Source organism: Sphaerodactylus townsendi, linkage group LG09 (genome assembly GCF_021028975.2).
Source record: "Sphaerodactylus townsendi isolate TG3544 linkage group LG09, MPM_Stown_v2.3, whole genome shotgun sequence".
In the NCBI taxonomy this organism is placed as follows: Eukaryota; Metazoa; Chordata; class Lepidosauria; order Squamata; family Sphaerodactylidae; genus Sphaerodactylus; species Sphaerodactylus townsendi.
In genome coordinates this window covers 54,763,805-55,269,474 of record NC_059433.1, presented here as the reverse complement: position 1 = coordinate 55,269,474, position 505,670 = coordinate 54,763,805, and the positions used below count along the sequence as shown (strand labels likewise).

At 41.5% G+C, this 505,670-nt stretch overlaps 5 protein-coding genes across 9 annotated transcripts; 2 read left to right on the top strand and 3 right to left on the bottom strand.

Moving 5' to 3' along the window:
• The first annotated feature begins 11,449 nt into the window (after nt 1–11,449).
• On the top strand, nt 11,450–45,350 carry LOC125439219 (transmembrane protein 68-like). 5 transcript variants are annotated; one of them, XM_048508218.1, is made up of 11 exons: nt 11,450–11,587; nt 14,242–14,314; nt 15,230–15,330; nt 15,435–15,521; nt 19,870–20,173; nt 20,932–21,093; nt 27,304–27,497; nt 33,834–33,894; nt 35,688–35,827; nt 37,254–37,371; nt 44,193–45,350. In XM_048508218.1, the coding sequence occupies exons 4-10, from the start codon at nt 15,510–15,512 to the stop codon at nt 37,344–37,346; spliced, it is 966 nt and encodes a 321-aa protein (XP_048364175.1). In that variant the 5' UTR covers nt 11,450–11,587; nt 14,242–14,314; nt 15,230–15,330; nt 15,435–15,509; the 3' UTR covers nt 37,347–37,371; nt 44,193–45,350. The 5 variants fall into 5 exon arrangements, with proteins under 5 accessions (XP_048364175.1, XP_048364176.1, XP_048364172.1 ...); XM_048508219.1 differs by lacking the exon at nt 44,193–45,350 and adding an exon at nt 40,010–40,200 and having other exon boundaries at nt 37,254–37,359; XM_048508215.1 differs by lacking the exon at nt 44,193–45,350 and adding an exon at nt 40,010–40,200.
• Nucleotides 45,351–51,947: 6,597 nt separating this feature from the next.
• On the top strand, nt 51,948–79,182 carry LOC125439218 (transmembrane protein 68-like). Its single transcript, XM_048508214.1, has 7 exons — nt 51,948–52,067; nt 57,135–57,467; nt 60,476–60,640; nt 63,323–63,516; nt 70,779–70,839; nt 73,279–73,418; nt 76,370–79,182. Exons 2-7 carry the CDS (start codon nt 57,179–57,181, stop codon nt 76,472–76,474), a joined length of 954 nt encoding a protein of 317 aa, XP_048364171.1. The 5' UTR covers nt 51,948–52,067; nt 57,135–57,178; the 3' UTR covers nt 76,475–79,182.
• A 21,370-nt stretch (nt 79,183–100,552) lies between these two features.
• Nucleotides 100,553–227,578, bottom strand: XKR4 (XK related 4). Its single transcript, XM_048508457.1, has 3 exons — nt 226,499–227,578; nt 132,872–133,071; nt 100,553–101,563 (listed from the first exon to the last, which is right to left on the bottom strand). The coding sequence occupies exons 1-3, from the start codon at nt 227,329–227,331 to the stop codon at nt 100,617–100,619; spliced, it is 1,980 nt and encodes a 659-aa protein (XP_048364414.1). The 5' UTR covers nt 227,332–227,578; the 3' UTR covers nt 100,553–100,616.
• Nucleotides 227,579–239,205: 11,627 nt separating this feature from the next.
• Nucleotides 239,206–457,133, bottom strand: RP1 (RP1 axonemal microtubule associated). The gene is made up of 59 exons (XM_048508545.1): nt 456,989–457,133; nt 429,115–429,771; nt 426,715–426,886; nt 407,188–407,351; nt 405,341–405,427; nt 404,366–404,498; nt 403,375–403,526; nt 402,006–402,084; nt 401,338–401,413; nt 399,853–399,929; nt 399,504–399,535; nt 399,051–399,180; nt 397,034–397,137; nt 392,837–393,010; nt 390,588–390,800; nt 388,816–388,993; nt 387,159–387,290; nt 385,533–385,596; nt 382,179–382,317; nt 379,411–379,543; nt 378,816–378,967; nt 375,048–375,202; nt 364,840–364,898; nt 362,872–362,916; nt 352,984–353,147; nt 347,985–348,210; nt 342,975–343,129; nt 340,259–340,337; nt 337,230–337,311; nt 334,394–334,449; nt 334,255–334,284; nt 330,779–330,945; nt 323,062–323,281; nt 319,755–319,909; nt 318,727–318,937; nt 317,697–317,887; nt 313,031–313,241; nt 306,796–306,950; nt 305,060–305,138; nt 304,181–304,312; nt 302,846–303,027; nt 297,558–297,644; nt 292,886–293,018; nt 284,410–284,561; nt 273,434–273,686; nt 271,066–271,304; nt 270,120–270,240; nt 269,089–269,237; nt 254,617–254,824; nt 253,339–253,398; nt 253,020–253,198; nt 252,354–252,573; nt 247,784–247,935; nt 247,565–247,640; nt 245,462–245,540; nt 245,044–245,287; nt 244,271–244,349; nt 240,562–240,637; nt 239,206–239,447 (listed from the first exon to the last, which is right to left on the bottom strand). The coding sequence occupies exons 2-59, from the start codon at nt 429,757–429,759 to the stop codon at nt 239,393–239,395; spliced, it is 8,352 nt and encodes a 2,783-aa protein (XP_048364502.1). The 5' UTR covers nt 429,760–429,771; nt 456,989–457,133; the 3' UTR covers nt 239,206–239,392.
• Nucleotides 457,134–482,425: 25,292 nt separating this feature from the next.
• Nucleotides 482,426–484,978, bottom strand: SOX17 (SRY-box transcription factor 17). The gene is made up of 2 exons (XM_048508078.1): nt 484,385–484,978; nt 482,426–483,534 (listed from the first exon to the last, which is right to left on the bottom strand). Exons 1-2 carry the CDS (start codon nt 484,680–484,682, stop codon nt 482,705–482,707), a joined length of 1,128 nt encoding a protein of 375 aa, XP_048364035.1. The 5' UTR covers nt 484,683–484,978; the 3' UTR covers nt 482,426–482,704.
• Nucleotides 484,979–505,670: the final 20,692 nt, after the last annotated feature.

Here is a 505,670-nt window from a genome sequence, read left to right as displayed (position 1 = left end):
TGTAGCCTCTGGTTATCCTACTATCTGGTATAAGGTGTAGCTCTGCAGATGGAGCGATGTGATTGCAATAGTTAATCCTGCATCACACCCATTTGTTTCAACACAACTTTTGTAAGAACATGTAATGCATGTAACAGGGTTTTTCACCTAAGTGAGAAAAAGAATTGTAAAGTGTGTGTCTCAATATATTTAATTCTCAACGTGGTCAAATCTGTGAATATTTAAATCCAGAAACTGGACCAATGAACAGGCAAGACAAAACTTCCTACAAACTTAAAACACTCCATGTTTGCAGAAAAGTTTCAAATCTTATCTATCTATTTTGGGGTGGGGTGGGGTTTAAAATCTCCTCAAATAATAGAAGCGGTGCCATAGCTTTGAGAAACAAATACCTTTTATGCTTACTGCTAGGCAACACACAGCATTGGCAACCTTCAAGCCTTCGTTTCTGTCAGTAAAAGTTAGTGGGACAGGACAGGGTCCTTTCCAGAGCTGTTTTGGTCTTTAAGGGGGAACCTGGGTCCAGACCTGGTATCGACCACTGGGCAACTTGAAATCATGAGACTTGCTGGATTCACTGGGTCCAGCTGCTTGTGATTGTTTGGCAGCAACCAGTGAATAGAAGCCAGTGCTGTAAAATGAGTAGAGAAGGACTTCCTAATATGATGCCCATGGGTACCATGGTGCCCACCAATAGCTTTCTTGCAACCCACCAAGTGTTTCTAGATGGAGTCAGAAAAGACTCTTGCCCAGTGATGCTTCTGATTAGCCACTGGAGACATGATTAAAATAATGTTGTTTCAGGACTACTACTGTATTGGTTTTATTCTTCTCTATACCTCTTTCTCAGTGGGTTTTTTTAAACCATTTATCTTATTCCCTGCACTTGGGCTTCCTCTATGTATGTGGCTCTGCCTTGTAGCAGCCATTTTGTGGCTGTCCCCACCTCTGGTGGCGGTCAATCTGTGGTTGTGACCACCACTCTGTCAGACTTTCAATGGTGCCCACAGCATCAAAAGGGTTGAGGATCCTGATCTAGAGTTTTGAACCCACCTTCAAATCCCTACTTTGCTGTGGAAGCTGACTGGGTAACCATGGGCCTGTCATACAGTCTCAGACTAACATAACTCACAGGATTTCTGGAAGAGAGGAGAATAATGTAGGCTGCTTTGAGTCCCCCTTATGGAGGAAGGAAGGGTATAAATATAAAAATAAACATAGCTGAAGATGTGGAACAGATAAAAAGGTTGGTTGAAAGTTGGGAAGGAGAGTAGGAAGCAAGGAAAGCTGTGGATATGGAGGTTGCCAGCAGAAGGCAAAGCAGAAATAGAATGATGAAGGGACAGGGGATTGGGTAGAGCACATGCCAAGGCCCACCTACGCTATGAAATAACTGTGCCTTTTTTCTTGTACTGTGCACTTCTCATACCACAGTGAAGTGGAGAATGGCAAGTTTATTACTTTATGGTGATGGTTGCTAAGTTCTGACCAGGGGCGTAACGAGGAAAACTGGAGCCCTGGGCAAAACCTGAGTTTGATGCCCTCCTATGGGCAGTGGAAGGAGGCGGAGCTCCCCCGTCCTCCTCCCCTGGTGGCTTGTGGCTTCCTCCCTCCCTGCCGGCTGAACTTAGGTGCCCCCCTTGCCAGCAAAAGGGCATGAGATGTGGGGGGCGGGGTGGCGGTGGCGAGCAGCAGCGGCATCCAGGGGAGAGAGGCGCAGTCGGTGGGTCAGCCAGGTGTGCGTGCACCCCTGACTGCTAGTCTTGCCACTCCACAAAGATCCATCCAAGGACGCAGCAGGGCTGACAAGAGGCAGACAACAGGCAGCAAGGCTTGGCAGTTCGGCTCGGCCCGATCCGTGGATCAGGCCAAGCTGTGCCGGTTCGGAGGCGCTTGGATAGCTAAGGGACCCCCTGTACCAAACTGCACCAAACTTGGGAGGCATCATCAGGGAAGTCTCCTTATGATACCCTGAAAATTTGGTGCCGATATCTCTAAAATGCGCCCCCTGCAGGCTGAAATGTGAAAAACACCAACAAAATAAAAATGCAGGAGAATGCCCTGCAAAATTCCTGAGCCCTTAGCAGCTGCCCACATTGCCCAATGGACATTACACCACTGGCTCTGACGAAGATACCAAGGGACAATTGACTCACTCTGTTCACACACAAATGTCCTCTCTTTGTTAATGGTAAATCAGTGGGCATCAAGGAAAAATTTTTGAACTCCTGCATGCTGAAAAACTCTTGCAAGCATTGTGTTGGACAGGGCAACAGAATACTATGAATTGTTGGTGTGAAATATTAGTAGCCAATGTTATAGTAATAGGGCCAAAGAAGCAAGCCATTGTTCTAGAAATTTGTTGATTTTTCTGGATGAACAGAATGCTATGAAGTGGTCTTAACAGCATTTGTCAAAACTAACCATAAAACCTCTGCCTCAGACATCTTGTGATGCTACATGTTGGGGTAGATGCTGTCAACTTTGTTTTGTTACAATTACCTTAGAAGTGCCTTTCATGGTACACTTTGTGTATATATATATATGAAACCAACAATTAGAGATTTGGGTTGTGATTTTTTTGGAGTGTTAAATTAACTACATCAAAGATGCAACTCTTGGTTTGAAAAAAAATATGCTTTTCTCAATTTTAAAAATAACTTTTTCCCTTGTAATAGCTCATTTCATCCCTGGGGGGGTGATAAAATTAAGTTTTCTTCTCTCTATTGGATGGTTTCAAATGGCTATCTTCAGTATGTTGGGATTGTTTAGCTGCTTAAGCATTTTGGAGTCACATGGATTGACTTCCTCATGTTCAGTAATGAGAATAGAGAACCATTTCTCCTGATCATAGAAAAATGCTCTCCAAAACAATATTTGTATTGGTTTTACACAAATAATGTCAACTTTATTGAATAATGCTTCAGATAAAATCACCCCATTGCTGCCAATAGCTTATGCCACAGTTTTGTTTGGTGTAAGTCTGAAGGACCCTGGGAAGTTGACTAACATTAACTCCACCCCAGGAATGTCCCAACCCACCCCCATGCATTGCTCTGCAGTGGCCCAGACTTCTGAGGGGTGGACAGCTGCTGGTCACCTCTGCCCCTCCACACATGGGGGTACCCCTTGCACCAACAGAGGAGGGGATGTGCTGGCACTGCTCTCCTCTGCTCCTTGTGAGCATTTAGCGTTCCACATCTGGATTGGGCTGTACATATAGTTTTCTCAGACAGAGACACTAAAAGGAGGGAAGGGGGGAGAGTTTAAAGGAGTGAGGTATATAAAAGTAGGTTGGCTGGTTTATGGGAAGAAAAAAGAAAGCAGGAAAAGGGCAAAGGGTATGGAGGCTTTCAAGGACGGGAAAGATGAAATGTTGCAGGAGGTGAAAATAAATTGCCCCTTGTAAGTGCTTGAAAGTCCCCATTTTGTCAACATAACTAATTCTCATCATAGGTAAATCTGTGAATAATCAAATGCAGAAATAAAAGTCATGAACAGATCTTTTCACACACCTGAAGAAGTCTAAGGTTTTCAGAAAAATCTGCAAATCTGAAGAAAAAAACATTTTGGAGATTAAAATACACCAACATAATAGAAGTAGTACATGTAGCAATAAGAAAAGAATGCTCCTGCTGGCTGTTGCTAGGCAACCACAACTGTGTTTCCAGCTTTCAAGTCTTGGTTTCTTCTAGTAAAATGTGGGGTAGGATCCTTTCCAGGGCTGTTTTGGCCTTTGGGGGAAGCAAGCTAGCAATCACTGGACTACTTGCTACCACATGACTGACATCACTAACCCAGGCCTGACTGCTACTGTTCAACAGCAGCCACTTTACAAAGACACTGTGGGATAGTTGTTTTATAGTTGTTGTAAATTGTAATTTTACTGTTGTTTGCTACCCTGAGCCCAGTTGGGAAGGGCAGGGTATAAATATGAATATCAATAAATAAATAAAATAGCAGTTAGGGTTTAAGACTAGTCTCTGGATGACCCAGGCTCAAGTCCCCTCGGTCAAGGAATCTAACTGGGTGACACACTCACACATTCTCACTCCAATGTACCTGACATAGTGGTTCTAAGAATAGGAGACTTATGTAAGCTGATTTAGATTCACATTGTGAGGAAAGGGTATAAATGAAATAAATATAAAGAATATAAATTAACTATATAAATATCTATGTGGCCAAGTATGTAGTCAGATAAAAACTGGGTGGGTGGGCAGGTGGGTAGAAGGAAATAGAGAAACCTGAGGATATTGAGTTGCCAGGAAGAGATGGTGGGGAGGGGAAGTCTGAGGAAAGTAAAATGCTCCTCGCAGGTTTCCCACCATGCAACTTAGTCCAGCTTGATGACATTGTAAGGCTGGTCTCTTTCTTCTGCTCAGTTAAGGCACTGATCCCCAATATCTAGTTGTAGTTTTATAGGGCACCCTCTTGAAAGCCTAAAGTGCAATGGGGATCCTTAGAATAGGTTTCAGAAAATGCATCTCACCTGCCAGGTCTACAGCACATTCCAGCAAAAAGGCAAGATGCAAAATTTACATACTACTCCCTCCCCATCTCCATGGCATGCATTATAGGATCATATACTCTCCTTCAATGTTACATAAAAATAGGGCCATTTCCATTTGATGGGGAATGTATCACCTCCAATCCAGCTATTGTTCAGTCCAATCCAGGATGGGCCACTGAAGGGACAATTTACTTTCATTTCAGTCCTCCGGTTCTTCATGTCAGAACCTATTTCCTACACTTCCCACTGGATTCAAATTAGCCAGTCAAATTCAAATTTATTTCTTAGATCAATTTTGACCCTGGGAAATCCAATGCCATCCCCTGCTATGGAATTTTTCCTCATAAAAGAACTAGGCCAGGTATAACGTAAGACACTATATAAGAAGGATCCCCCGGCAGTTGGTTCTAAGGAACCCTTCCTATTATTTCAGTTGTTTTGTTGTTCGCTGCCACCAATATAAATTAAAGCCCACAAAAACTGATTTTAACGGGTCACCACCCTGACTGGGGATCACACAGACACAGACAGGAAAATAAATGAAGACTGGAACAGGTTTTGACAGAACAAAAACTTAAAACTTTTATTTCTGGCTTCACAAAGGCTTCTCAGGTAATTTTGAGAGGATGTAAGCGTATTGGTTTCAGAGAAAGTTTGTTAAAGCTTAACGGTTGCAGAGTAAGTTTGTTTTTAAGCTTAACGGTTGCAGGCACTTCACTTAAGTTACAAAATGGACACTCGCAGGTGTCACTTTACTTCAGATTGTACTTCAAAGAAAAGAAAGATGTTTCTTAAGAGATTTACTTTCATAAGATGTTACAGCAAAGATGTTTCTTTGGAGGTTTCACACTCCCTCATAAAATAAAAACTTCAGTCCGCTGTACCTCACCACAAAATAAAACACCCAGTCTACGCCCAGTGGGATTCAGGCATAACAGCCTCCCTCTCCCACAATCCCAAAATCTGGCTTCTCTGCCACAGGAACTGGGCCTCCCAAGACTGGTGCTAGATGTGGAGGACAGACCTATAGACTTTTCAGAGGTTTCCCTCCAAACACACCTGAGGGCGGTCACTTTCCTCCCCACTCAGGGTTTTAGATGGCCTAATAGCTTCCTCAGCTATTATCTAACAACAGAAGTGAGAGATCTACGTGGATTCTTCCCACTCTGTCACAAAAAGAACCCGAGGGCACAAAAGCTCACACAGAGCCAAAAAGTCAGAAGACTCAAAAGCCAGAACCAAGATTTAAGAACACTTCAGCACTCTCGCTGACAGTATTTATAGTATCTGCGTTTTTTTTCCTCTGGCCAATCAGGGCTGGCCAGGGCTTAACTCTTTCAGGGGCGGTTCCACCCTGTAACCTGAATGCAGGATAAATGCATTCGTCACACCAGGTCTCTGAAAAGCCACAGGACTATTGCAACAATAAAGAGGAGAATGATGTGAGCAATGGAGTGAATGAATGAAACAAATGGCATTGCTAGCCACTTTAACATGCAAAACAGTGTACTGGGCAATGATTTACAGGATTATAATGCAATCCAAATGGGGGGAGTGCTGCAGTGGCCAGGGATGGCGCAGCAAATATGGTGGTGCGCCATCTCCAAAAAGGCTCTGGATGGTCCAGACAGGAGAGAAATTAAAAATCCCTCCTACTGCCTGAATTGCCCCATCAAAGAAACAGATATCACTGTTTTTATGGCATAAGTCTGATAGCCATTCTCGACATGAAAGTCTGGTGGGAGCCAATTGATGTCAGCTCCACCCCAGGCAACGTGCCCAACTGTGCCAGCATCCAGGAGAATGCTGATGCAGCTCTGGGGGCTGAGATCATTTTTGGGCCTGGAGATATGGACACCTGAGGCGACTGCCCACATCCCTGTTTGCTCACCCGTAAGTGCCACTTAGGCTAGTGGGGTTGGCAACATGCTCGCATGGCTCTGCACTGGGTCCTAAAACTGTCCCCCCCCCCCACACACAGGAGTGGGCTGCCCATGTCCTGTGACAACCAAGGAACTATTGTGGGTTATTTTATATTTAAGTTAGTAAATGTTGATATGGATACCAGGTGGTTTTGCATTTGTGTACATTTATAACATGCTGAGGAAAGTAAAGATGACTTTAGTTAATATAGCAATGAATGCTGCGATCAAACATAAGTATGTGATCACAGCAATCACAATCAGTCCACTTGGTTAATTTCATTTCCTCATCATTCAACTTCATAACAGTTTTCCAAACATTCTCCTGATGCATCCAGACATTCCAATTAAGACATTCCTTTGATTACCTATTTTTATCACCTGTGCCATCACTGCCTAAGAATTAGATAAATAAATTTAAGCATGTGGCAGAGGACCAGTTCAAGGTATTGCATCATCCCAGTTTTGACACTGGTTTTATTAGTACCTGAATTGCACAGCATAGATTCCTGGAACATAACTTTCAGTATAAAGCATTTGAAGATATAATGAATCAGTATTACCCCATACTTCAGGTGAGAGATGAGAGATGGTATTGCATTCCCAAGGATGCAATATTTGAGTTGAGGCCTTTCCAAAACATGCACAGCAAGCACATCATACCTGCTTTATTTGATGTGCCTCGCAATGTTAAGGCACAACTCATATGCATGTTCTTAAGTGCAAAATTTTCATTCAAATTCATTATTAGGCAAGGAAGCATCATATTATATAAAAGGCTAACACATTTGGACTGTGTCTGGTTCCATTTACATGAGATTTTGCTTCTTGTATGCTTTCACTCAGCGTAAGAATACACTGAATAACAGAAGAAATGAAAAGATGACAGATTCCTTATGAGAAGAATATTATGAAGAACCTACAGTTTAGAAAGTGAAGTGAAAGATGCACTGAAAGCAACTGGAAGAAACAAATCACCCTGAGTAGATGCAATATTGATAGAGCCACAGAAACAGAGTCCATCAAAATCTTTTTTTGCTTTAATATTTTTATTATTTCATAAAAAATTTTATTATGTCATAAAAACAATTTCATAAAAACAATATAATATATGTGAATGATACAGGTGGGAACCAAATGAAATCACTCCTTGTCTTAATGGGGGGGGGGGGTTCCACAATACGGGAATAGAAAAAAAGAGGATATAACATTGTTATACAAAATTAGAAAAAGAAAACATATCTCTATTCTTAACACGACTATGCCAACAAATATGGGAAACAATGGCTCACAGTCTGAGAATGTCCAGTTTACATCACATTTCTGAGAAAAGGACACATCAGCAACTATTGGACCATCACATTAATTTCTCATATGAGTTACAGAGATGCTCAAAATTTTACAACAAAGTCTGTTACCGTATATGGAATGAGAAATGTCACCTGTTCAAACTGGTTTCATAAAAGGAAAAAGCACAAAAGATCATATTGCAAATTTACATTGGTTACTGAAACATGAGACACAATCAGCTTGTGTACCATAGATTACAGCAAAGCTTTCGATTGTATCAATCATAAAAATTTTATGTTTTTTTAATGGGTATGCCACAACATTTGATTGTTTTGATGCACAACCTGTTCTCTGAACAAAAGGTTACTATTAATTAATAGTAACAGAGAAACAGAATGGTCCAATTGACAAAGATGTCAGACAAGGATTATTTTTATCTCCCTGTCTCTTCAGTCTACATGCAGGACATATCACAAATAAAGCTGGATTAGATTTAGAAGAAGGTGAAAACTGATGGAAGGAACATAAACAATTTGGTATATGCAGATGACAGCACAATAGCAGAAAATATTGAAGACCTGAAACTGCCACTGATGAAAATTAAAGCAGGAAATGCCAAAGCAGGTTTACAGGTGACATTAAGAAGACAAAAGTGACATTAAGAAGACAAAAGTGATGGCTACGGTGGAATTAGACAACTTTAATGTTGACAATAAAAAAATTAAAACGTTAAAGTTTTTTATTCCTTGGCTCCATCATCAACCAAAAGGAAGACTGCAAGCAAGAAATCAAAAGGCGATAGAGACTGGGAGCTAGAAAAGTGTAAAGATGTGTCATTGCTGATCAAGATCAAGACAGTGCATGTCATATTATTACCATTACTATGTATTGGTATGAAAACTGGGCAATGAAGAAAGGTGACAGGAAGAAAGTTGATTCATTCGAAATGTGGTGTTACAGGAGAGTTTTACAACCTACCCATATATACTCGAGTATAAGTCGACCTGAATATAAGCCGAGGCACCTATTTTTACCACAAAAAACTGGGAAAACTTATTGACTCGAGTGTAAGCCATGGGTGGGAAATGCACATAAGAGGTGGACAACAAGGGGATCGCTGCAGCCTGCGCAGGGCTCGACTCGAGCCTGGATCCAAGCTTGGCGCAGAGTGCAGCCTGGCCGGCTTCCTTCCCTCCCTCCATCTGAAGCCCTGTGGGGTCTCCGTAGGAGGTGGGGAGGGGATCTCTGCAGCCTGTGCCGGGCTCAGATCCAACCTGGATCCGAGCCCGGTGCAGGGTGCAGCCTGGCCGGCTTCCCTCCCCACCTCCATCCGAGGCCCTGCGGGGTCTCCGATGAAGGTGAGGAGGGGATCTATACAGCCTGTGCTGGGCTCAGATCCAGCTGGCCGGCTTCCCCTCCCCACTTCACTCGAGTATAAGCCAAGGGGGGCTTTTTCAGCACAAAAAATGTGCTGAAAAAGTCAACATAGTCGAGAATATACGGTAATCCAGATGGTTGGGCTACGCTGCAGTGGTCAGAGAAAGCACAGCAAAGGCACTGCTGCTCCTCTTCCAGTGCTGCACAGTGTGGGAGAACAGTGAATACCCCTGCCAGCAGAAAGTTTTCCACAGGGCCACCAAAAAGTGTGGCTTAATCCCAAGGGGTTATGATACAACTGCCACAAACCCAGGATGGAAGCCAGCTAATGCCAGCTCCGTGCTGGGAACATCCCAACCTACCCACCCCCCACCATGCTGATGTCTGATATAGATGTTAGTGCAGTTCCACAACACCCCAGAATTCCAAATTTACCCTCAGCAGAGCTGAGAGCAGCTGGCCATTGGCATGTTTGCTCCCTGTGCTGGCATGGGTCTCTGCTGCTCTCTGTGAGCATTCCCCCACATCTGGATGGGGCTGCCTGAGATATTGTGGAGCACCAAAAAGACAAATCAGTGGGTTCTACATAAAATGAAGCCTGAATTCTCCCTAGAACTAAACTGAAGCTATCATACTTTGGTCTCATTATAAGGTGACTAAACTCACTGGAAAGGATAATAAGACTAGGAAAAGCAGAAAAAATGGAAAGCCCAAGATGAGATTAATTAATTCAATAAAGGAAGCCACAGTCCTCAGTTTACAAGACCTGAGCAAGCCTATAAATGACAGGGTGTTTTGGAGGTCATTAATTTATAGGGTTTCCACAAATCATAAGTAATTTGAAGGCACTTAACACGCACATACTAAGGATAAGAAACCCTTTTAATTCAAAGTTAGCCTGAGAACTGATACGTTAACAAAGGAAGAAACTTTTAACTCCCACATCTCCAGATCATCTCTCCCTTTAGAACAGTAGAACAAAAGTATTTCAGTTGCCAAGCTCCAGGTGGGACCTGGACATCTTTCAGAATTACAAGGCATCAGCAAACTGCAGAGATTCTTGAATAAGAATGTCTGCTTTGAAGAGTGGATCTATGGCATTATATCATGCAGAGGCCCTCCTCTCCTCTCTCCCTTTCCCAGGATTCATCCACAAATCTCCAGGAATATCCCAATCCAGAGCTAGAATTCCTAAATAATGCAGGGAGGCAGTTCAATGGACAGTTAGGTGCCCCTTGCAAATCTTTGCAGGTCCTCCACTATGGAACTGGGCCAAGCCTGGGGGCTGGCACCACATTACTTGACCAGACTTCTCCCTGGAAGAGGCTATCAAAGGTGGAGAAGGAAAGAATGCTGAAGATTGGGGATGGGGGCAGATAAAAGTGGGTCAGTTGGTAGGTGGGATTTTCAGGGAAGGGATAAAGGAAATAGTGGAAAAGAGGAAAATTAAATACACTTCACAAGTCCTTGTGCATGTCCTGGTAGTCACTATCTAATACTGGAGAGTGTCTTATATAAATAATCTCATGCTATGCATTTTGAATAAAACCTTGCCTGAAAAAGAATTTTACTCACCACAAAAGAGGAAATCATTGCAGTTCATAAGAGCTTTTGGAGCTCAGTGAATCCCAAAATTTCCTAGGGAAAAAAACAGAAAAAAATAATTCCCAGAACTTTCCACATACCCCCAAGTCCTCCACATCTCTATTTCTACAACTTCAGGTGGCAAACACCTTGAGTTACCAGTAAATAGAGGAGACCCACACATTCAGTGCTTCCTCAAAGTCATTAACCACAATATTTCTGCTTCCAGGGCACTTAAATTGTCCCATTGTAATCTTGGGTGCATTTGCTTCATGCTGTGTAATTTATATCTATAATTGCCTATAGTTACAGCAGTCTGCCAGCAGGAGTCAGCAGAAGCTCTCTGCAGAAATTTGGAAGGTAGGTACTGCCTGCATGCAAATGATATACGTAAGTTTCATCTTCACTTTGGCATAGCTTTTGTGCCCTCATTCCTTCCATCGCTACCAACAGATATAATATTGCAAGTTGAGAAGATAAACCTTGGTAATCTAAATTTTAAGGATTATTTCATCATGCTCAAAGTCCTGACACTAACTAGGTCTTTGTAACTCTACCCTAACCTACTAAACTAACCTTTTCTAAGTTACATTTCATATGAAATGATCCACAGGAGATCCATACTTGGAACTCCCACTGTTAATTAACTAATTAGGATTTGCATGGGTATTTTATCCACCCACTCCCAAATGGCTAATTGATGTTTACATTTAGCGAGTTCAAATGCCAAGGAACAGCAGTACATAAAACAATGGACGGGGTTTAGAACAACAAAGACTCTTAGGGGTTTTTTTGACCTAGTCAGGTATTGTTCTTAGAGAGTCTGAAATCAGTTACAGGTCATTTTAAATGTGGAATTCCACTTCGAAAAATGGGTGCTTTGACAATCTACAAGATCATAGTAAGTATCAATTACATCACTTTTCAAACTGTACTGCCAGATGAGTTGTAATTATATGTTACTTGTAATTATACATTAATGTGGATAGTTATATGTGGGAAAAACTTCATCTACTTGCTGCAGTTTTATTGTGGTTCATAGGTGTCAGTTTATTGTGGAACTTAAGTGTCATAGGATTATGAGAGAATTTGGTTGCTCATTTCCTGCAGAAATGTAGTTGACAAAATACAAGTGCATTCACTCAACTGAGGTAATTGCAATAATTTATCATGCATGGGGCAAGGGGAGGGTAGGATGGTTTTTCAGACTATAAACTGTTGTTCCTCATGGTCTGAATGCTAATGTAGCTGTTTGACATAAATTTGTATGGCTAATATTCTATAAGAAATCAGGTTCCTGTGAGGTTTCTAACATTTAAAGGCAATGGACAGACTTGTAATGAGTTAGTAATAGGTCTTTTTGGTATAGTTGACTGATTCCCTGTGAGTGGGTATTTTAAGTCTACAACTGATTATTTACTACTTATTATGTTGGGTAGAAGGAGCATGTTGCTTTAAAAGAAAGTACATAAGAGCTTCATGAAGATGAGAAATAAACTCACGTATTCAGCTGCTCCAGAAAGGAATTATTTTGTAGCTTGTAGGAGCTGATGAACATTGGTATTTTTTTGACATCAGAGCCTTCAGGAGGATAATGCTTTATATACCAACCTTTTAAAAAGTAAATACAGAATTGTTTTGTTTGCTTTGAGGATTTTCTAGAGGTAGATCTAGAGGATTTTCTAGAGGTAGAAGCTGTGAGACATAACTGAAGATGTGTACTGTTCTAATTTAACTGGATGGAAGCTTCAGAAGAACTCAAGATCTGTTAGGGAATTAACTGACTGCATTACTGAAATTGTGTTCAAGCAATGCCTGCCTTTTGGTTTAAATTGCAGCAAGGCAGATTTAGAATTTCTTTTTGATACCTTACTAATTTATGATACCTTACTAATGTTGGAATAAAACATCTGAAGAAAAGGTTCCGCCTAGAATTAGGAAGCTTTTTGGACCTGTTTTAGGCACATATATAAAAATTCTATATTAGACTATAAACCTCTATATGGTTTTGTACTATAATTCAAACAAATTTTATAGTTAAGTACATACAATTTTGGGGGTGCAGTGCTGTATTTCAAAAATAGGGTTCCTTACATAAGAGAAATAGAAGAAAATAATTTAACATACTCTTCTCCAGTACCACTTCCCAAATGCTCAAATTATGTCTCAACTTTGTGCATTCTAGGATCAGGAACTGCCTTTAATCAATCAAAAGAATCTGAAATTACTTCTTGAGAAATAAATGCTTAAATCCTGACAAAGCTTTAAAAATGTGACAGATTGTGAGGAGATATGAATTCATAAATTCTGATACAGCTTTAAAGTCTGTAACAGACTGAAAGAAAACAAAAAAGCAGTGAAGAGTTACCTAACTGAAGTACACTGTCAGCTTTTGTTCAACTGGAGTTGACTTTGTATTCATATACAGTAGAAACCCTCCCATTCATGCTGGAGACAAATAAGACCAACCTAGGGATAGAAGGACACATATTTTATATATGTCCATAAATGCATCTAGCATATGGTAACAACTGTCATTAACAGCACCATCCACAGAAGCTTGTGCTTAGGGGTGCAGTGCACAGACCTCTTCAGAAGATCTGTGCACTGCACACCCACACAGAAGGAGGGGGAAGATACCCAACAATAGATTTTTATCCCACTGTTCTTCCAAGGAACATACTGGTCTTCCCCAACGTATTATCTAACTACAACCACATGAGACTGAAACTACATGTGTCTGACAACTGGTCAATCAGTGAACTTCATAGCTTAGTTGGGATCTGAACTCAACTTTGCCAGGTTCTAATCCATCTCTCTAAATCCAATGCCAAACTGCCATTTTAAAAGCTTGCATTTTAAACCTCTATCAACAGTATTTATTTATTGAACAGAAATCAGTATATATATTTCTTAAAGTTATACTGAGGAAAAAGAGTTGCCCTAAACATTTATAGACGCAGCTATAAATGGAACAATGGTCTAAAACAATTTATGTATTCCAATGATTTTACCTACATTTCAGAAGGATAAATTAACTCTAGCCATTTTCACAGAATTAAGTAGTCACCTCACATAAGGAGCTAACAGACTAACTTCTGAACTCTCCATCGGGGCATTCAACGAAAAAAAAGCACATGTTGATTCCCCCGTGAAAGGGATCAATATTTTTGATAATTTAATAACATTAATAACAAAAATTCTTAGTAATCAACCTCCTTAAAAGTCTAAAAATAACTTGAGATGCCTGGATAAAGAATGTATGCAGATCAATAACCAGATTCGCTCTTCATATAATGTATTTCGTAGTACAAAATCAAATGATGTACTCACTGTTATTTCAGAAGTTAAGAAGTCTCTTCAGATCCTTAATAAGGAGTAATACCAGGCTTTTATTGATGCTGAATGGGAATAGTTGCTTCAAGCTTCCTACTCTAATAATGCTAGACGATTATGGTCAATTGTAAATCACGTAAATTAGTATGTCAAACCAGGAACGTCCAGAATCTCTCTGTCAGAGTGACATGGCTATTTTTCATCTTTCTTCTTTGATAGCACAGTTACCGAGGCAGTTTGTCCAGATAACCGCCCAAAAGGGCCCACCTGACCCCCAGTCACAGCGAATGAGGTACTGGTGTTAATTTTTGGATTTGAAATCAAATAAAGCTCCTGGTCCAGATGTGGTACTTCCAAAAATCTTGAAAGCAGATCCAACAGGATGGGCTCAGCTATTGGCAGCCCTGTTTACTAAGATCAATGATACAAGTGTAATACCGAAGATGTAGAGGTTATCTATTGTAGAGCCCATACTCAAAAAAGGGGATTCACCAACCTCATGTATCTCTGTGCTAGCTTTCAAAATTAAAAGGCTAAATTTAACTTAAAATTTAATTTAAAATAGGTGAATCTCCAAAGATTTAATGTCTGGTTCTGGCACCATCTTGAACTTTAACATCTTTCAAATTTTTGTAAGCCCAACTGTGGTTGGGACTGGATGGGATAGAAACTTTTTAAAAAAGGTTTATTTGGAAACTAGCATATTTGATAGTGAAAAAGAGAGAGAGAGATAGTGTCCTGACAACATCATTAGCTGAGAGAATGTCTATGTGAGAAACTTCTGAAGAGAATCAGGATATTGCCCTATCAGGAATTATAGCTAACAGGAGAGAGGGTGCAGACCTCATTATCCTATCTACTGTCCTCTAGCTCCCCACTACAGGATCTTTTTCTTTTCTTTTTTGTACACCAGACCTTGCCTATTCCAACCTGAAGAGGTCTGGAAGGCTCCCACTCCCTTGGCTTTCTGTGAGCTATGCCAAACTTTTTAGAAGACTCTTTTACATATGTGATAGGGTTTTACTGTATCAAAATGGTTCAGAAAGCTATTTGCATAAAGGATTAGGGAATATAGTTTACACTGCTATGTTCAGTTCATTCTGTTTTGCAAGCAGTGTTCTACTATGTAATTTTTGTATTGCTTAATGTGTCATGTTAATACTTACATATTGCTGCAGCTCTTCTTGGGATTTCTGTTCTGTTGCAGATTTCAACAATCCTAATCATATTGCTTTGTTACTGGATGTTCCATCCTGTTGACTGTATTGATTTACTCTGTGTAATCCATCTGGAGTACCAGTGAGAAAGGTAGGCTATAAATAACAACACATCCTAAACTCATTAAAAATAAAATGGCGGACAAGAGTCACATCTTTTCAGTATTTCAATATATATCACTTCTAAAAATGTAGGCCTTTACATGGACCTCTGCAACTGCTTCTACAACAAAGGAACAGAAGAATTGTAAAGAGAAAATAGTGAAAGAAATGGCTAGCCAGGTATGAATTGATAGATTTTTGGAATTTTCATTTGATATTTCATTTGATATTAAATGACAAAAGAAATTCATCACTTTTGTATCAGTAGTTTTACCAGTTATATCAGTTGTATTTCTGATTAATAGTAGAAATATTAATAGTAGTAGATTAACAGTAGAAGATTAATAGTAGAAGTATTATTTTGTTCACTTGGAAAATAATTGTTATTTTTCATGCATATCATTTTTTCATTTCCTACATGATGTCGTATTTTGCAGTAATGGTAATCTCCTGCGTGTGTGTGTGTGTGTGGGGAGGGAGATGAGGCCTACATTTGGTTAAAGTTTACTTAAGGGGGGCTGTAGTTTGTTGTTTTCCCTTGCTGTACTGTCAGTTTGAATTTCTGTATAACTGCAGTTATACAGTTATCCCAGTTTTATCCCTCCCCCCCCCACCCAATGATGCTGCTTCTGTTCTTGCTTTGCTTGGTTTTTGTTAGAAGACTTATGTGGGGATTTTTTGTTCAGGCCTCCTAAAGTTGAGTTCTCTCCTTTGAGTCACTCACTTTTCTCCCCATGTTTGCTGGTGTTGTTGTGTTGCTTCTCCTTTTAAGTTTGACCCTGTCCAGGGGTGGCTGAGATGCCTCGCCCTGGACTTGTCCAGCCGGGGGGCGTGGCCCATCACGAGCCAGCAGCGGGACCTGGCGGGCGCGCTCCCATGGAGGAGGGTGCCCCTTTAGTTTCCCACTCCAAATTCAAACTGTTTGGAGGTTCTACTTTTCCTTAGTAGTGGTTTGTTTCTGTTGCTGGTGGTTTGTGGTAGGTCTTGTTGTGGGTTGGGTGGGCCTGTGGGTCTCCTTGCTTTACTTTAGAAGGGGGTTTGAGGGTTGTTTATTCCATGTTCAGGTAGAGTCGCTCTGCTGCGGTTATCTTTTTAGGTTCTTAGTATTTGAGATGAGCCACAGATTTCAAAAATTTATATTTAACTAGAGTTTAATTATGAAAGGGCTTGATAGGGTTAATTAGAGTTGTTCATTTAAATCAGCACTCTAGGTTTTCAATATCCTACTTTATAGGATATCAGCAGGTTACAATAAGAGTGAAAATTCTGGGACTGCAAATAGTTAAACAGTGCTTTGGTGTTTCGGTGGCAGGGCTGGCAAACGTGCCCCATGTCTTGATCTGATGTGGTTGCACCGCTGGACTGTGTCTGTTGTCATGGTGCTGTGGTGTGCTTAGTTCATGTCTTCTTCATTAGGTTTTGTTGTAGGATTGCTTTAAGAGGTTGAGGTGTGGGTATGGAAGGAAGAGAGAGCCTGCCTCTGCTGTTGTCCTGGAGGGAAAAATGCTGCTTTCCTCCATCTATTTGAAACAGTGGGAGGGTTGGAGTGAGGTGTTATACTGTTATGCCAGCTGGCTCTGTGCTGGAGATTTTATTGGGAGGGGGCTCTGGTTAAGGTCTTGCTCTGTGCCAGGGGCACCAAATTTCCTGCAGGGCAGCTGGTGAGTTTCCAGAAAGGAACCAGCCAATTCAGTAAAGTTTGTTGAGGAGAGGCAAATGCTATGGTCACCCAACTGAAGGAGAACTTGGTGTCATCAGAATGAGTCCCCAACCATCCACACTTCAGCAAAATTGGATGGTTCCTTTCAGGAGACTAACCAAAAACCCTGCAGGAAATTTGGTGTCCCTAGACAGAGCAAAATCCCCACCAAACCCCCAATAAAATCTTCAGCACAGAGCTAGCTGGGCATAACAGTAAGCCCGATTTAAGTCTATAGTGGGACATTTTCAAGAACATAAGAACATAAGAACTAGCATGCTGGATCAGACCAGACTCCATCTAGTCCAGCACTCTGCTACTCGCAGTTGCTCACCAGGTGCCTTTGGGAGCTCACATGCAGGATGTGAAAGCAATGGCCTTCTGCTGCTGCTGCTCCTGAGCACCTGGTCTGCTAAGGCATTTGCAATCTGAGATCAAGGAGGATCAAGTTTGGTAGCCACAGATCGACTTCTCCTCCATAAATCTGTCCAAGCCCTTTTTAAAGCTATCCAGGTTAGTGGCCATCACCACCTCCTGTGGTAGCATATTCCAAACACCAATCACACGTTGCGTGAAGAAGTGTTTCCTTTTATTAGTCCTAATTCTTCCCCCCAGCATTTTCAATGAATGCCCCCTGGTTCTAGTATTGTGAGAAAGAGAGAAAAATTTATCTCTATCAACATTTTCTACCCCATGCATAACTTCATATCCCCCCTCAGAAGTCTCCTCTCCAAACTAAAGAGTCCCTAACGCTGCAGCTTCTCCTCATAAGGAAGATGTTCCAATCCCTCAATCATCCTCATTGCCCTTCTCTGCACTTTTTCTATCTCTTCAATATCCTTTTTGAGATGTGGCGACCAGAACTGAACACAGTACTCCAAGTGCTGATGCGCACCAAATGCTTTATATAAGGGGCTGTGGCAACAATCGCTTGCAGTTTTATTATCAACCTCCTTTTCCTGAGAATTATCCCTGTAGCACTAGAGTTTGCACTTTCAACAGCTGCCATGCATTGAGTTGACATTCCCATGGAACTATCAACTAAGACACCCAAATCCCTTTCCTGGTCTGTGACTGATAGCACTGACTCCTGTAGCATGTATGTGAAGTTTGGATTTTTTGCCCCTATGTGAATCACTTTGCATTTTACCATCCAGGTTTGGTGAAATTTGGTTCAGGGGGTACAATTTTATGGACCCTCAAAGGGGTAGCCCCCATCTCCTATTAGCTCCCATTGGAAACAATGGAAGATGGGGGAACCCCTTTTGGGAGTCAATAAAATTGGACCCCCTGAACCAAACTTCATCAGACCTGGGTGGTATCATCCAGAGAGTCTCCTGAAGATACCCTGCACATTTGGTACCACTAGTTTAAAATGTGTTCCCTACAATCAGAAAACCATATAAACACCAAAAATATCGAAAAATTCAAATGGACCCAAAGTTGTTCATATTTTTTTCAGAAAATCCATAAAACATTCAAGTTTATTGAATCAGATACTTGGGTTTTTGGCTTTAATGATTATAAAGCCAAATAAAGCCAAATCTGAATTTTACTGATTTTTTTTCAGTATTGATCAAGCTTAATTGTCACCTTTGTTTTGTGAATTTCTATACACAATCAAACAGTGAACTATATAATGCTGCTTTCCTCACTGAAATGAGGAAATGCTGACCAGTTAGTTCCTAGTAATGCTTATAATTGGCATGGTGACTTATTTTAATACTGATCTTGAACTGAAACCAGAAAATGACCGAGTGACTGCGAACAGGTATAATATGCATATTCTGCCTAACATCCATTGGAAACCAGGCTGCATTATTTCTCCCCTAAACTGTATTAGTGGCCGATTATGTACAAAGGCTTTGCTGCATAGTACAGGCCAGTGTTTACCGCAGCAAGATTTCTTGTACGGACATATCTTCTGGAACCCCACTTTCACTTTTCACTCTCTTTGCAGAAAGCAAAACCACTTATAATATGATTTAAATCTTCCACCAAAGTGGGACAGATTTGCCAGTCTAACATCTCTGTCTAACATCTGTATATAGTCTCTCCTCCACAAGCACAGCCTCAGCACAGCACAGCCTCAGTTGCCAGGTGCCCTGGAGTCTTCCCCCTTGCCCCCCTCTCCATGCTGCTGGCTCCTTCCTGCTTCTCTATTGAGACATCAATCTTTTGATACAAAGTAACAATAAGGGTTTTGCAAGCAACAGTATAACCAGACATCTTTTTGGCTCTGACCCACCTCCTTCACTTTGCTTCTGCCCTCGCCGAGGGCTGGGAGTGCTTTTAAAACTTTATTTCAGACAAGACTCTATTTTAAAACAAGTTTCTCTCTTGCGACAGTGGCAGAAAGTGTGCATGTGTTCGTGTGTGTGTTCAGGGGAAGGGAGTGGGGGAGAGAATATCAGCTGTGTGCCTTTAAGGCTGTTGAAGGATGGTGTTAATCCCCCCCCCCATTCAGTTTTAACATTTTTTATGTCAATTTAAATGTCTATGATCAATGGAGGGATTCAGCAGGTTCGCACCACTTCAGCAGAACTGGTTGTTAAAATGGTGCTTGTAAACCATCAGTTGTTAAATTATTTGAATCCCACCACCAGAAATGGTTGTTAAATTATTTGAATCCCACCACTAGGTCAGAGTATAGTAGTGCTTTTCATGAATTCATAGAAGTTGATGGTTATGTAGACTCTTAAAAGGCTTTAGAAAGAGACTTAATGTTTGTATTTGCAACTTAATTGTCTGTTTTAAAATTAGTAACACTTTTACCACTCATAATAATATGAATAAATTTTAAATGCATTTTTCTTCTCTTTTGAACAGGGAATGATAAGTAGAAATGAAACTTTTGCTTCATTGCCACTTTTCACATCCTATCTATTAGAAGAATGGATAAGTACTGATCATCTCCTGATTCCTCATATGGCTGTAAACTTGATAATGTTCTTAGCAGCCATTACAATCAATGTCCCCTTTACTCTAGCTGGTGTTTGTTGTATCTGTGCATTTATAGTATTCATATATCAGAAAGTTAACAAACTAAACAATGATTATTCTAGTGCATCGTGGGACAATGCCAGACTAACTATTGCTCACGGGCTCATTGGACTTGGAAGAATACTGCACGGTAAAGTTTAAAATCTTTAAAGTTCTGTTTTTAGTTCGAGCAAACAGTTTCCAGATAATATTTTCTAGGCATATCATTCCCCATATTATCTTTGCTTCCCAGTGTAGAGCAGCAGGACAATTCTTAAGAGAAGATCAAAATATTGCCATGGGCTCAACTTTCCTTGAAGGATTCCCTTCAGTGAAGACCGCGTATTCACTTGTAGGGTAGAGTAGGATCATCTTCTTCTACTCTCAACTGTTCCCAAGTATGCTAATCTGGTGTTTGGGAGAATCAACCCCTGGGTGAAAATACCTACCATTCACCTCTCTACACCCAAAAGAAAAAGTATCTTTAGTCTGGTGGCTTTAGAAACATTGTTAATAGTTGGGTTTAGCCAGTGGCAACCTAATGTCTGCAGGGTAGGAATTGCTTCCCAACCCATTTTGCTATCCATTGGAATGACTTTATTTGGCTTAGGTTTTGCAAGTTTTTATGATTCTTTTTATAAAGACTTTTGAAAACTTTGCATTGGATTTAACCAGCTTTTTTGCCAGTGAAAAGAACTGAATTCCCTTTGACCATCCAAAGAAAAGGGAAGGCGGTGGATCATTAGTTTTGCACAAACAAAGCATATGGAAGAGTAAGGAGTAGTAAGGAGGGATATTAAACAAGGATCCAACCTATACATACAAAAATAATTCATACTTGTTAAATATCAATCAGGATTAATGTCAGATTTATACTGGTTACAATATTCTACATTATTCTTTCAACAGGATATGAGATTCTTGGTACAGAAAACATACCACAAGGGCCAGGACTCATTGTTTACTACCACGGAGCTATCCCTATTGATTACTCTTTTTTTTTTGCTAGTCGACTTGTTATGGGACAACGCTGTTATTCTGTAGTCGATTATTTTCTCTTTAGAACACCAGGTGAGCCTTTACTGCTAAAAGACCACAGATTAAACAAAGTATGTGCTTACAGAAGGGTCCATTGAATACTTACTGTGAAGGGCCTTTCTACTGGACAGCTGGGGGATATCTTGAAAGGGTGTCTTCTTCACCAACTGCAAGGAAGCAGGAACTAATAAACAAACTAACACTCACTTCCTGTGGATGTCACCAAGTCTCTGTGCCTCAGCATCCGTTCTGGCCAAGCAGTCATACCACACGGAACACAGGAAGACAAACATGGACATTTAAACTCTAAACGACTGCTCCAAAAGAACCCTGAACTAAACTATGGAGAATACTTGCATTAGGGACTGATAGCTACCAGGGAGGGTCAACATATCCCCCAGCCATCCAGTAGAAAGGCCCTTCACAGTAAGTATTCAATGAACCCTTCTACTGGAGGCGGGGGATATCTTGAAATCTGATCCCAGAGAGGTGTCCCCATAACCAGGGCGGGTAGCATCAGTCCCCAAAGATGTTCTCCAGGATCCCTCTTCTGAAGGCTAAGTTGGAGGCGGCCACAGAATTCAATTTGTAGTGCCTCACAAAAGACGACGTTGACGACCAGGTAGCGGCCTTACAGATCTCTTCAACTGGTACACTATTTCGAAAGGCAGCATTGGCTGCCGCACTTTGTATGGAATGTGCCGTAACACCTAGGTCAGTGGTGGCGAACCTTTGACACTCCAGATGTTATGGACTACAATTCCCATCAGCCCCTGCCAGAATGGCAAATTGTAGGGGCTGATGGGAATTGTAGTCCATAACATCTGGAGTGCCAAAGGTTCGCCACCACTGACCTAGGGGGATAGGCAGCACCGGTGCCTTGTACGCTTCTATGATGGTCGACTTGAGAATTGTGCTGATGGACGTTTTTTTACATTGGTAAGCCCAAGTTAGGAGGGCTGACATTGATGAATAACGACTCTGATTTCCTAATTGGTTCTGATCTGATGAGAAATACCTTGAGGGCTCACCTCACATCTAAATTGTGCCATAGTTTCTCTTTGGGATGGTTTGGGTTAGGCAGAAAGGTAGGTACCACTATTTTCTGTTTCAGATGGAATATAGAATGAATCTTCAGGCTGAAGGTCGGATCCAATCTGAGCGTTACTCTGTCTGTGTGAAAGATGCAGAATTTATTGTTGGATGACAGTGCCTGCAGTTCTGACACCCTTCTCGCTGATGTAATGGCCAAAAGGAAGAGTGTTTTCATTCTCACCCACCGCAGAGGGACTGACTGGATAGGTTCGAATGGGGGTTTAGTTAATGCCGCAGGGACGGCATGCAGGCACCAGGAGGGGAATCTGTGAACCACTAAGGGTTGAGAAAGTGTCACCCCTCTAAGGAATTGTATCATGTCCGGATGTTTCACGATCAGGTCTCCTTTGATAGGTGCGCAAACCGTGAATAGAGCTGAAAGTTGTCGTCTCAATGTCGCACTCTTCAGACCCAGGTCAAATCCCCTCTGAAGGAACTCTAGAATGTCTCTGATGGAGGGTTTTTCTGGATCTATGTCCTTTGGGTATGCCCAGCGAGCGAAAGTTCTCCATGAAGCGTTGTAGATACTTATGGTAGACTTTTTACATGCAGCTAGGATGGTGTTAGTAACCTTTTCCAAGTAGCCTTTCTCAATTAACCTTCTCCTTTCACAAGCCACATGGTCTAGTTTAGCCAGCTGGGATCGGGGTGGCAGATTGGGCCCTGTATTAACAGATCTGGTACTGCAGGCAACGTTAGCGGTTGGCAGATGGACATTTCCTGAATTGCTGAGAACCAGGCCTCCTTGGCCATCTGGGGGCCACCAGGATGACTTTTGACTGCTCCAAGTGAATTTTCCTCAGTAGGCAAGGAATTAGGGGGAATAGAGCAGCCCCGACGGTCACTTCACCGCCAGTGCGTCTGTGTCCAGTGCTGACTGATGGAAGTATCTTGTGAAAAACTTTGTCACCTGCGCAAAGGTTGCCGATGCTAGCAGATCTATTTCCAGATCCCAAATGTGTTGCATATCACTTGGAATTCCCTCGGATTTAGTTGCCATTCGCTTTCTTGCACCTGCTGTCTGCTTAACCAATCTGCCTGATTGTTTAACTTTCCCCTGATGTGTTGCGCTTCCAGTGATAGCAGATTCTTCTCCGCCCACAGCCCCTCGGGGATAGGGCGGTATAAAAATCTAATAAATAAATAAATAAATAAAAATAGAATATTCACCACTTCCTGATGCGATCTGGGGGATTTGGAGCCCCCTTGATTGTTTATATACATCTTGGCGGCCACATTGTCAGTTCTGACTATCACATAATGTCGCTGAAGTTCTCTCCTAAAGTGAATCAATCGCCCTGGTCTCTAGCAGGTTGATGGGTAGTTTTGTTTCCTCTTTTGACCATCTGCCCTGGACAAATTGCTGGTTGAGGGTGGCCCCCCAGCCCAGCAGGCTTGCATCTGTGAAGATTTGTGGGCAATCATGTAGGTAGCGCTTGCCCCAATGTAGGTTTCTTGTGGTGAGCCACCACTTGAGACTTTTGCGGATTTGGTTTGGTATGATTATTATTTTCTTGTCCTGTTTTTGAATGATATTCCATTGGAATCTGCGTAAGAGCTGTTGTAGGGGTCTTGCATGAAGGTGAGCCCATTGACTCAAGTCCATCACCGATATAAACTGGGGTCTGTGGCCAGGTCAAACGGTAGTGCCCTGTGTTGGAAGTGTCGCAACCCCACTGCAAATCTTAGGAATTTTTTGTGAGCTGAATGGATTGGTATGTGTAAATAGGCTTCTCGTAGGTCTAATGAAGTTAGAAATTCCTTGTGTTTTAGGGATAGTGAGATAGTTCGAAGAGTTTCCTTGTGGGACTTTGGTAGGCGAATGAACTTGTTGACTGTCCTCAGGTTCAACACTGCTCTGCAGTCCCCATTTCATTTGGGGGCTGTGAAAAAGTGCGAATATGTGCCTAAGAACCTCTCCTGCACGGGAACTGGCTCTATCGCCTGAATTGCAATGAGGTGTTCCACCGCCTGGAGAGTCTTGTATGCCTTGGGCGCACTTTGCGCTAATGGAGATGGAACGAACTGCTGCTTTGGAAATTTTAGGAACTCTATCACATAGCCTTCCTGAATTACCTCCCTGGACCACCTGTCTATGTGACTTCCCTGCCAGGCTTCTTTGAACCTGGTCAGGCGTTCCCCCACCGGGGGGTCAGAGTAGTCACTGCTTTTTAAAATCTGGTTTGAAAGGCTTTCCCTGTTTATTTTGATGTTTAGGGAAGTTCTTGTTTCGAAAGGAGCTCTTTTGATGCTGTTGCCAGCCCCGTTTGTTCCCTTCTCCGGAGAATCTGGGGAGGACTCTATTGGACCGGAACATGGTTTGGGTATTGCTAGTGCTTTTCTCCTGCTTTGCTGACTTAGGCATAGCCTTCTTTTTGTCCTTTGTTTCAACAAGCACTCGTTCCAGTTCCCTTTGAATGGGCCTGTCTCCAAAGTAGCAGGAAGTAAGCTTAAGCTACCACGTTTTATGAGTAGCATATCCAGCTTGCCAAAAGTGTAGCAGCATAAATTTAGCGCCTGGCCACTATGCTAGAAGCCATGGCCCTCGCTACCAAGGCAATGGCATCCAATGTGGCGTCAGCTATGAAGGCGCTGGAAATGAGCACACGTTCCACTCCCTCCCTGGTCGCAGAGTCCATTGCTGGGAGCCTTTCCAGGATTCTCTTTAACCAGACCATGCTGGCTCTGGAGACCGTGGAAGCCGGGGTGAGAGCTTTAATGGCCGTGACCATTCATTCATGCGCTTTACACAAAGCTGCTTCTGACTTCCTATCAAGGGCATCTCTAATGAACACCACATCATCCACGACCTAGTGTGCAGGTGAGGCCTGAGAGACGGAAGCGTCCACAAAGTTACCTAGAGCATGTTGTTGTGGAACTGATGAGGCATTAGATAGGTCTTCTTAAAGGAGGGAGGGAGTGTCTTATGAGCAGCTGGTTTCAGCTACTCCTTCCTTATGCGCCCCACAAAATATTCTGGGACGGGAAAAAACTTTTATCCCTCCTGATCTTGGGGGAAGTAATCTGCTTTTCCCTTGGGGAAGCCCTTAATTGGTTTAGCGGGGGAAATATTAAGGTCTTGCAAGTCTAAGGTCGAAATGGATTTATAGATCAGCATTTGCAAATCCTCCAATTTGAAAAAATTTGGCAATTGCTCTGTAGCCTCTAATGTGGTTTCCTCAGAGTCCGAGAACCTTTCTCCCCCTGCTGCCTCGTCCCCATCGGAAGAGTCCTCTTCCTCGTCAGGGAATTCTATGGGACTCCTGTATCACAGTCTTTCCCCCTCGTTGCCTTGGGCGGAAATGCCTCCATTTTGTCTGCGGGCTGCCTGGGCAAGCGTGGCTTGTTTTTCCCTTGCGGCTAGAGCTCTGTCTATCTCCTCCCTGAGAAAGCACGCGAACGCTGGCGGAGGTGCATGCTACCAAACCGCGACTGCCTCTGCTGCGGGGACTGGCTGTGGGTTGGTGCCTTCATTCGTCTCTGCACCCTTCCCCTGGGGCCCCAAATCTTGCCTGGCTGTAGAGCTGTCAGGGGAGCCGGGGTCTTCACCTTCCACTCCTGGGGGGAGAACCAGGGACTCCGAATCCCGCATGGGGTAGGAGGAACCGGTAATGGAGCCGCCGTAATCGGCAATGCCCTCGGGAGGTGCCGAGCTCCCATTAGTCGATGGAATGTGAAGCCGCTTGGATGCGGGCGCACTCTCTTCCCCCCTGCTCATCTTGTTCTTGCCAAGCCCTTTTTCTTCATCAGTTGTGGCTCCGTCTGAGCTGTGCCCTTAGCGGATGATTTTCCTTTGTTCGCTTGAGTGCCCTCCGGGCTGAGCGGGTAACTCCTCCCGGGGTGGGGTGAATGAGCCCGTCGCCATATTGGCAGGAGAGAAAAGTGAAAAGGGCAGGAAACTTTTTTGCCTGTCCACTCCGCGAACGCTTACTTTCCCTTTCACTCCCAGTCCCCTACTAAGCCTAGACCTTCCAAGGGAAAGGGAATCACAAAGGGAAAAGACTGACAAACACTCACACAACACAAAAATGCTAGGCACCTCAGGAGCTAAGCTAGTAACCGTGCAATCCCTGCAGGCAAATCCCTGCAAGCAGGAAAGAATACTGAGGCACAGAGACTTGGTGACCTCCACAGGAAGTGGGTGTTAGTTTGTTTATTAGTTCCTGCCTCCTTGCAATTGGTGAAGAAGACACCCTTTCAAGATATCCCCCGCCTCCAGTAGAAAGATATTTTTACAGAATTTAATGTTTTCTTCAGACATCAAGAGAATACATAGCTCACCTTCTCTGGAACTAATTTAAAACATCACAATATTTCATGTGTCAGGTCCAATAGTGTTATGGGACAAATTTCCAAATTCATTACAGCCAAATAGAATGGTTACTACAAACTTCTATGGATAATATCACATCACCCTCTAGCCTCTATTCAACACAATCCTTTTTAGTAACATAACATAACTTTTGCATAAACAAAGCCAAAATTGTCACCGAACATATATTCCATATTCAAATGGTTCCTATTCTTTTTATAAAAATGGGTTAAGAAATTCCTGGAGATTTGGGGATGGAATCTGGGAAGGTTGGGATTTGGGGAGGCGAGAGAGCTTAGCAGAGATGACATACAGCCCACCATTTGAAGCTGCCATTGATCTATGTATTCTGAAGACCAGATACTGCCAGGAGGTTGAAAACACTACGAGAATGGATGGATGGTAGTAGGAGGCAAAGCTTAGCTTTCCTTACCAAGTATGCTTCATTTTTGTTTTAAAAATATATTCCTACATCTAAAACTCTTGGTTAAAAAAGAAAAATGCCAGGAATGCCTTTCCTACTGAAAGCAACAGAACTGAATACAAAATGTAATAAATTATTCTGAACAGCCTTTTCAGGAAGAAACAAACGAAGGAGGGGAGAGGGAAGTAAAATGAACAATGTGCTGTAATTTTTTTAAACACTGCAAAACTATCAATACCATTCTAAGAAGAGTCCTACCCTTCTAATTCCACTTACTTCTATTGAGGTGGAGGTGTGTAACTCTGCTTAGGATTGCATTATATAAGAACCTCTGATATGAGTAAGTTTTCCTTTTTTTATTCCTCTGTTTTGTTTATATTGTAAAACATTGTGCCATTTTTGTTTTTTTCAGGTTTAAAAGCATTATTAAGCATAATGAATTTCACAACAGGTTCAAGAGAAGAATGTCTGAAAATTCTCAAGGATGGCCATTTGTTAGGTATTTCACCAGGAGGAGTTCGAGAAGCTTTATTTAGCAACAACAACTACAAACTTCTATGGAGCAATCGTACAGGCTTTGCTCAGCTAGCTATTGATGCTAAAGTGGTAAGTCTCTGCATAAAGAGACAATTTTAAGTACACATATATTTTACTTTAATTTTTTTTATTTTACATCTACCTTGATTTGGCTGGAAGAAAAAAAATGAAACTGGGCTTCAGATAAGGACCATAACCCAAAGATCATCTTTTACTTGAGGTAACACATCCCTATGGTTGAGCTCCTGGTTTCTTTAGATAAGGAAACATTAAGGAAAATTAAGCCTTACCTAGAGATTAGCAGCAGTCTCTAAAAATGCTTTAATAAGAATAAGCCCATTGAATATACCTAAGTAGGTTTACTTAGTATGACAGTAAGTTTCACAATAATGTTCCATGTGTTACCTATCCCAAATGAGATCATATGATTGATATGAGATCACAAGATCATATGATTGATATGAGTTGTATATATTTAGATGTTCAAGATATCAAAAGTGGTGGCTGATCCAAATCAGAAAATCCATGTCTACATTTAAGGCCTCCATTTGCCAGTGACTATAAACATAATAAACTGAGTGGCGTACCATGAGTAAATGGCATCTGGGGCAAGCCCTAAAACTGCACCATCCCAAAATTCCATCCCGCCCCCGCAATTGCCCCCCCCCCAAAAAACTGTACCCTTTGCTGAAGCAGCAAGCTGGGCAAGGCAGGGTCAGGAAAGACAAAGTGGTGAGCTGGGTTGCAAGGCCCCCCTTGTCCTTCCCAGATATGCCCCTGAATGAATTTATAAAATTCTATGTTTCTCAGTCATTTCTCTTATTTTTATGAATATAATCATAGCATACCCTTCATACCTAACCCCGCAATAATTGTAGCTTCAACTCAAAATCAAGGTCCTATCAAGATTCAGCTTCTTTTATAAAACCAACTGTCCAGAACACAGATTTCAGTTTACAACATCAGCTACATAAACCTTCATCAAAAGGCAGACACTAAGAAACTAATGGCCCAATTCCAAGGTGGGGGGGGGGGAGAGATGTGGAGGCAGCAGGGCCATTTGCTGGCAGATTTGCCCTCCCTGGGTCACTTACCCCAGTAGAGGGGCAAATTTGCTGGCAAGTGGCTGCAGCGGCCCTCCACGATTGTCAGACACAGTGCAGGGCACTGCTTTAATGCTCCTGTGCCCTCTTACCAGTGTAGTGAGGCCAGGGGAGGAACAGACATTAGTCAGCTTCCACCCTGGGCTTTGCCACCTGACTGCCAGTGAGTAGGGCTTGGATTTACACTACCCTTTTCAGTGGCATAAGCCTATGGAGCCCAATGGAGGGCTTTTTGGCAGTGGGGAAGGTTTTTTTCCCCTCACCATGCTGCCAAAAAATCATCTGAAGGCCACAAGGCAGTGCTGCCCCTGGCGACCCCAGGGCTTTGGATTGGGCTTTCCAAGTCCTACTCAGAAGATTCAATTGAGAAAAACTACAGAACAAGAGGATACATAAGGACAAAACCTCAAATTATCAGGTGGGTATAAGAGATGGGATGCTATCACATACCTTCTGATTTATACTGTTATATTATGTTTATTTTGTTTGTTGTTGAGTTTTATTGTTCACTGCCCTGAGCCCTTTGGGGGTAGGGCGGGCTATTAAATCCAATAAACAAACAAACAAACAAACTCTTGGGAGAATATTGATACAATTGAGAATGATGTGTTCTCTTGGGCTCTTAAGAGAAGGGTGTAGCAAAAATATACTCAGGAGAGTGAGAGTGGCTAGGATTACTTTCACTTGCTCAAGGTATGATGAAACTAGCAGCCAGCAACACTCATGATTACAAGACCAGGTGTACTGCAGTAGATAATGATGAACAGGAGAGGAAAACAAGACCAGAGCAGCAATCACAGCTGCCACACTCTGAGTCAATATTTTCATTGTTCCTTGCATACCCAAGATCTCTTTTCCCTCTTCATCTCAATCAGTTCAGACCTCATCAGCATATCAAAGTCAGGATGTATATTTCAAAACATCTGCCTACATTAAACTTCATTGGCCATGTTGTTGCCCACTCACTCACTTTAGAGAAATTCTCCTGTGACATTTTCAATCTGTCTTGTTTTTCACCACCCTGAATAGCTTAGGGTCATCAATGGCACCTGCCATGAGTTTCACTCCAAGGATCTCAGAAGTAGCTGTGACAAGACAAAAAGTGGAAAGAAGACATGTGATAGTGACTGGGTAGGGAGAGGGAGGGCCACCAGGACAAAGGAGAAAAGTAAGGAGGGAAGTTTGATTTTTCCTTCTTTTGCAAGTGTTCATGAGCTCTTTCTGCTTAGCAAACTCTATGGGCAAACATCAAAAGACTTTGCAGAAGGTATGATTAGAGTTGCCAGCACCAGGTTGGGAAACACCCAGAGATTTTAAGGAGAGCGGGGAGAGACTTGAGTGGGGTATAACGCCATAGAGTCCACTTTCCAAAGCAGCCGTGTTCTCCTGGGGAACTGATCTCTGTTACCTGGAGAGGAATTGGAATAGCAGGAGATCTCCAGCCATTACCTAGAGGTTGGCAACTCTAACCCTATGATATATTCAGTTCAGTCTACATTCAGTTTCAGCTTGCATTAACTTCCAAGATAACTTCCCTCAGTTAAGCAATTAGTACTATTAGTAAGAACAGAAGAAAATATTGTTGGGATAGGAAATAAAAAAGATCAGCAGCATAAATCTAGTGGCTCAGAGTACAGACAATTCTACTGAACCCATCCCTCCAAATTTGCTCTCACCATGCAAGCTCTTCTATTTGCAGTTTAAAATACTAATGTGCCACTTCTCTATCATTTCAAGTTAGCTGACACAAATCTAGCCATTGTCGTGAAAAAATAATATTTGTGATTGCATTATGCTTCATTTATGCACTGGAACATATTTCACCCTGTAGCAGTGAATCTAGTAAGAACAATTGCACCACACATTCCCTTAGCTTCTAGAAATGCCATCAACAGGAATGTGATGTTGCCACAACTTCCCTGCTCCTGTTCAGGCCATGCCTGGCAACCCTTCACATTGAATAGAAGGGAAAGGGTTGTCATATTCAAATCAGTTAACATTGTTGTCTACTGACATAACCCTATTGGTGCAAACCTAAATGGACAGGAAAAACAGGACTCTAATCTTACTTTAGCCTTTATGCAACAGTTTCACAAGCCCCCTTTAAATAACAATTGTGTGATAACCCAAACTAAAGGATAGAAAACACTCATCTTTGTTTGAAGAGTAAACATAACAAAATATTACTGATTTGTTTTTTATTATACATGGCTAGCTCAGCATTTCTAGCATTTCAGAAGTACACAAAATGTTGTAAGAGCAGATCAAAAGAAGCTCCTGCGTTGCTCATCTCTTACAAAGGAAAAAAATACAATAGGTACCTGTGATACCTACACAGCTGCATTCTACATAACAATCCAATGTGCACATCTCCACATGTTAAGATTATTACAGGGCTTTCTGAAGCTGCCTCACCCATGGGAATACTATTTAACATGCAGCCAAACCTCTACTGGCTTCTAAATTACAAAAAAATGTCATCTACAGGCTGCTTAATTGTATATACTTATCATAAAATGCATATAACTCCAAACAAACAATAAAAACCATAATTTCAGTAACTTGGATCCAGCGGGATCCTTGGTGGGGCCAAAAGACCTCCCAGAACTACAACTGATCTCCAGATTATAGAGATTAGTTCCACAGGAAACAGGTGGACTCTATGGTATTACACCCTGCTCATCTTACTTCCTTCCCCAAAGCCTATCACTTCCAGCCTCTTCTTTCAAATCTCCAGGACTTCTCCAATCTGGAGATGACAAGACTAGATGGAAGACATTGCCACATACAATGGTAGTACTGATAAGCAGGGCATCAGAATTATTGACAGATGCACTCCCTTATCATTATTTTTCAAATGGCTACTTTTATGTATTCGTGTAGGAAAATTAGGAAAATGTTCACATCCTCTACTGAATAAGCGTTTCTATTTAAAATGCAGCCTTAGGTTTTAAGCTGTGTTGAGCACTCGGCCTATTTTAAATAGTTCCTGGATGGAATTTTTAATGTACATTTGTATTTGGATATCTTCAAATGTTATTTACTTATGGCATGCCCTTGTGTGAGTCTATATCTGATATTGATATTATGTCATGTTATGATTTATGGTGACAACATGAAATCAATTTAATACATACAAGATCAGGAGGGAAACTTCTTTCTTTTTCTTGTTTTTGTTTGTTAATAAATTTAGTAGATACCATGGCAAATTCCAAACAAATGGGTCCTGGAAAAGCCCTATAGTTGCAAGACATCCATCCAAAAGTCCTCCTGTTTCTTCTACACATCACTTCTGGAAAACACTATATATGGTGCTTTATAGCAAGTCCAACATACCTTCTTGCCAAATATTTATACCTAGCACAGCATTGTGTTTCCAACCCTGCAGAACTAATCTTTTAGACTGTTCCTGTCACCTTCCAGATTCAGGGTAAGGTAAGAGGCAAAGGTAGCCCCTGGGCAAGTACTAGGTCATTTCTACCCAACAGGGTGATATCACATCAGGATGTTTACTAAGTAGACTTTGTTAATGGGATGGTTTGCCATTGCCTTATTGAGTCATCTACACTACATTTAATACTCATTTTACTAACCTCAGAAGGATTGGCGGCTGAGTCAACTTTCAGCCACCAACCTGAAACAGACTTCCATAAGAATCAAACTCAGGTCATGAGTAAAGCTTTGATCTTAGTACTTCATCTTAACATTCTGGCCACAGGGCCCCTATGAAAAAGACTGAGTAATAAATACATGCTGACAGTTCTAATCTTTTAGGCTGTTCCTGTCACCTACCAGATTCATAATTGGTTTTCCTTTCTAAGTGAATCACCAGATGAAAAGGGGTAGGAGGTAAAGGTAGCCCCTATGCAAGTACTGGGTCATTCCGTTTTAGTTGATAGTTCCATGGGAATGTCAACTCAATGCATGGCAGCTGTGAAAAAGGCAAACTCTATGCTGGGGATAATTAGGAAAGGAATTGGTAATAAAACTGCAACGATTGTCATGCCCTTATATAAAGCAGCAGTGCGACTGCACTTGGAGTACTGTGTTCAGTTCTGGTTGCCACATCTCAAAAAGGATATCGAAGAGATAGAAAAAGTGCAGAGAAGGGCAACGAGGATGATTGAGGGATTGGAGCACCTTCCTGATGAGGAAAGGCTGCAGTGTTTGGGACTCTTTAGTTTGGAGAGGAGATGTCTGAGGGGGGATATGATTGAAGTCTATAAAATTATGCATGGGGTAGAAAATATTGACAGAGAAATTTTTCTCTCTTTCTCACAATACTAGAACCAGGGGGCATTCATTGAAAATGCTGGGGGGAAGAATTAGGACTAATAAAAGGAAACACTTCTTCACGCAACACGTGATTGGTGTTTGGAATATGTTGCCACCGGAGGTGGTAATGGCCTCTAACCTGGATAGCTTTAAGGGGTTTGGGCAGATTTCTGGAGGGGAACTCAATCTATGGCTACCCATCTTGATCCTCCTTGATCTGAGATTGCAAATGCCCTAGCAGACCAGATACTCGGGAGCAGCAGCAGCAGCAGCAGCAGCAGCAGCAGCAGCAGCAGCAGCAGCAGCAGCAGGCCATTGCTTTCACATCCTGCATGTGAGCTCCCAAAGGCATCTGGTGGGCCACTGCGAGTAGCAGAGTGCTGGACTAGATGCGATTCTGGTCTGATCCAGCAGGCTCTTTCTTACGTTCTTAACCAATACAGTTCATTATTGTCCTCTGATGTACCTTAATGGTTAACTGGACATGAGCCTTCTATGTGGCGTTTTCATGACAGAAAGTCCCCTATTTTTCATAGGGAAAAAGAATGTATGCAGGCTGAATAGCCCTGAAGTCGAAACATTTGAGGGAAAGAGTGAGGACATGCATAAACACTGGCAACATTTACTATGCAGTGAAGAAATTATACTGATATCCTGCACTGTTCTGCTCTCCTCAGAAGAAAAAGGATGGGAAATGTGGGCACAGAGAGTGTCAGCCAAGAAAGATGCAAATTATGTCCAGTTAAAGTACAGAGTTATGGGAGAGATGAATGTTCTTGTGAGCTGCATGGTTCAAAAGATACTATTGCTGAAACCATCCCAGATGCACAAGCTCATTTTTCGCATTAAAATATGCACAGACTGTAGAGTTTTTATATAGATTACAGTCAAACTCTGTGGAGTGTCTGCTTACAATGAAAACAATAGGAAATCAGTTAATTTTTGTGTAATAGCATAGTAGAGTTGATTAAGACTCTGGTTTATAGATAAAGTTAAGAAATGTTTGACTTTTTATTTATCATTTTAGGCAATCATCCCAATGTTTACAGAAAATGTTCGTGATGGCTATAGGGCACTTGGAAATATATGTAAGGAGCATTCCATATGTAGTTTCTTAACTTCTAAGTATCTGGACTTAAACGCTCAACTTTTTTCTGTTTTGCGATAAATATTCTATTTAGAAATGTCTTTCTTTTTCCTGCTTGATTCTTTTTTTCCCTATGGTATATATTAAAAAAATATATGATACATTTGCACTTCAGTTTTATGTTTCACTAGACCACTTCAGTTTCACTAGACCACTTTACGTAACTGATTTCTAAGGCACTGTATTAATTGTCATTTCTTTTTCAAATGGATACCAAAGATATGTAGGGTTTTCTTCTTAAAATAAAATTAATAAAACTAATAAAGAATGGTTATATTCATTTTCATGTATTAATAAATGATTCACTGTTTTCACTGTGATCTAATTTAAGGGAATAAAAATATAATTATTATTAAGTATCTGAAAAATAATACTGTAAACCCAACTATACATACCTAAGAATGCATACTATTGTTCTTAATGATATGCTTTTTCAAGCAAAAATGCCTAAGATCAGCACAAAGGGTGGTCTAAAAAAAAAAAGTAGGTGGTTCTATGTTGCCAGTAATAGTCACATTATCATGTAAAAACTTGTGACATGGACCCACTGAAGCATTTCTGCAAATTTCCACTTGTGGATTGCAACTTTCTCACTTCTCCCTTGCACTTCAGCCCCAAATGCATCTCCCCAAAAGAACAGCACTTGTTGGAACATTTAGAGTCACAGCAGGAACGGAAGCCATGAAGAAGGTGTTCCATGGCAGAAATCCTTTAATCTCTGGAAACGCTCCAGTGATTTAAGCTTATATATGTCCACAAACTGTATTCTAACACTTCTGCTGACTGGTCCTTTAGTGTAACAGAAGACGTAAGATTGTTTTAAAAGCAGAGCTGCAATTTATTAGATCAACTAATTAAAACTAATATAGGGCAAACTAAACCTTAACTTGTATGGCCCAGGCTAGCCTATTTTCATCAAATATGGGGAGCTAAAATATCTTTTAGAACATCAGAGTAAGAATCATAGAAGAATCACTGGAAGGCATTTGGAGTCAAGATTCTCCACCCAGCTGAATTGCACATATTCAAATAACAGAATGATTTAAAATTACTTTTTATTTTTGAGTGCCTCCAAAATGTTTTCCCTCATACTACACAAAATGCTACAAATGTGAGCAGCCAAGATAACCACAATTTCTGTTCATAATTTTTGCCCAATGCTTCTCTTATATCAATGAGAAGAACTGAACTTATTCCAACCCACTGAGAAAAGATTAAATTTTCAGCTCCATTTATGGAGCAAAGGTGTTTATGCATAGGTAGGGCAGTTTTGCACTACTAGGAAAACACAAAACAACAGGATGGCCAAAATGTTCATGTATACTGCAAATGCATTTCTCCTCATTCTTTTCTAAGTTCACAGCTATCAGATACTAAGTAAACAATGTAAGAGTCAATTTGGGACACATGAAAATGTTTCAAACCTCTTATGCACTAGGGTGGCAGGAAGATAGTATACAAAAAGAGGACACCACCAACTGGCTTTTAAACATCAGCAGCCATCTTGGGTGCACATCCATAGGATTGGTTACTGGGTATAAACATCTCTAAATCAGATCTGTTATATGCTAAATATCGTCCATTTGCACATTGAGACTGGGAAAAATAAAAAATTGAGTAAGCAATATGTGTTGACATCTAAAGATATTTAAAACATTTCCTTTCTCATGTTCTTGGTATATTTATTTGTCCCTAGCTCTCAAAATATGACTCCAATTATAATTCATTACACAGGGCCACTGAGATGGCTGTATGAGAATACTCGATTACCACTTGTTCCTATTTATGGATTTTTTCCCGTCAAATTTCGCACCCATATAGGAGAGCCAATAGCTTATGATCCAAACATAACTTCTGATGAATTAGCTAAGAAGGTAAGTTGGGTTTTTTTCCCTAAATTTGGAAATGCCAAAGGTGATACAACCATCCCTAGCCAGAATGAGAAGTACAGGCCTTTGCTCTTTTTAGTTCTTCTCCATAAGAATCCTTGCCGTTTGTCTCTGTTAGGGCCACCTGAGGCTGCAGGAACCATGTAGTCATAACTAGGCCTTCAGTTTTCCCATAAGTTATGTATTCATGATGGCCATTGTCCCAGCCCCATATTTTAGTTTGTTCACTTGTTGTCTATATACAAGCAGAACTTAGCCATTTTACAATATATGAGTTGTTTTCACAAAACAGACACTTGGGTCAGCCACTTTTGATGGGGAACACTTGGCATCTTAGGACCAAGTGAGATGTGACACAGAATTTGTGAACACAGCTTCTGGCATTCTTTCCTTTTATTCAAATAGCAGGCATGTGGGAGGTGGATTTCAATCATAACTGTAGTGCCAGAGTAGAGATATAGAAGCCCATTCCCTGCATCGAGTTCTTGAACAGAAACAGCCCCATGTAGCCATTATTTGCTCCACTGTGGCACTTACAGCTAATGATGCATGCATGTTTGTCCTAACAAGGAAAATCCACAGGGCTATTTGATTTTGGGGAAACAATGACGGGGAAGATAGAAGTCCAGCTGTCCTGTTAAATGGTGATCGCAATTGGAATCAATCCCCAATGCAACAAGTATTTGATAAAGGGAAATGCTGGAAACTTTATTTACCCATCACCTACCCATCTGGCCCTCAAACACAGAGCTTTCCAATCAGATGTTCCACCATGTTAGGGTGGCCAGCTCTAGGTTGGGAAATTCCTGGACATTTAGGAGTAGAGCCTGGGCTTTGGGTATAATGTAATAGTGTCAACCCTCCAAAACAGGCATTCCCCTTCCCACTTGGAACCTGATCTCTGTAGTCTGGAGATCAGTTGTGATTCCATTAAACCTCTAGGCTCCACTACTCTTCTACTGAATTGTCCATCCATCCCAGAGAGTCAGCTTTCCCCTCACCATTCAAACATTCTACCCCAAATAATGTAGTCCCCTTTTGCACCACTCCACATAACAGTGCATTTCTAGAAACAAAATCCTGAATTCACATCACGGACTGGTAAGAACAAGCTGACAAGACAGGCATGTGAAAATGCCCTTTATCAAGAGTGCCAATTTAAATACTTAGTCAAATTTTTCTTGTAGTGGGAATGGAAACATTCATCTTACATCTCTGTCACACAGCTCTCCATCAGTCTAACCTTTGTTCAAGTTGTTGGAGGGTTAAATGAATGACAGTCTGAAGCATAAATGTTACTCTGGTTTTTTTTGGAAAAATACTGGTCCAAGTAATAGCTATCATGAAGTGATGTGTTCATTCCGTTAGAAGAGATGTATAACAGATTTTGATCTCTTTTTCTCCTTTCTAGACAAAAATTGCAATAGAAACTCTAATACGCAGACACCAGAAAAAACCTGGACATATAATAAGAGGTATTTTGGATCGGTTTGCTAAGCAATAGAAACCAGACCAAGGTAAAAATTCAGGTAATAATTCAGAATTTATATTCATTTTAAAAAATTGTGAGAACACAAGACTCACTAGAAAAGATAATAGTGCTAGGAAAAATCTGAGGCAGCAGGATAGGAGGAATAAATGGATTGAGATGGAGCAACAACCCTTAGTTTGCAAGGCCTAAGCATGGCTGTTAACAATAGGATCTTTTGGAATACATTGATTCATACAATCACCCTGAGTTGAAGCAACTAGACCAGGGGTAGGGAACCTGCAACTCTCCAGATGTTCAGGAACTGCAATTCCCATCAGCCTCTGTCAGCATGGCCAAATGGCCATGCTGGTAGGGGCTGATGGGAATTGTAGTTCCTGAACATCTGGAGAGCCGCAGGTTCCCTACCCCTGAACTAGACAGTACTTACCGGTAATACACATTCATAAAAATATTCCTAAAACGCCAATAAAACATAGCAATAGGATTTGACATGCAGGGAACAGACCAGAAGCAACACTGAGAATAGAGTTCCAAGAACTATTATTTAAATAACTTGGGAACAATGGACCCATTCATATCAGGACCCTGGTGTGGGTGAAGGAAACTTTAAAATCCAATCTAAATTGGGCCAGTAAGTTACTATTTAATTTTTAAAAAATGCTGGGAGCTGTATACTCCCAACTCTTGATGCCATGAATACTTTGACTCATAGTCAAAAGTTCATGCATAGGTTTGCCCAATGCTAATCCAAAATTGCAAAATAGCAAACCCAAGATTGCGTCATCTTTATACTGAAACTATTTGGCAAACTGCGTAAACCTTTCAGAACAGCAGTGATAGTTAACAATATTATTGTGAAATAATTTCACACCACATTCCCAGATGTCCATTCTAACTGAGCATCCATTCTTTTAACATGCTATTATAATTTTTCTTTTCACTCTTATACCGCCATGACATCTGCTGGTGGAAAAAAATATGACAGTCATGAAACATTCTGGAACTAGTTTATTGTGATTTAAATATATTTTCTCCTGTATCTTGCCTAAAATTTCTAGGGATGTAAAGGAAGAGTAATTTTTGCCAGTTATTGGATGTCCCAACCTGTTGATCATGTTTGATATATCCTGTGTAATCCACCTTGATTCTCAGTGATCAAGATGGACTATATATAACACTAGCAGGGCACTCGTGCTTCGCTACTCATACTTCATCACAGGCTCTCTATGATTTTCAGGGTGACATTCAACATCACAGACTGTCTGTGAACTTCGGGGTGACATTCAGCATATTTCAACACAGCCTCTCTATTAACTTTGGGGTGACATTCAGCATACCTCATCACAGCCTGTCTGTGAACTTCGGGGTGACGTTCAGCATACCTCATCACAGCCTGTCTGTGAACTTCGGGGTGACATTCAGCATACTTCATCATAACCTCTCTATTAACTTTGGGGTGACATTCAGCATACCTCATCACAGCCTGTCTGTGAACTTCGGGGTGACATTCAGCATATTTTTTCACAGCCACTTTATGAACATCTGGGTTTTTCGCATATTTTGCAGCAGCTTCCTGTAGTTGTCTTTTTCTAACCGAATCTGTAAATCGCTTTCTGCGTTTAATCTCTCTCCTCCCTTTAGCTGTTTCAACAGAAGGAACAGGTTCGTATGCGGTGAGGAGGTTGGTGGTAGAATCCAGTTGGGCTACCATTGGCTCAATTGTGCTTGTTGTTTGGTGGTCATTATGAGAACTTGTCGATTCGACACATGGAAGTAGAGCGTCAAAGTGCCCTCCATTAAAATCTCCTGTGAAACAAATCATTTTTACTCCCCGTACTGCATTCTTTAGCTTGGCAAGCAGGTTTTTAACTGTCACCTTTAGAATGTTCGTGTAGATGGCCAGAGTTCAACAGTAATGCAGATGGCCAGAGTTCAACAATAAATGTGTAATAACTCAAGTAAAACTGAATATTTTGAAAAATCCTTTCTTAGTGAGCACCTAAACCACATAATGAACCGGTGTGCCAAATTTCAACTTTGTAGGTTAGGTGGTGTTTGATGAGTCAGTCAGTCAGTGGTATTTCGCGTTTATAGATATAGATAAGCAAATAAATTCTGCCCTTTCATGGCAGATCTCAGATTCTTCTCAAGCTATTCCTAGGGGTCCCTATCCACCAGAAACAGCATTTGGGGCAACTGGGCTGAAGTGGGAGGAGGAAGTGAAGTAGTCAAATCTCTGTCTCATGCAAGTGAGATTTAAACTATAGAAGCAGGAGACGTAGCCTTGCACTTAGCACTTCTTGGCACTAATGGAAACAGATTTAGTGGGAATTTTAGAAACATATCAGAGAGAACCAGTGGAACAGGAATATTCCTGGATATAAACTGGATTTAAAAAGGACAGAAAAAGATGCATTAGCATTAGCAGTGCTCAAAACGAGGTCGGATAACTTCCCTCTTCTTTTTTCAATGAATGAAAACCATTCTAGGATGGATTAGTGTCAGACTTGGCCTGGTTGACTTTTCAAAATTGAAGATTCATGTTTTATCCTGTTTCAAGGTTTACTTGAAATATGCCCTGCTGAGTTTGGTGTTTCAGCTCGGGGGGGGGATGAAACTGTTTCTGGATAAGACTAGATCGAAGTTTGCAAGTTGCCTGTTTCTTATCCTTCTAGGCTTGTCCATGCCAGGTCGATTTACAGGGCTTGGCTGAGGAAGACACAAGGAAGCAGCTTTCTTATCCTTCGAGGACTCATGTTACCTTAAGCTACATCTTCAAATACCTCCTTCTGCAATGCATCTACTCAGTGATGGGATCCAAAAATTTTAGTAACAGGTTCCCATGGTGGTGGGATTCAAACAGTGGCGTAGCACCAATGGGGCTGGGCGAGGCACGAGGGGGGATGGCCAGGCATTCCGGGGATGGGGCATTAATAATTTTTCTGTTACTGTAAAAGACTCTTACTGTAAAAGTTCCTAATTTCCAGTTGGTATCTTTCTGTCCATAATTTAAACTCATTATAGCAAGTCCTATTGTCTATTGCCAACAGAAACAACTATTTCTCCTCTAATTGACTGTCTGTCAAATATTTAATACTTTCAAATACTTAATTTTGTTTCTAGAAATAAAAAGAAGGACACTTTCCTTAAACAAGGAACTTTAACATATTTCTAAAACATGTTTTTAAAACAGCCCAACAGGGAGAATTATCCCGTTTTCTACCTTCGCTAACCAGCCACATAGGAAACAACAGGACTATGCCAACTGTGAAATCATGAGTGGTCACTACAGTTTAGTGAAGATTTACCATCACCACTGTTTGTTAACTATATTCTGAAGGACGAATACATTCAATACTCAAAATAATTTGCACTTTAGATTAAGACACAAATTCATTAAAACATGGATCCTATGGACCATTCCTACTGCATAGGCATATTCAAGAGCTAGATATCAAGGCTACTGCCAGGATACACAGGTCATGACTTTTTAAAAAATTGAGTAAGCATTAGTAGTTAGTACCTTTAACCTTTCACTTATACAAAATGCTTTGTAATCCTTTAGCACCATAAATACCTAAAATCAGTCATTAACACTCTCTTTTTATTCCTGGGTGACCTTGGGCTAGTCACAGCTCTCAGCCCCACCCACCTCACAGGGTGTTTGTTGTGAGGGGGGAAGGGCAAGGAGACTGTAAGCCACTTTGAGTCTCCTGCAGGAGAGAAAGAGGGGATATAAATCCAAACACTTCTTCTGTTTAAAGTAAAAAATAAACCAGAACATCATCCATTGTGAACTAGAATTCGCAATCCATACTGTATATTCTGCAAATATTTCACATTAATTAATCCAGGATTAGAGACACAGATTAGCATAACATTCTCACATACAGGAATACAGAGCTTTTAAGAGGCCAAGCATCATGGTAAAATCACAATTTATCATAAAATGAACAGACAGAGTGCCAAAATAAATAGCCTACCAAGCAAGTAAAGAGTCCCCTGGACCCAACAGTAGTTAAAGGGTCCCTCCTCTTACTAGCTGGCAAGTTCTGGGCTACGAGAAAGAAGAAGAGGGGGAGGCGAGGGCATGGAGACGGAAAAGCGGACCCAATTAGTAACCCCCTCTCGGCACACACAAATAATTAGTAACCCACTCTCGGGAACTGGTGAGAACCTGATGGATCCCACCTCTGTGTCTACTTCTCCCAGTTCTTCAAACAACTGAGGCCTGAGAAGGCAAGAGGATGGAAATATTGTGAGATTACATGTGCACAAAAAAATCACTATCCAGTTCAAACTAGTTTTGAATGGTTGAAAAAAACATTTTTTCAGGTGCTCAGTTCACAATTTGCAATTTCAACAGAGAGGTGATCTAGTCACGCTTTAAAATAGAACAGAAACAATTCTAACAATCTCTTCAAATTATCCTAGGAAAGCACTGGAGATTCTGAATCAATTCTTGAAGTCAGTGATGAGGACTAATGAAAACTAATGGACTGAACTGACAAGTTTAAGTAGCACTGATCAGGAATATGCATCTAATGGTGTATGGTCTTTGTTGGTTGAAATATATCACTTTAAATAGTTTTCAGATGAGGCAGTTTATTTTTGCAGATAAGAGCAACAGAGTAAATTATACATCTGACCTCTGGTTTGATCAATATTATTCTTTAGAATTTCCTATCAGAGTCAGGTCCTCTATTATTGGTTTGGTCCCTAGTAATCTCCCACAACCACACCATGGTCTTTCAACTCAGATAAGAAACACACATCATGCAGGGAACATGGAGTTCCAAAACAGGAATTTGTTGAAAGATTCTGATGAGAGTTGGATGAGGGAAGAAGTAACAAAACTTATTTTTTCCCAGAGTTTGACTCCCGTCAAACTAGAACATCAAGGCAAGCTGACTGAGAGAAAAAACAGCCTTGCTGTGTTTTGTTTTCACCTATATCAAAACCTGTAATTTCATTGCAGCCAGTAGATGGCACTAAGATCAAGTAGAATATTTCCATGTTTACCTCACAGTGGTGTGCCTATAAATGTCATCAAAGTTACACTCTCCAGATTCAAACAGGCATAATTTTCTTTTCAATGTTTATATTTTATACTCAGGGACTGCTGTGAAAAAGTAAGAAGTGTTATTCCCACCAAAATGTTTTGATTATTAAGTTCCTGTGTTACTCTGGTTTTACTCACTTAAACATATGAAGCAACTGTTGTGAAGATTTAGTTCCTGTTTCAATTAAAAACAACTAGTCAGAGTTTACCAATCATTCTGTCATGAACAAATTTCTGAAAAAAACATATAATGTTTCATTATTGTTATTGTTATAAACATGCACAGGATTAATTTTACCTCACTTTTCCAGAGCTAGCTTGGAGATATTTATTGCCTCCTCCCCGCCAAAAAATCCCCCTTAATTAAAGCAAATTTGAATTAAATAAATTACATTAAATAAAGAAAACCTTAACTGCTATTTAATAAAGACAGCCCTGTGGCACCGAACTGTCAAAGCTCTGCTGAGGACTTGAGTGTGACCCTGATGGAAGTCAGGTTCAGGTAGCCAAGGTTCACACAGCCTTCCAACCTTCTGAGGTTGGTAAATTGAGTACCCAGCTCTGGCAGATACACCCCTGCATAGAGTCAAGGAGGTATGAAAAACCCCAGGTCTCAAAGGGCTAAATGTTAAAGGCAGTATCTTAAATTGTGCCTAGAAGTAAATTGTATAATTGGTCCAAAGAGGCTGAATGACTCCAGATAAGTTCCATAGGGTGAGATCACCAACCAACCAACCAACCAACCAACCAACCAACCAACCAACCAACCAACCAACCAACCAACCAACCAACCAACCAACCAACCAACCAACCAACCAACCAACCAACCAACCAACCAACAAAAAAAAACTTGTATTGCCAGATCAGAACGAAGTTCGAAAAAGGAGGCAGCAACAGGCATGACTTAATCAGAGACATTCTGCAGTTCAATGGAACCAGAGTGACATAAGTAGGGATGCCCACTTCCTACCTACTTGTTCTGCTGTTGCTCATTGCTGGTGGGATGTGCAGAAGCAACCCCCCCCCCCCCCCCCACTGCCATCCATTCTGAAACTGTGTGGTGGCAGCAGCAGCAACAAGGGAAACACACTTCCTTCAGTATCACACTCTTGTCACATGGGCAGCAAAATCAGTTGAGCCGCTCCTGAGATTCTGAGTCATGGTCAAGGGCAATCCAACACAATTAATTGTACTGGAGGTTACATACCCTCATATCAATGTTGTTAATCTGGTACCTCCTTGGTCCTGAATTAGCAGTTACAGCCCCCATCAAACAAAATGGATTTCAGACTCTGACTATAAAGTTTGGCACCAAAAATTATGACTTTTATTGAGACTACAATGATTTAGTTTCAAGTTATTGTTGTATGTTCCATGAAAAATATCTAGCCACAACTGAACAGCTGTAAACACAGGGAATGCACCTCTTAGTACTGTGAAAAAGTTTTTATTAAGGGAAGCAACTTGACCAAAGCTAAATTTCTGCAACAGAAAACCCCTCAGATCAGGTGACCTGAACTGTTTTAGAACCCATATGATACAATGCAGGAAAAACATGGATTGCTGGATTTTTTAAATCTTATTTTGAATTATTGTTGTAAAGGCTTTGGGAAAATCTGTGCATTCAGGTCAAGAAACCCAGAAACTGGTGTCAACTGGAATATTATCTTTGTCAGCTAAGTTAAGCAACTGCTGAGATGTCACAAGAACCAAACTGCTCTGGACTGGGTTTCACACATAACGGGGGGAAAGATACCCTCCACACAACTATTAACATGCATGTTCACGTTATTCAGGAATACCTCCCCTGAACACTCGCCTAAAACTCATCATTGGAAAGGCCTGGAATGTACTGCTGACTATTGATCAAGCATGAAGACTGACAAACACACCTGACAAACATTTGTAACTCTCACGAACAAGAAAAGCAGTCTTGTGACTGATAAGAAAAGCTCAGCTGAACATGTTTTGGGACACTGGGAAGAAGTTACAAATGTGGGGCTTTGCAGTCCCCTGGGTGCCAAAATAAACAATGAAAGAGGGAAAAATTAAATCACACTTCTGTTTCCACCTCTTAGGAGTGACATGCCACCATGGTACCACCCCAGTCCCAGGGAAATGTAGAAAAGTCCAGGAAGAGAACATGTTTTGGCATCAGTTTGTCTTTGCAGTAGCTTTTTTTTGTGAGCCAGGAGCACCCTTTTCTGTTTATGTTCTTCATGCTTTGAGGTCATCTTGAGGCCTCCAAGGCTTGTCCACACCCTGCCCTGCCCTGCTAGTTCTCAGGAGTTTGAGGGATGAGACGCTCACAAGAGTTCTGCCTCTTCAATCTTCCTTAATCATTGGATAGGATGAAAGTGCATCAGCTTCCTTGCTAGGAAATTGAGCAAAAACTGGATGGACAGAAGAGTGGCAATGAAATTTGTTCTGATGTTTGCAACTTTTGTTGCAAGTTTATTTACAAGATTTAGTGATTTATGATTCATCTCTCCATTATCTAGTTGATTCTATCTACAAGTTGATTCTCTACTGATTTGGAATTTTGTTATATTTCCTGATGCTTTAATACTATCTATATTATTTTCTGTAATCATATGTATTTTTCCTGATGGTTTTGTTTTCATGCTTTTGTTCACATGTATCCCTGTATCATGCATCTGATTCAGTTTGCAGCTGGTAATCTGCTTGTTTAGTGTGTTTGTGAAAATATGGAATGGTATTGTATAGTCTGAGCTCGTCATATCTTGGAATTTAAGTTGGATTGATACTTGGAAGGAAGACGTCCAAGGAAGACTCTGCAGAGGAAGGGAACGGCAAATCACCTCCACTTAATCAGTTCCTTGAAAATCCCATCAGCGATCAGTATAAGTCAGCTATAACTTGACAACATTTTTCCCACAGACATTGTATTATGCATAAATACCTTTAATAAACCACTTAATTTGTATCAGTAATACTTTGGACTCTGCATTTTTCTACAGTCATGCACCCATTGGGTTAGGAGCCTGTAGCAACAGGGCCTACTACTTAAGGGGACCAAATTAATACATATAAGTAGTAACAGATTATCCATGCTACTTGAAAATAGAAGGCACTTAAAAAAAATAACAATCTGCCTGCCAGGACACAAATATTGGTCCAGAAGAGTCCCAAATCACCTGATCAGATAGGAGAAAAACACAGTTTTTAATAGACTCCAGATGACTAGAACTTCCTTCCTCCACTTCCTCTGCCTTATCTGGATTCAATTTCAGTTCATCCTCCCTGATCCACAGTGACTAGACAGTGATTCAGGATTGAGAGAGCAACTCCTGGATACTTAATGATACACCTATAGCTGGGGGATATTAGCATAATAACATCATCCAGACTCAAAGTTATGGATAATCTTACCCAGCAGCAGGGACGTAGGTATAGATTTTTTATGGGGGGTCGGGGTGGGGTGGGGCGACACACCGCACTGCCACCCCTAGGGCAGTTTAACAGCCACGCCTCCCCAAGCCCCGCCCCTGGCCTAGCACTTATAAAAGCAGCTCTCCAAGGCCGGGGACGGCAGACTCCCCCGCCCTGCCCTCCACCAGCTTGGCTCCCAGTGGGCAGCTGGCAGTTCCTTCTGCCCTCCCCTCTGGGCAGAGGCATAGAGGGAAAATGGAGCCCAGTGCAAAATCTGAGTCCCCACTCACCCCGCCCCCGGGCAGCCGCTGTGATGCTGGAATCCACCCCCAAACAGAATCACTTTCAATGGTGTTTAAACTAGACAGCCCAAATTCTCCTTTTAAATCCACCTTAAAAGGAGAATCTGGGGTCCCCAGTTAAATAACTGAAAGTGATGCTGTTTTGTGGTGGATTATCCCCCACCCTGAAACAGCATCACTTTCAATGTGGCGTAGTGGTTAAGAGCAGGTGCTTTCTAATCTGGAGGAATCGGGTTTGATTCCCTGCTCTGCTGCTTGAGCTGTGGAGGCTTATCTGGGGAATTCAGATTAGCCTGTACACTCCCACACACGCCAGCTGGGTGACCTTGGGCTAGTCACAGCTTTTCGGAGCTCTCTCAGCCCCACCCACCTCACAGGGTGTTTGTTGTGAGGGGGGAAGGGCAAGGAGATTGTAAGATCCTTTGAGTCTCCTACAGGAGAGAAATTGAGTCTCCTACAGGAGGATATAAATTCCAACTCTTCTTCTTCTTCTAAACTGAGTACCTCAGATTCTTCCTTTAAATCCATGCCGAAGGGGGTGGATTTAAAAGGAAATTTGGGGGGTGCTTGCCTGTCAGGGGAGTGCAATGTGTTAAGCTACCAGCACCAAACTTTTTACCCAGGGTATCTTTAGGAGACTCTCCTAATGATACCCACCCAGTTTTACATTGAAGTTTGGTTCAGGGGTCCCAGAGTTATGGACCCTCAAAGGGGTGTCAGCTCACATCTCCTATTACCTCCCATTAGGAGCAATGGGGGATCCGAGGGGCACCCCCCTTTGGAAGTCCATAGCTTTGGACCGCCTGGACCAAACTTCACAAAACGTGTGTGGTAGCAGGAAGAGAGTCTCCTGATGATACCTCCCAGGTTTTAGTGAAAATTTAGATTCAAGAGGTGTCCCAAAGAGGATTATCAGGACCCTCAAAAGATATACCAGCCCTCATCTTCTATTGGCTCCCATTGGAAACAATGGAGGATAGGTCACCCCCTTTGGGAGTCCATAGCTTTGGACCCCCTGGACCAAACCTCACCAAACCTGGGTAGTATCATCAGGAGAGGCCACCAAACAATTCCTGAAAGTTTGGTGCTGCTAGCCGAAACAATGCACCCCCTGCAGGCCAGAAACCGAAAAACACTAAAAATGTTTTAAAAACCCACAAACGGGTGGGCAGAGCTTCGGACATGAATGGGGGGGGGGGTTCAAACCCGAGAACCCCCCCTTACCTACGTGCTTGCCCAGCAGCTTAAGCATTAGCAACAAAACAAAACCTTCTGTAGTTTGCATGACACTACAGACAGAGCTGAACTTTTAAAAACAAGCATTTCTCTGTAGTCCCTCACACAGGCCAATATTTTTCATGTTTTTCTTCATGCTGTCTTTGTAATGTGACAACTGCTCGTTTTTCAACAATATGGCCCTCAAGAAAAACCCATCAGCCTTCAAAATACATGACTCATGTTCAGTTTCATAAAAATATTGAACAGCACTGGGTCCAGGTCAAAACCATGTGGAACCACCCTAGTCACTTCTCTCCAGGAAGAAGATGAGCTGGTTCTTCATGAAGAGGAGCTGATTCCAGCAGGTATTTTTATCAACAACTTTGATGATGGAATAGAGGGCATCTAGTCAAATTGGCACATGACACCAAATTAGGAGGGGTAGCTAATACCACAGAGGACAGAGTCAGAATTCAAAATGACCTGGACAGATTAGAGAGTGATTAGAGAGTTGGGCCAAAACACACAAAATGAATTTCAACAGAGATAAATGTAAGATACAACACTTAGGCAGAGAAAATGAAATGCACAGATATAGGATGGGTAACACCTGGCTTGACAATACTACATGTGAAAAGGATCTGAGAGTCTTAGTAGACTGCAAACTGAACATCAGTAGTGTAATGCAGCGGCCAAGAAAGCCAATGTGATTCTGGTCTCTATCAATAGGAGTATAGTGTCTAGATCGAGGGATGTAATTGTACCTCTCTATTGTACATTGGTTAGACCTCACCTGGAATACTGCGTACAATTCTGGGCACTGCAATTCAAGAATATTGACAAACTGGAATGGGTCCAGAGGAGGGCTACCAAAATGGTAAAAGGTCTGGAATCCAAGGTCTGGAGGAGAGACTTAGGGAGCTGGGTATGTTTAGTTTGGTGAAGAGAAGGTTAAGAGGTGACATGATAGCCATATTTAGATATCTGAAGGGATGTCATATTGATGAGGGAGCAAGCTTGTTTTCTGCTGCTCCAGAGGACCAGGAGTGATGATTTCTAGGTGCAGGAAGGGATTCCACCTAAACATCAGGAAAAACTTCCCGACAGGGCTGTTCAACAGCGGAATGCACTACCTTGGAGTGTAGTGGAGTCTCCTTCTTCGGAGGTTTTTAAAGAGAGATTGGATGGCCATCTGACAGGAGTGCTTTGATTGTGTGTTCCTGCATTGCAGGGGGTTGGACTCAATGGCCCTTGGGGTCTCTTCCAACTCCATGATTCTATAAATTCTGTGAGTTATATTAAATATTCTCAATATAGTTTCTGACTAGTGTTTGTAATGGAAAATGCTTTAGTATCCCTGGTAAATAATACAACTTGTTTGAATGGGAGGCTGTATATGCATGGAAATTCCACGTGTTGCCCAATTGGTTTTTTTCCCTATGGGGCAATGAATAGTTATTCCTGATATAAATTTCTCCCTAGATAATGAATATGTGCGTAGTGTATGGCTACAAAATATACAGTGCATTTCAGTGGGCTTAGATTGGAGCCACTTTATATAGGATTGTATTCTTAATCATTTATAAATCCAGTCTCTTAAAAAGGAGCCCCAGATAAAAAGATTTTTTTTAATTGGCACTATTTCAGGTGGAAGACAGCAAAGTATCATTCCTCCTCCTTTGTAAGAGTATAAAGAATCAGGACAATCACAGAGATGAGAATGTTTGAAAGTCTTTTGTGTACACATGCAGCTGCATCATATTGGCAAAATAAACACGCCATAGCCATATTTAGCTGGCTGCTCTGTTGATACCACTTCTGTTTCTTTTTCCTACCTCCCTGCTTGTTCAGAAATTACTTAAGATTTTTTTTGCCCTCCTTTTATATATTAAGGATTTGTGATGGTAAACTACGCTAGTGAATGAACAATACATGTAAAACATCAGCTACAATCCAGAAATATACAACACGTGCCCATTTAAACACTTCTGGCTGACACTGTCTCTTGTAGCTTAAAACAGTGAGTGTTTTCCTCACACATGCACAACCATTAAAGAATCAGCTCCAGCTTGGTAAATTCCCAAAGATTTGGGATGGTGTTTGGGAACGGCGGAGTTTAGTGAAGAGAGGCAGCTCAGCGTGGAATATAGGCAGTCTGGCATTTGCTTGTAATTCCAAGAAAATGTCAGACTCCACCTGGAGGTTGGTAACCCTGTCTTGCACAGGTGGTAATCTGACTGATGCAAAGAGGCTGCAGCTGTGAGGTACTTCCTCCAGTATCAGAAGCAGAAGTTTAGATGTATGGTAAGCAGATGAAGCAGGCTGAAGAATAGCACTGGGTACCAGTTGTGAAGAAACTGCCCTGTAGTTATACTTTCCACACAACTGTTTGCTGGATGTTTCATTGCCAAAGAGGGGGAGGCATCAGCAACAGGGTGTCCAAGCCACCAGGTCAAGTTATTATTAATGTATTACGCAGATGAAGAAGAGTTAGTTTTATATTCTACTTTTTTCTACTTTTAAAGAGTCTCAGAGCAGCTTACAATCACCTTTCTTTCCCACCCATCCCTCACAACAGGAAGCTTGTGAGGTAGGCTGGACTGAAAGATTCTGCGAGAACTATGACTGACCCAAGACTTAATGTGGAGGAGCAGCAAATCAAACTTGGTTCTCAAGATTGGAGTCTGCCACTCTTAACAGCTACACCACATTTTTCTCCTTCTGTTCAACATCGTTTTCGAAGGAGGGCTGCTTTCAGTTAAGTTGTTAGTAGTCCTAAATTCTGGTTTTTAATTTTGATTTGTATGTATTTTATGTATTTGGTAAGTCACCTTGATCTCTATAAGTCACCTTGATCTCTATAAGAAAGGCAGCCAAAGTGTTTTAAATATATAAACAAACATTTTTCTACACAAAACAAAAACACTGAAGACTGCATATTCTGCTCACTCCAGCAACTCCATTGGGCCTTTGGCAATTATTTTTACTATGTTATATCACTTTGCACTCACTTTCCTGTGGCCATTCCTCTCCAACTGGGGTATTGCAGGAAAGCAGCAAGCATGCCAGGTATAGGAAAAACATTCTCAACCTGCTTAGGTCAGAACAGTAAGTTGGAACAATTTACAGTCAAATAAGTTATTAGACAGCCACAACAAACTGATGAGTCACCAAGCTTTTTTAAAACACCTTTCATAAGGATGATTAATGACCAAGGCCAAATAATGAAGCACTTCCATGTGGCATATGTTTTCTGGGGAGTAGCAATTTACCCATTACTTTTTTAGTAATCCAGAAACATGAAGGCCCCTTTTGCACATGCAGAATAATGCACTTTCAATCCACTTTTAATGTACTTTGCAACTGGATTTTACTGTGCTGAATAGCAAAATCCACTTGAAAACAATTGTGAGTGGATTGAAAGTGCATTATTTTGCAAGTGCAGAAGGGGCCAAATTCATGCAATAAGCCTGCACTTGTTTTGTTAAAGCACATCTCACTTTCAAACTACTAACATTATTTCACCTCATATTACCATCAAGTTAATATCTTGCTTCCATGTAAGCATAGCAACTAACAACAGCTAGCACACAAAGGACACATTTTAGCACATGGCAGCATCCCTCTTTACTGACCCACTATATTATTCTCTCAGGTGGTCCAGGAAACTTTTCTGCCTTTTCCCATTCTATTGCAGACCAGAGGCTCTAGCTGCTAGCTAGACCCTCAGATTCACCTTGGATAGTGGCCTGGGATGGGTTCATTGCCACCTCTCATACTGCCCTTAGCCAGCTTCAAAGCAAGCTCCAGAAGAATTGTGGTTGCAACCCAATTGTGGTTGCTTGGGACACATGATCTATTAAAGCCTTGATATGCCACAGGGATGGGAGGATTTAGGAAGAGACTGTAGGATGGATTGAGTTGATCTACACAGCTTGTTCATTTGTTTCTTCCCACTTCGCACTTCTATGCCACTATTGCCCTGATGCACTGTCTAAGGTGAGCGCCATAGATGCTGGCAGCTGGCACTTCTGGAGCTTACCTGGGAGTCAGCTGGTGTAACAACACAAAAAAACCCTGCTTATCTAATTCAGCCAGGCAGCACCATGAAAGAAATGACCACCTGCGTCCACTGTTCAAGCCAGTGGTGCAACGAAAGGCAATGCAAAATATCTTCAGCCTCCAAGTGAGCTCAGACTCACTACAGTTTATGCAAGAGTACGTTTTGCCCGTCGTTTAACGTGCCACTAAACCCCTGCTTTATTCTGTGGCTAACGCAGAACCACCTGGGATTTCATTGAGACTCTGGAGCATTCTCTTGGTTTCAGGGATCTTTGCCGGGAGGGGGAGAGCAAACAAATACGTGGAAAGTATATTGAATATTGAAAGATACAGTACCAATTAATGATGTGCAGCTCATGTAACTGGATCTTCAATCATTTAAAAAACGACTCTGGTCCAGCCGCAGGAAGTTTTACGCCGCTTCATGGGCGTCTTCCGACGCCAGGGATTTTGCTCTGATAGAAAATCCTCACAAAGTCGGTGCTATGCCGGTTGCTTCTGCAGCCATCCCAAATAGGGAAGATAGAATTGCTCAATCGAAACCGACGGCTTAGACGGCTTAGTTTGCATGTCTGAGGAAAAGGGTGAAACTGCGTTGCCAGTCTGGGTGCGGAGACCAGGCTGACTTCTAGTACGTTCAGTAGGAGGATTTCTTTATCTTCCTTCCTTCAGCCTCCCGGCGCGGCTCGGAACCAGGTAAGAGGTTTTTTCCTTCGGTCTTTGTGTGATGGTGCCTAGTCGGGGGGATGAACCAGAGGGATGAACCAGACGGTGAAGGGGGGAAGGTCTCTGGTGCAGCAGGAGAAGGCGCGCGCTTGAGGCGTTTTGGGTGGGGCCGTGGAGGGTTCTCCCAGGCAGAGGGGCGGGAAAGGCGTTGGGAATGCGCCAAATGCGGTGGAAACGGAAGGTTTGGGCAGGAAGGGAAGAAACCCTTAGGACACACGTCTCAAACTCACGGCCAGTGGGCCAGATTAGGCCCTCCCTATAATTACATCTGGCCCTCCTTAACACACACATAATATCCCATTGTCTGGCCTCCCCCATCCAGGCTGTCGGGGAGGGGCGGTATGGGACTTGGGGAAAGGCTGCAGCCAAGGGAGCCTCTTGTACCCACCCAAACCAATAGCGGGAGACTGAAGCTTGCAGCCTGCAGTGAGGGAAGAAGCAGGAGGCAACTCAACTGGGAAGCACTAAGTAGCCAGGCCAGGCGTGGGGGAGAGTGGGCGGGCTGGCTTCCCTACCCTGGGGCTGCTCTGGCTCCATTTTGGGCCTGGCTGTTCCTCCCCCAAGTCCCAGCTTTGGGGCTTCTCTGGCAGCAAACCTGCTTTGGGGACTGCACAGAGAATCACAGGGGACACTCAGTGTATTTATTAGCAGGAGTTTCTTGGCACTAGAAGAGCAGCTCCAGCTGAGCCTGTGGGGCTACAACTTGAGCATCAGCTGCCTCCAGTTTCCCTTTCGTTCTGCAGCTTTTTGTTTTAACCCTGCATGGAACTGTATTTGCATGCAAACTTTGCAATCCTTTGTAAGTAATGCTCACCCCTCCCCAAAGTTGCAGACCCAAAAGGGGAAGGAAAATAATCTCTTCTCCTTGCAAGAGAGCTGACCCATTGCAAACACACACACACACACACACACCCCCCAACCTGTAATCCATGCAAAAAAGGGGGCCGGGAGTTACAAAACTCGAAGCCAAAAGAAGGGAGAGCCCTCCTCTTTCCCGAGTCCACCCAAACTTGCAAAACCCCCACCTCCAAGTCCGGTGGCATCTCTTTATGGGTAGAAGTTGGTGTGTGGTTTTTTGCATGAGTTTTTTGCAAGAGCCGCCCCATCTCTGGGTCATGTGTTGGGTAAGGCAGCCGAGTGGAAGGGGCGGATGGGAGGTCCAGCTTCAGCTTTGCGCCAGGGGAGTACTGCTCTGACTTCTGTACATACCTGCAAGGTAGGCTGCTGTGTGGGATGAACAGAAGCTGCTGCTCTCCATAGGGCAGAGGGGGTTTGCATGCCCAATGCTGCTGGCAGCACCAGTCAGACTCTCTGCCCAATGGAGCAGGCGGCTGCCTTGCCCCCAGAGGGAGAGATAGGTTGTCATGGTAATGAACACACAACTTATTAAAATAAACATACACTTTATTTTGTGGTAATAAAAAAAGGCCATAGCATTTATTGGCAGAAAGGACAGAAGAGTGTGGCGCAGCATGGGGGTCTGACCTGATAGCTAGGCAGCAGAGAGGGTTTGAATGCCTAATGCAACCTGCTCACACAGCACAAGAGCCGGCAGCACTGGGAAGATCGCCGCCGCCCCCTCTCTGCCCAATGGAGCAGGCGGCTGCCTTCTCCATGGGGAACAGAGGATTTGCAAGCCCAGGATTACCGGTTCACGCGGCATGAGAGTGGCAGCACCAGGCAGGCTGCTGCCGCTGTCCCCTCTCTGCCCAACGGAGCAGGCGGCTCAGCTGCCTTCTCTGTGGGGCAGAGGGGGTTTGCATGCTCGGTGTTCCCAGCTCACGCGGCGCAAGAGCAGCAGCACCAGCAGGCAAGTCCCCTCTTTGCCCAATGAAGTAGGCAGCTGCCTTCTCCATGGGGCAGAGAGGGTTTGCAAGCCTGGTGTTTCCAGCTTGCGCGGCGCGAGAGAAGCAGCACCAGGCAGGCCGCCGCCGTCCCCTCTGCCCAACGAGCAGGCAGCTGCCTTCTCCATGGGGCAGAGGGAGTTTGCATGCCCGGCAATAAATGTTTATCCTGTTTGCCGCCCCCCCAAAGTGTGCTTTGAGTTTTGGCCCCCTGTGCAATTGAGTTTGACACCCCTGCCTTAGGAAGAGTGCAGAGTTGGAAACGAGGACCATATCCGAACAGTTCTAGTTTCCTTTTCCACTCCTCCAACTTTTAGTATAGTAGCACATCAACCCAACCCTCAGAAGGTGATATTTGAGAGGAGTGCTGAACGATGCCAGCCTGGACAAATGCTGTGACTGTTTTAGACCTACATGACCATGCAAAATGGGTGTCAGATGTCTCTTCTACCCATCTGAATAGATGCGATTGCTTTGCAAGCAAAGTTTTCAGGTGTTTAAAAAAAGAATTCACCTTGCACCTGGACCCTCAAAAGGGTAGCCCCCATCTCCTTAGCAAAGAATGCGGGATGGGGCACCCCCTTTGAGGGTCCATAACTTTGGACCCCCTAAACCAAACTGCACCAAACTTGGGGGGTCTCATCAGGACCGTTTCCAGATGATACCCTGAAATTGTGGTGCCAATACATCCAAAAATGCGCCCCCTGCAGGAATATCCCAGAAATTTGCCCAAGAATCTTTGTTCTGCATTGAGTTTTCTGTATTTCTGCCAATGGGGGTTGCAGGCTGGGGGGGGGGGACATTTCTGAAGGCACAGTCTCAAAAATGTCAGGGTCTCATCAGGAGACTGCCCTGATGATACTCCCTTCAGGTTTGGTGCAGTTTGGTTCAGGGGGGCCAAAGTTATGGACCCTCAAAACTGTAGCCCCCATCTCCTATTAGCTCCCATTGGAAACAATGGGGGATGGGGCACCCCCTTTGGGAGTCCATAACTTTGGACTACTTGAACCAAACTGAACCAAACCTGGTGGGTAGCATAAGGACAGTCTCCTGATGATATGCTGAATTTTGGTGCTGATATGCCTAAAAATGCACCCCCTGCAGGCACCAATATCCTGGTGCAAAAAAAAAAAAAGGTCATGGTGGAGTGGCCGCCCATGGAGGGGGGGGGGCATCCAACTCAGGTTTTGCCCAGGCTACAGTTTGCCTCCTTACGCCCCTGTCAGAGAGGGCTGACTGTCCAAGTCTCAGTAGTCTGTGCAGGAGCAGCAGTGGCGTAGTGGTTAAGAGCAGGTGTACTCTAATCTGGAGGAACCGGGTTTGTTTCCCCACTCTGCTGCCTGGGCTGTGGAGGCTTATCTGGAGAATTCAGATTAGCCTGTATACTCCAACACACACCAGCTGGGTGACCTTGGGCTAGTTACAGTTCTTCTGAGCTCTCTCAGCCCCACCTACCCACCTCACAGGGTGGTGTTTCCAGCTTGCGCGGCGCGAGAGAAGCAGCACCAGGCAGGCCGCCGCCGTCCCCTCTGCCCAACGAGCAGGCAGCTGCCTTCTCCATGGGGCAGAGGGGGTTTGCATGCCCGGCAATAAATGTTTATCCTGTTTGCCGCCCCCCCAAAGTGTGCTTTGAGTTTTGGCCCCCTGTGCAATTGAGTTTGACACCCCTGCCTTAGGAATAGTGCAGAGTTGGAAACGAGGTTTTGCCCAGGGTGTTTGTTGTGAGGGGGGGAAGGGGAAGGAGTTTGTAAGCCCTTTTGAGTCTCTTTTAGGAGAGAAAGGGGGATATAAATCCAACTCTCCTCCTGCTCCTACTCGTTCTGTGAGAGCTGTGATGGGCCGTGGCGTAGAAGGTTAAGGAGCAGCAGTGGCATAGGAGGTTAAGAGCTCGTGTATTTAATCTGGAGGAACCGGGTTTGATTCCCAGCTCTGCTGCCTGAGCTGTGGAGGCTTGTCTGGGGAATTCAGATTAGCCTGTACACTCCCACACATGCCAGCTGGGTGACCTTGGGCTAGTCACAGCTTCTCGGAGCTCTCTCAGCCCCACCTACCTCACAGGGTGTTTGTTGTGAGGGAGGAAGGGCAAGGAGATTGTAAGCCCCTTTGAGTCTCCTACAGGAGAGAAAGGGGGGATATAAATCCCAACTCTTCTTCTTCTTCTTGGCTTCAGTAATCCCAGGGAGAGGTGGAATGGGGCCACACTACCCAGATTTTCTGTGGTGAGGGATGGGAGGGGACCATCCCAACCAGTTTAGGACAGTTAATTCATTGATTCTGGCCATGGGGAAGGAAAGCTTGTGCTCAAAGACACTGTGCAGTTGGAACTCTAGGCTACCATCCTAAGCAGAGAAAATATGTAGAAGTGGGCTTAGAATAGCTTCTTTGCTTGGGATAGCATTTAATTCAATTCCCCCCACCCCCCATGCATAATTGATTTGAATTTCTCTGTCAAAAAAGTTGTAGGTTGAAAAAAATTAAACACAAGATGTTTTTTGCCTACAAATTGAACCCTAAAGTATAACTTGCAAATTGGAAAAAAAGTGTAAAAACAATTTTTGGCTAAGGCCCAGTCTTTCAGTGGTGTTAGCATTACCAGACAGAATGTAGCAATTGTATATATCTTCCAGAGAAGTCTCTGTCTAACATTGTCCAGACAGCTTCCCTTACAGAAACAACATGAAGTCTCTCTGTATGTACTGTGCTTGGTGTTTCCACAAAATTTAGTCCCCGTCTTAGTCCCCAGTTTTCCATACTCATGGAGTATCTTTTTTAAAATAAATTTTTATTAAGACTTTTTCAAAAGACAAAAAAGCAGCAACCAAAAACACATGGAACTAATGGAATATCTTTCTCTGTGACTATTGTTATAGCCCTGGGGAACATATGTGACGTTGTCTGGCCGGTTTAGGTGTGTCTGTGTAGGATGTGTATGGGTATGATGATTTGCATCAACGGGAATCACATATGGAGAGTAAACTTTGGCAGGATACCTGAGTTAGCTCTATAATTTATTGCAAAATTATGTGTGATGTAATATGTCACAATACAGTGCTCCACCTTTACTTGGAAGTAAGACTCACTGAGTACAAAAGGGTGTACTGTCAGTCACACTGTAGCCTAGCATTGGCTTTTCTGAGATTAAATGCTGGAATTTACATGGGAAAAATATCTAATTTTATTCTCTTCTAAACAGATGATGATGGTGTAAACAGATGCCAAACAGTGGATAAGGCACCTATGAATTACTCAGCCTATTTTGCATCCCAGTTGGAAGATTGGACTTTTCTTAAATACCTGGAGAAAAACTTTTTATATGTGGTCCTCTATTTAGCAGTGCTAATAATAGTGGTGATGATACTTTTTATCATTCCTTTGTGCATCCTCTTCTTCTTTTATGTGTCATCTTTTTTCTTCCTGATCTATCAGAAGACTCATAAACTACAAGAAGATTATTCCAGCAATATATGGGATAATGCGCGACTAATTGTAGCAAACAAATGGGATGGATTTGCAAGATTTTGGCATGGTAAGCAGTTTTATATTTTACATGAAGCTCAGGCTCTATTACGTGATCTACCCTTGTCTAATCTAATTAACATTTTCTTTAAAAAGCTGGGATAGCTCACAGTATTTAGTGTATGTGGAATTTTATTATCTCCATCTTACTATAGTTGGAACTTTGCTTTCAAACCAGAATTGGCAAGAAATCATGGTTCCAGGTTCCTGTTTGGAGGGAAAGTACAAATAAGTTATCAGTCAAGATGTCATGGAAAACTATGAACAGTGTCAAACTGAAGTTACCAAAAACAGCAAAGAAGGGAGTGCCTAAGCCAGTGGTTCTCAACCTTCCTAATGCCGTGACCCTTTAATACAGTTCCTCATGTTGTGGTGACCCCCAACCCTAACATTTATCCATTTTACAGATGGAGAACTCTGATATAGAGAGTCTTAGGCGACCCCTGTGAAAGGGTCGTCTGACCCCCAGGTTGAGAACCACTGGCCTAAGCCACGGTTCATATTAAGCTACATCTTATAATTCAATGATAAAATACTTCCTTTCAGTTAAAACAGAAGCCTAATCACTTTGTAAACATGAGATTTAAATGACCAGGCATTAAACAATTATATATGCAATTCAATACCTACATGGATTCTGATATGTGTGTGGATGGTAACTCCTGATGTGGTCAGCTTCAGGAAAAACAAAAGCGATCTGCCCTTGGAGGAAGTTATTCCATACAACTCTCTAGACATTTCCTACTGTGTTACAATTTTTTTGCCATTAATTCATCTGACTGTGCCTGACTGCTTTAGGCTACTTGAGCGGGAGCGGGGTGGGGGGGGGGGGGGGAAACCTATCTGTTGGGTCACCTCTTCTCTTCAGTGGCTTCACTGAGGCAGTGATTGAAGACAGTTCCAGAGAATATTATCTCTGCAGTGTGGTATTCTGGCCTTGTCTGGTACCCCTGCCAAGGTGTTTTGCTGTGGGGCCTGTGGTGTGTTTTGTTGACTAGCCCTTGAACTGGCAGGGGGCAGGATTCTCTGTAAATGCATTTTGTTGATGTACTGGGTTATACTGATTGGTTGCAAGGAGTTACTTCTCTCTTTCGGTATATCTGCTAGTTCTGTTGGGGTTCTTCATGGGGTTAGAAAGGTAGGATGAGAGAAAGAGTATTTATTGTATGGGAAGTACATCAGGATGGATTTAGACTCATTGGTTATATAAAAATCTCCATCCCATTCTCAGAGATTGGATAGTACAGTTTCTGGTTTCATGCTTGCTTTGGCCTTGGTGTTATGCAGTGCTAGATACTAGATTTGATGCTTGAAGAATATACTAATATTGCTTCCATGATTAGAAAGTCTGTGCCACAGTCCAATCATTATCTGCTGTAGATGAGGCTGGCTCCATCTGTCATATCCTATGAGGTTCCATCATTTGTGTGGGGATTTCAGCAATCAGAGTAATGGCTCTGGTCAAATCCAGAAATGCTAGTTTCTTCAAACTTTAAACAGAGTTGTTTATTGACATCTTCCCCACTGATACAGCAGCCAACCTCTATTGTTTACACTAGAGATGGGTGAGGATATGTGTACAGTGGGGATATGTATAGAGTATTGTCTCAGATATGTCAGAACATGATAGTTTACAAGAAAATTTGGGACCATGAAAGGACACAGGATAAGGAAGATTTATTTGGCTATTTAATAAGAAATTGTCTATACAGTGGTAGAGTTTAGTTATGTTTTTGTGGAGGATGTTGTAAATTTCTCTTAATGATTTCTGTAATACAATGGATATTGTTTCAGTTGCTTTTACTGATGTTTTGGATTGTTTATCTTATCCATCTTGGACTCATTTTTGCTAGAGAAAGGCAGTTTTACAATTTTTTAAATAAATGCAGAAGGCTTGCAGGTATTGTATTGCATGTATTGTAGCACTCTTTTCTGCAGATACAGCAAATCTTTTGTGAGAAAAAATGCACATATTGTTCCCATATAAATGAATGGGTCAGTTCTGAGAGAAGTATAGCCTTTATCTGTTAGATTTCGTTTAGAGTCATGGATATGCCCAGTAGTGTGTGTGAATGCAGTTTAAAGAAACTTCTTCAGAGACATAAATGTAAAAGGTAAAACTTACATTTATTCAATCATCTTCAGTTCACAACTTTGTTCCAAGAAAAGGTAGATAGAAAGAACCCTAGTCTAAAGAGATTACTTTCCCTACAACAAGTGGGCACAACTAACGCGCCATCACGTGTGTGGAAGTGAGTGGATGCTGCAGTGGGAAAGGCCCCACTGAGCAGGCTGCCATTGACCATGCGCTCGGTTCAAAGGCTAGAGCAGAAGTGAAGCTAGCATGGGGAAGAAAGGAAGTTAGTGGGCGGTCTCCTGGCCTGACAAGGAGGGCAAACAAGAGAGGCAACATCACAGTTAGAGTGATATACAGCACCCCCCAGTGTCCAGGCATGCAGAAGTCGCTTATTCCAACATTATCAACATGAATGGGACAGATATCACAGGCAGTGATACCTGATACCTGTAACAAATTGCTGAATCAGAGATTATCTTCAGAAATCCATTTGCAGATTTAGTTCTATGAATGTAATTACATGTTTATCATTACTGCAAGGCATATTCCTGAAACCAAACTGTGAAAACAATTGTTTTCTTCCAATTGCTTGCACATCATCTAAATGCTAATGGAGTTACTTCTCCCAAAGTGCTCCCAAAATGGGTTTGCCATGAAATTGTGACTTTGCTGAAATCATAATGTGTACAATCAAAATAAATGGGTCAGCATATGAAGCAAGAAACCTTTAATTATGCTATTTATTTCAAGTTTGTTAACTGAACCAAATATATGGAATTTTAGAATAAAAATATAGGCAGAGAAAAATCATACACAGGACTATTATGTGTTTGGCAATGGTGAAATGAGCTAAATCTACATCCTAATATAACCAGTGACTTAGTTAATAACTGTTACATATTTTAAAATAATAACCCTTTTGTGTTTTGTATGACAAATAGGTTATGAGCTACATGGTGCAGAAAACTTGCCAGATGGACCAGGTCTAATTATTTTTTACCATGGAGCAATTCCTATAGACTACCTATACTTTATATCGAGAATTTTTATTCTGAAGCGCAGACTTTGTTATTCAGTAGCTGATGACTTTTTCTTCAAATTACCAGGTGATGTATTTTTTGTTAGCATAAAATTATTTGGACTAGCTGTAAAGCCCACTGTACAATGGGCTCTAAATAAACTGTTGGTGGGTTAATAGCACCCACTGAGGAGGCCCACCTTTCCTGTATTTTCTCTCCCCTTTGCCCCATGTCACCAGCTTCCTCCATGTCCTCCTCATCATCAGCCCACAAGAGTTAATGGTGCCCACTGAGGGGGGCAACCTTTCCTGCCTTTCCTTCCCACTCAGCCCTGTGTCACCAGCTCCCACCTCCTTCTCCTCCTGTTCCCAACATCTGCATCTGCACACAAGGGTTAATGGCACCCACTGAGGTGGGCAATCCTTCCTGCCTCTCTCCCCACTCAGCTCCATGTCACCTGCACCCTCCTTTTTCTCCTCTGGTTCCTGGATGCCTGCTCCTCTTCCCAAATACCTGAATTGCCATGCAACTGTTAATGGTGCAGTTGTGGCCACCAGAGTAGCTGAAACCTCCTCCTCAGGTGCCTTCAGATAGTACAGTGATTGTAATTATTCAGCGGGGGGGGGGGGGGGGGCATGTGAGTAATCAATGTATTGTTTGTGTTGTTTTTTACCTGTTTTGTGTAAGCCCCATTCCCAAGTGATGTGTGGAAGAAAGTGAGCTGGCCATGGTGATAGGCTGGAAGTGAGTCATCACCAACGCAACTAGGCTTTTATATAACAGAATATTGAATAATGTGGTGATAATAACATACTGTTTCAGCCCTCCTCCACTTCCTCCTGAGGTAGGAAGTTTCAGGGGCAGTATCTCATACAGACAGTTTGCTAGTAAGAACAGAATATGAAAATGATTGTGCATTTGCATGTAATCATTGGTATTCATGAGTGCCCTTTAAAGGAACCAATTTTGCTATTAAACTGTAAAATAATAGAAGTGGGGTCAATTCCCATATCCAGACTTACATCAGATTTGTTCTATGTTCTTTAGCCCCATCTCACATTTTATCTTTATCAACAAACTGGGCAAATCTGTACAATTATTTATGATATATTATTTTACAGACTGAATTCAGAGAGTCAGCTTTTTCTTCAATTTACATTTGATGTTTGCAATTGTGACATGGTGATAATCAAACAGAACGAAGTTTCTGACTATATCCAACCATAATTTTTTGAGACACTATTCATTATACGTTGTCTAATCACTATAAGTTGTCTAATCACTATATTTATAGCCAGTGTAGTAGAGTGATTAGAATGAATTTGGGAAACACAAATTTAAATCACCCCATGGAGGCTTGCTGGATGATTTTGGACCAGTCATACATTCCCAATCTAACCTACCTTACCAACTGCTATAAGGCTAAAATGGAAAAAAAGAAAATGATGTAAGCCTCTTTGAGTTACCATTGGGAATTAAAGTGGGGTATAAATGAAGTAAATAAAACAATATACCAGACCCATCTGAGTAATATCACTCCATGTGATATTACTACATGTTAGGAAAAAATGTAACTCAATTCATCCAACACTGAATAAATCATAAAATCCAGATGTATAATTCTAGGTAATCCTAATTGTAAGTATTGTAGTGCTGGAAATGTTTCCTACAACTTGTTAAACCTGTTTGGAAAGCAGGTGCAATACTATTGCTCCAGCAAGATTTATACATTGACTTTCAAGGCTTAAAACCTTTCCTGATATTTATTAAAGAGCAGTCAACTTTACCTTTTGCCATGAATGTATTCATACTTGTAATGTAAAATGAAACGAAACATGAGTTTTCCATGTTCTTTGTATTTAATTGACTTTTGACTTTCTTCAACTCTCATCTTCTCACTGCTAACTCAAATGCCATACCTTTTTTTCTTCAATACATCTTTCTAGATATATATTTTAATGAGTTTTAGGCAACCGATTTTCACGTTTGCAAGTTTTTAACACAGGAAACATTGAAAGAAAATATAAAATAAAGAGAAGGCATATGTAGTTTAAATCTTGAGAACTGCTTCACTGAGGATTTGGGGAAATGTGAGTTCTGTTTCCTCTACCACCACGTGGGTTTCTTTTAGCAGGGAGGGAGGATTTCTTCTGTCTTGTTCATGGTTTCTTTCCTCCAAACACAATTCAAATTTCCATGAGTCTGCAATATTTTTTACGATATAAGTGCAATACTGTCCCACCTTTTCTGTACTAGAAGGTGAATTTTGAAATACAATATTTTGCCAAATGCTGGCATTGCATTGATTCCCATGAGTGCACATAAGCAGCAGAATCCCAAGTTGCTTTTATGGTATAACTACTTTTACGGAATAACTACTAGCACAGTACCAGATGAATTATTCTGAGAAAACACATCTATAACCTTGGGATTCAGCTAATTATTCTTATATAGAGAAAAATGTGACATCATAAGTAGCCTGAATCTTCACATACTGACATCTTGACTACTAGATCCAATTAGAGAAATGTGTAATGACAGGTTTCCTATTTAAGTGCTTCTTCTACATCATCTTTCCTTAATCATCGTGGATTTTTTGAGCCTGAATTACATAGTCCTGACCATTTAATCTTTCTACTTTTCTTGCTGTCTGATTTCCAGGACGAAATAATTATTCTGAAGCCTAAGAAAAGATCAACACAACACAGAATACAGATGTTAAAAACTTGTATATTATTTCATGACTTGCATGTTACTTAATTCTTATAGGTCTTAAACCAGTAGTAGATCTGATGGGCATTATACATGGTACAAAAGAAGAATGTTTAAATGCTCTGAAAAATGGTCATTTAGTGGGAATTTCTCCAGGAGGAGTTAGAGAAGCACTCTTCAGTGATCAGTCATACAAGCTTGTTTGGCGTAAACGTAAGGGCTTTGCTGAAGTGGCCATAGATGCTAAAGTGGTAAGTACTCTGTAATATAACTATATGTCCAAAGTGAGAAAAAATATATTTCCTTGCATGAATATATTAAATCAATCAGTTGAAATTCTATTGTCATGTAACCAAGAAGGTTTACGAAAAGCCTAATATATAGGGTCACCAACATCCACATGGTAGCTGAATATCTCCCATTATTAGAAATGATCTCCAGGCAACATAGATCAGTTCATCTTGAGAAAACAGCTGCATTTGAAGGTGGACTCTATGGTATCATACTCTTTTGAAGTCCCTCCAATCCCCTCCCCAAATGCTACCTTCAGGCTCCACTCTCAAAATCACTAGGTATTGCGGAACCCACAGCTGGTTAGAATGAATTGTAACTTTATTGTGTGTTACAAGCATAATACAACTATCATTAATAGTAAGTAAATAAGGCCTTTATTGGCATATACAAAATGACACAATAATAATTATAAAATACACAATGAGCTAAAACACATTTCTTCAGCTGAAAAAGTTGAAATTTCATTACATTCTCACAAGCAATGGAATCAAGGTTATCCAAAATTATAAAATCTTAAGAGCATCAGTTAATTGGCTATAAAGGAGTGGAGTGAGAGAGGATTGGTTCATCTAACTTTAGCAAATCTTACACAGTGAAAGAAGGTGTGATCAAGAGGGTGTGATCAATTTGGCCCGAATTGCATGGACATAGTTTCCTTTGTCTATTTGTTGGTATCTACAATAGAGAAGCATAGAGGGCATTATGTTAAATCAGGCAAGCGTCATAGCTCTTCTTTGTTTTGGATTTATGAGCCAGAATAGATAGTAGGCTGTGTGCTCTTATTCCAGAGGAATGAGCACAGTTAAGGGAGAACACTTTTTTCTCACAGCAGTTATCATGGCACGATGCTCATGTTTTAAAAGCTTAGTTTTCAAACAGGTGTATGCCTCGGATAGAGCAAGAGGATATAGTGACTCTAATGAGAGGCCGATGGAACCGATTTCTTCTTCAACTAGCTTCATCCATCTGGGTGTCACAGAATCAGAGAGCATCAGATAGAGTAAACTGGAATGATCCTGTGAATAATGAATATGCAACCAATATTCAACGGTTCTCAGCCAGGCCATTGTGACTTATTTGCCCAAGTTCTAAGCATAGGGCTGCATATGGAACACAGTTTGGTAAGCCCATGATTTTGTGAAAGAAACAGGACTGTGGTGTATTTAGAGTTTTATTTGGTGCTCTGATCCAAATCAGTGCTCCATAGTGGAGCTGTGGTCCACATTTAGCATTAAATATTTTTAGTGCAGCTGGTACATATGGTGACCCGAGTTGAAGAAAAAGTGCTGGATTGCTAAAGCACTATTGGCTGCGGCAAGTGCCAATCTTCTGTGTACTGCCCAATTGAGATTACTGGTGAAAGTAATGCCCAGGTATTTGAACTGTTTGACTTGCTCTATAGGTCTTTTGTTAAAGGTCCACATGTGTGTGGTGAATTGTCTGAGGAATACCGATGTTTTAACTATCATTAATAGAGTAAAAACATATATTAAACCAAATAATAGTGACCTACCTCACACATTTGTAGCAAATAAAAGAGAAATTAGGATTATATGTGAACTGTTATCTCAAATGTTCCTTGAAGAAATCAACAGGATCGCTCCTTCTTCCAGGGCAGATGTCCATGATCCCTGGGGGGCAACATTTCAGGGGTCCACATTGGGTTGCAGCAGAGATGGAGAGCTTTCAAACTCATCTGAGCCTTCAAACTATAGCAGTGCAAAGATTCTAGAATTTGAAGCCTCAGTTCTGTATCTCTGGGAGGAGAAAGTCCCTATGTGGCCCTACATTTCACTTACTCTTCATTTGTCTTCCTAGCCATTGATGTGCTTTATGGTGTGTATTATATAATTATTAAAATTAATCTATATTTAACTCAATGGCTTTTTCACATATTAAATTTTATTTCTCCCATTGTACATTCTATAAAATTCTATAAAAATTTTAAACCATTAATTACATTTAGAAAGATAAATAGTGGCAGACTGTGTTTTCAATGAAATCAACACACTAGGAATTAAACAGAAATGCATAAAACATAAAGGTAAGGGACCAATAGATTTTTAAGTGCCATTTGTAAAAATATTTTATTTTAGTATTAATATACAGATGATTATGGAATTATATTATCAATAATACTTGAAAGATTGGGAAAGCATTAGATAAGGTTTAGCCTAACAACCCTTTCGAGTCCCACTTCAATAGGGCAGAGACATACTCTTAAGCATTTAACTAGTGACATTTTAAAAAAAAAATTGCTTGCTTGTGCCCATTTTTGCTTGCTTGTGCCCACTGGCTTGTGTCTTTTAAAGTGTTTCACATAGAAAATGCTAACCATGAAAAAAGTTGCTAAATAAAAAGTCAGAACCACCCACAGGAAAATGATGGTTGCTTCCTACTCCAGCCTCTTGGAGTTCCACTTCATAATTGATCATTTCATTTTTAAAATTGCATCACAAGTTTGGCTGGCATCAAGCAATAATATTAATGACAACTGAAGATGAAAAATCATAAGCGTAGTTATCCATACCTTTATTTCCCTGTTGTTTCTAGTCAGGTTTTGAAATTTTCAAAACCTGTTTGACAAGGGAAAAAATGGGTATGTACAACTCACAGCACATTATCAGCACCATCATAAGTAGAATTATACTTTTCTAAGCCTCTTAAGGACTATTCCCTCTCTCTGTCTGGCCAGACTTATCCTAGAGTTCACAGCACCCTCTGTTTTCTCTATTTATGTTTCTTTCCTCATCTGTTTTGCATCTGCAAAATTTCTTCTGCTGTTACAATTTGTGGCTTGGCCCAGCTATGCAACCAGGCAAGTTTGATGACAGGAAATTGCGTGGGGTCCATGCACTGCAGAAGAAGCTTATCTGAAAGCAGTAGACATCTATTTCCTGCTTCTTTGTTCTCTAGTATCATCTTGTGTAAAACAAAACCTATGATGCTACATGTTCCTGTTGTGTACTCTCCCATTCCAGTACTTCACTGGCTACTGCCTGGAAGGGTGATGGAATATGCCATGTGATGTCACATCACACGTTTTGTTTTTTCTTAAGAATCAGTACCCGAAATCTTGGTCTCGATAGCCTAGAGGCAAAGAACAAAAAAAAAATCTGAGATAGTACTGCTTTTTAATGAAGAAAAGTAAGTGAAGTCCAAACGAATGGAGAACTAGATACAGCACTACTGGGATGAGCAGAGAAATCTGGCATACAATTTATTGTTGAAGGCTTTCACAGATGGAGTTAAGTGGAGTTAACTGACTGGAATTAACCGGCTGAGTTTTTTGGGCTGTGTCGTCATGGTCAAATAGTTGCAGCTTCTAAAGTTTCACCTACCTCTATGGCTGACATCCGAAACATACCTCTGAAGTGGTATTCCTCAGAGCTGAGGAGGAAGAAATGAGAACTCAGATGGCCAGAGGGAATGTGGAAGAAGACTGGGATGTTTACGAAAGCCCATGAGATGGCAGTGAAAGCCACAAAGAAAGAGCACTTCATGGTGAACATCACAAACACCAGCTTGTGTCCAGCACAGTTGTTTAGGGTGATTTGGCAGTTTACGATTTTGTCAGATAGGCCCCAGAATAATAGAGATTTGCCCTTAGCTGTGACAATTTGGTGAGCAGGTTTCTGTGACTTATGGTCTTGTGAAAATGTGGGACAGTCCCATTTAAAAATAGGGCATGTTTTCTGAGATGTTGGTGTCCAGAGTGGCTGGGCTGGGAGTGAAGGAGGAGCGGGGAGAAGGGAACAGGAGGGCTGGCTCTTCCCAGCCTCGGTTGGTTCCTTCCCCACTTGGGAAAGGAAGGCAGGAGCACAGGGCTGGCCTGGCATGCCACCTGCAGAGGGGCACCTGGCATGGCTGGGCTGAGAGCAGTGGTGGAGGAGGGGAGGCAAGGAAAGTGTTGGGCAAGCTGGAATGGCGAGACGGGAAAAATACACTAGTTCTGCCCTGGTTCTGCTCCCATGGTGTTTGCATGGCAGCAGGGTCACACATGGATATTTAAAAATTACCACCTTGCTAGCAATTTTTGAAAGTCATGGAGCAAAGGCAATATCACAGTGCAACGCTGGGGCAACACCAGAGCAGACCCGCTGCAGCTCCGGGAGTCATGCAGAATTCTCAACTGCACAGGGATATTTCCCATGCTCACACCGGTGCAATTTGGCCATGCAAAAACAGCCATAAGGAGCTAAAACTACCAGACCACAGTCACACAGCCCAGAAATCCCACTACAGCCAGAACTAGCATACTTAATTCCTTCTGCAGTCGTTAAGCAATAATTTCATAAATGTCTTTTAAGATGCTTCAATAGTTTGATCTTTAATTGTTTAATTTTGGAACCTCATTAAGATACAAAAATCACTGGAAAGAGCTTTATATTATCAGAACTAGCTACGTAGACTTTCTGTGCATGACTTAACATGAAGCAGTAGCATTCATTTGACAAGACAAGGCATGTACAGGTTGTTTTGATATCTTAGCCATTTCATCTGGCTAATTATTCAAAGCAAACTGCGCAGAAAACAAGTTCAGTGAATATTGTCCCTCCACAGGAACACTGAATGTGATTCTTCCACATTCCATTTCTTTTTGATACCACTTTCTTTCTAATCTTACTTCAGATGATGACTGCTACTTATTAAGAGATTACATTTGCTTTGCTCTCTAGGATTATCTGGTGTGGGCAGGAGATAGCCCATCCCTTGTCACCATTTCCCACCATAGCTCAGCTGGGTGGTGGGAGAAAATTTCCTGGAGAAATGGAAGCGGGGAGGCTATTGGTATCTCAGGTGTGATCCTGCTACTTCCAGCTCTATCTGAAAGTGCTATCTTCACATAGGGGGGTGTCATAAAATGTTAGAGTATCACCCCTAGTGTGGTGATGTCACTTTGTGTGAAGTAACCTCATTGCACTGGGGATTCTGATTGTCCCCCTCCCAACAGTAAGCCCTTGCCTACCCCAAGTCCTGGCAGTTACCAGGCCATGCTTAGCAACTCTAATACTCTTCCTTCTCTGTGTGTATATGTGTGTGGGGATGCTCCCTCTGGTAGTAATATTGGCTCTAATAACAATGGTTATGCATTTGCCTTACTTCTCTGCATGATGTTAGAATATTGGCAATGCCTACTCTGTATCTTTGCTACTTTGAATATTCTTGTGCATACATAGCTAAGAACCCACAGGCCAAAGGTTCATCATGGTCACACCAAGAGCCAGTCCATTATTATTTCCAACAGGAGCTGTGCTGATTCTTAAGAACATAAGAGCATAAGAACAAGCCAGCTGGATCAGACCAAAGTCCATCTAGTCCAGCTCTCTGCTACTCGCAGTGGCCCACCAGGTGCCTTTGGGAGCTCACATGTAGGATGTGAACGCAATGGCCTTCTGCGGCTGTTGCTCCCGATCACCTGGTCTGCTAAGGCATTTGCAATCTCAGATCAAGGAGGATCAAGATTGGTAGCCATAAATCGACTTCTCCTCCATAAATCTGTCCAAGCCCCTTTTAAAGCTATCCAGGTTAGTGGCCATCACCACCTCCTGTGGCAGCATATTCCAAACACCAATCACACGTTGCGTGAAGAAGTGTTTCCTTTTATTAGTCCTAATTCTTCCCCCCAGCATTTTCAATGAATGCCCCCTGGTTCTAGTATTGTGAGAGAGAAAAATTTCTCTCTGTCAACATTTTCTACCCCATGCATAATTTTGTAGACTTCAATCATATCCCCCCTCAGCCGCCTCCTCTCCAAACTAAAGAGTCCCAAACGCTGCAGCCTCTCCTCATAGGGAAGGTGCTCCAGTCCCTCAATCATCCTTGTTGCCCTTCTCTGCACTTTTCTATCTCCTCAATATCCTTTTTTGAGATGCGGCGACCAGAACTGGACACAGTACTCCAAGTGCGGTCGCACCACTGCTTTATATAAGGGCATGACAATCTTTGCAGTTTTATTATCAATTCCTTTTCTAATGATCCCCAGCATAGAGTTTGCCTTTTTTTACAGCTGCCATGCATTGAGTTGACATTCCCATGGAACTATCAACTAAGACGCCCAAATCCCTTTCCTGGTCTGTGACTGATAGCACTGACCCCTGTAGCGTGTATGTGAAGTTTGGATTTTTTGCCCCTATGTGCATCACTTTACATTTTGCTACATTGAACTGCATTTGCCATTTCTGGGCCCACTCACCTAATTTATCAAGGTCCGCTTGGAGCTCTTTGCAATCCTTTGTGGTTCTCACCACCCTACCTAATTTGGTATCATCTGCAAACTTGGCCACCATGCTACCCACCCCTACTTCCAGGTCATTTATGAATAGGTTAAAGAGCACTGGTCCCAAAACGGATCCTTGGGGGACACCACTCCCGACATCTCTCCATTGTGAGAACTTCCCATTTACACCCACTCTTTGTTTCCTGTTTCTCAACCAGTTTTTAATCCATAGGAGGACTTCCCCTCTTATTCCTTCATTGCTGAGTTTTCTCAACAGTCTCTGGTGAGGAACTTTGTCAAAAGCCTTTTGGAAATCCAAGTAGACAATGTCCACTGGTACCCCTTATCCACATGCCTGTTTACACCCTCAAAGAACTCTAGTAAGTTTGTAAGACAGGATTTGCCTCTGCAAAAGCCATGCTGACTCTTTCTCAGCAGGTCTTGCTTTTCTACATGTTTTATAATTTTATCTTTAATGATAGATTCTACTAATTTACCAGGAACAGATGTCAAACTGACTGGCCTGTAATTTCCCGGGTCCCCCCTAGATCCTTTCTTAAAGATTGGTGTGACATTGGCCATCTTCCAGTCTTCAGGGATGGAGCCTGATTTCAGGGTTCTAGAACCGTGGTGGTGAACCTTTGGCACTCCAGACGTTATGGACTACAATTCCCATCAGCCCCTTCCAACATGGCCAATTGGAAGGGGCTGATGGGAATTGTAGTCCATAACATCTGGAGTGCCAAAGATTCGCCACCACTGTTCTAGAAGGTCACAAGTACAGCATGAAAGTAATAGTCTTTTCATGCCACCTACTTCCAGAATCTATTAAAAGGTATACTACCCCTGAACAAAAATGTTCTGTTTAGCTATCATGGCTAATAGTAGCAGCAGTAGAAAGAAAGATATATAAATAAATTCCATAAACCTCAAGAAATGTGTATTTTGTAGTTTTTAGAACTGCTACAGTGAATGATTTCTTTTTCCTTCCTTCCTTAGCCAATAATTCCAATGTACACCCAAAATGTACGTGAAGGATTTAGAACATTTGGAAATACCAGTAAGGAATGTTTTTGTTCCCTTAATATTTTAATTTGTACTCCAAGATCTTAACTTAAATCATTTGTTTTTTAAAAAACACTACAAGTTTGCATGTTTATCAGTTACACAGCGCAATCCTTCATGGAGCTGTACCCTTCTAAGGTGGTTTCCGCACAGCCAAGGGAGAGACCCTGCATGCAGGTTGTGGGGCCGTTCGCACAAACGGCCCCATGGGATATGCAGCTGTGGGAGTAAGCTCCGCACAGCCGCGTATTCCCCTCCCTGGCCCCAAATGCCTCGTTACCTTCTGCTGACAGCCGCGTCGCTCTATCATCGGTCTGAGGAGGGAAGGGGACATGCCCCCATGGCTGAAGCACCGGAGACCAGGGGGCGTGTCCCCTTCCCTCCTCAGAGCGATGATAGAGCAACGCAGCTGCCAGCAGAAGGTAACAAGGTGTTTGGGGGCGGGCAGGGAAGGGGAAAACGCTGGCTTCCACCCGCTGCCGTTTGCATGGCAGCGGATGGAAGCTGGCGTTTGCAGGAAAACTCGCTCCCCAAGCCAGTTTTGAATACACCATTTTGGCGGGCACAGAGCGTTGCTGCATCAATTTGGCAGTGGCACCTGTGCGAAGGGTCCCAGCCAAAACTGTGTTTTACCGGGCTGAAGCTGTTGCTTTCAGCCCGTGCAGAAACCGCCTAAGTCTTTTATGGGCTTAAAATGTACAGTTCTGGTGTCTTCCGCACAGGGATGGGGTTTTGCTGTTTCCCTGTTGCTGGTGCAGCTGCGGATAAAGCACGACAGCTACAGAGCTTCCATGTGGCATGTTTTCCTGCAGTTGCTCAGTCCAAGTCCCCCAGAAGTGGTCATCACTTGGGCCATGAAAGTTTTTGCATTGTTTTGCTTTTTAAAAAATCAGCACTAGTCTACCATTATACCATTGTACCAATAGTCTACCATCCGATCCTCTGAAGACGCCAGCTGCAGATGCAGGCGAAATATCAGGAGAAAATGCTACTGGAACACAGCCATACAACCTGGAAAACCCACATCACCCCATATGCACTTTTCCTTAATATCTTCAGAAGAAAAGGGGCTAAACATATTATAGCATTGACTTAAAACAAAATAAAACTTGCCCCTACACGTGGTGGTGGGGAAAGAAATGGCTGCCGTGAAAACAGGCTCAGGAAAAATAGCTGCCATCTAGTCTGGAAAATTCAGGCTTTACTGCAATCTTTACCAAAACTTTGGCAGGAAGCAGGTTTGAGAAGGATCAGAGAAAATCTGGAGTGTTACACAGATGTGCTGCAGTGCTGTGGGGAAACAGGAAAAATGTCCTTCCCAAAAGTCCTGAACTTGGGGCAGATAACTCACATAAATGTAGGAATGCCAACCTCCAGGAGGAACCAGGGAATCCTGTGGAATTAAGGTTCATCTCCAGACTACAGAGATCAGTTTCCCTGGAGAAAATGGAGGGTGGTCTTTATGGCATTGTACCCCAGTGAGATCCCTGTCCTCCCCAGGCTCCATACGAGTTTCCCAACCTGGGTCTGGCCACCCTACCTCCATCACCCCATGGTGGCCAGAAAGGACTTGGCAACCCTATGTGGAAGACACCTCTGTTTAATATTATTCGGTAAATATCTCATTGTATCACATCTTGAGAGTCCCTTTTTAAATTTTTTAATGTTATTATACTATCTCTCCCCACAAAAAGTAGGCTCCATATTATTACAGTTTTTGGAAAACTTGCTATTGATTTTCAACTTCTGTTAAATAACTTTGCCTGTTTTAAACACACATTTGGTCAATTAAAGCTTACAGTTTAACTCTTACAGGCATGTGAGCTTGAATTTGACTTTGGCTTTGTGTCCTGGAATGCAACAGTTTGGGTCCAGGAACAGAAATTTCTGGGACAGATTTATTATTATTTAACTGAAGGCATAAATATCTGGTTTTATAAGCAAATTCTAATGAAAATTCCAAATTTGGAAGAAAATTCCAAGTCCAATGAAAATTCTTCAAGCATGTGCTAATTTTCACATGTGCAAACAGATGCTCCTTTTGGTCCTGCAGAACATTTCTTTGCATTGGAAGAGCGGTTTCCTGTAGAATGGAACCAATCTTTCTAGTGTAGTGAGCTTTTGAAATTCAAGGTCGCCTCTGATCTCCAGGCTATGGAGAATTCTCCACTGATTTTAACATATTTCGATGCACAAAAGAAAACCTATGTCAAGATTTCACTTTCACAGAAGTGAGTGACAACTTCTTTTTGAATGTGGGATCTCTGAATGTGTGGACTACACCTTGTGTCTCCAGATTCTTATTAGTACAAGATATGGTCAAAACACATGCTTATTTTCAAAAGTATTTTAATATTTTTACTTATTTCTTGAAACTAAATCCATCTGCATTTTTAAAGAATGGAAACTGACATTTCTTTCTTTAATGAAACAGTATTAGCAAGGTGGTTATATGAATATATAAGATTGCCAGTTGTTCCCCCGTACGGTGGACTGCCAGTCAAGTTTCGGACATACATCGGAGAACCCATTCCATATGACCCAAATATAACTGCTGTGGAATTAGCTATGAAGGTAAGGTGGTTTAACAATGTAAAGTATCTTAAATTGGTGTCTTATTGTAGATCCACTTGAAAAATATTTAATAAAAAGGCAAAGTAGTCATCCATGGAAGGGACTTGAGACCATAGATTTGAAAAAGAAGAGGTTAGCTCCTTTTCTCCTTCCACCCATACATACTCACTGTTTCTCCTGTTAGAAGTAGTTTGCCTCCTGGGCTACTTTATTCCTGGGAGAGGCAAAAAGACAAGTACCTTTGTCATGCCTATCATTTTTTTCTCCTTAGGCCATAACACAACACAGCTGGGGCATTTCCAGTCAGAAATAACACACAGAGGCCCCTTCCGCACATGCAAAATAATGTGTTTTCAAACCACTTTCACAACTTGGGTGCTGTGTGGTTTCACAACTGTTTGCAAGTGGATTTTGCTATTCCGCACAGCATTAAAGAGCACTGAAAGCAGTTTGAAAGTGCATTATTCTGCATGTGCAGAATGAGCCAGAGAGAGAGTTAATGTGCGGAATGAGCCAGAGAGAGAGTTAAAGAGTTGAGCATGCCAAAGACAGGATGTCTCTAGTTGCAACTTGCCTCAATTCTGAACACAGGAGCACAGAAAGAGGGGCTTGGGAAGCAGATCTTAACTGGCAGACTGAATGTTGTGTGAGGGCATAGTCAAACCCTAGTTTTAGGGGCTTAAATGTAAGACAAGCACTTTGAATTGTGGCCAGAAACAGATGGGTAGCTGATGTAGATCCTTTAGCACAGGAGTGATATAATTACTGTAACCAACTATCAACAGTGGCTTGCTGTCACACTTTGGACCAATTGAAGTTTTCATATTATTCAAAGGTAGGGCCCTACAATAGAGCCATTCTATTAATTATTTAGAATATAATGGTAAACTGAAATTTTCTAAAAATATATAAACTTGGAAAAACAGTAGTGCAAGCCAGTGAAACAAATACAGTTCCAAAGGAGCATCCAAGCGTCAAGGGTGTAACCTTATGATAAGTCAGGCATGATATTTGTACCACTTTAAGATCCACAACCAATAAAAGTTTGAGAAATAGTTTAACTTTTGTGCTCTATCTAAAGTTGTTGGTTTTTTTTAAAAAAAATATTATTCCTGATTGCCTGATGGTAGTGTACTGACTTCTAATACAAGAAATTACAAAATAGCAGCTATTGAAAACTAGAATGCAAAAAAATAGCATGCAGAATTCAGTCTCTTGTGAATTATATGATTAGGGTTGCCAAATTTGGATTGAGACAATCCTGGATATTTGGGTGTGGGGCCTGGGGAGGTTGGGGTTGAGAGGAAGAACCTCAATAAGATATAAAGCCATAGAATCCACACTCCAAAGCAGAGGCATAGCTAGGGAGAATGGAGCCCAGTGCAAAATCTGAGTTTTGTGCCCCCATCCCCCCCATGTTTGTGGTTTTTGTATTTTTTAGTGTTTTTTCAATTATGGGCCTGCAGGGGGTGCATTATTTAGGCTAGCAGCACCAAAATTTCAGGGTATCTTTATCTGACTCTCCTGATAATACCACCAAGGTTTAGTAAAGTTTGGCTCAGGGGGTCCAAAATTATGGACCCTCAAAGGTGTAGCCCCCATCTCCTATTAGCTCCCATTGGAAACAACGGGGGCACCCCCTTTGGGAGTCCATAACATTGGACCCCCTGAATCAAACCTCACCAAACCTGGGTCGTATCATCAGGAGAGTCTCCTAAAGATACCCTGAAATTTTGGTGCTGCTAACCTAAATAGTGCACCCCCTGCAGGGCAAAAACTGAAAAAAAACCCTTAAAAATACAAAAAACACAAACCTGAATTTTTGCGCCCCCCCCCCCAGTGCATGCCCCATGCAACATGCACCCCCTGGCCCCCTTGTATCTTCACCTCTGCTCCAAAGCAGCCATTTTCTCCAGAGGAACTAATCTTTGTGGGCTGGAGATCAGCTGTAATGCTTGGAGAACTCCAGGCTGTACCTGGAGGTTGGCAACCCTATGTACAACCCAGCTTGTTTTGAGCACAGGATTCCCTAGTCACAACAACCATTTTCATACATTTCAATAGAGAAACCAGATCTGGTATGTATTCTTTGGAAATGACTGATGTAGCCTGTGTTTGTAAGGACTTTGCTAGGGCAGTGGGGCATATGCAGTGCTCGAGATCAGGATGTGTGTGTTGTCCTGTTCATCAAGGTAACCTGATGGAATCTCACCGTACTAAAAGCAGTTACCTCCAGAGTAGTCTAATGCTCAGTGGTTCATCAAAAGAAGCTTCAGCCACTAGCTAATAGACACAGGAAGCAAACCAAGACAGGTCTACTGAGAAATAAGTCATGTTATTCAGTGAGGCTTCCACAAAAGCATCATTAAGGATTGTAGCTAAACTTGCTTTTGTTCTTATTGAAATACAAGCAGGCCTGTAGTCAGAATACTGTAAAGCAGCAGCAGATTTACTTTTCTTTAAGCAATTAGATATAATTTTGCTTGCACTGTTACCCTTATACTTGCAGAAGTAAAAAGGTTGGAGGAATAGTTCTCAGACTTGAGGAACCCGGGCACTCCCATCTTGATTTTAAAATGTTCATGGATTACCCTGCCCCACTGGCACTTGCCAAGTTGCTGTATATAATCCACAGATATCTCCACATGTTACTGTTCTCCAAACAATACAGTGTGACCCATTAAACTACACTTTAAAAGCAAGTGTAAGTCAAATGTTTTTATTGCATGTACATGGATACAAGGTCAATTCTCAGAGGATTCTGAGAAAGTTACTTTATTTTAAAAAAGCTAAAAATGCAGGCAAAACCTCAAGTATCTGAGAGAGCCAGCTTCCCATAGCACCTTATAATCCTAATGCATGTTTCACATTGTTTTTGCCTTGTATGCCCACTGAACTGAACTAGTGAATCGATTGCGAAGCTCAGTTTTCGTCTTCTCTTCTCTTTTCAGACAAAGGCTGCACTCCAGTCGTTAATTCAAAAGCACCAGCAAATTCCTGGAAATATTTGCAGTGCTTTAAAGGAAAGGCTTCATGAAGGCAAGAAAAAAGATTAGAATGTAGTTGTCAACTATAAAATTGTAATACTCTGACCCAGTGATTTTCTCCAGGTATAAATTTTCTGATCAGTGCAAAGAACTACCTTATCTGCAGGGTCTGCACCATTACCTCAGTCAAAAGATTTTTTCCTCGTGTAGTGTTCTGCGATGGAAGTGAGACAGGAGAGATCTGTTGTATACCAAGAGGTTAACACTCTTCAAAACTATTAAGAATTGGTTTTCAGAAAAGGTTAAAAGGCTCCCCAAAACTGCTAGATTAACCTAGCTTTCAAAATCTGTCCATGCAATATAGCAAACTCACATATGACTACTTATGTCTTATGGGGAACATATTATTGCATATCTCCACATGTTACTCCAAACAGTACAGTGCATATTACAAAAACAAGTATTGTAATCAGAAAATAACTGTTTAGAAACCATAAACTTCTGTGACTGCACGTTGCTTCCAATATTGGTACAGTTTACAACGTTGAAAAAAATCCAGAAACTGTAAAATTGCATTTTCAGTGTTATAACTTTTAATTACAAAAAAACCTAGGGGTATGACTTTAGTTGATTAACCTGCTGATCACTTAACAAGTGCCTCAGATTAATCTGGAAGCATATTTAAAATGTATTTTAAATACAAATATTTATAGCGTTCTGGGTAGCAGATGTCTTAAAAGTAATGTACTTTGGATAATATATGTACAAGATCTACATAATGTGCAAGCAGCATCCAAAAAGAAGGAAAATAAGCTGTTCCCTTCAGAATTATTTTACTGATATACAGATATAACCAATTAATTTATTTAGCCATTAAAATCAATGCGCACAAATAATTTGTCTTTGTTCCACTTATAACCTAAGAATATTTCCGATGAAGCTGAATACACTTGAACAATTACAAAATAAATAATCTTGAATCTATTTATCCCATATTCAGATTTCCTGGTAGCCACTAACTAAAATTTAATTAGAAAAATGCTCCCCAAGGAGCTCTGTTCTTACAACAAAGCAGCATAAATTTTACTTTTTGTGGCCTCCACTGGTATCATGTATTTCATAGTGCAAGTCTGACAAAGTGGGAATTATTGTAGAGGCTCCTTTTGGCCTAGTCACAGGTCTTGTTAGTCATTTCTCCATGAAATCCATTCCTCTTAACTATATAATCTCTGAATTTCCAAAGAAAGTAGGAATGACTTTCCTCTTCCACTTTCTTCACCTACATATTCCATCTTCAAGAGAAAGAAGTAAGAGGAAAGAAATGATGGACAGGATGCTGACTTGTCCCTGAAGGGAAAAAAGCCACTCAGCTGAGCCTACAGGAGTGCTGCTCCATCATCCAATCACCTCTGAGAAGGGGGGTGTATATGTTAGTGGGAAGCATAGGACAAGCAACTTCAGATCTGCCTTAGGAAAAGAAAGTGATAGCTCAGGTCTGGCTCAGCAAAAAAACAAGACTTTTGCTTGGCAGTGCGGCAGAGTGATCACTCTTAGCTGTATTTCTGTGAGATAATAGGGAACCTGATTGTTAGGCTTGGCCCTGGTAATGAGCCTACCCTGTGTCATTTAGTCTCACTCCTAGGAAAGTGCAGGCTTGATGTGGCTAGAATCCCCACCCCTCTCTCTCTAATGGTACAGCTCCTAGTCAATAGGCTGGGAACTAACCACACTGAACTGCTAAGCAGAATTTTTTTCCTTTTAATTATTTTGTGTAATTTATTTGATCATATATAATTCTTTACATTCTCCTCATGCCTCTTAAATTTAAACAAGTCCACAATAAATTTCATTAATGAAACTGTGATAGCTGGATCACAATCACTGAGTGAAGCTTATTAGCTGCAGGCATGTCTATACCGGGAACTAATGGATCAGTCAGCTGTGTTAACTGCTTATATCTTCTATAAGAAAAGAAGACATACTCCATAGTTTCAACAGAACCAGTTGATGGAATCCTGTGTGGGTGACAGCATCCAAACCATTAGCTAGTCAGAAAAAGTCTGTTTGTGCCTGAAAGCATTAAAGGTAATTCTAGCTAATCTCTAAAACGATAACTAATATAAATTATACCATGTTTCCCTGAAAATAAGAAAGGTTCTTATATTAATTTTTGTTCCAAAAGATGCATTAGGGCTTATTTTCAGTGGATGTCTTATTTTCCCCCCATGATTTTGCGCCCCCCACGTGACCAGATCAGTTGCACCAGAGAATCTGTAATTGGGGCTTATTTTTGGAGTAGGACTTACATTTTAAGCATCCTCCAAAAATCCTGAAAAATCATGCTAGGGCTTATTTTTGGGGTGGGTCTTATTTTAGGGGAACAGGGTATGTGCCCCAGCCAGTTTTCTGCTTTGTCTATCTGGAGTGTTATGCTGATGATCAGTTCCTTGAAACCAACCTCTTTGTTGTCTATATACTAATCCTGCCACAGTGATTTCCATATTCTCCTGTGCACCACAAAACTTAAGGCAGCAAATGCAGAACCTATACACTTGCTACCTTTAGAACACCTGGGGAACGTTTATACTTTAAAAACAAAACTAACTTCTGCAGACTCATAGGAGGTTGTGTGGGTCACCTCTGTTAGTAGAGAAGGCCTGCCACAAAAGGAAAAAGAGAAAAAAAGGAAAATGGCACATGTGCCTACAGTAACTAGCTAAGAGTAGAACATTTCACTGGAGAACACAAGGAAGGCCTGAACCTGAATAAGGGACAGGGAAAAATAATAATTACTATATTAAACCCAAATAGAGAAGAGGACCAATGAGGACTCCCTGTGGAGGAAAAAAATCCCATGTTCCCCACCAATCTTTGTTTGTCTTTCTACCCCACAGGATTAATCTTCACCTTGTGCCATCCTCCCATTCAGTCTTTACTCACTCCCCATTCTTGCTTTCCCATTTCTTGTTTTCCTCTCTCTGGCTATATTTCCCTTCTTATTCTTCTTTGCAGCCACCACCCTTCTTCATGCTGGTTTCCATCCCTTGCTTCTCCTCCCACTTATTTCCATGGCTGTTGCTGCTACAAAATTGTAGATTACTGAAGCCTCACAATGCCGAGGCCTTCCCCATCTTGTCAAGAGCGCTAACAGCCCAAACCAGAAGGGATGAATTCACCTTCAGAGGCAGCGCAGCGTTGCGCCGATGTGGGTGCCCACCTCGCCGATGCAAGTGGCAAATTTCCCTAAATTCCTGAAAAAAAGTAAAAATCACAAAACAAGAGTTTCCTATCATGATCCAAATTGCATGAAATTGCATGAAAATTGCATGAAGTAACTTTGTTACTTAAAGAAAATAATCTGGAAACCTCTGATAATTTATTTGAATGAAACAGAAAAAAAAAGATGATAAATGGTTTTGAAGGTTAGAAATCATTAAAAAAATTAAAAAGACAAAAGTCTGATTTTTATTAGTAGTAGTACCTCCAAAGATCCAGTGTTACCTATGTTGTTAAAGAGCAAGTTGTAATTTTTTTTAGTGTTAATACCAGTCCAGATGAAAATGGGAGTTTTAATGGAAAATATACTTTTTTTCTTTTTTCATATCCCTTGTGATGTAAAGTCATTTAAGAACTAATAAAAAATTAATTTAAACACATCGCGAACCACACATTGCTTATCACAGACTCAACAGAATGATTCTGAGCAGCAGCACCATGAAATCCTAGTGATGTGATCATGAGTAAGTCTAATTGAAATCAACAACAGAAAACTGTACTTCCAGGGATGAGGCATCCTAGCAGTCTCTGTGCCAGAATAATGAAACAGATTGCATCCATAGAAAGGAAACAGGCACCCAGAGCATAAAAACCCACTTCTCTGTCCATTCTGTCGCCATATGTAGAAAAGTGGGTAGAAGGAAAGAGCTACTGGTTATGATGGTATTTTCATCATTCAGTTGGTTTCAGAAATATGCACAACTGATTTTAGAAGTAAATGTGACATTGGGCCAAACTTGGACCTCCTTCAACCCACCCTTATAATCTGTTTTAGCAGGTGGTTGCTAACAAATGTTTTCAAACATAACAGTTTTGGCTCCCAGCTGCTAATGGTTTTTTTTTTTTAACCTTTTCAGACAAAGCTGCTTATGTCCCATTGGCATCCTGGGGCTCAGCTATTTTTAATGAAAACTGCTTTCTCTCATTTTCGGTTTTTCCTTGTGCTTCTGAATCACTGCAGTGTGCTGTTTAAAATGCCTGGAGCACTCCCCCAAAAAAACTTTTCCCGTGGTACATTCTACCCCCTCTTTTTTTGGGGGGGGGAAGAAAGGTGGAGAGAAAGCATTACTGTTTGAAATATGCAGAGTGCTTCATAGTAACTTGGAGATGGCTCATAAATTGATTGAAATCAGCTTTCTGAAACACCCATCTCTATATTGCTTTACTCAGAAACAGGCCTACAATGGATTACATCTTGTTTAAGACAGTAATCTGAAAGTGCCCTCAACTAACCAGCACACTAATCATTTAAGATCCAAAGAACATAGAATTAAATATTCCTTCTCAATTTACGATTGGGTGTATAAGCATAACACCATAGATCAAACTGATAGGAAAATAACTATTAAAACTATTTTCTTCATTTGTTTGGAATGTGGTGTGCCTAAATGCTTGCAGAGCTAGGCATGTTTAACTAATTTTAGAACTGCAGGACTAGGCATGCATCAAAAGAAAGGAAGCAGAAGAAGAAGAATATAAGGAAAAGCTAGAATGTAGATGGGCGTGTCATGAAGCTTCTGTTTTCGGAGAGACTTCATATTTGGTCTTCACTTCCTTTTTGATTATGACTATGTTGTATGTTGTGAGACTAGTAAGGTTATTGGCTTCTCACTGCCTAAGTGTGTTCTGTCTAAATTCTTGCACCCTACTTAAAAAACTTGTTATCATCATTTCCCTGCACTTTTGTGGTGTACATGGGAACCACACTACTAGTATAGTCACAAATCCTACCTTAAAGGGCTGGTTGGCTGTTTTATTCCCAACTTTGGGGCAGGGCTAGAGTTTTGGTAACCAGGAAATTCCGTTGGCTTAAGAGAATTTCTTGACAGGCAGTACCTTTGCCTGGACCAATTTCAAGTATTTTTTTTTTTAAAAAAACCTATTCCACTTCCTATTATTGAGATCTCTGGTGCCATTACATGAGCATCTTACTCAATTGCTTAAACCACCATTAGGGGCTGGTGGGAGAAATGAAGCAAATAGCAGTTTCCCAGAAAAACGGTGGAAGGGATCATGGATGGAAAAAGGTTTGCTCCCTTCTATCAGCCACCCCCCTGTACATCTGTTTGGTACATGTATGCAGAGCAGCTAACAACCCAACAGGACCCATGAAATGTTGGAGAAGAAAATGCATAAAATTGTCAATTTGAGTCTGATAGAGCTTCAATCTACAGAGAATGAGGTTAGAAGATCTTTGCTCAGGAGACTGTGTCGTCTTAAAGCCTGGCTTTGGGAAAAAGCAGGCTACAGAGCTGGAGTTGCTAGAAGAAATTCACACTCAAACTTAAATTTTTCCCTCTAGGGTTGAGGGGGTGGGGGAGGCTCAGATTTTATCTCAGAAATTTATAAAGCTTGGGTGTTAACTGCTCTCCACATCCAGTAGTGGCCAACTGAAATGTTATAATTGAAAAACCCAGAAACTGCTGTTTGTTAAAGCAGTAAATAGTTTCAAGCTTGTTTACTGAACATCCCCTGTTCCAGGACACTAATAAATGTTATTGGTTTTCCTGGTTCCTTAATGCCTCTTGGGAAGTCTGGGGAAAACAAGGCATTTCTAGATCATAACCCATCCAGTACCAGGAAAGAATAACTGGCTGATTACCCACAAGGCACCTGCTCTGCGATGAGGCAAATATGCATCGTGGCCAGATTTCTGGTATGGATGTATTCCCTCAAGCTCTGCTTTCACTTTGTATTCTTCCCACAGCAATCAAGACCACTTGTAGCACAAATTTAATGTTTGCTTCACAGCCAGAGCAGGCAAATTTGCCAGTGAGCACAGCTTTGCCCTGAACATCTTCCCTCTGACCACAGCCAGCCCACCTAGTCTCACCCCTCACTTCTTTGTGCTGCTTTGCACGCTTCCCCCTTGCCCTGTTGCTGACTCCTTTCTGCTTCTCTAAATACTTGTATTGATATAGTAATAAGAGAGTTGGCTTTTGGAAAGGAACAGCACAAACATCTCTTTCTGGCTCCACCCCACCTCCCCTTATCTGCTTCTGCCCTCTTCAATGATCAGGAGGGCATTTAACTTTCTTTCAGACAAACTTCTGATTTAAAAACAAGCCTTTCTCTTGCAGCAGTGCATCAGCAGCAGCAGCAAGAAAGTGAGAATGTGTGTGAGTGTAGGAAAAGTGGGAGAGAATATTGGTAAGATCTGTGCCTTTAAGGCATTTGATGGATGGAGTTAAGAGATGCAGCAAAAGGAGAGGCCAATTAGACTTCTGCAGGGCAGGCACTGTTTCCTCGCATGCAAACAGTGACATGTTAGCGGAGGCCTCTGCAAGCCCACTGCGCAGAGAAGAGTTCCCAGGTAAGTGTTCCTTGCATAATCGGCTTCTTTAACATCATCATAACTGTAGCAGGCACCAATATTAATTAGTCCTGTTGACCATTCCCTGGTGACCTTTCAAGTTTTTACAGAAAATGGATGGAGCCAGGTGTGGTTTTCATTCAGTAGAGCTTCTGACTGGCCATTGGAGATCTGATTGACTGTGCTATGTGACTGAAGGTTTTTGCTATGTGACTGAAGGTAACCTGCATTTATTTAATTTTTTTTAAAAAAAACTCTGTTCATTTAAAAAGACACCTTGCCTGGAATGTTGAAGTGTCATTATTAGAGTTATGCGTAACCTGACACCCACATTTTGTTGTTGGCTTTGCCTCCTGTGGCAGCCATTATGTAGTTGGCTCCACCTCCTGCAGCAGACATTTTGTGGTTGTGTTGACTGCACTATGTCAGAATTCTAAATGTGCCCACTCAAAAAGCTTGGGAACCTCTGATGTAGGCTGTGGTAAATTTCCTCACATGTACTTAGAAGCTCTTGGCTTCAATTTGTTAGGTGGATGCTAAAATACAGATTACATTTGTTGAACATCACACATAGTTTAAAATCCTGGCCTTCATGAGGGAGGCGGCGTTGGGGGAGGGAGTCTTCCTTGCATGCTGTTCCAAATTGGGCCTGTGGGCACTTGTGAATTAAGTTTAGAGCATGGAATTACAAGCAGGTGTGTCATCAACATGACCTATAGTGGTCACATGGGGAACTGACCCTTAATGAAGCTGAGGAATATGGGAAAATTCAGTTCAGCTTATGGTAGCTGATTAAACAGAATGGTAGAAGGATATACAAATACAGAATTTACCTTTGGCTATTCACTGTAACATAATCATTAAGTGTGTAATAATGTTGAGCATTTCATTTAGTTTGTTTGCATATTACTTATCTGCACTGTGCTTCAGTAAGCTCCTGTAATTTGTCCTGCTTGAGCTATGAAGTCTGAGTCATCTTACTGGTTGAGCATTACCTACTAGGTCATAGGTGTCAAACTTGTGGCCCTTCAGATGTTATGGACTACTTCCCATCATCCCCTGCCAGCATGTGCTGGCAGGGGATGATGGGAACTAGTCCATAACATCTGAAGGGCCACAAGTTTGACACCTGTGCACTAGGTGATAACAGACTCAGCTTCTCACATTTACCAAGTACTGCAAATTTCTGCCATGCACCAGAATACTCACCAAAATGAACATCTCATAATAGCTTTTCACTAGTGTCGATGTCATCAAGTTGCAAGCTGAGCTAAAGGATCTAAGGAAGCAGGTGTAAGAAGGATGTCTAGAGAGCTTTGACCATTTAGTGTAGGCAGTACATAACCAGATGGATCAATATGCTGGCTTGGGATATGTTAATAGGTATCAGAGAGAGGACTGTCCCAGAAACAACTATTTTAACTATGACACCATATTTACAGAATATCCTGGTTCCCTGAGATTGCCATATCCCTGCAGGGAGCAGCCTCGTGCAACTCAAATGGAACTGTTTTCAACAGCTGGCTACAAATTAGTCTCAGGCACATGGACTGAACAAATCTATGGAGTCTTATTGTGTTACTGTACACAATATTGAAACAGTATGCCTGCATAAACAGAAAGTAAATAAATAAAAAGACTCCACAACATCACTAAAATGACCACAGTGTACTTTATTTAATGATTTGGTACTTTGTGTTGCAATAAAATAAAAAAAATCTACAAAATCCAAATATATAAAATTTTCAAGTTTTTCTTTGAAGTTTTACAAGAAAAAACCAAGTTGTAACCAAATAAATTTGTTAGTATGAAGCACTACTTTCAACTTCATTTCATCACAAATTGCAACTTACCGAACAGACCAAAAAAAACTATGGTACTGTAGTACACCAAATACTTCACACACTGTGTTCTTTACTATAGCACATGTAACCACTGCCATTAAAAAAAAACAGCAGTTTCTAGCCAATAAAGACACTCTTCACAATTGGGACTCTAAAGAAATGGTTGTATACATGGACTCAGATTATATCTATTTACAGGAAGGATTTCTCTTCATAACCATTTTGTGTCTTCATTTCAAACAAAATACCAGATACATTTGTACAATGTTTACATGTTAAAGCACAAGCACTGTCATGAGTATCACTGAGCTCAAGTCACTGTGCTTGTACTGAGGGAAATATCTACACTTTTCCATAAACACGAAGGTGATCTCTCAGAACTCATTTCTGACAATGGCAACTATTGAGTAAAAGCACAGTAATGGTTAATTAGCACAATCAGTTTATAATGCAACAGTATACAACAGGAGCCAAGAATTATTGGTCCATTCTATTCAATTTGCTAGTCTGCTGTTATTAATAGTATCTTTTTATGTTAAAAATGTTTTATATATCTGTACATTTGATCAAGAATAGACAAAATGGAAAAAAATATGAATTTGGAAGGAACACAGATGTTTTAAGGCAAAATCAAGCATATACAAGCAGCTTATGTGGTTTTGTTCCTGGATATTCAAACAGCACGTAACCTGATCCAGCTATGCATGCACCTAGCTGCACATGTCCCCCTCCAATCAAGATGCGGTCAGCTCTAGCCACATAATTCCTTTGTTCAGGAGCACTGAATTTATCCTCCCTATCACTAAACAAACCCTAATGGTATCATTACTAATCATCTTATCAGGGCTACACTCAGAGGTTAGGTGATGGGAATCATTTATATCGGCCTTTAGGAACTGCACACACTTGTCTCATTTGCCTGCATGTTTCGCAGTAAAAGACTAGATACATGCATGCAAGCCCATTTTTATGCATGCAGCACTGTAGCTGGATCAGGGCAGGGATGCTCTGAAGTGGTCAGCAACTATATGCTTTTCAGCGTCTCTTATAAATTAAAAAGCATGACTTTGAAACAGGCTTTGTTTTCCAAGCTGGAAGAAGAAAGAAAGAAACCCTGATTAATACAAAGTGCATGTTTTACTATGCTTGGGGTAAAATGAAAGGCAGCTGAGGTAGTTCAATGTAAAAAAATGCAGTTTTTCAAAATAGCTAGGGAAACAAAGAGCATATTTTCAAAGGTTATTTGGAATTCACTTGTTCATCCATTTAATTTTGTGCCTTTATGCTGTCTATCTGAAAATGAAAATGATCCAATCAAAGTTAGATGTCTTTAACTTCCATTGGTTCAAGTTAAAATTAGTGGGTTCACTAATTTTGCTAGATCATGTATATTGCTAGACGTGATTAACTATATACATGTAGCCTCGTTTATTTGAATTGTTCTGCCTCAGTATTTATCACCCGTTCCCTGGTGTAATGCTGACAGACATTTGCATTTGATTTTCAAATACTTGTTTCCACATATAAAATGTTTGATTTCACAGGTCTTTTTATAATTTATCAGAACATTATATTTGCCCTAGTATTATGCCTTCAATACGAGATAACAAAAATGGCCCATCTACAACAATCTATAACCTGTGCAGAGGTAACATCATCTCAGGAATTCTATTTGAACCAGCCATATCGGGGGGGGGGGTGGTGTGGCAAATGCCCAGTCACCAGAGCTTCAGCAGGATCTGCCAGTAGCACTGCCAATCACATGTATTTTCTCCACTGTCTTCTCAAAAGCTGACTTAATATTGAAGTGGGCATCTCAATCCATAATCCAGTTTTGCAGGAGGTTTTGGGTTAAAGACAGTTTGACAATTCAAAATTAGGTTAAAATAACACACATGACAGTAGTTTTGTTACACCATACAGACAATGGAGAAAATACATGAATGTGTTCAGAAAGATTTCGCTGTGTGGGGTGCAATAATTTTGGCTTCCCCAAGTTTATCTCCTCGCATTTAAAATAGGGCCTATATGCCATACTCTGTCTTCTCTTCACCCTTTGTAAAGATCTCTGTCATTTAAAATGGGGTTTGACTTATCATAGTTTTTTTTTCCTTTTTCCCTTGACGCTTCTTTGAGATTTGTGTCATTGTTTATGGCAAGACTGAGCCAAGAGACAGGACCCATGGTGCTGTGTGTAAAGGAAAAAAGTGCAAATATGAATCACTCATGTTGATCTGTGAATACCAGAATGCCATAGGAGCATGGGAGGGTACACTGAATAAGGAGAGCCATTTTAATGTAACTGCTTCAAACTGAAATCTTCAGTTTAATATTGATGGTTAAATCTCTGTTGTGATTTCAGTGATCACATAAACTGATTGAACCTTCTGAGCACACCACTGAATAAACTTAACCACAAAGAAAAAAAATTCAAATGTCTATCTTTAGGCTCAAATATATTTAAGAAAGAAGATTTTAAGAAGTATGCTTATTTGTTAAAGCTACCTTTCTTCAGTAAATGTATCCCTCTGTGATACAGATAGCCATTTGTTTTCTTCCATAACTAGCAATAAAGCCTGTTGTGTGGGAAAATACACCAGGCTCTAGAAAACTGTTGCAGAATCCCAGGCCCATCACTAAGGAATCAAACAAGAGGGAAGGACGTATCCCCCTCCTCACACACACACCCTTTGCCAGATCCCTCTCAGAAAGTTGTGTCTTCACTATTCTTCTGGAAAGGCTTTTCATCTCCGCCCCCCCCCCCCCTGTTGCTTTCCCACTCACACAAGCCCTCTACTTACTACAAAGACCACTTTGGGAATTCCCAGATGAGCCCTATTGTTGCCCGCTGGCCTATCACCACAAAACGCTTTCCAGCCTCTGGAGCTCTCCTCTACAACACCTGCATGCAATAGCCTGGAAGTTTAGTCCCATTAGCCCCTTTGGGTGGGAGACCTGACCCTCTCTGGACTACATCTCCCAGATTCCTACAAGAAGTGAGTCATCACCAATAGACTAACTTTTTATGTGGTAGGATAATGCTATTTTATAAAGATTAGGATCTAGAAAACAACGCTCATGTTAATTTGAGAGAGAATAAATAACAGATAATTTACTATAGCACATGTTTCTGCCCTTGCAGGAAATTCCCTATCAAGTGATTGCTAAAGAAACAGGCTATAGAAAACCAGGTTCAAATTCTAGCTCAGTTATGAAGACTAGTGGGTTTTCTGGGAATTTGAGAGATAGCATAATGTAATTTAATATATTGGATCTTAACATCCTTGGAGAAAAATTGAGGAACGAAAGTCCATAGTAGATATACCAACAACTGAAAGATACCATTGCAGTTGCATTAACCACCTTAAGAAATTTGGAAAAAATGTGATATATATGCCTTTAAAATAAATTGATAAAGTGTATATAGACATAATTCTAAGGAAACACTGACTTTGGAAAATGGACATCAGAATAAGAAATACATTTATCTGAAAATAGAACTCATTGGGTTTTTTGAGAGTTAAAAAAACCCAGGAGTATGCTTTGGGGGAAAAGAGAAAGATGGAAGACTAACAAAGATTGATGAACAATAGGATAAGAGACAGAACAACCAGATTTGTATCTCCAAGAAATGGAACAGGGTTTTAATATACAAAAGGCATGGAGGAGAAGTCAATTTATGGCTATCAATCTTGATCCTCCTTGATCTGAGATTGCAAATGCCTTAACAGACCAGGTGCTCGGGAGCAACAGCCGCAGAAGGCCATTGCGTTCATATCCTACATGTGAGCTCCCAAAGGCACCTGGTGGGCCACTGCGAGTAGCAGAGAGCTGGACTAGATGGACTTTGGTCTGATCCAGCTGGCTTGTTCTTATGTTCTTAAGGCAGAAATCTCCTTTCAGGATGAAGAAATATTCTTTCAGTAATGAAACTCTATGAGATAAAATTATCAGAATGTAGAACAGCTGCCTCTGTATGGAATGCGGAAGAATTAGCTGAATAAACAAGAACTTTAAGAAAGAATCCACAGTGGTTCCTCATACTTTAATATGAAATGCAGGGTGAAATGCAATATCAGAAAACATTTTTCCCTACCATGCGGTCTTGAAATGCAAATACCTTTGCATTTCTCTCTTCCTGAAAACTGAGTACTTTGCTATTTCATAGTTTACAAGCAATATAAATTTTAACGCTCTGTCTCTAGCTAAATGGTGCCTTTTTACTATTGCCTAATCCAAAATTATCAATTAACAATATACATCTATAATGCATTGTGGATTAGATGCTGTGGTAACTGAAAGAAGGTGATTTTCACCAATTCCTTCCTCTAGCTTAGAGACCTTTGACTCCACCCTCACACTATTCTGGGGAGTCTAGAAACTGTAACATGGAGTGGTGTTTCTGGTTCCAGAGGTAATGAAATCCCATTTTGCTGAAGATAGTCCCTTGTGTTGGGAACAATTTACTACATGATTCAATTCAGTAGTCCAAACAAGGAATATTTGTTTACTGTATGAAATATCTCAGAGAGCGCACATTTGAATTGTGGTTGCATAGATGACAAGAATACAGCTGTCTATAGTGAACTAATCAAGAACATCACAATCTTGTTTACTTGTTTTTCAGCTAAGTTACACACACGGCAAAATCGCATCTTAAAAGCTATGTTTAAGATACACATTCTTAATCACGAAAGAAAAAAAATCTCCAGATTACAAAAGGGGCATTTAATTTTATGTCTGGCTAAAGTTTGGAATTATTTCTCTTCTGTAGAACAGCTTTGACTGTATAGCAGGCACATACATTTGAAATAGTACGATATTTATATTTACTGAGAAGATAACAGTTTGGTGGAGAGTTGTACATGAGCCACAAGATGAGAATGAAAGAAAAATAGCGATGTCCAAAGTAGGGGATAATGTGGGGATACTAATGTGAGTGCTTTACAGTGCAATTCTAAATTGAGCTAAACCCTTCTAAGCCCATTGATCTAATTCAGTTTAGGAATACACTGTTGGTTTCCCTGGTTTTAGTAATCAAAACTGCAGAATGTTGGCTAATTCTTTTGAGCTACAAATGTGCAGAGAACAAATGTGCAGAGTAGGAAGAAGAACAATGACAGGATTGAGTAGCTGAGAAAATAGAAATGTGGGTCAAATTTCCAGTGTCTAGCAATTAAAATGCTCTCAGATATGATGAGATATGATGTACAAATGTTTAATTAAAAACCTGTAAAGCTAAGCAGTGTGCTGTAGAAACTATTTCTATTGTTGTTAATTCAGTTGATTCCTTATAAGCACCGTTAGGCTTCGTTTACATTCTTAACTGGGACACAATTCAAAATCCATTGAAGTACATGGGCCTAGGCCTATAAGTCTGTTTAGAACGGCCCTGTAAAACTCCTAAACTGCATACACAGAGGTAAAGTCCAGAGCTGAATGAAACTGAAAGGGATGACCCTTGTTGGGAATTGTAGCATTAATCAATGCTAATTTTGTCAATTAACAGAACACAGTGGGCTTTCCAAACAGCATTCAGCTGAAAGAACACATCAACTATGATAAAGATGTTTGCTGCACATTTCAGGACATAAACAGGACATATACTTTCAAAGTCATCAAAATACTCATAAGTGCCTGATATTGTTATACTGAAAGTTATTGAGAGGTTGAAGGCATACAGAGATTCATGCATATATGTCCATCCTATACATGCAAAATTTATTTTTAAAAAACCATTTATGCCTTTCCTTCAAGCTTGAACTAACTTATAAATATAGCCTTAAGGGAAATAACAATTAAAATGTAAACAACATAACTGCAAAAGCTACAATAATCACTTCACCAAACCAAAGAAACAAATAAAAAAGTGTCGAATTCAATAGAAATATTCTGTTCCATAGCCACCAATAAAACCAAGAAAAGGCCCTTCTAAAAAGAATAGCCTTACAAGTCTTAAACATTAATGATGGTCAGGTCTCTTGGACCTCTTCCAGAATGCTGCAATCATGCCAGAAGAAATAATGATAACCAAGCTGAATGCCATGATGTGGCAAAGAGATGCTGATCAGGGGAGTGCACTAGGACACAAAATATTTATTGGGGGGAACAAGGAGAGAGAGAGAGAGATCTTCAGAAACGGGGACCTCCATGCAGTGAATGCTGTGGTAAGAAATAGCACTTTTTTTGAACCTGGAAATTAACAAATAACAATGAAGCTGCTGCAGTACAGGTGTGATGTGTCCGTAATGGACAACACTACTCAAAAATAATTTTGTACTAACTGCATCTTTCAAGAGCATCTCATGCAGACTGTATAACAGTAATGCAACCTAGTCAAAGTATGGATCAATGAGGCTGGATCAAGAAGAGAAGACAGCTTCTGAACAAAATGTAATTGAAAGAAGGAACTCCTTGCAGCACATATAATTTTCTTGTCTAACATTGAGTCTATGTCTAACAGCATGCAAGTGAAAGACTCACCCAATCTAAGGTAAGCATATTTATCTCCCAGAACAACAGCCTTCCCAACTGACACTATATCCACCAGGATTCAATTGCAGCTTGATTCCATGTCAACCACTTGACTTCTGCTATTTGCAAAAGGGATCATGTGAAAATAGGAAAATGTGTAAGACTATAGTTTTCTATAAACTACATTCTGTCAATTCTCCATTTAAAAAATCATGATTACCTCAGGGTAGTATGGAATACACTACACTGATATAGGTGGTTGTGAGGGGCTAACTGTATGCTTTGCTCATGGACATTTGCTATTTCTTTTTTAAGAAAGCAAAACTATATTTGAAATCAGACAGGGAAAGCTCTAGTACCTGAGATGTAAATAAGCAGTCCTCATAATGCATCCTAATTAAATTTTAATCCTGTCTCTTCAACAATTTTTTATTCATGGTCTATGATATCTGAAGAGACTGATGCCTTGCATGTATACCCATACGGCATACACATACATGGCTGCTGCCCTTGTAGGAGGAAGGTACACTCTCACCATAAGCGAGTTCAGGGATGCCCTGATAAAGACAGTATACTGTTATGGAGTGTAGATTTTTCATGATTGATGAGCAGACCTAGGTTCTCTAGGGTAGCAATGGTGAGGTAGATTTGCTGCATAAGAGCCTCCTTCCATTGAACTGTGAGGAGCTAATCATAAAGATAGGGGAAGACGGTAAACCGCTATTAGCCAGAAATGCTAGGAGTCTGGCCATACATTTTGTAAATGTCTTTGGGGCCGTAGCAAGGCCAAATGGGAGGATGGTATACTCAAGGGATTGGCTTCCACATTGAAACCTGAAATACCTGCAGCTATCCTCATAGATCAGCGGTTCTCCTCCATTCTCTTCTGTAAGGAATATGCAATTGCTGGTATGCGCCAATTGGCTTTTGCCAAGTTCTAGATGTTTTTGGTTAAGGGCAATGCTATAGGAGCTTTGTCCAAGGTGAGCATGACATACAAGACTGGATCATTCGTCTCCTCTGCAGCCTGCTGATAGTCAGCTTCAAGGCCTTCACCATGCATATCCGATACAGAGTCCTCCACTGGAAGGGTCAGTCTTCCAGGGTGTCCTCTGGTGCTTGATCTTAATGCAAGGATGCATCATAAGAGTGTCCCATAAGATCAAGACCAATATCAGACCTGGAGGAGGATTTTCCACATCTGGGGTTTGACAAATGATTGTCTCGGCACTGAGAAGCTTAGTTCTGAGTGAGGGTCAAGGGCAACTGAGTATGGTCTTGTTTCCAAGAGGTTTGGTTCTGAGAAGAAAAAGTGACTGAATCTCCGAATGATGAAGAGGAAGACTGAGCAGTATGCTTTTCCAATGATGACTTTGGTTCTGAAGATCTGTGGTGACTGGCTAACCCTGGTGGCCTTCATCAGTGCTCTCAGGAAAACAATGTGATGGTGGTTGGAGGAAACTGCCCACAATTGGCGCGGTGGTCTTTCTGACAAGCACTGATCCTGATGCCTTTTCCTTAGTTCTGGAAAATGATGAGAGTCTTGCGGAATGGATCATGAACCTCTTGAGGAAATTTCCAACGCTGATCAAGTAGGAGAATTATGACTACTATACACATCATAATGTTTCCATGAATGTGGTGTTGGATTGTAGCAATGTCTAACGTGCAAAGGAACTGGAAAAAAGATCCAGTTAGTGGTGGATAAGTGGTCAGCTCGAGAGGGCTTCTTGTACAAAAAGCTGCCTTAAGGTGGGAGAACCTACCTTGGTGAGTTCTTGGAGTGAGAGAAAGGTAAGCCTTACAATCTGATGGAATGTAGGTCTTGCTCAAGCACAAGAGGCACTCCCTGTGCAAATCCATATTTAATTCTATTTTCCAAAATGAATTAGTTTTAAGTTTTAAAATAATTTCTACATTTTGTTGATCTCATGAATTAAATCTAAGTATAGCCAGTATGGTTTTACTATTTACACTTCAGCTGTTTTGCAAAGCTCAGTAAAGAGATTACAGAAATGGATTGAGAAGAACAAGGGAATGGGGTGAATATTGTCTCTGAAAAGAGAAGGGGGCTGGGCCCTGCACTTTAATAATTTAAGGTGGATTGGGTGGCCAAAACACATTTGGAAAGATCTCACTTACCCCAACCACAATCCTACCTTACTTGATTGGAAGAAGGGTGACATGACACCAACCCTCCAGCCACTAGGTTAGCTTTTTTTCTCAATTTTGTAGTTTTTGAGACATTATACAAATAAACTTTGCTGATAAAAGGCACAGACTATACTGCTATGTATGCTTTACTTGACAAAAATTTTTAAGAAAAAAACATGGGAATTATTGTTAATATTTATTTATCTGTATTTTTATCCTGCCCCAATACCTGAAGGTCTCTTGATGGATTACAACACAAGATAAAAATTAAAATTATATAAATAAATATACATACCATTTTCCTTTCAGGCACTGTATTTCACCCACTCCCTTGGTTTTTGTGAGCCATTCCTTTTTAATGTATACCTTTGCAATAGTGGAGGATGTCAATAGTCTTCAGCTGCAAAGGCTGATTGCCAGCGGTAAGTTCATAAGGATTTGAGGCATTTGCATTAATTAACTAATCTTGAGATCAGTTTACTGGATTCACTACTTGGTTTAGGACAGGTCAACTCACCTGGTAAACTCATTTGTTTATTTATTTGCTCATTTGTGGTGAAGATTATGGCATCCCTAATCCTGTGGCGAAAATAGGCCTCCCTACTATAGCATTAGAAGTAGCAAATGTAATATCAATTTTAAAACAGGGATCTGGGGATACCCAGGAAACAACAAGCCAGTGAACCTACAATATGTTCTGATAGAAAACATTGTTAACAATAGAATGATTAAGCATATGGAAGAACACACCTTATTGAGAAAGAAACTCTTCTGTGAAGAAAAATAATGTTTTATCACCTTTTAGGGGTCTTTCAGAATGTTAACAAGCATGTAGATAGGAAAGATGGAGTATAATCGGAATCCCAATGGTTAGTACATTTAAGAGTCATGTGGTGAGAAGACAGGCCTTCTTGTGGATGAATAATAATCAACAGAAAGAACAGTGAAGAGTAAATGTACACTTCTCACAACTGGGCAGAGGGTTGCAAAAAATGGTTACTCAGTTCAGCAGCTGACAGAAAACTATTCACGATCGCAGAAACCAAAACAGATTGTAAAGAACTCATAAAGGGGGTGAGAGGGCAACATTGTGGAAAGATGAAGTATGTGTAAAATCCTAAAGTTACATGAACTGGTAGTAACTGGTATGAACTGGTTGTGACTGAACAGAAAAAAGGTCTTGATGTTATGTTGGTTTTCCAACCCCTGATTATTTTAGTTCCTCTTTTCCATGCTCTTTTCCGCTGTACAGCACTATGAACCAAAACTTCCACAGTATTCCAAATATGGCTACTTCACAAATCCAACCAAAGGCATTATCATATTGGCTGCTTAATTCCTTTCGTAATACTGTAATCTTGAGCGTCAGATTTGCTACTTTGGGTTTTTCAATTTTTTTAAAAATGACTAAAGTTATGTATATGGAGAAAATAAACTTATCAAACAAAATTTAGGAACACCCAATGAAAATGATGGGCAGTAGATGTAAGACAGAAAAAAAGAAAACGCTTTTTCACACAATGCATAATTAACTTATAGAACTCACTGCCAAAGGATGTAGTTATATTACTTGCTAATATGTATTTAAAGGGTAGTTCATTATTACAAATTCATGGACAATAGGTCCATCAACAGTTATTATCTATCTAGGATAGCTAAACAGAACTTCCTTGTTCAGAAGTAGCGCACATGTTTATACCACTTGCTGGAAGAGATAACAATGGGGGAAGGTTTTGAAACAGAATTCTGACCTAAACAAACTATCTGACGAATCTGGCAGGACTTCTCTTGAGTTCTATTCTAAGAGTTATAGTACTTGTTATATGAAGAATCTAGGTTAAGAAAATTCCGTGTCCTGAAATAAGACAGTATTCCTATGCCAATAAACTAAGCCATGCATCTGATCTGAGGTGAGAAAGACTGAAAGATTCAGCCAAACAATTTAGGCTCCAAGTTTTGTTTAACCAGTTAATACAAATTTGGAATTTATTTGTGAGAGACAAGTTTTTAGGACTATTAATAGCTGTAATCATTCCAAGTAAATAAAACTTTTACTCACTTTGTCTCACTTTGCAAAGTCCACAGATAGTTGGATACACCCTACTATTTTAAGGTTTTGATTTATTTGAAACAAGAAACGGGTGTTCTTAACAACCAAGGAAACTGAACTATTATTTTTTGTGTGTTAAGATACAGGCATCTAGGCATGTTGATATGATTTCTTTTCTTCTGTGCTGGCTATTTAAGTTTATCTTGACTAACCGTTGACTATAACATTAATTACATTGCTCAGAGAAAATATGAATACTTTATTTCAGAGTGGCTAGCTTACCAAGAGTTTGACTAGAAACAAACCCAGAGGCGTAGCTGGGCCAGAGTGTGCCTGGTGCTTTTCTGGGTCTCCTGGGAAATGTAGGAAGAACCAGAACAGGAAGGCCTGTTCTCCAGCCTGCTTGGTTTCCTAAAGTAAGTGTGAGGGGGTGCCGCAGGGGGGCAGCTTTGGGGGGAAATCACGCTGGCCTCCCGCGGCGGTGCCCCCCGTGGTGGTGCCCCACTTCTACTGTCACTTACTGGGGTTAGAAAGCCAAGTAGCTGAGAATAGGGTCTTCCTTACCCTTGGAAGTGGTTGGAAACCAGGCATTCTGGGCTGAGTCTCCTGAGAGGCAATATGAACCCCACCAGAACAGGGGAAGGCCTGTTCTGCAGCCTGCTTCGATTTTTTTCTAAAGTAAGGTGGTGTGGGGGGTGCTGCAGTGGGCCTGTGGGGGAAACAATATGCTCCCCTGTGGCAGCCTCTTTCAGTAACACTTACTTTAGAAATTGATGAGGTTGGAGAGCTCCTTGCTCCTGTTCAGCCTGGGAAATGTAGTTCCCACCAGAACAGGAAGGCCTGTTCTCCAGCCTGCTCGATTTTCTAAAGTAAGTGTGTGTGGGGAACGCTGTGGGGGGCCGGGGGATTTTGTGCCCCCCACGTGACTCAAATCCGTGCACCCAGTGCGTCACGCACCCCCGTCCCCTGAGAGCTTCGCCGCTGAACAAACCTCTAGGTTCAAATCTCTAGTCTGTCATGTGTCTATCTCACTGGGTGACATTATATTTTGCATTTATACCCTATATTTTATATTTATACCCTATATATAGTTATAAGAGCTATACATACTACGAATTCCTATTCAAAGTTCTCTCCACTTACATAATGATAATTTATATTTGGACTTGGTAGACCAAGATATAAACATTCAATAAATAAAACATGATTCCATATTAATATCAATCAGAGCATACGTAATGTAATTTACAATTGTGTTACAAACATTTTAATGTCAGTGATGGAACCTAGTTTTTACTAGGATGGTTTCACATGTGTTTGGGCAGTACTATTTCAGAGTGCAGAAGAAGAATGTTCACATGGTGAAATAGTCCCCAATGAAAGAGAGATTCCTGAACACAGAAAACTGACATGTCAAGAGCAAGTATTCACTAGATCTCTTGCTTCTGACATTTAGCTTTATATGTGGAGAAGTTTTTCTTTTCATGGAGAGCAATTCAGTCATGTAAATGACAACTTGAGTCTGAAGAGCTACAACTCACAGGCCTAGGCTTAATATGCTTGTTGATGAAGATTTACATACAAAACCACAACCACTTCTGTCTTTAATAATCTCCTTCTATTCTGCCTACCATGTGGATACAAATTTGATCCACATTAGTCAGTGGGATAGATCCAACAATATGCAAACTGAAAAACAAATCTACGTAGCATAGTTACACTGGAAGAAGGTAAGTTCACTTGCAGCATCTCCTACTCCCATCCTAGTTCGCTGATAAGAACAATGGCAAACACATTCTACAGCTTGTGCAGCAGCGTTCCTCTCACATATTGTACCATCTTGAGAATGATGAAGCTGCTTGATTTACTGGCTGTTGTGGGTTTTCTGGGCTGTGTGTCTAGTAGTTTTTGCTCCTAATGTTTTGCCTGCATCTATGGTTGGCATCTATGGATGGTACACCATGACATCTCTCTGAAGACGCCAGACCACAGCCACGCAGCCTGGAAAAACCCACAACAGTCAGTTGATTCTGGCAATGAAAGCATTCTACAATATGCTGCTAGGTTTACTTTCTAAAATTCCAGGACTGGTTGTACAATATCTTGTGCAAATGGAAATACAAATAGCAAGTAGCTACTGTGTGTGTGTCCCTCCCCCCTTTTCCCATTTGCATAAAAGCTGTAGCTCAAGCAGAAATTTTTACTGGACAAGACCCATCGTTACTGAGATGAAGCTGGTGGGGGCCCCACATGCCATATTTTACAACAATTATTTGCTAGGAAATCTTAGGCCCCTTCTGCACAGGCCAATAAACTCAGGTTAAGGATGGTAAAAAACACGTTTTTGGGGGGAACTTCACATGGGTCCTGCCCTTAAAGCGAGTCTGCCCTGCGTTAATTTCCTCAAACTATTTTTTTAAGAATTGCACTGTCCGTGAGTCTTTTAAAAAATCCCGGGTTGCGTTCACTTGCAAACGACCGGCCGGGCAGGAGGCGCTTTATTCGGCTGCGCTTTCCTTTTTTTTATTTCCCAGCTTACATCTGCGTGCAAATAGTCTTTTCAAGGTATTGTGAAACATCAGCATGGCTGTGGGGGTTCATCTATGCATGCCTGCGTAGCTATGCATCAGTGGGAGGTAAATAAAAAAAATAGATGCGCCTCTGTGCGAAGGCACAACAGCAACCCACATTGTTTCCGTGGGCTCCAACTGCTGCCTGCACGGATGCATGCAAATGCAAAAACAGTAAAACGGGTTACTTTATCCTGACTGCAACCCGCTATACATTTCCTGTGCAGACACAGACTAGTAATCAGTAGTTTGTTTTCAAGAGATTCAGGATGCTTTTGGCTCAGCGTTGCTTCAGTGTTAGATATCCACTTGTGATCTAGGCTTCTAAATGGAATGTTTTTCATGGAACAAGTTGATTACCTGCAAGTCACCTGTGCAATGTGAAGCTCCATTATTTTCTTACTACAGCTAGTTATGCAACTTATCAACTGGTACATTTGTGATTGTTAAATAGTAGAGGTGAGACAACGAGATAAGCATTGTGCTGGTGAATGACATGGTTAAACCACCATAAAATAACTATTTGGCCATCGTTATTTAAATAGTCATTTATACAGCAAAATTTTGGCTTTCTGCCTTGAGCCAGAAGTTTGTGATCTGCCTTGAGCCAGAAGCTTGTGATCTGAACATGTGTTTCATCAGTCACATGGGTGGCATGCTTCTTAAATAGTGGCTCTTGTGCCTCTAATATTTTTTACTCTAACAGTAACCATTGAATTTCATTATCTGAATACACCCTAAACCTTTATATTATTTCTTGATTACTCCTTGAAAATCAAGTTTTCACCACGGAATCCATAATATGCATTGCATTATACTTGAAACACTCAAATAAAAGTTCCACTGTATCAGAATATTCTAAAAGTACCCATGGAGGCTTTCATATGGCATTATATTGCAAAATATGGTGTCAGGATTCTATGGTTTTATCAATGTACAGCAAGCAGATAATATATTCTGTGGACCAATTCTTCACCTCTAAGTTATAAAAGAGAATGAAATAGGTGAGAAAAGATTTACAGTCTATAAAAGTAACACCTTTGTATACTGTGTTTTGGCTATAAAAAATATCGACATAATCCATGAGTTATTCCACTTTGCACCAGATATTTTTTCTAAAAAAAATACTATCAAATTTTTATTTGCACCTGTAATGCAACTGAAAGCACCATCAAGGGATACTTTTTAACATAAGAAAAGATACAATTAGCTTGACCAAGGGAATATTCATACCCAGATGTCTGCAAGCAAAAACAAACTTGTACACATAATGTTTGACAGCTGCAAGGACAGGGGGTGGCCAGTTCAAGAAAATCGTGCACACAGTTTGGTTTCATTGTATGTTTACCATAGATGCTTACTTACAGACAAGTGGCTGATTTTTACCTTCCGCTGTACCAAACTGTATTGCCTGTAAAGATGGAAAGTACAGATGTTCCTGTAACGATGTTCCTCCCAGCTTCTTGCTTCTTTAGGACTTGCATCACCCATTCTCTGTCCCTCCAACAACAATTCTGCAATTATACAATGTTTGGCACTAGAAAGGTATGACATATTTTGATCTATTGTCACATCTTCTGCATACATTCATACACAGAGCCATGCATCCCAGGTCCTGAAAAAGATACAGGTTACAAGGCTATTCATCTCCTGATACCATTCTCAACATGGTCCTTGAAAGGTTCAGAAAATGGAACCCACACTTGCCTTGATGTTATTTTTGTCCTTTTTTTGCAATTGAAAATTTAATCATGATTATCATTTAATTTACAATGTTAGATGCTAGAGCTTCTAGTTCTTGCTGTATTCTGGGGGCGGGGGTTCGTCTGCATAGAACTTCTGTAGAAAACACCTACAACCCTGAAATTGTACTTACAATATTGTCTTCTGTTAAAAAAATGATCAGCTCTTCTGATTGCGATACTAATAATTTGCTCAGAATTTAATTAGGAGAAAAAACCCTTAATGGCTCTTTCAATAACAAAAACCTTTTTTGCAAATGATTTATGATTTACCAAAATTGTGAGGACTATACCTTCATAATTTCTTTTATATAAACAAGAGTTCACATAACAGTAACATTGCCTTTAACAAAATAAGTGATTTTTGAAAGCAATTTCCCTCCAGGCTATTTTTTTTCTTTTTGTAAATGACTTTGCAAACATCAATAATTGAATTTCTTTATAATTAAAGAAAAAAATTGCACTAATTGGTATGTTGATGCCACTCATTCAAACCTTCCTGTTTTGAGTACTGTGCAGAGTACTTTGAAAATAATTAGAAGTCATTGGATTATCAGTCAAACTAACTAATTCCTTGAGGCTATTGACTACTGCTGCTTTATAAGCATATTGCAGACAGACTGCATACAGTGGATCAAATGATAATCATGATAGTAGCCAACCTAATGACATTAGTAGTGTTTTCTGTTCTGTTGCTGAATGCAGTCGAGTTATTGCCACGGCCTTACTATTAACTACTTTATTTGGATTTGCATCACAGCGCTGCTGTTGTTTTTCCAAAACTGTGTTTATAGTGTCGTCTCATATTCCAAGCGCTCCTGTATAAGGGCATCATCTTTATATTGTAGCCGTGGAGGAGTAGGAGAACATTCAAAAGCTAAAATGGCCTTTCTCAGGCTCCTGTCCAATACATGCCTCTCCCATGCTGGATACCTGTTCCTGAACAGATCAATTTTAATGACTGATTCTTCAATCCTTGGTGGTCTGGATGACGGAGTAGAAGGTGCAGTAGGTCTCACCTGAAACACAGGCACACAGCCATCTCTCTCTGTAAACTTCTGGTCCCGATCACTCATGACACTTCTGTTATTAGAAATAGACCTTAGTGTACTTGATGCTACTTCTGGGGGAAGTGTAAAGGCAGCTACAGAGTCTTCACAAGCACAGCTTGGTGACTGCCCAAACCTTGGTCCATTTGGATGAAAGAAGGCATAGTACATCAGCATAAAAACAATGCCTGTTAAAAAGCTGCTGAACACTACACATAGGGCTGGTATGGCAAATGCATCAGAAATCAGAGGAGCCTTGTACAGGTACCAAAGAGCACTCAAGGCAGTATTTTCCAAAAGGATCACAAAATAGTAAATGAAAAGCCTACAACGTGTCCTTCCCTCCTTGACGTTGAACCAACTAAAGATATAAATTATCCCAACAACCATATCAAAGACAATCTCTTCCCATTTAGTGATGCAGAATTCTGTCTCACAATGGACAATCCAGAATGTCATGATACACCAATGGAGAACAATGAAGATCCCAAAGTACAGTTGGAAAACAGAAGCAAAGAGAGCAAAAGTAATCACTCTGGCTGCAATTGTGAAGAAGTGCCAGCAAAATTGGATTATTACAGCCATGTAACTGATAGGTTTCTTGTCATCACGGGAATCACGAAGAGCTTTTTGGTACGAAGCCAAAGCCCATGCCAAAGACACAAGAGATGCTGCAGCTGTAAGGCCTAGAAGGAAGAAGAAATAGTTATATGGTCAATAAATGTAGAAAATGCACATGGTGCAGTTTTTATAAGTAAAATTTAATTAAGCAGGATGAAGTCTTTGTCTTTAAGCCTTATTATGTAACTAGAATGTGACAGCATGGTAGCAGACTTAATAGTAGTCACATGAACATATGAAACTGCCTTATATTGAATTAGATCCTTGGTCCATTAAGGCAAGTATGGTCTACTTATACTGGCAACTGCTCTCTAGGGTGTCAAGGTAGGAGGCCTTTCACATCACCTACTACCTGGTCTTTTAACTGGAAAGGCAGGGGACTGAGCCTGTGACCTTCTGCATGCCAAGCAGATGCTCCGCCACTGAGATACAACCCCTCCCCAGAGCCCAACAGCTTTCACTGTCCATTCTCTTCATGGCAAGGAACACCACTTCTAGCATGATTCTTAATTTGCTTGACTGCCAGAGCGAGGCAAATTTGTCAGTGAGGACAACTTTGCCCCCAAATTTTTCCCTCTGCCCACATCCAGCCTTCCTACTCCCCTGTGCAGCCATCCATGCCCTCTACCTCAACCCGCATTCCATGTTGCCAGCTACTTCCTGTTTCTCTGAATGCTCATATAGATATATCATTATATTGGTATAATAATAACAGAGAGTTGACTTTTTCAAGGAACAAAACAAGCAAGGTTTCTTTTTGGCTCCACTTCACCTCCCCTGCTCTGCTTCCCACTTTTTAAAGCTTTATTCCAAATTCGACTCTATTTTAAAGCAAGCCTCTCTCTTCTCTTGCAGCAGCAGCAGCAGGAAGAGAGAAAGAGAGAGCTAAAGAGAGTGAGTGAGTGTGTGTGTGAAGGGGATGGGATGGGAGGAGGAGAGAATATCAGCTCTAGTTTTGAGACTACCATGTGTCATGAGATCTGTACCTTTAAAGCTAAATTGACAGGTGTAGTTAAGAGAACCGGGAGAAGCAGAGGCCCAGCAGAGTTCAGCAGATAAAATGCACGGCAAACTGTGGACTGCCTCCTCATGTGTAAACAGAAAAATGCACAAAGACCCCACTACAAGCCCACTGTGCGGTGAAGAGCCTCGAGGTAAGCATTCCGTTTATAATGGGTCATTTTTTTAAAATATAAGGGTTTTCCCCCCAGCTCACAATGAACAATCCAGAATTTTAAAGAAAACCTAAAATCTAAGCTGAAGAACACTGCAAGTTAATTAATCTTGATTGATAAAGCTTTTTTCCCAATTGTGATACATCCTTTGTGATATATAAGCCCTATTCTTTGAACCTGACCATAAAACTGATGGGTCAGTCACAGCTCTCTCAGAACTTTCTCAGGTCACACAGAAACAGGCAATGGAAAACATCTCCAAATATCTTTTGTCCTGAAAACCCTGCAGGGTTGCCATCAGTCAGCTGTGACTTGATGGCACCAAAAAAAAGTAGTCAAAATTGTGCCATGTCATTTTTGGAATCTTAACCTGACTTGGTCACATACCGGATTCTTCATCTCAAGTGCATGGAGATTCACTATGGTGGATTCTGCACAGGCCATAAAGACTGGTGTGCTGCTGGTAAAAACGCTGATGTGGAGGACTTCACACCACTGCCGCTGCTGGAACACATCTCCCCACAACGGCGTTTTTCTGACTTGCTAGTTTAGCAAGTCTTTTCAAAAACAGGGGCGTCCACTGGGTGTAAGGTACTGTTTTTCCCCACACCGCTTCCCCCCCTCGCTCACCTCCTACTGACTGCATTGCTCTGCAAAGCCAAGGGGAGACTTTCCATTCAGCCACATTGAAATTGTGAGAAACATCTATTTAAAACTTGACAAAGGCTAGGGACTACAGCAAGGGAGGAGAAGGGTATCCTGCCTCCCACTCATACCACTTTCCAGAGCCAAAGTGGCCCTGGAGAAGATAGTTATTTTCCCCTTTTCAAAGCTACACATACTACAGAAAACCTACATCAAACTCTTTTTTAAAAGTCTTGTTTAGTTTGCCCCTGGGACACTGGTCAGTGAAGATGCTGGCAGCATCTTTGTGGCAGGTATGATGTTTGCATTCAGTCCTCTCTTCCTTTGGGACATATGCATGCAGACCAAGTAAAAATGGCAAATTGTTGAATACTAAACATTATAAAATGAATTAGACACCAACAAATTCATTCACAGACCACTTCATGGCAGCCAGGATCATAACTTAATGGCAAAAGCTATTAAGTTAACCTGCAGTCTTTATTCCCAAGGATCACTATTAGAGAGAGACTTAGCTGGGGAGAGCAGAGAAGCAGCTACAACTACTGTGAAGAAATGTTTAGTGTTGTCCTTGCAGAAATAGGTGTTATCATGAGACTAGATTGTTGGAATGAATTGAACATGAGTTTGCCCTTAAACACAATTTGAAAGCTCTAATTCAAGTGTATCCAATTCTGGCCCTCCAGTTGTTCATGGACTATGATTCCCATCAGCCTGTCAGCATGCATGGGAATCACAGGCCCATTCCGCACAGACCAATAAACTCAGACTAACCACAGCCATTACTGGCATTAATTCATATACTGGTAGGACCACTCCTCTTGCTGTAGTCTGCTAACAACTATGCTCATCTGAGCAAAACCTTCTCAGTGTGCTATCCTCCAAACAGGTAAAATCAGCGACTGCCCACTCACATGCATTCTCTACAGTGATTCCTATGCTGCTTGACGCTATCACAAAGGCCCACACACTTCTATTGTTTCGCAGAATGTGCAAAACAGAAATGTTCAGGAGGGCATTCTTACGAAGAGATCAGTTCTGAAGTATAGTGGATCAGTTCAGGAGATGGATTCTATAAAGGATAGTAATATAGTATACTTTGAGAACTTGCAAGGACTAAAATATACATACAAGCTAACAGTACATTTTATGCATGAACAGTAATAACTTTTACACTATCAGATAATTATAAACTTTTCAGACTTGTTATTTGAATAGTATTAGGCAAATTCACATGGTGAAGTTCACTGAATTCACAAGAACTTTTTAGGTACTGTTAGCAGTAGACTTGTTCACACCTGCTGAAACTGTCTTGAATTAATATAATTGGGGCTACAAGCAAAACAAACTTTTCCAAGATAGGACTTGCTGCAAACCATTACAACAGAAATCAGAAGTTTAAGTCATCATAACTATATGCTTAAAAAAGTAGCTTGCAAAGAAGCTACAGCTGTGTAAACATGAAAGACCCCCAGTGATGAAGAAACAACCTTGAGATAGGGAGCAGATCTGGGTTTGTGGGAGATTCGATACTTATAAACATTGCTGGATTCCACAAGGCACAAATATAATGTCTTTAGGACATTATAAATAGTGTTTTGGAGAAGAACTTCACACAAGTCTCTAGCCCAAAATGATTTAAACCTGTTATATTTCTCTCAACACGGGTTTTTTAAAAATTGCTAAACTAGCGATCTTTTTGCAAAATCCCAACTTGAAGATGCTCCTGTGTGAACACAACAGGCAGGAGACGTTGTAGGCTGATTCCCTGAGCACCCACCGTTGCACAAGTCCCCTAAGCATGTTTTCTCTCTTGTGGCAGTGAGTATGACTGCCATTTCACTCACAGATCTACAGTAATACATTCATTATTGCCTGGCCATTGAAGACCGTCCCTTTTACTTTTCTTTCTTATTTTGTGTGTTGAACATGTGAAGCTATGCAGGTGCAGCCAATCAGACTGAAAAAAAACCCCACCAGAATGGCTGCAAGGGCTCATTTCTGTATGCTTTTGCAGCTATGAATGTGTAACCCCTATGCCCAGAATGGGTTGGCCCAGAATGGGTTGACCCAGTAAGGGGGTGGAGACTCGGAGCAGCAGAGAGGCTGCAAGAGCTCTTTTGCAGAAGAAGCAAGGCTACCAGACTCGGACCTTGATTTCTATAAGCCCTTAACACCTTGTTAAGGTAATTTCAATATTGTTGGGAGCTACTGGGAAGGTAGTTGTTGTTTTGCTGTGTTGTAAATGTTGGAGTTTATTGTTTCAGGGTTTTCTTTTGTGGTTGTAATGGGTGAGAGTTCTCCTGGAAACCTTCATCATGTTGCAACCTGTTCATCAAGCCCTTGGAGTCTTCAGGAGCCAGCCAACTTGCAAGAAGAAATTGGACTTGGCAATATCAGTAGACTGTAAATAGAAGGACTTGAAATGCAACCTGAACAGGACCTTGAATTGTAACGTTAAATGTTGATGTTTAATGTTAATTGTAAAGAGAAGTAAACCATATTGTTGTTTAAAAATTGTTGTTGCAACTCATTCCAAGTACTGCCCCACAGAACTCACAAGCTGAGGTTACAAATGCATTCTAAAAAAAAAGCATTAAAAAGAGAAGAGTTTTCTTGCAAAGGCATGGAAACCACTAGAATTGTTTCCATGGACTCCAATTGCTTCCAGAACACGTAAACAGCACACATGCAAACAGAAAAAAAGGAAAATGGGAAAATGGGACCATCTATGATGATTGCAAGTCATTATAAATATGCCATTGTAAAGGACATGTTGATAGCATGGTAACTTGTCTGTTTAGTATAAAGTTTTCAGACAAGGCATGCTGACTAGATTCAAGAATCCATGCTAATGGTAATTGTCAGAAGCCATCATGGCATTGAGAAATGTAGTCATGAGCTCCTGAAAGTCAAATTAAGATCACTAAGTAAAATGTTGAAGTCCACGACTTCTAAACTAGAATTTTTTAAAGCTATTTGTTCTATATGCTGGGTCAGCCAGAGGTGCACAACTATGGGGTCTTAATGCATATGCAAAACTACTAATGTGAAAATCTCTTACTGAGTAAACTGGCTAAGTGTTTCTCAGCCACGGTACTGCACATCTTATAAAAAAGGAAAAGGAAAGGGTCCTGACTTTGAACAGCAAGGGAGAAAGAAGTAAGAGAAATTCTGCTAAGTGTGCAGGTACAAAAGCAGATCATGAACCTAACACAGATAGGTTTAGAGGAGAAATCCCCTGATGACCTTGGACAGAGTAATTAAGCATGCTTGATCAGCAGTTATCCAGCTACCATATTCAAAAGTTTTCCACTATGCATCTGCAAAACTGCTTTCAAGTGCAATATCCCTTGTGAGCAAAAGAGAAGTTCAACTCAACAAAATATGGACATTTCAAACAAGGTAAATATGAATAATTATCTCAATTTTCCCAAAGTCCTCAGAATCTTTTACTCAAACATCACGCAATTTTAAATAATGCATCCTCTTCCCTTTACCTTGGAGCATGTGCAACTTTACCAGAAATCCAATTAGTTCTGATCATGTGCCAACAATGGCTGCTGATTGGCTACATACCATGTTGATTAATGAGGAATCCTGCTGACTTGCATGGATGCAAAAGTGGCACAAGCATAAAATGAACGTTATTAATTTTTGAACATATCAGCAATTAAACAGTAATGTGGATCCATTCCAGAGATCTGAACTGGAATGATCAACAGTGACATTTGATTTTCATGCATGCTTATTTGCTAAGATTGTATTAGGATTTGATAAGATGGGGCATCATGAGGAAAGCCTTAGATTTGTTAAATACTGGGGAATATTTTGGGATTATCTTACTTAAATATTTATTTTCCACTTTTCTTCCCAAAGGAACCCAAAGCAGCATACAGCAATAAATCCGAATAATTTAAAATTTAAAAAACCTTTATATTTTGGGTAAGCCCATGAAAGGCAGAAGCCATGGTCAAACAGTGTTTTCACTCTTACCCTTTTGTTCACCACATGTAGCCCTAGCCAAGCTTTGCACCTGGAAACAGACAAAACAGACACCAGCATGGGAAGCCCACCCAAATCCTCCCCAAAGTGCAGCAGGATAATTTTTTAAAAATGCAGCCTTTGTAGTTGCTATCATTTTATACTTAAAAGAGTAAATTAGCTTCAGTACAAACAGTATGTTGTTTTAGTGACCCCTAAATTTCTACACTTAAAGACACACAGAAAAAATTATCATATTTGAAATCAGAAGTAAATCCAGTTGTGTTCTATAGGACTTTCTGCTTATGAATATGTATCCTGAGAGTTTACCCACAAAGACACACTCTATGATATTGAAGGCAATGAAATGTAATCTATTTCATCAATGCAAAATCAATATAGTTTTTCCTTCTGGAATCATTTGCATGGTGCATGCGAGTTTGCCATACTGAATAATGAATGGTCCAAGAAACAAAATTTAGTGAAAATGAGAGAGATCAAGACAAAATAGGTCATAATATCAATTGCACACTAGATGGTGCTGTAATTTTGGCTTTTAAAAAAGGTAAAGATAAAAAAAGTTTAAAAGGACTGTGCAAGCACCAGGTCATTACTGATCCATAGAATCATGTCACCTCACAATGTTTACTAGACAGGCTATGATTAGACAACAGAGAAAAAAAATCATTTTTTTGGTGTATTTGATATTTGCTATCAACCCATTTTAATGTAACACCTGTTCCTAATTTGTTAACCAACCCGCTAGATCTGGACAAATGGAACAGGACCATTAAGTGCTTTTGAGCTAGTACGAGCAAGTTATTTTCTACATTTTGCCCCTGCAGGAATACAGCTGCCATGTCGCAACTGTGAAAGATCATGCTTGGGTCATAAGAGACAACCAAAAAAAGAGAGGGATGTTGCAAGTCCATTAGTGATGGATGTCAGACTCTTGTCCTATATATCATATTAATGATCACCACATGCACAAGAGCAATTCATAGAAAACTATAGGAAACTTTTAATAACACACAACACATACAGTGAGGGTACAGCTTTGTTTAGGATGACATTGCCCATGTTCCAACCAAGACATGTTTCAACTAAGCAATTTGGGACAACATTTCCACATTGATTTATGAAATCTGCTTTCTACTTAAGTTACTAATTTCTCATACCTCAACCACTTGCTATTTAGCAGGCTGGGGAAGTACCTCTTTCCTCTAATCTGCCCCAGAAAGTCATTACTCCCAGCTTGCTCTTGAATTTGCTTTTTGAAAATGTTAACAGGAACATAGCATATGAGTTGCTTCTGTCATTATTTTTCAGAGTTCAGCTCTCCAGACATTGTAGAAGCTAAATATTAGAGTGGCAAGGAATGATCCTTAATTCTAGTGAATAGGACATACTGGAATCTGGGGCCTGAGTAAGAATCCTTGGCATTAAAACTGAGATGTAACTTACGAGTATATTCTAGTATGTGAGACATTATTTCATTGCATTGACCGCTGACAACCACAGGCTATTGAAATCTACAAGAATTAAATATATTCATTTCACTGTGCAAGAATTTTCCTCCCTATACACAACATCACTGTGATCTTTTTGAGTTCAGCAATGGATGACTCTGGCCATTTACATACTATCAGCTTGCCGCAAGGTTTGCCTTCAATTATCGACAGGATTTTCCCCTGCAGAATGTGCTTTGATTTTTACACTTCCCTTGCCTTTTCCCCAGAATCTACTGCAGCTCCTCCCCATCAGCCATTTTCTCCCCTGCCCCCATTTGAAAGGACCCCCCCCTTTGCATTAATAGACTAACGGGGGGGGGGGGGGGACAAGCCAGACTGATTGTGTGCTTTTTGTCAATTTCACCTAGTATTTGTCAGGGAAAAGCTATGGCAATGATACATTATGTCTGAACTTAGGAACAAGACTGGCTGCTAAGAATTTATCTTTGCCTTTGAGCTCCACTCATAAATACTAGGCAAAATTGATAAAGAGCACACAGTTTGCCTTGTGTTTTTCCCCTCCCAGTTAGTTCACTGATGCAAGGGGGGCGAATCCTATCAAATCGGAGCGGTAGTGGGGGGAGATGGCAGGTGGCGAGGGTTGTTTTCAGCTGAAGAGAACAGGGAGGAAAAGATGGGAGAGGGAGGTGAATGATTTCACAACCAAACTACAAAAATCAAAAGAGACGGAGAGAGGGAGCGAAATGGGTGGAGATCAGGCAGATGAAATGGAGGAATGATCCCCTTTGTGAGAGAGGAGAAGGTGGGATGGAGGGGAGAACAAAACCTGAGGCAGGCATGGCACAGTCCTTCTGGATGGCATTCCTGGTGAAGCTGAGAAAAAGATCGCAGCTTGCCCACACTGGGAAACTACGACCTTTCGTTCACCCACGGCACACCGGCGTCAGGGCAGTTGTGTAAATGAAAATCTAACCTGGATAATGTCCCTAATGCATAAATGAAAATCTGCCCCAGAGGAAAGGTAAGCTTGGTGTGGCAAGAAGCCCCATGCTTAATTAGCCCGTTTCTTTACCACTGAGCACTGCCCGAAATCTTCCTTTACTACACCGGTGAACATTAATGTTTAGCTGGTAAATAATTATTTAACACTACACTTATTTAAAATATTATGGTAGAATCTGCCTCTAGTTTACTGTTCATCAGTATTTTTAGCAAACAGCTATCACATCTAGAGATGGCTGTTTCATATCACAGCTTTAGCTGACATTAATATCCTTCCTTTTTTAAAAAAATCTGTTTGGAGACAAGAACTTATGAAACTGTATGTTAACAGCTCAAAAAAAATTGTGAGCAGAAAATAAAAGGCAAGAAAATCATGTATCTCATTCCCATGGTGGCCTTTCCATGCAGATCAAATCTTCAGAAAAAAATATTCAAAAGGTTAAACATATTGCAATCTCTCTGCATGTGCAGATGTCAGAATAAAACCAGCACACAAAAGAGGGAAAAAAATAGAAATTAGCTGAGTTAAGGAAGGAATGTGTGCATTTGGAAGTTGAGGGGAAGGAAAGAAGGCATGCAACAGGAGGTTTGAGGGGGTGGGAAGTATTACCCCAAGATGCTGTGTGACCGTTCAAACATGCACCCCCAACTCTGGGCCTCTTGGGATCTGAGCATTTGGTATACTCATACTGCAGATTGGTTTGGCATTTACCCAAATAATAATGAGTCCACTGTTTTAAAAGGGCTGACATTTATTAACTACAAAGGAATAGTCTGAAAGGAATTTTAAAAGGCAATTTGCAATCAAAACATTTGGCAAGTCAAAATACTTCAAATGCTACTTTGGTAATTCCTCATTTAATAATTACTAAAGTATTTGATAAACAAGATGCCCAGTTATGCCTCATTCATGGCTAATCCATAAGAGAGTTGTATGGATTTAGGAAAGCAGGGAAGAGAATAAAAGATAATGCAAGGAGGAGGCTTGAGGAATCGTGCCTCCAATCTCCAGATTTAAGCATCCAGAGGTTTGGCTACACTGAGAATTAGATGCAAACCTCATTGGTTTTAATAGCTTGGTTTCTATATCACACTTCAAAGAAGGTATTTGAAGGAATGCATAGGACCTTGTTTTCACTGTTAGTTATACTGTAAGAAACTATAGACATTGAAAGTCTGTAATTTGATTACTTTCTATAAATAATCTCAATGACTGATTTAAGTATGAGTAGAAAAAAGGTTGTGAGTTCAAATTTCAGAAGTTATGTGCCTCTGGGGATGGAAGTTCTATCCCCAGACACACCTATTTCAGAGGGGAGTCTGGAGAAGGTATCTCGAGTATGGCATAGTAACCCAAGGCTATGGAGAAAGAAGCAAGGGTGAGGCAATGCCAGGAAGGTACCGGCAGTGGCCTCAGAGCCTGGCAGACCTGGCACAAAGTTCATTTGCCACAGCATATTCTGGTAATCTATGCTGCAGATCCTTTGACTGACTAATGCCTGGGCCTTCTCCAAAATGTAATTCTAGGGTACAAAATCTAGCATGTATTGGATTACAGATTCTTTCTATTTCCTCTCAGAAATGTATAGTTCAATAATAAAGGAGCAAAACTGCAGAATGGATCTCTATGGCAAATTGCCAGAAGTTTATGTTGCAACTTAACACAATCGCACCTGAAGGTTCATAACTGTCCCGTTACATGTTTAGGGAGTCCTAGGCCATTCTTGCACGGCACAATGACAACAGGGTTGAGCCGGGATCATACATACCTGGGCTATTTTATCCCAGTTTCTGTGTGCACATGGTTTCCCGCTTCTGTCCAGGAGCAGAGGTAGTAATGATCCAGTTTGCTCCGCATGACCCGGACTTCTGTATTTGCTTTGGAAGTATTTCTGAGCATGTCCAGTGTCCCGTGTTCTGATTGGCTGTTGCTTTTGAGTGGCTGTTTGAATGGATGTCAGGCAGGGAGATCAGATGGCTGGGCGGGAAAATACACTTGGTCTGCCCCCAATTGGTGCTTTTGTGTATGTGCTGTGGCAATGGAAGAAATTGATCTGTATTTTAATGGTTTAAATAAGATTTTGCTGTCAGAGGGAGAAAACTAGTGAATAGGATGTCTAATTGATTTAAAATAAAGCTTGTACTGAAGAAAATAGACCAAGTGATTGTTCTGATTGGCTGTTGGTTTTGAGTAGCAAGCACCTGTGAGCTAGCCCGGTATCTCATGTTCTGATTGGCTGCTGTTTTTGAGTGGCAGCTTGAATGAACCTCAGGCGGGAAGATCAGCCAGCTGGGCGAGAAAAATAAACTGGTTCTGCTCCTGATTGGTTTTTGAATGGCACAGGCACAAGCAGTGTCACACCGGGATTTTTAAGAAGAACCTCCAGATTGGCGATTAGAAATCTCGGGCTAAGGTAAATATCACAGGGGGCACTGGGGCAGACCTTGTGAAGATTCAGGAGGTGTGTGAAATTCCCGGCTGCACAGGGATATTTTCCGTGCTCACCCCAGGATATTTTGACCATGTAAAACAGCCCTAGAACAGCTCTGAGGTATTGAGGCTGTATCCTCTTTATGTCTGCTTTGCTATAATGTATTTGCTTTCATATTATATCTTTTGATATAATTACATATATGTATGTAACTTGTATTATTTCATTACTACTCTTGATAAGCATGTGTATTCTATTTGTAAAAAAATTCTTCTCCTTCCCTTAATAAATATTTAAACTAGAAAAAGAACAGAAATAACCATTATTCTTCCCTCTGCCTCTCCACACAACCTGGAATTGGCTCATCTCTTTTAAACAGCAGCCTGCATAAAACAACTACTACTAATGACATAACTGAACCACATGCCAGATAGCTACATTTCCATGTGATTGACCAACGTGTTATTTTAGGATACTGGAAGGGTTCCATGGGTATGGGATTTTTTAGCCCCTGGGTACCAATGTAAACAATGAATGAGGAAAAAAATTAGTCATGCCTCTGTCTCTACCTCTTAGGAGTAAAGTGCCATCCATGTCTTAGAGACATACAGAAAAGTCTAAGAGTGAGATAGGTTTGATAGCAACTTTACTTTTCAAACAGCTTTACTTTTCAGGCTAAAAGTAGCCTTTCTGTTTAAGGTCCTCACACTTAGAGGATGTATTGAGACCTCCAAAGGCCTATCTTCACCCTGTCCTGTCCTGCTATTCCTAGGAGTCTGAAGTGCAAAAGCCTTTAAGGGTCCTGTCTCTTCAACCTTCCTGAATCTTTGGACAGGTAGCTATAAACTACATCAGCTTGCTTGCTAAGAAACTGAGCTTAAATTAAGACGGTAGGGTGGCAATTAATGATTTAACACTGGTGAATACCTCATGGCACAAATATAATGCCTTCAGGACATTATAATGTATGGTTTTTTGAAGAAGCACTTTGCACAGGTCTCTTCCCTAAAACAACCCAGGCCTGTCATATTTCTCTCAAACTTTGCAAAATGCAAGTTTAAAGTGCTTTGCATGAACACAACAAGCAGGAGACACTTTATTTTCCTCCTTCCACCCTTTCACTTTAGCTTCCACTGCTGTCTGCCATTTCAGGAAGAATCTGCCCAGCCAGAGGTGGGATCCAACCAGTTCTCACCACTTCTCTAGAAGTGGTTACTAATTTTTTCTGAGTGCCGAGAAAGGGTTACTAAAGCAACCTCCCTGCCCAATAGGGACTGGAGGTGCGTGTGTGCGGCAGCGCCACTGTTTGAATCCCACCACCATCGGAACCTGTTATTAAAATTTTTGGATCCCACCACTGTGCCCACCCACCAGTTTGTGAAATTCACCCAGCACATCGTAGGCTGATTCTCTGAGCACCTGCCATTTCACAAGTCCCCCAAGCACATTTGCTCCCCATAGCAGCGAGTATGACTGCCATTTCACTCACAGATCTACAGCAACAGATGAATTATTTTCTAGCCATTGAAGGAAGTCCCTCGTTCTCTCTTTTTAAATTTTTTTGTGTTGAACATGCAAAGCTATGCAGGTGCAAACAATCAAATTGCAGATTAATCAGTATGGCTGCAGGGGGTAATTTCTATATCCCTTCGCAGCTACGCATATGTGGTAAACATTTTTTTAAGAGGAGTATTCTTGTGGGAAGGTACAGAAACAACCTGAAATGTTTTCATGGGCTCACATTGCTTCCTGAATGCACACATGGAACAAATGTGAATGGAAAAAAGAAAAACAGGTTCATTTATAACAACAGCAACTTGTTATAAACATGCTGTGCAGAATCCACCATTTAGTTCTTAATCTAATATATATTAAACTTGCTGTCATGTTCACACCTTATTTCAAGTGTTTTTATAATGCCTAGCTGTTTATCCTTGCTTTTTCATATATTCCTGTATCATACATCTGGTTCAGTTTGCAATTTGCTTTTGCAGTGTATTATTCAGTAATGCCTTTCCACAATTTGTTTAATTTGTACCAGTAATACTTTGGGCTTTGTATCTTCCAACTGACAGTCACGTACCCACTAGGTTAAGAACCCAAAAGAAAACAGAGGATTGCTAAAGAGAACCAAATTAACAGACACCTTCCCATTAAGTGTAACAGCAGCTTGAGGAAGGGGAGGTTTCTCTAAGGTAAATTACATGGTGTTGGGGAAGCATCACCCATCTCTTTCCCAGCAGTGCATCTCCAATCCAAATTGCTCCCTCTTCTGTAGCTGTTGTTAAGAAAATGCCTGCAGCATCTAAACACAGTCAGTGCTAGGAAGGAAGACAACCCCCCCAAAAAAGACTGCAGAGAAAGGCAATGGTAAACCACCTCTGCTTCTCACTTGCCTTAAAAACCCTCTTACTGAAGTCACCATATGCCAGCTGCAACTTGATGGCACTTTACACACAAGCACACAACTGTATAGTACAACTGCTGTATCTCACTGCTGAATTATCTCACTGCTGAAATTAACAAAGGAAGGTATTCTGGCTAGGAAACTTCATGCTAGAAAGAACAAGAATTAAAGCATGTTTTGTCATAGTCTCTATTCCAGTGGTTCTCGACCTGGGGGTCGGGACCCCTTTGGGGATCGAATGACCATTTCACAGGGGTCGCCTAAGACTCTCTGCATCAGTGTTCTCCATCTGTAAAATGGATAAATGTTAGGGTTGGGGGTCACCACAACATGAGGAACTGTATTAAAGGATCGCGGCATTAGGAAGGTTGAGAACCACTGATCTATTCTCTGAATTCCAATGCCTGTTTACCTCCTTTAGTTGTTCGCCTGGTTCAGCAGAAAAGCAACGGAAAAACTGAACCAAAGAAAATTAATTCTGCTCTGTAGGACCAAATTGAGATTCAAGTGTTTCAGTCAATTTAAATTCAAATTCCCCAATGAAATCATGAGATTGACTGTGACTGTGGAAAATGCTGCTTGCAACAATAAAAAGGTATGACTTGCTACCATGCGCACAGCTATTTTTAAGTGTTATATTAAAGGTATAATCTGTTCCTGCAAACCACTAAAAAAAGAAGCTGTAGATAAATATGATTAACATTTTGATTAATTCTTTTCTGTGCTTTGAAAATATCAAATTCTGAAGACAGTGAATACCAAATCAATGGCAATGTACAGAGGAAGTCAGAATGATCAGTGTGAGGCCCATCAATGTTCCTAAGATTGGGATGTCTTCTTAGTGTGATCGTACAGTTTTTTTTTCTTTTTGTGTTTTCCTTATAAGTCTCTTCCTGGTATCTGGTTGGTCTCTGTGGAAAACTGCATTCTAGACTAATTGGATCTTTGTATCAGAACTGCTGATACAAAAGAGCAGTTCTTAACGTTCAGGAACTATGTCAATGGATCCCCCCAGGTCTGAAAAGAAGCATAGGAATCTTATGGAAGAAGGACAGCTCCTTATAGGACAGCTCCTATAATATAAGGAGCTGTCCTTCTTCCTCCTATAAGGAGCTGTCCTTCTTCCTGGATGTAATCAAACTGATTTATTTATTTATTTTATTTATTTATCAGTCTTATAGATCGCCCAACCCCCAAAGGGCTCTGGGCAGTGAACAACATAAAATAACAATTACATAATGGACTGTAAATAATTTAAGTTAAAATGCAGCAATTAATAAACGACTAACAACAGTGCCCGCAACAATTCCTGTTAGACTCTCCCAGAAGGGAAGAAAAAGAGTGGGCCCATAGATGGTAATGGGCCCAAAATATAGGAGGGGGAGGGGGCACTCATATCAGCGGCTGGACACTCCAAAGGCCCAGCGGAACAACTCCATCTTGCAGGCCCTGCGGAACTCACCAAGATCCCGCAGGGCCTGGACAGCTGGAGGGAGAGTGTTCCACCAGGCAGGGGCCAGGGCTGTAAAAGTCCTGGCCCACGTGGAGGCCAGCCGCATCATTGAGGGGCCAGGGACTACCAGCAAATTGGCCTCTGCTGAACGCAGAGGCCTAGTAGGGACATATGGGGTAATGCGGTCCCGAAGGTATGAGGGTCCCAGGCCGCGTAAGGCCTTAAAGGTAAGGAAATACTCCATACCTTGAAGTGATGATCCGGAATTCAACCAGGAGCCAATGCAGGTGACACAGTATTGGTTGAATATGGTCACGGAAGGCGCCCCCCGTGAGCAGCCAGGTCGCCGCATTGGACCAGTTGTAACCTCCGGATCAACTGCAAGGGGTAGGCCCGGCGTGGAGAGCGAAGTTACAATAGTCCAGCACTGGAGGTGACCGTTGCATGGATCACCTCTCATGGCCAGGTCTCGCGTGGGAGAGGAAGGCTGGAACCACCCGCCGGGCCTGCCGAAGATGAAAAAACGCAACCCGGGTTATATGGGCCACCTGGGTCTCCATTGAAAGAGACGAATCCAGGTGGACCCCCAGGCTGCGGACCGAGGGGGCCGGCGCCTATGAGGCCCCCTCCCACACTGGCGGCTGGAAGTTCCCACCCTCTCCCCCACGACCAAGCCAGAGGATCTCCGTCTTCGATGGATTAAGTTTTAACCTGCTCTGTTGCAACCAACCAGCAAACACCTCCAAACATATTATATTCAGAACTGTACCTCTGAATCCCAGTTGTGAACCGCTAATGGAGACCTGGGGTATTCCATGTCCCTGGGCGCACACCATTTGATCATGGGGGGAGGGGTGCACGGTGGCTCCCTCTGCGGTGCTGAGGCTGCAAGCCAGCTGCGGCACTCTCCAGCCTCCCTCTAACAGGGAGGCAGCGTGTGGCTCAGGAGGGCTCCTGCTGGCTCCTGCACTTCCTGGCCTCTATGCTGAGAGAGAGGATAGTTGCGGCAACGGCACCCACCTGAGCTGTGAGCTGCTGAGCCACAGCCGCAGGCTGGTTCCTGCCAGAGAGCCAGTCTCCCTGACAGCAGACAGGCCGGGAAGGGCGGGAGCCAGTCTCAGGCACCTGCTTGAGGTTTGAAGCGTTGAGTCACGGCTGCAAGCCAGCCCCTGCCCGAGAGCTGGCCTCCCTGACAGCAGACAGGCCAGGGAGGCAGAAGTCAGCCTCAGCCAGCTGCCTGAGCTGTGAGCTGTGGCCACAGGCTGGCTCTCAGGCAGGAGCCAGGCTCAACAATGAGCAGCTCAGGCGAGCACCTGAGGCCGGCTTCTGCCTTCCCCAGCCTCCCTGCTGACAGGCTCTTGGGCAGGAGCTGGCCAGCGGCCTTGGTGCCCACCTGACTCACCCACTGCCAGACCCCTGGCTAAGGTAAGTGGAGCACAGGGGGTGCAGTGGGGGGAGTGCCCTGAGCAGGTGTTGCCCCGGGCACCATTTCTCCCTGGTACTCCTTTCTTTGTAACACCTTCCTCACCTTCTGACTAGAATATAAGAAAGACTCAAGGATCTCTAATCCTACTTGCATTTGACAAAAGGAGCTTTAACTTGTGACAGTTCGTACCCTGAAAATCTTATTGGCCTCTATTGGTGCTCTTGGACTTGAATCTAGCTATTCTTAATCGCCACTCCCAGTTCTCAAACTATACAACATTCTGCACAACGACATTTTCATGGAATTTTAAATATGGCTATGTTGTGCATTAACTGTTTAATTAGAAAAGCTCTTAGTGTTGACGTGATAATATTAGAGTAGGTGCTATATTAAAACCAGAACAGAATAATCACTTTATATCTTAAAACCAAGCTAATTTACATGGTAACACTTGTGGGTAGGTGCTAATGAGCATGTATATAAGTCATGGAGAAGAATGACTCAAAAGCAGAAACATTAAAGACTCAGTTAGCACCATACATTTGAAGAAAGTATCATGATCCATAGGTTAAAGTTATAGCTAGTATATCCGTGCAGTTTGTTACTAGGATATTTAATATTGTAATATTGTAGGATAAGTAATATTGTAATAAAAAGCAAATCTATGCCTTGTAATGGAATGTGTGTATAGAAAAAACACACACATCAAGGAGAGATACCAAATGTTCACTGTATTTTATATATTCCCAGAAGACAGAAATTCCTTGTGATAAGAACTTACTACAGGTGGTATAAATGAAGAGATTTATTTGGTCAATATTAAGAAACCATATTGGGCTGGGAAGAAATAATTATCCCATACATTTACATTCAACACATTCTTCACAGTGAAATGAACTGTCATTAAGAAAGCAATGTTCGGAAAGATTATTGTTATACATCCAGTCATTGTATATTAGGCCCCTACCGGTTGAATTTTCAAAGGATGTGAGTTGTTAATGACAGTGTGGCTGCCCAGTAGAAGGTGTTAGGAAACCCTTGAAGTCCTCAGACTGTACATTTGTGCTAATTCTTTCTCTTTCTATTGCTTTCTAAATGTTCATTCAAGCTGTACATTTGTGCCTGCTTTCCAGAAATGTGTGTGTCATCTATTTCTGGGACCTTTAACAGTTGTTAAAATATCCTTATGGTTTTTCTAATCTAAATAGTCATCACAGGAGATGCTCCGGCATATCTACTGCCCTTCCCACTTGTCAACCTGATTCAAGGTGGTTGGCCCCCAGGTGACACAGTTCAGATTAAATCTGAGTGGCAGTGAGGGGAGAATGCTCACCTCTCCCCTTCCATAACATCACAATCCAGGTCTAAGTTAAGCAGGGCCAACATAGCTTCAATATGGAAGGCAACAGGTACAGGCTTCTGCATTGCTTCATTCTTTAGCACTTCTGGCCAGGTTCAGCTGAAGCAATTCTGGACCCAGATGGTGGCAATATGAGAGGAAGTGACAAATGACAGTGCCCATAATCAATCTAGTAGGCCTCATGCGAAGGAGTGGGGAAACAAACTGTTCTTAACCACAATACCATGCTTGCTCTCTTCTTACTTCTTCTTATTCTCTGCACTATATATATTTTTAGAACAATCAAATCACTTCCCATTGTTAATTACAATGTTGCTGCAAGTACCAAGATAGCAAATTAATTTTAGGTATGACATTTCTAGTACAAGGGAGGATGGAGATGTTGTGTGTATTCTCAGAACATGCTCAAGGAGGATAACATTAATGAAGACAATTAGAATGGGTTGTGGCACAGAAGAAAACTATCTTACAACCCAAGTTCTTTGTTTTTTCCCCCATTTCTTCTGGAGAATATAGGGATTGGCTCCGTTAGATATTTCCTTTTGGAGGGCTGAATTAATGAATTCTGATTCATGCTCAAATTGAATCAAGAACTGGGAGAATAACAGTTCTAATTACTTGAATGAAAAATCTACTTCTCTAGATCATCCCCAGTCTCCTATGTTACCAACCATTTTGAAGCTATACCAAGTCCAACTATTGCTAATGGGCACAGGTTAAGCCAACCACTCCAAGTGAGCTAACACACCAGTAATAAAGTAGAGATGGATGGTTCTGGTGGGTTTTCCAGGCTGTGTGGCTGTGGTCTGGTGGATCTTGTTCCTAACGTTTTGTCTGCATCTGTGGCTGGCATCTTCAGAGGTGTATCACAGAGGGAAGTCTGTTACACACGGTGTCCAGAGAGAAGGGAATGTCTGGGGTATATATTGTCCATGTCCCATTGATATGGATGCTTTTGACTCCAACACAAGGAGCCAGAATTTGCAGTACAAATAGCATTGCCACTATACATATATTTGGGAATGCATCTCAATCAGCATTACAATACTGTACAAGAGATAGGATATAGGAATGCCAATTACGTAACTTATTTATGATAGCGTCATTGCAAGTAACAGTTTGTACCAGATTTTGCAAAGAATATCACTGCAAGAAAATAAACAAAATAAATTCTGGAATAATCCAATATGAGGGTGCATTAGACAACAACTGTGAATTCCAGGGAAAACAAATAATTTTTCCCAAATGACTACTCAGATTTTTATTGTTCATTTATTTATTGTTTATTTGTTTACTTAAAATATTTATTATTTATGCCTTAAGCACTCAAGGCGGCCTATAATATAAACAAAGCAACAGTTATAAAACACATTAAAAAGATTTTGAATTTCAATTCAAAACTAATTGAAACTAATTTGAAACTAAATGTGTCATATGCAATCCTAAATACAAGTGTCTTCAGTAGTCTCCTAAAGACTGAAAGTGAGGGGAACAAGTGTACCTTCCAGGAAAGGATGTTCCATAATTGGAGTTGCCAGCTCTGGTTGGGAAATACCTAGAGATTTTGAGGGTACAGCCTGGTAATGGTGGGGTTTGAGAAAGGGAGGGACCTTAAAAGCAGCCATTTTCTTCTGGTGAACTGATCTTGGTCATCTGGAGATCTGTCATAGAAACAGGAAGGCAGGTTGGCAACCCTATCATAATTGCGGGGTAGCCACTGAAAAGACCCACTCTCATGTCCCCACCAGACAAATGTCTTTGATTGGTGGGACAGTCAGAAAGACCTCTCCCTGAAATCTCAATTTCATGGCAGGAACATATGGGGAAAGACAGGCCCTCAGCTACCCTGATCCCAAGCCACGTAGGGCTGTTATACTCAGCTTAATTTTCAACAATTCCCAGCTTCACCAAATAGCTTTCCCTTTTCAGAATGTTTTCCTTTTAAGAATCTAAAAAGTAGAGGCTATTTTGTGAAACAGAAGACAAGTCAGTTCGTGGCTTTTCTTCTGTACATCATTGTATCATCTGTCTTATGTTCTTTCTTACTGATTTCCACTATTATAAAGAAGATCAAATTTCACATTGAGATTTTCCTAGCCATACTCACCTCCCATCTTTGAATCAATTGATTTGTATATAAAATATACATGGCAGGATTTTATCAATGTAAGAAGACTCTAACAGAAACACTTTCTGCTGATCAAAACAGAAGTTCCAACCCAGCCCCATAGAAAACACAAATGTTTAAGTATTGTGAGCCTCAAAAATCTGTACTTTTGCAACGTTCCTCTAGAAGCAATGAACCCCCCCCCCCCAACCCAGATGTTAGAAGTAATTGAAAACTAGCTGGGAATTAAAATGCTGACAAAATGATATCCTTGGCAGTACTTAGCAGGTCCTGTGGTACTGCAATCAGCTCTACATTGTGAGCCAGTGCCTGTGAATCTCTTTGATTTTACGCTAACCAATGTTTAGATACTGATTCAATTCTATCCATTATGTGTCCCCTGAACTCCCATCTGGAGCCAATGCATGAAGAGTTTGAAAAGAGCATTGTTCTTCCTCTTAGATAATTGCAAATCTGAAGTAATGTCACTGAATTAAATAGAGCTAGCCAGGTGCATAAAAATCCAAAGAATATGACTTCATAATGGTCTCAGAGTCTTTCTTCACTTTCTGTTTTCACAGTCATTATTGTGGTGCAGCTTCCTAGAGGATGTGTGGTTCCAAGTTATTTCCCTCCCCAAAGAATCTTTACAATAAAGAGTCACACATCTCTTAAAACTCGAGTCAGTGCTAATGGAAAAGAAAATTATTTCTTCTGCATAGATGGCAAAGAAAAAGAGAAGAGAAAATTAAATACTTCCAGTTTAGAGACAATATAGATATCTGAGAATGATTTGGAGATTGAGCTGATTATAATACAAAGCATTTCTTTTAGGTTGCGAATATACCCAAGTTGACGTCAAACTCAAAACTAGCTGTTTTGGGTCAGGTCAGAATATCAGAAATGACCCCAAACTATTCTGAAATTCCAGAACTGATGATAATTTATCTCCTGAAATTTCAGGAATGTTTTGGGTTTAAAACCTACCAGGCGTTGCCTTAAGTCTGATGTGACTTGACAGCAAAAAGGGAGAACCATGTGCCACCATCAGATGACATGCGCCACCATCAGCATGCTTCCTTCCTCTCCTTTCCATCTCGCTCCTGCTACCTTGGGGGCAGGAAATGCACCAAAATTTTGGGTTGGGTTATTAAGAATTTGATTTTAGGTGTCAAAATCCCCAAACCCCTAAACTATCTGAGAATAATTACCATTCCACATTGAAAATTTGCTATACCAAAATACGGCTCTTAAAAAAAACCCAAATTAAAACTTTTGGGGTGGAAGTGCATACCCCCAATCACTATGGCCAGCCAGTCTGGTAGAAAGTTAATGGCTAACACTCAGTGGCAACTAAGTGTCAAACCCATGTGTTACATGGCAACTACTAGGACTGCTTTATAAGGATAAAAACAGCATGGAAAGAAGGGTGTCCTTGCCACTTTTCTCTGATGCCATTTTCTTGCTGGAAAAGTTACCATTGGCTGCTTATATGTCAACTCCAGCAAGAAAATAGCTATACATTTTCTGCAGCTGAGGAAAAAGCGGCTCAGGGGTAATACTTTTTAGGAGGAAAACTGCAGGGGACAAAAGGGTTACGAACTACCTCACTACCCATGATGTGTTTTTAAGTGACCTCCAGTGACAACAAAAGAAACAGCTTGACCCCAAGGCAGAGGAATCCCTGTCTCCTTACTGACTTACATCTATTGGAGGCAGTTAGATTATGGGCTGATTCATTCTGCTTCATGCATGCAGGCTGCTCATGAATGTTCAGTAGCAGTTAAAATGACTATACTTGAAGGAAGAGCAATACCCATTCTTTACAATGCAATTTCACAATGCTGTGTGAACCAGTCATCTTCCCTAGCTGCTTCCGACAAATGCTTGCTGAAAGAGGCACAGAGTTCTCCTTCTTTGATCTGCCATATAGTGGCTCCAGCCATCTGTTGATTTCTACTCCAACTAACTGGTTACAGCCTGCATCTTGACTGTATTCTTGCAAGTACTACAATGACCAAGAAAATTCTGCATCAGTAAGCAGTTATCAATTTTAAATCATTTGGATTGCTTCCTTTCTTCCGGGCAGCAAATGCTGTAAAACTCCTCATACCTTTCCTGTCAGTTATTTTTAGTACCTCTAAAAATGAGGCAACTTAAGTAAGGTCATTGGTTGCCAAAAAGATCAAACCAACTGTAATACATTGGATTTTGAAATTTCATTTGGTTCCCATGCATTTATTTTTCAGAATTGGCATTTTTTAAAAATAGCTTCATTCAGCACACTTGAAATGGGGAAAAAAAACTAGTAGTCATTTTTGTGCCTAAACCAGAGCTTGTAAAGTTGGAAAGAAGTTGGGAGTGGACAGAAGACAGAAACTGATACTTAAAGCAACATGCAAAGTGATGGCAAATGTTGCTTGTTTTTAAACCACTGTTTAACTGTTGCTGCTTGATATTGTAATTGGTAGATATTCTCCTGCCTCACACTGGAAATAATTGGGGTAAATTAAATAATTTCTTCCAGATATTTTGCAACATAATCTGTGAATTAAATTCCCAATGTTGGTCTCTATTTCTTCCCCACATTTATAAATCTAGGGGTAACAGTCCGGGAGCAGGGGGAGATGTGGGGAGACACATAAAATGGTTGAGAACAGAGATAGTAACTGTTGAGAGAAATCTTGCCAACAGAACATTTTAGCTGGGTATTAAAATCCTGCACATGGTCACAGATGCAACTCGAGGATTGAGTCTTAGTCTATGTTTGTAATCCGCAGCCACTGAATGAGGGGACCACTGGATTCAGAAGGATGTGGTCTGATGTGTGGGCGTTTTGCATATTTTGTCTGTTTACACTTTGCTTGCTTGTTTGGTTAAATTAGAGAAGTTATATGTTTTGGGTTCCTGTTTGAGAGGAAAGGGGAATAATAATTAGGTAAATTAATAAGGTGTTGTGACAGGGTCTCCATTAGATTCTAGACACTGCCACAGATATGGACAACAACATCCAAAATTATCAGGAATGATGGAAAATGAATTCTTGGGTCATGATGATATATCCAAAATAATGCCAGGTATGTGTACTGTATGCAGCTTTTCAAAGTAATGCTGCAAAACTGGATTGAGTGTTCACGGTTTGGAACTTTTGGCACCTTTGCTAGGAATAGATATGAGAAATCCTCAATTTTTATCTAGTAAGGGTCTCAAATCTGAAGTTTAGTTACTAATTAATTCTAGTCCTATTTATGTGTCTGAAGTCAGTCTCTTGAGCAATCAACTCTGCAATCCTCCCCCACAGCAGAAATAACTTTTACTGTGCAACGGATCATCATGTGGACAATAAGAGCAAACCAGAAAAGGCTGCCAGAGACAAAAGCTGGAATAGTTTCCAAATACTTAATGGTTCAGATGGTGCACTTCATTAGCACAGAGATATAACATTCCATTCAGACAGATGCATATTTTAAGCACAATCAAGAGTTCTAAATTTAAATTTGTTAAATGGGCAGCTAAATGGAGCCTGAAACCTTAACATCCCATTTGTCTTTTACAAAGTGAGTGTTCTTATTTTCTCAGGAGCTCAGTTTTATTAGAATGACTGATGGACTTGAAAGCTCCATGTTTCAAACAACAGTTATAAGAATATCATTAAGAACACAGCAGCTAGGGCAGCCAAAAATATGTCAGTGAGAACTGCATTAGTCCATTACAGATCTAGATGGAGCACTTTTCAAAGAAATGGTATGTGCTTACATATATATATATAATCCTCTCACAAACTGTAAAAGGATTGAGATTCAGAAAGAAGCCAATTGTTGCAAAATTCCTTGGATTTAAAGGGTGTCCTAAACATGGTTATTTCAATACTCGGTAAGTATTTTGAGTAATATATTCTCCTGCTCATCTATCATTTTAAATTAACAGCATGATGGAAGTATCACTCTATTTTATCTTTCCTCTATAGAACGGAAGGAGTTTTATGGAGTATTCCCAGCCGCCCCCCTCCCCAATCTAGCCAGTTCCCAACTGCTTAGTAGGAGCAAACTGGCCGTCCTGTGCTGGCTGCCGCTCGGGACAATTCCATCTCTTACTCCTCCTTCCAAGAGCACCCAGTTCACTTACCACGAGGCCGGAGGCTGGTGCTTGTCCAGAGGCTGTTTGGCGTGGCGAAGGAAAGCATAGGAAATGGCAAGAGTGATGGGAGCTCTGGGTGAACTCTCCACTCCGTGGCTCCCTAAGACCATATAGATTGGGCTGGCAGCCCTGGGAGGGGCTGTGGGGAAGAAGGGCCAAGAGAGGGAGGGGCAAGCCAGGGGCAGCCCTGGGAAACCGGCAATAATGGTGAGGATGGTGGGTGGAAGACAGCCAGCAGCAAGACTGCCCCTGTCATGTCAGGATGGCTGAGGCTTGCTGGCCTTGGTGTTTCAAGAGAAAGTGGTGGTAAGGTGGCAGAAAGGGAACAAGTCAACTCCATTTTACAAAATTATTATTATTATTTAAAAAGCCATTAAAAATTAGCTATAAACAGAATAAAATCTATCCATAAAACAGAAGTAGACATTAAAAAAATGAGAAGAGAAAAACATGGGTAACATATGTGTTTTAGGTCGTTTATGCATGCACTACTTGCCTCTTTGCTTTGCAGTGTAGTCTTCTCACAGCTTTTTGTTTGCACAGGGATCATTCTCCTGTGAAATGTTCCTAGCCAAGCCAAGCCACCATTTTGCCTGCCCTCTGCTTCCCCATGGTTTTCGTGCATCCCCCATTTGGGGAGGTTGTCTGCTGCTTTTTTCCTTCTGCTATCTTTGGTCTAGTGGTTAGTTTGCTAGACGATGTAATTTCTTATCCATTTCATTGGGTCTATAGCTGGAGTGATAGACCTTCAGCATAGACAAAAGCAAAAATCCTTCTGATCTTTCTTAAATGGAGGCCCAAAAAGTGGGAGGAACTGTTATGGCATCGGTGGGGGAGCCCAAAGAGAAGCACAAAAATCTGAAGAAGGCTAAATGCATGCTAATCTTCTTCGCTTTTCCTGGGAAGGGAGAGCAAAAGTCACACTTAGCTTTCGGAAACAGCAGGGATTCTCTGCTCTAAAGGCAGGGTGACTGACAAAAAGGGGGAAATGTGTACTTAACTAAGAATCAAACCTTAAGGAAATGTATGCTCAGTGCAAAGGAGCCCACAAGGACACAAATGGCCTTAGTTTGACACCTAAAAGAAAGCAAAGTAGGTGCCAGACAAAAGGGGGAGGCCATTCCAAAAGCAAAGTGCCACTGCGGAAAATGCTGTCTCTAGCTATCCCCTCCTTCACCTATGAATTTTAAAGTGCATATGTCCTTCGTATCTGAAATCTCATATCTGAACAACAGGGAGGGCTAACGTTATCGACACGTGGAAAGAGATCCCAAAATGGCAGTTTAGAGGGGGAAAAGGGAGATCTATTAATAGATTCACCTTGATATTAAACAGGGTCCTGTGTTAAGTCTTAGTTGGTAGCAAAGAACTGAAAAACAAAGAATTGTTGATCAGACAAAAAACAGGTGTAATGTTTTGATGTGCACACCCCTACCTGAATCATCATGGCCCTTCAAACAGAATAATTTAGAAGTACTAAATATTCAATGTAGTAGCTAAAGATATATCCCCTAAATGTTAGATTAAAGAGCAATAATAAGATGAAGTAAAATTCTGTGCTCATACTTCCTCTGTATTTATCTCTGGCATGCCACTTTGCATCCAAAATCAGAATACAACAGAAAGCAAGAAAACACCATACTTCAGAAATGCTTCAAATGGACATAACAATAGAGCGGTTAGGGAAGTGGATGGATTTGAGCTGATCTTAAAGCTCAATAATGCCTCATTGTCGTGTTAAATTAGTAATTTCCACAAAAACAGAAGTTGGGGTTTAGTCTGTTTTCCTAAGGACTGATGTCTGAGAACACCCTGTAGTTCTTCAATGGGGAAGCTAATGCGTTGTAACTGCCCTTTCTTCTATTCTTTTTTAAAGTTGGGTCTGTCATTGAAAACAACAGATGGGGTTGATCCTTTGTGAGTCCTGGCAGAGATTACGCTCTGTTGAAACTTCTCTGAAGACCCTTTTAGTTTTGTTAATCCAAGTCAACCAGTTTGGAGACTGTGGGTGAATGAGTATTTCCCACTCAAAAATGATTATCATGGAAACATGTGAGCATCTCAGAACTTTCACTGAAATAATTTAAGTGTAACCAAAATAGCAGAACAAACACAAGGTGACAATACTTTACCATGTACTTCATTAGGATAATGTCATATAATGGGAAGACAGGTGATTTTAGAAACTATAGAAAACGTCACCCAAAGTTCATTTTTATTACCAGCTTTAATAGCAAAGTCGATAAGGGGATATGATTTTTAAAAAGTGAAAATAAAGTCAATTTCCCAAGTCCGAAATAGTTTAATTTAGTTTAAAATTGAAATAATTAAATTTGAGCCTAATCAAAGACATTTAATGGATGATAAAATATTTCATTTTGCTTCCCTCCCTTGAAAATGTATCAGTTTTTCTGTTAAAGCTACATATGTTTGTACGTAATTCAAATCGGCTCATTTTAGTTTTCATTTGTTTTCTTATGTTAAATTCTGCTTCATTGTGGCATTTTAGAAGAATGTGGCTAGATTAAGCCAAGGTCAGATATGGTATTATAAAAAATATCGCTTGACTCCTCTATTATGAAGAAATCCTACTGCTTTTCACTTACATCATACATTTGTTTCTGAATAAATAACTAGGTTCAGGGTCTCTAATGTAGATGTCTGCTTCCTAAACTTCTCAGAAGCAAAGAACAAAATGCCAAATGTTTATTGTCATGCTGCAATTCTCTAAAGTAAATTAAAAGGATATGTATTGATCACTGAAACATTCAGCACACCATAGCATGTCCTTTTCTGAGTTGTCAGTTAGCTAAAAAGCAACCCTACAGGCTATACTGCGAAATTTAAAAATAAAATTGGTTGTAACAGAGCAATACATTGCAGCTGCAAGAAATTACAGTTCATTCACACAGCTCTGTGATGTTACTGTCAACTTCCTAAATATTGTATTAAGAACTGTGCTGAATTTTCAAGTTGTTTAATTCCTTGGTAAAACTTTGGCCCTTCAACAGGAAAGAATTTTGACAAAGGGCTTTTGTGCTTCTCGTCCAACAGTGTGCTTTGCAGTGGGTTTTTCCCATGGTTAGTCATTTGCAGGTTAGTCTCCTGCTGTGAAGCATCCCCCAGCTGTGACAGTCAGCCCTTTTGTCTGCCCCCCACTTTCTTGTTCTACCTCTGCCGGAGGAACTAATGTTGGGCCGGCAGTGAAAGTCAGGAAGAAAGAGAAAACCAGGGGAAACCCTTTCGCTTTCCCTGTGGAGCGGGGGTGGGGGTGGGTGGGGGTAATTGCTTTACCAAGTTTTGGAAACCCCGACAAGAATTGAATCTGAGGAGCAGTGAGTTCAGAAATGTGCACGTCTAAATCAATCCTGAAGGGAATAAATGCTCGATTTGAAGCAGACCACAAATGTATTTATGGTCAAAGTAAATGGGGACTGAAAAATAAGAAGGTTTATTTAGAACACATTTCTTTCTCTACTTCTCTGACCTGCAAGTCTTGAGTAATATCAACAAATCGCGACTAAGAATTATAAGAAATAAAGAGGCCAAAGAGGCCAGGTTACACCATATCAGAGAAGATAGCTTGTCACAGGATGCCAAACTCTCGTGGCCAAGAATCCATTTAAAGTTTAGTAACTAAAGGGGAAGCTCATTTCACTGGCACATAAGAAGTTTAATTCATTTCTCTCTAGCTTCCCTATAACACAGACATTCAAACAGCACACACTTCACAGATTCTATGATCCCACAAATGCCTAAACAGCTCTGGAAAGGACACTGACTTTTAGTCACAGAAAGGCAGCCCAGTCACTGAATTGCCATTTCTTAAAACATAGGTGCTCCTTTTATAATTCTGATAATGGTGACTAAAGGCATTACACAAGCATTAAAAAACATAGATAACATGGGTCTCCTAAATTCTGTATTCCTCCAGGGGAACTAGAGTTGCCAATCTCCAGGTTGGATCTGGAGATCACCTGGAATTATAATTGCTCTCCATATAACAAAGATTAGCTCGCTGAATAAAATGGCTGTTTTTGGAGACCGGCCTGTACGGCATTATGTGTTGCTGAAGTTGCTTTCTTCCTCAAACCAAGGTTCCACTGCCAAATCTCCATGAATTTCCCAGTGTGAACCCTAAGGGGGAACTGGTCTCTGTAGCTGGGAGATTTGTTGTGATTGCTGGAACAATCTTGGAAAATCCATGATGGGGTTAAAAAACACGTTATTAAACAAAATGCCTGAATATGAGATTTGGGAATAAAAACAAATCATATATACATTGAGGAAAAATTACTCAATTTTCTTGAACAAGGATTATTTGAAGATTATAATAACAAGAGCTGGAGATCAAATTTTCCAATTTCTACAACACTCTCAGCAAGAGCAATTTAATTTAAATAATTATAGTACCCAGGATCATCAAAAAGAAATTTCTCATCCCAACTATAGAGCGCAAACCTGTATATATTCACACTGTAACCAGAATACGCTGTAGAATCTTCAGAAATGGAGAAAAGTTCAATATGAAAATTTATATGCTGATGATGTGGTGTTGACAATTTCTAACTCCCAATATTGTCAATGCAAAATATATTAGGAAAAAAAATGAAAAATTGTTTCCTTTTCAGGATCAACAGGAAGAAGATGAATATAATCTTGAGATTTTTAACAAAGCATGAAGAAGATATTTAAAAGATTACGAGTATGTTGTAATGTCAAATCTAATTAAATATACAGGAATAAATTTGACTAGGCAAAATGACACATTATTCAAAGACAACAGTAAAATAACATGGATAAAGGCATGCAAAGATGGTCTAACCAGGGGCATAGCCATAAAAAATTGCACCCAGGGCAAATAACTGAAAATGTGCCCCCCCTTTCTTGCTCTTGAGTCATATATTTCTTAGTCTGGTGGCAGTGGGGGGGGGGGGCACTCTGGTTGTCCTGCCTAGCTGAGGTAGCTGCAGGAGAAGAGAAAGGATAAAATACCACTTTGAGATTAACAGAGAGGAAGGAAATCAAGAAATTTGCAGAAGTTTTCAAATATGCTAACACACTGAAAATTAATTGCTGTACCCATGTGCTTTCAAATTCCATAGGCTTTCCCTCCTCACTGTGTTAATTATTTGAACGTGCACATTGAATAAACATGTCTTCATCATATCAAGAGATTCAGCATGGTTTAGCGGTTAAGGGTTAGATTTGGAACTGGGAAACCCAGGTTCAAATCCCCTGTCTGCCATAGAAACATGGTAGGTAATCTTGGGCCTGTCACACACTCTCAGTCTTGACTGAACTCCAAGGAGACCTCCAAGGAATATTAGAGTCATGAAGAAAAGGCAGGCAATGGAAAGCCACCTCTGAAAACCCTGCAGAGTCGCCATAAATCAGTTGTGATTTGACAGCAAAACACGCATACACAGCTGTGCCAATTTAGGAGCAGGAAGAAATAACTTTTCCAAAGTGTTTCTCTCAGATCAGGAGCATTAGAAAAGGAGAATGAGAAGAAGCCGTATTAAATACTGCTACCGTGTTTCCCCGAATATAAGACAGTGTCTTATATTAATATTTGCTCCCAAAGATGTGCTATGTCTTATTTTCAGGGGATGTCTTATTTTTCCTGTGTTCTGTTCGTCGGGCATGCTTCCAAACAAAAACTTTCCTATGTCTTACTTTCTGGGGATGCCTTATATTTCGCACTTCAGCAAAACCTCTACTATGTCTTATTTTTCGGGGATGTCTTATATTAGGGGAAACAGGGTAAGAGCAGCCCCCGCCCAGTATAAAATGGCACTGTAACTTGTAAGAACCTCCACTATGAACAAATAAAATGACTCTCCTTGATGAAGAATCTTCTGTAACTAGAAAACGTGCATTCTTCCAACATCAGAAATTAATCCAACAAGTGGCTGGAACGAGTGGAGAGAAATCACTTATTTTCTGCATTGTTTTAAGATAGGTCCACACTAGGAACCTTTATTTGGTATTATTCCACTTTATCTTTGCTTCAAGGGACTGCAGTTTAGCCTTGAACCTTCTAAGGGTCCCTGAAATCCCCCACAGAACTACCGTTCCTAGAAGTGCAGTAAACTTTACTGGCCACTGTGTTATCCTGTGGAACTGCCATAGGAACTCAAGTTTATGTGCCAAATGAACATTGTGGGAAAGGGGCTTTTCTCTAAGATGTATTGGTAGATTTATTTCTCATACTACTACTACTACTACTACTACTACTACTACTACTACTACTACTACTACTACTACTACTACCACCACCACTACCGCCTTTAACCCAGTGCTGGGATTCAAATAATTTAACAACTGGTTCCAGTAGTGGGATTCAAACAATGTAACAATTGGTTGTTTACAAGCACCGTTTTAAAAACCGGTTCTGCCGAAGTAGTACGAACCTGCTGAATCCCACCATTGCCTTAACCAAAGGACTATCTTTTTCTTGTTTGCACACTGTGTGCCTACCATTGTATAAATCAGGAGTGGACTAGAGAAGGTGTGGGATGGTGTGCTTGGAGGAAGGAGAGGGGAGACAGTTGGGTTATGTTACTGTTTGTTCATAGTGTTGAGCTGAATGTGTCCTGCCCCCCCTTCTTTCCACTTTCTAGATTTTAATTAGCTGCCTTATTCTCTCCTGTTGCTGCTGATTTTCTGATCCAGAGTGGGAAGGGAAGAAAAATTAGAGGGGTGGAAAAAAACTTTTAAAAAGATGTCCATGTTTCTTTCTTCAGATGTTGCCAATTTTTATACAAGAAAACCCCCTGAAGGAATGGTAGAAGCAGATGAACAAGTTCATATAGAATGACAAAAAGCCAAGAGTCAGATTTAAAGTATTACCATGAGAAAAAGAGAGGAGAACTAGCAGCAACCAATATTAAACTAAAATTATCTATGAACTATGAACTAAATTATATTATCAAGCAACTGGTCTGGTCTGGACTGTGGACTGGATTAAAAATCCAGATCAAAGAATACAATTAAAAATGGCAGAGTTTAAAAAAGGGTTTACACTTTCTTTGGCCACACAAATAAGAGCTTCAGACAGCAGCTATAAAATAAATCTGTCCCATATGCTCTATTTTGGGGGTGCTTCCAATTCAAATCTATGATGAATCTTAACCCACAGATTTCAGTGTGTTTATGTTAACATAACTCTGAATAGTACTGCATCACAGATTCAAAACCAAGGCAAAAAATATGACATTTTGTCTAATTTTTATAGCAATCCTTGCACTACAATGCTTCCCTTTATGTTACCATTAGTAGGGCCTATGCCTTCATTTCTGAAATTATTTTCAGCTGATTAACTGAGCTGACATGTCACTCTGAACTTGAATTCTATGTAGGTCAGGGGAAAAAATTAAAATGCCCCTCAGTTTACTCCAGAAATCATCCAGGGGGGCTAGATTAATGTTTCACATGCTCACAGAAAATTAGTGCAGACTCCATATTGGGACATTATATTTGAACAGAGCATGTGCATTCCAAACAAATCAAATACAAGGCATATTAAATCCATGCTGACAGAAACTACCATATACACCTTCTCTTTATCTGTCACCTCACACCACAGTCACATGTTATGAACAAAGAAGCCCTGCTCTGTCCTACCCAGGCTCTGCACAGGAAATCTCCAACAACCTCCTAAGAGCTGACAACCCTAAGGACAACATGGATGGTATTAGATTTTATATAGACAAAATATTTATAAATATGTTTAAAATGTTAGAATACAATAAATGAATCCTTACTTACCTTGAAGGGCCTGAAGAGTACGTGTCTGAACAACAATGCAAAGTTGTAGAACTAGCTGTGGAGCACTTTCCAGGAATGTGGCAAGCAAATGCAGCATACTCACATCTGCATACTCATAGACCATTTTCCAGTAAAAACGCCATCTGTCATTGTCTCCACTTTGTCGACTACGGATGCCCAAGTATATAGTGTGGAAATATCTAGAAAAAATATATATACATATGTATGCGTGTTAAAAAGCAAAATTCTAGAAACCAGAGCTGCTTTCCCTAAAGCATACTACATACATTTCAAAAACAAACAGCAGACTTTAAATATTTTGTATTACTGCGTATCATTAATATTCAAAAGCATGGAGTATATTTCATACACAATCAGCTTCATTTGACTATCATTTAAATGAGTATATTAAGGGCTGTCAGCTTTTATCAGATTCATAGCATGACATGAGTGGAGCTGCTGCAACTCTGTTCTTCTGTTGGCACCCATAGCCACCCTTCCCCCAAGTCTGCAGAATCAAAGAGAACTCCACTTTTCCTCCATAACTTATGGTAAAACTGGTAGGTGAGGGAACAACCAGTGAAGGAAAAATAATAAACTAAGTATAATGGGTACATCGTCCACTATTGCTTCAGAACATATAACAAACCAGACTGTCACTGTAATCCTAAACAGAGTTACACACTTTAAAATCACTGAAGTCGAACCCCATTGGGAAATTCCTGAAGCTTTAGGATCAGAGCCTGGGGAAAATGGAGTTTGGAAAAAGAGTAAGTTCAACAGAGATGTGATTACTTTCTAAAGCTTTTGTTTTCTCCTGTGGAACTGAGCTTTGCAGTTTGGAGATCAGTTATAATTTTGGGAGATCTCCAGGCCCCTCCTGAAGATTGGCAAGCATAATTGTACCATAGATTCAGAAAAATGTAATAATTAAACATTTAAGGCTTACCAATTTAACCCTTCAGCAAATTATACAATGAGACAATGAGCAATGTAGGTCTAGGTCTACCATCATCAAATCACCTAAAATGTAATTTCAATATTCTACTGTTGCAATGCTAAGCAATGATATACTCTTTTAAATCTGTTTAGCTCAATGGCTTAAAATTGTGTAATTCTGCTTAGGATGATTTTGCTTACTAATTTGGGGGGAGGGCAGTGGCATAACTAGGCAAACTGAAGCCCTGGGCAAAACCTGAGTTTGATGCCCCCCCAGGAGCATGCCCAATGCAATGCGCACCCCCCCCGTGTAGCTACGCCCAGTGGCGTATCTAGGCAAACTGGAGTTTGGCGCCCCCCATGGGCGCCCTCCCCCACTGTGACCAAGCAATGATTTTTACACCAGGTTTTTTCAAAGTCACCATCACATTATAGAACATGCCCCAACTCACAAATCTGAGCACAGCAATAAACCATGCCACACAGCAGAAATAATTTTTTGAAAACATTTTCAAAATGCTTTCAAAATGTTTTATTACTGCTATGAAAACATTTTATGGTGTTGTATCCAGTACCCCAAATTGGGGGAAACAGCATCACTTTCAATGTTTCAAAGGAGAATCTGGGCTCCCTAGTTTAAACAAGTGATGCTGGAATCCACCCCCAAACAGCATCGTGATTCTTTCAATGAGATGTTTAAACTAGGGGAGCCCAGAATATCTCACACAATCCCACCTTAAAGGGAGAATCTGGGGGTTCCCCAGTTTAAACAACATTGGAAGTAATGCTATTTTAGGGGACTTGATTCTCCCCTCATCCTGAAACAGCATCACTTGCAATGTTGTTTAAACTGGGGACCTCAGATTCTCCCTTTAAATCCATGTCAAAGGCGGGGGGGATTTAAAAGGAAAATCTGGGGAATTTGGAAGGTGCCTGCTGGCAGGGGTGCAATTGTTAAGCTAGCAGCACCAAACTTTCAGGGTATATTTAGGAGACTCCCCTAATGATACCACCCAGGTTTGGTGAAGTTTGGTTCGGGGGTCCAAAGTTATGGACCCTCAAGGGTGTCTAAGCAACCCCATCTTTATCTGTTAGCTCCCATTGGAAACAATGGATGATAGGGCACCCCCTTTGGGAGTCCATAGCTTTGGACCCCTGGACCAAACTTTACAAAACCTGGGTGGTATCAGTAAAAGATTCTCCTGATGATACCTCCCAGGTTTGGTGAAGTTTGGTTCAGGGGATCCAAAGTTATCGACCCTCAAAGGTGTAGCTTCATCTCCTATTAGCTCCCATTGGAGACAATGGGGGATGGGGCACCCCCTTTGGGAGTCCACAACTTTGGACTCCCTGAACCAAACCTCACCAAACCTGGGTGATAGCATCAGGAGAGTCTCCCAAAACATCCCTGAAATTTTGGTGCTGCTAGCCTAAAAACTGCGTCCTCTGCAGGCCAAAAATGGAAAAACACTGAAAATACAAAAAATCCCAGAAACAAACCTGCCCCCTCCCCCCCAGGGCTGCGCCCAGGGCAACTGCCCACTTTGCCCAATGGGAGGAATGCCTCTGGGGGAGGGGACAGCAATTTTGGAGAAAAATGTGCCATCTAATATTTAGTGTACCATTTTAGAATTTTACTTTAAAAATAATAAATTATAATACATGTATTCACACAGAAATCTTTTAACAATGTCCATGTTTTTATACTCCAAATATTTTCTATTTCCAGCTGCTTTAGACATCAGAAGAGAGTTGTTTTAAGCTGGCTATTTAACATCACAAAAAGTGATGTATAAAAGTAGTAATGGAAAGTATGGTTTGTGCAAATTTCAAGGGGGAGCAATCTAAGTAGGTCTATTCAGAATTAAGTCTGATGTTATTCAATGCAGCTTACTCTGAGAAAAGTGTTTTTATTTTAGAATTTCAGTCTCATTCAATATGGAATGGTTATGTGATGGAGCTTATCTTTTTGAAACAATAGTAAAGCAATGACTGAACTAATGTTTTCAATTCTTTTTTGTTATTGTTTAACAATGTACAAATTATCTCTGACATATCTATATCATATATATTGTAAACTCTGAATGCAACAAGACTGGTATAGCAAAATACTGGAAAACAACACGGTTAAGGAAATTAGGGGATTTATGTTGGTTAAATGTTCACAATAAATTTTACAATGAAAGAGATGTATGGACTTCTGCTATCTATATACATAAAAAGCTAACAGTGACTTTGTTAGTCATGCCCTTACTTGCAGCTTGAAACAGCTGGGACGGATCACCCCAAATTTTTCACATGATCGTCCTAAGCTGTTAGCTTGGGCAGGTAATCAGACAACTAGGCTCAAATGCTTGAAAGTCCATACCTGAGCCAGGTAAAACGTCTTTTTCCTGGCGCACCAGGCCATGAAGCTGGCTGTGTTTAACTGTCACCCTTAGAATGTTTGTGCAGCATTTCTGTGGCCTGAGGGCTTGGTATGCCCTTACAATGTTTGTGCAGATGGCCAGAGATGAGCATTGAAAACAGTAAATAGGTAATACTGTTAGGTAATACGAGTGGAAGTGAAACACCTACACACTTTGCCATGTGAGACGTCAGGTGGGGTTCCCCCCCCCCACATGCAGGTAACTTTCACTCTCTGTGCCTCACCCACTACTATCACACATACTCTCATACACATCCAGCTCATCCTCACACACCTCACTCTGCCCTCCCTCACACCCAACCACCACTTACCCACTTCCTCACCCACATTCGCCACAGCTCTCTTTTACTAAAAGCGAGCTGGAGTTTGCCTTTTTCTTCTAAGAAAATAAGCGGGATGAGGGCGAACCAACACTACTGGCTCCGCTTCTTTTGCACATGACCCTTTAAGAACCCAGTGAGCTGGCCTCAATCTGAACGCCTCACCACCCTGCCTCTGCTGCCTGACTGGGATAGCCTCCCTGCCCCAGTTCTGCCTTACCCAAGCCATGACTGTGCGTGTCAACCAGCCTCATGGACAGTGGGATTCGCACTCTGGACAGTTCCATTGTGGAATGGAAAGGGTTACCTTATACTAAAAAAAGAAGACACCACCATATAACAATGTGAATTGAAAAGGGAAAGAGGGATTCCACTTGACCACCCCAAAAGGGTATGATGCGGATCATTGGACCTGTATGGACATCTGTGTGGGTTGCAGACTGTGATGAGAAGGACAACTGCCACAGCAGGGTCTTTAGATGCCTCCCCCCCTTTTTTAGATTTTTCTGCAAACCTGACGCATTTTCCACATTTGTCAAAAAAAGCCATCTTGACTGTTCACAGCTCTGATCTCCATTTTTAAGTATGCCACTGCTGGGTTAACTAATAGAATATATAATTAGGAGCATGCAATACCTTTGTGGATAGTCTGCCCTTCCATACCTCTGCTGCTGCTGGGCCCAGAGTGGCTTCCAATATTTGTGCATAGTGCAGTTCCCTGCCTCTCCTACCATCACAACTGGTGTGTATCTCCTGGCCTCCACTGCAAGACCCACAGCAGCTACCAGCCTACACTGCCAGTCCACAGTAGATTCCTACTGTCACCAGGTCCATTGTCACCAGGTTTTTGCTGCTGGGCCTGCATGGCTGTTTGAACCCCCACTATTGCCACCACTAGACTCAGCATAGCTACTGATCTTTGCTGCCAACAGAAGAAGAGGCAGGTGCCTTTAAGTATCCACAAATGGGGCCCCAGTTCGCTGCTAGAATATATGATGATTACCAATTTTGACAAGCGTTATAAAGTAATAAACAATCATCCTTGTTTACATTGCAATTTATTTACAAATTATAAACAGGACTAAATCCTAAATCTAAGAAAAAGTCTGGATTTCTAATACAAGAAATTGGATTAAAAATGTTGTGGACTTTCGGTTTAGACATGACAAAAATGGTCATTCTCAGACTTACTCAAGGATCTGAAGCTCCAGCCAGTGGTTCTGAGTGGGCCACATGCCTCCCCAGATTAAGGGGAGAGCCAGAGGAAGTCACATAGACTCCAAAGACAGCCTCCCCTGGTTGAGATCACACAGGAAGAAAATGTTTACCAGAGTGATTTGTTGGGTTAGAGAAGTTGGAGTCATTAGCACCATTACCATTTTTCTGTCAGTTTTCACCCTCCCTAAGGAAGACTACATCCAAGTCATGCACCACTGAAGGAATGAAGACAAAAACAGAGACCAAATAAGAGAAGACCAAAATCTGTTGTGGATGAGCCCAGTAAAAATCAGAAGATCTCTTTAAAAAGTACAACTTGTAATAAAGAATTTACCTAATAACATCTAAGGGAACAGTTGAATTGGTGATAAAAGTCAGCTAAGCAGACTAGAATCAATAAGAATGTTGTCAGATAACAGTCTTAAGTAATTGATTTTGTGGGTTAGAAGGATAAGGAAAGATTAGATAATTTTTATGTAAATAGTCTTTAAATCTAAGAAATAAGTTAGAGACATAAAAGTTACATTATTTTTGTACTTTAAGCACAACCTCTTTCTTATATTGCTTCCTCTATTCCTGTATACCATTTTGCTAAAGTATTTCAATTCCAAATCATGGAAAGTTGCATGATTCGTCTTTCTGTTATAGCCTTGCTCACTTTGCCTAGCTGATTCAGTGTTAACTAGATATGAACTGTAAATACTTTCTGCATATATACTGTCTAATGCTCATTGGGAACAGACTGAAAAATTCTTTGCTAGGGTATCCCAATCCTTAACAGCCTATTTGTTCACCCAATGCTCCAGTAAAGACCTTGCCAGGGAAAAAAACTTCAATTTACAACCAAACTGATTTTCTTATTTGTCTTGACTTCACTGAGATATATTTAAAAACAGATCATCTATAATTTGAATCATCAGAGATTATATAGGCAATTTGCCTTGCAATTAAACTTAACAAAGTTAAACTGTGCTTTCCCCTTCAATTAAAACGCTACAGAGGAAAACAACAGCAGCAGCAGCAACAATCACACGATCATTCTCAGTGTACCAGCCACTTCTCACTTTATCAGGCTAAATTTTATACAACAAAAAAGTTCAACCAAAATTGACCAGCTTTATGTTCTAAAAATAGTATAATACACAAGGTACCACTAATGATTTCCACCAGTTGCAGAGATAAGCAATACAATCCCAGCAGTCTCCATTTCTGGATATACTTTTGGCACTTTTGCAGGGAATGCTCAGTATGTCTGCATGGACTGCTCCAGGCAAGTTGTCCAGAGATAAAGCGAGAGGATGTGCACAGGGCTTCAAAAATAGAGAGAGAAAGAGAGAGAGAGAGAGAGCCTAAATCCCATAAAGAACAACAATCAACCTAATTAAAGTGCTATCTTTTATCTAACCAATCTGAACTGCACAATTTATTATCGTGTTTTTGTTTGATTAGTTTATCAGTACACATTACTCACAGTTAGCTTACAGTATTTTCACATTCCAGCTTCTCTGCTCTCTGCCTTCTCTAATCATGGACTACCAATTGTCAATACTCTTTGTGTGCAGAATTTTTTTAAACATTGTGAGGAGTTCTTAAAAATCTTCTTGCTCAGGATGCCATTCATAAGGTGCTGAATAACATTTATTCATGTCAACAAAGTCCCATTATTAGAGCTATTAATTTATATTTAACACCAGTGATGTGTCATGTATGAACTGCTGAAATAAATCAAGATGCACAGCAGTAGTATTGTGATTTCAGTCTGTAGAATCATACAGTATGGATACTTTAGCAGATGAATAATTTGATCCTAAAGTGTCCAGTCTCAATATCAGGTAAAGCTTCCAGAATTATACCCCGAAGTTCAACTTCAAACATGAGATCCAAAGGAAATACTGGTACAAACTACCAGAAAAAAATAATCCTATCTTCAAACCAAAACATGAGCTCTTCCTTTATTCCTCAGTTCTGATATTTTTGAAGATTTCCTCTTATTCATGTTCTCCTGTACAAGAAGATATTTAAAGGAAGAAGTAATTGGCAAGATTCACATTTAGCAAAAAAGGTCTACCCTTATATCCAAAGATACTGATATCATTGCTTGAAATAGCAAGTATCCACTGACAATTGTTCTTTTTATCTGTTCAGGTTAAAAGGTCAGCATTATTTTATCAGCTTTTTATCTTCTGTATTTAAAATATTGTTCAACACATTTTACTTAAGTAACAATTCTGCTTGCAACATTCCCTTTTTGTTTTATGTGAGATAAGGTCTTTCATGCATAAGACACTTTAATTATGTCTGAGCATATGCAGAGTCATTTGAAAAATACCATATGCAAGAAGACAAAATCTTTCAAACACATATGCTCCAATTTAACTCTGGTCATAGTTATAAAAATATATTTTTGAATGATTTCTTGCACATGAATTGGGATGAACACATCTCAGGAGGTGGGCACAGGGCTCTTTTCAGCACTGTTTTTGCCATTGGGACCAGGCCCAGAAGGAACGACTTGGAAACTTGATACCCCATAACTTGTGTAGCTTGCCTACATCTGGCTGCTTGCTAATGTTCAATAGCAGCCAGCACATTAAAGTCAGTATAGTCCACTGGTTCGTCTCAGTTAGGATCTCGAATCTCCACTCTGTCTTGGAAACTCACTGGGTGACTTCGGGCCAGCTATGCATTCTCAGCTTAACACTTCACAGGCCGGGCAAAGACTGACCATGAAGAGCACCTGAACACCTTCCGGTGGGTTAATAGCCTCCTACTCGCACCTGGGCTGACCAGCCCTTTGGAAGAAGGGTGGGGCCCGACTCACCCGAACCTCCTGCAAGGAGCAAGAGGCAGCACCTACTCAACATGACACAAGGCAGATAAAATGCAGCCAGATGGCAGTGCCCGGCTAGCTTGCTAAAAGGTTGGCAGAAAGATGTACCTAGCTGACCCTACAGAAGGTAAGGAAAGGAAGATGGTGGTGCCTGGTTCGGCCAAGCCCCGTAGAAGGGAAGGGAAGGAAGAATGTGGTGCCCAGGCTGGCCAAGCTCCGTGCCAGACAAGGTAGATGTATGCTTCTGGCCAGGCTGAAACCTACAAGAGATAGATCTGGCCCCATGCAAAGCAAGGCAGACAGTAGTGCTTAGCTGAGCCCCATGTGAAGTGAGGAAGCCCCCCCCCAGCCAAGATAATGGAGGCAGTGCCCTGCCCACGTGAAAGGACAAAAGCAATTTCTGACTTGCCTAAGACCTGCCTGAGGCAAGGAAAATGGTACTTGGCTAATTGGTTTAGCAGGGTGCCTCGTCCCCTCTCCTTTGGGGGCATGGCCAGAGTAGGCTGGGGGAGGAGTATATTTCAGAGTTTTTCACTCCCAGTCTGCCTTTGCTCCTGAGGATAAAATGGATAAGAGGACTTTGAGTAAGGTGCTTTGAGTCCCTATTGTGAGGAAAGGTGGGCTATACATGATGTAAAATAAATAATACATATAACTGAAGGTCAGAGGGTTGGTGAGAAGGAACCAGAAATGGTTGAGGATATTGGGGTTGCCAAGGGGAGGGAAAGAGAAAATAGTGTGGGGAAATCGAGACAAGGAAAAATGGGTGCCCTTCACAAGTCCTTGCAGGTTCCCCACTGAGCAACTGGGCCAGTCCCAGCAACTGACACTGCACAATTGGGCCATAGTTTTCCTGGGCAGAGGGCCCCAAGGGGTATGAGACGGCAGAAAACTGAAGATTGGGAGAAGATAAGGATAGGTTTGCTGATGGATAGGAAGGAAAGGAGGAAGGAAAGGGGAGTTTTCAAGAAGAAAAAGAGGAAATAGTGGAAAAGAGGGAAATTCCCCCCACAAATCCTTGAGGATTTCCACTTGCATATTCTAATAATAAACTGGGCCCAGTCTGTGGATTCTTAAATCCAGATTCAAGTTGTGAATGGACAAGACAGAGCTTTCTACAAGGCCAACCCCCCGCCCTCAGTTAGCAGAAAACATCACAGCTATTCTCCAGAAAATTATCAGTTCTACTAGAGAAAGACTGATTTGCAAGGTGCTATATTTTCTACCACCCAGATCTGGAGGAGTATACCACTGCTGTTCTGAGTTATATCACCTACTGCACAGACACTCTTACTGTGGATAAGCGCATCCGGATTTACTCCAACCATAAACCCTGGATGACAAGGGAGGTTCAGCGACTTTTGCATGACAGGAATATTGCTTTCAGATCTGGTGATGAGGCAAAGTATAGTGCGGCGAGAGCCAGTCTCAAGAGAGGCATTCGACAAGCCAAGATGAGTTATAAGAGAAAAATTGAAGATTATTTTAATAATAACAACATGAGGCAGGTGTGGCAGGGAATTCAACAAATTACCAACCATAAACCAAACAATGACATTTCTGTGGATGGGGATTCTTCTCTGGCAGAGGAGCTAAATCACTTTTTTGCCCGCTTTGAAACAGGTCTATCAGAAGGAGATGACACACAGCCACCAGGTGATTGCAGCTCACACCTCACTGTGGAGGAACATGAGGTGAGGCAAGTTTTGAGGGCTGTGAATCCAAGGAAGGCTGCTGGACCGGATGGTATTCCCGGTCGGGTGTTAAAGGAATGCGCTAACCAACTGGCTGGTGTTTTACTGGGATCTTTAATCGATCTTTATCCCAGTCCACCATTCCATCTTGTTTGAAAGCTTCCACCATTGTCCCACTGCAAAGAGATTTCCCTGCTGACGATCTTCAGGATGATAGACCAGTGGCAGTCACCCCCATCATCATGAAGTGTTTTGAAAAACTGTTCTATAGGCATATTAGTTCTTGCCTTCCAGATACATTTGCTAAACATCAGTTCGCATATCGGACTAATAGATCTACGGAGGGCGCGGTTGCCATTAGCCGCGACACAGCTTTGGCGCATCTGGGACGGCAGGGGAATTATGTCGCGAATGCTCTTTGCTGACTTTAGGTCGGCATTTAATACAATCTCGCCACAAAGACTGGTGATAGAACTTGTGGAGCTTGGACTCTCACATTCAATCTGTTTTGTGGATTAGGGACTTCTTGTCTGGGCGTTCCCAGAGGGGTTAGACTGGGAAATCGGGTTTCCCTCAGTTCTTACTCTAAATATGGGAACGCATACAGGGCTGTGTGTTGAGCCCTTTACTGTTCACCCTTTATACATATGATTGTACTCCTGTCTATCATAGTAACACCATTATCAAATTTGCTGATGACACAACGGTGGTGGGGCTCATCTCTGGAGGGGATGAGTCTGCCTATCGGAATGAAGTGGACCGACTGCTCTCATGGTGCAGGGAAAATAACCTGGTTCTTAACACTAACAAGACAAAGGAGCTCATAGTGGACTATAGAAGGAATAGCTCAGAAATTCAGCCCTTGACTATAAATGGAGATCAAGTGGAATGGGTGGCTAGTTTTAAATTTCTGGGCGTTATGATTAAAGAGGATTTGACCTGGGGAGTACAGACTACCGCGGTGGTTAAGAAAGCCCAGCAAAGACTGTACTTTCTGAGACTTTTAAGGAAGCAACAACTAGATGGAAAACTTCTGGTGTCCTTTTACCGCTGTGCTATAGAGAGTGTCCTAACCTACTGCATCTGTGTATGGTTCTCCAGTTGCACAGTGGCGAATAGGAAGGCGCTCCAAAGGGTGATCAATACTGCACAAAGGATTATCGGCTGCCCTCTCCCCTCCTTGGAAGAAATCTATAATGCCCGAAGCCTAAATAAAGCCCAAAATATTCTAAGGGACCCGTCTCATCCAGCACACTCTCTTTTTAAACTGCTACCATCTGGCAGACGGTACAGGGCCCTCAGAACTAGGACAAAGAGGCTTAGAGACAGCTTCTACTCTAGAGCTGTGGCTATGCTAAACTCCGCTGCTTCATATTGATGTATTTGGGGCTATGTAGGGATGGGTGGAGGATGATGATGTATGAGTCTGAAATTGCATGAGTCTGAAATTGTATGAGTCTGAAATTGTGTGCATCGAGGAATGCTGCTGTAAATTTCGTTGTGCGTGCACAATGACAATAAAATGCTTATGCTTATGCTTATGCTTATATGGCATTATACCTTGCTGAGCTCCCTCCCCTCCACAAACCCCACCTTTCCCAGGCTCTAGTACCAGAGCCACAGGAATTTCCCCACCTGAAGTTTGCAACCCTACCCCACATACCCTAAAACATGAAATGAAATTAATTTTTTTCTTCCTCAGTTTATATTTTAGATTGATTTATATACTACATATCCTGTATGCAGGACATTAATTAGAAAAAAAACCTATTGATTGAGCCTCAGAGCCACTGATGGAAGTTCAGACTTTATGGGTAGATAGGTAAACAAAGGGCCTTTCCCCACTTACCTTAATCCCCCCTATGCCGCGTGCTGCTCTCAGCGCGTGGTATCCCTGGTGCGTGCCCGTGCGTCCCCACAACCCCGCGCTCTGCGCGGGGTCATCACAAGGCGCCGTTTAAAAGAGCGCCAGGGATGCCGCGCGCTGAGGGGGCGCGACAGCGGCAGCATCGGGGCGGCTGCGCTGTCACCGCCCCTGTCGTGGGGAGTGCTGGGGGACCCCGCGCTACTTTCGGAGAGTAGCGCGGGGCTTAAGGTAAGTGGGGAAAGGCCCAAAGAAACAAAAGTGTTGCTGAAGTAATGCAGAAATAGTGGTTGAGCTGGCATGCTGTATATCAAAAATTAGTGATGAGATCTCTATAACTGTTCATGAGTTTTATGCAAATAACGTAGGTGAATGCCTACCAGTGTTATGGGTTCAAAACATATTTATGATAATGGTGTCCTAATTGAATATAATAAGCTAATAGTTACATCAGTTGTGCTTTACAGAAGGTATGAGAGATGAAATGATCAAACTATCCAAAAGACAACATCAGCTCAGAGTGTGATATAGTACTGAAATTCTTATTAAGAAAAAGAAGTTTACAAAAATGACTGCAACAAAGGAACCAGAGTAAGTCAAAGAATTAAGAAATAAACATTCAAGAAAAAGAAAACAAAATATCATTAATGAACATGATTTTTTTTAGAAATTACTCAGTTATCAAAGAATAAATATATGGAAGAGAAAAAAACAATTCAAGCAAAAAGGAAAAAGGCAGAAAAGGAGAACTTGAAAAATCTGTTGGACTTCTACTACCCATTCCCATTGACAAGAAGGGTGAAGTGAATATGCTTTTAGTTCTGTGTATTTAAGGAAAGTAATAGCCCAGAAATTAGGAAGCATAATCTGGCTGAATAACTGGAACCATTTTTGCCTCAGAATCTTGACAGAAGTTGGAAGCGATTAATCATAAATTAGTTTTATTGATTGTCCAGAACAGAAGGATGCATTTTCTCAGATGGAGTATAAGCTAATTTACCCTGTTTCCCCGAATAGAAGATATCCCCTGAAAATAAGACGTAGTAGAGGTTTTGCTGAAGTGTGAAATATAAGGCATCCCCCAAAAGTAAGACGTAGCAAAGTTTTTGTTTGGGAGCATGCTCGACGAACTGAACACAGAAAAATAAGACATCCCCTGAAAATAAGACATAGCACATCTTTGGGAGCAAAAATTAACACTGTCTTATTTTCGGAGAAACACGGTATTATGTGCTTTGGAGACAGCTGCTTTGGCTCACCCAGCCCTGTTCATATCACCCATCTAAAACACTAATCAGCACGTTCATATTATAGTTTCTTTTAAGGATTAGGAAACAGCAAAAAATCGACAAGTGGCTTAAGGCCAGAATAATATGGTTATCTAAACTTCAGTTGAGAAAGCTACATGGTACAGTGGTTAGGAGTGGTGGACTCTAATCTGGAAAACTGGATTTGATTACCCACTCCTCCACGTGCAGTCTGCTGGGTGACCTTGGTCTAGTCACAGTTCTCTCAGAACTGTCTCAGCCCCACCTACCTCACAGGGTTTCTGTCATGGAAAGAAGGCAAGAAGGAGTTTTAAAGACACCTTGAGAATCCTTATGGTGGTGAAAAGCAGGGAATACATCCAAACTCTTCTTCTAAGAAGCAATTATGAACAAGCAATTTATAGCTGGCCAGGAAAGAAATATTGATTTCTTAATGCTTGTCCATGCAGGGGTATATCTGCAGAAAAGGGCACCTGGGGCAAACTCTCAAACTGCACCTCTCCTGCCTCTTGCCATCTGGATGTTATGTCTCTAGTGATACACCTCAAGATCACTTTATCCTTTTTTGTCGCTGCATCACACTGACTGCTCATATATAACTTACAGTCCACCTGTACCCCCAAGATCTTGTTCTCAATCACTACTACTCAGTACTGTATCCTCAATCCAGAGGGAAAGGGAGAGAAAAGGGGAAGAAAGAGGAAGGGGAAGAGAAAGGGGGCAGTAGAGAGTTTTGGCAGTGGGGCAAGGTCACCCATGTCCCCCCTCCCTGCTGTCACAAGAAGTAGCCTCTGGTTGCTTTACAATTAAGATTAACTCACTTTCAGTGCTGTGAAAGTAAGAGGTCCTGTGGCTGGGATGAAATTGGGTATACGGACAGGCCTGGGAAAGAATGCCCTCCTTGGCCATGTCCCTACCCCCAGTCTCCTCCTGGCCACAGTGCCACTTGCCTGAAAGTAAGTTAATCTCAGTTTTAAAGCAACTAGACTGGCTTCTTTACGGTAGTGGTGGGATAGAACATGGACCACTTTACTTCCCCAGGCCACCTCCCTGCTCCCATCACAGCAACAAAAGCCTCTGGTTGCTTTAATATTAAGATTAACTTACTTCCAGGTGAAGAGGCTGGGCTAGATCAATCAGGGTGGGAGCTCTTCCTGTGCATCCCCTCAAGGAGCGCCTGCAGCTTGAGTCCCCCGCTCCCTGGATACATACCCTGTTTCTTCGAAAATAAGACATCCCCTGAGAATAAGACATAGCGCATCTTTGGGAGCAAAAATTAATATAAGACGCTGTCTTATTTTCGGAGAAACATGGTATCTGTGTCCATGTTGGGTAAGTTAGACCTCTCTTGATAACTCCAGTAGAAAGTGATCCACTGATGAAGAAAACCAGGCAGAGTAAAAATCCTGTTGTACATCAAATGCAAAATTCTTTGCTTCTTGTGTGGTATCTGGATAAGAAGGAAACTGCTTTCTGCCAGAAGGAAATTCCTGGGTGCTAGTGCTTGTTATGGAAATTTGGAGGAAACACATAAAGGATTACTCCAGCAGCTTCCTTGGAGGAGCTTGACTGGGTGCTATGTCAATCATCATCTGGCCGCAATAGCAAGGATTTGCCGGCTGGGACAGGTATAAATCAACCATGTGATCTCAGGCTGAGGGTCAGCATTCAGCACCTGATGTACATGGCTTCACACAAGGCATAGTGACACTGGCAGAATAAGGTGAAGGACAGAGGCTAAAAAGTCTAAGAGGAAAAGGGGAAGACGCATGGACAGTGGAAGGCAAGTGTATGTATGGGAATTAATCCCTCAAAAGAGCCAGGACAGAGGAGAAGAGAATGAAAAGAAAGAAGTTGAGATGGGCAAAGAGAGGAACAGTGAGGAGAAAGATAGGGAGTAGGAAACAGTAGGAAACACAGAGAAAGAGAGAAACCCCTTCCAAACAGGGAAGGTTTGGCAAACTCTCATCAAAGGGAAGTCTTCTTTATGATCAGAAAGGGACTTCTCCATAAAACAAGTCTGTACCCAGGAACCCTGAATAAAATGAGTTTTTATCCTTCTGTGTTTCCCAACTGTTCCTATTTACAGGTTCCTTTTTATTTTAGAATGTCTCTGGTAAATGAATCTTATTTTGTCTCTGCCCCCTTGAGCAAGTTGTTAGAATGGTGATTTTTCAGTGTCCACTTTCTCTCACTCCAAGTCTGTAGAAGTCAAGAGTCTAAGGGCTTATGTGCATGCATGCTTACATATCTCATCTCTGTAAATGCACATGAACAGAAAGGCACAGAATACAGTATGCTATCACACACATCAAAGCTGGTGAAGTATATTTTGATTGATTAGTATAATATTGTACAACTATTATGAATTATATATTTTCTTGCTGTGTTTTAAACTATTCTAACTTTTAAATCATTGAAGGACATGAATACTGATGTGAGAACTTCCAGGAATGTGCAGTGGGGGCCCCTTAGGCAAGTGCTACTGTTTATGAGAATTGGGGGTTATGTAAGTGTGCCTATTTTCATCTGAGGAGATGGTATGACCTTATTTTGCTCTATTAACCGGGGGGCATTTAATAGCACCTGTGCCAAATAAGCCAGTCACTGCTGACAACTTGAAAATAAGTTACTTCATGGGACATGATTCTCAAGGTAAAATACTGTGGCCAGTGCTTGATTTATTTTTTTAAAAAATGCAAAGGAAGGTTCTCAGGTATGCCTGGAAATTGCATACATTGTTTTGAAAGTCCTCTACCTAAGTCCAGGTATGCAAGGGATGGTTACAATGACTGCATGGTGACAGATTGGTATTCCACATACACTAAGCAAGTCTTTTAATAGTATGGCTCTATATACTCCAATGATGATTCCTGACATTTCAAAAAGATTGGGGGCTGGGCCTTGGTGAGTCATGGCTCCAATTAAGCCCTGCTGAGATGACATAATTCAGGAAATCATTGAACAAAGTCACATCTAGTCCATGAAAATCTAATCAATTTCTAGTAAAAACAATTTGTACAATACATCAGCCCTTAAGTCTTTCATTGGCACACTGTTCCTTTGCTCATTACTTTCATTTATTGCCTAGATATTGAATACTTATTAAATATACCCTGCTAGTTGGTTCTTTAAATTATTACGATTTGGTATCATTTTGCAATTCCCCAAGGACCATTCAAACAGTAATCTCCACCAGTATTGAATTTGCACCACAGAAAATAAATTAGCTACAAATTTTAAAGGGTGTATTGTTTATGTATTGTTCAAGATCACTTAGCCAAAACCACTACAGCTTCTGGCTACTGCAAACTATATTGGCCTTCTCCCAGTACAGTCAACAGTAAAAGAGAAAATGGAGGACAGCTACATGGATAGCTGCAGTTTGAAACTCAAGCAAACCAGCTGTCATAGTTGCTCTTATTTTCTGAGATCATCCAGCAGAGCCTTGCTGAGGAAACTGGAATACTCTCAATTCATGGGAGGGTTCACTTCACTCTGCCCAATACTTTGGAACTCCCTCCCCCAAGAAATGCATTTGGTGACATCATTACAGGTTGTCTAGAACATCCTGGAGGATATTTTTGCCCCTGGGATTTTAAAGGAAGTATCTGCATTTTTAAACAGCTATTGCATTATGTGGTTTTATCTCTCAGAAGACTTGGTAGCATACAAATATACTTAAATAAATTTATTTAGAGGAAAAAAGTTAGTCATATTAACATCACATTAAATTCTGTGCAACTGTAATTGAGTGATATCCATTTTATAATCAAACAAATTAACTGGAATTAGTGATGTACATGATGAATGATCTACCACACAGCATGCTGAAGGAAACAGAATCACACCCTTTACCAATTAAGAGCCATCACCACTTTATAAAGTTCTTTGATGACATATAGCAGTGCTGAATAACGTTGAAGAGAATCCTTGTTAAAAGAATTTGGCCCACTAATTATAACTATTAATTTCTAAAAATACAAAGTAAGACACTTAGAAACCATCAAGCATAGTTGGCTAAAAAGGGAAAAACAACGCCCGTGGTATGCAATTGGTATATAGGAAATAAAGCCTAGACTGGGTTTTTAACATGGCACACACTGACACCTTTCCTGGTGCCCACCAACTATTTTAGCAAATGTACAGAGGCAGATCAGGCTTTTGCCCACAAGGTTTCTGATTGGCTATTGGCAACCTGATTATCTGTTCAGGTCAGTAGAAGTTCCCACCATAACACAAGGATCTTCACAGTGAAGGTAAGCTGTGCATAAGCAAGAAAATGAACCATGTGGTCACTTTAAAGGTCATCTTGTTAAGCAGAGTTTCTGACTGAAACGCTGAAGAGTTACTATGACAATTATGCATAGCCTCCCTTTCTGTCAAGATCCTGTGAAAACTTGTTGATATGCCTCATCCATCTGAAGGATATTTCTCTTTGTTCTTGCCATGAATCTTTGGGAGTGGGCTGAAAGAAGGTGGTGTGGGAAACCTCTGCCTTGTTTTCAATTCACTCTAGGCTGAAAATGTTTTCTCACCCTCTAGCCTGGCAACATCTGTCTTGTCTATGGGGTGACCTTGAATATTCAGTTTTGCTTAGAACTTGGCTAGTTACTTCGCCCCACTGGGATTCCAAGGGAGGGGTATAGAAGGGAAGAGTTATTAACTCAATTATTAACCCAAGAGTTATTAACCCAATACAACTGCTGTATTGTAATTAGTTCCAGAAAAAGATGCTGGTGGCTGTATGCTGATCCTGTTCAATAAACAGGTTATTGCAGGAAGGCTGATGGAACAATTTTGTGGATGGCTCCATCTTCCGTGGCACTAGTTTGTGGTTGTATCTACCTCCCTGGTCAGAATTTCAAAAATGCCCACAGGCTCAAAAAATTTGAGGACCCATTGTCTAGACATTAAACACTGCACTACTATACAAGGTTTGATTGCCAATCTTAATGCAGACAAGGGTCCTCCTTATCTCTGATTCTGTCTTTGTGTCAGAAAAAAATTGCCTCCTGGATACCTCTTGCAGTTGCCGGTCAGATGGAAAAAAAGAAAAAAAATCCCTTTTCAATTTGTCTAATGTGCTCCTTTATGATTAAAAAAATAAATGCACAGAATTTGTCTGGCAGGAACATTCATTCAAAGCACTCCTTTCTATGAATGTCTGAAAGCAAAAGGCAGAAATTCAGAAAATCCCCACATTCCTGCTTAGATAGAACTACAGGTTCTCTTTTCTTGGCTCAGGACCAAGAATACTAATTGTAGTTTACTGGTGTCATGAGGGCTATTTTGAACAGAGTTTCCATGGCCTCAACTATGTTATCTTTGTTAAAAAAATTAACTTGTAGTGCATCCACAAACCAATACAAGAAGGCAAAAGCTGTCACATTAGGCCAGACAAACTGCACTTCTGCCTACGCTTCCTGTATTCCAGAAAAAGAAGCCAGAAGCCACAAGGGAGATTTCAAACAGAGTAAGAGATTGATATTCGCCAGAGTGACATAATGTCAGAAAGGGAGACTCAGATTCAAATCTACCCATAAGCTATTAAGCTCACTGGATATTCTTGGGCCACACTTTTTCTTAACCCTACCAACCTCGCAAACTTCCTATAAGGATAAAATAATGGGAGAATTCTGAGCACTGCCTTGCACTTCTTGGAGGATAATAATAGACTGATATTCAGTTAACCCATGAAAACTGCTACCGTGTTTCTCTGAAAATAGGACAGTGTCTTATATTAATTTTTGCTCCCAAAGATGCACTATGTCTTATTTTCAGGGGATGTCTTATTTTTCTGCTCCACAGCTACATGCTGTTGTCAACGGGTATGCTTCCAAACAAAAACTTTGCTACATCTTACTTTTGGGGGATGCCTTATATTTAGCACTTCAGCAAAACCTCTACTATGTCTTATTTTCAGAGGATGTCTTATTTTTGGGGAAACAGGGTAGTTAAGAGTTTTCCGGGTTGTGAACACTACAGCTGATTTCTTACTATGAAAAATTCTATTCATGTTATTATGATGCATTGCTTATAAAACAGCCTTACTGGATATTTATGCTTTAGAGAGTTTCAGAGGAGCTTGCTCCCAAGATGATGGAGTAAACAACAATGATCAGGAGGAAAGCGACAACAGTAACAAAGGAAGAATGTATGTGCGTGATTATCAGATCCTAGATAATCTGACCAAATACAGCTGTAGTGCAATTTAAGCTGTGATTTCTCTGTCAAACTACAAAGTCTAACTCCAAACTACGTTACCAAATAGGTATTGTTTTTTTAAAAAAATTTACTGCTATACATATGTTCAGGCACTATTTGAGTGATTTAACATAGAAACCATACATTTTGCAGATATTATCCAAAATGGATTGTACTGTTCCCTTCCACAAGCACATATAGCTTCTCACATATATTTCAGTCAGGCAAAGACTATAATGAACTCATCATGGCATAATCAATAAAGTTCTAAACAATTCCAGGTATAGCTCCTTGTAAGTATAAGTCATTCATTAGTTTGTTAGTAATATGATCTGTTGGTTCGAAGAGACTTACAATGCCATGACAGCTCACTATTAAGAACTAATTGGACTTCACTACATCAGAAATGTGTTCCCTGCTAGTTCTCATTTAAATCACAGTCCTTGCCCTGGAGAACCAAACAACTTGGATACTGACAGTGCAATCCTAAACAGAATTACACTCTTCCTTCCACTGAACTCAAAAGGCTTAGAAGAGCAGGTCTCCGTTCATGGTTGCCTTTTTAAGCAGAGGGATGTTTACTCCTTTAGTTGTAGACACTCTGGCTGATTCCGCATGGGCCAAAAACAGCAGTGTGAAAACGGTGTGAAAATGGTGTAAAACGGTTTAAAATGGTGTAAAAGGGTTTATACTGTTTTCACACCATTTTCACACCGCTGTTTTTGACCCATGAGGAATCAGCCATTGAGTGTGATTGCCGCCAGTAACTACTTGGAAGCTTTGGCTTTAGTTAGGAAACACATTGCACTAGTGCCCCAGGGTTTGTCCTAACTTCATAGCAGCATTTTGAGTACAGCTTGTCCATTCTGATCAAACTGGGTTTATACAGACTTTTTGGCTTGCTTTCCACTTTCATCCTGTTGAGTAGGATTATAAGTGCACCAACTATTGAAGTAGGTTCATTTCTTCAACTTCAGTTATGCAAAACATGCAATAGACTGGTGGTCACATCTCAGTTTGACTCACAATTCCATAATGGCCTGAATAAAGTTTTGTGGTGGCTCTCTAAAAGGATCAGGTCAAACAGTAATTATTATGTAGAAATAACAACTCTTGTTTCTTAAACCAGTGGGTTAGGACCCAAAAATGGGTTTCAAAGTCCCTGAAAGTGGGTTGTGGACCAGCCTTCCCTAATGGCCACTCTGTTGACATGCATGCCCATGGAAAGACAGGGGATGGGCAGTTTCTGAAATGTGCTCTAACAGTAATCTCTTCCAGTGTTACAGACAGTTCAGACTAAGATGGATGCCAAATCTTAATTCTAGACTTTGATACTATGAAGGGGAGTGGCTCAGTTTGCCACATCCCTCTCCACCCCACTCCCTAATCAAGTATGAATAGCAGTGAACAACATCTTTCCCACATCCTCTGCCACTGCAATCTGGGTAACAAAGGCCACTGTCTTGGGACGCTTCATCTTTCCTCATTCTAACAAAGGGTATGCACAAGCCAAGCAGCTTTGACACCATCTGCTTCCCCAATTCTCTTGTTCCCTGGTCAATCTAATCATAACTTCTCCTGTCCTACTACCAAAGAACCATAAAACCTTACTTTGAATTGAAATGCCCTGAACACAAAGACCTTACCTCGGAAAGCATTCCAATCTCCAGCTGTGGACCATACACCCCGGAGAAGACAATGGATGTGTTAATGGGCTTGCCTGTCCTGTGTTGTCCTAATCAATGCTTCTTCCTCTAATACCTTTAACAACCTCCTCATTTACACTGTAATTGTTTTATAGCTGTAATTTCATCAACTAACTTCCCCTTTTGGAGGCACTCTAGAGCTTGGAACATCAAACTGATGTATCAACTCATTGGATCAATGACCCAGCCATTACCGTTGATGGCTGCCTCTTGTCTATATCTGGAAAGGCAGGACCTCTCTTTGTCCTGGGGAGATTAAAGATCATTCTACATAATCCCTGAGGGTCTATTTTTCTCTATAAGAAGCCCCCTCTTCCAATAGCCAGTGCTCAATATCTCTGGACACTTCTCTGTCTGTAATATTGCTACACAATGTGTTGTTCTTCCAGAGCAAAACTCTTAACTGTCAGTTGCTCAGTTCTGTACAACAGATCATTTCACTCCAACAGGTGACTCCTTACTCCCCAATTTCCTCATCTATTCCAGACCTATCCCCTCACAACTATTAGGACTGTGTATGTGTTCTGCTGCATTGTTTATTGTGTGCTTGTGTACCTCCATTGTCTCCTAATAAAAATTGTTAAAGTTTATTCACTCTCCTGGGAGTTTCTTGCAAAAGCTGATTCCTGTATAAATAGGCAATCAAGGTCTGTAGCTTGTCTGACCTTTTGCTAAGCCAAGAGTCTGTTCTGACTAGTTCCCCCTTCTAAAAGGGAGAGACTTCCCACCACTTCGGGTAATACTACCTTGGGTTGTCAAGCCAAACCTGGCAACTCATGGGATGGTTGAGGAGCAGGGGACACAGGAAGAAGGGTTTGATGTCAGCAATATTGCTGATATCACCATGTCATTTCTGGGTACAAACCATTAGTGACAATGGGTACCTTTAAAAATCACTGAAAATTCTGGTTTTATCACTGCCACATACAGGTTGTACCCAGAAGTAATATACCAGTGCAGAAGATGCTGATGGTTTTTTGAAAATATTTTTCTTCCAAAATCACTGAGAGCAGCAGTGGGAGTCAGAGGTCTGACAACATTTCCAACACCTCCTGAAACAACAAGCCTCTGAGGTCTGGCAGCATTGCTGGGGCTCGGCACTTTATCCTGCTGTGTTTATCCAATTGTCTTTGCTTGTCCATGTCTTGTCCATGTCTGTCTCCTCACTCCTTTGTACTGGCAGCACACCAACATCACTGCAGGTAGATTTTGGGGATCTGGACAGCATTTGGGCCCAAACCCATGGTTTTCAGATATTCTCTGATGTCTCAGGGAGTGATCTTCCTCATCATCTGATTCTGCAGTACCAGATGTTAGACATTGAATATAGGCCTTTCTGATTGAAAAACTATTTATTATTTAGGATATTTCTATGCTGCCTGAGAGTCCTACTTGATGAGGCTTATAATTAACATAATCAATGATTGATTAAAAAGAACAAGCTATTTAAACAAGCTCAATGTTCTATTACTGAGCCACAGCCTAAATGTCAAAGAAGACCCAACTACGCTCTCTGAAACAGAAGAAGGAAATGAATGAAGATTTTATAACTCATTTCCAAGCCTATCTATTTGAAGTAATAAAAATATTGAAAAGGGACAGTTCACAGTGTTGAATGTATTTCACTTTGCAATAATATTTTTTTCACATTAGCTCGTTATTAGTTATATTTTCACAGAGCAAATTAAAAGTTTACTCTACCATGGAAGTCAGCCTGGACAGATTAGCTTAACCCAAGCTCCTTGAAATTTGAGAGGCTAAGCAGGGTAGGCTACAGTAAGTGCCTGGACAGGAGAGCACCATGAAAGATGAACTGATTTGCAGAGAAATACAATGGCAAACCACTTCTGCTTCTCTCTTGACTGGAAGACTTCAGGATTGGGGTCACTATGTGACTCAACAACAGCCTTCTTCTTATCATGTGAATCTGCTTCTTTTGCTTGTGAAACCTTTCAACCTTGACTCAAAATAGTTTTTTTTTAAAAAAAAATCCTTTCCTTGGACAGAGAAGAACATGCATGTGTTTTCTCACCTAAACTTCTTGCCATTCTATCAGCTTTTGTGAAAAACACAATATCGACTGATATCAGTATGTGAAGGAGGAAGTGTATGGAGAGATTGCCAAGCCAAATAACAGTGATTACCAAACAGTTTAGCAATACCATCTGTAAACAGGTTTTCCCACAGCTCTACATTGTCCTAGGAATGACCTGGTGAAATCGTATGTGTCAAATTCCTGCAGATAATTTAGCTGGTGGTCGCTCTGGCATCAGGTTTCAAGTTTCTGTATAAAGAGTGCCCCCAAATCGTTTGCATTTTGTTCTATTCTTGACTTTTAAGGGTGTCGCATGGGAGCAGGGGAGCACATAGAAATCAGTTTGTTTCATTGGAAACCAGATCTCTTAGATCAGTGATGGTGAACCTTTTCGAGACCGAGTGCCCAAATTGCAACCCAAAACCCACTTACTTATTGCAAAGTGTCAACGCAGCAATTTAACCTGAATAACCCCCTCCAGCAGAGGCCAGCCTGCTGTAGCCTCCAGCAAGTTCCACATGTGCCACTCTGTGCCTCTCTAGCATCTCTGCCACCTTGCCCCCCCCCACCCCCGGCCAGCAGCCACCTGGAGCACAGGCACCAGGCCCGCCAGCCGAGTCCTCCCTGCTCACTGAGGTGCATGCACATCAAGTTCAGCAGCCCAGGCCAGCCTAGATGTGTGTGTGTGTGGGGGGGGGATGATTTCCCCCCCACATGACAAACTCTGTGTGTGTGTGCCCACAGAGAGGACTCTGAGTCCCACCTCTGGCACCCGTGCCATAGGTTCGCCACCACTGTCTTAGATGTATAGGGTAGTTCTAGATAGTGACTACGTGTTTCACTTCAATTTTGCATTTGAAGATGATGTTTAAGATGATGTTTAAGAAGATGATGTTTAAGATTATGTTTAAGTTGCTTCTTACAGATACACCAGTACTTACCCCACCCTTTTTGTACTACCTCTTTTTCTTGTACCGAACTAAAATGTTTATTTATAATAATCATGGCATGTTTTACTTCAGTTCTGAGCTTTGACATATGTTCTGAAAACCTCTTGGGCTACTTAGACGAGCAGAAAGAAGATTAATTAATTTTGCCAAAACAGGTATTCTTTGCTCTTTTCCTCACTCTGGGATCAGAGTAAACTCAGATACCCGATTGAATTAACTCTTTCTGTACTCTTTCTAGTGGCAACTGGAAAACCTTGTTTTTTCTTACCGTATATACTCGCGTATAAGTCGACTTTTTCAGCACGTTTTTTGTGCTGAAAAAGCCCTCCTCGACTTATGCGCGAGCCACCCGCCACCGCCCATTGTCCCCCTCACTCAATCAGTCATCTTTTTCTTTCTCTGCAGGCTCTGCAGGCTCTGTTTCAGGGAAGCTGCTGCTCCGGGCAGCCTGTCTCTATCTTTCTTAAAAGGGCAATGCTCCAAAGATTGGCGGTGGCGGGGCGGCGGCAGGGTGCTGGGGCAGTGGGAAGCAGCCTACTGGGCACCCCACAGGCATGTGCCTGGCGTCATGGATGGCCCCGGCTCTTCCCTGCCCTGCCTGCTCTGGCATTTCCTTGCTTGCGAGCAAGGAAACACCAGAGCAGCTAAGGGCTAGGGCTGCTGTGGGGATACGGGAGGCGGTGGCGGGGGGGGGGAGTGATCCAGTGGGGAGTGGGCACCCTGGCTCTTCCCTGCCCCCACCTGCTTTGGAGTTTCCTTGCTTACCAGACAGAGCAACCATCTGCTTTTTGGGTTTCCTTGCTTGCAAGCAAAGAAACCTCAAAAGCAGGCGAATGCTCTGTCTGGCGTTTTCTTGTTTGCAAGCAAGGAAACGCCAGAGCAGCCAAGGGCTGGGGCTGCTGTGGGGATCCAGGAGGATCCAGTGGGAGTGGCACCTACCTTCCCTGCCTCCCACCTGCCTTTGAGTTTCCTTGTTTACCACCAGACAGAGAAGCAACCATCTGTTTTGCTTCCTCTTTGCTTGGTAAGCAAAGAACCCCTCAAAAGTAGGCGACTGCTCTGGTCTGATGCTTTGTTTGCAAGCAAGGAAACGCCAGAGCAGCCAAGGGCTGGGGCTGCTGTGGGGATCCAGGAGGCGGGGGGGGGGGGAGCAATCCGGTGGGGAGCGGGCACCCTGGATCTTCCCTGCCCCCACCTGCTTTGGAGTTACCACCCTAGACTTATACATGAGTCAATAAGTTTTCCCAGTTTTTGGTGGTAAAATTAGGTGCCTCGACTTATACATGGGTCAACTTATACACGAGTATATACAGTACTTTCCAGTTCCTTTTATGCCTTACCCTGCCCCAAGGGAATGGAACTCCATCAGGTCACCACAAGGCACGAGTCAAGCTTTGATGGGTAATGGCATAGCAGAGGAAAAATACCACTACCACCCCTACTAGAAACAAATTCTGCCAATTTGTTTTACAAAGATGCAGTGTCAAGATGATGAATATTTAACTATGGGGTAACTAGTCACTAGTTCAATTCTGTCTGATATAACTGTGCATAATTGTTATGTATTACTTTTGTAATGGCTCTCTGTGCTGCTACAGAACTGCGGAGTTCCTTCAAAGCTGTTCTTCGATGACTGCTCTTTCATTAATGGGTGATTATGTGTCACTGGGAAGGTTTAGCCTGACAAAAGAAAAATGTCAGGAATGGGAATGAGAAAAGGTATCAAGGACTATGATGAAAATTGTAAGAAGGAGCTGACAGGTCGCAGCCTTTGGAAATGAAGGACTAAAACCTTGAAAGTGATGTGGAGTATGGCGGAAAGCTAATACAGGATTTAAAGAAAGGCAAGAGAGGTTCTTGCTATAAGAAATCAAACTGAGTTTAGCAAAAGCATTTTTAACTATAAATGTAAGTGGAACAGGAACAGGAACAGCAAGATCAGTACAGGTAAAAAGATAAGAGATGTCCAGTGTTTTCAAAATAGTTACACATGTTCAAGCCCACTGACTTCAGTGGACTTAGAAGGAAAAAGCTGTGTTTAGGATGGCATTCTCAATGACCTTTCAAAGCAGATGTATATGCCACATCTGTCACACTGCCCGAAATGTCAGTCAAGGAAAAGGAAGGCAGTGTTTACATCATTTAAGCACTACTATGCTTTGCCTGTGAAGAGGCCCTTGGGAGTCTGCACAAGTATGAAATTATATCATGTGCTTGTGGAAACTGATGAAAGACATCTTAACAGATACAACAGAAACATGTCTGTACCCTGTGAGCCACCTTTCACATCTTCCACAGTGAGAAATAGCTACATAACTTTTCCTTCCTTTATGGTAACATTTATAGTGATAACCTGCAAAGTGCATTAAATGTCTCATATGAGCCACATGCATCTAGAAATAAAATTAAACTGAAAGGTTGCATTTTATTTTGGCAAAATAAAAAGCATATAATAAATTAATAATAGTGGAAATAGACAACAATAAATGGTATTAGGCTGAAAAGAAAGCAGTGTCAATCATGCCCTAAGTGTAATGCCTCTCCCCAGAGGGTAGAGCTGTTTTCACAACCCACTAGATTGAATCCAGACTAAATTATCTATTCTGTTTTTTTTTGCTGAAGAACTCTCCTCCCCAATGTAATTTTTCAGGGTAACCATAGCCAAGAAGCAGTATTTATTTATTTTATTAACAACCTGCTCTTCCCAACCTAACAATAAATGCCATGGGAGGGAAGGAACAGGAAATTCTATTCAACTGAAGAAAAATTTAGTGTAGATCCTAACCACTGTGCAAATGCAGACTACCCCAGGTTAAAGAACATAAGAACTAGCCTGCTGGATCAGACCAGAGTCCATCTAGTCCAGCACTCTGCTACTCGCAGTGGCCCACCAGGTGCCTTTGGGAGCTCACATGCAGGATGTGAAAGCAATGGCTTTCTGCTGCTGCTACTCCTGGTCTGCTAAGGTATTTGCAATCTCAGATCAAGGAGGATCAAGATTGGAAGCCATAGATCGACTTCTCCTCCATAAATCTGTCCAAGCCCTTTTTAAAGCTATCCAGGTTAGTGGCCATCACCACCTCCTGTGGCAGCATATTCCAAACACCAATCACGCGTTGTGTGAAGTGTTTCCTTTTATTAGTTCTAATTCTTCCCCCCAGCATTTTCAACGAATGCCCCCTGGTTCTAGTATTGTGAGAGAGAGAGAAAAATTTCTCTCTGTCAACATTTTCTACCCCATGCATAATTTTATAGACTTCAATCATATCCCCCTTCAGACGTCTCCTCTCCAAACTAAAGAGTCCCAAATGCTGCAGCCTCTCCTCATAAGGAAGGTGCTCCAATCCTTCAATCATCCTCGTTGCCCTTCTCTGCACTTTTTTCTATCTCTCTTCAATATCCTTTTTGAGATGTGTATGACTCAGAACTGAACACAGTACCCCAAGTGCAGTTGCACCACTGCTTTTATATAAGGGCATGACAATCCTAGCAGTTTTTTTATCAACTCCTTTCCTAATTATCCTCAGCATAGAGTTTGCCTTTTCTCACACAGCTGCCACATGCATTGAGTTGACATTCCCATGGAACTATCAACTAAGACGCCTAAATCCCTTTCTTCCTGGTCTGGGACTGATAGCACTGACCCTTGTGGAAGGTATGTGAAGTTTGGATTTTTGGGTTCCCTATGTGCATCACACTTTACATTTTGCTACATTGAACTGCATTTGCCATTTCTTAGCCCAATCACCTAATTTATTAAGGTCCGCTTGGAGTTCTTCGCAATCCTTTGGGTTCTCACCACCCTACATAATTTGGTATCATCTGCAAACTTGGCCACTCACGCTTACCCACCCCTACTTCCAGGTCATTTATGAATAGGTTAAAGAGCACTGGTCCCAAAACGGATCCTTGGGGGACACCCTACTCCCGACATCTCTCCATTGTGAGAACTTTCCCATTTATACCTTCCACCCTTTGTTTCCTGTTCCTCAACCAGTTTTTAATCCATAGGAGGACTTCCCCTCTTATTCCTTCATTGCTGAGTTTTCTCAACAGTCTCTGGTGAGGAACTTTGTCAAAAGCCTTTTGGAAATCCAAGTAGACAATGTCCACTGGTTCCCCCTTATCCACATGCCTGTTTACACCCTCAAAGAACTCTAGTAAGTTTGTAAGACAGGACTTGCCTCAGCAAAAGCCATGCTGACTCTTCCTCAGCAGGTCTTGCTTTTCTACATGTTTAATAATTTTATCTTTAATTATAGATTCTACTAATTTACCAGGAACAGATGTCAAACTGACTGGCCTGTAATTTCCTGAGTGCCCCCTAGACCCTTTCTTGCATTGCTAGTAAATGACCCCTGAGGTATATGAACCTATGCAACTCTCATAGGCATCTAAGCATCCATATTACTGCATTTGCCCCCCCATATCAATATCATTTTCCAACCTTAATCACTTAAAAAAATTAATAAAGTTTTTTTTGGGGGGGGGGTATCAATTTCTTCTGTTCACTGTAGCTGCACCAAAGCCACCTCCATGTCAGTTGTAATGGTTAGGTTTTCATGTACTATGGACTGATTTTTTGGTAGTTGTTAGAATGTTGTGTTATTTGATGTTATTATGCTGTTACAAATTGTTACAATGCTATTATGCTGATATGTGTTTGTTGTTAACCTGAGATGTTGGGCCAGTGTCAGGATCTGCTGTAATTGACGTTGTTTTATACCTATTGTATTGATATGCTGTTGTTATTTACTATGTTGTACACCGCCCTGAGCCCTTTGGGGGAGGGCGGTATATAAATTAAAAGTCAAATCAAATCAAATCAAATGTACAGCCACAGGGGGGCAGCTCATGGCCCATGACACATGCTATTTCTGGGGCTGAGGAAGATAAGGGACTCACTTGAAGGAGGTACTTTGGGAAATAATGAAGAAGCGGTATCTAAGGGTCATGGATATGTAAATTTGATTCCCAATAATTCTGAGTTTTTTCCATGGTGGATTAAATATCAACCATCTTTTTGCACCCCACCTCCCTCTCTGAAATGATTTCCAAAGCAGCATTCCTGGGCAGGTTGGATGATGAACGTTCCTGCTTTTCTATCAATTCCTGGTAGTAGTACCAGGAGCCAGAACAATGGATAAATTTAAAGTCTGTTTGTTGGGCAGGTGGTTCCCATCTTGAAACAGCTGATGAAACACGGACTGGAAAATGAGTAAGCTGTGAGCTATAGAGATGCCAGGGATGAAGGAGAAGGCCCATCCTCTTCAACAATCCCCAGCTGTCTCTGCACTCTAATCCCTGCTTCTAGACCGCTGAACCCTGGAGAAGAGCAAATCACCACCGGTCACCCATGAAAAGAGCCACAATGAGAGTGGGGGCTGTTCTTCTTCCTAAGGGCAAGTAGAAGTGAAGAAAGACAAGTCTGTGTGCTCAGCAGTAATCTGATCATTTAAAACGTTGCAGTTATATATGTAAGAATAATAGTTATCACCCATATGTCACTTCATGTGTTATGTTTAATTAGGTTGCAAACATCTGGTAGAAAATTCTTGGATATTTGTTGGTGTAATGTGGGAACGGTCCATTGGTACTTACCCTGAAGGGGCCTTCTCCTGGGATGGCGATGAGGACATCCTGGATGGGTGATTTCCAACCTATGCTCAGGGAGGCAGGACTAAATGATGTCACTTCCTGTGATGGGTTGGACTCTCTCTCTCCTCGATCCCCAGAATCCGAATGGCTTAGCAGTGAAGTAGTACGGAAATCCAGAATAAACAGGAATAGTGACAGTAACATAGAAATATAACACAGAACATAGGATAAACATGCCTATGACGGACTCCAAGAACAACTAACTTTCAACTATAATTCTAACAATAACTTTGATGCTGTATGATGGAGACTAAGACCTCAGGGAGGGCCAGGATGCCCTCATCGCATTCAGGGTAAGTACCAATGGACCGTTCTCCTGGAGGCTGCATTCTCCTCAAGTATCCTGGATGGGACCTCCCCGAGCAGTCCCCATCAAGGGTGTCTAGTCTCCGAATATATGTTCTAGTTCCTGGTGCTGTGCTGGGTTGTCTCATTAGCTGACACGGTGTGTAATCTGTAAGTGTCTAATGAAGCGATGACAGAGGGACCAAGCGTGGCTGCACCACATATGTCTTCTAGGGAATGAGAGACGCTGGAAGGCAGCATTACGTCGCCGACCCTTGTAGAGTGGGTCGTAATGCCGGGGAACCGGAATGTTGGAGTGCCCTTGTATGCTTCGGTGACACAGCTTTTGCCGTAGGGCTGAGAGACTTTGGACATCTTGGCCCCAGCGCAGGGTGCGCTGATGTTGATGAAGAGAGCCACTCTAGTTTTTTTTCCTGATAGGTTCGGCACGGATAATGAATGCCTTGAGCGTCCCTTCCGACATCAAGGTGATGCCAGAGTCTCTTCCTTGGGATGGGATAGGTAGAAGGACTGGAAAGGTCAGAATAATGAGTTCCTGTTTGCAGGTGGATGTAGAGGCTTAACCTTCGAAATTGAAGGGTTTTGGTGAGAGAATTCATTTTGAACAATTCCGGTCTTTGTGGAAAATGCATAACTGGGAGTTGATTGAAAGAGCTTGAATTTCTGATATTCTCCTGGCAGTGGTGATGGCGATGAGAAATAGTAATTTCATTCGCAACCATCTGAGACTTATGGACTGGATTGGTTCGAAGGGAGGCTTGGTAAGGGCTGACAACATGGTGTTAAGCCTCCAGGCTGGGAATCTGTGCACCACAGGAGGTTGTTTCTGGGAGACACCTTTAAGAAACCTTAGAATGTCCGGGTGTCTGGTGACTGGCACGTCATGGAAGGTAGGCCACACGGTTGCTAGGCCTGCTAGATATCTGCGAAGTGTAGAGCTCCTGAGGCCCTTTTCGAAGCCACGCTGTAAGAATAAGAGTATGTCCGGGATGGAAGGGTGGAGAGGGTCCACCTTACTGTTTTCGGCCCATGAAACGAATTCCTTCCAAGAGGAGTTATATATACGTGTGGTGGATGGTCTTCTAGCCGCGATGATGGTGGCTATCACTGTGCTGGAATAGCCCACCAGCGAATTCTTGCTCAGCCTTAGTGCGATTCATTTACGCTCAAGAGCCAGGGCGGTAATGAAGCTGAACCTGTACCCTGGCTTGGGGTGGACGATGGGGCCTTGAGACAACATGTCTATGGGCGTGGGTAATCGAAGCGGTGGAGATGCTGCCAACTGTAGTATTGAAGAGAACCCGGCCGTCTCGGCCACCACGGTGCTACCAGGATGACTTCGGCTTTCTCTAGCCATATCTTTCTGAGGAATCGCGGTAGCAGGGGGACCGGAGGGAATGCATATAGGAGTTCCTTCGGCCAGTGTGAGGTTAGGGCATCCGTTCCCTGGGCCTCTGGATGGAAATATCTGGTGAAGAAGCAAGGCAATTGGGCATTGAGCAGTGACGCGAACAAGTCCAGAGTGGGGTTCCCAAGCTCTAGAGTCAGTTTGAGGAATATCTCTGGGTGTAGTTGCCACTCTGCTTCGACCACTGACTGACGGCTGAGCCAGTCTGCTTGAGTGTTGAGGGTTCCTTGTATGTGTTCCGCTGACAGCGATAGGAGATGATTTTCCGCCCAGGACAGGATGGCCGTAGCCTCCCGATGAAGTCGACGTGATCTGGACCCACCCTGATTGTTGATGTGGGCCTTGGGGGCAATGTTGTCCGTTCTGACCAATAGATGACAGTCCTGGAGGGTTGGCTGGAAGTGTTGGAGACTCAGCAGAATGGCTCTCATCTCCAGGACGTTGATTGGTAGTTTGGCCTGGCTCCTTGTCCAGACACCCTGGGCGAAGCTTTGTTGTAACGATGCTCCCCAGCCACTGAGGCTGGTGTCGGTGAAGATCTGGAGCCTGTGTGGGTAGAGGTAAACTTTCCCTCGGGAAAGGTTCTGATGATGGGACCACCACCGAAGGCTGTCGCGGAGCTCTGTGGAGATCTGTAGAGGGCGATCCCTCTTCTGCATGATGAGGTATTGGTAGGGGCGAAGGAAGAGTTGTAGTGTCCGAGCATGGAACCTGCCCCATTGCAACATGTCTATTACTGAGATGGACAGTCCCATGAGCTTTGCCAGTTGTAGGAGAGAAGCTCTGTTGGCGGGAAGGAGACTGGTCACAAGCCGTTGGATCTTGGAGATCTTGTCTGGAGGGATGAATAGGCGATTGAGAGAAGTGTCTATTATGGCCCCTAGGTGCTTTATCTGTTTGGATAGGTGTAGGGAGCTCTTCTGGAGGTTTACCAGGAAGCCATGTTGGCGAAGTGTGTTCATGACAATCTCTAGGTCCTGTAGTGCCTGTTTTTTGGAACTGGAGCGTACCAGGATGTCGTCAAGGTACGGGTGGGTGTGAATTCCCCGTTCCCGAAGGGCCATGATGGGTGCGAGGAGTACCTTCGAGAAGACTCGGGGGGCAGTGGCGAGTCCGAACAGAAGAGATCTGTATTGGAAGTGATCTGGCCCCACCGCGAACCAAAGAAAGCGTCTGTGTAGAGGGTTGATAGGGACGTGGAGGTAGGCCTCCGTAAGGTCCAGTGAAGCTAGGTAGTCGTCTGGGCGGAGGGCCTCCACGATGGATCGAAGAGTTTCCATTTTGAATCGACGCAGGCGGATAAAGCGGTTCACATATCGAAGGTTTAGAATGGCACGCCAGTCTCCGTTCCGCTTGGGAACGGTGAAGAAATGTGAATAAACACCGCAGGAACGTTCCAAGATGGGTACCGGCTCGATGGCCTGAATCTTGAGTAGGTGTTGAATGGCCTCTCGGGTTCTTTTTAATTTGTCCGGATTGCATTGGGATGGATAGACTCGAAATCGGGATCTTGGGAAGCTGGAGAATGCGAGGAGGTAGCCTGAGGTGACGACCTCCTTGGTCCACTGGTCGATGTGGTGGCCTGTCCACAGGCGGTGAAAATGTTGAAGGCGGCCGCCGACTGGGATCTGAATGTAGTCAGGATCTGGAGGTCCTGTCAGGTTGAAACTGTTTGGCTCCTCTGCCCTGTTGACGATTGTAGGGACGAAAGGAACTAGAGAAGGTGCCACGTCTTCGGAATTGCTGTTGTGGCTGTTGTTGCTGCTGTGGGAACCAGCGCTTGCCGTCCCTGGGTGCACGGGCGAGGGCGCGCTGTGAACGAAAGGTGGTGTATGGTTTAAAGGAAGATGATGTTTGGTCAGATCTGACGTACCTGGGCATGGTTTTCTTGTTCCCTTTGGTTTCTACAAGAACAGCATCTAGGTCCTTTCCGAAGAGTCTAGAGCCATGGTAATCGTAGGTGGAGACCACCTGCTTGGAGTAGAAGTCGGCCGACCATGCCCTCAGCCAGGCTTGTTTTCGGATCACGGTGCCTAGTGCCAGAACACGTGATACTAGTGTGAGTGCATCAAAGGTGGAGTCTGCCCAGTAGCAAACTGCGGCTAAGATCCTTTCTACCCCTTCACGCAGACCTTGGGCCTCTGGGGGGAGCATGAGAAGGAGGCGACGCAGAGCCACTCCATGGTGGGCTCTAGCCATGGTGGGAGGATGGGGCTAGGGCCCTCGATGGATAGGGCTAGTCTATCGTGGTATCCTCTTGAGGAAGACTCCTCCTCTTCCACGGCGCGTCCATCGGATCCCTCACAGAGTCCCTTCTCCGCCCCAGGTGACGGAGGGCCCCTGATTGGAGAGCAACTCCATCTGGGGCATCGACTAGGGGGGTCTTAATGATGTTATGGATGTGCTCTGGAAGAACATAGAGGTTTTTTAAGGAGGAGGGGCAGCTCTTACTGGCGTCTAAGTTGAGCCACTCTCTTTTGATCCTTCTCTCGAAGAATTCCAGGAGAGGGAAGGCCGCTGAGGTTTCCTCTGACTGAGGGAACATACCCTTCTTCCCTTTAGGGACTCCTTTAACTGTCTTTTTGGAAGTGGAGGGGCCCTCAGGGTCCTCGGCATCCGCCGGGTCCTGCAATTCCAGTACTGAGATGGCCTTTGCCATGAGAGGGGGGAGGTCCTCCTTCTTGAAAAATCTAACGCATTGCTCTTTATTTTCCTCCTGGGGTTCCTCTGTATCAGAGAAATGATCTGAAGTTTCATCAAGCTCTCCCTCGCTGGCACCCTCCTCCTCTGGGAGGTTAAGGGGATCCCTATAGCTGGTGTGTGGAGGGCTAAGTGACCTGGGGGAGGAACTAGATGGATGGCTATGTCTGTGTGTTCTTTTAGATTGAGAAAGGCGTTTTTGTTTGCGCTTGGCTTTTTTGTTTTTGTCATGCTGAACTATTTCCTGTCTCATAGTTTGCCTAAATAACCCCATTAGGGCCTCTGGGGAGGTGTTTGCCCAGGAAAAAGGCTCAGGAGGATTGGTAACAGAGGCAGACTGAGAGGCGCCCTCCCTCTCCTGTTCCCTCCAATCTTGCCTGGCATTGGAGAGGGGGGAGGAGTCCCCGGAGGCTGGGCCCCAGTTCGTGCGCTTCCTCCTCAGCGCCGACCATGGCGTGCCCGCCCGCCTCTCCGGGATTCAGGGCGCTTCCCGCCGCTTCTGTTGGCGCAAGCAAAATGGCACTCCGATGCGGATCCTCCCGCAGGCCTGGGGGGGAGCTCCACCAGCCAAGTCCCAGAGTGGGACGCTGGTGCTCCGTTGCGGTGGCTGCTTTTCGGCTGCATTGGGCTCCCGGCGCGCTCTTTTGTCAGCCGGGGCCTTCGCGCCTTTTTTGCCTCCTGTTTTCGCCGCAGCCGCGGCTTGGGAGGGGGCCCGGGGGCTTTTTTGGCTGGCGTCCGAGGTGGAGGGCTCTTGCAGACCCCGACGGGTTGCTGCCCTAGTGCTCTCCGCCGCTGACTTCCCATAGGAGTCGGGTGGGGGAGAGAAGGAGCGGGCGTAGCCACGCTGATCAGCCATGGATCTCTCTTAGGAGGCTTGGATGCAGGGAAAAAACGGGCTCTTAAAGCCTCAGGTATTAGCAAAACACAGGGAAGACAAACGGGGTTGACAAAAACTCACGAAGGAATACTGAGAGAAGAGGAAGAAGAATTTAGCAGGTCCAGGGCTTGGAGTCCTAAGCAAGCACTGCTCTCCCTGCTCAGGCAGGAACAATTCTGGGGATCGAGGAGAGAGAGAGTCCAACCCATCACAGGAAGTGACATCATTTAGTCCTGCCTCCCTGAGCATAGGTTGGAAATCACCCATCCAGGATGCCCGAGATCGCCTCCAGGAGAAGGGAGAGTTTAGGGAGGGGAGGGCCCTCAGAGGGGTTCAATGTCATACATCCATTCCTTCAAAGCAGCCATTTTCTTCAGGAGAACTGATCTCCTGAATCTCAAGATCAGTTGTAATTCCAGGAGATCCAGGCCCTACCTGGAGGTTGGCCACCCAAGTGTTTGTAGAGATGGCACATAGGTCATATCATGGGGCTCTTTTGGTTGATGGCTCTCTGAGTTGATGGCACTTGCCAGTGTGGGCTGATCTAAGATCTTCTAAAAACAATATTGGGCTGATCTAAGATCTTCTAAAAACAAAAGTGAAATTGTTAATTTGTTATTGTTTTGTTTTTTGCTTTATCATCTTATCCACTACCATCCTTCCCTTAGGCTGTTGCAAAAGAAAAAGTCACCTCACAATATCTTATTGAAGAACACACTTGCATTTGTTGTTTGATTCTGTGTCTCCAAAATGCATTTAAAAATGGGATGCAAATTAAGCTACAAGGAAACACAAAGGGCAGAAGAATCTCTCTCTCTCTCTCTCTCTCTCTCTCTCTCTCTCAGAGAAGCTGAAGATTCAGCAGTTTTGACCCTAGGAAAGAATAAGAATGACAGTTTGTGGGCATAGATCCCATGTGATACTGCTGCCATTTATTCTATAACTCCAGTTGAATGAAGATAAAAAGAAAAATCATTTTATCTAATCATCAGGGATTAGGTTTTGCAGCATGCGTAGAATGGAGATTATTGCTAATGGCGAAAAGTTAAAGACATTAAAACCTGCAATATAGTGAATAATTCAACTGGTAAATGCATCATAGGTTTCTATTCTATCCCTCTAAAGAGACCGGGGGGGGCGGGGGGTGGAGAGCAGGAAATTATTCCTTGGATTCTTTGTTGTGAGGCATGTACACCAAAGGTCTCTTCATTCATTTCAACTCTAGGGAGAAGCTGCTGAGTTGGAATTCATACACTGATTTATTGATATTATGAAACTTAGACACAGTTGGAATTGGGAACGGTTAGCTCAGTACAAAAAGTAACTTGGATTTTCTAAATCAATCACTTGTTCTTCCTTTTGAGGGGGTTTATTCATAGGAATATGAAGGAGCTTGCTGCTAGGAATTAACTGATTTTTTGAATGTGGCTAGGCAGACATATAAAACTTTGTAGCTAGAGTTACAACTCATCAATACCAGGTCCAAAACAAATTGGCTTCTAAAAGCGTTTATCTACATTGCACCATGCATATATGCTCTCCTTTTTTACCTGACAAATATTCATCATATCCCAGGACCTACTGTTTACTGTTTTTATGGATCTCAAAGTGGTCTTTGACAACAGCTCCTCCACAAAGATCAGCTGAGAATTCCTAAACAGTTATCACATCTGATTGTTTCTTTACTCATTTCAACTTCCATGAGAATATGATGTTCATAACTGATTATTTCTCAAACCTGGTTCTAGTTAGCAGGAATGTATTTTGGTTCTGTCTTCCTGTTAGCATGAAAAGCTGTTGTGAAATTCAGATTTTTCTTACAAGACAAGGATTTTCTTCCTGATCTTTAAAATGCTGAGGTTGTCTGTAGATGAAAATCTTTCATGCCTACCCAAGTTTTTGTTTGGTGAAGATGAATCCAAAGCTATACAAACCCAAATGCTCCATTGAATTCAGGCACTTGTTTTGCACTAGAACTGGAATTAATTAGTAACCACCCAAAGAACTGTCTTCTTACTGTGCAATCCCGGGGTCGGGGGGAAGAGGTGAATCCACATTGGAAGTGGTTTGACTCATGCACCAGCATCATTGTCACTTGTGCCACCCAGATGGGGACGGACACTGATGCAGGGGCAGTAACCAGGCACCATGTGGCTCCACAACAACCCAGTGTGAAAGTTTGCCCCCAAGCTGCCAGGCCTTTGCCACAGGTGGACACATCAGTGTAAATGGGGGCATTCCCAGGGGTGGGTCTGACTTTAGTCATCTTCCTAAGCCCTTTGGACCTGGAAACACTCATACACTGGCATTACTTTGCACATGAAGAATTGTTGGCACAGCCCATTGGGTTATGTATACCACTTTCAGGTAGGTTGCATTTTTTTCATTTTTGGATTGCCTGCCGCAGCACTGCAGTCTTCCTTGGGGGTGGCATGGCACCTCTGCCACCATTCCATGACACAGCCCCTATCCCCTTTGGATTGGGCTGCCTAAGTCTTTATAGACTGTTCTTAACATGTTTTATCATACCATAACCCTGTTGGTCAGTCCTCTCTCACCATTTAAACTGCCTCTTCCTTAGTTTATTAACTCCACTTTATTGCAACTTTTAGAACCTCTGATCTTTCTCATTATCTGTTATCCAAGTAGTTCAATTCCAGGACACAGAGATTAACAACTGATTTACATACCAGGCTTCTCTTTACTCAACTTGTGTCTCTTTCCTCTTCCATTTTTTAAAAGCCTATGTAACGAGGAAAATTATTTTCTTAATTTCCAGTGTAGCTGAGGAAGTAAGCTCTGATTCGTGAAAGATCATACCAAAATAAATGTTAGTCTTTAAGGTGCCACTGGAATTATGTTTTGTTTTGCTAAAATAGACTAACACAAATAATGGAATTATATATCTCTCTGCCAACTGAATGTAACACTTCACACATAGGCTGTGATTCACAAAAGCCTTAGTCACAATATATCTGATAATCTTTAAGATGCAACAAGACTGTTATTTTGGCTACAGTAGACTAACTACACTTCTGCAATCTATCCTTTTTCTTGAGGGAAAAAATGGCTTCATAAGCATCATTTTAAAGGTAAGCACCTCACTCCTTCTAGACCTCACATTGCCCTCTGAAACTCAGCATGCCTGCCAACATGTGTAAGCAAAGTCTTTGCCTCATTCCCTGGTTATAATCAGGTTCTTCCAATTAGGGAGAAAATGGGAAAAAGTTCTGGAAGCAGCTACCTAAGGAGGTGGTGAGCTCCCTCTCACTGGCAATTTTTAAGCAGCTATTAGACAAATGCTTGTGTGGGATGCTCGGCTGATCCTGCACTAAGCAGGAATTTGGGCTAGATGGTCTTTATGGCTCTTCCAACTCTATGCTTCAATGATTTTGTTCTACAAATATAGCATAAGTTAAAGTTTCTGCCTATACATCCCCCACTCACTTGAGGTGCAAGTAGGTGCAAGTAAAACCCTTTAAAAATCCTCAGTCCTTAAGAAAAAGGCAAAGAAATAGCATATGACTTTGTGGAAAACAAAATGGATTTATAACACTAGGCCAGGGCCGGAGTGAGAGCAAACTGTGCCCGGGGCACACATATGCCCTGCACCCCTGCCACTCGAACACTTCCCCCCCTTCTACTCATGCTCACCTCCAGCAATAATCCGTGTGTGCGCTCAGTAATGCCGTCAGCAGGCACCTCCCGCCCCCTTGGCACTTCGCCACTGCACTAGGCCAACACTCATTGGCATTGCTAGTACCCTGCTTCTCCAAAAATAAGACATCCCCTGAGAATAAGACGTAGTAGAGGTTTTGCTGAAGTGCTAAATATAAGGCATCCCCCAAAAGTAAGACATTGCAAAGTTTTTGTTTGGAAACATGCCCGTCGAACAGAACACCAGAGCATGCAGCTGTGGAGTGGAAAAAATAAGACATCCCTGAAAATAAGACACAGCACATCTTTGGGAGCAAAAATTAATATAAGACACTGTCTTATTTTTGGAGAAACACAGTACCATGCAGCCAACTGTTGCGATCTGTAGTGGGTTTGTAACAGAGGCCTTTCTTTCAGAAGCTGGTTAGAAGAAAAAACCTTTAAATAAATTGTATAAAACATAAAGTGTTTGAGGAGTCACATGTCAAAAAATTTGTATGAAAACAGCCCTACAAACTGCAAGACTTGTTTTGAAAATACAGGTAAACACACACAAACAAGATCAGCAATATAAAATGTGGGATTTCTTATCAATAACCAGATTATGTATGTATGTGCCATCAAGTCGCAACAGATTTATGGTAACCCCTGCAAAGTGTTGTCAAGGTAAGTAAGAAGCACAAATTATTCACCTTTACCTTCCCCGGCTGAGTCTTCCTTCCCCATTCAAGTACTACCCATGCTTAGCTTCTAAAATCTGACGAGATTGAGCTATACCATACTATTCCACATTCCATAGCAAGAGTAACAGCTCATCCAAGCTCTAAATATGAAATAAAACAATCAGCAGTTGGGTCTACAGTCTTAAAATAATCATGCACTATATTAATCTAAATTTATTTATTTATTTATTTATTTATTTATTTATTTATTTATTTATCCATCCATCCATCCATCCATCCATCCATCCATCCATCCATCCATCCATCCATCCATCCATCCATCCATCCATCCATCCATCCATCCATCCATCCATCCATCCATCCATTAAATTTTTAGACCGCCCTCCCCAGTAGGCTCAGGGCGGTGTACATCATAATTAAAACATAAAATAAAATGTAAAACTGTCGTTCTATTAATTTAATAAATTAATAGACAGTATGACTGAATGCTTCTTGTGTTAATATTCCTTAATATTTGCAATAACTGGCTATATTTCTGTGTATTTATCACTGCTGTAATTATTGCTTATTTATTCTCATTGGGTTTTTGGTACTCTTTTACTGAAATTCTGCCAATTCTGTAAAGTTAAAAGACTATCCATAAAACCTGCAGCAAAAATTATCAATAAAATTGACACTTCCTATTATAAAAACACTAGAAGTAAAATAGCAAATAAAAATCAGATCTGAGAATGGGAAAAGGAAGGAGGAATCAATAGAAAGTGAAAGAGAATTAACATTTTCTTGCTTGGTGGTTAAACCTTAACTTGATTGGTGCCTGGAGAATTGGGAGAGGGACTGCAACATCAAGCTACAACAGCCAAAAAACAAACAAACCCCTATCTCTGGTGCTTACCAAACTTGAAAGTGGGAACAGACAAAGCAGAGTCCCTGAACCTAAACTTTTAGCCAACTAGCAAGTATCTGGAAAGTAAAACCTTCCAAAAATAACCCACCCCCAGGTTAGTCCTATTTAATATTTAGTTAGTATCGTGTTATGATATTTAACATATCATGTTAATATTTAGCTAGTGCCATGTTATGAAATGCAAGATTAAATTGTTTGACATAGAGGACATAAAAAGGCTGATATTTTGGTCAGCAGAATTTCCAATTGTTAATGGTTTTGCTACTTACTTTAAGAATAAAAAGAAAACATTTTATTTCTCTGAACAGACTTATCAGAAAGTAACATGCTAAAGAATAAAACAAGAACAAATTAAACAGTGTTTGGAATCCCAAGGGGGAAAGTAATTCAGTTTGCATTGCTTGGGATTTTAATTGCTGGCAAATTATATTTTGGAATACATTCAAAAGATGAAATGGTTTCTGCTCTGCTTTATAAATCATTTTTTATATTTTGCAGGCATACAGCCAACTGGTTATAATAACATATTGAACTCCAAGTCCCATATGATCTGTACTGATTGTACATTCATCATACTGGAAAGAGGATTTCTAAGAATGTGTGATACTTTAAAAAGAAACAAAGAAACTATTTGCCCATTAAGAGTATGAATGCATGTACAGCAGCCTTGAAGTAATTATTCAGTGTATACTCGCCCACCCAGTGCTCTGTTCATCCGTATACGCCTACCTCTTCCTTCCTCCATCACCACTACCATCTGTCTGCTTCTGTTCTCCCACCACCGCAGGAGATGAAGAATGGAGAAATTCTTGCCCTCTGAAGCTAGAAGAATTAATTCCGTACTGCCATATGAAGGTGCAAAAAAAGGATTCCACGAACAATTGCATAAACAATTCACAGAGACATAAATGATTCATAAAATAATGGCTTAGAAGTACTTTTTAAACTATTCCTCGATATTCATTATGTGGATTATAACACAAAAATCAGCATTTTTATTTTAAAATGTTTCTCATATTTTTCTAGGGAGGTACCTCAACTCTTCTAGAAAGGTTCATTTTCTTTCTATCATTTCACACTGAAGAGGGCTTTAGGCTATCGGTGGACACCACATACAGAAATTGCTCATATGTCAAAGGCTTTCATGGCTGTATTCAACTGGTTGTTGTGGGTTTTCTGGGCTGTGTGGCCGTGGTCTGGTAGATCTTGTTCCTAACGTTTCGCCTGCATCTGTGGCTGGCATCTTCAGAGGTGTATCACAGAGAAGTCTGTTACACACTGTCCAGTTACACACTGTGTCCAGAAGTCTCTTACAAACTGTGGTCATGAACAAGATCTACCAGACCACGGCTATTGGACAAATGCTTGTGTGGGATGCTCGGCTGATCCTGCACTAAGCAGGAAATTGGGCTAGATGGCCTTTATGGCTCTTCCAACTCTCTGCTTCTATGATTTTGATCTACCAGACCATGGCCACACAGGCCGGAAAACCCACAACAACCTGCTCATATCTGCATTCCTATATTTCTGGTAAACCAATGGTTTTTATCTAAAACTTTAAAACTGCATGGGATGGTGTTTTCATCTATTGAAATTATTTTTTACATTGTAATCACATTTTTAAAAGCAGAATGCTGTTAAACATGAAGTGTTATACCGAAGTGAAATATGCAGTACACTGAAATATGTCTTTTCCTTTTTTTCCCCGCTACCTCAAATGTGGTCATGAACTGTTTAGCAGTGAATTGTACCAAATCTCTTGGAACTGATATAACCTCAACTGATATAATCTCAAAATAAAAAAGGGGAGACTCTATATTCCCATAGCAACCCCCCCTGCACATTGAAAACAATCTTTTCAAGGTAAAGGCTACACCAGAACCCGGTTCCCTAACATGCATGCATGGTACACATACTTTTTCCAATCCATGAACCCATAAGAACAACTAGATTAAGGATGAGAGAATCAAGTGAGTTTTTTTTTAAGTACAGTATTTTGTTTTCAAAGTTGCTTTTATTATGCTCTTTTTCTACTCACTCATTGCAACTCAGCCTGCTGGGCAGGAGCTCTGGTATTATTTTCTCCAAAGTTATGAGTAAATTAGTGCTGAGATCCATTTTATCTGTCTCTAGCAGACATTTTGTGGAGGGGTAGGAGAGTTCAGTACTGTTTTGGGCAGAGGTGGGATTCAGCCGGTTCAAACCGGTTCTGCCGAACTGGTGGCTGAATCCCACCATGGCACCACTCCAGGGTGGCTACAGATCGGGTCACCAGCCCAGAGGTGTGTGGCCCGATCGGCGGCTACTCTGGGGTGATGCCATGGTGTGCGACCTTCGGGGAAGGGGTGGGAGGCCTGCTGGAGCGCCAGCAAGGCAGGCCACCCTGGCAGGCCATGCCATGCATGCGGCCCCATCTGCAGCCAGCTGGCCCCCCATGGGGGGCCTGGCTGGCTGCAGATGGGGCTGCACTACCAGCCCAGAGGCGTACAGCCCGATAGGAATATCTTTCCTAATTGTCATAATGAGTGATGGCCAAAAATTTTTTGGGGGGATTTTTCCTGTTCAGGTTTAACAGACCAGGAAATGTTTTAAACCCTCCAATTTTTCAGGTTATTAAACCCGAACCTTAAAATTATGCCTGCCTCCAAACTCCATGTGGGTCTCAGAGGCAGGCAAAATTAAACACTAAGCCCACCCAGGCTGAGCACAGGATTCAACTGTGGGCTTGGCCTGGCTGGGTCCAGCTTTACACTACTGGGTCTGCCTCTGAAGTGCACCTGATGTTAGAGATGGAGTTTGAGAGGCAGATCCAGCAGTATAGAAATTGACCCAATCAGGTCAAGCCTGTAGTTTAATACTGGGCTTGGCCTGAGTCCAGCTTGAAACTACAGGTTTGAAGCCCACAGTTTAAAGTTGAATCCAGTGAGGCTGAGTCCAGAGTTAAACTGCGGGCCCCACCCCTTTACTCCACATGCCCTGAGCCTGACTCTGGTTGGGAATGGGTGGGGTTGAAATCCTTTTAAAAATGGAGTTCGAGGATAGGGTGCACAGTTGAATGCTGGACCCAGCTAGGCAGAGCACAGTTGAATATTGGGATCGGCCTGGCTGGGTCTAGTATTCAATTGCCAGCAGCAGGTAAGGGAGAGAGGAGGAGGGTTTAAAAAAAAGATGGCATGATGAAGTAGCCCAAAAACCCTGAAAAATTCAGCATTTTTTGGGATTTGCTTATTTATCTCTCTTTTATTGATGTGTGTTTTTTTCAGGAGAAAAAAAAACCAAAATACCAACAAGGTATTTTGTGTTGGTTTTTAGTAATTGGATTTACCAAATGCCCACCACTATTCTTCATTTTCAATTCTCCATGCAATTTAACCATTAACAACTAAAATTTCTCGAAAATAGTTAGAATTTCAGCTTGAAAAAAATATCTGCTTTCAAATACTGAATTTTACCCCCCTCTTCAGTATAGAAGAAGAATAGTTTGGATTTATATCCCCCACCCCTTTCTCTCCTGTAGGAGACTCAAAGGGGCTTACAGTCTCCTTGCTCTTCCCCTCTCACAACAAACACTCTGTGGGGTGGGTGGGGCTGAGAGAGCTCCGAAAAGTTGTGACTAGCCCAAGGTCACCCAGTTGGCATGTGTGGGAGTGCATAGGCTAATCTGAATTCCCCAGATAAGCCTCCACAACTCAGGCAGCAGAGCTGGGAATCAAACCCAGTTCCTCCAGATTAGAATGCACCTGATCTTAACCACTACGCCACTGCTGCTCTGTATGTGTTTATGTGAACTCATGCCTATATACACTGCTAGGATTGTCAGGTGGGATCTGGAGATCTCTTGGAATTACAACTGATTGCCAGACTGAAAAGCGATCAGTTTCCCTGCAGAAAATGGCTGCTTGTGATGACTTTCTTATTGTACCCTGTTGAGGTCCCTCCTCTCCCCAAACCCACTCTTCCTATATTCTGCCTCCAAATCTCCAGGAATTTCCCAAGCCAGAGTTGTCAACCTTAACATACATACAACACATGACTTCAGGCAATGATATAACTCTAATAATCCAGTGCTTTGTGGAACTAAAAGAAAATAACAATTAATTATTTGAACATTACCAATGGCTTTTAATGTTCTAAAATATTCCTCTATATTAGCACAGATATGTAAGCTGCTATTTTGCTTACTTTTCATCTTAACTGGTGAAAGATTCCAAAAAAACTGCTTTCTTTTTTTTATAGTAATGAGGTTTGATACAAAAACCTAGCAGAAGAACATATATGAGGAGATAAATACATAGAATAAAAACCTTTTTTGATTGAATTAAGGTTTGTCTTTAGTTACCATGCAAATTTACTCACAGAAAAGTAGTGTTCTTTTTACTACATCATTCATAATTATATATTTTGTTCAAGTTAGGGTTTACGATTTCTTTCTCTCTATGAAAAGAATGCCTATCATAAACCTACAATGAACTTGTTAAAAGAGATCTTGATTACACTAAGTCTACTTGTTATTTGACAATAATACGGCATTAATGGGAATAACGTAAAGAATAATGGAATTAAGAAGTGTGAAACAGCTCAAATATTCTGTTACATCAGACGAACTCCACTATTTCGGTAGTAATCTGTTCCATGGCTCCCCAGCATGCTTATGCAGTCAAAGCAAGAAATAGTTGCCTGGGAAACCAATCAACTGATGATACCTTGTGCAACAAATGCAAATAGAAAAAAAATGTGACCTGGTTACCCTTGGGCATTTTGTAAGCTCACTAGAAGCATAAATATTATTTTTGTCCTTTTAGTTGTTTAATAAACAGAGCATTACTAAACTAAACTGGTCTATTCAGAATACTACTCAAGTCGACTGAAAGGGGCTTAATCCCAGGAAAGAATTCTTAGAATAGCCCTGTAGTGCTCATAGTAAGTATTTATTCACTTAATGGTAATATCTTGATTAACATGATCAACATGAGGTACCTTTGAAGACTGCCTGAAAACTTCAGCCTGCTCAGTATCTGAGAAGGCTGCAAGGGTTAATGTACTTTTTGAACCTTCATTATCTTGCATCCACTAGAGAACGACTTTCTTGACAGTTGCAGCTAAAAATTACAGAACATCAACAGAAACTCAGTTTGCTGCCTGTTTTGCATGTGTTTAAGCATAAGTGTGCTTATATGACAACTAAACTGTTCTTATTTTGGAAGGCATTTGGTATGAATTGAATTATTGATTGCTCTATCTTTTGTCTTGGTTAGCTGATTTTATTGTTTCTTATCTGATTTTTTCCTTGTTGTTCTTCTAATATGTGTTGGGATTCCAATATTTCCTTTTAACTGATAAGCAATTATGTAGTCTGTATTGTGGTTTTACTGTTTCTACCTTGCATTTTTTATACTTTCAAACCTTTTTATTTTAGGACCACAAGCTATTTTGGGTGTTTAGTACCAGAAAATTGGGATAAAATAAAATTAGTTTTAAATAATTACGTGTATTTATTTTTCTTACAAGAAGCCTTTCTTTACAGTCTCCTAAACAACACATCACTAGCCTCCATATCACCTCATTTCATATCACTTGTTAATCAGAGGACAAACTACAACAGCAAATTAGAACACAAGGTATTTATGCTGCAGCTGTGGCTGTTAGAATAATACGTATATTTTACAAGAACTTCTGGCGGGGACAGAAATTAGGCAAAAAAATACATTTCAAGTATTATGAACGTCACAGCTGCGGCAACTGCATTATAATCAGTTTTATTTCAGGCTGTGCATTTTACACTGTTCAGCACTTTTCTTTCTTAAACCAACAAAGATGTACCCTGCCATGGTTCAATTTAAGTGTATCATGCCTCTGTAATCAGCATTTTGTATTAATATATTCTTTTTCTAGAAATGAAATTTCAAAATGTAAAAAGTAATTCTCTGAAAGCTTTATTAGAAACTGTTAATTTCTTTAATCAGATTGTCCATAGGGAACTTCCATAATGAATGGCAGACAGCTATATCAAATTGCTATGGAGTTCCAAATTAAAGTAAGAAAACATTGTTCAATGGATTCAATATTTATTTGGGGTTATACAGACTGCTAAGCTCATTTTACTTTATTATTTCTTATTGTATCTCTTAGGGAGGGAAGACAACATGGTATAGCCCAATCCCATAAGATCTTGGAAAATAGGTAGGGTAGGTATATGGATGGCAGACCACCAAGGACGCTTCTGCAGAGGAAAGCACCAGCAAACCACCCCTGCTTCTCCACATCTGGGCATGGGGGTGGAGGTAACTGTTCTGTTTCCAGAATTACATATATGTGAATCTTATAGTTTGGTGGTCCACATGGAGCCCACTGCTCTGTGAAGAAACAAATGATTTAAAAACATGAATAATTTAACCATGCAGTCTAATGGACAATTTAGAATAATGGAGTAAATTGGCTGAGATCAATTTAACCCTTCATTATGATTGCAAACCTAAAGCTGATGGATGGAGATCTCCCACTATTGCAACGACTCTCCAGGTGACAGAGATCAGTACCCCTGGAGAAAATTGTTGCTTTGCCAATTGTACTCCTTGGCAATGAAGTCCCACCCCTCTCTGAACTCATTCCTCCTTAGCTTCACCCCCCAAAATTCCAGGTATTTCCAACTTGGACCTGGCAACCCTAACCTATACTGTAAAGCCCCTGCTTCCCTAAGGTATTCAGACCAATAATTTCTTCTTGAGTTTCCTGCACAGGGAAAACTGATGCTAGAAACCACTGAGCTATAATTAAATATCACCATGAGGTCTTTCAGGCTTTGTCCTTCAGGTTCTAAAAGTCAAAGGACGTTTGATTGCCTACAGATTTGAAAAACATTGCTTTGGAAGCAGCTGTCACCACAGCATAAGGACCGTCACTGTGTGATTGAAGGTAATTCATGGCAGCCATTTTGTGGGTGGCTCTTCTTCCTATGGCAGCCATTCTGTGACTGTGCCCACCACAATGTGTCAAAATTTCAAAGGTTACTGTAAGTCCAAAAAGGTTGGAAATCCCTGTCCTAACTACTGTCTTTTTATTTAAGTATACTGATTTAATCTGATTATATTGCCTGAGTTTTTGGGATTGCTGGAAATATTAATCAATTGTTATTTACTGTCAGTTTTAAACAAAATAGCATGCAAAATCAAAGTTATCAAAGTTTCCTGAGTCAATGAAAAGGATAAAAAGCAGTAGGTGATCTTATAATTTGCTCTGACAACATCCACCCTTAACAATCTATGGATATTAATTAAACAGAATAGGCACAATCCAGAAATTTTAAAGTTCCACTGTTTGAGGCGAACGGTTAGCACACGACCAAATCTCAACCACTGAAGCTAACAGAACTTAAAAGTTGCTTAATAGTAGTTGGACTTTGCCTTTCCTATTTTATACATTAAACACTGAATACGGTAAGACTGCTAGTGAACTGTAAAAGTTACTAGACTTTCAATGGAAATATTTTTTTAAAAAAAATCCTGCTGCATAGTGTTTTAAAATGTGAGAGCGTTAAATTACTCTATTCTGGAGGCAAGAAAGGATTAGTACCATGTGAATCCATTCTGATAAGCAAATGAAGCCCTACTTAGTTTCTCTCATTATTTATAACATTAATAGGCTGTCAGGAGTCCAATATATAGTTTTCTCCAATAAGCAACTCAATATTTTGGAATTTATGAGAAGTCCTTCCTCTTAGGCTGAACATTTTTTTAAAAAAATCTGTTATTCTATTTTTATGAAGTATTTAAATGTTGACTATCCTGAAACCTTTTGCAGAAAGTTAGGCTGTTTCTTCATGGGTGGAAAACAGTGCACTAGGGATGGTAAAACACTGTACCTGGGGCGCTGTTCATACAGCTGATGCTGCTGCATCGCAGCAGTGCCATGCTCACGCACCCCCAGGATTCCAGGTCTTGGGTGCAATGATCAAGAAAGTTATCTCCTATGTTGCCACCCACCTCATATCAAAAGGTAGAGGCTTCCAATGCTGACCATAGTAGTCAAGTAAAATCATAAGGAAATAAGTTTCAGGTAGGTTGGTTCCAAACCATCCAAAGCTTTGAAGGTTCAGTCTAGCACCTTGAATTGTGTCCAAAAACAAACTGGAAGCCAGTGTGGTTGGGTCAAAACTGAAATGCTATGGTCCCTATGACCTACTTCAGTCAACATTATAGCTACAGAATTCTGTATCAGTCAAAGTTTTCAAACACTTTTCAAGGGCAGCCTTGTTTCTGTTTATTGTATGTGTAAAGCACTGTCAAATCGCAGCTGACTTACAGCAACAGAAAAAGGGGGCTTTCAAGGCAAATGAGAGGTAGAGGTGGACTGCCATTGCCTTTATCTGTAAAGTCTTCGAAGCAATGACCCTGCTTAGCTTTGGAGATTTGACAGGATCGCACTATACTATGCTGCATTCCCTCCCACAGAATGCATTGTATTAATCTAATCTAGATATAACCAGGGCATGCACATGGCCCTGGTTCAGGGAAGGCCACAGTTGGCTAACCAGTCAATGCTGGTAAAAGCCACTTCTGGTCACAGATGCCACTTGCTTATCTAGAAGTAGGCCACCGCCTGTCCAGCAGCAGGCTATTGCTGATAGTAAGTATTTTCTCTGAAGATATTTTATACACGTTGAAGCCATTTTAAAGAGAAGAAATAATTCAAAAAGCTTTCTAAAACTATCAAGTACATTGACTAGCATACTGAAAAGTAATACTTTGGTATGTTATACAAGGGCAATGATAAAGAGTTCCATAAACGTTAATGGTCACATACTTGTGCATAATGTTCTGAAAATTCACCCAGGAAAATGATTTATTTCTCAATATGGAAAGGTACGGTATGAAAGTCAAACAAAGAGACAGGGGAAGGAATTGCAGAGCAACAATAAACATTAGATGTAAAGCTTGTGTTGGAAGTATGCCCAAATGAACAAAAAGAATATGATCATCTCCTGAATTTGTAAGGAGATAAATGGAGGATAAATAAAGTACAGTTCATATAAAACCTTATTTAAAAGGCTACATTTTGCAGAAATTAATAAAACCATCGCTTATTTAGTACTAGGTTGCTGAAAAGGAAATTTCCCTAATTAAAGCCTGATATTCAAGTATTTTATTGCTTTATTCAGTACAGTTGGCTATTATCAATCACATGGATAGCTGTTATCTGCAGGAATGAGCCACAAGTATAGTTAAATATGTATTTATTCATTTATTTAAAAGACTTATGGCCTACACTCCGCAGAACCTGAACTCTGATTGGCTGTCCTCTAGAACTAGGATAGGCAGAACTGCCTGTGCTCTTTGTGGTGGACTGCTCAGTGGCTTTCTTTCTTACTTTCTTATAAAGTTACCCTTGCTTGTAATATAAGACTAGGAAATGTATACAATTATTAGGCCTATCTCTGATGATGAGCAGATCTTGTACAATTTTATCTCACTTCTGGTAAAAAGCAGGCTGGTGTGGGTGAAATCCTGTGTGTGCAAAAGGATCCAGCCTAATGGCTACTCTGTGAAAGTTTGTTTGTACCTGTATACATTAAAGAGAATTCAAACCACACTCAGAAGCCGTTAACTAGTTTAAACTTATGCATCTCAGTCAGATTTTCCTTTGACTTACTGTAGACCTGTGCTGTTGATAGGAATGTGCATTTTGATATATCCAATCAGAATAAATATCTGAAAAACACCTTACTAGTACCTTCCAGATATATTTGGGTGTCTGGATTGTCAGAACATGTGTTTAGATGGACAAAATCTAGATGACAGGTGGACCCTCCTTCCAGCAGGTGCCGTGTGCATAATTAGGGCTGTGTGCACAACTGTACCGTGTGCAAAGGCAGATAAGACATGGGCACCTGATTGGCACCTCAATTGTATATAGTTGGCACAGACTACAGGGTAAAGTGTGCCTGGAAACACCTGTGGTCTTGCGGAGCACTTTGACAGTAGTTAGCAATAAACAGAACTGCACTGGTGACTGTGTGTCTTTCGGTTCTTGTTTGCATTGCATCCTGCAAGGTGACCTTACTATCATGTGAGTAAGCCGCTGCTTCCAACAGGTTATGGGCCCAGATTCTGCCCTTACTGCCGTAGAGTAACTGTTTGAATCTGCTGTGTGCTTGAAACAGTTTCTACGGCTGCAATTCATGAAACTGCGCTCTTTTGCTGGCTTGCCTTTCGAAAGCGGCTAACAGAGCACAACTATGTGACCTGGTGTTTGAAGATGAAGGCTTATCTTCTGGCGTGAGGATTTTGTGGACTTTGGTGGAAACTCCCTTACCTGCAACAGCCAAGACAGCCTATACAGATTAAAAGGGCTGAGAGCCGGGCGAGGAAGCATCCATCATCTTGGCAGTGGAGAGCTCCCAACTGCTGTATATCAAGGACGCAGCTGTCTGCATCGGAATGTTGGAACTTACTCAGAGAGCGCTCTACCAGCCGCGGAGAATCTGTTGGCATTAAGGTCTTTATTGACAGAGACAGTTTGCATCACACCTCCAGGCTGGCGCGTAAAAGGTGACTCTGTCTCTGGAGCACTTACAGAAAATGAGGGACTTTATATTTTCTACGAACTAGCTGGACCGTGGTCTGCTTTATGAGGATTACGCATAAAAGCCTATCCTACTGATTTCGGGCCCGCGGTTGATGAATCGCGTGGGAGTCGTTGGTCAGCAGCCTCCAGATGAAGTAGCGGATGCCGCCTTAACCAGCTGGACTACGTCTCCTCGAGAAGCTGCTGGATTGGCGCAGCGACAGAGGGGGGAATTCCAGAAGGAGCGTTCCTGTGCCACAGAAGGACAAACTCACTGAAAGTTCTTCCGTCTTGCCAGCTGGCTTTGTGCGAATTGCAGAGGCGTTGCTACAGATGTGGAGCTCCCTGGCTATCTGGCAAGAAGGTCGCGTGAAAGTGCTGGACCGGGCGTAAGTTTTCCAAGCAGGGACAGAAGAAGGGGTCCTGGGAGAAGGGACTCTGCCTCTTCTTCGCTCTGCCTTTTTTGGTCACGTGCTGCAGCGACAGGGGACAGAGATGGAACTTGGCTCATTTGACTCTGCCTGTTCTATGCACATCGTGGGAACCGTGAGCATTTGCTAACAAGAGGATCAAGCATACCCCAGAGATCCAAACACGTGTGTTTGGCAAACGGGACTCAGCCTCTGTGGAGAAGCAAGGAACTGCTTACGCATGCCAGCTTTGAATGGACACATTAAAAAACGTCCTCTATGTGCCCTTATTTGACTATTGTTTTACACTTAGGTGTTGCGAAAATGACAAACAGATGGGTATGTTGTTCAATTTGCAGATCAAACATGTACCATTTCTAAGAATGGTGTGCTTGTGTCGCGCGGAAGGTAAGAAGGCTTCTGGAAGCGAGCTTGTATTATTTAGAAAACTGCTTGATACAAGAGTACTGTCTGTATGTCTGCAGGAAGGTAGCAAATGTATCTTATTGTCAGAGTATGTACCTCCTCACTTGATCAGTAATGCATACATTACTATCATGCGTGTTTTTTGGCCATATATGAACTTCCAGATCACCTAGCCAACCTAGTTTAGAGGTGTGCAATCTGGAAGGTGAAACCCATGCAAAAGTTTCTGGAGTGCTACCTGTGTGTGGCAGAACAGAGAAGTGAGGGCTTATCCTTCAACCGCTGTAGAAGCACCAGAGAGTACTGGTCCGTCCACTCCAACTGGTCCCATATGGATCCCTAAGCAGGGCCATTTCAGCTCCCAGCCAAGGAAAGGCTAAGTACCTCATGGTTCTGTGCTTGACGATTACGAGTAGGTACACGTATTCCCTTTTTCCTAAAGTCAAAAGGCTGAAGTACGTTTCCTAAGTTCAAAGAACTGGGTGGAAGATGGTGGAGAAGGAATTAGAGTCAAAAGGTGACCTCTTTACAATCAGACAGAGGAGGAGAGTTTACCAGTAATCGAATTTCAGTCACTTGGCTGGAAAAGAAGGGGTATCGAAAGTATCGCCGAAAAGCAGAACCCGTTTAACGTGCCCATGAGGCGAGAACGGGGTGTCTGGAAAGGAAAATTGCTGTGTTAAAGACTCTGAAGCAGAGCATGTTGTTAGATGCTGATTTACCAGAATACTTCTGGGCTGGAAGCTACATAGAAATACAAGGCTACATATGTGTGCTGAATAGGGATGCTTGGTCTTCAGTTGTAGAACTAAACCCCATATTTTTCTGGATGTATAAGAAAAACCCTGACTTGACAAACACTTGGAGAATATTTGGAAGTAAAGCTCATGTGCTGGGTGCCACCACAACAAAGGAAGGCAGGTGGACCCTAAATGGCAAACTTTGACCTTTGTTGGCTATGAGCCATTAACCAGTAAAGGTTTTAGATTTTTTCTCCGTTTTGAAGCAAGAGTTTGTCATTTTCCAGGAGTGCTAACTTTGTTAAGCATGCGAACTGGGAGAAGATACACTCGAACACTGAGGTGTTACTGCCATTTACTTCGAGCCTGCAAGCGGTTAATGGACAGCAGGCTTTGCCAGCCTGCCTGTTCTGGAATCCAGAGCCTCAGAGCACAGAAGTGCGAAAAAGCGCACTCAAGAAGCTGCAAACAAACTGACTCCCACAGATGAAGAGTCAGAAGGGGAGGGAGGTGGAAACGATACCCTATCCCCCGCAGACTTCCAAGAGGGTAAACAAGGATGTACCACCTGACCGGTATGGACATAGTCAGAATGTGTATGTGTGCTGGGACTCTCTTGTCTATGAGCCAACCTCCCTATGCAGAGATTTTATCTCTCCCCAAAGAAGAAAGAGAAAAGTGGGGAGGATGCTATGGAGGCCGTTTAACATTGGCACCCTTTGTGAAAACAGAACGTTTTTACAAAGCAACTGCACCCCCGAAACAGAAAGTGATTGGTTCTAAATGGGTGTTCAGGAGAAAGCTGTTGCCTGACAATGGAATTGATTACAAAGCTAGAATCGTTACTTTCGGGGCTTCTGCCCAAGAAAACCTGCTGAGGAGAGAAAAAGGGTATTCCCCAATGTGCCAGGCCAAGAATCTTTACGGTTCGTCCTTTGCTCTAGCGAAAGTAAATATGACATGAGGTTACGCCATCTTGATCTCCAACGTGCTTACCTAAATGCCCCATTAGTCAGTCTATCAACTGCTGAGGCCGAGTTCTGTGCCATCTCTGAAACATGCAACGAACTGTTATGGATAAAGGCATTGTTAATAGAGTTAGGAAACTGTCTATCAACCAATTCGCGATGTTGGAAGATTCACAGACCCAGCCATTCATCTGGCAGAAACCGAAAACCTAAAGGCATGTGAACTAAGTACATAGAAGCTGGAAATATGAACATGTACGGGGAATTAGGTACAAAGTGGCTTCATTAAGCTGCAATATGTAGATTCTTGTTGAATGTAGCTGACGCTCTAACCAAAGCCTACTGCAAAAGAAAAATATATGCTTCTTGTGTAAGCAGCTGAACGTGATGTCTGTATCAAATGTAAACATGCTTAAAGTCTGTCATACCCGCATTTTGGAAGGGGTGCTCCAGAACATGTGTTTAGATGGACAAAATCCCTAGATGACAGGTGGACCCTCCCTTCCAGCAGGTTGCCGTGTGCACAATTAGGGCTGTGTGCACAACTGTACCGTGTGCAAAGGCAGATAAGACATGGGCACCTGATTGGCACCTCAATTGTATATAGTTGGCACAGACTACAGGGTAAAGTGTGCCTGGAAACACCTGTGGTCTGGCGGAGCACTTTGACATTAGTTAGCAATAAACAGAACTGCTTCAACATGGATTGTAATAGGTATCTTCTAGGATAGAGGGAAATTAGTCACCCCAGATCCCAGAAATATTCAGGATAAAGTATGAATAGTGGGAGCCAGTGTTTGAAGGCTCCCAAGGCTGTTTTTTTTCTTTATTCTCCCCGTGTCTGTGTTTTCGCAGGCTTCGTATTGGCTTGTCATGTTGGTTTCACTTTGATTCATTTTAAATTGGTTTTGTTGGTCTGCTGGTTTACAACAGATTTGCTTTGTGTGGTCGATGCTTGGGTTTGATGTTGTCTGATTCTTGGGTTGCGCAATAAAACCGATTCTCTGACTTTACATTTGTTAGGATTGCAAAAACATTCCTATCAAGTTTGGCTTTAACTATTCTCTGGTTTGCCATTGCGTTGGATTCTTGGGTCGCTTTGCTTGCTGTTATGCCACAGAAAATGTGGCATATCACCAAGGCCAGCTCCGTTGGCATGCTGGATGAGCAGTAAAAGCCAACTAAGGTTAGCTCCACTCTCTGATCCCCCTCCAGAATGCCCCCAGCCACACCAGTCCAGCTTTCTGCACCAGTGGACCTACAAAAGAATAACAACTTCTGAATCAGGCACTGCAGAGCCGCGTGGCATCTGCCCACCCAGGTAAGTCACTCCTCTGCCAGCACATTTGCCCCTTGTGCTGGCAGGGTGGCTTACACACTGGCACAGGGCTGTGCCAGCTCCAGAAGCGGGTCCACCTTATTCTGTGGATTGGGCTGTCCAAGAGCAGCTCAAAAATGTTTTGAGTAGTACAGATGAATTTGGTGTTATGCTTGAATAACACAGGCATGTTACCAACTTGAGGCAGTCCTGATAGAAAATAATAGAGATAGCAAAATTGTAATACTTTCCAAAATAAATTAGTTGAGTTTTGCATCATGAGACGCACCAAGAATCCTGGATTTGAAATAAGATCCTTCAATACACTATGACCACACCTCTGGAATGCCCCTGCAACGCCCCAGAGGGTAAATCTGCTGGAGTGGTCACGCACTGCTTCAGCCCAAACATCTGGTTTGGGCTGTAAGTCTTTTATATTTTTCCCAAATTTCAAATCTCCCTCTTCTAATCACAGGTGTCTTTTCAGCTTGTGGAGAAATGGGCTACTCCCCCCCTTCTCCAATCAGGTATCATAGATTTGGAGGACTTGACGATGCCAGAGGGACATCAGGGAAAGCTACCTGATCCAGGGGGAAAAGATATCTTGACCCAACCTGACCAGGTCAAAAGAGGTGGGACCTGAGAACTGATAAAATGCTGGGAACAGAAGGGCGAGGTCTTTTTCTGCTGGATCATTGAAGGAATGGGTGGTCTTGTCTGGGCTCTGGAAAGAGCAGCCATTTTTTAACCATGTGCTCATCCAGGTAATGGGAACTCTTTGAGAATTGCAGCCTTCTAAGCTTTATGTGCCCACCCTATTTTTAACAACTGCTATGGTATGTTTTGAAAGAGGATAGAGGATTTGCATTCATATCTCCTTTGTTTTGGAAACTTTTACTCAATCTAATGCAGTGCTAAAACATACTTGTAACCCTTTTATTTTTAATAAATACTTTTAAACCTTAGATGTGGGGAGCAGTATTCTGTACCATGAATGCTGCCATTGTTTTGGATGCGCTATCTAAATAGGAGGGGGGAGGAAGGCTGGCAGCTGGCAAGAAGCTTTTCCTTCGAGACCTCCAATCTACCCTGTGGAATCCAGGAGGGGGGAACCAGGCCAGGCATCATGGCTGGAAAGGAAGCTGGGAGCCCTGACCCTTCCTAGTGGGCAGTTCTTCAAATGGTCAGGTGATGACAGTGGTTTACAGAGAGAAAGCAAGCCCTCTCTGGGAAAAGGTGGGAACCCCTGGTCGGCACTTGAGAGTGGAATAGGGTCTGCCAGGCAAAGCGGGCCCATTCTGCCACATAGCTAATACCTTTGGGGCTTTTATGGGGCTTTGTCCAAATTTCAAAAAGCCCTCTTCCCCTATCGCATGAGCGTCTTTTTGGCTAATACTTTTCTTCTGCTCCCATTTTTCTCTCCTTAGATAATTATGTATTCCTGCTTCCAAATTTACATTCTCCAATTTTATGTTTCTCTGATCTGGATTTTTAATCCAGTCTGAAATCCATTTCCACTGCATGCTAATATAACTTAATATAGGAAAACTGCTGTTAACATATCATGTCCTGGTACTTCACCTTTTTCCAGTTCTTTAATAGCTTGCAACAATTCATTAATTGTAATATTTTTGTTCAAAATTTCTCGATGATCTGCTGTAAATTTCTCAATAGGTATTTTTGCAGTACAGTCATTCAAAGTCACCGCAACTGAACTGCATTTAATATCTTTCTTTGTAATATATTTTGAGTGTAACAGGTTTGGTTTTACCGCCGCTGGGGGGGGAGGGCTAATCCCCTTCTCTTTGCTCAAAACCGATAGTAACTGGGCGTTTTGTCCATTTGTAGGCTTTTTACACTTTATGAACTATCACTCAGCTCCTTGCAGGGATGGCAAAAGTTGGGGTTTACCTTCCAGCTTCTGTTAGTAACCGCTCTGGTCTCTATATTGAGAGTTGCCCATGGTTTTGAGCAATGTGCTGGAGCCACAGAAGCCTGCAGCTGCTGCGTTCTCCACCAAACCGTAATTTTGCATTTTATATATGTTTTTGAATACATATATATTTTATATGTGTTTTTGAATACATATAACATTTGCTTTTTGTTTGTATAACCAATTTTTAAAAATTGTTCTTTTAGATATGGAATTTAATCCATTAATGTTAACTGAAATAATCTTCATTTTATTTCTGTACCACAAGACCTGCTGCTTGGTCCAATTTATCTTCCTCTTGTAGGGGGTTTAAGTTTATATTCTTTTTTTCAGCGTTAGGCAAATTCTTTGCATTATTTTGACTTGTGGATTCTTCTGGAGTTTCCTTCCCTGTGAGATGTTCTACTGATTATCTAGCCTGATTCAGCAGTGATTGTTTCTGCCAGTAGGTACAATTACTTCTAACGCAAATGAAATTGAGTATCTTGTTTTCTTATGAGAAAACTTCACCAGAATATCTCTTGGAACTTGCTTTCTGTATGCATATCTTGAGTATATTCAATACACTGGCTCCACATCTGGGAAGTCTTTGTTCACTCAGGTAATCTTGCATCAATTTACAGAAATTTTTTCAAGACCAGATTTTCCAAATCCTCCAGAAATTCCTCTGAATTGTAAATTACTACTTCTTTCTTGATCTTCTAACATTCTATTATTCAGTAACCACACAAGTTGGTCTTGCTCTTAGAGAAATAAAACTGTTTCCCACTGTTTTTCTTTACTTTTCCAAATTTCCTAAGTGTTTTCATGTATGCTTTTTTTGATATTTGAAAGTCCCTTTGAAATTTCTTGTCTTAAGTTTTGTACTTCTTCCTTCAATTCTTGCTTCAATTTTCCTTTCGTGTTTTGCTTCAATTGCTCAATTTGAGTAGAAATCTTCTTTCATATACTTTAAACTTTTTCTCAGTTATTTTCCTATATTTTCCTCTGACTGTTTGATTTGTGTTGTAACTCCTTGCATTTGCTTGAGGATTTCTGAAAGGGTTTTGATCTTAAATATATTCTTCAACTACTTTTCCCCCCAACTTCCAAGGTCCAACCATTTTCTTATGTCTATTCTTCTTCATGCAAATAATTTATGCAGTTTTCCCATATACTAATACACTGATTTGTCACATAACACCACAATAAACAATTAATTAAAAAGGAAGAAAAACAATCCCAATAATTTTAATACTTGTCTGTCATTAATTTCACCTTATTTGATTTTTCTATTACAACTGACTAATTAAATATGTAATATAAGCAATAATATTTCAATAAACAACAATCAACAATCCAATTATTCTCTTTGATACCAATAATTTAGAGTAGTGTATAATAAGTAACAGGAAAGGTTTACACGCTGGGGAAGGGAAAAAGTTCACACAAGGAAAACTGTAGTAATGCACTGCTGACCCAGCAGCACCGTGGTAGAACGTTGGGACGCCAACGGACCTACGGCCTTCTGGTCGCACCGCACCCCCACTCCTCATCCCCCTATGAGTCACGGGTCATGAACTGTCTGGCTCAGTCACCGGGCGCAGGGACAATGGTCTTGCCCCCAGGTGAGGATTAGGCTCAGACGCTTACGCTCCTCTCCGCACATAGCCAGGTGAGATCATGCATCACATGATGATCTCCTCGCCACCTCCCGCCCCGCCTCCCGAACTCCCCGTCCTCCCTCCTACACCGATAGAATAACAATAAAAGGTGCGCCAGGAACCAGCACGCTGAGACTTAGGAACACGGACTGGCTCCCGCTGCTGGCTTATCTCCACCAGATGTTATCTCCGCCTCGCCCGTTTCTACGCTGGACCACGCGTCGCACTACAAGCTGGTGCCGTAAACCCGAATCCTCGTAACCTCCCACCCTGCTCACCGCCGCCTGGGAAGGGCCGCTGGAGGCACCGGTCCGCTGGATCGGCATCCAGGGGACCACCGCTGTATCGCTTCGTCTCCTGATCGGGCGATCCAGACACGCATCCTAGACACCGTCCGGTCGAACACCGTGAGTATGGGAGCTTGCAAAAGCAGGGCTTATGACAAGCACGCTGGACTTAACTGAAAGCGCGAAGAAAATGCGCAGGGTCCCCGTAGGCAAGAGAAGGAGCGCACTGTTGAGAGATTGAAGCTCAGTGTCCATGGTACCCAGAGGGGGGACATTGAATCTTTAAGGGATTGAAAACATCGGGCGACTTCAAGACAGAGCCTCACAACATGTCACCGCTACTGACGTGGAGACAATGTTATGTCGCCATCAGCCTGCAGACCTATGGCCCCTTTGCTGTAGGTCACCTCTCCTTTCACATCTTTCACCTTCAATTTCAACCCCGAATTTTCTTCTTATCCACTAAATTGGACGCCTGTCCTCCTTCTGCCCCTCTTGCTCTTCGCCTATCTCATCTCTCCTGCAGTTCAGCCTCTCCCCTTGCTCCGCTTCTTCATTTTCTCAAGCCACTGGGCCAGACTCCTGTCAGCGCTACATAATGGCGTGGGTTTCAAAACTCTCAAGAGAACGATAGCCATGATCTGCAGAAGAAAGAAACCCTGACGAAGACGATGCCGAGATCTGCATTATGCCCCCGGCCCATTTCATAGATACCGAGGGGAGGGTAAGGCCATTCGGCGGTTGTCGAAGTACCGCCTCTTTAAACTATAAATATCCTCACTGAGCCCGCAGTTTATGCGACGTAGGGAATCACTTCAGCCCCTACGTGAGAGGCATGGAGGTAATCGCGTGGAATCACCTACCGGTTCCTGACGACTGGAAACCACCTTCGTGATGCTCCTGAGCCCTGCATTAACGGTGATCTGGGAAAGCGAAGTTCCGGCCAGCAATGTATCAGCAGAGGATACCGCCGCCTTTACACAGCCAGCCAGCTTTACGGCTCTGGCGCTTTCGCCAACCCCAACGATCAGGATTGTCCTGCCTGAGGCTGCCCTACGGGTCAGCCTTCTGAAGTGCTCTATAAGGCATTTATCAAAGTCCCCAATGCCGCCAGCTAACCCAGGTTCTCCACCATCCGCAAAACCCCAAGAGCCCCATGCCGAAGTTTGTAACAGGCTCCAGGAAGCTACCAAGAGGCAGGTGGTAGATAGCGAAGAGGCCCAAACGAAAGCCCTCATGCGCCTCAAAGAGAACGCCTCTCCATGGAGTGTCAAGAGAGGGAGAATCACTGGCCTGGGCAAGAATCCTGAACTGCCCGACATGCTTGGCTTGCCAGGACATCGGATCCTCCGCCCCACTGCTAGGCCTTCTCGCCGCAGCACTTCCACCGGGCGGCAGCCTCAGGATGAATGCTTAACGGCGTAGATCCGACACTTCCGGAAGGGAGGTAGGGCAGCCCGTGGGGGGCTCTACAACCCCGAGGCGCGCGGAGGCGTGGTCCTCCCCAGGAGGAGAAGCGCCACCTAAAACCCGTGCCCACGATGAAAGGCTTCCACTGGAGAAACGACCGCCCGCCGGGAAACTCCCCGGGCCCGGGCGCCTCCCCAGCCCAGACCAAGGAGGAGAATACTAGAGCAGACTCCAAACAATTCGCCCCGCTAAAACCACCCTCCGTGGCATCTCGCCGCATGCACCCAGCCCATCTCCTTTAAGTTCTTAATGGTAAGGTTCTTGTCGCCTCAACCCAGTATGACGAGCCCATCCTTACCGGACTACATAGTGCTAAAGGCTTGCCGCTGAACAGGGACTGCTCCATCGCCCCTCGAGTAGATCGTATTCCACGCACTAAGGACCCATCCATCTCCAAGTCTGACAAATATCCCATAGAGTTGCCTGCTAGAGCCAGCGCCAGTTGATTCTTCTTCTTGCCCCATGCGCTGCCCGTAATGGCCGGTTCCAATAAAGGCTAAGGCCCCAGCAGCCAACCTGGCGAGCCTACACCCACTGCCAGCGGGACGCTTTATCGAGCTCCCCGCCATACCTGGAGCTCGCCATAGAAGGATGTGGCGTTCAAGGGCCTGGTGGACACCGGCGCTTGATGTTACCGCTATCAGAGCAGCCGGTGCGGGTCTACCTACAGTGGCCGACCGGTGGCTTCTGCCCATTATCTGTGGAGACAAACCGCTGTAGACGGAGACCGCCCGCCACGTCAACAGCCTGTGACTCGAGCGGCAGCTTCACAGTCCGCCCCATCAGCCCTGTGACATCCATGTCAACCTTCTGGGAAGGGGACTCATGAGTCAGGTCAAAACTACTTTGGTCTGGGATGATAAAGCCACAGATCATTGATCCCATCGCTCCCTCCCCAAAAAATTACTTTCTAATTTCCGTAAGAAAACTGTTTCCCTCTCCCCTCCTCCTCCGCTTCTGCTTTTTCGACCAGTAGAGGCGGAGGGCCAATTGGCTGACTGGCCCTCCCTGATTAAAAAATTCAAATTCCGCGCCCCGATACCGCAGCACCGTCAGGACAGGCCCCAGTTTGCAAGGCTGCCACTCATTGGCGCGCCCCTAATAACATAACCCGTTTGGGTTATGGGAGCGTTCCAGCGCCTGGCAACTTTGTATCAGTACCACGTTAAAGGCTATGCTTATCAAAACCGCCTTTAAGGAGCGTCTCGGCGGGCTGCACCCTCAAGATAATTCGACACAAAATTTTAGCACCATCCAGCTTCTGGCAAGCAGGCCACCGCGTCACGTAAGTGCAAAACCCCTGCAAAGAAAACCCCTTTTGTTTATGTATGCAGGAATCTTGCCTCTAATCGCTTCTGATTGCATCATTCTCCGATGGCACCTTATCCCCAAAAAAGCGCTCCAAAAGCCACCTTTGTGTTGCTGATTACACGCTACCCACAATCCCCCCCCCAGGACCCGCCTGTTCCTCTCGAGGCTCTCCGACTCCTCAGCTTTGACGACTCCTGATGACGCCTGAAGCCAATTCCCTACCAGGGTCAGCCACCTCCTGCCCTCCCCTGTCAAACAATTAAAGAAAGAGGAGTAGGCGCCCCCCAGGAGGATTGCATTAAAGCAACCTTCACAGGCTGCAAGTCGCAAGCCTTCTTATATTAAACTCTAAACTCTAAAACCCCAACTCAAACAACAAAACCCGATCCCGATCTCCCCGCCATTCGCTTTAGAACTGAGCCTGGCGGACCCGCCCCCCCCCCATAACCTGGGGAAAGGGGTGTGTTTCAGTCCCTCTTCCTACAGGTCCTCACTGTGGACTCCGGGAATTCGGCCATGATATGGCCAACCCCATGGAATGGCGCCAGTGAGGAAACCAACCCCATCCCGGAGATGCTGAACACATCTCTAAAGGCGATCCCGCCCAGCGGTCTCGCAACAGGGAACGCTTCGCTCGCCAACGCCTAAAGACCCGGAATGACCTGGGGAGACGCCAAGGCGACTCACTCAGCTGCCTCCTAGAGTCGCTGGGCGTCAGCAAGACCACCCCGAGACACCTCGAGAACCTCTGTGCCGCCTTCTTATATCATCACCGCCAACTCGCTGGCCACCATCCTTGCCTGCTCTTGCTGCCTCCTGCCGGGAGGAGCGATCGCCACCCCCCCCCTGACGAAGCCACTCAGACCAACATCTGGGAGCAGTTTGCCGTCAGCTGCCAATGTCTCATCTTTTCTGCCTGGGCTAGTAATCTGTAGAGTGCCGGGAGCCTGCTAGCCTCCTGCCTGCTACCTCCGTGCCTGCAAGCACCGGAGACTTCTCCTAGCGGAGTCTGGGCTAAGCCCCTTCAAGGAATGCCTCATCCATCAGGTAATTTATGAGCTTCGACTGGGACCCGCTGCCCAAACTCCTTCGGCTGGCGCCTCCCTTGTCACCAAGACTGTCGCTAACCACGCATCTAACACCTGCTCGCGATCACCGGGCGAAAGCGCCAAACGGGAACCGAATTCGGCCCATTTCATCGGCTCGGGCTAATTGGAACTGCACAGGTCACATGGAGGACATTCTCAGAAAGTTCGGAAACATCCTGCCTCCCCAGGGCTGGTTCTGACCCGCGGGGAGAGAACGCGACTACATTCCCTGCCTCACTCTCTGCCGGAACTAGTTTGTTGCCCCAGTCAGCCTCACCATCGCTCTACCTCCAGGCTCCACCTCGAGCTCCGACATCAGCTACGCCGCCCGGGCTCTGCCTTTCGGACCCTCCTGTCGAGCGTGATGACGCTGCCGCCTCTCCTCCGGCAGTTCGTCTCCTCGCGAACTTCCTAGTGGGAGTCCTCCCGGACTGGCTTCTTTACAATGCTAAGACTATTATCGGGCTGGCCTGTGCCCTTGCTGCGAGTCCATCAATTCTACTTCCACTTGCTCTGGACGCCTGGCCTCCTCGAGCAGCAGTGAACTTCACGTTTAATTCCTAGACAATCGTGTCAGCTATTGATTTCACTTATTGTTATTACATCACCAAGGTTGTGAGAATGTACATAATATGTGCTGTTTTAATCTTTCTGATAATCTCTAAATTGATTCATATGAAAGTACGGAGCTTTCGCAAGAAGTTGTATCTAATCTGAAATATGATGTTTTGGCTCCCCATTGGTGGTCAGCTCCCTCCTGGAGCTGGCTGCCAGGAGGATGGTTGAGTGCTATTGTGCAGCTCTGCATTGGTTTAATTGTGTGCCTTGTTATTGATCTTGTTTCGCCTAATGTGTGTTCATTATTGCCTGTAACGCGGTGTAAGAAGCCCCTCAGAATTTCCCTTACTCCCAAATTCTAATGTTACACAAGCAGCTCGGGTCGCAACTTGACCAGGCGCATGGAGGAGACAAGCGCCCCTTTAAATCGCCCCTTAGCATTTCGTCCCCCCCTTTTTCAAAATGTGAGGAGATGTAGTAATGCACTGCTGACCCAGCAGCACCGCGGGTAGAACGTTGGACTTCAACGGACTCCACGGCCTCTCTGGTCGCGACCGCACTTCCCCCACACTCTCATCCCCCCTCACGGGTCATGAACTGTCTGGCTCAGCTTAACACCGGGCGCAGGGACAATGGTCTTGCCCCTCAGGTGAGGATTTCAGGGCTCAGACGCTTTACGCCCGACATAGCCAGGTGGAGATCATGCATCACATGATGATCTCCCCGACCTCCCGCCTCCTGCCTCCTGGAACTCGTCCTCCCTCCTACACGCCCCCGATAGAATAACAATAAAAGGTGCCAGGAACCAGCACGCGGGAGACTCGCTAGGAACACGGACCTCCGGGCTCCCGCTGCTGGCGATCTCCACCAGATGTTATCTCCGCGTCTCGTCTCGTTCTTACGCTGACCACGTGGGTCGACTACAGAAAACCTTAAGGGAAGGTATGAGAACAGAACTGGGTAGTTAATATATTAAATTGTTAATATTTTCAATTTGTTTTATTAATTAGAATTTACCTAGTTACTATAGATAGACAAGTCCAAAATTAAACAAAACCCCAAAATTAAGATTATGAAATTTAAATATCAAAATTGTAATCAAAAAATCAAAAGGTAATCTCAAAAATCCAAAAATAGCAAATAGTCAGAAATTATGAATTCAAAATATGTGAGCTGTACCAATACATGAAAGAAGCAAAAAGATCAATAAATTCACATTTTGTATCTGTTAATGATGAAAAAAGAAAAAAAAGAAAGTTAATCAGCAGCCAAAGTTCAAAATCCAAGTCCGAACCCCCAAAACTGCTTCCTGCAATCTTTAAGCTATTTTAGCTATTTATATGAAACTATTATCAGTGTCCCACAATATGAGAGAGCTGCCAGTAGATGGCAATCAATACAAGCTTTGTCTTTCAGAGCAGCAATCAGTACAAACTTTATCTTACAGAGCTTGTATTTAAGTGTTCAGATTCGCACCATTTTCTTCTTTCTGAAAAGTAAATAATTTAAGATGGAGAATCCACTCAGCTAGTAATAAATATACCACCAGCCCCAAGTGCCAGTATTTATAACCCACTACTCACAGAACCACAGAAGTAACCTCAATTGTTATCTCCGAGGGAAACACAAGCTCAAATCAAGACCAGCTGCTGCTGGTTGTTTCACATTGGATTGTGTCTCCTCCCCCCACTTTGCAGGATGAGTGGATTAAAGGCAGTGGTGGGATTCAAACAATTTAACAACCAGTTCCGGTGGTGGGATTCAAATAATTTAACCATTGGTTGTTTACAAGCACCATTTTAACAACCGGTTCTGCCAAAGTGGTGCGAACCTGCTGAATCCCACCACTGATTAAAGGTTAATTAAAGGTGGATTAAGTTTCTCCCTACTTTCTCTTGTCACTGTTAAAAAAATTCCAAAGATTCCACCAGCACTTCCATTTACTGCTGCTCTCTCTCTCCGATACCATCCGTCCCTTTAGAATGTGCTGTGGATCTTTCAGTTCATCTATAAAATGTGCTGTGGTAAATTAGCTTGTGAGGTCATCTTTTCTTCCACAGGATTCTCTCAGTCTTTCCTCACTCTTGTTAGAAGATTTGTTTTCTTTTAAATCTGCCCAATTAGCTTTTGAATGAATTCCAATAGATAGTACAGTATTTTGAAATCTTATGACTCTCTCTTGTTTAAGATCCAATTAAAAAAGGAAGGAAGGAAGGAAGGAAGGAAGGAAGGAAGGAAGGAAGGAAGGAAGGAAGGAAGGAAGGAAGGAAGGAAGGAAGGAAGGAAGGAAGGAAGGAAGGAAGGAAGGAAGGAAGGAAGGTGACCCTTTCAAGTTTTGCTCTCAGACACCTGCTGAACTTGATGTCATCTGTGTAGGCAAACAAACAGGGGAGAGTAGATTGTCCACCTCCATTTCCAGAAGGCTACTTCAGCAGCAGTATTGCATAAATTGCTTTTGGTGAAAAGAATCTATAAGGTCAGTATAGTTCCAACATTGTATTGATTAATAGTGCCTTCTTAAATTAGCATCTTTTAACGATGGTTCTAGGAGTTTCTAATTCCCTTGCTCTTGTTAGCGTGCCACATTCTTGTATTCCAGCTGAGGTCTGAAGGCCACTTTTTGCCCTTTTTAATGCTTTTGGGGCCAGCAAGACCCTTCTCTCGTCTACCATCATTTCTAATACCTCTTTACCAAATTAGCCTTCAGTAACAGAGTGAGAGTTAAGTGGTTTAACAAATCATCTTAAGGATAGTAAGGCTTCTGGTCTAGATTTCTTGCCAGCAGATTTATTAAAGACCTCTCCCAAGTGGTGGGTGCCACTATTAGATGTTCTGTTTATTACAATTAACAACTGTGTAATTCCAGAGCCATTGGTTATAAGCTATCTTTGTACCAATCAGAAGAAAGGAAGTACCAGTAAGTCTGTTCCAACTAATTACCGTCCCAATTAGTTTACTTTCCTCAGCTGGAAAACTTTATGCTTCTTAGGTTTACTTGAAATAGTTTTGTGGCTGGACACTGAGGGCGCCTTGGAGAGAGAGCAGTTTGAATTCCAAAGAGGGTATTCAATGGTAGATCATTAATTGTTTTTCTCTCTACCAGACATAGAAGTATATAGCCTCTCTGAGGTGCTCTTTATAGATTTAAAGGGCAAGATTGACTCTATATCTAGAGCAGGGGTCGGGAACGTGCGGCTCTCGAGCCGCATGCGGCTCTCTTGTTCTTGTTCTACGGCTCCTTGGGACCCTAGCTGCTAGTGGCTAGCAGCTCAATGCGAGGGGGCCAGGGAGAGAGGCGGCCGCGCGTCCCCAGTGTGGCCAACGCCGAGCCCCACAACTGGCTCCTGGGGCGGTGTGGAGAGCAGTGCCCGGTTGTGCAGAAGGAAGGGAGGGGGAAGACACCGCTCCCTCAGCATGCCGCCGAGGGGGCGGGCAGAAAAAGAGAGGTTCCTGGCGGGTCTGCTCCGCGCTCCGGAGCTCTGGCCGAGGGGAGGCAAGGCAGCAAAGGTAGGGGTGGGCAGGCTGGCAGGCGGAGACGCCTTGGCCCAGCCTGGTCCTTCACATGGCAAAGTGCTGCTGCTGCCGCCGCTGCTGCTGCTTCTGGGGCACCTCCCTCTCCTCCACCACTAGCCCACCCCTCAGCTACCTGGCGGTACTCCAGATCGAAGAGGGGAGGGGGCCAGAGCAGGGAGGAGAAGCCAGCCGAGCAGGCAACCTCCAGCACCTGTGCGCGTGCGCCCGGAGGGAAGGGAAAGAGGCCGGCCAGCACCCGCCGTTTCCTCCGCAGGAAGCCCCACTGGCCGCAGCAGGAGGCGCAGGCAGCCTCTATCCCTGCTCAGCCCTTCCCGCCGACCTCCCAGCAAGGACGGACGAGTGCGCCTCGGGATCACTTGCAGGGCTCCAAGCAGATGTGGGTTGAGGCGAGAGAAAGGAGGTGCCGCATCTGAGAGACAGCCCGAGGCAATGCTTGCAGCCCTGCTGGTGCCTCGAGAAGAAGTGTGGAGCTATCCGGGGGGGCCTTTCGGCCAAGCTCCGCGGCGTCTGCCCTTGTTGGACTCCGCGGGGCTCTTGGACGCGCTCCAAAGCCCCGACGCGCAGCAAGCTGCACTACAGTTCCCCCATCTGTGGCAGCACTGCTCAGCATCCTGACAGCCCAAGCCATGCCTCTCCCCTCGCAAGGGGCCTCACCACTGATGCGTCCTCGGAGCCCAGTCGCTTGTCCCCACCCACTCCCTTGCGGCTCCAAGTGTTTTCTTTTCTGTGGAAACTGGGTCCAAATGGCTCTTTGGGTCTTAAAGGTTCCCGACCCCTGATCTAGAGCATCTAAAGGCCAAACTTTATGCATCTTCTATTGACCACAGGTTTGTGTACATAATTCAACAACTATATAATAATCCTACTGTCATGATCATTGTGATCTTGAGTAGCAATTAACAAAGAACATCTCTCTGGCTAGGAGAGTGAAGCAACAATACCTGTTGGTTTCTCTCCTATTTAAATTTAAATTACTGACTTTGCAGGGGGCTTATCGACAATGAATCCCCATGCCTCTATTCTATCTGCCACTCAGATCCTGCTGTTACTCTGTGCAGGTGATATTATCCTTTTATCTAGATTGTTGGTGGATATGCATAGATCACTAAAGGCATTTCAGAGTTACTGCACTAATGAAGGTTTGGTAATAAATTGTGCAAAATAAAAAGGTGTGTGTGTGTGTGTGTGTGTGTGTGTGTGTGTGTGTGTGTGTGTGATATTCTATGATCAAGCAACCCTGCCTCTGTGGTTATTTAAGTTAAGTGATCTGAATTTGTGCCCAATGCAATGCCAAGTTGGAAGATGGCTTTTCACTTTTGACAGTCTTGTTTCCTGAGGATATTCATCATTTTTTCTTTAACATTCAGATCCATGTTTTGTATTGGTGGTCCAATTTTGAATGTACACTTTCTTTTTTAGGACTATCAGTATAGGAGGTGGGGATTGCAAGGGTCCTTGCAGTTCAGCACAGTATACTGCCAGGGTGTTCCCTCCTGAGGCCAGGGCTAGGGTGAAACTCTGGTTTGAGATACGTAGCAGTTGCCCTGCTGTGCCCTGTGGATCAGCTGGTCAAGCAAACATGAGACTCACAATAATGAAGGATCAAAGCCCTTTGCAGCCACCGTAGAAGCAGATGAAACACTTGCAGAGGTAGAGTACTTTCTCATGGGAGTGATAACTGCCCTTCGGATATCTATGTCATTCCTCAGGAGGAGTTCATTGCAAATGCCACTCCTTCCAAAGATGCCCATGGAGCATGAACCAGCCGCTTGAAACTTTCTCTCTCTGCTGAATAATTTGTGTATTTCTCCATCTTGATTCTTGCTGTTGAGTGACCTGTGTTTTCATGGAGAGGGAATCATCTAAGATCACAATCAGGCTCTTGATGGATGGCACAGGTGTTAGTTGCACTCCATCAACAGTCTGAAGCTGGCTGCCTGATCCTGAGTTCCCCCAACCCAGCAATAGTACCTCTGTCTTATAAGGATTAAGTTTCAACCAACTCTGCCTCATCCATCGCACCATGGCTTTCAAAAGCTGGCCAATATACCCAAGACAGTATCAAGACAGTCATCCTTCAACACATACAGCTAGGTGTCATCCGCATACTGGAGACAGCCCAGCCCAAAACTCCAGACCAACTTGGCAAGGGTTCAATGTAGATCTTAAACAACATGGGACAGAGGATTGCTCTTTGGGGTGCTGTGGTGAAATGTTCTCCCCTAATGCTACCCTCTGCCCCTGGAGAAAGGAGCTCAGAATTAATATATGATCTAGCCTGAAAACACACAGCGTAACACAGCATAACCAAAATATCACATTTCATAGAAGTGGATGTGATACTTAGGAAATCATCTTTCTACGAGCAGTCATAATGGCAAAATCAACACTAGTTGGTGAAAGAAAGATTACTTTTTGCCAGAAACAATATATTGCATTGAATGTCAGAAAACACTACCCAAAGGGAGGCAAACATTACCTAAAGGGCAGACTCTTGGATCCAACCCAACAATGAATGAATTAGTGCATTTATTCTGGGGTGGGGGGACCTTTTGCAGAAACCCTAGAAGAATAATCTTCAAACCCTAGAAGAATAATCTTCAAACCGCCCTGAGCCCTTTGGGGGAGGGCGGTATAAAAGTGGAACTAATAAATAAATAAATAAAGTGGAACTAATAAATTACTTATTAAAATTTAGCACAAGCATGTGAAATGAAGGCAACACATTTAATCAATAGTAAGTTGTATATGCTATGTACTGTATATAATTTGGGAAAGATAATATTTTGATTCCTATGTGATACAAAACATGTAGTACTTTTGTTGATAAACAAGTTAAAAATTTTTTAGGAAGAGTATACTTTCTAATGCTAGATGTTCAAACTATATTCAGAAAAGGAAGAGGCACTAGAGATTGTACTGCAAATTCACATTGTTTGCTGGAGCATACAAGAGAATTTCAGAAGAAAATCAGCATGCGTTTCATAGATTACAGTAAAGTTTTTGACCATGTGGATTATAAAAAAGCTATGGTTGGTTTTAAAAGAAATGGGTGGGCCACAACATCTTTTGGGGGGGGGGTGTACAACATGTACTCTGGACAAAAGGCTACTGTTAGCCAGAACATAGAAAAACAGAATGGTTTCCAATTAGCTAAGGAGTCACACAATAATATATTTTATCTTCCAATCTGTTCAACCTGTGTGCAGAAGTTAAAATGCATATACTTTGTAAACTGGATTACTTCTTAAATTGTGCTAACCAGCAATAGAGAAACGCATTTCATGCATTATACAAATCTATAGTCTCAAATATAATCATAATTCTGCAAAATCGTGATTTTATGATAATAAAGTCCCTTTTCACATGCACACAAGTTCACTTATCAAGTTTGATCTTGCATCCAAAGTAGCAGATAGATGGTCAAAAGGTATGGGAGACTGCTTCAGGAAAGAGAGGACTTGGAAGCCTTTCTGCGCACACTAACCTCACCACAAGATTCACTAAATATATATATCTGTAAGCAGACATACCAAGTATCATTTGTTTAACAGGGATAACGTGGATTGAGGCACTACTGAAGTTCTCTTTCTAAGGTTTTTTTTAAAAAATGAGACAGTTCAGTGACTACTTTTATTAATCTACAATTTTAAAAACTTGGTTTCATGTTTACTATTATGATAATGCATTACAAATTCACTGAACATTTTTACCCAGCAGCTCTGATTCAACTATAGACTCGAGCCTAAGGAGACTTTCCCTAAGAATATGAGTCCTATTTGAGAAGATTTTACTATAACCTTAAATGCTACATTCTGAGGTTTAAAGAATCTTGATTTTATAGCATGTGACAATATATCTCTGTGGGACAAAATCAAAATTTAGAAGACCCGAATTTGTTGTGACTGTATTTGTACCAGCAAGTTTCCTAGCTCTTCTGATCATGCCTCGAGAAAAAACAAAAATGAAGTAGACTTGGGCCAGAATGACTGTTTCACAATTGGGTGCTGTGTGGTTTCCGGGCTGTATGGCCGTGTTCTAGCAGCATTCTCTCCTGACGTTTCGCCTGCATCTGTGGCTGGCATCTTCAGAGGATCCTCTGAAACCCGGAAACCACACAGCACCCAAGTGATTCCGGCCGTGAAAGCCTTCGACAATACATTGTTTCACAATTGTTTGTGTCTGTTTCAAATATTTTTCTTTTATGGACTAAGATGGAATGTCTCTAGATTTTATCACCTAAAGACAGTTAATATTAGTTTGATGCCCAATCTATCATTTTAGCTGGAAACCAGGAAAAAAGAACTTTGGTGGGTCTTCATCTCCCAAGTATATTCTTTACACTTTACAGGCTAAATCATGGTTTATTTACATGTGACTGACATTCATTAAGTTTTTTTCTGTGCAATCCCACATGGACAATTCCACTGTACATGTGCAAGCCAGCTGTAAACATTATAAAACTTTCTGACAGTGCAAAGTGTTTTCCCAGTGTTCAGCTTGGTTTCCTGCCCAAAGTATCTACTGAAGGAAGGAAAGAACTCCCTTGCTCAACTTAGTGAGGCCACTGCGGGAGAAGTGATCCCGAAAAAGTAGTTCAGAAGAATGCATAGCAGAGTCAGAGGGAGGGATGTACCTGCACTAAAGAACACTTCAGGAACATCAGTTAAAGGTAAGTGGAATCAGGTTATCATCACAATTTTAATGTGAAGTCTCACATAGGAAAGTAGCAAGCTAACTTACTTCCAAGGTGGAGGGTATGATGCTTATTGGAAAAGGCATTGGGGTCATTCTGGGAATCCACATCAATGAAGGCAATCCAGAAGCTGGACCTGGTATAGCATGTGGCAGGTAGGCTGTTAGCCAGTGCAATTGGCCAGATACACATCCAACTGGTCTTTAAGGCACTGGCTCTCAATTCACTCCTGGTCCCAGTACAAGATATTGATACTGATTTACAAGGCCCTACATGGCTTGGGCCTGGCTACCTGAAGGAGCACCTGTGCCCATATGTACCTGCCTGAGTACTGAGGTAACAGGGGGAAGCACCAAGGTGCAGGGGGCAGGGGCTATCTCTGTGACTGCCCCCAGGCTCTGAAATAGTTTCCTCTTGAAGATTTACCTACCCTTTATGGGTTCAAGCACATGATGAAGACCTTCCTCTCTGCCCTGACGTTTAGTTAGCCTCCCTAGGAACCCTCTATACAACTGATGGTCTGGGGGGTGGAGTGGGGACTGGGGTTATTTTAATGCTATTTTTATTGTTTTTAATATATTTTATTTCTTATATTTTTATTGTTTTTATTGTTTTTAACTTGTGTAAGCTGTCTAGAGAAGCTGATATAAGATGGGATATAAATATTAATAAATTTTAAAAATAAAAGGACTAGACCAGACAGCTGCTGAACAGATGATCTGAAGAGAGTTACAGTTCCTAAAGGCAGAGGCTTAAGGTCTATTGGCATGTGTTGTCATATGTAGTGGACATTCAACTCCTGCTGCCTCATAATATTTGCAAATGAGAAGGAAGAACCAGAAGAGAGGATTATCTGATCAGAGATTTTAAACCTGACCAGGACCTTCCAGAAATCTGAATTAACAAGTCCTATACAAACAGAAGGATAGAGATTGCTTGACAGGCCCTGAGGAAACTTTGCAAGTCCCGCAGGGCCCTGGTCTCTTTAGGGAGTCTGTTTCACCAGGTAAAAGCCTTAGCCGTTGTAGAGGCCAACTGGATATCTTTTGGGCCAGGAACTTCCAATAGGTTCTCCTCTGAGGAGCAGAGGGATCTAGCGGGGCAATATTGGGAGACGTGGTCCCTCAGATATTTTACAACCATACGTATTATCTTAAATATTCATATCAATGTGTAAGTATCTCTTAGATACAATGGCCACTGATAAATCAGACAAAAACAGTAGAGCGTCAATATGCCAGTAGTCCAAAAACTTGATATCAAGGGCACATATATCACCATTACTATCTTAAAACCAAAAATTATTACCTGAAATAATGTTTTCCCCCAATTTGTTCGCTTGCTTACCTTAAAAAGAAACACAGCTGAATAATAACAGTGCAGTTGTATATATAATTCAACATTCTTACAAAACACTGCACTCCTAATGAGCCAAGTTGTTTATATTTCAGCTCTGTTTTTATTTCAGTGCATTTCTTTTAAGAACACTGTTGAATTACAGGTGCTGACATGTGTCTGAATAGACTCATACATACATCACTTAATGGAGCTACCCCTTGAGCCATGCAACTTGATACAGTATGAGAAAAGAAATCCCACCATCCTTTAAAAAACCCTTCTAGTTTTGAGTGTCAAGCTATTATTCTGACATATTTAAATTGCTGAGGGGAAGGCAAAATAATCATGTTAGCCCATTAAAGGAAACAGTTTATATGAAGATTAAATAGGAAATGCAGAGTTATCCTGTGAACAACATGCAGATTAATATTGTCTCCAAATAATAAATCTTTCATTCACTCTTCCAGAAGATATCTGTAACCACTTGCCAAGTCTTATCCTAATGTGCCACTGGGTGAATAGAGACCCTAAACTGTCACACCCTATTTAAATCATACATGTTGGAGAAAAGCTATTTTGGTTGCTTTGCATATTACATTACTATTACTTTATTCATATTTCTTTATGGACAATCTACAATCCAAAATTAATTATTAAAGAAGGAAGTGGTTTTAGAAGGGAACACTATCTCTTTCGCTATACAAATTACAGTTTAAACACAATGACTCTTTTGGAAGGCTACAGGCGCAAATCAAATTGAAATAAAGTATAAGGTTGAAACTATTCTGATTACTCTACTTGCATTTTACAGACTCTGAATCAAGAATATATTGATTTCATTATCTATTAGCACAAGTTTCTGGGAGTTCCACCTGTTCAAGGACAACAAAAATGAATGGGATCTACAAATAAGAGTTTGTAAAGGAGAAATTCCCAGAGAATTTTTCTCACTGGTTGTTAACCAAAATGTGATTATGCAAGTAGGCAGAATTCAGAATCCATACTGAAACAAACTAGTTTCCAGGCTTGTTATGGGAGTGCTGGATGACCTGCACTGGAAAATGGACAGGAGGATTTCAACCCTGTTAATTCTCTACGTAAAGCTGCAGGGAAAGATCACCCAGGTATCCAGACCAAGTTGCCATCAATGCATAGATGACAATTAGCTCTATCTTGTATTTCCACCAGATTCTAGGAACCCTGTGCAAACAATGAACAGATGCCTGGAAGCAGTTTGGGAATGGATGAGGGGTAACAAATTGAAACTTAATCTCCCACGCACCCCGCACCCCCCCCCCCAAAAAAAAAAACAGAGCTGACACTGGTGGGGAAAAAGGTTGACCCAGGAATTGTGACATCTACTGTTCTGAATGGAGTTGCATTCCCATGAAAAGAGCAGATTCGTAGCTTGGGGCCCAGAGCTTCCTGTTGGATAAACAAGTTGCATGGGTAACAGTCAGAGGGTGCTTTTCTCCAGCGATGGTTGGTGAGCCAGCTGTGGCCCTTTGTGAATGCGAAAGATCTTGCTATTGTGGTACATACCCTGATAATGTGTACAGTAGATTGCATACAGCGCACCTCACAGGAAGCTGACCCTGAAGAAGCTACAGCTGATACAGAATGCTGCAGCTACAATGTTGGCTGCAGTAGGTTGTAGAGACTCTACTACTGCAGCTTTGATCCATTTACACTGGCTCCCAATTTCTTCTGGGCTCAATTCAGGTTTGATAGTATTGACCTTTGAAGTCCTATATAGCTTGGGGCAACCATCCCTTGAGGACCACCTTCTCCATATGAATCTACTTGTCCCCTTAAGTCACTATCAGTGGCCCTGCTTCAGGTGTCCCTAACATCTGAGGCTACACAAGTAGCAAATTGAGAAAGGCCCAGGTCATGCAGCCAGGTCATGCAGCCAAAACTTTGAAAACCCTCAAAGGCACACATCGCCATATCTTTTAAACTGGTTACTTTCCTAATTCGAGGTGATGAGTAGACTATCTTGCAGCCAATAGCAGCTGGGGATTATTCTGCCCTGTATTGCTATTACTATATTAGTCTCTATAGCATGCAGGTTTCTGCATTTGGTAGACAGCATGCATGTTTTTGCTTTAGACACATCTCATGACTTTCTGTAACCCTGTATCAGAAGTGAGGGTTCAATTCAAAAACCTTTATTAGGCATCAAGAGAAAATACAGATAAAACTGTGCAGTAGTATGATCCAGAGTTTAACAGAGTAAAACAACTGCTCATAGTTCATACATTACAAACTTCAAGAAAATAAGTGAATAAAAGGAGAGCCAGAGACTTATTTCACAATATCGAGCAGGAACTTTGCCACCATTTTCAGCTGCCTGGGATCCTCATTGTTCAAGAGGAGGTTCAATTTGGAATATGGAGGGCATAAGTAGGTCAGTGTTGAAAAAAACTAACTAGGTCTGAGATCTATAAATTTTGGGCAGACTAATAGAACATGCTCCAATGATTCCTCAGAGGTTGAGCAATATGGACATGTACGCTTTTCCTTTGAGTATGCCGTGAATCTCTCTGGGGAAAAGGTAAGAGGGAATGTGTTTGTTCTTGCTCTGGTGAATAACCACCTAGACTTAGGGTCGAGCAAGATGTTTAAGTAAGCAGCTGTCCTGCAGGTCCCGGGCATGATTTCAAAGCAAAGGGGGGAAAACAGGCTCCTTGCTTTGCTAACTAGGAGTTGATGTTCCTGGTCGAATAGCCGTTCCTCGATACGGTGGCGCAGATCACTGGGGGGAAGCATAAGGAGCTGGTCCCAAGTGAAACCCAGGGAGGAGATCTTAAGCTTGATGTGGGCCCACCAGGCAGATGACTGGAGTTCGGGGAGGGAGCAGTGAATGAGGCTGTTAGGATCACTGAAAAAACAAAGCCGGATCCAGAATTTAAGGGTGATCCACCATGCCCTTGTTTCCAAGAGATGTTGTCCCACTGCCCCTCTCTAGGCAGAGGGGTCGCTGTAGGGTACACACAGTGGGGGGACCCCCCCCCGTTTTCTTGTATAGAAATTTCAATTGTATTCGCTCCAGAGATATATGCCAAGCTTCAATCCACAGGGGAGCCCCGTAGAGAAGTTGTTGGGACACCTTAGAAGTGAGGGTTTGTAGCTGATGAAGAAGAGATGTTGAAATTGGCATTAAGTCCTGCCATGTGGCTTCACAGAATTCAACTTCTTCAATAAATAAGAAAGAGTCAGCATCAATAATCTTCAGTGGATGCCATGACAATGTATCAGTAATCACTAGTTTTACCTGGATGATACTTTGTTTGAGGATTGTATCTCATCAAACACAGAAGGAGTCTTTGGCATCTCATTGGAACTTTATCTAAATCTTTGTAGCTTGTCAGTGGTAGTAGCAGTTTGCGGTCAGTGAAAGGAAGACAAACCAAATAAATATTTGGAAAACCAGTCACAAATTCAAACTGCTGCTGAACATTCTTTCACAATCTGAGCATATCAAGTGTTTGCATCAGTGAGGGTTCTGGAACAAAATACAGCTGGTTTCATTTCATCATCATGCTCATGGAGTAGTACTCCACCGAGGCCATAGCTAATTGCATCAGCACAGACAACAGTAGGATGATTGACATCATAGCGTGCTAGTGCAAGTTCGTTAACAGTTGTTTTACTTTTGCAAATGACTCTACTTGATGCAACCCCCAATTCCAGGCTATATCAGACTTTAACAGATCATTCAAATGATGCAGGACTTCTACCAAATTTGTCAAGAACCTGCCTAGGTAGTGTGAACCATTCCTAAAAAGCATTTAAGTTCTGTAGTGTTAGTGTGAGGATTCATTTCTAGGATCACTTTTACTTTCTTTAAATCAGGTATCATAATGAAGACCCAAAGCAGCAAAAATCATTCTCTGTTCTTTCATTTTAGCCTCACAACAACTCTGTGGGAAGGTGTACATGATCCAAGGTAACTTAATGAGCTTCCAGAACAGGGTGGTGATTTCAACCTGAGTCTCCCAGATCCTAGTCTGAATATCTAACCATTACACCATTCTGGATTTCATTGGTTGTCTGGTGTTGAACAGTAGCAAACAATGAGTCCTGTGTAAATAACACAAGTTAAGTAGTGGTTTCTGCTTGCCCTGGTATCAAAGAGTCCTTCTTCAAAGACTAAAGCAGGTCTGGAATAGGCCCAGCCCCCTTTCTCTGCCTTTTACTGGCAGGAACCAATGCTTCTAACACATGTTTAGAATATTGTTGAGGTTGCCACTGGGGAAACATTCAAAGATATAGACTTTGCTTCTATTATTTTGAGGAGTGTTAGCATGTGTGTGTATGTTTAACGATTTCAGATTTTTCTGCAAACCAGGGTCTTACCTCCAAGTATGTTCAAATATTTGCCTTGTCTGTTCGTGCCTCCCATCTCCAGATTTAAGTATTCACAGATTTGGCTACACTAAGAAGTAAATATACTGATAAAGAAGATGCCTGTTAAGGAAACCAACAGACTGTTGTACATACAATTTTTCATTAATAGGAACCTTAGAAATACAGGTGATATTAATATGGCATCTTTTTCTTCTTGAATAAAAAAATCAAAATATCTGAAGGCCTTCAATAAATAACAGCACAATTCAGAAGGTCTATAATCGTAAGAGACCTACATGGGATCAGATAACATGCTGCAAACTGAAATGGAAACTTATCCTGCTAGTAAACCTGTTCCCTTCAGTTATTCAGTGATACAGTAGAACTGTTGGCATTCAAAATGAATTGTATTCCAAGTTTATCTGCTGCTTTTCCCTCTGCACAGGTACCAACATTTACCACAATCACCAGCTATTATCCAGGAGGCAGATGATGCTGGCATGTGTACAGAATCCCAACACTTGATATATACAGAGCAGGGTGAATAGTTGCCTAAACAATACTGCCTTTCCCTATATATAAACTACAATTTCCAACTATCATTACAAGTACACACAGAAACAAAGAGTTGTGAAAGAAACAACAGATAAAACATGTAATCTTATCTTTCTCTTCTGCCATATTTTTGAGACGTTCCACATTCTGAGACATTCCACATGACTGAGTCTGATAAAGAAGTAACAGAATACTTCATATACTATACCATTAATACATTTATCAATGACCCATTGAAAGAAGACAATGTTATCAACTAGATTAAAACAGGCCTTCTACAATAGCACTGGAATGAAATACAAAGAGGAAAATGTCATACTTAAAATCTTAGAATAACCCTTATTTCAGTAATCAGTATAATCAATTATCACAAGTGCCTAATTAACCCATAGCAAACTGTTGCTGACAGTAATTACAATCTGTCCTTCTGACACATGCACTATTGTTTAGAGTTCAAAGTGGTTATTGAGTCATATTAGCCCCATTAATTATCCTCCACTGTATTTGCCTTTAGTCTGACAAATCTTTGTTAATTGCTTAGTCTTTGTTTACAGTGTGATTTTGCTTAATATGCTATATACTTTATTTTGGCAGTGCATATTGTGTAATACATAATTTTCATCATGGTTATTATCACAACTGTTTTTGTGGTGATAGAAAAACTGATGGAAATTGGTGCAATCTATTATAAGTACTGGAACCTTTCAAACAAAAAATATAATAGGAATATAAAATGTGAGCAGTATGAATCAAGGTAAACTCGAAATTGTGAAACAAAAAATGGAAGTGAGTGAGCGGAAGTAGACAGATTACGACGTTTTCAGTCAGAAGATTATCAAGTGTTTCACTCATTGAATGACAAACACAAAAGAAACCAAGTTGCTCTAATAGTGAGTGGAGATGGAAAACAGGAAGTCATGGGCTATGATATAAAGTTTGATTTTAAAAAATCACACTTCATTGAAAGCCTATCAGTATAACCATCATTCAAGCTTATGCCCCAACTATAGATGCTGATGAGGAAGAAATTGAAAAAGGTTATGCAACTGTCCAGGAAGAAGTTGATCTCACACCAAAACAAAATTTACTGATAATCATAGGTGACTGGAATGCAAAAGAAGGAAACAAAACGGAATCAAATATTGTTGACAATTTGGACTAGGAGCATAACATGAAGCATGAGAATTCTGTGAAGACAACTATTTCATCATTGTAAACAGGTTTCTGGAAACTAAACAGACTTGGAATACATGGAAATCACTAAATGGCCAATGTAGAAATCAAATAGATTACATAATCAAATGCCTAAGATGGAGAAGTTCTATTGACTATGTGGATCATGAAAAGCTATAATTGGTTTTAAATGAAATAGGTGTGCTACAGCATCTGACTTTGACGCTCAACCTGCACTGTAGACAAAACATTACGGTTAGCACAGACTCTCTATAGGCAAAGTTATGAAACAAGGATGTATTTTATCTCACTAACACTTCAATTTATATGCAGAACATATAAGGAAAACTGGATTTGATTTAGATGAAGGAGGAGTGAAAACTGATGGGAGGAACATCAACAATTCCCTGTTACTATATATATGTGAAACTTAAACAGGGTTCTAGATCAAATCAAGACTAGAGCTGATATTCTCTCCCCCTCCCTTCACCTCCTCTCTCTCTTGCTGCCACTGCGACAAGAGAAGAGAAAAGAGAGACTTGTTTTAATACAGAGGCTTGTTGGAAATAAAGGTTTTAAAAGCCCTCCAGATCATCAGGAGGGTGGAATTAGAGAGGAGAAGGTAGGTGGAGGCAAAAAGGGCCCTGTTTGTACTGTTCTTTGCAAAAACCAACTCTCTGTTGTTGTTGTTGTTGTTATTATGTCAATATATTAATATGAGTATTTAGGGAAGCAGGAAGGAGCCGGAAACACAGAAGTGTGTAGAAAGTGGCAAAGGGGGAAGGTGTGGATGGCAGTGGGAAGACTGACTTGAAGCTGAGGGAAGATTTCATGGTAGAGCTGTGCTCACTGGCAAATCTACCCACTCTGGCAGCAAATAAAATTAAAAGTCACGCTAGAATAAGGTGACCAGATGGTCACCTTTCTGCTGACCGGAGACGACGGAAGCGACCGCATCTTGTATACGCACCTGGCCGCAGGAGTCTGGCATGGCCTTCAGGGGCTTGCCGTTTGTCGGCTTCTGTGACAGGTAAGCGGTAATGAAACTTATCTTGTATCTTGACGAAGGCCATGCCTCCTGTTGAGGGAACTGCTGCACTGCCTTGCGCCCCCAAGGTAGTGCAGCAGCCTCCCAAAAATAGGGACAATTTGTAGAACCCGCGGGACGCGGGACAAATTGTCCAAAGGCGTGACGGTCCCGCCAAAAGCGGGACGGCTGGTCAGCCTACCCTAGAAGTAGTCTCACTTGCCAGAGATAAAATAGAAAGTGAAAGTGGGGCTCCGGAAAATTGATCCGTACAGGAAATCTTGCCATGACAGACACTGGAGCACCAGACACCTGGTGCATAATCAGCCTGTGTCACAAATTATGAAGAATGTAAATGTGTACTTTAAATTATCAACAATGGTCTGATGTTTTAAGCTCATAGTGGTTGTCCTGCAAACAGGTATCAGGCTGGCAGCCTTTCAGGGCGTATCTTTAGAACTTCAGAAACATAATGTTTTTGGCTATTCTGACCATTCAGAAGGAATTTAACTAATAACATATCACATTTGCTGATCAGCCTTACAGATCGCAGTGTGTACCAATATGAAGAGGACTCATGTCGTACTTCCTTGGAGGAACAAGGAATTTCTTAAGGGAACCACCCACTTCTTGTTTCTCTTTAATCAAGACTGAACAGACAGAGAAAGGCCACAGATCAATGAAACTCTGTGCAGTAATTTATTTTAAAAAGAAACTGGAACTTTATTTTTAACACTGAATCTTTAGTTGAAGCTAATAAAAGCAGACTTCAAATCAGCGGAGTAGAGCCCCATTTCTGACTGTCACAATACAAAAATTTTAGGGCATCATCTGGCGACTGTTTTGATGATACCACCCAAGTTTGTTCAGGGATCCAAAGTTATCGATCCTCAGAGGGGTAGCCCAATCTCCTGTTAGCTCCCATTGAAAACAATGGGAGATGGGGCACCCCAAAGTTATGGACCCCCTGAACCAAACTTCACCAAACTCGTGGTATCATCAGAACAGTCTCTGGATGATACCCTGTAATTTTGGTGCTGCTATGCACCCCCTGCAGTCCAAAACACAAACACACCAAAAATACCAAAAAATTCAGACAAACCTGAATACATTCAGATACCCAAATATATTCAAGCATACAACTATGGTATTCGGGTTTATTCGGATATACAGATAAGTTTCTGCTCGAATAAGCACAAATTTGAATTTTACCAAAGATGTAAGGTATTGTTCAACCCTAAGTGTTTATCCAGTGACTTTAGAGTTTTGCTGAGGATTCTAGTTAAGTCTTAGGAATTTTTATTTTATGCACTGAAATAATCATTTCTTCTAATTTAGATGTTATAGCCAGTGAACCGAGAACTCCCTAAAATATTTTCTTTTACTTATTATAGTTAAGAAGCAAATTAATGATTATACTAAATAATGTATACCTCAGTCAAATATTTTTATTTTACTTTCATTTGCCATATTTGCTGTTTCTACCTGTGCATATAAATCAATACTTTATTTGAATAAATTCTTCTGACCCCACCTCTTGACATTTTAGTAATTTTTTTAAAAAAATCCCCAGCCTGTAAATATATAGAAATTTTCTGCACATATTATTATATTGGTATAATACCAGTCAAAAGAAGGCTGAATATAATTTGGCACTGTCATAAATATAAATTCTATAGAGTCTTTGCCCAGAATAAATTCAGCAAAGGTAAAATACTGCTTTTTAAAACTTTAGTGTGTTTACTGCATTTATGTATTTATGTATTTTATTTGTTTGATTTGGAAACCGCCCACCACCAAAGGGCTGTGTGCAAGTGCTGTCAAGTTGCAGCCACCTTATGGCAAGCCCAGAAGGTTTTCCATGAAAGAGACAATCAGAGGTGCTTAGCTACCTTGGACTTCTTTGGCAGCCTCCCATCCAAATATCAACCAGGATTGACCCTACTTAGCTTCTGAGATCTGACAAGATTAGGCTAGCCAGCCTGAGTCACCCAGGTCATTTATACCTCATCTTTCTCCTCACTGGGGACCCAAAGCAGCTGATATTGTTTCCCTCTCCTCTATTTTATCCTCACAGCAACCCCACGAGAATGGTTGAATGTGACTGGTCCAATGTCATCCAGCAAACTTCCATGGCTGAATAGGGATCAATCTTAGATTTCCCATATCCTATTCCAACATTCTATCCACTACGCAACTCTGCCTTAATTTGTTTTGATCACAAGAGGTTTTGTTTTTTGTTTTTACAAAATAAGGGGAACTATATTTTTGTTTTCCAGGAATTGGGCAGCCTAATGTAGAAGTGAACAATAAGGCCCCACTCCAGAAGCAAAGCTCACCAAGCTTGGATGCTATTACCCAAGGCCTCTTGGAGCCACCTTGAAAGTCTGGTGCCTCTATCTTAAAAAATGTGTGGTCAGTGCTTACACACTCAGAAATTCCCCAGAATCTGCCAGGCTCTTCAGCAAGTTCTATGGTGGGAAACATTATTTTTTCCCACCATAGACTTCAATGGGGCTTTCTGTTATGCCCAGCTGGCGCTGTGGTAGAGGTTTCAACAGGAGGCAATGTGGTAGTGGTCTTGCTCTGGGTGAGGGCACTAAAGTTTGCCTGGGATGGCCGAATGCTGTGGGCATCAGGTTCACCTTCAACTTGGTGCCCACAGCATTTTAGCAAATTTGGTTGGTTCCTTTCAGGAGACTCACACCAGCAGCCCTGCGGGAAATGCCCCCACCCAGAGCAAGACCCCTACCACAGTGCCTCCCATTGAAACCTCTACCACAGAGCCATCTGGAGCATGGAAACAAAATAAGCCTTTTGGGGGTCCATAAAATTGAACCCTCAGAAGCAAAGGTCTCTATGCCTGGATGCTATTACCAGGACGGCCTCCTGAGCCACCTTGAAAGTCTGGTGCCTCTATCTTCAGAAATGTGCAGCCTGCCTCAGAAATTCCCCATTGGCTACAATGGAGCAAAGTCACTGCAAAACAAAGAATCTTGGGCAACTTTCTTGGGGTACCTGTAAGGGGTGTATTTTTAAAGCTAGCGACACCAAAATTTCAGGGAATCATCTGGTAACTATTCTTATGATACCACCCAAGTTTGGTGAAGTTAGGTTCAGGGGGAGCAAAGTTATGGTCCCTCAAATGGGTAGCCCCAATCTCCTGTTGGCTCCCATTGAAATTAATGGGGATGGGGGCATTCCATTTGGGCGTCCATAACTTTGCTTCCCCTGAACCAAACAAATTTGGTGTTGCTAGCCTTAAAATTGCGCCCCCTGCAGGCCAAAACGTAAAAAACACTAAAAAAATTTAAAAATCACACAAACGACCCTGAAATGGTGGCGCCCCCCCCCACGTGACCAAATGGGGGGCGCCCGGGGACATAGGGTATCCCCTGTCCCTAGGCAGAAACGCCACTGCACTGTGAAAACTTAGAGCAAGAGCAAAATATGTGTATAACATCAGTCACTGCAATCATTGTTCAAGTGACATTTGGTCTATTTGACATTTTTTTCTCACCCCAACACCCATGTGAATGCAAAAACTCACATGGCTTTTGTCTCAATGTGCAGAATCCAAATCCCAAATTTTGAGTGCTGTCAATATGGAGATGACACCCAACTCTGTTTTTTTCATCACCAAAGCCTCCAGATGCATCTGCCATGTTCCTGATCTAGTGTTTTGATACAGTGGTTCACAGCCCAATCCAGAGGAGGGAGCCAATTCCCCTCTGGAGGCAGCAGCTTACGTCAGCCAATTTGCTGTTCCCAGGGTACTTATACCGGCAGAGAGGCAAATCCATCGGAACCTAGCTATTGTGGGACCCTGCAATGCCTGGTCACAACTGTCCAGCCTGGCGCAAGTACTTCCACACTGTCCCAAGCTACACTGGCATTCTGGGGGCATTCCAGTGGGTGGGAGCAAACTTAGTTGGCCTCCCAAGTCCACTCAGCCCCTTCCCCCCATGCCAGCAGAGCTCTATTCCCTGCTATGGGAGAATCTTGTGGTTTTTCAAAATTTTGCAGGCTTCCTGCACTGTGGAAAGCCCTCTAAAGAGGGTCGGGCAGCACTGGAGTGTGCACCAACCTTTCCCACCTAGCAGCTCTGGATTGAGCTGTCAGTGTCTCATGACAGAACAAGCTAAATATGACTCCAAACAACACAGGGGCAAGGCTTATTAATAAGGCTTGTGCTTGGAAAGGTTTGGAACCACTGGTGGGGAATGGAGTGGAGTTTTCATTTGCAGAGCCAATCAACAGCCTAGAAGTTACTCATGGCTCAGATTTTCCATATTAAAAGCAGGTAGTTGAGAATGACTTCTATCAGCTATGTCTGGTTTGCCAGCTCTCTCCTTTGCTAGACTCAACTGATTTGGCCATGCTAATCCATGCTTTTATAATCTCACAGCTACCATGTTTCCCCAAAAATAAGACAGGGACTTATATTAATTTTTGCACCAAAAGATGAATTAGGGCTTATGTTCGGGGTATGGCTTATTTTAGGGGAAACACGGTACCTTCACAATTCATTAAGGTGGGCTCTCGGCAGCCCCGTTGCTTCCCCTTCACATGTGATGAAAGCTGCATCCTCATTGGCAGGGAGCACCCTGCTGGATCACACCATCCTGATCTGTAAGTACCGGTAGGGCTTATTTTTGGAGTAGGGCTTATATTTTAAGCATCTTCCAAAAATCCTGAAAAATCATGATAGGGATTATTTTCGGGGTAGGTCTTATTTTCGGGGAAACACGGTGGATTACCATATTGCACTCTACATTGAAATGTCCTGAAAGACAACCCAGAAATGGCAACTGGCTCAGAAGGTAGTAGCCAAATTAATGTTAAGAGATGCCGGTAAGAAGCACATCCTTTCAGGAAGGATGCCAGTTTATTTCTGAGCTCAATTCAAGAAGCTTGTTATGATATTTAATGCCTGGAATATTTTAACACGCTAGTTTATTTACTTCTTGTTTAATGACTGCACCATTCCTACAAATCCTTAATGAAAGAAGGCATTAATTGCTATACTTCCTTTTATTATCAAAGCAATTGTTCATGATTGTTTTTATGATCTAACTCTGCAATTGTAGAAATTCAGTTACAAAAAAGGATATATATATTTTGAAGGACTAGAAAAGACTGACAGCTTTCTTCCTATCTTAAAAAAAATCCATTTTGATCTTACAACTATTGGCAACTGAAACTGTTTCAATGACATAGCAGATAATGTTGAAGTCAGTCTTGGCTATGGAAGTCCCTGTCCATCTTAAGTTCATACTTCAGATTCAGCTGAACTTTTAAAGGGATACCGTCCATATTCACACTAGACTTTCCTCAGAGAACTAGGCAACTATGGCCTGTTAGCAATTGGAACCAATGAAAGGTGATAGCTTAGAACAGTGATGGCGAACCTAAGGCACGCGTGCTGGAGGTGGCACGCGGAGGCCTCTTGCTTAGCACGCAAGTGCCGAATCTCCCCCTCCCCCCTGCCTTGGCTCCTTGGTCAGTCCATCAGAGGCGCCAGAAAGGACCTCTGAGAAAGGGCAGTGGAGAACCCCACTGCCTTCTGGGGCATTCCCTTCCCGCACTGCCTTATGGGGCGTTCAGCAAAGAAGTGCTGGGGCTGTCTCCCGGGCCAGGCCAGGGCTTTCCTGCTCTCCATCTCTCTTACACAGTGGGGCTAAGTGCGACTCCTTCCTTCCTCCACCCAGACGCCTCAACTCCGAGCGCCTTTCCCGCTCACCTCTGCACCGCTCACCGCTCTCCCTCCCAGCCTCCCGCGCTCCAGCTTGCAGCGATGAGGAAGGGAAGGAGGCGCTCTTCTGCCAGCCTTTCCCTGCCTCGCTCCTTGAAGGCCTTCCCAGAGCTGTGGGGCAAGAGAGCGATGTCTCTCCTGGAAAAACAGCTGGCAGAGGCGGAGGAAGCAGTGGAGGCTGCGGCTCCTGCTGCAGCAGCCGAGTGACCAAGCAGGCCTCTGTCACTCAACCGCTGCAGCAGGAGCCGCTGCCGCCGCTTCCTCCACCTCTGCCGGCTGTTTTTCCAGGAGAGACACCGCCCGCTTGCCCCACAGCTCTGGGAAGGCCTGCACGGAGCGAGGCAGGGAAAGGCTGGCAGAGAAGCGCCTCCTTCCCTTCCTCATCGCTGCAAGCTGGAGTGCGGGAAGCTGGGAGGGAGAGTGGCGAGCGGTGCAGAGGTGAGTGGGAAAGGCGCTCAGAGTTGAGGCATCCGGGCGTAGGAAGGGAGGAGTCTTGCTTGGCCCCACTGTGTTTGTTTTTCCACGGGGCCCCCAGGTGCAAGCGAGACGGAGAGCAGAAAAGCCCTGGCCTGGCCCAGGAGACAGCTCCCGCCCCTGCTGTGCAGTGATGCCAACCGTTTTGCTGGGAACTTTTGGAGCCCCGCGTTTGCCCGACAGGAGGAAGGTGTGCTTGAGCAACATGGAGGAAAGCCACTCCAAGGGCTGCGCTGGCTTGTGCTCTTGGCTTTCTGGGGTAAGCAGGAAGATCACAAGGCGGCTGAGTGGAGAGCCAGAGTGGGCTGCCCACCGCGTCATGGGCCTCAGTACTGCTAGCCCGCACCCTGCTGAGATATAGAAATGACCTGGTGCAAACAAAAAAATTTTAAGTCATGGTAGGATGGCCGCCCATTGCGGGAACATCCAGGTTTTGCCCAGGGCTCAAGTTTTCCTCGTTACCCCCATGCAGAGCAGGCACACAGGCAAGAGGCGCTGGCGGCGAGCGGGTGCGGGCGCATGGGGGGGGGAGACCTGGACCGGTCCCCTGCCTGAAGTGGAAAGCGGGCGGCAGAGGGCGAGTGGCCTGCTGCAGCCAGGAGAGGTGGCGTGTGCATTGGAGCTGGGTGGCCGGGAGGAAACCTCGGTATTCAGATTAAAATGCCGTATTGGTACTTGGCGACACATATGTGGGTTTTGAGTTGCAGTTTGAGCACTCAGTCTCGAAAAGGTTCGCCCTCACTGGTTTAGAATCTCCACCTGGCCATACACATGGATGTTCCATTGTCCCCTATTCATAGTTACAGTCCAAAATTACACCATAATTCACACTGTGCTTCCTGTGCTTCCCAGGACCTTCATTAAAGTAACTGCTTCTTCTGCAAAGACACGTTTATAGGTCACACTGTCATTTCCTGTAAGCCATCAATCTGACAGTATACACAATATGAAAAAAAAACACAATTCTGTACCTCAATATACATATATTCAAAATGTTCACAGCTGTACATTTATTCATAGACATTCTTGGAAGGGGATGGTGAATAATCGATAAAATCTCTGCTCATATGCTAATGAAAAATGAAGCGCAGCTGAACTGACCAGCCCCACTATGTTGATCAGTGAGACTTAAGCAGAGAAATAATTTCCTTGATATCCTTCAATTTGTATTAGTGCATTCCATAGCACTTTTCAGTCCTCAGACGTTTGTAAAAAATGAAATACAGAACTAAAGGATACAAACCTAATTATTATTAATAAATCATGTATCATCCAGACCAAACCTCAAGCTTTCTAGTAAAAGTTCACTTTAATAGCTTTTTCACTGCATCACTCCATGCATGCAATATTTAAACCCCCACTAGTTTATAATTAGCATGCTTTAATTAAAAATAATGCATAACTGTTTTCAACAACAGCACTTAAATTTATACAGGAAATCTGAACATAGTTCATTTACCAAATATAAATGAGTCCCAGCAATCTAACAGTTTGACAAATGTAACAACCTTTTTACAAAAAAAAGATTATGGAAGGTCAAATACATTAAAATATCAGTCAGATAAGACTCTAGCGAGAAAACAAGTTGGGCTTTGACCTCAGTGGCTAGTGATTTGGTTTACTGGAATAGCCTTCTTCCACTATTGGACAACCAAAGAGAGAAGGGAAAAGACTGTCCTTACCAATAACTGTTGACACACAGCACTGCAGACCAGGATATCTCAGTTAACACTGTAATTTCAGTTGTACTGGCCTGTCAGTAACCATGTGTCTGGACCAGGGGTCTGCAACCTGCGGCTCCAGAGCCGCATGCGGCTCTTTCGTCCTTGTACTGCGGCTCCATCTGGGAAGGAGGGAAAAGGACACCGGAGGGAGGGAGGGAGGGAGGGAGGGAGGAGGGGGCGGGGAAGGAGGTGTGCTCACCATGTCCCAAGTGCAACTTGCCATCGTGGGCGTCGCCGTCACTGTCTATCTCACCTGCTTGGGAACACTTGTGGGGAACAAGATGTTGGAAGGGGAGGTGGAGGGCGGATCAGCAACAAGTGGACGTTAAAACTGTAGGGAGCACTGTAATGTGGGATGGGGCCTGGGGCAAGAGAAGAGTTCCCTTCACTCCCTCCCCCCCCTCCCTGTTGGAGAGCAAACTGAGTACCTCCTCCCCCCTTCGGGACCATGGCCCTTGAAAGAGGTACCAGCGCAGGTGGGAGGAGTGAAGTGAGGGAGAAGGGGCAGACAGACAGTAACGAAGAGGATGTGTTTATACAAAACGTAAAGGTAAAAAAAACAATATACACAGTGTTATCTTCATTTTAAATGTCAAAAAGTATTTGTGGCTCCAAGTGTTTTCTTTTCCATGAAAAACGGGTCCAAATGGCTCTTTGGGTGTTAAAGGTTGCCGACCCCTGGTCTGGACAGTGCTGGGTAAGATGCCCCCTACAACCACTTGAGATTACCGTACTTTTACAAATGTCTTCCTCGCAGAATACAAACCCCTCCTGTTTGCCCATTCCATTTGATGCAAGAAATGCACATAAGGTCTGGGAAACACTGCAGTGAGATTTACATGAGGGGGCACGCAGGCAAGAATTGCCACTGCCATAAAAGCCACCCTTCACCCAACAGGGTTGTCTTTTGGCTTGTTTTACTTCTCCATACCCATGTCGAAGTGATCCCTCCATTTCAAAAGCCATCACAAAGCACCTCCACTCACAGTTTGCACTACGATCACTGTATGCACCTTTAAGAGCAAATCGTGTTTAGAAATTGCGCAATCTGGATTGTTTGCCACAATCCATCATGGCTGAAGGGAATTTTTTTAATTCTATTCGTTTCTTTAATTCAGAACACAATGAGTAAACTAAATAAATCCTACGAACAGTCCAAAACTTTCAGTCTAAAGAATGAATTACATCAGTGATAGCGAACCTTTTAGAGACTGAGTGGCAGGGGCAGAGCGAGGGGAATCTGCACCTGGGGCATGCGTGCGCCCTGTGCCCCTTCCATGCCACACCCTGCCCTGGAATGCCCCCGGGATGTCCCGAAACACCCACGGCCCGCCACCAAAACACCCTAGCCACACCCCCACAGGGGTGCATGCCAGTATGTTGCGCACCCCTCGCCCCCTTGGTGCTATGCTACTGCCGAGAGCCCAAACTGGGGCGGCAGCTCGCGTACCCACAAGGAGGGCTTTGAGTGCCACTTCTGGCACCCGTGCCTTAGGTTCGCCACCACTGAATTATATCCTTTTCATGACAGCACTAGACAGCCTTATCTTTTCAAGGTGGCAAATCGTTTGCATTTCTTCGTACTTTTGTTATTTGTAAAAGGTCTGGTTGGAACAACTGTCTTTGAACTGCTACTCTTAGCACATCTAAGCCAGAGCTAGGTGCTCTTTGAAGTACACTAGTAGGTTGCCACATCCTGCCCTAGAGATGAATTCCTATAATGAAAATGGCACGGGTTGATAGTTTGTTTGCTTAATGTAGTCACTGTACAGAACTGTGCCTTTTAGGGGGTTTTAGCACAGAAATTAGGGGCTCCAGAAACTCCTAGAAGACTGGTTTCTCAACTGAGGCCAAACAATGTTGGAACTGTGGGTTGGGTTAAGAGTTGTTGGAAACAGCGGGCAAGAAATGACAACTGAAGAAACAAAAGACAACAGCATCCTTTCCTCCTCCAGTGGCCACAACACACACAGACCCATTAGGCATGGAATGCTTACTTCAGGGTTCTTTGATGTACATTGGGGTTGTAGTGGGGTCTCCTCATGTTTTCACGGAACGAGGCACTCACTGCTTGCTGAGCAGCTTGAACTCTTTGCTTTTCCCAGTTCTCTTAACTCCACCCATTAACTCATTCTTAAAGGCGCAGAACTCACCACACCTGGTAGTCTCAAGATTGCTGGCTTTGTTAAAACCCTTTAAATTACTATTATATTCATACTTCTGTTATTGCAGTTATATCAATATTTAGGCCCTTTCCAAAGATAATCCCCTCACCCAAATGAAAGAGGAAAAACAATTCCCTGGGCCACATGCTGCTGAAGAATGGGACTATGTCCTAGAACTGGTATTATCTATCCCCCTATACATACACACACACACACCCCTCCTGCTGATGCTATTGCAGGAGGAAAGAGAGGCCTGTTCAGTATTCCTGTATTAGTTGTATCATTATTTCATTATTTCAATATATTTAATATGGTACAAATGCTTCAAGTTGAAATAAAGTTTTTAAAAGCCCTCCTAATTATCAGGGAGAGCAGAAGTAAAGCAGGGAAGGCAAAGTGGAGCAAAAAAGCCCAAAGCAAAGAATAACACAGGGCCATTTATTTCATCTTCCCTGCCAAGCAAGGGAAAAGGTCACACTTTGCCCATTCTCACCAAAAGCAGAGATTATGGGATCTGCCATACAGTGAGTGTGAGAGGGGTGGAAAGGGGTCCATAAGAGAAGCTGTGCCCCCAAAAGAATCTCCCTTCAGCTCAGGGCAGAGCACCAGTATATAATTAGCCACAAAGTACACAGAAAACAAGAAATACCCCAAAAAGAGACCTAGAGAAAATGTGGTGTCTCTATGCAGTTGCATCAAGATGATGGAATGAAAGAGAAAAGGTAAAGGAGTATAGGCAGGAGAAAGTACTGCTTCCCTAAAACATCTTCAAACGGGACTTCTGGAGCCACCAACATTATTCTTGTCTCACCCCCACCCCCTGGAAATCCCTTTCAGAACAAGCCCAAACACTGTAGTGATTTCACTACTTTCCTTTAAAGAAAATCAGCTTAATAATGCAATGATAATGTGGGGTTTTTTTTAATAAAATAAAATTTGGTCAGAAAAAATAGAAAAACCATTTTGATGAAGGGAGGACAGAACAGAGTAAGTAAGGGGACTGATAGGCAGGATCTGCATGGCACGCTTGGGAAAGGGGCAGAACTAAATATTTACGGATTTAAGATTCCTCACTTAAATCCAGTAAGTGGAAATCAGCCACAAAATACAATGCAGGGAAAAAGCACATTGGGAAATGCAGGGAATTGCCCCACAATCCTTGAAGCAGCAGCAAAAGCTGGGGGGCGGGGGGCAGACACAAGCAAAGAATGAAGATTTAAAGGAACAGACCTGTGGGGGTCACCAAGTGTAGAAACAGTCAAAATACTAACCAGAGCTTACCCTGCTTAACTTCTGAAATCTGAGATTGGGCTAGTCTGGGCCATCACACTCAGGGTACAGTTCAAAAACACTCTTCCCCTAGTGTTACTGATGTCCAAGTTTTTCAGTCCTCCGAAGCAACAAAACCATACTATAAAAACTACTTCAATTGGCCTTTCAGCACTACAGGCTTGTAAGCTCACAAAAAAATTGAGTACTGCTATGTCCAAAGCCAGAACTGATGTATGGCAATTTGCTGAAAAACTTCAAAGGACTTGGTAAGAAAAACATAGTCTAATATATAGTCTAACATACAGTTTACTTTGTGTAACTCACACACACTATATATATATAATCTCTCACAGTCTAATTTAAAATCTCAGTGTTCAAAACAGAAATAACTGTATGCAAACCGTTATAGTTATCTTTAACCAGTTTGTTCTTGCATCTAATAATAAATTATAACAACTAGTGATGGATTGCTATTGTCAGGGATGAATAGGGTATAAATATAATAAAATAAAATAGTATTCCTATGATTAATTGAAAAATATTCCCAAGCATTGTACGTATTCAGAGAGAACACTCCCAAAACATATGAATGTACACACACACACACACGTGCTCACATCCTACCTCCCCCACTTTCTCCCTTTCAGCCAGACTGGAGTCTATCCTTCTTAGAAATTGCTATTCATAAGCTTCTCCCAGACAGCCATAAAACAGAGACTGAGAAAAGTACAATTGCCATCAGCATCATGAATATGAACTTCATTGCCTACTTTATGAGCCATAGCCACACATTTTCATTAATTTCCCACCTTAAAATCATTTTGTTGCTAACTTTTATCAATTATATGTCTGTTGTTATTATTAATACCAATTTACAGTGATTTTAGAATACAAGTATCAGAATCCCAATATTGACAAAATAGACTCTCAATTTCATCATGTATGTATTATGAGAAATACTTTGTTTTTCAAAAGGAAAGTTAATAGCTATAGACGCTGGAGGCCAGGGAGGGATTGTAGGAAATGCATTTCAATTCCAGAATTCGCTAAAATCTCAGAACCTTGAACAGATTTTTCCTCCCTCTCTCCACTTCTTCTTTTACTGAACATTCTTTTCTTTCCAGAAGATCATAATTCCCCAACAGACCAGGTTTTTAAACTTTTTCTCGTTAGATTAATTTACAAAATCAATTGCAGATATTCTTATGTTATCTAGAACTGGCCTGGTGTTGCTTCCAATCCACACAGAGGTCAGACAGTTTACTATCAAATACAGAAATTGGCAAAAGGATGCATCTGTTACAAAATAACAGTCGAAATTCAAACAAAATCAAGTCTGCACTGTTCCTTAAAGACTGCACGGAGTTTACAAGCAAAGTAGTTCTCTTCACTTCTTATAAAACAGAAATGCCCATCCACTCAATACTGGGCAGCAAAGCTAACAAAGTTCCTGAGAAATCCTTATCTAATAAACTCCTACATGGAAAAATAAACCTGGGTTCAAACATCCATTTAGTCATAGCTCTCATTGTAAGCCACTGATACTCTCTTGTATTAATTTAACTCACAGGAGTTTGTTATCAGGCTAAAATGAGCAAGGGAACAATGTGTATGCTCTCCAATGCCTATTGGCAGAAAGATCAAAACAACATAAATGAGAGATGGTTCCATTGTTCCTATCAACTAAAAGGTATACCTGTACTCAACTCACACCAAGTTCACACAGGTCCCTTAAGACCATGATGCAACGTTTTAAAATCAATTATCTGGATTACAGTCATGCTCTGTTGCAGGCAGACCACACTGGGGCGTGGCAGGATTGCTAATTGATTTTTTTAATTATAAAAATGGCAGGGGCACAATAATACAGATAAAACTAAATTACATTTTAGAATGAGAAAGTTCTATATCATATTCAACAAATTGGAGAAATATTCTTTTCATTCCAATATATCTTCCTGAACACTTCCAAACATTATACCATAGACTCCAAGAAAGTCATCAACAGTAGTGACCATGAACTTAAGGGTATTCACAAAGACTTTAAACTAAATATGACAATCAGTAGTCAAGTGTTCACTGAAGGAATTTAGAGTAAATTTCTAAAAAATACCTGCTTTGAGAATCAAATAAACCGACAGACAAGTAAGGAGAACCCACAGTCCAGTGAATTTTACAGTCATTAACAAGCAGTTTTCATTGCTAGACAGAATTTGAACCTTGGCCCTATATTAAGATCCTCAGGTTTTACCCCTTTTACCCCTTAAGATTCATTCAGTGCAACTTCAAATTATTACAGTGGTGTTAGAATTTTACCCTTATCCAAAGTATATGTTCAGAAGCTCAACTTGTGTAAACTAGCCATAAAGACAATTGTACACAAGATATATCAAAGTATTATAATATATGTAATTACAAATCAATGGTGTATGAGTATTTCATCACAAATTTAAACTTAATATTTTTGTCTCAGTATACTGCTCTTCAAATTAATGTCAGTATAAGTTTAAATCTGCTAATTTTGGAAAGAAAACCAAAAGGAGTTGGATAATCAACAAAAGTCTCCACTTCTGTCCAGGCTTGTGGGTCTTTTTGATATTTTAACACTTTTTCTTCTCTAGCATAATAGTTTGTATTTTTCTATAAGGACACACAAAACAGCACCTCAGGAGGGGACACATCTGTGCCTTAACAAAAATGAAAATATAAATTTTAGAATGCAAATATAAAGGTTTCAGAGTGAAGATGCATGTTTGATTTTCTTCCAAAAGGGAACTTCGACTTAGTTATCTCTTTCCTCTGAAACAATCAGAGAATAATTCCAAGCGACATTTCCATTTAAGACACTGGGGTGACTCCATAACCAAGAAGCACATTTCCACAATGTGAAAATACACCGGTCTCGCAGGGGGCGTGGATGCCATCTCTCCATTGTGCCTCTATTCAGCCACTCGAAGTGGAAGCAACGGCAGTAGTGCGATCGATTTGGCCGCACTTACAATGCCACACAAGGAATACGCTGCCTTGACAGGGGAGAAGCTAGTTCAAGCGTGTGCGTTTACACAACCAAAGGCCAGGCTGAAACCACACGGAAACGCCGACCGCCAGGGAGCAAGCCCACCAGACAGCACCCACCCACGCCCCCCATCCCCGTTACTCCAGGCGGTCTGAAGGAAGCAGCGTCTGCCTCTTACCTCCAGATTTGCCCGAGCTGCAGGATGTGGATGAGGGACTGCAGGAGCCAGATGCAAAAGGCGCAGGAGGCGGACCGGCTCTTGGGGGCCCGAACGCCGCCGGCGCCGATGCCGCTCGTGGTGGTGGTGGTGGCGTTGGTGCTGCTGCTGTTGGTGCTGTTGGTGGCATTGCCCTTGCTGGCGTTGGACGCCTGCCTCTGCGGCGTGCCCGGCCGAGCCCCGGTGGCGGCGGCGGCATCCATGTCCCCCGCGGCCGAGCCGCTGCTCACCAGCAGCTTGCTCTCGGCGTGGCCGCCACCAGCCGAGGAGGCGGGCACGGCCACGGCGCTGTCCTCGGCCGTGAAGTCGTGGACGAACCAGCGAAAGCTGAAGACCTGCACCGACAGCGAGCCGAGCAGCACGAAGAAGAGCGTTAGCCCGAACCACCAGCGCTGGCCCCGCAGGTAGTAGTCGACCGCCAGCCAGAGGTCCGTGCCCACGTCCGCGAAGTACACGGCCACGGCGGCCAGGATCCACAGCCCGTCCCACAGCGAGTAGCGCCGCTGCTCTCGGCTCAGCCGCAAGCACAGCGACGACGAGCCCCCGCCCGAGCCCCGCGAGCCCCCCGCCGCCCGCCCGCCGCCGCCGCAACAGCACCGGCTCGAGCCGCAGCAGCCGCCGCCGGGCGCCTCGTCGTCCTCCGCGCCGCCGGGCCCCGCCGCCGCCCCCGCCGAGGGCAAGCCCGAGGCCAGCGCCTGCACCGAGCCCGAGTGTTCCGAGTTCTGCAGCGGCGTGAACGCCACCTCGCTGCCCTTCTTCATCTTCAGCCGCCCCCCGTCCGACTTCGCGGCCATGATGCGGCTGCAAGCAGGAGGACCAGGAGGAGGCGGCGGCGGCGGCGGCGGGGAGAGGGACCCGCTCCGGGAGCACCCTTGAGCCCGCCCCCTCCCTCGCCCACCGCCGCCGCGGACTCTCGGCTCGGCTTCTCCGGGCGCCGATGGGGCCGGGCCACCGCTGACGGAGCGCCGCCTGCCTGCAGGGAGAGCCGCTCAGCCGCCCAGCCCCAGGCGGGAGCAGGCGAGGGAGCGCTTCCCCCTGAACCGGTGCATCCCTCTCTCGGCCTGGCCCGCCCCGCCGCCGCCGCCGCCGCCGCCGCCACCCAGCTGACTGACGCCGGGAAAGAGGATGACCTCATCCCTCTCCCCCCTCCCTTTACACACACACACCCAGCACCGCCGTGGCGCCCAGAAGGGAGGGCGGGAGGAGGGAGGGCGACGGCACAGGGAAGGGGGGTCTTGTGCAGAGGGGGATGCAACAGAACAGGGGGGCGGGGAGGATTGCGGGGAAAGAGGGCAGGAAGCTTCGCCAAGCGAGTCTCCACCGGGAAAGGGAGGTGGGCTGCAGAACCTGGTCAAGGATTACCTTTGCAGGGCGTCTGGGAGGAAGACTCCCCAGCCTACCTTGTGCGGGAGGCTGAGCAAGGGGGAGATATATTATTATTGATTTATTTTGGCGGGAAGAGACCACTGGGTGTGCGTGTGTGTGTGTCGGCGGCGGCAGGAGGGCGGGGACGCTTGTGAGATACCCGCTTTGCCTTATTGTACCGGCCAGGCTTCGGCTCTCGGAGCCGGCCTCCCGCAGCTTTGGACCCTCCTCTCTCTGCGCCGTGAACTCAGCCTAAGGGCTGCCGTGGCGGAGCCTCCGGAGGAGTCTAGACCTTAAGCTGGGTGGGCGTGGGGAGAAGCCGTGGCAGCGCGTGGCCCCTGGTGGAAGCAAAGAGAAGTGGCGTCGGCCCTCCTAGGCGTGCGCGTGCCGCGGAGCTTTTGTTCCGCCGGATTCCTGGGCCAAAGAGGGAGCAGGTGGCTGGGCCGGGGAGGGGAGGGGGGTGGCGGCTCGCCGAAGTACGGGAAATATCGCCGATTTCCCGCCTTCTGGTGGAGGGGAGAGAGAGCGGAGGAAAGAGGCGCGGGCGGCTGCCTTATTAGCTTTGCTTTGTCACCTCCGGCCACGGAGAGGGGAAGGGAAGGGAGCCTTCCTGGCAGCAGGTGTTGCAAGGGGGGGGGGGGGAAGCGGGAGGCGGCTCGCGTGAATTATCGATGCCAGAAGGGACCTGCTTCAGAAACTGGGAGGCATGATGTAGGTGTGCCACGAGAGAGGCGGCGGCGGGTGCCGAAAAGCCTTGCTGCCTGAGCACGAGCTCGGCATTGGTAGGGATGCGGGAGATAAGTGACCGGGGCGAAGCGCTCGCGCTGCGATCCAGAGGCTGCGGGAGCGGCAGGGGGAAGTATCCGGCTCTGCAGTTGCTTGAGGCGCCTTGGTATAACAGGCGTCCTTATCTTCTGTGTCTCACGAGCCAAGTGAGCAATGCCTGCCTGAAACCATTTGCTAGGGATTAGGGCAAGACGCTTGACAAGAGAGGCTGGTGAGGAGTTGCTCCTGGTCAGGCACCGGACTGGCAGGAGAACAGGCAGGTGAAGCGTAAATGAGCCAACCTTGCACATTGCTAGGAACAGACCTTTTGCTTTAGATGCCTTCAACTGAGCAAAAGATCAGTATCCTTCTCCGTTGACTCTGACTCAAAGCTTGCTTCTTGCACATGGTCCTGGAGCCTATTTTGGGCATTATAGACTCAGTTTAGAAGGTTTAAAAGAACCTGCTTCTGAGCTTGTGGATAGTGCATATCTTTATTAAATGACCACAGACTATTGCCACACCTATGCTTTTCCGTGGCAGGATGTATTCCTCTCCTAGAGAACTGAACCTGTTCTTTCCTTCCGCTTTTTTTTCAACAACATTTAATTGTGTTTTTTTAAATATCTACAGACTCAGACTCTGTTATTTGCCAGAGTAATATAAGTGAATATAGACAAAGCCCTGCAAAGAGGAACTCAATCTAGAATAAGGGGTGAGTTTGACAGTAGTGTTGGGAATAAGAGAAAAAGTATAGCTTGTAAATGATGAAATTTAGCAAATGTAATTTCATGAATTCAGGCTTAGGGGCGAAGACCAAGTGGTTAAGACACAAGCCTCACAAATAATCAGGGTGTTAAATAAAAATGTGAAAGAAAAGCTGCTTTTCTGTGGGAGAGTTCCAGGCCTTTCATTACCTGAGCTGGCATCAGCAGAGATGGGCAGATGCTGAATCCTGAGAGCTTCCTAGAGGTCTACTCATAATCATGCAGTTAATTCCCTTGGTGTGAAATAATTGTGTTTCTTTTGTTCAACTAAGTCCAGTGATACCATAAAGACTGAAGTGCAATTTGTCATTACAGGCTTCAACAAAAATCCCCAGTTGCAGAAAAGAGCAAAGATTCAGATTAATAACTTGAATGTTTTGGTCAAGTTTTATCAGTTAATATTACAAAGTGACTTTGCCTGTGAACCTCTTCTTCACTCCATGAAGAATTACAAGATTCTGTACAACTCCATCTATCTCTTTAGTAGATGTTTAGAGTTACTGCCCTGCTAAAGAGTTTGGTTGGTAAGACTTATACAAAACGTTCTTGTGTATAAACAGAATTGCACGTACCCAGGGACATACCTGCCAGAGGGGCATGGGGTAACCCATGTCCTCGGGCACCTCTTATCTGGTCATGAGGGGGATGCAAAATGGTCCCCCACGGACCGAAGCCTCCCACAGGCCTGCCGGACGCCCCTCAGTCTGGTCCCACAAGAGGCCAAAGGTCAGGCAGCAGGGCTGGCATCGATGGAGGTGGAACGGGGGTGGTGGCAGCAGCCAGCGGGTCATGGCAAGCCCTGGGCCCACTGGCTGCTCCCCCCCCCCATCTCAACCTGTATGGGCACCAGCCCTGCTATCTCCAAAGACGAGGCAGCAGGGCCACCACCAATGGAGATTGAGCGAGGGGGCTTCTGTCTTAACCACTTAGTCTTCACCCCTAAGCCTGAATTCTTTAAATTAATTTAGTTTTAGACATCTTTGCCTGACGTGGCCCTTTGCTCTTCAGAATGGCCAAAGATGTTAAGGGTAGAGGCACAGACACAACTGAAAGGAAACAAGTCCTCTTACCCATTTTCAGATCTATTGGCTCAAACTGATTCCTTTCAAAGTGCTGCTTTCAGCTGCTAAGGTCCCCCCTGTCTCACTTTAGGTGTGAGTAAATCACAAACACAGCACACTGAGGGTGTATAACCTTCATCAGAGCCCATGAGGCACTCAAATGAACATCATTCTGTGCCAGTTTTGTGCCACATTTCTAACACTTTTTGAACAGTGCAGTCTTCTTTCCCTCCAATTTCCACACAGACAGTCACATGACAAATAGAGCAGAAACAAACATCCTTTTTCCAGTAGTGGCAGAAAGAGAACTGAGGGAGGAGTGGTTTCTCCCACTTAATTGCATGACTGTTTGGGTGGGGAAAGCCTCCAACTTCAGAGTGAGAAGAATGAGAGGAAGAGTGCTCCATCTTGCAGATTGTTCCAGAAGCTTGCAAGTCAGATCTTGGCAATTGGCCTGAGCATGCACACAGTGGGACTGCATAGAAGCCACAATGATGAGCTTTCAGTTATGATTGATTTATCATCATAGGTAGAAGAGCTGGTCCAGGGGAGTTTAAGGATTTTTTCCCCTCTCTTCTAGTACTTTATTTTCACAGGTGCATTCCAATGTTTTTGTTGCAAGCTTTTTTGCTTAGCCCTGTTTTAGCAGTTCTCTTTGCCTCATCTGCTTTCCCAATTATCTTTATTTGGAAAGCATCTGTTACATTCCTATACTTATTTCTTCTTTTGTTTCTTTTAACCAATTCATGCCAAACAGCTCCATTTTGATCTAATTTTCTAACAGGTTTTTAGGGTCCTCTCCGGTGGTGGGATTCAGCAAGTTCATATCACTTCGGCAGAACCGGATATTAAAAAGGTGCTTTTAAATAACCAGTTGTTAAATTACTTGAATCCCACCCCGGTCCTCTCCCTTTTTAAAGTGTTTGTTTCTTCAGTGTCCTCAGATTTCTCCCATTCTTCTTCAGTGTCCTCAGATTTCTCTCAAGCAGTATGTTTCTGCTTGAATTTATTCTGGATTTCATGTCTGCTGTTTCTTTTATTTTTAATTTTGTAAAATCAGTCAATTTCTTCATGACTGAGGGACTGAGATAGACCTCATTTTTAAGAATAGTATTTCACTTATAATAGCAATTACATCTCAGACTGACTTTGTATGTGAAAGGAAGGTATTTTTTTCATATTTATTTATTTAAAACATTTTGATGATGCCATTCCGCTCTAAGGTGGTCAACATTAAAACATTTCAGCAGTAAAACAAGACATTAACAGTTCAATCCTATGCAGTTACTCAAGTCTAAGTCCATTAAAATAAGTGGGATTAGACTGGAGTAACTGTTTTCAGAATTGTGCTGTAAGACAATTTTTAAAATAGAGTATGTAAAAATAATTAAACAATTTGGCAAAATATTATAAGCATACAACACACGTAACACAACTAGGGAGGAGGGCCAATAGCAGTTATTTGGGGTACACCAAACTAAAAAAGTCTTCACCCGCTGGCAGAAAATAGCAGTAGAAGGATATAGAAGAATCTCTCTGAGGCTCATTCCGCACATGCAGAATAATGCACTTTCAAACTGCTTTCAGTGCTCTTTGAAGCTGTGCAGAATAGCAAAAGCCACTTGCAAACAGTTGTGAAAGTGGTTTGAAAACGCATCATTTTGCGTGTGCGAAAGGGGCCTGAGAGAGTTCCTAAACCACAACCAAGAAAGCCCTTTCCCAGGTAGCCATCTGTGTAGCCCCAGCCAGCAGCGGCACAAAAAATGGGTCTCCAAATATGAGCTTAATGGATGGGTAGGTTCATATAGAAGAAGATAGTCCTTCAGGGATGCTGGCTGTAAGTCATCTATGGTTTTAAAAGTCAATACCAGCATCTCAAATTGACCACAGTAGTAAATTGGGAGGCAGTGTAAATAAACAAGACTGGAGTGAAATGGTCCCTATGGCCCAATCCTGTCAACACTGTAGCTGCAGCATTCTGCACCAGCTGTAGTATCTGGGCAGTGTTTAAGGACAGCCCCATATGAAGTGCAGTAATCTAAATTACCAGGGCCTGCATCACAGTGGCAAGATCTTTCCCACCAAGGAGGCTGGGAAATGAACCCAAACTGGTGAAAGGCACTCTTTGCTACCAGTGTCTCCTGTTTATCCAACAGGACACTTGGGTCCAGGAACACTCCCAAGCTCAATCCCTAGATCAACCCTTCCTTCAACTAGAAGCCCCTCTGTTTTGTCACGAGTAAGTTAAATGTGAACATTTCCATAGATATTAGTCAGTGAGATGTGGAAATAATGAAAATATTTTTTATTAATGAAGAGCAAGCACATTAATGCTGCTCTTTTCCTTTAAAAACCACTTACTAGTGAAAAACAGTGCAATAGAACAAAATTATAAGACTGACTTGGAGCTAAGTGGAAGTTTACAAAGGAAAAACAGGCTAAGTACCAAATGCTTCTGGGGAATATTTTTTTGAATTTCTGAGTTATTTTTCCAGTTAAGCACAGCAGCAGTGTACATGTTTTGCTTGCAAAAGGCACTAGGGTTTGGGAGCATCTCTGCCTCTCACAGGCAAAATAGATAATACTGAACTAGATGACCTTAGTCTGATGTTACGTATGAGGCAGTGTCATGCAGTAAGCAAAATGGCACAAACTGACCTCACATGAAAAGGTTTTTGGGTTCTTTTGCTTGTTTTTAGCATAGCAGCTCTAGTTTATGTTTATGATTCTTCCGTCTGGGGTGGGTTCTCCATTCATCAGCTCAGCAACCTTTGATATATTGGATCAGGTCATTTTACTGAAGTGCTTGGGAGAAGAAGTTGGGATGTGTCAGAAAATACCTTAGGCACAAGAGGCTTGATATCATTAAAATATAAAAATGAAGTTTTCATTAACAGGAACAATGAAAAATGGTTTTAGGCAAAGTAATAAAGATGATAAAACAAGAAGTTGGTAAGTTGAAATGTTTATAATCTACTAGTTGTGTCTGTGTCTTTCTTCACAGTAGTTACAAGATGGCTCAGGTCACTAGCTTAGTGCCTTCAAGATGTTATATTCAGTTTGTCATTTATACATATTTACACACCAGTATAGGTGACACAGTACTCAGTTTCTCTTTCTATTAGTTTGAACGACCTTCAGCTTATCCTCAGGTAAGTATTCCAGAAAAGTTCCTTCAAAGACTTTTAAAGGCAATCTCTCCATTAGAGGTGTCCTGCCCACATGTTGCTTAAGAGAGAAGGAATTCCATCTATCCCTCAGAAAGCCAATTTCCTCTCTGTATATATCTCTATATTAAGTTCTTTACCACTCTCGTAAGCTTCATTGCTTAGTATCCGAGTGTAGGTTTTCCTCAGAGAAAACACCAAACAATCCATCTGTTTAATTAGTGTCATTGTTTTGTTAATACCAGGGACTCAGTACAGATTCCTGTTTAATCTGAACCTTCAGTTCCTCAAACAGAGTATAACCAATATAGAACAGAGCCCCTTCGGCACACACTGGTTCATTCTGGCACTTTGATCAGACCTCCTTCAAATCTCTTCACACAGCCTTTAGAACTCTGCTTGTTGCAGACATCCAATCAAAAGCAGTCCTAACATAACACCCTGTGGACTGCAGTCCACCTGCAATAAATAAGGCTAAGTGTAGGAATTCGTCAGACTCCTTTTCTAGTCTCCCAAGGTTTCTACTTAGTTCTTTGGCAATTCTGCACTTCATATAACACTTTAAGTTTAACATAGACAACCTCTCTTTCTCTCTCTCCCCTCTCTCAATTTAACACAGACTCTTTTTTAGCTTCGATCACAGACTGTCTCCCAGGTTTTATACACTATGACTCTCACAGTTCAGCACAGACTGTCAACAGTCGCTCTCCAATGTCAACCAGTCTCCTCGCTCTCTCATCCCATTGTCATCCTCATTCCTTCTACAAGTTACCTCTCATTTTAAAGAAACACACACAACATTTTAAATCGTTACACTGCCAATGACCTGCATTACAGTATAAAGAGAAGATTTGGCCCTCCTGTGACAACTTCTGTACTGTTGGGTTTCATTTCTGAATTGATCTTGTAATTACAAAGAATCCTGTAAAGTCACCCGAAATGTGTACATATTATTTCCCAACAACCCATCTATGGTTCAGTTTAATTTTTTTGTGGTATAAGAGCTAAGCAAATATTTACCAAAGGATAACAACACAACACTGCTATGTGTTGGCAACAGAGATAATCTGCCTGAAGTGAAATAGTGCTATATTAGTATTATTGTGGGCATGCACTGCTTCTGTGGAGTATCTCTTTTCCAATAAGACTGCATAAAATGCTGACTGACTTCTGTTTCACCTTATCAGCAACTCAAACATGCTATCCACTTTAAATTAAGTGGAAGCTGTAGCTAAGTACCATTTCAGCACAACATTGTCTAAGTTATTTATGGCTAGAAATAAATATTATTTTTTTAAAAAAACTGTCTCTATAGAAACTGGCTGAAGGCTAGACCTAAGAGCTTTCTAAGAGGAAATTTGCTGCTCTCCTTTCTCAGGCTTGATGAAATCAAAATAAATCCCACATGATTTATTTAATCATGATTGATTAGTTGGAATATTGGCAAGGAAATGCCTTTTCATTTCTCTCATTGATTAATAGTTAACTCCAGTACTAAACACAATTATTGTGATGTCTTGCAGATGTCAAAGGAGTTTATTTTCAAGCATATTGTTTCAGATTAAAAACAGCATTACACATGTGCCTAATAGGAATCCTCCAAATCCTTTATTAAACATCAATGGTTTGTGTTAATTTTCATGCATTTGTTCAGAAAGAGTTCTCATAAAAATTGTGAAATTGTAGTTATGGACAACAATGCCTGCAAAACTTCAAAATAATATAAGTTTTTAACGCATAAGGAAACCTCTATAGCTTTCTAAAATGATTCCTGTATTTTTGGTGATACCAAAATATGACTTTTTGCCTACTCTGTAATGCTGTCTGCCTTCTTGGGGTGCCAGATCTCTGCCTCTGTCTGCTGTGCAAATGAAAATTTTATTTGCATGTAAAGTTGATACCTTTCCCACTATCTGCCTGAGATCTGGCAGACAGGATATCTTGGGAGAAGAGAACAATCCCTGAAATTTGTCATTCTCACAGAATGAAAAACAAACTGGTTCCACGCTAACTGTATGTGTTTTCCATTTAAACTAATCCCCCCCCCCTCCTGAGTGAATGCAATAAGAAATGAAACAAATATAATTTTTTTGTAAATAAAAATGCAATTCTTTGGGCTTGAATAGATAGGTATACTTTCATTGGAAGTGAAACTTGCTGTTCTATCTATAACCTACTGGCTGGATAAGGAATCTTTAATACTGTTGTATACAAAGATCAGCTCTTGGAAGAAAATCCACAGAGAAGGATATAATGCGAATTTGACAATATTGTAGGGATAAGGGGTTCAATGCAGCAAACTTGCACACACAGAGTTCCTAAGATATAGATAGATTGGAAAATAGATTTGGAATAGAAGCGGGTATGAGATATTTATGGGTAATAAAACCTGATCACGACAAGAAAAAGATCCAAGGTTCAGAGCCAAACATCCAGCATTTGGTTCCGGGGGCAATGTGTGACACAATAACAAAGTCAGAAAGGTGTCAGTTTCATGGAGTGATTGGCCTTTTGGAGGGTAGGATATTTATAGGGTGAAGAACTATCTCTGGGGGTGCCAGGGCAACCTTTGGGGCAGGATAGGACAACCTCTGGGAGGTGTTCCGATGAACTGTTTGAGAAATCAGAAATTAAGATAATCAGGGGAGGCAATGACATTAGGAGTCTTCTTGTGACTGAAAATGAGTATCCATTCAATAGGACTACTGTATTGTGTTAAGGGCATATTCTTTATTGGCTGTGGAGCTGAAAATGTGCTGATATGGCAAACAAGGTGAGAGCATGAGAACAGAACAACAATTCCTAAAAGTTTCTTGTGGTTACACCTGGCTATTGCCAGAGAATGGGCTCTCCATCTCTACACCTCCAGCATTACCCTTTAGGCTGATACGCAGGCAGGGATACCTGTGAATAAGCACTATGCCAGGGTGGTATGGTAACAATATAGTGGTTAAGAGCAGGTGGACTCTAATCTGGAGAACTGGGTTTGATGCCCCACTCTTCCACAAGAGCAGCAGACTAATCTGGTGAACTGGATTTGTTTCCCCACTCCTACACATGAAACCTGCTGAGTGATCTTGGGTTAGTCACAGTTCTTCAGAGCTCTCTCAGCCACACCTACCTCACAAGGTGTCAGTTGTGGAGAGAGGAAGGGAAGGAGTTTGTAAGTTGCCTTGAGACTCCTTACAGAAGGTACAATATAAATCCAAACTCCTTTTCCTCCTCTTCCTCCTCCTCCTGCGGATCAGTTAAAACAGCCATTAACTGCTGTATAAAATGACCTCTAGGTTAAACAAAAACAATTGAGAAAATAAATATGGAGTATAAGTGAAAAAGGACAGATTCAAAGCTAATAGGTTCTCAATGAAAATCCAATGTGAGGCTGCAAAAATACCAAGACCGGCCTTTAATGCACCTAGCTCAGCATTGTCTACTCTGACAGGAAGCAGCTCTCCAGAGTGTCAGGTAGAGATAGGTCATCACTGAGCTAACTATAGGTAGAGATGCTGGGAACTGAATCCAAGACCTTCTGCATGCAAAGCATGTGCTCTGCTAATGAACCTTACTTATCTCTATTTAAAAAATCCCTTCCTTCCTTACTTCCATTGCACTGCTTGGAAATAAACCTGGTTCTTTATTTTAAGCAGTACAAGTTGAACAAAGTAGGCAAGGAGGCTGTTAAAAGAAGGTACTGAATCTTAGTTGAGGCATACAAATTAAGAAGGCTTTATTTACACTTGATAAACTAGAAATGGCATCAGAATGAGTTAATATTACAAACTATTAATGAAAAACTCACTAAATGAAACAAATCACATAATAGATCACAGCAAAGTGATTCTGTGTAATGAATACAGATACCAACTGAACTCATTTATGTACTCTGGGGATACCATTTCAAATTCATCTCAGTATGTGCCATAGCAGAGCAAGCATGGAGAGAACCTTTAGGGGAGCTAAATTAAAGCTCCTTTCCTTCAATCAGTCAAAGGAAATGATGCAGTAGGTCTTACAACTAATGACCTGTGAGGCAGACCAAAAAACAAAACAAAAAACTAATTTGCAAGAAGCCAACCAGTAAGTCTTGACTTTCAAATGGTTTATTTACGGCCACAGGCATAATTGTCTCTCCTTTAAGATACTTCTATAACCAGAGTCAATGAATTCAGTGTTTAACAGTGTGGTCATAAGCAAAGTTCTAAGTTCATTAATTTCAGTAGACTTAGAAGGGTATAACTTTGTTTAGGATTGCAGCCTGAGATACATAAACATAATAATTATATGATTTCACTTTTAATTTAAAATATTTCCATGACATTTTCTTTTAAATTCCAGAGGAAGATTACAACAGTTAAAGTACAAAATAATAACTGTCTTGTAGAACAATTGGTAAGTTATATCCCTACATGCGAAAAGGATCTTGGAGTCTTAGTAGACCACAAACTGAACATGGGTAAGCAGTCCGATGTGGTGGCCAAGAAAGCATATGCAATTCTGGGCTGTATCAATAGGAGTATAATGTCTAGATTGAGGGATATAATTGTACCTTTCTATTCTGCATTGGTTAGACCTCACTTGGAATATTGTGTGCAGTTCTGGGCACCACAATTCAGGAAGGATATTGACGAGCTGGAATGGGTCCAGAGGAGGGCTACCAAAATGGTAAAAGATCTAGAATCCATGCCCTACGAGGAGGCACTTAGGGAGCTCGGTATGTTTAGTTTGGTGAAAAGAAGGTTAACAGGTGACATGATAGCCATGTTTAGGTATATGAAGGAATGTCATGTTGGTGAGGGAGCAAGCTTGTTTTCTGCTGCTCCAGAGACTAGGACCAGGAGTAATGGGTTCAAGGTGAAGGAAAAGAGATTCCACCTAAACAACAGGAAAAACTTCCTGACAGTAAGGGCTGTTCGACAGTGGAATGCACTACCTCAGAGTGTGGTGGAGTCTCCTTCTTTGGAGGTTTTTAAACAGAGGCTGGATGGCCATCTGTCAGGAGTGCTTTGATTGTGTGTTCCTGCATTGCAGGGAATTGGACTTGATGGCCCTTCAGGTCTCTTCCAACTTTATAATTCTATGATTCTAAGTTGTCTAGTGATTTGGAGTAAGATGTCATCAATACAGTGGCAATACATAATTCAATTTCTCCTTTTTAGCAATGTCAGACCAAATGTAACTGTCATGAGTGGATGTCTAAAAGCAATAATGAAATGGACAGGACCAATAAACTGTAGATCAGTTTAGCTAGACAGATGTACTGTTGTCTGACAGTGTAGCTAAGGTATCTCTATAGCTATATCTATAGCAACAGAATGCAAGTGGCATGTGGTCACAGGTAGGTCTTCAAAGCGTCAAGAACATAAATTCCCAATGCAACAGCTTCATGACTGCCCAGTATTACAAAGGTGCCTGTATTAGTTCCCAAGAGAGAAATCTACTTTGAAAAAAAATCACAGTCACAAATTCATTTTTCTTTGTTTTTCTAAAAAGAAAAGTTTCTTCTAATCCATACTGTTATGAAAAGACAAACTTACAAAGCCATATTGCAACACTCATGTTTTATTTTGTATTCGTAAAAAGGTATTCAAGATTCTTACATGTTCACTCGAGTTTTTAAATGTGATACATTGTTTTGATATTTGTTCACGAGATAATTGCAGTTCTCTCACAAGTAGGAAATACAAGCAAACCACTTGAGGGGAAAACTTAGTCAGGATTCCCAGAAAAATATTACACATAAAGCTGCACAACTGTGTGTCCATCACCTTCATCTTCAGCCAGCCACCTTGTGAAAAAAAACATTTTTTAAAAATAAATAAAATAGCAAGTATAAAATACCTAAACCACCATGAATAAATGCCTACTAGATCTATTGATACTGGAAAGGCAGAGAACTGATTATGACTTGATCCAAACAACTGTAAATTGGAATCTCCAGGAATTACTGGTCACTTTTTAAAAGAGTACAGCTGGCAACAGGAGAGTATAAGTATGAAGACAAACAGCATTGCACTTACCTGTAACTATTATTTGTCAAGTGGTCTTCTGTGCAGGCAGACCTGGGACTGCACACACGTGGACCTGCTGTGGAGAGATCTGGAAAGATTCTGTGAAGCTCTGTAACTGAGGTGGATTCCTCATGGGCCAAAAACAGTGGTGTGAAAATGGTGTGAAAACGGTGTAAAATGGTTTAAAATGGTTTAAAAGAGTTTACACTGTTTTCACACCGCTGTTTTTGGCCCATGCGGAATCCGCCTGAGAGTATCCCTCTGAGAGTGGGCACAGTGGGGAGGAAAGGAAGATGTGTGCCTGCACAGAATACTACTCGATGAACAGCAGTCACAGCTAAGTGCAATGCTGTTTTTCATCTTTGTGACCTTGCTGGACAGCCCCACATGAGAGAGTAGAAAGCCATAGACACTGTGGCAGAGAGTGTGCCTCATCTTATCTGAAAAATACTCTAATGTGGCCCTCCCCAAGGCACATCAAACAAAGGGCACAGCTGTCATTTTTAGCCAATTTGCCCCACATTTCTCACATTTTTAAAACAATGAAGTGGATTTCTCCATGTCGTCTTCTCTTCAGAAACAGCAATCAACAGCTCACACAGAAAAACAGTTCTCTCAAAGCAGCAGCAAAGAACTGAGGGAAGAATGCTCCCCCTTCCCCTCATCACATGAAAGTTTCAGTAGGAAAGGCTGCCTCAGTGCACTGATGAAGTCGGGAGGGCACTCTCAGTTATAGAGGTGCACAGCAAGATCATAAAGACAAACCTCTGGTATGTTGTAGGCTTTAATCAATTGGTATTGATATTAACTTCTTCAAATGGTTAAAATATAAGTGAATGGCATTTAATAAAATTCATTAAAATATCTAAATTTAAAAACTGGGACACAAACCTATTGCAACTGAAGCAGTGCTGTTCACTTGTAGACTCATCTGTGATTTCTACTTTTTCTAGAAACCAGCCACTTCCTGTTAAGAAAGAGCAAATGTGAACATGTGTTTGTACCTTTGAAGAACGTTTGTACAAAGAACGTTTGTACAAAGAATGTTAAGGGAAATAACTTTAATCTTTTCTAGGAATCGGTGTACGCTTGTATCACAGGGAGGTATTTAAATGAAAAAGAATATATAGAACATTTGTGTGTGTATGTATATAAGCAACTGAGTGATGGTACTCTGGATTACGTCTTGAGCAGTCAGCAACTGTTAATATTTATTGAACATAATTAAAAATTTTAGAGGAAAGTGATAATGCTGCTAATCCTTAAACTTATTGGTAAATCTCAAATCTTATCAAGTGCTTTTAAATGAATGGTGGTATTTTGTTTTTATTTTCATTATTTACAAGGAAAAGATGACATTTATCATCTCAAACTGGTTAATAATCAAAAGAAAATCTTTGGTGCAGTCATTGGAGAAAAGATCTAATTTCACTTATTGTCATTATTTAAATTTAAAAAGCAAGATTAGAGATTCGCAGAGCTATAGCCTTCTAAGCCCACAATGGATTTAGAGAAGTGCAAACCACAAAGTGATAAGTTGCAGTACTGCAGTCAAAATTCTGCTCACAATCTGAGTTGGATTCCAATGGAAGTCGGTTTCAGGTAACTAGCTGAAGGTTGACTCAGCCTTCCATCCTTCTGAGGTCAGTAAAATGTAAAACCTAACTTGCTGGGGGTAAAGCATGAATGACTAGGAAGGCAATGACAAACCACTCTGTATACACAGTTTGCCTAGAAAATGTGGTATGACATGCACTCCATGCTTTTACCTTTAAGTCTGTTTAGGATTTCATTGGTAATGAGGAGACAGTGGCAAAGTGGGTTTGTTTTTACTTGATAGTAGGTCTGCTTGGGGATACGCATGCCAACTTGCTGAATTAAATGGAAGGCTGCAGTACTTAGTTCTAGACAGCTGTGACTATGGGTTGCTATGTCATGTGGCAGGCTGATACAACAGGCATGTTGATTATCCATCAATACAACTGTTGTTGGATAGGTTGCCAACCTGCTGCTTCATTGAAAGCATTATTCTGGTAAGCACTCACAAATAAATCCCTGTGATTCCAAATGACACCCCCTCAACTGAAGTTTACATAGGGAAATACAAATATTTCTTTGACTACAATAAATGTTTACCGGAACTGATTCTTGTAATGAAATAAACATGTCAAAGTGTCTGCAAGAGTTTCAGAGAAATCATCATAAATGTCTGAAAAAAATGATATCTTCACAATTCTGTACATTTGGACACATGAAGCTGCCTTACACTGAATTAGACTGCTGGCCCATCAAAGTCAGTATGACCTACTCAGACTAGCAGCTGCTGTCCAAGGTATCAGGTAGAAGTCTTTTACATCACCTACCACCTGACCTTGTAATGGAATACAATGGGGATTAAAATTGGGGCCTTCTGCATGCCAAGCAGATGCTCTATCACTGAACCACTTTCTCACTGTGTCATGCCAAATACTGATCTTTACTGGTAAATGATGGAAATCTGAATGCAATTCTGTTGAAGTCAGTGAGTGAATAAACGGGTAGTTGTGAAAAGTGAGTCTGTCCCAAAGTTTATTTTAAAGTTCTTGAAAGTTGGGCAGGGGGAGACAAAGACAGGAGACATACAATGGAAATTAGCAGTGGCATAGTGGTTAAGAGCAGGTGTACTCTAATCTGGAGGAACCGGGTTTGATTCCCCACTCTGCTGCCTGAGTTGTGGAGGCTTATCTGAATAATTCAGATTAGCCTATGCAATCCAACACATGTCAGCTGGGTGACCTTGGGCTAGTCACAGTTCTTTGGAGCTCTCTCAGTCCTAACTACCTCAGAGGGTGTTTGTTGTGAGGGGGGAAGGGAAAAGAGTTTGTAAGCCCCTTTGAGTCTCCTTACAGGAGAGAAAGGAGGAATATAAATTCAACTCTTCTTCTCAATTACATTTGTTTTTGCCAAAACCGGTTGGAACAGTTAGTAAGTTAAATGAAGCAATGCAGTATGGAAATAATATAAATTTTCATTTTTCTCTTTTCATCCAATTTAAAATGTTAACTAACATCACAATTGTATGTCACTAACAGCCCCATCCAAACCCAGAGAAGGCAGGATGCAGTGCCAGTGCTGTGCCACCCCGCCACCTCCAATAGGGCTTTCTGGTGGTGTGGAAATCTCGGAAAAGCCCCAAACTCCCCTGCCATGGAAAGCCCCATACGTTTAAAGGACATATGCCACCAAGCGGGTGGCAGATGGTCGAGGGCCAGTGTGCTGTACAACAGCGGGAGGGAGCTGACAAACATCAGCTTTACCCCAGGAACACCACGACCTGCTCCCTTATGCTGCCATCTGAGCAGGACACCAGAGCAGACCAACCACAGCCCAGACTTCAAGATTTGGTGGGGGGGGGGCTGCAGGATGTACAGCCATCAGTATGTTTGCCCCCTCTACCAGAGTAAGTGCCCCAGGGAGGGCAAATGCCCCGGTATGAGGTCGCACTGTTTCCAGGAGCCCTTTCAGCCTCCCCTTTGGGAACCCCCTTTTCTTTTCCAATGTCTGCCAAAACAATACAGAAATTCTTAAACTACATACGGAGAACAGACAATTTTTATTAAAGAAAAACAATTCTCTCAGTAAACTCAGGAAAACAAATTTCCCTTTGAGTGCATTGACTTAGATCTGTATAAATTAAAATGCTTAACTTCAGTGTGTTTCAGCATCAGATTCATACAACAATAAAATGAAGTTTCCTTATTAATAAATTTAACTTTTGGCATGCATTTATGTTACACAAAAATAATGTAACAGGCAACACATTTCAGAAGCCAATACTCCAATCAAATTCTAAGTTGATTAAGATATCTGTTAATGGAACATGACTCTAATCTTTCCTTTCCTGCTGCAGCCCCCAAATGCCTCCAAGATGCTATTTCAGGTGGTGTACCACATTATATTTCATATGGAGAAATAGTATGTTTAGCATACAAGTAGCTCCCCACATGTAAAATCTAATTGTTGATTTTCATGTTATTATGAGAATCCAGCGTAGGGCACAAAGACGATAAGGGATATGGAGATGGTGTCCTATGAGAACTGAGGCTGATGGACCTGGGAATATCTATGCTGAAGAAAAAATGCTTGCGAGGTGATATGATTGTCACCCTCCAATACTTAAAGGGATGCCATGTGGACGGTGGGGAGGATACATTTTCAGTCATGTTGGATATGAATATAAACTACAGCAAAGGAGGTTTTATCAAAATTTGAAGAAAAACTTCATGATGAGAGATATTTTTGACACTGGAACAGTCTCACTCATAAGGTGGTAGATTTTTCGGCATTGGAGGTTTTTAAATATCTACTGGATAGATACAGGAATTTTATTGTTGTATTTCCTGCATCAACAGGGGATTGCACTAGATGGCCCTGGTAGACCCTTTCAGCTCTGAGATTCAATAAATATTTGAGAGTGCTATAATCTTAATGTATATTCTCTGAATTATGGACTGTAAATCTGCATGATCATTAGGCCATTTTGACATATATTGGGGGATTTTTATCCATCAAAAGGAGAATTAGAACAGACGTACACAAACATATATACTAATGTACTTACCAAATCCTTTCCCATCATGTCCAATTTCAATTTTCTGCAGCCTTCCAACATTCTTTGTATTAATTTTGAAAGTGTCAGTCTTTAAAATAAAAAAGCAGTGATCAAAATGTAGTAAGTCAAAACCTGAAAACAGTTTGCTTGCTTGGCTTACTTTTAAATGTAGGTATGCAGAATAATGGTGATATGAGAAATGCATTATTGTTAATATTCTTATTGTTTTGGTAAAACTTTTGTTACCAGAATTTTTCCCCATAAAGCCTGAAAGTTCTGCTTTCCAAATTATGTTTGAAAATTTCTGGATTTTGTATTGGTTTTAACACCCAGGAGCATTTTTTTTCTTTGCTAAGTATACTGTAGATTGCCACTCAATCGAGGAAGAAAACAGGTTTTGCTTTTTTAATGTACTTTTTGTTTATAATATACAAACCTGCCTTTGAATAAGTGACCTGATTCAGTGCAGTCAAGGTGATTAAGTATGCCACCGTTCAATTCATAATACAGGTTCACTTTCGGTATCCCAGACTTGTAGTATGTGTTTTGTTATTGTTTAGTAAGGAAAACCCAAAATACCATGAAGAACAACATTTAGGAGGTTTTCTTTAATGGTTTGTATATATTTGCTTCCACAATCCAACAAATGATTAGCCAGACATCAATTTTGGTCATCAGTACCATCAAGAGGAGGAAAGTATTTACAGTATTGGCAAGTTCTTTATCTTTAGGAACGAAAAACATGACATGACAACAGTGCATATAGACACTGTTCAGTTTACCTTTCCTCTTTCAAAGGGATCTCGATGATCAAGTGATTTATTGAGCTGAATTAATTGAGATGAATCCTTGTCTCCAAACAGGATTATGTGCACATTGGCATCAGTTCCTGCTCCTCTCTTGTCACCTGTGTATACTTTAATAATGTATTCTTCCAGATTTTCTACTCCACCTTCATCCTTGGTAACTGAAGAGAGGGGGATTTCTCTTCTTATTTCAGGTTTACTGGCATCCAAAAGGAATGTTCTAAAATCAAGCCACACAGTGATATTCAGAACTCAATATGGAACTCAATAAGGAACAACTAATATTCTTAAATGCTACAGAAAGATCCCAAATTCTGGCATGCCTACTGGCTACCATGATGCTATGCAACACATTAAAGACATTAGGAGATTCATGTTTTTATATCATACTCACTCATTCACTTCAAATATATAGACAGGCTCTTCCTTTGGAGCTTCCTTCAAGTGTAATGCTCTAATATCCACTTCACAGGCTACAAATGAAGCAAGATGGCATGAATATATTTAGTTTTAAATTAACTGTTAGAATGTGGTACAATCATTAATATTATCAATAAATTGTCACCAGTGTCACTCTTATTATACTTAGCCATAGGACATTTCAACATCACAAGTCCATTCATTATTATCAATCTCTTTACTATTTAAGATTACAGAAATAATGGAAAACAGTCTCACTCCACATTTGTACATTTAAAGCACTGAGAAGATAATATATGATTGACCACCTGGAATCTATTATAATTTTAGGCTGAGGTATTTGATTTCATGGGGGTTGGGTTACATTTAAATTAAGGAGTTTCATCCTATTATTTGTTAAGACTGGATTGTACACTTGGTAGGAATAGTGTTGGGGTTACAACTTACAACCTTGAAAGGCTCTGGCTGATCAGGCTGAAATATGACCTAGACTTTATCATGCACTTCATGGACTGAGCATAAGATCATGTTAATATGGTCTTTATTTCCCCTTCAGCCCTTTTCTCCTCCCCTTCTGTTTTTCAAAAGGATTTTCATTTTTTCTCTTTCTCATATTGTATTAACTCTGTAACATTAGGGCACAGAAACAAGACAGGCTGAATATATCAGTTCTGTCAATTTCATCTTGAATGTAACTTTAAGGCCAACATACACTCTGCCTGCAATTAGGAGCAAGTGAAATTTGGAAGGGAATTTGCTTTTGCAGGAGGAAATTGACAAGAGATTGATGCGGTAACCATTGTGCCTTATTGCAGCTCTCATTTGGCCAAAAATGGTTCTTTTTGTGTGTGTGAGGGGGATGGATGGGTAATTTCAGGCGTCCCCCCCTGCCCCGTGGGCGCTATGCCATTGCTCCCCACTCCCTCTTACATCCCCCCTGGCTCCATCCCCCTCCTTGGCACAAGGACTGAGGCCTGGTCAGAGTGGGCAGCCTGGGTCCTGGCCTGGCTTGTCTTCCTTGCCTCCCCACTAGGTGGGGGACTACCTGCTGTATTGCCAGGCTGCTACCCTGTCACCTGCAGCTCCAAGTAATCCTCCAGTTCATACGCCAGCTCCCCAGCCCTGGCCCATGCCATGACGCCTCCCTTCTGTAGCCCCTGTCATCTCCTCCCCTGTTGCCATTGGGTTGCAGTGGATGGCCGCAGTTTGTGTGGTGGTAAGGCAGCTACAGCAGGGATGCAGTGTCCAGGAGCTCCCCTGTTACCTTCAGGCTGCAGTGGATGGCTGCTGTTGCTCCTTGCACAATCCCAGGCAGCATGAGAGGGGCCTTTGCTGCTTGAGTCTCGAGCTGATTGAGTCTTGGGCAGTGGATTTCATCCCAGGGTCTGGGGTGGCCTTTGCTATAATTCTAGCTTAATCAGATAATTATTATTGTTTTCTGATCATTTCTCGAGCATGGGTGTTACAGGCCATTTTGAAAAGGCCTTGAATTTCAAAGAGGACTGTTGTAGTTTCCTCTTCAAAGCGTTATATTCAGTCTAAAAGGGTACTTGGAAATATTGAAGCATGTGTCTATTGCTAAATTGTATCTGCAACTTTTAGGAAACAGGTAGAATGATGGAATCAAGAAAGAACCAAAGTATTTGCCTGTATGCTTATGGAAAATCTACAAAGCACTTAGGCTGGCTAATAGAATTGATATGGAGTCTTTCATGGGGCTAAAGGCTGCACAATATTAATAACTCAGTGAAATGGTTCAGTAGCTAAAGAAATTGGTTCCTCCGATTGGTTTCTGTAGTCCTGGAACTGATCATTGCAGAAAACAGAGTTCTGTATTGCCAGACTACAATTCTAACCCTCAAAACATCTATGTAGCCATAAAGTACTTCAGAGATCAACAGTAATATTGCCTTCAGTGTAATAGTTTCCTATTTCAAGGTTCAAAAATCTAAATGGCAGTTATTGAATGAAAGCCAAGAGAGTTCTGATTCTGCAGAACTTGTGGCATCAATTCCTGAAGTAAACACATATATCAATTTGTCAATTTAGTCAAATCTTCACAGTAAAATTAACTTACATGATTTGCTTCTGATCCGAAGTTCAATTTTGTTCAGTGCCCCCAGATCCACAGCATCTATCTGACCTGTAAACAACTATTAAAAGAATACTGAAGTAATTTGAATCAGAATTGAGCTCTGAGATGTACTGTTTTATGTGTATTTATGTGCCTTACATTTGAGATTCAATAATACTGTTTTAAGGATTTATTTCAGAAAATTATGATGAAATTAAATACCTCTTTTGCTTTTCCTTGCTGGATCTCAGGCGGCAAAGACAACAAAACAGGCCTATCACCAGTATCTCCATTGTCTCCATACACACAGACACATAACAAGTTTATCTTGCTCAAAATGTCACTGGAGAATATTTTGATGTGATATGTAACCACTGTAAGATAAAAAGAAAAGTCAAACCAATGCTATTATAAAAAGCTTTGAATAGCTATTTCAAAATGCATTTTTAACATTTTACTTCCTGCCATCTGCCACATAACAGTAATAGGCACTGACCGATGAGAGGTGTTAACATGAGAAGAACATACAAATAGTGTGTACTCGGTCCCAAAATTGGTAATTTCTATTAACATTTTCAGAAACTGGAAATATTTCTCCAGTGTGACAAACTAAGGGGGAGCTTCAGAAGAAGTTTACGACATAAAATAACAACAACCAAAGTTCACTAAGCTAACAAGCCTCTTGTGTGCACTTGTTTAATTCTTGGAGTGTCCCAACACTAGTCCTGTATGTAAAAGATTTACAAAAAGCACCAAGACTTATGGAATAACCATTCTGTAAATACTTCATTCTGTTACCTTTGTTCATGCAGCTACTATGTCAAAGCTATAGCTCATTTCTTTTAGCACAGAGTTTACAAATAGCAGGAACATAAAGTACAGAATCATAACAACCAGCTCAGTTAAACATTGAACTAAATAACCTTAATTTTAACTCAAGTACTTCACTTTAACTGGAGGGAAGGCAGCATAGTATAGCACAAACTCATCAGATCACAGAAGCTAAGTAGGATCAGTGCTTGGAAGGGAGATCTCCAATGAAGACTCTGCAAAGGAAGGCAATGGCAAACCACTGTGACTTAATTACTTTCCTTGAAAGTCACTTGCTGTGGTTGCCATAAATCAGCTTTGGCCTGATGGCTGTAAGCAGGGGTCTGAGGCTGTGGACTACCATCACTGAGAAAGCAAGGACATTGTGAGCTGGTCAGTGGGGGACCTGAGTTCCCAACTGTGCTAAGGAGCCACAAATCTCAATGAAGTGCCCAACATTCAAGAGGGGGCTCTAGAAATTGAGTGGGCTGACTAAGAGAAGGCTAGCACACCTCTGCCCAAATAGCCCCCTGAGATCAACAGTCCTGTTTTCAGCCTTCAGGTTCTCCCAGCTTGTTGAATTAACACCACACCATTGTGGAGGAGATGCCCTGTGTAATCTGGACAGGTGCAAAATATTATACTCCCACACATGCCAGCTGGATGACCTTGGGCTAGTCACAGCTTCTCGGAGCTCTCTCAGCCCCACCTACTTCACAGGGTGTTTGTTGTGAGGGAGGAAGGGCAAGGAGATTGTAAGCCCCTTTGAGTCTCCTGCAGGAGAGAAAGGGGGGATATAAATCCAAACTCTTCTTCCTCATCATCATCATCTAGGAGAGACTGTAGCCCATTGAGAAAACAGGATACCAGCAGCTTCACTTTGATCATGAGCAGTGATTTTCAATTCCATCTAACTTTTCCACTCAACCAAATCAATTATTTGGTATTGGTGATAATGAACCAAGTGGTTTCTTGAGAATACAGGTCTTTGCCAACTTCTGAATGTGAATTCTACTCATCCAGGATAAAAAATGCATATCCAAGAGTAATTCAAAACTATTTTTTTATTTTATTTGGTTGATTTTAAAATAACAAAAAACAAGGAAACAAAAAAAACACCCCACATCAACTTAGACATTGATTGGACACTGATAAAATCATGTATATTTGACTAAAAACAATATCTGCATGTTTATGTGCATTGGATGCATAGAGCTGCCTTATACTGAATCAAACCAGGGGTCAATCAAGGTTCATATACTCAGACGGGCAGCAGCTCTCCAGGTTCTCAGGTCTTTCACATCACCGACTACTATTTCCTGATCCTTTTAATTGGGCATGTTAGGAACTGAACTCAAGACCATCTGCATGCCATGCTTTATCACTAAGCAACACGATATCCTCAAATTTATTTTAAGAAACCAACTCTAGAGGCAAATTAGTTTTTCCACCATTTGTTGTCCTTGTGTAATAAGTCTCCTGATTGTTCTTTTAACTTGAAATTTATCCTAATTATATGTTTTAAATAAACTGATACTTTTCAATTCAGATTTTTAAAAATTCTTCTAGATTTTCGAGATACAAAATATATGAAATATATGTTAAAGAAGGGAGGGGGAGAGAGATGTTAAACAGAATTAGCTTTTTCGTATCTGGGATATTATGAATGTATTATGCATGATTTACAGTTTATTCTGACCCTGTTTTGGTCTGGTGTTGGTCTGCAACATGTAGATCTATGAATCGACCACCAAATTGCATTGAAAAATAGAACTATTGCTTGATAATCTCAGTATGGCTCATCATAGATAACATCTCAGAACTGTCAGCAGAAAACAGCTGACAAGGAAAGAAAAATTTGCACAATATTTAAGATCAAGCAATATTTAACATAAAAAGGATGAAGTGCCCTTCACGCTTATACTGCAACTTTCTATCTATATCAATAGCTACAATTAATTACATTAATAATTTACAGTTTTACACAGTTCAGTCAATTAACTGATTAAATTTGCATAATGCCAAAAATCTCCTTGGCAACCTTTTTTGTAATACTGTGAATATTTGTAGTCTAATACACAGAAGCTATCATTCCTTGGGGCAACTTGAATGCTGCTTCCCCACCTATGCTATTGAGCTTGAAAATGAGTACTTCCCCCTCTTGTCTCACATCCTTTCTTCTTTGTTATATACAGAAGGTAACCAGAACCTAGAGATCTTGCAGTTATTGGTACATGGAATCTCTCCTAATCCTGGAAGTTTAACACTATCTCTGATATCATCTTCTGAACATGATGAATCCACAACTTCTAGAAGGAAAGGTTATCTTTTTTTTTAAAAAAAACCACCTAGTATAGTGATGCACTAAGACCAGTATCACCTTCAAAAATAAACTGGCATGTTCTTAACTCTCAACTCCATTCATTAAAATTTGTTCTCACCATTTAACCTATCAATTAAACAAACTAAACCCCCTTAAACAAGTAAGTGGCAGCACACAAGTCTTCTAAATAAATCAAATTTACAGCCATAGTTCACAAGCACACTGTATTTTTTACAGTTGTAACCTGAGGAGGTGGACAGATTGCCTAGGCAGCTGCAGCCTACCACATCACACCTTGATCCTTGCCCATCTTGGCTGGTTACAGTTCAGGGGCTGGAATTGGGTGGCGCCAGAACAAGGAGTACTTCGTTATGGGAGAGAATAGTTTCAACAGCCTATGTTAGGATCCCCAACAAGGCCAGAGTCTGAAACAGACTACTCATTTGAGAACTGTGTCTGTTTCTTGCTGTCATCACAGCTGACCTGTGGTGACCCACAGAGTTTTCAAGGCAGGAGACATTCGGAGGTGGTTTGCCATTGACAGCCTCTGTGCTATGACCCTGATATTCAGAGCCATAGTCCTACCAAGTACAAAGAATACCCTGTCTTTGATGGATCTATTCTTCATTAATCTGGCTAATTCACTGACAAACCACCTCAGAACATCTTCTGCCTTGAAAACTCTATGGCAGTGGTGGCGAACCTTTGGCACTCCAGATGTTATGGACTACAGTCTGATGGGAATTGTAGTCCATAACATCTGGAGTGCCAAAGGTTCGCCACCACGGCCCTATGGGTTCACCATATGTGACCTGATCGCATTTTTCACCTCCATCAGCTGTGTTCTTATCTCAATAAGTCTGTGTTCTTATCTCAATAAATCTTATCTCAATAAATCTCAATAAATATGCATGCTTTGATTACATCAAGTTTGACTATTACAATGTGCTCTGCAAGGGGTTATAAAATGTAGCAGCAGGACCACTGGCATAAAATATTTCCAGATTTGAAAGGACTACATATCCATTTCTATGCACAATTTAAGGTGGTGATTATTACCACTAAATATCTAAATGTCTGCAGTCAAGATACTTCTGTCACATACATGTCCATTAATTTTGAATTTAGTAACTAATTAATTAATATTGACTTAGATAACAGAAACTATGTTCTGTGTCTTCCTACCTTCAAATGACTACCAGGGGCACGGTCGTTTTAGTAGTGGTATCTTATCTGTGCCTTTCCCACACATTGACCCTTAATTTCACTAGTTTTGGATACAGGTGAGAACTTCTTTATTCTCCAGGCTTTAGGTTTATCTTTTTTTTCTGCTAATGGAACTGATTGTTTTAATTGTTGGCTATTCACAATTTAGTGACGTGTTATGATATTTTAATTTATTATTACTGTGCTAACCTACCTCAGAAATAAACAGCTGAGAGTATGCAGGATATGTACATATGCATACAGCAAATGATGGCCACACCTTAACTTACCATAATTGAAATAATATAATATTTTTGATAATTGATGATTTAATAAATATGTATTGAAACCTTACAAATCTGTTTTATGAAGTACTTAATCAAAGACAACTATAATGATATGCCTGATAAAGATTTGAGCTGCAATATCAGAGGTACTTCAATTTATACCTACCAGAAAGTGGTTCCCTTAATGGCCATTCTACAGGGAGCTCAATCCATTGGTCTCCATTAAGAAGAGGGAGTGTTTTATTTGTAGAGAGACTAAAGGTATCTAGGGTTGCCGTGTTCTGTATTTTACAGTGATGAAGAGACAACTGGGATATGCTTTCTCTCCAATGATGAAGCCCAAGTGTCACCTTATAGAACATCCCAAGATCATGTGGGAAGTGTACCTAAGAATAAAAAGAAGTGGTTGATTTTTTGGCTTTAGAGGAGCTCATGAGATAGCATTTTCTAAATTCTCTACAGTTTTGTTGACCTCTAAGGAAACCCAGTTGGTCAAACCACTCTGGATATTTCACCATTATTAACTTCAGTTTGGATCTGAATAACCAAGTGATACAGTGACTGTTCAATATAAATCTTCAAGTGAGGATATAAATGATTAAATATGATTGTTTTTAGAATGCCTACCCATTCAGTATATTAACACTAACAAATATCACCACTACATATGCTAGATTACAATAAATAATGTAAACAATCGGTTTTACATTGCCTATACTGATGAGTGAAGAACCAGTGAATTAATTAGGCACTCATTAACTGAAGTCTGTTGTTTCCAAGAAAAGCACTTCACTGTAATTAGAAATAAATCAAAGGCTATACATTAATTTACATCATATGTTATATGGTTCTTAGATTGATCTCTTCTTTTGCCGTCCAATGAAATTGGTTCTGATTTGCCGTTTGTTCCATAAAATATCATGACCAATTTAGAAATGTTTTCCCAAGACTTCTCAAATTCTTCTGATGAATCTTCATGACATTTAGTGAAGTAAATCTTCCATAGACCTTCTGAACAAGTAAAATAGGAAAAAAACCGTGAGAAGTTTTTACTTGGTATAAATTTTACTTGGTATAAATTATCCATTGGGTACACCATAATACTGAAATTTTTAAAATTGACAACTTTAGTGGTTGTGGTATACAATTACCTGATTTCATTTGTTGATTTCGTAACAGGGAAGAAGCCTTACTTTTCCTTTCTTTTATTTCTAATTAAAGTAAGATGAAAAAAATTAATGCGGCCACAGTATGAACTAAAGGTTTAAGCACTACATGAACCACCTTGTTACATTTGAAATTATAATATATCACTTGAACATAACTATCTCAAATTCAGCTCTGTTGTTCTGTTACAAATTACATTCCTGTTATGAAGCTTGGCTAACCTGACTTTTAAGCTACCCCAAAGAGACAAAACCACATTTAAGTTGTATTTCAAAAAGCCTCTAGAGTACCATATATTTCTGAACTTTTATAAAAACTAGAGGATCCATCACAATTAGCAGCAATGGTGTTATAACAAGTTCTAAGTCTCAACAAAGAAGCTTTGGTGAGTATGAAAACAAAATTAAAAAATTAGAACAAGCGGAGCTTCATCACAGTTCCATAATGGATTTTCATTCATGCAATAGGATCCTAATCCTAATCCTAACCCCCACCACTGCAGACTTAGTGGAGTGACTCATTGAAATTTGATGTGGGTCAGAAATTTCTCCCACTTTCTCCCATATTGAATCTCATTAGATTCGCATCATCCACTTGTGCTGAAACCGAAGGATGTACCAAGACTGAATGAAATATCAGTGACAGTACAACAGGATTTGTCCTGAATCTGGCAATGGTAACGCTGGAATGGCCATCAGTCAACAATAAGGGGAACAGAGATTGAACACAACAGAAAAGAATGTATTTACGGAGTGTGTGTGTGAAGCAAACTGAGGATGTTCAGGATAAACGTGTGTGTGTGTGCGTGCGCACACACATTATTCCACTATTAGTAACTTCAGTTGGGCTCTGAATAACTGAAAGTGATACAGTAACTGCATTCTTCTATGTCCCACAATTGCATTCAGTAGGGATTTGCACACACATTTTCCCAGTTCAATTCCAATATTAGCTACCTTGCCACAGTGTTGACATAAATGCTAGGGTTCAATTGATTTAGCTAGAAGGCACTGGAAAGTACCTTTCCCATCCATCCCTGTGACAATATACTTTACTGAGCTCTTCAGTGTAAGGTTTACAATACCATCATCCTCAAATTGGTTATTACTCCTTTGAAATGACAAGGGTTTGGAAAAGGAGGGCCAGTGAGGAACTCTGCATGGCATGCTTTCTGTTACAACAGGTTTTTCATAAACAGAATATGCGGCATATTGTGCAGTTCTAAAGGAGATTCTCAGTAAATAGTCTTAAATAATACTAACCTGTTACATTCAGTGTCACTGATGCAAACTTTTTCTTATCAGTTCTGTCTCTTAGCCATGTCTGAGCCATAAACAATAGTTTCTTCCCTCCTAATGTGGGCTCTTCCACAACAATCTTTTCAAGGTGCCAGTCAGAGCCTTTCCCTTTTTCCACAACAAGCTCATGAACAGTCCCAAAATCTACGGCTTCCACTTGAAAAATATCCATCTGAAAAAATTACAATTAATATGCAGAGATCACCGTGATCACAATAGCTGCACAGGGATATTATTAGTAGAAAGGTTAATGAAGCTCAGTGTTCATCTGGTTGTTGTGGGTTTTCCTGGTTGTGTGGCCATGGTCTGTTGGTGTTACCTCCCAGTGTTTTGCCCACATGTGTGGCTGGCACCATCAGAGACATGTCATGGTAAGATGTGTTTCTCTTTGTGGCACATTTTATGTTGGCACATCTTACCGTGACGTGTCTCTGAAGATGCCAGCTACAGATGCGAAAAAACATTAGGATCTAAAACCACCCGGCCATAGCCTGGAAAACCCACACCAGCCAGTTGATTCTGGCTGGGAAAGCCTTCAACTCAGTGTTTTACTCATCAAATACAAGTGTTAACAAGGAGGGATGGGAAACCACAAACTTGCTTACAGCAAAAACAAATTACATTACAGTGGTATTCAAACAAACCAAGGCAGCAGTGTACTGTAAAATGTATTGTCGAAGGCTTTCACGGCTGGAATCACTTGGGTGCTGTGTGGTTTCCGGGCTGTATGATCCTCTGAAGATGCCAGCCACAGACGCAGGCAAAACATCAGGAGAGAATGCTGCTAGAACACGGCTATACAGCCCGGAAACCACACAGCACCCAAGTGTACTGTAAACTTTTTTAGCTCTTAATATCTAGGCTTTTTCCACCAAATGGGACTCGCCACTCCCTCCCCCCTGGGGAGGATTTAAAATTAGGGTTTGTCGGACACCTCTTGTTATTTTTACTGCTGCTTTTAAAAGGTTTTTAATTATATTTATATTTGTATTGAGATTTTATGTTGTACTCCACCCTGAGCCCCTTGGGGATGGGGCGGTATAAAAGTCTAACAAACAAACAAACAAACAAACAAACTGCATGCCTGTGCATGGCACACAGGTAAAAAAAAGATCTCTGTGTTACCACAACCATACATCAATGTGTGTGTGTATAACTGTAGTTACTGTTCATCGAATTGTCTTCTGTGCAGGTACACACTGGGACTGTGCTTGCACAGGCCTTCCATTGGAGAGAACTTTCTAGCTTCTGTAGACTGAAACGGTGCCCCCACTCCCCAGCTGCATTTTCCCACCAAAACCATTAACTGGTGAGAGGGAAGGGCACCATTTTCCCCTCAGTTCTCCTGAACAGCTGGAGCCACCAAAGAAACTGAACATATCAGAGAGCTCACAGCAAGGCAGGAGGATGTACTGTGTGCCTACACACAAGACAACTCAACAAACAGCAGTAACAGGTAAATAAAACCTTGTTTTTTGTCCTCAGTCTTCTGTTCAGTCCCACACTGGGACAGTAACAAGATACTTACCAAGAGCTGGATATGATCTGAATTGAAGTGAGAATGCAGAACAGCTTTTCAAATGGTTTGATTCTTTGCAGACTACATTCAGAAGAACATCACAAAGAAGGCAGCTGAAGTAAGTTGATACCTGGTAGAATTTATAGCTTTAAAGGGGGCTTGGACAGATTTATGGAGGAGAAATCGATTTATGGCTACCAATCTTGATCCTCTTTGATCTGAGATTGCAAATGCCTTAACAGACCAGGTGCTCGGGAGCAACAGCCGCAGAAGGCCATTGCGTTCACATCCTACATGTGAGCTCCCAAAGGCACCTGGTGGGCCACTGCGAGTAGCAGAGAGCTGGACTAGATGGACTTTGGTCTGATCCAGCTGGCTTGTTCTTATGTTCTTATGTTCTTAGAATGAGCTTAAACCGATGGTGGGCCGAAAATGCCAGCATGTTCACCATAAAGTTTAATAGTATGAACAATTTAAAAAGACAAAGTTTGTGATGCTGCTGCAGGATCCTGAAGCAGTCCGGCAAAATAAACAAGCAAGCTGTGGTCTTGCTAGAAAGATTGTGTCTTTTGTCAATAAAACAATAAAGCTGTTTTGATATCTAAACAGCATAGGGCTGTTTTTGCTGAAGATGAAGGATTAGGGGGAAGAAAGCCTTAGTAGTGTGACCATCTGGCCCAGATGGGACTTAGATCGGACTTAACCTCTAATTGTTTCCAGCATTGCAATTAGTTACTGTATATACTCACATATAAGCTGAGTTTTTCAGCCCTGTTTTAAGGCTGAAAAATGCCCCCTCGGCTTATACATGAGTCACCGCTTACCAGCCGGCTCTTCAAGCTCTGCCAAGGCTGGGGGCTTGGCCAGGATGACCTTCCTGTGCTGCACAAGCTGCTTGTTGCTGCTCTTCTTGGAGGGTGAAGGGGGAACCCCGAGGCACCCCGGCTGGCTGGGCTTCCTCAAATCCAGGAGGCAGAGGGAGCTCCTTATTTGGGCAGTGACATCAGGGGGAGTCACTGCCCAAATAAGGAGCTCTCTCTGCCTCCCGGCTTCTCACCCTCGGCTTATACGCGAGTCAATAAGTTTTCCCAGGTTTTGGTAGTAAAATTAGGTGCCTCGGCTTATAGATGGGTTGGCTTATACACGACTATATACGGTATTAGTTAGACTAATTAGAGTCCTAAACTTTCAGTACTATTAAACCTTAGGCAGAAAGTCAAAGCTAAGGCGTAAAACCACCTTACGCAAATAATTGAGTAAATGGAAGGTCATTCCTAAAGGCTGACAGTTCCCCAACTTTCATAGGAGATATAAGGAAACAGGGCACATTGCCAAGGGTTTGAGAGGTAATAATATGAGCTGTGATAAATCAAATGAGAGGGACCATTGTGCAACAATAGGGGCCCTTGGAGCATGAAGTTTGTAAAGGCCTTTCAAAAATTGTCTGGAAGTGTAGTGGCAGAAAACTGTAGAACCATTTATGAAATTGTGAAAGGCAGAAAATGCTGCTAAATGTACTTTCACAGAGAAAGTACATTCTCTTTCAGGGAAAAGAAATAATTGAGAATCAGGAGGAGAGAGCAAAATGATGCAGTTTGGCCCTTTCCCTGTAGCTAGGCAAAGAATCGTTACCATTTGTATGCATAAGATATATACATTGCACATTTATGGGAATATAATAGCATATCCTGAGAAAACTTCATATGAGTGAATTAAGGAGTCACGCTATTAAGCAAAGCCTGGTAACATCATGATGCTGGAGTGCCTCCTGGTGCAAGAGGTCAGAAACTGGAAACAAGAGAAAGCAATGCCCTTTGTACATGATCAACAGATCCAAGAATCAAACCTGGTGTTGCCAGAAAGGAGCTATTAAGATGCATTGTGTCCCTTGAGTCTGAATCTCATTGAGAACCTTGCTCAGCAGAGGAATTGGAGGGAACACATAAAACATGTCCTGAGTCTTTGGTATCAGGAAAGCATCCCCAGTGAAATCCAAATTGTGCCCTGATCTGGAGCAGAAAGCAATGACTTTGGTGCTGGCCAAGGTTGCAAACAGGTCTTGTCATGCCCCTAGAGACACCCTCACTATTTTCTTTATTTAAGCCTTAGTTATAGCTTTAGATAGAATGAGCTTAATTGTTTTTGTACAGTATTCTGTGGGAGGGAACCTTAGTTAGACCCTGTCCCTTTACGAAGCCTTCTATAGGTAAGAGCACTATAGCATTCTTATTAACAGTTCCCTTTTTCAGTTTGTTTTAGTTTCAGGTGTCTGAGAAAGGTTGGAAACAGCAATATCCCAGATGTCTAAGATGTTACATAAAAGGTGTTAGAGATCCATAGAACTCAGAGTAATCAAGTTTTAACAGGATTGCAGGAAAAACAGAGTCCATTAGAGGTCACCATGGAGAACTCAGAAGCAGCAAGAAGCAGAGCTGACTTTCTTGGAAGGAAGCAAGGAAGATTTGGAAGCAAGCAAGCTCTTCAAGAATCTACAATTGTTTCCAGCATTGCAATTAGATATTAGTTATTAGTTAGACTTCATGGGAGGAGTCAGAGTCCTAAGCTTTCAGTACTATGAAACACATTTGTCTATGGGTCTCGTGTTCTGTTCTGGCTGAGTGCAAGGCACATGAAATTAGATTGCTTGGGGAACAGAACAGGTCTACTATGGGAGATCTCCAGGTCTGAAACACAGGGTGGATACATCTGTCCAAAATGAACGACTCATGATGTGGTAGAGATAACCTGCTCAAGATAGCCAATGTGGAATTGTGAACACATACAATGTGAATCATCTGGACGTCATGCTGACTTGCCCAGTTCCAAATTTTTGTCACTTCTAATCAGAGAGGCAATGAAGCCATCCTGCCCTGTATGTTGAAATAGAACAAGGTGTTGTTGTTGTTTGTCTGCCCCTGTTTAGTTTTTTTTGCAAAGCAAATCTATGAAAGAAGCAAGAATATAATGAATTGCTCTAAGCTCCAATACATTAGCATGCATTGTAGATTCTACCCCTGATCAAGTGTCCTGTACCAAAACCCACTCACAATGGGCACCCCATCCAGTAAAAGAAGCATAAGAGATAATCATGCATGTAGGTAGATGAACCCCAATAGGCATGCCCACCAATAGGTTGGAGTCAAGTATTCAGAAGTGTAATGAGTGGAGAACAAATAATGAATTGACCATCAGGATAACTAAGTGTAAATATGGGGACTTAAATCTTACAAAAAACAATTCTGAAAAAAAAAAACAATTCGAACTTCTGGATACAATTCGAACAGACTGGAACCTGTTGTCCAAAACCTGGAGATGAAGCCTCTTAAGGTATTGATCTGTTTTGATGATGGAAAGCCAATTCCCACAGTGGAGTCTAGGGTGGCTTCAATGACTGGGTGGTTTGGGAGGACATAACTTGAACTTCTCCCAGTTCACAGATAGATCTAGTTTAGCAGCAACAGATGGTATCAGATGCAGGCAGTCATGGACCATCATCTCTGTGGGAGTGGTCAAGAATCAGTCATTCAAACAGGGGGAAATAGTGCAAACCTTGGAATGCAGAAACATAGCTGCTACTATCATACATTTAGCAAACATACATGGGGCAGTAATTTTGGGTTCAAGAAAAAAAGCATCCTTTTTGAGGGATGTAGACATCCTCAACATCTGCTCTGAATAGAGACAGAGGACTTCATTTAGAGAGGCTGGAATTGTGTCACCCTCCATCTCACTGAGTAATAGCTCCAAGGGAAACTAAGATGTGAAATTTCAGCTTTCTTTTCAGCATCTCAATCTGAGAACTGTTGTTTATACAGAAGAGATAGTGGGCCCATGAAGAGAAAGTTGAAATGGAGCTGAAGAAGAGCCTGAGAGAATAGAGAGGCAGATGAAAAGGGCTCATCTCTTGGCTGGCCATAAGGTGAGTATGAGTAAGATGTCCAGTGGACTAGTAGGAAGGTTATTGACCATGGCATTCCATACTGTGGCTGCATCAGAAAAGTTTGCACTGGAGCTGACTAAGAATCAGTTCAGTTGAAGGTGACTGAGCTGGAACCAAATGAGCCCTTTCTTTGGTACCAGGAGTGGAGTGGCAGAACCTCATTTTCTGACACTGAGTCCTCTGGATCCTGGAGGTATGAGGAAGGTGTGTGTGGGTGGAGTCAGTGAGGGAACATGCTCCAGAACCTTCAGATTCAGGATCTCAAGATGGATGATTAGAGAAGACTTTTCAAAGTGCTTCAGCTGAGTCAGAACCAAAGTCTTCTTAGAAGGCTTGGCCTTCGCTTTTGCCTCCTGTGGAGTGTTTGGAGGTCTGTGAGATGATCAGATCCAGGGACCAGGATTTGTGGAAGTCCAGAGATGGAACCGAGCATGTTGATGCAGCCAGCTCTACCCTTGGTGAATGCTCTTGAGCAGCAGAAGACTTTGCTGCCAGCTAATTTGAGCCCAGTAAAAAAACACTGTTCCCAGAGTGCAGTTTTGAGCTAATATATACGGTCACTCCTGGGTTTGGGGTAAACTGCTGGAAAGCTGGCAAGAACTCACATTATGAGACTCACCCAAGCAAATCATGCAGAAAATGTGCTTATCCATTTGGGATGTTTTTGTCCCACAATAACCACACTTTTTGAAAAGTGATTTCTGAGCCAACATAGAGAAGGTAATGGGGAAAAAAAGACCATTGCTAAAGAATATCTAGAGCAAAGCTAGGTAAGTCCTCTTAGCTCAACAGCAAAAGAAGAACTGAAGGGAAAATTGTGCCTTTCCCTCTTGGCACACAATGATTCTGGCAGGAAAACATAACCCTGAGTACAGTCTACAGAAGATAGAAAATTCCCTCTGAGGGCAGGCCTGGGCATGTGCAGCCCCAATGTGTGCCTGAACACAAGACTGTAGACAGACTGTGATTATAAGGAAACAGACTTGCCAAAGCAAAACTGCTCCCAGTATGGGAATTCATAAAAGATCCATTTGTAAATGAATCACTCCTATTAAAGTCAGTTGAGATAGCTGTTGTGAGTCTTCTGGGCTTTGTGGCTGTGGTCTAGTAGTTTTTGCTCCTAATGTTTTGTCTGCATCTTTGGCTGGCATCTTCAGAGGCATATAACAGTGAGATGCATTTCTCTTCATGGCACAGTGTGAAGTGTGGAGTACAGTTGAGCTACTTTGAAATAAGTACGTTTGCAGACTAAAATTTATTATGCATATATTTGGAGTGATCTGTGCAGAAATATTCATAATACAAAGAACTTCATGGCTGAAGCAAATCTATCCCCCTTTTACTGATGTTTCCATTGAGAGAGAGAGACAATTAAAAATTCTATCCCAGTCTCACTTGGTATTTTAAGAAAAACAATGCCTTAGAAACCCTTTTCTCAAAAATTGCACTACTGCCCTTCAGTAGAGACTCTGGGAAAAGGTATACTACTGATTAACAAAAAAGATTAGCAGTCTCAAGCTAATAATTCTAAAGTTTCTATCATAAGTAGCAAACAAACATCCTTTGTAGCCCTCATAAATCCTCATGCTTTCATTATCCGTTATGTACGAATAACAGAAATTACAGTCCCAGTACTGCAGTAAAAACTTTGGCAGGTCACTGTTGTACAATGTAATGTTGCCCAAGGTCACAGATTCTGAGAACTTCCACTGACTTTTTCAACCTGAGCTGGCATTTTCCTGCACTTATCAATGCCAGATCTGAAAACTTCCTGTCTCCTTTTTTGGCAGCCACGGATGTAGCAGGAGCAGGAGATTTTGAGCAAACAGTATCTGCTTAAACATCAATCATATATCCTCAGTGGTCCAGACATGATTGTTGGAGAGAAAAACATTCCCAGCAGACATGGAAATGGTGAATCCTATTGCTCTTTTTGAAGTCCTGAATGTTAACTACTTTCACACAGTTCTTAGTTCAACTCATTTTGTACAATTCTCAATCTTAATTTTAAATAGCCTTTTACTAGAGGAATCTGTTTTAACTAGGATTGGAATGTTTTAAAAAAGAAGCTTCCCAAATCCCAGTCTGCAGCCTGATTATTCTCCTCTCTCTTTTTGGGAGTTATTTCAGAGCCTAAAATAGAATTATAGAAATGAGACCTGGTAGAAGAGGCATGAAGAATATCCTCAGATTCAAAACTGGGACATCTATGAATAGAAATAACTGTAAAGGATGATAGGACCCACAAATGGCCAATTGTTGTCAATCAGGCTGTCAATCCCCCTGGAGTCCAGGTATTTATGTACTTGCAAGTCTCATTAACTCGGGAAGACCTACCTTTTAAATGAAATAATGATTATTTTTCTCCTTTGATGCAACAGAACAATAGGACTATTTTTTATAATATTAAGAGCCCAATCTTTTTATAATATTAAGAGCCCAGTAGGGATCCCCTACTGGATGGTGCAGCCTTGTGCTGGCAAGGGTACCCACCCCCTACCAGCAGTGAGAGCATTTTTGCTGTCAGGATAAAAAGGGTGTTGCTGTGAGGATAAAAAAGGCGGAAACTAAATAATGCAAGCTGCTTTGGTATCTACTGTGGAAAAGACCAGGATATAAATGAAGTAAATATTACACAATAAATATACTTGAAGATGGAAGGCAGGAAAAGATTGGTGAATATATGAGGAGGAGGAGAGAATGAGGTAGGGAAATGTGGGAAAATATGGGGTTTGCCAGGAGGAGAGAAAGAGGAAAGTGATATGCATCCCCATGGTTTACTACCATGAAAGTGGGCCTGGCCTGGCAACTGGCACTACATAACTGGTCCATGGTTTTCATGGGTAAAGGGGGAGGGGGCTGAAGAAAGAGTGGTAGTTTAGCTGTTGGATGTGAAGGAGAAAAGGAAGTAGGAAAAGGAGAATGAATGTGGGGGCTGCCAGAATTGAATGAGGAAATAGTGAGGGATGGGGAGAGATACTCCCCAATTCCTTGAGGGTTCCCACTTCATATATGTATATATTAAAGAACGTAAGAGAACAGAACCCCTTGGCATGGATAAAAGAACAGAACCCCATGGCATTCCACAGGATGAATCCCATCCAGATAATTCTGCTCCTCAGAGGAAACTTTGTGTCTGACCAAGCACAAAAAAGCCATAACCACTGAAGGGCCAAGAACTGCATCAGAAGATGCTGAAAGATCAGTATCAGCAATGAAGCCTACCCCCTATTCAACTCTGCAAGCAAAGGTCATCAGTCAGAGCAATTAAAGCTGTATCTCTGCCAAACTCAGGACTGAATTCAAATTGAAATGGGTCAAGGGCAGATGTGTCAGCCAGGAACCTCAGAAGATGCTCTACTACCACATGCGCTATTACGTTCCTCAGAAACAGTAGATAGGCCTATTATTGGCCACTTCATTCCTAACCTGTGAAAGGTTTTTTAAGTAAAACTGAACAACAACTAAGAACATTCCATGTATTTTAGAAAAAATAACGATATCCTACTAATATTAGTGAGCCAGTATGGTATAGTAATGTTGGACTAGGATCTGGGAAACCTAGGTTCAAATTCCCATTCTGCAATGGAAACGTGCGGAGTGACCTTTGGCCATCACATACTTTCAGCCTGGACCCTGGCAAGTATATGGATGGGAGACCTCCAAAGAATACCAGGGGTGAGACATGGAGACAGGTAATGGCAAACAAACTCTGAACATCTCTTGCCTTGGAAATCCCATAGGATCACCATAAGTCCACCGTGACTTGATGACAAAAAGCGAAACAAAACAAAAAACTACTTTTTCCAGACAAGCAAGTCAGCTGACTGGAAATAATTTGTGGTAAATCCTTTCCTTTATTTACAATCGCTCCTTATCTTGAGCCAAAAATATAATACAGTTAAACACAAGTCACATTAAAAATTCACAATGTGTCAGTAACAAAATACCATTACAAATATGAGACTCCGCCTTGTCAGGTTAATGTGTAGCAGAAGAGTGTCTCACAGATATCACAGCAGATAACATTTTGCCATTTGTGGTAAGTTTCTTGACTTGGTTATAGACTTAGCAAGGTATAAACCCTGTCCTGTCATAAATACAAAGATGCAATTTTCAAAATGTGAAAGAATAATCAAATTGTTAATTGTCAGGAAATCCACAAGCAATGGCCAGCAGGGCCATGTAGGACTCAGAACAAAGAACACCCCTTTCTTCACCTCTTGCAAACACATCTGAATATATAACTTTCTGATATATTTCTGCATAATTAATCCACTGTTTATAATCGCCCTGGCATTTGTATGATGCTAATGCCATATTTTGACATGATATTAAACAGGAACTCAGTTCTGTTGAGTGGCAGCTACTGTAGAGTTGGGAGGGAGGATTATTGCTAGGCAAAGCACATTTTAAAATGTCACAACAGCTGTTAAGGTGAAGTATGCGAATTCTAAGCCTGAAATATTCTAAAATCCTCCACTGTTTGTAAGATTGCTAGTTGCAGGGAGGGAAAGGTGTGTAGTTCCTTGCCTAATAAGACACATGTTATATTTGAGTTTGGAATTCATTTATAGAGGGGGAAAGATACATATTCGTACTTTTTCCAAAAATAAGTATCAGAGACATCACTAGTAATGTAAGAATCCATTTTCCCCTTCACATTTATCTTCAACATTTTCAGTAATAATAATATAACTCAGGGGTCCCCAAACTTTTTAAACAGGGGGCCAGTTCACTGTTCCTCAGACTGTTGGAGGGCCGGGCTAAAAAGAACTATGAACAAATTCCTATGCACAAATGATTGTAAAATGTTTGATTTCACCTTTCAGCCTTTCTGTCATGGTCTATTTTTAGAACAGTGACCAAAGTACGTCTAGTACAGGGTGGGCTCCAAATATTGTTGGGGAGGCTGTGGAATACCTTCCCCTGTAAAAAAAAAGCAGAACTTTCGCAATGAAGCATTCCATCTAACCCATAGGATTAGTAGTATCTTCCTGGGTTCTTTTCCTCCCTAGCAGCCACAGCTTTGCAGCTGACATTCACCAGAACCTGGCTGATGCCAATGGGAGTGAGGCGGAACAGAAAGCCTGAGAGCAACACATGGAGTAGCCGAGAGGGAAGGGCGGAGCAGGAGTTGCCACGTGTAAGGTTTCCAACTCTGGGTCAGAAAATTCATGGAGATTTGGGGGTGCCATCATGTAATTGCAATCAACAGCCGTTGGGGCCGGTTCCTCCTCTCCCTCGAGCCCCCACTGCACATGAATGGAGCCATCGCCGCTATGCCTGGCGGGCCGGATAAATGCCTTCAGGGGGCCACATTTGGCCCCCGGGCCGTAGTTTGGGGACCCCTGATATAACTGAATAAGGAAAATGTGATATTTTAACTTACAGTGGAGAACTATGGCCTCATCACCAGCCTCACCAATAATGGTATGACACCAGCACCTAGTTGGTATCACATGCTTACTCAGCACAGGGTAAAATGAAGACACATTCTGAAGTGCAAAGGGCATAACCATTGCAATGAAGTACATCCCCATCACGTACGTAATGAAGAACATAATGGAATAGCATGTTGATGGCACCTTCATATCTGCCAATAAACTCCATGCAGATGCTGACACACCTCCTTGATGTCATCTTGTCACTGTTTATATGACGAACGCAAGGGAGGGAACACAGTCCACTAATGCTAAAGGGTGGACTATGATGTGAACAGTAGAAACCCTTAAGACAAACACACTCTGGGGAGCTTGGAAGAAATTGTGCAAATGGTTTGGTGCTGAATGCATATATAATCATCATATAATCATATAATAGTCAAGCCAGCCAAAATTTTAGACTACTGATAACCCCACCCGCAATACAGTGTACTCAACCACATCTTTGCATAGCAAGTTCCACCCAAACACTTACTGATTGGTCCCCACCCTGGGACATGGACAATATACCCCACTAAACTTTTCCTTCTCACTAGACACAGTGTGAAACAGACTTTTCTCTGTGATACACCTCTGAAGATGCCAGCCACAGATGCAGGCGAAACATTAGGAAAAAGATCTACCAGACCACAGCCACACAGCCTGGAAAACTCACCACAACCAGTTGAATCCGGACGTGAAAGCCTTCAACAATGCTTAGGATTCTTTTGCCCAACAACAGAAACAAATGAAAACACTCAACTATGAAAATAACGTATTGATATAATTTAAAGTTGTAATAGAATTACATAGTCACCTCTCTAATAGCATCAAACTGAGAAAAGTGCCTGCTTCATACAGCCTTCAGGTAGATGTTTTCTGGTGCACAAAAACTGTATCTTATTAATTGTAAACATTGTTTTGTCTTTATAAGCATGCCCATATCAGCAGATATGAACATAGCATACCTTTTCAATAGTCTGCCGTAAATGTTCTTAACCTAGAGATGATTTACTACAGTGTGTAGCATGTGAAAGATTATAATTAATTTCAAGAAAGTGGTGATTAATTCGTGAGCATATGGTATAGGAATTGTAAAATATTTGGTTCAAGTGAATAATTACCCCATTAATGACAATTAATTAATACAGTATTCAGATTAAAAACAACAGAATTAACCCGTTAAAATGGTTATGCCATCTATCTATCTATTTGTTTGTTTGGGATATTTCTATGCCACTGCCTCAGATTAAAACCACATTATAATATTTTAAAAAACCAAGCAATTAAGAAAAAACCGTTAATAACAAGCCATTGGACATAAGCAGCATGCAAACTATCCGAAAACAGGACTAGATCATTAAAAGCTTATAAGATAAAAATGTTAATTAAAAGCCTGGGTATGAAGATATGTTTTGGTATGGTGCCTGAAAGAAAGTAAATTAGGCACTAGGCAAGCCTCTCAAGGGGAAGGGGCATTCCAAAGATAAAGTGCCACAACAGAAAATGCCACAGAAACCTCTGGTACCCCCACAACATTAATGCCCCAAGGCCAACCTGCAATCTTCCAATGTCAACTTCTGGAATCAGTTGGTTAGTATCCTATTTCCAGCTCAGCCAGCCTTTCTAGAAGGATATCATAGTAAACAGTTTTGAAAGTCACTGAAAGGTCCAGGAGAACCAACATGGATGCAAGGATGCTCTCTTCCATCACCTCCTAGCAACATTCATCACAGGGCATCCAAGGACATTTCCATTGCAAAACCAAGTCTGAATCCAGGTTGAAATGGGTTGAGCCAATGCATCTCCTCCAAGACCTCTACAACCTGATGGAACATCTAGCCCAAGCATGCAATACTAGCCTCTGGGCAGACACGTACCTTCCAGAGGGACATGTATGGTCACATGTCACCCAGGTTCAGGCCTTCCAGTCACGTGGGGGGGGGGGGGCGCAGAATCGCCACCCACATGGTAGCAGCAACTGCAACCTGCGGTGTGATGCCCGGCAGCTCCCTCCATGCCGGGGCTGTGCTTGCTGGCTTTGGGCCTGCCACGGGCTTGCTGACAGCCGCAGTTCCTGCAGCCTTCACAGAGAGAGCCGTAGGGCACTGGCCAGGTCTTTACACCCAACAGCTCCCTTCATGCTGGGGCCGCAGTTGTCAGCAGCAGCAGCAGCTGTGGCTGCTAGCAGGCTCGCAGCAGGCCCGAAGCCAGCGAGCGTGGCCCTCCGCTGTACTCAAGGACCCAGATGGCACCCAGCGGCTCTCTCTGTGAAGGCAGCAGAAACTACAGCCAAAATGCCCTTTACTTGGCCTAGCCTTTCCCACCCCCCAGGCCGCACCAACCAGGCAGGGGAGGTGGGGGGGGGGACCAGGTCTTGCCACTGGGTGCCATTTTCTGTCAGTACGCCCCTGCCCCTGGGTCATAATTGTTTAGGTCAGAAGTCCCCAACAAGGTGCCTGGGAGCACCATGGCACCTGCCAACACCTTTCCTGACACTTGCCAAGTGTTTGTAGGAAGTGGGAAGGGTCAGCAAAAACCTAGCAAGGTTTTTGATTGGCTTTGCAGATTTTAAATTTAATTTTTATCCCACCCTATCACAACTGAAGTCCAGTTCAGGGTTTAAATGTTGTTTTGGAAGCAGTTTCTACCATATGACCAGGATCTGCACTGTGTTGCTGAAGTTAAGCTGTAGCAATTGTCTCCGCTAGCAGCCGTTTTATGGCAGCCATTTTGTTGCCATGCCTATCGAGGGCCATAAAACAATAAAACGCTAATATAAACATTAAAAGATAAGGCTGAAAGCAATTACTTAAGATTATCCCGGAGCTCAGCGTGACTCAGAAGTTAACACGCCGCCATGTTGGAGCCCCAGTCTAAGTCAAATTAACGCCATGCCTATCATGCCATGTTAGATTTTCAAAGTTACGTACAAGTTACAAAATGTTGGAGGCCCCAGATTTAGGTCATTTGGCTCCAGGGGTGCATTCTTCAGGAGGGGTCTCACTAGAACCTCTTTCAAGGCAGTCAGAGAGGCATTTATATTTCCCGGACCCAGTCAACCAGTACAGCATGATATTATTAATTGTTAGGCGCAAGGGGCATGACTGGACATAGGGGCTGTACACTCTGAAGCACCCTGCCACCTTCATCAGGCTCTTCCACCTAATAGTCATCCATTCAACTAGATTGACTGAGTGTTAGACTGTAGTCTCCTGCAGCCTTCAGATTAGGAGTCCAGACAGGAACCTATCAGAATTGCTTTACCAATAGCATGGCCAATTGGCCATGCTGACAGAGGCTGATGGGAATTGTAGTTCCTGAACATCTGGAGAGCCGCAGGTTCCCTACCCCTGGACTAGACTGTGCTCCAATAACAACTTGAAACTGAGCCTGTCCAGCTGTGGTTTCTAAGTTGTCATAGATGCCATTTTTAAAATTTAAAGCTCAAGAGAATACAAGTTTTGTACTGTTCTCCAAAACAGGCAATAATTAAGTAACCAAATGCATTGTGACATCATTACAAGCAAACAAGGAATCTTTCAGTGGCTTACCTTCCCCTTAGTGAAAATGTCCTCTCCATTTTTAGTTAATTTTCTCTTGCCTGTGTCTCCCATAGATCCTCTCAAAGTGACATACACATCAGCATCTGTTCCTGAATCTGGGGATGAGTGTGTTGAGATGTGCAGGACAAAACGTTTCACTGAAGAAAAAAATACTAAATTTCAATCAATTAGACAAGCATAATATTTCCAGTTCTAGGATGTAAGTTGCCAAGACAGTTTTGCTTGCTCAGGCACTGATAGACTCTCAGAATTTCATTCTTATACCTTTGGAATCATTTCATCTGATCACTGAGGTCACAAATTATGCATTCTTCCCTCAATGTAGGTCTGTTATAGAGCCCTCATGTGCTCTGTGAATTCATTCAGAAGCAAAACAAAGGCCAAAAATTGACTGGCCCGGCAATTTTCAGCGTCATGACTCCAAAGATGGATGCCCCTCTCTCTCTCTCTCTGTGTGTGTGTGTGTGTGTGCACACAGACAAAAAAAAGGTACTGACTGCAAATGTGGGGGCATATTAAAGGACTCTCTAGTAAAAAAATTAGCTAGCACACCTTGTTCTTCTGATTTGTAAGACATCTCAATCATCATTGGGGACTATATATAATCCTATCTGCTTGTTACCTCTTCATTTTCCCTTTTCTTAAATTACCATTGCTTGTTGGTGATAAGACTTAGTGTTGCAGAGGTTAGTGTCAGACAAGCATTAATCCAAAAATGGGTTTGTAATCAACAACCAATTGAGTATTGACTACACTGTTCTACAGAAATGAGAATTTTAGCAAAATAGTGTTGGTCCACATACTTCCCTGCCTCCTATTGTTTGGCAGGAGCCAGAGCAGGCAATATGGAGCAGGTACCTGTCTATGTGGCCTGTACAGCTCTGTGAAGTGCCATGTATGCTGACACTACTATAATATCAATCATAAATCAATAATAATCATTCCCTCTAAAATAACATAACTATAAACACACTGTGATTTTGACAGATTCAATAAGAGTTTTGAAGCAAATATCAAACCTGTTAACCAGCTGCAGCCATCTATGAGAACTGGAAATTCAGCCATTGTGTACTGTTCTGAAAAATCTCGGAAACAAGGGAAATCTAAAATTTCTTTACTTTTTTGGTGCTGGAGCTTCACCTGTGTATGGGGAGGGATAAGATGTACACATCTGGATCAACTCAAGGTTCATGCTGCAGAGTTTTCCTATCAATATCTAGTAAAGGTCTTCAGGAAGTTTCCTAATATCTATGGCGAGCTCACTAGTGGGGCATAAACATAATAGTCCTTCTAGTGGCTGATGGTTAAACTATTCTGAAGATAGGAACTGGCCTCTCCCTCATTAATTTTCGTAATGTTTTATAAACTAATGGCCATAGTGATACATTCTGGACCAAAGGACTGGACTGATGGACTTGAGCAGCTTTTCACCTTGCTGTAGCCCCTTGCACATGGCTTTTGCTCATGGGGTCTCAAAGAGACCCCTTCTTCTGCTAGTAAAAACTATTGGCACAATCCAATGTACTGTATTTTCAAGTTAATTATATTTTGTGCAAAGGCATATTGTTAGTCCTCTTCCTCCCTTAGAATAGGAAAATGGACTGCTCCACTGGGTCTAAAAGAAAGCTTCTAATAGATGCCATATTTGACAGTCATCAACATAAATACCTGCCATGTTTTTGTGTAATCCATGTTAAAAAACACAAAAAATAAGCTAATAGTCATGCTTAAGGGAATTCCAAAAATTAATTACATGCTGTGCAAATCAGTATTTTCTATTGCCTGTCCTTAACCTCCTGCCAACAACTTCATTAACACTCTTTCCACAACATAGTATATAAACCCAAATAAATATATGTTTTAGACACACAAACATATTATTAACTAACCTGCTGGGTGAATTCCAACACTGTTGTATAAAAAACAACTTTTGAAAGGAATCACAACTGCCTAATTGGGCTTTACCTCACTGCAATGCCAGGTGTCCCCACCTATGTCCTCTATTTCCAAACGAACTTTGCAGATCATGCCAAACTTCTTCTCTAGCTCCAGTGATGCCTGATGTGCTTCACCCCTCTTCAGCAGTCCTTTGGGAATGCAGACTGAGGCAGATGTGCCTTTGCCATCACAAACTGACAGGATCAGCTTTGGGTTTACATCATTGCTTGAAATATCCCTGGCTGTAATAGTGACATCCCAAGTTCCTGAAAAAGTAAATCAATGTTGTTGTTGTTTTAAATGGACTTCAATGTTATAAAACTTACCATGTATAGAAAAATAGCAGTATTATCAAAGACCAGACTGACAGGGGTAGCCACAGTTGCTGTTTCTCTCTCTCTGCTCTTGCATCTTCCCTTCTCAGACTTGTTTGGCCTAGAAAAGAGGTCTTCCTCTACTCTCTTCCCAAACTTGGAACTGGCTGCAGAATCCTTGCAATTTATAAAATTTGTGGGAGGGGTGTGCTGCTGTTGTTGCTGAGTCCCACATTCACTTTTCAAACAACTGCAGTTTATTCTATGTGGTTCTTAAGCTAAGCAAGTTTGCTCCTCCCCCGTTATATAGTATTATGTAAATTATTTTACAGTATTTTGTTTGTTCACTCTCAAAATAACCCTATGGAGTAGGGAACTTATGAGTCTTGTTTTACAGCTAGAGAGTCTCTAGATACATGATTCAGAGACAGGAATTATCTTGCCCAAGAGTAATTCTTCTGTGTTAGCGAATGAGTTTATTTCAGAATTCCCAGACGGTGTTATAGGATAGTATCAGACTAGAAATGAGGAGATCTGGGCTCAAATGTCCACATAGCCATGAAGCTCATTGGATGACTGACAGTGCAATAATATGTAAACCTTCACAGATGCATCATGGAATTGCATGTGAAAGAATCTCTCTCAGTCTAATATACCATACAGGGTTGCTTTAAAGACAAAGTGGGGATGTCTTTTTTTGTTAAAAGACATTTTAAAGATGTCTTTGTCTTGTTTTAAAGACAAAGTGGAGGATTCTGCTTCTTGGCGGAAAGGTGGAGAAAATGTGATAGAGAGATTTTAATCTGATTCTGTATCCGCTGGACTAAATGATATTGAAGGTATGTAACTGAATTTTGGTGGTTACGAATTTATGGTAAAATATGCAATGTAAATGGACCTTTTAATTAAAGAATAATCCCTAATCCTCTGAAAAATGTATCTACTCATCCAGAAGGGAGAAAGGGTGACTTCTTCCATCTCCCTTTTGCTGCAGCACCCCCTGAAATGTTCTGCACATTCCCCAATTCATAAAATAGCATTGGAGAGAGGCACAGAGGGCTTCTGGGGAAAGCAAAGCCGATACAAATAACTTCTGAGAACTCTGTTCATGGAACCACAGTCAAAATTTTCCAGTACCAGAATTTAAGTTTCGTGCCTTCTCTCTCCTACTGAAGACTATATCTCCATGAAATGCGGCTCCTGGGGAACAGGAGACATTTAGGAATGGCATCCAGGGGTCTGCAGCAAGAAGGAGAATCAGGGGAAACTGACAATTTGATCAGGATCCAGCACTATGTGTGTGAGACATCAGTGGAGAAATATGATACCGCCAACATATATACTACTGTTTTCAGTAAAACTTCTTTATCAGTGTTGAATATAAAACTTGCAAATAACATTCATATTATTTTAAATTATCAAAAATAATGTGCCAGCTACAACATAGCAGATTTGTTTCACTGGAGGATTATTCAGAAAAATCTGTACAATGATATGATCTGTTAAAGTGTATGCCTTAAAACTAACAGAAAAACTGCACAAAATATTGCATTTTATTCTTACAAACAAAACCAGGTTTGCCATCAATTGAATATATCATCTATTTTGTAATGCTTTCTGTCCTTACATTATGAAAATGAATATGCACATTTCAGTCCACCTCAATTTAAATGTGAGTGATGGAGTAGGGGCTAACAAAAACACTAAAGGAACAGATGATGTATATCAGAAATAGCTTCAAATGCAAGAGCCTTCTGCTCTGTAGTTCTTGGTGCTTGGATAAATCAACTATTTTCTTTTCGTTTTTCCCCCTACCACATGCAGTCTCCAAATCTCATTTTAAAATGTAGCTTATGCTTCTAATCTCTGTATCTTTGTGTGTGCTAATATATTTTTTCTTTAAACATATTATTGCACTTTACAAAGCATCAGGGGGATAGAGTTTGCATGACAGACAGTATTCATGATAAAACGATATTATATTTGATTTTTTTTAGTCTCAGTGGACCCAACCAGGAAAGATAATGATAAAATATATCAAAAATAGAGCTTGAATGGGTTTTGTTGATTTTGCATCTCACCATGAACATTTCCTGTCAGCCTCTCTTTTCTGATTTTCCCAAGAAGTTGCAGTTCTTGCTTCATCTTTCCATCACCAATTCCACTGTCCAGCCATTGTTGACAGGAGAACACATAGGGGCCATCACTTTTCTCTTTTTCTTGTATAGTGATCCGATTGAGGTACCAGCCAGCTCCATAACCAAATTGATTGTGTTCTACAAGCAGTTTGCTTAACATCCCTAAATCTATTGCCTGGACAGTGAATATATTTACCTTTGGGGAAAAATAAATAAAGAGTCAACGTCCATGGTATGATAAACATAATTATAAACATTGCTCTGCTAGGCAAATAGATTTTCCTGTTCATTTCTTCTGTCTGCTGTTAGCTTAATGAAGAAAAGGATGAATGGTTTCTTACAGTAGCCTTATGAAGAGTTATGCCTTTCTTAGCCGCTTGACTTCAATGGATTTAGAAAGGTGTAACTCTGTTCACTATTATGTATTAGAGCCTATTACAATGTTGATTGAGGTATTAGAATGTTGATCATCTTCCAGTGAAAGACAGCAAATAGAAGCACTGTTGTATAAGAATCTAAAATCAAAGTTGTGTTTGTTTATTTGATAGTTATTCCATCAAATTATTCTAACAGTAATGTTTTCTAACAGTGCTCAAGAAAGACTTTTACTAGTGATAATAAACAAACACTTTTACAGGAGGAGAACAGAAGCTTAAAAATGTTCTACACAAGCCTAGTGAGTGCACAGCTGACATAGGATCTCTCAGCAACATTTCCCTCCTACAAACTGTTATCAGCATCTTTCAAATTGTAATCTGGAGAATAATGGGATTTTTTTGAGGACCAAAACAACTTGCTCTGTACTACGCAGTTTGCTTTACAATATGCAGTACTGCAGAGAAGTTTGTGAAATGGTCTAGAGCAGTGGTGGCAAACCTTTGGCACTCCAGATGTTATGGACTACAATTCCCATCAGCCCCTGCCAGTATGGCCAATTGACCATGCTGGCAGGGCTGATGGGAATTGTAGTCCATAACATCTGGAGTGCCAAAGGTTCGCCAACACGGGTCTAGAGTATAGCTGAATTCACACATATCCATAGTGAGATCTAGCCAGGACCTTCCATAGTGGCATCTTCACCTCATCTTTTTTTTTAGCATGTTGACCAAAAATGAATACATGGAAAGCGTTTGAAAACCTCTGATCAAACTAATGTGAAACCTGCAGCTCTTCTATTCCATTAAAGGGAAAGGGCAATATAATAATGTGCCAGTATTTATTTTGGTTTACTTGATTTCCTATCCTTCAGAATATGTTTCCAAGAGTATTGATGACAACACAAGCATAAGTCAATTACCCACCTGTGGTATCCTTCACAGAGCATACATTCCCTTTGGGTAGGTTCTCAGTTACACACAGTTAGTTCCCTCTCCTGAAATCACAGTGCCTCTGATCAGTTTCTGATTTCAGAAACTGCAACTTTGCCTTAACAGGAAAGGTGATTCAAGCAAAGGTGGGCAAAGCTTCTTTCAAGTTTTCCAGCTCCTCCCTGCTTTCCCCTGCCCACAACAGCTTTTCCATGTTGGCCTTTTTGGCCTCCAAGACCCTTTTGCTGCTTCACCAGAAACCTGAAAAGAACTTTGGACAGGTGTCTTTTCACTCCATTTAAAGCCTTACTTCCTCCTCCCTTCTTCTGTTTCTTACCAGTGGGACTACATGGATAACTAGAAATGGGGGGACAGAAGGGTCAAAAACACTTGACACCCTGCAGAATTCTCAAACAGTCAGCAGATTCACAGTTTATTCCATGGACTTGCTAGTACTTGTCTCAGTGTGTCACGGAGCAAAGCATAGGCATCTGCAGCCATGATACTTCACAGTGGGAGACAGTGGGAGACTTTCCCCTGCACACCAAAAATTGCAGGGAGACTCCACTGCGAAGCACACATCCCACAGAAATAGTAAGTACACAAAACGTCAGTTTTTTATTCGTACTTCAAAATCAAGGCTGAAATCATACGCAAAGAAAGAAATCCACTAAATTATAAGGTACTTATTTCATATAGACTTCCAATTTCTTCTTCACCGAATGTTAAACCTTCAGCACTCAGTCATTAAGCATCAAAATTTAAAGGAAATTATTAATTAACTTTTCTCTATTGGATCTTAATTTAACAATGCTTAACCTTCAAAATCTCTAGTTATCAATGTATTGTTTTCCGTTTTATCTAGATATTCTAAAGTGCTTTCATTTATCCATGAACTTAATTAAGTTCTTTTCTTTTAGTAGCAAAGTTAACTGGGCCATCTTGACCAACTCTAGTATCTACACCCACCAATTGCAGGAATAAATGGAATTTTTCATTTCGAAAAGGCCAATGTCAACCTATTGTGCTGAGATCAAGTAAGGTTCATGTTACTCAGAGGAGAAAAGCTCCATTGGGGGCTGATGAACACGTTAAAATACAACTATAGCTGAACAGAGCAGTTGAATTGAAACAACCAATTAACTTGGACAAGTGCAGTATGTCTCAGGTTGCACTATTTTTTCATGTGAAGGGTTGCCAGTATGCACTACAGCCATCCTTGTTTTTAATGCTAAATGATTGTCCCAACTATTTTATGGGATTCCCATTTGGACTAGGCCTGTCTGTTAACTGAGATACTATTATCCAACTGAACAGTTATGAAACATACTTATTTGTAGCTTAGGAAGATGTTCATTCAGTCGCTGACCTGCTTGGAGAAAAGAACCATTGTATCTAGCAGCTGTAAAGTAAAATGGACCCATTGAAGGGAGGACAGCTATTTCCCGCTTTCCGTCTGAAAATAGTTTGGCCACAATACGCTTCCTGAAGGTTTGGCTCTTACACATCAATTCGGAGTTACCAGCCGTCCCTAGTTGTAAGGTAAACTGAACAAACCTCCATGAGTCCCCTGAGATATCTGATTCCCCAGGTAAAGGCAGATACTGGGTGCCCCAGGTACATGTGGAAATGGTCTGACTCTCAGATTTAAGGATTAGCCGTTTTAGGAGAGAAGCCAACAGAAGTGCTTTGACCAGCAATACTGATAATCTGCCAAGATATGACAGACAGCTGGATTCCTTTGTCCAAGTAAAGATATCTAAGATATCTAAGACAATACTCCCTTTTAGCTTCTCTACAAAGCCCTAATGAGCACATGCGCCTTGATTTATTTACTGTAAGCTAAGCTCAATGCTGTTAGCCTTGACACATGGAAACTGTTATGAAGTTATATGATTCCTGTATACTTGGAAACACTTGCCCATATATAGAACAAGGGGTTGGATGAAGGGGAGGGAGAGAGGTTGGATGTTATAGAAACACCTGCAATAATCTATTATTAAAAGTGCATGCAAGCTCAGATCAAGCGTCTCTGAATCCATACGTTTCGGATACCCAAATGGTCACTTATATTCTGGTTTGCTAGCTTTAATAAATACTCTCACTGATCAAGAAACAGCCACCCAGTTCGCTTATTGATTCAGTGTTGAGCAGCTGTGCCTCATGGACAGGAGGTAACATTTCAAACAATGTGTTAAACAAATTCAGATGAAGTTTTAGTTCTAGGTTTTAGTGACATGTTTAGGAGGTCTCAAACCATGTAAGCTATGAAGCCATGTGTTTGAAGACAGAGCAGAGACTTTTAGGGATCAGATCTTGGTTCCTAATCCTGAAAGTCTGGGTATGCCTACATTATATGGCAGAATCCCCTAATTATGTGCCACACAGTGTATTGACATCCCTTTCAATTCTCTCCTTATGGTAAGAAGAATCTTAAAACTTTAGATAATTGAAATAGAAAATTCTGCTCTTTAGCAAAGAGGACATGCTCTCCCTGGAGTTTGGTATCCTACATGATCATAGGATCCAAGTATCCCATTTTTCATATGTGTAGACCAATCCAGTGGGGAGGGAGCCAAAATGACCACAGGAGGTGGTGCAGGCTTGTGTAGTCGTGTTTGCCCTCCTAGCCAGCACAAGTGGCAATTACACTGGCCAGAAATAGGGAGGTCAAAAAGGGAGGCAAGCGGGTGCTGTGGAGCTCAATGGCACCCAATCGACTTCCAGCTGCTACTAACATGGAGGCCAATGAGCTGCAGACATTCTGGGGGCATTCCTGGAGGTGAAGCCGATGCTAATCAGCTTCCATGGGGTTTTGGCCATGGGAACACTGGCAGGGTGGTGATGGGCTGTTGAGCCCTATGGCTGTGGTTATTCAGTTTTTCTTTGCCTCTCTGTACCAGTTTTTCATTGCCTCTCTGTACCATCTGGAAGCCCTCTAGAAATATGCGACAGCAGCACTGTCCCTGGCCCCCCCAGGGTCTGGATTGAGTTGTTAATTATGTGGAGCATTTAGGGTCACAAGATTTAATGCTTCCCCATCAATTATTTTTGGAATTTTGCAAATGTACCCTATGAAAGATTCTTTTCTTACAGGCTCAGAAATCCTTAATTGGGATTTTAGAGAGAATTTCATAAAATGTGCAAAACTGATTTGTATGTCACAGACAACACAAATTTAGCTAATGCACGTGAGATACAGAAAAGAACAAGACTGCTCAGAATCTCTTCTCTTGTTTCTATTAGTTCTGAAAGTACTGAACAGACATAAGACTTGATGAGAAGATTTAGGATATAAAAATTAGGAAAGAATCTTAAAAATTAAGAGCATTTGCTGGCAATCTGGCATTTATCATAGAAAATCCAAAAAAGTGAAGGAATTTGGTGCATTAATAGTTTTTAAAATGATTAAACAGAAAACAGAGGTTTTAATAAAGAATATGAATATACAAGATCAAATGGAGTTGATGAGTAAAACAGGTTTTAAAGTTGAAAAAAGTGAAATATGTGGATATTATGTTGTCAAATATGATCTGTATATTATTTAAAAATAATTATGTTAAAACATGGAATGAAGTTAAAAAAAAGATTTGCCAACATAGAATAAACTCCTGTTATACTTGTTGGGGTAATTTCTGTGATTAATATTAATGTACTATCAAAAATGGTTTTTTTTTTCAAGCAATTCCAGAGTGTTTCAAAACAATACAGTGTTGGCAAATGATATTCCATTTAAACAATGGCAGAAGAATATATCAAACTTGGTCTAATAAAAGAAAAAATCTCAGATTAAATATAAAATATTGCAAGATGCAAAAAAAAAAGAGGAGGTCTACATTTACCTAATGTGAAATTATATATTACAGCTTGATGCATGGTTTGGCTGAAAGAATGAATTTTGCTGAGAAACAGAAGACATGACATGATTTGACACATGAATGGTATGCCTATTTATGTTAATAAATACATTAATAATCATTATATTGGGTGTGCAATTCTGAGAATATGGAACAAGTTTCTACTTAGACTATGTCAAAAATTGTCAAGGTAGTTCTCACCACAAGAAGCATTATGTAGATATTATATTTGAAACAGGTGGATAACATATTGTGACATTTTAGATTTTTTTCACAGAGAATGAAAAAAGAAATCAAGAGATCAATTATTAGATCTTGAAGAGTAATATCAAAATTTAATCAGAGTTTTTTTCTTTTAGGTCTTATGTGCAGACAGCTTGAAAAAATGGAAATTTGTTTTTATATATGACATCAGCAGCAAGAACAGGGGCAGAGTGAGGGGGAACTGTGCCCAAGACGCATGTGTGCCCCATGCCCCTGCCACACCCTTGCCCACCCTGGAAAGCCCCTGGAGTGCCCCAGCCATGCTGTCACACAGGCATGCGCCTGGGGTGTCGCATGCTCCTCACCCCATTGACGCTACGCCACTGAGCAAGAATATTATATGTGCAAAAATAGGAAACTTAATGTACACCTACAACAGAAGAATGGCTTGTGAAGTTGTTGGAACTTGATTGATGGAGATAGCTAAACTTATTTCAATTTAGAGAAAATTATTGAAATTCATTAATAATTAGAAGTCTTTGATAGACTCTTGGCATAAAACAGAAAAAATGAATTGAAGTCTGAAGCTTATTAGCAATAATAAAGAATTAATTTTACAATTGTAACTAGAGAGCAAGTAGTAAACTTTTATGTGCATTCATATTTGGTGCAGATTAAATTGGGAGCCCTCACTTTCTCTCTTATGTGTACTTTGATGTTACTCTCTTCTTTCATTTGGTCGATTTTTAAATGTACTTAAGATCTTAATAATAAAGAAGTTCAGTTCCAAGAACTCCTGAATCTACACCCCTTGTTTTGTTTTATTGTGTCCTCTGTGTTGAACGGCAGGATTCTTTAATCGGTCCCCTTCTACACAACTTTCATGGATATTCTGATGAGATGCTTGTTTTACACCTTCTGTGGGATCAGTGCCCTTATACTAGCAGTTCAGTAGCCAAGTATGTTTTAATATGCTATGAGCATTTGGGAGCATAAGGTTAAATCCTCGGAAGGATTACTCTTCCCTTTGTTATGCTAAAATTGTTTTTTTTGTTCTTCCTTTTGCTATGTTTATAATTTATGCCAATGAAGGATACAACTATAGTTTTCAGTAAACAACAATGTGTTAGCAACTGCAAAGTTTTATGCTACTATGAATAAATTATGTTAGAGAATGAACGTGTACCCATCTGAGAAATAAATATAGCCGAGTGGGTGGAAGTGTAGGCAAATGTGGGTAGCATTAAGACGACCAGATGGATGGCAAAAAAAAAAGAAGCTATAATTTTAGTTGTTGACAGCTAATATACCATCAGATCACATATAAAAAAAGAAATAAAAAGTATGTGTGTTTAAAAGTTTTTTTTAATCAGGTTATCAAATCTATCCTTTAATGAAGATAGGAAAAGTGACATCAACCATATCTTTTGTACTGGAAAAATAGAATTCCTGACATTTTTACTTCCATGTATTTACGATCTTACAAAACAGTTACCATGGCAAAATACAGTGCATAATGGTAAGTATAAAAGGCTCCAAATAGGCGAAGTATTGTAAATAGCTTTTGCAACACTGTACCATTTTTATTGTTTTAAAATTTCAAATCAAGTTGTAGCACCACAGTTTATGCAATTCTTAACAACAGCCTCTACCAGAAATATTCCTCTTTCTTTCTGTTAGCAGTTGTGAACATGAGCTCTATCATTAATCCCATTCTGTATGACAATAAATTACAGTCCTCAGAAAACCGTGGACAAAATCACCCTATTGTTATCAATGAATTCTCTTCAAGGCACATTCAATTACATAGTCCTTCATGGTTTGCCCAAATTTATTTTTGTCCTGTGTTATTTCTCATTTTGTATGAAGGCAGATATACTTCATTGGAAGCATAACTGATGAAAACCAAAACTGTTTCATTTAAATTGGTTTGCCTGATTTAGATTCTGTTTTAGCTAGGGAAAATGACAATTTCCCACTCATTTAACCCATTATACCAGTGAGAGCTGTTAGCTAGAAAGATGATTACTTAAGCCATGTAAACTAACTTTAGTCACTGTGCTACAATTGAATTGCTTCATCTTCTTTTTTCATAACAATTGACAGTACAGAGTTACCCTCACTGAATCCCATGCAGGCATATTTGGGCCCTGTAGTTAAAGATGCTTAGAATTCAAAGGGATTCCATGGCTGTCCAACTCTTGCAAGTACCAGGATGCTCACTTGAATACCCCACTATAAATTTCCAAGGTAGGAAATTGTACAATTTCTATGGACAAGCCTACTGCGTAATTCAGCAGTTCTTGTAGTGAGCAAATGTTTCCTGAGTACCAACTTGAATCTGCTCTTCAGCTTGAATGCATGACTTCTTGTTGGTTCTTAAGTGCCCAAGAACCAGATCACTACTGATCCACGGGCTGACATCACATCAAAATGCTTACTAGTCAGACTTTGCTTATGAGACGGTTTGCTACTGTCTTCCCCAGCTATCAACACTTTGGCACCAACAAACTGGGTAGTCATTTTACAGACCTCAGAAGGATGGAAGGCCAAGTCAACCTTGAGCCAGCTGTCTGAAACAAACTTCCATAGGGAAGAAATTCAGGTCATGAGCAGAGCTTTGATGGCAGTATTGCAGCTGACCCTGCTACAATTACACAGCTAGTAACATCTTCTGGCATCCAAAGTACATATGGCATTTTGATGCTTAAACAGAGTAAACCAGAGAACACACATTTCTCTTTGTGTTGTACGTGACATTTTAGCTAAAGCACCCTAAAGTGGCATTTGTATCTGTGATGGACTGTAGAGAAAAGTGTGTATATTGAAGTGCAAATCTGCAGGAGCCATGTCTATATGATGAACAGCTGTACTTTTTTTTTTAAGTAACAGCTGTACTTTTTTAATTCCAAGTTGGAATTTCCTCATTTGATCATATTTTCCATAGAGATTTGCAATTTTTTATAACCTTCAGATTAGGTGCTGGACTGATTGTCATCATCATTATGAACTAAATCCAGACTTCTATGCATATCTGTGGTCACTATAGCCATAATTCACCCGCACAGCTATTGTTCAGTATTATTTTTATTTCAGCAGGTGTTGTATGGAGTTAGTGTACAAAACTAATTAAATGAACTGGAGATGTGCTGTATAAGTACTTCATGGACTGATCCAACTGTAAGTTTGCCTTTCATATGCTTGATATTTATTTTCTATATCTATTTCTTAACAGCAGCGATGTGCATAGTAAACACTCAGTAGACATAAGAATTTTTTCATCCAGAGCCCAAGCAGTATTCCCTAAAATAGCTTAGGCAGTATTCCCTAAATGCCACTGCTATGATCTTTTCCGCTAAACTCAACTGTTTCAAAGAGTGTTTTTGATCAAACATATCAGAATATTTTCTAAATGAACAATTCACTCTTTGTTGGCCATAAAGCCTTTTGAAATGTGTTTGGCTTTTGAAGAGGTTGTGATATAGAAATTTCACAGTTGTGGGATGTGAACAACAGGAGCCTTTGCAGTTTGTGTGAACCCGAAGTGGAATATCACTGGGAGGGAGATTGTAAACATGTCTCAAGGGATACTGTAAACATGTCTGAGAAAGACCCTGACAGTGCAATCCAAAAGAGGGGGTATTTCCAAAAGCACTGAAGCAGCAGCATGACCCTTATGCCAGTCTAAATGCCACTTATGCCAGCATCAAACGCTGATGAAGGAGAACTTATGCCGGTGCTAGGGAGTTGTGCAGCAGCATGATAACTGGGTGCACCAGTGCTCCTCCAGTGCAAAAGCTCACAGTGATATTTGAAGGGGGTGTTCCCGGGGGTGGAGCAAGTTGGTTTCCTGAGTCTTTTAGATTTAGTAACACTCCCATTCACTAGTGCACAATTACACCAGAACAATTGATGCCACAGTCCATTATTCTACATAGACTACTTACACAGGGAAAGGGGCAATCTCTCTTTTTTATTGCTAGCTGCGGCATAGCAAGCTTCATAGAAGGTGATGTAGTAGGGCTGTCTCCAGCTGCACAACTACTCTCCCTCAGGAATGCACTGTGAGTCTGCACATTTGCAACACTATTATCCCCAAAAAGGTGTTTTGTCTAAACAGCCAGATACCTCTCTCCTGACATCTTCTCTTTATTCCCCCTTTACCTGAATTCCAAGTCTTGGATTATTGAATGAAGGCAAAAGTAGATGGGACACAATTGGGCAATCCAAATGAGGTGGATGACGTTACATTGGAAATTGTGGAAAGGTTGTACTGGTGCCTGTGGCACCAATACTATGCAAAATGGCACTGACATCCGAGCAGAAGGGCTTATCCTGGCAGCGGGGCATTGTGGAGTAGGAACTAGGAGTAGGAACTAGGAACTAGGAAGTTGTGCCAGTATTCCGAGTTTATTCCAGGGGCAGAGCCAACTTTAGTCAGTTCCCAGAGGACTTTCAGCCCAGGAATGCATCCTCCGCTGGTAGCTGACATACACCACCAAAAGTGTGGCATAAGTTAGTCTTCCTTCTGGGATTCTTCAGGTGAACAACATTTAAAAAAATGCTCCCCTCTTCTTGGGCCACCTGAAACCCCACTGAAGGTAGTGCACATATGCAGCACCATCCCCAACTGGTGCTCTGCCTTCTCCTTTGGATTGGGCTGTTAAGATTTAATGGGAGGTTTATGATCAGGATCTTTGGTAGTGTTTTTCTTTCCCACCCACTAATTAGCAGCCATAAGTTTTAAAGTTCAGAGATATGACACTTGTGGAATAAAGGTGTGTAACCCTTTGTATGTAACCCTCTGTATGTAATCCTTTGTTCTTGTGCTCTCATGGGCGGATTCCACACGAGTCAACTTCACTGGTGTGGGCCCGGTAAAAACACCAGTTGGGGGAGGGACTTCCCACAGCTGCTGCCTCCGAATCGAGGCAGCACAGCTGTTTTCACCCCCAACTGGTGTTTTTGTGAATCGCTCAATGAACAAGTCTTTTGAAAAGCAGCGATGTGCACCTGGTGCCGATCGAACTGCCTCAGGTGTACATCACTGCTTTTCACGGTGCTGCTTTTTAAAAAACTTACCCCTCTTCCCTACATAGGTCCATTGGGCTGGGAGGATACACCTCCTGCCCTCCAACCCGCAGGCATTGCCAGGGCCATAGGGGCATGTCCCTGCTGTTGTCTGCAGCCTTTCCCAAAGAGCTCTATAGGACAACTGTAATGGAACTCTCTGTCACATCTAGTTTAACAAACAGAATTCTTCTCCTAGTTTCAGTATTAAGTTAATTTGTCAGCAACGTTTAACGGTAGCTTTATTTGCTTGTTTTAGAAGTGGCACCTGCTATTTTTTCTTCTGCAAATCATGCACACATCTGAAGTGCAACATCACACTTCTGCGTTTCTCATGCTTTTGCATAACAATTCCAGAAAAATGAGAACTGGAGGCTGCTGACATGTTTATTTTAATCAAACTGCTGAGTTGTGGCTCCTTCCATTTTATATTTACAGGGAAAGACAGGAGGACTTAAAAACATTCAGATTTCATTCTTACCTGACCCTTTCCAAAATGTGTACATGACTCTGAATTTTTTAGTCTTCTTTGGGAAGAGTCTCCCTTTTCTCCAAATATTGTCATAAAGATGTCTGCATCTGTTTCTGATGCTGGTAATGCTCCTGTGTAGACTCTGATTGAATAAGTAACTTCTGTGAGGGAACAGCAAAGAAAAAATGTAACAGAGAAGCTTCCACCTAGCAGAGAATAAGTATGAAAATGTGAAAGATTAAATAGACTTTAATATATATATTGTCTTTCATGATCTGATAGATCTGTGGTGGCGAACCTTTGGCACTCCAGATGTTATGGACTACAATTCCCATCAGCCCCTTCCAGCATGGCCAATTGGCCATGCTGGCAGGGGCTGATGGGAATTGTAGTCCATAACATCTGGAGTGCCAAAGGTTCGCCACCACTGTATAGATGCTACCAAATAGTATGCAATGCTGTGGTGCCATAGAAGCACTATAAAATTTGAATCCCAAAGCCTGTTGTCCATTGCAAATTAAACAAAACCTGCTAAAGGCTCCAAACCCAGGGACACCCAGTAAACCCCAGTTTGTAACACTGGCAGGAAAGCAGAAAGTAACCAGGGGATGCTATCAAGAGGAAAATAGGAAGAAAGGGGAAACTGGGCTAGTGCTAATATAACCTGACACATTTTTATAAGGGAAAGTGACATAGTGTAGTCTCATTTCATCAGATCTCAGGTACTAAGCAGGGTTGAATGAAAGACCACCAAGAAGGCTCTGCAAAGAAAGGTCATGGCAAACCATCTCCATTTATCATCTTGGAAGCCTCTTGCTGGGGCCACTATAAATCAGTTGTGATGTGACAACACAGACACACACAGTACATTCATTGGCTCACTGTATAAACATAAGCTTAGATTAGGAACATTGATATGAGTCTTCCAGTATAGAAATGTCTTATGTTTTTGGCCAAATTAATTATCTGATTTAACTTATCGGTTTGGTATTCTTTTTTTTGTCTGCAATACTATATTTTCTTCGAGTGTTAAGATTTCAGAATGGAGATTTGATATGTATTTTCAGGACACAATTTTCAGTGCACAATTTTACATTTCAGGTGTCAGTATCAGCTCAAATGACTCGCCTTTTTTTAAGAGAAGGAAGAAAGGGAAAAGACAAGACATACTCTAATGGGCCACATGTGACAATTTAAATGTTACCATGCAAGCTGCCAGCAGATTCACAATTAAAAAAAGAAATAATCCAAAATGAATTGAATCAAGAAACAAAAGGATAAGACAATTTAAATATCTGGATTCAATATTTGTAATTTAAAAGCATAAATCTATATGTATATGTATATCTATCTACCTATCTGTCTATCACAAATATTCATTTAAAGCAAATAATATCCTCACAAATGTACATTAATGCAAAGGACCATTACTGACCCTGACCAAACATGTATGTATGTATGTATGTATGTATGTATGTATGTATGTATGTATGTATGTATGTATGTATGTATTTATTTATTTATTTATTTATTTATTTATTTATTAGATTTTTATACCGCCCTATCCCCGAGGGGCTCCGGGCGGTTTTGGCTCATTGGCCTTATTCACTGGTCAAATAATATTATTAATCATACAGAAAGGGCCCAGACATTAAAAAAAGACAAAATAATGTCTCAAAACTAGACCAAGATCAAATGTAATAATAATAATAATAATAATAATAATACTATGACCAAAGATAGAGATATACGCCAAGGCCTCTTACTTAGTATTCTGTTGCCACGGTCAGATAGAAGTATCCAAGATGATAATTCAACCTTTCTCCTCTGGTCAAGGAATGTACAGTGATGCCTGGAGCCAGGACTCTTGTATTAGTGACTAATACCAGATTTAAAATATCACTTCCCATTTAAAGAATAAAGGCCAGTTCAAATCAGTTTTAGGAGTCCAGGGAAAATGTAAAATATGCATAACCATGAAACTCACCAAAAATGGCAACAGTGGTGTAACTGGGGGAGAGGCTTCAGCCCTGGGTGCCACTTCCTAGGAGTGCACTTCAGGGCTGCACCCCGCAATGCACCTCATCACATGGAGATGGGGCGGGGTGTAGTTGAATGCTGCAGGAAGCTCACTGCCCCCAACCTCTACATGGAGATCAGGTGCAGCCAGCCTAGCTGGCCCCACACCCCATCTCCACATGGAGTTGGGGAGAGGAGCCAGCCAGGTTGCTCCACCCTGATCTCCACTTGGAGGTTGGGAGGAGCCCAGGGACTGAGAATAGGGAGTCTGCTGGCTCTAGATTTATACTGCTGGCTCTGTCCCCTAAGCTTCGGGGTGGAACCAACAGTATAAAACTAGAGCCGACAGACTCTTATGCTCAGTCTGAGCATGACTGAAGCCAGGCTCAAATGAACCCCTGACCTCCACTTGGAGATCAAGGTGGTGCAATGTGGCTGGAAGGTTAACTGGCTACTACTACCCAAAGACCTGGCAGCAGAAAGCATGTCAATGTCTATAGTAGTTAGATGATAACTGGAGGGCTGAATATTCACAGAGAGTGGTGGAGAGCTGCGCCAGTATGTTTGCTCCCTCTGCTGGCGCAAGGGGTACACCACAGGCAGAGGGGGAGAGGTACCAGCACCAGCATGCCCCGCAGCTCCGCAGTGGGGAAACCCAGAAGTCCAGCCACACAGTGCCATTCAGAGGCCAACATGATGGGTAGGAAAGGAGACCAGGTGATTTTGGGGAGTGGGGCTGATTTTAGCAAGCTTCTACCCAGAGTTTGGACTGCAGTGGCGAAGCCACCAGGGGACGGGGGGTGCGCAACGCACCAGGCTCACTGATTCTGGTCACGTGGGGGGCAGAAAAATCCCCCCACACACCCCGCGCCTCCCCCCGCAGCACCCCCGCCCCCCCGTGGCGCACCCCCAGGGCGCACCCCCACTTACTTTTAGGAATGGAACGTCCCAGAGAAGAAGCCTGCCTGCGTTGCCTGGGCCTGGTGGGAACTATATTTCCCAGGGGCTCCTTCGGCCTGCTCCTAAAATTAAGTGGAATAGGGTGCTGCGGGGGGAAGGGGGGGGCTGCTGCAGGGGGCCGCGGGAGGGCTGTGGGGGCGAAAAGCTACGCTTCTGTTGGACTGTGAAGCCCACAGCCCAGGTCTAGGAGTTACATTAAGCCCTATGGGAGGCTTCTGCGCAGTGGGGCTTTTTCTTGTTTTTAGCTGCTTGCTCAAGCCACCTGGCAGCCTTCTGCAGGTGGTGCCTGGCCATCCCCAAGAACTGGATTGGGCTGTCAGATATACAGCAAGTAGGTGATATTGGTATACTTATGAACAAACATGCAAAACACGAGGGATCTGAATGCTTCGTGGAAACTGCTTGCCATTTTGATAGTGAATGATGATTCCTGAGCTTTTTAACTTTCATGAACCAACATTCAATGGTAAGAGACTGTATGATCTGTTGAAACTGTTTGATCTGAAACCATCAGCCAGCTATGTAGTGGAAAAAAAACAGCAATAGTGCTGAAACCAGAAATTAGTGCTTGCCTGTGGACCCAATCCTGATTTCATAAAACAATCACAGTGAAAATATTGATCTGCATTGCTTTTGAACAGCCCACTGTAAATTTGTGGTTGAGATGAAATCTAAACGAACACTCCTGAATAACAACTTAGTCTTATAGTTATTATGTTGCACCAGATCACACAGCAGCTTCCTTGAGCATTGGGACATCACAATGAACTTCATCTGAATGCTGATAATATTTCACCATAAGCTTGAAAAGCAACTCATTTCTCACAGTAGGGTAAAGATGCATAATGCAATGTAATGAGACTGCTATGAAGCAGGAACTTTTGGACATGGTTCTTTACTAGCACATGCACAAATGAAACCAGTCAGTGAGGTTTCATGTCTGGAGAGCTGAAAAATGATTTTCAAAATCCCCACTCTGCCTTAAAGCTTATAGGGTGACTTTGTACTAGTTACTTGGTCTCTATTCAGAACGCGGGAAACAAAGGTTGTCTGCGCATGCCTGGAATAGATTGCGGGCAAATGTAAAAAGCCCTGTGCCCATGCAGAAATAGCTGGAGCAGCATAGGGATCCATGAAGAATCACAGACCAGGGCAAAATTGATCCAGTATGTGAGATCCTGGGTCCACCCAGGTGCAATTTCGCCATGAAAAAACAGCCCATGTTTGGAGCCCTGAGCTCCTCAGTAGAAAGGCTAAATACGCATGCATAAGATAAAGTATCTATGACATCTGCCTTCTCTTTCAACTTGCCTTAACTAATCCATACCTTATCACCTTAGCAATCAATTTGCTGAGTTCCCAGGATTCTCTCATCAATCATGCCATGCACAATTTCAGAAGGCATATTGCTCAGAAAACCAATTTTGGGGCCAATATTTCAAGTTTATAGAAATATGTTACTTTCCCTAATAGAAATAACATATTTTCTATGATGGCATCTCTACCCAAAACATCCTTCTTTAAACCATGTCAGCACGATGCACGAACATAATTAAAAGAAGCCTGATCTGGTTCTCACAGAAACCAATCCTCCTTTTTAAAAAATTAATTGTCGAACTTAACTCCATTTAACATTCATTCTTTGCAGTCAATTTTCATTTAGGGCAAACATGCAAATTTAAGAGTGTAGAAGTCCTGCTGTTTCTTCCAGATCAACTGTTTTCCCAGTGAGCCTGCCAGAGAGATAATTGCTGCCACTGCCAATTAAAGTGGAATGAGGAAGTGGCTCAACTCTTCACATCAAGATGCATTAATACTATTCACTACACACACTAATCCTCATTGTGCACAATGTCTGGATGACAGCATATAGTTCTATAATGCATACTACTTTAGGCAGCATGACAGAACCAGCAATCTTTTCCAAAATGCTTGCTGTGTTATTTAGAATTGAACCCTGCACAACCAAATAGTTTGGTTTATCCCAATTTTGAGCAGGATATTAAGAAAAGCAGGTTTGAACAAACCTTCATTTGTGATCGAGAAAAACTTAGTGAAAGTGAAGTCAATTGGACTCCAGTGCAATCGTGGTTCAATGAACTTAGTGTAATACTGTTTATGGATTGCACAGTTAGGGAAGTAAGTCCCACTTTAGCCAGGGGAGCTCACTTCCAGAAAAGTTATGACTATAACCGTAATTGCTTAACAATTGTTTGAATCCAGCAATACACAAGCAGAAATACAAATGTACTTAGACAGTATATCTTGTATATCTAGTGCTTCCTTCCATATATGTTATAGTGCCCAGAAATTGGTTGTGCAAAATTTGCACAAATGAAAATGCATGTAGGAATACAGTTAAGTGTTACATTGTGCAAGTAATTACTGCAATCTTTTTTTGTTTGCATGTGGACAAGAATTCTATAGCCAGCTGGATCCAACCTTGTGTGCTGTTTTCCTGACTTTAATCAGATTGAAATGGACATTTATCCTGATTGTATGCAATTTTTATACCTACCAGCTCAATCCAGACCAGGGGGAGGGGAACTCCACAGCTGCTGGAGATGGTGCAGCAAAGGCGATACCATGCCACCTTCAAAAAGGTTTTGGCAATCCCATAACTGCTGTTTAACATATCATGCACAATGCAATAACCACATGGAGTCAAAGTCATTGCAGGGTACAGCCACATGATATATTTACCACAACTAAGACAGAAATCCTAACATTTGCTAAGGTTCAAGAGTGTCACCTGCAGTATTTGGGATCCTGAATCTTGCGAGAGTCCATTAGAATGAACTATTCACATCCATTCTACACTGGACCATCCTGGCAAAGGATAATCTGGTTTAGACCAGACTTTCTATTTGTCTTGAAAGTTCAGAGCCATTAACAGGTGTTTGATGGCGATGGGACTATATGGTATATGGCTCTACTTGGTAAAGGTAGCTTCAGACCTCAGCAATGGGGATTTGCATGGAATTGAAGAAATCCACTTGTCATTCTTAGGAAGGAGGCTAGTTTAGGCCCAGCTCCATATAGGATAAATATCTGGTCATTTGGGATTTTCCCTTGTCTACAGTTTCAGTAAAAACTGCATCTACAGAAAACTGGGCAGGGGTTCTTAGTAGTCACAAGCACAAACTTCGGGTCCCCAAGCCCACTGATGCTCAAGAGCAGTGAAGACTCATGGCAACCTTTGGTCTTATAGTCTGGTCCCACTTTCTCAGCCAGGGGGTGGGGAAGGGCACTCCAGAGAGCTCTACAGAGCCTTCTGAAAAGCTGGCTGGTTTCCTTCAATGGCTGGTCTACACATGTGTAGTCCCCATAAGAGCACAAAGATGAACCCTTGAGCTAAGGGAGGTTCCCAAACAGCAAAGGCACTGTTTTCTTCTTCCTACCATAACAACCACTCTACAATATTTGAAAATCAAAGAAAATAAAACAAATGAATGTGGACGGAGGCTAACAGCCATGTCTACTTATAGTTAACCTATTTTCATTTTATTCCGAAGTAATTTTTGTACAACATTGCTAGAATTTTTCTGGTGGTGAACCCTGCATGATGTAACTTCAGATCATGATGTATGCATAGTAGCACAGATGTGACTGCAAATTATCTGTCTACATATTTGCTGACACATCTGCAGCTTTGGAGTTCCCTTAAAAAGAATGAAAACACATGAAGGTGAATAATCCCATTGATGAAGCTGTAAATAGAATGTTCTCATTACATTATTCAGCCAGTACATGCCATTATACTAACCAAGCATTAATTAAGTGCAAATATACCTACCTTGAATAACTATGTTGGATCAAAAAAATGCCATATTCGTTAATAGAGCTAATGCAACTAATTTGAATTGAAAAATTAATTCAGTTAGTAATATTTGGAAATCTATGGAACAGACTTTAATTCTGTTTGACTAGATCAGCATTCTCTGAGATCAGAGGAAGATTATTTAAATGACAGGGATGTTTTCCAGTCAGCAGAGTTCCACACTGATTGGTCTCACTTATCAGGCTAACTAACTTGGGAAGAATACTTTGATTTGATTTGATCTGAGAGCTTAGAACAGGGGTCTTCAAACTATGGCCCTCCAGATGTTCATAGACTACAATTCCCATGAGCCCTACCACTTGGCCATGCTGGCAGGGGCTGATGGGAATTGTAGTCCGTGAACATCTGGAGGGCCATAGTTTGAAGACCTCTGGCTTAGAATCTAAGCAGATTTGGGGACTGTTAGTACTTGTACGGATGACCACAAAGGAAGAAAGGGATTGTCGTGCAGAGGAAGGCAAAGGCAAACCATCCCTTGCTTTGAAAACCCTAAGAGGAATGGCCATAATGTGGTTGTGACTTGTCAGCAGCTAACTAATTAATATATGAAAAACATTGCCTTTTGTTTGCTTAGTCCAAACCACAAGAGATGTGATGGATCAATGATAAGGACTTGTGAGCTCTAAACATCTAATTTTCCTTTCAAACAAATGCAATATGAAGGCATTGGTAGTAGGAGCCAAGCCATTTGCAAATATACTATTTCACCCACAAAAAACTGTCTCAGCTGCTCTTAGATAGGACCAAGCAAGATACGATTTGGAGATCCTTTTATCACATTTGATGTAAGCAGAGTTGGCCTGTATTTTAATGGGTACCCCTTATCCCCTACTCCAGTGCTCTCTGATGCTTGAAACATTTATTTCCCCTTAACCAGGCTCATTTCTGGTGCTGCAGCTGGTTGGAAAGAAAAATGCTTCAAGTACTTCAGTATAATGATTTAAAGTTTGGCAAGGCTATAATTAAATTCCCTTCAACCACATGCTTAATTTTCATTTTAAAATAGGTCCCTGACTTTTGCTTTTTGGAACAGATGAAGGTAGACTCAAGTAAGTACAATCACGTGCTCCTATTTATTAATGTCCACTGCCTGCTTTCTTGGACTGTCAAAGACTGAGATGCAAATAAGAATTTTAATTGCTTATAAAATGCCTTGACATGAATAGCCCAGGCAAACCCGATCTTGGCAGATCTCTGAAGCTAAACATGGTTGAACTTGGTAAGTAATTGAATGGAAGAACACCAAGGAATACTAGGTTCTCTAAAACCTTCCTCTGAACATCTCTTGCCATCAAAATCCTATGGGGTCACCATAAATTGGCTGAAACTTAATGGCAAAAAAATTTAAAAAGATATTTCTTGTCCTACAGTTCTTGGAAATTTAATCTCAGATGAAATGATTAATGAAATCAATTCCATGTTTTTGTGCAACTCCCTAATATGTAGAAATTCCTACAACAAAATGCTGTTAATTATAATTTAAACCCCCAGTTGATGGTACATTATCTCACTCAAGCTCTTTAAGCTTGACATGTCAAAAACAATCATGAATGATTCCTCTAGCATAATGCATAAGACTTCATGTCATATTTTCTCCTGTGGTCATTCCGAAGAGAGGATAGATGAGGCTGTTTCTTTTCACTTTTTTGTGGTTTGGCAGCATACCCTTAAGTGGTGCTTCATCTGGTCTGACTGTTGCTAGCTCTGTCACAGTCTCTGACCCATCTTCTTCAAAGAGCCATCGGTTTGCAGGGTGAAAGCCCAGTTCTTCTTTAGTGTCCACATCTTTCATACGGAGCTACAAAAGGAAGAAAAAAAAGCGGCAAGCATTATTTCCTTTTTGTTATAAAGGATGAACCACCATGATATTTTACTGGTAAATCTCAGGTATTTCTACAAGCTATATTTGATGTCATAAACAGACTCTCAAAAACCAGGCTACATGCCATGTTCTTCATGTGAGAGCAGCCAGGTTTGCCAGTTGGAAGGCTACCCTGCCAGATGAGAAGAGGAAGTTGAAGGAGATTATATAGTCGAACAAGCGGGAAAGAAAAGAAAAAGCAACTGCCCAGTTCCACTTCTCCCTCTCTTTAGTAATTTTTCCTCCCATTTGGGACTGGGAATATGGAGAATAATAGGCAAAAATAGAATGGTTACCAGCCCCTACATCTCTGTGTGTATCTCATATCCTGTGTAGTTTACTAAGCTCTCTCTCTCTCTCTCTTTCTCTCTCTCTCTCTCTCTCTCTCTCTCTCTCTCTCATTCTGTCTCTTTGTATTTTAGGAAAAACAGTGATTTCCGGAAAATCTGAAGGCAGCATGACATGATGACATGCTGTCTGTACATGTTATTTCCCCCTTGTTGTTGCACAATGGTCTCTAGGTGAATGAATAAAATAATAGCAAAAAAGGTTCTCAATGCAAAGTGATACACATTGAGACAAAACATTCTCTAACATCTTGTCAGATCTGGAGGCCCTGTTCTAGCTCTTTCCCCTCCCTTGTCTCTGCTTTGAAGGAGGTCAATGGAACTTCCCAGGCCACAATGTTGGGGCAGGGCAGTGGTGGGGAGCTGAGCAACACCCATCTTTCTCTCCCTCTCCTATCTATCTTCTGATACCACGACAGGAGTCTGAGATGTCTTCTCTTTAAACAGTGTACAGTGAGGCATATCTGTTGCCTGAAACAGGATTGCATAGGCAGGCTTAATGATTCTAGGGCCCTGGGATTATGGGACCCTGCCCCATAATCTTTGTCATCACCCCTACCAATTCTCCACAACAAGACAACAACCCCCACCTCCTGTGAAGACTACCACAGGTCCAAGAAAGGAGTGGCAGCCACTGCCACCACTGAAAGCATGCTTCCCAAAATGTGGACTGGATAGGTGTAAACTGCAGTGGTCAGCATTGCATCAGCCACCCAAACTCAAAAAGGAATTCACAGGTCATGGCAGGAGTCTTCTGTTTTCCCTTCCTTTGTTCAGAGAGTGAAGCTGGGGATGATTGAGGGGCCCTTTAGTGCAGGGCTCAGGGCAGCTGCCTTGGTTGTGATTGGTTGAGACTACTTCTGGAGGGCAGGGAAAGCACAATATTGGTCTCACTCAAATGATTTCTGTATCCAAACCATTACTGACCACACCATAAGAAATCAGTTCTCACACTACTAGGCTCAAGGTCAACAGTATAACCTAAAAAAGACCACTGAAAGAAACTGGGTTATGAAGTCACATTTCAGAAGCTAGTACACAGCAAGCACATTAATATACCTTAGGGTTGGGGACACAGAGTTTGTGACTGACTTCAAAATGAACACATCTAATCTGAGCACTCTGTAAATATCTAAGTCTGTATATTTCCTCTATATAGAGTACAGACATTATGCTTCACTTAAAGAAAAACAGTACTACCTGAAATGTTCATACTGAATCAGTAAGATTGGGATTTGTAGTGCTTAACACATCATTAGTAATTTCCTTGAAGGGGCTCTTGAGAGAGAAAAAATGCTTTTACATCTAATTTTGCAGATGAATCATGAGTAGAGAGAAAAAGGTTTCATAATAAGCCTATTTTTTGTTCTACATACAAATAGTCAGCTTCACTTTTGGGAACAATTAATTACTTCCCTAACAATTTTTTTTGTTATTAAAAACCCCTGACTAAAATATAATTTCCTCCTTTTATATTTACAGTAAGTAGAAGATTTTATTAATGTTCCAATATAATATTTCTTACATTTTTTAAATATGACTTAGGTATCTTGTTTATTTTAAAAGATTGTGTTGTAAAGAGAGAATAATCACTGCAGAGAAAATCCTATCCATTCTACAAAGAGAGTGTTTTTTAACGTTGTGCATTCAGAGCTTACATAAAGCACTGGATTGACAGTTAGAAAGAGCAGATTCTTCTTACATGCAGCCACTAAGGGGGGAAAAACAGCATATGTACTAGCAACACAGATGTGTCTTCAAATTACCGTATTCCTTCTTTTCCAAACTAAGATGAAAAGACAATATTTCGTTGATGAGGCAGATTTGTACTGAAGTCACTAGGATGTGCATTTCTAATATATCTGTCTGACAGATCACAAATCTTGAGCTTATGTTCTAAAATTTCTTTTTCATTGGTACTCTTTAAACAGCACATCCTTCCATTCACGTCCCACTCTAGACAAGTCCATCACTATTTGCATTTCCTTAGATGTTTTCTTTACTCCCATTCTCCATCCTTGAAAGCTCATAAGGTATGAGAAATATGGCTGTATAATCTAACAAGTGAATGAGGAACCACCCATAAGTAGTTTAATTTATTCTTAGTGGCAAAGGATGGTAACTTTAGAATTCTACCTATTAACTGATTCTGTCATTCTGTGCAATGTGTCGGGCAGTCCTATCCAAGAGCCGGGCTCCCCAAAAGCGGCTTCCCAGTGATTCAGGGAGGATTCGCAAGCATGAAGCCTCCCTGCCTCTGAGAAACCTGCACTAGGTTTAACAGATTTCCACCACCCAAAAGAGTTGTTCAAGTCAGTATGCCAAATGGCCAGAAGGGAGCCAACTATTGCCAGCTCCTCCCCCAGCCTGCCTCTGCTACACCAGTGGTGAGGGTGCTGGGACACTGGTGCCATACCTGGAGCTGCATTCAAACACTTGGAAGGGCTGTAGTGACCACATGCCAGGAGGATTGCCCCTCTGCTGGGGTAAGTGCCCTGGTGAGGGCAAATCCACTGGAGGCATAACACACCTCTGCCACAGGGGGATTCACCCCCCTCCCTCCTCAGATGGGTCTCTGAAGCAACTAGATGAAAATTATGGCTGGGTGCTTACTGTGTATTTCTCATTCGATTTAAATGTTGTAATCAGCACTTATTTCCACATTGGATGCAAGCAAATTAAAAAAAATGAACTCTAAAAAGACTTAAGTAAGGATGACTGGCAGATTGTTGGAAAGGGAGATCTGGAACGTCTATTATTTCTTTATCACTTAGGCTTGCATCCTTGAGATTATACTGAGAGCTACTACTACTCTGAATGGTCAGGTTCTAGCAATCCATGAGTAGTACTTTTTTATCAAGTTTACCTAAACCTTGTGGTTAGACTCCATTAATACTCTCTGCATAAGGCTGTCTGCATGGGTTAAGCTCCAAAAGCCCATTACACTAATGCCTTAGCCAGCTGTATTAGCTTTGTACAGGCTCCTAGGCATGATTCTGTTCTGTTCCTGCTAAACGGTTTAGTCTCAAGTTCTTTAGAAAATGTCCCATTTCCAATCCAGAACAACCATACAGCTTTTTCAGTCAGGGAATAGGGTCACTGAGTGGCAGTTGTGCACAGATTAGGACAAAAGCTCAGAGGCAGGGATGAGCTAGAAGACAATCAGAAGTAGGACAGCTGGGCAAACAGCATTCTGAAGAAAATTCAACAGCAAAAGTCTGCTTGCATCTGAGGATTCTTTATGGTGCCTGGTTGTCCCACCCTTCACATTGACTTGAAATATTGCCTGATTCTGGCAAGGTACAAGTTTAAGTCTCTCTTCTTCAAAAAAGGTCATATGATGGGATTAATGGTCTTTTTAATTTTTTTTTAGCTCTCTGCATTCTTGTAGGTCTGGAATGATTGTGGGTGTTCTGTAGTTAAATGGTTTCAGCTGAGAGGCTGCCATTTCCCTTTGTTCCCTGGACAAAGCCTCTTCTTGAGTAGAGATTAGGGATTTCTTCTGACTCCTCAGATATGGAAGGGACTGTCCTCTAACGTTCTATTTTACTCTAGCACTGAACCAGGGAAAGTTCTGACAGAAATAATTTGCTTCTATATGTTTTACCATGATCTATTAATTTAGCCATAAAACACACCTAGCATGACATGTTTGGATGAAGGCATGAAAAGTCTTTATTCATTCACTAATTACTGGCTCTGATATGTTATTTTCCCCAAAGTTTGCCAAAGCCTAAGCATCTTCTGAAGGCATGGAGTCTTAAGGGTATTTTTTAATTATTTCATTTATAGTCCAGCTTTCTCACAGAGAAAATGGTTAATTACCAGAGATTAATAAAATAATTTTAGAAACATATTTCAATAGGTGTGCTTTTTGAAGTATTTCTATATTTCCCTCTTATTTATTTCCTTCTTTTCTTTTATGTTTTGTTGTAGGAGTTTGTTACCTCACCTTCAGCTCTCTGCCTGGAGCAGCTTTAAGTCTAAATAAATAAACTGCAAGCAGATTTCAAATCTGAGCAGTATGATATAAATAGAAAACACAGTTTTCTAGGATCCACTCAAGTACTAAGAATTGTACTATGGTACACAAGGTAATGTAAGTTCATGTGAACAATATGCAATGTACCTTCAAAAGTTTAATTCCTTTATTCAAACTTGGGTTGAATAACACAAAAGAAATCTTTGTTATGTGGCCAACATCCCCAACATTCAACTGTTGACAAAAAGAAAATATTAGCTGAACAATAAACATTGCACATTCTTTTAAAAAGCATGTACTCTGGTTTCTCTTCTGATAGTACACAAACAAAAACAAAAATATTATGCCCAGCTTTGTTGGAAATGTACTCTTTAAATTAAAGATATTTTTAATAAATATAAACAGAAGAGAAAAAAATAGAAACAGTATCATAACTCTTACGATTATATGAAAAGGAAAGGAAACGAACATACACATATCATAAACAACAAATGACGAAAGCAACAAGTATGAGCATAGAATAGTGATTATCATCATAAATAACACAATAACACAAATAGCACAAACAACAGCCCAATCCAGAGTGAACTGGTGGGTGGGGATAGCTCCATTATGGTGCCTCCCAGCCCTTTCCAAAGGGCTTTTCCACAATGCAGAAAACTCAGAAATGTTTAAAAAAACCCCAAACCCTCTGAAAATTCCCCATGGGGATAACAGAGATACGCCACAATATATACCAGCTCCACCGGTATACAGAGGCTGGGTGGGCAGTGGAACCCAACTAAGGTCAACAGCCTGCCCCCAGAACACACACGGCTATACCGGTGCTGTTTTTTGTGCTGGTGAGCCATGGTGAGGGTTGTGGCTTCCAGGTTGGGCACTGCAAAAGTGTGTGGTGGCTGGCCGCGTGGGTAAGTAAGTCCCCCACCATTGTATTTTCCCCTTGCGCCGGCAGGGTGGGCACCCATGCTGGTGCAGAACTGTGCTGGCTCTAAAAAGGGGTCCATTCCCCCCTAAAGATTGGGCTGTCAGATACCCTATACAATATTTAATAAATGTGGTAACAACGTTATTCATTTCTAAAAAATACTTACCAAATATTGAAAGTTGAGTTCACACATTATAAGGATCTATTCATGATATATTTGAATGTTTGTTGGAAATTTAACATTATGTAAGGCTGCTAAAATAGGATTTTTAAAATGCAGAGGAACTTCACATTTCATAGAAAGATTGTTGAATCTGAACTAGATATGTTAGAATAGTAAAGGCCAACAAAACAAACCATAAAATGTAGGAGTAGAGCATTCAGGACACTTAACTTTCCTGCAAAATTTTGATTAGCAATTCACTTTCTCAATGTCATGCCAGAGAGTACCCTGAGCAAACTGAGCCGAGGACAAAACCTGAGTTTGGCACCCGGCCTGGCGTCTGGTGACCACCCTCCCCACCATGACCAATTTGGGCATTTGGGTTTATTTTTGGTGTTTTTTCAGCCTGCAGAGAGCGCATTTAAAGCTAGCTGCACCATGATTTCAGGGTACCATCCAGAGACTGTCCTGATGATACCACCCAAATTTGGTGATGTTTGGTTCAGGGAAGCAAATTATGGACCCCCAAAGGGGTGCCCCATCCCCATTGTTTTCAATGGGGAGCTAACCTGAGATGGGAGCTACCTGTTTGAGGACAACAACTGGTCCCCCTGAATATAACTTCATCAAACTTGCTTCGCATCATAATATTAGTTCACAGTTGATACCCTGAAATTTACCTAGTGTCACTAGCTGTAAAATACATCCTTCAGGCACCCCCAAAATTTGCTTAGAATTCTTCTTTTGTTTTGCAGTGACTTTGCTCCTGTAGTAATGAGAATTTCTGAGGCAGGCTGCATTTTTTTGAAGATGAGGCACCGAACTTTCAAGGTGGCTCCAGGAGGGAGCACATCCTGCTAATTGCATCCAGCAGAGACCTTTGCTTCTGTCCAATTTTATAGGCCCCAAAAGGCTTATTTTGCTGTTCAGCTCCTGCACATGAAGCCTGCTGGGTGAGTTCTCTCAAGACTTCTCAGGCCCCACCCACCCCCCCCAAAAGCAAAGCACACCAAGCTTGAATGCTATTATTCAAGGCCTCTTGGAGCCACCTTGATCTGGCACTTTCACAATGTTAAAATGTGTAGTCACTGCTTACACACTCAGACATTCCCAGAATCTCTGCCATATCAAGAAGCCTGCATGATGTGCATGTTCTGTGGTGGGAAAAATTATTTTTCCATGGAGCTTCAATAGGGCTTTCTGTTATGCCCAGCTGGCTCTGTGGTAGAGGTTTCAACAGGAGGCACTGTGGTGAGTGGTTTTCTCTGGGGCGGGGGGCACTTATTTCCTGTAGGGCTGCTGGTATGAATCTCCTGAAAAGGAACCAGCCAACTTTGCTAAGTTTGCCTGTGATGGCGAATGCTGTGGGCATCAGGTTCACCTTCAACTTCGGTGCCCACAGCATTTTTCCTCTTCCACACATTTTAGCAAATTTGGCTGGTTCCTTTCAGGAGACTCACCTAACAGCCTATAGCTTACTCAGAGCAACATCCTACCACGAATTTATGATATTTCTACAAGAAACCGTATCTCGGCATAACAAGCCCATTAATCTATAATTGAAAATTCCACAAAACACTACTAAACCTGGCAAATTCTGGGGAATTTCTGAGTGTGTAAGCACTGGCTGCACTATTTTGAAGATAGAGGCACCAGACTTTCAAGGTGGCTCCAAGAGACCTTGAGTAATAGCATCCAAACTTGGTGCAGCTTTGCTTCTGGGCAGGTGGGGGAGTTGAGAGAGTTCTGGGAGAACTTCAGCCCTGAGGCTTTTCGTATTGCAGGAGCAAGGAAGCAAAAAATAAGCCTTTGGGGGGCCCATAAAAATTGCAGACCCCGCCATAAGCAAAAGTCTCCAAACCTGGATGCAATTATCAGGATGCCCTCCTGGAGTACACCAATTCCTGAAGTCTCCAAGTGCCTCTGTCTTCAAAAATGCAACCTACACACTCAAGAAATTCCCTCATTGGCTACAATGTAGCAAAGTCACTGTGAAAACTAAATAAGTCTTTGAACAGGAATTTTGTGGTGCCTGTAAAGGTGCGGCGCATTTTAAGTGACACGCAAAATTTCAGGGTATCGTCTGTTAACGAATAACTTATGATGCCACGCAGGACTGGTGAAGTTATGTTCAGGAAGGACTTGAGTTATTGTCCCTCAAAATGAGTAACCCACATCTCAGGTTAGCTCCATTAACAATGGGAATGGGGCACCCTTTGGGGGGTCCATAATCCTTTGTTTCCCCTGAACCAAACAGCAGCAAAGCTGAATATTATCATCAGGACAATCTCAAATCGGGTGGTACTCCTGAAACAATGGTGCCACTAGGCCTAAAAATGCGCCCCCGCAAGGCGGAACACAATGAAAAAACACTTTAAAATGTAAAAAACATACAAACGACCTTGAAATGTTGGCGCCCCCCCACGTGACCAAATGGGGGGCGCCCGGGGACAAAGGGTACCCCATGTCCCTAGGTAGGAACGCCACTGGTCATGCCCCCACAGAACACTCAATGCCACTCCTTTGTAAAGTGGTTAGTGTGTTGGACTAAGATCTGGAAGATCCAGGTTCAACTCCCCATGCTGCCATGCAGGGGTGTAACGAGGCAGCCCTGGGCAAACTGTAGCCCTGGGCAAAACCTGAGTTGGATGCCCCCCCCCACCCATGGGCGGCAACTCCACCACAACCAATTTATTTTGGCACCAGGACATTGGTGCCTGCAGGGGGTGCATTTTTAGACATATCAGCACCACAATTTCAGCATATCATCAGGAGACTGTCCTTATGTTACTCCCCAAGTTTGGTGAGGTTTGGTTCAAGGAGTCCAAAGTTATGGACTCTCCAAAGAGATCTTCCATCCCCATTGCTTTCCTAATGGGAGCTATTAGATGGGGGGGGCTACAGTTTTGAGGGTCCATAACTTTGGCCCCCCTGAACCAAACTGCACCAAACCTTGGGTATCATCAGGGCAGTCTCCTGATGAGACCCTGAAAGTTTTGAGACTGTTCCTTCAGAAATGCCCCCCGCAGCCTGCAAGCCCCCATGGACAAGCATTATCCAAAAAACTCAATGCAGAACAAAGATCCTCTTGGGCAAATTTCTGGGATAGTTCCTGCAGGGGGGCGCATTTTTGGATGTATCAGCACCATAAATCCTTTAGGGTATCATCTGGAAATCTGTCGCTTATGGTACTCCCCAAAGTTTGAGTGCAGTTTGCGCAGTTTAAAGGGTCCAAAGTTATGGACCCTCAAAGAGCCCCATCCCCCCATTCTTTGCTAAAGAGATGGGGCTACCGCTTTGAGGGTCCATAATCTTTGGACCCCCTGAACCAAACTGCACCAAACTTGGGGGGTGCCATCATCTCCAGATGATACCTACCTGAAATTTTGGTCTGCCAATACATCCAAAAATGCACCCCTGCAGGAACATTCATCCTAGAAATTTGCCCAAGAATCTTTGTTCTGCATTGAGTTTTCTGCATCAAGCTGTCAATAATGGGGGTTGCCCAGGCTGTGAGGGGCACATTTCTCGAGAAAGGCACAGTCTTCAACAACTTTCAGGGTCTCATCAGGAGACTGCCCTAATGATACCCCCCAAGTTTGGTGCATTTTGGTTCATGGGGGCCAAAGTTATGGACCCTCAAAACTGTAGCCCCCATCTCCTATTAGCTCCCATTGGAAACAATGGGGGATAGGGGCACCCCCTTTGGGAGTCCATAACTTTGGACTCCCTGAACCAAACGTCACCAAACTTGGGGGGTAGCATAAGGACAGTCTCCTGATGATACGCTGAAATTTTGGTGCCGCTAGCCTAAAAACTGCGCCCCTTGCAGGCCAAAAATGGAAAACCACTAAAAATACCCAAAAACGAACCCAGCATTTTGATGCCCCCCACAAGGTGATGCCCTGGGCAGCTGCCCACCTTGCCCAATGGGCATTACGCCAGTGCTGCCATGGAAGTCACTGGGTGACACTGGGCCAGCCATTTTCAATCTAACCTACCTCACAGGGTAAAGATGAAGTGGAGGAAGGAAGAAACATGTACCCATGCTCACTGGAGAAAAGCAAGAGAAATGTACTAAAATTTTTAAAAGTTATTACTCCTAGCATTTGTGCCTCCAACTTTACTATTAAACATTTATATCATTAGAGACTAGCAAAAAAAATCCACTCAGGATTCAGAAGGGACATAGAAAGGTGGCTTAGAAGAGGTTTTAGATGTCAGTTTAGACTTGTCTAAAATTGCACATTGTACCTAATTTATGTATTGTCTTAATGAAATGTCAGGAGCTAATACTTTGCATTCCAGTGGCAACATCTTTAAAATTATTAATAACAAACCTACCAAAAATGGCTCATTTTTAAAATTGTGAACTCTTTGCGGAAGGGATATCCCATTAGTTCCATATATGAGCACCTTTATATCAGGCATTTTTTGTGGAATGTTAGTACAGTCCATCCACATTCTCCACTGACCACGGCTTCTAACATCAAAGTCTTTCACTAGACCAGATGCTGCAGTTACTTCTGTATTAAAAATAAAAATTAGTCCAGAATAATGCACAGGTTAATGTAAGTACCAAAGGTTATTATTCAGTAATACAACAAATGAAAACTCAACATTTTGGTGCTGCCATGTCTAATGCAATGGTAGAAAAATATCTTAAAATACACTATCAGTAGCCGGAATTATTTCTTAAGATTCTGGTTTTAAGAATATTGTTGTTGGATTCTGGCACACAAGTACCATCTGTGCTTGATGAAAAGTACTCTGACAATGAAGCCAGGATTTTCCTGGCTTTTTAAAAACAGAATACAGCTCTGAGGCTGTGACTTAAAAGAGAAGACTTTCACAGGGAGACAGGAGGTATTCAATTCTTACCCATGCACAATTTTCACACCAAAACCCCACCACCTCCAGGCAGCTTTCCCCCATACTAGAGTTTTAAAAAGCAAGAAAAATAACCATAGAACCACATATATAATTCTACCCATGCCCAACAGTTTCTGATGAATTTTCTTCTATATAAATTGATGACAGTCCTATAACATGTACTTGTGTAAATACTATAAAAAGAAAAGAAGCATAGAGGGGTGGGGGGAAAGGTTCCTTTTCTCATTTATGGTGGACTTGCCAAGTTGCAGAATACTGGAACAGTGTGCCTCAAGAGATTGAAGTTATGCTACAATGTTCATTTAACACTCTCCCAAAATATATCTATTGAATGACTGTCTAGGAGTATGATCTTATCTCAGAAGAGCCTTTTATCCCAGTTGGTTATAGCAGCAAGGATGGAGATGACACAGAAATGGAAAGGTCAGATAATGTCACCTTTGGGATTATGATTGAATAGAATATGGTAAACATGAACAGGATATCTTTATACAGATATTTATGGACTCAGAAAGGATAGTCCTCTGCTAAATTTGCTGATACTTGGAAGATGTTTGCATATGAAGCAACAGATATTGGGATTTGTCCCATGATCTGTTTCTGTGTAATTAGAAGATGAGAAAATATGGCAAAGGTAGGCAATTACTGTTGGGTAGAGCAATTAATTTATGTTTGTTAGCGGTATATATGGTAGAGGATGAGCCAACAGATTTGAATTTTTTCACTTATTTTTATTTGTTTACTTCTTTGAATTAGAATTTTTTTAAAAATAAAAGAGGTACTTGCCTTGCAGTGGAATGGCAAGTTCTGCAAAATCTTTCTTGGAATGTTTATTGATCCAATCATTGTGAACAAAGGTATATGTGGTAAAAGGGTAGCTTCCATCTTTTATTACTATCTTTTCTAGAAACCAATCATCTGAAAAGAAAAAAGAAACAGGAATGTGCCTATTTGTTTTAGAAATAATAAAATATTATAATACAGTAATAAATATATTATAGTAATAAATTTAAATAAGTAAGATTGTTTAAAAATTCACCATGAAAACACTGTATGATATGAGGTGGAAAAAGAAATCTGCTGTCCTTAACAAAAATTAAAAACATTAATGATATTTACAAGAAGGACATGGGGAGCAAGGCTTCTGTTTTTCATTCCCCTCTTCCCCATTGCTTCCAAGAATGCCAAGACCACCAGCACCCTGGGTCTTCCTCTACTATTAAGGGGTTTCCTGCAATCCATCATCTCTTGTTATAAAGAGTACTCTGCTATAGCCTACAAATTTTGCTTCTCTATCTATCTCAGAGCTTTCACCTAGATACATCTGCTCAGCCTGCTTCTTACATTGGATAAAGTAGGCTTTATAAATAATCCTCATACCAAAACAATTCTTCATAGTCTAAAGAAACTATTTCAGAACAGCTAGAAAAAGCACATGTCGGCAAAGCTTCCTTGATGCATCTGCTGCAGTTTCTCCAACAACAGAACATGAAAGTCACTATTCTGTGGAAACCGCTGTAAAGAAAACCCCAAAGCATAGAGGTTCCTCTCTGGCCTGTCTGACTAACATCATTGGATAGCAGCCTTTTTGCTGCTAGCACAAACTAGCACAAGGGAATTCTAGTACTTTCTAGAATATGCTCAATGCAGACATTTTAACTTTACCTTTTTTCAAACTTTTAAACCCAAAAAAGACTTGGTTCAGCTTCCCAAGATGTACTGCTTTAATTTTGAAAACATCCACCTATAATTTGAGACAAGGTAATATTGTTGGTTGGAATAAGGTAAGACGTATCTGCCATGAACATCTGAGCATTATCACTGGCATTTAAACACTTCAAAATTCTAATAATTTTGTGCACAGACAAACCTAGAAGTGTAAGTAAAATTTATTACTTCTTGCAAGATGAAAATACAAAGTGCAATATAGCTGATGCTTTCAGTGCCGGTGACTTTTATTGTATATATTAAAGTATCACATTATTTAGAAGTACAGTATTTCTAGAAGTGGCTTAAAATTCCAGTAAGCTGCTCATTTGTAATAGAACTTCCAGAGAGAAATAAATAAAATCAGATGAATGATAGTTATTACACGGAGTGACCTTGTCTTTCTTCTGAAGCATCTCAAATTGGCTCCAGTCATGTCTTGGATGCTTGGCTAGATTGTTCTGACCCAAGAGAGCAAATGTTTTCTTCCTTTCTACATTTGACACTTGTTTCACACACACATCTTTTCTGTAATACTATATATATAACCACTTCATTGGATTTGGTATGATAGCAGTACTTAATCTTCTGTGCTGTTCCTTTTTATGTATAAGTCCTTGGAATATATATCCTTAGGGCTACTTCCTTTTTAATTCTTTTTATGCTTTCAAAGGCTTACAGAATCACTTGAAAAAAATATTTTGCTATTTGCAAAGAGCAATTTTTTGTTTCTGACCAATTGTGTTCCAAATATATTCACCAAGCACATAGTGAACACACATCAAGATGCTAACTGCAAAGTGGTAGAACTGGAATGACTAAAAAATCAACCAGATATCCAAGGCAGTTGACAAAACATGAGACAGATCTGAGCCTCAGACTGAGCAGCATCTTTAAAGCTGTTTTCCACAGGTTACAGCCTAGACTGGTTTAAGAAATATACACTGGCTCTCATAAAGACTTTATTGACTTCACTATCAATTCACTGGGCAGTATAATGGCACACAAAGGACACTTCACCCTAAGTTATGCTCAGAAACACACTGATTTAAAATGGAAGCATTTTACAAAGGCTTCCCACTGAACTAAGTGAAATTTCTCAGAACTTAACTAGGGCTAGATAACAAATTACCATGACAGAAATGTTCAAAGTACAACATTTCTGTATTTATTTGTTTGTTTAGATGTATACCTTGCTTATCACATGAAGCTGTCTTCTTCTGAGTCAGATACTTGGCCTATTGAGACCAATATTGTCTATTCTGACTAGCAGGAAGTCTTCAGGGTCTCAGGTGGAGACTTTCTCATCACCTACCACCTGCTCCTTTTTTTAAACCAGAGATGCCTTGGATCATCTGCATGCAAAGATATTCTACTGCTGAATCCCAACCTTTCCTCAACCTGATTTTCAACTAGATTGCCTCAGCTCTCAAAGCAGTTTACAATTCAATTCCCTGACAATATACGATTCAAATGACAAATCCACCGTCTAACTGGCAGAGTAACAGAGCTATGCTTTTGGAGAAAGGAGATTTCTTGCCTATGCTGGAGAGAGATGGTCTTATTCAGCAGCTGATGCACTGAAAAATAAGACAAAATTAAAATGATGGCACCTCTGTCCTTATTCCAAACATGAAGCTCAGTTCTTGTGCTAGATGCTTGCAATGTTGTTTTTCTTTCTTTCTTTTTTTTACCTGCCCTCTAGCAAACGTGATCGGGCCTCTTCTTGAGTTATTAAGCCATCGTTTCCCAGAGTCACCCTTCTCTCCTTGAATACAAAGATAAGCATCTCCACTGGCACTGGCTTTCTTTTTGTCTCCAGTGTATATTTGAATGGAATATTCCACAACTGAATAAATAGAATAAATATATACATTAGCAAAATATGATGTATCTTGAGACCATTTCTCACTGTATTTAGAGTAGGGTTACTTACCAGCAGTTTAGTAGCTGTAGTTTTACAAATAAGCTTTTACACACAGATATGCATTCTTAACTTGGGAAGAGCCCATTTGCATTTAAAGATCTGCTGGTATATATTGTAAGTATTTATCAACAGTATTTCTTTATTAAAGATTTATTAACAAATAGAGATGGGAAAGGGAGGAATAATAACTTGGAGATGGATTTTGATGAAGCACTTAATAAGATTGTTCAGTTTCAGTTCAGCTTAGATGTTATAGTTTCTTAAATGTTTCATAGATTGTATTGTTCCTTTAAATTTACAGATGGCACTGGCTAATGGCTTCTTTACATACAAGGTCCTAACACTGGTTTGGTACTTATACACAGCACCCTCACAGCTCTCACAGCTAGGAAAAGCCCCCAGAATAAAACATCAACTTTCTACTGAGGTAAACCAAAGCAAACCCCCAAACCCCTGTCCCCAGTGACATAGCTAAAGATTTTTATGGGGTGGGTTCGGGGGTGGGGCCACACCCCTACCCACACCTGGGGGCATGACCACACCTCCCCAAGCCACGCCCCCGGCCTTATTGCTTATAAAAACAGCTCTCCGAGGCCAGGGATGGCAGACTCACCTACCCTCCCCACCCTGTGGATTATCCCCCACCCTGAAACAGCATCACTTTCAATGTTTAAACTGGGAACCTCAGATTCTCCCTTTAAATCCATGTCGAAGGGGGTGGATTTAAAAGGAGAATCTGGGGAAATTTGGGGGTGCAATTGTTAAGTTAGCAGCACCAAACTTTCATGGTATCTTTAGGAGACTTTCCTGATGATACCACCCAGGATTGGTAAAGTTTGGTTCAGGGGATCCAAAGTTATGGATGCTCAAATGTGTAACCCCCATCTTCTATTAGCTCCCATTGAAAACAATGGGGGATGGGGGCACCCCCTTTGGGAGTCCATAACTTTGGACCCCCTGAACCAAACCTCACCAAACCTGGTGGTATCATCATGAGAGATTCCCAAAAAACCCTGAAATGTCAGTGCTGCTAGCTTAAAAGCTGCGTTCCCTTCAGGCCAAAAACTGAAAAAACACTAAAAATACAAAAAAACCCCACAGACGGGGGGCGGAGCTTCAGACATGTAATGTTTTTTTTAACCGGGATCCCCCCCTTACCTATGTCCCTGCCTGTCCCACTAGAATACAGGACTCCTTCTCTCTGTAGAAGATATTGTTATCCTGGTTTAATATGGCCCTATAGCTTAGCCCTCCAATAAACCCTTCCACCAGTATACTTCGCCTATGTATATATTTGCTCTCACCTAGCACTCAGGCTGATAACAGTAGTAGTCCCCACATTTGACTGACTATTTCCCTCAGACATGTTTAGTTTTTTACACACAGTTAAGGCAGACTGCATTTAATAGCAGGAATACTCAAGGCCAAAAAGCCTATCAGCTATTCTGATGGGGAGTTAACCTCCTCCCCACACTGCATCATACAGTTACTTACTTACTTACTTACTTACTTACTTACTTACTTACTTACTTACTTATTTATTTATTTATTTATTTATTTATTTATTTATTTATTTATTTATTGGATTTTTATACCGCCCCATCCCCGAAGGGCTCTGGGCGGTTTACAACATATAAAATACAATATAAAATAAGTAACCATTTAAGGCAGCGATAAAAATTATCAATTCCTATTCTAATTGTAAAAATTCAGCAGGTTAAAATTACTTGATCAATCAGAGTACAGGAGGACACAGCCAATCAGGTGGTTTTCCTATTACTAGGCCTTTCTGACTTACTCTTATTGTAAACAATAAGTTATTTTAGACAAAACTGCATTTTAAAAATTATATTTTCTTGCAGTCTGTCACAGTTGCCCATCCCAGCATGAATCGAGTTTCTTGGTTGCAATCTCCCTTTTGATTGATGATGAAGCCACAGAACAGAAAGTCTTGAACAATTTCAATTTCTTCATTGTCATCTTTAAATTTGGTTGTATACCTATTCAGATACATACATCAGTGTAGTAAGTAGTGATTGCTTGAAGCTAAATAACACCTTACCCTTTTCCAGAGGTGTACAGCCTATAGGGATGTGGGGTCACCCACATCCCTGGGTGCATGCCTTTTGGTTATGTGGGGATGCTGGGCACCTCCCCACATGACCAAAGGGTGTGCACCCCAGATCAGGAGCTGGCCTGCAGGAAGGTGGAGGGGCAGGAGGGGTGGCCACGGTGCCCACCTGGGCCACCCACCACCCTGAGCCCCGCCCTGGCCTGCATGGAGGTTGGGAGCGGGGGCTCAGGGGCATGGCCATGCCCCCGAGCATGGAGGAGCACAGGGAGGCACCCGGAGAAGGAGTTATCTCTGGGCTCCATTTCCCCCCGACACGCCACTGCCCTTTTCATTCACTTTTAGGACATTGTGAGTGTCTTAAACCAAGTACAGATATATCCAGTCACTAGCAGAATAAATTGTATTTTAGAGGTCCAACTGTGTATTAATAAGTAAAGGTACAGAATATCAGTGAACACAGCTCAGTGAATATTTATGTAACAAGGAATTGACCCAGTTAGGTGTCATCTAGCACATTGTTTTCCATGCATTTGTCTTCTCTGCACAAACCTGTACTAGTGTACTTACAGACTGATGCCTTAATGCCCTGAAGCCTTTTTGGCTAATTAACTGCTCAACAAAAATAAGCCTAATTAAATTTGCATAAAATGTGTGATTAACTTTCTAATATAAAGCTTCTATAAAATCAAGGAAAAATAATTCCTACTCAAACAAAAGAGGGTAGTTGCTAGGGGGAAAGCAGCATCCTTTCCATACTCTGTCCCTTGCAAAATTTATGAATACTGTCCCACTCACTCTTTGAGTGCTTCCCGAAAATCCTGGCAAAAGTTTCAGAACCTCTGGACAAATTTATCAGAATTATAGTCCAAATTGCTGACACCCCTAAGTTACAGAAAGACTGTGGCTCAGTGGTGAAACACATTTTGCAAACAGAAGGTCCCAGGTTCAATCTCTGGTATATCTGAAAAATGAAAAGATCAGGTAATAGGTAATATGAAAGCCCTCTACTTGAGACCATGAACAGCTGCTTCCAGTCAGTGTAAGCATTACAATATTGACCTAGATACAACAATGGTCTGTGATTGTCTTAAAGAGTTGGCAATTCACATTATTTTCTGATAAATAAATCTCCTTGGGGAGAATGATTCAGAATTTTGGTGCCTTGACTGAGAAAGGCCTCTTATGGGATGACACATGCCTGATATCAGATGGCGGGGCATCTGGAGCAGGGCTTGGAAGTTGATCCCAGTGATCAGGTAGGAGAGTAGCTATTCAAGGTCAACACTACCCACTTGAATTATACCTAAAGCAAATTGGGAGCCAGTATAGATAATCCAACACTGGGATGATGTGGACCTTTCTACAAACGCCAGTCAATATTCTAACTAGGGATCAAATAAAAGGAAATAACTTACCCAATCAGGGAAACTTAAGAAATAAGAAACGGTTAGAAATACTACTGTAGAATAAGCAATAGAGAAATATTGACTAAAGGAGAAGTCCTCACAAGCTTTAATGTCATGTAGCTGTCTATTTACCCCCCCTCACCTAGATTCTCTTGGTAAACAAGAAATAACGTAGAGACTGGACTAATGTTAATGGATATTTATGTTTGGATGTAACTTGTGTTTACCTTTCTACTTCTTAACACCACTCCCTCCCCCCTCCCATTTCCTTTCCAACTCTATCCCCTCCCCCCCACTCCCTCTCTTCCCTATTTCCACACAGAATCCTTTCTTCTTTCACTAACTTAAATAGTGAAGTTAGTGATCTTTTTTGTTCATGTATAAACTTTCTTTTTTTAATCAATAAAGATATTTTTTAAAAAATATTCTAACTAGCAGATTCTGTACCAACTGAAGTTTCCCAATGCCTTTCAAGGGCAGCCACACATAGGCGTTTTCCCCATGGCCAATATATCCTGGGATAAGGAAGTGAACCATCCCGGTTTGGCCATGAATTACGCATGACTTCTGGGCCTAAATGGGGCCCACCTCACGAGATTAGCCTAATTCCAGGAGATTGCCAGGCCCCACCAGGAGGTTGGCAGCCCTAGTTGACATTCTCATACAGATAATGAGGAAAGGGTGGGTCATGTGATTAATTTCAAAAATGTTAATCTTGCTCTTTTTACAAGTGTCTGCTAGTCACGGTGAAGGAAATATAATAAATAGGTCAGTGTTCCAATATTGTGACATTTCATGCAATCACTTCTTTAATAAGTCTAAATTATAAAAAAAGGTTGTATCATTGATGTACAGGTTTTAAAGGCCAATTTTACATTCAGATTGCAAATGTGAAAGTCTCTGACAAATGGGGAAGCTATACCTATCCAAACTGCTAATAATGATGTACACCATGAAAGAACGTTTGGATTAGCTATAACTAGATTGCTGTCAATGCTTTTATTTGGAACAGGAGGGATTACTAATGGCATGTGATGAGAGAACATACTTAGAAATCTGCACTTTTCTCTAAGGCAGGACTTTCCTTATTCCAGAACTTTTCTCCCCATTTTGCCCTATCAGTGCCTAATAAATTATATGATTCTCCCAGGAAAGTAGTCAAAGAACAATGTGTGCAAGAGAAAGCAAATTCATTTCCACGAAGTGATACTAGGTATTTTCCAATACTATTTTTTTCCTGCAGATCTTGGATTTGCCAGCAGCGCTGTTGTCATGCACATACACAGACAGTACTTAGAAGTTAAGTCCAGTTCTGAGGTCAGCATGAAAAGTTCTCACTCTCAGACATCTGATGGCTGCCTTGGCATCAAGAATGGAGCCATAAGTCGACCCCAAGGGAATTGAACCCAGAGCGGGAGTGCAGGCCCTCTGTTCTGTTTCTGAGCCCTTGTTAGGAGCTTGATCTTTACTTGGCACACCCAAAGCCTTTCCCCACAGAAATGTCTTCAGCCTGGAGGCTTTCTTTGATGAGCTTTGGGTGTGAACTGCTTGCATATGGAGCAAGCTCCAACATTATGCAACTAACCGAGGCACTGAAACTGAGGCACTGAAAGCAGGAATCATTATCTTCTGACTGTGCCATTTTCCCACATTCTGAACAGTTCTTAAACAGAGCCATATTCAGAGAAAAAATTTTCAAGGCATTTTTTCTTTCCCCCCCAAATATTGAAAAGCTGCAAGGTGTTACCTCAGGAAACTGAGGACTGTAACAAATGAAGAACAATGAATAACTGCTTTTTAAAAATAAAAGCTACATACTCCTTGAGGGAAGAAAGCTGAAGAAAGATTGCAGAGAAATGAGACTGAAGAGTTTCTGAAGAAAGCACTTTGAACTAGAGAGAGAATCATCCTGTCTCCACAGTGATGAGGCTGAAACAAGGACCATTCTTCCTACCTCCATCATATGGCAGTTTGAGTGGGAAAGAAATTCTAATACAAGTCAGAGAAGAGAGGAACATTCCAAATATTCTAGAGAGACCTAGAAAATCTTTGGAACTGGACTCTGTGGCAGGCCTGTATAAGGTTTCATTTGTGCCTGCATGGAAATATGAAGATCAACTAAGTTTTCACAGAATTCCCAGTGCAATCCTATTAGCATTTTCCTGGGAGTAACCCCATTGATGTAAGCCACATTGATTCTTAGTAGGAGTCTTAGTAGGAGTCTGGGCAGACCTGTTTAGAATTGTTCTCTAAATTTCACACGTTTAATAGGAATTACATCCTAATTTTGTGCCTGAAATTGCAACCTTACATTACAGTCTTGTGTGCATTTACTTTAACAAGTCCTATTAAACTTTACAATAAACACACATAGCCTTTCACAAAACTTTGAGGAAAGTGAAACTTTCTAAGTTGAAGAAAAAAAAATCATTGTTTTGGAAGATTGGACAGTTCTTGCAATACCAGATGTGCACATACATCCAAGGACTTCAGTCTTCACAGTGAAAGCAGATTTATCTTACCAGGCAAAGGATCCAGGTCTGCAGAGAATGTTGGTAGCTCAACACATATCTCTTCATTGGGTTTGAACCTGCAGTCAAACATTAACCACATCTCTTGGTTGGTGCCTGTATGTTTCATATGCAGCAGATCTAAATGCCAGGGTTCTGTCAGGTGAGTTTGTAGATCAGACACCTGTACCTTGAAAAGGGGTCCAATGTTTTTCAGCTCATCCTGTGTGAGAAAAAAGTTGACAGAAGGTTCCCTCCTGGAAAGTGTAGCACAGTGATAGCAACCTTTTTGAGACCGAGTGCCCAAACTGCAACACAAAACCCACTTATTTATCGCAAAGTGCCAACCCGGCAATTTAACATGAATACTGAGGTTTTGGTTTAGAAAAAATGGTTGGCTCCGAGGCGTGTGTTACTCGGGAGTAAGCTTGGTGGTAGTTGTTGGCTTTGCTTTGAAGCAACCATGCAACTCTTCGAACGGGTGAATCACGACCCTAGGAGGGTTTACTCAGAAGCAAGCCCCATTGCCAGCAATCGAGCTTACTCCCAGGTAAAGGATCACGCTTTAGTTCTTTGCATGAAAATCAGTGGGGTTTAGCAGCACTTAACAGGGTTCCCTATACTGCTTCCCCAAAATTAGGTCTTAGGTTTAATGCTAATAATCAAGCCCAGCAACCCAGGCCAGCCTAGATATGTGTGTGTGTGTGTGTGGGCGATTCCACCCCCCTGACGAAATCTGTTTGCGTGTGCCCACAGAGAGGGTTCTGAGTGCCACCTCTGGCACCCGTGCCATAGGTTCGCCATCACTGGTGTAGCACAATTCACTGTCAATTACATTTGATTTTTATCATTGTCAGCCACTTATAATGAAACAACACTGAACACATCATATCCAAAGGAATAATATTATTCACATGGCTGATTCTGAGAACTGTATTCAAATTGAAATTTTCATGTAAAATTGACAACAGAAAATGTAAGAAATTAATGTTTCATCCTATTTATAAGAAATATACACATAGGATAATTGAAGTATCTATCTGAAAACATAAAATATGGCTAGAACCACAACTATGATTACAAATCTGAATATTACAAAGGTATGCTCATCAGCCAATTGAGACAGGTTGTACTTTGGCCCCTTGGCCTCTGGGATTCTGCGAAGTTCCTCTTATATCTCATGCTTTTTTAACATTGACATGAAGCTGCTGGGTGAGGCCATCTGGAGATTCAGGCTGAGTTTACACCAGTATGCAGATGATACTAATCTCTGTCTTGCACATCCAGAAGTACCCAGACAGGCTGTAAAAACTGCGCACAAGTGCTTGGAGGCAGTTTTGGATGGATGTTTGCTAATAAACTTCATCCTGACAAAACTGAGGTGATACTGATGAGAGGAAAGGTTAGCCCGAATTTGGAATATCTCCTTTTATTTAAGGGGCTCCCCTTAAATGAGCAAGTTTATAGCATGGGGATGCTTTTGGACCTGGGCCTCCTATTGGACAAAGAGGTGGTAACAGCTCCATGGGGGACGAGGGGACACGCCTCCTGCCCTCCGGTTCCCGGGGCATTGCAGGGGCACCTTTTACCAGCTTTGGCTCATGAGCCAGCTGTGGTTATTCATGGGCAGGGAATATCTTGCCACTGTGATGGCATGTTCTGGTAACATCTATATTAGAACACTGCAACGTAGGGCTGCTCTTGAAGATTGTCTGGAAGCTACTGTTATTGTAGAAAGCTGTGGTCAGAACACTAACTGGAATGGGGCATAGGGACCGTAGCACTTCTGTCTCGTTCCATCTGCACTGGCTCCCTATTCACTTCCAACCCAACTCAAAGATACTGACTTTTAAAGCCATATATGACTTAAGGCCAGCATACCTGAAGGACCAGCTACTACCATATAAACCTACCTGACCTCTCCAGTCATCTTCAGAAGTCCTGGTTCAGGTGTTTCTGCCATCTGAGGATAGATGTGTAGCAACCCAAGAAAAGTCCATCTTTGTTGAAGCACTAAAACATTTGAACTCTCTCTACAGGGGGATTCTATGATTGTCTTTTGTCAGCTGATGAATACTTGGTATATGTATTCCTTCACACAGGCTGTTTCTGCATGGGCCAAAATTACCAATGTCGATCTGGTAAAAACACCATGGGGGGGGACTTCACATGGCTGCCGCCTCCAAAACAAGGCAGTGCCGTTCCCCCCCCCAATGGTGATTTGAGGCTTCACTCACCGAGCGAGGCTTTTAGAAAACAGTGGCTTCCACCTGGTGCAGAGCAGACCAGGTGTAAGGAGCTGTTTTTCAACCCTCCACTTTTGTTTTTAAAACTTACTGCCTCTTCGTGCATCGCTCCATGGGGACAAGGGGACACGCCTCCTGCCCTCCGGTTCCCGGGGCATTGCAGGAAGCAACGCAGGAAGAAGGGGTAAGTTTTAAAAACAAAAGCAACGTGCCTTGTGTAGAGGCACCACCACAGGGATGTGCGAGCGCCGGGGCCGCCAGCACACAAGTGTGCGAACGGTCCCAGGTCAGCACTGGTGTCATGTACACCAGCGCTCCGGCGTTCCCAGGGCCTATGCACAAGAGGCCTACCATTCTGTTTGTGTTTTTAAATGTTTTTAATGGTTATGTTTTACAAATTACTATAGTTTTAAATAGTTAATATATATTTATTTTAAATAATGTTTAACATCTAAAATGTTTCATGTTTTAAACACCTAAATGTTCACCACCTTGAGGGCCCTGAATTGAGTGGAATAGCAGCATAGAAATGTTTTAAATAAACAATCTCCCTGCTGTATATATACTTAGTGACAGACCCAAACGTGTCCTGCATACTGCATGAAAAAGCCTAAGACCAGGACTAGGCACAAGGATATAGGTAAGGGGGGGGGGGTTTCCCAGGTTCACCCCCCATTACATGTCTGAAGCTCGCCCCCCCCATTTGTGTTTTTTTTATTTTTACTGTTTTTCCAGTTTTTGGCCTGTAGGGGATGCAGCTTTTAGGCCAGCAGCACCAAAATTTCAGGATTTTTTTTGGAGAATCTCCTGATGATACCACCCAGGTATGGTGAGGTTTTGTTCAGGGGCCCAAAATTATGGACTCCCTAAGGGGTGCCCCATCCCCCATTGTTTCCAATGGGAGCTAATAGAAGATGGTGGCTACACCTTTGAGGGTCCATAACTTTGGACCCCCTGAACCAAACTTCACCAAACCTGGGTGATATCATAAGGAGATTCTCCTAAAGATACCCTGAAAGTTTGGTGCTGCTAGTTTAACAATTGCACCCCTGACAGCAGGTACCCCCCAAATTTCCCCAGATTCTCCTTTAAAATCCACCTCCTTCAGCATGGATTTAAAGGGAGAATCTGAGGTCCCCAGTTTAAACATTGAAAGTGATACTGTTCCAGGGTGGGGGATAATCCATCCAAAACAGCATCACTTTCAATGTTGTTTTAACTGGGGACCCCAGATTCTCCAAGGTGGATTCAAAAGGAGAATCTGGGCTCCCTAGTTTAAACACTATTGAAAGTGATGCTGTTTGGGGGTGGATTCCAACATCTCAGCAGCCGCCCATGGGGGGGGGGGCAAAACTCAGATTTTGCACCAAGCTCCATTTTCCCTAGCTATGCTTCTGCCCAGAGGGGAGGGCAGAAGGGACTGCCGGCTGCTGGCTGGGAGCCCAGCCGGTGGGATGCAGGGCAGGGTGGGTGAGGCAGGGGAGTCTGTCATCCCTGGCCTTGGAGAGAAGCTTTTATAAGCACTGAGTCCAGGGGCGGGCCTTGGGGAGGCATGGCCATGCCCCCAGGAGCGGGTGGGGGCATGGCGCCCCCCCTGAACCCACCCCATAAAAAAAACCTATAGCTACGACACTGACTGGCTACTCTCAAAACAGTCACTGAATTTTGGTACATCAGACTATGTTGCTGACATATGGTCCTGACCTGTGTATTTCCTAAGAAACTGGCAATTCTATTGGGGATTAGCTTGGTCCCGATGAACCTGGAAAAGTACCAAACTCATAACTTCCCCCTTATTTTGTTTGTCATTAGACCAATATCTTCACTAGTACATGATCCATTTTTTCAGTAGAAGCCAAAAAGGTTGCCTACCTTTGCCATAAGCTGTAAAGCCATAGTATTTTGTGGGGAAACTATACAACATTGTTATTTTTACTATTGGAAAAATGAAAAACTTTGATCCTTTGGCTAACTATACAATCCAGAAACTTCTCTTTTATGTTACTAGTTGTACTAGCATAACCAAAAATTCAAGAGCTGTATTAATTCCTCTTACATATTTATATAACCTGCTTCTTAGAAGCTCCAAGTGACTGATAAAAATACAAACCAATCAATATAATGGAGTTAAAAAGACTTGAGGAAAAGTTGAAAGTTTGTACAGCCAATAGACGAGCAAATGGAAAGTGCCAAATTGTTGAAGTCATTGCTGATTTTTAAAAAAAAAACCTTCAAAGGAGTTATTACAAGGTTAAGGAATAATACATTTTTAGAGGTTTCTGAAGCATTATAGAATGGGAGACACCACACACACACACACACACACACACACACACACACACACACACACACACACACTTTATCTAATCTAAGTAACCTCTTAGTTTTGTCAAGGGCTTTGCTTTTTCTTATAAAATTAAACACCGATTTACTTTGACTTGTGTTGTTTTTCCTGAAATCTGAACAGCCAACTTTTTGCAATCCAGGTCTCCATAAAAACTGAATGTAAGCTGCATGGGAGCAGTTTCAGTGTCCACATCAGACCCAATGATGTCCATTATCCACACCCCTGAGGACTGTATGTTGATTTGACGATGTGCTGAGACAGATGTCAATCTTTTACCTGAGATGAGATGAAAACAAAACATCTAAAAGTATTTCTAATTTATTTAATCAGCAATGGCGGTTAAAAAAAGGTGTGGGAGTGCACTTTTAAGTTCCACTGATTTCAAAGAAAACATTACTCACATGCTTAACTTTCTACTATTAAAATCAGTGGGACTTAAAAGTGCTTTACTTTGGCTGGATTGTGCTCACTACTATCTAGGTTTTGTTATATCTATAGCAATAGTTTTCCAATAATAACTGATCAATACAGTTACTGCAATGTATCTTTCAGATTTTAAGAATATAAATGTTTTCCCCCCCGGTTTTAAATTTCAGATTCAGAGCTGTTTTTATGGATGCCAATTGGGTTTGTGAAGTAAATTATACAAGAATAGACAGCATCCTTCAGCAGCCTAATTAATTGTTTACATAGAGGCAATCAAGACCCCCAAATTCTACTATATCATCTGCAAACCCTGTCTAGAGGGAGAGATAATGGCAAGTAGAGATAAGAAATGGCTTAATCAAAATACATTCACAATCAGGCCATAAATAGAAATAAACTATGTGATTCTGACAAGTCAACATATCACAAAGCAAAACCTGCACAAGAGACATTAGCCAGATCCTTGAATAGCACCGTCAAAATCTCTCTAAATTATTCTGTTACAATTGCACCATTAACTCTGCAATCCTTTAAACAGCCCTTACTAAAAGGGCTAATATACATCTTTGCAGGTAGAGCTGTTTACAACATTGTGAGGAAAAAAATTCAAGATGTGAAGTTTTCTTGTAATTATGTGCCGAGGGTCACTTGATGAACCTGCAAGTAGAATTTCTTAGAGTAGAACTCACCTATAGTTTTAATGTCACAAACGGTATCACAGATTCCTATATGAGTATCCAGCCAGCTCCAGCATGGGAAGAGCCATTCTGTATCTGAGTTCTCTGATGTCACTGTTACCATTTTCAGGTATATACCAGCTCCATACCCTTCTCCATCATGTCCTACAACTATCTTTTTCAAATGGCTCAAGGAGACAGCCTCCACCAAAAAGGAATCCACCTGAAGAAAAATCAGTATGGCCAAATCTGTGGATACTTAAATCTAAAGACTGAAACCATGAAAGATAAAACACAAACCTAAAAAAATGTCCCAGGTTTCCTTTCTCTTCCTGCAGCCCTGCCATTTCAGGAAAAAAAATCTTTTTTACCTGAATAACTTCTCTGATGCATAAAGTTTGTACTAGAGTCAGGATAGTACTGGTTATCTTTTAGACTGTTGCTGAACTACAACTGAAAGTATCTTTGTGAAAAATCACCATCTAGCCATGAATATTACTAGGTTCCTGAAGACAGTGATATTGTCTTATCCCAACCTAATTCTTAGGACTGTTGTGAAGATAAAATGGAGAAAGGAAGGACCATGTATGCTAAGATGGACAAAATAACAATGCAAGGGATATAGCAGAACTAATCTGTCCAGTTTGCAAAAAGAAAAAAAATGGCTATTTCTCGACAACCCTTCGTTTATGCTAGGCAAAGGTGATTCCCAGCATTCATTGCATAGATATATGATGACCATTACCACAATATCTGGGCAAATGTGCATATAGTGGGTTAAATCCTGCCAGATTTTTGTTGACAGTAGCAGATCTTTTCCTATCTTTCCTTTCCTCCCAGCAGCTCCTTCTGGTTCCTAAGGGAATGACTTGGGATTTCCATGGGCAAAAAGTCATAAGGTACCAGGGGCTCCACTACGGAGGGAACTGGGCAAGATTTTAAAGATTAAAACAGAAGAATATTGGTAGCTTTTAAAGTGCCTCTGGATTTTTTTTGTGACACATTTCACTGTATTTAAAAGATTTTTTCTTGCATTTTACCTTGTTCCTTTGATATTTTTCTCCTGTTGTGAGAGAATTTTGCAGTTTCCTAACACCTGTATCTCCCCTTTCACCATAAAGTGTTATGTAGAGGTTTGCAAAGGTTTCTGAGCCCCAGCGGTCTCCCGTGTGTACACTGATGAGATATTTATGCACTATAATGGGATAAAAAGACTCATTAATACTATAATGGTCTATAATCTATAAAATTATAGATCTGGAGAGGAAAAAAAGAAATTCTGTTTCAACAGTTTAACACGTGGTAGAATCTTTTGTCTTCCAACAGAATAAAATATCCAAACAGAACAATTTTCAATTATATAATCCCTCTTCAAGTGGTGACCTCATATTAACCAGAAGTAAAATGGGCTTTTCTAGACAGAAGAAGGACGGTCAATTGAACTATAAAAGAGGTTCCTTTGGGATTGTTAACTGGGATTAGGAATACTTAAACATTTGCCAGAATGGCTCATCTGTATGAGTCTTTTTGCCTCTTCTGATCTGGGAGATGATTAATTGTTAAAGTGTTTTAAACTGTTCAGGCATTTGTGTTCCATTTGGCATCAATAAGCCCATCTAAAGCTGACTCCAAATAACCACCTGTCACCTGGAAGTCATCTTGTGACCTCCTGCAGAGGAAACTTTACTGGGTCCCAAGGTTGTTGCAACTCAGAAAAGTTGTGGGGGATGGGATCAGAAGACTCTTGGTTTAGAGTCAGCTTTTGAACATTGCAGTCCTAGAAACTTTTCTGCCTATAAGTCTGCTGCTGGAGCACAGCCTCCAAAACTTGAGAGAACAGAAGCTGACTTGCAGCTGATACAGGTCAGGAGTCTGCTTCTGATTCCCTCAACCTCTGCCAATCAATTCAGAGAATGGAGCAACAGGAGCTACCTCAGCTCAGTGGAAAGAACAACAAAAGAGAAAATTGAAAATATGGATTTGAACAGCTGCTGCAAAGAGAGGCTTACTTTTTGCGAATCCTGCTACAACTAAAATGAAGTAGTAACACTAGCACCCAACCTTTCCAATACAGGATCAGACTACATACCCAAAAGGCTAGTCTCAAAATGGAGCCTTTGAAACCTTTCAGGGGCTAGAATTGAAGAAACACCAAGTTCAACAGCGGGTTATGGACTCTTAAAGAAAGTGCTGACAAACATCTCATATACACATGGATAAAGCTGATCAGAGCATTACAAGAACCAGTAACCTCACTGACGTCATGCATTCATGACTTTTATGTTGCTGAACACGTATTCATCCTATCTAGTCAGACTTCCCTATTTGACTGACAGTTATTAACTTTTTGTTGTTCAACCCACTTTATACCATTCCATAATTTGGGTTTTAAAGTCAGCAGATGAGATTTGTAAGTGCTGTATGGCAAGTGCAGAACTTTTCACCCCCACATTGATGGAGTATGGAAATGAGAAACCCACGTCCCAGAGCGGGTGTCCCATTGTAGAAGCTCAGTTTAAATCAAGTCTATAATGTCAGCTGTGTAATAACAACATGTGCTATGACTAGTTTTTTCACTCAGCCATGGTATATATACTATCAATATATCTAATTCTAATGTGACACATGTGTGGATTCATAAATTCCAAGGCTAAAATCTGAAAAACACTCCAGGTTTACAGAAAATCTGAAATCTGAAAAATGAAGGTTAATCCCCTCGAAGATTAGATTCAATACATGTAGCTTTAAGAAACAAATGTCCTCAGTGGCCACAGCTAGGAAACCACAGCAGCAGTGTTGCCATTCTCAAAACCCTGGTTTTAATTAACAAAGGGCAAGGTTGTTTTAAGGGCTGTCTTGGCCTTGGCTATGCCCTTTTCAGGATAAATATGACACCAGATTTGAGACTTCATCTGCCATTTCCAGGGGAGGTTCTTTGTTCTAGAATGCTCTATGTGGGTCCTGGTGCCTACCTAGTACTGTCCTCAAGGCACTAGGACTCAAGTAGAGCATTCTAGAACAAAGACGATCCAGAAAATGGCAGATGAAGTCTCAAATCTGGTGTCATCTTAATCTTGAAAATAGTTTAGGAGTATCAGCAATCACCAGACAACCTGACAGAACACATTGTGCTTGATTCACCCAGAACTGGCAGTCTGCTACAATACAACAGTAGTCACTGCATGAAAACCAGTGGGGTCAAAGTGTCAACTAGGATCTGAGGGACCTAGGTTTGAATCCCCACTCTGCTATGAATGCTAACTGGATGACCTTGGGCTAGTCACACACAACTTCAGAATAACTTACTTGATTGGACTATTGTGAGGACAAAATGGAGGAGAAGAGAATTACTATAAGCTGCTTTGGGGGTTTTATGGGAAAGGATGGGGAGTAAGTAAAGTAAAGAAATAATAAATATAGCTAAATATGGAGGTAGTTAAAAGGTAAGTTGGTTAGTTGAGGGGTGGAAATGAAAGAAAAGGGATTGGATACGGGGTCTGCCAGTGAAGGGAATGAGGAAATAGTGTGTGGAAAAGGATACAGGGTACAAGTCCTTAAAAGTGAGGTGGCCCCCACAAGTCTTTGCACATTCCTACCCCAGATAACTGAGCCTGATGAGGTAGCTAGCATAGAACCACTGGGTCAAGTTTTCCCAGGGAAAGGCTACTGGGGGAGGGAAGGTGGGAAACCTAAAGACAGGGGAGGTTGGCTGTTAGGTTAAAATATAAGAATGAAGCAGGAGAAAGGGAGAGGCCATGAAGGCTTTTAGGGAAGTGAAAGAGTAAATAGTGGGAACAAGAAAATAACATACCTCCCACAAGCCCTAGCAGGTTCCCTGCTTGTTACTTTATAATAGCCTAAGTTAAATTTTACAGTTCATACACTTGATATGGATTTGGAGTTCACAGTGCCCACTGCAACTTTGCATAAGCTCAGTGAGTCTAAACTCTAAAATATTTTATAAGCACCCTGAGAAATATTTTTAATCATATAGGGAAATAATTCCTAATAATCACTTCAGTAATTCAACCTTAGATAAGCAGAAGACTCCAGTGCTAAATCTACCAAAAATAACTTCCATTACTCCAAATTATGTGCTTCATCTTTTTACTGGTATAATTATAACTTTCTGCCTTACCCATATAGTTATGCAGGGAATACAGGAATGGTTAGACATTATTTCTTATTTAATTAAGAGACATTTGCAGGCTTTCTGAAGCACTGCTTCAGAGCCATTATGGTTTATCAAACACTGAGGGATTTGAACAAATGTTTGATTTTGCTGCACTGACTGATTCATCTTCAAAGGCAAGTCTGCATTGTTCCTGCCTTTTCTGCTATTTTTACCTGGTAAAGGTTTCTGGTTCTCTTTCACTGTAGGGAATTCTTTCACCAACACTTGGTCTTCTTCGCTAGCAGAAAACCAGCAGCTGCAGTCAAAGTTCACCTCCTGATTAGTGTGCAACTCCTCCATATGAAAAGACTTCAAATGCCAGCCCTCAAAGTCTGGCAGATCATCACAAGCTACCCGAATCTTGTACACATCACCAACATCTGCAGGTTCAATCTGGAAAAAAGAAACAAGAAACAATGGACTTTTAAAAAAGACCCCATTACTCTTAAGAGAGACTTTTCTATTATCTGATTTTGTTTATTTTGAAAATTGCCTTTCTATCTAAGATATTTTTTTAAAAAAAATCAGTTTAAACAATTGACAAAAAAATTAAATCTAGTTAAAAGCCAAATAAAAAAAAACCAGCAGGAAGAACAGGAAAATCTTAAACTGGCACCAAACAGCAACGAATATACGTGTCCCCTGCTTACATGGGAAGGGTTTATCATAAATACAGGGCATCATAAGGCATAGCCCCTCAGTAGTCCAGAATATATCAGAGTTAAAAACCTTGGCAATATTACCCACATTATCTGTCATTCAAATGAGTGATGCCTTCATTAAACAGTTAGTGATAATATAACTACTTCCTCACTAGGAATTAAATTAATACATGTGTTTGTTACTGTACTGAAATGCATTAAAAAGAGCGAATGTTATATCATAACTACTACAGGGTAATTGCATATGTAACAACTCAGGACAAATGTTATCTTTTACGATAAGGTGCTGGATACAAACAACTTTTTTACTTAGGGGAAAGGAAGTGGCAGTCCCCTTTGACTTACCAGTACCACAAAAGGTCTATAGATGGCACAGGATCTACATGTGCAAAAGCCATGAAGGACAGGAGCTGTACAAAGGAGGGCAATTGGGTGAGAAAAGCTGGCTGAATCCAATTCAGTATGGTTTTGTGTTTTCTAAATAATATGTGTTCCTTATATTTTTTTATAGCTATTTCCATATTATTGATGGAGTGATGCTAGATCCAGAGGCTTTGCTATGACCTTGCTGCAGAAATTGTGAATGTCAATGTTTGGTTGCTGTGAATGGTTAAAATGTCAAGAAAATCAATGCAATGTCTTTCACTGCTCACCTTCTCTCAGGACTTTTCTATTTGCGTAGGCAGAGAAAGAACAGATAGTGAACAACTGTTACATTAGAAGATCTTGATGGATATGGGAAAGATCACTCCTAATTAGTTTTCTCTTTCTTTGTAATCAACATGGACAAGGTAGACAGAACTGTTCCTTTGTTGACTGATATCTTAGGGGGAAAGGGACACGTGATGGTGCTCTTCCCTTTTTTCCTATTCCTGTAGAAGCCTGAGTGCTCACAGATGACTAAAACATATCAGCTGGTTGGTGCCACTATAAATGGAAAAGCTGATGGTTCACTTATTACTTGTTGAAATGAAAGGTGAAAGTGCTGGCAGGCAAGAAAATTTCAGGTATAAAGCAGAATCCCTTCACATTCAAGATATTTCTTTTTAGGATGAATGTGTGCAACACAATGAGTCTAGGCCATTTTTACTCATAATAAAAATGCTTGACAACAGAAGAAAATCTGTCATTCCAGGTGGGACCTGAAAATCTCCTGGGATTACAACTGATCTCCAGACCACAGAGATCAGTTCCCCTGGAGAAAATATCTCATTTGAAGGGTGGATTCTATAGTATTATATCCCGATGAGGCCCCTATGCTTCCCAAACCCTGCCTTCCCCAGCCTTGACCCCAAAGCCTTGACCCCAAAATTCCCCAAATCGCCATGAATTTCCATACCCAATGTTGGCAACTATAAATCTGTGCCTTGTCTGTAAAGAGAACCTACTACTTTTCCCAACAAACTAAGAACTAAATCAGAATTAAGATAGTATAAAATTTGGTGTGAGAGATTAAATCACCAGTTGGAAACAAGAAATCTTTCGAGTAATGTTGAACTAGACGGCAAAAGTAGCAGTGGAGAAATTCAGACAGGATTTGTAACAAAATGTCACACATCAGCAACTTCAGAAGTTATTAGGGATTGTGTGGAATTAAATAATTCTCCCTTGTGTCAAAGTTGTACTCGTTTTATTTCCTGAATTTTGAAGTTCCAAAGTAGCATCCATGGTTTTGAAGTAGTAATGTGATACATGAGGAGTTCCACACAATGTGTATATACAATTTCTATTTCTTCTCAATATTTTTGAATCATTTGAATTTGTTTGCAGTGCACCTCAATAAAACACTGAACATTCTAGATGGCGTGATTATACATACACCATAGTAGCATGCTGTATGAATGCGTAGGAGTGTGAGTGTACATCAGTCAAATACTGTACATAAAGAATCTTGATATATGTGACTACAGAGAAAGCAGGGGCACGAATCAGCGGCCGGCCTCTTCAAAAGCACGGTGGAACAGCTCAGTCTTACAGGCCCTGCAGAACTCACCAAGGTCCCACAGGGCCCGGACAGCTGGTGGAAGAGCATTCCACGAGGCAGGGGCCAGGGCCGTAATATTGAATGTGAAGGGAGTGATTGTCAAAAGCCCTGATGCTTACATCTTGTGTGTATGACAAACATAATTAGCTTTACTTTGGAGCTAGATCCTAGTCATGTTTGCTCAGAAATAAGCTTAATGAGGCATATTCCCAAGTACGTAGGCTGGCTTCATGGAAAGGAAAGCTCCATGAAGCTAAAACATATACATCAACTAATAAAGCTGATCAGTAAAAGCAATTGTAATAACAGCTATGTCTGGTGTCAATATGGCAACAGTCCTCCTAAGTGCTGGTTACATAATGAGACATTGTCTGGAATTGCTGCTGTTTATTCACTGAAATAACAGAGCTTGAAATTCAGTGTGCTAGAAAAAGGTCACTGTGGGTGTGTCTCTCACAGAAATAAGATCATGATGGCTTGAAATCTAGAGCCATTATATGGGTTGGAACATTTTTTAAAAAATGAGGCCTCTTCTGCACAGGCCAATAAACATAGGTATAAGATGCCAAATAACACATTGGGGGTTTACCCAGATCCCGCCCCCAAAATGATTCTGCCCTGTGGTATTTCCCCCAACCCATTTTTTTTTAAAAAAATCTCTAAATAAGCGATTCTTTTAAAAAATTCCAGATTGCAGCCACTCGCAAGCAACCGACCAGGCAGGAGGCACTTTGTCTCCCTTTTCCTTTTTAAATTGCAGCTGCATAGTTACACAGCTGCAGACAGTCATATCGTGAAACATTGGCATGGCTGTAGGGGTTCATTTGTGCATGCCTGTGTAGCTACACATGTGGGAAGTAATTTTTTAAAATAGACGGGTCTCTGTATGAAGGCGCGACAGCAACCCGGATTGTTTCCATGGACTCCAATCACTGCCTGCATGGATGCATGTGAACCTGAAAACAGGAAAAACAGGTTCCTTTATCACAACTACAACTGTTTATACAATTGCTGAGGGAAGGGGCCTAAGTTGTCATATATGCTTTCTCAAAAAATATACTACAAAATATGTATTACTTAGTCCTATACACACTCCCATAGGAGTTTCCACCTTTTCCAGTGAGCTTACTTACAAGTTGATAGTCTCACAGCACAGTCTTATTCTTTAGTGTCAGAGAAAGCTCCATGCCAGCAAAACAAATCTTTACTGCACATGTGGTACCACTCCTGTATGCATAGATGAGAGTGGGGCAGCTCCTGCTCTTGTGGAGAGCACTGTGTGTGCACAGAAACCTCCTGTAAGTACTGAAGTTGTTGGGTAGGGACAACTGTGTGTGTTGCCTAAATATACATAGGACTAATTAGAATCAAAGACAGGGATCAAAATGAGACCTGCTGTTTCCAAGAAATTCAATTTGTGTATACAGCACTGTGTTATCGACTTGAATTGTACAGAAGTAGAATCTTTGTTCTGTTTCTGCGTATTGCTTTGCCGAATTTGTAATCTTCTGCTAATTGCAACATTACACAGCCATTCCCATGGCAACCAGTTGTATTCCCTCAAATGGAAATAGGTGAGTTCATGAAACAAAAAGATTGCGATCCTTTAAACAGTCTCAGCATTGAGGTATAAAGAAGGCAACTAAAACTTAATGTCACTCAAATGCTTTTGGAACAGAATAGCTCCCAAATATTTTTTTGTCTAATTCCAACTGTTCTTAAATTTCAAGTGTGACCTTGTGCCCCACAGAATATTTTGATGAGGACGGCTAGTGGGGGTGGGAGAGAAAAAGAAAAGACTTAATGGGTTTGAAAGTCTTATTTTACCTGTGTAGGTTGCTAGACAATAATAATGCTAGGAAAAGTTGAAGGCAGCAGCAAATGAGGAAGACTCAACATGAGATGGGTTATTTCTATAAAGAAAGCCACAGCCCTCAGTTTGCGAGACTTGAGCTTGGCTGGAGGACATTGATTCATAGGGTTGCTATGAGTCTGAAGCATCTTGATGGCACTTAATACACACACAGGTTGAGAGAATGAAAATGTCAGTTCGACAGACTTTTTTTTTTTACGCAGCTGGGCCTATATGGCAAAAAAATAGGTTAGCAATGGATTTGTATTACTCTAATATTTGAATCTCTACCCACATACCCACAGAGTGCATTTGCACCTGCATACAGATTGCCAGTGTGGTACAGCGGTTAAGAGCAGTGGGTTGAATTCTGGGAAACCAGGTCTGATTTTCCACTCCACATGAGTGGCCGAGTGTTACCTGGTGAACCAGATGTGTTTCCCTAGTTCTCCATTCCTGCTGGGTGACCTTGGGCTGGTCACAGTTCATTCAGTACTCTCTCAGCCCCACCTACATCACAAGGTATCTGTTGTAGGGAGAGGAAGGGCAAGGAGTTTGTAAACCCCATTGAGCTTCTTACAGGAGAGAAAAGGGCGGGTATACATCCAAACTCTTTTTCTTTTACCCTGTCTCAAAACTCAGTTGTCTGACATTGGTGGTAGCCAATACTAGAAACAAATTCGTGTTATACCCAACTGCCTTATACTTGATGATGCTATTTATACTAAAGCAAGTGTACAAATATATTTATACTAAAGCAAGTGTACAAATATAGATACAATATCCATCACCATATGTCTTACTTATGTCACACTCATAATACAGTGATACACTTAAACCATATAAATTCTTCCAGTACAACTGTTACTAATCTCCAGAAATATAGTCCAGTGCTAGTCCATCAATGAAGATTAGAAATTCAGCGTATTGTAATCACAAAATGTCACCTATGGTGGTGTCTTTCCTGTAATCAAGGATTACATTAACAAGTAATCCAGTCTTTGTGATGCAAGGAGGAACCTCAATTTGAATAAACATCCTTGGCTTCAATCAACATCAAAACGGATGTGTTAATATGCCATTTTCAGTGGAAATCTTCCTCAGTAATGTGATTGGTTCTCTGATGTCTCACTTTTGCCGGCAGTGAGGGTATTGACCATGCAGGCAAGCCTTTAATTCACCCCCTTCCTTCCCATTTGTAATATGAAGATAACTCTACTAGCCTGCTTAACTGAGTTATGGTAAATATTGCTGAGACACCAGGCATCCTTAGAACACTTGGTAAGAAGAACTCCATAAAACAAATTATTACTAACATCACTCTATCAGAGGTACATGAGTCACTTTAAAAAAGCAGTTACAGGAATACCTCACTATGCTGAATGCTGAATAAGCATGCTGTAGTATAACTGCAAGCAAAACAATTACAAAGTGTCTGAAAAACTAGCTTTTCTACCAGCCTCTGTTCTGTTATTGAAATGAGACATTCTCCCCAACATACCCTTGCTTTAATGGATTCTACTCTGAGTAGCTTATAAAGGTCAGATGGGACTCGAATTAAATTGCTTCATTTTTTGAAAATCTACCACAAGAGTAACAAGCCTGGCTATATTTTCTGCTTCAGTGCCCCAAATATGAGGATATGCAAGAAAGGCCTCTTCTAATACACGTGAAGCAGTCAATCAAAAATAATAAGAAAAAAATGTTCCAGATTCCTCTAGCAGGAAAAAGGTGCATGACTATTCAGCAACCCAGCAACACCAATAGGCAGCTCTGTAAAGACTGGCTTGGCCTAAAATCCCTCAACAAAATAGACAAAGTCCACAGAATGTTAAACGTAGCTTGTATGTCACCCCACATAGGATGTTGCTAACAATTCTTTTTTTTGGTGTACAGTTGCTAACTCCATGTTGACAAATTCCTGGAGACATCGGGTTGGAGTCTAGAAAGTATGGGGATTGGGGAAGGGAGGGACTGAGTGGGATATAATTCCATACTGCCCTCCACCATCCAAAGCAGCCATTTTCTCCAGGAAAACAGGTCTCTTTCATCTACGGATGAGTGGAAATTCTAGGAAATCCAGATTCTGCTTCCATGTTGCACTGCAAACTTTGAGTCAACACTAAGCCTTACTGAAAGCAGTGTGATAATAGTTTTGTGTACTTTGGGGGCACTGCCATAAAAAAGAACTGAGTTTAATTTCTCTGGATTGTGTTATTAGTCTGTGTCTAACTTATGGATCATGACTGCACATATGCTACTGCATGCCATTTAGTGTTGCCAGAACCCTGGCAGGAGATCCCCCACTTCAGTCCCCCTTCCCTAAGCACCATCCAGCTGGACAGTGGGGGTCTTACTGGGCTTAAAATGAGCTCCTACATCACTGATGTGATGACATCACTTCCAGAAGTAACTTAATCACACCAGCAATGTTGTGGGAGACATTCTGGTATTTGGACAAAACTCTATGGGCAAAACAGCTTCTACCATAAAGATTGTGCCCAAATGCCAGAATATCTCCCTCAACGTCACCAAAAGTAACATCACTGCTTCGATGACATTGAAGCCTAAGCCTTATTTTAAGCCTGGTAAGATCCCAGCCCTGCCTGTTGCCAATGTATGTGTGTGGTTGGGGTGGTATCTGGCAACCCTAAAGGCAGCTCATAGGGCTGATAGCCATGGTATGTGGCCCCGCTCCAGTCCAGGCTGTGCATGTGTACTGTGGAGGGCTTCCACAGAGTGTATTAAAGGAATGTTGCCTATGCTTTGGCACAGTTGGGCCAGAGAAGTTGGCTTGCCCTTGTTCATAAACTGAAGCTACAGAATTGTCCACCTCCCAAGGTTAAGTAGTTTCCTGAGCTGTGCCTGTAGTCTCAGGTCAGGAATGCCACATACCCCAAAGCTTTAAAAAAGGTGATGGGGCAGCTTTTGCATAGCTTTTTGTGGAGTTCAAGGTTTAGATGAAAATGAGACAAGAATTCAAAGCAGGATTAAAAGCATACCAACAATGGAGAGTTTGTTTTTAAACAGTAAGCATACAACCGAAATGAAATAAATCATTTAGGTTCACATCTAACTATGTTTCAAAACTTTTCTTATGACCTGTAGTTGCTTTTTTTCTTTTCTGAAGACATGTATGTCCAAGCAAGCCCTTATTGCTGAAAACACATTTTAGTTATGTATTCCTTTCCATCTTGAAGACAGCCTCAGAAATATTTATAGATTGCAAAAGAATAAGGGAAGGCATTGGAAGAAAATCTAAAGCACCATCAACCCATTGCTGTAAATGGAGATGGCATTTGCAACTACTGCAGAAAGATTTCGAATATATCCTTCGGCTCTATCAAGATGTCATCGCAATCTCTATGTTGCACTGTATAGCTGTGACTTACAAGAAATTCATCAGTCGCTCCTGGTCGAAAACACACATATCCTGAGTTTTGTGAAGAAAGGAGAAGATCATCACTTTTCCCCTTTGAGCCATAAATCACAAGGGTTCTACTGCACTGCCGTGGCTCTGGGGAATCTTGAGCAGTCCTAACCAGCACTCTCCACTGTCCTGTTGAATAAAAGTTAACAAAGAAGTCCTATTTATAATACTGAAGAGAACATGAAGATTGTGTTGTTGTTTTTGTGACTACAATTCATTTCAGAAGTGCAGCAGATATCCACCCCACTTTTGAAGCAATGTGCTATCCACTCACAAATAATATCCCACCAACAACACAATAGAAGGGTATGAATTGGTAGAGACTGTAAACACTCACAGCATTTTACCAAGGTTTTAATAAATATAACATTAATATGACATTAATATAACATTAATATAACATTAATATGAGAAATGCAAGCACATTTTCAAGAAATTCAAAGGAAGTTATGAAGTAAAGACAACTTCTCTGTTTAACAACTCTTTTTTTGTGTGTTTCTTCCCCTGATAGTTTTTCCCCAGCATTTTAATCCTCTTGATTTTTCCTTCATTTTATTCTTTGATTTGCTACTCATATTTTGTCCCCTTCCTTCTATATAAGGATTTTTCACAAGCTGACACTATGAGATGCAGGCACCAGAGAACTAACAGTTATGCAGGTCACAGGAATGAGTCACACAAATCCTGTCAGGAGAAGATAGAGTTAGATATATTAAGGGAGATTCCAATCTGCTGACTCAGACCCGCAATTTTCAATACTAACCCCATGTCACTGATCCTTTCTTATAAAGTCTATCAATCTAATATTTGGTTCAGATGTCTCCTGGCCTGCATCTCATTTAGAATCATAGACTTGGAAGGAGACTCCACCACACTCTGGCTGTTTTCGCACGGGCGGAATACAGCGTCCCAGGGACGCTAAAATCAGCCCCCGAGCGGTGCGAAGCCGCTCTTTTTCGGAAACAGCGGTTTCCAACCCCTGTCGTGCGGCAGCAGCTGGAAGGCGCCATTCCCCCCTTTCCCAAACGCCTTACCGTCTCTCCGACCTTCTGGTGCATCGCCCAGGCCAGAGCTGTTGCGCAGGGCAGGGGGGCATGTCCCCTGGCTTGGGCAAAGCGCCGGAAGGTCAGAGGGATGGTAAGGCATTTGGGGGGCGGCGCAGCCTCCGTGCAGGCTGCACCGTCTTCCCCGCCCCTACCGGGACTGTTCGTGCGAACGGCCCCGGGGGGGTGCGTCGGCGTCATATATGCCGATGTAACCCCTGAGCGTGGCTGTGCGGAAACAGCCTCTGAGGCAAACTACTCCACTGCCAAACAGACCTTACAATCAGGAAGTTCTTCCTGATGTTTAGGTGGAATCTTTTTTCCTGTAGCTTGAATCCATTACTCTGTGTACTAGCCTCTGGAGCAATGAAAACAAGCTATCACCATCTTCAATATGACATCCTTTCAAATGTTTAAATATGGCTAACATGTCACCCTTAACCTTCTCTTCTCCAGACTAAACATACCTAACTCCCTAAGTCTCTCCTCAAGGGCTATGGATTCCAGATCTCTTACCATTTTAGTTACCCTCCTCTGGATACACTCCAGCTTGTCAATATCCTTCTTGAACTGTGCCCAGAACTGGACACAGGTCAGGTCTGACCAGTGCACAATAGAGTGGTACTATTACTTCCCTTAATCTAGATACAGCATTATTGATGCAGCATAGAATTGCATTGGCTTTCTTAACTGCCATATCACACTATTGACTCGTGTTCTATTTGTGGTCTACTGAGAAATCGCAGACTATGGTCCAAGAAGTCAAAATGTTCATCAAGGTCATTCAGTTTCTTAGCCAGAGCCTCATAATCCTTTATGATATCCTGAAAACTATGTTTTGCACTGTCATTGGTTCCCACATGAATAATGGTAGGTGGGCATCATGAGTCTTGTCAGCTTCTGTGTTACATCATAGATTTTCGCTCCAGGGAGAAAGCACACATCTTGAGACATTCCTGTCATGCCTACAATTCACTGCTTCCCTTCCGATTAGCAAGGACTCCCCCCCCCCACAACCACACATCTCCTCGGGGGATTGGCAGGGGCCAATCCATGTGCTGAATATTTCAAGGTAATCCGCACATTTTCTAAGAACTGTTATGGACCCTCAAAGCGGGTGTCCCATCCCCCATTCTTTGCTAAGGAGATGGGGGCTACCCTTTTGAGGATCCATAACTTTGGACCCCCTGAACCAAACTGCACCAAACTTGGAGGATCCCATCAGGACAGTCTCCAGATGAAACCCTGAAATATTGGTGCTGATACGTCCAAAAATGCACCCCCTGCAAGAATATCCCAGAAATTTGCCCAAGAATCTTTGTTCTGCATTGAGTTTTCTGCATTGCTGTCAATAGGAGTTGCAGGCTTGGGGGGGGGACATTTCTGAAGGCACAGTCTCAAAACTTTCATGGTCTCATCAGGAGACTTCCCTCATGGTACCCCCCCCCCCGGTTTGGTACAGTTTGGTTCGGGGGGCCAAAGTTATGGACCCTCAAAACTGTAGCCCCCATCTCCTATTAGCTCCCATTGGAAACAATGGGGGATGGGGCACCCCCTTTGGGAGTCCATAACTTTGGACTCCCTAAACCAAAACCTCACCAAACCTGAGGGGTAGCATAAGGACAGTCTTCTGATGATACGCTGAAATGTTGGTGTTGCTAGCCTAAAAACTGAGCCACCTGCAGGCCAAAAATGGAAAACCACTAAAACACCAAAAACAAACCCTGCATTTTAATGCCCCCACAAGGTGGTGCCTTGGGCAGCTGCCCACCTTGCCCAATGGGCATTACGCCCCTGTACAAAACAATTAAATCAACAATACAGAATAAACTATCACTAATATATATCTCTCAGTTATTCAATTACATTAACAAGTCTGTTGGGAAAAAAATCTGTCATCCAAGCAGGAGAAAGAGGTATTGAGGCAACAGCAGAAGCTGAAGAGGAAAATGTTCAACTAACTAGTTAGAGAGGTTCAAAGAATCTTCTACAGCCCATGGGCTCCTATAGAAGAAAATGGCTTTGCACTAAACAGCTGTTCTTGGTATCTATGGAGCTGAAGTTGGCATTATTTTTGGATTCTCTGAGGATATCCTGATGAACTCTGGCCTGAAATTGCTTTCACTGTCACTTTGCAGTGTGGTTTTCAGCTCGCTTGGTAGGGAAGCTGTCCCCATTTATTACATGACAGTAATATTGGGATAAACAAAACAGTCATCTCAGAGGAACCCCTGACACATTTTAGAACAGAATACCAGTAATAAAGACTGGAAAGAAATCCAAAATTCTTGGTGAGCAATCCTTTCCTTTACTCATCTAAATGACTTTACATGCTCTTTCCACAGATTATTATCAGCAAAGTCAACACAACAAGAGTATATAGAGTTTGACTTACCTTTAGTGTATTTTTTTAGTTCATTATTTGCTAAAATAAAAACAAAAACAATATTATTCTTATTCTCTGTATTCTTAAACTTAATTAGAATGCTTCAGATATAATTATAATGGAAATGATTTTTATTTTCATTACTTACTTTTGGCAATTAATTCTCTCTCCATCTTCCCATCATCATGGTACTCATCTAGCCATCTTCCATTGTATAAAGATAGTAATTACAGGGAAGACAGATAGTAATTAGTCTTAATACCATGAAACCCTACATTATTTCTCCCTTTTAAACAAAGTTTTTAAGTATAAGTTGTCAAGTCATATCTTTTTTCAGAACCCTAAACAAAGATAACTCTGCTTGTTTCAGGAATATGCACTTGCAACAAATTCAATTCACGTTATTGTCAGGAGAATATAAGGGACTATCTTCAGAACTTCCTACTCTCTCCTGGGTAGTTTTCAAATTAGTATTTCCTCCCACCCAATTCGTTTCACTTTTACTGCTCATTCATGATACCATGCCAGAACAAAACTCTGCATACAAATTCTGATAAATTCAGAAACAAATCTAGGGTGACTGCTGTTAATATGAATATTCAGATGAAGAAATGTGTACTAGGTGCTATAGTCAAAAATAGTTAGAAATATAAGGCCTATTTATGTTAAAAATAGCTCCAGTGATGTAGGAATTAGCTAGAAGCAGCTGCTCTACTCATATTAAAAGATCTCTCTGCTGAATCTAGTCAGCTGACTAGAGAAAAAAATATTAATCAGTAGCTTCAGGTGACACATTTAAGGGTGAGCAAATATGCTTAAGTCCCCCCTCCTCATTGTTCACTCATCCTTGACAGTTGAGAAATGTTAGTATTTCCTATGGCAAATCTACACATACACTGCCTGTTTACTAGTATTTATGACAAGAAGAGTAGACTCTGCTAAGTTTAAATATTATTGCAATGAACAATCTTAATATTTATAAATTATCTCTTACTTTCCTTAAAGGGGGACACACCCTATTTTTTAAAGTAGAAGCTTGTTGTAATCCTAAAATAAATCCTTTCACTCTGGACAAAGATGGCAAAACTAAAGTGTTTCTATCAAGATATCAGTATATTTAGATATAAGCTTCTATGTCCATAGTTAGCAACTGAGTACACACAGTTTCAATAGAATCAGAGCATATATACAAAGGAATGTATATATTTACAGAGTCCCTCTATTGGAATGAATGGGGATACTTAAGGCTTGTGACTTCATGCTGCTCAGAAAAGAGAAATTCTGTTCATATCTCAGAATTCGTGCCTATAACAAATCTCTGGATTATAACTGTCTCTAATATTTAGCACATATTTCTTTTCAACAAGCCATTGCATGCAGTGTTAGCAAAACATCCCTTCCTTAAAAGGAAACACTCATTCTTTTTGAGGTTAAGAGAGAGAATTGTTTGACCCAGCTTCTTTTCAAATGCACTCCTTTGATTTAAACCTAGCTTAATAAAATTATATAAATAGTACCTTTGCCAGTATAACAAGATCATTTTAAGCTATCATTGAAACTGCTGAATATAACTTCTTTTATTTGAATATTGGTAGATTAATGCAGAATATTTAATCAAATATTTACATAAGCTGATGCAACTTGAAAGAGATGCAGTACATTTAGACAATCAAGATAATCAAAAGTGGGATAAGAAAAGATCTAATTTTAATCAGATACAAATTTAGCTTTGAGTGGATTAATAATAGTTTCCTGTATCAGCAGATTTTTAAAAATTGATATCTTGGCACTATTCAAACCTTACCAAAATGATGCAAGCAGGAAAAAAATGTGCCAGTAGCTACACATTCAAGAATTCAGTTCAGTAAAGTACTTGTACACAATTAAACAGAACACTAAAAAGCATGACAACACCACCAAAGTGAAGAGAGATAAATATGATTCTTTAGCTGTTTATGGTTGTGAAATGCTTCACTCAGTACAAAAACTGATACTTAAGGCTTATGACTTTATGCTGCCCATAAAAGCATTTAGAAGGGTTAAGCATTTTGTGTTGTCACCATAGAAACATAGAGACAGTGTAGAACAATGTTTTAAGTTCTTTCTGCTGATATAACAGAGTGTCCTACCTCTCAACAGTTTAGGATACTAACTAAATGCAACCCTGGCACAGAGGCATACCAGCCTAGGGACATGGGGGCACCCATGTCCCCAGATGCATGCCAAAAGGATGGCGTTAGTGCCCCGCCCCTGGCCTCCAGGAATGAGGGGGAGCTCTGCTCTGTGCTTGGGGTGGCTTGGGGGCATGGCCATGCCTCTGAGTGGGGGGGCACCCGGAGACCTAGTAGTCTACGGGTGCCATTTTCCTTTGGTATGCCTCTGCCCTGGCATAATCCAGGCATTACACCAAAGTAAGTAGAAAATAAACTGAATGCACAAACCATATCTATAACACATAATATTCTATCTTAGAGCAAGGATCTTTTGTACAAGAATGGACAACAGTGCTGTGACAGTGATGAACCAAAGAAGGAGGTTAGAAAAAAGGGGGGACAGGGATTGGGAAAAGAAGAGGAAACTCAAAGGTATAGGGAGGGAGCCAGTGTCAAAGACAGAAGGGGGCAATTACGGTTTCCTCCCACCCACCCCCGCTCCCCCCCATGATTCTTTGTAGATCCCCACTTGTCATAGACTAAGAGAGCAATCCTAAACAGGCCTACTCAGAATACTCCTTCAGTCTATCTAATGACACTTACTGCCAGGGATGTGTTCTTAGGGCTCTCCGCAAATGGTTAAGTGTGGAATCTACCTCTGTTGCAGGGGCACACTACAGGGAAAGATCCTGCAGAAAGTCATGCAGTGATGGGCAACTTATCTTTCACAGAAGTTTGTCTGAATTCCTGATTCTCTTGGGAGGAACATCTAATAAGCTGCTTTAAAAATCAGTGGAAACTCACAAGGGAAATAATTGATTAATTACATACCTATCACACGGAAAGAGAATTACTGCTTCTTCCTCTCCTTCTTGAAACTTGATGATGACCTTGTCAAGGAACCAACCACTACCTGTGATTTAATGACAAGAAGCATGTTGAAATTGTTGGGAAAAGATCTCCAGGCAACTTTGCTCAAGGAAGTGTTTTTGATGCAAAGAATACTATGTTTTCCCAGCTCCTGTGGTTTTACCTAAAAACAGCTGGGCAATGCTCACTCATTTTTTTACAAATAAATATAATAGGTGCAAAATACAGTTTATTTATTCCTTCCTTTCTTCCTCTATATTTCACTACCAACAAGAATTTAATTCCAAACTCCTGTGTACTTTCCCCTGAAATAGTGTGTCTGAGCTTTATAGCAGATTTGGAGGGTTATGTGGTCCTGGTAAATTACTGGCGTGGAATTCCAGGATACTTTTCACAAATTAAAATTTTATTTATATATGTTTTTTAACTTAAAGGTTTCAAAAATAATTTACAATAAATAAAACAAACTGAGGCAACAACTTCTGCTGAGATGACCTTCTCTTTACATCAATCCATTCTCTCACTCCTTTACATCTCTGAGACCTGTTATGATATGACTCCCTTTCTAGTCTCTCAATGTTCCAAACACCCTGATTTAGTTTACTTCAAACTGAATCTTTGTCAGTCTCCAACCCAGACAGCTGTCTCTCTCTGCTACGTTTTACACACATTCTGACTCTCAGTTCAGCTTCTCCATAGTCTCTCTCCAGCATCAACCAATCCCCTAACTCTCCCAGCCCTCTTTCAGCCCCCTTTCTTCTACAGCTTACCTCTCAATTTAAAGAAACACAAGGCAATATTTTAAAATGTTACAAGTTGCTTGATTGTGATGTCATTGTTAATTACTGATAGGATCATGGCTCACAATATATGCCTAAAGCCCCAGGTTCAATTTCTGGGGTCTCCAATTAAAGGATCAGATGAGGAGATGAGGTGGTGGTGTTGAAAGACCTCTATCTGAGATTCAAGAATTTTGCTGCCACTCTATAACAATAACCATGGTCTGAATACAAGGAACAAACAATATTTTGAGGTTTTTTTAAAAAAACTAATTTAAACTTTGAGCATTTCACTGCTGTAGAATGAGGAACTGGTCATCTTATCCTTTTTAAAAAAAGAAGTGGCTACCAACAACATGGGGTGTTCTGGGCCTTCAGTGTTGTTACATCATCTCACTAACCTTTTGACACCAAAGTGTATTATTAATAAAGCATTTTTAACAGATACAACCTGTGTGCCAGTAAAGTACTTGACCAGTGGTGGGATTTTTAGTAACAGTTTCCGATGGTGGTGGGATTCAAACAGTGGAGTAGTGCCAATGGGGCTGGGCGGGGCACAATGGGGCGTGGCCAGGCATTCTGGGGCGGGGCATTCCTGGGCAGGGCTGCGGCAAGGACATAGGGTGCGTGCATCCCAGGTGCGGTTTCCCTTCGCCCCGCCTCTAGATTCAAATGATGACTGTTTAAAGTATTAAAAAAGCGATATAACGAAAGGTATTATATTATTTCTTTTTTACATAATTATATTGATTGATTTTAAATAATAACATAAGTGAGGAGAGAAACCAAAAACTGTTTACAATTGTTAACATATTACAAACATATCTAATTGTCTATCTCTCTCAACCCCCCAACTAAAACATCCTATATTGCCTCCCTCCTTCCCATATTTCCCTCCCTCCCTACTTTCTACTTCCCCTTCAGATTCCTATAACTACTTTATCTATTCCACTTGAAAGAAAACTAACAGAGGGAGAGATTCAAAATCCTTAATCTAAAAGAGTAGTTTAAACTCTTCTTTTTCCAATATAAATTTCAAGGGGAAAAAAGAAAATGAAAAATCTTTACCTATAATACTTTCCCAACCTCTATACCAATGAACAAAAAAATAGAATTACTATATATTGTATTATTTCATGCAGTTCATATACACGTGGGGGGTGCCATGAGGGGCAGGGGGCTGCAGGGGGCCCTGGGGGCGATTTTGCATCCCCCACTTGATGAAATTTGTTGTACCCATGGCTGCATCCCACCTCTGCACTTCACACCGAAAGGCAAAGTTTTGTTTAAATTTCCTCTCACCCATGGAGAGGGAAAAAATTCTGCTAAAATTCTGCTACAAGGCAAAACATGGACAGGTCAATCCAGATTGCAAAGCAGAGCCTCCAAATTGAAACCTGTAACAGTCATCCAGAAGGATAAACTGTTTGATGGTATCGAAAGCCTCTGAGAGATCTAAGAGAATTGACAGAGTTGTACTCCCTCTGTCTACTCTGGGCACACGTCATCTACTCAAGTAACCAAAGCGGTTGTAGTTTCACAACTGGGCCTATAACCTGATTGGAAAGGTTCTAAACAATCCAGGAAAGCTTGAAATCATCCAGCTACCACCCACTCAGTGATCTACCTGTGAATACTTGGGAGATGTTAATCTCTTTAGCTTCATCCTGCAAAGTGTTGATGTTGCATGCCACACTTCTCAGGAGACCCTGGGGTTCACAAGGTCTCCTGGGAAGTGTAGTCCCCACCAAGCCGTTTTTAGCCTCAAGTGAACAGGCCGCTTTTCCAGCCTGCACTTTCAGGCTGAACTAAGGTAAGCATGGGGGGTGCGTGGGTGGGGGAGTCATGGGGGGCGGGGCACCATAGGGGTGGGAAGTGATTTTTTGCCCCCCAGGCATGTGCATGGTGCAACGTCCACCCCCGTCCCCTGGTAGCTCCGCCTCTGGGGTGGGGGACGGGGATGTTTTACGTAGGAATTTTTAGGATTGTTTTATGACTGTATTTTTATGGTATTTTATTACTGTACCAGCCCAGGGACTTTGGTGATAGGCAGGAAATAAATTCTCATAAATACAATAATAAATAAATAAACTGTACTCTCTGTCTAGTAAGAACACTGAACTGATCTTATTAAGAACTGCACACAAGAAAATAGATGTTCTGTTTAAAACATCTAAAGAAACAGATTTATCAGTAGGAAATTAACTCTACCTGGACCAGTTCCATCATGACTAATGAGAATTTTATTCAGATTTCCAACAGAAATTGCCTTTATATAGAACACATCACTCTGCAAAAACAGAAAAACAAGAGTCACACAACAGAAAAAACACCATCTGAGGAGACAGACAAGGTCCCATGAAATATGAGTTTTAATATAAAGTGCACAGATACAAATTTTAATATGAAGTCCAACAGTATGTACTTCAATAAACTATAAAAATAACAGATTAATAGATGCTTTACGTTTCAGGGATTTAAATGGTATTCTGGGCCTCCTAATGGACCTGCTTTGCACAAATCTTGAACTTAGTTTGTAAATGTTTTTAGGGTTTAATCCTAGGAATATTGTTTCACAGGAGACAAAAAAGTTTTTTCCCCTACTTGAATATTACAATACCTCTCTCATTGCAATCTGCTCATTGGGACAATAGGAAATGCATCACAGCTAGAAATTAGAAGATGAAGCTGAAACTGGCCACCTCATCTGGGCAAAATCTAGGTCCAGCTCATGTCAAGGTCCAATTTGATTAAGCCAAGACCCAGAGACATGTGGTTGTCTTTCCGCCAGCATAATGAATTAATGGGGTTTCCCATTTAGAAGCTATTCCTAAGAATCTGGAAAGTATTCTTAGGAAATATAAGGTCATAAAGCAGTTTGTAATTTGAAGCTATTCACAGGAAAACCAAGAACCAACAGTTCATGTACACTGACTTCCTTTCTGTAGCTCTTCTGCTAAACACACAAACTGCTTTCACTTTTGTGGAAGATTTTTAAAGATAAGGTTGGAATTTCTGTAGAAATTGGAAAATTATCTGAAATACTCAAGTGAGCATGAATTTCTTTATGTTATTCATTCTTTATATTACATTTATATCATACTTTTCATCCATGGAACCCTGGACAGTTCATGCCATTTTTGGTAAGATATATGAAGTTTTGTTGAAGGCTTTCACAGCTGGATTCAACTGGTTCTGGTGGGTTTTCCGGGATGTGTGTCCGGAAAACTCGCATTCAAACTCATATTAAGGAGCACGAAAGACACTGTTGGCTTAACCATCCTGAAAAATCTGCAGTTGCATGTCTTAAACAGAACTTGACATAACATTTTATTTGAAAACACTGAAATTCTGGACAATTCAGAAGGTTACTTTGTCAGACTGCACAGGGAAACCACTGAAATTCACAAACACCAAGACCATTTCAACAGGAAATAAGAGACTTTGAAAATTTGCAAAGCTTGGCTACCAGTACTTAAAAACACCAAAAGCAAACCCCAAGGGCATGCTAAGTTCATGAACAGACTTCCCCCCCAAACACAGGATTCGCATTCACCAATACTACTGCGGCTGCAGGGCATGAAAATGTGAATCATTCCCGGGACTGATAAATGTGAATCATTCCCGGGACTGCAATACAATACTATCAACTACATCTTTGCATAACAAGTTCCACTCAAACACTTACTGATTGGTTCCCCACCCTGGGACATGGACAATATATACCCCAAACATTTCCTTCTCTGGACACAGTGTGTAACAGACTTCCCTCTGTGGTACACCTATGAAGATGCCAGCCACAGATGCAGGCAAAACATTAGGAATAAGATCCACCAAACCACAGCCACACAGCCGGGAAAACCCACCAGAACCAGTATATGAAATTTGTTTGATGGTGAAAAGAGGTAAAGTTGGCTTCTTTGACTATCCAAAAAGTCCTTGCAGGAGATCATAGTAAAAAACATGTGGGATTGAGGCTTATAATAAAAAGGAATTTGGATGAGTTTAAGCTTGCAGTGTTGCATGGAGAGTTGATGTTGAGGAACACAAGATTGACATGCTTTTGGCCATGTAGATAGAACTGTCAGAACATGGTCATCTGGAAAAACATTTCCTCTGTCTCTTCTTCCATGCATTTAAAGGAGATAACGAGAAGTCTAAGGACGTGAGGGAAGTAAAGAACTCAGCAAAATAAAAAAAGGCTTTCTGGGAATATATAATCATATTCTTTAACTTTTTGCTCAGTTTGAAAACAAAAAGTGATCTTTGTTTCAGGAGAGTATTTATGATTTTAAGTTAATAAAAGGATGAAAGCATGCAGCTATAGATATTCTAATGCCAATAAAGGCTTAACAACAACAACAACAACAAACAAGAGTTATAGATATATTGAGAGAGTTCTGGCTATGTTGAAGCCCTGAGGTTACAAACATTGTGTAGGGTGGATTGTTCAAGTCCCCAGGCCTATCCCTCTCTCAGCAGTCCTGCATGGACAACCAGTTATGAAGTTGATCTTCTCTGGCCTACGTATAAACATCATGCCATTTATGAGCCCAGGTAGTGCTCACAGCACCAGAAAGGAAGGAACATCACTTTGTACCAAACATTGTTCATAATACAAAACCATTCTGTTCCATGAAAAAGAAAGTCAAGGAAAAAAACTCACAGAAAAGAAATGCTAACTGATATCATAATTTTTCCATTCAAAACTCATAAGCAAAATTTTGTATTTGCTATAGCTACACACAGTAAACGCTTGTAGTCACTCAGGGAGACAAATGGTTTGTATGTACTGTAAATATTTCTGACAAAAGAACTCAGCTGAATATAATTTGTCAGAAACAAATAAGTAAGATTAGACAATCTGGATTTGTCAAATAAATGTTACCTATTAATTCCAGTATGAGGTTCTGCACACTTTTTTTACCTGATTTTGCCGAAACTTGATTTTATTGTTCTTTGATCTATGAAGTTTTCGCTTTCCAGAATCTCCTCTGTTTCCAATAAGAGTAATGTACACATTAGCATTTGTTTCTGCATCAGGCTCTGACCCTGTATATACATGTATCTCGTATACCACCACTGAAATTGATAAAATTGACATTATTTGTACCCACCAATCCTTACAACTTGCCTAAACAACATTTCACTATATCCATCACATTTTAATCTTGCTCTTTCTCCAGTGAACTCAGAGTGGTACCCATAATTCTCTCCTTTTCATAACAACTTGTGAGAGAATTTGGAATACCATACCCAAGGTTACCAACAGTGTAATACTAAACAGGTTGTCACATTCCTCTCAGGGGCCCCCTGTTAGCGTGATTCAAATTCTCTAGTAGTTCTTCTTCGGCCCTTCTGCAAAATCCAATTTTATTTTCTTTCTTTCCCTGTGTTACTATGCAAAAGTCTAAACCAATATGGTTGTGGTGGGTCCAGTGTGTCCAGTGTGTAACTTTCCTCTGTGATACAGCTCTGAAGATGCCAGACTCAGATGCAGGTAAAACATTAGGAACAAGATCCACCAGATCACGGCCATACAGACCAGAAAACTCACCACAACCAGTTGAAACTGGCTGTGAAAGCCTTCTACAATACATTAAACCAGTATGCCCAGTTTTTGTGAACCATCTTCCCAGCAGATAAGTGAAGTCTTTCCAACTCAGTCTCCTTTCTTACTAGCTGTCTATGAATGACTAATATAATATTCTTCCCCTTTTTTCTGATGTACCCATTATCTGATATTATAAATTGCTGAGATGGGGTTGTATGCTACGGGTTCTATCAGATGATACTGTTCTAATCATCATCAATTGGATTCACTGTTGAGATTTTAGCTATGTTTTATTTATATGGCTTTATTGTACTATTGATATTTTAAATTCCTGCAGCTGCCCTGAACCTAATCTCAGCTGGGAAAAGGGCGGGTTATAAATTTAATAAAATAAATAAACAACTCAGATCCCTTTCCTTACTAGAAGACAATGCAATAAAATAAAATAAAGTTTGTGCCAACTTCTACTCTTTCTCCAGACACAAAAGGCTAGCAAGACATTGCTTCAGGGCAGCTACAGAACATGCTTTACTTTTGCCCTCACAGAGTGACTCACTGCACTTTATGTAACATAGCAGATTTGGTTCAATCTTAGTAAAGAAAGCTATTTTCCTTGTTGCCTATATGCTGTGCTTTCAATACAGTTGTTAATATGATTGGGCCATACATCTCTGTGTCTCTAGCTTTCTCTCACTGGCCTTCATTTTGTGTTTGTAATACACACAAACCTTATACTACTATCTATCAGCAGCAGATATACAATATAATAATGCCTTCTTTTTGAGGCAGACAAAGCACATAGTGCATGTAAAGCTATTAGAATCATCCTTCAGTTCCTGATTCTCTGCATTCCTGCAACAGTTTGAGGCCATTGGATCTTGTATTCAGAAGCATTAAATTACACCAAACTGCCCAGAAACAGGAAACTGCCACATCCTCTGTCAAATGAGAAACAAAATGCAATAATGTAAACAGAACATAATATATGTCTGAAGATATTGTTTTACTACACAGAAATGAGTGTCTTAAACCATATTCTGTAATCCAAAAAGAACCAAAAATATGAAGAAGGAATAAAAGGAGCAAGGTTAATTAATATCAATTTATCGGAATGGATAAAATCCATGTTGGGGGGAAACTTCGCACAGATTCTGCACCTAACGTGAGTCCACTCTGCAATCCCCGCAACCCAGGTTTTTCAAGAATTGCACTATCTGTGATTCTTTAATTTTAACATGGATTGCAGTTTTTTTCTGAAAAAAGTTTCCCTTTTTTTTCAGTCCCCACCTCTTTGCTGTGTAGTTACGGAGAGGCACAGGGATGGCAGCATGGCTGTGGAGGTCCATGCCTGCCTGGCTTCATGGCTATGCAGTGAAGGAAGGAGAGTGGGAAAAAAAGTGCCTCCATGCAAAGGCACAATGGCAACCCGCACTGCCTCTGCGGGCTCCATTCATTAGCATGTGAATGCTCCGACGGCAATGTGGGTTGCTTAACCCCAACTGCAACTCGCTGTAATTTGCCCATGCGGAAGAGGACTGAGACAAGTTACTTAAATACACATGACTTAAATAACCAAGCACACCATTCATCTGTATTGTCGAAGGCTTTCACGGCCGGAATCACTGGGGTGCTGTGTGGTTTCCGGCCTGTATGGCCATGTTCTAGCAGCATTCTCTCCTGACATTTCGCCTGCATCAGTGGCTGGCATTCAGATCCTCTGAAGGTGCCAGCCACAGTTGCAGGCAAAACATCAGGAGAGAATGCTGCTAGAACATGGCCATACAGCCCAGAAACCACACAGCAAACCATTCATCTACTGGTGTCTGTCTATATTGGTTTGTTTTGCAGGTGGTGATAAGTTTTGAGTAATTCATTGTAGAGGTTTTTCAGTGCTGATTGTCTACCACTTACCTACAGAGGCATAGCTGGGCCATACTGTGCCCAGTGCGCACTCTGAGGTTTTCTGCCCCCCCCCCCCCCCCCACACACACACACTTACCTAAGTTCAGCATGAAAGTGCAGGCTGGAAAAAGCAGCCTGTTCACTTGAGGCTGAAAATGTCCTGGTGGGAACTGCACTTCCCAGGAGACCTTGGGGCTCGATTTTCCACCCCCACAGGAGTGCACCCAGCGCATTGCACACACCCTGTACACCCTGTAGCTCCACCTCTGCTTACCTATTAATTGAACACCCAGAATCAAAACTAACTAGCAGAAGGTTTCTGGACGGATGTTAAAGTCAAAAGGGGAGATATGAATATGCAGCTGGAAGAGGGAATAAACAGGTGGAGAATATGCTGCAGTAAACAGAAGCATAAAAAGCAGGAAGTTCAGATCAGGGAATTCTGGGGCAAAGTGTCAGGAGATAGACTATTTCAGTGTCAGCATTTTGCACAGACGAGGGTCATGAAAAAGGACAAGCAAGAAGAGGGAAACTGTCAAGATGAGGCACAGCAAAAGTTGAATGAAGGATTGCAAACATTATAGTAACTGCCATTGTTTGTGGTAGAAAGTTATCAAGCAAAGACTGATTAAGAGCAGCCAGGTTTATTGTTATATTCTGGCAAACAGTGAAAAAGATGAGTAATGAAGTCCATTGGTAACTTGGAACCTTAACAAAAGAACTGTTACATTTCAATATAGTTTATAAAATATATTTTCTGCTTTTTGTTATGGCTTTTGACAAAACACCCTTTTTAATTAAGTGAAAATATTGCTGTCATTTTTTTTAGTTGGATCTTAATTTTATATTGGATTGTAATTAGGCATCATATAATACCCCATTTGTTCTCTTTAACAATCTATAATGGGTGTACTTTGTTGCTTCTAAGCAATTATTCATTTATATGGAAAATGCAGATGGCAAATTTAAGTCTAATTTCTGAAGAGCTAAAAGTAAAAACTCATACTGTAAAAACTCATCGGTTGCTATTTAGTTTAAATATACTGAATCAATGGGTAGTTTGAAATCATAAACTTGTACTTTGGAAAAGGTCTAACCTATGCAATGTTTCTATTTTCATATACATTTTCTGAATATATTTCAATAAGTATATGTCAGATAAGGTCAAGATAGCCATCATAGGAACTTTGTTAATAAAGCTGAGTAAATATTCTGATTTGAAAAACAACATGATCATTTTCAAATCAGGATTGACCATAACAAACCCTTATTAACTCTGAAAGATTACCATTATCTTTCATGGGACTAATATTGATTAAATCTGTGCCTCCATTATTCTTCTTACGTTTTGTTTGTTGTAATTGTTGTTGTTTTGCCATCAAGTCACACTTGACTCACAGCAATCCCCTGCTCTGAAAATGAAAGGAAGTTCTCTAACCGAGGAAGGGGGTGGAAGGTGGGAAAAATAAAAGATGTCCACTGTGTAGACAACAAAGTTAAGAGCAGTTATTTTTAAAATATCCTAAGGACTGGTTCTGGTGGGTTTTCCAGGCTGTGTGGCCATGGTCTGGTGGATCTTGTTCCTAACATTTCACTTGCATCTGTGGCTGGCATCCTCTGTGATACACCTCTGAAGATGCCAGCTACAGATGCAGGTGAAACGTTAGGAACAAGATCCACCAGACCAGGGCCACACAGCCTGGAAAAGCTACCAGAACCAGTTGAATCTGGCTGTGAAAGCCTTCGTCCTAGGGATGTTTTATTTGTGCTGTGTAGTAGGAAAAAACCAAGACAGTTCTTTTTAAGACAGACTCAGGAAGTCTTATGTGTGCTGTGTAGAATAGACCTCAGATTTGTGTTCTTTTTTGAAAGGACCCGACACATAATTGACTTTTTTTTAGAAATCACATGTATATTATGACCATCTTTTAATTGGTATGAACATAAAATTCCTCGCCACATTGATTGTTTGAGTCATAATTCAAAAGCACTGTTCTGTAAACTACCAGTTTTTAAAGATTCAAGTCTATTTCATCCAAAAACAAAAACCAACACAGTAGCTTTCCTTTCAAGCTTCAAGTCTCAGATTAAACAGACATAATATTCTTGATTTAAATGACAAGCAGTAGATCCATTTCAAGTCCTCAAAATACAGGGTTGGAAATCACAATCTATCAGCAGAAGTTGCTGAAAGATTGTGCTCATAGATCCGTGGTGGCAAACCTTTGGCACTCCAGATGTTATGGACTACAATTCCCATCAGCCCCTGCCAGCATGGCCAATTGGTCATGCTGGCAGGGGCTGATGGGAATTGTAGTCCATAATATCTGGGGTGCCAAAGGTTCACCACCACTGTCATGGATCATGGGATCCAAAGTAATTACTTCAGGAGTAAATGTACATGTTGAGCTCATTTTAAAAAAAATTAGGAGTATCATCATATGTATATGTTAGGAGGAAAAATGAAATACTCAGACATACATGGGAGAAGTGCTTTTTCAGGTCTCCTGATTGCTATTTCTCTCCATATGTCTCCATCATCTTGATCTTCAGCTAGCCAGCAGCCAAGAGGCAAACATATTTCTTGCTCTGACTGTGAATCTACCTTTTGAATTCTAATCTCCTCTAGATACCAACTAGGATCTGATCCACTGTTGTCATGGCCAATCCGTATTTTATACAATTCTCCAACCTCTTTTAGATTTATCTGTAAAAGATGGAAATAGATGGGAAAACTCTCATTATGGTTTGCTGGTTCATCAAAATATCTCTCAGAATTACACATAATATATTGTCAAATTAGTATATAAATCCTAGCTACCAAAGTTGCCAATATTATCTTAGTTCCACCTTTTAAAAAAGAAATAGTCATTACCATATATTGTGGCAGTGAACTTCATGACTGAAAAAGTACCATTGTATGAAGAAGTACCAATCCGTTTTAACTGAGCTGAAGCACTTCAGCAAGAGCATGTTCTCAACTGGTTCTTTGAGTCAGTAATGGTCTGGATGAGGATAAACAAGTTGAAACTTAATCCTGACAAGACAGATGTTATCTAGGTTAGTAGAAAGGCAGACTGGGGACTTGAGATGTATTTCCTTCTTGGATGGGGTTATACTCTGTTTGAAAAGCCAAGTTCACAACTTGGGAGTGCTGCTTGGCAGTGCAATCACTTTAGAAAACCAGGTGGCTTGGAATGCTTTTGCTTAACTTCAGCTGGTGCATCAGCTGGTGCATCAACTGCAAGGTATGCAATAGACACATGCAGAAGTCGCATACCCTGCAGCTGTGGAAAGGTCTACATACAAACAACAAAATGCAGCATTCTGACTCGTATTACAGAGCATGAAAGACACTGTCGGCTTAACCATCCTGAAAAATCTGCAGTTGCAGAACATGTGTTAAACAACACTGGACATTATTTGAGAACACTGAAATTCTGGACAATTCAGAAGGTTACTATGTCAGACTGCACAGGGAGGCCATTGAAATTCACAAACACCAAGACAACTACAATAAGAAAGAAGAGACTCTGAAAATTAGCAAAGCTTGGCTCCCAGTGCTTAAAAAATGGACTGATAACCCCACCCGCAATACAATGCACTCAACCACACTTTTGCATAGCAAGTTCCACCCAAACACTTAATGATTGGTTCGTCACTCTGGGACATGGACAATATACCACACTAAACTTTCCCTTCTCACTAGACACAGTGTGAAACAGACTTTTCTCTGTGATACACCTCTGAAGATCCCAGCCACAGATGCAGGCAAGTGTTAGGAATAAGATCCACCAGACCACGGCCACACAGCCTGGAAAACCCATCAGAACCAGTTGAATCTGGCTGTGAAAGCCTTCGATAGTATGACATTTCATTTCAACCTTTAAATAATGTAACTACAAAAAGGATCCTTGAAAAATGCATTGCAGGTTTTACTGAATTAGGTAATTTGGATGTGGAAAATATCTGCCAATGGGCCTGGAGACAGCAGGAGAAGTTCATTCTGGTGATTACAACCAGCCAGTGGTCAAATGACCCTTTGTTCCCAAGGAGATGGCTCTCTTTCAAGCTATGTCTAGGCCCCTTCCACACATGCAGAATAATGTGCTTTCAATCCACTTTCACAATTGTTTGCAAGTGGATTTTGCTATTCTGTACAGTGAAATCCAGCTGCAAAGTGGATTGAAACAGGATTGAAAGTGAATTATTCTGCATGTGTGGAAGGGACCTCTAAGAAGGAGCAGCCAGAGATCAGTCACTGACTCCCAGGCACTACATATATTTATCTTGCTGTTTGTAAGTCAATTTGGAGTCAAATTGTGAGATATAAAGAGTTCAAATAAATGGAATTCCTATTCATCTTTATGAAAACCCAGGGTTTTTTTGGAAGGCATCGTCTAAGTGACAGCAGAATCATACTTTAATCCATTCAGTGGAAAAGAGGAGCAATGATGCCATGGCCCAATGTATCATGGAGAAAGACCTAGAACTCATTTACTCCCCAACCACTGCCTCAAGGCAATATTTGAAACACTGGATGTGCCTGCAGGCAAAGAATGCTTCAATTTAAAAATCTGTCAAAACACACACACACATGCACACTTAAATGTCTGCCTTTTAAAAACAGCACTCCAAAGCCTCTTAACAGAGTCAGCTCAGTCCCACTTTTTAGATTCACAATTTAAAAACTTCATCAAATAAACACCTTTCCCCTCCATCCAGTAAGGTCTTTGCCAGCCTTAAATCTTCATATGGTTGGTTATACCAATTTTGGGCATACATCTCTAGTGGTCATATGTGAAAAGTATGCATTAGGGAACTCCAGTTAGTTGTAACAATCAAAATGGGAGTTCAAGATTGTGACTTTCAGTATTGGTAAAATAGCTGCTACATAGTCTCTAGATTTACAAAATAAGAAAGAAGGATTATGGGAGAAAATTCAAACTGTTTTGAAGTAAAAAACAACAACATATCTACCTGGTACTTCTAACTTATACAAGAACCAGTACAACTTACAAAAACCTTTAAAACAACTTATTTTTTTAAAAAAAAGCAGCAATAGACCAGTGCAAAGCATCAACCACACAACCACACACAGTCAGACATCAGGAGTGCAAAATCAAAACCATAAATTATAAAGATATGGTTTCCTGGGTCTGTTTCAGGTCCAAAAAAGTATCATAAGGAAGCTCTAAGCCCTCTATCTCCCCACTCCACAGTCTCATGTCAAATCAGACCTATGCAGACCTGAGAAGTAAACAACAGCAGAACACATCTGTTGACCCTACCCAAACATGCCCCTAGAGAAAACACAATGTTTAATTACACAACAATATTGCTCTATCCCTATCCCAAACATATCCTAGCAATAGCAAAAATCTGAATATCATGAACATGAGCGGTACCAAAACAGAAAAAAAATGTCTGAATACATTTCTGACAGGCATTTGGTTGGGTTTTGGTTTTTTTTAGTATGCCCCCATTTTTATCTGCTGCTCTTACTGTTTCACTACTTTTATCAGTTTCTGCTTTCGTTAGATTTTTAATTGTGATTTGTAGGATGTTTTCATGCTGTTATGCCATAAGCATTTTATGGAGACGATGGCAATAAGTAAATAAACATTTTCTTCAAACAGTGCAAAATAGCCTGTGTGGACAAACAAAGCCCAACCATATAGCCATTCATAGTACATTCATCCCTCTATATGTTTCTGAGAGAACTTAATACAGAAGAGATCAGTTGAGCATTCTCTGACAGGGCTTTGTAAAACCCTTCACTCTTTATCTACAATTCACCTGCTATTTTAACTCCCAAACTGTCTTAAACAAAGATTGTCAACTATGCTGATATGTGCCAAGTTATGTGATGTCTTCTGAAGGGGCAGACAGCTTAAACCTATGCAGCCGCTGCTTATGCAAGACATCCTGTCAGTACTTACTAACCTTAAGAACATTACTGTCAGCAGAGAACAGTGATGAGAAGCATCCCGTCTGCCTTCTTATATTTCACTTCACTATTGCAAGCAATAAGTGTACTTACCTATCCATCACTGTCAACATTTCTTACATTTAAAAAAGATTTTTAATATACCAGCACACTGAAGAGTATAGAATTCCGTACTAGTACCACCTCCCCATTCAGTTCTGAAACTAGGAACTCTGAATTCCATCATTAGAATAAAGTAACTATAAATTGGGGTGTAAATAAATAGACAGATAGATAAGAGCACATTTTAAGGACCAGAGAAAGGAGATACTTAAAAAGGCAAAGTACAGAAAAAAGCTGACACATTCAAAAGCCCACATATTTTCCCTTCATATTGATTGTTGTGTAATAACCACCACATCCTGGTGCACAATTACTAATGTAGATTTAAATTTCCACTCTGTGATTCCGCAAAGTTCACAAAATAGCATGTTGAATATTTGATTACTAGTAACTTAGTAGCTACTATAGCTAGCTATATATATACTATACAGTAGCTAGTATATAGGTTCTTGGGTCCCATCCAGGAGGTGAAACATGGCAGGATCAAAAGGGCTAATCATGACACTATTTCATAACAGACATTCTTACGAATCTAGCTTGAAATCCTTGCCTCAAGATTAGAAATTCATTCTACAACTGCTAAACCTTTAACAAATTGTGTTTTCTATTTTGTCTATTTTTAACTTTTAGCCAGAAAAATAAGAAATCGAAATTTATAACTGGAACTGAGGACAATACACACATTAGGCTGTGCAAGTTGGATATTGTGTTTTAAATCTCTATCTATAGCAACTGCTCCTTGTTTGTGGTCAAGCCAGACACTGGGGGAGATATGTCATTGAAATGCCAAGCTGTAATACTGCAATAGAAGTATTGGCATTTGACTGGAAGAGTGATGGTGAGAAGGGGTGTCTAACCTCATCTCCCTCAAGTTCTTTTCCCAGTATAAATTGCCCTTTTCCCTAAAAATGATGGAGGTAGCTCCATGGAGATGATACTTCCTATATGAGTATGGATCAACAGCTATTAAAATGAATTTACCAATTCCCAAGTCACACTCAGACTCAGGATCTCCTTTAATAGGCTGTAAACCTTATAATCCTGGAGTCAGGAGATATAAAAAGCCTATCTGTGGGCAGGATGTGTCTTATGACACATAATATGACACCAATGTGTGTATTCTTGTAGAAAGAAAAGGGAAGGTAGGTTTTCAATACAGGTGTACAGTCTTCCAAGAATGAACTGTCTATTTCAACATTAACTTTAACAGTATACTGTTAAGCTGATTGCCTCCATAAATACACAATTACTCCATTCTCTTAGGGATTTTACAGGCCTGATCAACAAACAATTCAGAAAATGAACTGAGAACTGAAATCAAGTGAGGTCATCATTATAAGTGTCTTGTAGCTTATTTAGGTTATTCATCTTGTACCTGTTTTGAACAGTGTCTGCAAGTAAACTCTTTGTTATTTATATGAATTATACCTTGAATGTATCTGCACTACTGGGATTAAACAGCTGGTGTTTCCCACATCCCAGAATAAGAGGACCTGAAGCCTTGTTCTCTCCATAAACATAAAGGGACACAGTTGCTGTTGTGCCAGCTGTTTTGAAATCTCCAGTGACAATAGTGATTTTCCAATCTTCTCCTGCAGGTAAAAACAAAATGAAAATGAGTGTTACTGACAGAGCAGTTTTATCTCAGTAACTACTATGTGCCTTGAGAGCAGCATGTTCCTGGCTTTATTGCAAATAATGCATCACTGAACCTAATGAACTGCTGTAACTGTTCACTTACAAAAAGAGGATAGTGCTCAAAGAAGTGAGGGATGAATTAAAAAATGGGCTTTTCCTACAACTGAAACCAACATTTAAAAATAAAGAGGGGCTAGGTTACTGTAGGTTTAAAGACAGACTTAAGTGTCTTCAAGTTATGTGAGTGTAAATTTTGACACACACACAGAGGGACATGAGATTTCTAAAATTAAAGTAAAGTAAATTTCACAGATTTTTAAAAAACGTCTTTGCTACTTAACTCAAACTCTTCCACATCTTAAAAATCTGTAGTGGGAACAGATTGCTCACAAGAGCCTGAAAAAATTGTCTTCAATATCCACACTAATTTTATTTTTTTGAGAGCAAACCTAACATCATAACAACACGACAGTAAGCACACTTTAATATCTTAGTCTTTGTCTAGTTGCATTATGTGTATTTATATAGACTTTTTATTGTTTTCGATTCATAAAGAGACAAGAGAAGTAAAAGCTGTTCAACACCTAATAAACTAACCATGTTAAAATGCCATTTTAATCCAAAATCAGTTTTAAAAAAATAAAACTCTACTGGTTATGTCGGGCCAGCACATTTTGGGAAAAATAAAATAGCCTTATAACTAAGGGTTATAGGGTTCGCAGTTCCAGGTTGAGAAATACCTGAAGATTTGAAGGGGTGGAGACTGCAGAGGCTGTGAGATCCATAACAAATACACATGTAGATGTATTAAAGGACACTTTGTACAACATGCAGAACTATGATCAAGTTTTCCTGATCTGGGCACTTTCCTCCACAAAATGTCATCTATCTACACATCGAACAATTCTCAATATATTCGTATTCTGACACACTACAGTCCAACATGCAGGGAGATTTTTCATTGGGAAGCATTCAGATAAGCAATCCTCCATCTGCAGCCTGTAGTGGTATACTTTTGGAAGGGATTTATTTACCATTAATTTCTGCTAATTGCATAAACTGGGTCAAAGACTTCTGCTGCTCTTATGCAGAACACATCAAGGGCAGGAACAAAGAGAATACAGTACCCTTTAGGGATATTTGAACACCCGCCGGCTTGGCTCGCTCTTTGCCTGCCCACGACAAGCAAGGAACTGACCCTTCACAGGCTGCTCAGATCACACTCTCATGGTTTTAGAGTCATCAACTGCCTTGAGCGACGTGGTGAGCTAAAAGATGATCTATAAATATATACAGACAGAAATGCATCTCACTAATTTAAGATCAGGCCGTTTTTTTATTTACTGGATCTTGCTGTCTACCCAGAGACATAGAAAGTGACAGACAACATGTTAAAATCAGTTTTATGTTTACATCTGATATATATGCATATCAATATATATCTGTATATGTACACACAAACACATACACACATTAAGCTGCCTTATACTAGCCTGTTCATGTGTCACATGGGACAGTGAACCCACATATACTCATTTTTAGAAAGTGTCAAATGAAGCTGGTGATCAGTACTTGGATAAAAGTGTGGGTTTGATTCATTCTTGATTGAGAAATTTTATTACAATGTATTGTCAAAGGCTTTCACGGCTGAAATCACTGGGGTGCTGTGTGGTTTCCGGGCTGCATGGCCATATTCTAGCAGCATTCTCTCCTGAGGTTTCGCCTGCATCTGTGGCTGGCATCTTCAGAGGATCTGATAGTAGGAAAGCAAGTGGAGTATATATACCTGTTGGAGTGTCCAGCGTGGGGGAAAGAACCATTGTCTGTTAACAAGTAATTAGCAAGCTAGATTTACATGTGTTGAGTGGGATCCACCCATTAGCATTTGAGTAACAATAAAAATAGAACAATCAATAGGTGAGAGCATATGAATAGAAGTAGCCGGGACTTTGTTCCCTTTGATTGTTTACTGTCTATAGTCATCCCGTGTTTGTGTAGAGCTGATTAGTCACTGTCTTGACTCTAGTGTTTTTCAACCCTGGTAGCCAAGTTTTGTTCATTTTCATGGTTTCTTCCTTTGTGTTGAAATTGTCCGTGTGCTTGTGGATTTCAATGGCTTCTCTGTGTAGTTTGACGTGAGGTTGTCAGAGTGGTCCAGAATTTCTGTGTTTTCAAATAATATTCTGTGTCCAGGTTGGTTTATCATGTGTTCTGCTATTGCTGGTTTTTCTGGCTGAATTAGTCTGCAGTGCCTTTCGTGTTCTTTGATTCATGTCTGAGCGCTGCATTTGGTGGTTCCTATGTAGACTTGCCCACAGCTACATGATATGCGGTAGACTCCTGCAGTAGAAGAAGAAGAAGAAGAAGAAGAAGAGGAGGAGGAGTAGGAGGAGTAGTTTGGATTTATATCCCCCCTTTCTCTCCTGTAGGAGACTCAAAGGGGCTTACAATCTCCTTGCCCTTCCCCCCTCACAACAAACACCCTGTGAGGTAGGTGGGGCTGAGAGAGCTCCGAGAAGCTGTGACTAGCCCAAGGTCACCCAGCTGGCATGTGTGGGAGTGTACAGGCTAATCTGAATTCCCCAGATAAGCCTCCACAGCTCAGGCGGCAGAGCGGGGAATCAAGCCCGGTTCCTCCAGATTAGACACACGAGCTCTTAACCTCCTACACCACTGCTGTAGTTAGAGGATCCCTCTTATCCTTTGCTGAACGTAGCATTTGTTGAATTTTCTTAGTGGGTCTGTAGATTGTTTGTAGGTTATACTTTTTCATCAGTTTTCCTATGCGGTCAGTGGTTCCCTTGATGTATGGTAAGAACACTTTCCCTCTAGGTGACTCTTTGTCTTTGTTCATGTGGCTTGTTCTTGCAGCTCTTCTGATGTCTGTAGTACAGTAACCATTAGCCTGTAGAGTCCAGTTTAGGTGATTCAATTCATCTTGAAGGAGGTGAGGTTCACAGATTCTGTTTACGCGATTTACCAAAGTTTTTATGGTGCTTCTTTTTTGTCCTGGATGATGATTGGAGTTTTTGTGTAGATATCTATCAGTGTGTGTAGGTTTTCTGTATACTGTGTGGTCTGTATACAATTGTTGGTTTGGTTTGCAGATGAATAAGGCATCTAGAAATGGTAGTTTTTCTTCATTTTCTTTTTCCATAGTAAATTGGATGTTAGGGTGGATCTTGTGGATCTTGGACCATAGTCAATGCATTCATTGTTCCCGGTCTCTTTTGTTTCTGTTGGATCTCACCTTCAGATGATAGAAGACTTCCGATTGGTGGTGACTTTCTACAGCAGACCTATGTGGCCCAACCAACACCTCCCCGCAGCACTTTAACAATGGAAAGAATTCTCCACCCCTATCCTTCTTAAAATTAATGGTATAATAAATAAAAATATGACATTAATAAACAAGAGAATCTGCCCTGTCCCCTCATGCTCCGTTATGGCTACTCTCATGTGCAACTTTGTAGCTTCGTATTTTCAACAAACATTTTTAAAGGGGGGGAAGGGCACATTCATTATTGTGTCACTGTACTTCGATGAGAGAAATGGAGGGCAGCTTTGCTGCCAGGGGAGAAAATGTGCTTGGGGAACTTCCCAAAATGGCAGGTGGGCAGAGAATCTACCTAAAATGGGGGGCAGCAATAAAAACATAAGGAGTGCAGGGGTGGGAGGAAGCTTTAAAAACTGGCAGGAGATATCATTTGGGAGAAATAAGATGTGTCCTGCCTGCTTTGTTTGAACAGGGCAAGCAGGAAAAGTCTTCAGCCTGGCGTGGAGAAAAATGATTGCTTGTTTAGCAATGTTTGAAAAACCCAGGTTTTCCCAGTTGAGAAAAATAAAACAATAACATCCTTAAGACATTATAATTGCCAGAGAGAGGGGTGGGGGGAGAATTTCTGAAACATTTGGAAGTGTTGGAATGAGTGACTTCTGCATGCCTGGGCAATGGGGGAGGGGGAGTGCTGTTCTATTGTTTGCTCTCTATGTCTAGGCTCTGCCCACCAACTCCTCCTTCTTCACCCTGCAGCCATTTTCTTTCTTCTTCTCCCTTTGTACCAAGCACATGTAATGGCTACCTGCTCCTGCTGGGGCTTTTCCATGCTTGCACATATGTGATAGCGTGTTAGAATGCCCGCTTGTGACAGGATAAGTTATCTCTTTAGACTAGGGTTTCTATCTATCTACTTTTTACCTGGAACAATGCTTGTGACCCGAAGTTACTTGAAATAAATGTAAGTTTTCCTTTTTTGCAAATAGTTGTTTGGAAGAGCTCTTCTTTACTGCACTCACACACAGGACTGGGCTGATCCATATTTAAGCAAACTCCAACAAGAAACCTCCCAAATTACTGTTTGGCTCCTTAGCAATCAGCAAATCCAGCGTTATTTCATGAAGGGTGAGTAGGGTAGGTACCACTTGAAGGCAAAGCCTGATGACAGTTTAAATTACTATTCTCCCTGACTGCTCATTGGGCATGCCTCAGGAAGCAGCCTGATTCTCATTACTGATGTCTATGTTTTTATTGCAGCGGGAGGGAAAACACCCCATACCCCATTTGTGAGCAAGAACTGACACTCTTGAGGACCACCAATAGTCAAAAGCTTAGACACAGCAAGAGAGGATCTGTGCACATAGAAAATCTTCTACACAGGTTGCCAAACTGGATGCACATCTTAACCTCCATCCAAGTTCAGAACTGGCTCAATGTATCTAAAGCCACTAATTTGCTAAGCTGCATTCTACTCTTCTCCTTGGCTATTTCCAGGAGCCTGCCTTTAAAGGTCAAAATAGCCCCACCCTTCCCTGGGCATATCTGGAGTCTCTTTGGGGAGGGCTGTGATTTGCTCTTTCCCTGTTCCTCCTACTGGGCTGCAAGATGGCTCCTACCCCAGTTACCCCCCCCCCCACACACACACACACTTAATTTAAAATACATAAACTTTAGCATATAATAAAATTGTAATTAACTAGATAAGTTCAGTCCTGTCTAGTTCTGTATCACTACACCTGAAAAGCAGTAATCGTGTTAAGTTCCATTACTCTGACTAATGAATTTTCTACCTTTGTGTGCAGCAGCCTCCATCCAGCAATTAAAATTCAGTCTGCAGACAGCAAACACAATTAATAAAATACCAACCCACAGACTTGTTATGAATAAATGTCACAGTGTGTACTGTGGTTATATTAATAGGGGAAAAACACCCTTGCACTTGTTAATTGATGATGGAAGGTAGAGACTGAAATCACTGTTTCATTTTTTCCCCAGTCACTTTTTAATGTCTTATTGCTTAACTGAGAAAGGGTGAGATTTGTTCTTTCATGTTTTCACGAGTGGCAAACTGGCAGGATCCCTACTTCCTTCAGCAGGACATGAGATCACTTGCCAGATCATTTTGAGCAGCCTCCTCATGGCAAATGTAATGTGCATTTCAACCCTAAACTGGTGTCATGAAGGTGGTGAAAAGATGAACAGATGGATGTAGATAGCTGAAAAATCAAGTGACAACTATACATATAAAAGAGCAATTGCAGAAATTCAGACCATTTGACACCACCTCAAAACTATATTTTTAAATGTAATCAGTAATCACAGTGGCGGCAATTAGGAGTTTACATCCTGAAATAACAAACCTGAAAATATACACAAAAATCATTATTTCAGTTTTTTATTTTGATTTTTGTAATGGTAAACCCAAATCTGGGATAATTAGGCATTTTTTAAAAATGTAATTACCCCAAACAGGAATGAATTAAAAAATAACAACAATTCTGGCAAGTCTTGGGCATCATGAAAAACAGACCCATCCCCCCCAAAAATCAGTGGGTTTTTGTTGTTGTTGTTTTGAAATGTTTACCATTGGCGTCTTGTTTTTCTTTGATAGTCCTGATTTTCTGGGTGGTGGCATTTCTCCTTTGAATTGGATCCTTGCAAAGGAATCAGTAGAGCATTCCCAAAGAGCAGCCGGCTGAAAAAGCAGTCTGGCTGGGCCGCCGCCCAGCCCTGTGGCCCGGCCCAGCCTGGCTGCTCTGGGCTGTAGGACCAGCAGGGGCACCCAGCAGCAGCCTCCAATGAGCTTAGCCTGGCAGGGGGAAGGAGGAGGGTGTGGGAGGTGATTTTCCACCCACACGTGACCCCAATGGCATGTGGCCGGGCTGCGGCGCCTGCTGCAACTGCTGCACCATTTGGGAGTTATCCCACTTTTATAACAATTTACAGGTTTTTTGCAAGCCTGACAGTTCCCTTAGGTTTGCAGAATCCCATATTCCTGAAAAGGTTATCTCTATCATGTAGGCTTTTTGATCCATGCAGAGGCCATACAAGTACTATTTAACTGACAGCTGGTATAGATATGAAACAATAAATTATGGTAAAAAAAAATAAGGAATGGATCACCAAATCACACCTTCCCTCTCCCTGTTCCTTTCCATTAATTTCCAAATTAATCTCAACTTCTCCCACTTTTAGTCTGGCTCATTATTAGGTCAGTATTGATTATAATAATGATGATTAATGCTAACCAAAATTAGTTCCTTGCCCAGACTGGTCAAAAGGATGGGAACTATTCCATATGAACCAATCTTGAATGTGTAAGCATTTATTCAAGGTGGTGAAAAGTTGTGCTTTATTGTGATATATGTTAGCTAATTTGCATCCAGTTTATGATCAGAAAAAATGGGCTGAACAAACAAGAAATCACAGGAAGTATTGGGAAATGGAGAAAACTAATTAAGGTTGGCCTTGGGTTAAAACTTCTGAAGGCCTAATGAAAAACTTTAACTAGTGAAAATAAAATTAAGATAGATCTGTAGTAATTATTAAGAATAGTATAACCATGCCTTTAACAAGGAGGAAAAAATGATCAAAGAACGTACGCTATGTACAATCTGAGAGGGAGTCTGCTGATTAAACTTAAGGGAAAAGTTGGAACTTACAGAGTTGAAGATATAACCAAAGTTGCACTTCCCTGTAACTGTTCATTGAGAGATCTTCTGTGCAGGCAGACATGGGACTGCTATGAGGAAGAATAGCAAGCTTTTCTTCAGGCATTCCTGTAGCAACAGAGTGATCCCTCTCCCTCCCTCAGACCATGGTCCCAAAGTGGACAGAGTAATCCCCTTTGTTTTTCAATCGCAGTCACTGAGATGTTCCTTTGAGAGGTTAGTGAATACAAATAAGTGTCAGAGTGGGTCCTGGTGGGTCACATCCTCAACTATTAGCACCCAATCATAAATACAGGAAAAGATATTACATTCCCTACTCACTAGATAAGCCAACACCACATACATACAATTGATGAAAACTCTTGGTACCATAGCAAAGCCAAAGGTAACACTGTACATATATTGAACATGGTACCTCAGCAAAATCTGAGGTGTTTCCTGCATTGCAAGTGGACAGAGATGTGGAAATATGCATCTCGCAAATCGATAGCAAACCATGTTGTCATGAGCAGGAAATCAAACCTCCAAGAGAGCATGCAATCAACTCTACTGTACTGAGCATCTGAAAAGTCATCTGAAAAGATGAGGGATGATGACTGTGCAGGAGATGTCAAGAATGGGATCCACATTAAGTAAATCCCGGTGTCAACCACTTTCAGCATTATGAGCCAGTGTGGTGTAGTGGTTAAGAGTAAGTGCACTCTAATCTGGAGAACTGGGTTTGTTTCCCTGCTCTGCCACTTGAGCTCTAGAGGCTTATCTGGTGAACCAGATTAGCTTGTGCACTCCAACACATGCCATCTGGGTGACCATGGGATAGTCACAGTTCTTTGGACCTCTCACAGCCCCACCCACTGCACAGGATATTTGTTGTGGGGGGGGGGGAAGAGAAAGGAGTTTGTAAGCCCCGTTGAGTCTCTTTACAGGAGAGAAAGGGGGATATAAATCCTAACTCTGATGATGATGATGATGATGATGATGATGATGATGATGATGATGATGATGATGATGATGATGATGATGCCATCTTGTGAATTATGGAGTCGGGTCAAAGAATCACTAATGATTTGACTCTCTAGCCACGACTCTTGACATTGGGGGTGGGGATCCAGAGTTTCACACAGACTTATCCAATGAAGGATTTAGACTTCTTGGAGGTGAAGGCACACTGGCAGAAGGATGGGCCTCTACATGTGAAGAAGAGTCATGCCCTTGGACATGTCCCTAAGGGGAAGATGTAAATTTCCTCTGTGGTGAGGAATATCTGGAGCACTGAGCACATCCCAACTTCTTACTGGTAGGGGAGCTCCTTTCCCTCTCCACCATTTTTTTCTTTTATTGACCTTCAAAGCAAGGGGCAAAGAAGACATCCTCTCCCCATGTCCCAAAGTGGAAGGTGGCATGGTAAGCACCAACACAACCAAGGGGGCTTTCAATTACTTACCCCCAACATAAATGTAGGATCCAGACCCAAGGGCCACTCAGAAATAATTGTTTAAGCTTCAACACCCTAATGTCAGGCCTTCAAAGTTAACTGGGCACATGTCTTGCATGAAGCTTAGATGTGCCCTTTTACATGGTATAGCAAGCAGCCTAGATGGCCATTGTTTTTTGCCATCTTTGGTCTGCATTTGGAGCACTTTTTAAATAAGGCAGAGCCCTTCTTTTCCGTTGGTGAAGTCAGAAAGGAAGAGCTGGCTAAGCCAAAGTCAGAAAAACTGGAAAGCACTTTCAACATGGCAGCAAAAAGAGAACTGGGGGAGCTGTTCCCTCACCCTCTGACCTCATGACTGTTTCAGTGGGAAATCTTTCCACCCATGGCTCAGAAAGAGCGGGGGGGGGGGGGGGGGAGGGAACGCTCTGTGGCTACAGAAATGCCTGAAGAAAAGCTTGCTATTTTTCCCCACAGCAGATCTGCACATGTTCAGTCTCATGTGGGACTGTAAATAAGACCACAAAGATGAACATGCATTAAAAATAATACTGTGGTAGCAAGTAAAGTGGCAAGCATGTATACATAAACGTATTTTGAAATAGCTGATTATATTTGAACATCCTTCAGTGAACACTTTTACAACAAAAGACCAGGGCTTCCATGGGCCATTATGAGCCCCATGCAAAATGTCCTTCTGGGCCTCCTTCTCATATTTAGAAGATCCACAAGATGCTTGATTAGGATAGGTATGTCCGTACTTGCCTTCCTGGCCCTGGGATGACCATTTCCCTAGAAATTAGTACCCTTAGTCACCATCCTTTACCTCTTAGAAAACCTGTGTGGTTTGTTCCAACAAGCTGCTGCTAAGTCTAGGGAATCACACTGTAAATGTGATGATGTTGAATAAAAGCACAAGAATTTGCTGTATTCTGAAACCTGGAGACCTAGGTTTGAATCAGCACTCTGTCATAGAAATTCACCAGGTGACCATGGGTCAGTCACTCACTTTCAGCTTAACCTACCTCCAGGTTTGGTGTTATGAGGATAAAATGGAGAAGAGAATGATATTGTAAATCACTTTAGGTCCCAACTTTAGGCTTCCAAGAGGAGAAAAGCAGAGATACATTTAAATAAATAAGAACTGTTACAAAGCGAATACAAAATGAGGGCATAAAGCACTGAACAGAAAACAGAGGCAAATATTACTAAGGAAATTTGTCACGTGGGGTGACAATATTTGCAAAAACTTATCTCCAGTTTTGCTTATCCCAATAGAAAGCAACAGAAAGACTTACCATCCTCTTCCTCTTTTATTTTCAGTTGATGATTTATTTGCATGTCTGCCAAAAATATAAACAAAATCATTAGTAGAGTTGGCAAGTTACAAAGAAAAGTGGAAGGAAAGTGTCAGGTAATATTCACTCTTATGTTGCTGATGAAAACATATTAGAGGCAGCATTCTGTAATGGTTAGACTGAGAAGACCTGGGTTCAAATTTCTACTAGCCCTAAAACAGACTGAGCAACCTCAGTATCTCTCTGCCTAATCTACCTCACAGGTGTTTGTTTTTTTTAAATACAGTGGAGGAAGGATGAAGAAACCATGTAGGCTTTTCAGAGCTCCTTAGAGAAAGGATGAGGTAAAAACCTATTGAATTAATAAAATACATATTTCTTTACAAATCAACATTGTACTAGAAAACACTCAAAGCTGCATCCAATTTACAAGCCGTGCTTCCTTCATTCTGTACAGAAACTAAATGGTATTCTCCATTCCTGCAACAGCTTCCAGCGGTGTAGAGAACCCGGGCTTCTGGATTCAGCAAATCTGCACTTTCACATTTGTAGTGTGACCTGATCTCCAGCTGACTAGCCTCCTCTACTTGTAGCTGATTTTGCTTTTGCCCTGGCACAACTGTTTGTCCTACCCCCTCCCACTACCCCCTCCACCTCCCTCCCCTCCTTTGCATGCCACCTCTCATTCACTCCCCTCCCTCATTCCCCTCCCTTGCATGCCACCTCCCATTCCCTCCCCTCCCTCTGCTAGGGTGGGCGGGCTATGTCCAGATGCCAGGCCCCCTCCCCTTCCCTCCCTTGCATGCCACCCTTCACTCCCTCTCCTCCCTTGCATGCCACCCCTCCCTCCCCTCCCTCATCCCCTCCCCTTGCATGCCACCTCCCCTCCCTTTGCTAGGGTGGGTGGGCCATGTCCAGATGCCGGGCCCCTCACCCTCCCTCCCCTCCGTTGCATGCCATTGCAAGGACATTGTCAGTGCTCTGCTCAGAAGACGGGTGGGGAGGGGGGTAGGACAAACACAGCATAGCACAATCTAGGCCAGGGCCCCCCGGCATGGTGCCCATAGATGACATGATGGCCACTGATGCTTTTCCTGGTGACTGCCAAGTGTTTTTAGAAAGAGAGGGAGGGGGTGGTTCACCCAGCTGGGCTTCTGATTGGCCACTGGAGATCTGATTGTTGGTGCAAATAGTTTAAGTTGTTTAAGAGGCAATTTCCAACACAATAATAGTTTTATTTTTTCTCACTGTCTGACTGATTTTGTACAGATTTTTAAAAAGTTGCTCCAGTTTCAGCGACAGCTGTCACCACAGCACACGGGTCTTCATTGCATTACTGTGTGTGTATGATAAAAAAAACTTCTAAACTCTGTTTAAAAATCATCCCATTAAACAGCTTCTTCCTGAAATGTTGAAGAGTTACTATCAGAGTTATGCATAACCTTACTCCCTGACATTATCAGATGAGGATTTAACAGCAGCTTCCTGACTGCTAGTTTCCCTTCTAACCTCATTTCCCTTTTCAGCTGAGGATATAAAGCCATTTTTCTCCCAGTTTCCTTTCTAACCTCATTTTCTTTTTAATGTTAATGCACTCGCAGGCGATACATGGGGCAATATCAGTGTGTGCATGAATGTACTGCACTCCTCTCCAGACACATATTTCTCCTCTTCAATAGTTCAATAGTATACCCACACACAGTGCTGGTCTTCACAATCTGAACGCCCATTAGGGAAAAATTAGCCTTTGAAGGCATATTTAGCCACCCATTAACCTACTGGTCCACTTTCACAAGTGACCATTATCACATTAATATATCAAACAAGGCTTGTGGAAATGTGTTTACTAGGGTAATATGTAATTTTACTTTGAGGACTGTCTTTGATCAGGTTTTCCATGTAACTTGTGGTTCTCTAGGCAAGTGCACAAATGATTGATTTCATCTCCATACTAATAGCAGTCTTTACCTTGAGGGAAGAGTTCTATTTCTGAATGAATTATGCCTTGGGACATAAATGGCAGCCACCTGAGAAAGAAAGAAGAAGTGTTGTTCTTTTCATACATTAACAGTATTGCCTGAATGGGACAAGTTCCTGAAATGAGCAGACTGCATGGGATGGAAATGATCCTTTAATGTACATGAATATTAAAATATATTTAATGAAACATTTTTACATGGAAGACGTGAAATTATCATGTTAAAACCTTTACCCTAAAGAAGATTTGTTCAATACAGTGTAGCCTTGAAACACGGAAAGCTACAATCAATGAAAATTATTTACAATTAAATCATTCTGAGATTGTTACCACAGCATCTTTAAAATATTAAATGAGCAATATAGTCTGGATTAAACACACATCACTCTGATAAACCTGTTTGAACTATAGAATACAATATATTTTGTGTTTTCTATTATGTAGGTAATTGTTTGTGTGTGTGTTTGAAGGATAAAGCTAGCCTAAGGATACTGGAAATCAAAATCAGCAACAAAAGCGGGCATCTTATTCTTTGATTCTCCAAGTTTGCCAGGCAGTGGCCTGGGGAAGTCAGCTCCTAGTTGCTGCAAGTTAAACAATGACCTGGCAGAGCTGTGGTTCTGGCTCACTCCTTTCCTTTTTCTTTTGTGGGGGTGGAACCCTTTTTTCTCTGCAAATAGGATGTCTGGGGGTACCTGGTTCAAGGATTCCCTTGGTGTAAATTGCTTGAAACTTGGTGTGTCTTTAATAGATAGGCAGTACTAGCATCCTTACAATTTACATGCCACTTGGTGGAAACAAGTCTTCTTGAATATGTCCCCTATAGGGAATGATGGCAAAGACGCCAATCTGTCTTCTCTTCCTTTTTTGTGAAGGATGGACACTTTTCCAGGGCCATTTTTTTCTTCCCATTCCATGGCTCAACAAATAGGATAGTTGAGATATCTTGTTTAGGAGTCTGTAGAATTTAATAATAGTTATGATGATCATGATGACTGAAGACTGATGATGATGATGATGATGATGATGATGATGATGATGATGATGATGATGATGATACAGAAATCCAGTCCTAGTGAACATAGTCTGAATATTCAGCACAGACATTTCAGTGGAGTTTGGCCTGGAAAAATGCACCACTGTATCAATAAAGAGGGGCAAGATGATGGAATAGAGTGTGATGGAATAGAAATGCCTGATGGCCAACTAATCAAGTGCAACCAAGAGGCAGCCCAAAATACCTTTCTGCATTTTGCATTTTGCAGATGGATAACATGGTCAGCAGAGAATACACCCAGAGGGTCAGGAAAATTTTGAAATCCAAATTAAATTGCAGGAACCATCCAGAATACCAATACCTGAGACAAACCCATTATCAGTACACCACTGGAATCATCAACTGGACACAGGCTGATTTGGGTGCACTTGATAGAAAAACTCAGAAACTTATGACAATGCACTATGCCTTACACCCATGTGATGATACTGATAGACTACACCTGTCCCAGAGATCTGGTGGCAGAGGGTTTAGGAGGAGAAACATGCACTGGCCAATGGAGACCTTCCTCCATTGCTCCGGCGGAGACCCCGTCGACCGAGGGGCCTGCATTACAGCTGGGGGTGCGGTGTTTGGAGCCAAAGTATCTTGGTGGCCGTATCATCAGGGGTTGGTGGCAGAAACCCCTTCCCACCCCCTAACTGAAGCGCCTAACGAGTTAACGCTAGGAATAGTGACGTCAGCATTGAGGCTTGCTGTAGGACGTGGAGATGCAGCCGGCCCCGCGGATGCTTCTGGTATTGCGGGGGCCGTACTGACGGCGCGATTGCTCGCCCTTCGTCCTCGACCTCCGTTGTTCCCTTTGTTGCCTTGGAAATCTATCTTGCCGCGAGGCAGGTTGTTCTCCCGCCCACGTGATCGAGGGAGAGGTGCTTTGGCAGAAGGCCAGGAGGCGGGACATTCTCGGTGGGACGGAGTGCGGAGTTTACTCAAGAGATCATCTACGTTCCTATCTGTGCTGTCAAGGAAAGGCGAAGGAGTACAGGCACCTGATGACATCATTGCCTTTCTTGCAACGTGTGACCTAGTCGTGAGAGGGCTGTATAGATCACGCTGCAAAGGGCAATCTGTGAACGCAGAGCTTCCGATCTCAGGGCTGGCCGAGGTGACTGGTGGCAGCAGCCCCTCAATTGCCGCCTGGACCATAACTCCAGACTGTCATGGCGACGAAGCTTTCTCTGACTTGAATACTCTACACGTGACTGACTGGCCTGGGTGGTGTGAGCCCCATGTCTATCATCCGTGTAGTGGTATTACTACCATCACCCCTATAGTTCTTAGGGGGGTCCATGCTGTGCCACTGCCCATTAGAGGGCTGAGGGGTCGGATGGCAGTTTTTTACTGCCGCCCAGCACCCCCTTGGTATGCACTTCCACTCTCTTAAATTTTGATATATTGTTTATTCAGCTGGTAATAGCTAAGGTGTATTAGTTTAGTATTAGTTGTAGGTTAGTTTGAATTGTATTGTATAGTTAGTCTGCCCAGCCTGTATTTACTGTATTTATAAGGTTTAGATTAGGCTGGGATTATCTACTGCCAGCTGAGTTAGACCCACTTCGGTGGGGCACTAGTCAGGCTGTTTGGGTAGAGAGAGATCGGCAGAGTCATGGGGGCACCAACTTTGGGGCTGGGGATCCCTGTGTTGATGGGACGGGGTAGATATTGCGGTAGGCTGCGGCCATATGATAGAAGGCGCATGAGATATGGGGTTGCTTGTTCACCTTCTGACCTCCGACCTATCCCGAGAAACGAGGGCGGTAGAGCTCAGGGAAACTCTGCTTCGTCTTTGGTGTTACTAAATGCCAGGTCCATCAATAATAAGACCATGGTGCTCCGGGATTTTCTCGGAGCCCAGCAGATGGACCTGGCATGTGTCACCGAAACCTGGGTGCGCGAGGGTGAGACCGTCGCCTTAGGCGAAGTTGCGCCCCCGGGTTTCGCGTGTCTCCACCAACCACGAACACAGGGCCCGGGTGGCGGGGTGGCATTGTTCGTCCGGGAGTCTATTCCCTTCAGGGCGCTCCCCGTCCCAGAGATCACCGGCATGGAGTGTGTCGGCCTAGAGTGGTTGGCCCTGGAGAGGTTGGCTGTTCTCCTGGTGTACCGGTTGCCTAGCGCGCCAGGAAGCAGCCTGCTGCGGCTGCTGGAGGTGGTGTCGGACTGGGCGCTGCGGTTCCCCAGGCTTATCGTCTTGGGGGACTTCAACGTCCATGCCGATGCCGCCTCATGTACAGCGGCGGCGGACCTAGTGTCATCCATGGCGACGCTAGGCCTCTCCTTAGTAAATTCGGGCCCCACACATGAGGCCGGGCACACGCTGGATTTGGTCTTTGGGTCGGGGATTGATTTGGTCGTGTCCTCTGTCGACAGAGTGCCATGGTCCGACCATTACACCCTGTCGGTCCTGATGGACATGCCCCACCGCCCCTGTCTAGGCGACGGGCTAATTTATGCCCGCCCGCGGAGACTTATGGATCCACTTGGCTTCCTGAATGCTCTGCGGGACCCTGAACCCGCCGGCACACTCGATGAGCAGGTAGAGGACTGGAATTCCCGGCTCTCTGATGCCATCGAGTTCGTTGCCCCCCGGCGGCCTCTACGCCCCCGCTCTCGGCGTGCTCCATGGTACACGGAGGAGTTACGCCGTATGAAACGGGCTTTAGGACGCCTAGAGCTTAATTTGGAGGAAATCTCGTGACGAAGCTGTTTAACATCTTATAGGATGTTTATGAAAGCTCATGAGATGCATGGCTTTGGCTGAAGCTTAAGAGAACTTTCTTCTCCCTCCTCTCTCGCATCCGCTAGCTCTCGCCCTGCACAATTGTTTCGTATAATTCGGTCTTTAACCTCCTTATCGGAGGGTTCTTCAAATTCCCAATTGAGCATTAGCTGTGAGGCATTTATGAGCTTTTTTGCGGATAAGGTCGCGTCGCTCCGCCAGGACCTTCCTCCTACGTTGGATACAATTAGTGAACTGGAGGCTCCCTTGCCGTCTTCAGGCCCTTGCATGGCCCAGTTTTCCCTGCTCTCTGAAGCCGCTGTTGACAGGGCCTTAGCTGCTGTTAGACCTACGACCTGTCCTCTGGATCCGTGCCCTTCCTGGCTTGTAAAAACCTGCCGGGCGGAGCTACGACCCCATCTGTTGAGTATCATCAATGCCTCCCTTGAGCAAGGAGTCTTTCCGGATGGGTTGAAGGAGGCAGTGGTCCACCCACTCTTAAAAAGACCACCGTTAGATCCGAGGGATCTGGCCAATTACCGCCCCGTCTCGAATCTTTCGTTTCTGGGGAAGGTAATTGAGAGAATGGTGTTGGAGCAGCTTCAAGGCTTTCTGGATGACACATCGGCTTTTGACCCCTTCCAGTCCGGTTTCCGTGCTGGGCATGGGACGGAGACTGTTCTCGTCGCCGTCACAGATACACTCCGTATACAGCTTGACAGAGGCGGATCGGCGCTGTTGGTATTGTTAGATCTTACCGCAGCGTTTGATATGGTCGATCATGACCTTTTGACCCACCGCCTGGCCGCCTCCGGAGTACGGGGCATGGTCCTTCAATGGATTGTCTCGTTTCTCCGGGGTCGGAATCAGCAAGTGAGGCGCGGGGATCAAGCCTCCCGGAAGTGCCCGCTTTTTTGCAGTGTACCCCAGGGGGCGCTATTATCCCCGCTATTATTTAACATCTATGTACAACCCCTTGCTCAGCTGGTACGGAGTTTTGGGCTGGTCTGTCATCAGTATGCGGATGACACCCAGCTCATTCTGTCGATGGAGGGGGGAGCAGCCGCCGCCCCTGCGGCTCTACAGCATTGTCTGGAGGCAGTCGCTGGTTGGTTGCGACAGAGCAGGTTAAAGCTGAATCCATCGAAGACGGAGATCCTTTGGCTTGGCCGCGAGGGGGAGGGCGGGACTTTTCAGCCACCGGTGTGGGAGGGGGTCACATTGGCGCCGACCCCCTCCGTGCGCAACCTGGGGGTCCACCTGGATTCGTCTCTTTCTATGGAGACCCAGGTGGCCCATATAACCCAGGTTGCCTTTTTCCACCTTTGCCAGGCCCGGCGGCTGGCCCCCTTCCTCTCCCAAGCGGACCTAGCCACTGTGATCCACGCAACGGTCACCTCCAGGCTAGACTATTGTAATTCGCTCTATGCTGGCCTTCCCTTGCGCTCGATCCGGAGATTGAAACTGGTCCAACATGCGGCGGCGCGCCTGCTTACAAGCAGCGCCAGTTGGGATCATATTCAGCCTGTGCTGCGCCGACTACATTGGCTCCCAGTAGAGTTCCGGATCGTTTTCAAGGTGTTGGTGCTGACCTTTAAGGCCTTACGCGGCCTGGGACCCTCGTATCTTCGAGACCGCATCACCCCATATGTTCCCACACAGCCTCTTCATTCGGTAGAGGCCAATCTACTGGTGGTCCCCAGCCCCTCGATGATGCGGCTGGCCTCCACACGGGCCAGGGCCTTTACAGCCCTGGCCCCGGCCTGGTGGAACGCTCTTCCACGAGCTGTTCGGGCCCTGCGGGACCTTGGTGAGTTCCGCAGGGCCTGCAAGACGGAGCTGTTCCGCCGGGCCTTTGGAGAGTCCAGCCGCTGATGGTGCCCCCCCTTCCGCTGGCCCCTACATCTGGGCTTATAACATCTATCTAGACCTGCCGTTCCTCCCTGGGGGGGGGGAAGAATTTAATATTAGGCACCGGGCGCCACCCATGCCTATATTTATTTTACATTTAAATGTTAATGTTTAGCCAGTTTTCGCTGCTTTTATAAGTTTTAGCCTATTTATGATGTTTTAAAATTGTATCTATTGTCTGCTGTACACCGCCCAGAGCCCCTCGGGGATGGGGCGGTCTAGAAGCCCAAAGTATAAATAAATAAATAAATAAATAAATATTATGTGAATGAGAGTCAAGAACAGGTATTGACTGGGGAAGAACAGAAATTTACTGAAAGCCTAGCAAACCAAACAGGAATACAGAAAACATATGATCAAAATGGGGACTGAAAGCTGGCACAACAAGGCACTGCACAACCAGTTCTGCTGGGTTTTCCAGGCTGTCTAGCTGTGGTCTGGTGGTCTATGTGGACAGCCACACAGCCCGGAAAACCCACCAAAACCAGTTGAATCTGGCTGTGAAAGCCTTCGACACTACACTGCACAACCAATTTCTGGAGAAGATCAAGGACAAGGTGGACATTGAAAAGAACTGACTGTGGCTAATCACTGGAACTGTTGGGGGGGACAATCACAGATTTTAGCCGCTCAGGATCAGAAAATTATGATAAATGAATGACCAAGTTTAGAATTGGAAAATCCTCAGAAGATGCAAAGTGCTGATTGTGGAAGGAAGCTGGTGAAACTGTAGATCACACACTCAGCTGCTGCAAAAACACCACCCAGACTGAATACAAAAAGAGGTAAAACTTAATGACCAAGATGATGCACTGGAATTTATGCAAGAATTACAACGTCATCAGGGTGGTTAAAAATTAGTGAGAACATCATCCAGAGAAAGTCTTGGAAAATGAGAAGTCCATTTCCAGTTCCCTCTGCAAAGTCTTTTTCCCTCACTGGGCCAGGTAGGTGCAGTGGGCCTGGGACTGGGCCTGGGTTGGGGGTCAGATGAGGGGCCACACCTGGACATACAGGTACAACTAAATACTTAAAATGTTGCATCATTAAGGCCAGTGAATTCCAATGTTTTGTTCATGGGCACCATCAGACCCACCACTATGTGTCCTGGCGTTTACTTCCTTCTGTTCCCAAGTAAAGAGGAAATTCTAGCCATCACCTGCCAAACTGAGCAGGAGTTGTTTCAGAAGAGCCTGGATGCATCACTTTTGTGTCTACAAGGAGCACACATTCAAAAACAACTCGTTCCATCATATGAGGATGCTTGCCTTGGAACATTTCAGCATTTTGTGATTAGATCCAGTTCTCACGGCAGCCAATTTATGGTTGACTTTGTGCTGTCCTTTCTGGAACTCATTTCATGGTGATGCCTAGTACTTATTCTCAAAATCCATCTATTTAACAAGGTTGGGGACCCCTACTGTAGGCAAGAAAAGGAGCAGCTTGTTTGGATTAGCACAAGCATTAGGAAGGCAACTTAGAGAAGTCAGCACCTTTGGAGATGCTCTGCTTCAATAAGGAAATGCTCCAAGTTAATCAAACATATGAAGTGTCTGATTATATGTGTGCTTAGCAAAAGACTAATCATTATACATGCACATATTTTTTCTAATCAGAACAGCAGCAGCAACAACAAAAACCCTTAGTCTACATTCAGAAATAAAAGGGATGAAAAGAAATTCTTAGAAGCTAATACAAGTCAGCAGTTGGAAATATATTGACATTCCACAGGTTTTTTTTTGGAGTGAGGGGAGAGTATGATATTAAGTCTTCTGATGGAGTTTTCTGTTAAATGCAGGTGGCTGTTAGGAAGAAGGCATTCATCAGCGAGGGGAGCAATCTATTTTGAAACGGACATTGTGGTTCAGCAGTACATTTTTCCCAATGAAAAGCCACCCCTTGGTGGTCTGGCTGCCCTAAGTTAACCTTTTTACAGGAGTGGCATTCTATAAAGCAGATTCAAGAGAGAAAGTGAACCCAGTATTCTTTCCTCTGTACCTTTTCTGCCTCTGTTCTAATGCACGTTTTCTACTGACCATCCCCCACATCCCAATTAAACCAAAGTGACTATACCGAGGCTTCCTGACATGCCAGTTTCTAGGCCAGGTGCCTCACCGGAGAATGACTGTGATCCTAGCCACTGCCACCTGCTACTTTTAGGTAAAGAGCTGCCCTAATTTCTCTTTATAACTTTCTTTCAAAATGGTGATATAAAGCAGTTTATGTATTTTCAAACAAGTGGAAGAAGATACTGATAGTCCCTGGCTTGTCAACCCTGTTTTAACAGGTTATGTGTCACCCAGTCTTTGAGGGCAAAAGGAAAGGGAAAAGAAAGGACTTTTTTCTGCTGTCTCTATTTTTATGCTTTTATGCATTACATTTCATTAACTTGTATTGATAATCACGGCTTTATGAAAACATCTTAATGCTTTTATCGCTTTGCCTATTTATAGAGTTGTGCGTGTATCCTGAATTGAGACAACTTTCTGTATTATCATTTATATCGTTTAGCAGCCTCCCAACATTATCATTCCATGTCATTTACCTGATCTGAAATAGTTCCCTGGAGCTATTATTTTACCCACAGAGTTAGAAAAAGATGAGTACTGATACAAATACCTAAATGTTTGCCCAGCAGAGCATGTAAGCTCCACAGTGTTAGTTCAGATCACAAAAATGTCATGGGGGCAAGACCAGAATCCAAATGCCTCATAATAAAGAAAAACCTTCTGGGAGTCTGATCCAGATTTTATTTGTTATGAATATAAATAGAAATGAAAAAAGGAAAGAAAAATTAAAAAACCATATTTAAAAAGTTACAATTATGTTAAGAGACAAAGGAAAGCATATATAATATAATAAACAATTACATAATAATTGATAGACAATCAGTAATAGTAGTTAAAAATACTTCCTAAATATTAAAAACTAACAGTAAAGCCCATTTTGCTAAACAGTGCAATGGGTTCTTAACAGCTGCTTGTGGCGGGCGCAGCAGTGAGGCAGGATCTGTTAAAATCAGTAGTGAACATTGTAAGGTTTCTTTATATATAATGGTTTTTTGTGAAGATTTTTTCAGAATGGGGAAGTAATTTGCCTTGTTCCAGTCCATGGACAATTTGTATTTTTACATCTTTCATAGCAAAGTGTCAAACCCTTTGCAATGCAACATAATGTTATCCAAGGCTGAATATGAGTTCAGGTAGGTAGATACCAAATTTCTGAAGTGTTATGCCCAATCTGAACAACCACTTTCTTTACATGTAAAAGATTGGTCTGACCAATCTAACCTTGGTCACACAAGCTGTGGTAAAGTTCAGATTAGATTGTTGCAATTTGCTCTGTATGGAGTTGTCATGGTTCAGACATTGCAGCCAGTACAAAATACAGCAGCTATGATTCTTTCTATAAACTATTCAAATGAACATATGACACTTGCTCTTCTACAGCAATAATGACTTCCAGTTTTTGAGGACTCAGTTCATGGGCCTGTTTTTGACTTTTACAATCCTAAATAGCTTCGCTCCAAAGTACCAGAAGGAATGCCTTCTGTTGTATGAAACTCCCAGGCCCTGACCTGAATGGGTACACCTTCCTGTGGAAACATGAGTTGTCTGTGTTGAAATTGGTAGAAATCCATTTAAGAGCTTTATCAGTTGTTGCTCCCAAGCGATTGAACTTCCCCCATTAAGAAAAGAGCTTGGAACAATCACTACGGAAGATTTAACTTTTCTGTGGAGAAATACTGCCAGACTCACTGGCTTGCCTCACAAAGGTTGAAGTGGTGAGAGCCACTGCTACCACTGGCTGGATGGACCCTGAGAGAAATTGCCATTGGTAACTGTTGAAGCCTGCTTGCTCCTTTGTCCTTTGGAGGGGTGAAAGTGAGCTGGGGACGCTGGGCGGGCCAGTGCCAGTGCAGAATATTATTGTAAATTATTTTTCCTTGAAGTAGTTTACTCTTGTGAATGATTTCTGCCCCACCAGGCCCTGCTTCTTCTTTGGGACTGGGTGGGCTGGTGCTGGGCTAGGTGGGAGGCTGGTGCCATGCCAGATGGAAGGGTGCCCACTGGGTCTAGCTTGGTCTTTTTTAAGAGGGACTGGGCAGGCTAGTGCTGGGGCAGACAGGAGGGTATTTCAGTATTCTATTTTTCTTTTTAAAAACAGATACTGGGTATATCATTAAACTTTTAAATTATTGCTATCTTAGGCAATAATGGGCTATGTCTAATGACTGTTTTCTATTTGTGAAATAGCATGTCTGCTGGTGGAGGGAAACTGTTAACAATTTTCCCCTGCACACTACAGAAATTACATCATCATACCCTGCATCATTCATGAGGCTCCTCTGATCCCAGACAGGAGCATTGCAGGAGGTTCAGGGAACTAAAGTATGAGAGGGCAAGTGAAAAACCTCCCTTCTGTGAGTGGGACTTGCGATTCATTGGATGCAATCTGTCACATTCTTTGGAAAGTTACTTTTAGAATAGGAATTGCAACTGAAATACTACCTCTCACAGCTGAAAAGATATGCCAAGTCTTTCCCAGTTTCTCTGATGATTACTTTCTCACAGTACCAGTGCTGTGATTTGTGGTTGGCCTCACAGCGCAACACAACTTTCCTTAGATTTCCAAGGGATACAGCCTGGATTTCAAACATAATCACCTAGGGGAAAGGAATCATGGAAATTAATGTAGGCTGTAAGAAATGGATGTTGATGTACCATATTGCAAGTAGTGTTGGGATAAGCAGCTTCCTAATATGCATTTTCATTGTCTTTAAAGAAAATAATTACTAGTGACAAAACACATCTTTCTAACTCTTTTAAACAGATCAAAGTGAGCATTAGAGATAAAAGAATTAGTTTAATAATGGTGACTTGATTGTGATTTCCACTGATAAAAGATACTGCTATCAACAGAAAAAGGGGGCACGGATTTTACCAACTCTCCCTCCCACTTTAGACTTCCATTTCACCCTTTGCTGTTCCCAAGAGTCCAATAGCATCCAAAGCATGATTTCAGTCTGCAGCATTGGGAGAGGGGGAAGTTAGCTTCAGCAAATATGGCTCTGCTCACTCTACTAACAATCCAACCACAGCCCAACTAATCTGTGTGGTACTTTACAGACTAACAAGGCCAGCCCATGCTCTGAAGAGCTTACAATACAAAATCTGCCACAGGAAATAAAGTCAACAGAAGGAAGATAGAGGAGAAGATAAATAGAAAAACAATCCTTCAATAGTATATGCAGATTAAGACTTTCACAGAAACAGGGAGGCAGCTTAATAAAATGTCACTTGGGGCTTACTCCAGGCACTGCATCCCTCATTTCTGCCCTAGCCCCAAACTCCCAGCCTGGGGAGCCTGGGATGGGGTGCACTTGCACACAAGAGGAGCAGAGATAGAGATTAGGAGTAGGGGCAGCCAGGTTTACCCCATCCCCCATCTCCACATGGAGGTTGGGAGTGGGGCCAGCCATCTGCCTCACCCCACCTTCAATGTCCACATGGAGGTTGGGGGCTACAAAATCCTGTTTGAGTCTGGTCTCAGTCAGACTTGGATCCAGCTATAAACTGCAGGCTGGAATCCTACAGCTTATAGCTTGATCCAAGCCTGGCTGAGGCCAGGCTCAGATTAACCATGGGTGCTCTCGAGCCTCTAGCTTTATACTGTTGGTTCTGTCCCACAAGCTCCATCTGATGAGAGGCTCTACCCATCCACACCCTGGCTATGCCACTGCAAAGAAAATATGCTAGAAGAAGGATTTGTGGAAAGGGAGAGATGAGGAATCATAGAGGTGTCCTTGGAGGCAGTCTAAGACAAACAGCAGAAAGCGAGTAATGGCAGAGTTGATACAAGAAACTGGAATGTGTTGTGGGTCTGGGGGCGATGGTTGCGGACAAAAACAGATCTGGATATGCTAGCAGAAAGAGATTAGAAAACAAGGCTACGGAGGAGGCACAGAGTTTCATTCTTTTTCAATGAGGATACAAAATACTAAACAAAGGACCAGGATAATTGGTGGATCATTTAAGAAAAGGAAGAGATAAATCTTAAATCTGACAATGATTGAAGACTATAGCAGAGTTTCCCATTAGGAAGATTGACAGATGAAAGGAAGGGTCTGAGACAGCAAAAGATAATGGTGGATGACCATTATCTTTTCCTTTTATCATTGAGAAAGAGAAGTTCCAGGAGGAATGGGACAAGGAAGAGAGGGAAATGATTGGGTATTTGATTCTAAATTTTATTCTAGTAATGCTTGAAACAAAGATTTCAGAATTTTTAAAATTGGTCATTTAACACAAACCAAGAATGTTTTATTTTTACTGCAGTAAATTCAATATTACACAATACTGCTCTCATTGGTATGATCAGAATGCTTCCTTAGGGACATGTAAGTATTTCTACACACACACACATCTGGAGTTGTAGATGAAGACAGGAAGAGATATTTACACACCCACAGATTCTGAACACACCAGCTGCCATTAGTCCTCTTTGAAATTGCCTGTTTGATTTAAGGCATATAAAATTATGGAACACATTCCTGTCTGTAAAAGCTCTCTCAAGAAAGCTTTACTGATGTCTTCAATTTCAAATAGAATTACTGCAAGCATTACTAATGAAGAAATTCAAATTCTATTAGCATTACTCAACTTGCAATTTCCCAAATGAATTTCTAGCACACTAAGAGCACGAGCCAGTTAACTTCAAGTATTTGGATTTAAGCCAGATCAGTCATATCCAAGTCAGTCATACTAAATCAGCTTAAATTTCAAGTGTTTCAGCTTCAGTGGATGGGCAATAAACATTTCAATAAAATTCAGTATTCATATATACTCTGTTCAGGATAAAGATGAAAGTGCAGTCCTGCATTGTGCACAGAAGGTGACAGCAGGCTGCTTCCACCAGAGAAAACACCAGAGAAAATAACCATTAAATAATCATTTCTATGGGCAGCTTTCCTCAACAATATCTTTTAGCACTATTAAACTTGGATATTTTTTTTTAAAAAAAAGTTTTTTGTGGCCATAAACAAGCGCTAGCAAAAACTTGCCTGTTGGCACTCACTCCCCAAATAGAAAATGTAAAATGGAGCAGCAGCTGGAGAAATAGCAGTGAAAATGACCAATGAGGCAGAAGCGCAGTGGTGTTTCTGCCTATAGGCAAGGTGAGCTGTTGCCCAGGGCGCCTTCTTGTGGCTGGCACCAAAAATGCAGGTTTGTGTTTTTTTTGTATTTTCAGTGTTTTTTTCTGTTTTTGGCCTGCAGGGGGCGCAGTTTTTAGGCTAGCAGCACCACAATTGCAGGGATTTTCCAGGAGAGTATCCTGATTATATCACCCAGATTTGGTGAGGTTTGGTTCAGGGAGTCCAAAGTTATGGACTCCCAAAGGGAGTGCCCCCATCCCCCATTGTTTCCAATGGGAGCTAATAGGAGATGGGGGCTGCATCTTTGAGGGTCCATAGCTTTGGACCCCCGGAACCAAATGTCACCAAACCTGGGTGGTATCATCAGTAGGGTCTCACAAAGATATTCTGAAATTTTGGTGCTGCTATCTTAATAATTGCACCCCTGACAGCAGGCACCCCCTAAATTTCCCCAGATTCTCCTTTTAAATCCACTCCCTTCCTGCCAGTGCTTGTTTTCTCTCTCTCTTTATTCTCTCAATGCCTAATAAAGGTTATTATTATCATTAAATCCACCCCCTTCGGCATGGATTTAAAGGGAGAATCTGAGGTCCCCAGTTTAAACATTGAAAGTGATGCTGTTTCAGGGTGGGGGAGAATCCACCCCAAAATAGCATCACTTTCAATGTTGTTTAAACTGGGGACTCTAAAATCCAGCTACAAAGTGCATTGAAAGTGGCTTTAAAATGCATTATTCTGCATGTGAGAAAGTGCCCTTGGCCTCACTTCCAAAACACCTTTAGAAGGTGATTTTGCATCAGTTCAGTAAGCATCATGGTGGACCTGCTGCTCTAGGAAAATGATAAAAAGAAGGAAAGTCTACAGTTAACTTTAAGATATGCTGATCTTAAGGGGGATATGAAGGGTGATGGACAGCACCCTTGGAAAGACATCACCCCTTACCTTGTGGTGAAGGTGGTGTATTTCCCTGGGGTTGTTTTTTGTGGAAGTATTTATACCCCATATTTTGGCCTTTAAGGTTAACCAGCGTTCCCTTCAAAGCTGATTTTAAGTGTGCCCTGCCTCAGAGCTGCTTTCAGTTTATCTGTGACTAGTGCATGCAGACTTAATTTGGCATGCTTACCTTCCCTCTTTGAAACTTCATGGGCTTATCAGACTCACGAAGAAGCCTTAAGCCAGAATCTCCTCTCTCTCCACATATGCATAAGTAAACTGCAGAATCTGTTTCAGCCTGTTCCACATGCCCCGTGTATACATAAACTTGGTAGCTCAGAACTGGAGAAAGTAAGCAGCAATTGAAAAGATGCAAATCATTTGAAAATATACAAATAAAAACAATGTTAGGTGGCGTCTACTTTCAAGTTCAAAATGAACCACAAAATGAACCACAATGCTTGCAGTACTTCAATAACAGCATTATTGTGAAGTTTATTCATGATAGGTGTGATTCAGCCAAGGTTAAGTATTTCAGTCTCCTGCAAACAGAAGACATGTCTCCTTGTTTGTGCGTGAAGAGGGGGGGGGGAGGATTGGCAGTTTCACTCTGAAAATGTACCCTTACTGTATCCCAAGCCATTCCTGAGGATTGCCTGAATGGTTTGGGGGAACAAGGAGAGCTATAACAAAAGTGGGTAAGACTCATATAATTCAGTTTATAATTGTGACATTTCCATGGTCAACCTCTTGACACTTTGACTAAAGTAGGACATAGTATTTACTTGGATAAAGGCATTTTCCATTTTCTTCAACTGGAAGTTCACATAGAATATCTCCTTTCCCCTGACTCCATGACAGCCGCTTATTTGCTGGGAAGTTCAGAATTTTCCTGCTCTTTATATGTTGTAGTGTCACCTATGAAGGAAATAACAAATAATGTTGTGATAAGACGATTAAAATGTATAATTTAACATTTCCAGGGATTATCACAGCGACCTCTACCAAATTATAGAGTTTTCCTTGAAAAAGCCAAATAATGCAAGTTGTCCAGAGAAGAACTCCTTTATGTTAAGTCTCAGTAAGAAGCATCAACATCAAATATGTTAAAATTGGATTTAACTAATAATTTTTTTCTGACATTGTGCAATACTTTTTCAAGAGCAATTTTGTCTAGTACCTAGAACTTTGTGTGCTTACTTCCATGCTGATTTATAGCAAGGGCAAAAATTACTGCATGCCAGAACATACATGGTTCCTGCTTGCTCCTTGTTTCCTTGAGCAAAGGCCACCCTTTGAAATACAGAAGCTATTATGATGACCCTTGGACTCTATTGTCAAGAAAAGTGGAGGAAACAAGTTGGAAAAATCAAGTCTATTAAATACTTGGAAATGAACTGAAATGTTTCCACTCCTACCTGGTTTTTTGTATTCCCAGAGCTGAAGCACTAGAACTGTTGCTCGAAGTTGTAGTTTTAAGAATCTAGCTACTATCTCAGAATCAAACATATACATGTCTGCAAAGAGCAAGTGGCCAGGCAACTAGTTTGGAATGAGTATTACGCAGTAGGCATGTGTACAGATAATATATGTGTGCCTCATTTTATCAAATATGTTGTCTAAATTGTTTAATACCATGCATTTCAAATCATTATTGCACTCAGATGATTTTTACACTGGATTCAGCAGTAAACATGTTTGGGTCTCTAACTTTGTCTCTTAACAACTGGGATGAAATGTCCCATTGCACATACACAAGCAAATGATATATCCAAAACTTGAGTCTTTCTTTAGATCAAGCAAGTGTGGTTCATTTGTGAACCACTTAGCAAGTCAGAACCCTCACCAGAGACCTTGTAAAAAGCACAGTACACTGCACAACACTTTTTGACCAAGGAGAGAAGGGACATGGTAATTGAAAGCAAAAGGATGGCCCTTTCCGCACGGGCCAATAACAGAGCCCTAGGGACGGCAAAAACACCGTCCCTAGGGAGCTGTTTGCATGGGGGGCACAGCTGCATCGCAGCAGCGCCGCCCTCACTCCCCTCCAGCGGTGCGAAGCTGCTGTTTCCCAACCTCGCTCCCCAAGTGAGGTTTTCTGGAAACGGCAGTGGCTGGAAGGTGCCATCCCCCCTTTCCCGAATGACTTACCTTCCCTGCGACTTTCTGGCGCGTCACCCAGGCCTGGGGACACGCCCCCCATCCTGCGACTCCAGAGCTGTCGTGTAGGGCAGGGGGCATGTCCCCTGGCCTGGGCGAAGCGCCGCAAGGTCGCAGGGAAGGTATGTCGTTTGGGCGCTGCGCCGTCTTCACTGCCCCTTCTGGGACTGTTTGTGCGAACGGTCCCGGGGGTGTGTGTTGGCGTTGTATACGCCGACGCACCCCCGAGCGTGGCCATGCGGAAATGGCCGATGAGTCACATTGTTGTTCTAATTCTTACAAAAATGTTATTATTCCAGTTCAGGGGCTGGTAATTTTCCAGAGCCCACTTACAATGAGATATACTTTAAAGTAAATCCCAAATTCTGTAAACACACACACCATGATGCACTGGTTAAAATTTTATACTAGAATCCGGGAGCCCAAAGTTCAAATCTCCATCTGCCAAAGCTCACAAGCCGGCCTCGCAACCCCCGATGAGAACAAAGACGCTGTTTCCGAACCTCGCTCCCTGAGCGCAGTTTTTCGAAAGCAGTGTCTTCCAACCGCTGCCGTGCGAATGGCAGCAGCTGGAAGGCGCCATTCCCCCCCCCTTTCTCAAACGCCTTACCATCTCTCCGGCCTTCCGGTGCATCGCACAGGCCAGGGGACATGCCCCCTGTCCCGCGACTTCAGAGCTGTCGCGCAGGGCAGGGGGCATGTCCCCTGGCCTGTGTGACGCGCCGGAAGGCCAATGGGGACGGTAAGGCATTCGGGGGATGGCGCAGCCTCAGTGCCATCTTCCCTACCAGGACCATCCGTGCGGTTCCAGGTGGGTCCGTCGGCGTCATTGATGCTGACGCACCCCTGCAGTGTGGCCGCGTGGAAACAGCCAGAGTCTGAAATATATGGATCATCTCCTGCACTGGAAAGGAGATGGTTAATCATACATCATGTTTGTTTTGGCCCCATCATCAATAGATCACCTCATCATTAATCATTAGTAAACTCAATGACCAATTGACACTATTTTATAGATAACATAAATGTCCATATAATATGATTTTATTAATGGTACTGGCAAAATGGCACAGTCGTTTAGAAAATGAAATGAGTCTTCTGGTATGTAACTAAAAATAAAAAAATTAATTGGGCTTTCATTTAGTGCATCTAAGACTCAATGATCAGTATATGAAGAAACTTTTGTTTTGTATCAACTACCAATTCTATTTCATTGTAAAAGATCCTCTATTGGTTACAGAGAGAAATTATGTCTATTTTTTCAAAGCTGAAGGTGTTATAGAAGCAGTGCAGATCTGAAAATTATTTGTATTTTTGTTAAAGAACTGTGTAAAAATATCAGTGATGTGAAGCATTAATTAAACATAAAAGTGATCATAGTCTAGAATGTTACCTTTGCTATCATCCATTCGGAATGCTTCTTTGTTCCATCTTGCCCTATTCGAATCTTGTAAATGCTTCCAGTACGTTTAATTTCAACCTGAATTGCAAGAAGCAAACAAACAGATACCACACATAATAAGCAGGTTGCTCTGGGATTAAGCTAGCAATTCTGTATATTTATCCTGACTACTAATACTTTTCTCTACTAAGTTACATACATAGTGATGTGTACATTTCCATGCGTCAGTACCTCTGTATATAAGTGGTTGTCCAATTCTCTAATGTATAAACCAGTCATAAGTTTTAAACTTATTGCAATCACTCAATTCCACATGATTAGGGCTTCAAGGGAGAAGATACTTATGTAGCTAAGCAGATTGAACCACACATGGTTTAAGCATAGCCCTGTTTAACCCCCCCCCCAACTCTGGTCTGATCCAGCTGGCTTGTTCTTATGTTCTTATGTTCTTATGTTCTTATGTTCTTATCAGCTACTTCTCTGACTATGGTCTAATTTCACTGTTATGGGCTAAACTTATCAACAGCTGATTTTACAACATCAAATTTGGATAGTAAATATACATGTATTTAGGTAATTGATGCTCCATTTTTTGATGTCACAAAGCACTCATTTTATTTACATGTGACTTTAGCTGCCTTTACGTGCTGTGAGTTGATTGGTTTTTCTCCAATGTCTGGGCAAACTCCAGTTTTCAATTGCCTTGATGTGATTAATATTAGTTTTTCAATAATAACGACTTGATGAAAAAAATGCAGTCTCTATTATGGCAATGCAAATGTGTTCCTGAAATGTGCCTTTTTGGACATGTATTGGTTTTTATGTAATTTTTTAATCAGGGCTGATTCTTGTGATTTCCTCGAATAGCATTTCTGGAATGCTTTATGGAGATGAATACTTTTGGAAAGCATTTAAATAAGCAGTATAGATTTTTCTGGAAAAATTCATGAGCTAACAGATCTGTTATGAAAAATCTACTTGCAAATTCCATTCATGCTCAATACACTGGTTCACAGAGATCCCTTCCCTGGGAAAAAAACTTTTAGACTCTAGACAAGATTTTGATGCAGCTACCCATAGAGGATTCTGAAGGGTGTGTTCTCCATCTATGGGTCCTGAGATCAGTTGCAGTTAAGTTAAAAGTACTAGAAAAGTTTAGGAAGCTGAAGCTTGCTATATAGCCGACAATGTACTGATCATTTGTCCAGGCAAAGGTAGAAAACCAAGATCCTAGCATTTATGCCAAGCCTGGCCAAGTGAGATTTTTCATCAAAACTGCCAATTACCAGGACCATCACTGCATATCCTCATTCCAAGTGAAGCTGGCTCTGATTTCTAAGCAATTTCCATTCCAGGTTGTTCTAGCAGTGCCATAATAAACAGAATAATACCCTTCTAAGTAAATAGACTTACAAGTGGCTGATGGTTTAGGATTTCCCTGTCAGCTAGATCCCCCTTTTTAGCCTATTAGTGATATTCATGCTCCAACTCCAGGAACTACAAGACCAAATCCTTACTTTTTCACTATTCTAATATAAAGAAATCTCACACAAGGCTCTTACTGGGGTGGAACTATCCCTCTTTCAAGGAAACTTCCTCCAAATTACATGGATCTTCTTTTGGAGGAAGGACTTGTTGAAGGAAGTCTTATTAGTCTAGAGAAACACATCAAACATTGCTCAGTAGAGCAGGAGGATAGGGTAAGAAGCAAGCCCATTATATATTTCATATTATATTAAGATACCCCAACTAAACTGTCAACAACTTTTAAAGCAAGATGTAGCTTAGAATAATTCTTACATGCAGGTGCATGCAGCTATATCACTCTACAGTTCCAGGGAGAATGAACAATATCAAGCTAAATAAAAATAATAAATTATCCTGTCAATTTCCAACTAATCTGGTAACAATATTTTTAGCAACAAAATTTGTTTATAATGAGTCATAAAATCTTCTATAGTCTTATATCTCACTGTCACACAGCTGCACATGGCTCTTATATCCTTGAAATAGAAATTCTGCCTTTTGATTTTTCAAACCAACCAAGGCATTATGGAATAAAATCATAGATGGTGGGAGGGGAATAGGCCTTTGCTCCCACTTGTAAGGAAGACTGCAAGAAGGGAAGACCATCAAACAATCAGTGGCTGATGGGTTGTTGAGTGAAAGTATTGCACATCTGCTTAATTGGGGATGAGACCAACAGGGGACTTACTGAATTCACCCTCCAGCCTTGTAGAGGCCTTGAACTGGAAGGGGAAGGGGTTAATCTTCATCCTGGTCCGCCTCCTCCTGTTGAATTCCTTCCCTTCTCTCTAAGCTACCTTCATGGACAGAGGTGGAGTCCCAACAATGTCCTCCTTAGATCTAGACTAGAGGAGTTTAAATAGGTCCTCACTGTCCATGGAAGTCCTTCTCCTTTTCTCTGGTGCATGGGGAACTAGCCAGTTCCAGCAGTTTCCTTTCATCTCTGGGAAAAGTTTTGGATTCATGGTCTGTGCTTCCTTATGGCAAGCTTCGTTCTGGACTCTTTCTACTCAATCAGGCATCTATGGGCAGCAAAATCATGACCTTGGTTTCTGGCCTGCCAGAACTTGAAGCCATGACATTGCCAGTTTGCCCCCCACTTCTGCTGCCCTTAGGAAGCCTGGAACCTCAGCTAAACTGCTCTGAGCCCTTCGGGGATAGGCGGGGTAGAAATTAAACAAACAAACAAACAAATAAACAAACTGACCACCAGTCTAGCCTACGGAGCTGTAGGTAAGCCCCATGTCCTCTTCTAGTCCCTGCCAAGTAGCTATAGCCCTGCACTCTTGCCTGCTTTTACAGAGGCTGCAGGATTGGCATTGGAGTTCCCATCTGGCTTGAGCTCTTTATAGCAACCCCCCCCCCCACTCCAAAATAAAGATACCATAGAAGATACATGGGCTCTACTGGGATTTTATTCATTGACAACTGATCTCAGCTTTAGTGAAGATCCATGGTCAGTGGGGACATCAAACTTAATGGATTGCCAGAAGCATGCCAGTGTTAATAGCAATTTCACATTACCCCAAGAACTAGGAGGCCCGAAAATGGCCTTAACTTATACTAACCTGCATACAACAGTATGCCAAGGAAAGATGTAGCTCCATCATAAACCCTGCTTTCATCCTGCCAAGATAAAGCCCAACCTTGAAGGGTCTGGAAGAAGTTAAGCCTGCTTACTTGGCCTGGAATCCCAGTCTCCCAGCATGTTTCCCCAGAACTCTTAGTGTCTTTCTTTTTAGGATGAAGGGGATGAGTAAAAGACAGCTTCCAAGCTGTGGTGGACATAACTCTGTGCATAATCCCAATGAAAAGTACCTTCTGAAATGTTTATCGCTGGTGGGTGTTAGAAATGACAGTACTTGTATGTGGTGAAAAATTCCTTGCAGTAAATAAAATAGGCTAAACTTAAACTAAAGCAAGAATACAAATATACCCGACATGTTTAAAAAGCATTACATTGTAGCCAGTTGGCTTGATGGAAGATATCAGGGAATACGCTAAACTGAAAGTCTTTCTGGGGCTATCCTTAATAAGCAAGCTGGGGGTATCCTTAATGATAGATCTGGAATGAAATAAATACTCTTTTAACACCGACTGATTCATGCCTGCTTGATATTGTATCAGTGATGCGTACATTCAGATTGCAAACTAAAGATGCTCGGGGAAAAGGAAAGCGGGGCTATTTTCTTCCTCATGTGAATCACTGAGGCGATGTGATCAGACTATGGATCATGCTTAGGTCTTACACGATCATGAACTTTCATCAGGAAATCCTAAACAAATACTGCCCTACAAGTTTCTTCTCTATAAATAGCTTTTTGAGATATGTAAACCAGTGACATTTGTTTCCCACAGGCTAAAAATGTCTACTCTGAAAACTGGATTTGTTTGTTAACCCAGATTAGTCACACTTCAGGGGATCAGGATGCAAATCCACCATGACAAAAAAGGAAATTCTAAAGGCTAAATAGATGAGGAATAAGTCCATTTGGTAACAATCTTTCTGCCTCTTGTCTCCAGTTATAACGAACCCAGATCAAAATGGGTGGGGGGGGGGGAGAGATCTTATTCCAGTAGAAGCCTAGTACTCTTGTTACTTTATATTTCTTGGATGAAATTATTTGCCAGTTGTTGGGAAAAAAATTCACTGCCTTCTTTCTTGTGGCCAGATGGTTTGTAATCTAATTAATACAGAACCAGATTAAACCTTTGTGTTCCTTTGTTTCTAAGAACACTTGTCTTTATCAGATTTAATCTATCAGCCTGCATATGTATCAGCTTTCATTTCTGTATTCAAATGGATACACCTGAAAAGAGCAACTTGAAAGCTAGCTCCCAGCATTTTAAACATGCGTTACTTTCAGTTTCTTGTACTGTGCCTCTTACTGCTTGAGCAGGTAACACGGTAACCAATAATAAGATTGGGCTAATTTAAAGGCCAGTGAAACTGGCAAGAAAGCACCAGTATATTTTAGTTGTGCAAGGCACTCTAAAGTGGCACAATTGCTTAATTTACAGCTTGTTCACATGACTATTTTTTCCCTGAGTCAACAGAAATATCAAAATAAAAGCAAATCACTGCAATATTTTGGATGTGGCTGTCTCCAAAAGAAGCACAAATAAAGTTTAATGCACAGGAAAATGATGGAGACATTAACTATTTATAACAAGACTCTCAAAAGCTATGCTCCCAGTTCAGAAGGCATCCAAGCTGGCCATTATTGGCTGTTAGATACTGTTCTCTATTATGATACCAATGAGTTGATAATCCATCACATTTAAATTTTCAGATTTTCAGTTTAAATGTTCTATCCCCAATTTACTTGTGAAACACAAATAATGAGAAATTTGGTGGCAAGTCTGGCAGATACCACCAAGTTGTCAAAGGAAAGCAAGACAAAAATAGTGTTGAACTATAGATTTGAAATAAACTTTCCTTACTTGAGAGGGAAGAATCTGATTCACCATTGCTCACTAGATTCTGGATTCCTGGTGGGGGCTGTTTGGATTCTCTGATCTCTGCTTTCTGTTCGGCAGCAGTTGCAGATGTTCCCATAGGTTTTCCTCTGCCAACTTTGGGTTAATTAAAAGAAATACCATCACTTTTAATGCATTGGGAAACTTCCTGTATTTTTAAGAATCTTATAGTTCTTGCAATGGACATTTTCCCCATATGAATTGTAAAAGTTACGCATAATTGACTTTCCCTCTTAGAAGCTCATCATTTCTTAACATTCATTCACCTCCTGACACAAAATGACATAGTAATAAATTCAGATTAGTGCTTTGAAAACCTAAGCAATATCATTTATGTACATATCAAATGGCTTGTCCCTGAGGAATGTTCCTCGACTATCTCTCTCGATACTGTCATGCCCTTCTTATTTCAAAGGAGCACTAACGGAAGCCTCCTTTGATGGAAACTGAATATGGAAGTAGTCTTGCAAATGTGGTTCTGTACATATATAGGCCCCTTCTGAATGGGCCATTAAACATGGGCTGGGGACGGGGAAAAGCCCATTTCAGGGAGAAACTCTGCATGGCTCCTGCCCCTAAAGCGAGACTGCCCTGTGTCCCCCCCCCCTCAAAAAAAGAGTTATTGGATAACTACACTATCCGCGATTCTCTTGTTTTAATGTGTCCCAGGAAGCACTTTACTTGGCTGCACTTCCCAGGTTTTAACAGTCCCCACCTGCAGCCTTCTGGCAGAGGGAGGTGGGTTTTTTAAAAAATGCCATGCCACTGTACAAAGGGGTGACAGCAGCCTGCATTGCATCTGTGGGTTCCATTCGCTGCTTGCATGGAGGCATGTGAACACGAAAAGAAGGGAGCGGGTTACTTTGTCCTGTCTGCAACCCACTCTCCCTGTGCTGTGCGGAAGGGGCCTCTGTTAACTTCAGCACACAGCAGCAATCCAGAAGTCAGCTTGATATTTGAGTCTATTAAGAGTTGTCTGTGAAAGCTAATGTAGTTAAAACATTGCTCTTCATTAGTTGATTTTTTTTAGTAATTAAGTGAACATATTGACAGTTTTCTCTTAATGTGAAGTTGCAGATTTCCCACCTTTCATGGTTCCTTACAGTGGCTCAGTGAACATCTGCTACTTTACTTAGGTATGAAATGGTTGTACAACTCCATATTCCATTCCATGTATTTATTTGTTTAGCCTGATAATGCTCAGATTTGGTAACAATATCAAAGGACATTTATATAACTATAAGGTTATAATTCTAAACCATTACTTGCCCAGCATTAATCAGATAGCTTTACATTAATTTAGATGAGGAGACCCACAGCACAGTTCTTGTGCTGTGGTGGCAGCTGCTACCAAAGTAATATTTTAAAAATCTGCACAGCAAATCAAATCTCCAGTAGTCAATCGGAAGCCTTGCTGGACACCAATAAGGGCAAGCCTTATAAAGGCTCCCAACCGCCCCTTCCTGATGACATCAAAAAATCATAGCCACTCTTTCTTCAAAATTAGTCCCTGCAATTGCATTTTTTCCTTATTTTTAATCAATACATTTAATAATCTTCAGAAACAAGTTGCAAATAGTAACTATTAAAATATAATATGCATCATTTAAATGTTACATACATTTGAGAACTTGTGGGTAAAACAAAACGTTGCTTTCTCCAGTGTGAACAACAGGTCTGGTCTGACCATCTGGCAGAAGACCAACGTATATTCCTCTGTTTCGCACAGATTCTAGGCTTATTGCGCCACTTTCTAAATTCTTCTCCACTTTAAAATGACAGTTTGTATCTCCTGTGCCCTGTAAATAAGGAGCTTATTAGCATAAGCAACAGAATATTCACTTTATTTTCATAATTTAACTGAAAAAGCTCTATATTTCTAAAGCACTTAATGATTAGCAAAGAAGACTGCTGAAAAGGAAGTGTGTATATATAGAGAAAATGGGGTTGTAGAAGTTCTTACTGAGTGTACTATTAGTCCCATCCAGGTCTACCAGCTTCTATTGTCTATTATGAGAAACTGATTGGAGCATGCCTTCATTTTCTTGTTTTTGTTAGTTTACCCAAAAGTCGCTCTCTTTTTGTGGCACATACCTCAAATTACCTGCCTATTTGTTTTGTGTGTGTGTGTGTATTTTTGTGTCCATATGTATTAAGGTAGCAAATACTGGTAAAGGCAATTGGCAAGATGATCCTAGTTGTCTGACATCCCACCTAAGGATGGTGGCTGGCAGGACTCTGAAGAGTCTTGTAGGAGTTGGCTGAAGCAAGTTATATGCTAGCTGGAGCGGTCATCAGAGGCCAGCAGACAAGAATGGGGAAAGCAAATGGTAAAGGTAACTCAATAAGGGCTAAAATCCCACTCTTAAGCGGAGTCCACATGGGTCAAAAACAGCAGTGTGAAAATGATGTAAAAGGGTTTACACCATTTTCATACCACTTTCACACCACTGTTTTTCGCCCATATGGAATCATCTTAAAAAAGGAAGATCAAGAATAAGCCAAGGTTCTCACTAGCTGTTGCCAGTAGCAGTGGTTGTAAGAGGAGTCTGCCTCTGCTCTGGTGTGGGCCATAAAAGCCTCAGTTGTGCCACTGTCCTGGTAATGGAAAAGTTGTCTTTTGCATCAAAACAAACAAGCAGGAGTCTTTTCAGCCTCACCCACATTGCTATTTAGTCCCCAAATCCACCCATTAAAAATCTATACCTACGTCCTTGACCCTTAGCTTCATGTCCATTAAGGTTTTAGTCATAGAAGATGGCCTTCCTAGTTACCATTACCTTAGCATGCAGGGTCAGTGATTTGAGGGCTTTATGCTGTGACCCTCCACTTCCACAATTTTTTTCTTGATAAGGTAGCATTTACCTAAAGTGGCATATTGCAATCTTGGTTCTTGGTAGGGAGTTATTTGGTACACACAATCTTTAATGCAACAAGCACTAGTGTCAGTATTTGAAATACTTTGTTCCTATGTCACATGATCTTTAAAATATCACCTAAAATCAGTTAACCAACAAGTCATAGCCAGGAGAGCCAACTTGGTATAGTGGTTAAGGGACTTTAATCTGAAGAACTGGGTTTGAATCCCCACTCCTCCACATGAGTGACAGACTCTTATCTGGTGAACTGGATTTGTTTCCCTCCTCCTACCCATGATGCTTGCTGGTGACCTTGGGCTAGTCACAGTTCTTCAGAACTCCCTCAGTCCCACTTACCTCAAAATGTGTCTGTTGTGGGGAGAGGAGGGGAAAGGAGTTTGTTTGCCACCTTGAGTCTTCTTATGGGACAGAAAGGTGGGGAATAAATCCAAATTATTATTCTTCCTGTTATGTCCTTTAGAATTACTTAAATAACTTTCACAGAATCATAAAATTATGAACAAGAACTGCTTACTCTTCCATCACACTGGTCATCTTTGATCCTCAGATACATTTGTGGGTTTTTTACACTTTCAAACATACAGACCCCAGAGCTGATTTTATGCACTCTCCAGTAAGAATCATCAGTTTGATTTCCTGCTCCACTGCAGCTCCCATCAGGCCTTAGGCAAAGAGATTGGCAGGGACTAGTGGTGAGTAAAATTATGGCACTGTTATGGAAGACTCCCTGGAAGTTGGAGAATAAAATAGTTGTAAATAACACACCTTTTTATTTACTCTTGTATTTTTGCCCCTAATATAGTAACTTCTATATTACTTCTGGACTTCTTGTTTGCCACATCAAATCAGGAAATACTTTTTGCTGGTTTTAGGCAGACAGGCCCCTGAACATCACCATCAAGACAGCCCAGATGAATGGCAAACTTTCCCTCACTTCAGCCAGATAAATACTGATAAATGAGGAATAATTCCAATGTGGGTCCTGAAACTCACCCAAAATACATCTAACAGTTTTGTATATTGTTTTCTTTATAGAATCATGCAATGGGAGCAAAGAAAGAATTGAATGCTACAGAGGCAGTGGAACCCTGCAGCGAGTGCTGAAGTTGGTAGAATTGGGATCAAATCCACTTCAGTCAATGATTCAAAAGATGGCTTTGGATGATTCATTCATAGTGACTTGTGTGACAGACTTAGGTGTGCTAAAGCAGTCGGTGCAAGTATTCTATGTCTGATAAGAAATAAGGCCATGGTTATTTTGGAAAAAAATAAACAGCATCACAACTGCACATATTTAAAAATACTATTAATGGATTCTCTATTCTCTACATGGTGTCTAGTCACTGAGAGCCAGTTCACATATAATGCATTCACTTATACTGCATCAAACAGTTGGTCTGTCAAGATTAGTCTTGTCTACTCTGAGTGGCAGTGGCTCTCAGGTAAAGACCTACAAAGTCTTCATATCACCTACAAAGAGTGTTGTCAGCTGGCAAGCAGAGGGAGTTTCGGGTGGCAAGGACTCCGGAGGGCAGTTTCAGTGCAGCAACACTGCATGACTTCCAAGGAATAACATAGAGTTTCTGGTGTTTTCTAGAGAGACATGATGTAATTTCTGGGGTTTCCAGTGTTCCTTGGAGGTGATAGAACACTTTTGCACCAACGGCGTTTTTTAAACTTATTTTGTTTCCCTCTGGTTGACAGAGAGGTAGTGGGGATTGACAGCTGGAGGTCTATGGCAACACTACCTACAAACTGATCCTGACTGGAGATGCCAGGAATTAAATGTGGGATTTTCTGCATGTTAAGGAGATGCTCTAAGGCTCAGCCAGAGCTCTTTGCTGTGAATAATACTACAAAGAAAATTGTAAAAAAAACCAAAAACATTAACAGCTTTCAAAATGTTCAAACCTCTGCATGGACATTATTGTGAAAACTGGGAAACTAGTGGAATATCCAACAGTGACAAAATGGATGAATTTGTGAATAAAGGACCAATCACAGAATTTCAAAATAAACTGAAAGCATTTTATATATACATATTGTTCTAAAGGGAAAAAAAATTAGTGAAATGATATTACTGAAATAATGTATATAAATTATCATTATGAGAAATATTATATCAAAGAGGGGTTCAAACGGAAATAGACAAATGATTAATTACATCATAAGGATTGTATGTCAATACAATTTTTATTTTATGATAAAATTGGAATAGTATTCATTTCAAAGCATTTTTACATATTTTGGGTTTATATTTATATTAATAATAAGAAATATTGGTAATTTTGCATTTTTATAGCATAATAGTGTTTCCTATCTTAGTGCCTTGAATCAATTGTAACTATAATTTGATTCTGATTTCTCTTTTTTTCTGTATTGTTAATTTCTATCTATTAAAAAAGTAGTAAAAAAAAAAAGTAGGAAAATCATGGTTTAAAAAAAGGTGGGGGGGGGGAGTAAACCAGTGTTTCCATGTAGGCAAAAGGGTGAACTAATCCTAGTCCTAATAATGAGGCACAGCAGTTTTAAGGCATTATTTAAGGTGTTATGTTTACTCATCAATCTTCAGAGTGTCTTCAGCAGAACAATACAGAAATGCAATGAACAAAAGGGATTTTTCACAGGGTTTATACAATTGCTTTTCATTGAGCTGCAATTGCAGACTTTAGCTCCACCTAGTGGGTGGAGATCTTCTTTTCATCTTTTAGGACCCATGTGAATCTAGTGGAAGCTTAATATACTGTTCTGTGCTTGCCTTACCTTTACATGAACAACGAATTCTTTTGTTAGGCCTGCATAGCTCATGGTATCATCAGCTATTGTTCCCTGTAGATTGAATGTAACAATCTGCCCTGGGTTCCGGACAGATTCCAGAATTGCGCAGCGATTTGCCTGAAGATGAACCTGCAGCTCGCAGCTGATATCGCCATTATCCTAATGAAAGTAAGATGGTTCTAATCAGCCATGTTAACTACTGGATATGCTGAAAAATGAAACAGATGTCAGGTCAAGGCTTTCAGCGTTGGCATTATTATTTACTGCCCTTCAATGCCAGTGGCATATTGTTATTGGCAGTGAAGCTCAGCCTTCTATGGAAATGTCCATCTGTTGGCTTTATACTCATGTTTGGAACATCAAGCTGCAGAATTGTAATAAGACCTCAGATTCTACTATCTGGAATTTCTTTGATTTATAAATCAATAGTTGCTTCCAGCAGCTTTAACAGTAGGAAAGACTTGTTGAGCCTAATTAGGACTCTGGATTTTCCTGTAGGAACAGGAGCTGAATATTCAAGGTCAACCTAAACCTTCCCAGTTCCTAATCCATACAAATAAAATCAACAATAATCCTATTCTTAGTTTTTGTGTAGTACCTTCCAAGGATGCAACATATTTATTTATTGTTTTATGAGATTGTATCCTGCCAATGCTCCAAGGTTTAAGGCAGTGGACATATTTACCTCCCTTTTGTTTATCCATACCATCATTCAGTTAAGTAGTTTAGACAGAGAGGAAAGTGCTTGACTCCAATATTGTGTCACATACCTGTATGCTGCACTTTGACATCAAACAAAATGAGTAGTTAGAAACAATTTACAAGTAGGTACACTGTGTCTATGCAATAGTACACAAAGCCATGCCACATTGCTGGTAGCAATACAAGACGCATGGATATGTATCCTACCTTCAGGGCATCTACAATGCTGCTTCCAATGCCACAGGCTGTTGCATCATATGACTTAGTTCTACCCACAAGTCTCCTCCTCACAGGAGGCGCCTTTAGAGAGCATATCCAGCCTGTGTTGCGCCAGCTGCATTGGCTCCCGTTTGAATTCCGAATCATCTTCAAGGTGTGGATTCTCGGTGGACCTTTAAAGGCATTACGCTTGGTCTTGGGACCCCTACTGTACGCCGGGACCCAGCATTACCCCATATGTCCCTACTTTCTGCCTCTCAAGCGATCAGCAGAGGCCACATTTACTGGTGGTCCCCGGCCCCTCAATGTTAAGCGGCTGGCACTCCACACACGGGCCAGGACTTTCACAGCGCCCTGGCCCGACGGCCTGCAGGTGGAACACCCTCCCAACCAACCGTCCGGGCCCTGCGGGACCTTGGTGAGTTCCGCAGGGCCTGTAAGACTGTGTTGTTCCACCGGGCCTTTGGAGTGTCCAGCCGCTGATATGGTGCCCCCACACTGCTTCTGCTTTGGCACTGGTACAACAGAGCTCATCCCTCATATTTGAGGGGCCTGCCGTCCCCCCCTTCTTGGGGTGGGTTTTAAATTGAGCCTGGGCGCATACTTCTTGTTTAATTTTGCTAATTGTTAGCCGCTGTTTTTATGTATTTTAAGATGTTTTATTGACGGAGCCTATGTTTGTATTTTACCGGATTTGCTCCTGCTTATTGTTTATATATTATGTTGTTCACCGCCCGGAGCCCTTTGGGGATCGGGCGGTATAGAAATTGAATTAATAATAATAATAATAATAATAATAATAATAATAATAATAATAATAATAATAATAATAATAATAATAATAATAACTGAGCTCCTCTATTAAGTGACACTGCTTGTCCTCGCGTGTACAATTACTTAATGTGGAGCCTAATCACACAGTGCAATATTTACCCAGCAGATATGTAAAAGTCAGAGGCGTAGCTCCAAGGGGACAGGGGGCACAATGCACCGGGCATGCACCCCTGTGGGGGTGTTCTGGGGCTGGACAGAGGTGTTCCGGTGCAGGACAGGGACGGAGGACGCATCGGTGCACTGGGCGCTTTCCTCCCTTGCTACGCCTCTGGTAAAAGTCCTGAGAAACGAACACACACACATACCACACACACACAAAGCTGACTTGTACTGAGTTAGATCATTGGTCTTTCGTGATGAATAGTATCTTTTCTGATTGGGAGTGGATCTCCAGGGTCTCAAGCTGAGGTCTTTCACTTTAACTATTACCTGATTCTTTTAATTGGAAAGCAGATCCTGCATCACTGAGCTACTGCTCCTCCTTGATGTCCTATCCATGATTACTGCTTGCAACTGAAACAATATATTGACTTTATGCAAACTTCATGGCCTATTTCACCTCTGTGATTATACCCAGTTTTGGTTATATATGGACCATGGACATTGTATATCAGATTCATATTTCACACTCATTCAAAAGATGTAAAGATACATTAGTATGTGATTATGTGCAATGCATATGTGTACACGCTGAAGATTTCTTGGATTTAATTTATTTCATCAAATGGTTTAAAACTAAATTAAATTATAAAGAATACTATTCTCCCAGTCTTACGCAGAATGAATTTTTTCTAAACTGAAGTCCATTAAAATCAATGAACACAGGTGGGCTCTGTTTAGGATTGAACTATGTGGAAAGAAACAGTTATACAGGAAACTACAAAGAACAAAACCTGACCAAGCCCTAGAAACAAAAGTTCATGGTAACTCATTTCAAATGTAAGATTTACAACATACGAATAACCATGTTAGATCAGATCATTCTGGGTCAAACCATTTGGTCCAGTGTCCTGTGTCCCACACTATTCCATCTAGGTCAGACACCCAGGCTTCTACCTGTTATTGCATCCCAGAAAGTAAACTATGCCAAACCCTATGCAAATTGGTGATGTGATCCCAGGTGAAGGAAATAGCTTGAAATGCATATATCTGTTTCAAATTTTGCACTCAGTTTCTCCACCCAAAAAGCCCATAAGGCATTTTTTACGTTTGAGAATGGAATGTACAACAATGATTCAGGGAGAATGCATAATAGGTGGCCATGATACCATAAAAGAATGTCAGATATATTTCATAGGGTTGACTCAAAGGATGTATTTCCAAGTATAATAGAAGTTATTCAATAAGTAGAAACCCTCTGTTTTTAATTAAACAAGAAAGAAATGTGCATTATCAATTGCCAATATCCTTGTAAGTTAATGGAGCACGTAATTAAGAGGTTTTTGAAAACAGTGGTAAAAGGTGAAAGTACAGTGTATCCTCTTTTATGTTGCAATATCCCCACCTGACAGAAACATTAATATTTCAAGGCTGTAATCAAAAGCAGTTTGAAAAGTGTTTAATTCACGTCTGCAAAGATTTTTTTAGTCCACATTATATGTGTGATATCAGTTTAACCATTTGTAAGGTAACAGACACATTTGGGTAGTTTCATACTGTAATGATGGTGTGTGTGTGTGTTTCTTTAAATGAGAGGTAAGTTGTAAAAGGAAGAAAGTGAAAAAGTGGAGTGATTGGTTGACACTTCAGAGAGGCAGTAAATGTTGCTGGGTTTTTTGAGAGATAATAAATCAGTTAGGGAAAGACAGTGAGAAGGGAAACAGAGAACAGCATGATGTTAATAGTCAGGAAAGCAGATTTCTGACTAGAATATTTCCTTTTGTTATATAAAGTACAGAACTGCCCAAATAAATAGGTATGATACACATAGAAAATATTGGGAGACCAGAAATGGATCAAAACCTAATACGGTTACAGAGAATATAAGACAGTGGGAGAGCAGATTTAAGTGAAGTGAAAGTCACCTAAGCCAGAGTTATTGCTTCAAATTGTTTTACTCATTGTAGAGATAAGATATAAATTACTTCTTGTAACCCTTAAGCTAAAATAAAATTTTAATTTGTTCAAATTAAGTTCGACTTTTACACCAGTAACTAATGAGGGTTTCTTCCTCAGAACCACAACAGCCTTAGAGCTCTGACACAATACTTTAAGAGAAATTTAAAAATTGGTTTGGAATTAAATTCCTGGTGGCAGTGATATATACTAGGAAGGAAGGAAGGAAGGAAGGAAGGAAGGAAGGAAGGAAGGAAGGAAGGAAGGAAGGAAGGAAGGAAGGAAGGAAGGAAGGAAGGAAGGAAGGAAGGAAGAGTATTTTTCACATATATTTATTCACAAAGAAAAAAGAGAATGCTCCCTCACACATACCATTCCAGTAACTGAGCCATGAACAAGAGCTAGGGCTAGATGTGGCATCGGATGACACTTAAACGTACATATATTGCCTTTCTTCAGAGTCAAATCAAAAAAACCTACAGAATTCAGAAAAAAAGGTTACTGTCTTCACTGTATTTGTTCTAGCTTTACCTAATTGTTATAAACTAAAGTAGTAAATAAAGTATACCCTAAGATTTTATCCCGAGATAGCAATCTTTGTGTGTGTGTGTCACAGACAAGGAATTATGGGGTATTTACATCAATCTCTTGCAACCTTTCTTGAGTTATTCATAGGCCTATATGATGATTTCCCACTTCCTTTTTCATTTAACTGTGGTTCTTTTTTCTTATTCTTTGTTTCTCTGTCTGTCCTCCAGGTCTGTCTTCCTGGTCACACACCCATACACATTGTTAAAATGTACATTGATGTATTCTGACCCAGTCTAGGAAGCTGAAGGACTGAAAAACCCTTTGCTGGTCTATTAAGATGGCACATGAAAGGCTGAAGATGGCACACGAGAGGCTGATATTAATTCATAACACATGAACGGTTTTATTTCACTCTTATGAAAAAGGTCCAGGCAGTCTGTCAGGGAGGTTTCATGGTTAAACTTGGTAGGTGAAAAGGCAACAGCAATGAGGAAAACTTAATATACAATAGTTTATCACAAATATGTATCCGTTTTGTTCTAAGCAGAGGCGTATCTGCCCGGTGACATGGGGTAACCCATGTCTCTGTGCTCATGCCATCTGGTCACGTGGGGGGTGCAAAATCAGCCCCCCCCCCCACATGACCAGAGAGTCAGCCTCCCAATGGAAGCACAACAGCTTTGCCAAAGCGAGCTGTTTATCTACTTTTTACAAACCACCTCCAGGTGCCCCCCTTCCTGCTGCAAGGAACCAGGAAAGCCCAGCCCCAGCCCCTGTGGGCAGAGCCCCCACATTCTTTGTCTTTTAGCAGGCCTAATCCTGCCTTGAACTATCATTTTAAGTTATGGTGAGCATTTCAAAAATAACTTGAAAAAAAAGATGATTCCAAAGAGCAGAACACTGGAGCCTACTTAAAAGCTGTGAAGATAGAATGTACACGTTCCTGATCTCCAAGGTCAGTGCCTTGGACTATGTTTTCAAATTATAGTGATCATTTTAACAACATACTCATGAGCCTTTGCTAAATGTGGGGGTGGGGAACCAGTATGATGCTGGTAAAGGGGTAAAGTCCTGTATTGCCTATTCTTAGTTGTGTTTCAGTAAGTGTAAGCAGTTTCCAAATCTACTTATGTTGCTGAGTGTCACCAGAGCTTAGTCCCAGAAGCTGTTACCAGTGGGAGGTCTTAGCACTTGGACAGGAGGAACAATAAAGTTTATGCTGTTCCATATCATTGAGTAACCATAACCAGCTCCCCCACCCACCCACCCACCCACACATACACAGATGTAAAATCACAGAAAAGAGTTTGTGAGTTAAGAGGAATAATTTTTAGGCAGAGTAGCCTAATATATATATTTTTATTTATTATATTTATATACCGCCCTCCCCCGAAGGGCTCAGGGCGGTGAACATGAGTATATGAGTAGAGTACAAAATAAAATCAATAAATCTCAAATAATTAAATAAATCATAATAAAATGGCTCTATATTCTTTGAATCATTAAAACCCCATTAAAAGCAGCGTATTAGTATCAAATACAATAAATAATACAACAGGAGGCGACCTACTAACTGATCCCCTAAAAGAGGGGAGAGACGGCAGGAACTCTTGCAGGCCCTGCGGAATATATAATTTCAGACACTATGCTATGCTGGTATAAAAATGTCTATAATGCTGTATTCTGATAAGCAATGTTTTGTATTATACATATTCAATGTAGGATTTTTAAAACCTTAAAATCAATGAGGCTTTGACAAAATACAAACCATTCAAAATATAAACCATTCATAACATATAACTATAAAAAGGAGTTTATTAAACAATCCTTCACCTACAAAAAATAAACAAAAAGTTACCATATTTGTCCTTCTTGTCTCCAAGGGCATCTACTGTTCCATCTGGACTGAGGCGTATAAAACTTCGGGTAACCTTGTTGTATAACTGAAGTGTGTTCCCTTTCTGATATTTCCACTTTTCTGCTTCCCACTGGTTAAACACATAGGCAGTAAAACAAAACAGACAACCCATCATGGCAGGAACATCAACACTTGACGCTGTGTTATACTATGTTAGTCCATTGGTCAATCTAGTTCAGTGGTGTGGCTGTCATAGCTAACCAGGGTCTGAAATAGTAATGCTATGTGGCATCATTTGAGAGGATATATCAGAAAGTAAATCTGGAAATCTGTACATTCGTGACCTTTCCCACCCCTCGCCCATACATACACTGGAAACATTTTTAAATATATTGATGCCAAGGTTCAGATAAATAATGTAATTTATTTCATTTTAAAAGAGTATGCCTTTACCATTTCTTTTCTTTTGATTTCTAGTTCTTGCCCTGTAAAATAGAAATGTTACAGGTATTACAGAAACCAAAGCATTCTATTAAAATCAGCTGGATTGTGTCTGTAAATTCCTCATAATTTAATTGACCTTTAAACCTTAACTAGCTTTTTTTCTTGACTGGGTTCATCTTTGCTAACCCTTCAGTGTCAATAAAAGCCTCTCTGATATCAGAGTACAACTGATATTATAGAATCCAAATCTGAGTATTTGGAACATGCTTTTCAAGTCAGCTACCCATCTACATTGTCAAGGGTATGGGTCCCACCTACCATATACTGTCATTACTTGTCTGCATCTGTTTGTACTTACTCCCAGCAAAGGTGCTGTTAGTGATGACATGTAATTCTCTGAAAATGTTGCCATCGTCTTCTCCTTGATCCAGCCATCTTTGGGAAAGGTAATATGTAATAAATATGCAATCATGGCATTATACTTTTAATAAATTATTATTTTTTGTATTAAAAAGAATATCCTATGCAGGTCTGGATTAATATTATTTTTTGTCCTGTTTCAGAGTACTTATATTGAAAATGATAGTTATATTTGATAAAAATCTTCTCTAGAAATCAGAAAAAGAAAACATTATTCAAAAAGAATGCTTTGTTAACTTCTCTCTTAAAATGTACATGAATAACAACAAGGGAATTTGAACCATCAGTATATCTAATTCTCAACCTGACTCCATTTGCAGATGCTGAATACTGTGAGTTGAGGCCAGGTAGAGAGAAGGAAGAGTTTGCCACAAACTAAGGACATCCTGGAGGTTTGTAGAACAATCTAAAAATTTACGCAAAATGATGTGGGTGTTAATCACACCCAAATGAACCTTGTACAGAATGGCTGTGAGCAAGGGAGAAGGATCCACTTTTGCCATAAGCTCTCCCTCTTCATTGCTGCATCTTCTCACCAGCCTCAGAGGCAATGGTGCTATGTGTCAGGTAGGGGCAGTTGGTGGAATGGCGGAGGAATCACCACCCACCATGCTGCCAGAAGAGGACCCATGGTTGTGTAGAACTGCCAGTGGTGCTACCACTCCTACAGTGCAGTGATGCTGTGTTTGGAAGAACTTGTGCTACTGCTGTGGATGCTGCAAGAAAAACCACAGCCTTCAATCCCTGCCAGTTCTGGTACTGCAAGTTGGGAGAAAATGAGGAGGAACTGTTGTTGCTATTACTGCCACCAGGTCTGACCAGTGACATATCACCCACAGGGCAGGGGGGTGCAACGCCCCAGGCAGAGCTGCAGCAGAGGCGTGGCTGGGCCATGGAGGAGGCGTGGAGGGGTATTCCAGGGGCGTTCCAAGGTGGGGTGGTGACGGGTGGTGCTGTGGCAGGGGCACAGAGTGCGCGCTCGCCCGTGGCACAGTTTTCCCCTGCTCCACCTCTGGGTCTGTCATCCCAGCCTCTTTGAGGCAGTGCTGCAGGTGGAGGGAAGAAGGAGAAACTGTCACCAGCCTTTCCATTGCTTCTTCTCTGGCAGTGAGACTGCAGGTGAGGAAAAGAGGAGCTGGTGGCATTGTGGCAGGCAAGAAAGAACAGGAATTAGTGATAGAGTGGGGGATGGAGAAAGAAAGTTTCTGCAAGTTCCATGTGGGTCCCCACTTGTGCTATTATAAAAGCAACAGAAATGGGAACTGGGTAAAGAACAATAGGCAACCATCATGAAATTTTTATCATTAATGATGATTGTGGTGATCAGGTGAGGCTGATTATCACTCAAGGGGATAAACACCAACATAATATTATCACTGACAGTTGGTAACAATAGGTCTTCAATATAATAAACTCTACAAACCTGTGACACAAAAAGTTATAATCTGAGTTTGTGATGGGATCAATGACTACAATTTTCTCCAGAAACCAACCATTACCTAGGAAAAAAATTATAAAAATCACATTTCAAATAATGCAGTTTTTCATGTTTAATTAAACCATAGCTACAGATTGGATCAAACCTGCTCATACTTAATTTGTATCATCAAAAAGTTAAACAGCAGATAGACTGTGCTGTATCACCTTAAATCTAAAATGTTTCAGTTAGCCTGTTAACACATCCAACTATTCAGCTACCATTTAAACAATAGGCAAGCATGTGAGAACTCAATCCAAACTAATTTTTGTCCATGCAAGTCCTAAGATACTTATCATTTCTTCTTTGATGGTCAAAGGGGATCATATCTTTTCACCAGCAGAAAAACTGATTGGATTTAACCCATTAACTGTATGTACACTTTAAAACATGTTTTAAATTTCTTCAGAATGTTAAGTGCATGTGGAGAAAGAGCCCAAGAGCCCATGTAGATAAAGCTATAGTGTTTTTGAATGGCAAAGCACTGCAGCCATATAATTTTCATTACACTTGTCACTCTTTCACTCCTGCTCTGTCTCTCTTGCAAATGACCAACCACTTCTGCATGGAAGATAATGTAGCTTGAATCTGCTAAGTACATTGAGATTTCTGACCTGAGCCAAGTCCATTATGTCCTATAATAATCTTATGTAACTTTCCAAGATGTACAGCTTCAAGTGAGAAGATATCAGCCTATAAACAAGCAATGAAAGGCAATTTGATGAGATGTGGTAAAAACCTGAAACACAGGCTGTTCAGTTCAGTTTTATTACGGCCATTAGGCCAGCAAAAAAGAGCAGAGAAGAACAAGAAAAAGGAGGAACAACAAACAAAAGAACAATCGAATTTGCACTGAAATCCACGAAACAGAAATCCACACAAAAAATATCATCAGCTTGTAGCATTCTTACGGTCACCCTCATGTGGTCTGGCTCTTGGTCCCAACATGGTTCTTCTCTTACTATATGCCAGCATACAAAATTTAGCTACCTGCTGAGATATAAGAGAAACTTCGGTCTTCCAGCAAAAATTCTCACAAGAACTGAGTCGGAGGAATTAACTCTAGTTGAATTTCATGTACTGGATAAACAATGGATAGAATTAAACGCCTCCCTTTCCCCTTTATGGAAGGTTCACAATGCAATAAATATATGTAATACAGGAGTCCACTTCCCTGAGTTACCAAACACATAGTCTCCTATGTCGTGGGATTTTTTTGAAATCTGCCCATTAGATTGGCTGATGGAAAAGCGTCAAAAGGGCCGCTTGAAAGAGGCCCAGCCGGCATTTACGTAGAATGTTATAGTATTGGACAGCGGGTAAGGGGAGGCAGCTGCAGATACCTGTCAAAGATTTTACTAATATGGTTGCTATATAACTTTGCCGGTAATTTCTAGAGGAGAAATCTGTTTTGCATTTCAATATCATTGAGCCGTTGATGGACCAAGGCTTTTGCTCTGCAATGATCCAGTTCCAATAATTATACAGGATCCAAAACCACACTGTGTAAAAGTTTAAAGTGTTATTTTTTCTAGCCAGCTTGGATATGGTGTTGCTGCCACTTTGAAGCTAAAGGCAATAAAACCCATGGGATGGGAGAGGACTCTTAAGCCAGTATTTGATAATAAGCCTCCAAAAGGTTGTCTCAACTTTAACCAACCCTGCTTCTTGTCTTAAAACTACATTAGCTGTACATTTAGGAGTGTTAAAAAGAGCTCTGAAGAATGTGGATAGGACTCTCTCTAATAGAGTGAAATCCGAAATTATTGCCAATGGGGCTCCATAGGTGAGTTGTGCCAGGGATTTAGCTTCAAAGGCCTGAAACACAGGTATGTAAGAACATTGTCCACATGAACTATTATTTTATTTAAAAAGGAAGACATATAGCAATAAACTATTAGGAACTTGTTAATACAACTGCAGATATATTTACAATAATGGAAGGAAGTAGTAGAAGCAGACACACTGCTTTTATTCACTCACTTGTCCTTTCAAAAATTTCCTTGGTTTCTTTGACCTATGCATCTGTCGGGATCCTGTGTCACCTTCTTCTCCATAGACAGAAATGTAGACATCGGCTTCTGTCCCAGCATTCCACAGATCACCTGTTACCACCTGTACTTCATACATTGCAACTGACAATAAAGGAAAACAGCGTCTTATATAGCTTTTTTTAATTTATGAAGCCTTTCTCTGTTGAATACTATTGAATAGAGACAGTATGGAATAGTTGTTTGAAAGCCAGAGTAGGACCTGAGCTGAGAAACCATCACATCTCTATTTTAAAATGACTCACACAGTGGATGATAAGAAAGATATTTCTCTGTTTGAGATTTTGAAGTGAGAACACAAAAATACTGAGCTAGATGGTATAATTCTGTAAAAGACAGCTTCATATGTGAGATCTATTTATCTGTCAGTATACACACACACGCCATTTTTCCTGTTACACATTTCTGTTACAGAGGTCTGTGGCATGCTCAGTAGGAGCCTGCAATCACCTCTCTTGAGAACTCAAATCTCTTCCTACAAACATGCTTCTAGAATTTGTGAGCACTCCATGAACTTGGGAAACAATAGATTCAGGACAGATGAAATGAAGCACCTCTTTAAGATATTAGTTTATAGAACTCACTTCTGTGGGATGTGATGATAGCTACAAATTGGCTTTAGAAGGGGATTAGACAGATTCATGGAGGATAGGTTCATTGATGGTTATTAGCCACACTAATGGAATAATCTGATGCCGTAACATTCTGAATGCTTGTGCTGATGGGCAATAGTAAAGAAAGGCTTTGGGTGCCATGCTCCATTGCTATGTTTTTGACAGTGTGGAGCAATATGCGGGACTGAGTGGACCATTGGTGTTATTGAGTGCAGCTGCTCTAATATTCAGGGCCTAAACTAGGTCTTTGTAATTCTTTGTCAATATATCTATCCCATAAAATATTTACTCTGATTTTATGTATCCTACCTGGAAGAAGAGGCTGGCCCTGTTGTAAAACAGGAAGCTCCCGACAGATTTCTCCATTATCTTGGTCTTGTGCCAGCCATCTATGAACAGGAAAATCAAACTGTTCATCTGTCATGAGATTCTGCAGCAGAAACTGGAATACAAGCAATGGAGTCCAAATTACTGTGCTATATTATAATCAGTTCAATTGAAACAGATTCCCTAGCAACAATTTTTGTGCTGTCTAAATCATGGTAGCAATGCAAGACCAAAGGATATTCCTGAAAGAGTAATCCAGTTTTTTTTAATTGATATTTCTGCTAGTTATAATTTTACTCAAAAAAATCATAGCAATTCAGTCACAGCTGAACATTCTGATGTCTGGTTTGTGAATGGGACTGCCTGACTGGGAAAGGCAGCCATGAAGGAGCTAAAAAAGATTCTTAAGTGTAAAGCTACGTCACTGGCAACCAAGATCAGCTTAACTCATGCCATTATATTTCCTATTACAATATATGCATGTGAAAGTTGGACAATGAAGGTAAAGCTGACAGGGTACTAGTTCAAATCAAGCCTGAACTATTCCTAGAAGATAAAATGACTAAATCAAGGCTATCATGCTTTGGTCACATATGAGAAGGCAAGACTCACTGGAAAAGACAGTAAGCCTAGGAAAAGTTGAAGGCAGCAGGAAAAGATGAAGACCCAACATGAGATGGATTGATTCAAGCAAGCCAAGGCCCTTAGTTTGCAAGATGTGAGAAAGGCCACCAGTGAATCAGGAAGAGAATTTCGAGTTGTCCAGAGCATCTGGGAGGCGGTACTTGTCTCTCTGGGACCTGTTGTGGATGGCAGATCCAGTGCCCACTGCAGGTTACTTCTTTTTCTTCATATATTACAAAAACACCACCAGTCTACTATGAAGTCTCATGCAAAGGAATTCAAAACTAGTAGCATTACTTCCAATCAGGGAGCACAGAAAAATATTGTGCTCACCTCTTTGCAATGCCAGGCAGGGTTTTCTCCAGAGTTATTGTGTCCAATTCGTACTTTGTACAGATCTCCTACATCATCTGTCTGAATCTGTTAAAAACATATATTGTAATTCATTTAGCTGCTTGAAAATAAATTATTACAATCTAGTACATGAGAATCTTACAATGCAGTCTTGTCCAGAATGCGTCTTCATCTTTGCAGAATATTCAGTTTGCAGAGTACTGAACAACCAGTCCTAACTATAAGCTGCAAATCACAGTACTTGGTATACAGTTCAGATAAGAGCAGAGTGACTTCTTTGGGTTGAACACTGTTGCATAAATAAGTTCAATTTAGTAATTTTGCAGTTCAGGGCGCTGGCACTGCATGCAGTCGATCCAAGCAGCAAGTAAGAGACTATGCTGATGAATGGAACCTTTGGTCTCAACACACTGAGCATCTGATTTATGAAAATGTACATTGTCTAAAAGAGCTGTAATTATTGGTTTACAGACTGGAATAATTTCATGTCTAATATAACCACCACTGTGTATTTTTAAGTATAACAATAGCTCCCAAACAGATCTCAACCTGAGGTTTCTTTGCAGGAAGGTCTGACCAAGGGTGAAGGGCTGACCTTCCTTCAGAACTCTCCTACTATTTCATTGGACCAAGCAAGAAGAAACTACCAATAAAGGGAATACATGCTTTGTGCTTCACCCAGTTTTTCATTACTGATCTCCTCTGCCTCTGAGGACCCTAATTATGCCTTTCCCCCCCCTTTAACCAACTTGCTCCCAGGCTTGAAAGTCAAATTAGCTAACTCATTTCAGTTTATAATAGTAGTGGATTTCAGTCATTTTGTTGTGACTTGACTTCATACTGCATCCACCCACAATATGGTACATTTGTGATAGAATGCTAAATCTAATCTGGGATTAATTCATGATAACCATGTGGCAGTGTTATAAACATACTCAATTATAAGAAGAGTTGGTTTTTATACCCTATTTTTTCTATCAAAAGTAGCCTCAAAGCAGCTTACAGTCATTTTCCATCCCCCACCACCCACAAGAAGCACTTGTGAGACAGGTGGGTCTGACAGAGTTCTGTGAGAACTATGACTAGTCCAAGGTGACCCAGCAGGTTCATGTGGAGGAGTGGGGAAACAAACCTGGTTCATTAGATTAGAGTCCACCGCTCTTGTGGAAGAGCAGCGAATCAAGCCTGTAAGTTGCTTTGGGTCCCTTTGGAGAGAAAAAAAAGCACAGAAATGCCCCAAATAAATAATAAATAAATACATTCTGCTGGCTATCAATACATATTTCACACATTTATACTATCATATGGTGACTGGACTATGATTTTTATACAAATGGTTGTGTGAATTGAAGTCATGATGCTAATATCTACTGTCATGGAGCAATAGAATCATGGCTGATTGGAAAATGTACATTGATTTTGTTTTTGATATTCCACCATCTATTTAATTTATTTAATATTTATTTACATAAAACATATTTCCTTTCCACCCATCTAGATAATTATTGCAATAGACATTAAACCAGTGGTTCTCAACCTTCCTAATGCTGTGACCCTTTAATACAGTTCCTCATGTTGTGGTGACCCCCAACCCTAACATTTATCCATTTTACAGATGGAGAACACTGATGTAGAGAGTCTTAGGCGACCCCTGTGAAAGGGTTGTTCGACTCCCAAAGGGGTCGTGACCCACAGGTTGAGAACTACTGCATTAAACATTAAATGAGTGGGAAAGGTTGCTTAATGAAAATATTATCAGATCTTCATTTTACATCATGACATACTGCTGTTAACCAATAGTGTAAATATCTATATTTATTACTTACAATGAAGGTGTCTTTGTTGCCTCTTTCAAACACATTTTTCTTCTCTCCATATAGAAAGATAGCTCCTGAATTACTTTGGTCCCCATACAATGCAATATAAACCTGTGAGCTGGTACCTGCAGATGGTTGGTCACTGGTAAAAACTGTTACCTTCCATTTGGCAGCTGCAGAAAAATAAACATAAATGTCTGATTACAGGACATCATAGTGTCTTTCAAGTGTATCTCCAGGAACACGTGAACTTCACTTCTGTGAGTTAGTCTCAAGCAGCTAACAGTTGCATCGGAATTCTGAAATAGAGTGTGCACACATACAATCACACAGATAAGCGCACAAAAAAGCTCATTTTCCCATGTCCTCCTAATCATATTCTCCAAGCATCTTGAGATGAGGGTACCTAAGATATATACCTCTGGAAAATATGATGAACCGGCCCAGTATTTAAGGTCATCTGCATAGACCTCTATTTTGGGGGTAGTGGGGCCCATACTTTATGCACTTTAGAAATTATGCACATAGATTTCAGAGAAGACAGGAAGGGCCATTTGTGCTGGGTGGAAGTTGGAAGCAAGGACAACACCAGGGGGAAAGGCCTGGCTTTGCTGTAAGCCACATATCTACCAAGCACCTTCCTGTAGCCTGCCTTTCTGGGGCCAGTCAGTGCAGAAAAGTGGGAACAGGAACTGGATCCCCAGGTTTCCTTCTAGTCCACAGCTTGGGTTGAGAAGGAACTGGGGGAGGGTAGAGTATACTTCCCCACCCTATTCTGGAACTTTCTCTTGTTAATCTATTGCAATCTATTGCATGCATTCAGCAAAGCAAGCTGCAAGAAAGGAGAAAAGAAAGAAAAACTGAAATTCACTGAAGCTGAAATTACTGTTCTCCTCAGAAATGCACTAAGCTGAACTTTCTGTTTCCTCATCTTAACCCTTCTTTCCCCTGGAACCTTACCAAGCACAGGTAATGAGGAACTGTTTCAAGAATCACAACATGGCTGCTCTCCACATTTGCCCTAGGGAAGTGGTGTGCCATTTGGAATATTCACAGAGGAGACTCACCATGTCACCCTATGCTTTCAAAGTTTATCCTCAGTGTGCTACTCATCCTTTGCTATGCCTACATGGGATTGCTGGTTTACAGGGCAGGAAAGGAATTTTACTCAGCATTGTAACTGGCTCTGAGGCCCTCGGGTTTTTGCCTTTTCCATTACCCAGTAGGTTTGGGGGGGGGGGCATGTATACACACACACTGCATGTCCTGGGTTGTACTGTAAACAGCATAATTGTCACAGGCTGATCCTGCTTTGAGCAGGCAGTTGGACTAGACGATCTGTATAATCCCTTCCCAATTCTATGATTCTAGAGCAATCATGTCACCCTTCCACCTCTTTTCCACACTAAATATTCCCAAGTTCCTCAGTCTTTCTTCATAGAGCCCCTGATTATCCTGGTTGCTCTCCTCTGCACCCACTTCATTCTGTTCTCAACCTTTTTGACATTAGGCTGCCAGAACTTCACACATACCCCTGACTAGTGTCCTGTAGTCCAGAGGTGGCTTGACTAAAGCAATTTCCAGCAGGACTATGTTGGCTTGATTACCAACAAATGCCTCACTTGTTGATCATCTCTGAGAGTTAATGGCTTCTTTTGCTTGTCTCACTTCCTGTCCTTTTACCTGGGTTTCTGAAGGTGCTATGCATGGTCTTGTCTTATCTTCAAAGCTTGCTTACCTTCATGCCTCCTTGAACCTCAAGCACTTTGTGCCACCAAGGTCTTTTCCAAATGAACAGTCCGCATGTTTTATTGTTTACCTTTTGCATGTTTTATCATTTGCCTTCCCTCTCACCCACCCCCACCCCCACAAACAGACATTGTGTGAGGTAGGTGAGGCTGACAGAGTTCTTGACCAAGGTCACTCAGCAGGTTTCATGTGGAGAAGTGGGAATCAAACCCAGTTCTCCAGATTAGAGGCCACCACTCTTAACCACTACACTACGTTGGCTCTGTCTTCTATCAGGTCCAATTTTAGCACAGGTTTTCTCTGGTGATCTTCCTGTTATGGTCACATAAATTATTCATGATATGAACAGGAACTCTTGATAAGAGCCCATGTTATGCTTTCTTTTTTTCTTTAGTCCCTATACTTGTGTCTCAGTAATGAGTATAAAGCTACAATATTAATAATTTAGTACCAATAATAAGATTTGTTCAGCTCTGCTTTTATTAAATCAGTCTCTTCACTGGTCCTAATTATTGTGCTCATCGGATTATTACAATTTAGTGACATCTATGTAATAAAAGTGAAGGAAACTGACTTTGAGAATCATAGGTTAAAAGAAAAATAACAATGGGTTTATTTATTTCTTCCAACTTGTTCCAATGAACAATGGAGAACTGTGCACGTACGACAGGGAAATGAATATTGATACATAATAGCCTGCAATTTTGTCAAGCAGAAATTTTTTTTGTATGTTAAATGAAGGGATGTACTGTAGATTTAGTCATTCTACATTAACCAGTTAGGACAACTCTTATATTTAATTTTTTTCCAGTCATAAATTATGCATTGAAAAAAATTATGCACCGTGGAGCTGAATCCTACCACTCTGCTCATTTATTTATAGCCATCCACATAAGGAACTTTCCATCAGAGTATGAATTTCTTCCATTGGAGGAAATGCAAGAAAAAGGCTCTGCACTTAGTTGAGCAGAGTGGGCAGTATCCTGAGGAAATTTTTGGCTAATAGAGGGTTAGAGATTTTCACCAATCACTTATTCCGTACTGCAGACCTCTTGGGGGACCTGCCAACCTCCAGGTGGAGTTGTAACTGCTCTCCTGACAATAGAAATTACTTCCTGTGGATAAAATGGGTGTTTTGGAGGGTGGAGTTTATGGCATTGTGCCCCACTGAGGCCCTTTCCCAAACCCTGCCCTCCTCAGACTCCACCCTTAAAACCTCAAGAAATTTCCCAGCCCCAAACTGGTATCCTTACCTCCCCCTCCCATCTCATGCTGTTCCTGGGAAATTGCTTAAGCTGCAGCAGGAAGGGAAGGCATGGACAACTCATTTTGATTTACTATGTGATCCAAGGCTGTATAAAGTTTTTTGTGCAAGGAACATTCTCCCACGTCTGTAGCCCATATTCCACCTTCTGTATAATTAAGTCCTTGCCTCTTTGAATAGCACAGTGCAGGGAGCAGCAAGAAGACACCTCCAGATAGTGACTGGAGATCTCCTTGGACTTCATCTGATCTCCGTATGATAGAGAACTGTTCCACAGGAGAAAATGACTGCTTTGGAAAGTGGATTCTATGATATTAAACCCCACTGAAGTCTTTCCTCTCCCCAAACTCTGCCCTCCCCAGGCTCCACTCCTAAAAACTCTAGGAATTTTCTAGCCTGGAACTGGCAACTTTGCAGCAACAGCTACTGACAAGTTGGATTTTACAGCCCATGCAGCAGTTGCCACCAGTTGGGTGAGCTCATCAGTCCTGGAATTTGCATATGTGGGAAGAGCTATGGCAGTTGCTTCTTGTTGAAAGTACCATGTTACCCTTCATTAATTATTTTGACTGGAAGTCATGTATGAAGAGGAGGCGGGGACTGTATTATTACAGAAGAGCATGCAGGAATTCCACTTCAGTCTGCTCTGGCTGGGTGTCTGGGAATAGACTTTATTAAAGTAGCTATGTCTGTGATTTATTTTTCACTGCTAACAGATTCAGGTAGGTTCAGATAATGATCTTCACAAATGGTCTTCACAGGTCTGACATGGTCCATAAGATTTGTTCCGGGAACCCCTGCTATCCATGGATTTCATAATGACACAATTGTATGCTATCTTTTCTTATTATCTAAGTACTGCACATTGATCCAGGAAGTATAATCTCGTCATGATGAAAAATGTTATCAGGGTCACTGTACATCTGCATTTTATTCATACTGTATTTTGATACCTCAAGACAATTCCAGGGCCCAGATAATTGATCCTCTTCATCAGTAATGTGATGTAATGGAGATCTGCCTAATCAGGCAGAATAATGAAAATCATATGCTACAATCCATCATCGTGATGTTTAGATTAATAAACTGCTATTTTAGCAGAGCCCTGGTCAAGGATTACTTGAATCGGGCATATCTTGCAAGGCCCATGACAAAACTGCAGGCACACATCAATATTATGATGGTTGGTACCCTATGTACATATTGCTGTACTTGTTCCTACAGAGAACTTCTGCTGTGAATTACAGATTCTCAACTTACAATTAATCTGAAATGATGCTTGTGGTGTATCCTTGCAGGCACAACTGGAACCTCATGCACCTACATCCATCCACTGCTTCCACATCAACACAGCCACACAAAGGATACTACCAGCACTTTTGATGAGGGTATGATGACATTCATTTTAATTATTAGAAATAATATGGATCCAGGTGTGAAAATAACTGTGTACCGGTACTTGTTTCACAGTCCATTCCACAGGCTAGCCAGCTGGGAACAGTGCCACTGCTGCACCACTGGATCACTTCCAGAGGACTTCTGTATGGCATGTGGAGGCCGCAAAAAGCAAAAACAAAAACAAAACCCAGCAGCCTGGAAGCCCTCCATAGGACTCAAATGAGTAACGCCAGCCAAAGCTGGTGCTCCCAGCTCTAAAGTCCGGGTGGAAGTTGACTTAAGTTGGCTCCACCCCCGGAAACACCCTGTTCCGTCCACTCCCCATGCCAGCATCTGATTGAAGGCTAGCATTGCTCCATGGCAGTGCCCACTTCTGTGATTTGCCTCAAAGAGCTGTGGGATGCCCCGCCATCAGCTTCTTTGCCCTGTCCCACATACTTTCTTATCCAATTATCATTGCAATTGATTTTTTTAAAAAAGACTACATATTAGTAAATGGATTCATGTACTAGATCAAGGTGGCCGAACAGCAGCTTGTGAGCTTCATGCAGCTCTTTGGCAGATAATGTGCTGCAGCCAGGGAGACTGGTTAGTGGAGTGGGTCTCCCCCTCTTCTGGAAAGTCTCCCACTGTGCATGTTCTTGTCCCTGGCTTTCCTGCCACATTTTGCTATGGGGGAGGGAGGGTGGGAGGGACAGCAAGAGCCTAGGCACTGGGGTCAGAAGTGGAAGTGGCCAAGGCCTCATAGTCCCTGTAATTTATTCAGCCTTGACAACATATCAGCCACATTTTAAATGTCTCACAGCAAAGATGGAGACTCACAATATTTCTTTTACTAGCACGTTTTGACCAGATATTTAGAGTCTTACCATAAGTAGTGTCATTAGCAATATCTGGTTTTTATTCCCTTTGATTTTCTTTTTGGCAGTCTCATTTAATGTTCATAAAAATTAATAAAAATACTACATGTCTAATTATTATTACTTATGTGCATTTTAAAATATTTATATTTGTTCATGTCCTGTGGCTCTCAAACATCTGAAGTTTATTCTGTGTGGCTCTTATACTAAGCAAGTTTGGCCACTCCTGTAACAGATTATTCCCAATGTTTCTAATGTGAAATCTAGCATCATCCTGTAGACATAGTGCTAAACATAAAATAGAAAGATGGAAAGCCAAATATATGCCCGGACATGAACTATCTGGGTGCTCTCGTGTACAAGTTATACTTTCCAAGATTCAGTTTTTTGTTGAAAACTGGAGATCTTAATAAGCTACTTATAGAATTGCTGTGACAATAAACGAGATGACTGTGACACATTGTCTGACAGTAGTTTTTTCTGAAACTTTTTTGTACCAGTGATAAGTGCTGAGAAATGGGATTCACACTCTGTAGTGATGTGATATCATGAAAGATGATGTTCTCATTAATTAAGCCAATGCATGACTCAGTTAAAGCTCACTGATCTTCCGTTTTTAATCATTTTATTATCCAGTAATTCAGTGCTATCATTTCAGTTTGTTTAATTTTCACATCAAATTTCTTCTATATTCTATATATACATTATATCACCAATATATTGTTTTGAAACAATGAAACTGCCAGGTATTTACAGCCAAACATAGCTGCCATTGGTAAATATGTAAATACATTCAGTAAATATGAACCAGATTCTGTTTCACTAGATGTACCTATCATACCAGAAATGTCTATCAAGAACTTATTAAATAGAATTGCATGAAATATAAATGAAGTGTTTACAATGTTTCCATTTACTGACTCTACCACCATTCTAGCATAGCTTTAATAGCTTGAGGCTAACCAGTCTTAAACGATATACTGAATTAGAACAGAGGGCATTCTGGTTAGGAAAACTGTAGGGCAGGAAAACTATATTTATACATAGAAATCTTAACTATTTGCAATATATGGCTGCCTCTATCAATGCACATTTTGTTTTGTTTTTATCTTCCAAAAATAAATGTCCAAACTATATAGTAAAATAATATAAATATATACAACTCTCCAAAATATGTCATTGGACAAATTAGAATTTTCTGTGCCAAGTTTACATTACTAAATATGTCTAAATTGTAACTACTTCCATTTCTAGGTATCGACCACTTATTTAGCTTGGGTGTGGCCAGAGGCATTTCTTACAAGTGAAGAAAGTGAGGAACGTCCTCATGACAGATGAATGAGATCTGGACTGAACTTCTGTTCTTCCTTTTTTTTTTTGGCAGATATTTAGCCTGAGCATGATCAGCTTCTGAAATCTTTGGTGCAAGCTGAAGAACTAGAGCAAAGGGCTTGGAGTCTGAGACCCTGCATAAACCAGGCCAATGGATTCAGAACTAGCCAGGATGTGGTATACTATATTGTTGGGGGATGGGTGCCCTTGTTTACCTATTTAAATTGTATTCGCATGTTTATAGGTTGCCTTGGGTCCCTATTGGAGGGAGAAAAGTGTGACAAAAATATTAAAATAAATTTAAAATACTAGTAGGTACATCTTCACCCAGGCTGGAATAAGGACCATGGGAGACATATAGCTCATGTCTGAAAAACTGGTGGGTGTGGAAATTATGACATTCAAAAGACCATGAGGATGTTTAAAATTTTCCACCAAGAAATTACATAAACAAACCTCTATTAGTTTTTTCCAGTTAAAACCTATTGTCTGATTTTCAATTGTTAACGGAGGACAGAACCATAAGTACTTCCTAAGTTCTATGGAAACACATTCTATAGGATGGATTTCTGCTTACATCATTTCTCTTTTATATTTTTATCCCACCTTTTTTACTGATATAAATTTATTACTTTAATCAATAGGATAGAAATTAGTTATGCTATATTCAGCTCACCACAATTACCATCTATTTTTTTTACTGTCTGCATTTTCTACTTTGCTTCATAATTTTAAATCTCCATTCCAAATCCTTATAAATAGCGACACTATTCTACATACAAGCTTAGCTCCACCTTCTCTTGAAGTAAGATTGCCTTAAGAGCCAGCTGTGATATATCGTTGATTTCATTCAAATTGACTGACTCTTTTGTATTTAAAATGTAATTCAGCAATTGGTAAGCAAATACAATAATGAAAGAAACAAAACAATAGAATAAATCATAATGGAAGAATTGTTGCTGGTTTTGAAATACAATTAATACAGAAACTGAGCATTTATATTCCTGGAATTATATGCTTCTGAGACTATTCTGCATTCATTCCAACAATTTTAAAATATATTTATCTGCACATATATGAAGTGCCAAAGAATTATGATAACTGTTGAGTTTGAATTGTCATTGCTGCTTTTCTCTTCCAATACACAAGAGTGAATTTCTTCTGTAACACCAGCAGTATTTGTATCTTTCAAATTTACAGTTGCATTCCAGTTAATGTTATTTAAGAATGTCTCATAATAATAAAAAGTTTCACTTTCACAACCTTCTGCTACATCTGCAGATGACGAAGCTGGTTGCATTTCAGCCACATGATTTCCATTATTTCTTGCACTCTGACACACCAACACATTAGGATTGTGATCCATTGTTATCTCCCTGAATATGTTTTTAGTTGCATGATTTTCAAGATTATTGAGCTCCTCGGCATCTACATCCATATTGTCTCTGGCATATGATTTCTTTAATGTTTTGCTTTCTTTTAGAGTTTTTGACATGAGTAGTCCAAATTTATTTTCATTCATGAATTCTAAAGTACTCTCAGCATAAAATCTGATGAAAATATTATTTGTAATTGTATTAATACAGCTTTTCTTCAAGTCCACAAGTTTGTTGCCAAATTTATTTACATCTTTGCCTTGCCACTTCAAATTCAGAGAGTTCATTAAAAAATATAAGCCCAATTGATTCTCAAAATCAGAGGCTTTTCGATAAGCACATCCTCTAACTTCCTCATTGGTTGGCTTTACAATGGCCATCAGAATGGGACAATGCTGTCCACAAATAGCATGAAGCTTATCCAGAGAATCTTGATCTTCATGACGAGTTCTGCTTGAATGAGTGTTGCCAGTTGGCTGGGTTAAGTGTACCTCATCCTGTGAAGGCTGTTCTGAAGGATGTACCTTATTGTCAGGTAATCTAAACTCTATAGTTCTAAAACTTGGGGAATTGGTATTAACTTCTGCACAAGGTCGTGTGGGAGTGGTGCATTCCTTCCTAGTTGCTTCAACAGGCAAAGTGTTGCCATATTGACTATGTTTGCTTTTTATGCTGAGTTCATCAGGAAGAGGCTCTGACTCACTGTTATGGGGCATGTTGAAATAGTTGCATCCATCATCAAAAGGCTTAGCAATGTCTTCAGTTTCAGATGACATTTCTTTCAGTGGTGGCTGCCGATCCAAATTCCCAAAATGTGAGTATGGAATGTCATCACTGTGATTGTCAACCACTGTCTCAGTAGATGTTGTTTCTATATTGCCATACATTCCTGAGTTTTCAGGAGGTGATCTTCTTATTAAATGGTTTTCCTTAAGAAACCATTTCCCTTTGTCAATCAGTACTCCCTCATCTTCAGCAGTGTGGGCCTCAGACTGAGAATACTGGTTTGTACATTGAACTGAAGATTCCTCATTGTAACATTCTTCTTCTCCATTAAGACTGAATTGTGGGGCAGGCCATGTAACATTTTCTTCTTCCCATTGGTTGCTGTTTGTGTGTATTTCTCCAGGGATTTCATATGTCAGTAAAGACATTTTTTCATTACTTGCTTTACATAGGGAAGAAGCTTCTTCCGTTGATTGGAAATATTCTTCAGTATCTCCTGCAATCATTTGAGACATAGATGGAGAACTGAGCTTAGAAATAGGCTTGAGAGGCATTTCTGTTTTACCATAAAGTCTCTCAATAGTTCTTTTAACAAAACCTCTGTTATACTCCTTTTCATATACTGCTTCTTCCGTACTTCCATAGGTCAAGTCACTAGAAGGCATATAAGTATAGTCACTTCTTTCAGAATCTGGTGGATAATCTGACAAGTCAGAAGCAGTAGAACTTCTAAAGGATCTTTTGAATGTTGAAGGAGAATTTGAATATGATCCACACTCAAGTTCTTTTACTATAAGTTTTACTCTGGATATTGGTTCTCCTACAGAGGCATTCGCAGGAAGTTGCTTAGACTCATGGCAAAAAGGTTGTGGCGAAGGTGCTGATAACTGCACTGATGGTTCCTCATGAGTACCACTTTCCTCCACACACTGCTGTACAGAATTTTCGTTGCTGCCACTTTTGGCAGCATTCTCAGCAGTCAAACTAAGATGTTCACTTGAATTTTCTTCTTTCTGTGGAGACTCTGTACATTCTTGTTCTTCTATACTATTTGAGTCTTTGTCTTCTAATTCTGATGTTTCTATGTCAAAAGTGTGGTCCTTATCATTAGAAGTCAGGCTGTAAGTAGTAGAGCGAGGTTCTTCTGTTAGCCCTGATTCTTCATTATTAAAAGATCTGTCTATATTTTTGTCCAGTGATTCTTGTGATGAAGTATCGTCATTTTCTTTGGGTACTTTCTCATTTGATGTTAACCGACAATTATTGGACTGATAAGCATCACAACAGTCCGAGTCGTGCAATGCATAGTGATTATCCAAATCATATAGATTTGGATTCTCCGTTAAAGTACTGTAGTTTTCATGATTCTTCCTCTCTAATTCTTCAGTCAACTTGTTTGAATTTGTAACTTTTTTAGAATCCAACCTATTATTTGAATTTAATGTTTTGCTTAGTTTCCCCTGTGCTTCAAAGTCAGAGATGTTTACAGTATCTACTGAAAACACATTTTCTTGGCAATGTGTAGGTTCCTGTACTTCTGTTTGCATCCCAGAAAACACTAAATGGTTTCCTGTGCACTCCTGTAGATTTGAGATGTAATTTTTCAAATCTTTAACTTCTTCTTTGGCCATCACTTGTTTCAAATACTGCTGCAGTGCAACTATTTCAGAAAAATTACACGTAGCTTGACTTATGTCATCATTATTCATACTGGAAAAATGTTCTTTGAAGGTTTGTACTAGGAGCCAAGCTAAAAGGATACCAGAAGAAGATCCAAGGACTGAGGGAGCAATATCTGTAAGGCAACATGGTTTTTCTACACATCCAGTATGACTTTTTTCAAAATTGAGCACTGCTGATTTCAACTGATGCAACAGCAGACTACTCACACAATCTGTCTGCATATTTGTTCCAAGAATGACATCAATGGCTTTGGGATCAGCTTGAGTTGCAACTTCAGAACGACACCTTTGATCATCACTTAAATGGCGGCTGTTACTTTCCAATGGAGTCTTCTTCTTGTCATTTGTATGGACTATGTCACACCTAGATTGTATTGCATTGTTGTGTATATCTGGCTCTGTGTCATCTATTTTGCTTGCATCGGCATTTTTACTGGATTCTTCTACAATTCCTTTTTTATTGAGATGATTTAGACAAGCAAAATTCTTTGCAGGTGTTACAGTCCCAGGGATTATGTTCTGCAACCAGCTTTGCACGTAACTTTCAAGAGAATGTTCTGCAGTGTCATTTGCATGTATGAAAGCATCCATTGTACAACTCTCATCTGACACTTTGCCTTGAGTTCTGGGAGAGCATTCCATTCTTTTATTCTTGTTCACTTTTTTATGTTTCACTGATGGCTTGAATGACTTGCTCTTTTCTTTGTCTTCCTTACAGCCACTTCCTGTTTCATTAAGGGGTGTTTGCATTTTTATATTGGTAGAATCATGTGTGCCTTCACTAATATGTTTGATTTCACTTTTTGAGTAATGTTTATCCAATAGGAGGTCTTTTTGAGATGATAACAAGTTAATTTTTTTATCTGATTTGAGTCTTATTTTGGGCAGCTGATTATTTAGATCTTGTTTAAAGTTAGATTCATTTTGCTGGTGGCTCATTGAACCCTGACTATATAAATCTTCCTTAGTATCTAAGTTTTTATAAGCACCATTAGTGTTGTGAACAAGAAATTCCTGTCCTCTTTTATGGACTGTGATTTGGCTGGTTGGGTGAGATATCACATCCTTTGTGACAGGTGTCACAGAAACATTTGCTCCATTCTCAGCAGTTCCTTCCATGGTTGAATCACGCAACCTGTACTGAGTATACCCACCTTCTTCCCTAATATCTGAGGAAGATTTTATCTTCTTTTTCTTCTTTTTGCTACTAGAAGATAAAACTTGGCTTCCATCAGAAAGGTGTGTTGTAATACATTCCACACTAGTATTATTGGCAGTTATAGAAGATTCTGTCACGGTTGTAGTAATTCTAGCACATTGGCATACTGTTTGATTGCTTTCACAAGGAGAAGGATGAATGCAATCATGAGATAACCTATGCTCCTGACTGCATATCATCTCTTCTCTTTTTGACTGAGAATATCCTGAATGTTTTTGTTCTGTATCTGCTGCACAACTTTGATTAGCTAAAACCTCTTCAGATGCACGATAATTCCTCGGAGAGAATTCTACATGACTGATATCAGGATCACAATCTGATGTTATATAGTTATGTAATCCTTCTTCTACAGCTGACTTTCCCAAAATGTTCTGTAATAAGTCACCTTCACCAGGCAGATCTACTGATCTTTCAATAGTGGTTTGATAACGTACCTTATTCAACATTTTTTCCTCTACTTCATCTTCTAAAGATTGCTTTGGAACCTGATTGCCGGATGTTTTGCTGCATTGGAGATTATTAACATTTGATGTTTTATTGCTAGAATGAGTGACCAAACAATATTCAGATTTGGTTTCACCAGTATCCGTTTCCTCGCTGTAAGAAAATTGTCCTACCATCTTTTTTTGAACAGCTGTGTCAGACACCGTAGTGATACTTTCAACCACTGCTTTCTTTTTCCTGAGCCTTCTAGGCCCAGGAGTAGGAGGTCTATAAAAATGAGGTTTCACCTTATCTGCATTTGATTCTATGTTCATAGCAGGGTTCTGCCAGATGTCATAATTGCATGTTCCCACTCCTTTACTGTTCACTTCCTCACTAATCTGCTGGTTGGCAGCATCCTCTTCTGTATTGTTGGAGTCCTCTGTAATGTTTTCACATGTTAACATGTTTAATTCTGATGACTGTTCTTCTGTAACCACTGCAGAACCAGTCTCAGCATTTCTCTCAGTAGAAAACCCAGCACGGCTAACAGTAGTTGACCATTTTATAGTTTCCTCCTCCTTTATCTTGAACCGAACTCGCATCTCAACTGTCATACTGCCATCTTGATTAAGATGAACGGACTTCTCAATGTCATCCTCAGTGTGTTCCACAAATAAATCTTCACCAGCATGTGAATGATTTTCTGTTATCCCTCTGTCATTGTCAGGTACATAAGAAAAAGCTGAGTCATTGTCATTACTGTAGCCTTTGTAAGAAGAAGTAGAAAAAATCTGTGATCTGGAGCTCGAGTCTACACCAAAAAGCACCCAAAATGACAGGATTAGAAGAAAAGCATGGAAGACGATCATCACAGATCACCACCCAGAAGCAGAAGGCAGGCAGCAAAGAAACAAGAGAGAAACACATAAATTATTGTTAGTATGCAGACAGGCAGATAACATTGTATTGGTGGAAGACAGCATGAGATATATGACATCAGACACTACCAAATAGCTGATCTAAATTTCACTTATTTTGAACTTCCTTTGTACTGCTTCTTCCAAAACTATACATAAGCTTACAAACTTTAGCTTTCTTAAACAAACCTCATATGTAATTTAAATTATCCTCTTTTTTAATGGAACTCTGACAGCATCTTATCTTTCTCAACTCTTCTGTCTTGCCACCTATCTTTCTTTGAATTATATGCATCTACTTCTTTACATGCTGACAGCCAGTGTGGCATAGTGGTTAAGAGAGGGGGAATTCTAATCTGGAGAACCGGGTTTGATTCCTCACTCCTCCACCTGAGTGGTGGAGGCTTATCTGGTGAACCAGATGTGTTTCCGCACTTTTACATTCCTGCTGGGTGACCTTGGACTAGTCACAGTTCTTTGGAATTCTCTCAGCCCCACCTACCTCACAAGGTGTCTGTTGTGGGGAAAGGAAGGGAAAGGAGCTTGTAAGCCACCTTGAGTCTCCTAATGGGGAGAAAAGTGGGGTATAAATCCAAACTCTTATTCTTATTCTATATTCCTAGACTGTCCCATTGACTCAGGGAAAACAGAGCACATACAGGAGGAGAGGGAACAAGTGCACTGTCCCATTCCTACCTACATGAAATCATTGGAACATGAGTGCTGATTTTTTTAAATGTTGCAATTATGGGGTTGGTATCTACCTGAAGAGCTCACATGCTGGTGACCATACTTCAATGCAAAGGAGAGGGACAGAGACAGTGCATTCATTCCTGCTTCCTCTTTGAAGACATTGATTTCAATATATGGATGTTGTCTGAACAGAAATACTATAAATGTATATAGAGCAGAGCATGATTACACTGTCAAAATACTATGACCTACACATGCTCAGTGCCAGTGTCATAATCCTGTGACCAACATATGTTCTACGGAAAGTATGCATAGATCCTTCACATATATGTACATACTAATGATCTTTTTTAATAAGATCAGGAGTCTTGCTTGCATTCTGTTAACACACAGGTTGGGAGCAAGCTTACTGCTGTGATGTTGCTACCCATTTCTGTGACATGCATTCTTTATACATATTTATAATGTGAGAAATAACCAACTCTGCCTTAATATTAGTAATTAAGGGCTGCCTTAGTTTGATTATTTGCTTTGAGAAAAAAGCAGTGGAAAGGGTTCCACACATGAGCATTGCACAATTGATCTGTACAAGCTACCATTTTGTTACTAGCTCCACGCACCAAACCAAAATGTTTTGGTGGGCTCCAGCCACTAAGCCACCATATTATGATTGGCAGTTCCAAAGAATCCTAGAAACATACAGGCCTCCTTTTCCTGGTTTACCAGATCAATGAATTGAGACCGAGTGTCATGTAGCAGTTTAAGCATTGGACTAGGTTTACGGGGACCTTTGCCATGAACTTATTCGATGACCTTAGCATACTTCACAGGGTTGTTGTGAGGATAAATTGGAGGATGAGAGGATATTTTTCACCACTCTGAGCTCCTTGGAAGAAGAATGGGACAAAAATGCACTAAAATAAAAAAGAACATGCATTAAGTATGGTCTGCATTCAAACTAGCTTCCTCTAGGGTATGCAGGGTTAAGTTGAAGATGTAAGTCTCTCTGCAATGACCAATTGCTGACTGGGGACATATGACAGTTTGGAAAGAGAAAACATGGGAACATGCCTAGGTTAACATGGGAACATGCCTAGGCAACCTGAATTACTTGCTTGCTTTTTTACCCCTTATGTTGGATAACAGATGGAGTAGAGATTTTATAATAAACCAACAATTGCCAGCTCTCCGTGTGTTGGAATAAACAAAGAAACAAAAGAAGAAGATTTTCAATTTGTAAGAAGGATGTAGGTAAGGGGTGGTGGTTCCCGGGTTCAAACCCCCCATTGCATGTCCAAAGCTCTGCCCCCCGGTTGTGGTTTTTTCTGTATTTTAAAGGGTTTTTCAGTTTTTGACCTGAAGAGTGCATTCGTTAGGATAGCAGCACCAAAATTTCAGGCTATTGTCAGGTGACATTTCTGATGATACCAAACAATTTTGGTGAAGTTTGGTTCAGGAGATCCAAAGTTATGAACCCTCAAAGGGGGTGCCCCATCCCCCATTGTTTCCAATGGGAGATAAAAGTAGATGGGACTACCATTTTGAGGGTCCATATCTTTGGACCCCCTGAACCAAACTTCACTAAACCTAGGTGGTATTATCAGAAGAATCTCCTGCTTACATCACCCAGGTTTGGTGAAGGTTGGCTCAGGGGGTCCAAAGTTATGGACTCCCAAAAGGGGTGCCCCATCCCCCATTGTTTCCAATGGGAGCTAATAGAAGATGGGGACTACACCTTTGAAGGTCCATAACTTTGGACCCCCTGAACCAAAATTTACCAAACCTGGGTGGTATCATCAGGAGAGTCTCCTAAAGATACCCTGAAAGTTTGGTGCTGCTAGCTTAACAATTGACCCCTGACAGCAGACACCCCCAAATTTTCCCAGATTCTCCTTTTGAATCCAACCCCTTCAGCATGGATTTAAAGGGAGAATCTGAGGTCCCCAGATTAAACCTTGAAAGTGATGCTGTTTCAAGGTGGAGGATAATCCACCCCAAAACTACGTCACTTTCAATGTTGTTTTAACTGGGGACCCTAGATACTCCAAGATGGGTTTAAAAGGAGAATTTGGGCTACCTAATTTAAACACCACTGAAAGTGATGCTGTTTGGGGGTGGATTTCAGCATCACAGCAGCCACCCATGGGGGGGGGGGGGCGCAAACCTCAGGTTTTGCACTAGGCTCCATTTTCCCTAGCTACCCCTCTGCCTTGAGGGGAGGGAGAAGAAACTGCCGGCTACCAGCTGGGAGCCCAGCCGGTGGGGGGGTGGAGCGGGCAGGGCAGGGGAGTCTGCCATCACTGGTCTCAGAGAGCTGCTTTTATAAGCACTGAGGCCAGGGGCAGTGCTTGGGGAGGTGTGGCCACGCCCCAAGGGCAGGTGGGGGTGTGGCCTTGCCCCCCGAACCCCCCCTGTATAAAATCTATACCTATGTCACTGATTTATGTCCCATCTTTTTCTCCTGTAAGGAGACTCAAGGTGGCTTACAAGCTCCTTTCCCTTCCTCTCGCCACAACAGACACCTTCTGAGGTGGGGTTGAGAGACTTCCGAAGAACTGTGACTATTCCAAGGTCACCCAGCAGGAATGTAGGAGTGCAGAAACACATCTGGTTCACCAAATAAGCCTCGACCACTCAGGTGGAGGAGTGAGGAATCAAACCTGGTTCTCCAGATTAGAATTCACCTGCTCTCAAAAAGGTACATATGGGATAAATATTACATACACACATACATACACGTGTATTAAGGCAAAAGTTTGGCTTCATTGGATGCTTTCCACATGTACAATAGGGGTTGTTGATTCCCTCTTCCTGCAACAGTTCTGCCACCTCCCCCTCCCCCTCCTCCCCTTCCCCCGCAGGAGCACCAAGGACTCTAGCAAGAAGGGAGAACTGAAAAGCGCTGGCCTGTGATGGAAATCCCTTCCTTCTGCAGAAAGGATTAAAGCCATGCTTTGTTTCTGCAGTTCCAGTTGTCACTACCATTTCATAGAAATAAAAGACAGTATGCACTGAGCAGCAATATTCATCACATTTTGAAAGATATTATAGACTTATAGAAATACTATCAGTAAGGGCCATTGTGCTAAACAATTCAACAAGCTCTAGATGGCTGTTGGTGGAGGGAGTAGCAGCAAGGCAGCATCTGTTTAAATCAGTAGGGATCAATGCCACTTGGCACCAGTTGCTCAAGGTTCTCTGGAACATGTTACTTTGGAAAAATGTTTTGATTTAACTTGTGATTGTATCACTAATATTAACCCTGCTTATATTACATGTCTGTTTTCCCATCTAAATTACCAAGAAGACTGTAAACAAACTAATACAATTACTTCAGCTAAGTTTTAATGTTTTGTGTCTCCAAGCCCCACTTGGAGGTTGGCAAGCCTGGCACTGAATGTTTTCTGGTTTGTGCCTGACTTTGTTGAAGGGAATGGAAACAAGCTGCGCAGCCAGATTTGATGAGGGAGTGTGGGAAAGCGAATGAGCTGGTTTTCCTTAAGTAATCATTGGAGATATGGGGAGTCAGGTTGCCAATTCCAGGATGGGAAATTCCTGGGGATTTGGGGAGGAAGGCTAGTCACAACAGGGGTTGAGGAGGGAGGAAGTTATCAGCATGCTTTAAAACTGTAGAGTCCACCCTCCAAAGGAGTCATTTCCACCAGGGAATCTGTTTTCTGTGGTTTGGAAATCAGTTGTAATTTCAGATCTTCAGGCTCCACCCAGAAGTTGGCAAGGCAAGTTCTGAATGCACATAATTGCACATTTGATTGGGGGGGAGGGGGGTTAGGGTTAGTTTTTTGTGTGTGGAGAAATATATATATGGTATGCACACAAACATTCATTTTATGGGCCAAGAAAGGAAGATTAAATTTTTTCTAAAAGGCAAAGTGATCTCCAGGCAGACCCCACCTGGAGCTTGGCAAGCCAAGATCTGAATACACATTACTGCACCTTATAAGGCTTTCTGTGGAACAATGTATGTGGTACACACGCAAAAAAATCATTTTATGGTCCCAGAATGGGAGATTAAGTGTATCTAAATGGCAAAATGATCTCCAAGCCCCACCTGGAGACTAGGGAGACAAGATCTGAATACACATAATAGCACATTATTACACTTTTTGTGAAGAAATGTATATGGGATATATACAAACATCCATTTGTGTTGTCAAAATGGGAGACTTAATGTATTTAAGTGACAAAGTGACCTCTAGGGCCCACCTGGAGGTTGGCAAGGCAAAGTCTGAATGCATATAATAGCACATTGTAAGGCTTTCTGTGGCGATGTACACTCATATATTCATTTTATGGGGCGAGAATGGGAGATCAAATGTATCCAAATGGAAAAGTGATCTCCAGATCCCACCTGTAGGTTGGCAGGACAAGTTGTGTATGCACATAAAAGCACATTTTAACATTTTCTGTGGTGGTATTCACTGAAATATTCTTTTTATGGGCCCAGAAATAGAGATTAAGTGTATCTAAATGGCAAAGTGATCTCCAGGCCCTACATGGAGGCTGATAAGCCAAGTTGTGAATGCAGAGAATGGCTTTTTCACACATGTTACACTGCTAAAGACAAGAAATTTGGGAGACTTGCTGATTCATCTCTGCGAGCAATTGCTGTTGCTGAGTGTTCATTGGTAATTATTCTTGGTTTTGTTTTTGTTTTTTGTCTGCTTGTTCTTTGGAAGAGGGGGAGTGTGTGCAGGGGATTGGGGTGTTTGTTTTTTGTTTTTGGGGGGAGGGAATAGGGCATGCTGGGGATTCAAGAGGGTGGTCGTTTGTTTGGGGCTTGAGAGTCTGGATGGGAAGACCACCTGAAGATCATGACTTGGAACCCACCTAGAATTTGTACACCTGCAAGGTAGAGGCTGTTTTTGGCTGATTCCCCCTTCCCACAGCAGCTTCATGTGAAATGCTGCTCTTGGGAAACAGGGAAGCTGAGGAATAGCTTGGGATACAATAAGAAAAATCACAACCCCTTACACCAACAGAAATGTATGCTCCTGTCCATAGGTCCATCATACAGCAGATAACGATTTCCTCAAGTCCCACCTTCACTTTCCATTCTCCCCACAGCAAGTAAGATCACTTCTAGCATGAGTTTAATTTTCCTTTGCAGCCAGAGTGGAGAGATTTGCCAGTGGTACAGGCCCTGGGCATCTTCCCTCCACCCACAGCCAGCATGCCTAGTCTCCCCTCCCCACCCTCTTGCGCTGCTTTGTATGCTTCCCCTTTGCCCTCCCTGTTGCCAACTCCTTCCTGCTTCTCTAAATGTTTGTATCAATACATTCATATCAAGCAGGGTTTCCTTCTGGCTCCATCCCAACTCCCCTTCTCTACTTCTGCCCTCCCCAGGAGGGCATTTTTAAAGCTTTCTTTCAGACAAACTTCTATTTTAAAAACAAGCCTCTCTTGCAGCAGCAAGAGAATGTGAGTGAGTGGGAGTGTGTGTGTATATATATAGGGGAAGGGAGGGGGATATCAGCAAGATCTGTGCCCTTAAGGCTGTTGGTTAAGAGAAGTTAAGAGAAGTAGTAAAAGGAAAAACTTCAGGAAGCAGTGGTGTAGCAGGCACCAGGCTGCCTTCTAGCATGTGAACAGAGAAACGCAAGGAAAGCTCTCTGCAAGCCCACTGCACAGAGAAGTATCATGAGGTAAGCATTCCCTGCATGATTAATAACTCTAATGATCTCACCTTCAAATCTTTCTATATCTCTGATACGTACCTGAGGGTTCTTTCTCTTTTGTGAAAATCTAACAGGGTAGCTTGTATATATTTCAGTTGCATTTTTAAATGCATTTATATCCTGTCAGATTATTTTGCTTTGGTTTCCACTCTATAGTTTAACAGGAGATAGAAAATCAAAATAATTGAGAAGACTTACTTTTCCTGCCCTCTGATTTGGTGTTGGTTTTGGGATATACTCGACTGGAAATCCCGGGCAGTCTACCTGGCAACGAATACCTATGAGGGTCATAACTGCCTGGTCTAAAAGGTTCTCTGCTTGCTGCCACAACAGCTCCTGAACATAGGATCAGAGCTTGAAGGCTGGGGACCTAGAAAAGACAACACCAGAATGCTGTCAATCAGCAATGCATTTTAAAAAGCATTAATTCTATCAACACTTGACATTTAAAAATATGTGAAATGACAAAACAGTTGATGTAGCTGTCAACATGTTTTATATTAAATATTACTGTCCTAAATAATAGTACAACAGTATTCATGGTCACACACCCATAGTTTCAAATGACAATTTCATAAGGAAGAAATATAAAATGTTCATTAATTTATTCATAATGCTATTTGCTAAAAAAAAAGTTAACAAGTTTGCAGAAAGGATGTAGGAATGTTAAGCTATTATTGGTTAAGGAAGCTCTTATTTTGCAAAACACCCTGATAAAGAAACACTTTTTGATGTGAAGGCTCTAGGGAATTCAAGAATTATTCGTGCTTGCAAAACATCCCCCATTCTATTCATCTGAGTGAAAACCTCTAGGAACTGCACACTGCATTAAAGAAAATGAGACTGTTTGTACATAGCAGACAAGTGTGCATAACTAGCTCTCAAATCAGCCCTAATCCATTTAGAGCTTTATTATCTACCTTTCCCATCAAAGTTGTTATTAGATGCTGGTTATAACAATCTCACTTTTAACATTTTAAAACTGTGAAATGCATTAACCAGGGTTCGATTCTATCTTTGTCTGAAACGAGTGCCCACTTGTGCTTGGGCCTCTATTATTTTCCCTCCTAGCTGCAGGCCTATCCCCATGCTTTTCCTTTACAGGCTTCCGGGAATCCCCCAGCACTACATCTCCAGACTAGAGGAATCAGTTTCCCTGGAGAAAACAGGTACTTTGAATGATGGATTCTATGGCAGTGTAGTTTAGTTTATTGGATTTACTATGCCGCCGCCTCCTTTTGAGCTCAGGGCTGCTCACACCATGTTCACAACAATAGAAAACATTAAAATATCAACAATATTGAATAAACCTTTAGCATAGCCCACAGAGGTCCCTGTCCTCCAGCACCATCTCCAAATCTCTAACCAGGATCTAGCAATCTCTAACCTACTTTTCAGGTAGCACAGAGGGCTACAGTAGGTAGAGGAAGAAAGGAGGGTCCTGTCCCATGTGTGTTGCTCTGCTCAGGATTCTTTGGACATCTTCCTGTATACTACATTGTGGGTTAATCAACACAAATGTGAGTAATTAATCTTGCAACATCTCTTTTAATGGAACACAATCTTGTTAATGGCAGAGAAACTCATTTCCTGTGATCCATTTCTCAACTTTAAATTCTTCTACCCTGTCACCACCCAGTAAAAACTGCATCTTCAAAGGCTGATTTTCGTATTTTTAAAGCTGGGACTCCATGACTTATGTGTGGAGGTGACTGCAGTTCACCACAGAGGATCATTGCGTTACTCCTCAGGGGATCATGAGATCATGCTAGCAGAAACAAGTTTGTAAGAGAATCTGCACTAGTAGTTTGCTTCTGTGCTAAGAATCATTTCAGCAGTGTGGTCATAAATGGTGGAGAAGCTATTTTAAAGAATGTTAAGCTCTTGACACAGAAACAGAGAGAGTATTATGCCTTATGTGTCATGTAAGCCTAGTGTTGGGTAAGATTGAGGCCACTCCTGTGGAGGGCCTAGAAAAGCTCTTTAATAAGCAAAAGTACACACTGGAAGTAGAACAGGAAGATGTGGCTTAAAAGAAAGCTACTCTTCACAAATACGAGGCTTAAATTCTCCTCACTTTCAACTCCATGTCTCTAAGGTAATCATTTTACTTCTTTAACACTCACAGTCTATTAAGGGAGTTCTTAAGTAATCCATCTGAAAGAGAACATGAACAGTGCTGTGAACAATTTAGAGTTAATCTAAGCAGAGTTACACATTTCTGATTCCATTAAAATCAGTGGATTTAGAAGTCTGCAACTCTGTTACCAACAGAAGAAATTACTAAGCCATCAAGACTTTACTAAGCCATCAAGGCTTAGTAAATTAGGAATTACAGAAAAGTGTACTTTAGTAAAACTATGGAAATGGTTCCCTCACCCATGCCCATCATCTGATTTCTTCATACTTGGTGATTGACAGTTGAATATGTGAGATGATTCCATCAAAAAAAATCTGTCTGTTTAGAGATGAACAGTCTGTTTGTGTTGTAAGTGTGTTCTAGTCATCAGGTAATGAGTCTGTAAAGGTCAATCAGTCCCACATATTCAAAGGGGGACAAATAAAATTTCATTCCCAAGTCTCTTCTCACATCCTTACCTTTCTGCCATCAGTGGTATATAACTTCTCAACTGGATACTGCATTAATTCACTAATGTGGTCCAGAAACGCCTCAAAGTTTTGTGTGTTCTTTTTACCCAAGACAATGGTGCGGTGGATTCTTGCATCCCCATTTTTGAAAACCAGCAACTTCTTAGGGGTACCGATATGGATGTTGCCACCTCTCTGGAACACCCCATCTTCACCCTCTCTAGCTAACTGTATGGCTTTGCGGCGAGCACTCACAGGCCTGCTGATCTGCCATGGCAATGGCTTCTTGCTGGCCTTGTCCAAGTTAATGGGTTTGATTTTCTTCTGTTGGGAGCAAATGTATGACTTTCCATCTTCAAGGTCTTCCAGGTTAGTGACACCATGTATTCCTCGTGGTGTAGTGATAGTCCTCACTCCAAAAGGCAATGGGACTCTCTTGGACAAATTGTCAAGCAAGGCATCAAAGGATTTGAAAGATCTGCTATTAACAACCATCTTGACCCCATTAAATTGAGGGTCTCCACTTTTGTAAAAGCAGATCCGTTTGGCCACAACTGGGTCAGTGACATTGAGGGGGCGTGGGGACAAAGACTGTTCGGTCTCTGAAGTGTGAGGCTGAGTCACAGAATATGTGGTTGAAGGTGTTTCACTCATTTTGTCAGCAATCTGGAAATAAGCATGCAGAAGTAAATGTTCTGTCATGATCATAACAATGATGCAGTCCTTGTTTTTGTAAAAACACAAAGTAGATTTTAACAAAAGCACCAGCAGTAAATCTTGCCAAAAATCAATGACTTAAATAGGTCCAAGCTGTTATCTCTATATTCCACAAAGACAGGCAGGATTAAGCTAACAAAGCTCTGCTTGCAAATATGTGCAGAATTCCCCAGTGGATTTTCACGTATCTTATCATTTTGGTACAACAGAATATTTATACAGCAAAGCATATTTTATCATACCAGAATAGCAACTGGATCATTTTTATTTTAATAGTGAATATAATGACAGCATTTCTTATAATGGCAGCATTTCTTAACAGCATAGGTACTTTCAAGCAGAGGAATGAAATTTTGTTGAAGTGTGACCCATTCGGCTAGGTAAAGATTAATGAAAAATTGTACACAATCTGGAAGGAAATTCTTCTATCTTATGTGGACTCTTTGAATACAGTGGAGCTTGTACAAAAATACCTTTCTACTAGATTATCACGTATCTTATGCGTGTCTACTTTACACCATTGCAGTTCTACTGATTCCAGCAAGATTGTTCTTCAGTAGGCCTGTCTACCAAAGAAAGTCCAAAAGTCTTATAAAATATCATCCAGCTACTTAATCTGTAATAACGTTCATTTAACATTAACCATGTCAGCCTAATTAGTTCAGAAACAATTTAGAACATTTCCACTGATACCATACTTTATCCCTTGGATTCAGTGTGGGTAACAACACATTGAAATGCTTGACTGAAATTATCAACAAACTTTAAATTAAAAAATACTATATGATAATATATTATATTGCCCTTTTCATAAGTGTTCAAGCTACTCAACATTTGTTTTTTTCAGTGATAAACATGACAATATGTCTATCTACTCCAGTATCACTACCCTATATTGCAAGTGGTTACAAAAAGAGAAATAGAGATGACCTATAAAAGAATCTTTAAGGAAGGAAACAGTAAGTGAGAGACTCCTGGCTATATGGTAGTATGTGTAATTAGAAGATGGGGTTTCATCTAAGCTAATAATAAAACTTTCAGTACATTCCGCTAATGATGCTGAATCCAGACTAAATTTCCTAGTGGCAGAATGGAAGTTTCCCATATCCCTCTTCCTACTGCAACCCACTGATTTCATGATTTTTTAAAAGAACATTTCTAACATTTTATAACATTTGTAATTCTGTTCCTGTGAGACAGGGAACTCTGGGAAAAGCATGAGGGAAGTCTGCAGTGGGAAAAGGGAAATCAGTGGAAATTCCAAGTTTCGTCTTGATTCAGCCCATTAGTCTGATCCAAGCTATGATAACTTGACTTAGTCCTGTCTTGTTTCCTCCTCATAAAAAAAATACTAGCCAACTGATATTCTGACAGTGGATATCAATGCCTGTGAGGAAAGAATAACCTCTGTTGGTAGGTATTTTTTTCAATCTTTGGTGTTTCATGATCAGTAAAATGAGGTTGTACCATTATCCTTGTGGTCTTGGAAGCTATTCCACCTAAGCATATACAGCCTTTGCAATCTGTTTTAGCTACTGGTTGCAAACAGATTTCTTAAATGTCATTTCAGTCTTCTGAACTGTGAAATAATAGCAGACTTTTCTTATGAGAGCAAGAGAATGAAATACAGCAACTTGCCTAACTTAATCCAGAAAGTTCAAAGATAAGCTAAGTCAAACAAAATGCTACAGTTCCAGCTTTTGAAAATACAATATCAGCTAATTATAGTAACAAAACAACCACTCACAAACGTAGTCAGAGTTGTTTAAAACCACCAGAAACAAAATGCTCCCATGAAACATCCAACAAGGTTAGGCACTGGCAAATATCCAGATTAGGTTTCCCACCTCTCCGTATGCCCTTGCCATTAGAACTTTGTGCAATGATCAAGAGTTAACAAACACAGTAGCAATATAAAAGGAGATATGATCTCTAGGAGGTCTGAAGCTTTTATAGATTTTTATGGGATTTATCACTATAGGCCAGGGGTAGGGAACCTGCGGCTCTCCAGATGTTCAGGAACTACAATTCCCATCAGCCCCTACCAGCATGGCCAATTGGCCATGCTGACAGAGGCTGATGGGAATTGTAGTTCCTGAACATCTGGAGAGCCGCAGGTTCCCTACTCCTGCTATAGGCCATCACCCTGAAAATGGTTTCAGTTTTTCAGAATTCAAACTACAAGCATGTCATCTGATGAAACAGAGAACCAAAACAGATTTTTGGAATGTCTGAAGCCTACCTCTAGTCTAAGGAACTTTCCTCCAATTTCTGGGGCTCTTTTCCTGAAGGAAGAGCTATTTAAGTTGGAGGATCACCCCATAGACCCTTTCCACATGACAAAATTAATGCTGGTCACCCATGGGTGTAAACCATGGGGGGGGGGACTTCGCACGGTTCCCACCCCTGCATCTGGTCTGTCCTGCATTATCTACTCCAACCTGGTTTAACAAAAATTCCATTATCTGTGATTCTTTTGAGAAAGACCAGGTTGGAGCCACCACTGAACAAATGACCCCACGTGGGAGGTGCATTACTCGGATGTAGCTTTCTTGTTTTCTCCCCTCCTGCCCCTCTCCTGCATAGCCACGCAGGAGCGCATTGACCTGGTATGGCTGCAGGGGTTGTCTGTGGCCGGCTACATTGCAATGCAGCAGAGACAGCCAGGGACAGCCTAAACAGACATGCCTCAGCGAGAAGGCCGTGCGAAGGCCCAGCTGTGTTGGATTCGGGGCCAGTGCCGTGCGAAGGGCCAGGGGCTGCACCAGGCTCATCTATCTTGGCTGCACCCCATGTTAATTTTGTCATGCAGAAAGGGCCTTAGACTGGAGGAAAATTTAAAAAATTTGGTGAACAAAGTGTTAGGAAACAAGCCTTTCGGTTTACTATAAGAGTGGTGGTAAGTTAGTATTACAACATCTATTATTCATTCACTTGCAATATTTACAGATCACATTTCCATTTTGCTTGAAGTGTTAATAATGAGCAATTAGACAATGACTATGTGACAACCACTTCCAAATGTCTCTTGTCTTGAAAACCTTGTGGGATCACGGCATTGTCCACCACCACATGTGATATCACTGGAGGTATCACTGTATATTAACATATTTTTAATGCTTTTGTCAATTTTTAAAACTTTCTCCCTATTTTTGTGGCAGTTACATACTACTTCTGAACTTGTGCACACACCTCTGTCAAAATAAAATCTGTTTTTTGTCAGTAGCAGGAAAATATCCATTGTACTTATACAAGTACATTCTATCCCAAACAGCAGCATTAGAATTACATTATCTTCCAGTTTTAGCATAGATATATCCCATATTAGGAAATGGATTTCCCCACAACAGAACAGCTACTTGGAAGGTATAGATACTGTGTGATAAATAAGTAAAATTGTGTCTCTAATTTGCTAAAACTAACATCAGAAAATTCTTCTATTAAACAGGAAATGGACGGTGTAATTCTAATCTGAGTTAAACTTCCTAAATCCACTGAAGTAAATGGGTTTAGGATTTCACTAGAAATCCTGATTCACACTCTCTTAAGCAAACCACATGGAGAAACTGGGCTCCCTTGTGTAGCTGATTTAATTTTCTCAATAGAAAAAGCATATGAATGCACCAGAATATCATGAAGATCACAGTCTTCATACCTGGCTGCTTCTACAATTGCACATCATGCTCCATGATAAATGACCTTCTGGGCACAGAGCCCCACAGTTCTCATTAGCTCAAGTAGGTATTGCTGATTATTATTTAATGTAGAAGCCTAAATATCAAAGCATTATTTTGAAAAAAAAAACTTGACTCTAGATTTATAAACAAACTGCAGTGCAAGACTTAAATTCTAATACTTCTACGCACCAGTTCTACACACAACTGTTCAGAATGTTTCAGAACATGATTTTGCAACATAAAGTCTGCAGGATATGTACAGTCCATGCAGCTCATGCTGTCACCATGAGTACACATTTCAGAGAAGAAGGCTAGGCATGCTTTATACAGGTTAAAGCATCTGTTGGCAGGACACATCACCTACATCAAATCCCCTACTTTATGGGAATGCTAAACCAAAGTGAACATACATGCAGTCAACTATGCTAATGGTATTGCTAATTTAAAAACATTTTATCAATTGAGCTCAAGTGAAGATGTGGATATGTGATCCTGTTCTACAAACTTGTTTAGTTCCAAGTGAGAACATTCTAAGGTTCATTGTAGATCCCTTGATTATCTGACACAGTGCAACAGCCTCCATAAAAAGTACTGTGGTTTAGTAATGTCAAGTAATATGCACTGGAAGTTCTGTCAGAGAAATTTGCAATATGTCCCTAAATATGAATTTGGTGGAAAATCTGTTGTAAATAGTTAACCCACAGAGTACCTTGGCACTAGAATTCAAACAGTCCCAATATAACTCTATCATATGATGTGCTTTTCCTTGAAATGAAAAGTAAGTTTTAGTACAGTTTTACATTTTTAGTATAGATTTTATATTTACCCAATTGACCCTTTCACTAATACTAAGTTCCATTTTCGTTAAGAATGTACAAAGACCTTGATATCAGTCAAGTGTATGGATCTAATATTAGACATTGTTGTCCTACTTACCATAAATCAAATACCCAATGGTGGCTTGTTTTTGGATTCAATCTCTATGCAGTTAATAATTTCATTCTTGTTATGAAGAAACAAAGCTAGAGGAAGTATAGTCTGCTAATACCATGGTCATTATTGGCTGGCTTGCAAAGCAAACAATGAATATTTGATTTACTAAGTATTTTCACACAAGGGTTCCCATATAATTTCTTGCATTTCATGGAAAAATAAATGCAACCATTTCACATTGCTAACATTAATTACAGCCTGTTTCTTCTTTAAAATTAACTTTCCTTGGGAAAACACCCACAATCACAAAGCAAGGATAAGAACAAAAGTTACCAAATTTTAAAAAGATTTTAGTTACCTTCTGATGCTGCAGTTTTTTCCTTAACAAATCATTTAGTGCTTTTTGCTATTTGTAAGTACTTCTCAGAATTCTTACCAGAATAGAGCATCCATCTCTCAAAGCATACAACCGTCTTTCAAGCTTCTAAATCAGAAAGTCAGAAATAACTTCCTCCTAATTACCAGTCCTTCTGGTTGCAATCATCTTCAATGGTTAGCAGTTCTTCTTGTCTAAACTGTATCAATAATACAGATAAAACCAGGCTTTCTGGTACTGCAGAAAAAAATTATCCCATAGTTTTCTTTCCTGACACTCTGTATTTAATGGGCAATCAAGCTCTGTCCAATCCAATACATATTCCGGAAAATTTTGACACAGGAGGGCTGAATGTCAACCAAACAACCAAGTTTGAGAGAGTATTTCTGCAGATGCAGAGGGATTATGATGCTTTATCTCTTCAGGACTGTTGAATTAGGTTCTTCTTCTTAAGCAAATGCTGTATCTCCAGATGGCAACTGTTCCAACTAATTACTGCCACGCATATAATCAGATTTCAAGCTTCTCCCCTTAATCGGGATTATAGAAAGCCTGTCATACTCACTGCAGAAGCAGCTGCAACAAGAGTTTTGTCAGCAGACGCAACTACTTTTCATTGGCTTGTACCTTCACCCCCTATGTATTTACTGTGCATTCCTTATACTAAGCATTTATGGCAATGTTACCTTAGGTTTCCCGACCAGGACTGATGCAAAAGTATCACCTATAAAGTAGCTACAATCATGCCTAGAATTTCTGCATGCACAAGTGAGAGAGACAATTTCTGACAAACCTCCTCTCCTCTGACAGCCCAAAGTGTCCATTGAAATGTTGCTTCTCGGAAATGTGGTATCCTCAGAAATAACTTGGGGGACCAATGATCTCTTGTCAGAGTGGGGAACTCACCCCCTGAAACCTTGTTGTGCCTTGGAAATTCTGGCAGGTTGTGAGCCAAAGTGCACAATTAAGCCTGCCTCTTTTAACCAGCATCCCATTTTTAATAGTTTATTAAGGCAATAGAGCCTGTAATTCATGCCAACTGTTACAGTTATACTGCTTTGAGCTAGCCAACCCCAACCTTCATCCACAGGTTAAGGTATTTTCATTTGAAGTGCTGTTTATCAAAGATAATGCCAGTGGACTGCTGATGGCACCTGTTGGCTCAATTTTTACATTTTTGGTGGGAGATGGATTTTTAAATATTAAATCCTGAATTCTAATGGAATGCAGACTCTAACTGCATCTATTCATCTGGCGAATAATCCATGGACTACATATGTTAAACTCAACAGATGAGAATATATGGTTTCTTCCAGCTCTGGGATCTCATCTCTGGGGCTTGGCTACATCTCTGTCATTTCTGTTTCACCAGTGGCATGCTACTGTTACCAGCGCATTCCCTCTCAGACTCACTGGTTCTTCAGGACTGGCCCAATGATGGGTGGTGGATTCAAAGTTTTGGGGGGAGGCGTAATGAAGGAGCATGTTGACTAAAATATTGCCATATTATATAGGACTTAAGAGCTGTCCCAGCTTCAGACTGTCCCAAACTAAACCTGAATGAGCTGGCAAGGGTCCAGTTTGGATGGATCACTAGAAGTTGGAAAGTAACAAATTAGCAGCGAATAGTGCTTTGGGACTTATTTTTTATAGTTTCAACAGCCAGTGCCCTTTGAGTGACATTCTTTGTTGATGTTCAAACCAATGGGGAGCAGAATTTTTTTTATCATTCATGTATGAGTCACTCCATTAAAATATTTAGTTGCTGCAACAAACAAATATTTAGTGGCTGCAACAAAGTGTGAACCTTCTGACCAAGGATTGTTCACAGAGCACCTTACATCTGAAAGTCTTTCCAACCTCTGAATCTCTGGGTTTATTTTTAATTGGACCTTTCACTAAGGTATAGATGTAGAAAACATTACAGACAGAGGCCTAGGTTACATTTCTTTGAATGTACCCAGCTAATTACATTCTTTCCAGTGAAGATTTCCAAAAGTAAGCTTTTATTAACTGTTTCTACTTGATAAGATTTATGAACATTTAGTTATCACAGCAGTTTGATGTATTTGAATGTTTAATCAAGTTAATCTCAGCAAGTTCATGAAATGTTGCCAAAGGAAAAAGCAAGAACATGAGGGTAAAAGAGGAAGTTACCAGAGAAAAGATGGTTGTTACATTGTTATTAAAACCACATTTGAAGGGTAGGAGGAGACTGGACTGTAACTGTGAACTTCATCCCACTGCTAAGTGATAATTAATAGTCTAACCTTACGGTGCTGTATTGGTAAACAAGGGTTTGTGGTTACAAATATTGCTACAATGCTCTGCCAATGCTATAACAGATGTGACCTCTAGATGGCTAAATTGAAAACATTTTAAAAGATATGATTGTAGTTTGGGAGCTATGCAGGATTAGCTAGCTACTGTCAATATCTGTATGAAAGATTTCCAAGGTATACTGGGATTGTTATGCAAAGAAATGCAATGGCAAACTACTTCTGTTTATCTCTTGGATTGGATTGCCCAATCCAGAGTGGGAAAAATCCTGGAGATTTGGGAGTAGAGCCTGCCAAAGGGCAGGATTTGGGGAGGAGAGAGACGTAGCAGGGAACAATGGCATAGAGTACACCCTCCAATGCTGCCATTTTCTTCAAGTGAACTAATCTCTATAGTCTGGGGATCAGTTGTAATTCTATGATATCTCCCGGCCCTATCTATCCAATGGCCATAAAATGGGGTTACAATGAATCAGCTGAGACTTGATGGCACATTGTTCTTTTCAGTGCACTACATATAGCTGCACTCATACGCTATGGGAAAAATACATCAAAGACCCAGTAAAATGACAAAAGGGTAGGAATTAAGGATGTGTATTTCTAATCAATATTGGAGAACTGATCAACAGATTTGATCAAAATATTTTTGGCATGCAGAAACAGACATCAATGGATCTCATGGCTACTTCAATGCAGAGTTGCCAAGTTCCAGGTAGGATGTAGAGTTCGAAAAGAATTGCAGTTAATCTTCGGATTACAGAAGTCAGCTCCCCTGGAGAAAATGGTAGCTTTAGGGATGGGCTGCACGGTGTCACACCACTGATAAGCTCCCTCTTCTTCTCACATTTCACCATCCTGAGACTCCACCTCCAAATCTTCAGGAATGGGTCAACTTGAGTTGGCCTTGTCTGGACTTTGAGCAGAAGGGAAGCTGGCATTTTCAGCCAATAACTGAACAATCTCAATGTATTGGGCAGGAGCTTTTTCATAGATTCTGGTTGCCAGAGCTATTTGTGTATCTAAAGCTTTAGGTGTGATTGGCTACCAGATAAACATTTTTCTCACACATGCTGTAATACAGGGTCAGGGAGGGGTAAGAAGACAAAGGTTATGGTTCTCTTCCAAAGATAATCAAGGCCAGCCAGCTTGAAACTCTTACAGGGGACAGAGAAAAATGCTTTGGTTTCACTTGCTGACAGGCAGACTACAGATATTGGGAAGGGATTAGAAGGAATAGCCAATCTTTCTGTGAGCGAGTGAAATCAAAACATTATGAGGGATATTTATTTGCTTATTTGATATATTTCAATACTATACCCTCAGTGATATACTGATTAGAGGAGGCAGAGTAATAGGCTTTGTATATTGAAACAAATGCAACACAAGAGATCAGTAATGATGAAGCATCTCTCTGCATAGGAAATAATGGGGATCTAAGATGATATTCTATATCATGCAGAAGCTTCATTCATTCATTCATTCATTCATTCATTCATTCATTCATTCATTCATTCATTCATTGGATTTATATCCCACCCAATCCCTGAAGCCACATCCTTTCATGATACAAAGTGTGCATTCACCCACAAGGCTAGTAGCTCCATTTGGAACAGAGGACATGCAACTTATTTTAAAATGAAACTGTTTGTTTGTTTATTATTGGGCTTGTTATAACCGCCCACCCACAAAGGGCTCTGGGCAGCGTGCAAAAAGGTTACCATAAAACACTGTAAAAACCCAGTAAATACCAATAGGTAAATTAAAACATAATGATCAGCACAACCAATTAAACAACAGAAAAAACAACTGATCGTGACCCATAACAAATACAGCCTCTTTCATTCCTGGGAGGGGATAGGGACATGATGGCAATAGTCAGATGGTAAAACATACAGATGTTAAAACATATAGTGGCCAGCCTCCCTAAAAGCCCAGCAGAACTTTTAGGTCCCACAGGGTCCTGATGGCTGGAGGCTGAGCGTTCCACCAGGCAGGGGCCAAGGCAGTAAAAGCTCTGACCCAGGTCAAGGCCAGCCACATCATGGAGGGACCAGGGACCACCAGGAGATTCACCTCTTTAAAATGCAGAGGCCGAGTGGGGAGATAAGGGGAGATATGGTCCTTAAGGTATGAGGGTTCCAGGCCGCAAAGGGCCTTAAAGGTCAACACCAACACCTTGAAGGTGATCTGGTATTCCACTGGAAGCCAGTGCAGTTGGCATAACACAGGAGAATATGGTCTCTAACAGAATCACCCATGAGTAGCTGTGCTGCCACATGCTGGACCGGAGCAACCGAAAGGGAATGTCCATGTAAAGCGAGGTACAATAGTCTAACCTGGAGGTGACCGTGGTCAGCCTGAGAGAGGTAGAGGGCCAACTGCCTCACCTGGCAAAGATGAAAGAAAGCCACCCAGACAGTGTAAGCCACCTCCAAATATAGAGACAAATCCAGGCAAACCCCCAAGTTCCAGGCTGAGAAGGCTGGTGTTAATGTAATCCCCTCTAGCGATGGCAGCTGGAAACCCTCAGCCCCCCCCTTGAGACCCACCCATAGGACCTCCATCTTAGATGGATTCAGTTTCAACCTGCTTGGTTTCAACCAACCAGCGACTGCCTCCAAACAGTGTTGTAGAGCAGCAGGAGCAGCAGCCAGCCCACCCTCCATCAACAGAATGAGCAGAGTGTCATCAGCAAGTCAGCCCAAAACTCTGCACCAACTGACCAAGGGGTCACATATATATGTTAAATAATAATGGGGACAGTAGGGGCTCCCTGTGGCACACCACAATGAAGTGGGTGCCATTGGGAGACCTTATCCCAATAGCACACTTGCTGATACCAGTTCCAAAGAAATGAGACAATTCATCATAAAATAGTGCCCTGCACCCCAGAGCTGGCCAGGTGGTGGGCCAAAAGATTGTGGACAACCATGCACCACCTGACATGGTCCCCTATGCACCACCTGACATGACCCCAGGGAGTGTTATTTGCCCAATAGGGTAAGAAGCATCTTCCTGAGATCATTTTAGGTCAGGAAAAGAGTCCATGTCCACCAGACAATTCTCAGCATGGAACTTACAGGTGTGTGTCTAATTGCACATCTGGGCAGGCTGCAAGTCAGAATGGATAAAAGGTTCCATTCCAGTAATTTCAAGTGCAAAATTATCTTCCACATCTAGAAGAAAAATTATCTCAAGGGAATGTGGACGATTTTCTTTCAGATCCCTACTATTACTACAAACTTCATGCTATTCTTGGTTCCACGGATGCAGCATTTGTAGGATCATTTGAGCTGCAGTCTGAGTGGGAAAGCTCAGGAAAGCCCACTCCACTGACAGAAATCCTGTCTGTCAGAATAAATTTTCCACTAGATCCAACTCAAGGAAAATAGATCTTTTATCTTTAAACATCACTATCCCCCGCCCTCCCCGGCCAGGTGAAAAAGCAATTTGGGGTGATGATTTAGGTTGAAAAACCACCAGAAAGGATTAAGTAGTGTCTCACTATCCAAGTGACAGAATCATTATTACCAGTACATAACATTCATAGCTGCACCAGCCAATAAAATTTGAATTATCTGGGTAAATATGACAGCTGGAAAAAGGTTGTTGGACTGGGAGATGACCCAAAAAGGATGACAGTTAATGGGCTCTAGTAAAAAAAAAAATAACATATTTTCATACACAGACAGGGGAAAATTGTAGAAACAGAGTGGGGGTAAATCTAGGGGACTTTTTAATTTTTGTACAGTAATGTTAAGGTTCAAACCATAGTAAATGTTATGAACCATTTTCCTCAGCTTTGAACATTTAGTATATGTTTTGCATGGTTCTAAAAATGTCATGTATTTTATAATCTTTTAGTTAGACTGAATTCACTCCTGTGGAAGCCTGAAACTTTTGAAACAGGCTCCCAGATAGATACTTTTCTTGTTCCTATAAAGGCCTGTAAGGCGATTGCTACAGTTGGGAAAAAAGACATCCATTTACAGCTGTTCTGTCTAGTTCAGCTCTGATTGAAAGCTAATGGTGGAACAGATGGACCTTATGTTCCCTACTCTTGTTGATATGGATACACTGGCACCATGCCTGTTTGCTTAAAAGAGGATGATGTGAAAAGCACTGGCTTGCTGCAGTAATCTGGTCACACAACTCTCTTATTGGTTTAATGCTATTTTGAGCTTGTGCCTGCATCTGAGAGTTATGCTTACCTCATATGTGTGTGTGTGTGCGTGAGAGAGAGAGAGAGAGAGAGAGAGAGAGAGAGAGAGAGAGAGAGAGAGAGAGAGAGAGATTTATTCTGAAAATATGGATAGAGATTTCTCTACAACCCTGAAAAAAAACCCAGCTTTGTAGAAAAATCTGAAATTTTAAAAAAATACATTGGAGAGTTAAAGTTCCCTAAAGTAATCAAAACAAAACTTCTAGCCATAAGAAAATAATGTCTGTGGAGATTATGTTCTGAGATTTCAGCAGCCATTTTGAGAGGTCCTAGGCAACCCACAACAATATTGGCTAGCCTTCCAAGCTTTGGTTTCTGTAAAACCAAGCCACAGAGACCGAGAAAGGGTGGACTAGAAGGTCAATCTAGATCTGAAAAAGGTCCAACCATTATGTCTCTTGTTAGCAAGGACGTAGGTAAGGGAGGGGGTTCTTGGGTCCAAAAAAAATCCATTGCATGTCTGAAGCTCCGCCCTCCGTTTGTGAGTTTTTTGGTATTTTTTAGTGTTTTCCGGTTTTTGGCCTGTACGGGGTGCTGTTTTTAGGCTAGCAACACCAAACTTTCAGGGATTGTTCAGGAGACTCTCCTGATGATACCAGGTTTGGTGAGGTTTGGTTCAGGGGGTCCAAAGTTATGGACTCCCAAAGTGGGTGCCCAGTCCCCTTTTGTTTCCAATGGGAGCTTAATAGAAGATAGGGGCTACACCTTGAGGGTTCATAACTTTGGACCTCTTGAACCAAACTTCACCAAACTTGGTTGGTATCTTCAGAAGAGTCTCTTTCTAATACCACTCATGTTTGGTAAAGTTTGGTCCAGGGGGTCCAAAGATATGGACTCCCAAATGGGGTGCCCCATCCCCCATTGTTTCCAATGGGAGCTAATAGAAGATGGGTGCTACACCTTTGAGGGTCCATAACTTTGGACCCCCTGAACCAAACTTCACCAAACCTGGGAGGTATCATCAGGAAAGTCTCCTAAAGATACTTGGAAAGTTTGGTGCTGCTAGCTTAATAATTGCACCCCTGACAGCAGGCACCCCCCAAATTCTCCCAGATTCTCCTTTTAAATCCACCCCCTTCAGCATGGATTTAAAGGGAGAATGTGAGGTCCCCAGTTTAAACATTGAAAGTGATGGTGTTTCAGGGTGGGGGAGAATCCACCCCAAAACAGCATCACTTTCAATGTTGTTTTAACTGGGGACCCCAGATTCTCCTTTTAAAGTAGATTTAAAAGGAGAATTTTGGGCTCTAGTTTAAACACCATTGAAAGTGATGCTGTTGGGGGTAGATTCCAGCATCACAGTGGCCACCCAGATTTTGCACCGGGCTCCATTTTCCCTAGCTATGCCTCTGCCCAGAGGGGAGGGCAGAAGGGGCTGCTGGCTGGGAGCCCATCTGGTGGGGGGGTGAGGGAGGGCAGGGCAGGGGAGTCTGCTGTCCCTGCCTTGGAGAGCTGCTTTTATAAGCACTGGGACCTGGGGCGGGGCTTGGGGAGTCATGGCTATGCCACAGGGCTGGGTGGGGGCGTGGACCCGCCTCTGAACCCCCCCATAAAAAAATCTATACCTACATCCCTGCTTGCTAGAGAAGGGCTCACCAAGAACATGCCCAGTGGCACCTACCACAAACCCACTACCCACATGACTCAGCCAGGAGATGCTACCAGGGAGAGTGGAGAAAATCTGAAGAGGGTCATGTAGAGGTAGATTGACTAGTAGGTAGGAAGGAAGGACAGGGAATCATGGAATGAGAGGCTGTTGGGATTGCTATGGTAGAGAAAAAGGAACTAGTGGGGAAGATATACAGAGTAAAATGAGATGCTCCCTGCTCAAGTCCTTGCAAATCTGTACATTTGCATGAGAGAGATAGTCCTGAGAGAGAGTTGCCAAATCCAGGATGAGAAATTTTGGAGATTTAGGACTGGAACCTGGAAAGTAAAGAATTTATGGAGGGGAGGGACCTCACCTGGGTATTATGTCATAGTGTCTACCCTCCAATACAACCATATTCTCCAAGACCTGATGAGAAAAACTATTAGTGTCATCTAAGTTTATAAATAAAAATATTTATAATTTAAGATCAAATCTGCTTGCATGTAATTTCTGATGAATACAGATTCCATTTTGTAGCCTTTAACTACTTCTTAATCTTTAACTACTACTTATTCTCAAATAAAACTGCTCAGTTTTATTTAAAGTTTAAAAAAACTGATCTGAAATAAATTAAAGACATGAATTTACAGATAAAACCTAGAAGGGGAGAGGGGAGAAAAATGCCATCTTAACCATTTTATGTGCAAACATCTACTATCTTGAAGACCCAAGTTTGATCACCCATTTCTACCACAGAAACTTGCTGAGTGACCCTGGGCCAGTCACATTATCAGCCTAAACCTATCTCACAGGGTTGTGAGGGTAAATTGAAGGAGAATGGTGTCAACTGCTTTGGTGTCAACTGCCATTAGGAAGAAAGGCAGTGTATAGATGAATTAAATAAAATAGATATAAAATGAAGAAGGAAAAATACAATAATAATTCAGAAACAAAACATATGCCAAACTTTTTTATTACAACCAACCCTAACAAGACAAAATGGTGTGGAAGCTTTCAAGTTCTGGTGAATTCTTCATGAACACACATGAAAACATGAAGTTGCCTTGTACTGAATCAGACTATTGGTCCATCAAAGTTTGTATTGTCCACTCAGACTGGCAGTGGCTTGGCAAAGGCTCACAGGCAGGCCTTTCACATCACCTACAACCCTATCTTTTAACTGGACTTGCTGGGAATTGAACCTGGAACCTTCTGCATGCCAAGCTGATGCTTTACCAGTGAGCCAAAGCCCCTTCCCTCCCACTTAATTAGGATTTTTTAAAGAGAAGCCATGAGGGACTTTCAGGCCATGATCTGAAGAACTGATCATGTGTGAAAAGTGTATGTGCAGCCTCCCAAAGGGATTAATAATGTCTGCCCTGCAGATCCCAGGTCATTTTGGCTGCTGAAATGGTATGTTGGGAGGATTCTGAAGCCTCTTCCTCCTCTGCGCTGCTTTCCAATCTGAATTGGGCCCATTTGTGTTTTTTTAAATATAAGTCAACATTCTGTAGGAGAATGGCTGCAAATCCCCTGGCAAGCTCATGAAAAAAGTAATGAGCTTTGGCTCCTAGTATAGGATAAACAAGGTACACAGGACTGATTTAAATTATAGAAATGGCTACTTGTCCAGAAAAAAGCAAAGGTAGGATTAAGCACCTTTTTTCATTGTATTGACCCTTTTCATATGGAGTAATCCTCAAGAGGACGGAAGAAAGGGAGCAGCAACCTGAAGTACTCAATGTGTGAAATGCTCTGTTCAAACTATAGCTACAGTCATTGGCTGACAGCAAGCCATCCACTACCTTTCTGTATGATGGCAACTGATGGCTGCCAGTGTTTGTGTGCCACCTGGTAGCTGTGGACTCTGCTATGCACCCAAATATCAGGCTTGGACTTGTAACATGTAAACCAGCAATCTCAGATCCTCAGTCACAAAAGCCAATTAGATATCTTTTTCATCTGCCATAATGATAGGAACAGCTGGTTCAAATGCTACTTTTGTCTACCCTTGGGGATAGCTAGGACAGTTAATGTGAACAGAAAGATCATTGTGTGAACCAGCATTTAGCCATGATAGCAAGGGCTACAAACTGCTGATGGCACTACTTCATTATACATTGTCAGGATAGAAGGAAAACATTGTTTTTCATGCAATGGAATATGCCAATAACTCACATTTAAGTCATGATAAACTCAGACCTGGAAAAGCATATAATTTCCCTATTAGTAGATGTTTTTAAAGCATATGCTTATTTATTTATTTATTTAGACATCTATACAATCTCTTCAGGGGACCTACCCAAGACAGCTTACAAAATAACACACAATAATAATACAAGGCATTATTAATTAAAATTCCGAATTTAAAAACCCAGCCAGAGCATAAAAACAGATAGACTAAAAGTATTTTGTAAAATGTTGCTAAAAGAACAACCTCTTAATTAAAAGGCTGAGTAAACAAAAATATTTTGTCCTAGAGTTTTTTTTTTTAAAAAAAAACCTTTACACTGCTTGTCCCCACAACATCAGGGAAAACATACATTGGGGGTGGGAAGTGCCATCAAGTTGATGGAGTGACATGGAAAATATCAGATTAAACATGACTGATATAAATAAATTGCCTTTAGTTCACCTTTCATTTCACTGGGCTTGTTTTCAATTAACCTTCACTTTCTGGATGTTTAGCTAATGGAAGCATTTTGGTAAATGACATGAGGCCTTTGAATATTGTTAGTTACCTTGAGCCTGGCCTTTGAGCCAGAAAAGGAAAGGATATTAAATCTAATAAAATTAAAATAAATATGCAGAATGCTTAGGAAGTATTTCCACCCAGTTCCCAAACTAGACTGAACAATTCATCAAAGACTGCTTAGACCCCTAGATTTTCTTGTCCTTGACTATCTTGAGAAAGGTGTAGGCCATCCCCTTGTCTCTTTGAAAAACCCAGTCTACCAAAAGAGAGAAGGCAGTTATGTGAATGCAGCCAGTTCTTGCAATAAGATCAGGACATTTTATTGTGCAGTGTTGTGGATTGTTGCATTGTTGTCTGCAACTGGCAGCATTGCAGTAAATCAGAAAGAATTTCCACTAAACTATAAATACACTCTCAGAACTATCAGGACAAGCAAGTATTTCAAACTGCAAGTACAAACACAGAAGCTAAAATCAGAACCCATTCCATAAGACAGGGGCATTTTCTTCCCAAACTGCTTGCTATTTTTGTTGTGGATTTCAAAACAATGGGAAGACCTGACTTTTCTGCACATTTAAACTCAAAGCACATTTTTATTGAACTAACTCATCACATCCTGTAAGATATAAAGCCTATCCAAGTGACAGTATAATGCAAAAGCACTTGGAAATTTGCCAGCGCTGGAAAAACTGAACAAAAAGCTGCGGGATCCAAACTGCTGTGTGTTTCACTGCCAGGCAAAAGAAAGGCAAAGCATGAATCATCTCAACCCGATGAAGTCATTTGACATTGTCAGCAAAGTTCCTTGTAATCTATGGCCACAGTCATGTAAAAGATGAAGAACAAGAGGGAGACTCAGTGTGAAATTGTCAAAGTAGAGCATAAAAGTAGAAAAACCTTGGTCTGAATTAACCTTTTCTATCTATAAATATGCTTCTAATTTTAGCATGGTTTTGTCTGCCAACTGTCAGAAAAATGAATGCACTGTACAAAGACAAAAGAAATAGATATAAAAGGAATGTCTTTTTGTGAAGCTGTCACACATCCTATAGAAGTTTTTATAAACGTGCATACCACTAGTATCAACGGGGCTTACTCACATGTGAGCATACATAGTTTTAAAGCCTTGAAAGTAAAAAAAAAAAAAACAGTTGAAGGTGACATGCCCCAATGACTGTGCTTATTGTCCACCAGCCGAGCTTCAATACAATCCACCAATCCCTCACAAAAATCCCAGAAAGCATAATTTTTAAATTGTTCCTCATTTTATTAATATTCCTAGGTTTTATCCAACTTCCTAACTTTTCCCTGATTGCACTTTTTAACTTCTGACACTCCACATCCATTCCTGATTTATCACGTGAATTAAGACAATTTTACCCAGCTGCTTTTTTATTACTATTCAGCTCCAATGACAAGGCAAACCAGTAGTAGCTTGGTATGGTTATCTAGATCGTTCCTTCCCTCTGGAACATGCAACCCTCTCTTCTTGCCCACAGGGTAAAGGGGAAAAGAAACTTAGACCTGTTCCCCCCCCCCCCCAAAAAAAAAACAAAATACCCAAGGGATAGCAAGTTTCTATTGAGGTTCCACAGTTCACTTCTGACACATTCAGTACCGTGGACAGCAGCCCATTGTAGTAAGCTGTGACACGAATGAAGGCAACCAGGGATGGCAGGTTCACCCTTTCTTTGCTTTCCTACAGTAGCTGTGCTGAGGAGGTCTCTGCGTATACCCTTTTAAATGTCTTTAAGAGAGCTTAAAAAGATTATAGACCCCCAAAATTGTTATTGTTTATTCAGATCGTGACTTTCACTGGTATCCACCCTTCCCTGCTGCACCAGCAACAGTCAGGAATTGAACAAAAAAATAAAACTTTGGGGTCTCTCTTCATAGAGTGTTTGAGAACTGAGTTCTAGTTATCACACTTTTTTAACTGCAGCAGGAAACTAGAAGAGGGAAAATGTTTCTTTCCTCAGACATGAGGGGAAACAAATCTAAAGGCATGCAAGAAACTATTCATAAGCCATTTGGGTAGCTACTCAAACCATCAGAACTGTTAGGAATTGAAGTATTAGTACCCATTTTTAAGGCTGTGATATCCAACTCCCAGTTGAGCTTTCCTGTCAGCAGGATATTTGATGACACAGCCAAGCCATTTATTTTAAGAGATACAAAACATAGCTCCCAGTGATGAACTTTTGCCCTTAAATATATACAGCCTTTGTATTACTCCCTGTGATTCCACTCTCACAGGCACTGCCACCCATTACAAACTCAGCTGCACAGATTTTTGGGTATACAGGTAGGTAAGGCAGTCGCAGCTCACCCCCTGTCTTGTTTCTTTTTAACATACAAAAAGTCTATAAAGTGAGAGCTTTTGCAAATGACCTAGTAATAATATTTCTTATGGGATATGATTTTAAAAGAAAAGCAAAAGATTTTGAAAATAACAATTGAAAAAAAAAACCTGAGGCATTTCTGTTAGGGTTGATGGGGGAAAGTAGTCCTGATCAATATAGAACATTTTTTAATGTATATGATAACTACAGCAAAGATTTTATATGCATACAAATGGAGGGACAACAAAATTCCAACCAAACAAGATTGGATCTTGAAAGTCACAGAGTATGCAGAGATGGCAAGGCTGACGGTGGTTATAAGAAACAAGAATACAGACAATTTTCTGAAAGACTGGAAATCCTTTGCAGACTACTTATTGAAAACATATACAAACAGAGAAACAACAGCAGGATTCAAGACTTAACAAAAACAGTGTATTGGATTAAGACAACTTTGTAAGAAGGACTAAAAGTGAAAAAAATGTAGATAATTATAAGCACGGAGTTTGATTGCTTGGATCCTTAGTGAGGTAGCTGGAAGTCACCATATATATGTGTTTACTATTATTGTGTATGTGTTTTTTTCTTATCTTTTTTCTTATCTTTTCATTTAGTATTATTACAGGAGGAGTGGGCACTAGATCGGAATCTTTATCTTTCTATGTATGTGCTATTTAGATGTAAAATAAATAAAAATTCTCACATACAATAAGTCATGAAGAAGAAGAGTATGGATTTACACCACCCCCTCTTTCTGTCCTGTAAGGAGACTCAAAGGGGCTTACAAACTTCTTTCCCTTCCTCTCCCCATAACAGAGACCTTGTGAAGTAGGTGGGGCTGAGAGAGTTCCAAAAAACTCTGACTAGCTCAGCAGGAATGTAGGAGTGTGGATACAAATCTGGTTCACCAGATAAGACTTCGCTGCTCATGTGGAGGAGTGGAATCAAACCCAGATTAGAATCCACCTGTTCTTAATCACTATTTCACATTGACCCTTTCACGCACCAGATCCCTGCTGCCATTCCCTAAAATACTGGACAAGGCAGCACAGTTCCCTTATCTATTACTTTTCACTTGGGATTAGGACTCCCGCAGTGCTTTAATCTCTCTCTATATATGTACATACAGAGGCTGAGACCTGACAGGTTTATGTGTGTTTCTGCAATTCAGTCCCTGAGATTGAACACATTCAATCAGCAGGGTTAACCAGAAAAGGGTTAACCAGAAAACATAGTGCTTTTTGAAATCTATTTATAAACAAGTACATGGGCAAGTGCAAAAATAGAGCAGATGACAAGAATAATAGAGAGAAAATGTTTTAAAGGGTTATTGCCATAAAAGATAAACACATTGGAAAAATGTGTTTATCTGGAAGTCTGTTCTTCATTCTTTACTGCTTAGAGGAAAGAGTGATAAAATTATTCCTTTGAAAATAATTACATTCCAAGCCAGGCAATTGAAACAAAGCCCTTTGTTTTACATAAAGTGATAGAAACATCTTTAGCTGCCTCAGTCTTCCTTTTTGAGAAATTAAAGTCTGAAGCTTTTAATAAGAAGATGCAGGTGAATTCTATTGGGATGGGCATCACATATTCAAAATTTGGTCAGAATAAACCAGAAAGTTAAACATAGATACATTGTTGTTCACAATAAATTGGCTATTAAGTGCCAGCATAAAATATGTATTCTCTGCAGAATTTTGCTGGAATGTACCATGTGAAATATGAATGTTTGATCACAAAGCAACAATTGGCTGGATGTAAAGAGAGTAAGAAGGCTCCCACCAGATGTTTAAGTAGTTTTAGACCCAAAAAAGGAACCCACCAAAAAAGTCCAATTCAGGGCCAAGCTATTTTTAAATTGTACAGGCCTTCATATTCTAACAGAACAAATGTATTGTTTTAGTGGCCTCCAGCATTCCAACTCCAAGGTATTCCAAAGCTGGTAACAGTGAAGATGTAAGTATCCAAGCTTCTATTTATGTGTTTCTGTTCAATCTTAAATTGAAAATACTGCTACTGTTCCTTTCTACACTTTATTAGGATTTACCAAGAATAGTAAATACAAGATGGGGGTCCACAGGAAAGGACGGGGAAGGAAGGTAAATAAACTATTTGGAAGGTTGCCCCTCCCACTCAAACAAATCTGTCCCTTCAGAATTTTTGAAATACTTAGGAGCCTGAGTAACCCTATTTCCTGTCTCATATTGTTACTTTAAAGTCCCATACATTTTGAGTATGCTCAGGTCTCATCCACTATGGGAGAAGAAGTTCTGTTCTTCTTGGTTAACTTACAAAGTTATATTTCTGCATACTTGTGAAGTGCCTCACATATGAACAGCTGCCTACCTTCTCTGACAGTAGACTAATTTTCTTGGTTTTCAATTAGCACAAACCCTTCAGTTTCTTATTTGATTTAAGAATTCATCAGGCTTTAGTGCCACATGACAGATTAGAAAGCCCCTGCTGTGATAAACTGCATGCTAATGCAACTCTCTCTCTCTCTCTCTCTCACACACACACACACACACACACTTAAAGCCTACACTAATTAATTCAAAATAATATCATTAAGGTTCCCTGCTCAGGATCACCAATGTATTTGAGTTCGCATTTCACTCAAAAGTATTCATTGCGATTGAGGTATTTAGAAGAAGAAGGAGGAGGAGGAGGAGGAGGAGGATGAGGAGGAGGAGTTTGGATTTATATCCCCCTTTCTCTCCTGTAGGAGACTTAAAGGGGCTTACAATCTCCTTGCCCTTCCCCCCTCAAAACAAACACCCTGTGAGGTAGGTGGGGCTGAGAGAGCTCCGAAAAGTTGTGACTAGCCCAAGGTTACCCAGCTGTGGGAGTGCACAGGCTAATCTGAATTCCCCAGATAAGCCTCCACAGCTCAGGCGGCAGAGCGGGGAATCAAACCCAGTTCCTCCAGATTAGAATGCACCTGCTCTTAACCACTATTTAGACCCAGACAACCCCTTGTCAACCATGAATTTCACTGTGTGACCATTTACCAGTACCTCTCAGTGTTACTGCAATTATACAGTGAGATGAAGATAGTTGCCAATTCTGGGCTGGGGGGCCCTGCCAGGAGAGCGAGGGGGCAATGGCCCGAAATTACCAGGGAACAGGAAGTGCGCAATGCGACAGCACACCAATTCTGGTCCGCGTGGGGCGGAAAAAATCCCCTGACTGCGCTCCCGCCCACGGCACCCCCGTTCCCCCTTTCGCAGTGCCCCCGCCCCCCCAATGCACACCCTCACGGTGCACCCCCACTTACTTTTAGGAATGGAACATCCCAGAGAAGAAGCCTGCCTGCATTGCCTGGGCCTGGTGGGAACTACATTTAGTTCCCACCAGGCCCAGGCAACACAGGCAGGCTTCTTCAACCTGCTCCTTTCCTAAAAGTAAGTGGAATGGGATGCTGCAGGGGGGTGCCATGGGGGGGCAGGGGCGCCGTGGGGGGAAAGCCAGAGTGATTGCACCGGGTGCACTCTGGCCTAGCTACGCTTCTGGGGGGGGACATTTGAGGAGGAGAAGGATGTGCTGCCTTAGAGCATAAAACTTCCATTTCCTCCAGAGGGAAGTGATCCCTGACATCTGGACATAAGTTGTAATTCTGGGAGGTCTCCAGTTCTCACCTGAAGGTTGGCAATCCAAGGTGGTGACCATATTCATTATCCTGCACTCCTCACAGGGAGGATGGGATAAAATATAATAAAAATGCAAAAAATAGGGGGACTAATTGTTATCAGCATCTAAATAATAAGTATTATTAACTCCATGTTAACACAGAAACCAAAATTCTGGAATATAATATTTTTAGATTCTGAGCCAATAAATATTGCATTCAGCAAGCTACATAGATATAAAGATTTCTTATTTTGTACAATATTTTCTGCTTCCTTTGTAGAAGTATAAGCCCATGTACAGTAATGAAGCTGCAGGTTACGTCGGCATTGACAGAAGAAGCACTATCTTTCAGGGGATGCATATCAATTTCATTCAGTTCATCTTCTGGTTCACTTTAATATTGCCAGTGTTTATCTTGATTGCAGTTTTTGTACTTTTCTGGACATTTTATTCTCTCTGGGTTCCAATGGCTTTGCTGGGAAACACGCCTGTATTTGTGAACATTTTATACACTGCAATTGAGATAAAATTTTCAGGGATCTTGCTTCGTGTCAAAGGATCCCCTTGCTAAATTTCAAGCAGATACAAAAAAGGGAAATGAAAAAAAATTGATAGATGGCTGTTGAAGCTCTTCAAATTGTTAAAAATAGATGAGAAGCAAAAGTAAAAAGTGACAAAAATAGAATCAGAAGTCTAAATGCAGCGTTCTGTCTACTGGCACATAGAGGCAAAAAGAGATATTATAATAACCAGTGTAAAGAAATATTACAACAAAAAAAGGGGGATAACAAGAGATTTGTTCTACAATATCCAAGAAATCAAAGGGAAATGGAAAATATGGTTAGGCATACTGAAAGATCAGCAGAGAAATGCATTAACTGAACAGAACAAAATCAAGAAAAGATGGGAACAATACCTGGAAAGCTATATTGAAGATATGAAAGGATAACAGATTTCTTCAAAGAAGAATCTTTTGAAGAAGAAACTGCAGTTTTAGAAAGTAAGTGAAAGTGCACTGATAGTGACTTGGAGAAACAATAGACCTATTTCAGTTCACAGAAATGGAGTCCATCAAAATCTTGACAAGAATATGCCAACAAATATGTAAAACAAAACAATGGCTCACAGTCTGCAAATGGTGCAAAAAAGGAGAAGTCAAAGACTTTAGCAGTTATCAGATCATCACAGTTCCCATACCAATTCTGGCCCTTTCCACACAGGCCAATTAAACTGGGGTAACACTAGTAAAACATCGGGGGGGGGGGACTTCGCATGGATCCCAATCCTAATACGGATCTGCTCTGCATTTCCCCACCACCACCTGGGTTTTTTGAGAATCACATTATGTAGTATGTAGTATGTATGGCAGCCCAGTTTTTATACCCCCCCCCCGGCTTTCAATTTAAAGCAGCCACCAATAGCTACTGTGGCCTGTAGGTCAAATTAGGGCCTTTCCCCACTTACCTTAAGCCCCGCGCTACTCTCCTCAAGTAGCGCGGGGTCCCCCTGCACTCCCCACGACAGGGGCAGTGACAGCGCAGCCGCCCCAACGCTGCGACTGCTGCACCCCCTCAGCGCGTGGCATCCCTGGCGCTGGACAAAACGGCACCTTCTGATGACCCCGCAGAGCACTTGAGGAGTGCATTAGGAGATCTCCCGGGGAGGCGCCCACCAGGGATGCTACTTGGCAGCTGAGAGAGCAGCACTCACGGCATAGGGGGGAAACTTGTGAGTGGGGAAATGCCCTTAGTCAACCATTGAGGGAAAGAAAGGTATTTCTACTAAAAATTACATAATTTTAAGGATGACAATGAAGAAATTGAAATTGTTCAAGATTTTCTCATCCTTGGCTCCATCATCAATCAAAAGAGAGACTGCAACAAAGAAATCACAAGGAGATTGTGACTGAGAAGGGTAGCCATGAAAGAATTAGAAAAGATTCTTAAGTGTAAAGATGTGTTGCTGGCAACCAAGATCAAGATAATTCATACCATAGTAATCCCTATTACTGTGTATGTGACAGCTGGATAATGAAGAAAGTTGACAGGGAGAAAGCTGATTCATTTGAAACGTTTTATTGGAAGAGAGTTTCATAGAGACTACGCACCGCCTAAAAGACAAATAAGTGGGTTTTACATCAAATCCAGCCTCAACCCTCTCTAGAAGTTTAAATAACCAAAGAGAAATTGGTCACATTATGAAAAGACAAGTGTCATCGAAAAATTCAATAGTGCTAGGAAAAGTTGAAGACTGTTGGAAAAGAGCCAGAGCCAATCTGAGACAGACTGACTCAGTCAAGGAAGCCACAGCCCACAGTTTGCAAGACATGGGAAAGACTGTTATTGATAGGACATTTTGGAGCTCTTTAAATCACAAGATCACCATAAGCTGGAATTGACCTGGTGGCACTTTACACATACAGGATAAAAGATTCCTATTTTATAGACCAGTAAAAGTTGTATAGTGTTTGTGTCTTTATCTTTGTATAGTGAAAAGACATGGGCATGACAAATTGAGGTATGAGTGATCCCTTTCTCTGTTTTGGGACCTTTCTGGTGTGGAGAAGGGAAGGTATGCATTTTTAAATAATCCTAGCACATGCCTGGGCCAACCCTATGCCACCATCCTTGCTAATTTTCAGCTAGGTGGAGCTTGAGGGGTGAGCCAGCAATATAAAGGTAGAGGTTCAACAGCACCCATGAACTGTCTAAGGATGGTCTGAACCAGGCTCAAATGGTGCCTTGCTGCTTCCAATCTTCATGTAGGGATTGGAGGTGGAGTGAGCCACTTGGATCACTCCAGACCTCCACATGGAGACAGGGAGTGGGGTGAGCCCTGCTCGCCAGCACCCAACTGCACCTTCACCTTGACTTCCTGGACGGGAGTTTGGGTCGGAGCACAGCTGTGAGGGGAAGGGGTATGCACCTATATAATGAGGCACCATAATAGCAGGCATTTCTGCAGACTTGTAAAAACAAAAAGCTGGTAATCACATTTCTTAAATTAAAGAATAAAGTGGGTTTGGTTTGAATTTTGATTCATTAATTCCTGGATGCACATCCTTTCTGTTCAGACGCTGCTACAAATCAACTTAACTGGTAAAACCTGAGCTCTACTAAGAGGGAGAAAGGTTAACACTGAGATCCTAAAAACACTTTCTAGGGAGTAAGCCCCACTGAGTAGACTTGAGTATGATTCTGAGTAGGTCTGCTTAAAATTGCTATCACTATTCACAACTTTGTACTACTTTCTACTGTGTTCCATCCTGATTGCTCCCCCCCCCTCCACAACTTTGTATCAGTGCAAATTTTGCTTGCAAAGGAATAGCAAGCACCATCTCACTCTCTATGTATTTGCAGTATCTAATCTGAGCCAAGTCATTTTCAGGCCATTTTGCCCAACCTATAGTTAAGTAACCACTGCAAGGTATCAGTATGCTCAGATCAAACAAAAACACTGCAGTATTCACCATGATGCCAGGTTCTGTTTGCTGTTTCCAAGGACACTGTTTATTTATGTGTTACCAATGCAAGGTGTATAATACCAGGGCAGTAGAATCCTACGAACAAAATATGAAGGGATATTGCCATGGTACAGATAATACATAGCTTCAAGAGGAATGTCAACTAGATTCATGCATAACAGAAAACAAATAGTCACAAATGTTTCAATGGAGAATCAAACAAGCAATACTCCCTTGTGAAATAAACTGTGACACACTGAACTGGTAGGAATGAACACACTGTATCAATAAATCATACCTGTTTTCTGACTTAACCACTCAAGCCATTATTAATACAGAGACATTATACCCCTATTCTAAACATTTGCATTAATATATTTGCCAGAGCCACAACTGCCGCAATGTCTTCTTTTATAATGTTGTGCAGCTTTACGTTGTTGCTAGTGTTGATCTGTCCCATCTCAATCAATAATTTGGGGGCTAAATTGTTTTCAGTACAGTGGTGCAATGTACCGCTGAAAACATAGAAAGTATCCTAGAAAAAGGCCTGTGATGTATTTCCTTTAACTGACATGTAACCTTTATATTGGCTGCTAAAAATCTCTTTTTTTAAAAAAAATCTCTGCTCTACAGTAGTCCCAGTCTATACATCCTTTCATGATGCTCTGTGATGTTCTGTTTTCTCAACAAATGCTGGAGTCCTCTGTTTTGAAGTTGTTGATTGCCTATTTGAAAGAGCTGTCTGAATTCACTCCCCAGAAATGTAATACATGATTGTGCATTCATTAAACAGATGAACACATGGAAGGTCATGTGTGTTGAGTCTACCCTCCTTATATGAGGCCCCACCTGCACAGGGGTCTAGACTCTAATAATGCAATCTGTACCCTATAAAATAAAATGTATATAATATATCATACATAAAGAACCTACACACATTTCATAGAATCATAAAGATGGAAGAGACCACAAGGCCATCAGGTCCAAGCCCCTGTCATGCAGGAATACACAATCAAAGCAGATGGCCATTCAGCCTCTGTTTAAAAACCTCCAAAGAAGGAGACTCCACCACCACACTCCAAGGCAATGTATTCCACTGCGGAGTAGTCTTTCCTGTCAGGAAGTTCTTCCTAATGTTTAGGTGAAATCTCTTTTCCTGCACCTTGAATCCATTACTCCTTGCCCTAATCTCTGGAGCAGCAGAAAATAAGCTTGTTCCTTCTTCAATGTGACATCCTTTCAAATATTTAAACATGGCTGTCATGTCACCCCTTAACCTTCTCTTCTCCAGACTAAACACGCCAAGCTGCTTCTCATAGTAGGGCATGGAATCAAGATCTTTTACCATTTTGGTTGCCGTTCTTTGGACCCATTCCAGCTTGTCAATATCCTTCTAGAATTTTGGTGGCCAGAACTGGACACAGTATTCCAGATGACACAGTATTCTGTCCAATGCAGAATACAGAGATACTATTACGTCCCTCGATCTAAAGAGAGAAACTCCCAAGAACTTCCACTAATGTAAATGAAAATTTTTAGAACATCACAAAATCAAACTACCAGCCTAAATAACAATTTATATGCCCATTCTGCACATAACAGGAAAATAAGTTTCCCCAACTGCTCAAAAATTACCATTTTGAGCCATAGGCTACATAGGTACCAACAGGACAGAATGCCTCACATTTGTGGTTCCTTTTATTAGATACTATACAGCATGGCCCAGTTAAACATGCAGATCACTGGATCCCATTCACCACCTACCAGGTTTAGGAAGAATCTCTCTCATATTAATCTTACAAATCTGGATGCTTCTTAAAATGTTTGCATGCTTCCTAAACAGATGCCAAGCAAAGAACAACACAACAATATCTGTAACAAGACCATTACAACCCAAACTTATCACCTTGGCACAAGACCTTGGCCGTAGGAAATTAATGAAGATAAAAATTTACCTGACATTCCCAGGATGCACTTCAATTATGCACTGCTTGCTGGTTCAAGTCACTTTGATGTGATAGATCAAAACTTTAAGAAAAGATTCTTAAAACTATCAAGGGATCATTGATGCAAGTTTGTCACTTCGAACTGCTTCCTACAGTTTGGTTTATCTTTGCTGCTATGATACACGGTCAACATGATCTCCCTGAGTGTGTTGATGTTGATTTAATGGTAATGCCAGCACTACCTCTAGCAACAGCAAATGAGCTTTTAACAACAAAAGAAATGTAACTTCTTCCCTGATTGTAGTTGTCATCATTATTCTCACTATACTTTATGAATTAAGCATCAGAACGATCATTACTGCTTAAGTATTGTCAAACCTAGATACATTTAGCAAACCCCTGTAATTTCAGTTGAATATAATTCCAAGCAGCCATTCTTTCAACCCAATTCTATGAATGTTTACACATAAATAAATTACACTTGAATAGGATAGGATTATAATAGTGCAATCCTATGCAGCATTACTCTACTCTAACCTGATTGATATCAACAAACTCAAAACATTTGTGCACTACAGTCTGTTCCACAGCAAGCATACATTACCTCATGGGTCAGATTCTTGGTCACACACATTTTCCCCACTCCCAAACTCACCATGCCACAGATGAAAGAATTCCTGTGTCTCCAAAAGTGGGGAAAGTGTGACAATTTATGCACTTGCATACTGTCTCACAAAAAGCTTATTTTACTTTTGCTTTGCTTTATGCATTGTTTTTGCACTTTCCAAAGGCACCACAGGCCAGAGCAGATAAGTAGTATAGTTTCCCAAGCTGGCAAAATGCAACTTTTCCTGTTGCTTCACTTTCCTTGGTCTGTTGAGCTATTGAACACCAGAAAAAAGAAGTGGGAGGCAGCCTCCCAAGTGGGCTCTTCCAGCCACTATTTCTGAACATTCAGAAGGGCTTTGTTTTTTGCGTTTTTAAAAAAGGCCCAGAGTTTGACTGAAGGAATTATTTCCTTGCAGGCCCATTCTGCCATAGAGAGATAAAGTCTATAATATATTTTATTTGTATCTCTGTGATTTTACAGACCTTGGCTGTGAACCTGGAACCCCACCAAAATTTTCCCAATTGAGTCCTTCAGCTCCTAAAGCTGGCCCTGCTTCTCTTGTAGGAAGTGGTGTGGTCTGAGGAGACCAAGTATGTAGTGGGCTTACTGCTCTGTATGGTAAGACCACTGTACTGCTCTGTATGGAAAGACCACTGTATGGTAAAAAAAATAGTGATTCTTTACTGAACCCCATGAATTCTTTCCAGCAGAAGATGTCCTGCTTTTACTGACCCTTTAATCCCCATTGCCTTTTGATAGCATAATAAGGGGAAAATAAAAGAAAATGAAGAAAAAATGAAGAAAAAACATTGTTGGCATGATGGCATTATGTCACATATAGTGACCATGGAGTTTCTGCTTACTCCTAACGTGACATAAGATCACTTCCCAGGAAGGAAGGACGTTTTCCAGTGCAGCGTATGGGGTAGAATGTCAACTTGAGTCCCTCCCCCGCCCCTGCTTAGAAGCTTGCTGGATAGGGATACCACCTGCAAATGGAACCTGAGGATTCCCTGGAATCATAGCTACAGAGATGAGTTCCCCTGGAGAAAATTGATGCTTTGGAATATGGACTCTATGACATTGTAACTCACTCAAGCCCCTGTATTCCTTAGGATCCATCCCCAAATCTCCAGGAGTTTTCTGATCTGGATCTGGCAACACTAATCCCCCATTCCCCACTAGTGGTCAGAGGCACCTGGCAACCCTATTTCTGGGTGACATTGCCTCCTTTTTTCCTATGAGCCAAGCTGGCTGAAAATTTCATTTCCTTGCCCTCTGGCTCCTCATGTTTATAAAGAGCCAGTGCCTCTCAATAGAAAGGATATGAAGCAACTCTTTTGCCTTTTCCTCTTTCCCTCCAAAGGACCCATAGACCTGAGCATGCTCCAAGCCACTGCACAAGCTATGCAAGGACAGTCTCAGGCAGCAGTGCCAAAGCTGGGCATCTGGGCACGAGTGCTCCATGAGCCAACTCTGAAGAATTAAATTCCTAAAGATTTGGAAGTGACGCCTGGAGAGGGTGGGGTTTGGGGTATAACACAGAATCCATCCTCCAAAGCAGCTATTTTTTTTCCAGGGGAATTGATCTTGTAGCCTGCAGAGCAGTTGTCTAGTTCTTGGAGATCTCCAGATCCCACCTGGGGGCTGGGAACTGTAGGAAGCAGCACCACTACCCTTCAAACTGGGTCAGTAGAGAACCTGGGAGAGGTAGCAGAGTTGGTGGCCATCTGTTCTCCCTCCCTCAGGGGTTGACAAGGAAGGCTAGCAGAGCAAAAGGGCCTTGGGCAGCAGCTCTGCCTGCAAGGGCACCGCTTGAGGCTGTTTCTTGCCACCCCAGTGCCCCTCTCATTTGGCACTTTAGGGAACTGCCTATGTCCGCACAGTAGGCTGGCTGATGCTGATACCAGGAATAGATGGAAGGGAAGGAGGTAGAACTATTTTTTAAATAAATAAAGATAAAGAAATGCAAAAGATTACACAAAGCCCAAATCATTAGCCCCTTCAACAGACTCAGTGCCAGCCATCTCTGTTTCCATATCTTCTCAAACAGCATTATTACAGCACCCAGCAGCATCAGCTGTATTATCAAAAACACTTTCATCTCTTCATCTTTGACTGTGGGAAATGTATCATGTGTGAGCATTACCTTTTTTCCCATTCAAATAGAACAAATTAAACCACCTGAGTGTACAACAATAAATGGAAACAAAATCAGTAGGGAGACATCACAAGCTCCTTGGCTTGGCTGAATTTACATGCTATAAGAAATTTGGGCTTGTTTTTGGCCTACAAACTGGCATTCTAAACCAGGAACTTTGCATGTTAACTGTACATGAGACTTTCAGTCCCCTTTGTGCAGGTTCTGTTATTACCCTTTGAGTTCACCAGCATTTGCCACAGGTCATTTCTGCTTTTCCTTCAGACTCGTGCCCATCTTCTCAATTTCCCCACAATCCGCAGTGTAAAGGTTGAAGGACTGACATGCAGCAGCAAGCATTTAGCCCTTTTCTAGCCCTCTGAGTCATCTGTGGCTAATTCAGGTGTCTCCTCCCATCCTAGGATGCCTCAAGGCTCTTGCCAACCATATCAAGCAACAAACAACTAACTCAAACAAATCCTGCCAGCTCCAGTTAGAGAAGTTAAAGCCTCACAAATCTGTCAGGATCAGCCCTATTGATAAACTCAACCCCACAACAAATGTGAACCAGGCAAAAAAGGTTCCCTGTCAAATGGTCATGGAAAGTGCAAGTCTTAGCAAACTTATAGTGACCCAGAAGTATTATCAAAACAAGAGATAAATCCAGGTGATTTGCCATTGCCTACCTCCCAAATGGACTCTGGTCTTCCTTGGTGGTCTCCCATCCAAATACTAATCAGGGTCTACCCTGTTTAGTAGACAAGATCAGGTGAGCCTGAGCTACTCAAGCCATCTATCAGATAGGAACCCAAACAGTCCTCCTTTGGGCCAGTGACCAGTTATGCTGCATTATTGTCACAGGGAATGATAGGGAACTCTTCAGCAAAACAGTGCTCCAAAGCAAAAAGGAAATGTTTTAAGCAGCCTTCTGTTCTCAGCTCTCTCACTGGCTGCATTTCACAAGGTCGACTTTCCTCCTTCCCTATCCCCAGAGATTGAGGCCTCCAATTCTCCAAGGTGGATGAGTGCAAAACCCCTTCTGCCACTGTTTGGGTAAAAATGTGCTTGCTGTAGTTCCCCTTCTTGAATGGGAGGACAACTTATTAGATCACACCAGATGTAATTGATTTTATCCACAGACTGTTTTGCAAATTGGTCACAGCTGCTGAGAAATGCACTATTTTCTTTTAGAGGACTAGTTGCAATACATCCTTTACACTAAAGAACAGCAATGGTGGCAGAAACGACTATTTTCTTGCTTGCTATCATAACCACAGACCAGACTTTCAAATGATTTTTAACTAGAACTGGAGTGTTCACTGGGAACTGGTGCATTTTTCATTTCATTTTATTTCCTTTCTTTGCCATCAAGTTCCTGTCAGCTTATGGCAACCCCATAGTGTTTTCATGGTAAGAGAGGTTCAGTGGTGATTTGTGGTTGCCTACCTCTGTGTAGTGATCCTGGTATCTGTTGATAGTCTTAAATCTAAATACTGACCACAGCCAACCCTGCTGATCTTCTGAGAGCTGACATGATCAGGCTAACCTAGGCTAGTCTTGGTTATTTTGGGAGATCTGAAATTCCTGGTGGAAGAAAGCTGAAGACAGAAGTAATCAGGTTGGGAACATTCTTGCCGCTTGGAGCCAAACCATCATGAAGTTGGATAAGGGCTTTGAGTACTGCCTTATAAACTAGTTAAATTAACTTAGCAGGCTGAGCAAATTACTGGATAGTTTTGAATCGCATACTAATGTCAGTATTTTTGCTAAGTATATCTTTACAAACCCTCCTAGTGAGTCACTTGCCCAGACCTGGATGACCCAGGCTAGACTGATCTTGTCAGATCTCAGAAGCTAAGCAGGGTCAGCCCTGCTAAGTATTTGGGTAGGAGACCATCAAGGAAGTCCAGGACTATGACACAGAGCCAGGCAATGGCAAACCAGTGACAACTTCTAAATGACTCTTGTCTTGGAAACCCTATGGGGTTAGTTTAAGTCAGCTGCAACTTGACAGCACTTTCCACTACCACCACAATGTGTCACTAGCATCATGTGATCATTATTAAATATGTGCTGATACTCCCAAAGAAAAAGCTTTGCTTAAACTATGTATTTGACTTCCTGAGGATGCATCCAATTAAGACAGATCTAAAATAGAAATAATTACTAAGATCCTCATTTTTCAGCAGACATCTGTTTCAGCCATCTCCAGTTCTCCACCTGCACTTAGAAATTATGCATAATAAATATATGCTAATTTGAGCAGCATGCTTTTTGTAGCCTGCGTCAATAAAGACCCTAGAATTAGGTGTTACCTCAGCTGTGCATAATTAACAAAAAGTTTAATCTTTGCATCATACTTCTCCATGTTGGACTTGATGGCCCTTGGGGTCTCTTCTAACTCTATGACTCTATGATCAACTTAATTTGTTAGATCTATTTACCCAGTCAGCACCAAATCAGGTATTCAAAAGGCGTATCATGGGTTTATTTTGGAGATTATGATCTCAACAAGTCAGGATGAGAAGGACATTGATAATTAATACCCATTGTCACTGTTACATACTATTTAACCATGATCTAGTTTGCAAAGATGTCAGCATCAAAGTACCATAGAATCTTCCAGGAGCCCTCTGTTCTGCATCAGTTTGTGAGAGGAATGAACTCAGGTCAGAAGGCCTGCTTCCAAAGATTAGTTGGGCAAATACAAACAAAATTAACAAACACAATGTAGGGAAACACAAAAAAACTTGCCTTGTGAGCTGTGCAGGAAAGGGTCGGGGTCTACATTTTTTGAAGAGAGGCAAAAATACGCCCCCTCATATTATACATATTCTTCATATATTTGTATATACCCAACATATATAATCAACAACTCTTTTAAATGACAATCCATAGCCCTGGGTGGTTGGGCTCCATTGTGGCAGTACCCCACTGCCACCAGGGTGCTTTCTGGCAGTGCGGGAAGGGCAAAAAAACCCAGGGGAAAAAACACTGCCATCAAAAAGCCCTCCACAGGGCTTAATGGATTTACACCACACAAAAGGGTGGCATACGTCACAAGAGATAATAACCACCTTTTGTCATCTTATCGATTGACAGATTTTTGTCTCATTTGGCACAATTTTTCTTTTGTGAATGTTGGACCTTGGAGGGGGTAAAGCTGATTGGTCTGTGCCTATATTGGGAAGGTTCCAGGGCAAAGGGTCATTTTTGTGCTGCAACTCTTCCTGCCATTGAAGTGTGTGCAGTTGGATAAGAATAGCCCCCCATGAAGAGGATGTCTTTGCCCTCCCCTCCTCCCATTCCTCATTCTTGAATGCAGGGACATTGTGTTTCTAGGGAAAGGAACAGGAAAAGAGAGGGGGGACAGGAAGACAAGGAATTGGAAGCTCCTGCAGGTGGAAGAGCAAAGGGTGCCTCAGCTGGGGGAAGGAGGGAGATTAGTGAGGCCAAGAAAGGTTACCTGTAGTTCTGTGTCTCCCACTGCATAGAAATTGACATCTCTAAACATCTCCTCAGGAAACTTTAGCTCCTTCTCCTCTTTGCTCGCCATAGTCTTGCTCAACCAACTCAACTAACTTTTGCCTTACTAACCTTATGCCTTTCCCTCTTCCTCCCCCCCACTTCCTAGCAAGAGCTAATCAGGGGAATGGGGCACACGTGTTGCAGAATGAGCTGTCTCTATTGGGCAATTGAACCTCCCCACTACTCTGCAGAAGCCACTTCTCCAAGTTTTCTATGGTTTTGTCCATGTGGGGGAACTGTATACGTCTCTATGGCTGATTCCGCATGGGCCAAAAACAGCAGTGTGAAAACAGTGTGAAAATGGTGTAAAAGGGTTTAAAATAGTGGCTCATTCCGCACATGCAGAATAATGCACTTTCAAACTGCTTTCAGTGCTCTTTGAAGCTGTGCGGAATGGCAAAATCCACTTGCAAACAGTTGTGAAAGTGGTTTGAAAACACATTATTTTGCGTGTGCGGAAGGGGCCACAGTGAAATCACATGCATATGTATCTTTCCTGTCTAATTAACACCTGGCACAAATTTGACAGATGAGGCTTTGCTTGTTTGGAAAGGTATGTGCTGCAGAACTACCTGTCATGAAGATGTTTAAACCACCAGAATCATGCTAGAATAAAAATATGGTAAGCTTATGTATATGTTCCATTATCATTTTTACCATTAGCCATGAATGGCCTCGATTATGACTTGCCTTACCTGTGGCATTCTGACTATGCTGGCATATTAATGTTCTTATTTGTATTATCCCAGAGGTTCAATAAAGTCTGAATCATATTCTGGAAACTATGTAAAATCTGTTTATTCAGGAAAGCATTTTGTGACTTTTGTTAATCAAAGATTTCGTGAATGCCCCCTTTAATAGAAGTTCTTATAGAACTGTTTCAATTTGTTGTATTACGTACTGCTAGACACCTTGAAACTTTGAAGTAGATTAAAACATAGAAAGAAAAAAAGAATCAAATAAAACCAGACATAATACCCCCCCTTCCCCCCAAGTGCAAATCCTGTCATCTGTCACGATTTCATGAGTTCAAGACCCACATAATCTGGTCAACTAGCATGTTTTTTTTAAAAACTAAGCATTTCTGTTTTGTTTCGATTTTTAAGTTCTACCACCTGTAAACATAGTCTGCCTAGTAAACATCATGATACGACGCCAACCCATTGGTCAGTAATTATAAAGGTAAAAGTATTTTACCTTTGTAGAATAGGATTCTTTGCTTAGCCAAAACAGAAGCAAGTATTCCACCTGCTGGAGAAAGACAGCAGTTGACTTCCTTCACAGGAAACAGATGTAGATAGTTTCTACAATACTATACAGTGACAAAACAAAAAAGGGAATCAAGGCCTCCCTGTCTAGATCTGCTGCTAAGTAAATAAATAAAATGAGGATATGCAACCATTTGATTAAAAGGGCACGAGAAAGCTGTGTGTTTATCACAAATGTTCTACATTCCTAAGACACTGTAACAGGAATTTATCCCACATGAGATTTGTTAAAACAGTGTTTGGAAGAAGGAAAAAGTCAAGATAAAAAACCAATAGCATTAATAACACCTCCATATTTCTGGCATCCAATGGGTAGCCAACAGTGGTTAAACAGAAGCACATCATAAATAGGAATTATTTTGCCTACATGCTCTTGATAGAGAGCCTTTTGGTCTGGGATTGGATGTGTTATACTTTGTGACATTTGTTTTGGGCTTATGATGCAGCCACTGGAGCTCACTTTGTATTTAAAATAAATAGCAGGCACATCTGAATGGCTGTATGGTATTATTTATTTATTTGGTGTATTTATTTATTCAATTAAAAAAATTTATTCACCCACCTTTCTCCTGAGTAAGAAAACTTGTTCAAAATGTGGACATTGGTTCCTGCTCTCTTTCTAATCCTGCTTTTTGACATAATTAAGTGGCCAAATCTCACTGACTGTGCAGTGATGCAGCATCATTATGTTGCCTCTGTGATTTCTCATTATCTGGGATCATTAGAGAATTAATTTCTTGTTCAGGACAAAAGAAACACACCCAACCATCTGTGAATCAGTTACTAAGTGGCACCTCACTGTTGCCCCCCCCCCGCCCCCATCACTGTTATATGAAAGCAGCCAATCACTTGCCTCTATCTGCACTGATACTAGAACAAGGGAAAGAGCAAAGGCACCCTCTAGTGTAAAGAGAGGATCCCTACAATAATGACAGGTCAGGGAATACTGCAGAAGGGGTTTCAAATCCTCTTTTGCCAGATCATGCCTTTTTAGCAGCAGACACACTTTGGGGGGGAGGGGGGCACGGACAGCTCCACAACTCACTTGACAGTGGAAAACCCATGTTCTTTCCAGTTCAAGGGTTCATGTCCCTGTGGGAATTAAATTGTCCTGAAGAACAGTTTTTTCTACAAAGAGAGAGTTGCACAGAATCCACAGCAGAAATCAGAAAATACACAATTGTACATTCAAAGAGGCACTTCTTGTAATCTGTACAACAGCTCACTGAGAAAATGTACTCACAAAGAACAGCAGTGAAAGTGTTTCAGTTCCACAGTGAGGGGCGGTGGGGTGGAATTGGGGAGGAAGGCTAAGCTCATAGACTTACATAGACTCATGGCCACTTAATTATGTCAAAAAGCAGGATTAGAAAGAGAGCAGGAACCAATGTCCACATTTTGAACAAGTTTTCTTACTCAGGAGAAAGGTGGGTGAATAAATTTTTTTAATTGAATAAATAAATGCATGCCCCAGGCACAGTTCCCCCTCGCTCTGGCCCTGAATCCTGTCTGGTTCAAGCTGCCTGTGATAAAGGGAGGGTGGGGATTGAAAACATTTCACAAATGTTTTAGGTGATTTGTGTGGGCTAGTGTGATGCATTACCAAAATGTTTAGGAAGGATTGAGGACCACAAAGACAGCAGAATCACAGGCAGAGCTGTTGCCATCACTGTGTGCCCATGAGAGGTACAACTGTGTTGTTAAACAGCTGTCTGATAAAGCAGTTTGCATGGGTGCAGGATCCAGGTTGCAGCAAGAGAGATGACAAACAAGCAGTAAAGCAGCTGATGAACACTGGTGACCGCACATGGCTGGTACTACTCTGTGAATGTGGCCCATCCCGTCAGGGAGCAGCTATGAAAGAGCCAACAGAGATAAAAGCACAGGCCAGCACAAGTACATACCAGCACTGGGCTGATGGAGCTTGTGTTGCAAAACAACCCTTAATGCTTCCAGAATGTTCCTCAGCACTGTCTGTTTCTAGTACTGATGCCAACACAACACAACAGCATTAGCACTAGGTAGTCAATGCAATACCTACACTGTGGGGAACATAGTCAATCATTAAATGTGTGAATTTCAAGGCCTTCAGCTATGCTTCAAGGTCGCTTTTTAAATATTCCACTTACCGAGCGACGTTGCCGGTTTCGCCGTCATATAGCTGATTCACTTTCTCATGTCTTGCTCTATTGCCCAAAACATAACAACATCAGAGCTGATTTGGCTGTTCTATTACCGACAGGGTATGCAATTCTCTCAGATAAAACAAAAATGACTAAGGCTGTTTCCGGACAGCCAGAGGCAGCGGCTTCCCACTGGCAGAAATTAAGCTGGTGGAGCATCGGGACCGTTCACATGGTCCTGTGTGGGCAGTCCCAACGCCGACGCTGCCCACAGGGGTGACACAGCACTGAGCTGCCCAAGGTGTCTGCGAGGGAATTACCTTGCCTTCCTCTGCAGCTCTGGGCAGCTGGAAAGACACGCTTACACTGCCCTCCGACCCTCAGGGGTCACAAGGAAACGTGGGCGTGTCTTTCCAGCCACCTGGAGCTGCAGAGGAAGGCAAGGTAAGTCCCTCACAGATACTGGAGGGGCCAAAAGCGGTGGCCTCATGCCGGTGTGGTTCACATGGCGCCAGCGGGAAGACACCGCTTTTTAAAAACGGCGTCTTCGCACCGCTTGGGCGGGCCCAGCACGGTGCTGCCTGTGCGAACAGCGCCCCAGGGACGGTGTTTTAACCATCCCTAGGGCACTGTTTTCCGCCCGTGCAGAAACAGCCTATGTTATTGAACAACCCTAATATCGAAATGTCTGAAGCTGTAGCCACATTTTTAATGCGTATTTTACATGGTGTGCAATAGCGCTCTTCCTATTGTAATTTTGATACATGATGGTTTTTATGCCTAATAAAGTTTTTTGATTGATTGAATTTCAAGGAACAATAAGAGTGTGCTATAAAATGAATTGGTAGTTTAGTCACCAGCAGAAACTTCCCAAAAGACAACAACATGCCTTTCAGTACTTCAAGAAAGTGTGGAAAGGTTACATCCAATTGCATCTTTCTAACTGAACTTGTGTTTAGAGGAGAATGGACCCCAAATCTTGAAAAACTGAACCCCACAATTATGATGCATTTCTACTCCCACAAATCAGTGCTGTTAGATCTTCTTAAATATTCTGTTTTCTTATACAATGGCTCATTTCTTTATTTTACATGATTCACTGACCACATTGTTGTTATTTTGCTTTATTTCCTGTCAGCAAAACACACAACAGTGAAACCTCCATTTATGCATTTTTCTCACAGATTAAATGAACTTTGAATAGATTAATTGTTTTCTTTCGGTGCTGACAGTTCAAATCCCTCACACACTTACACACATCTATTTTTAACAAAATTTTATTTTAGAATGTCCTGAGTCTGATGTTAATTTAGAATCGTGGTGTGAATTTTATAGAACACTATTTCCTTCTATAAAGGATGTTCACAGCTTATCAGTCGTCTCAGGGGCAGACTGGGGTCATAAGGCCAGGAAGCCAAGACAGGTGGTCTGACAGAAGTCTGAAGCTTCAATTTTCATTGTACCAGAGTTTATAAATTTTTTAAAAATCCTCCTTTCTTTAATATTGAAATACATGTTAAATTAGAATAATAAGCATAGGTCCCTGCAGTTAAATTTTCATTCCACAAAGAACAAAAGTCATTTTTATAAACTGAAGGTTGTTATAGTTTACCGTCTCAAATTTTTCAGTGCACTTCAACTATTTCTAGTTTATGCATCCTCCAATGGAATTATTATTCTTTGTTCTATCAACTTTAAAATCATTTCAGAGAACCCAATCCAGCTTTGTGTAGTAAGAGTTATTGGAAGTGGGCCTTCCCTGTAAACTCCCAAATTATCTGAAAAGCTGGCTCTGAGGGCTTTGAATAAACTGCCAGGTGACACCACACACGGGGGCTGCCCAGACAAGGGAGCAAAGTGCCAACTCACCCCTCCTCCCATTTGGCCAAGCTGAACAAGCCAGTCTTGTTGAAACCCAGTGATAGACTAGGTAAGCCTTATTCAGCTGGGAAATCTTAAGCAGGTCTATTCTGAATCCTACTCACGTCTATTAAATGGGGATTGTTCCCAGGAAAGTGTTCTTAGAATTTCTCTGGTTGATTAGTTATTAATTGATTGCTAAGATATCCTAAGTTGGCACTTTTGTGTAAATTTAAAGGACATCTATGATCCAAATTGAGAGAGCCAGCATGGTGTAGTGATTAAAGTGTTGGACTACAATCTAGAAAACCTAGGTTTAAATCCCCACTAAGCAATGGAAACTTGCTGGGTGATCTTGGGCCAGCCACACACTCTCACCCCTGATCCTGGCTAGTACTGAATGGGAAACCTCAATGGAAAACCAAGGTCATGACACAAAGGCAGGCAATTGCAATTTTTCTCTGAACAGATCTTGCCTTGAAAACCCTACCAGGTCACTGTAAGTCAGCTGTGATTTCATGGTCGAAAATATTGATCCAAATTGATGTGGGGGGGGGGGGGAGCATGGTGGAAGTCAGACACGCAAAATGTAATAAGTCCTGTAGCACTATGGCAAGTCTTGATGCCATCCTATTCCTATTAATGTGAATCTGGATGAAGAATATCTTTATTACAGTCATAGACCAAAGTACTATTTCCAGATCATATATCTATTCACTCTATTATAACACTACCTGTTTTAAGATTTTTATGTTCTGTATGATTTTATGTTGTTCACCGCCCTGAGCCCTCCGGGGATAGGGCGGTATAGCAAGTTTAATAAATAATAATAATAATAATAATACTCAATTCATTAATCACTTTGCTAAAAGAATTGCATTAAACAATGTAAACCTCTTATAGTCAATTTCTACAATTCTTATAACATTTAAGATAAAACATACTTATAACTACATAAATATATTAAGATACTTAAAAGATTAGGACTTATAAAATTTGTAATTAGTCTGCCAATGTAATCAGCCTGTTTATTTTATTTATTTATTTATCATATTTATATACCGCCCGCCCCCAAAGGCTCCGTTTATCATCATATACAACATATAAAATATACAACATATAGTTTATTATCATATACAACATAAAATACTACTCTACCTTTCTGGAGATATTGGAGCACCGTTCTTATCAATAACTTTCATTATTTCAGTGGATGAGTAACCCCCATCTTCCTACTTTTACACACACTCCAGGCAAATTTAGCATCTTTAATTGTAGTCTTATGATCTTTACCCTACAACAGTCTATGCATAAGGAATTTTTATCTGTATTTGGGAACTGGATCAAGGATTAGTTAACTTTTCTCTGGTATGGGCAAAATTCTTACAATCAAATATAAGGTCCTAAAGCATTTCTATTAAGCCTTCACCACAATCATATGGACACTTTCCCTTCAGTATTCTTTCATATTTACCATTAAAAACCACACTAGGCAAAGCATTGCATCTAGCTAAAGTAAAACTTCTTCTAAGATTGGGAATTTCTACTTAACATACAGTACAAGCATTACTTTATTCAGTGTTTTAGAATCTAAAAAAAAGTTCTTTGTTCTGTTTAAATCATGGCATCTTTGTTCTGTTTGAATCATGGCATCTCCCAATATCAGTTAGTCTCTGTTTGATTCTTTCCCTAGCTTGTATATTATTCGTGGCTGCTAGAGTTTGAATAGGTAAGTTATAATACTTCAGCTTAGCCTCCATTTCTCTATGACATGGAGAGATAAATGAGTCCTTTGCGATAAGATGTAATAAGCCTTTAGAAGAGTCAAACAACCTGTTCCAATATATAATAGCTGACAACCAGATTCTTGCCTCTATCGTAATCATTCTAGCCTCTAATCTGATAGCAGCATTTATGATGCTTGGCAGAATGTGAAATATAGCTCTTAAAATTTTTGACTGTACTCTTTCAGCAATCGTCTTATTACAACCAACACAGAACATGGTATCATACAACAACTGTACTGGAGACTTTGCTTTAAACAGTCTGATTTCAGCTTCTGCATTTCGGGCCCCTTTAGTCCAGTAAAATCTTGTAATTGTTCTAATCTAGCACTAATTTCCATCTTAGCAGAAGTATAAGTCAAATGAGTGTTTTTCCTATTAATGTGTTTTCTCCAAAAAAGAGCAAGAGAAGCTCACCTTCCTATTTCTCCTGTTCTCTCTGAAACGTTGCTCCTGGGATTGTCTCCCAGGAACAGCAAGTGGTATTATGTGGGGAGGGTCTGCAATGGGATCAAAGAATCTGCCGAAATTCATCTTTTTCACTATTGGAAGAACACTTGTCCAACCAAAGATAATGATAAAACTCACACTGATTTGAATAAATTGGAATTGAAGTTAAAATATTTATTAGCTATAGATTTGCTATGCAAGCATTTGGAAAACAAGGGACCAGACAGCATAATCCAGAGCCCTTGGCAGATGTGGACAGCACCACAGTGGCACTGCCCCACAACCTCCAAGAGGGCTTTTTGGTGACACAGGAATCTTTTAAAAAAACCCTCCACCTGATGCCTAAAAGCCCTCCATAGGGTTTAATGGATTTGCGCTACCAAAAGGGTCACATAAATCCAAGCCCTGGGCTCTGGTGTTCTAGAAGGCAATGGCAGGGTGGAAGCCAACTAATATCAGCTTCACTCCTGGCCATGCCTCTGGAATGCACACGCTACCCTGACAGAGTTGGTTAGTGTGCAGAGTGCCACATCTGGCCATCATGGAGGGCCATGGTGGCCTCCCACTAGCAGATTACCCTTCCACTGTGGTAAGTGCCCCATGGAAAACAAATCTGCCAGCGCAGCCCCATGCCATCTCCAGACATTGCATTGTGGCCCCTGGATTGGGCCATAAACATTAAATATCAAGAAGTTACAAGATTTTGTGTCCAGGTTAAAAGTATATTATTTAATGCTCTTCCTGCAAATTAAATGGGCACATTCAATATCTGATGCCATAATCTTAAACATCTCTGTGGCTTGATATGCAAACCATGTAGGGTTGCTTATTTAGCCATATTGACTTTAATGTGAACAAACTGGCTCAGATATTATTACTCTGCGTAACTCATTCGCTGATCAGGCAGTTTTTTCTAAGGCAGATTCTGCAAGGGCCAAAAATAGCGGTGTGAAAACAGTGTAAAATGGTTTAAACCGGTGTAAAAGAGTTTACATCGTTTTCACACCACTGTTTTTGGCCCCTGCGGAATCCACCTAAGGCTTTCTCTTTTCTAACAGAAAGAGTGAATATATGACTAATTATAATTGATGGGTAACTTACATGATTAAAGGCATAATTAATTATATTTTAAATTCTGAATGAATTTATTTGAAAGGAACTTCCAGTGACTTAAGTAGAATTAAAGTCCATTTAAATGTGTTTTGGACTGGGATACCAATAATCTACAATGAGACAGTTTCTGCTTTTTAGCTGGTATTTACTGAAGACAAAAATGAATGAGCAGTCCTGAAAGATAAAAAATTACATTTACAAAAAGAACACTTATGTGAGCACCATTTGACAAGATATATATCTGTAGTCCAGGCTGTCTTTCACTCAGCAAAGACCAAAAAACCCATCTCTGTTCTCACACAGAAGTTATCGTGCAAGAACATTTGTATCATTGGCTCATCCTTATGAACTTTTATCTTCATTTAATTTTGTGTGTTGGGCATCTTTCCTATAACAGCTTATCCTCTTGTTCCTCCCATAGCAATGCTTTTAAGCAATTAATTACAGTTTGTCACTAATTATGTCTTAAAGTTGGATAAATGTGTCCTCTGACAATCAGTAATCTTTAACATAATCTCTGGGAGTATTTTAGCTCTGGAGCCACAACCCCTGAACTGTCAGCAACTCCACTGGTTTCTCAGTTTACACCTGCTGAGATGGGATAAGCTAAGTTTAGTTTGGATAAAGATTCTACTGAGATAATAGGATAAAGTTGCTTACATGTTATACTTAAAAAGTCACAATGGGTGGTCTCAGTTAGTAGGTATATCTCTCCCCACCCCCCAGTAACATTATTTGTCTTTAATGTATTTTCACTTATTTATGAAAGAGGACTCTGAAGTTACCATGTCTATACAGGTAACAGAAAAGAATCTTCAAGATTATGCACCACTGGCAACCCCGTGTATCCAGTTCTATTTACCAACTATTTTTCAGTGCCATGGTATAAACATCTTTTATTTGTTCTAGTATGAGCTATGAACTAATGAACAAATAAAAGAAAGAAAAGAAATGCAGGAAAGAAAAGGCAATCTTAATGGGAAAAGTTCAGTTATATGACTTTTCATTAAATGAGAGCTTTTTTTATGTGTCAGTTGAATTAATTGGTTTTTTCCCTTGATATGTGAGGATTATAATGTAAGATGTATGGTACTAAACTCAATATCTTTAGGAGTATGCGATCATTGTAAAAGGTGACAAATGGGTTTTTGCTGTGAATGGATCTTATTTATTTATCATATTTATTTATTTATCTTAAAATTCTTTTGTTTTTCCATCAATCATGAATTATGATCAATTGCATGATTACATACATATACAAATAAATAATTATGTCACTGCACAAATGTGCCATATAAAGGAGCACTGTTATCTTTTGGGATGTGAAGGGTTTTTTTACAAAATTTCTTGGTTCAGAATTTCATGATTATTAATTTATTTTGCACATAAGAACAAGAAACTCGTATTGTAGATACCTTTAAAATACATAATGTAAAGATATTTGTAAAATAAGATTAACTAGAACTCAAATAACTATGCAGCAAGTTATTTTTGTAGTGATTTAACTACATAACTAAACAAATTATATAATGTGTTGCATGGTTCATTTTTAACGTACGTTAATTAATATGTGAGGGTTTGCTCCCCATTGCAATCAGTTGACCCAAAAATTAACTGTATAATGTTACATAACAAGAGTATGTAATGAGCTTGAAAGCCAATCATTAACAATCTTTGAGCTGTAAAAATACAAGTTGTAAACCTTGAAAAAAAACTTGTCTCTTTTCTCACCAATTAAGTAAAATCCCCTTTCCTACCTTGAGAGGCAAGCAAGTTATCAGGGCTATGTCTATATACCTAGGATCTTCTATGCAATGGCACTGTCCTTCCACAATGTGAGAAAAAAAATCAACTCTGCCTTTTTACCACCACCACCACCACCACCACCACCCTAAAAAACCCACACAGAAAAATCTTCATTTTACAAACTTTAATTACTGGGGTCTGGAAAATGTTTTCATCTGCTAGCTTTCCACATCATAGGCCCCTTCCGCACACGCAAAATAATGCATTTTCAAACCACTTTCACAACTGTTTGCAAGTGGATTTTGCCATTCCGCACAGCTTCAAAGAGCACTGAAAGCAGTTTGAAAGTGCATTATTCTGCATGTGCGGAATGAGCCATACTTTTAAAAATTCTTTAGTTAAAAGATGGTTACCTTTCATAAGCAAAAGAGGTGGTTTAAAATCAAACAAATATGATTGGTTCATTGGTCATATTTCTGCAGTTCCTGGCACCACTCACAAAACTATTGCTAAAGACTGGGGAACACTTAGGCACGGCGTAGGATGCAGTTCAGGCAGCTCAAGTGAAAAATCCTAGGAAATGAAGATATTTTCCTCCTTCTGCTCAAATGGTTATTATGTGTATCCATCTAGCCCAAAGGCAGAAAGTAAAAAAGAGTGACGGATATGAGCTCTAAAACAGTGGTAGAACAACTGCTAAGAACCAGCAGAAACAGCTGACAACCAGTGGCACCATTAAAAATCTGTGAAAATAAAACTGAATACCTGAAACTGATCAGAGTGTATCTTAGGAAAATTTACACAGGGACATTATTTCATAATTTAGACACCATAAGACAGTGGTACCCAACATAATGCCCTTGGGTCCCATGGTGCCCACTGATACCATTTCTAACTCCTGCCAAGTCTTTTTAGGAAGTAGATGACAGCAAGCAGGGCTTTTGCCCAACAAGGCTTCTGATTGACAATTGGAGATTTGTTTGGCTGTGCAATTTTTTTTTTAAAAAAATGTTGCTTTGCCAGCAGCTGCCATCAACCTCTTTACTTGTTTTCTGTCCACAGTTCCACATCAGTTTATTGATACAGTCATAGATCAGTGTAAACAACACTATACAAAGACCAAGAAGATATAGAATAAATAAAATCATGAAAAAAATGTTGTATAAAAATTATGTCACTACCAATAACCTATGGATTTTATACAGCACAGAACTGCACTGACTTTGCTGTTTGTGGTCATCTATAAGGAGTAATCTAGCATAGTCTGGATCATACTGGGGAAAAATCACACACACACTAATTCAATCCTTACGCTGAACAGTGTTCATTATGTAAATGCAAAATGCTTCTGTGTTAAAATATTCAATTGTTTCCATTTTCCTTTGGTCAAATCAGCAAAGCTTAATATATTCCTTTACAAAGAAAGAAAATTTACTACTATGTGAATATAATCTTACCATTTTTGCTATTTAGGATGCGACCTTCAACTGCCAAAATATATTCTAGTATTACCATTGTTGTTTAGCACAGGAAAACAATTGCTTTAAACAGGATGTGTGATGAATAAGTTGTGCTTTTAAACTGCAACAATGAGACGTTTTAAAGTCAATTGGACAGCATAAAGTAATTACACAATACCCTGGGGGGAAAACAAAGACTACTTGGTTCCTAAATGTATTCCCTGGGGATTAATTGACACTAACACCCTTTCAATAAACAAGTAAATTATCTCCATTACTCCAAGGAATATACTACAAAACAAATCTCCATTCAATTAATAAAAGGAATGGAAAGATAACTACAGTTAAATCACCGCAGATATCTTGCTTGGAACTAACATGAGGTTGTCCTACACTTATTTGTTTCTTTTTTTCCTAGTCAGACTAATTACTAGCACTGACACATGTCCATATTTTTAATCTTGCAAAATTTCTAGAAGCTGGCATCTGCTCTGCTTCTTTACTCCGTGTAAACAGTTGAACATGGGATGTTCTTCTATACCAGGTCAGAACATAGATCCAGTTGGACTAGTATGGTCTCCTCTGAGTGACAGCAGTTTCCTGGGATTTCAGGCAAAGATTTTTTTTCTCCTAGGAGCACTAATTGAAACCCTTTATTATCATACCCAGAGAAGCCAGGGATTTTAGGGCTCTTCTTCAACCACTTTTTTAGCCCCTTCCTTTTTTGTCATCAAGTCACAGGCAATTTATGGCAACCTCATAGGGTTTTCATTGCAAGAGACATTCAGAGGTGGGTTGCCATTCCCTGCCTCTGCTTCATGCCCCTGGTATTCCTTGGAGGTCTCCCATCCAAATATTAGCCAGGACCAACCATGCTTAGATTCTGAGATGTGATGAAATTAGATCAGGGTAATACTCATTTATTACAATTTGTATATCCTGGCTTTCTTTGTGGCTCAAGGTGCCTTTCAATAATAAGTTTTTTTGGTTAAAGCCAAAATAAAACATCAAACCCCAAATTAAAAAGATGCCTGCTATTCAAACCCACTCAAAAGTTCTAACAAAGAGGCAAGCCTTGCAGTGGCTCATGAAGAAGGGTGTCCCCTCACTTCTTTAGGAAGCCCATTCTACTATAGAAAAGGTACAAATTCTGGTTGGTGCCAAGCAGGATGCCAAAGTTGTAGGATAGCAGCAGATAGGTGCTTGATTACTATTTCTCCCACAGGGACCTATGGAAGGAGATGGTCCTTCCAATATGTGAGTCCCAGTTCATGAAGGGCTTTAAAAGAAAATCGAATGGAACTCATAAATAGACTGGCAGTCAATAAAGGGCTTTCAGAAAGGGCCACAAATGTTTCTGGTGGCTACTGGCTAGCCTCTGACCATAGTCAGTCTGCTACCTTCTGGACTAGTTGTAGTTTCTGTGTTATCTTCAAAGGCAGCTCCATGTAGAACAAGTTGCAGTAATCCAGCCATGAGGTTACAAATTAGCATGGCCAGATCAGATGAGTCTAGAGGTAACAGAGAATTGGCAAATCACTTGTAGCTGATAGAAGGTATTCCTGGCCACAGTATCAACCTGTTTTTCAAACAGCGAGGCCATGAAGACCCCCAAGCTCTTAACCTGCACTGAAAAAGTCAGTATTGGTCCCCATCTTGAACAGGTAGATTCAGTCTCTCTAGTGTCTTATCTGAATATCAGTTTCAGTTTGTTCTGCCTTGGCCACCTGACCAAGCCTCAAAGCACCAGTTCAGAATCAAGACAGACACATCTGGAGCCTTAGATAATGAAATGCAGAGTGTGCCAACCTCTGTATATTGATGACACCCAACCCCAATGTTCCAGACAATCTAATTCACAAGATAAATTATGCACAGTTGTTTCAGTACCTCCGATGTCATCTGCAAATTTGACTACTTCACCTACTCCCAAGTCCAGACCAGTTATGAAAACATTTACAATAAGAAGAAGAGTTTGGATTTATATCCCCCCTTTCTCTCCTGTAGGAGACTCAAAGGGGCTTACAAACTCCTTTCTCTTCCCCATCACAACAAACACCCTGTGAGGTAGGTGAGAGAGCTCTGAAAAGCTGTGAGTAGCCCAAGGTCACCCAGCAGGCATGTGTGGGAGTGCACAGGCTAATCTGAATTCCCCAGATAAGCCTCCACAGCTCAGGCGGCAGAGCGGGGAATCAAACCTGGTTCCTCCAGATTAGAATGCACCTGCTCTTAACCACTACGCCACTGCTGCTTCCCTGATCACAATATAACTGATCCCAATTCCAACCTAAGAAAGCACACAGCTTATTTCCCTCCATTGTGAGAACTATCAATTTACTTCTACTATCTGTTTTCTGCCCTCACTGGATGGTACAAGTTAACTCATCAGATCTTGGAAACTAAGCAGGGCTAGTATTTAGATGGGAGTCCACCATGGAAATCCAAGGTTGTGATGCAGAGGCAGGCCATGGAAAACTGTATTGATTAGTCTCTTGCCTTGAAAATCCTACAGGGCCTCCATACTGACATTTAACCACTCAGATTTATTGGTAGTGCTGAAATTGAACTAAACTCTGGCATAAATGAACTGCAGGAACCATTCCCAGTAAGCATGTTCCATGCTTAGGCATCATTGCCTTCAACACAGCTCCTTGTCCAGATAGCAACTGGGACTTTCCTCCTTGTGAAGCAGTGGACCGAGGCCTTCCAGCACTTCAAACATGAATAGGCTGTGTCAATAACAGATATGGCCTTTTTTCGGTCTGTTTCTTCCTTGCTCTGCTTTGATGAATGTTCTGATTGAATTAGATGATCTGCTGAGCCAACTGTAAACAAACAAGTGTGGAATGGATCCTTGTGGTTTACCTCCAGCCTACCCATAACAAAAAGCAGCTTTCCATGGAAGTCCTTCTATGCAACAGTCATCCACTACAAAGAGAACTCAACAGACAGTGCAACATGTGCAGTGCTGGACTCAGACTGCAGGGCCACAAGTGTGACAAGGGACTGCGATTCGAAGCATCTCTGGGAGTCAACAAGAAGCTTCCAAATCTGACGGAGTCCCTGAATGCCTGGGCAACCTGAACTCATAGATGGGTTCACTTTTCTAGATTCACGTTTGGCTGTGGTGCTCATTGCTACATTTATTGCTTCTGAGCATAAAAGAAGAGTTTGGATTTATATACCTTTCTGTCCTATGAGGAGTCTCAAAGCGGCTTACAAACTCCTTATCTTCCTCTCCCCACAACAGTACCTTGTGAGGTAGGTGGGGCTGAGAGAGTTCTGAAAGAACTGTGACTAGCCCAAGGTCACTCAGCAGGCTTAATGTGCAGGAATCAGACTGGGTTCTCCAGATTAGAGCCCGCCCCTCTGAATCACTACACCAGGCTGGCTCTCAGCTACCTAAAGCTACCTAAAGTGATTGACTCTTCATATTTTTATGTTGATGCCTGCAAAACTGTGCTGCTCTGATTACACACACACACACACACACACACACACACACACACACACACCCCGTGGGAAAAACCCGTTAATCAAATAGCCCAGTGCCTTTGAACGGTTGCCAGAACACCCAGAAGCTGAGATGTCACCCTGACCTCCCAGCTTTCGACAACTGCCTTTACGGCTAGTGACAAAGACCTTTCCCCAGATGCGCGCGGCGCGGTGACCTCCTCGCGCGGTGACCTCCTCGGGCTGGGTTCTGGTGGCTTCACCTCAGCATTTTTAATCCGGTCCTCTCCTCCTGGAGAAGTCGCTTGGCGAATTTATGTGCACTCGATGATTTCCGAAGACGGGAAAGGGCATTTCATCGGCAGAGCCTCATTCCCAGAATCCGGGCGCCAAAGAGCTTTGGATTCCGTTTATAGTGGACAACAGAAACCGAGGCGGGAGTCAGGGTTCTTCATTCCGTGACAAGGAACGAGTGGCTCCCTTAAGAAAAAAATTCCTTTGGTGGAGATTTCTTTTTTTCCCTTTTCTTATTTTCCATCAAGCAATACACATTGCATAGATACAATAAGTGGATGCTTCAGAGCTAGTTGCGAAGCACTTGGCTCTTCCCTGGAAAAACTTCTGTCACTTTGAACGTCAGGATCCCGTTAGTGCCAAAGCCCGTTCCTTACCATTGCACTCTGTTGTCTAGCTCTCGGGAAACGTCAAGAGGATCAATTTCGCAGTCCCAAAACTTTCCAAGTGTGAAGAAACTGACCGTCGGGTTACTCAAACCAACGGGCTCCCACCCAATTGTTCAACAAGGGCAGTTCACAAAGTTCTGCTCAAACTGGCAAGGTTTAAAGCCGCGCAGAGACAGACACCCACGCCTCTGAAGATGCCAGCCTATATTGATGCGGGCGAAATGTTAGGACCGAAAACTGCCAGATCGTAGCCCCACAGCCCTGGAGACCCACAACAGCCTATCTAAGGCCTCTTCTGCACATGCAGAATAATGCACTTTCAATCCATTTTCAATGCACTTTGCAGCTGGATTTTACTGTGTGGAATAGCCAAATTCACTTGCAAACAATTGTGGAAGTGGATTGAAAATGCCTTATTCTGCATGTGCGGAAAGGGCTGTTGTTCTGTTGAAAAGAGTCAGAACTCTGACTGGGTGGCTGTGGCACCGACTCTGGAGGAATCGTTTATGTTGCCATTATTTTCGCTGAAAGCCCCCCACCCCTCACCCCCGTTTTCTTCTCTGCCAGCGAGGGGACCAGCACATCTGGACTGCATGCGAGACCCTGTGCATAGAAAAGGGCCGTCGGGTTTAAATCCACCCAGGTTTTCCACTCAATAGTACCCATTTTCTCTACTTACTCCGTCCCCGTGCTATATGCCTTTTGTGCACGCAGATCCCGTTTTTGGTGGTCAAAGGGAATCGCTCCTCTTTCAGCTGAAGAAACCCCCCTTCATTTGCAGCGGATAGGGCAGGAGCCAGAGTCTTTCATTTGAAAGCCAAGACCTCTTCTCCTTTATGCCAACCCAGAAAAATGCTGCTGCGGGGGAATAGATTCACGGCCGCAAGGCCCCTCGCAGTTGGGGGGGGGGGAGTGTTGTTAGTAAAGCTGGGCTCAGGTTGTCTGAGATCAATGGATTGCTTCGCTGTGAAGAAGAAGAAGAAGAAGAAGAAGAAGAAGAAGAAGAAGAAGAAGAAGAAGAAGAAGAAGAAGAAGAAGAAGAAGAAGAAGAAGAAGAAGAAGAAGAGGAGGAGGAGGAAGAAGAAGAAGAAGAAGAAGAAGAAGAAGAAGAAGAAGAAGAAGAAGAAGAAGAAGAAGAAGAAGAAGAAGAAGAAGAAGAAGAAGAAAGAGGAGGAGGAGGGGAGGAGCAGGAGCAGGAGCAGGAGCAGGAGCAGGAGCAGGAGCAGGAGGGTCGGGAGAGGCTGAGGAGAGAATATGTTTATCAGAGCAATTTGGTGATAACAGAAACGGGTCGTATTTTATTTCTTTGGCCTCGGGTTTTCGGAATGGCCCTTTACTGCGAGACATACATTGAATCCGGCAGGCGAAAACGTTGTTTTTCCTTCTGGCCAGAGCAGAGACCACTTTAGCCCGGGACGCTGCCGGCAAGGGGCCACCCAAGAACTCGACCTGCGGGGGAGGGGGGGGCTCTAGGGAACCTCACTGTCGGGGATAAACGTTTCTTAACCAAGTTAAATCAAACTAGAGAGACAGAGGTCTAGTCGTTCTGAATAGTTCCAAAAAGTTTAACACGTACTTGCCGGGAAGTCCATTTCATGTAGACTGGGGGGGGGGGGGGGGCAAATATTTCATTTGGATCAAAAATGTTGAATAAGGACGTTTGATTTCATGTTTCAGTTTACCGGTACACAAGTTCAGGCAATTCCAGAAGAGACACAGGGCGGCTGCCTGAGAATAGAGGGGTGAAGTTGCAGCTTCGACGCCCTTCTTAAGAGACCCCCCCACCCCCGATTTGGCACACGGTTCACAGGCTTAGGAGGGTGTGTCTGTGCAGGATCGACACCGGGATGTCTCTTAGATGTATTTCTTCCAGCAGAGGCTCAGCAGAATCAGCGCTGCGGTAGGAACACTTCTGTGTCTTAACCTCGCCGACGGAATGAGTACAACCCAAGCAATAAATCTCACAGGACTCAGTGGGGTTTCTGAGTCAGAATGCTCCCGAGGGCTATGAGGATCCACTTTAAATATTGAGTCTGCAATAAAACTCTGGCCAAACAACCTTTCTCTGGGTGAAGCTGTTTTCTCATGGTTGGTCACTGGCTGTTTTGCAATGGGGGAAAGAAAAAAGTGTAGGGGTGCTCTCGAATAATGCCAGCATATGTAAAATGCTCCCCCTACCCCTCCAGCTTAATTCCCTCACATTGTATTTAGAGTGGAAAGTTATGTGACAGCCACGAAAGGAACATTCTTGTACCTAAGCTAGTTTTCTCTAAAAATTATTTGCCGGAGCTGTACTTCTTGAGGCAAAACGTTTTACCTTTAATATCAACTGCTATTGAGATCAAATGTTCACAGCTTAAATGCTTTGCAAATCAAACTAGAGACCTTAAAGTATAGTCGGGTCTGTTCTCAAAAGTTCCAAAAAGTTTAATATGTACTTGCTGGGAAGTCAATTCCGTGTAGAGTATGGGGGGGGGGGGCGCAAATATTTTCCAGTATTTACACAAATGGTGGCTGGGGGTGGGAGGAAGGCACTGCTTACTTGCTTCTTGAATATTTCTCCAGTATTTTCGAAGGCTTTCAGGGCCGGAATCACTAGAGTGTTGTGGGGTTTCCAGGCTGTATGGCCGTGTTCTAGTAGCATTTTCTCCTGACGTTTCGCCTGTACTTGTGGCTGGCATCTTCAGAGGATCCTTAGGAGGATCCTCTGAAGATACCAGCTACAGGTGCAGGTGAAACGTCAGGAGAAAATGCTACTAGAACACGGCCATACAGCCCGGAAACCCCACAACACTCCATTTCCCCAATAGTTCACAAATTAAAGCCATGCAACGCCATTTAAGGCTAACTAAAGTGACACTAAGGCTGATTCCGCATGGGCCAAAAACAGCAGTGTGAAAATGGTGTGAAAATGGTTTAAAAGGGTTTAAAAGGGTGTAAAAGGGTTTATACTGTTTTCACACCATTTTCACACTGCTGTTTTTGGCCCTGCGGAATCAGCCTAACAAATTGTGAAGGGTTTTTCTTGGCACCACAACCAGGCAGGATAGACTCTACGTGGCGGAGTGAGTGTGTCTTCCGAATTCCAGAATGCGTTTTCCTGCGGCCCCTTTTCAAATGGGTGAAAGCAGAGGGACACGGAACCCTTGTCACAATCACCTGAGTTTTATTGGCGTGTTCCTTCCATGTCAAACTTTACCGGAGTACTGGCGACAAGAAGTCCGAAATCATTTTGTACAACACCCCCCCGCCCCACCCCCCACCCCACCCAGTCACTTGTAGAAAAGCAGGAGAGTCCAAACAGTCTCCTGCCAGCCCACATGGCCCACTCTGGACACTGGGCAGGTTTTCTTTGTCACGCGGAAGACTTTGCAGGAGGGATGAGAAAGCAGGCCCCCTCCCGCCCCGCCTCCCCCGGAGCCAGTCTTCCGGGGCCTCCAGCAGCGAGCAGTCAATAAATTACAATAAATAGAGCCCGCGCGATCCCCGGCTGGGTCTGCCGGACCCTCACAGCTCCGGGTAGGCGCCTCCGCCGCCCGCGGCTGCGCAGTAGTAGGCGGTGGCTGCCGAGCCGGGCTCGGAGGCCTCGGGGCCGGCGTAGTTGAGTCCCAGTTCAGCGGACCGGCAGCCGAAGGGCAGGTACTGCTCGAACTCGGCGCGATCCACGTCGGCCAGCAGCTCCACGTCGGGCGCCTGCAGGGGCTCCAGCCCGACGGCGGCCTCGGCGCGTCTGCAGGGGGCCTGCGCGGGATCCTGAGCGGGCGACGCGGACGGGAAGGCAGCCAGGGGGGCCGGGAAGCGGCTGCGGAAGAGGCCGGCGTTGCTGCTGGAGGGGGCGACGTTGCAGGGGTACTCGGCGCCGGGCGGCGTGGGGTAGCCGTAGGGGCCCAGCAGGCAGCCGCCCTCCTCGGACGGCGGGAAGAAGGCGGGCTCGGCGCAGGGGCCGCCCTGCGACTCCGGCTCCGGGGTGGGCAGGTTGTAGCCACCGCCGCCGAAGTGCGCCCCGAAGGCGGGCAGCGGCAGAGGCGCGCAGTCCCGGTAGTGGAAGCCGCCTGCGGGGAAGGCGGGCTGCTCGGGGTAAGGCAGACCCAGGACGTCGCAGGCGCCTCCGGCCTCGCCGGGCAGGCCCAGCTGGGGGTGGTGGGGCGGCGGCGCCAGGAAGCCGCTCCCCCCCTCGTTGGAGCCGCCGTCGCCGCGCTTGAGGCGCTTGACCTGCTTCCTGCGCCGCGGCCGGTATTTGTAGTTGGGGTGGTCGCGCATGTGCTGCAGGCGCAGCCGCTCCGCCTCGTCCACGAAGGGCCGCTTCTCGGCCAGCGACAGCGCCCGCCACGACTGCCCTGCAAGGGAGGCCAGCAAAGGAGAGACAGACAGACAGACAGAGGGGACAGAGAGAAGGGTTCAGCGAACGCTCGGCAGGGAGCCTAGTGCGGACACCCCCACCCCTCGCCTCGCGCCGAACACCCGACCTGGGTCCCCACCGGGGCTTGCAGGGAGCGAACCCCCCGGACTGGCTGCCAAGGCCCTACCCGAGGCGCGGCCACAACCCCCTGGAGGGAGGGATAAAGTGTCGCTGCTGGGCGGGCGGGCGGGGGGGGTTGTCCCGCTAGTCCCCCTGTCTCCGCTCCAAGGAGGGCAGCTTAACCGAGATTTCCACAGAACAAACTAGGTTTTGCTGCTGGTGTCAGAGGCGAGGGAGGAAGGCCGCCGTGACTCTCAGAAGTTAGAGCCAGGAGGTCTGCTTGGTCTCTAAGGTGCTGGGACCTGAATCTAGTCCGCAGCTCTGGGGTGACCCAAGCGAGGGGCCCTTTCGCTCCGCTTTTCAGCAGCGGGCCTCCCACCCTCCCCCGCTGAAGTGCCCTCCTGAACTACAGCTTCCTAAATCCCTCTTGCCCAGGAGAAGCAGATCTGCTTTAGGGAGGAGCAGGTCTACTTGGAGGTAAACGGCACTGAAGCTACCAAAGGTCCCAGTTACATGAACGTATGATCGCAGCGTCAGTAGCCACCACCGAAAAGTTGGGGGGTTTCCATAAGTACAGTATATCCCCCATGTGTTGCTGTAGCGGCTACAATGTAGCGGAGGGGGAAATCGAGGGTTGCCCACCCCCACCCAACGAAAGCGCGGTTCGTCGCCGCCACCCAAACGCGCACCCAAGCGGCGCCGGAGCCGCTCCTGCCCACCGCACTCACCCAGCATCTTGCTCAGTTCGGCGTTGTGCAGATCCGGGTTCTGCTGCGCCAGCCGCTTGCGCTCGTCCTTGGCCCACACCATGAAGGCATTCATCGGGCGGCGGATGCGGGCTTCGCCTTTGGCCCGGCCCGCCGTGCCCTGCTGCGCCGCATCGACGGCGGCCTCGGCTTTGCCCTTGCCGTCGGCCAGGGGGCTCAGCGACTCTGCCCACTGGCACTGCATCATGAGCGGAGGGAGCGAGCACGGTCCCGGGGCCTGGTCCTCGCAGCTGGCGTACCCCGCATCCGGGCTGCTCATGTCCACGACACTCTGCCGGACCGGGCCGTCCCTCGTCCTCCCGGGAGGTGACTGGGCGGCGGGGGGGATCTGGGCTCCGGCGGCGATAAGCCTGGACTCGCTGCAGCTGCCCCCGCGCGACTGGGTTTAAACTGGACAATGGCCAATGGGGCTTGGTGGGCGGGGCTTGAGATAATCGCCGCCGGCGGGGAGAGGACCAGTTTCATCTGCAATTCACCTGTGCAGCAGCCAGCCGGGAGTCACCTTTCCAGAGATGAGTGGATTTTTCCATGACTGGAGGCTACGTGGAAGTAAATTCCATTGAGACCAATGGGATCTACTTTCAAGTAAGTGTGATGAGGCTCCCAGTGAGAAATGCAAAAAGGGTGATTGACTGTTTGGGGTCAAGGGGAGACAGAAAGCAGCAGTTATTCAAGGGAGGACTCTGTTTATGTTCTTTGTTTTTATGCGCACTAGGAAAAATAAAGCATCTTAGACCTGTTTTGTCTGTTTCCTGTCTGCTGGGAATATTTCCTATTCCGGAAGTGTCACAGTAAACCCTATCTAAGAAACGCTATTTTTATACTGGCCAGTGAAATGTGTCTGTAGCTTCTTCTGCTTTCAAATAATGCTTTCGTTTATCATTTTTCTGTGAGTCCTTAAATGTAGGAAACCACACAAAACGCAATATGGATTACATGTGCCTTTTAGAAATATTTTAATTTGAAAGGCACTGGATAAATAAGCATAGCTTGTTATTACAAAGAAATAAACGATTTTGTTTCCTTTGTCCTGGGAGGAACTCTTCTTAACTAGAACCAAGTGGACTTAAATTGTTTGCTAAATTATTTGCTCCTGTTTTATTCCATGAATCTTACTCGTGGGTAACTGCACCCAGGATTGCAGCCAAACAATCCAGTTTTAATGCAGTGCTAAACACAGTTTCTTGGCAGTAAACTCAATTGAATATATTGTCGATATATTATTCTGGATAGACATGTTTAGGAAAGCTCTTTAAATCAGGTTGTTGTGAGTTTTCCGGGTTGTGTGGCCGTGGTCTGGTAGATCTTGTCCCTAACGTGTCTCCTGTGGCTGTGTGTAACAGACTCCTCTCTGTGATACACCTCTGAAGATGCCAGCCACAGATGAAGACGAAACGTTAGGGACAAGACCTACCAGACCACGGCCACACAGCCCAGAAAACCCACAACAACCAGTTGAATCCAGCCGTGAAAGCCTTCGACTCTTTAAATCCATCGATTTCCCTAACTCTGTGTGGGGTTGTCTCGCAAAATGCCAGTTTTAAATTGTCTTGGAAATAGTATTTATTTCAGAGGGCCTTATCATTCCATACCTCCGGATTGAAATGTCAGCTTGACGTTTTGGGACTGAGAGCTGGCCAGAAAAAAAAAAGTGAGGTACTCTTTCTTTGCGTTAATTCAGGCTGATTAGTTTCCTCAATTAGGGCTCTTACAGAACGCCTTCGTTTCTTCTTTGAATATTTTAATTAGTTTCTTCTTTGACTATTTTCTAGATGTTAACCTGATCCTAAATATATCTAGGGGATCGTGCTTGTTGCTACACTCAAAAGTTGGTGCTTACTGCTACACTCAAAACTTCCAAGCAACTAGCAGCGATCCTCAAACATCAAAGGATTTGGAGTGGAAACATCTTGACTTTGCTGCGAGGCTCAAGCTGCCAGGGAGAGACTTGGAGCATTTTCCAAATGTGTTTATTTGGTTTTAGCAAATCTCTGTTTTGCCCCGTCTGTCTGCGAGGACATTTTTAACTGTATGAAACGGTGAAAAAGATGCTGAAAGAAAAGGCATCGCCGTTCCCATTACTATCTCCACAGAAGGGGGTGGCGGGGGAGGTCTTTGGTCTTTCCCGTCAAAATATTTATTCTGTTTATAATGGGACGCTGGGGATAAACTCAGGAAAGTGGAGTGCTATCTTTGGAAGCATCTTTGACCCTGTTGCAGATGTGACAGACACGACTCCGGAGGAAACAGATTGTTTCGCTGTGGTGCATTGACCAAGCCCGCCTACCTCCTGTTCTCTTGGGCAGCCCAGGATGGCTGCGATCCGCAAGCTACGAAGCCGGCTTGCCTCTGGGTAGAAAGCAGTTAATTGTCAGCCCTTTGGAGGGAAGTGGACGGGCTTCAGGCTGCAGAAGTCTCCCACGAATGCTTTCTCCTCGACGTGGAGTGTGAGCCGAGCCGCCCGTTTTCACTTTCTGATCCCCGGCTTTGACTTGTTATGAGCAAATTTTCAGATTTCATCAGCCGCTTGGCTTAGAGGGTGGGAAGGAGACGAACAGCGCGGAGCGTCACCACTTGTCCTGGGAGGAAAATCCGGGGGGGGGGGGGGCGGGGGGGGGGGGGGTTCTGTGGCGCTTGTAGTGGTACAAGGGCAACCCAAGCCACCGGTTGTGTTTTCAAAAGGAACAAATTCGGAACGCAAAAATAAAGCAAATGTCCCTCACCCCGGTTGGCCGCTCGGCGCTGCTTATACATTTGCTACACAACACAGGTCCCAGACGGAAAGGTGTGTTTTGAACCCTAGCCCAGACAGTTAGGAGGGTGGGGGTGGAAAGCGGCTGGTTACCAGCCGGAGAACAATCTTGGCACAGCGTGAGCTTTTCTGTTGAGGGACGTGCGAGCGTGTGCATAAGTGGGGCTTCTTCGTCTGTGTTGGCCGCAGAGATTCCCTGATCCAGACATCCTGACGTTACCTGCAGTCCCCCGGGACCGCAGATCCCACTGAATTCGAAGTCAGACGCATTTCCCCCGGCGGGGTTTAGTCCAAACCAAATGCATGTAAGGGTGCTTTAAAATCTGTCATTGAAGTTGGCGATCTTCAAGCGCGCGCTCTCTTGGAGGTACCGAAAAGTCCGACAACCCAAAATCCGTTTTCCCACCACAGTCTCTCGGTTCGGCTCGGCTGGGCTCCCAGGCGGGAGGGGGGCGAGGAGCTCCCTCGCCCTTCCCCCCTCCCGGTCACCGGCCCCCAGACGTGAGCACTCCGGCCCATGGCCAGCTGGACGTGGCACTCGGCTTCGAAGCCGATTGCCACGTCCAGCTGGCCATGGCCCAGAGCGCTCACGTCTGGGGGCCGGTGACCTTTTCAGCCCGCCCGGAGCACCAACTCGGTGGCGAGCCCTTCGACAGGACTGGCGCAAGCGGGCGGGCGGGCGGGCTGTGGGGCTGCCTTATCAGAGCCTGCCACAAATGCCACATGAAAAGCAGCAAACATCCGCAGCGCTTCCTGCGAGCCGCGCTGGTTCTCAAGCAAGCAGGAGGAAGGGAGGCGGGGGAGGGGGACACTTGGACGCGCACGTCGAGGGCACTGATCTGCGCCAGAGCCCAGCAACGAACAAGTCGACGCAGGAGAAAGCGAGGTCAAGATCGCCGTCTCGCAACAGTCCTGGCTCGCGCACTTGCCACGTCTCACTGAGTTCAGCAACGTTTCTGAGTAAACGTGGAGATTTACTCCAAGGTAGACCCTCCACTAGAATCCCCAGCGCTGGCTTCTTAAGTCCTGACTTTGGCCCCCTCAAGTTCAGTCACATCCAGTGCTGTTCACTGTGTGGCAAAACAGACAAAGCCAGTGGCCGCCCATCTGCCAAGAAGCGGGATACATACAACCAATCCATGATCCCACAGTATCGCCCTTGGGCGACTGAGCCAGCCGCTATCCACCGTCTCCTGCAGAGTTGTTGTCAGGTCCGTGTACACCGCCCTGAGCTCATTGACAGAGGGTTAAACATGGGCTGCATTCCTTTTTTTTTTAACCCTTTTCTGAGTGGAAACCTTACAGAACAGAACCAGACTTATTCTTTTTTTAATTAATTAATGAAAAATAATTTTATTATTTATTTATTTGGTTTTACGGTGTAATTACAACAGTAGACATTTTTAAACAAAAACAATAGAAATATAGTGTAATAAAATAAAATAGAAGAGTAAGAAAGGAAAAAGAAAATAAGTAATTTTTCATAATTATAGTAATTAATACGTTTTTTAAAGTGAGTTAGATATAAACAAAGTGAATAGAACATCTCGGACTTCCCCCTAGCTAACTAATTTTCATATTCTAATTTCACATACTGACAAACAAATTTTATACAGACTCTCTGCATCTCATTAGCATTGATAATTTTAGTTAGATTAGCAAAGATAACTTGTAGGGGAACAGGAAAACCAAGGTAAAACCCTATAATCCTGCAGGAATAATTTCAAAGATTATATCTAAGTTTTATTAATATTAATATGTGTTCCTATTTTCCTATTGGAATGTCAACCACATTAGCATCTTTGCTTTTAAAGTTGAAGTGATGGTCGATTATACTCAGTTCTTGCACTTTATGAACCCATTCTTCGACCAAAGGAGAACCAGACTTATTTTTGAGTGGAGCTGTTTAGAATTGCTCCCACAGTAAGTACAGACGGCAGGTAATAGCGAGCTTTCATCAGGCCAAGTATAAGGCACGAACGATTTCTGCTCGCCTTAATAAGAGGAACTTGCTGCCTTCTGGGTGTTGGTTTGGGCCCAGGCGGCAACTGGCAGCTTTTCCTGTAGCAAGAACCAGAAGTAGGACAGGCGATCCACCACGCAGACACACCTTGGCTCCCTGGCTAGCTAGAGTAGGTCAACGCAAGAGGCGCTGGTCCCTTCGCTGGGATTGAAAACAACCACTGCTCTGCCAGCCGCAGGAGAAAATGCTATCAGAACACAGCCCGGAAACCATACAACACCCCGGCGGAAAGCCTTCGACGATACAACGACGGCTATGCTTGGGCGAATTTTTTGCTAGGGCAAAGAGCTGGAGTTGGGACCTGGTTTTAATAAGCAAGAGTCCCGTCCAGTGGGAGTGGAAGAACGCAGCCTTCATTGAGATAAAAGTTATATATATATATATATATATATATATATATATATATATATATATATATATATATATAAACGAGTAAACAATGCTCTGAGTAGTACTTGGTAAGGTAGATTCAGGGCGAGAAGGACTGCAGCCCTTTGCGGGGCGCTCTTCCAACGAAAGCGACTTTGAAGGAATGCCATTCGGGCTTGCGTGTGTTTCACTGGTCGTTTACTCGCTGTCCTTCGTGGATGATAACATTTCTTTGCACACATCCCCAGTTTGGGTGCCACGCCCTACTGGAGCCCCACTCCACCCCCTTCAAAAAGGCCTTGGACTCGTTGTGGGCTTCAGTTTTTGACATGGGTTGGATGAATCTCACATCTTTCTAATCATTAAGTGGAGACTTTTGGACCATGAATTTAAAAAAAACCCTATGTCCTCTCGGCCCTTTGTGTGTTCAGTTGCTAATCTAGGTTTACAAAACCATCATGGAAGGATGCCTCACTATTTCTACAATCTAGACTTCATCCTGGAGTTTTTATGTTAGCTCGTCTTAAATGCCTTCCCCTCAATTGTACTGTCTGGATGGAAACTTCGCCCATGAGGCCTGAATACATCTGACTCAAAATACCACACAATTTTAGAATGTCCCTTTCTTGATGACCTTCGAAGAGAATTATTGGTGATCCATAAAGAATCTGGGATCCAATCCTTGTTGAATGATGCTGATTCTGAAATCACTAGTACTGTCTGTAGATTTTTAGCAGAAATGTTTAAAGTTACATCTAAGTCAATGCAATAACTGAATTTTATATTCTATATTCTAGTATTTATCTAACCATCTAATAGTTTTACTGATGTCTTATTGATTGTATTGTTTCCTTATTGGTATGCCAATAAAGGTTGAGATCGAGGGCTCGGAGGTAAATTTAGTTAATCTAAATGGAACCTCTAAGTAAACATTTAGAATCAGCTGACTAATCCATTTAGTTACCTGTTGGGGTCTGGTTATGGGTTGGGGTGTTGGGAAGGGATGGACTGTGGCTCCGTGGAAGAGCCTCTGCTTGACCTACAGAGGGTCTTTGGTTCAATCCCACCTCCATTCCCTCTCCAGTTAAACGGATCATGCAAGACCTGTCCTGGAGAATTCCAAGAGCAGCTGCTAGTCTGAGTACATCGTACTGACCCCCCTGGACCAAGAGTCTAATTCAGTATAAAATAGCTTAATGTGTGTGTGTGACCCGATCCAAGAAAAGGAAAGCACGTTAAATGATTTGATTTCCTGAAGCAACCGAGGATAGAGTCGGAAATATGTCCCACTGGCATTTACAGTCTTGAATTTGACTCTTTGACTGAATGGTATCTGTTCCTATTGCAACCGTTTGTCCAGAGTTGGGCCAAGAACAGGGTTTGTGAACTACTACCAGAGAAAGCAGAAGGAAATAGACGTGACTTTAACTTTGACAATAGCTTTCATTCCGATAGTCCTGATCTTGCCAGGAGTCCCTTCAGCGGCATCGACTTTTCTCTCCCTGCTTCTCCTTTTACCATCAATGAGCTGAAAACGGCGCTGTTCTCATGATCTCCCCAAGTTCTAAGGAGCAGGCTCGACCTTGCTTATTCATTGCACTGTTGTGGAATTTATTCATTAATACATTGTTGCTTAGCTTTCAACGGAAGTGTGAAACAACTGCGTTGGGCTTATTGGGATGATAAAGTCACCCCTTCCCATGAAAACTAAACCTTGCATGGATCATTAATTGCAGTCAGAGATTTTAACAGGACCGAGGAAGGCCAAAACAAGAGAGGTGAGGATTACAATACCAACAGTGGCTTTTTGGTAATCCAGCCAGCTGCCCCACCGTACCTAATAGGGCTTACTCTCACGTAAGTAGGCATCAGATTACATCAACCCACTCTTCACAGAAATACAACAGTGGGTCCGGATCCAGCCCTAGAGGGCTGCGCTTGGAATACTCCATGCTTCCGTGTGTCGCTTAGTAATCTCCTCCTTTGGAAGCAAGGGCTCCCGAAAGCGCTAAACTTTACTGCGGACAGCTTCTCTCTTGAGTGACTTCTAGTGCAACTCATTGCAAAGCGACTCTGGTACAAATCCACTTAAATCAATGGAGTTATACTGGAATAATTTTGCATAGGAAGGATAGGATTGCATTCTTAGTCCCAGTGGGATCCCTGCCTGGGGTTAGCTTTTGCCCGGGACCCGCAGAAAAAGTAACTGTGAAATTCTATTTACATTAGTCTGAAAAACCTGGAAAGTGATTATGGTTTAGAGGTGAGGGGAGCGATCATTTTGTAAAAGTACGGGCAAGGAGGTTTCTCACCCCCCCCCCCCCACCAGTCCCACCTATCACGACTCTGCACAGCTCCCGATTAATAACCAATGATTTTGATCCCATCAGTTACTCCCAAAAAGGTGCAAGTCCTCTCCGTTGTTCTGTATTCCTTGAATCAAATGATGTCATTATCCTACTTGCCATCTTTTAAAAAGAATTTTTTGACCCATTGTTAAGTTTTGGATAGATCAAAAATATTAACACAAACATGAACCAAGAGGATCATGGGATGTCATTAAAGGGGAAGAAATTCTCACCCATATAAAGATAATAATAATTTTTACATTTTATTATTGGCAGAAAAAAGCAACTGAATGCAAATAGAGGGAAAGAGGCTTGAGGATTATGGAGAAATAATTTTAAAAGGACCTGTGGGGTTAGTAAGAGGTCTATGAAATATCCTGCCACAATTTGCAATAGGATCAACACATTAAACTCATATCTTCTCTTCAATAGCTTTAATCTGAAATGTTTATTCATTCACCCTGCAAAGAGGGCATACTACAAAATTCTATTTAGGAATGAACATACACATTCATTTTTGCAATCTCTGTTCAATTACTACATTGAGTAGAGTTTGCTGTTATACTTCTTTACTTAAAAGTAACTGATTTCAAAGGTAATTGCTGCCAGGGGTACAATAGCATGAATCCTTTTAATTTCAATGAAATTTGCAATACAAATCACTTTATATTCATTTTAACCAGGTATAGATCTGTAAGAATATGTTGCTGTAAATAAGCGGCATATCACATCATACATCATTGCTGTCAATCCCCCCTGGGATCCATATGGACTTTCTAGCAGAAGCGTTGTAGTTCCATGCATGGTGAATTCCATCATTTAGATGATTCTATAAATTGGCAGAACAACTTGTACCACAGCACTGGGTAACATACCTGGAGAATTTCTAAGACCTAAGATGACTTAGAATAAACTCTGTTCAGAAGAGGTATCTCAGGGGTATTATATACCCCTTCATAAGTACAGAGTGTGAGTCCTTCTCAAATATGAAAACAGAACTCGCTGATTTCTCAGAATGGGGACTGGCATTTTCTTTCTTTCTTGCATGTTGATCACAAAAACTGTTATTCCTCAGAGGGGAGGGGAAAGCACTCTGTTTATGCTCAGAAGTACTGTCATTATCATTACTCCATATAATTTAGGGATAAGCATAGATAATAAGTTTCAAAGTTCATCATTTTGATCCTACCTTAAATTTGATCAGAATAACAGGATTATATTGATCTCAGGCACCGAGGTCTGGACCAGTCTAAAAATCATTCCCTGCCCTAATTGATTGGAGTTGGGGAAACTCCATTCTGCTCTTTGCAGTATCACTGTTTTTCAGATCTTGACATGGTTCCCTTTGAAAGTTGTTTGCTGAAGAGATGGGAGTCAGACAGCAGTTAGCTCTTGGAGCCACCATACAGAAAAGAGAAATCTAAGTAAACCTATGAGATGGGGAGGGAAATTCCTTCTCTTAGGACAGCCTGCAAGTTTTTTTTTTAACTAGATGCACACATCTACCTTCAGTTCTCTGGCACCAGTAACCACATAGTGCCTCCAACAGTGCAGAAAGACTGGGTTAAAGGCAGATAAATACTATTCCCCAGTTGCAAGGCACCAGATCAGAAGGCAAATATCCTTCAGGACTAGGTCCATTGAGGTTCGATGGCACCACATTGACCTGACCAGATCAATTGAAAAACTTAGGGATTCTTGCTTTGGTTAGAATGTTAGAATGGTTAGAATGTTAGGCTATGATATAGGAGCACCAATTTTAAATCCTCTCATAGCTGTGGCAGCTCTCTCAGTGACCTTGTTCTGTCACAGTCTCTCAGCCTAACCTACCTTGCAGGGCTGTTGTTAGAATAACAGGGAAGGAAAAGGATGTGGTAAGTTTTTTGGGCTGCACTTTGAGAGAACAGCTGAGTAAAAACATATAAATAAATAAAATACCAACTGTACATAACTAGGAATCTTTCCTCCCTCTTGGAAACCATGCTGATTCATGATTCCGTATAATATTCAAACATTATGCTTTTATCTGAAAATGCCATTGAAAATAATCCAGAGACAGAATTCAGCAATTCAACAAAATGAGTGGCATCTTCATACAGCATCAATTTCATAACAGCAGTAGTAATTGCCTATATTTTTCCTGGCATAATTCAAGGTTCTGTTTTCCCTCTATAGGGAAGTGGCTAAGAGCAGTGGCTAAGAGCAGGTGCACTCTGATCTGGAGGAACTTGTTTTGATTCCCAGCTCTGCCGCTTGAGTTGTGGAGGCTTATCTGGGGAATTCAGATTAGCCTGTACACTCCCACACATGCCAGCTGGGTGACCTTGGGCCAGTAACAGCTTTTTGGAGCTCTCTCAGCCGCACCTACCTCACAGGGTGTTTGTTGTGAAGGGGGAAGGGCAAAAAGATTGTAAGCCCCTTTGAGTCTCCTATAGGAGAGAAAGGGGGATATAAATCCAAACTCCTCCTCCTCCTCCTCCTCCTCCTCCTCCTCCTCCTTCTTTATTAGACCCACCCTACCTTATGTAGACTCAATATTATTTTTTAAAGGAGCCAACCTTTCGGGGAGTATTTTTTAACTATATGATTTTCAACAGTGAGAGGCTTTTGGCTGACTTTTTGAAGCTTTGCTTATTTATATCATTGTTGCTAATGGTTTGCAGTTTTGCAGCCTATAGAATTTGTCTGTGGCTATTTTTGTTTTTCTATTATTGCATTTTATGTGTTTGATTGTATTTTATGTTGCTTGCTATTTCGATAAAGATATAGATTTTTATAATAAAACTATGTTAATATCCTTTATGCTCCAGCCAGCCATCTAGCATGGAATTACTTTGTCTTCTGAGCTGCCTTTGGTGAGTTATTTCCTTAGTTTCCACATCTGTAGATGTGTGAAAAAGAGTAACCTACCTGATGTTGGAGACGATGTATATAGATGGCAAAGCATTGTGCAAATTCTAAGTTTCAGTAGGTTTGACTAAATGTTAAACAGTGGAATGCATGAAACAAAATTCCTATGTTAAGTTTTCCACAAGACAGGAGTGAATTTCTTTTCAGTCATTACACTGCAGTTGTCACACACAGATATGAGAGTCACTCTTTCTTCCAGTTTTCTAATTTTGTCACTAATCTGAAGTTGCTACTGTTTCAAAATGTCTTTCAGATGACCTTGCAAAGATAAAAACAGGTGTTTTACCTACATCGGGCCACATTCAGTCTGTTGTCTTCTTCAGATATCTACAGATATACAGAGCAACTGTTAACATAAAGGCAGTTCCTGAAGAGTTACAGCTTCCATGCTTTTCACACACCCTGGTTCCTCAGTTGCTTCAAGCAATCCTGTTCACAGCTGGAACCATGACCAGTTTTGATGGGGGCCCCAGATATCCTCCATTACAGCCTAACAATTTCAAGTTGGACACTTTGCATCCCTATCATGTTTCAGGTATTGTATCTCAAGCAGAAAGCTTACTGTTTTTGAGGGGGTGGAGAAAGACACTGCTTACTATAATTTTCCCTGACTCTCTTCATGGGGAGCAGACTGAGCACTGGGCCGCTGACAGTTCTGGCTCTCTGAGTTCCTCTTGCACTAGAAATTATCTTGTACATCACTGAAGATGTGAATGAGACTCAGGGATATTGCATTTAATGTGCGATATTTTCATTGGCTTCCAGGGGCATTTCTGCCCAGTGGTGGTAACCTCTGTCTCTAACATGCCTTTTGGAGTGTTTGATCCAGGATCAGACCTGCCATCTCCAGTGGCTCCATTTGGATTACAGATTAAGAAAATCTATGGTGTTGCAAGGACTTTCAGTGATGATGCCACAGGTCCCAGGGAGATGTCACTGTGTAGTCCCAGTACTCCATTTCTTATTTTCCTGGGCTATTCATTTTTGATGGTTATAATTTTAATTTTAATGGACTAAGTTGTGTTTATGAAGTGTTTATATGTTACTTCATTGATTGGTGGATAGTTGCATGTATGAGGGGGAAGGTGTTTACCTTGTAAACTGCTTTGCACATATTCAGCATGTTCAAAGGAGCCCTTACACTGATGCAAAGCATTGCACAAGCTATTCACAAGATGCGGATGGAAAATAAAGTTCTCCCTAAAACCAGATTAACTATCAAATTTAAAACGTTATCTATCGCAAAAGCAACAAGTCTTTCCTCACTGGTGCTTACATTATCTCAAGTCGAAAACATTTTATTGTACTCTGTGTTAAAGAAAACCCAGTAGCTGTCATAAACTTTGCAATCAAAACTGTTTGAGTTCTAATGGGACTTCTTAAAACTCACAAACATTACATTTATTTATTTATGACTTTTCAATGCTGTGGCGCACGTACTCACACACACACAGCAATATTGACAGAGCAGTCTTTGTGCAAAGTCTTGCTCTTGCCCAGGAGTTTTTAGAACAATTATTAATTATGTGCATTCTACTGACTATTTGAAGGATCTACCAAATGGATAGAACATTTCACTAAGATAAAAATAATAAACTGTTTGGCTCCAACCTCAGACATTAATAAAATAAATCAAATGCAGAACCATTGACTGAAATTTCAGTGGACTTCTATGGAACATCAAGGTGTTCAAGGTTATGTTTTAAGAAAGAATTAACAAACCTTTTTCAGTATCTTTACTGCACAGCTTGTACTAGCTAATCATGTGAACTGCATGATCCATTAGGCTTACAGAAAATTTGCTTATAAAAGTTACAACTAGTGGTCTGCTTTTGAAAACTGGCAATTGAATAATTTGTGGTTTCATTTTAAAACTTGTCACTTGGTACTAATTGTGGATCATATTGAATGAAGTTGCTGGCTAACATCAACTCCACTAAGGATTCAGTATCATAGAACAGTGCAACTGTTTGGTGGTCCATCCCATACATCTTCCTCTTGTTTTGGGCTCTGGATGTTTGTTGGCACTTGTGGTCCAGTTGCTTCCTTGTGCTCTAATAGGAAGTGATGGAATACAACAAAAGCTAAGGGGTCTGTGCACAGTTTCGGCATGACATGGAGTGGCTGATACATGAATCCATGATGTAAAAAGTTGGAATAACTATTTGTGCACTGGGGATAGATGCAACATACTTTCCTTTAAGATTAGTCTTTGCAAATAACTGCTAAAATAGAATGTTTTCCCATCAGTTACATCATCATCATCATCATCATCATCATCATCATCATCATCATCATCATCATCATCATCATCATCATCATCATCATCATCATCATCATCATCATCATCATCATCGATATAGTTTTGGGTCTCCATTACAGAAAAAGTGGAAAATACATAACCATTAAAAAGTAGTACATGTACACATGCGTACAGCACCAAGGGTACATATTTTTGGGTTGTGAGCTGTATTGCTCATTTATTATATTTTAAACAGATTTTTATGTGGCTGTATAATGCATAACAATTTTCTCACTCATAATGCAAAATATGTAATATATATATACCTACATGAATGTATGCATATGGGTCGAGCAAAACTGAACAGAAGAAGGTGTAGTATTCACACCTACATATTGAGGTTTGACTGCAGTCAACTGCAGTCTTTGTCTGTAAACCCAATCCATTCAGCTCATTAGAGTTAGCCATCTTACAACTTTATACTTTGGTCTAGCTACAACAGTTTACTTTGTAGCAGCCCTTGTATCTAAGAAAATTGAAAGGGTAATCCAGACAAAACTGCTTCTGACCATGTGTAGAATGTCCTTTCTTCACTTCTGAAAGTCCACAAGCATCCTCATAATTTCCAGGCAAATTTGAACCCTCCCCTCCTTTTTAATCCATCATTTAAGAGGGTTGTTGTGGATGAAGCTACAAAAGCAAGTTAACAAACTATAGCTTATTTTCGTGATGTAATGTTTTTCTAACTGAAAATAGTGCAGATTATTCAACTTCCATTGCCATGACAACTATTTTCCTAAAACAAACCATCATGTTATGACATGGTTTTGACTATAAATTATAAGAAGTTCGAATGGTACCATTTGTACAGATATTGGCCTTGAAGCTTTTGCTTAGGTATGTGCATGTTTCCAGGTAGCTAATTTCAGCACAGATCTATCGAAAGGAATTGTGCTTCAGTTACTCTGCAGTGTCTTAGTATTCCTGCAAACAGAACTCACCAAAGTAAATAGAAAGGACAATAGCAAATTATAAGTGGATGAAAATAAGAACATCAAAGCTTTGCCCAGGGAACTGAACTGCAAGAGATGCTTTGAACCTAGGTTAAAATGTCCCAAGGAGGCTACCTGAGCCCAGCTTTTATCTGTGTAATACCTTCAGAATCAACAAGCAAACACTGGGACAAAGAAGATAAAAAGGAAACCCGGGGATCCAGAGAATTCAGGGTGTCAAAAAGCATTATCCACAGCATATGTTGAGAATAACTGTACTATATAAATGCCTTTAAAAATGCTGCAGATTTACAATTTAATTCAATTGGATCTAGGATCATTTACATTTGATCATAAATACATTTGCCCCAATACATCAGTCTGTTTTTATCACCCAACAATGTTATTTTTAATTACTTTAGAGAAATTATAGACTGTCCTTCCAGAGGTCTGTTTCCCTAGACCTAGTCTAACACTCTAACCACTACATTGCCCCATCCCATAATTACCCTTATTGTTAATCAAAGGTTCTTCAGTATGAACACCTCTAAATAACTGTTCTCACAATCATAAGAGTAACAGCATTGAGGAAATAGAAGTTTTTTTGAATTAGTCTAGAAATACATAAAATAATCAATGGCCATGTTAGCATAATTGCTTTTGCTAATTCTTATAATTAAGCTTAGGCTTATGTAGGCTTTTTCTCTTCGTATCCAAGGTAATTTATTTGTTTATTTAGAAAATGCATATGCTGCCTTTCCAGAAGTAGCTTATAAAGTTAAAAAAGTAGATCACAAAAATTAAAAAATACAAAATTGTCAATAATAAAACAGGACACAGAAATATGCAATATTAGGCATCATTTGACAGTTTACAGCTTATGGGATCAAAAGCAAACCAAGAATCAAAAGCACACGTCTCATTCAAAATGAAGGTACACGAGGAAATTATCCAACTTTGACTGTTTTGGATAGAACAAAGGATACAAGGGATCAATGTGAGGATCAGCTGTGTGAGATCTTGCATTCCCTGAATCAAGAAAACCAACACTATTGCCTTATTCATGCCATTTTATCCCATTTTCATTCAAAAACGGGCTGCCAAGCCAGTTTGAGGATGATGTTTTAATTATATATATATTTATGGTTTTCATTGTGATTCTGTGTTGTTAGCTGCCCCGAACCTGGCTTAGCTAGGAAGGGAGGGATAAAAATATAACAAACAAATACATGAACTGTGTGAATTAAATTGCAATTCAAATGCAATATGAAATGTTGGGCAAGAGTTCTCCGCTGGATCCATTAGATTGCAATGAGTTTGGCCAACCCTTCTGTGTGTGTCAGAGTGTAGAACAGAGGTGCCTTTTAGCATCCTTTTTAATAGTGAGTTGGCAGCACCTCAGATAAAGAAAGGTGGAGGAATCCATTGACACCCTGAACTCTGTCTTTCTAGCCTTCTACCAAGAATCATGTTCTGGCTCTTTTTTCCAAGCCTTTCCTGGTAGGATTGTCAGCTCTGGGTTGGGAATTACCTGGAGATTTTGGGTTTGCAGTTTTGGGAGAATGGGGTTTGAAGAGGGATATAATGCTAGACTGCCCATCTTCCAAAGCAGCCATATTTTCCAGGTGAATTGATCTCTGTCATCCATAGATCAGTTGTAATCTCCAGAGATTTCCAGTCTCACCTAGATGTTGGCAGGCTTTCTCCTTGAGCTGGTCTAATAAAGGATTGTTTGGGTGTGCACTTCCCCAATGCCCTCTCTTCAGGGTGGGTCTCAGTGAATGAAGGGCCATCCAATGGCTTCCTTGGCTGAGCCTTCCCCTCTCCTGCCCACCCTACTTAACAGTTTAAGAAGCTTCTTTGCTGGCCTGCATACATCCCAGGAGGCCCAAGCCACTAACAGACTCCTCCTCTGCCCTGTTCCCTGGTGATGCAGCCTGCTGTAGGAGCCCTGCCTCCTGTCTTGTCTGCTGAGCTCTAAAGATGCCAATCACACATTTCCAGACTTTGCTTCATTGTTGTTCCTTTCTCCACAGTTTCTGATTGTGCTTCCTGACACAACAGTGCCTGGCTGGGGCTGCCACTGCTGGAGTTCCCTCTATTTAGCCCAAAGGGCTCTTCAGAACAGGTGAGTTCTGGGATTTACAGGTCTCCTCTGGGTACTGGCAGATGATGGGGGAGCAGAGTAGTCAGATCCAGACTGGGAAACTCCCATGGATATTTGGGAGGATAAGGTCATAGTCCACCCTCCGAAGCAGCCATTTTCTCCAGGGGAACTGATCTCTGTAGTCTGGAGATGAGCTGTTATCCTGGGAGATTCCCAGGTCCCACCTGGAAGCTGGCATCCCTCGTGAGTGCATGGCTGGGGCTGCCACTTGGACAGTGTTCCAGCTGGATCTAAGTAAAGCTCTTGAGGACCACCACAGAAGACAGAATCAGCACTGATGTTGATAGACCGATGGCCTGAATCAGTATAATATCTGATGCAAAGTTAAGTAAGACTGTAATACAATAGGAAGGTGCAACCCAACAGGTGCCCTTAGCAATAGATACAATACTAGAAAACTTCAAAAGTCTAGAGCAACTATATATAGAACAGCAATCAAAACAACCATACACAGTTAAATAAGTAGTACTCCAACCGGTACAGCAATGAAATATCCAATAGGAATATTTAAATGAAAACAGATCAAATGGGTACAAAAGCAAGTAGTCATTCAACTGGTGCAGCCAAATGTCACCATTATCAACACTGTCTATAAGTGATAACAGCTGTTCTTCTTACTTGATAGTATTTCAAAGAAGGTAGCAACTATGTATCACATGTACCTTGGCAGAGTTAATTTATAGTTTTTTGGGGCCATTATTGCAGAATATTGCTGCTAAGGTGAATGCTTTTTTCTAATATTTTGTATCGTTCTAATTTGATAAAGGAATCCTTTTGATATATAGAGGGTCTTTTATACATTTTAGAATGCAAATTCAATCCCTGTATAGCGTCCTTTTGGACAGCACAATACTCAAAGTAGACATCAATTGCAGGCAAAAAAACGCTACGCTGTTCTTTAAAGGGGACATTAAATATACAGCTCTGCTGAATAATAAAATTTTTTGTTCCCATATGAAACAGGAATTATTATTACCAAAAGCCTGTCCTTTTTGTACTCATTTGGGCTGTTTCTACTTGAATGCTCTCACTGGATCTTTCATTGCTGTATCGGTTGGATTACTACTTGCTTTTGTACCCATTTGAGCTGTTCTCACTTAAATATCCTTATTGGATATTTCATTACTGTACTGGTTGGATTGCTACTTGTTTCACAGAATATGGTTGTTTTTTATTGCTGTTTTGTATAAATTTGTCTAGATCTCCACTGTTTTCAAGTATTGTATCACTTGCTGAGGGCATCTGTTTGGTTGGGCCTTCCTATTAATTAAAAGTCTTACTTTGTGTCAGACAGTAGCTGCAGTATACATATATTTTGCTTATTTTTATTTGGTTTTGTTTATCTATACTGCACTGTTTATTTATGTATCTGAATCAATGTAAGGCAGCTTCATCTATATTCAGTTCCTAAACTCTGGGCTTAAGATTTCTCTGTGGCACAGGATACATTCAGATCACTAAGCTGGTGAGGGGTACTGCTAGTGGGTGATACTTCTTTAATCACAATCCAGTGATACCATAAAACAGAATTATAGCAGAAGGTGGACTCTGCAGCAGTTGTACTATCCCAGTGGAAAACTTTTAAAAACATGGAATCTATTGACCCTAGAGTAGCTAGCAGAAAATTTGTGCACAAAATAGCACTTGAGAAAAGCCGTAAGCATGCTTCCATTTCAAAGTATCTCTACTAGGTTTTTAATGTAAAATAAATAAATAAATAAATAAACAAGCACTATAGGCTTTGAGCTAAGAACAACAACATGCAATAGCTAGACCTGTTTGCATGATTCCTGGCTCAGAATCTGCAGGCAGATCCAACCAGTCAGTGCTGCATAAAAGATAAGTTGGTCTAGGCAAACATTCTTTTATCCAGCAATGGAATGTATCAGAAAGAATTCTGAAATACTTCCGATAGGAGAAGATAAGCTGTTGATTTTGGAGCATCTGTATTAATAACAGCAAAACATATTATGGAAGTTTTTGCTGCTCACCTGCCTTACACAATTATAAAGGAATGTTTTGTTTGAAGCAAGAGAGCAAATCACTCAAAGGAAATGAAAATAAAGTTGGAATGCTTAGGACCAACTGAGCAGCAAAAATCCTTTTGTTTACTTTCCTTTTGTAACAAATCGGTTTTATTTCTTCAACAATTATAGGATGTTGATCTGGATTTTGAACTTTTGTTTTCAAACTATAAAAAATAAATTGCAAATATCTCCAGGTTACCAAAGGGGGAAAAAAATCCTACTGGCGTATTTGTCACTTTAAATTTCAGACTTGTTATTGTAGAATTTCATAACATTACTTTCAGGAAACCAGACGGTGGAAAATACCTTTTTTTTGAGCCATCTTGTCCAACTTTCTGTAACAGCAGACAAATTCCTTAGGTTGAAAATCTCTTTGCACATAATATGTGATACTTTTGTTACATGGTTATGATTTTGTGTAGAAAAAGAGAGGCTACTGACCATGGAGACAATATCAACAATGCAATCCTAAGCAGTGCTGAACTTTAAGGCTGTAACTCTGCTTAGGAGTGCTCTGTGGGTGTGTAACATATGTACATACTTATTTTGTTGCACAGAAACCTGCAAAATAGAAATGTATATGGTAATTTATTCATATTAATAACTTGCCCTTTTCCTTCCTTTCCTTCCTGAGATTTCTTGTAGAAAAATTGTTGTTGTTGTTGTTAACCTTGATATAGGGCATATGTCTTTCCTTTATTATACTCTTTTCTACCAAAAGATCTAAGTACAATTGTAAATTAATCCACCATTTCCTCCTGGATCTTATTTATAGTAGAATGCTCTGCGGGAGTCCTAGTGACAACCTTGTTCTGCCCCCCCCCCACCCCATTTGTATGAAAAAATAAAAAAATGCATTTAACACTTTGTAGGAGATTGGGGATTAAGCAGAGCCGTAGTGAGGGGGAACTGTACCAGGAGCATGCATGAGCCCTGCGTCCCTACCACGCCCCCACCTGCCCCCAGAATGCCCCCCGCCATGCCCCTGCACTGGCGTGCACCCGGTGCATCATGCTCCCTGCCCCCTTGGTACTATGCCATTGGGAATAGGCCATGGAGAGCCACATAGGTACGTTTAAATTTTTCCTGCCTGCCTGCCTGCCTGCCTGCCTGCCTGCCTGCCTGCCTGCCTGCCTGCCTGCCTGCCTGCCTGCCTGCCTGTCTTGTTCATGGACCAACAGGTCATGAGCAAAACAAATTAAATAAGTCCAGCAACACAGAAATAACTAAACATAGCAAAATACAATTAGAAAGAAGTAACAGTAAAAGCCATAGATAAAACATTTTGCCACAGTCAGGGTTACATTTGGATCAGTATCAACTGATAACTTCACGACTATTTCTAGCTGTAGGGCATGTACCACTTCAGGGTGTACACTGTGATCCATTTATCTCTGGTGAGATCATACTGTTTACAATCAAGTTAAAAAATGCAAAGCAGTGTCCAAATTTCCTGATTTACAATCACAGCATCATTCAGCAAAATGAATGAAAACCTACCTGCTAATTTCCCCATGGTCGTGCATTTAATCTGGCCCTGGAGAAAAGTTAACAATTTGCAATAAGCAGGAAGGATTCTTGGAATGGGGAGGACTGAGTGATGTTTACCATGGAGTTTTCAGGGACAGTCAGACCATCACATGCACTCACATCACATCTGGGTTTTTGACTGGATATTATATCACACACTCCCCTTATTCCACCTCTAAAGCTGGCTTGGCATCACTAAAAGTGGGGTAACCACCAGTGCTACTTCTTTTGAAAGACCTAAGTACACATTATGTTTTATCCTGAGGACATCCATGGATTGGGCAAAGAGATTTCTCAAGGCACACTTTCCAGGCATGAACAGCCCTAATTTAGTTTGGGACTATAGTTCCTGGAGAGAGGGTGCTTAGATCTTCCTCCCTGCATCAGTTTTCCAACTTGCTGCAGCCCTGGAGAAGTTATCTTCCCCACAGGTACTGATGAAGTGTACATTATATTTACATAACGGGGCAAAGGGTGTCCAGGGCTATTTTTGGTCAACAAAACATTTAAGTGGAGGGATGCTCTAAGTCTCCTCTTTAAGTACATCATGATCCTAATCTAAACTGGTTATTTTATAATTCAACAAAGGTTATTTTTTAAAAAAATGAATTGGTTCACTGTGTGCCTGGAAAGTGCAGATTGTCAGAGGAAACCCTGCCCCAACCTGGAAATGTCCTTGGGGAAAGTATTACATATAGTTGGTACAATAATTATAGGTAATACATACTGTAATTTACTGAAAATCTTAATAAGTATGAGAGTATGCCATGTCAGCTACATGTAAACCAGTATTAAAACAATAGTTTTTTTAAAAAGAAAACAGTTCACATGATATCCTAAAGCAAACAAGTTCATTAAGTTAATATTGACCAAGTGGCATGATAGAGCTCTGAAATACTGATTATTCAGTGTTGAGTTTGATATCAATCACCATGGTGCTCTAAATATTCTACTCTATTCTACTCAATCACCATGGTGCTCTAAATATTGTACTCAGTTTACTTGAAAAAAAGAAAAATAAGATAGCCAGAAAGGCCTTGAAATGCAGGCTCAGCAAGTCGGACTAACAAAGAACTTCAGAATTTCCTCTCTTCAACTGAACTATGTGGAGAAATATCAGCTGGTAATGAAATCAGACGGAGCTATCTATAGCATTGTTGATTTCCATGGGTCCCCACCAAGAACACACCCAAAGTTTTGTTGCAAGTGAATATGATTAACAAGAATTCTAATACATCAGAAATATCTTTATAGCCAAAAGAAGCGACAGAGCTACTCTCCCGATTCTGGAGACTGGATTTTTAACTTTTCCTGGGCTTGCTTCTGCAGAACATGTTTTGTTAAGTCACTATAATCTTTCTGGAATACATCTATGAGTTTCAAGCAGTGCACTCTGTGGTTCAGCTAAAATGTGCAGCCTTTAGCCACAAGGTCTCACTCCAGAGGAGTCAGAATCCCCTAGTGACACAAATCCAGGAAACCCACAACCAACTTGTGCCAAGGAAAGTTCCAGGGCCACACAGTAGATAGAAGGCATGCAGAGAGAACCCAAGAGATCTTCTCAGGAGAAAGTTGGTGGGACAGTTGTTCAAACAGAGCACTCCACACAGGGTGTCCATGAGAAAGAAACATGCTTTTTTATGCCACAAAGGAGGCGGCCACTTGAGCAAGGAAGCTACAGTATGAGATGCCAGTAAGGAATGGGCAACCAAGACTCCGCAATCAGAAGTGAGGGACGGAGGGACCTCTTTCTCAGCAAGTCATAGCATATTCTGTGGAGTAATTGCAGAGGGGAAAGAATGAGGCAGCAGAATCCACACTTCTATACCACTGGGCAAACTTCTAGACATGTAGCCCCAGAAAAAAGATGAGCTCATGGTGGACCTT

Bases quoted from the DNA above. Each gene is read 5' to 3' on its own strand.
- RP1 (XM_048508545.1), bottom strand. From the start codon at position 429,759: ATGAGTGAAACACCTTCAACCACATATTCTGTGACTCAGCCTCACACT. The intron at 313,242-317,696 runs GTAAATCGGTGT...TTTCTCACACAG, and splicing joins GAAAAACAACACAAGTCAAA to GATGAGCTGAAAAACATTGG. The intron at 269,238-270,119 runs GTTTGATATTTG...TTTTTTCTTCAG, and splicing joins TGGCTGCAGCTGGTTAACAG to TGAAACGTTTTGTCCTGCAC.
- LOC125439218 (XM_048508214.1), top strand. From the start codon at position 57,179: ATGAATTACTCAGCCTATTTTGCATCCCAGTTGGAAGATTGGACTTTT. The intron at 60,641-63,322 runs GTGATGTATTTT...TAATTCTTATAG, and splicing joins CTTTTTCTTCAAATTACCAG to GTCTTAAACCAGTAGTAGAT. The intron at 63,517-70,778 runs GTAAGTACTCTG...TTCCTTCCTTAG, and splicing joins TGGCCATAGATGCTAAAGTG to CCAATAATTCCAATGTACAC.
- LOC125439219 (XM_048508218.1), top strand. The intron at 33,895-35,687 runs GTAAGGAGCATT...TTCATTACACAG, and splicing joins TAGGGCACTTGGAAATATAT to GGCCACTGAGATGGCTGTAT. The intron at 35,828-37,253 runs GTAAGTTGGGTT...TCTCCTTTCTAG, and splicing joins CTGATGAATTAGCTAAGAAG to ACAAAAATTGCAATAGAAAC.
- SOX17 (XM_048508078.1), bottom strand. From the start codon at position 484,682: ATGAGCAGCCCGGATGCGGGGTACGCCAGCTGCGAGGACCAGGCCCCG. The intron at 483,535-484,384 runs GTGAGTGCGGTG...CCTCCCTTGCAG, and splicing joins CGAACTGAGCAAGATGCTGG to GGCAGTCGTGGCGGGCGCTG.
- XKR4 (XM_048508457.1), bottom strand. From the start codon at position 227,331: ATGGCCGCGAAGTCGGACGGGGGGCGGCTGAAGATGAAGAAGGGCAGC. The intron at 133,072-226,498 runs GTAAGAGGCAGA...TATTTTTTCTAG, and splicing joins CAGCTCGGGCAAATCTGGAG to ATATTTCCACACTATATACT. The intron at 101,564-132,871 runs GTAAGTAAGGAT...TCTTCCTTCTAG, and splicing joins TACTCTTCAGGCCCTTCAAG to GCCTTACAGCTGCAGCATCT.